The sequence below is a fragment of the Panthera tigris genome, chromosome F2, assembly GCF_018350195.1.
Source record: "Panthera tigris isolate Pti1 chromosome F2, P.tigris_Pti1_mat1.1, whole genome shotgun sequence".
Taxonomy (NCBI): Eukaryota; Metazoa; Chordata; class Mammalia; order Carnivora; family Felidae; genus Panthera; species Panthera tigris.
The window spans coordinates 20,071,306-20,648,021 of NC_056676.1; the positions used below are offsets into that span (position 1 = coordinate 20,071,306).

General features: G+C 41.0%; 3 protein-coding genes and 1 pseudogene across 14 annotated transcripts in view; all 4 read right to left on the reverse strand.

The window, feature by feature from the left end:
* Positions 1-3,796: 3,796 nt before the first annotated feature.
* Positions 3,797-311,138, reverse strand: SLCO5A1 (solute carrier organic anion transporter family member 5A1). Of its 4 annotated transcripts, XR_006213025.1 has the most exons (14): positions 310,837-311,136; positions 306,903-306,964; positions 301,748-301,816; positions 149,966-151,370; positions 90,611-90,743; positions 83,765-83,982; positions 67,029-67,193; positions 35,688-35,886; positions 16,940-17,099; positions 14,570-14,811; positions 12,336-12,400; positions 8,912-9,740; positions 5,908-6,076; positions 3,797-4,807 (listed from the first exon to the last, which is right to left on the reverse strand). XR_006213025.1 is itself a non-coding variant. In XM_042973270.1 (12 exons), the coding sequence occupies exons 4-12, from the start codon at positions 150,879-150,881 to the stop codon at positions 9,271-9,273; spliced, it is 2,568 nt and encodes an 855-aa protein (XP_042829204.1). In that variant the 5' UTR covers positions 150,882-151,370; positions 301,748-301,816; positions 306,903-306,964; positions 310,837-311,136; the 3' UTR covers positions 7,834-9,270. The 4 variants fall into 4 exon arrangements, 1 of the variants encoding a protein (XP_042829204.1); XR_006213027.1 differs by lacking the exon at positions 67,029-67,193 and having other exon boundaries at positions 310,837-311,138; XR_006213026.1 differs by lacking the exon at positions 5,908-6,076.
* A 14,652-nt stretch (positions 311,139-325,790) lies between these two features.
* PRDM14 (PR/SET domain 14) lies at positions 325,791-342,609 on the reverse strand. Its single transcript, XM_007084786.2, has 7 exons — positions 341,907-342,609; positions 341,283-341,336; positions 341,037-341,194; positions 339,606-339,876; positions 334,851-335,053; positions 328,589-328,690; positions 325,791-326,018 (listed from the first exon to the last, which is right to left on the reverse strand). The coding sequence occupies exons 1-7, from the start codon at positions 342,607-342,609 to the stop codon at positions 325,791-325,793; spliced, it is 1,719 nt and encodes a 572-aa protein (XP_007084848.1).
* A 36,295-nt stretch (positions 342,610-378,904) lies between these two features.
* NCOA2 (nuclear receptor coactivator 2) overlaps positions 378,905-576,716 on the reverse strand; it is a 288,968-nt gene continuing 91,156 nt past the window's right edge. For 3 of the 9 annotated variants that reach the window (XM_042973475.1, XM_042973478.1, XM_042973477.1), the window contains exons 2-24: positions 571,765-571,821; positions 487,072-487,148; positions 485,573-485,677; positions 483,105-483,277; positions 441,226-441,329; positions 437,134-437,311; positions 434,070-434,258; positions 431,076-431,177; positions 430,415-430,558; positions 427,134-427,281; positions 424,137-425,406; positions 416,330-416,540; positions 414,069-414,275; positions 411,174-411,389; positions 407,911-408,040; positions 399,616-399,781; positions 396,683-396,961; positions 395,879-395,956; positions 394,011-394,245; positions 392,262-392,439; positions 391,343-391,541; positions 388,301-388,390; positions 378,905-382,488 (exon numbers count right to left, since the gene is read on the reverse strand). In XM_042973475.1, coding sequence (XP_042829409.1) covers positions 382,477-382,488; positions 388,301-388,390; positions 391,343-391,541; positions 392,262-392,439; positions 394,011-394,245; positions 395,879-395,956; positions 396,683-396,961; positions 399,616-399,781; positions 407,911-408,040; positions 411,174-411,389; positions 414,069-414,275; positions 416,330-416,540; positions 424,137-425,406; positions 427,134-427,281; positions 430,415-430,558; positions 431,076-431,177; positions 434,070-434,258; positions 437,134-437,311; positions 441,226-441,329; positions 483,105-483,277; positions 485,573-485,658 — 4,395 coding nt within the window. In that variant the 5' untranslated portion in view covers positions 485,659-485,677; positions 487,072-487,148; positions 571,765-571,821 and the 3' untranslated portion in view covers positions 378,905-382,476. Of the gene's footprint in view, positions 382,489-388,300; positions 388,391-391,342; positions 391,542-392,261; positions 392,440-394,010; positions 394,246-395,878; positions 395,957-396,682; positions 396,962-399,615; positions 399,782-407,910; positions 408,041-411,173; positions 411,390-414,068; positions 414,276-416,329; positions 416,541-424,136; positions 425,407-427,133; positions 427,282-430,414; positions 430,559-431,075; positions 431,178-434,069; positions 434,259-437,133; positions 437,312-441,225; positions 441,330-483,104; positions 483,278-485,572; positions 485,678-487,071; positions 487,831-571,764; positions 571,822-576,716 lie in introns of those variants that run through there. The other 6 variants (XM_042973476.1, XM_042973481.1, XM_042973479.1 and 3 more) reach the window with 4 other exon arrangements.
* Positions 535,065-548,276, reverse strand: LOC122234888 (annotated as a pseudogene).

Sequence of the window (576,716 nt, forward strand, 5' to 3'; positions counted from 1 at the left end):
AGGTGTGGGAGGCTTTGGTTTCTTCTGGAGCCCCTCTCCTTGGCTTTCAGATGGCCACCTTCTCTGTGTGTCCTCACGTGGCCTTTTCTCCGGGCATGTGTGTCCCTGGCATCTCTTTTTATGAATACACCAGTCATATCAGATTAGGGCCCACCCTTATGACATCATGTAACCTTAATTACCTCTTTAAAGGCCTTCTCTCCAAATACAGTCACCCTGGGGATTAGGGCTTCAATGCATGAATCTTGAGGGGACACAATGGAGCCCATAACACTATAGTTTCATCAAGAGGACAGCTCAAGATAATAGTGTTGTCCGAAGGCACCTCATTTTGCCTCCCTCCTTGTTCCTTTCCTACAAAATGTGATGAGGCCAAGCGTTGCTATCCTGGGGAAACATCCATTTTAGTTCAACAACTATTTATGGAGCACCTACTATGTGCAAAGGGCATGCAAGAGCCTTTCAGACTTTGAAGAGTGCCTAGAAATTGGCCAGCCCGCTGACCCTGTCTGATCTGTGAGGAGCTGATGCCCAGAGGGTCAGCTGGCTCTCCAACTGCCCATTTCCCGCAGACTTAGAAGATGAAGACATTTACCAGAGGCAGGGCCAGCCCCTCTCCACTCTCTCCACTTAAATATGCTCACACACACACCAGATCAGGGAACAGAGAGGCCACAGTGTGACCCCATGTGGCAAAAAGTAGTGGAAAGAACATGAACGGACACAGATTCTAAAGTTTACTATCTGTATGAGCTGGGAAAAGTCGCATCACCTCTCCTTGACTGTAAAATAATTCCCTTTGACGGCGAATACATCACATATGTGCTTTCTCTTCCTAAAATGTGCCCAGAGGAGACATTGTGAATTCATCAGAACGCTCTTCCGTCCAGGCAGAGCACTTGAGCCCTTAAAATCCTCTCAACGCAGCCAGCTCCTGTCAACACCGTTGAGCTGGTACTGGAATGTGAGACAGAAACCGATTTGCCATATCCAAACTACCCACAGTATCTGAAGCTCCTCTCACCTGTCTTTAAAAAATTCAAATAAAAATCCCTATGGTCACTATCTGCAGGGTTCTGGGTTAGGAGAGAAGAAATGAATACTTAACACCCCATGCCACATGTACCAACGCATGTTGGCCTTCTAAAAAGATTTTTAAATGCCTATTGTTCAGAACTAGCTTAGAGCTGATATGATCTCACATATAAGAAAGTCCTCAATTCCCCAAATTAATACAATGCTGCTTGATATTAGTTGCCCGGTATTTCCAAAAGTTATTTTGAAAATATTTTTGAAGCTTTCAAATTGTTATTTAGAAAATATTTGTGATATTTTCAAATTTTATTTTAACAGAAAACAAAAGATCTTAGAGCAATTCATTCCTCAATATGGTCCACCACCCTGGTTCATTTAAGCCCTCATGACCTCTTATAGAAGCTGCTGGAAAAGCTGTAATAGCACCCTGGCCCCTTCCCCTCCACCTCCAACTCTACCACATCCCACAGTCACTGTCTGTGATCACATGGCTCAGATCTCAGCCTCCTGCTCAGATATCTTCAGTGGTTTTTAACACACACACACACACACACACACACACACACACACAAAAGCATGGAGGTGTGCACGCGCACCCCCAGAAGCTCCAGCCTTCCACCCACCCACCTGATCTCCTTCCACCTCACCCGTCACTACCAGCTTCCCCTGGATTAGCCACCCTCCCAGGTCTGAATTTTTCTCCAATTCCCCATCTACCTTCTTGGGGTATATCTTCATTTCCTATCTCAACTGGCAAAAATTTCATCCATTCTTCAATTCCCGTATTTTGTTTTCCCTTTTACCTTATCAAATTTTACCTTTTCTTTCCATGCAAACTCTCCTTGACTCTTCCACCCCTTGGACATAGTATCTCTACCATTTTTACTTTACGCCAAATAAGGAAACACTGATGTTGTACCAAGTCTCGGGCCAATGGAGGGAGAGTGGCCACATTCATAACTTTGCTATTTGCCCCATTTCTAATCAAGAAACCTATCTAATGCAACCATTGTTCATATTGGTCTAATTAACTCACCTTCCTCTGAGTTGTGTTGTCGATACTGAGGACTTCACCAGCACAGTACCGAGGGCCTTATAGGGAGCCCACTAAAAGAAGTAGAGAAAATGACTTTCAAATAGCAGACATTTCCTGTTGAGACCTAGGGAAGCCCCTGCTCCCTGATGTCCCAGAAAGCACCGCAGCGGGGGTGGGTGACAAAGGGAGCTGCAAACGTTGAGGTCTTTTGTGCTGAGCATTGCCTCACTTTTCTGCTAGCAAATGCAAGTGGTGGACAAAGGGATCTACCTTCTGTTTTGAACTTCTAGCCCCTACACCTGTGTGCCTCTCAGGACTCAGGAATTCAGAATCTGCGTCTTTCTATCCACCAGTCCTCTTCCCCATTACCCCACCTCCAGCCCATAGCACAGGTGACCCAGAGCCAGAGTAGAACCAATCCAATTACTAATAGGTTTCAGCACAAGAGGAGATGTCATTGCCACCCTAATATGAATCTGGCCACAAAAAGCCCCGTACAACTCAAGTCCAGGAACCGGAAGGGAAATTAGTATGTGATTTCCACAATGACCACTAGGTGTCACTCAGCTGCAACTAATGACATCTTTACTTCCAGCCAGGATCCACCCCTGGCAAAGTGGCCACTTCATTGATTTCTAAAGTAGCGGCACTACCATTTTGACAAGAACACATCTAGAACAACTTGATCCGTGGCAGGCTCCCTCTTTCTACGGTACCTAGGATCTTAGCCATTCCAGAAGACTAAAACATTGTTTTAGCTTTCTACTGATTTATATTGTTATTATAAGTTGGAACTGCATCAAACTTTGACATTTAAATACAAAAGTGAGCAGCAAATATTGATCTCCTTGCTTTCCAATGACTTTGTGCAATTAAATATGTCTTTCGGCCCCCTTTCGCCAAAGCTACAGAGGGAGGCCATCTCTGCTCAGCTGGCAAGTTTAAAAAGAATTGGATGCTTTTTAACAGCTTTTAAAATGCTGAGGTTGTACCAAGTCTGGGGCTAATGCAAGAAAGACGAGTGGCCACGTTCATAACCTTTCCTTTCGCCTCATTTCTTAAAGAGAAACATTCTTGTGTGTCTGTTTCGAAAAAGCCCAATATCCAGAAAGGCTTTGTCTCTCCCTTCAAAGTGTGGGGCATTTAAGAAATTTAAGAGAAATCTCTAAATTGCCTAAATTGCACACATTGTTGAAAAGAAGGTAGACTGGGGAAGAGGGTACTCTTCACCTTTTGTATAAATGGCTCGTATGATGAATGCACACAGCCAAGGAGGAAAGTAAATGCTTATCCAGAAGGCAGCACAGACACACACACTCCTCCCCACACTTCCCCCTGCCCCCGCCCCGCAATAACTCCTGTGTCTTGGGCCATTGTGACCCTTTTTGGTTCAGCTGTGCAGGAGGGGTGACTGAGTGAGAAATGGAAATCAATTGCCCTGCTTCACACCTATGGAGTGCTCAAGGCAAGGTTCTAAAAATAACCACTTTGTGCTTCAGTCCATGAGTCATACTGTTATTTCAGTAGTTCCTTTGCCTCCTTCCGCCTCTCACCCAAAAGTTTTAGATGCCTTAGAAAACTCGGCTGCCCGTCAGAAGAGACCTCCGAGACTAATTTCAGTCCACACACTTTATTTTCTTTACTTTTTTCTTAATATTCAATGATCAAGTATTCAAGATGTTGTAAACCAAGGTTTATTAGTACATTGACAATAGATTTCATTAAACACAAGGAAAGTATACATCTGTCAAATTACCCTAAGAGGTCTCCAAATAAATACTCATTTTAAAAATCACAAAATCAAACTCCTTTGGGCAACAACTCAAAACAGGCTTTCGTCACCAACACACTTTCACACAAAACACACACACTGAACACATGCTCCATTAGGATCCTAATGCCAGTTTATTTGACACAGTATTACATCTCCTTGAACTAAAGAGTTAGAGGCTGACCTGCCTGTTTCGTGCTTCTAAATTAACACTTGGGGTTTGGGGTAGAGGTATGTATTTTAAGAAAAATGCCCACTATAAAGTTTTATCAATTATTCTTATTTTTCGTTTCTAGATACAAAGTTTAAACTCTTTTTTGTTCACCCCTTTGGTTTAATATGTCCCTGCAATTACTTTAGTTTTCAATATCTTCTCCTCTGATTTTAACAGGTAATAGAATTCAAGAAAAAGACAACGCCTTCAAAACCCATTATTAAAAACACTTTACATGAGTGTCAGTTTTTTTGGAGAAGAAATAAGAAAAGATTATGGGAAATATTTTTGCCCTCTCTCTGAAATTATTTTTAGCATCTTATTATTCTTGCTAAAAGAAATATCAAAAGCGCTGAGTTTTCCGTAGAAAAGGTATTTCCCTTAACACTCTTCATTTTGCAGGGTAACGTTCACGGATTAACTGTAGTAATGAGCGTAACGAATGCTTGTGTTCTGGGAAGCTCTCTAGATTTCCAAAAGCAAAGCACATGCAGTCCCTTACCAGTGAAATACTGTAAATTCAGCGGCACATTTTGTGGTGAGCATGCATCAAATACTTTTAGCACCGAGGCGGTTTTTGTTTTGTTTTGTTTTTAATGTTGCAAAAGCAAATACCCAGGGAGGGTTTTCAACATACTTGACCCTTCGCAGGGCTGAGTAAAAATGAAGTGCTTAAAATAACCCGTTCAAACATACACAGATCTGATTCCAATGTAGCAGGAAGTCTGGGGCGGATACAGCCAGCAGCATCCTGGACGGTGAGAAAAGGAGAGAAAACAGAAAAGATAAAGTGCACAAGGCTGCTACCTTCGCGGCCAGCCATGGCACTCCCTCCCACGCCAGGAAAGTGGAAATACAAATACGTGTAAAGGCTACCTACCGGTCTGTGTAACAGAATTAGCCGACTGCCATCTAGGCAATTCTGGGATTATACAGTATTTTGGTATCTATCTGCTACTTAGAATACTCCATATGCACCTATATCAATACTTATATTCATGTTTCTGTGCCATTTAGGATGTTTTCAGTCCACACACACGGAAAGTATACTTGGCTCTCCCCACCCCCCCGCCCCGCCCCCAACCCCGAGTCAGGCTCTCCTGCTGCTCCCGGGCACACCCGAGAATTTCCACAAATGCTTCGGGTCCGTTCAAACCACACAGCTGCTCTCTGGTGCGCTTAGGTTGATGCCAAACAGGTTCCAAAAAGAAACTTTCTGGCTCCAAGCCCACCGAAGAATGCAAGCTGGAATTGCAGACCGAGGAAGAATTTTCCTGGTAGTTGGTGAAAATGTAAGACTGCCGTTACTTCCTCCTTCTCTGATTTCCAAGCGCATGCTCCCCGTTTGTTAGGGCAGCTACTACCAGGAACAATCCCGTCAGTTGTCTGGTGTATAACATGGAGCATTGTGTAACACTTCGTATGCGTTCGTTGAAAACTTTTATTAGGAAACCCAAATCCCATATTCACTAAAAATTAATGGAAATGTTAACATTCTTAAAGAGAAGGAAAGAAAGAAAGAGCATACACTTAAAGTTCCCCCAAGTTCAGATTCAAAAATTCTGAACCACATTTCCTCATGTTTCATTCCAGAAACTCTACTGGGACTCAATGCTAACATCAACATTGGATTTGTTCTATATTAAATATGAACCATAAATAAATAAGTGAGGTATGTTGTGACAATTTTGAGTATAACACTTCGCTAACAATCAATGTGAATTTACCTTGAAAAGCTAAACATTAAATTTTGAGGTGTCCTACAGATTTTTGTTTTCTATCTTACACAAAGAAATAATAACTTCCCTACTCTTCAGGAACAGTAACACATCAAAAAATGAAATGCTTTACCTCGCTAAATTAGAGCCGCACTTGTCTTTGTTAACCAACGCTATTGTGGGCATCATAAAACATAAGAAGCAGGTGGTGGAGACAGAAAGCTGCTTCTGAACCCTGACTTGGCCATTCTCTAGAATCCTAAACAAGTCTCTTTACCTCTCTGTGTCTCAGTTTTCATGATCTGTTTAAAAAGAAACAACAACAACACAGAATGAAAATAGTTATCTTGCAAAGTTATTAAGAGTATTAAAATAAATGATGTATATTAGGTGTCTGACAGAATTCTCTGAAATGGTCAACACTCAACAAAATCTCATTTGTTTCTTCTGTGCTCTCCTTCCCATCCAACCTTCGTTCTGAATGACTTCTGACTATTTTCAAGAATTAAATCCACCTACAAAGGATAAGGATTTCATACTAATGGAGAGAACTGAAAAAAAAATGTGCTCCAACCACCCACCCTCCCCCTGGGAGTTTCTAAATTAATAGGCTAGACTCATGGATATTATATTTGCATATTAAAGCCAAATAATACAGTAACCTACAGAGTTGATAAAAGAACAAGGTGACCTTTTTCCAAAACAGGCGATTAGAATCTAAGCTCATGGAAAGTGGGAATTAAACTTATAATAGAAGCCGTAACTATAAAGTAGCAAGCAGAGAAGAACCTCGTATCTACAATGAAATGGTGCCATTTATAAAATAGTCACTTTAGTTGATTATGCAAAATTCCAAGGATGCTACCGGGACCCAAAGCATTTTGGGGACAATTCTTAATTGGTACATATTTCAAAATTTCAGTCTTCCATGATTTTCACTACTTACTCTACACTTACCAACAACACACTAATGATACACCTGCTATTTATAAGTATCACATACTTGAGGAAGTACAATATTAACATTGTGGTGTATAATTTGGGCCAATTTCTTTGAATTCTGGCCTAGTCAACCTAACAATTTCACTGAGCGGCAGATGGTAATTGGCTAAAATTGTGCCCAATAGAGAAGTGGCACCTGGTCGAGGTTGCTGAACTGGATGACTGTTCAAGGTAGAGAGAGAGGGCTCTCGAGTCGTACCCAAAAAGTCTATCACTTGTCACCTGGGAGTTCGGAGAACGGCTCCTTTTCAAAATATACTACCAAGAAGAAACAGATTCTAAGAGTGTTGGATCATACAATCTTGGCTTTAAGGAAAAAAAAAAAACAGTGCTACTCCCATCCAAATTCTCTCCATGTAGTTCCTTAGCAATTAGAGGAAAATTAAGAAAACACCGCCTCTCCCCAACCTGTGTATCTTTAGCTCCAACACAAAAGGAAACTTTCCCTTCTAAAGGAGCAAAGATCTCCCACAGAGAGTAAACGGGAGCCCCGAAGCACCAGAGCGGACACTAAGTTAATCAGCAACATTCTCTGAAGACGTTCGATACACGCTATACTGACCGAAGGTTGACAGACAACAGTGCAATTTCAGGCAACTTAGGACTTAGGACTCAGCCAACGAGACTGCTCAAAGGGATGTCCTTGTCACCCGAGACCACCGGCTCCCCCCTTGTACACATTATTCAGTCTAAGAGTGATAACTCTGTCCACAAACTGCGTGCAACCAAGAGAACCACCTGACAATGCCGTTCTTAGGTAGAGGGGAAAACAATCTTGGCCCCAGGAACGTTCGCACAACTCCACCAGTGCAGCCAAGGATGAAGGGCAAAAGCCTGAATCATGGGACAATTCTGTCAATCACTTGCCCTCCGTGGAAGAGTGTAAGCCAGCCAAGGAAATCATTTCCCAACTCAGCCCCTACATAAGCATAGGCTCCTTGGCAGAAACTGCTCACAATTATGTTGGTATTTGGACCACAGTCCCTCCTAAATCTGGATTGTCAGGATTCTTTTTCTGAGCCTCCAGAACCCAAGAGTTAACTTGCTATCAGCCCGTAGTGCTGGCAGGAAGCATCTACCTTAAGAACCATGTAGAAAGCATTCTGTGTGGTGCCTAAGTCAAAGTGATGTGCTGAGAGGAACTGAAAAAGATGATGGGTAAGAATCCAAAGTGCATTTAGGAACAGAAAAATCCTCTCTCAGAATTGCTTCAGGAAGATTACAGGAGGAAGGAATCAAAGGGAGGCGTAAAATCATTCGAACGCTGATAAAATAGAATTCAGGATGACAGACAAGCTGATTTTAAGTAACTTCCGATCATTATTTAGGATCATACTCTGGGCCCAGGTCACCGATCGCCCTCCTCCTGTATTCAAAGTGATTTTCATATCACAGGTGTAGCTTTCCTGATTTAACGACTCAGTTTCAGGGGGCAACCATAGCAATTTTCTGTGCATAAAAAAGAAAACAGGGCAGACTTGCCGGGCTTCTGAACGTATAACTAAAACGATCAGATGGGACTCAACTGTACCTTTGTGGAATTTCTTTTTCCAACTATTTTGAGTGTCAAGGTTACCGTTCTTAACTACCCTTGTGTGGGCCCGTAAGAGCCGAAAGGATTTCTGTAGCATTTTTCTTTGGAGGAGAAAGCCATCAGTTTCTCTCCTTACGATACGTCTCGAGTTCATCGCTAGCCATATTGTTTAGCACACTAGTTTTAAAGCCCCTGGCAAAAAGAATACTGGAGTTTCTATTCAAGCTCTCAGATTTATGATCCAGCAGACTCTTTACCTTATAATGGGGCAGAGAACGTGTCTTATGGAAGAAAGTAGCAGTTCCTTCTATCACACTATGTGTATGATTCCTTTGAAGCATTTGAAAAATTCTACCTGATTTATAACTCTGCTATGGCTTAAAATGCTATTAACAGTACTTTAGGGAAAGTTTCTTGTCCTCTTCTCAAAAACGTATCTGCTTTTAGTCTCTGAAAGCAAAAGTAACATGCTGCACTTACATTTTCCCCATCAAAATTGCATAGTTGAGGCAAATTCATTTGTGCTTTGTAGCGGGACTCACAGTAGGTGTTCATATCTAAAAACCTTGATTGGTAAATGCGAAGTCATGGTCAAGCTCACCTCGGTTTGGAGTGTATGCTAGTGATATGCTCCGCCATTACGCTTCCCGTGATTTTGTTACAACCAGGCACCTCTCAGCCTTATACCACACCGGAACATGAGCGTTAAATTAACATAGCAGAAATGGTAACAACTCTATCTAAACTCCTCCTTCTTGGAGAGAAGGGGGGGAGAAGGCTGTCAGTCTTGTTGAGGTATCCAGCCCTCAATCAACAGTGGCTGTGTATACGGAGTTTCGTTGGTCTGAGGATCGTGTCTTTAGAGGTTAAAAAAAGAAAGAAAGAAAAGAAGGCACGGGTGTTTCTCAAGTTGCCATATTCGACTCAACCAACAAAACTAAAGTCTTCCGTTTTCAAGCTTCAGGAGGGAGGCTCCGTGGCAGTTGGGCTTTCTTCGAGCCCCGGGGCCGGGGCCGGGCTTATTGCTTCGGGGAAGGGCCCCGGGTAGGTCTGTGCTGTGCAGTGGACGCCTTTCCGCAGGCCAGTCTCTTCGCAGAACCCCCCCTGGCTGCCGAGAGCTGGGCAGGATCTAGTCCGGGCCTCCTTGTGGGCACGGTCCGAGTGGCCCACCATCTCGCTCACGGTGCTCAGAGGGAACTCTCTCCACCTCTGCCTCTGCAGCTCGTCCTCCTTGTATTTAATGGAGTACCAGGCCAGAAAAATGAAAATAAAGCCAACAAATTTGAGGCCGGCGGCCAAACCGAAATAGACGAAACGGAACGAGGTCACATTGTACTCCCAGCAAGAGCCTTGTACCCCACATTCCTGTTGCCAGAGCATGCAGGTGGTGTCAATGACTGCTCCAAAGTAAATTGGAGTAGGAATGTATGCTAGAGTTGTAGAGAAAAAGAAAAAGAACATTTAGCTTGTCTTGCAAGAGACCACCGATTTGTAAATCAGCAACGTGCTTCTCTGCTCTAAAACCAGTGGAGCGGGGCGGTTTTCTTGTGTCTCCCGACTGTTTCAAATACGTCACATCTTACCATAATATGTTTATTATAGAAATGTTCACTAAGTCACAAATACTTTAAATCTTCCAGTTTGCAACTCAGAGCGTTACTGATTTTTAAGACCGTAAAAATGTCTATTGCTAAAAGTTCGGTTACAGAATCCTCTTAAACTTAACAATCAGATTGTCATTAAAGAAATTTAATGTTCTATTTATTTTTGAGACAGAAGAGCAGGGAAAGGGCAGAGAGAGAAGGAGACACAGAATCTGAGGCGGGCTCCGGGCTCTGAGCTGTCAGAACAGAGCCCGACACGGGGCTCGAACCCACGAACCGTGAGATCATGACCTGAGCCGACGTCGGACGCCTAACTGACTGAGCCATCCAGGCATCTTTCAGATTCTGTCATTAAATACTCAAGAGGCCATACTAAAACCCTTTATTATCCACTAAAATTCAGTACACTTAGTTTTTATGGGTTGGGCTCTCATCCTCGGGTACAGGGAGAGTAAGAGGAAAACAGTGTCCCCAGAAGTCAAAAACCACATCAAATGGCAAACTGTATAAAGGCACTTGGGGTATAGAAATAATTAAGGCATAAAATTCATCTCTGAAGCTTGTGAAACATCTATCATGAGTACAGCTTCATTGTTTGGGCCAGGAGATAGACATTTCTTTACCACCATGAGAGAGAAAGTCTACCCAGGGACACTTCCTTCACCACACGGTCTCCAAATGTTCACCTTGTAATTATCTACTTTCCTTTAAATTCCTTACTCAGAGCCACCATATTCACACTGAATTTTGTATACGTCTCCATTTTATCAACTACGATGCAGCATTTAAACTGTTTGCAGAATTGTCATCCATAAGCTCCTCGATGGCAGAGGGCATGCCTTTTATTCCTTGTATCCCAAGGACTTATCAGGGCAGCCCGTGGATCCTCAATATGAGTTTATAAAAGGAAGTGATAGGAAGGAACAAGGGAGAAAGGGAAGAAGAAAAGAGAGAAGAAGGAAGGGAAGATGGTGAGCTAATAGCCCAGGAGGCTGCACGTGATGTATCTTTAAATATGTTGTATTCATTTAAAATGAGATCTGATCGCTACAATTAAAATTTAACATTATTAAAATACCTAAAACTCTCTTTTTGCTTTGAAATCGGGGGAAATGGAAATCGGTTGTTGGCCCAACTATAGTTTTTCATAATCAGCAGAACTTAAGTGATGGTTAAATTATAAATTCAGTTCCAAATGCCTTCCACTTGCTACTGACGCTGTGACATCCCTCTGGCGGAGCAAAAAGGAGGAACTTTTTTTTTTCTTTTCCTATTTAACTGACTCTTTGCTCAACAAATTTCCTTCTTTGAAAACAACTTTATAGTTGCCCACGAGAAGTATAAGGCAAACTTCTTAACTACATCAAAGGATGTCAGAATTTCCTTTAACCAGTTGGTTTTGAAAAACGGGACCTTCAAAGTTTTATTGGTACCAAAATGCAAGCTACCCATTCAATGCAACTAGAGGCCTTTGAGGGTCACTGGAAAGTCCTTACCCTCAGACGTGGCTATCAACCACAACATAATGACAAATCGAGAGTTCCGGAGAAGATTAATGTTTCAAAGGGTCAGGGGATACTATTTTATCCTTCAAGATGGAAATTAAACATTTAAATTTAAAAAAAACTTTTTTTTCTTTTTTTTTTTTTTTTGGTCCTGTGAACAATGATACTGATTACTGGGGGAAGTAACAGCTGAAGAAAATGACAGGCTGCCACTTACAAAAGAAAAAAATATGCTTGATAATGAGGAAGTCAATTAAAAATACATTTCTTTTGATCCAGGGAGTGGGCATTTCACACAGTATTTCCCATGCATCGTCCCAAAACACCACAGAGTGATATGGTGTTTGTCAAAATCAGGACGATATTCTTCGTGCGCCAGTGGACTCTGTGACATATGGACAGCGCTAACAAGCTTCTCTTCAATTTGGGAATCTCTCTTTGTTCTTTTCAGAATTTTTCATTTCTTTTCCTCAGAAAACTTGACAGGTATACTTTTTGCCCAGTCCAATAAAATTATTGTAAAAAAGTAAGGAATTAAAATGTTCACGAATAATACGAGTGCCATCACTTTCCTGTTAAAAAGGCATAAAGGGACAAGAATGCCAAGACCATGAGTCCATTGCAACTGCTTGGTTCAATATTTCTTACTGTTCAAAATTTTCTGGGGAATTTAGTCCGAGTTTATTATGCTCATTGTGAAAAAGAAACTGTTCTAAAGTCAGTTTTGTTCTGTTTCATCAAACGACAGAACTGAGTAGCTTCTAGTTCAAATCAGAGAGTAAAGACGACGTGCCCTGTAAAATCCTAGCTACCACTAATGGTAACAAATGATTGACTTGCGATTTTTAAAGGACAGTGAGGATTTGCCATCTGTAAAGAGGAACTAAGAAGCACGTGCGGAAATTCAGGAACATACCAAGCGTTCGCAATAGAACAAACTGCATCCCCAGCGCGAAAGGTCTCTCCTCATCTTCTACCGACCTATGGTGAAGGGAAAGAAAGAAATGTTTTAAAACACTGGCCTCAAGAAAACGAACATCACATCAAGCCCGCTTAGAGCAGAGCTGGGGACCAAAGAGCTGCTGTGCCAAAACATTAATTTACTAGGATTTTTTTTTTTTTTTTTTTTTGAGACAAAGAGTGAGTGTGAGCAGGCTGGGGAGAGAGGCAGAGGGAAAGGGAGAAAGAGAATCCTAAGCAGGCTCCACGCTCAGCATGGGGCCCAACCCGGAGCTCAATCCCACAACCCTGGGATCACGACCTGAGCCAAAATCAAGAGTCGGACGCTTAACCGATGGAGCCACCCAGGCACTCCTATTTACTAGGATTTATTAACAACAGCCAAACAAGACTGCTGATACAGCTAAATCTGTGAATAAGTTCTCCACAGTGAAGACCCCGAAGAAACTCTAATGACCTCTGTTTCTGTGTAAATACTGGTAGAGGGCCAAAGGGTCATGGTTAAGGTACAGAAGTAGCTCTGAGCTTCCAAAATCGGTTCTGTGAAAAAACACATATAGTGTTTTATCCTACCTACTGCATTCCTTTTTTCTATTTGCTCACACTTTCCAGAGGGTAGGTGTGTAGACTGAAAGTTACTCCCATATTTTCTCAAGAAAAAGTATAGAGGAAAAAAGTTAAAGAAAGAAATAGAGTAAAAAAAAAAAAAAAGGTATTAAAAAAGCAAATCAAATGTTAGAAAAAGAATGAATCCCTCCCACCACATTATTTTTTTTTTCTTCCTTTCCTGAAATGTATGCTCGAGTAATTCCCACATGGCAGGAAGATTGGAATCTATTGATTTCTAATTAGAAAAGATTAAAGGGCTCCTTTTCTGATGTGTTGGGTTAAAAGCCAGCTGGTGATCTGCCTCGTTCGAGCAATATAACATGGGCAGCCCATTTCTGGGTTATTTAACATCTCTTGCAGGACTAAAGTCCAAAGAATCAGATTATTAATGATTCATTTTCTTTTAAATGCTGAAGCACCTCATCCTTTCTGTCCCATACGCATCGACTTCTAGGTATAGCATGTCAAATTCCCAAGGACTAGTACACTTGCCATCTTTTCCCCATCTTCCTTGTCGTTCCCTAGCCACTTCCCCAAAGCGGCACGCACTGCTGTTACCCCATAAGTATCTGCTGATGGAGGCAGTGAGTGAATAAACCAATGGGCCTTCCCACTGGGTGCCGTTATCTTACAGTTGAGGAATGAATTGGCTGGGAAATGTCTAACTCAGCATCCCATAGAAGAGAAGCCAAAATATGCAGACTAAGCAGCAAACAGCCCAAGGGAATGATGTCCCAGCAGGTGTGGCCACCAGGTGCCCAGCAGTGTGGGGTACTGAGGAGCCAGGGAGGAGGTGAAGGAAAAATGAGACGGGATTCCCTCTCCTCCTCACTCCTTCACTGCACTGCCTCCCCGACCCCGTCCCCCTAAACCTGCTGGGCTGTGTTCCTTCCCCATACCATCCCCGTCCTTCTCTGCCTGCTGCAGCCTTTACTGCAAATGCCAACACCCTGATCTGAATAGGACTTCCATTAAAGTAACATCCGTGTTCCCTTACAAACAAAAAAAGCACAAACAGTATATATATTAAAGCACAGCATGAACAACTGAGAAGAGACATCTCCCAGTCTGTCCTCAACTCCCAAACTGTATATGCTAGTAAAACTCATGAAATCAGCATTTTGAACTGCAGGCCCAGCATGAACTGTCACTGACCGCGGAGGTACTATCTACAAGGTTGGAGATAATATTCTTTGCCGTGGGCGAGATTTAGCAACTTCACCAAATGACTTCCTGCCCCCGCTGGAGTCAGGCTTCTTGTGGCTAACATGGTGACAGCTTTCAGCTCCTGAAACTTGAACCTTATCGGGCACAGACTGTAGGAAGAAAAGACACTCACAAGAAGTTTCACCAAACTATAGGAATAAAGAACGTTCTGGGGTACGAAATGTTGCAACCTTCCTCTCCCTTCCTGACCTGGGTAAACACTTCTCTTAAGTTCAACAAGCAAACGTCTGAATGCTTTCCTGCACAATCTACCTTTGCTTTCCGCTCCGCTTTACCACACCAGTCCAGTCTGGAACGTGTATTCTGGCAAATTCTGAGCGTACAACCCACCTGGGAGCCAAGTGCGGTTCTCACCTGAGTGTTACTATGATGGCTGATGGCTGGGCACATGCTGTGATGAAGGTGACTATGAAAAGGAAAATTAAGAACGGGATAAGGGTATTGCAGGCCCGTTTACACTTCCCGGACACAGCATAGCCGTTCTCGTTGAGATAGGTTTTGACAATAACGACGCGAAGCTGACTGCGCTGGCCCACTGTGGGCGGGGTGATCACCTGCCGGCTTTGGACACACGTGCATTCTGTGTAATTCCTTATCTGAGGGATAACAAAGATCGACTGTAAGCCAACAAAAGCATAGGAAAATCAAGACAAGGTTAAAAGCTCTAAAATAACTCTCGTATTTAAATATGCATCATATTTAATTGAAAATACATCCTCATTGGGGCACCTGGGTGGCTCAGTCGGTTGAGCATTTGACTTCGGCTCAGGTCATGATCTTATGGTTCATGGGTTAGAGCCCCGCATCGGGGTCTGTGCTGACAGCTCAGAGCCTGGAGCCAGCTTCGGATTCTGTGTCTCCCTCTCTCTCTGCCCCTCCCGTGCTCGCGCTCTGTCTCTCAAAAATAAGTAAACATTAAAAAAAGTAAAAAAAAAAAAAAATTGGAAGAAGAAGAAGAAGAAGAAGAAAAAGAAGAAGAAGAAAAAGAAGAAGAAAGAAAATACATCCTCATTGCTAACAGTAAATATCCAAAGCGTGCATCTAACAATGTCTGCTGGTCAAACTGTTTTTAACCTAAACCTTTATTAGTAGCTTTCGACACTCAGTTCTATAGCATTCACATTCCATATGCTCATTTTTGGTCACAATTATATGCTACTTCAACTGCTGTTTAATTCATGGACTCCCTGATTGGAGAAGCCCCCCGAACACAGGAACCAAGCCTTATGTTTATTTATGCCCACCAGAGCACCTAGCATAAGCCAGAACACGGCGTAGGACCCAAAGTAAATACTTGTTACATAAAGGCAGAGATTTCATGATGTGATAGTGATGACCTCAGGGCCAGTACCAGTGAACATACCGCCGGCTGTTTCGTTTGAAACCAGCTAATTCAAGGAACTAAAAAGCCATTTCAAGTAGGGGCACCTGAGTGGCTCAGTCAGTTAAGCATCCGACTTCGGCTCAGGTCATGATCTCACGGTTCGTGAGTTCAAGTCCCGCACCCTGCATTGGGCTCTGTGCTGACAGCTCAGAGCCTGGAGCCTGCTTCAGATTCTGTGTCTCCCTCTCTCCCTACCCCTCCCCTGCTCACATTCTGCCTGTCTTTCTCAAAAACAAATAAACGTTGAAAAAAATTCTTTTAAACCCATTTCAAATAAAAACAGCCAATTAATCTTTCTGCCTGTTATGTTGTTTTCACCGTGCAACATAAGCTGAACTCACTGCCATTGTCACCTCTCAGCCACTTAGAGAAGCAGTAGCAACAAATATGAGGACGGGGCACCGTTTGGCCCTCTGTGCTCTGGGGACTGCTGGCCTCTTTTTAGGAATGAGGACTGTGCATTAGAGAACTCACTCGCTCACTCCCAGGACTTAGCCACCGAGAACACTTCTCATTGTCTCTTTCAACTTGGTTACACACTGGAGCTCACCAATTATATACTGGGGAGCCAGCCACAGGATTTCTCAATTTATCACTATAGCTTAAAACTCCGAAATCGAATCTGATGATCCCAAAACATACAGTCAATAGTATAATCCCTTAACACCTACACAGTACAGGCAAATGCACCTTAACCTTTTTGATTAAAGCAGCCTCCTACAATCCGTTCTTAAGCAAAGAATGAAACCAGGCTCAGTAAGGAACTGAGTAGAATATGAAAACCTCCCACAGTATTACAGCCTATTTATAATTCACGGGGAAGGGAATTCTCAAAATAGCCTATTCTTGAACTGACAGAAATATCTTTACTCTGAATGTTAAAAAAAAAAGAAAAAAGTTTGAACTGATAGTCTATGAAAAATCCATCACGCGTCTTCACAGACTCTGATCAGGGAAGGTGCTCTCCTATCCTCTTCTATGGGCACCAAATGTGGTCATCTTGACCTTCAAATGCATCACAAGGGCCCTGGCTGAGTAATAAATGGGAAGCCCAGCATTCATCCTTATCCTGTTTCACTGAGTTGGCACAGAATGTAAAGTGGGAGAGGGCTGATATGAAACCAAGTCACTACACCCACATGTTCCAATCGTCCTTGGGAAAAAAAATGATAGCATTGCATAATTGTCATTCCTCTGGGTTTTCGTCAGGAAGTATTTTGGAGGTTATTTGAAGTTTCTTGAAAAGAGGGACTAAAGCCACGTGTTAGCATATGAGTCCTAACACGTCCCTGTCACAGGATGTTGGATTAACAGTACAGGAACTTGGGAAATATACTCACCCCAGTGCTAAGATTACCGCTGTTAACACAGCCAGCCAGACAAGGGTTAAAGTATGTAATTCCATCTGATCCACAGACTGGCTCATACTCGTGTATTTTACAACCACAATTAACATTGCAGCTTCCTGTCAGGTTCCTGTGAGGCATGGTGAGAGAAGGTCTAGAGAGAAAAAAGCAGGTCATGAGCAACATTTACTAAAATGTTTAAAGAAAAAGTTCTCAATGTTAAGTAATTTGTAATAAAGTAATATTTGTAATAAAATAAAATAAATTTTAGAGAAGCTAGTTCCCATAAATCAAAGCTATAATACTGGAAATAGCCACCCTCGATAATTATTATGACTTTTAAACAAAGCATGAAGAAAAATGTTTCAGTCTTCTGGGGCTGTAAATTCATTATTTTTGTATCAAATTATCTATCTTGCCTCAATTCTACCTTCCATCTTGGATCTTGGTGCTACAGATCTGGGCTCAGCAGTTCTAACCCTTGTTTAACTACTCACTTACTGTAGACACTAAGCTCTACGTTTTAACAAATCCAGACCTCAATTTCTTTAACTCTGTGCCAGATCAACAACATCACTAGGAGGGCGCAAACATAAAATGCATCCATCGGGGTTGTCGACGCAGATTGCTTTGACCAAAAACTTTAATTGTTCTGGAATAAATTATCTAAGAAAGACATGGGACTCTAGAAAATGAATCGGAAGTGATTTCCAAAGAAGATCAGGAATCCTATCACTAGCTTGATTCACACAGCCAGAGAAGAACGATTCAGTCCTTCCTTCAGGATGCCCAGATGTGGATTCACGGTCAACGTGGTGGGTTTTGTTTTCTCATAGGCTATGATGTCTGATTCAAACAAACGATACAATACGAAAAGCTCTGATACAATCAATTCAGGCAACAAATATAAAAAGGAAAAAAAAAAGGCAAGTCAGGATATAGGGTTGGGGAGAGAAGTAGAAAGAAATGCTTTGGAAGAGCAGAGGCAGGTACCCAGGAGGGGCTCATGGAAGAATGAAAGGGGCTCTGTAGTGCTTATACTCAACAACCTCTTTCCTTGGCTTCTCTGAGACCAATTTTTTAAATATTTACTTATTTATTTATTTATTTATTTATTTATTTATTTATTTATTTATTTTGAAGGGGGAGGGGCAGAGAGAGAGGGAGAGAGAGAATCCCATGCAGGGCTCTATCCCATGACCCAAAATCACGACATGAACCAATATCAAGAGTCGGATGCTTAACCGACTAAGCCACCCCGGTGCCCCGTGACCACCATTTTCTGTTACTGATGAAATACTGTTCCTAAAGCCACATGAGTTAGAAATAGCAGATCCAGGGGCGCCTGGGTGGCTCTCAGTTGGTTAAGCGTCCGACTTCGACTCAGGTCATGATCTCACAGTTTGTGAGTTCGAGCCCCGCCTCGGGGTCTGTGCCGACAGCTCAGAGCCTGGAGCCTGCTTTGGATTATCTCCCTCTCTCTCTGCCCCTCCCCCGCTTGTACTCTGTCTCTCTCTGTCTCTCTCTCTCTCCCTCAGAAATAAAATAAACATTAAAAAAATTTAAAAAAAAAGAAATAGCAGATCTATATCATTCATCCATCCATCTATTCATCATCCATCCATTCAACAAATATTTTGGAATGTCTGCTTAATGCTAGAACTTACCTTTAATGCCTATGTTGACTACCCACCCCTCCAGTAGCATAGCCCACGCCAACTATTTGTGTTAATCTATAGACATAAGGCATTATTTGTTCAAAGGGCTCTTTCCTGTGTCCTCTTTCACACTTTAATAACTGAGTCCTCAAATTTTAAAGGAAGGAACAAATTCATGGCAGTATTTAAACCTTATCAAGAAACTCTTCGAAAGAGGCAAATGTAAAATAAACTCTGTTCTTCATTTATGTCATTCCACAGAAGAAATTTGGTCACAAGACTCTGACAATTATGTCCACAAACTCGCGGATTCCTATCATTTTGTTGTATATTTCAGGAAATGCAGTCCTAGGCCAGTAATGCTCCTGAGGGGCAATTTTGTTTTCTAGGCAACAGTTTTGTTTGTCATAACTACAGGAGTGCCACTGGTATCTAGTGGGCAGAGGCCAGGGAAGCTTCTAAACATCCTACAATACACAGAACAACACCCCCTCCACACACACACACACAGTAACAAATTAACCTGCCCAAGTCTTAGTAGCCCTGAGGGTGACGGTGAGAAAGCCCATTCTAGACCTCTCACTACATTCCACAGACAATGACATAGATGTCCAGTGAGGTCAAATGATTCACTATGAGGCTAATTAGTGCCATTTAACTGGTACATCTGAAAACCGATCTGTACCTTGCCACTGTCTTCACTAGTTCCTCAAGAGTGACATTTCAAGCCATGACCCGATAAAAGGGTTTTTATATGTTTGCATGCTTAAGTCACTAAAAACAACAGGCTTCAAATCCATACAATATAATTGCTACTATTGTTATTTAGAAGTTACAAAGAATTTCTTATGAAGATCACGATCCATATTCATTTATGACCACCACAGATCCCAAACACCTCTCTTTTATGGGTATGTCCACTCAAGAGAAAGGAAGCTAGGGGTGCCCGGGTGGCTCAGTCAGTTAAGCATCCAACTGTTGATTTTGGCTCAGGTCACGATCTCACAGTTTGCGAGATCCAGTCCTGCATCAGGCTCCGTGCTGGGTATGGAACCTGCTTAAGATTCTCTCTCTCCCTCTCCCTCTGTACCCTCCTCTCACCCAAGAACTAAAAGAGAGAAAAATGAATCTAGAGAGAATATAAACAGATGCTTAAAACCCCCTGATGACAGGAAGCACAAGCTTTCCTGAGTTCCAGAAACAGAGGCACATTCCTAGGTCACCACTGGGTATGTTTGCTTTTCTCATGAGAACACGGTGTCTGAAACAAAGAAATGATACAATAAAGCTCTCAGAAAATCAAGACAGGCAACAAAAATAAATAGCAGTGAAAAGAAGTGGGTATTCACAAAAAAGTCATTGGGGAAAAGGCGACAGTGGCACAAAAAAGGGAAAGATACCAACATGGTTAATGCTTTACACTGCGCTCATTTTAAAAATAAAATAAAATAAATTTTAGGAATAATAATGTCTTGCTTGACTCTCACTCACTTTTCAGAAAACAGGCTGGATTGTAATAATGGCATAAGCGTATAAGCCTGAATAGTACTAAGCACCACTCACCGGCCTGCAGTGAGCCCATCGTGGGAGTACTAAACATACAGGATAGAGTGTACCACGTCCACGTTGTGCGAAGGGACTGTGCGTCCCCTTCCAATGAACTAAAGCATTTCTGACAAGTTAGCTTTGCAGATCAGGCTCATGCTAGCTCTGAATCAATGTAAGTGTTAATTCCAAGTGAAGAAAAAGGCCTCACTAACAAACGGACTAACAAATAACCGTTTGGTCCAAGTTGCAAGCCTGAGAGTCACACATGATATCTTATTATAAAAATGGCAGAGGGGCGCCTGGGTGGCTCAGTTGGTTAAGCATCCGACTTCAGCTCAGGTCACGATCTCACGGTCCGTGAGTTCGAGCCCCGCGTCGGGCTCTGGGTTGATGGCTCAGAGCCTGGAGCCTGCTTCCAATTCTGTGTCTCCCTCTCTCTCTGACCCTCCCCCGTTCATGCTCTGTCTCTGTCTCAAAAGTAAAATAAACGTTAAAAAAAATTTTTTTTAATGAAATAAAATAAAAAAATAAAAATGGCAGAATTCTAGAACTAGAGAGATGGGATCAGTCTCTGAGATTATCTAGTACAGTTTGCGGATCTTAAAAAATAAGAAACCATAAAAAGTGCAATGATGTGTCCCATAATCACTGAGGCTTCGAGAAAACCAGCCACAGGGAGACTAAATGAACAAAAAAGGAAAAAAAGAACAAGCTTGCTGCCTAATGTTTTTTAAATCAATTGCTTAAGGATCAACATTTATTTAAAGTAATATACAATAATAAAACAGATTATGGTGTAACATAGGTAATTATGTCCACCATGGGGCCATCACAGCTGGGTAAGTAAGAAGACAGTTGTTCTCTAATGTCTCTCTCTGTCTCTGCCTCTGTCTCTGTCTCTCTCTCTCTCTCTCTCACACACACACACACACACACACACCCCACAGAGTATGTCAAATTATGCCACCCCAAGACCGAAGAATACTTGGACTTCCCCATCTGACATATTTCTACAGGTCCCCATAAATCAAAGAGGAGCTCCCCAACCATCCTTCTGCCTCCTCTTAAGTGGCTCTCTATTAAGAAATACGAAAAGAGGGAATCCATGCTTCTTATGCCCAAGTCACATGGATTAAAAGAATATGATTAACATAGCAGGTACCTTTTTAGGAAAAAATACCAATCACCTAGAAAAAAGTGATATCTCTCTCAAGTCACTATATATTCAAGTCTAACTGAATTCAAGAAGACTTCAATTAGAATGTGTTCGTTTTTTTTTTATTCCCTTAAATTCTTGGCTTCATATTAAAATGCTTCCCTGGCTGTATAGAGCTATGCAACTTCAGGTTTATAGTGATTATTATTATAATCATAATCATCGTTATCATTTAAAACTAAATGAGTAAAGAGCCCAATTTTTACTCCAGGAATTGTGCACTGAAATCTCTATATAAACTACCTCATTTATTCCTCACAAGAATTAAAGTTGTTATGACTGTGCCTTCATCTTTTAGATGAGGAAATTGAGAGGATAGATACTGTCAAAGTTCACAAGAATCAAAGATGGGTTTAAACCCAGTTATCTCTGTGTCTGTGGCCTACACCCTGAAACCCCTATACTTGGCGGGCAGCTTTGCGTAACTGTCCGTATTTTCACTTTCTCTAGCATGAGTCTTCCGGGCACCTCATCCCATTTCCTTCCTCTTCATCTCATGCAGCTTTTCTGGCACTCACCTTTCACCGTGACTGAGCATTAGAGTCAGAAGGAGCAGGTTCAATTCCATACCTACAGCTCACAAGTGCTGTGAACCAATCTAAAGACATTTCACACTTGTGAAACAGAGATCATAATGTCTCTATCACATGGCTGTTGAGAGGATTAGGTGAGTAAATGCACAGCCAGTGTCCAGCATTGTTCCTCGAACATAATAGGCACTAAGATACTGGTGTGCGGTCTTTATCTACACATGAAAGAAGTATAAATGAATTAAAGTAATACAATCACAAGCACAATAGGCCTTCAATGACGTTTTTCTTTTCAAAAAGGAGTAAGTCGGGGCGGCTGGGTGGCTCAGTCGGTTAAGCATCTGACTTGGGCTCGGGTCATGATCTCGAGGTTTGTGAGTTCAAGCCCTGCGTTGGGCTCTGTGCTGAAAGCTCAGAGCCTGGAGCCTGTTTCAGATTCTGTGTCCCCTATCTCTCTGACCCTCCCCCGTTCATGCCCTGTCTCTCTCTGTCTCAAAAATAAGTAAACGTTTTAAAAAAATAAAAATAAATAAATAAATAAATAAAGGAGTAAGTCATTTTCGAAGTTACTCCTACAGATAATTCGGGAAAAAGAACTAAACTGGGATCTAGTTTCAGGCCTACCATTTTGTAGCCATATGACCTGGGGCCAAATCTAAGTCTATGGCTATTAATGCCCCTCCTGCCTGTATGAGGACAGCAAGTGTAACCAAGGAATCATACATTACATAATACAGGTAATAGAACAGGTTTATTAGAGGACTACATTCATGAAAGTTATAATTACTATTTCCAATCATTATTTTTATTGTTAAAGTTTCCTTGAGCTTTGTAGTCAACAAATAAATTCATACCAGTTTTAACTTGAAATTTATATATAATGACCTACAACTTACACAAACCATCTCTTTTGTTTGAGCCCCAATGGGGGGCTCATTGTGGGGCTCAAACTCACAACCTCAAGATCAAGAGTCACATGATCCACCAACTGAGCCAGCCAGGTACTAAACCATCTTTTTAAATCCAGAATTACTTTGAAAAAAAAAAAAAAAGAAAAGAAAAAAAGAAAAAAGGGGCGCCTGGGTGGCTCAGTCGGTTGAGCGTCCGGCTTCGGCTCAGGTCATGTTCTCACGGTCTGTGAGTTCGAGCCCCGTGTCGGGCTCTGTGCTGACAGCTCGAAGCCTGGAGCCTGCTTCGGATTCTGTATCTCCGACTCTCTGCCCCTCCCCCACTCACGCTCTGTCTCTCTCTCTCAAAAATAAACATTAAAAAAATTTAAAAAAAATAAATAAATCCAGAATTACTTTTTAAAATGTATTATTGAAGTGTAGTTGACATACAATGTTATACTAGTTTCAGGTGTACAATATAGTGACTTCACAACTTTATACATTATTCAGTGCTCACCGTGGTTAAGTGTAGTCTCACCATCCGTCACCTTACAATGGTTATAACACTATTATTGACTATATTCCCTGTGCTGTACTTTTCATCTCCATGACTTACTTAATTTATAGCTGGAAGTTTGTACCTCTTAATCTCCTTCGTCTATTACATAGTTTTTGAAACACCTTTATTTATTATTAAAGTAATACATACTCTTTGTACAAAATTTGGACAATACAAAAAGACTGAAAAATTAAATTAAACTCACACGTGATTCTACCACCCAGAAATATCCACCATATTATGCTTTTAGTCTATCACTTTCTGGTCTTTTTTTCAATATGCATATACAATAACATTGATAACATATTGTTACCAAGATTTTGTATGGTTCTATTTTTTCCGCTAGCATTAAATGATGAACATTTCTTATTGACTATGTTAATATGACATTATAAAATGGTAAATTTGGTCCTGGGTTTATTAATATTCATAGGTATTTTTGAAATAAAAAGGCTTATTATATTTAAATAGGTATTCCATAGTTTTATAGATTTCATGTTATTTGTTTAGATCTCTGTTACAAAGTTTAAAACTCATTGGAAGGAAAATTTGCTTATATTTCGTATCTCCTTGGTACTCTCAAAGTGAAGTAAGGCAAATTTTGTTTGTATCTCCCAAACAGAGCCAAGAATAGATCAAATCATATACATATAGCTAGACATGAATTGTAAGCCTATGAATTAAAGTAGCTAGGATAATCCAGAGACACACATCACATACCTAAGATCTTTTAAGTAAATTATTTGTCCTCTACTTTTCAGGAATTTCTCTGAAAATTATTAATGTCTATAACAAATAAAAGATCTTGAATGTCACCAAAAAATTTAAACAATGGGAGAAAACTTCAGTAGGTTAAGCTGAAGACACAGATGAGGAGATGAATGGTTTCATTACAGAATTTAGAAGTGATGTGGCCAGAAATGATAGTCACACAGAGGGCTGGTAATAGAGTATCAAATACACCCTGCGGCAGGGAAGAAGTGGTGACAAAGAGAATGACATGAATTGGGGAAAGTTTCAGAGAAGGTAGGAATTAGCAGGCTGTATTCAATTTCCATAGTTTCAGTACTTTGGGTCAATAAAACTGTACTGAGAGAGGCCACTTCAGGGAAAATTCCCAACCTCTGAGATTTTGGACTTGGTTGAACCTGGTGGACCACTCCATCCAAGTCACTGCCGAACACAGAAAACTGAGAAAATGATTCCCCCTCACAGCTCAAGAAATCACCCCTGGAAACATTCTGGTGCAGTAAGTCAAGTCACAAAACCAGAGGATGATATAATAGATCTTAGTGTTGAGTTCAAAGAGATGACACTTGATAAATGAAAGATAATAAAGCTAGCATTATGAAATGATTTATCAAGACCCAGTACTATTGAACAATTCTGTACATGGGAATCAGATCTAACCCCTTTTTAAAAATTACTTTTCAAGAAGAAGTGGCAAAGAGGAAAGAACTCACATTATGCAGTGTGTTTATATAAAGTGTTATTTAAGCCACCGTGTTCACAGTAAATCCTGACTCTTATGGCAACGAGATGATTACGGCATACCTGTGTGAAACACAGACACAGAGGGGAAGCAAAACACATTTCCTAATTAAAACTGCAGGGACATAGTGGGTGCTGGGAATGTAATTACTTGGGTTGGAAATGGGCCAGGATATTCAAGTGGAGCACTAGCATCTTTCATAATGAAAAATCATCCAATTCTCAAGTCTGAATTTTTTCTTATTTTAGTATATTGTGGCTGGAACACTTAACATGAGATCTACTCTCTTGCCAAACATTAAGTGTATTACACAGTATAGTTGACTATAGGTACAATGATGTACAGCAGATCTCTAGAGCCCGACTGACTGACACTTGATGCCCATTGATTGGCAACTCCCCATCTCCCACTTCCTCAAGCCATCATTCCACCTCTGATTCCATGGATTTAATATTTTAGCTATCTCATATAAATGGAATCAGTCAGTATTTGTCATTCTGTAACTGGCTTATTTCACTTAGCGTGATGTCTTCGGGGCTCATCCATTGTGTCACATATCGCAAAATTTCTTTCTTTTTTAAGGCTGAGTAGTCTTCCATTGTATGTATATGCCACATTTTCTTTATCCATCCATCTGTTGATGGACACTTAGGTTGTTTCCACACCTTGGCTATGAAATCTGAATTTTCTAGGGGAACCACCAGTAACATGTCAGGTTCATTCTGCAAAAAGACTGTGACTCCATTTTGGCTCAACAGGAAAAGTTCATCTTTCTAAAACATCTCAACCCCATATCAGGCATTGAGGTACCTCTTGAGCATTTGATACAAATTCAAAGATGGATCAGTTATCAGGTCCTTTAATATAAGAAGATTCATCCTGCTGGTGAACCTGGGGCTTCGTTTACAGGCTTTAATAGGAGGTAGCTCATAGGTTGTGCTTGCTTCTTTGTGCTTTTTTCTTCTTTTGGAACTTTTTATTTTATTTATTTTTTTAATTTTTTTTAACATTTATTTTTTTTTTTGAGAGACAGAGAGAGACAGAGCATGGGCAGAGGAGGGGCAGAGAAAGGGAGGGGGAGACACAGAATCTGAAGCAGGCTCCAGGCTCCGAGCTGTCAGCACAGAGTCTGATGTGGGGCTCGAACTCACGAACTGGGAGATCATGACCTAAGCCGAGGTCGGATGCTCAACCAACTGAGCCACGCAGGCGCCCCTTCTTTCAGAACATTTTAATAATTAAAAGCATTGCATTCAGAATCAGAGAAACCTGGGTTCAAATTCTAGTTCTATCATTTTCTGTGTGACTGAGCAAGTTATTCAATCTTTCTGAGCTTCTTTCTTGAATTTCAAATGAGAAAAAATGCCATTAAATAGTTATTTATCAATTGCTTAGCATGTATGGGTTTTATCCTATTTCATTTTTCTATAATTCTAAGAGATTGGTACGGTTATTGATGCAGCTTAATGATGAGGAAACTGACGCACAGAGAGATTAAGGAATTTGCAAAGTATTTTATTCAATTCTCAGGGCAATTCAGCAACATAGTATCTATCAGCATCTTCACTTTAAAGGTGTGGAAACCAAACACAGAAAGGTTGAAGAATCTCCCCATCCTTACATGGCTAGTATGTGGCAAGCCTGGGGTGAAAATCTAGGCGGGTTGACTTGAGAGCCTCTGAGCTACAGCACTGTGTAGACACAGCATTATGCCTGTAACCCAGCTGTATGAAAAAAATGAAGAAACAATGCACCACTGACAGATACAGATACAATCTCTCCAGCTCTCTTCCTAAGGAGGTGGTGAGTACGCTTCAGTGTTTCCCTACATGAAATAAAGCAGCAACTGGCCATGGTGCTCGGAAAGAACAAACTCTGAAATAGATTGGGTTTCATTTGGTTCTGCTCCTTGTTAACTGAGGACTTTGGGCAAATCACTTCATCTGTAAGCCCAGTTTCTTTAATTAAAACATGCAGGTAATAGTACACACAGTAGAGTGGTGTTGCAAGCATTATATATAAAAGATATACACGAGCAAGTGCCGATCACCAGACCCGAATCAAACAGACACCGAACAAAGACTCCTCTCTTCACTGCCACTCCCTTCATCTCTCTATTGGATTTAAAGGAGGGAAAAAAAAAGTCCCACATGCAAGCCTCAAAATCACGCAGAACAGCTTTTAGTTAACAGGCCAAGCCAGACCGATAAGCAGGTTGTACACTGCACAAGAGCACCCAGCCAAAGGAGCAAGGAGAGGCTGAAATGTAGTCCACACCCTGCTTGGAGAAAGGACTCTCTTACTCTTTACACAAACATAACTGCTGTTCTTAAAGTGCCCAGCCTAGGGGTGCCCGGGTGGCTCAGTCGGTTAAGCGTCCAACTTCGGCTCAGGTCATGATCTTGCAGTCTGTGAGTTCAAGCCCCACATCGGGCTCTGAGCTGTCATGAGCCCAGCATTGGGTTCTGTGCTGATAGCTCAGAACCTGAAGCCTGTTTTGAATTCTGTGTCTCCCTCTCTCTCTCTCTCTGCTCGTCCCCTGCCTGCTCATGCTCGTGCTCTCTCTCTCTCTCTCTCTCTCTCTCTCTCTCTCTCTCAAAAAAAAAAAAAAGTGTCAAGCCTTTGCAGCTGCACCCCCCCCAAAAGTGTTTACATTAATTCAATTTTAGACTACCTTCCTAGAAGTATTTGGGAAGCCAGACGAATTCTCCAAGGAAACTGGGTTTTTATGTTGCTAATTTATGAACTTGGATGAAGTCAGGCTGCAACTACTGGAATGAATGGAAACCTGAAGTAGCCTCCAGCATGCCTTACCGAGTTTTTCTCTGTTGGATACAATCGAATGAGAAGAAGTGTACCATAAATCATGGAATTGGGTAATTAAGATGCTTATTTTCATCAAGTTCTTAAAAGTTCAACATCACTAGATGAATAACATCCCTACACAGACATAGATGCCAGACATTCATTCATCTTGTAAAGAAGAAAAGGGAGTTGCTTTGAATGATCTAGAAGGGAAAGGAGAAGAGACAAGAAACTGACTTTTTCAACGTATACTCAGTGCTGGACTCTGTGGTAGGAAATATCAGAAAACTTCCCTAATACAGTCCTCAAAATCAAAACTACAAACACAAAATATTGGAAAGCTTAAAACTGGAGATTGAGGACGGAGGAAAGAGACACTGGCTTCCCATTTTTTAACCCGTCTGCAGTATTTTGTTTTTTCAACCACATGTGTTTTATGTAATTACATTTGTAACCAGATGTGACTGACATTATCACCAATTTTACCATGAGGAAACCAAAACTCAATATTAGCTTTTTTTTTTCTTTCCCAAGGTCACACAGTTAGAAACTTGATGGCTCTGGTACTTTTCTTTGAAAATAACACCGTCTTTGACAAAGGAGTTTGAGGGGAGAGGGGAGAGAAGGCCAAGAAGTTCATTGTTGGGACCCCTGTTTTCTCACTAACACAGAATCTGGGATGTCCAACAAGAAAAACAAGACGAGAGTAAGACAAAATACTTGAAGAAAAGAATTTTAAAAAATGCAACCATGCTGGGGCACAGGAAAGGAAGCTGAGTAGGGCCAAGGAAATGGATTGCTCAGCAAAGATGAGGGCCTGCTAAGATTGGAACTCATAAATTTGTAATGGTGCCAATCAGCACAATTATGTAATTTTTGCCCATAGTGCTGGAGAGTCCAGAGTCCGTTGATTCAGGATTGGCAAGACTGATGTGGTGCTAAGCAAGGGCTTTAAATTCTTGAGGGGACTTGCAGTTTGAAAGCAAGTAAGACGGCAGGCGGTGGGGGGGGGGGGCGGGGGGAAGGTGCCTCCCCACCCCACCTCTGAGAATGCACTTAAAATTAAAGCGAGCAAAATTAAAAGGAATAATGCCAGCAAAGAGGAATGGAAAGACTAACACCAAACTTCATGAAAAGAGCAAAGTGGATACGCATAATACGCATATTATGAGCAGATGAGCAGATACCACCTTGGAGAAGAGCCAACCTGCCCCATGGACCCTCCATGAGGCTCCACAAGGTTGTGAGCTCGAAGTCATCAGATGCGGCAGAAGCCCCAGATGAGGAGGAAGCTGAGGTTTGAGGGAGAGAAAATTGTACCAGTGGATCCTTCCATTCTCATATTCACTCACCTCCACCCCCATGTCAGAGCCCAGACATTCTCCAGAACGTTCTCCTCTAAAGAAATTGGAAGAAATTCAAAAAGCTAAGCTTCTACTCTAGATTTTGACAACGGAGACTAACCCCCCCATGTTTGTATGGGGGTGAGGGTGGAGCACATAACCTGAAAGATGCTAGACTGAGTCTTGTCAGCCTGTAAAGCCCAGAATAAATGAACAGAAAAACTAACCCTTAAAATCAAATGGCAAAATGTGAGGCATAGAAACAAAATTTAAAAAAAAAAATCTAATTATATACACAGATCTGAGAAGATATTACTATGTAAAAAGTCATCAGGAACGAGGCGCCTGAGTGGCTCAGTCGGTTGAGCATCCAACTTTGGCTCAGGTCACGATCTCATAGTTCATGAGTTCGAGCTCCATGTCAGGCTCTGTGCTGACAGCTCAGAGCCTGGAGACTGCTTCGGATTCTATGTCTTCCTCTGTCTCTCCTCCCCGCCTCCCTCCGCACTCATGCCCTGTCTCTCTCTCTCTCTCAAAAGTAAATAAACATTAAAAATTTAAAAAAAAAAAGACATCAGGATGTTATGAAAAGGGAACACTCAGAATACAACAAAGAAAAAAGTTATTCTCAAAATAAAAAGACAATTTACATAAAGAATAGAAAACAAAGCATGGAAGAATCTCTCAGAGCGAAGGACATAGGAAATACAAGAGAACAAATGAAACATTTGTTTCATTTACAAAGGCAACCAGTCCATAAGTTCCAACAACAGATTAGCAGGAATCCTGGAGAGAGCATGGAAAATGGAGAGAGTGTGTAAAGCTATAGCAGAAGAAAACCTCCCTGGAGTTTAAGACATACGTGTGAGATTAAGACGGTTCAGAGAGTGCCTAATGTAATGAATGAACAAAGCCCTAGGCCAAAACATTCATTCATCTGTTCATTCCTTCATGCAACAAACGCTGTGCATTGCTTCAGATGGTGGGGATGTGGTTATGATATAGACAGCTGTAGTAACTGTTCTCAAGGAGTTCATAGTTTAGAAACAGAAGACAAGAGCAGAGCACGTACTTAAACAAGATAACTTCAGCTAGTGGTAAGTGCTACGAGGAAATTAAGGAGGAGTAATGCAATAAAGGGGAGAATGGGTTCCCTTAGGTTGGGGAGAGAGGAAGAGCCTCTCTGAGAAAGTGACATTGGAAGGGTCCAGCCAAGACAAAATTGGATGGTAAAGCATTCCTTATGAAATTTCAGAACACCTTGGATAAAAAATTTCCTAAAATCGTCCAAATAAAGTTGGCTACAGAGAAATGAGAGCTAGGCCTGGAGTTAAATTTCTTACCAGCAACATTAGATGCTAGATGACAAAGCAGTGGTTTCAAAGTTCTCCGAAAAGCAATTTATAACTTATAATTCCATACCTACTCAAACTATCTTTAAATGTGAGAGAAAGAATAAAGATGCTTTAATACATTTACAGGATCAAAAAGTTTTTCTTCCCACGGGCTCTTTCCTAGGGAGGTATCTGGGTATTTTTCTCTAGCAAAACAAGGAGTTAACAAACAAATAAACACACAAACAACTAAAAAAGTGGATACAACTGAGATACATGAAAGGAAGGTTCCAGAATATAAATTACGCCTAGAGAGCAACTAGTCCAACTGAAATAAGATTACAGAAAAACAAGAATTCAATAAAACAAAGTGTGTTGAGAACTTAAAAAATAATATGAGCATGGAAAAGGCTAGTAGTCGGGGAAAGAAGAATAGGCCTTTAGAACTCAAGGACAGGGGACACCTGGCTGGCTCAGTCAGCTGAGTGTCCAACTCTTCCTTTTGGTTCAGATCATGATCCCGTGGTTCACGAGATCGAGCCCCGTGTCAAGATCTGCTGACAGCAAGAAGCCTGCTTGGGATTCTCTCTCTGCCTCTCTCTCTTGCTCTCAAAATAAATAAACTTTAAAAAAAAAAAAAAAGAACTCAAGGACAGACAACACAAGTAAGCTGTGGTCTAAATGTACAATTTTAAGCAGATTTCCATCCCCACTCTAGTTAGTGGATGACTACTTTTTCCCTCATGCCTTTATTTTCTGGAGAAAATAAACCAAAGTCTACGGATGTAAGAACATCACATATAAAGAAGACCTTTGGTGAGATGCTAGAATGATGGCAGGGGAATTAGGTAAAAGTCTACAGAATGAACAGAAGGACCCAGGTCCCTTCCCACCACCATCCCACTCCCAGCCCTAGAACACCAGGAGCTAGGCTTACAACCCTGAATCTATCTCAACACAGCTCCAGCCGAGAAACAGGAGAACCCTTCTCCTGAGCAGCCAAAGCACTCCAGAGGTAAGGCCTCAAGTCCTGACATGCATTACCCCAATGAAAATGCCAGCTCCCCATCTCCCATTACCTACGGTGAGATCCACCAAATGACAAGCTCTACTGTCAGACCAGAGCACTGACCTAGCTTTTTAAATGCATGTTCTTCAATACTAAGAGAAAGCTAAGGATCACCAGAAATGTAAGGGAAGCTTCCAACATAATCAGGACAGCAAAATAAATAGAAAGCAGGACTCAGAGGACATAGACAATTCAGGAAGGAAAACAAACTCTAAATAATGTTGGAGAAGTAAGAGAAGGGATTCCACCTATGAAGCCAGAGGACTAGAAGCAAAAAAACAATCAAAAATTTGGATGTTAAAAATACAGGGGCACCTGGGTGGCTCAATTGGTTCAGCTTAGGTGATAATCCTGCAGTTCGTGAGTTCGTGAGTTCAAGCCTCACGTTGGGCTCTGCTGACAGTGCGGAGCCTGCTTGGGATTTTCTCTCTCTCTCTGCCCCTCTTGTGCACTCTCTCTCTCTCTCAAAAATAAATAAATAACTTTTGAAAAAATACAATATTCAAAATAAAGATTTAGCAGAAGACTGAAAAAAATAGAGCTGAAGAAATCTTTCCAAAAGTAGCACAAAAAAAGTGTTTTATACAATATAGGTGAAAAAGAATACTAGAGAATCAATGAAGGAGAGAGAAGAGAAAAAATGATGAGGAAAAAATATCAAAATTTAAGTAAAAAATAAAAACAAAACTGAAGGACAGTTTCCAGACATTAAAAGCTCACGTAAGTGCTCGGAGCAGGGGGTGGGAGGGGTGGAAACCCACTCCAAAGTATATCATGATGAAATTCAGGAACACCAGGAGTAAACTGGAAGCTCCTAGAAAGAAAAAATAGGGTACGTACAAAAGACTGGGAAAAAGAAAGGCCAGATTTCCCACAATAGCACGAGAAATTAGATGACAATGGAGTAATAAAATTGAGTGAAAATGATTCATCCAATCTAAAATTCTTTACCCAGCCAACTTGGCAATCAAATATAACAGCTTTTTTTGAAAAGCTATTTCATGAACAATATTCAGAAAAAAAAAAAAAAGTTACAGCCTTTATAGCCTTCCTGTAGCTACTGAGGGATGTGCTCTCACAAAATGAGGGACGAGCCAAGGAAGAGGCATGTGAGCTCAGAGGAACAAAGGATCCGTACAGAGGCAAACGGGATTCCAGGGAGCCGACCGGGCGCAGCTAGGACTCTGATTAGATGACTCCAAGGGGTGGGAAATGGAATCACGAGGTTATCAGACAGGAGAAAAATCACAGCGAGATAGTTTGAGCCCTTAGAGAATGTAGGAAGCCAGACACACATTCAGAGAGAACAAAGGAAATGAAAATAAAACAATTATGAATTCCAGGAAAATCAACGTTGTACACAAGAAGAAATCTAATCATGACATACTGCTTGTGCCTCAGCAGTTAATAATACTGGCAGGATCAAGCATAAGAATATCCAAGAAGGATTTGACCACAATATATGAAGGGAAAACTGAACTCCTCATTTATCAAGATAGGAAGTCATACATAATGTCTCAATTTGGTTAATTTACACATTATGTCTTGAAAATACAGAGGTAAATACCAAAAGAGTATTTGTGATGACTGATAACAATAGCTAACTTCCAGTGAGCGCTTACTGTGTGCCAGGCACCAAGGTGAGAGCTTTACACGTGCTACTCATGCTGTCCCCGCCTGCAGCCTCTAAGGTGATTTTTATTGCTGTAGATGAAATGTTTGGGTCCCCGCAGCATTCATAGGTTGAAAACTAACCCCCCAGTGTGATGATATTTGGAGGTTGGGCCTTGGGGAGGTGATTAGGCCATGAGGTTGGAGCCCTCATGAATGGGATGACTGCCCTTATGAAAAGGACTCTAGAGAGATGTCCTACCCCTTCCACCATATGAGGACACAGAGAAAAGACCGCCATTCATGAATCAGGGAGGGGAGCCTCATAAGACACCGAATCTGCCGGCACCTTGATCACGACTTCCCGGCCTCCAGAACCATGAGCAATAAATTTCTGTTGTTTCTAAACCACCCAGTCTATGATACTCTGTTACACCTGAAGGAACTAAGGCATTATTATCATCACCCTATTTTACAGATGAGGATACTGAGGCTTACAGTTAAACAACTGGCCAAGCAAAGTGAAGATGCAAATCAGATTTAACTCAAGAATCTGGGCTCCTATTCTAAACTGCCCTTAAATTTTTGAAGACTTTATTTCCTATGCCATTGTAATAGGCACGGAAAAGAAGTTGTGTATCAGTACGTGCATTGCCCAGACCCACATCTCTTGGTGAAAAAAAGACTCCTGAGACAAGTGACCATATTCTGTCATCCAAATAAGCTCTGATTGGCAGTCCCTCCTTTTTTCTTTCTGATATTCTAGGTTGGCTAAGTGAAATTAAAGCTCTTCTTGTTCAAAGTTCAAGTGGAACATTTTATAAGATAAAACTCCACTGAAAATCAAAAGGATACGGTGCTCGTTGATACCAAGCACCAAAATCTAGGCACTGAAATTCTGTCCAATAAGTAGATTCTAATAACCCCCAATATGCTCAAGAAATATAAGTTATGGTTGTCATAGCTCTCAAAGAAGAATTTTCCACCTTCCTTTGGACAGGGTGTGGGAAACTGACCCTCAGATCCATTGCTGGTAAGGGTACAAATTTATACAACACCCGGGGAGGCAATATTCAGTGCAATCTCATTTCTGGGAATCTATCCTACAAATACATGGCACACAGGAGAAGTGATATAGGCATGAGATTATTTTTTGCAGCATTATTTTTAATGACTGAAGATTGGAAACCGCCTGTCAAATGGGGACTGGTTAAATTACAAAACAGAATTAAATGAAATGTTACATAGCAGTTAAAAGGAGTGCAAACGGTACAGACTCTGAATTCTCTGGGGTGAAGTCTGAATTAAGTTTGATGTAACATCCAGCACAGCCACCCTGGGTCATAAAATCTTCAATTTTCAAGGATTTAGTCATCTGCTTGTTTAGCGTAGCCATTATTAAAAGTTAAGTTATATAGGGAGGCCTGGGTGTCTCAGTCAGTTAAGCGGCCGACTTCGGCTCAGGTCATGATCTCACGGTCCGTGAGTTCGAGCCCCGCATCGGGCTCTGTGCTGACAGCTCAGAGCCTGGAGCCTGTTTCAGATTCTGTGTCTCCCTCTCTCTGACCCTCCTCCGTTCATGCTCTGTCTCTCTCTGTCTCAAAAATTAATAAACGTTAAAAAAAATTTTTTTAAGGTAAGTTATATAAACTTACAGTTAAATAAATAATACAAAGATAATAAATACTCAATTCATTACCTCCTAATTATTTTATTATACTACTCTCTACGTCTTCACCAGGCTCTTTAAGTCTAAATACCTCTTTGATAGAAATATTATATAATGGTACGTGACTGGGCATCTCCTCCCAGCTTGGTGTTCAGTATCTTCACGCGGTTAGCTTGAAATCAGCGTCAGTGGGGATAGTCAAATCTCTGAAATCGGCAAATGCTACAGGTTGGAACTTTTTTCTTAGCTGTGTGTTACATATTATCAGCATTACCCCCAGTACGTGTGTTCTGTACCTCAGTTTTGCCATCTGTAAAACCAAGATAATCATAGAACCTACCTGATAGGGTTGTCATGAGGATTAATGAGTAAAGCATCGGAGAGTGTCGATATAAAGGTAGGCTAGGTTCTGTATTATTACTACTGGCACAGAAAGATCTCCAAGCTATATTGTCATATATTTTTTAAAGCTGGGAAAGCATATATAGAATGCTACCTTTTGGCTATAACACAGGTAAAACTTTAAATACATGTTCATAGTCTCTTCGATAAAGAAGCCTTGGCAGGACACGTAAGAAATGAATTAAAGTGCCTGACTCGTTTGTCTCTGATGGGGGGGATGAGGTGGAGGACTTGGGTAAGAGCAAGACTTTTCATTCCCGTTACATTGCCACTGAGCTTTATGTTCTTCGACTACGTGAACATATTAGCGACTCAAAACATTGCATTATAAAGAAGAATCATTTCCTTTAACCCAACAAGCATCTCCTCCTCATCTGTTATAACCAAAATACTAGGAGACACTCTGTGAGGGTCAAAAGGGGCATGAACCAAGGAGGGACCAGGGCCGCTGCCTTCCACGAGTGCATGCCCCCCCCCGCGCCCCCCCAGGAGACGAAACGTGCACAGGAGACCCTCCTAGAGCAGGAGACGGTCCAGCCCTGGGTACCAACACTACAGGGCTTTGCACTCAACTCATGATCAGGACGATACAAAATGGCTCTTTCAGGATACTTACCCTGTTGTATATGGGATGTTTATGCCCCCTAGATTAATACTTTCACATCCAACGATAAACAGGGTGGAAAAACACAGTAAAGATACACCACTGCAGATCATGGCTAGTTTCGCAGATTCTCTTGCACCAAGTTTCAGTTTTTTTATAATGTAGCCTCCCAGGACAATCCCCACACCGGCACTGGGGACAATAATAACACCTAGAGAGAAGAACGGAAGGACAGGATTACTCTGAAGGTTAACGTACACTGTAATTTGTTTTCTAATTACTCCTGTTCCTACTTACGGATTAGCACTGAGGAAAAAAAAAATCCCGTAATCAATAAATCTTCAATGTGTATGATTTTATAGTATAATTTGTTTTCAACACATACAACCAACAAAGGACACATATCCAGAATGTAAAATAACTTTTACAAATCAATAAAATAAAGACAAGCAACCCACTGAAAAAGTGAACGAAACGTGAACAGGCCCTTCACTAAAGAGGAAATCCAGCTGACCAACAAACACATGAAGGTGCTCACCCTCATTGCTAAGAGGGAAATACAAGTTAAAACCATAGTAAAATACTACTCTGCACCAATTGTGTCGATAAAAATTTAAAAGGCCGATGCTACCACATGTTGGCGAACTCATAGAGCAGTGGTCACTCTCTGCACAGCTGGTGGATGTAAACTGTGACAGCTACTTTGAGAACAGTTTGCCATTATCTGGTAGAATTGAAGATACACCCATCCTGTGACAATCCTGGATCTATACCCTAAGGAAACTCAGGCACATGGGGATCAAAAGAAGTGTACCAGAGGGGAGCCTGAGTGTCTCGGTCAGTTAAGCTCTGACTCTTGATTTCGGCTCAGGTCACGATCTCACAGTTCATGGAATTGGGCCCCTTGTCAGGCTCTGTGCTGACAGCACAGAAACTGCTTGGGATTCTCTCTCTCCCTCCCTCCCTCTCTGCCCCTCCCCTGTTTGTGTACACATTCTCTCTCTCTCTCTCTCTCTCTCTCTCTCTCTCTCTCTCTCAAAAATAAATAAATACACATTTAAAAAAAGAAGTGTACAAGAAATCTGATGCATCTTAATAGCCAAAAACTGGAAATAAACCAAATGTCCATTAATAGATACATTGCATGTTATAAATTCATATAATGAAAGGCCACTCTACAGCAACAAAAGTGAAGGTCATGACAATGCTCAACTATGAGGATGGATCATACAAATGCAATGCTCGATGAAAGAAACAAAACAGAACACATGACATGAGGGCATCTGTAGAAAGTTCAAGTGCAGATAGAACTGAATGCTTTGTTTAGGAATACATATATAGGCAGCGCCACTACGAAGAAAACCGAGAAAATAAGGGTCATAAATCCAAGATAGTAGGGGGAACAGGTGGGGTCAGGAAAGGATACAGGGTGCTCCTGGAGTACTGAAAACATGCCATTCCATGCCCTGGGTAATAGTGACACAAATGTCCACTTTATGATTATTCATAATCTCTCAATTTTGATTCACATATTTCTGTGTGCATTATGTTTCACAGGTTTTTTTTAAGCTAAGAGAAAAGCTATATTGCCTGCCCCAAGAACCTCATAATCTAAAATAAAAATAAACAAATTAGACTCCAATAAGACAATTAGACAAAAGGCAGGAAGAATACTGGAAAAGAAGCATGTGAGCCTTCTCTGGGAGAAATCAGGGAGGGCTTCACAGAAGCGGCAGTATTTGTATTTAGCCAAGTATGAAGAAAGTAAGGTGAAGACTGAAATGAGACAAATACGTCACGAGAGATCTTGGCAAGAGCAATGTTAATGGTGTTGTGAAGGAAGAAGCCAGATTCAGACTCTTTCCAGAACTTGGGCTACAAAAGGAAAAATGGGTATGGGTCTAGGGTAAGAGTGGGATTAAGGAAGAGTTTGGACTTGGAGAATGTCATGCATTTGCTAAGACTGGAGGGGACTAAGCATATGTATATACTGACAAAAACAGACTAAAAAGGAAGGGGAGGTTAAATATGGAGGGAAAGGTTTATCTGATACCAATGCACGATCCTTGAGAAGTCAAGAGAATATGGAATTAACAGCATAGATGATCACATTAGCACTAGATGGGGAGAGAGAGAGACCCCTTAATTCCAGCTAGGAACAGGATAGGGGAGAAGGGGGTGGGGGAGAAGTCAACAGGTAGCTCCTCAAACTGTAGCTTTTCTGTTTCATAATTTTTCCATTATTTTGCAGACATAATGTAATACGTGTTACAACAGAATGCTTGAAAAGCATAGAGAAGTATGAAGGAACAAACTCCACTGATTACATCCTGGCATATTTCACTCCAGTCTTTTTTCCATGCTTTTTTTCTTTAAGAATTGGTAACATGCTATAGATTCTTTTTTTACATGGTTTTGGTTTTTTATTTCCGGGTGTGTTTGTTTTTTCTGTATAATTGAAAACAAAACTAACTCTTAGAGGAAAGGGATATTGAGGAATTTTTTTTATTTTTATTTAAAGAAAATTTTTTTAATGTTTATTCATTTTTTGATAGAGACAGAACATGAGCGGGGAAGGGGCAGAGAGAGAGAGGGAGACACAGAATCTGAAACAGGCTCCAGGCTCCGAGCTGTCAGCACAGAGCCCGACGCGGGGCTCGAACTCACGGACCGTGAGATCATGACCTGAGCCGAAGTCGGTCGCCCAACCAACCGAGCCACCCAGGAGCCCCAGGGATAGTGAGAATTTTAAATACAGCCAAGGATTAGAATAATTGTTGTAGGAGAGTAAAATGGGAATATGCAATAGGCTTTGCAAGTGGAGAGCCCAACGGGTCCAGATGAGATTGGCTTTCGGAAGTCTGTAGTCTCCAGCAGCGCACACGGTTGGACGGTTTTTGCTCCAGCATGTTCAGCAACCCACATAAAGGAGCAGAGAAGGATTAGATTAATCTAAAACCTGAGCTTTGCCTGGCAACCAGTGTTCATCTTGTAATCCCCACGACAGCCCTGATTTTGCAAAATCAGTAATGACCTTTTTACAGATGAGGAAACTGGCAGCTCAGAGGAGTGATTGATCCCACAGTGCACACAAGGGAGAGAGTGTCTCACAAGGAAAAGTGAGGTCTCTGATTCCCAGCCCAGCACTCTGTCCACATCACCACAGAGGTCTCTGAGAGTTAACAGGTCCCTGGAATCTTCTAGGTAAATTGACCAGAGCTCTGGGCTTAAATGAGCTGCTTAATAAAATATCATCATCGTTAAGGAAGAGTACGCATTCTATCTACACAAATAAATAGGCAAGACTTTCTCTTTAAAGTGAAAATGACACATTCATGAAATCTTTATTTCAATTAAATAATTTATACTGTTCTAGACCCCCAGGATAACAAACAAAACAAACCTCCATGCTCATAGCTCAAGTCACAATGTAAAAGTAATATAATTGGGGTGCCTGGGTGGCTCAGTTGGTTAGGCGGCCGACTTTGGCTCAGGTCATGATCTCGCAGTCTGTGAGTTTGAGTTAGGGCTCTGTGCTGACAGCTCAGAGCCTGGAGCCTGTTTCGGATTCTGTGTCTCCCTCTCTCTGACCCTCCCCTGTTCATGCTCTGTCTCTCCTGTCTCAAAAATAAATAATAAATAAATAAATAAATAAATAAATAAATAAATAAATAAATAAATAAAAATAAAAGTAATATAATTTATTTGACTATGCGTTCTAATCAGTATTCAACTCTTCAAAACAGCAAATTTGTCACCGGTAAATATGAGGTTATATTGAACAGAGTGAAGACGCCTTAAAATTTTCTCCTGATGTCCCCGTCTCATCTAAATCTCACTGCACTATCCAAACAGAAATTCTGACCATCCGTTCATGGTAATCTGTACATCATTCAGATCTCCAGCTTAAGTAAGAGACCCAAACGTCTCCTTGTTAGAATATCAGGCACAGGGGATAAATAGGGCAGATTTGGTGCTGGGGAGAACGGGGGTAACAGTAGAGCCTCCTCGCTGCCCCTTCTGAAAGCCTGGCTCTGGGGAAACCAGATTGTGCAGAGCCTGGAGGGGCTGGAAGTTGGTTTCCCACCCAGCACCACACTGCATCCTAGGCCTGGCCAACTCCCCCACTGCCTTGTAGGGAGGGGAAATTACAGGCATCTTCTGCTTTCGCTAACCAAAAGAAATCCAAAGAGGATTTTCACTTTTATGGGGGGAAAAAAAAGGCGAAGAGTGAAAATAGCATTCAGCATTTGTTTGGCAACAAGGGGTTATAAAGGCACTGAGAGCGGCCCCGCCAAGCCCCTTCCCTGGGAACCACACTCAGCATCTCAGCATCAGGCCCCGCAGCTTTGAAGTGTCTGCGAGCATCTGTGCTTTATCTCCATTTGTTTTGTGCATCATCAGGAAGAGGTTCCTAAGGTATCAGAAGAGCCTAAGAGGGGTTGTATTTTGAGCCTGGTAATGCTCAACATTTTTTCCATATAAATTAACTATAACTGCTTCTCCGCTTTATGCCCTTCTGGCTTATGAAAGGCTTCATTGGAACACTCGACTTTCAGATAGCAATAAATAAATATTATAAGATGTAAATATATAAGATGGGATCTCCCAGCAGAAGCTGCCCACCTGCCACGCACCGTGTCTGCGTTCAAATCCACCTCACTGGCTGGTGCTCACCCCTTCCCTTTGTCCTCAGAACCCAGAGACCCCTCTTCCAACTGCCTCCTGGCTCCTCAGAGCCTCTGCTCCCTATCAGCCCCTTTCCCAGCCCTGGCGGGATGGCTGTGCAGTCCCCGAGTTTCTGCTCCTCACGCCCTCTAGTGGCCAAGACATGGCTGGGACCCAGGGGGTACAAGAGGGTGTGGGCAGGGGAAAAAAGCATCAAGTCTGTGTGTATGAGGGGAGACGGTGGAGGTCTGAACTCAGGGACCCAGCCTAAGGTAGTGGTAGAGGATAGAAGCCAGTGCATTTGCAGATGTCTAAGAGACAAATGCAGGCAAGAGTACAGGCCACATGGACACATTCCCGGAGTTCAAATCTCAGCTCTGCCACCTACAAACTGTGTGTCCTTGGACAAATTTCTGAATATTCCCAGGCCTCCGATTTTCTCATCTGTAAAATGTGGCTAAGAATAGTATCTTCCGTCTACGGCCATACCACCCTGAACGCGCCCGATCTCGTCTGATCTCGGAAGCTAAGCAGGGTCGGGCCTGGTTAGTACTTGGATGGGAGAATAGTATCTTCCTCATAGGTTGTTAGCTTTAAGTGAGTTAAGAGATATAAAGTGCTTAAGACAGTGTCTGACTCATAGTATACGAGTCAGGACTTAATAAATGTTGGTGATCATCATCATCATAAATATGAACATCATTATTATCTACCTAATATTAATATGTTTAACATTTGCACAAATCAACATATTGACATTATAATTAGGCAAAAATCTCTATATGCTATTTTATCTATAGGATTGAATCTGTAAGATTGAACACTAAACTTTTATGTGTTCTTTAATATATAAGCCTTTGAGGTTTAGCTACTATGTAGTTTTTTTTTTAACATTTATTTATTCTTGAGAGATGGAGAGAGACAGAGCATGAGCAGGGGAGGGGCAGAGAGAGAGGGAGACACAGAATCTGAAGCAGGCTTTAGGCTCTGAGCTGTCAACACAGAGCCCAAGGCAGGGCTCGAACTCACAGACCGCGATATCATGACCTGAGCCAAAGTTGGACGCTCAACCGACTGAGCCACCCAGGCGCCCCACTACTATGTGTTTTAAACACATACATCTCTGTTAGCTATTTAGTACTGTGTGTATATATCTGAATTTAAAGACCTCATAGCTACATTAATTGTCAACAAAGCAGAGGATCCTGTTTGACTTCATAAAAGGTCTGTGAACATCCTGCTGTTTTCCAGTTGGAAATGTTTTTTCTACTTACTTATCCAAGCAAGTCAACATGTTAATTGTCCTACTTCCTTTCTTTCGCTTACGTCAAGCACTATCCCGTAATATTCAATTTTGAAGTTTTTACTCTGAGTCACAATATTGCTTGCCCTTATAAAGTGTAACTTCATGGAGCCCAAAGGTCTTTATGAAAAATGATATTCACTGAGTTGCCAAATATTAAAGCTACTGGTGGAATTTTTCCCCTCCCCTCTAGTTTTTGTCAATATGTAGAAATTATCTGTATTGCAAATAGACACGTAAAACATACCTATGCTTAATGCATGATTTGGGATGCAAAAAAACCTTAAACTGAAAAGGAAGAGGAAAAGATTAGGTGACCCACTCATCATCAAGAATGTTCCAGGCTTGGGGCGCCTGGGTGGCTCAGTCAGTTAAGCGGCCGACTTCAGCTCAGGTCACGATCTCGCGGTCCCTAAGTTCGAGCCCCGCATCGGGCTCTGGGCTGACGGCTCAGAGCCTGGAGCCTGCTTCCGATTCTGTGTCTCCCTCTCTCTCTGCCCCTCCCCCGTTCATGCTCTGTCTCTCTCTGTCTCAAAAATAAAGGTTAAAAAAAAAAATTAAAAAAAAAAAAAAAAAAAAAAAAAAGAATGTTCCAGGCTCAGGGAACTTGAATTGTGCCACTATTGCTATTGAACAATAATTCACTTTCATGGTACCCAGGGCTAACTCCTGTCATGAGGCCTTCCACTGTCTGTTGTGTTTACCTCTTTCTTCCCTGCTAGACTCTCAGGTCTTTGTACATGGCAGGGACTTTATCTTTATGATCTTCATACCTTTCTAGCTCTTACCAGGACCTGGAAATGTAGGGATGAAAGAACAAGCTTTGTTATTTAGAATTTATTATACAAAAACTTCAAATGGCTTATTCATTTCCATTTTCTAATTATTCCTGAACTAGGCTATATCCTATTTTACAAGTAGGAAATCTAAGACCTCATTCGGGACCAAAATAAGCTGCTAAAGATCAGTTTAAGCCTGGCAGGCACTAAATGATGCCTGAAAAATTTCGCTGTTATCAAAATTCTGAGTTGAGCGTTATTAGCAAAAATGTAACTGGCAAGCCACTGAAGGTGACAAGGCACGTGATGCCTATGATGTCCGCAGCCCTCTGATACCTCTTTTCTATCACGAAATCACAATGGTGCAAAATGTCCCACTGTGGTGTGAAGTTAACAGATACTCAGAATCTCAGATGCCCTCATGCGCTTTTCTCTAAATTCACTGACCCTATGTGTTTCACATCCAAAGTTTTCTTTAGTTATGTTGAAAAATAAATGGTTTGCAAACGTAAGTCAGTAAGAAATAAGCCATTGTGACTTTGAGGTTCTGCCGCTGCCTTGGGGGAAGGGAGCTGGGCACGGGGAAGGAAAAGAGGGGAAGGGAGCTGGGCACGGGAAGGGGGGAGGGGAAGGGAGCTGGGCACGGGGGGGGGGGGGGGGGGGGGGGGGGAGAAGACAGGGAGGGGAAGGGAGCTGGGCACCGGGGAAGGCGGGGAGGGGAAGGGAGCTGGGCACAGGGAAGGGGGGAGGGAAAGGGAGCTGGGCACGGGGAAGGGAGCTGGGCACAGGGAAGGAGGGGAAAGAACAGGATGGGCATCTGGAAAAGAAGGAAGACCAGTTTGTTCTCATTCATTCTCTATTTCTCCCTCTCTTTTTACACACACATACACATACACACGCACAGGTCTAGACTATATACCACATACAGTGACATACAGTATCTCATCTCATTCCCAGAATTGTATGGATTTTGAGTTGCTCTGAAATCAGAATGTGTCTTACAATCAAAAGTATCTTAGCCTCGTGGCATAATCGAATTAAAAGCATTTTCCTTTCATAGACTCCAAATCATGCAGCATCGTACAATTAATGGTGTCTTAGGCTGGAAGAAAGATAGCCTCTTTCCACATCACAGATGAGGAAACATCTAACGATGTGATAGAGCAGGGAAACAAACTCAAATTTATTTAACTTTTCCAAAGACTGTGCTTCTAATCTTATAATACAAAACAAATGTTTTTCCTATCATCCAGGGTAAATGAGTTTACCCTTTTCAGCTTCTACTTTTCCTTGCAACATTTTCTATAGGAAGTTAATCACAAGGAATAAAAGAATAAAAGGGGAATAAAAGAAGAGAATATTTAAAAAATCCAAACCTTAAAGCTAGCAAATTTTAAGTGCTCCGAGAATAGACAGCATAGTAAGCATACATTTTCACAAACAATACATAAATCCACAAAGTGTCACAAGAAGCACAATATATCTCTTCCTCCTGCATATCTCAGTATCACCCTTGTGAAAAATCTCAGAAATCCTTTCACAAACTATGATTCGGTGTATCGGGGTGAATGTCTGGTATCCCTTTTATAATTCAGTGGCTGTCGTAAGACAGAGAACAGACAGTTTCTTTAAATCCACAATATCTCATGGCATAACATCTAGTCACATTCTAAAGCAGGGGCAGCAAAGCCCAGAACCACGCCTTGTTTGGATTAGGAGAAGCAGCCCATGTGTATTGAAGGGAACAGCGTGTGCCACCATCAAAGCTACCAGTTCTGAAGGGAAGCCTATGGGCCAAATGGAAGAATTTATAGGAAGTTCTTTTAAGAATCCTCCCGAGGCGGATACGCCGGCAGGGTGGCTCGCCTCACACAAGGCTGCTGCAGACAGCCTGTCTCAAGTTTTGCCCCTCTGTAGTTAGAGGACACAGTGCGAGAAGCAGACCTCTCCGACCACAGCTTCCTCTCCGAGTGCCCGGCAACAGCCACAGTGTGGCTCAAATGGGATCACTTGCAGCTAACCAAGAGAGAATGCTCTGAAATTGCTTGCCTGGCCTTGCTGAAATTACTAATAAAGGCTTTCAATGGAAGACAGACTTCTAGAAGCCTCAGCCTCCGTGACTTCATCATGGAGATACAATATAAAGCTCATATTTAACTCCTACTAAGGCAAAGGGGGCTCATTCACCTACAATAACACTTTCTTCAACTCTGCCAACACAGGGAGACACTGTACAGGAGAAGGGAAACATGAGATTCCCAATCTCGGGGATCCGAGGTCTCGGGAGCACTGAAGGAAAGGTAATAGAAAGGTACATTCAGCAAAGAAAACAACCACACTTTTCATTTCAGGTTTTTGCAAAGGCCCGGCTACGATAATACATAACGGCAAATGCCAAGCTGCGTCAGGAAAGGGATTCAAAAATCAAATCAAATTAATATTTCATCTTTTATGGCTTAGAAACCTAAGTGTTTTCTGCATGTAGGCAATAAAACCACAGAGGGCAAGAACAACTCGGAATGATGAGATACAAAAATCAGAGTGTTGCCTTCCATTTTTCACCAGCTCTGGGCAACTTCAGGCAAAACAGCAAAAAGCTTGAACCAAATTACTGCAGAAAAGGAAAAAGCCTTGCAGAGGAAATTTCACAGAAGAATAATGGAGTCTTAGTAACTTTTTTGGTTTTTATAATAAGCCTCCAGCAAAGCCCTTGGTGTTAAGTTACTGCACTTTGTTTCCGTTCATAGAGGCAAGGGCTACAGATGTGGGCCAGTGCCAAATGCAAAACCCTCTTTGGAGGCCCTTTGGGCAAGATCCACTTTCTCTCTCAGCAGTTTTCAACTTCTCCCCTTTCCATTGTTGTCCAAATCCAGCCGCTCTCAGAGCTTTCCCATGGAGGAGGTTAATCGTCATTACGCCCACTAATAGCTGAGCCACAAAAACCCGACAAAGCTACCCTCCCCCTGGGAGAAGTAAGCAGATTTTTAAAACCCTATTTATCTGAAATTTTGAGACACACTTCTAAACACCTAACTATACCTGTTACAATGTCTTTGCTCCCCCCTCCAGGGGCCAAGTGCAGATTTGCTCATTAGATACCATATGAATTCTACCAAATTAATTCTAATTTCATGAGGTGGACCAGAGCACCCATTTAATAAATACAGTCAACGCACTAATCCAAATGTTCTGTGCCTCTTTTTCTTTTTTTTTTTTAAATTTACAGCTTCATTGAGCTATAATTAACATACCATACAATTCATCTACTTAAGTGTACAATCCAGTAACTTTCAGTATACTCCCAGACATACACAACCAATCCCACAATCATTGTTCGAACATTTTCACCACCCCAGAAGAAATTCTGTATCCATTAGCTATCACCCCATTTCCTTCAAACTGTCTCCCTCAGCCCTAGACAAACTCTAGTCTACTTTCAGGCTCTATGGATTTACCCATCGTAGCCATTTCATATAAATGGAGTCATACACTATGTCTGTCTTGCTTCTGTCATTTAGCATAATGTATATAAGGTTCATTCATACTGTAGCATGTATCAGTTCTTCATTCCTATTTATGGCCAAACAACCCATTGCACTGATATACCACCACGTTCGATTTATCCATTCATTCATCAATGGGTATTTGGGCTGTTCCTATTTGTGGCTATTATGAGTAATGTTGCGATGAATGTTCACGTTCAAGTTTCTATGTGGACATATGTTTCATTTCTCTGGATGCATGCCTAGAAATGGAATTTCTGGATCATACGGTGACTCTATGTTTGAGGAAGTGCCAAACTGTTTTCCAAAGTGGGTGCACCATTTGACATTTCTACCAGCAGTGCGTGAGGGTGCCAATTTCTTCCAATCTTTAATTGCTAATATCACAGATAACATTTGATTATTGTCATCTCAGTGGGTTTAAACTCGTATCTCATTGTGGTTTTGATTTTCACTTCCCTGATAACTAATGAGGTTGAGTATCTTCGTGTGGCCATTTGTATATCTTCTTTGGAGAAATATCTGTTCAGATCCTTTGCCCAATTTTTAATTACCTTATTTTTCTTTTTACTATTGAGTTGTAAGGATACTTTATATATTCTATTTAAAAATTTTTTTAATGTGTATTTATTTTTGAGAGAGGGAGAGACAGAGCACGAGTGGGGAAGGGGCAGAGAGAGGAAGACACAAAATCCGAAGCAGGCTCCAAGCCCTGAGCTGTCAGCACAGAGCCCTACCCAGGGCTCAAACCCACAGGCCATGAGATCATGACCTGAGCCAAAGTCGGACGCTTAACCAACGGAGCCACCCAGGCAGCCCTCTTGATACATTCTAGATACAAGTCTTTTATCAGATATAGATTTTCCAAATATTTTCCCCCATTCTGTGGGTTGCTTTTTACTTTTTTGTTGTTGTTTTGGAATTTTATTGGGTTTTTGGGTTTTATTTTATTTTGTTTTACTTTTCTGATGGTGTCCTTTGATTTATAAAAGTTTTTAATTTTGATGAAATCCAATTTATGTATTTTTTTCTTTGGTTATATTATCTAATCCAAGGTTACAAAGATTTATGCCTATTTTTATTTCCAAGGGTATCATAATTTTAGCTTTTACATTAAGGCCTTGGATCCATTTTGAGTTAGTTTTTACACATGGTGTGAGGTATGGGTCCAGCCTCATTCTTTTGCATATGAAGATTCAATTGTCCCAGCACCATTTTTTGAAAAGACTATTCTTTTCTCATTGAATGGTCTTGGCATCCTTGTTGAAAATAAGTTGATCATATATGTATGGGTTTGTTTCTGGACTTTCAATTCTATTCAATTGATATTTATGTTTATTTCAAGTCAGTGCCATATTGTCTTGATTATTGTTGCTTTTTATTAAGTTTGGAATCAAAAGGTCTAGGTCCTCCAACTTTTGTCTTTAACAAGATTGTTTTGGCTGTTCTGGGTTGCTTGCATTCCAAATGAATGTGTCAAATTCTGTAAAGAAGCCAGCTGGAATTTTGATGGGGATTATGCTGAATCTATCTAGGGAATACAGTCATCTTAATAACATTAAGTGCTCCAATTCATGAACATGAGACGTCTTTCTGTTTATTTAGGTTTTCTTTTTTTAAGCAATATTTTACAGTTTTTCAGAATATAAGTTTTGTACTTCTTTTATTAAATTTATTCTTAAGTATTAAATTCTTTCATGCTAGTGTAAATAGAATTTTTTTCCTTAATTTCTCTTTTAAAATTGTTCATTGCTAGTGTCTAGAAATACTATTGATTTTTGCATGTTACTCTTTTATTTTCCAACTTCACTGAATTCATTTACTAGTTCTAATACTTTTCTAGTGGATTCCTTAGGATGTTCTCTACATAAGATCATATACTCTCAGTAGAGGTAGTTTTACATCTTTCTTTTCAATCCAAATGTCTTTTATTTCAGTCTCTTAGTTAATTGCCCTGGCTAGAATCTCCAGTGCAATGGTGAATACAAGTGGCAAGAACAGATATCTTGGTCTTGTTCCTGATCTTAGGGGGAAAGTATCAGTTTTTCATAAGTATGATGTCAGCTGTGGGTTTCTTGCAGATGCCTTTTAATTCATCATGTCTTAATCTCCAATCATTTAAATAGTAGTCAAACTAAAATTCATTTCTGTTGTTACTTAAAAATGTGTTGCTAAGTATAACCTTCAGAAAACTCATAAAATATACAATTTTTAAGACACATCAGGGCACCTGGGTGGCTCAGTACATTGAGTGTCTGACTCTTGATTTCAACTCAGGTCTTGATCTCACGGTTTGTTAGATTGAGCTCCGCATCAGTCTCTGTACTGACAGTGCGGAACCTGCTTGGGACTCTCTCTCTCCTTCTCTGCCTCTCCCTTGCACATGCACTCCCTCTCTCTCTCTCTTTCTCTCTCTCTCTCTCAAAATAAATAAACTTTTTTCAAAAGCTTTTTTTTTTACCTTAACAGAAAACACTTATTGAGCACCTACTGTATATGAGATTTTGTACTAGACTCTGGAGATAAATAGTGCATAAAACCGACAAAAATCCCTGCCCACATTGAGTTTACAATGTACTGTAGGAAAACCAGATAATAAAAAATAAATCAAGAACTAAGCAATTCTTACTGAATGTTAGAAGGTGAAAGCAGTCCAGAGAAAAAGGTTGAGCCTAGCAAGGAAAATCAAGACTTCTGGGAGAAGAGTTGCATTTTTTAATGGGGGATGCTGGTCTCACTGACATGGGGCCATTTGAGCAAAAACCTGGAGGACAGAGAGTGCAGCATGCACAGGGAATACATGATATCCTAATTATACACTGTGTTCATCTATCCACTGAATTTTCATCTATCCACTGAAGTAAGTTTACTGAGAGCCGAGATTATTATTAAAGGTCACAACATTTTATAACTAGAAGAAAATTCAAAAAATGATCAACCTTCCTTGGCTTCTGAAAGAGAAAGCTTAAGCTAGAAAACTAAGAACTCAGCAAAGCAGTGACACATGAAATGGAAATCTTAACCAGTATGATACATTCTGCACTTTATACCTAAAGACTTTGTTGTGTTTCAAAAGACATGCATAATTCCAACAGGTAATAATACCCACAAAATAAGTTTTATAGATAGAAACATACTCTAGTAATCTAATGGTCTGAGCAACTTTGGAGGACACCAAACCAACTATCAGAACTTAGGTTTCAGAAATCTACTAAAAAAAAAAAATCTACTAATTAATCAACTTTTTAAAAAGAGGCATTGGGTAGAAAGCACTAGAAAAGAAACAGATGACATGGGTCTCACCTGACTTCCCAATGCGATGACGAGCACCACCAACTGATCCATTTTTAAATCTCGCAGCAAAATACCAATAGCCTCTTTCCCTTATTGTTCTGATCTTATCTACTGTCGGTTTTGAATAATAAAATCACACATTTGCAAATAAAACTTCTTTTAGGAAGACACTAAAGTATCTTGAAAAGATACAAGAATAGGAAAATGCAGGGGTGCCTGGGTGGCTCAGTCAGTTGGGCAGCCGACTTCGGCTCAGGTCACAATCTCACGGTCCGTGAGTTCGAGCCCCCCGACGGGCTCTGTGCTGACCGCTCAGAGCCTGGAGCCTGTTTCAGATTCTGTGTCTCCCTCTCTCTCTGACCCTCCCCCGTTCATGCTCTGTCTCTCTCTGTCTCAAAAATAAATAAACGTTAAAAAAAATTTAAAAAAAAAGAATAAGAAAATGCAATAAATATTTTAAATTTCAGCCCAAATGACATGTGAACCAGCAAAAGAAAAAATGACAGTATAGCAACAGTCAATGCAATGTACCTCCCAACTAATAGCCATGGGTGCCTCTCATACTGTTGTGGTTACTGGTTCACTACCAGACCCAGATATTACACTGAGGGGCTTCACCAGAATCAAAGGTAGCCCTGTATCTTTTCACATTTTAATTTTCACCAAAATGAAGGACATGCAAGGCACCTGCCAAATAAAATAGATTTTTATTCAAAGCTGGAGAGGAATAGCCAATATCTTAGACAACTGGGCTGGAAATGAAAGCAACCATTGCAAGATGGGGAAGTGGACAGAATAAAAAAGAAGGCAATTTAATAGGTGTGACTCAAGTTGCAAGCTGTTAGAGCAAGAAAGGACTTTGTGTTTTAGTATTTACTACTATATTTTAGCCTTTACTAACATTTTCAAAATTATTCCTACATTATATGAAATTAATTGTTTGAGTTTCTTATTTGTTATCATAGAATCACAGAATTTGGGAGCTATGATGGGGAGTGCTACTTATCCCCTGAGGACTACCCTTCTTTCTTCTAGAAACACCAATAGTCTCCTATTGGTGGCAAGTTTTATTTATTTGTTTGTTTGTTTGTTTTTATAAAAGACCAGATAGCGAATATTTTCCACTCAGTGTGCCTGACAGTGCCTCTTACAACTACTGTTATAGTGCTAAAGTAGTCAGTCTTGTGTAAACAAATAAGTATAGCTGTGTTTCAATAAAATTTTATTCGCACACCAAACAAAACAAAACAAAACAAAACAAAACAGGTAGCAGGCTACATTTGACCCAAGACTCCTATTCTAAAGTAGTAGTGTAGATTATGGTTGTCTGAAATGCAGACTACATTTCCCAGACTCCCTTGCAACTGGATGTGGCCATGAAATAAGTTCTGGTCAATGTGATGCAAGCAAAGGCAGTACATCCATTTACGCCTTTCTTCCCCTCTCCTACCACCCTGCTGCTATGAATGCTGGGTTGACAGCTACACCTCTCCTTTGGACCATGAGGACAAGAGTCCAGATGAAGCAGAAATTGGAAATTGTCTCAGTTACTGCAGTCACTATACCATTCCTGAGCTTCCTATGTCCAGATTTTTTTGTGAGGGTGAAATAAACATCTATTTTCCTTTGTCCTCTGTTATTTTGAGTCTCCAGTATTCTCAGAAAAGTGTAATCCTAACTTAACACAGGAGATCAGAGATCATTTCTTCAATTTCCTCATTTTATAGACGACAAAGGAGAGAGAGAGAGATGTATGACTTAATTTGGATCAATAGCTTGTTAATGCCAAAACAAGGGCTAGACTGTAAATGTTTGATTCTAAATCCAAAAACTTTTCTAAATTTTGTATGAGGCTAACACTTCCATAGACATACATTTAAATTACAAACATTTGTTATTTTCTTTGTGTGATCTTTCTCAACCATTTAAGTCACTTGTTTTCCCTAAGAATGGGTGTTTGGTTTTTTCTAAAAGTGAAAGAAAAAATATTTTTATTTCTAGAAACTTGCTTTATGGTTAATTTTTCCAAATCGTATATTCAGGAAGGGAAGTGTTTTAGACAAATTTCTCACCTAAAGCAGCAAAATTCCTCAAAATTTCTTTCAAAAAATCTTACCTATTATTGTCTTGAATCATAAGGTACACATCAAAAAATAAATACTATGGATTAAAGGTTAAATGTGGGAGCAAGCGGTCTTCAACTTTAACCAACATTAGCAGAAACAACCTAAAATCATATGAGGCAAATGAACTTTTATAGTGTTTTCAAAGCACATTCATATCAATAATTTAATGGATCAATATAATGGCTCTATGAACAGGTATTATCTCCTTATAACACATAAGGAAACAGACTTTGGGAAAATGAAATGACAATATAATCATCATGATAAATTTGTAGAGTACTTTAAGCCTTAAAGCACTTACACTTCATCTTATCCCATGAGATGGGTTACTATTTATCCTCATTTTCCGTAAAATTAAACATTCAGGAAAGTAAGTCACACAAATGATATCAGCAGGCTCATAGAGCACAGCCAGGACACAAATCTGATTTCCAAGCCAGAGTCCTTTCAAGTCTGAGAGGAGAAAGCTACTATCTGAATTCCAAATCCATTGTTCCTTCTAAAACTGAAACCTAGTCTCTTAACTCCTACCTTTTTTTGTTTCAATTCGTTTCACTGTCTCCTAAAACAAACTTAAGCCTTCAATACAAAAAGGATCAAATTTGTTAACATTTGCGGTGTGTGTGTGTGTGTGTGTGTGTGTGTGTGTAAATATGTACCTGTGTGCATACAAGTGTGTGTATGTATTGTGTATGTGTATAGATGTGTGTGTGAAAGCATACAGATGTGTGTGTATATACACATGTGTGTGCATATATGAATGAATTTGGTTGAGGCAGATAGTGATGAGTCTTTATCTATAATTTGTCCTCAATGTATGTTAAATATATACTATTTGGCAAATTATTCACATTTGAAGTTTAATCATATAATATAATAAGAAACAACAGGGGCGCCTGGGTGGCTCAGTTGGTTAAGCGTCCGACTTTGGCTCAGGTCACGATCTCACGGTCCGTGAGTTCGAGCCCCACGTCGGGCTCTGGGCTGATGGCTCAGAGCCTGGAGCCTGCTTCCGATTCTGTGTCTCCCTCTCTCTGTGACCCTCCCCCGTTCATGCTCTGTCTCTCTCTGTCTCAAAAATAAATAAACGTTGAAAAAAAAATTAAAAAAAAAAAAAGAAACAACAAATGATATTCACAGAAGAACCTACCTTCTAGGTTCACCACAATACCAAAAGTACAGCACAAGACCAGAACCTTGACTTCAGCTCTGGTGGACTATTTGTAAAGATATATTTGTTCTTAGAATCAGGAGACTATAATTGCTGGAGAGGATGTGGAGAAACAGGAACCCTCTTGCACTGTTGGTGGGAATGCAAATTGGTGAAGCCACTCTGGAAAACAGTGTGGAGGTTCCTCACAAAATTAAAAATAGACCTACCCTATGACCCAGCAGTAGCACTGCTAGGAATTTATCCAAGAGATACAGGAGTACTGATGCATAGGGGCACTTGTACCCCAATGTTTACAGCAGCACTCTCAACAATAGCCAAATTATGGAAAGAGCCTAAATGTCCATCAACTGATGAATGGATAAAGAAATTGTGGTTTATATACACAATGGAGTACTACGTGGCAATGAGAAAGAATGAAATATGGCCCTTTGTAGCAACGTGGATGGAACTGGAGAGTGTGATGCTAAGTGAAATAAGCCATACAGAGAAAGACAGATACCATATGGTTTCACTCTTAGGTGGCTCCTGAGAAACTTACCAGAAACCCATGGGGGAGGGGAAGGGGAAAAAAAAAAAAGAGGCTAGAGAGGGAGGGAGCCAAAGCATAAGAGACTCTTAAAAACCTAGAACAAACTGAGGGTTGATGGGGGGTGGGAGGGAGGGGAGGGTGGGTCATGGGTATTGAGGAGGGCAACTTTTGGGATGAGCAGTGGGTGTTGTATGGAAACCAATTTGACAATAAATTTCATATATTAAAAAAAAAGATATATTTGTTCTTACATAACATTAAAACTGTTTTGTTCTACCTACAAAGCAATTTTTATTAATAGATGTAATGTACATAACAAGTGTGTGAATACAAATTAAACATTTCTGAAGTATTTCTAATAGTCAACATTTTATTCACTTTTTCCTTGCATCCCTTAACAAATGATTTGACATGACAGGCTGATAGTTTTAAAACATATGAACAAGATTATGAATAGAAAAGATAACTAAAAAGAATTATATAATCTTCTTCTTAATGCCCTCCCCCCAAAAAAAACCATGAGATAGACACTAATTTGTTTAGGAACATTTCAGTATGCTTTTTAAAAACAGCAGCTAAAAAAAAAAAGCACAATATGGGAGTATCTACACAATTAAGTGGAACTCCACAAAATAATGATCTCATTAAAACTAAAAAAATTAGTTCTCTTCTTTAAAAAAAAAATTAGTTCTGGTATTTTCTAATTGCTGGTTGATCTAAAAATTCCTCCACCAGAGATTCAAAAGTTTTTGTTTTTTTTATGTTTATTCATTTGTGAAAGACAGAGAGAGAGAGAGCAAAAGAAGGGCTGGGGTGGAGAGAGATGGGGACACAGAATCTGAAGCAGGCTCCAGGCTCTGAGCTGTCAGCACAGAGCCTGATGCGGGGCTTGAACTCACAAACCGCGAGATCATGACCTGAGCCGAAGTCAGACGCTCAACCGACTGAGCCACCCAGGCACCCCCAAAGGTTTTTATAATATGAGACCATTGCACATTATTTCTTCTATTTCCTCTATTAATTATATTATTTCCTCATTTATTCATCTTCACATGCATCAGAGTAGTTTGCTAAATGACAGACACTCAGAAACTACTCAGTGAATTCAGGGAATGGACCTACTATCCTATCCCTAGATTATGAGCCTAAGAGAGGCTGGGAGCACGTACCATAAAGCAAAATTCTCCCAAGGGCAGATATTCTATATTAACATGAAATTTTCTGGCACCTTGTTCTGAGATTCTTGGGAATCTGATCTAAAGACAAATAAGATTTATCTATTATTAGTTGTCAGCACTGAAAATGCCCTTAATGCTCTACAGTACTTGGGTAAACTTAAAAAGTTGTTTTGCTTAAGTATTTTAATCATTTTTCAATTAATGTGCAGAATACTTTGCTTAGCAAAGTTAAGGCCAATGACTGTTTAAATAAACAAAAGTTTTAAGTACAAATTGACATACAAGTACACATAATACATATATAAAACCAAACTGTCAACTTGTACTTATATACAGTGTATATGTACATTATATATACATATTTATATATGTTGTGTTTTATAGATACAAACATACACACATACATATTCTTGTAGCTATAACTACCAACACATTGGTTACATGAGCAACTATCTCAGAGAGCAAGGCTGACAGAGGACAAAAAGAACTTGTAATGTCATGAAGACAGATGTTCTATTGGACAATCTATGGACATTTATACAGCTGTCCTACAGCTGTCCATTTCTGGATAATTCCACCAATCTCAATTGCATTTCCAAAAGAGATGTATTTATATAGAATATATTTCAAATGCAGGAAGATGTTACAAAACATTATTGAACTACTCAATACACAACAATGGTACATTAATTGTTCCTGGCACAGGTAAGAGAAGCATGCACCTATAATGTCTCTAAACATCCAGTTTAGTCAAAACGCCAACATGAATTACACTCATTTTTATTGTAAATAGAGATATAAAATTTTTTCAGTACCATGGCTTGGAAACATTAACTGTTGGTAACAAATTTAACCCCATATTTTGCTTTCTGGCCAATGAAAAGAAGACATCAAGTTGAGCCTGACAGCAAGGGAAATTTTCTGTGGTCCATCATTAGATGGTTCAGGTTACAAAAGGACATTGTTTCCACTTCTAATAATGTTTAAGCCCATATTTTATTGTTTAGTTGAAAAGAGTAAGGTATTCCCTTGTCTATGTGGTAATAAACCGGCCACGCTCAGGGGCAAGATCTTCAGAAAGCATTTCTGAGGAAAGGAGGAATGGTGGCACAAGCTGGGAGTCAGAAGAGTTTGTCTCTAGCTCTCCAGGATGCCACTACCTGTGCAGCCAAGAATCCTTCAGTTAGAGCCTATACCTCTACTTATCTATCCACAAAACTGGGATAATGTTATACTCTGAGCCCCCTCTTCCTCATCTCCTTCCATAGCAGTCCTGACTCTCCTGTCTTATTACAGATGATGGAATATTTGATGAGTAGAGAGGAAAGCCAAGGTCATTCCCATTAATAATTAATATTTATTTACATTTAATAAATATTTTTTTAAAAATTTTATTTCAGTATAGTTGACACATGATGTGACATTAGTTTTCACTGTACAACTTAGTGATTTGGCAAGTTTATATGTTATGCTATGTTCGCCCCAAGTGTAGCCACCATCTGTCCCATTACATCGTTATATCGTTGACATATTCCTTAGGCTCTGTCTTTTATTTAATAAGTGGTTTTGAAGCACTTAAAAACTTCAACAGCCCTATAAAATCGATATGATTACATCATTCACAACTAGTAAAGCAGAGGCCAAAGAAATTAGTTAACTCACCCAAAGTTACACAGCTAATAAGTGGCAGAGGCAGACCTTAAACCCAGATATTCTAACTCCAAAATCCATATCCTTACAACATATCAGCTTATAACATATTGGCTCACTACAAAGCATGTGGGGATCACCTCACTTTAGCAGGGTACGGACCTGCCAAAATGGGATCATGCTCGGTAAAATGTTCTTGAGCTCTCAAAAGGAGTATAGTTAATTACCAAACTACCTTAATCCTTGCTAATTCCTCCCCACCCACCCCCCCAAAAAGTAGCAATTCACTACTGAGGAACTACTTCAGTTCCATCACATACAACAAAAGAGAAAAAGAAAAAGAAAAAATATATATTTAATATGTCTAATTTGAACTACCAGGAAAAGGTATTACATACACCTTATATATACCTTACATATACCAAAGCAAAATGTTAAGACATTGACTAACTTGAATGCCTAGAAAAAGAAATTGCTTGCAAAAATCAGAAAATTTTGCAGGGTTGGCAGGGGGTCGGGGAGTGATGGTGGGATGTTTGCTAGTTGATCTTTGAAGAAAGGTTGTCTAATTCAATCCTTCATTCAAAGAGCAGACTGAGGGCCAAAGAGATTAATATTTACAGTCATTCATTCATCAAATCTATTGGGTGCACGTCAATGCTGACTTAACCAAGGATACGATGCACTTAGCAGCCTCTTACTTCTGTACCGGACATTTCATTCTCTCCCTTGGGTTTTCAGTCCTTTTCAAAAGCTCCCTAATCTTTCTCAACTCAACTTTTATACATAAATAAATCCTGCTCTGTGAACGAAATGTATTCTTTTTGATGGCTAAGGCTCTCAAGGGGCCTCTGGGCCATTCTGGACATCAATGATCATCAAGGGGCAATGAATGTAGATGTAGAAATCTGGAGAAAACTGGTCTGAATGTCCTCTGAGCCCATAAAATCCCTTATAAGTGATGCCTGTCCTCATTTTTCTCTGTGCACGCATACACACATGGGTGTGCATGGGAAACAAATCCCAGACATAAGGACTAGTAATCATCAAAGATGAGTGGAACAAAAACATTTCATTTAATTGAGAGATTTAGTCATCTGGCATTTCACTGCACAGTGCTCGAATATATGAAATTAAAATACTTAAAATGTCTTTTTACCCACTAAGAGTTATGCAAAACAGACATATTGGAAAGTTGAACAATAAGTGGAGAATAAATCAAACTGAGATATCAAGATCTAACCCTACCTCAACACTGATTTAACTGAAATCAGTTTCACGTACAATGTATTACACTTTAAAGCAATGCACTTTATAATTTATATTGCATCTCTAAGCCTCCCTCAGTTCAGATAAAATAATCCCTCAGCCTTTCACATTAGTGTCAAGTCTCTTGTCTCCTCTTTCATTTTCCTGCTGTTAGTCACCTTTCATCTCTCTTTTTACTCCTCAAATCCATTTCCCCCAGATCATCTTTGCTATTAATGTTTCCCCATGCCCTAAGTCCTGCCTTCACTCTTCTTTCTGCTTTAGATGTCTTTTCCCAAGAGTATCTCATAAAGTGGGTATTGCAGTTATTCCTAATGGCTACTTCCCAAACACTGTGCCAACCACACAATCTACATTCCCTCATTTAATCCTCACAATCTCTACCACTCACAAAACTTCATGAACTTGTCCAAGAACACAGGAAGCATTATAGGGTCATTATACTACAAAGTCCTTGAGGATGGGATCGCTCTATATTCTCATCATGGTTTTCCTAGAACTTGCACAGTGCCAGGCCCATAGGAGAAGTTCTATAAATACTTGTGCAAGATGGATGGATAGGTGGATGGAAGGAAGGATGGAAAGAAGGATGGATGGATGGATGGATGGATGGATGGATGGATGGATGGATAAAAAGGATGAGCAAGAATTTCAACAAGATCTGTCTCCTTCCAAAACTGATCCTCTTACTCAATGCATAAAAAGTTGGAGGAGAGATCATTTATGCAATAGAAATTCTAAAACATAAGCAGCTTCCCTGAGGACCAGCCCAATGTATATATTATGGACCTGTATTATGGACTGCTGATGTACAGCTTGCAAAAACTGCTCTTTACACCTGTTTTATCCACTGTAAACTAGAGAGACTAGGCCCTCCACTGCAGCATTGCAACAAAGGCAGCAAATGATGCCTAGAAGGGCCCCTTTCTATCATTGCACCTAGCTAAGAGTGGAAGCCTAACGAAGGTCACCTGCTTTTACCATCATAGCACAGACTCATACTAAAGGAAAGACTCCATTTTGATCTGGATTCCCAAAAGCTATATAGATTTTTCAAAGAGCTTTCAGAAAGATTCCCTCTTTTGATCATTACAGCACTCTGAGGGAAAATGCTAAGCCTTGTTGGGGGAGGGGGGTAAGGACTGAGTATTATACGACAAATATATCCCTGAGCTCTCCGTTTCCCTCTCCTGTGTGGAATCCGCTTTTTTTTTTTTTTTTTTTTTTTTTTTTTTTTTTTTTTTTTTTTTTTTTTTTGCTGGAATAAAGGTTAATTGAAAGCTGGACGAGTAAATTAAATAGTTAAAAAGAAAGAAGTATTTTAGACAAATGGGCTTTTTAGTATGAAATTACTTCACTATATGTGTCATTATAGCAAAAGAATGGAAAAAACCCAATGTCCTCAAATCAGGGAGCAAATAGACTATCCGCACAATAGCATACTGTACTATTTGGCTGTAAAAGAAATGAGCGAGGTCTCTGAGGTACTGAACAGAGTGTATGGTATACCAATTCTGGGGTAAGAAGGGGGAAAGATGCTAATATAAAATGCTCATGCATATATTACATATATTGCATACTTAATACGCATATTTACACTTACCTATTCAAAAGGAAGCAAGTGGGATAAACTAATAAAATGCTACCTTTATAGGGAGAGAGAGAACTGGGACAAGGATGCAAGCAAGGCCTCTCTGAATGTCCTCTGTTTTACGGTTTTGACTTCCCAATCCTGCAAAATGTATTACATAACTTTTTAAAATTAACTTAAAAATATAAAAATAAAATAATCCCTAAAAACTGAAAACAAACCAAAGCCAATAAACTCCCCAGTATATCGAGTTGGTGGCATAACCAGAGAAGAATCATTTCAAATAACTTTAGGTCACAGTATTTTACACAGCCGTTAAGAGATAGCCTAAAGATAAGAAGAACCACAAAGAAGTCTAAAACTGCATTTCATATTTCATGGTTGGTAACAATACTGATATTTGGTTTGAAGCTATTATACACACACATACACACATGTATATACACGTGAAACTATTACGCACACACATGTATACACACTTGGATAAATTATTCTAAAGTCACTAGGAAAAAAAAGACTTTCAGAATTAGAGCAAAGAGATACAATATAATATCAAAGAAGTTAATTAATAACCTGCTCTTAAGTTTGAAGCAAAAATATCAGTATAACTTCATGATCTATTTTTCTCTTTATTAAAAAAAATTTTTTTTTAAAAGGCCTAACAACAATGACAACCTGGTACCAATGAGCAACCCTACTGTCCAGATGGTGATCTCCAAATATCATTTTCCTCTAAAAGGAACCACAGCTCCTTGCAGAAACATGACTGATCCCAAGTCTAGGGCAGGAAACATAATATAAGCAAGTCATTTTTTATCATGCCAGAAACTGAAAGACTACTGAGCTAGTGCCAAAGGATACAGGTGCTAACTTGAAAGGGCACCCAGTGACCAAAGACCGGACAAATGGAGCATCAAACAGAACAATGACCACTATGGATTAAAGCACATCAAGCTTATAAATAACCATGAGTTCATTATATTTTCAAATTTATCGGTGACTATACAAATCTGCTAGAATATAAATTGTTACTCTGGAAATTGGTAAACAAAGGGAAAGAATAAAAAGAAATAAGGGCATTTGGAGAACTGGCCAAACAGGAAGCTGGTCAGTTGGTGAATTAATTAATTTCGAGCAACTGACAGACAGACAGACAGATGGAGATCCATGATACACTGATATGAATAACGCTCCCAGCAACTTCTGTCTGTCTCCTGCCCCAGGAGGTTTCTGCTGCTTTACTCCTATGATCGAGACTAAAAAAATCCCTCCTTACAATTTCATTTGAATGTATTACTTTGCCTAACAGGCGGAATTTAACAAAATGCCTTCAAATTGCCACTCTAAATCAGACTAATACAAAGTTTGTTTTAAATCAGAAAACCTGGGGTGCCTGGTTGGCTCAGTTGGCTAAGAATCCAACTCTTGATTTTGGCTCAGGTCATGATCTCATGGTTCATAAAATCGAGCCCCGCATTGGGCTCTGCACTGACAGCATGGAGCCTACTTGGGATTCTCTCTCTCTCTCTCTCTCTCTCTCCTCTGCCCCTCTCTTGCCCATGCATGCTCTCTCTCTGTCTCTCTCTCTCAAAATAAAACAATATACTTGAAAAAATAAATAAGTAAAAAATAAAACTTTAGAAAATAAATAAATCAGAGAACCTAAGATAACTTTTTAATAGGAATTTAAATTTAACAGTTTCTTACAGAGGGAGGTGGGTGTGGGATGAGCTAAATGGGTGATGGATATAAAGAGGGCACTTGTTATGATGAGCCCAGGTGTTGTATGTAAATCACTAAATAAATCACTAAATTCTACTCCTGAAACCAGTATTACAGTATATATTAACTAACTAGAATTTAAATAAAATTTGGGAAAAAAAAAGAAAAGAAAACCCCCCACAGTTTCACAACATATAAAGGGGGAAAAACTAATTTTTACTGAGCAGCTTTTCATACTAGGTATGAAATGCTTTAAGATATAATTATTTCATTTCATTTTTTCAGTAGCCCTGGGATATGAACACTCACATTTTACAAATGAGAAACAAAGTGGTTAAGTGACTTGGCTAAAATCATGCATTTAGTTAAATGACAGATCTGGGATTCAAAGAGAGGTCTGTGGATTGCATCAGGCTGCCCACAGAAAGAAAAACAGATCATGTGGATGTTAGACATGGCCAAAGTTGGTGGCGATGCAAATTACTAAAAATACCACGGAAATGATGACTTGCTTAATAACTAATCCCCTTGTAAGAAATTAACTCTATCGGTTATATGGTTAAGAATAAATTGATTTGGTACGTGTGGCCTTAGGAAAATTATTTAATCTAAGATTTGCAAAAAGGAAGAAATCAGAGTTCACTCCAGTCCAAACTATTATTTTCTAGATTAGAAAACTATTCTCTGATAAAGAAAAACTGATAAACTTACAGTTACACAGTGGGCCAAGATGCCGTCCACCTTATGTACTAACGTACCCTGGACTAGCTCTGAGGGGTAACTTCACAGGCCTGAGATCCGCCTGGGCTGCCTGCTGAATCAGGGCACTGACTCCTAGTCAAGACGTGAAACACACAGATTAATATCGTTGATCCCAACCTGGATCTGAGGAGTTTGGGGATGATTTGTACCAGCTTTTAGCACTGTTTATTGATAAAACTGAGCATGAAGATTTGTACCTGGTCTCGCTAAGACCACCTGGAGAGTTCCAAAGCTAAGGTTGGTTATGGAGCAGGAACTCACGGGACCAGCAAAATACAGAAAAGAAAAATATATAAAAAATATTTTGAAGTATAAAAAGTATTATAGGGGGCGCCTGGGTGGCTCATTCGGTTAAAAATCCAACTCTTGGTTTCAGCTCAGGTCATAATCTCACGGTTTTGTGAGTCCAATCCCCGCGTTGGGCTCTGCACTGACAGCATGGAGCCTGTTTGGGATTTTCTCTCTCCCTCTCTCTCTGCCCCTCCCCCATTCACACTATCTCTTTCTCAAAAATAAATAAATAAACTTTAAAATTTTTTTGAAATCTATAAAAAGTATTATGAAAATATAACACCAGCTGAGCCTCCATCTGGGGCTCTGCTTCCTGGGTGTTTCAACTATATGTCAGCGGTGCCAGATATAAGAGAGAAAACTGGTCCTGCCATGCCACCCAGAGATGGTCTGTGACTGACAAGGACACTCTTATTTCAGTGCCGTTGCCATGGAGTATCCATGTGTAAACATCCTCATCCTAAGTCCTCTGAATCTTCTTAAGCAACTGAACTCTGTGTAACCACCACCATTAGTGCATTGGCTAAGGATCTGCCACATGGTAGGCACTCAAACATGTCTGAAATTAACTGGCTAATCAACAAATAAAAAGAATCTGAGTATCTTAACTTACTGTCCATCATTACGTTCTACAAAAGTCCTAATTAGCACTGAAGAAAAACACATGTAATTTAGTGTAATAAATACCTTTCTGCCCAAAAGACAAAGATCCTGTAATTGCCACTCTTAGGTCCTAATAGCCTCTATTTATCTCAAGATTGTTTAAAAGTATGGAAGTGAGAAGACTCTAGCAACTGCAGCAGGATGTTGGTTTGCAGGGACCTTCCTCTCCTTTCCCAGAGCACAGCGTGTTCGAGGGTCCACCCACATCTTGTGGAATCCAGTGTCATTGCCTGACCTTGGAAATGGGCAGTGCTGCTAAGTGCATCCATTCTTAATATGGTCCATTTGCACTTAAAAGTTTAATGTTAATGTTAAAAAAACTATGTATACATTTATAAAATTGGTATAAAATGTATTTTTAAAGAAAGTATTTTTTAATGTTTATTCATTTTTGAGAGAGAGACAGAGCGTGAGCAGGGGAGGGAGAGAGAGAGGGAGACACAGAATCTGAAGCAGGCTCCAGGCTCTGAGCTGTCAGCACAGAGTCCGACGCAGGGCTCAAACCCACAAACTGTGAGATCATGACCTGAGCCGAAGTCGTACGCTTAACCAAATAAGCCACCCAGGAGGTGCTCCTATTAAACTATTCTTATAAAATTAAAGAAATGGTATAGAAAAGCTGTAGATGCCCTCAGAAGAATGAAGCAAATCAAAGCATGTGCATGTCTCTCTGGCTTCTAAGGATGCAGGGATTCCCAAAGGCTGCAATCTGAGTTCAGTGGTACTGCTTTGAATCTCATCGACAAAACTTTGAATCAGTAGCTAAAGACAGATGGCAATTATTTGGTTAATTTGACAACAATAAAAATGACGGACATTAAAAAAAAAAAAAATCACACCCCATCCTAATCCCCTTACCAAAGAAATAAGTATTTTGACTATTCTCCAATGAAAAGCAAAATAGAGTTCTCCATGGCCATTTCTCTTGCAAAGACCAAGTGTCTAACCCTTTATAATTCTGCACACAAAAGGGCAGGACCCCAGAAAAGCAAAGGTGATGCTAAAGGACACCGATGCTCTGAAAATGAATGTTGTTGACCATGGCTCAGTGACAAAGGCTGCTATAGAAAGGGAAGAAGTTGAATCTTAGAATACAATTTCTCTGAAATAAAAAAAAAAAAAAAATTTAAAAAACAACTGCCTAGAAGTGATAAAATAGCATAGGTCTATTATAATATTTCAATAAAAATCACATATGGATAGTTATATACTCCAACACACTAGCCTCCTGGCTCTAATTATTTGCATGTCTTTAAGCAAGTTATTTAAATTTCCCTAGACGTTTCCTCAACTGGAAAATGGATATAATCAAGAACACCTACTACACAGGCACTGGTTACAGGGATTAAGTAATGTCCATATGAAAAAGTTTAAATAGTGTCTCCTGCTTAGTAAACATTCAGTAAATGTCAGTAGTCGTTTTATTATCACCATGATTAGTATAGAGCTGTCATTCTCAGACCTGTTCAAGCTGCATGACCTCAAATGGAAGGTGCTACTGTCAACATCATCAATATTAATTTTCTCCTTATAATATATGATTAAGTTGGGTGCTTGGGTGGCTCAGTCGGTTAAGCGTCCGACTTCAGCTCAGGTCACGATCTCACGGTCCGTGAGTTTGAGCCTTGCGTCGGGCTCTGGGCTGATGGCTCAGAGCCTGGAGCCTGCTTCCGATTCTGTGTCTCCCTCTCTCTCTGCCCCTCCCCCATTCATGCTCTGTTTCTCTCTGTCTCAAAAATAAATAAACGTTAAAAAAATTTTTTAAAAATAATAATAATATATGATTAAGTTGTATTTTTCAATTTATATTGTGCCCATTTGAAGTTAGGGAAGATTCAGCACAAATCACTAGTCACCACTTCATTGAATCCTCACAACATGGACACCTAGAAACAGGGGAGCTATTGTCTTCATTATACAGGTAAACCTCAGTTTCAGCTGAAGTGTAGGAAGCAAAGCGATTTGCCAAAAGTAACACAGCTAATAACCAGCAGCGGCAGGATTCAAAGCTGCTCTACCTCCTCCTTCAGGGCTCTTTCCCTTCTTTCAGCCTTTCCTAAAACAGCAACCTCATAATAGTTCATTTGAATCAACAAATGTGACCCTAAATGGGTTAGCAGAAAGACCACAAACGAGAAGAATGAAACATGAACCCGGATTCACTGCCATTGTGTAGATACAAATACAGGCAGCTCTATACATATCTTATGGCTCTGGTTTGAGTCTTTATAGACACGCCACCATACCCTACCTCCCCCTCCACCCCCCACATCCCAGCCATACATACACATGGCACAGTGCTGTGCACAGAGCTGGTACTCAAGGACTATAGGAGACAGATACATGTATGGAACTTCATCTCTACCATATAACACAACACAAGCAAATGGCTCTGGAAAGGCCAAAGTATTTACCCAAATAATCCTCTTAAATATTTTTTTTTTTAAAGAGAACCTTAGCTTGAAAATCTTGTCAGATGAGATTACAACTATTTTTAACATTCTTGTTCAGATACATTTCTTAATTCTCCATGTCACTTACATGCATATAAAGAGAATAAAAGATTAAATTAAATTAAATAAGTTCTTTAAAAATATAAATCTCTGCTCAGAGGGTAAGAAGAAGGGTTCAATTAACAAAAATTCAAAAAATCAAGGTAAGCTTTATAAAGGATTATCATCCTTGTTCATCTTATTGTTATATGACAAGCAATCTTCCACTCTTAATTAATCTGAATACCTTTTGACTATTATTATTTGTTATCTATCTGGAAAGGAAGGAAAAAGAATATGAGCTGGGAATAAAAAGCCTTTTATCAGAACACAGGAGACTATTAAACATAATATAAATTGCATTCACAATGATTATTAAAACAAAGCAAAACAAAACAAAAACTACTGATGACAAAACCAGAATGGAATTGTCACTGGGTGATGTTGCTTTTTTAATCCTGATGTTAGAACAGGAGACGAACTAATTCTGTGAGCTAGCTTTATCTAATCCTGCACTGTCCTTCACTGAGGGTGCCATGTTCAGTGACTACAGCATTGACCACACCGCTGTGGGATTCCGTAGTGAAACACCCCAGGTCCAACTGAAACCTTTATTTTTCCACAAGTAGTTTTATGTCTAGCCTATGCCTCCAGCAGTGTCCAACAGATAGCCAATATGATTCAATATGTATCAATTCCTACCTGGCTCAGCACTGTACTAATGCCCCTATAACTATAGGGGTCAAAATGGCACCTCTGGATGGAAATGGGATGATCCAGACAGCTTTGTTCCCCTAGTCTGGCTGGGACAGGGGTACATAGGATAGAATAGCAGTGTTTCTCGATGTGGGTCCTGAAGAAAACTGTTCATGGGAGAGATGCCATTAAAAAGTTGGATTTCATAGTCAAATGTATTTGGGAAAGACAGTACCCTTGAGCCTTCATCTGGGAGTTTCACCACACAGATTGGCATATTAAGGGTAATGAAGAGTCCTGTGGCAAACAACTGTAATACATTGTTCAACTCAGCAGGTCCCCAATTTATTTGACTGTGAATCTCCGTGCCAGTAACACCTTCTAATACTGAAACTTAGGGAAATGCTTGAGACTACTCTGCATTTATCAGCTGTGTGGCGTCAGATCTAGCAACGAGACAACACTTGTTTCCCTGACCAAGAATTGTTGCTCAAAGGATTAGTGTAAAAATTAAATTAGAAATGCATCATTCAGGTTTTGATCTGTAAATTCTATTTTATACATGTATAAGTAAATATGTAAGGAAAACATATTTTGAAAAACAAATGGGGAAAAAATATTTTGGGGTGACAATTACAATGGTCCAAAGCAGTATACCCTTTACAAAAATATTTGCTACCAGGGCCCCACCACCCAGTATGTAGGTCTTTTCATGTGGAAAATGAAATAAGAAAACAAAGTGATCACCTAAATATTTCAAGCCAAACTCTCTTTCTACAATCATATAATTTTGCCTGTTAACTTCCAGATAATTCTAACTTGCCAAGTTTGAATCCGGACATGGAGGATAAAGTGGGAGCCAAAGTCATCAGAAAAGGTATCATAAGTCTCCACTAAACTGTTTAAGTAATATTTTAATAACAAATTGAGCCTTAGAAAGATATAGTCATTTGACCATCGTTGAAACCACTAAGGAAATATCCAAAATATTATGATATAATGCACTGAAAATTCCCCCCATATCTGAGAGTTAATGTCCCCATATTTCTGAGCGCCTAATATACTATGAAAAAAGACCTGAGTACTATGTACAATGGGTACACGTATCATAGCCTCCAAAAATCATTTTCCCAGACATAAAACATCTTCTAAAACAAAATTCATAGATTTCCTTTATAAGTTCAAGTATCTCCAGTAATTCGATCAAGATCCATTTATATTCATCAAGAGGATATCCTGGTACCATGGACCTGATCTACTTTTCATATTATCCATTCAAAAAATGTTTTCATTAATTTTTCAAAATTTAACTCACGTCAACCCATAAAAAGATATATTCATATTTAAATTTGAAAGCCACTGCCTGTTACATTCTTTTTAACTGAGAACCACTAAAAACATAATTATGCAAAGTTATCCCTTTCCAAAATACAGTCGGTAAAGACGTCACACGGTAACACAATCTGAGTCAATGAGAAAACAGTCAAGGACCCCTTCCTCCTAAAATGGGGGTGGAGTCTGGGGCGGGGGGGAGGCAGGTAGCCGTTAATTAACTTATTAAACACTTTGATGTTAGAATGAACTTTCTCTTCAACTCATTGCATTTTAGTTTAGTGGTCAAAAATGATCATGTTTTCAAGGAGCTCTAAAGGCAGTGCCTTACCAGTGTAGATGCTGGCATTGGAAGCTGGGATACCAAACTGTGACTCGATGAACTTGGGAATGAAGGTAATGAAAGCAGTTACAATGGCACTCTCAGCTGTGTATGACAAACTCACAAAAAGGAATGTCATGTTGCTTAAGATCCTGACAGCTGCTCTTGGTAGGTCTACAAAATGACAAAAATGACAAATGAATGTTATAAATAAGGGATGGAAAGTAAAATAAAATTGAATTGTTTTTGAAATGAACTGGAAATAGCCATTCAGCAATTTTCGAGACTATTGAATAGAGAATAAAAGAAAAACTTGATGACTGATTAGAAACCAGCCCCTTTATTAAACAGATTTGGGTGTTCTTTTTTTTAATTTTTCAACTAGGATAAAGAAATTTGATAAAGTAGCAAAAAACATATCCATACACAAATAACCTTATAGGAGGTATCCAACCTAGGACTTCTGTTTTAAAAACTGTTTAAAACAAATCATTTACATTTTTATTAATTAAAACAATGTTATTCTTTGTTAAGACCCAAAAATATACTACATGTGCAAAGTACCTACAATACAGTCCTACATTACAGTTTCCCCTTCATTCACCAGGCACTTCCCCGAGAAAATGAACTTCTGAGTTGTCATGTTCCTGACCCGGCACTGCAGACACCCACAGCAGGGGAACTGGTACATGACTTTGGACATCTGATCTTCCAGCCTCATTATGAAACAGGAAATGATGCAGCTAAAGGGGCTTAAGGGACAGGTCACCAGGTCAGATACTCCAAGGGACCTCTGGACTGGGGAAGGAAGAGAAATGATCTCCAAAGGACAGCCCAGAGGTGGGGGCTCAGCACCTGCCCAGGTGCCTCTCAAGGGAGAGACAGTAGTCTCATCCTCAAGTCTTGGCGTTTATTTCATACAACTTGCCATGTATATGCTCTAAAATGTATGTCCAGGTGTCTTCACTGCAGCATTATTAGTAATAGCAAAAATTTAAGGAAAAAAACTAAATGTCCACCACTGGAAAATGTTTAAATAAGTTATGGCACAGCCAAATAATGAAATACTATGTAGTAGTTAAAAAATGATGTAGGGCTAGATGTACTGGCATAAAAGGAACTCCAAGAAGTATTTTTATTAATGAAGAAAACAAACTGCTGCAGAAATATACATATACATGTGTATGTAAATATATATACATATATTTATATGTATATATATATATATAAATAATATCTAAGTAAAAATCACACAAACCAAAACAATGCATTTATATGTGGTTGAATATATACTTCCCAATATATACAACACCAAGAAATTCTGTAAGTAGGAATAAGATTGGGAAAGAGGAATAAAGGAGATGCTTGTGCATATACTTTTGTATTTTTGCATGTTTATAATGTGAATTAACTCACATGTATGTGATCTTTATTTACATATCTTGGAATGTATCATGGAAAAGAGAAGCTGTATTGTTTCTGACATGTGCAGCATCTCAGTTATGAGAACAGTTATCTCCTTATTCTACAACATAATAAAATCATTTCAAAAAATTAAGCAAAACTTGTTACTAAAGTTATAATTCATAGGCTATTCACTAGAATTTAAAACTTAGGAAGTCAAGACTATCTGCTATTATCATTTTAAAATGCAAATTAATTTTAATGTTCTATATCTTAAGTTAATTGTTTAAAGTTTCAATGAACATTTTAAAATAAAATTTAAGATGCATTCTTCACTTTTTAACATGGATAAACACACCAGAAAAAAATAATTACACTACTTCATAAAATGACCTAATATTCTCTTATAAATATGCAAATAAAAAGGCTATATCTAAAATTTTTAAATTAGAAAATTAAGATTTTCTTTTTTTTTAAGAAGATTTTCTATCAACATTTGGAGATGCAAACTAAATTTATTTGGTATATTAAAAGGCAATGTGTTTAATCTAAAACATCTGGTGAAATTGTACATTTTTTAATCCAAGAAGATAACATATGCATCACATGAATGTTTTAAGATACTAGTTATAGAAAACTGAATTTTCTTTTATACTCATTTGGTATGATAAAATAGCCCACTAATTTCAAAGCTAACTAAAAATGTATGCGATGTTGGGGCGCCTGGGCGACTCAGTCGGCTAAGCATCAGACTCTTGATTTCTGCTCGGGTCATGATCTCATGGTTCATGAGTTTGAGGCCCGCATCGGGTTCTGCGCTGACAGCATGGAGCCTCCTTGGAATTCTCTCTCTCTCTCCTTCTCTCTCTGCCCTTTCCCTGCTTGCTCAGTCTCTCTCTTTCAAAATAAATAAACTTTAAAAAAAATATGTGTGACATTTCTGTCTTCTCTTTCATTAAAGAAAAAAAGTGTTATTGAAGAAGGATTTAGTAAAAGTTGACTTTCAACAACTTCAAGTTAGCTTCCTCCTTTCTTCCATGTTCCTCCTTCTGTTTATTAGAGCTAAACCTTCAGCATACATGCCCCACAGGAGCAGGGGGACCAGATATCCATGGTTGTGTCTTTTGCCACTGGGACAGGGAATTTGTTTAAATATAGGAAGAGTGGGTTAAGTAAGTACATTGAGACTAATTGCAATCAGTTTCTAATGGCCAGAGAAGGGAGTTACAAAATGGACAGGGGATAGTTACATATCAGGTTGGAACTGAAGGTAATGGTGTGAATTCATGGGATGGATAGATAGATAGATAGATAGATAGATAGATAGATAGATAGATGATAGATAAGATGATAGACAATAGATGGACAGATAAAGATGATAGATGATAGATTTGTGTATGTGTGTACATACACATATTTCCTAATTCTCTCTTCTACAGGGTTTAGAAATAGTATAACACCCTAGGAGCAATGAGCCCATCTAGCACCAGTGCTTGGTTTTTAAAGGCCATCTTCCACTAAAAGGAACCAAAGCTCCTTGGAGAAATGTCTAACTTCAGAGGTGAGGCAGAGAAAATACAACATGAGCCTGGAAAATCTTGTTAAACAAGAAAGCAAAGTGCTCAAAGAATGATGGAGACTTGCCAGAAGGATACCAAAGACAGTTTGAAGGATCCTCAACAGGCAAACTTGAAGCAATTTGAGGTCAATGGATGCTAAAAGTGGTAAGTGAAAGTTTAATAGAAATAAGACACAGTCCTCATTATTCATAAATTTAGTATTTGCAAATTCACCCACTCACTACAATTTATTTGTAACTCCCAAATCAGTACTCGCCAGTGATGGGGTGGGGGGGTCTCATTCAAGGACATGCACAGAGTTGCAGGACACACGCATTCTTGGCTAAGGCTGCATGAGGCCTCTCACTTTGCCTTCTCGGGTCAGCTTTCATGCTGCAAACAAGTGTCCTTTTCACAAGATATTGTCACATTTTTAGCATTTTTGTGCCTTTGGTGATCTCCCTTTTTCAAATGGCCTCCAAGCATAGTGCTGAAGTGCTGTCTAGTGTTCCTAAGAGGCTTTCATGTGCCTTATGGAGAAAATACATGTGTTAGATACACATCCTTCAGACATAAGTCATAATGCTGTTGGCCACGGGGGCTCAGTGTTAATGAATCAACAACATACAGTAAAACTTTGGATTGCGAGTAACTTGTTCTATGAGTGTTCCGCAAGACGAGCAAAGATTTTTAATAAACTTTAACTTGATAAACGAGCGATGTCTTGCAATATGCCAAATGTCACATGATCACAACTGAGCCAATGGTTCTTCTCTTTCTCTCCCTCTTTCTCCCTCTCTCTCATTTGTTCACTGCAGGATTGTGGGTGATCGTCAATGCAATGTCACATTTCTGTGAAATCCTCAAAAGGAGGCAAAAGCAAGTGTCATTGAATAGGTTTCTTGTTAAAGTTGCATAAAAAGAAAAAGATTCCATTGAACCAGTAGATAGCAGGGATTCTGTTATTGGTAATGAAAGTCATCCTACACAATAACCCTCCTCTGTCTTGTCTCCCAAGGGTAAGTGCAGGTTAATTTGTTTATTTTTCTTTACTTATTATTTTGTGTTATATTACAGTATTGTCATCATTTTTACATGAATATTTTTGGGTTGTGGAACGAATCATCTGAGTTTCCATTATTTCTTGTGGGGAAATTCACTTTGATATACAAGTGCTTTGGATTACAAGCATGTTTCCGGAATGAATTCTGCATCCAAACCAAGGTTTTACTTTATATTAAACAAGGTGTCTTTGAACAGAAACACACATAAACCAAGGTTATGTACTGACTGGTTGACAATTATGTTGTGACAGGAATCCACCCCTGTATTTCCCCTAGAGCGATGCTTCCGTATTCCCTGACTCTATGTTCATGTTATTTTATGAAATATAACTACCACGAATGAGACTCAACTGGATTTGCATAGTTTCAAAGTACCTCCCCACAAAATATTTACAAATTACTTATTGACTTATAACTGCAATATATTTATTAACTTTAGAGAAATCTGGTAGCTACAATCTTACCCAAGAGATAAAAGTTCACTAGGAATTAGCATTATATACCTTCTGTTTTAAGACACTGAGCACAGCATCATCTCAGTTGTATGCCTATCAAACCCAAATTGAGGGTCATTCTATAAAGTTATCAGCTTGTACTTTTTAAAAAGATCAAGGTCATAAAAGATAAAGATATATAAGAAACTGATCCAGATTGAGGAAGGCTAAAATACACCATAACTAAATACAACATGTGATCTGTGAATTGGATTTGGACATTTATAAAGGGCATTGTTGAAATAACAGACAAAGTTCAAACAGAGCTTGTGGTCAAGGTGGTAGCACTGGATCAATGTTCATTTCCTGATTTTGATGGCTGCCCAGTGGTCATGTAGGAGGGTGTCCTTGTATCTAGAAATCACACACTGAAGTAGTACAGGACAGCAGAGCATCATGTCTGCAACTTCTCAGATGGGTCCAAACCATTGACAATTGGAGAACTGGAGTACAGCTGCATGTGCTACTTCTGTGGCTTTTACATAAATTTAAAATAGTTTAAAAAACATGAAGTTTAAAAACATAAGCTAAATCCATACATATGCTGTCAAATACCTGATTTTTATGCTGTACTATATATTTTAGATAAGTTTATTAGTGTCGTTTATAACTGTCATCGTAAAATTAAATGCAGCAGTAGGGGGCGCCTGGGTGACTCAATCGGTTAAGCATTGAACTCTTGATTTCCACTCAGGTCATGATCTCACTATGAGGTAGAGCCCTGCATCGGGCTCAGAAGTAGGCATGGAGCCTGCTTTAGATTCTCTCTCTCTGTCTCTCTCCACTCCCCCTCCGTCTACCCCTCCCTGCCTCTTGCCCACATGCACGTGTGTGCTTTCTCTTTCCTTTTCTCTTAAAAAATAAATGAATGAGTGCATAAATAAATAAAATTTTTAAAAATTCAAAATGCAGTAAAAAGCCTGATGAAGGAGAGATGAGGTCATGATAGTGATTCTCATTTTTTTATTGTTTAATGTTACAAAATGTTACAAATTCTATTGTAAGGGCAAGGTGACACTAAAACCGGAAATGCCTTAAACACTAGTAAAGGAGGAATAAAATTCAATACAAAGCACCAGAATTCAATAGCATGTAATATAAGCTATACATAGAAATCACTTTTAGCAGAAGTGTTACTTAAGGAGTGCGCTTGTCATGAGCACCAGATGTTGTATGTAAATGTTGAATCACTGGGTTGGACACCTGAAAACTAATATTGCATTGTCTGTTGGCTAGCTGGAATTTAAATAAGAACTTTAAAAAAAACAACCCTGTTACTGTCATTGGAAAATCCTTTGCTTGTTCCCACGTGCACATCCACAGTAGCGCAGGCAACCAGCCGGCATGTGCACCTGGACCGTGTGTTGAGTTGCATGGTGATCGTAATGGTGCTCCGCTACAATAAATTTGATGGAGTCCCCCAATTACCTTGTTTCAGAAAATCTGAGATGTGTGGTGTGGCTGGGTTCCTGTGGAAGCTGATTAAGGGCAGAGGCAATAGCTTCTTGTTCTCCGAGGCCTCACAGCTCACAGCATAAAATGAGGCAGCAGGTGCTGATATCTGTGTAAGTTTTTGACCATCAGGCAAGTGTGCCCCAATATGTGTGAGTATTTTGTGCTCAATCATAAAATAAGCCTACAACTTGAAGTATCTACTTAGAATAAAGTGGGGTTTTTTTTTGTTTGTTTTGTTTTTTGTTTTTGAAGAGTAAAGCTTTAAGTGAGCCTGAGTTTCATAGGAACCGAAAGGTGGCAGGCATCTTTTAAAGTGGGCAGAGGGAGAAACTCACTGGGAATACATTTAGTCTGGTGTGAAATGGATCCCATTCTGGAGATAGGTCTGTGGGGCACTACCATGCTGAAAGACCCCTTTTCAGTGGTTCTTTACGCTGATGTAGCAAGGTTTGTAGCATGTGACCTGATATCCCAAAACCAGCCTATTGGGCCAGGCAAAGAGGCTGGACTCAAAGGTGCTTCTGGAAGGTAGCCCTGCAGCCAACAGGCCTGGGACACCCCATGTGAACCACATGCTGGCCAAGCCCTTTATTTCACGCCCCTTAGTGTTGGCACCTGAGACAGAGAGTGAACTAGGCAGTGAGTATGAAGATTTGAGTGAGAACATAAGTAAGGAAAAGGAACTGAGCCTCAACCTGCAGTTGAGTATGCAGAGTGGCTGTGGGTCCGGAAGCAGGGACCACATTCCCAGAACTGCCAGGGGCCCTTGAGAGAGCCTTACACTAGAACCCCACTATCTTAGGGGGCATGAACTTGCTTCTGTCCTTTACAAACTGAAAGCACACATCATGCCTTTTTGTCTTAAACTACTGAAACAGACTTTCTTACATAATGATAAATTTGAAAAAGATATACTAACAGAGAGAATGACCAAGAAAATAAGAAGGCTTGGCTGCCATGAACTTGACCTCACTTGCAAGACCCTTAAGACAGGGTTGCTCTCCACCCTTCCAGTTCTGAAGTACTGTGATTGCCCACCATAAGCTCCCTACAGGGCCATGGTCTTTCTTGTCTCTACTATTAACTGTATCCCTCACCAGTCTGCTCAGCAAATGTCAAGTTCATCCATCTAGTCTATAAGAGACAGCCCCTCCGGACAGACAAGTGCTCCTCCTCTGTGCTCCCACAGCATGCCATTCATACTGCTACTCATCAAGTCTTCCATAGCTGTGTGTGTTTACCTGTTTCAAGAGAGTGTAAATGCTACAAAAGTAGGACTTTGGTACATCTGTATAGCTTCATCTCCTAGCATATATCTGGCATTTAGTAGGTCCTCAAAAACATATTTGGAATGTGTTTATTAACATTCATTATAAGATCATAGCAACAATTTGTACTAAAACAATATCCACATACTTGTAAGAAAATAAAGTCTATTCCAAAGATGCCTAATTTCCTCCTGAGGAGTGAGCTAGTTTTTAAGAAAGTATAAGATAAACGTTGATCCATATAGTGGTAGACTTACCAAAACCACAGAAAAATGTGAAGGACCAAATAGTCCTTTTCAAAGTATGGCTTTTGAGAGCTAAAGAAACCTAAAAGAATTTAGATCAAATTATAAACTAAAGATTCCATTAAAGAAAACAATAAAATGCTAACAAGAGAAGAAGGAGGAAATATACAGTATTCATTCATCCAGCATATCTGGGAAAGAGGTGTTTGGTATGCTTGAATTTTTCAGATAACTGGGCATTTGCCTCTTAAAGCAACAAAGCTGTAGACATTTTTTTCTATGAATTAACTGGTATTACTGGAAAATCTATAGCATAATTTGACATTTTCTTTAAGATTCAAAGTCACAATTATGAATGATAATATCTATATGCTAATTTGTTTCAATATATTTTTAATCCTTCTATTTATTTTCTGATCTTTTTTGGTTGCGGGAACATTCCTTCCCTATGATATGTCATGGTGTCTGTTTTTGTCTGCTGACATTCTACTTCCACATCAGCTTTTCTCTGTTACGTTCTTCTAAGGACCTTTATTAGGTAGACATAGATTTCAATTTTGTTCTTTTGACACCTGTTTTTTTTTTTTAATTTAAACTGGGGATAGGATGAGGGGAGTGGTTTTATTATTATATAAAATGGATGATGGGAATGCAAACTGGTGCAGCCACTCTGGAAAACAGTATGGAGGTTCCTCAAAAAACTAAAAATAGAACTACCCTATAGCCCAGCAATTGCACTACTAGGCATTTATCCATGGGATACAGGTGTGCTGTTTTGAAGGGACATATGCACCCCCATGTTTATAGCAGCACTAGCAACAATAGCCAAAGTATGGAAAGAGCCCAAATGTCCATCGATGGATGAATGGATAAAGCAGATGTGGTGTGTATACACACACACACACACACACACACACACACACACACACACAAACAATGGAGTATTATTCGGCAATCAAAAAGAAGGAAATCTTGCCATTTGCAACTACGTGGATGGAACTGGAGGGTATTACACTAAGTGAAATTAGTCAGTCAGAGAAAGACAAAAATCATATGACTTCACTCATAGGAGGACTTTAAGAGACAAAACCGATGAACATAAGGGAAGGGAAACAAAAACAATATAAAAACAGGGAGGCGGACAGAACAGAAGAGACTCATAAATATGGAGAACAAACTGAGGGTTACGGGAGGGATTGTGGGAGGGGGGATGGGCTACATGGGTAAGGGGCACTAAGGAATCTACTCCAGATGTACAACATAGTGATTCAACAATACATTCTATGCTCACAATTAAATAAATAAATAAATAAATAAATAAATAAATAAATAAAACAGATGAATACTATGAAATACTATGAAGTTGTCGACTGAATTCTATTACCTGGAAATTAACATTAATCCCAGATATAAATGATAAACATCAAATACCAAACAAACATACTGACCCTTGTTAATGCTTTTTGTAATTTTTCTGACATAGATATTTTTGGGCATAATATGTCTTCTTGTGGAAAAAACAAAGATATATCTAAAGTTTACAGCCCATGTCTAAATTCAAATAAAATAAATATCTTTTCAGAAACAATTTATTGATGTAAAATTCACATAACATAATTAACTATTTTAAAGTAAACAATTCAGTAGTATTTGGTACATTTACAATGGTGTTCAACCACCACATCTATCTAGTTTCAAAATATACTATTTTATTATAAAAATAATGTAAGCATTTATGTTCAGGAATGATATTGGAACACACTTTCATTTTATTCTTTATAACTTTATGCACTTTCTAAATTTTCTACTATGGGTATGTATTGCTCTTATATTCTAAAAAAAACCAACTGAACAAACAAAAAACTGCAATTTTAAAAGGATGCAACAATATGTCCTCTTCCAGAACAAGTCTTCCCTGACTCAGGCAGCTGACTTAGGAATTCCTTCCTCCTGCTCCTTCAACTTTCCTTAGAATGTACATACCTCCATTTAAAGACTTCTATTGTATTATGTCTATTTTCCTTTCTACCTCCTAGTTCTTCATTCTATAGTAATTGGTCAATAAAGATATTTGTGAAAGACAGAAAGCAAGAAAGCAGGAAAGCAAGAAAGCAAGCAAGCAAGCAAGAAAGAGAGCAGGGCTGGGAGGGAGTTGTTCTCCTGTGTAACACGGCCAACATAGAACCCAAGCGTCCCTATTTCCTGCTCATCTTCTTTGAAACTAATGACCCCCACTGTGTTCCCTAATCATAAGTCTCCCTGAAAATATTGCAGTTTTCCCTTCCCCTCCAAAACACTCTGGCAAATGGCATTCCCTGCTTGCCAAAAAAAAAAAAAAAAAAAAAAAGAGTAGAAGGATCTAGGTGACTTTGCATATCAGAATCCCCTCTGGGCCAGCATGTGAAGCTCCACGGCCATTTACGTACAAACAGTGGACAGAAACAGCAGCTGTCAAGGCCCAAGATACATCATTAGTGGTTACTGGCCACAGTACTGTTGTGCTTGTTTAAATCCAGCATCAATGAGTATTTTTATATATAACTTTCTAAGTAGATACTACTCTGATGAGTAATCCCACAGTTAATTTGCACTGAATGTAAAGAAAGTGCTTTCTTTTTCAGGAATTCTTTGTTAGGCCTGTTACCATTTACCTCCTAAGCTCTAACTCTAAAGGTCTGGCTTACCACAAGATGACATATGTACAACAAAATAAACGCAAAAGAGAAATGAAACAAGGAACCAGAGATAGAGAAGACATAAATACAGCAGAACATCAAAACCAGAAAAAAAGGAATTAAATATGTCTATAAGATCCTTGCTGGGCTTCAAATTTGACTCTTCTTCCCGGCCACCAAAACAAAAAGTTGTACAATCATCGTTTGCAGAAAAAATCTAATTGCTTTTCCTCACTCTGTTGTAGACTAGTGATTCTCACAGTGTGATCCCTGGACTACCAGCATCAGCATCACCTGAGAAGCTGTTACAAATGCAAATTCTCAGGCCATACCCCAGGCCTCCTGACTCTAATGCTCTGAGCCAGGACCCAGCCCTCTGGGTTTTAATAAGCCCTTGTGGTGCTTCCTAGAGAGCCTAAGTTTGAGAACCACTGTTTTCACTACACAGGGTTTTATATAAAGGGCAGCAGGCAATGCACCTATGGCAAATATGGGGAATTCAAAAGCAATGGCTTTCAAAACAAAACAAAACAAAACAAAAAACAAAAGCAACAGCTTTCAATAAAAGCTCCAAACATAAAACTAACCTGTAATTCAGCAAAGGAACAAAGGCAGGATGCAAGAGGGCTAACATAGCATAGACCAGGCTTTGGTGATCCCTCTTTGCTGAGTCAAGGATTGACCCCAACATATTCCATACTATACTAGTTTTAAAACATGTAGCAAAGGGCCACATGCAATAGTTCTCGATGTTCTTGGGCAACTCAGATTTGGGATTTATTCCTCTGCTCCTCTCAGCCAGCTCCTCTCCCCATATCTGAGGTTGAAATCCTGAAACCAGCTTTGACCCCTTCATCCCCATTATCCTCATATCAGTTACCACATCCTATAGACACAACCTCTCTTTCCCTTCTCATCACTCAATAATTCAGTCATCAAATATTGACTATCTACTAAGTGGTATAAATTCATCAAGGTACCTGGAGGACAAAATATCCTTGCCTTCGTGGGGCCTACTTTCTCACTGTGGAGACAACAAATAAGATAGATAAATAAGTAAAATATATAATATGTTAAATAGTGATGAGTACTAAGGAGAAAAATAGAGGAGGGCAGGAGATAAGAAGCTTTGGAGAGGAAGGTGGAGATTTGTAAAAAGGGTGACCAAGCAAGGTCTCACTGAGAAGGGACACTTTGAGTAATATCCTGCAGGAAGTGAGGACTTCTGGGGAAGAGCATACCCAGTACAAGAATGTCAAATGCAAAGGCCGTGAGGTGAGAATATGCCCGGCAAGTTTGAGGACCAGTGAGGAGCCCAATGTGGCTGAAGTGGAATAAACAAATGGGCCTGTAGGAGGGAGATGGGGTTAAACAGATAAGCAGGGACCAGATACTAACCCTGGTAGGTCATAGAGGGAGGAGACTTTTCTGCGAGTGAGATAGGAGACCACAGAAGCTGGCAGAGGAGAGGCATCCTTCTGGCTGCAGAGTTGAAAGCAACCAAGAGGGAACAGGGATAGAAGTAGGGGGACTAGTTTGGCAGGCTACTGTCCTTTCCTTGTTTGCTACTCAAAACTATCATCGCCTTTCCCTGGGACTCTGCCATAGCTTTCCACCTGGGCCCCTCCTCCCATTCTACCCCTTTCCCTCCCTAATCTACCAAATGGAGTGCCGTCAAATGTCTGCTCAAACCTCCCCACTGCCCCCTAGGGACAGATTCCATTAAAAGTTACTAGAACTTGGGGCACTTGAGTGGCTCAGCCGGTTAAGCATCCAACTTCAGCTCAGTTCTGATCTCACCGTTCACGGGTTCAAGCCCCACATCAGGCTCTGTGCAGACAGCTCAGAGCCTGGAGCCCACTTTGGATTCTGTGTCTCCCTCTCTCTCTGACTCTCCCCCACTCGCACTCGGTGTCTCCCTTTCTCAAAAATAAATAAACATTTAAAAAAAATTTTTTTTAAGTTACTAGAACTCAAGCTCTCTACAACACAATGTGGCCATGCCTTCCCTGCCCAGCCTCATCTCGCAGGTATCTCCACGTACAACCAACCACAGTACACTTGCTCCGCATTCTCAAACACATCTACACAGTCTGACCTTGCCTTTGCTGTCTCTGACTGGAACCATCCAACCTCCACCTACCGAAACCCTCCCAGCCTGCCGGGGTTCTCCACCAATCCCACCTCCTCCATGAAACCATTCCTGACCCCTCAAACAGATGTTCCCTTGCCTGCCATTGAAGTTCACACCATCGTGTCAGCCCTCCTTTCTGGTCTTTCCATCTGTACTCATCCTGTCTCCCTCCATGGACTACAAGCGCCCTAAGGGCAAACCATGGCTCACTCCTCTTTATCTCCGCCGCAGCATGGCATACAGCACTTCGACAGAGTGACTAGTCATTGAATTAAGTGATGCCAACACAATCCTTCAGTGATAAAAATCCCATAACCTCCAGTAGCTGTTTTAAATCAGTTCATCATTTCAGAATAACTATTTTATTTAGTTAGGATTATAAACATATTGCAATCTACCACAGACAAAAGTCTGGAAGAGAAGAATCTGTTATATTTTACGCTAATTAATAATGCTAAGCAGTTAAAAGATTAAAAGTGGACACAAAAGTAAAACATTTTTTCTTATGATTAACTGTAACCAAAAGTTTTCTATTTAGGAAGATATCCAGCTAAATTTGGAAGACACCAAAATGCTGGACCTCAAACCTCAGGAAAATTGATCTAGTTAAGAATTTTAAGTGTTTATTTTTATTGGTAAGATTTTGATGCAATCAATGTTAATCTCTTTATGGAAAGGTGATGCAGACACACTAAAAATTCTACTTTCTCCTTTGTGGTGTTTTAAAACAGTCTTATTCCTGCATAATTTATAACAAGAATCTAGAAACACTGAGTCAGATTTCCCCAATGTCTATCATTAAAATGTGGAGGCAGAGAGTGGATTTGTATGGTTCAAATCATTTTTTTTAAGGAAGTATAAGTTATTAACTTGGGTATCTTGTCACCTCCTCTTTGAAGAAGCAAACACTGGTATCCAAATTTCAAATATTAAGTAAAGGGGCACCTGGGTGGCTCAGTCAGTTGAGTGTCTGACTCTTGATTTGGGCTCAGGTCATGATCTCAGAGTTGTGAGATCGGGCTCTGCACTAAACATGGAACAGCTTAAAAGTCTCTCTGTCTCTCTGTCTCTCTGTCTCTCTCTCTCTCTTTCTCCCTCTCTGCTCCTCTCCCCCGCTCGTGCTCTCTCTCTCTCTCTCTCTCTCTCAAATAAAATTTTAAACTTTGGGGGCATCTGGGTGGCTCAGTTGGTTAAGCATCCAACTCTTGGTTTCAGCTCAACTCATGGTTTGTGAGTTTGAGCCCCGCATAGGGCTCCAAGCTGACAGTGTCGAGCCTGCCTGAGATTCTCCCTCTCCTTCTCTCTCTGTCCCTCCCCTGCTCGCTCTCTCTGTCTCTCTCTCTCTCAAAATAAATAAATAAAATTAAAAAAAAAACAAATATGAAATAAGACCTAAAGGATGGAGCACCTGGGTGGCTCAGTTGGTTAAGTGCCCAACCTCGCTCAGGTCATGATCTCACAGTTCATGGGTTCCAGACCTGCATCCAGACCAGCCTGAAGCCTGCTTCGGATTCTGTGTCTCCCTCTCTCTCTCTGCCCCTCACCTGCTCACATTCTGTCTCTCTCTCTCAAAAATAAATAAACATTAAAAAAAAATTTTTTTAAAGACCTGAAGGAGCCCTCCTGCAGAAAGCTGGACAAGGGAAAAAAGAATCTGAGAATCACACTCAGACTTAACTCAAAATGAAATCTTAGCAACCATTCTTTAATTCAAGGCCTCAATGAGGGATCTCCCTTTCGTAACACAAACTGTGTCCACAGTGGAATGACTCCCAGAGATGTAATTTGTCCTTTTGAAAGCAGATTAAATATTAGACTGTCATTTCCTATAGGTGATAGGTATTACATATTCTGGAGAAAATCACTAAGTACAAGATAAATAGGAATTAATCGTAAATATTCTATTAAACATGATTCCTACATCATTAACATCATGTGAACCATTTTCAGCAAAATATTTGCACTTCATACTCCCATTAAAACAGAATTCCTTTCTAAAAGGACAAAGTGCTTCCTGAAGTCCCAGTCCAGATACAATTAGAGAACCCAGCACAAGTGAAAGTAAAAATGATTCTACAAGGGATGTAGAAATATACCTCAGAACTGTCTCACCCATCAAGTAGGGAAGCTGGGGTGTTCATCAGCCAGTGGTTAAGACTGCCATGGGGAGGGGGAGACCTGGGTGGCTTAGTCAGTTAAGTGCCCGACGTGGACTCTGGTCATGATCTTGTGATTCGTGAGTTGAAGCCCGACATCATGCTCTCTGCTGTCAGTGCGGAGCCTGCTTCAGATCCTCTGTCCCCTCTCTCTGCCCCTCCCCCACCCTCTCAAACATAAATAAACATTGGTGGGGGGCGGGGGGGAGGCTGCTGTGTGGAGAGTGGGAGAGTGTTAATTCCCTGGCACTTGATACCCGACTCAAGTAGGAGCCAAGAGGTTTCCCAGCCCACAAAGAAAATCCTCAGGCAAGAAAGACCTGCAGACCTTCAGGAAGGTACCAGCAGCCAATAGGCCTCCACCACAAAGACGGTAAGGTCCCAGAGGGAGATGGGACATGAACATCATTGCCTACACTGCATCCTCCAAAGGAACGCCATCCCCCTCTCCAGTCATATCTGTTGTTGGTGTTTGATATCAGTCTTCTCTTCCTTTTCTCTACTATCCAAGACAGCATATATTTCACATTTAAGCATCTACCCCTAAGCTATAAAATATACAATCTTAGCTTACCTATGTCTTTATTTTCCCTTTGACTCTACTTTATATTCTTTATAAATTAAGACTCTAAGTTGGGGCACCTGGGTGGCTCAGTCAATCAAGTGTCCAACTCGATTTTGGCTCATGTCATGATCTCACAGTTTTGTAAGATCAAGCCCTGGGGGCTCAGTGCTGACAGCATGGAGCCTGCTTGGGATTCTCTCCATCCCTCTCTCTCTGCCATTCCCCTGTTCAAATGCTCTCTCTCTCTCTCTCTCTCTCAAATAAATAAATATTTTTTTAAAAAGACTCTGTCTATTCTTGTGTTGTAAATTCTTTAATATCAGTCTTGCTCTCTATCAAGTTATAAAAAAAAATTACTCCTTGGTAATAGCCAACAGTATCCATAATACACCCATGAAAATGATGGGTTGGCCCACATGATAAGAGCTCAGGCCACACTAGCATCCAAAGAATCCTTGATGGTATTAGAGGAGAGTAATTTTTGCAGTTCCAAAAGTATACACTGTCACAAAATAATTGCAGGGGGAAGGGGAGTAGAGGAGGCAGGTCTAAAACTTAACTGGGAAGGACCATTTTCAAAGAAATGTGACTTCACTTGTTTTGCAAAAATATGGTCTTAAAAAAAGTCCGATCTAACTATTATTTTTCTTTGACTGCAGGGACTATTCCGTAATATATTAGTAACTTCCTTCTAGGCCTAAAAAGTTCCTCTTTGACTTTAGTGTGTATATAATCAAAGTGAGAGGATAATGTGCCTAGGTAAATTTTACCTAAAACAATCTTGACTGATGTAAGCACTTGGTAAATCCTATGCTTCATAATTTCAAGAAGAAAAAAAAAAAAATCAACTCAGGGATTAAAAGGCTGAAATCAATGGGAATGTGGTATTATAGTTTTCTTGACTTAGAGGGACTTACTGTCACTCAACAGATAGACTGAACACTGAACAAATATTGCCTGGTTAAAATTAATTTGTTTGGGTTTGAGATTGCCTAATCTAGTCTTTAATTTTAAGACAAATAAAAATGAAAAAATAGACCCATACACATCTCTGAAACTTTCTGGATGTTTTTACACTGATGTTTAGAGGCCCATTCTATGGCCACTTACAAGCATCTGACAGAGCCACTGTTAAATGAGATTGCTACCCAGTATTATATTTTACTTTTAGGTAAGGATCAGGCCACACATCACCAAACCCACATTCCTCTGGAAAAAAACCATTCATCATACAATGCAGTATTTTAAAAATCAGACATCTCTACTTACAGTAAATGACATACGTAAATATCTGTATCTTTAGGGTCTATATCAGTGCTTCTCAAACAATCTGTGATGAAGAACTATTTTTGAATTGATGTTTCCAGGCTGTCATATACTGATACTTTTGCAAAATATATTAAAGAGGAACTATAAGAAAATAAAATGTTTACCATACAAAATGCAAACTAAGTTTATTATCTTTATTAGATTCAACAGGCATAAAGTTATTGTCAAATATCTTTAAACGTTTCTCAGCACTTACTCAAACTTTCAGTACTTATCACAAGCCAGTAGCAGTTGGTCGGTAGCACTGGCCTTGGACCACAGTTTGAGTAGCACTGATCTAAAATACCATGCACTAAATAAATAAATGAATGAATAAATAAATAAATAAACACACACAGATAAAAATAAGATAAAATAAAATAACGGCACACATATTTTCTCAAAAGATATACTTTACCTCTGACATTCTTTCCAAATCCCATAGAAGAAACTTTTTTGTCCACTTGTTCACTATTGTTTGATTTCTCCTTCATAACGTCATCATCACTAACAACATCAGCAGAAAATTTTTTCTTTTTCTTTTTCTTGTGTCGAGGAGGAAGCTTTTTTGGAAAAGTAAACATTGGGAATATCACAAGAAACATTGCAATGGCACAAAGGAGGAATCCACTCCACCTAAAAAATTGGGAAATGTGAATAGCATTTATGGCCTTTGTATTATGAGTGAGAACAAATTAGCAAAGTAGAAGTTCATGGTAATAAAATTCTCCAGGGAAAATTTTTTACCTTCAACAACTGTAAAGCAATAGGAAGTTGGACAAACTAAGAAAGCACAGGAGTCCTCCCTTTCTATGTTATAAATGAGAAATCTACCCAATAATTATACTAGTATGATAATGAACATTATAATTAGCAACCTGACTAGAATTTTATTCAAATATTTGTTAGTTCTGCTATAATGTGCATTTTACCATAAATCAAGAAATAAAAAATAAATCAATAACTCATAAGTATAATAAGAAAATAACACAGACTCTCTCAACATGCTTTGTGGACCAAAATAGACACATTTTTCTTACAGAAAACCATCCTTACCTCATGTGAAATGTATTTTAAATTGCTAATGGCATTCGAATATTTTTCTGCAAGAATTTCAGAATATATTGAGCCTCTTAGCTGGCCCTTACAATAGTTAATCATGAGGGCCACCGAAGACACTTATGTTTGATCACTGCCTTCAAGAACTTACCTAGTTGTAAAGGAGCTAAAAATATAAGAAACAATCTCCAAGGAATGCACGAATGTATACAATTAAGTGTTAGATCATGTGGTATAGACTATGAATGCTATAACCATTCAGATAAAGGAAATGTGTGTTAGAAACAGACACAGGAGAAGCAGACCTTGGAGAAGCAGACCTTGAGCTATGTAGAATTGAGAGTCTGTCATTGAACTCATCTGAGGTTGCCATGCTGCAGAGAGCAGAAAGCAAATGTAGAGAGTAGAACTCAAATTCTAGTTAAGGCCTTGGGCTTCCTGCTTATGTAATTCCTCAGGCGCAATCTCTCAGTCCCCTGTCAACCCTTTCTTAGCAAAGCAAGTAGAGGCTTCTAATCCTACCTAACAGGGTTGCCACTTTCTTACATACTGACTCCTTGCCTCTAATCTCTGTCCTTAAAGCTTTCAGGTTCTTAATGCTCAGACTCTGACTTCTGTATCAGCACATTCCTATAGTTGCAACCTGGATGCAAGCAGCATTATAAGCATCGGTGTTGAAATCAACATTAATCATCATCCATTAAGAATATTAATCATCCATAAAGAATGTAGATCGGGGCATCTGAGTGGCTCAGTCAGTTAAGCGTCTGATTCTTGATTTTGGCTCAGGGCATGATCTCATGGTTTGTGAGATCAAACCCCACGCTGAGCTCTGCACTGACAGGGCAGAAACTGCTTGAGATTCTCCCTCTCCCTCTCTCTCTGCCCCTCCCCTGCTTGTGCTCCCTCTCTCTCAAAATAAATAAATAAACATTAAATATATATATATTAAAAAAAGAATACAGATCAATAGAAAAGTAAAAATTCATTCAAAAACAGCGTTTCTATTAAAGTACTGTTATCAGCTGCTAAAAAGGTCACACTTTTGCTGACAGAATAATTCCAAATAATTCCATAAACCAGTCATTAATAACCCAGTGTGCTATTTTCAAAGATACTTAAAGTTATATCAAATGAAGATTTATAAACAATCAGAAAAAAAGGCTTTATTTTGAGAAGATTGCTCAGAGCAGACTTCTAGCAATTTCAATTATTCAGTGTACAATCAAGAACCCAGTGCCTGACACAGATTAGGTACTGAAAATCCTGAATAAATAACATTGAATGAGATAGGTTTTAAAAAATAAAGTCATCTGTCTACAGAGAACATGGCTACGATCCTACCTGGCCCGGTAGTAACTCACTGCTTATGGGGCCTTTGCTGATCTGTCCCTCCTTATCTACCACCTTTCTGCACACACTACATTCAAGTCCCTTGAACTCCCTCAGTTCCCTAGACCAGAACAGGACAGATAGCGCAATATAAGGGACAGTTCTAGAGCTGTGGCTTCAGACAAACATGGGTTTTGTCTTGTCTTTACCACTTACTAGCTCTAAGATCCTGGGGAAATTATTTCACTTTTCCAAACCAGCTTTCTCATCTGAAAGAAGAATACTACTAACTGCTTTTTGACGTCATCAGAATTAATAAGACAATGCATACAGTGGACCTAAAAAAATGCCTGCTCCCAAATCAGCAATCAATTCAAAGTAGCTAGTTTTGTTTTTGTTATGTAGATCTGTATTCAGCAACACTACCCACCTCCACGCAGAGATATCAAATGAAAATTATATGTAAACATTTAAGATAGACTTATAGTTGGGGCACCTGGGTGGCCACAGCCAGTTAAGCATCCAACTCTGGATTTCAGCTCAGGTCATAGTCTCATGGTTTGTGAGACTGTGCTGCGTTAGGCTCTGCACTGACAGCACAGAGCCTGCTTGGGATTCTCTCTCTCTTTTTCTCTCTGCCCCTCCCCTGCTTGTGCTCTCTCTCTCTCAAATAAATAAATAAACATTTAAAAAAAAATACACTTATAGTAGTCCAGAATAAGAGTAAATAACAGAAGGAAGGGAAAAATTATAGCAAATAAACAAAAATAATATAAAAATAGTATAAAAGTTTGGGGTCTTTTCAAAGCAGAGCAAGCTGGCCCATATTCTTCAATGGTCTTCAGTAGCATCGACAAAATGCATGATCTAATCACAGAGCCAAAGAAGACCCCAAGAAAAGCTGAGGAAGACAGAAAGTATGTGCTATATGTTAGCAAAAGACCATCAGTAAGAACTAAAACTGAGAAACCAGAGTCCCTAAGTCTCTTTCATGAAGCATTACTCAGAGATGACTCACAAAGTGGAGCCAGTTAAGTATATTGACTAAGAGCTTCGCCTTGGACTGTTTCTTATCCCAGCTCTCACTGCCTCCAAGGCTTTGGGCAAGTTATTCAAATCACTGTGCATCAATTTCCTCATCTGTAAAGTGGGCATTAGTGACTACATATGGTTGTTGTGTATGTAGGCCTAAATATGAGGCTTAAACAAAAATGTCTGTGAAGCACTTAGTACAATGCTTGACACACAGTCATCACCCCATAAACATTAGCACTATTCATGCCTTCCTTCACTCTCTCAGTATATAGTTATTGAAAAATCCATCATTACTACTAGGCATTGGATTAAATAACATTGTATCAAATACCTCGCTTCTGGTCAAGGTAAAAGTCTATTATAAACTAAGCTACTTGATAAATAAAATTCAATTTTTGAAGAGATCTTTATTATACAGTTCTATATTGACAACTTTTATCATGTATACAACTAATATTGGACCATTAAAATAAATAGGGGCTCTTGGGTGGCTCACCCAGGTAAGCGTCCGACTTTGGCTTGGGTCATGATCTCGCGGATCATGAATTGGGACCCTCTGTCAGGCTTTGTGCTGACAGCTCAGAGCCTAGAGTCTGCTTCAGATTCTGTGTCTCCCACCCACTCTCTCTCTTCCCCTCCCCTGCTCATGCTCTCTCTCTCCCTCTCTCTCAAAACTAAATAAAAACATTCTTTAAAAATTTTGTAATAAAATAAATAAAAGTTCCTGAACATTTATTAAATTCAAAGAACTGAAAAATAGCTAACACAAACCATGTAACAAGAACTATTCTTTTTTCTCTCTTATAAAAAAAATTTTTAATGTTTATTTATTTTTGAGAGACAGATTGAGAGCAGAGGAGAGGCAGAGAGACAGGGAGACACGGAATCTGAAGCAGGCTCTAGGCTCCTCATTGTTAGCACAGAGCTGGACATGGGGCCTGACCCCCGGAACGCAAGATCATGACCTGAGCCAAAGCCAGACGCTTAACCAATTGAGCCACCCAGGCACCCATAGCAAGAATTATTTAAAGCTTCACAGATACAGACCCTTTTATTCCCCATAACAACCCTATGAAGTAGCTACTGCAATTACTTCTATTTTATGGAGTTTTTTAAAACCAGCAACTGAGGGGCACCTGGGTGACTCAGTCCATTGAGTGTCCAACCTCAGCTCAGGTCTTGATCTTGTGGTTTGTGAGTCTGAGCCCTGCGTCAGGCTCGCTGCTGTCAGCGCAGAGCCTGCTTGCGATCCTCTGTCCCCCTCTCTCTCTGCCCTTCCCCTGCTTGTGCTCTCTCTCTCAAAAATAAATAAAACATTTAAAAAAATTTTTTAATAAATAAAAATTTAAAAATTAAACCAACAACTGAGGCACAGAGAAGTTAAGTAACTTCCTCCAAGGTCACACAGCTATTAGGTAGCAGACTAAGATTTAAACCCAGGAGAATATGGCTTCAGAGTCTGCGCTCTTAATCACTCTACTTTGCTACCAATTGGAGTGATGTCTACTAGTAAACTTTAAAAAGTCAGTATATGGGGCACATGGGTGGCTCAGTCGATTAAGTGTCTGACTTCAGCTCAGGTCATGATCCCACAGTTCATGAGTTCGAGGCCTGTGTTGGGCTCTGTGTTGACAGCTCAGAGCCTGGACCCTGCTTCAGATTCTGTGTCTCCCTCCCTCTCTGCTCCTCCCCTGCTCATTCTTTGTCTCTCTCTTCCTCTCTCTCAAAAATAAACATTAAAAAATGAAATGAAATGAAATGAAATGAAATGAAATGAAATGAAATGAAATGAAATGAAAAATTAAGTACTTATGAGCCTGAAGCTCGTATCTCTTTCCTTCTCCCTGCCCCCAATTTGGTCCTCTTCATCTTTCCCCCTCCCTCTAGATGTTCCCTTTATTGACATGCTCTTTTCACAGACATCTAAATAGAACACAAAATATACATTGAATGTTCATAAACATATTTTAATAATCCACTTTTCCGAGAATAAAAAAAATCCTTACTCTGATTTATTTCAGAACTGTAAAGAAAACAGTAGTCGAGACCAAAAATTTCACTATTGGTTAAGAACTTAAAACTCCTGTGTTATTCCCCTAATGCTGACAAGGGAACTTCCTTTTGTATGATTTAAAAATTCTACCAGTCCAAGTTCATCTAGATCTTAGCACATCCATCTTCAAAGAGCATTACTTATGAAAAGAGAAGTGTTATGTAACTTAATTGATATTTCTTAACTGCTTTGAAAATAGAGTGTTAAGCATTATTCTCATGTACTTAAGAGTTATGAGATTATCTTATGATGAAATGCATAGGTAACAAAAATGCTCTAAGAAACTCTTTTGAAAGTAATCAGTTGACACTAATTTCTAATAGTGAACTATTCTCTTTATTATAAAATGAGCATTTCTTGTCAGTGTATACCTATTACTAATCCATGTTAAATGAACTCAGGAAGCCAATACTTTTCGGTTGGTGCTTGCTATCATGAAGAAATAACTTATGTGCAAGGTGAGGACAATGAAGAACTCGAACACAGTCCTGGCTGTGTGGATGAATAACCTAACATCCAAAGTTGGAGTTCTCATTCTAAGTCCTCAAGATTACTTATTTAGCAAGACAATTAAGGGCTACAAGTGAGAGAACAGCTAAATCTCTAGCACTCGTTGGAAAAAACAATTACTGAGTGAAAAGATTCACTAACAGTGTGACAATGGAAAAGAGGGGGCTGGAGTTTGGGGCAGTCGGGGAGGGCTGACAAAGCAGAAACGCAGATATAATAAGGAAGTGGGAGGAAAATATTTTTTTAAAAGGCACAGCAAAGATAATGAAAGCTAGGACACAGCAAAGATAATGAAAGCTAGGACACAGCAAAGATAATGAAAGCTAGGACACAGGAAAGCCCCAACACAGCCACCTTCTCCTCCTCCACTCTGCTATTTATAGCAGAAAATGCCTCAACCCTAAAGAAGGATTGGATTAAGCCAATGTTCCCAAGCCCTCAGCACTAGTTTCCCATTGCTGCTATAACTACCCCACCCTTAGGGTTTAAAACTACGTAAACGTGGTATCTTATAGTTCTGGCGATCAACAGTCCCAAGTGGGCTAAAAAGGCTGCATTCCTTTTGGAGGCTCTAGGGGAAAAAACCTATTTCCTTGGGTTTCCTAGCTTCTAGAGTCTGAGTGTGTTCCTTGGCTCATAGAATCTTCCTCCATCTCCAAAGAATGTGGTTCCAACCTCTGCTTCAATCACCATATCTTCTCTCACTCTGACCCTCCTGTCTCCCTCTTACCCTTATTAGGGACCCCTGTGATTACACAGGGCCCATTCCTGTCATGAGGATAACTTCCCTGTCTCAAGACCCCTTAATCACATCTGCAAAGTGTCTTGCCATATAAGCCAACACATTCATAGGCTCTGGAGATTAGGACATGGATATCTCTGGAGGATTAACTACTCTGCCTTCCACCCCGTACTGGGTGACTTTCAGCTGTTTTTCATCTTCCCTTGGGGGAAATTTTTATTTTAACTATAAGAGTACCACAACGTGAATTATCATTAATAATGAGTGAAATAGGGGCGCCTGGGTGGCTCAGTCAGTTAAGCATCCAACTTTGGCTCAAGTCATGATCTCACAGTTTGTGGGTTCAAGCCCCACATCAGGCTCTGTGCTGATAGCTCAGAGCCTGGAGCCTGCTTCAGATTCTGTGTCTCCCTCTCTCTCTCTGCCCCTCCCCTGCTCATGCTCTGTCTCTGTCTCAAAAATAAATAGAAACATTAAAAAAAATTATAAAAAAATAATAAGTGAAATGAAAAAATTTAGTAAACAATTCTTACCAGTTTCCAATGAAACGAGGGTCATTCTGATCAAGGTTAACAGGATTTCTGGGATCGACATAAAACCCAATAAGAAGTCCACCTAATAAATATCCCACTGCAGGACCAAGTGCTCCCATGACATACATGATGGCTGAGAAGACAGAAGGGGAAACATGAAATACAGCAACGTGTTATTTAAATTTCGAGAGCTGTCTAATTTCAGTCATTCCATTTATATGTCACAGTTAAACCCAGTTAACAGCATCCAAAAACAAAGAACTTTAGAGATTGTGCCTCTATTTATATTTGGGTTTCAAATCATGCCCTTTATTTAGCTGCTGCCTGTTGTCCTTTTAGAACATCAGAATCATCTGGACAGCTTTTCGGTTGCTTTTGTTTGGTTTTTTAATATAAGTGCTCGGGCCCCACTAAATTTAAATTTCTGAAAGTGCTAGTTAATGAGCAGTCACTGGATAACCAAAAGAAGATGAAACGTAGTGTCAAGATTAAAAAATAAATAAATAAAAATAAATAAATAAATAAATACAAGGTCATTTCAAGATAAGAAGGAAAAATAAGTAGATGTCACTTGTCACAGCTGGAAGATTCTAACAGAACGAGTGAACCAAGGCCAGATTCTGCCATGAAGCTGGATTTAATTGAATTGGCAAAGGTGCTCAAGCCCCCTCAAATCATGAATATTTTTCAAACCACCACTTTAGAATCAAAGAAGAGCTTCCAATGCATTTGGTTTATTGTTAATTGAGGAACCTTAAAGATTCATAAATCTCGTTAAATGGCATGAGTGAGAAGGTCCAAATGGATAGCAGGAACCCACAGCTGAATGAAAAAATAACTTTTTAAAGCACATGACCAAAACAGGAGGGGAAGGGGTTCTGTCAGTAGATCAGAAAGGTTTTCATTCTATCCAGAAAACAATTTGGCCATCAAAATGGGGTTAGAGCAAAACGTAACAATAATTTAGGGGTGCCTGGGTGGCTCAGTCGGTTGAGTGTCTGACTTCGGCTCAGGTCATGATCTCACAGTTGACGAGTTCAAGCCCCGCAACGGGCTCTGTGCTGACAGCTTGGAGCCTGGAGCCTGCTTCACATTCTGTGTCTCCCTCGCTCTCTGCCCCTTCCCTGCCCATGCTCTGTCTCTCTCTGTCTCAAAAACAAATAAACATTAGAAAAAAATAACAATAAATTCACTGTCATGCCTTTATATTGTTTTGACTGCTGTGATTTCAAATAAAAAAATAATTTTGTCAATTTTTAAATTTTGAGGTAGGATATGAAATTCCTTGAAAATCGTAGAAAAATCTAGCCACACATTCCAAACCCATTTTTTTTTCCTGCTAAAATTTAGTTATTTGGGGAGAAATCTATAAACACTTTTAAGATACTCTTGGGTGCAAGGCATGATAAACTCAGGTGTTGAGGCGCCTGGGTGGCTCATTGGTTAAGTGTCCAACTTTGGCTCAGGTCATGATTTCACGGTTCTTGAGTTCAAGCCATGTGTCGGGCTCTGTGCTGACAGTTCAGAGCCTGGAGCCTGCTTCAGATTCTGTATCTCCCTCTCTCCTCTCTCTCTCTCTCTCTCCCTCTGCCCCTCCCCTGCTCATTCTCTCTCTCTCTCTCTAGAATAAACCTCAAAAAAAAAAAAAAACCCCTCAGGTGTTACATATTTCTCATTTCTGTTGCCATCATGCATTTAAGCTATTGAATAAATAACTAGTTTTCCATACCCTTTAAATAGCACCATATTGGGGTGGCTCAGTTGGTCAAGCATCCAACTTCAGCTCAGGTCATGATCTCACAGTTCATGAGTTCAAGCCCCAAGTTGGGCTCTGTGCTCATAGCTCAGAGTCTGGAGTTCAGATTCTGTGTCTCCCTCTCTCTCTGCCCCATCCCCACTCATGCTCTGTCTCTCTCTGTCTTAAAAATAAATAAAACATTAAAAAAATAAGAAATAAAAAAATAAATAGCACCATATTTACCAAAAAGAAAATTTGACTAATCAGACTAGCTCCACCTTACTTTATCACCTGCACCTAAATAAACTTTGAATAAACTTGTACCTCCTGTTACTTATCACTACAGACAGTAATTTAACACCTGCTCCCATTTTTCACACTATTTCATAAGAGAAAGTGCCGTGTTTATTTTACAGAATCGTCTGCTTGTAACAAAAGACATTAGGTGCTTCGACTTCTCCATCTGTGTTTGGAAATGGAGAATGGAAGCACAGCCACAAGTAACTGGTATTCCTTTGGAAGCATGCTTTTAATAAAACAAAATTAGAATTTTGATAAATATCTTGTTAACCTGTTTATAGCCTGAAACAGAACTCAAGAATAAAAAATGCCTTTTCAGTTTTACCCATATGCATATGAAGATAAAATTTATGTTTACACCTCCAGGCAAATCAGCACCATTTACAACTTAAAACTGTAATGAGGCCAAAATGTGACATGAATCATCTTCCCAAAATAGTTCTTCTGGCATGAAAGAGACTGTCTTACAAACACAGACAGGGAAAAGGGTATTTCCGCCATCCTGTTTATGCCTGGGGCACTTGAGTACAGCATCTCGGAATGCCAAGCAGCACGGTGCAGGATGTGTGCTGGCAAGACCTCGCAATTACATGGCGAATGGAACACCAATTAAATAACATCTCCAAAAAAACTTAACTACTCTTTAACTTCTCTTAAATTTTTGTTTATTTTTGAGAGAGAGAAAGAGAGTGCACGCGCGCACAAACACACACACACACACACACACACACACACACACACACACGGTGGGGGGGGGGGGGAAGGGGCAGAGAGAGAGAAAGACACAGAATCCGAAGCAGCCTCCAGGCTCTCAACTGTCGGCACAGAGCCCAACGTGGGGCTCGAACTCACGAACCGTGAGATCATGACCCGAGCCGAAGTCGGAGGCTTAACCGACTGAGCCACCCGGGAGCCCAAACTTAACTACTTTTTCAAATACAGATAAAACTTTTTAAAATTCAGCTATGTAATCAGAAAAAGTTTATTTGTAATATCTAGCAAACACTTAGGCCAACTGAATCATTCACACTAACATATATACACACATATATCTATATAATTGTATTACATATTATGCTCTCTATAATAGTGTCGTGACTATACTATATATCTATAAATCAATAAATATATAACACTATAGATAGAGATAGAGATATATAATAACTCGTTGACATGGTCCTATTTTGTAAATAAATCCTTCTGGCCACTGAGCTAACATTTATTAATTGATTAACCAGTAGAACTCACTCAGAGCTTATTAGAGGGGCAAATTGTTGACACAAATTTGTATCACTCACCCTCCCAGTCAAAAATTCTCAATCGCCACCCACCCACCAACCACCACTGCTTGAAGAAAGTCCAAACTGCTCTGGAGTTCAAGGGTGGGACGAGTTGGCCTCCTCCTGCCATTTTACTCTTCAAACCTACTGACTGCACTCAGGGCTCCAGGCAGACTGACTCTCAGACAGACCTGGGCAGAGCCACCTCTCTTCCCTTGAAGACCCACCGTGCCCCCAGGCTTCCCTGTCTGTCTGAATCCTACCTGTTCTTCAAGGCCTAACCAAGTCTAGTACTGCCTGTCCTCCCCTGAGTGGTCTCTGTCTCCTCAGAGACCTCCTCCTCTGTCTATTCCAGTGGCCTCCACACTTTTTCATCAGCCATCTCTATTGGTAAGAGTTTTTAAACATTTACCACAGGGGTGCCTGGGTGACTCAGTGGGTTAAGCGCCAGACTCTAGATTTCAGTTTCAGATCATTACCTCACAGTTCGTGAGATCGAGACCTGTGTCAGGTGGGCTCTATGCTGACAGCATGGAACGTGCTTGGGATTCTCTCTCTCCCTCTCTCTCTCTCTGCCTCTCCCCTGCTTGTGCTCTCTCTCTCTCTCTCAAAATAAATAAATAAACATTTTTTAAAAAGCTTCAAAAATGAACTATTGGGACCTCATCAAAATAAAAAGCTTCTGCACAGCAAAGGAAACAATCAGCAAAATTAAAAGGCAACAAATGGAATGGGAGAAGATTTTTGCAAACGATATATCAGATAAAGGGTTAGTATCCAAAATCTATATAGAACTTATCAAACTCAACACCCAAAAAACAAATAATCCAGTGAAGAAATGGACAAAAGACATGAATAGACACTTCTCCAAAGAAGACATCCAGATGGCCAACCGACACATGAAAAAATGCTCAACTTCACTCATCATCAGGGAAATACAAATCAAAACCACACTGAGATACCACCTCACACCTGTCAGAATGGCTAACATTAACAACTCAGGCAACAACAGATGTTGGTGAGGATGAGGAGAAAGAGGATCTCTTTTGCACTGTTGGTGGCAATGCAAGCTGGTGCAGCCACTCTGGAAAACAGTATGGAGGTTCCTCAAAAAATTAAAAATAGAATTACCCTACAACCCAGTGATTGCACTACTAGGCATTTATCCAAGGGATACAGGTGTGCTGTTTTGAAAGAGCACACACATCCCAATGTTTATAGCAGAGGTATCAACAATAGCCAAAGTATGGAAAGAACCCAAATGTCCATCGACTGATGAATGGATAAAGAAGATGTGGTATATATATACAATGGAGTATTACTCGGCAATCAAAAAGAATGAAATCTTGCCATTTGCAACTACGTGGATGGAACCAGAGGGTATTACGCTAAGTGAAATTAGTCAGAGAAAGACAAAAATCATATCACTTCACTCATAGGAGGACTTTAAGAGACAAAACCGATGAACATAAGGGAAGGAAAACAAAAACAATATAAAAACAGGGAGGGGGACAGAACAGAAGAGACTCATAAATATGGAGAACAAACTGAGGGTTACGGGAGGGGTTGTGGGAGGGGGGATGGGTTAAACAGGTAAGGGGCATTAAGGGATCTACACCTGAAATCATTGTTGTACTGTATGCTAACTAACTTGGATGTAAGTCCAATAAATTAATTAAAAAAAAAAAACTTTAAACATTTACCCACAGTGTACTTTTCTGTATAAGCAACGTGTACTTACCATCAGCCTCTCTCTCATAGCTTGCACCTGATATATCAGTAAACCCCGCTGGTTCTACCATCACATCACATACAACACGCAGCCTCTTCCCCATGCCTCTACCTTGGCCCAAGCCACCAACGTCACTCATCTGGAAAATGGCTCCAGGCCTTCCAGCTGGTGGTATTCCTGCTACTCTCTTCCTCCCTACAATGAATTTTCAACACAGCAGCCCTAACAATCCTTCAGAAACATAAGGCAGGTCATGTCACTTCTTTGCTCACACCCTCCAGTGGCTTCCCATCGTGCTGGCAAGAAAAGCCAAAATCCTTTTATATGGCTGCAAGGACCTGCCCACACCTTTGCACCACCCCCTATGATCTCTCTGCTCCATCTCCTATCCTTTTCCTTGTTCACTCAGCTCCAGTCAAACTGAACTCTCTCTTCACCCTCCAGGCACATTCCCACCTGAGGGTGTTAGCGCTTGGATTGTGCGTGCCTGTGTGCACGTGTGTAAGTGTGTGCAGGTGTCTCTTTCCCAGAGCCACACGGTACATTCCCTTACTTCCCCCAAATAGGAATTCAAATAGTTCCTTCCCACCAAGGCCTTGCTTGGCCATCCTATCTAAAACTTTAAAAACCTTTTCCCCAATGCTTCCCACCCTCTCTCTGCTTTATTTTTCTCCTTAGCATACGTTGGCACCCAATACACTCTACATTTCCTTTGTTCATCTTGTTTATCACCTGTCCTCCCCGTCTAGAACATAAGATCCAGAAGGGCAGGGATCTTGCCGTGGTATTCACTGACAAAAGTAGTGTAGGAGGCATGAAACTCATTTCGCTCCCATTATTCATTACCTTTCCCACTCCCAGTGAACGCTCTGCTGTTATTAACAACAGTAGATGTCAGGGATAAGAGCCTTCTTCACCATACATCAGCTCTTGAGATATCAGCTAATCACTGTCGGGTTGATAGTTCCATGTTTTTGTCTGTGTTTCATCAGATGTGATGATACTGTATTGGTTTTCTCTCCCGATGAGGAGCTTATACTGGGAGTACAGGCTATCCAGTGAACCAGCAATAGAAAGAACTACAAGTTCCAAGTTTCAAGACTTGTCTAATTTCAGTCATATCGTATATTTATGTCACAGTTAACCCCAGTTAAGAGCATCCAAAAACAAAGAACTTTAGAGATTGTGCCTCTATATTTGGGTTTCAAATCATGCCCTTTATTTAGCTGCTGCCTGTTGTCCTTTTAGAACATCAGAATCATCTGAAGAATTTTCTTCCTATACCCCGGTGGACTGTATCACACCCCTCCTGGGTCGTACACAATTCAGCTTCATTTCCCTTTGGGAGAACCTTCGGCCATTCCGTTCATTTAAATTTGAGTATGCCTTGCTCTTAATTTCTACTTCTCTCTTCAAATGTTTATATCTTATCTTTTGAAGTAGCTCTTCATCCTTGAGAGCAGGAGCTGTATCGTGTACAGTACTGTGTGGTGGTTAAATCACAGACTCCAAACTCCCGGGTTCGAATCCCTGCTTCCATTATGCACATGAAGTGCTTAGCCTATGATAAACACTGAAGAAATATTAAGTTGTATTTTTATATGTTGAATGATCACCTATTCATCCTCTAACAAATATTATTAAATACTAAGTTTGTATAGGCCAAATACATATATTATTTAACGGAAGACACACTTTTCTTTATATTACCTTGATAAATTATCTTTTCTGAATCATAACTTTTGATCCAGGAGTTAGTTTTGATAATGGGTTTGGCAGATGGGAATGGGGAAAGACAAGATCCGGACCTTTCTTTCTTCACACAAAGGTCAGTATAGGGTATCTTCCTGAAGCTGAGAATGTGCCTTGCTTGCCTGTGTCTATTATTCTTTTTAAATAACTTTTAGGGTTTTTTTTCCTAATGATTACAAAATATAATATGAATTCCTTATGGAGAAAACTCTCAAGAACACACAAAATTTTTTTTCTAAATCACCAACAATCCATACTATCCAGATAATGATAGTAATAATACTAATAAATACTTTTTACTATTCATATAGTGTATAAATTTTTTAAGTAGCTGGAATTATACAGTACTTATTATTGTATACTATGTTTTTTGGGGGTGCCAGAGTGGCTCAGTAGGATAAATGTCTGACTCTGGCTCAGGTCATGATCTCACGGTTCATGAGTTCAAGCTCCGCGTGGGACTCTGTCCTGAGAGCTCAGAGCCTGGAGTTTGCTTCAGATTCTGTGTCTCCCTCTCTCTTGGCCCCTCCCCTGCTATACTGTCTGTCTCTCTCTCTCAAAAATAAACACTAAAAAGTATATGTTTTTTTCACATAATATCTCAAACATTTCTTGTATCGATAAATATTCTTCTAAAACATTTGTCAGCTAAATGATGAGCCTTCGTGTGGCTATCACATACGTCCTTTAATAACCCCTCACTGGGGCGCCTGGGTGGCTCAGTCAGTTAAGCATCCGACTCTTGATTTCGGCTCAGATCATGATCTCACAGTTCGTGGGTTCTGCGCTGATAGCACAAAGCCTGCTTGGGATTTTCTCTCTCCCTCTTTGCCCCTCCCCCTCTCCCTCTCTCCCTCTCTCTCCCTCTCTCTCTCTCAAAAACAAATACACATTTTAAAAAATCTTTACAAAAATCCCTTACTGATGCCAGCTATTTGCTACCACAAATGTCTGATTGGGGGTATTCCTCTGAAGATTATCTCAACCCTTTGTTATTACATATGCTCCAGGGAACTAGACCCCATCCTGAGGACTACAGCCCCCACCCCAAACCACCCTCAGCTGGGTGAGCTTTTGTGGAACTAAGAAGCCACTATTAAATGAAGTGGGCCTGAAAGGGCCCTTCAGCAGGGTGGGGCCAGTTCTTGGCCTCCATCCTGGACATCACGGCTGGTTTGACAAAGAAACGACTCTGGGGCAAGGCTGACCCACCAACAACTTGGTAACTGTCTCATCACCTGCTTCCGACCTGCTTCCTTCACTTCCTTTCCCCAAGCTGTTTACTTTTGGACATTCCATTTTAATTTTCTTCTTAAATTATCATTTACCCTATTTTGTGATCATTTATGCTTTTTTACATGAAAGCACATTAACTTCTACTTTTAATCCCATTTACCTTCCTTAAATTATTTTTTACCCCATTTTGTGATCATTTATGCCTTTCGACATTAAAGCACATAACTTCCACTTTTAATCCCATTTACCTTCACATTTTTAACTTTTCTCCTATAGATTTAACCTTTATTCTAATTTAATACCTCTTTTCACTTTTACATCATAAAATGTTTTAGCTGCTGCTTTTTCTGTACTTCTTAATGCATTTTAATCTTTTAAAAATATTTTTCTGGGAGCCTGGGTGGCTGTCGGTTGAGCATCCGACTCTTGATTTCACCTCAGATCATGATCTCAGGGTTTGTGAGATCGAGCCCCACCCACATCGGACTATGTGCTGACAGCACTGAGGCTGCTTTGGGAGTCTCTCTCTCTCTCTCCCCCTCGCTCTCTGCCCCTCCCCCACCCACGTGTGCATGTGCTCTCTCTCTCTCTCTCTCTCTCTCTCTCTCAAAATAAACATTTTAACAATAAATAAATAAATAAATATTTTTTTCAAGAATTTTAATTTAAAATTAAGTATCAATTTTTTTTTCAAATTATCTGTTGCCTTCTATTTCTCACACCTTACGTAACTTTGCTTATGTTTTTAGCCCTATTTATATTAGGCTAATTTTTTAGTTTTATAAACTGTCTTTATTTTAAACTTTGTTATACCCTTGATTTTTGTTATATTTCATGTTTAGGGCTTTCTCTTTCCTTTTGTATCCTTTCAACAACATATTCTTTTAAGAGTCTTCGTTTATCTTAATCATCTCTTATGTTTTACTTATTTTGTGATCAGTTTTGGTAACAGTTCATTAGATGTTGGGCCTGGCCATTGCCCACACTGTCTCTGTAGTCCTGTTCAGCTGCCCTGCATGGCTTTTCCAGCCAGTTAAGGACAGTAGCCTGAGATTCAGGGTTAATTCTCCCCTGGGCTCAAGGTTTTACCCATAGCATATCTGATTAGCTGGACCCCATGACTGCTGTCGCCCATGATCCAATAATGACAAAATGTGAGTTCTAAATCCCAGGTCTCTGATGAATAAGCACTGACTCTAAGACAAGCCAGGCCCACAGAGTGAAACAAACAAGCCAGAGTGTTCTTCCTCATTCAGGTCCAGTCTGGCCTAGGGAGGGTCCCATGGGTTGACCTTCCCAATGGCTACCCGGGAGAGAGAAAAGGCATAAGTGGACCCTGCAAAATTCACCTGTACCTATTTCACCCCTTGTTAAAGCCTACATCTCCATCTCTGGCAGACTTAAAAGACACTCCTCCTTCCTCATCACAAAAGTCCAACTTGACTGCATTGGTATTATCCCAAATAGGATTGTTCTGTGGGGTCAGCAGCAACCAGGGGAACAGCTCTCTGAACTCTACAGAGTCTATGTTGGGTAACTTAACCTGCTCCTGAGTCACAAGAAATGATTCCAGAGCTACTAATAGCGACCGGCCAGCCATGAGCCTTGCTGGACTTGGGAAACTGAGGGCCCAATCAAAATCAGCAAAGACTCTAGTATCACAAATCCCTACAGTTACCTCCTTCCTAGCCTCAACCCCCAATGGTGAGTAGGGCTCCACATTGCCAGATCAGAGGTCACTCAGTCACCCATGTGCTCTGTGATGCCAGGCCCTAGGACAAGGAAGGGGCCTCGAAAAGTTCAATAAGATTGTTCCAGAAGAGGAACAGGTAAAACCAGCTATGATTCAAGGCTCAGTGAATAAGTGTGCCAAGTAGCAGCAATAGGCCAGGGACCGGGGCAGAGGAATGACTCACACTGTAACTAGCTGAGGAGGGAGAATAGATAAGCCTTTCTGGAAAAGATGACTTTTAACATAAGCCTGCAAAAATGGGCAAAAGAGGACACTAGATGCTGAGGGTCCCATAGGGGCAAAAGCACACGAGTCTGGAAGCATACAGCCTGTCCGGGGAGTCGCAAGTGGTTGTGCCCCTGGAGGTACAACTGCCTCAGAGGAGAGTGACCACCGCTGCCTCTGTGCTAGTCCCATCCAGGGGTCTCGGTGCCCAGCTGTGTGCAGGCTGCCCAGTCACTGTTCTCTAAGGACGGTGAGGAGGGACGGCAGCATAGAGCATCAGCTTCCCCATCAGTGTCATCGGTGACACTGAGAGATGGTTTTGCAGTCGCTTTCCACACAGCAGTAGAGGAGCAAGTCACTTCCACTGTGCGACTGAGGTCAGGCCTGACATGGAGAACAGGAAGTCAGAGCACTGGTCCTTGGGGTCTCCTGAGCACGTGATTGTCTCCCCTCACTCTCCCTCCCCCCTTCCTTCTGCATTAGTCACTGGAATGCAGCCAGAAGTCTCAGCCACCATGTTACATCCAAAGGCCTCTCCTTCCACCTCATCCCTGCTCTCCCTAGCTCTTGGGAGAATAAAAATCTCCCCTTCTCATTCATTCTCTTCATTTATGGGCAGAATTCAACTGGATAGATATCTTTCCTTTCTGTCTGTTCAGTTTCTATGCCCCCCTCTTTTGGCAAACGCTATTCTGTTTTTCTTTAGGAACCATGGACCCTCTATTGCACAGTCTCAATGACCTCCATGATTCACTGGTAGACAGATGACCAGTGCAGGCCAATCAGACGCTCTCCTCCCAGACACCAGGTGGCTCACTCCCTTACTTCTTCCAGATCTATATTCAAGTATCATTCTTCAGAGAAGCTATAGTTCACCACATATCTAAACATGGCGCCCCCCACCTCCCCTGCCCCATTACTCTTTATCACCTTGCCCTGCTGGGGTTTTCATTATGGCCAATACCACCATGTGGCATTACATTTGACCGCTTGCTTATTCTCTGTCTCTCCCACTGGAATGTTGGTTCCATGAGAACAAGAGCCGCTTTTTTCATTGATGCCTTATCAATGCCTGAGCAGCGCTGACCTTAAGCACTAATGAATATTGTTGAACAAGAAGGGATGAAGGCATGGACTTCTAATCTTGAGTGAAGTAACAAAAGCAATCAAAGTGGATTTGTCCTTGCAACACTGCCTTGAAGAATCATCCATTGGTTCCTGTTCCCTAGACCCCTGGGGCTGTCCTGTCCTTGTGAGCCATCCCTACTCACCTTCCCCAGAACATCCTTGGTTTGACAGAGCTGGCTCCTGTGGTTTACAGCCACAGAGCCTTGACACCTACCTCCAAAACACCTCCAGGCCTGACCCTTACTTCTGCCAGGCTCTCCGAGGTCACCACCCTCCCTAGCTGGGCTCCCCCAGTTCTCAGAGTTTCATTGCAACTGGCCTGGATGTGCTGCGCCCTCATTTGAACTTGGTTCTCATTAATCAGCCTCTGCTCTCTGTTGCTGCCCACTTACCACTTTTCGCCGCTCACTGTCCACCACTTCTCCACATTCCCTCTGGCACAGGACCCACTTTCTCAGCTGCCCTCCATAGCCAGTAAATGCTGCCAAGAACCGATGATGACAGGGGTTTGGGTTACAAGCATAATTTAGGCTCAGTCCCAGGAGCTGGGATTTACCCAGAATGGTCCCACAGCAAAATGTACTGCACGCATGCCTATTAAACCCGGCCTGGGACATAGTGATAGGAGGTCACCCTTTTGAATACGTTTGGTGGCATAGCTGTTGCAGACAGGAAGACGACGTGAGAAGCAATCCACACTTCACTGTTGTATCACAGCAATGACACCAACTCGCATTTGACTTGCACAATGTCTTGAAAACTAGCCAAGGTACTTCACAGCACCAGTGCACCATGTTTAAAGAAAATATTCCCTTGCTCGCTCCTTCCACTTACAAGCACAGGCAGATAAGAGACCTCTGATCTCAGTTATATGTAGCAGCAATTTGTCTTGTCTTAAGTGATTCAGTTATTGTGACACAGGCCTGACAGTAAAAGAACAGCTGCCACAGCAGTCAGGGAATAGTCTATCACTTTGCTAAAACATCCAGAGAGCATCTTAGGTCACAAATGAGAAGGGAAAAGGGTTAGGCAGATTCAGAGTGTTTTTTCCTCGCTACCATAGCAAGCAAGGGTTAGTTTAAGTTCACTATCTTCCTTTAGAAATATTTTCAAAGTCGTTCATTTCTAAAATGGAACACGCTTAATTTTTTTTTTTTTAATTTTAATTAAAGGGGTGCCTAGGTGGCTCAGTTGGTTAAGCATCTGGCTTCAGCTTAGGTCATGATCTTGCAGTTCATGGGTTCGAGCCCTGCATCAGGCTCTGTGCTGACAGCTCAGAGCCTGGAGCCTGCTTTGGATTCCGTGTCTCCTTCTCTCTCTGCTCCTCCCTTGCTCTGTCTCTCTCTCTCTTTCTCTCTCTCTCTCTCTCTCTCAAAAATAAACATTAAAAAAATTTTTTAAGGGAACACCCAAGTGCGTATTGAAGGAGCCATTTACACTTAATTAACATCTGGGGCATGGTGGGTGTTTAATGTGCTATAGCTTTAAAACATCAAATTGGGCACCTATGAGTGACCACTATCTATAAACTCAGTCCAGTTCTTAGGAGGGACCATGAGGACAGCTACTATGAAAGCATAAAAAAAAATTATGTTGGGGTGCCTGGGTGGCTCATTTGGTTAGCATCCGACTTCAGCTCAAATCATGATCTCACTGTTCCCGAGTTCGAGCCCCGTGTCGGGCTCTGTGCTGATAGCTCAGAGTCTGGGGCCTGTTTTAGATTCTGTGTCTCCCTCTCTCTCGCTGCCCCTCCTCTGCTCATGCTCTGACTCTCTCTTTCAAAAATAAATAAAACATTACAAATTGTTTTAATCATGTCAATTTTTTAAAATTATATTTTGAGGCAAAAAGAGTTTTATTAAGAGTTAAAAATGGATTCCTTTAGAACACAAACTGAAAACGCATAACAGGATAGTCAAAATACTAAATGAACCCATGAGAAACTAATTTGACTAGTTATCAAAGCAATAGAAGTTGCAAACAATGAGATACCACTCTACTAAAATAAACTAAAAAGACGGAAAGTGCTCAGTGCAGATACAAGTCAGTGAATTCATTATTCCCATCCATTGCTGGCACAGAGTTACAACTGGAATAAGCTTTGGACAGCAATTCACCATATCTATCATGACAACATTTATCATTGTGTTTTGTAGACAGAAAAATAGAAACAGTAAAAATAGTAACTAACTACATTTTGATTCATAATGCAGCTGCTATTGACTTTAATGTTGACAAAGTTTTTATCCCTTAAGGATATACTTATTTTTTTTTTAATTTTTTTTTTTAACATCTATTTATTTTTGAGACAGAGAGAGACAGAGCATGAATGGGGAAGTGTCAGAGAGAGAGAAGGAGACACAGAATCTGAAACAGGCTCCAGGCTCTGAGCTGTCAGCACTGAGCCTGACGCGGGGCTCGAACTCACGGACCGCGAGATCATGACCTGAGCGGAAGTCGGCCGCTTAACCGACTGAGCCACCCAGGCGCCCCTATACTTATTTTTAAAATGTAAGTGAATATGAAGAACACAAAATTTTGTTAACCATGTGATCATAATTATGTAAAAAAAACATACATTTAAAAAAATTTTTTATGTTTATTTATTTTTGAGAGAGACAGAGAGACAGAGCGTGAGCAGGGCAGGTACAGAGAGAGTGGGAGACAGAATCTGAAGCAGGCTCCAGACTCTGAGCTGTCAGCACAGAGCCCGACAGGGGGCAAGATTCGAACCCACGAACCCTGAGATCATGACCTGAGCCGAAGTCGGATGTTTAACCAACTGAGTCTCCCAGGAGCCCCCCAAAAAACATACATTTTAAGACAAGACTGTCTACAGAAAAGCTACTAGAACCAATAAGTGGATTTAACAAGGTTGCATGATACAAGATTAATATTTTAAAAATCAATTAAATTTCTATGTACAAGTAACAGTCAGAAATAAATACCATTTATAAAAGAATCACAAAATAAAATACTTAGAAATAAACCTGACAAAATATAAGAAACACCTATACACTTAAAATTGTAAAACACTGCCAAAAAAATTAAAGACGATCTAAACAAATGGAGAGATATGCCCTGTTTCTGGGTGAAAAAAAACAATATTGCTAAGATATCAAGTTTCCCAAAAAGAATCAATAAATTCAATCCAATTCCACTCAAAATCCCTGCAGGCTTTTTTGTAGAATTGACAAACTGATTCTAAAAGTCAAAGAACATATGGAAATGCAAAAGACATAGATCAGCCAAAACAATTTTGCAAAAGAGCAAAGTTAGAAAACTAAAACTATCTGATTTCAAGACTTATAAAGATGCTGTAATCAACACAATGTAGTGCTGGTTTAAAGGTGGACACATAGGGGCACCTGGGTGGCTCAGTTGGTTAAGCGTCCAACTTCAGCTCAGGTCATGATCTCATGGTTCATGAGTTTGAGCCATGCATCGGGCTCTATGCTGACAGCCCAGAGCCTGGAGCCTGCATCAGATTCTGTGTCTCCTTCTTTCTCTTTCTCTCTCTCTCTCTCTCTCTCTCTTTCTCTTTCTCTCTGCCCCTCCCCCACTCGTGCTCTGTCTCTCTCTCTCTCTCTCTCTCTCTCTCTCTCAAGAAAAAAAGGTAAAAAAAAATAATAATAAAGGTAGACAAGTAGATCTGTGGAATAAAAAAGAAAGTCAATAAATAAATAAATAAATAAATATTAAAAAGAAAGTCCAAAAATTAATTAATAAATTAAAAATAAAAAAGAAAGCCCTCAGTGGAATAAAAAAAACAAAACTAATTAATTAACTAATTAATTTAATAAATAAAAATTAAAAAGAAAGTCCAGAAACAGACCCACACATGTGTAAGAACAAGTGACTTTTGACAAAAGTATAAAGATAATTCAATGAAAAAAGGAGTTTTTTCAACAAATGGTGAAATCCATTAGATATCCATATATCCATGTAAAACCTAAAACTATGAACCTAGAAGAAAACAATCAGGTAAACTATTTTCCAACAGATACTTTACCCAAGAAGATATATGGATGGCAAATGAGCACATGAGAGATGGTTAGCATCATTAGTCATTTGGGAAGTGCAAATTAAAACCACAATAAGATAACACCAAACCTACTGTGCAAATGGTTAAAATTAAAAAGACACATTATACCGGTTATTGGTGAGGATGTGACACAACCAGAACTTTTCGACACTGCTAATGTGGAATATAATATGTTACAGCCACTTTGGAAAACAATTTGATAGTGTCTGAAGGAGTTAAACATATGCCTATCATACAATTCAGCCATTTCACTTCCAGATATTTTCACAAGAGAAATGAAAGTATATGTCTATATGAAGGGTTATGTACAAAGGGGCGCCTGGATGGCTCAATTGGTTGAATGTTGGACTCTTGATGTCGTTTCAGATCACGATCTCACGGTTCATGAGATCGAGCCCTGCGTTGGGCTCTGTGTTGACAGGGCCAAGCCTGCTTGGGATTTTTTTCTCTCCTTCTCTCAAAATAAATAAATAAACATTTAAAAAAATTTAAAGGGTTATGTGCAAATATTCCTGGCAGCTTTATCTGCAGTAGCAAAAAACTGGAAACAACCAAAATGTCCATCAAGAGATAAACGCATAAACAAATTGTGGTGTAGTCATACAATGGAATACTATTTAGCGTTACAAAGAAATGAACTACTGATACATGCTAAAACATAGATAAACCTCCAAACAATTATGCTCAGTGAGTGAAAGCAGACATAAAAGAGTATATACTGTATGGTTCAATTTATAAAATTCTAAAAAATGCAAACTGATCTAAAGTAATAAAAAAAACAGTCCATGGTGACCTGGGGGGTGGGAGGGGACCAGGCAGAAGGGAGGGATTACAAAGAGGCTCAAAGAAGATTTGGTGATGCTGGATATGTTCACAGTTTTGATTGTGATGATGATTTCATGGTGGGGTGGGTGTCAGACCTTATCAAATCATATACTTTAATTATATGCAGTTTGTTTTATGTTAATTTTACCTCAGGATAAAAACTCTAAAACTGAGTTCTGGTGATGGTTGCGTAATTCGATAAATTTACTAAAATTCAGTGAATCATACACTTCAAGTGGGTTAAATTTATGGTATGTGAATTATACAACAAGAAGCCATAAGAAAGACTAGAATTGAACATATCCTCTATCGAAAGTTGTTAGCTTGGGGTAGTGAAATTACAATGGGTTTTTGGTGTTTTCTTTGTAACTCTCCATATTTTCAGGTTTTTCAAACATAGAGTTTAATAAGCAAAAAAAAAAAAAATTAACATACCTTTCGGAATTAGTACTTTTATCTCTTTCAGCTACTAATGCTCAGCCATCAAATATATCATCTTTGTGCAAACTTATGATGAATATAGTTTTTTTTTTAATTTTTTTAACCTTTATTTATTTTTGAGACAGAGAGAGACAGAGAATGAATGGGGGAGGGGCGGAGAGAGAGGGAGACACAGAATCGGAAGCAGGCTCCAGGCTCTGGGCCACCAGCCCAGACCCCGACAGGGGGCTCGAACTCACGGACCGCGAGATCATGACCTGAGCCGAAGTCGGACGCTTAACCGACTGAGCCACCCAGGCGCCCTGAATATAGATTTTTTAACTTGAAGTAAGTCTTTACAGGTTAATAAACTTGTTTTATTTGTTCTTGTATCTGTTCACCTCCCAGAGGCACCAAACACATAGTGAGCTCTCAGCAAACGTCCAGCAAGCAAATACACAGTACTTATAAAGTAATACTTCAACTTTTCTTAAGACTGATCTGCCCAATACGTCATGATGACTCCTCCCAGCCTAAATTATAATAAATTAGGGGTTGACAAAAGACTCACTAAATTCAGTAAAATTTTATTGGATCACAGCGACGTGCATTTATTGACATATTTGTGTGACTACTTTTATCACAGCAGCAGAGTTAAGACTAGTTGCTATAAAGACAGTATGGTCCTTAGACTAAAATATTTACCACAACAAGCCCTTTAGGTGAGAACAAGTCTGCCGACCCTTGTGATAAATAATGACCCTTGTAATAAATAATTACTGCATATTTACTCTGTTTCAAGTATCAGCTGAATGTTGGCTTATTCACTATGTCTTTTAGTTTTTATTGCTTAGGTTGTTATAATTATCTAAGCTATGGATATAACTCATAGAGGTATGGGTGGGCTTTTGTTTAAATGAATATCTGGAAAAGCCACTTCTCAATAAATGTTTTATTTTTAACAAGTTATCTATGGAGATTAAAAATTATGAATGTAAAATTAAGGATTATTTGTATAAAAATTCACTTTTAAAGTCAATTTTTCTGGAGTTGGCAATTTCTCAAAGATTCCATTGATAAGAGTACATCCCCAAGTAATATTTTAGTAGAAGTATAATTCACTGAGAAGTAAAATGATATCATAACTATTGTTTATTGACAATCTTTCATAAACTACACCAGGTACTTTATATCTTTTGTAAGTCTTTTTTGCTTTCTGGAAAAAGAATATTGTCATTCCCAATTTACAGATGAGAAAGCTATGTCCCTAAGAAGTTAAGGAGATCAGCAATTAGTAAGTGATAGAACCAAAATTAGAACTTGGGTCTATCTAAGACCAAAGCCTATCCTTTTTCCATTTATGGGCACAAGTCTCTAAAATATTTTTTTGTAAAGGCAGTAAAGGTTTAATTGTAAGAAGTATATAGGTCTCTACTACTGAAGAAATTAATCCCTTAAGAGCTGAAAATCTCAAAATATTTTTGGAATTGTTAGTAGCAGCAGCCTTAAAAGCATTCTAAATGAAAGAGAAGCTCACTATTTATATTTCCATCTCTAGTCTCATCACTAATTGACTGCCATACGGATGGCAGAGAAATGTACATTAAAAGAAAAATACATTCCAAATATGTTGTATGACATTTACTTCAATAATTACAGTGAAGACCCAGAAGAGGGTACCAGCTGTGAAGAGCAGATTACATTTGTCTCCTGGGAAGGGTAAGTCACTGCCAGGAAGCACTTTCCAGGTAAACAGGCACAGGTATGACACCACTCTAGTTTGCTTTCCAGGCACTCAAAGAAGCATGATTCCCATTGGAAAGATCCAAGTCTAAAGTAACACTTAGGCACACGTGAAATAATGTCTTGTGCAAATGTTCCCACAGTCCATGGCATCATCATGGTCATCTATTGGATTTTACAGGTATTCGAGTGATATAAATGTTTTAGGGCACCTTTAATATTATCCCCCTATTTCCCCATCAATACACAGGCATTAGTTCTGGTACAGGAAGACTGTTCCACTAGGGCTCATTGCAAAGCTTATTCATGTATTTAAGGAAGTGTTAACGGTCAAAGTCTACAGTCACTGACAGCAGAACAATTCCTAAAAGATAACACTGGGCATTTATTACATGGATGATACTGCACTAAGTGCCTTTATATGTATCTCTCAGTATTAACAGCAACTTTATCAGGCAGGCACTATTATTTTCCTAATTTAGGGCATTTTCCTTTGTAATCACCTCACTGATGAAAGAATACAATCAAGTCATCTGAATTAAAAATAATCCCCAGTTCTTTGTTATCTAACAATAACAAAGACAACTTATAAACACAAGCAGCTTTACCAAGTTAATGCTGAAACATTCTATGTTTCTTCTATCACACAACATTTAGAGTAGTAGAATAAATTCTCATTTGGAAAATTAATCTATGGTCTACTTTTATATGAAAGAAATATGGCAAATAACCGACCTAATATCAAGCATTTCGTTTTAAAATACAAAGTAATTACTTAGGTGTGCCTGGGTGGCTCCGTTGGTTGAGCATCCAACTCCTGATTTCAGCTCAGGTCATGATCTTGCAGTCGTGGGTTTGAGTCCCACATCAAGCTCTGCACTGACAGTGTGGAGCCTGCTTGGGATTCTTTTTCCCTCTCTCTTGCTCCTCCCCTGCTGACTCTCTCTCTCTCTCTCAAAATAATAAAATAAAATAAAATAAAATAAAATAAAATAAAATAAAATAAAATAAAATAAAATAAAATAAAATAAAATGTGATGCCCAGTGTCCTGAGGGGAATTATGATTCAACTCCATATCTGAATGTCTCATAAGTACACTGGCTTCAGCATTAGATGTCTGTGTAGTTCTCAATCAGGGACTGACACAATACTTAATCCTGCTAGACACACTTCCTCATCTATAAATAGGGGACCATAATTTATCTACTTCTGAGAGTTATTGAGGGGATAAATGAGATAATGCACATAAAACCCTTAACACTTACTAAGTGCTCAGTCAATGTCAGCTATAACAATTATCATTATTACTCCTATTATTATATCTAACTTCACTGTTAAAATCATGATTCGGAGACAATATAGGATTTTAATCTTCAGAGCCATGTGGTGATGTTCTACTCAGTATTATTTTAGCGTTATGTGTATTTTATTGTTTCCAAAGTCTTCCCATATCTTGTGATCAGATAATCAGAATATTCCGTTACTCAAAATACCTTATTCCCTAATCATTAATCAATCAGTTATTGTAACTAAGTACCATAGTTACTTAGTGAAATCATACTATATGAAATAACTCGTGCAGGGGCGCCTGGGTGGCTCAGTCGGTTGAGCGTCCGGCTTCGGCTCAGGTCACGATCTCGCCGTCCGTGAGTTCGAGCCCCGCGTCGGGCTCTGTGCTGACTGCTCAGAGCCTGGAGCCTGTTTCACATGCTGTGTCTCCCTCTCTCTCTGACCCTCCCCCGTTCATGCTCTGTCTCTCTCTGTCTCAAAAATAAATAAACGGTAAAAAAAAAAAAAAAAAATTAAAAAAAAAAAAAAAAGAAATAACTCGTGCAAAATATTAAAGTGATAAAAAGGGTCGTGCCCCTTCCTAAAAAGTTTATGGGGAACTCTTTCTTGAGAAACAAAACAAGAAAAAACGATTGACAACATAAGACATCTCTGTTAAGTGCTAAATTGTGATTCCGTAAGAAGAGCTCTGAGAAAAGGAGAGAAATGGGAGAAGAAAACTAATACTTTTAAGTGGTTTCTCTGTGCTTTTTAAACACAATAGCTAATTCTCCCAACAAAATACCTGAAAGATAAATTAGTTCCCACTTTACAAAAGGACTCTGACCTTTAAAATGTTAAGGAATATACCTAAGTCATAAAACCAGTAAAGAGAAGATTCAAGGCCAAGTCTTTCTGACTCCAGTCCAAACACTTACACTACAGCACATGGCCTCCCATGTGATTTAAATGGGCCACAAATTAAATCTCACTCTACACCCAACAAATGTCAAAATGAAACCATTAAAAAAAAAAAAAAATCAAACCATCATTAGTGTTCTCCCAGAAGAAATATATAAATTTATACATCAGCCAAATAATACCTAAGAAACCTCAGTAGTAAGTCTTAAGCTTTAAAATGAAAACCCTGGGGCACCTACAACTTCGGCTCAGGTCATGATCTCAAGATTCATGGGTTCAAGCTCCACGTTGGGCTTTGCTCTGACAGCACAGAGACTGCTTTGAATTCTGCCCCCCGCTCATGCTTGCTCTCTCTTTCCAAAATAAATAAACATTAAAAATTTTTTAAAATAAAAAACAAAATGAAATGAAATGAAAATCCTGAATTGTCATTGGAGCTATTATGATTTTCAGAGCAAAGTTACCTTCGAGGTGTTTTCATGAATTTACTATGTTAAATTTTCAAATTTACTCACACACTTTATCAAGTTCTCAAGGACATTTCTAGAGTAATCTCATCACTTATAGAGCATTAATTCTGAGACCTGACTAGAGATAATATAGCTATTATGTAATATTTAATAGTTCAAAATGAGAAGTTAATATACTTCTAAAAATACCAAAGAAACTAGTATATAAAAATGTCAACTGTGATCCTCAAAAATTGCTTTGAGTTCTAATTCTCTCATACTCTTTTTTAAGGCTTCTTCATTTTTTATCAGGGATGGCCTGAATAAATAACATCATTTGATATGTGGCAACTCTTTTTTATATTTTAGCCCATTCTCAATGATTTCACTATCTTTTAAACCCCATGACCCATCCAATCTGTCAATTTTCAACTACTTTCAGGAAGTTTCACCAATAGGCAAACATGGCGAAGGAAAAACCAGATACTTCCTAAAAGCATTTTTAAAAATAAGACTTCTAAGCTGTGCCTGGCTAGTTTCAGTGCTTAAAGTACAACATTTAATTAATATGATATACCAAGTTTTCATAAGTGTTGTGCATCTTTACAGCTTAGCTAATGGAGTTTTGGTAATGCTATTAATTAGCAAGAAAATTTAGAGACAATCAATTATTGATTCCCCTCAAGACAGTAAACTCTTCATTATTTAACACACACACACACACACACACACACACACACACACACACAGAAATGGAGAGCTAAAGCACATATCTGGTAATCTGGAATCCCTCAGAAAATCATCTTACCTAGAAGTATCTAGATAATTGAGGGAAAATGATGTTTATGTCAAATATTTGAGGAAAGATTTGACCTAAAAATACTTTAGGGGTACCTGCCTGGCTCCGTCGGTTGAGCATCCAACTCCTGATTTCGGCTCAGTTCATGATCTCACAGTCATGAGATCGAGCCCACTTTGGGCTCCATGCTGGGCTTGGAGCCTGCCTAAGATTCTCATTCCCCCCCTCCCCCCCTCCCAAAAAAGGAATACTTTGACTACTCAAATAGCCTACAAGAAATTAAATAAAAGGCTTGACAACCTCAAGTAAATGACAACTCAGTCCAAGAAAATAGTGAATAGATAAGAATACATTTCTTTGACTATTTATGATTTTGGAAGTAAGAGAAAACAATCATTGAAAATGTTAATAGACTGGGGGCATCTGGCCGGTTCTGTCAGTAGAGCATGTGATTCTTGATCTCAGGGTAGTGAGTTCAAGCCCCACATCAAGTATAGAGTTAAAAAAAAAAAAAAGTTACTAGATTGAATTTGCAAAGCTGCCTCTATGGCGGGAGGCACAGGAACTCCTTCACGACCCAGGACTGAGCAGTGCTCCACCACGAATATGTCCTCATCTCTTCCCCACTAACATGGCTGACTCCCACACCAACACCAGAAGAATGAAATCAAAAAGAACCTTACATCATTTCAATTCATGGCATCTAGCACTAAACACATGAACTTCTTCTTATGAAGAGTAACATTATTCTAATTTCTGATACAATCCGATAAATCAAATTTCAAATCTACACATGCCCTAAATTGACATATCATTTCCCTCACTGCAAAGCTGTGATGGCTAATCTGATGTGTCCATTTAACTAGGCTAAGGGATGCCCAGAGAGCTGGTAAAACATTATTTCTGGGTGTGTCTGTGAGCGTGTTTTCATGACATTAGCAGGATATTGAGTCAGGAGACTGAGTAAAAGGTCCACCCTCACCAATGTTTGTGGGCATCATCCAACAAATACTATGAAAAGGTAGAGGAAGGAAAAATTATCTCTCTCCTTAAGCTTGTATGTCCATCTTTCCCTGCCTATACACATCAGAGCTCCTGGTTCTCAACTTTTTGAACTTCAGGACTTACACCAGCAGCCCTCAGTGTGTCAGGCCCTTGCACTTGAACTGAATTACATCACTAGTTTGCCTGGCTTCTAGGTCACAGACAGCAAACTGTGGGACTTCTTGGTCTCCATAACCATGTGGGCTAATTTCTATAATAAATCTATCTACCTACTTTATCTATCTGTCTATCTATCTATCTATCATCATCACCTATCTCCTATTGGTTCTGTTTCTCTGAAGAGCCCTAACACAGACTTGCTTCAAATATTAAATGTTTTCTTTATGTCTCATGATTATTGTATTGAGTCATAGCCAGTCACTGACCTGAAAGAGGCCATTAACTTCACAGTCTTAGTCACCAGCATCTGCACCTGTTTATGTACCACCATAATTAATCAAGAATGTCCACGTTGGAGAATAACATGAATTTGGGCCCACAATCCCTCAGCCAACCCTTGAGGCTGGATGTGATGTGAAATCAAGAATTTTTCACATTTTTACAAAACTAAAAAGGTGAGTGACACTGTCTATTATGCAACTCCCCCCACCCACCCATGGAGTCTGGAAAGGTGCTCCAAGATCAAGACACATTAATATTTTGGCAACCAAATGAATGAATATTCACACTAAGTACGATTTAAAAACTAGTCCCCTATCAGATCAGGCCTGGGTCTGCCATGAAACGGGTTGCAAAACTAACTTTTGGATTTCAAAACTTTTAATAGAATGAAGAAGTAGTAGGAGAGGAGGAGTAGCAGTAGGAAATGTTCGCAATTGCTGTTATGAGAACAGGCGTGTAAGGGGCGCCTGACTGGCTCAATCGTCAGAGTGTGCGACTCTTGATATCGGGGTTGTGAGTTCAAGTCCCACGTTGGGTGTAGAGGTTGCTTTAAAAATAAAGTCTTAAGGGGTGCCTGGGTGGCTCAGTCAGGTAAGTGTCCTACTTCGGCTCAGGTCGTGATCTCACACTTCATGGGTTCAAGCCCCGCATCAGGCTCTGTGCTGACAGCTCAGAGCTTGGAGCCTGCTTCAGATTCTGTGTCTCCCTCTCTCTCCATCCCTCCGCGACTAGTGCTCTGTCTCTCAAAAATAAATAAATGTAAAAAAAATTAAAAAATAAAATAAAAATCTTAAGATGGGGTGCCTGGGTGGCTCAGTCAGTTAAGTGTCTGACTTTGGCTCAGGTCATGATCTCGGGGTTTGTGAGTTTGAGCCCTGCGTGGGGCTCTGTGCTGGCAGCTCAGAGCCTGGACCCTGTTTCAGATTCTGTCTCCTTCTCTTTCTACTCCTCCCCCGCTTCCACTCTCGCTCTCTAGCTCTCTCTCTCTCTCAAAAATAAACATTAAAAAAAATAATAATAAATAAAATAAAATCTTAAGAAAAATAAAACAGCTTATGAGAACAGATGTCAGGCTCCAGCTATGCATCCTTTCATCTAATCTCCCCCAACAACTTTTATTATCAAGAGGGTATTTTACTCAAACTGATTAAAAACCACCCTCCTAAATCCTGGATTAAACCTAACATTGTTATAGCCTTTTATTTGATTGGTCTTTTCTCTTTGAACATTACTTCGACCTCTCTTTGATTATAAGATTTTAATATCATTAGAGGCCTACATAGCAAGTCCAGAGGTAGATTTTTTTTTAATCACATAATTTCAAGTTATTTCAGTGCATTCAGACAGCCACAGGTTCAACCCTTAGGTTATTCACCAGTTCTGCTCCTCTGACCAAAATTATATGGTAACAGTGATCCCTCGAAGGCAGCTTTCCTTCCTTCAGTGAATTTCTGTATGTTCGTCTCATAATTCTGAAATTTGTGTTTATTCTGACCACCATTACAAGGAAAAACTTGATTTAAAAAAAATAGGGGTGCCTGGTTGATTCAGTCAGTTAAGCATCCGACTCTTGATTTTGGCTCAGGTCTTGATCCCAGGGTTGTGGGATCGAGCCCCACATCGGGCTCTGTGCTGAGTGTGGAGCCTGCTTGGGATTCTCTCTCTCTCCCTCTGCCCCTCTCCCCCCCCACCTCTCTTTCTCTCCCTCTCTCTGAAAAATAAATAAATATTTTTTAAATTTTTTTAAATAAATAAACAATAAAAAGGCTATGAAAGGGCTCAAAATGTTCATATTAAATTGGACCATAAGTTGCTGAGCCTAAAACTAACATACAGAAACCTATGCAAATCTCATTACCTGTCCTCAGCCATGGTCACCTAAGCTGCTTAAGTGATCCAGTCTTCCTCACTGTTTACTCCATGTTTACCCTAGTAATTTGGATTAGTTCTCATCCAAACCCTGCCAGCTCAGCTTGAGAATTGCCAGCCTACATTATATCGTGTGGGATTGTCATAAACATGAGACTCCAAGAGTCACAAACCTTATAATATCTGAGACCAGAGTGATGATAATAATCCTTTATACCTCTGGCGAACAGTTCACTCTAACAGCCCTGGTATAAACTGATTACACATGTAATTATCATTTTTAGTATTCATTGAGCTCAAACAATGAATCAGATACTGTAACAATGTGATGTATGATCATTTTACTCTTTAAATAAGATGCTTCCCTACCATGCTTCTTAATTACAGAACAAGAAAAGCATTCCAACTAAAATCACGGTCTTGGTATAATCTAAAATTATCTTCTCAAAAATATGAAAGACTTTGCTGTAGCAAGGGTCTTATTCTGAGCCCCTAGAAGGAGTGCAAGTAGTTTAGGATGACTCTGGAATACACGCATACTGAGTTTAGAGGTAGCATACCAGGTGCTGACTCAACTGAGTACTATCTGCTTCGGAAATATCCTCAAACATATATATTTATCTGCACACATATAATAATCTATTTCAGTTGTGTGTGTGTGTCCATCCCCCAAGAAATGTGTTTTGTTGTCAAGCAGTAGTAATTGTTATGGGACACACACTGCCTCTTGGCCAACGGGCCTTAAGCACCATATAGTACAATCACCCTCAACTAGTATCCGGAGGGAATATGTCAGCACAGTTGTTGGCTTCCCTTTTGTCCATTTATTTTGCATTCTGTCAACAATTTTGACTCATACTGTCCCAAAAAAATGTATGCAGGAAATAGTGCTGGACATGTGACCAAAAAAAAAAAAAAATCTAGAAGGAGAATCAGCCTGGATATTGAAAGGCAAGTAAGTTTTATGTCTCTTGAGGGTCATCAAGGAAATGGTCAAGGACGGCGAGAGTGCAGATCAGCAGGCAAGTGGGATTGGTGAAGGATGCCCTTTGATATTCTGAGGGTGTCACAAACATAACTGCAGTTGAGGAAGACTAGTCCGTGACTAGGAGACTGAGAACTGGAGAGAACTAAGGCCAGAGGCAGTGACGACTTCAGGGGATTTGAAGGAAACAGAGAGCCTTTGCCAAAACTGCCATTTACACAACAGTGTGTTTCCTTCAAATGTTACTAACATCATTTTTAAAAAGGATGGGGAGCCTGGGTGGCTCAGTTGGTTAAGAGTCTGACTCTCGATTTCGGCTCAGGTCATGATTTCACAGTTCATGAGTTCGAGCCCTGGGTCGGGCTCTTCGATGACAGCACAGAGCCTGCTTGGGATTCTCTTTCTCCCTCCCTCTCTGCCCCTTTCTCTCTCCCTCTCTCCCTCTTTCCCTCTCTCTCTCTCTCTCTCTCTCTCAAAATGAATAAACTTAAAAAACTATTAAAAAAAAAAAAGGAAAGGAAAAAGAGCAAAGGACTGGATTTCCCTGTTCTGGAGGCCATCAGATGGTCCACAGCTGAGGCTCCCTGTACCTGCTCCTCAATTCCCACTCCCCAGAGATTCTCCAATCACACCCACCTGCTCTTTCATTCCTTCTCACTGGGCCTCCGTCACCACCACCCCCGGGAAGTTTGAGGTTGTTTGGGTGTTTGGGGGTAAGTTATAAAGAAGCAGAAACTGGAGGCAAGGACAAGCACCTCGCCAGCCGGCATTACCACTCTACAGAAAGGGAGAAGTGGAATTTCAAAATCCCACAAAGCCAGGACAGCAGCAGTCACAGTAAAATAAGTAGGTGCTATAAATCCGATACGTGGACGTACTAAGTTAGGGGATGTGTTAGCTCAGGCTGCCATAACAGAATACCACAGACCGGGCAGCTTGAACAACACAGATGTATTTTCTCATAGTTCTGGAGACTAGAAGTCCGAGATCAAGGTGCCAGCAGGTCTGGATTCTGATAAGACCTCTCTCTCCGGCTTCTCACTGTGTCTCCATGTGGCCTTTACTCTATGCACACATGGGGAGAGAGAGAGAGAGAGAGAGAGCGCTGCTCTCACTTCCTTTTATAAACTCACCAATCCTATTGGATTAGGGCTTCACCTTTTGACCTCACTTAACTTTAATTACCTTTGTTAAGGGCCTGTCTCCAAACATAATCACATTGGGGGTTAGAGCTTCAACATGACATTGGGGGGGGCGGGATACAGTTTAGTTCATAATAGAAAGTGGGGTGTTTAAAAAATCATTATATTGTTAAATTATAGTCATTAAAAAATTGTGCTCTGTTCATTAGAAGAAAAATAAAAATTCATGATAAATATTCAGTATGTTAAAAATACCTAAGATGGGGGCGCCTGGGTGTCTCAGTCAGTGTTCAACTTCCACTCAGGTCATGACCTCATGGTTTGTGAGTTCAAGCCCCTTATTGGGCTCTGTGCTGACAGCTCAGAGCCTGGAGCCTGCTTTGGATTCTGTGTCTCCCTCTCTCTCTGCCCCTCCCCTGCTCATGCTCTATCACTCTCTCTCCCTCCCTCTCTCTCTCTGTCAAAAAAGAAACATTAAAAACATTTTTTTAAAATAACTCAGATATAATCTCCCCCTCCTTTGAAATCTGTAGGGCTGTTCTGTGGTTTTTTCATTTTACACAAATTCAGTATTCACTGTGAGCCAGACACTGTGTTAGGCATTTCGGATCGAACAGATGACTGAAAAATAATAACTCCTCTCCAGGATCTCATGGTTCAGTGGGAGAGCATCCAGGGCATAAACAACAGGAGTATTTGCTCCCTGTCACTGAGATTTCACTAACTAGACTTTATTTCACTTTTATTTTTAAGCTTATTTTTTTGAGAGAGAGAGAGCACGTGCAAGTGGGGGGGGGGGCAGAGAGAGAGGAGGGAGGAAAGGAAAAAGAGAGAGACAGAGAGAGAATCCTAAGCAGGCTCTGTACTGTCAGCACAGAGCCTGATGCAGGACTCAAACCCACAAACTGGGAGATCATGACCTGAGCCGAAATCAAGAGTCAGAAGCTTAGTCAACTGAGCCACCCAGGCACTCCTCATTTTTAAAAATCCTACACTCAGCACTTTAATGGTTTTCTCTAATAACTGAATTATAAAAGGCTTGCTTGGGAGATAATCAAGCAAATACTGACCTGACCGTTAAAGGAAGCTCAGACTCTCAGGATAAAGAGCATTTTAATAGTAAAAATCTAAAATAATGAAGAAAATATCCAAATTGAAATTCTGTCTTTCCTTTAAAAAAAAGGAACTTTTTATTCCAGCATCTATTTTTATCAAATATTAAAGATATATGAATTCATCAATCAATATCCCATGTATTACCCATTTTCTGCAGAGCACTGGGTGTTGGGAAATGCAGGCACCCTCAGAAACATTTCAGTTTGGTTGGAGAGAGGAGATCAGTGCATGAAATGTTAAAACACACAGAGATTAATACCATTTCAATACGAGAAAATCACAAGCCAGTGTGTGATTAACTGACAAATGGACAGAGCAGTGCTACTGCAACTTACAAAGGCAAAAATGTAAACACTTTGGACAAGGATGTATTTAAGCAAGATCTTCAGGAATGAGTAGAATCTGGACGCAAGGAGGGCAGGAGGGCAAAGGCACTCATGTATAGAAATATGAAAGGAAAAGACCATACATAAGGTAAAAAGTAGAATATTTGGGAGAGTACAGAAGGAGCAAATGTGGAGATCCTTCAATGTCACGCTAAGAAATTGGATTTTAGCCTTAACAATGAGGAAACTGAGGAGCCCCCTGAAGTGCCTGAGCAGAGGAATGATAATAAGAAGAGTGGAATTTGAAGACATTAGTCTGGCATCACTATGTAAGGATTAAAAGAAACCAATGGATGGGGTTTCATCTTAAACGACTGGATGACTCCATTGATTCAGCATCCAGCCCTTGATTTCAGCTCAAGTCATGATCTCACAGTTCATGAGTTCAAGCCTCAGGTTGGGCTTTGCACTGACAGCTCAGAGACTGCTTGGGATTCTCTCTCTTCCTCTCTCTCTCTCTCTGCTCCTCCCCCATTCACATGCATGCTCTCTTTCTCCCCCCCCCCTCTCAAAATAAATAAATAAACTTAAAAAAGAAAAAAAGAAACCAATGGACAAGAATACCCAATAGTCCAGGTATGAAGTTGTAAGGATCTGAACTAGGCTGGGGCAATGGACATTAGTGTGAGAAATTTAGGAGAAAGAATTGATAAGATTTGGTAAATTATAGAAGACTAAAAGATTCACTGGTCTCAACAACATGTGGCCAAGAGAAAGAAAGAATCATTAACAAAATTAAAAAGCCAAGGTGGAGGGACACCTGGGTGGTTCAGTCGGTTGAGAGTCCAACTCTTGATTTACAGGTCATGACCTCATAGTTCATGGGTTCAAGCCCCACATCAGGCTCCACACTGACAGCAGAGTCTGCTTGGGATTCTCTCTCTCCGTCTCTCTCTCTGCCCCTCCCCTCTTCTCTCTTTCTCTCTCTCTCAAAATAAATAAGCATTAAAAAAAATTTTTTTAAAGGCAAGGTGGAAAGCTGGTTTCAGAGCAGAGGAAAATTCAGTAGAAACAGGATCACAAAATGATGAGGCAGAAACTGCAATCATAGGATGATATAGTGCGGATACTGCCAAATAGTCTCTTGGAAAATAATCATATAAATGCGTTATTTTTAAATGGCCTTTTTTCTCCAATTATAAAGCAATCAAGTTCAGTGCAAATAAATTCAGAACCAAAAAAAGAACCAAAAAAATAAAAAGCACTCAATCCTTCTGAGAGATGACTACTTTAACACTGTGTCAATCCTTCCAGTTTTTTTTTTCTATGTCAATAATAATAACAAAAGGGAGGAGGGAAGAGGAGAGGGGGAAGAATGACTAAGATTTACTGACTGCCTGGGAATGCAAGCTGGTGCAGCCACTCTGGAAAACAATATGGAGGTTCCTCAAAAAACTAAAAATAGAACTACCCTACGACCCAGCGATTGCACTACTAGGCATTTATCCAAGGGATATAGGTATGCTTTTTCGAAGGGGCACATACACCCCCATGTTTATAGTAGCACTAGCAACAATAGTCAAAGTATGGAAAGAGCCCAAATGTCCATCAATGGTTGAATGGATAAAGAAGATGTGGGATATATAGACAATGGAGTATTACTCGGCAATCAAAAAGAATAAAATCTTGCCACTTGCAACTACGTGGATGGAACTGGAGGGTATTATGCTAAGTGAAACTAGTCAGAGAAAGACAAATATCTTATGACTTCACTCATATGAGGACTTTAAGAGACAAAACAGATGAACACAAGGAAGGGAAGCAAAAATAATATAAAAACAGGGAGGGGGACAAAACAGAAGAGACTCATAAATATGGAGAACAAACTGAGGGTTACTAGAGGGGTTGTGGGAGGGGGGAATGGGCTAAATGGGTAAGGGGCACGAAGGAATCTACTCCTGAAATCAATGTTGCACTATATGCTAACTAATTTGGATGTAAATTTTTAAAAATAAAAAATTAAATTAAAAAAAAAGATTTATTGACTGCCTAGTACATTGTGGGCACTTAGTTTAAGCTCTTGGTATGCATTGGCAGTTGTATATACTTCACAACAGTATACATCCTTCACAACAATTCTATGAAATAGATACTATATTATCCCTCTTGCAGATGAAAAAACTGGAGACCAGAGAGCTTAAGAAATCTGCCCAAAGTGCACAGAGTTGGGCTCTGAATGGCTGGCAATGCGGCCTGCCCTGGATCTTAACCACCATGTATACTGCCCCTTGCACTATGTGCTTATATAATGCATATCAATTTGAACGCATAATAGTAGAACCTAAACTCATTCATTCATTCTTTAGCCAAGTCTTGAAGCTTTGGTGTTCCTAAGAACACCAGAATTCCTCAGAAAAAAGTCCATTAGAGGAGTGGTTGCCAACTCTCATCTGCTCTTTAAAAATAATTATTCTCCCGGGGCGCCTGGGTGGCTCGGTCGGTTAAGTGTCCGACTTCGGCTCAGGTCATGATCTCACGGTCCGTGGGTTCGAGCCCCGCATTGGGCTCTGTGCTGACCGCTCAGAGCCTGGAGCCTGTTTCGGATTCTGTGTCTCCCTCTCTCTCTGCCCCTCCCCTGTTCATGCTCTGTCTCTCTCTGTCTCAAAAATAAATAAATGTTAAAAAAAAAAAATCAAAAAAAAAATAATAATAATTATTATTATTCTCCCAGTCACTCACCCAGAGTGACTCCCGGGTCATTAGAAAGTAGATTTCTACCTTCATTTTAGCTGAGGCTATGAAGACCCACGGAGTTCAGTGGATGCCTCAAGTCCCCCATTAACGCGTTAGACCAAAGTCTCAGACCTAGTCCTTCACCTCCACGCTCTGTGTGCTTTCCATCTCCCCACATCACCTCAAGCTTCACTGTTTTGGACAAGTAATTTAATTTCTCTGGTCCTCCGTTTCCCTAGCTGGACATGAGGGAGAAAGGCTCCCTAGATCACGATTTCCCAAATGTGTTTCAAAGAACACCAGTCTTTGAGATGACTGTGGAATTAAGTTTCATCTAAGTTTGAGAAAGACTAAACGCCTTCATCCTCTCCTGGAGATTTCTAATGGATATCAGCAGAGGCTTTAAGATATTCTGCAATAACGAAAACCATTTCATGTTGTTGAGACGAATGGTTCCCAGACTTGGTAACAAGAACATTTCTGTGCGTGATGCTCATCAGTGTCCTCCCCTGCTCTCCGATGGCTCTTCCCCCATTTGCTCCTCCTACTCCCAAAAGACCAGCTTCAAACACCCCAATCCCTTCCTACCTGCTGGGTAGGACCTGCTGTAGCCTCTACCTGGAGGCCTCATCTGCCGAAGAGATCTTCCCTGAGCACCACTCTCCCACAGGGTCCTTACTTGGTGTTCTTTTCCTTCACAGACCTTACCCCTGCCCAAAGTGACACAATGTCCTGTCTGCCTCTTGCACTAGAATAGAGACTTCCAGAGACCAGGACTTGGTCTGTGCATCAATGTAACCCCCCAGCACCTGAAACACTGTCTGAGGAGAGTAGGCGGGCAGTACATAGTTCTTGAGTGGACAAACTGATGAACCAATGAGCAAAGCCTGTGAAACGAATGTTCTAATGAATACAGGAAATTGTTGCCAAACTAGTCACATCAGCATCGCCTGGAGACTTGATAGAAATGCAAATTCTCAGGCCCACCCTGGACTTACTGAACCAGACCCACTAGGGGGGGTGCCCAGAAACCGGAGTTTGAACAAGCCCTCCAGGTGATGCTGATGCTAGCTAAGGTTTGAGAACCACTGGTCTAGATTATCGTTAAGATAAAATCAACCCATGAAATTCTAGAATTCTATTATTTGTGAGCAATTCTCTTAAGGTGCTTTGAGCATTTTACAGAGGAATGAACTAAATTCTCATGTATATCCTTAGTGTCTTAGAATTATCATATATGGCAACATCCTGCTTTTTTCTCCAATAGAACTAAAGCCCTAATTAACACAAAATGTCCCGCTAAGATTTAATCAGTTTAACAGCTTCCCCCAACACACTCAAGGGCCATTTTACTGTCTGTTATAACTTAGAAAAATCAGTTACCCTAGCACAATTAGAGCTCTCTCCAATAAATACAGGTTAAGTTCTTCCAAAATCACATATGCACACCCACACACTACAACACACACAGGCACCACACACACACTTTCTCATGATGAATTAATTCTTTGATTATATTCTCAATGATAATACAGAAGACCCAATTCATTTTAATATTGAGAAACACTCTAGAGGATAATTTAGGTGCTCTCATTTTCATCTATTCTCACTTTCTGTTAATTGAAAATGGACAACGGGGCAATTTTTAATAAAAGTTTTTCTAGAAGATACCAAATCAAGCAAGCATTATTGAATGCAAAAAGCCTGGGGTATAAATATCATTTACAAGTCACAACGCCTCTAGGCCATCCACAATCTGGCTCAAACACGCTGTCATGCTCATCTAGGAAGACGCTCTATTCCTGCCAAATTGATAGACTTGCAGCCCCCACATGGTGCTTTTCACACTTCCCTGTCTTCCTTGTTTGTATTCTACCATTCTCATCCTTCTGGCCCAGCCCAATCTTGCCTCTCAGTCAAGCTGGGCTCCTGTGCAAACCGTGCCTACCGCTCCAGGACAAAAAGCATCACCCTCTTAGGAGCCTGACAGCATCCAATGACAGGACTGGCCGCCAGTCCTGGAGCCACACTGAATTGCACTGCTGTCATCTGATGTGTGAGCGTCATCTCTTCTTATAATTAGTTTCCGTGAAATAAGAAGACTAGTACTTACACACTTCTGCACCCTCCCTCACCAGTTCTCCTTCTGAACCTGCCATCTTGAATCTTCGGCTCATCCCTCAGTTTCAGCCATACCAAAAGATCTAGCTAAAAGGCCATCCCTATGGCTTTCAAGAGATTCCACCGACAATATGGGCCCCACCCTCACCTCCTCACATCCCTGTTGGGGAAAGGGATAAGAGAGGGAGAAATCTAGGGGCATCTGGGTGGCTCAGTTGATTAAGCATCTGACTTTGGCTCAGGACATGATCTCACGGTTCGTGAGTTTGAGCCCCACATGGGGCGCTGCACTGATGGTGTGGAGCCTGCCTGGGATCGCCTCTCTCTGCCCCTCACCCATTTGTGTTCTCTCTCTCTCTCAAAATAAACAAAGATACTTTTAAAAAGAGTTAGATAGAGGGAGAAATCTGAGTGAACAGCCAGGAAGGAATCCGGACATATAGAAATCTTGACCATAGGCAAAGGGGATAGCAGCTTCCTTGTGAAGCCAGAGACCAAGATAGATGTTACATCTGACCAGGTATATGTGAGTTTTTCAAGGTCCTCTGGAAGTAGGTCTTGGAATTCTCAAAAGAGGGTGTAGGATAAAACCAGGCCTGGAAGTAAAGCATTTTGTCAGAATCTAAAATCCATATCTTAAAACTCAACCAGATTTTAGGCTCCTTATACTTTCTGAGTTTACTTCCCTGTTGTTTTCAGTATTTATAGATGCCTTTTTTGAGCTTCAGCTTATTTCAGCATGCCAAAGAAAACCAAAAGAAGGAGGTCATCTATTCCATAGTTATTAGAACATCAAGCAGGAGGCTACCCACCCCACCCCTACCCCTGAGGGTGAGTGTGGAAATGATGTAGAAACCAAAGTGAGACATCCCCAGGGGAAGATGAACAGGCATGTCAGAGTCCTACTCCATCTGAAGGTACTCCTACCAGAGAAACCTGGAAGTGGCTAGGCTCTCCTTCATTAAAGGAGAGGGTAAACTCTTACAGTCCATACTGCTTTATCAAGATAAATCTGTTCAGAAACCACATGTTAACTCCTCCTCACCAGAGAACAACCATCATCATTCAGACCTTGGTGGTCCTAAAGGCCTCAATCAGTGGGCATGAAAGAAAACTCTCAGTTCATACCCTGAGACTACAGAGAATAACTATTCAGAATATTCTATATTTAAGGACGAGTTGTATTCTGAGAGATTATGTGTCACTAGCCACATCCTACCAGCCACTGACCTCTACTGATCTGCTAGCAATCAATCTTTTAAAAATACAGCCTGGAGCACAGAAGGATTTCTGAGTAAACAAAGTTTGAAAAGCCTCTTATTGGTAAATCCTAGTAGCTACTTTACGCTCTCAAATATACTACTCCTGGCTTCCCTGAAAGCCCCCAGGAAGGAGAGAGAAATGAGGAAGAGGCTCCTGTTTCCTTTGACCCAAACTCAAATTGAGTTGTGCCTGACCTTAGTATCCCAACATAAGAACAACCCCTACTTCTCTTTTTAAAACCACTCAGCTATATGAACTATACATAAAAATATATTGAAGTTATATTAAAACTAGGCAGAGGGATAAAGTACGATGAATTCTGCTGTGAGGAATCTCCATGCTTACTTTCATAGAATTCCAAATATGTTCCCTATATGCATAAATTTACAAAAAACATTCAGATTTCCAAAACAACCCACAGCAATCTACGTAACATACAATATTATGCACCAGAATTCCAATATAGGCGCTAGAAATAGACTTCCCCTCCCTCACTTAAATAGCACTAGCATCCAGAAGTTCTCCCCAGAAACACACCTGCTGAGAAATGGGGACCAGCCCAGCAGAATTAGAAAGCAGGATACAGGGGCGCCTGGGTGGCTCAGTCGGTTAAGTGTCTGACTTCAGCTCAGGTCATGGTCTCATGATCAGTGAGTTTGAGCCCCAGGTCGGGCTCTGTGCTGACAGCTCAGAGCCTGGAGCCTGCTTCACCTTCTGTGTCTCCCTCTCTGCCCCTCCCCAGCTTGCTCGCTCGCTCTCTCTCTCTCTCTCTCTCTCTCTCATTCTCTCCCTCACACACTCTCTCAAAAATAAATTTAAAGATTTCTTAATTAAAACAAAAAAAAGAAAAAGAAAAAGAAAGCAAGATACAGAGGCACCTGGGTGGTTCAGCCAGTTAAGCATCTGACTCTTGATTTCGGTTCAGGTCATGATCCCACCGTGGGGAATGGAACCCTGCATCCATCTCCTTCTCCTTCTGCCCCTCCCCTACTCATTCTTTCTCTCTTTCTCTCTCAAAATTAAAAAGTAAAATAGATGTTTAAAAATAGAGAGAAAGACACAAGAAGACTTAGCCACAGTCATTCCTTTCAGAGGCCATTGTTGTTTCTGACTAGAATTTCTCTAGGACAAGTTTCCAAATCTGACAGATCAACAGAATCATCTGGGAAGCTTTTTAAAAGTACAGACTCCAGGGCCTGACCACAGTCCTACTAAATTAGGCACCCTTACAGGTGGATCCAGAGTCTACATTTTTAAGGATGCTCCTTGAGTAATTATGATGTTCAGACATGTTTAAGAATCCCATTCTAGGGGCACCTGGGTGGTCCAGTTGGTTGAGCATCCTCCAATTCTTCATCTCAGCTTAGGTCATGATTCCAGGGTCATAGGATCAAGCCCCATGTCGGCCTCCAAGCTGAGCGAGAAGCCTGTTTGGGATTCTATTTCCCTCTGCCCCTCTCCCCTACTCACACACTCTCTCTAGAATAGAATAGGATAGGATAGAATAGGATAGGATAGGATAGGATAGGATAGAATAGAATAGAATAGAATAGAATAGAATAGAATAGAATAGAATAGAATAGAAATCCCATTCTAGGGTTTTTGATATCCAAATTATGGACTGAGATTATATTTTACTTGTCACAGTTCTCAAATATCCTTTAAGCCCTAGCTTACATGTGGTTTCCTCTTAAAGATCTTACTATTTAAGTACCTCCTCCCCAAATGTAATGCCATGTGATTTCTTTTATTTATAACACTTACGATGATTTGTAATTACTCATCAGTTACCTTTTTACTGTCTCCCCCACTAAACTAAGTTCCATGAAAGCCGTCCTGTTCTGTGTCATACCCCAGCATCCAGCCCAGAGCGTGTGTCCATAAACCTCTGATGAATGAAAGGACATTGTACTACCTCATCTCGTTTCATTTTATTGCCACCTGTATGATATGGGTGGAGTAGAAGTTAATATTCCCAAGTTAATGAGATGAGCCAGAATAGCTGGGTGGCTAACGATCACATGGTGATTAAGTGGCAGGACCACATCTAACACCCAGGCACAGGCTTCAGGTTTCTCCTCCACTCTTTCCATTCTCCCACGCTGCCTCCCTTCAGGGAATATCAAAACGTGGGTTCCAATTGATTAGTATCAAACTTACTAAAGAGATGGTGCCTATGTCTCAAAGTCTTTATTTCCTATATGACAGGCAATTAAAACCTTGAACACATTCTGTTCATTTATCAGAGAAACAATATACATGAGGTGGTGAGAAAATGGAAGTTCACTGGAAAATTCTGGCATAATAAATTCTAGTTGTAGCCAAAAGAAAAAGGCATGTTATGAAAGGAAAATTATTTAGCTATAAAAACGCTTTTCAAAAAAACTGATAGTAAAAGAATCTTTTACCAGAAAAAGGAAGGAAAACACAGTTCATGGAAACTTAGAATATAGAGGAGAGGTTAATGAATTAAATATAATGAGTTTGTTCTAACCTAAATAATTTATAGGAAACTAAAAGGAATAACTAGAAAGAGGAAACTCTGGAAATTAAATGGATAAAAACATAATAATAATGTTCAAATGACTAAACTGGTCATTAAAAATCTGATTTAACAATAATGAAATTAGAACCGGGTCCATTAGGGACTAGTAATACTCTGTTAACACAGACTGTAACATATTTGTACTATTCCTGGAGAACTGATATTTAATCACAGCAGGTTTAGATTGTACAAAGTCACAAGGGGAATCAGTTACTAAGCCATTGTCATACTGGCAATTTGGAAGAAAGGAAAGAAAGGAAAGAAAGGAAAGAAAGAAAGAGAAAGAAAGAAAGAAAGAAAGAAAGAAAGAAAGAAAGAAAGAGAAAAAGAAAGCAAGCCAGTGAATTTTTCAAATTATGTTGACACAAAGTCTACCTAACAAAAATCTCTAATGAAAGAATAATAAAAAAGAGAGAACGAATCATAACGAATTAGGTAATAAAATCAGCAATAAAATATCTAGCCATTTTAGGAAAAAAAAAGAGTTTTTACTGAGTAAGTAAATGAGCATAGTAACCTTAGTAAGCATTTGACTATAGGCCTCCTAGGGTCTTCTCTGAAACATTAATTCAAATTGACTCACATTAAAGCAGTCATAAGACTTTAAATCAGTAGGAGTAAATTAAACCAAAGGATAATAATCAACCAATAATGTTTTAAGAGTTAGGGAAGATCCCAGTAGGAACCCACAGGCTTGGTAGTAAGCTTGAATTGTGACATCAGTGAATGGATTAATAGCTCTCAAATTAAAATCCCAGATGATGCCAAATAAAAAGGGAGAAGAAAACCCAAAAGGGAGACAATGATTTATTAGTCAGATTCCGTGACAGTGAGAAATAAATATCTGGAATTAGAATATATATGTGGGGGATTTTCACAGATGAACATGCTCCTAAAAGCTATAAAATATATTTTTGATAATCATAGCTAAAGGAATTCATAAAAAAGCAAAACCCAGGGTGCCTGGGTGGCTCAGTTGGTTAAACTTCCAACTCTTGATTTCAGCTCAGGTCAAGATCTCACCATTTGTGCAATCAAGCCCCAACTCAGGCTCTGAGCTGACAGTGTGGAACCTGCTTAGGATTCTCTCTCTGCCTCTCTCTCTCTCTGCTCCTCCCCCATGCTTGCATATGCATTCTCTCTCTCTCTCTCTCTCTCTCTCTCTGCCTCTCTCTCTCTGTCTCAAAAATAAATAAACATTTTAAAAAAGATTCTCTCTTCCTCTGCCACTCTCCCCCACTCATTCTCTCTCTCTCTCAAAAAAAAAAATAATAAAGCAAAAACCTTGTTATAATGTGAGAAATTCACCTTCCCACCTGGAAAAAAAATTATGTATTCTAAGTTTTTACTTTTGCATAGCACTTTTTCTTAAAGCAAGACAAACCTACAGGTTTAAAAATGAGCCAGCATAGTCTGAAATCAATTCCTTAAAGAAAGTGTGCAATAATCAACATGTACTTTTTAATCAAATAACTCAGATGGAGTATTTTTTTCTTGTTTTGGTTTTTTTAAATTTTTTAATGTTTATTTATTTTGAGAGAGAGAGAGACAAAGCATGAACAGGGGAGGGGTAAAGAGAGAGGGAGGCACAGAATCTGAAGCAGGCTCCAGGCTCCAGTCTCTGAGCTGTCAGCACAGAGCCCAACATGGGGCTCGAACCCATGAACTGTGAGATCATGACCTGAGCTGAAGTAGGACGCTTAACCAACTGAGCCACCCAGGCGCCCTTGATGGGGTATTTTTTTAAGTGTTTGAAGGGATATCAACACCAAGAAGGAAAAGGAATATTTCTTTCTTTTTTAACCTAAATACAATTGCCAATGATATGTGTGAATATTTTGTTTGGCGTATAAATTTTCTTTAAAATTTTATCTATTAGAACATAATCAAATATGCCAAAAGAAAATTTGCAAAGACCTAGAATCATTTGAGTCACTGAAAACCAGCTTGGTCAGAACACTTAAACACCCTGCCTCCCAGGGCTACTTATAAGATGATGGTGTAATTACTATGTCAGCATTATTATGCTCAGTTAATTATGATCATTATACATTTTCCATGTACTGAGATAGAGTACATGTGTTTTGTTTTTGTTTTTGTTCTTGCAATAAAGGTGGGTGAGCACTGTTCCTATTCTTTGTCCCCTGGAGGTCAGTCAGTAACCTCATCTGCAAGTTGACAGGACAAGGGGAGAGCAGTGCATTATGGAACAGAGCAATGGTGACTGACTCACAGTAACTCATGATCACCGTCCTCAATAATATTGGGCTCTGCCTAACCCAGTGAGTTCACCAGCTACACACAAAATAACCCCTACCAAGAAGTACAGCTGTATACAGCAAAGCACCTGTGTGTGGCTTCATTGTCAGGACTCCAGGCCAGAACAGGCCAGTGCCCCAGGCCCAAGTGGGTCTGAGAGCTTGAGTTGGCACTCTATATATAGTGAAATGGGCCAAACCCCAGGAAAGAGTCCAGAACGAGCAAAGCTCAGCATCATGGAAAAGTCACCATTAAGATCCAAACAGTCCACTAGAATCCAGAGGGACTGAAGGGAGAAGGTGCTAGGCAGTGAGCATGAAAGGGAGGTACTGGGGCAAAAGCAAGTTGGTTGAGAATTTAGGGTAGTTAGGTGCAGTCTGTGGAGATTTTCTGAGACACTTGACTGATTATTATTATAGGTAACCAAAGGCTTATAAGTGGTTAGGGAGCTGGTGCAGTAAAGACCAAAAAAAAAAAAAAAAAAAAGGCCAAATAATAACACTGATAACCCAACCATTATCTGTGATAGCATGGGCCAAATCACATGGTTCATTGATACGAATCCAAACTTTATTTTATTTTGAAGTTTATGTATTGATTTTGAGAGAGAAAGAGAGAGCACACATGCGAGTGCCAGCAGGGATGGGGCAGAGAGAGAGGAAGAGAGCGAGACAGAATCCCAAACAGTCTCTGAGCTGCCAGCACAGAACCCGACGCAGGGCTCGATCCATGAGACGACGACCTGAGCCGAAGAGTTAGACGCTCAACCGGCTGAAATCTCCCAGGCGCCCCCCAAACTTTATTTTCAACTTCACTTCCCACTTTTTAAGCAAAAATGTTTATGAGTAATTAAATATAGAAAAAAAAATCAATTACTTCAGACTTTAATCCTAAACTCTGAATGGAGCACCGATCAACAATAAACTCACTACAGTTAGAGAGAAGGAAAAACAAAAGGCTTTGATAATAATCTATAAACTATCAATTGACCCTGGAAAAATAAGAAGTAATACAGAAATTCCTACTCCAGTAGTAGCAATCCTACTCCAGTAGGTAAGGTCATATTTCTGAGGGACAGTATAAGCAACTTCTGAAAATGTACCCATTTCTTCCACTTGTTTTTTTTTTCTTCTATACTTCCAACTCTCTCCCCCTACTCACTCTCACTCTCTCTCTCTCTCTCTCTCTCTCTCTCTCTCTCACACACACACACACACACACACACACACACACACGCAAACATAGACTGTGTGTCCTCTATGAAAGAACTTAAGCAAGAAGACCCATTCCAGTATTTCTGGGACGTTGGCTTTCTGTTCCCTTATATAATCCACCCAAACTTCCTACCCATAATAAACCACATGAGCCAGGACATCAGTAAGTGGACCCATGAAGGTCACAGGCCCACTCCAAGAGCCACAAAAGCTCTGGGGTTCATACACCAGAATTTGCTGGTTGGAGAGCCGATCAGAGATGTTTAAGTCTAGAATAGGACAAAAAAAGCATAACGCATAGCCCATGAGCATATGTGTTTAGGGCTACCTCCCTGTGCTTCTCAGCAATTAAATTTGATTATAGCCAACAGCTGCCATCATAATTATCAAAGCCCATAGCAAGAGCATCTCATCAGGAAGCTATTTATAACCTGGAAGCTTTTCTTCTTTCTCCCCATGGTCACTCTTCACTTCATAGGGCAGATAACAGACACTCCAGACCCGAGGAAGCACAAAGTCCACATATCTTTGTGGAGGGTAGGGAGATGGGGTGGATACCTCCAGAAAAGGTGCTGGCCCGTCAAGAACACCAGTGATGTGGTGGAACCCACGTGTCTCATTCCACCTGCCTCAGGGACAGCTTAACACACAAAGACCCGAACAGGGGCAGTCAATGCAGACACATGGAACACAGCTTGTGAGGCAGGAAACCTGTTCAGAAAAGCCACATGATATCCATACACGGCCAGCAACGGTGAAAGCTAACACTACTCTCTTCCTGAACAGGATCAATTTTTTAAAAACTAATGACAGCCCACTTTTTTTTCTTTTTTTTTTGAATGTTTAACCATACGCTGGGCCAGGTCCTGTTTTAAGTGCATCACACACATTAATTCACAACTAGCCCACAATGACCCATGTTAACAGAGGTGGGTTGAGGCACATAAAGGCCATAGAACCTTCCCAGGTTCACCACCGGCCCTGGCAGAGATGGGATTCGAAGGCTGCTCTTAGCAGCACTCTCTCTCTCTTTTTAATTTTTTTAAATGTTTATTTATGGTTTTTTTTAATGTTTACTTTTGAAAGAGAGAGACAGAGCATGAGCATGAGCATGAGCATGAGCATGAGCATGAGCAAAGGAGGGACACAGAGAGAGGGAGACACAGAATCCAAAGCAGGCTTCAGGCTCTGAGCTGTCAGCACAGAGCCTGATGCAGGGCTCGAACTCATGAACCGCGAGATCATGACCTGAGCTAAAGTTAGACACTTAACTGACTGAGCCATCCAGGCACTCCTTTTTTAAAAATTTTTTTAATGTTTATTTACTTTTGAGTGAGACAGAGACAGAGACAGAGCATGGGGTGGGGGGGGAGGGGAAGAGTGGGAGGGGCCACTCACTTAACCATAGGATTCAATTGCCTCCAATATGCTAGCCTAATGGATCCAGGTCACAGCAGGTCCAGAAGAAATCAGAGAGTATAGAGATTCTGTATCAGACATACATCTCTATGTGTCTCTAATCAAAGAGTATTTGAGAGTCTCTAATTCCACCCCACCAACTTCCAAATCTGAAAACTGAAAACCCTGAGATGTTGAGGGACTTGCCAGAGGTCACACACTCACAGATCATCTTAAGGCATCCTGAACACATGGTGCTAAATGCATAGTCAAACTAGATTGTAAGCTCCTGGGGGATCAGGACCCACTTCTTAGGCTTAGTCTTAGAAATACAGTACACAGTATATAGCCACTCCCCTCCCCCACTGTTCCAATCCCTAATCAAGCCTGCAAAAATCACCACAGATTAGAAGTCTTTTGGTGTGATCACACTAGACCATTTTACAGAAAAGGAAACTGAGGTCCTGAAAGTTTACATGATTTGGTCAAAGTCATGTCAGTAATTACAGCGGAGTTTGTGTCAAATTACAAATTTGCCATCTGCGTATGATTTACCATCTCTACAAAACAGGATGACCAAGAAGGTTCAAGTCTTAAATTAGTCATTTCCAAAGTGGTATGAGAGGTCACATAAGTGAATAAATAAGTATCCCATGAGAAGCCACGTGAGGGTCTCTCCCTGACAACAATAACTCTGGAAACCAAAAGGAAAGAAAGTGTGATTAAAGGAGAACAATACACACCCCCAAAAAACTGAATCCAGAGATTAGAAGGTGCACTACCCATCACTCTTCCTTTCTTGCATTAGCCACCATTGCCTTCCATCGATCCTAAATAAGAAATTAAAACTGGGACACCTGGGTGGCTCAGTTGGTTAAGCCGCCAACTTCAGCTCAGGTCATGATCTCACGGTCCATGAGTTCGGGCCCCGCATCAAGCTCTATGGTGACAGCTCTGAGCCTGGAGCCTGCTTCCGATTCTCTCTCTCTCTCTCTCTCTCTCTCTCTCTCTCTCTCTCTCAAAAATAAATAAGCATTAAAAAAACCATTAAAACTAATTCTTTGAGAGTTTCACAAGAATGACATAACTAGAGATATTGTTAAGACCAGCAAAACCAAAATTTAAACATAACCATTCTAAGATTTAGATTTGTATTTGTATTTGTATTTAGATTTGTATTTGTATTTAGTTTTGTTTAAGTAAGTCTTTCCCATGGAAACTTTTTCAGATTTATCTCAGGAAAATTTTTGCATCTTGTTAAAAGTTGCTGCTGTCCTTCACCAAAAAGGAAAGGCGTCCAACTTTGGCTCAGGTCACGATCTCACAGTTCGTGGGTTCAAGCCCCGCGTCGGGCTCTGTGCTGACAGCTTAGAGCCTGGAGCCTGCTTCGGATTCTGTGTCTCCCTCTCTCTCTGTCCCTCCCCTGCTTGTGCTCTCTCTCTCTCTCAAAAATAAATAAACGTTAAAAAAAATAAAAATAAATGCTTATTTTTATTTTTGAGAGAAAGAGCACGAGCAGGGGAAGGGCAAAGAGAAAGAGGAATAGAGGATCCGAAGCGGGCTCTGCGCTGACAGCAGTGAGCCAGGTGCGGGGCTTGAGCTCACAAACTGTGAGATCATGACCTGAGCTGGAATCAAGAGTCAGATGCTTAACCAACTGAGCCACCCAGGCGCACCCCCACTTTTATTTTTAATGCTTATTTATTTACTTTGGAGAAAGAGAGAGAGAGAGTGCACATGCATGCACACACACAAGTTGGGGACGGGCAGAGAGAAAGGGAGAGAGAGAATCCCAAGCCGACTCCACACTGTCAGCACAGAACCCAATGCAGGGCTCAAATTCACTAACTGTGAAATCATGACCAAAGCTGAAACCAAGAGTCGGATGCTCAACCAACTGAGCCACCCAGGTGCCCCAATTTCTCCCCTTTTCTTACAAAAAAAAAGAAAAACAAACTTTAAAACTTCTATTTTCCTCCTAGGAATTCGAGGCCAAATAAATAAATAAATAAATAAATAAATAAATAAGAGAACACCTGAAAAAACCAAAACCCATTATTGTTACTATTATTATTATTATTATTATTATTAAAGTATTACAGCTGAGAATTCCCACATGCTAGACAGTCAGGAATGGCACACTTCAGTTTCAAACATTTGCCAATTATATAATTTCCTCCTGCTGAAAATATTAATTACCTAAATATGCTCTCTTCTGAGCAAGAGTAATCTGCACCTGCCTTTTCAGGTTATATTAGGTAACAGAGACTAGCATTTTTGCAGGGTGGCAGTTTCACAAGCAATCATAACTCCCAGGAAGGGAAGTAGGCTCTGAATTTACCACCAGGTAACACACAGCTGCCTGATAAGGAGCAACAGGAATGCCTGATTCTGGCTCAGAATCAGGAGCACGTGGCTCTTGATCTCAGGGCCATGAGTTTGAGTCCCACGTTAGGTGTAGAGTTTACTTTAAAAAAAAATTTTTTTTTAAAGGAATATTTGACTTCCCAAGGACAGATGTCACATGGTGATCGTCAAGGCACCAGAGGTTGGAGGAAGGACTCAAGACTAGCTTCTAATGGCTTAAGGGAAAACAGAACAGAGTATAACTTCTCTCAAGATCTGAGTACAAAGTTCCAGAACAAGACTATATCAAGCCACACAGAGAAGGCACAGAATTGGATAACTTAAGAGGTGATAAGAATCTAAGAAACCACTAGCCTTACCTCCTCATCTCCTTTATAGGTAAGAAAGACTAAGAAAATCAGCCAAGGGGTGCCTGGGTGTTCAGTTGGTTGAGTGTCTGGCTCTTGGTTTCAGATCAGGTGATGATCTCACATTTTCATGAGTTCAAGCCTGGCATCAGGCTCTGTGCAGGCAGAGCAGAGCCTGCTTGAGATTCTCTCTCTCTCCCTCTCTCTCTGCTCCACCCCCACTCGTGTTGTCTCTTTCTCTCTCAAAATAAATAAATACAACTTTAAAAATTTTTAAAAAAAAGAAAAGAAAACTCAGCCAAAACCACACCAGAAATTTATAAACTTTTCCCTCCCATCCTCTTTCCATAATGCTGATCCTTAGAGTTCAGACTCTGGATGATGGCCTTGGGTGCTGGCTTTGCCACTTTTGAGATGGCCTTGAGTATATTAGTCAATCTCAATTTCCTCAACTATAATATGTATGGCATATTATCTCCTATATTCCAATAATAACATAAGATAGTATAAATACTATGATATTTACTGAGCAAGATGTAGCAATGAGTAATGCACAATGAATTTGCATTTCCTATCCCTTGCTTGCTAGAAACCTTTCTATTTACAAAGACATGTTTTACCTGGATCTCCTCCATCCAAATGTTCAATGCTTTCTGATTCTATGACCTAGAGATTTCCACTTATAGTTCCAAGACATAAAAAAAAAATACAAGATATAGAGTAATTTGGATCCTTAAGATTTTTTTTTAAGTTTATTTATTTAGGGGCACCTGTGTGTGTGTGTGTGTGTGTGTGTGTGTGTGTGTATATACATATACATATGTATATATATATATAAAATAGTTGTACAATTTATATATACACATTTTATACCTACATATATATGTAATATAAAATATACATATAATATAAAAATAGAAAATAGAAAAAGAGCTGTCAATTTTTGACAAGGAAACCAAAACTACACAATAGGGAAAGGAGACCCTGTTCAACAAATGGTATTGGATGTCCACATTCAAAAGAAGGAAGGTAGACCCTGACTTTACACTATATGTAAAAATTAACCCAAATTAAAGACCTACACATAAGATATAAAACTATTAAAAACACCTAAAAGAAAACCTAGGGAGAAAGGTTTGGAACATTGGATTTGACAATGATTTCTTGGATATGACCTCAAGAGCATAGGCAATAAAATCAAAAATAGACTAATGAAACTATACCAAACATTAAAACTTCTACACATGAAAGGAAACAATCAACAGGGTGAAAAGCCAACCCACAGAATGGGACAAAATAATCGTAAATCATATATCTGATAAAGGGTTTATATCCAGAATATAGAAGAAAATTCTAGAAGTCAATGACGACAAAAAAATAATCCAATTAAAAAATGGCAAACAATTTAGACATTTCTCCAAAGAAAGTATGTAAATGGCCAATATGCATATAAGAAGATGTTTGGTGTCGCTAACTATCAAGGAAATGCAAATCAAAACTACAATAAGATATCAACTCACACTCATCAAAATGGCCACTAATCAAAGAACAGAAAATAAGTGATTGTGAAAGTATATAGAGAAGATGAAACCCTCATGCACTGTTGGTGGGAGTGTAAAATGGTGGAGTCATTATGGAAAATAGTATGGAGGACCCTCAAAAAATTAAAAATAGAGTTATCATATGATTTAGCAATCCCATTTCTGGGTATGTGTCCAAAAGAATTGAAAGCAAAATCTATCTCAAAGAGATATATTCACAGCAGCACTATTCACAATAGTCAAGAAGTGGAAGCAATCCCAGTATCCATGAAAAGATGAATGGATAAAGAAAATACGGTATATGTATACAATGGAATATTACTCAGCCATGAAAAAGAATGGGATCTTGCCATTTGCAACATGAATGGAACTCAAAGACATTTTGCTAAGCCAAACAAGCTAGTCACAAAAGAACAAATACTGTGTGATTCCACTCATATGAAGTACCTACAGTAGTCAATACAGTTTACACAGAAAGTAGAAAGGGGGCTGCCAAGAACAAAGGGAGGGAGCATTAGTGTTTAATGGATATGGAATTTCAGTGTTACAAGATGAAAAAGATCTAGAGATCTACTGCACAACAGTGTGAATATCCTCAACACTACCAACCTATACTCTTAAATATTGTTGATGGTAAATTTAGTCTTAAGTATTTTTTGCCACAATAGAAAAGAAGAAAAGTAGCTACCATGTAGAGTTGTTCTGAGAATAAAATAAGATGATAAAGCATTTAGCACAATGGCTAGTATATATTAAACTCTCAAAAATATCTGCTGTTGGGGTACCTGGGTGGCTCAGTCGGTTAAGCATCCAACTCTTGATTTCAGCTCAGGTCATGATCTCATGGTTCATGAGACTGACCCCACATTGAGCCTGCTTGGGATTCTCTGTCTCCCTCTCTCTCTATCTCTACCCCACTCACACTCTCTCTGTCTGTCTCTTTCTCTCTCTCTCTCTCTCTCTCTCAAAACAAGTAAATAAACATTAAAAAAATATATTTGCTGTTAAAAATAATCCTTGTTAGATCCCACAATGAAACTGTATCCAAGGTTGTTGGGTTTTTTTGTTTTTTTTTTTTTTTTTTTAGTTAATTTAGCATTCATTTATTTTTAAGAAAAAATTTAGGTCTTATAACCCCTCATTAAATCTATCCTACATCTTCTCTTGAGGTCCAATTATTTGGTGAGCTGTGCTTTCAAATGCTGATTAATCACTTTACAGTTCTCCAGAATTCCTTGTCTCAATGTTTTCTTTACTAAAGCCACAACCACTAAAACAAAGTCAGATATCAGAAGCAAATGGCATTCCACTACCTTAGTACACACACACACACACACACACACACACACACACACACACACCATTCCCTTTTCAAGGGTTTCAGTATTCCCAACTCTAAAGATGGTCCAGAAAATCTCTATGATTAAAAACCTTTTTAAGCTGGGAAATGAAGTCACAATAAAAATCATGAAACCCTACATATTTTTATATCCACTGAAAATAATATACTATGGCATATTATCTCCTATATTCTAATAATAACATAAGATAGTATAAATACTATATTTACTGAGCAAGATGTAGCAATGAGTAATGCACAATGAATTTGCATTTCCTATCCCTTGCTTGCTAGAAACCCTTTCTATTTACAAAGACATGTTTTACCTGGATCTTCTCCATCCAAATGTTCAATGCTTTCTGATTCTATGACCTAGAGATTTCCACTTATAGTTCCAAGACATTAAAAAAATACAAGATATAGAGTAATTTGGATGCATAAGTTTTTTTTTAAGTTTATTTATTTAGGGGCGCTTGGGTGGCTTGGTCCAACTTCAGCTCAGGTCATGATCTCATGGTTTGTCAGTTCAAGCCCCATGTCAGGCTCTGTGCTAACAGCTGAGAGCCTGGAGCCTGCTTCACATTCTGCGTCTCCCTGTCTCTCTGCCCCTCCCCCGCTCATGCTCTGTCTCTCTCTGTCTCTCAAAAATGAATAAACATTGATCTCACGGTCCGTGAGTTCAAGCCCTGCATCAGGCTCTGTGCTGACAGCTCAGAGCCTGGAGCCTGTTTCAGATTCTGTGTCTCCCTCTCTCTCTGCCCCTCTCCTGTTCATGCTCTGTCTCTCTCTGTCTCAAAAATAAATAAACGTTAAAAAAAATTTTTTAATGAATAAACATTTTAAAAAATTAAAGTTGATTTATTTTGAGAGAGAGAGAGAGAAAGACAGGAAAAGCAGAGAGAGGGAGAGAGAGAATCCCAAGCACTGTTAGCGCAGAGCCCGATGTGGGGCTCGAACTCACAAACCGTGAGATCGTGACCTGAGCTGAAATTAAGAGCCAGATGCTTAACTGACTGAGCCATCTGGGCATTTCTGGATGCTTAAGATTAAACAAAGTTTAGAGCATCACCATTGACAAATCTCTGGGGATGGGGGGGAGGGCGTCCTGTGCACTGTAGGATGCTTAGCAGCAACACTAGCCAAAATACCACTAAAATACCCATCCAAGCTGTGACAATTAAAAAAAGATTCCAGACATTACCCAGTTGGGTGGTTGGGGGGAGGGAAGCAATCACCCTGCTTGAGAACCACTGTTTCAGAATGACCTATAACCTACAAATTTTCCATAAAGGAACTGAGATTCAGAACATGGCACTCCTGACTACTATGAATGGTTTTGGAGGAGGAGGACCAGGCAGCTATGAAACCCCCATCTCTTTTTCTCTAGAACAGGGAGATGGAAAACACAAGGTGAAAGCACTACTTCTTTCGGGAGCACCCAGCACAGCACAGTATGTGGACATGGACCCATATTCTCCAATTTCAAATATTCCAGTCTCTTTCTCCAAAAAGACACAACAGAACAATCCAAATGCCCATGTATGTCTCTTCACCTTTTCTCACTGAAGACTTCCTCCCTAAAATGCTTACTGTAAAATCCATTTTTTACTCCATTTTTCTTGTACAAAATCCCTATTCCTTTTTTTTTCTTAATTACACCCATAAGAAATGACTTGAAACTCACACACACTTGAAAAAAATTCTCATAGTTGAAGTATAGACACCCGAACCAACACATGCTAGAATGCTGCATGGGCTAGGAAAAAACAATTCTACCATCCAAGGACTTGAAATTCTCAGAATTTCCATTTTTGTAGTAGACTTTTTTAAATACAGATTGGTGGGGCGCCTGGGTGGCTCAGTCGGTTAAGTGGCCAACTTCGGCTCAGGTCATGATCTCGCGGTCCGTGAGTTCGAGCCCCGCGTCGGGCTCTGTGCTGACAGCTCAGAGCCTGGAGCCTGTTTCGGATTCTGTGTCTCCCTCTCTCTGACCCTCCCCCGTTCATGCTCTGTCTCTCTCTGTCTCAAAACTAAATAAACGTTAAAAAAATTTAAAATAAATAAATAAATAAATACAGATTGGTTTATAATCTATAGATCAACTCAGACTCAAAACAAATTGGCTGTGTGACTTGGGGAAACCCTTTAATTTTTTTACCTCAATAACGATTTTCAAGCATACAGTTCAATACTGTTAAGTATATTGTTGTGCAATAGGTCTTCAGAAATTTTTATCAAGCAAAACTGAAAGTCTATACCCATTAAACACCAACTCCCCAATCCCCCTTCCCCCCACACCCTGGCAACCACAATTCTACTTTCTGTTTCTATGAATTTGACTATTTTAGATACCTTGTATAAGTGCAATCAAACAGTACTGTCTGTTTCTGACTGTCACATTTCACTTAGCACAATGTCTTCAAGATTCATCCATGTTGGGGCCCCTGAGTGGCTCAGTCGGTTAAGTGTCTGACTTGGGCTCAGGTCACAATTTCACAGTTCATGAGTTAGAGCCACACATGGGGCTCTCTGATGTCAGCACAGGGCCTGCTTAGGATCCTCTGTCTCCCTCTCTCTCTGCCCTTCCCCCATTCTCTCTCTCTTTCTCTCTCTCTCTCTCTCTCTCTCAAAAGAAAGAAACATTAAAAAAAGAGATTCATGGGAATGCAAGCTGGTGCAGCCACTCTGGAAAACAGTATGGAGGTTCCTCAAAAAACTAAAAATAGAACTACCCTACGACCCAGCAATCGCACTACTAGGCATTTACCCACGGGATACAGGGGTGCTGTTTCAAAGGGACACATGCACCCCCATGTCTATAGCAGCACTACCAACAATAGCCAAAGTATGGGAAGAGCCCAAATGTCCATTGATGGATGAATGGATAAAGAAGATGTGGTTTATATATATACAATGGAGTATTACTCGGCAATCAAAAAGAATGAAATCTTGCCGTTTGCAACTACGTGGATGGAACTGGAGGGTATTGTGCTATGTGAAATTAGTCAGAGAAAGACAAAAATCATATGACTTCACTCATATGAGGACTTTAAGAGGCAAAACAGGTGAACATAAGGGAAGGGAAACAAAAATAATATAAAAATGGGGAGGGGGACAAAGCATAAGAGACTCATTAATATGGAAAACAAACTGAGGGTTACAGGAGGGGTTGTGGGAGGGGGGATGGGCTAAATGGGTAAGGGGCACCAAGGAATCTACTCCTGAAATCATTGTTTCACTATATGCTAACTAATTTGGATATAAAATTTAAAAAAATAAAAAATTAAATAAAAAAAAAGAGATTCATCCATGTTGTAGATGAACGTATCAGGATTTCCCTTCCTTTTAAAGCCAAATAATATCCCATTATATGCATATACATTTTGTTTATCCATTCATATGTTGATGGACACTTGGATTGCTTCCTCTCCTTGGCTATTATGAGTGATGCTGCTATCAACATGAGTGTTCAGATATGTCTTTAGACCCTGCTTTTACCTCTTTTGGATATATATACGCGGACGTTGGACTGCTGGGTCATGTGGGTCACATGCATTCTCTCTCTCAGAATAAGTAAATAAACCTTAAAAAAAGAAATAAACGAGATGATCTCCGGAACACACACTGACTTGACAATTACTATGGGAAAGAACTCAGTCAGCCAGTCCAGTCATGCCCTTCTCTGTCTGATCGCCCTTTGCAAAGGAAAAACTTCTGATCTTCATTCTTCAAAACCATTTCCAATATACCCAGATGTCACATTTATCTATTATCAAACTCCCAATTCACTATTAAATTTTCTAGATTGTTTAGAAAGAAAAAAGCAGAGCCAAGTACATGGCTCTGTATGCTTTTCCCCAACCAAGGGACCTCATAGGGCGAGCACACAAACACACCTCTGACAGAGTTCCACCAACAGAGAGAAACCCGTCAGCGCGGAGCCTTCAGGGTGAAGAATGAGATAAACAAAGTGATGCTTCCTTTGGTGAATGTCAAGATGAACAACATTTGTTTAAGGTCACTTTCTCTTACTGAACTCAGCAGTGATCATGTCACACAACTGTGGAATTCAAAACAGGAGCCACAGCTTATGAAATACCCAAAATTGACATCTTGCTTTCACAAATGAGTAAGAGATGGGAGGGTTCTTGATGACACGGAACTTCAGTACAGGGGCTCCACCCCCAAGCCCAGACGGCAACTTCCCACGGGGGACGTGGGGGAAGCGAACCAAAGATCTGTGGACCCCTACTCCTCCAAATACGGTCCTCAGACCAGCAGCACTCCCCTCACCTGCGAGTCTGTTAGAAATGCAGAATCCCAGGCCTCACCGCGGACTTACAGAAGCAGAAATCTGCATTTTTTAAAAGACACCCAGGCGATTCACACGTTTTTAAAGTTTCAGAAGGGCTGTTTCAGACTGCGTACATAACAGAATTCATAGCACCAGGAGGGGAGAGATGGAATAAATCATGCTTGAAAAACGTAGCATAAATACTACTAAAAAGGCTGTTCTCTTTGCAGGTGGGCTGAATAAATCAAGGCGCACTCAACTGTCTTTTCCCCAGCGAGGAAGCAAACCCTTTTACTGATCAGTTAGAATATGAAGTGTTTCTCAACATCTTAGACTGACTAGTTTGTCTTAGAGGCCACAAGTGACCAGCACGCAGCTGATATAAATTCAGTAATCGCTAAGGGTAGAGAAGACATTTCTGACACAGACTAACTGTCCCAGGTATATGTAAAACTCACTGACATCCCAACAAGACGCCGCCACAGGCCACAGATGCCACGTCGTTCTCACTCTCTGCCCTGCATCCATCTGGGTTATTTCTCTAGGTGTCCTGGATCATCATTTCCTCAAATCCCTCAGCCGTCATTCTCCCTCATAGTAGTTTTCAGTGCAGATTATTTTTTTTTATGTATTCATGATTTATACAGAGTCTACTTCCCAAAAGGATTTTATGAGGCTTTCAAAGATGAACACATTGTAAACAAGACAAGCAAAATTAAAGCAGAATAAAAAATGAGTTAGAATTAAAAGAGAATATATATTCCACATGATCTTTCCTTTGTTGGCTCCCCCCTTGCCCCAGCACCATTCTTTCCTAGGAAAGCAGCAGCAGATTAATGTGATTGATGAATCTTAAAATAAACCAAGATGTTCAGCTCAACTCCTCCTTTTTGTCTCTTGGGAGTTAGCACGCAGGTAGGGAGTAAAAATTCTGCCCTGCTCCCTCTTGGCCTAAGTCTTAGCTATGCTGCCCCCAGCCAGGGCCCCACCCCACACGGGGAGACCCAAGGCTGCTACACTGTTAAGCCCCAGCATTGCCTGTGGCTGGATAAGTCTGTTTAATGGTGGCATAATTACAAAGTCCATTTGCACAAAGATATGAGCTACATTCTTCAATCTCATTTCTATCCCTTTACAAAGGTGATATTTTGGTCTTTGACTTATTTCTCAACTACCTCAGAAGTCAAGTGAGGGAAAGGGTGCTATTTATTGGGTCCTTTCAAAATCCCATCCAAAAAGTCAGGAAAAACAATGCTATAAACTACTTAGGGTAGGTTATTAATACTGGCCAGTAAAAAAAAAAAAAAAAAAAAAAATGTCCTAAATTTTCTGGCTACTGAGATAAAAAAGAAAAACATAGCCGGTGTGGAAGACTTCTACAACTAGAAGTCACTCCGTATTTGCTCCACCTTCATTTTACTTGCCTTCCTCTCCCATACAGACTGGGAACCTAAAACTTTGCCTTCCCCAAAATCATGTTAGCTGGAAGAGGCCAGGAGACTCCAACTGGCCAAGAAGACATCCTTGAGAGTAAACAGGTGCTTCCTCCTCCACTTTCTCCTTGTGAGGAGCAGGCATGCAGTGCCTCAGGTGTAGCACCCATTGCTAGGAGCCAGGCAAGAAGAGAGGAAGCTGGGTTGTTGCTCAAGATAAATAAACCCCTAACTTGCCAAAGCCACATATACACTTTGGTTATACAGTTTTGGGAACACTGAACTGAAACATATGTCTTTGTACATTTCATTGTTTTTATTACTATAAATAAAATCCTTTACATTGAGACACAGATTGTTCTTTTTTTTTAATGTTTTATTTATTTTGAGAGAGAGAGAAAGAGAGCATGCAGGGGAGGGGCAGGGAGAGGGAGAGGAAGAGAGAGAGAGGGAGGGAGAGAGAATCCCAAGCAGGCCCGATGCAGGGCTTGATCTCACGAACCATGAGATCATGACCTGAGACGAAACCAAGAGTAGGATGCTTAACCAACTGAGCCACCCAGGGCGCCCCAGATACATATTGTTGTATACAACGTTGCTAAAAACTAATGAAGATTTTTCTATACAATGTTTCTAAGAAGTACCTTCTCTTTTCCAATTATAAAAAAAAAAAAAAGATGAAGGGTTCTCATACTTGGAAAGAGCACTTTATCTCAGAAAAAGAGCAAAAATATATATACACACACATATACATACACATATATATAATGTTTATATTACTATAAAACCTTGATGAAGTAGAATTCAACTGATTTCAATCTCACTGTACTTTTAAAAGACTGAGGAAATGTGAAAAAAGGAAAAAAAGGAAGAAGCCACCAGCTATTTATTTTAAGATAATAATATTACTTCTGAGGGGCACCTGGGTCGCTCGACTGGTTAAGCGTTCCACTCTTGACTTTGGCTCAGGTCGTGATCCCAGGGCCATGGGATCAGGCCCCATGTTGGGCTCTGTGTTGAGCATGTACCTGCTTGGGATTCTCTCTCTCTCAACTTCTGCTCCCTCCCCACCCTGCGTGGGTGCCCGAACATGCGCCTGCACTCTCTCTCTCCCTCTATCTCTAAATAAATAAATAAATAAATAAATAAATAAATAAAATAATAATAATAATAATATTCCTTCTGAGTATGTGTATGTCCTCGGACCAGCTCATGTTCACCAAATGCCCTGCCAGTCTATGTGGGCAAATGAAGACCCACAATAGTAAAACCAGGACACCACAGAGCCCCCTCAAACTTCAGAAGAGCTTCTGTTACGTTACACGAGGCACAAATATCCACTGCATAAATGTTCACACACTCAAGAAAGATGGTCATCAAAGGATGACATACAGAAAGCTCTGGTAATAAAACCTTGGGTTCGCAAAAAACTCCTTTACTCCCGAGTATAACGAGCATAACGTTGCTGAAACGCTGATCAAAGGTACCGTACAATGTTTCCAAGGAGTGATTTCCTATACAATGTTTTAATTGCCTACACACTGTTTCTTTCCTTTTTTCTAACTGTAAAAAGATCTGGTGAAGGGTTTTCATACTCAGAAAGCGTAAAATATCTCTCACTCCTCACTCTGCCCACTCTGTAGGATGAGTTTGAATTCCACTTTAGCAGAGCGGAGTGCTGCCTCTTACAGTTGGCAGAATGCTTGCACACATGTAATCCCATTTGGTCCTCAAAATATTACAGTGAGGGAAACAAATGTACTAATCCTCGTGCGGAAACAGAGGCTGGGAGACATTAAAGGATTTGTCTAAAGTCTCACCACCAGTCACCGGTAGAGCCAGACTAAAATATAGACCTCCTGCCTCCTCATCTAGCGCTTTCTAAGGCACTGTGCCAACCCCGCCCCTTCTCTGTGGTGTGAAGTCAAGGCTCACACACCAAGGACGTGAATGCTGCACCACACCGCTTGGCCAACGGCCAACCCATACCTATTATTACTTATCCTGAATATCCCCCAATGAGACTTGTGGCTTTCGATTCTAGAAATGCATCCCCTTTTCCCTTTTCCTACCTGTTAGCCATTCTTTCTCATTTCACTGTTAGTTCACTAGTTTCTTGCCCCCAAAGGACCACATTTCCTCTCTCTTCGTGAGATACAATTTCAAATCATGGTCTAGTTACTAACCTCACTTCTTAATAGCCGCAAAGCTTTCTCTGCGCCCCAGGTCAACACTAAACCTCTCTCCCTGCAGGAGTTGGGGCACTTAGTGGGTATAAAGGCCACCGTAGCTCATCTACGACCACAACTGTTCTACGGTTAAAACTGCCAGAATGCTAACATCAAACATCCACAAGATTAAGACATACATTTACGTTCCGTTTCAATGGTTTTAATGTTAATTCAGTATCTGTTCGTGCCCACAATTACGAACTTGCTACCTGCATTTATTTTTCCTTCTATGGTTGTAATGAGAAGTCAAAAAGATGGACAGAAACACTAAGAAAGGAGTGGACAGTGAAAAAGGTAATATAGAACAGTTTTGCAAAAAATAACAAAGATTGAAAGAGTTATTTATTAGAAACAATCCCACATCATACTAGGTTAACACCTCTCATGTCTAGGAATATAGTGGCCTCTCTTATTTGAATTGACACAGAGGTTACCTACAAAACCTGCTTTAAAAGGTTTAAGACGGGGCGCCTGGGGGGCTCAGTCAGTCGAGCGTCCGACTTCAGCTCAGGTCATGATCTCGCGGTCTGTGGGTTCGAGCCCCACGTCAGGCTCTGTGCTGACAGCTCAGAGCCTGGAGCCTGCTTCAGATTCTGTGTCTCCCTCTCTCTCTGCCCCTCCCCTGCTCAGGCTCTCTCTCTGTCAAAAATAAATAAACATTTAAAAAAATTTTTTTAAAGATTTAAGACGGCTCTTGCTCTGAGGAACTGTGGGCCAATTCAGCTTCCTTCTGCACCATGTTCAGGGCTCTTATGGACACGGCACATCCTTTGCTTTCTTTCAGTTGACTTTCTTTCAGTTGGCTCTCAGAGCCTCTTGCCAGAAAACACGCAGTGAGGAGGGAAGCCCAAGGGCTCTCTGGTCAGAGAGGGGTGGGTTTGAAGCCCTTAAGCAAGTCATTCAAACTCTCTGAGCTTCAGTGTCCCCATCCATGAAAACAATCCCATCTCAGGAGGTCACTGAGAACATTAAGTAAAATAGTACATGTAAGATTCCTGGCACTCAAACCACTGTAGCTTTTGCTGAGATCCACTTAATACAACAGAATTCTCCAGAGTTTCCCAAAGAATGTGTCCTAAGGCCTTCATCAAGGTTTTTTCAAAAGAAGAGGAGGAGGAGGAAAGGGAGGAGGAAGTAGAGGGGGGGAAAAGAGGAATAGAAGGAGGAATAAGCAAATACCATTTTTCCTCCCTTTGCACGGGTCACTTCACACCCCTATGTCAAATGGGCACTATTTATTTATTACCCTGAAAGCTCTTCAGGGGCTGGGACTCTGTCTCATTTTTGGTTTTCCCCAAAGTAGCACTTTGGGAAAAACTTGCTGTTTTTCTTCTCAGTGTATAACCACGACCAGAAAAGTTAAATCATAGGGCTCTTACTAGTGGATGTTCTCCCTTTGTGTAGGGCCCTGCCTGTGTTTTTGATGAAGCAAATTTGTGTGAACAGTATCCAAGAAGTGGGGTAGAAGGGAGTTCTAAGTAAACGGAGGCAACGATCGGCAAAAATAAGAATAACAATTGGGATATTTACAGAGTCAGGTTATCTTTCTAAAGATTACTTATTATTTTCCAAGGGAGAAGTACATGTTTACAGTGGAAAGACCTAGCAATCACCCACTCAACCAAGTGATTAAACGTAACATCACTAATGAATGGCCAGATCCATGTAACGTAAAACACACCGCATTGCCTTGAAGTAGTCTGACCAAGAGTGTTGTGTCTGAATCTATTTACATCTTTAGACTGAACTTCCAGCCTATGAGAAATATTCGGGACGGAAGACAAGGTAAGCAACCCCACAAGGAAATAATCAGATAAATCTAGAATGTAGAACATCCCACAAATCAACTAGCCTTGTCCCTTCAAAAAGTCTATATGATGAAAAAAGAAAAAAACGTTGAGGCACTGTTCTAGATTATAAAACCACTAACAAGGTTAGTGGACAAATGCAATGCATGAGAATCTTGATTGGCTTCTGGTTTGCAAAATACAGTTATCAAAGACATTGAGGGGGCAATTGAAGAAATTTTAATATGGACTGGATATTTGATGATATTAGGGAATGATTATGAACTCGGCAGGTTAAAGTTCCTGCACAGATGTCAAAAAAAGTCTTTATTTTTATAAGATACACACTGAAACTTAGTGATGTCTACAATTACTTTAAAAGGGCTTATCTCCCCACCCCCACCCAGAAAATATATTACATAATACTTACACGCGCAGGCTGATAAAGCAAATCTGACACAATGAACAATTATTGAGTCTAAGTGGTGGAAATATTGGGGTCCATTGTACTGTTTCACCTGTTCTATATGTTTGAAAACTTGTCATAATAAATGTTAGAAGATAAGGAGACAAAGTAACAAGCAAGCTAGTCCTCTCTTCTCTGAATGAAAATTTCCTTCCTTTGCATTTAATAATACAAATAAATTATAAAACTCTTGTCCTAATGCATTTGAACCAGTTATTGGGGACTATACATTGCTCAGACACCCTCTACAACATATTCTGGGGATAGCAATTGTGTTGAGAAAAGATCATAGCCCTCTTAATGGGGTATCATTCTCACCGTCCTTTGAAACCTTGTTATTCCCACACCAAAGATCCTATCAACACATGGCTAATAAAATGGTAAATGTAGCTGGTATTTGCTTATCTACTGTTGTTTTTTTTTTAAATAAAGTACAATTCTTTATCTTCTTTTAGTTGGACCCCAGTATAGAAACATAGAAAAACAGAGATCCCATGTAGCATGACTGCTATTCACCCTTTTCAAGGGTTTAAATCCATCCCTTAAAAGTTCAATTTTGAAGGGGCAGCTGGTAGAGGGAGGTGCTGACAACCACACAGATTTCTAGGAACTACATTTTCCTACCTGCTGCAGTGGCTGCCTCGCCTCATATGAGCACCCTCTATTTAACCCCAGCATCCCTGTCACAGGAGCTGATTCTTGCAGGTCAAATGACCAAATCCAAGAGCCACCTGCTCCCAAGTTCATGTACTTAAGGGTCTTCAACCAGCAACAAAAATAGCAACGTGCGATCTTGCTTCTGCATAGAGATAACTTAGTCATTTGGTATCACTCGAGTTTTGTTTTTAGATAGTGATGCAGGTGATATACGTAAGGAATACAGGTACAGAGGCAGTAAAGCATCTTGTATGTAGTCTGGATGCTCCATTAGCCCTGCTGTGGAGGACAAGAATGAAAAGCAGCAGGGGATGAAAGGAGTAAATAATCCAAAGCTTCACTCCACACCAGGTGCTTCTATTCGTTCCTGACCTTTCTAGAAGAACAGCCATTAGAAAATAAACTTGATCAGTTCGGGCTTTTCCAAAGGAAGACAGCAAGAGAAAGAAGCACGACCCCAAAGTTAAAAGTTTGCATTACTTGGGGAAAGAGTGTGAAGTGTGAGTCTGACGATTAGCTCAAGGACTTCTCTATTTGATTCTCTTCCAAACTAAAACACATCACACTAAGGCTAACACACAAAAATATAAAATACACTGAAGCTTAATGCTGAAAATATGCATGTAATATATACAATGACATTATAGATACAGTATATGTATATATATATATATATATATATATATATATATATATATTTATATGTATAGTGAGGTATATATGATGAGATTCTATACATATATATTTTTTGTGTCGTGTGTATGTGTGTGTGTGTGTGTGTGTGTGTGTGTGTGTGTATAAAATCTCCTGGGGAAACGTGAAAAAGTGTTTCCTTTTGATTGTTGAGTTCAAGCTTATCTGACAGGACAGGAAAGTCTTACCTAGGTACAAGGATGCGTTTTCTTTCTTGACATTGTCATCCAAGTAGGTTGGTCCCAAGGTATAAATAGGTGTGGAACCCATTCCGATGAGAATCTGTGCGCAAATGAATAAAGCCACATAGACCCAGTGATTATTTCCTCCTGAGTCCTTCAGGCAGGCGGGAGGCTCCGAGGTGGCCGTGGAGTTGCCATTCTGACACAGGCCGTCGTTGGAGGCCGAGGCATTCAACTCTTGGATCTGGTAGGGAGGCGAGATGAAGTGAGGTAAAGCAAAGAGGGCAGCCCCGATGGCAATGAAAAGTCCACCGACGGCCAGCCACAGGGGCCTCCGACCCCGGCCGCCAAAGTAGCTGACGAACACCACCACCACCAGGCTCCCAATGTCAAAGCAGCTGACCAGTAGCCCCGACTCAGAACTCTTCAGACTGTAGCGCCTTTCGATGGTGGTGATGACACTGCTCAAGTAGCCGGAGACCATCAACGCCTGGATGAAGGTCAGGAAACACATGCAAACCAGGAAGCAACGGGAATCAGTGAGGACCACATAGAGGCACCTTCTCCCCTGGAGCGTGGCCAGCGTGGAGGACACCGACACGGCTTTGCTGACTTCCACCCTGTGGTTACATTCCATGAGCCCTGCCATCTCTGCCGAAGTGGACGGAGCAGAGGGACTGGGGGCCAACCCGCTTGGGCCCTGTTTCGACTCCTGACGGCCCAAAGAATCTGTACAGCCAAAAGCTGCCTTTGCGCCTGTACTCGCAGGACTGAGGTCTGGCCGGCAGGAGGCGCTGTTCAGGACGGGTAAACTCTTGGACCTAAAGGTCTCTGGTTCGCACTTCTCTTGGACAGCTCCTACTGTGGCTTGCGCTTCCAACTGCTCTCCCGCCTGGGGCTGCAGCCCAGTGCCTTCGTCCATGGCTCTTAGAATTCAGATTCGATCGCTGGTCGCACTCAAGGACTCCGGCGCTTTTCATCCACCGGCACCAGGGGCCGAAGTCTGGCCCTCTCAGTCGTGCCTACCAGGGACCGGGGCCGGGGGTGCAGAGCCGCGCAGCAGGGCATCCTCACCAGCAGGGAGGCACCCAGGGCATCCTGACCGCAGATGCTGCCCCGAGGCTCCGCAGCCGCGTGCCCCGGGGGGCAGGGGTCCGCGCGGTCCTGCGTTGAGCCCTGCTGGGGGTCCACCTCGGGGCGGTAGCTGGCGGTAGGAGCCTTGCGCGTCCCGGGCGCATCCCCTCCGCCGCCGCCGCCGCTCCGCCCGCCGCCTGGAGCGAGTACGCCCCGTGCCCAGCGTGGGGGCGCTTAGCGCTGTTGCCCGCGCCGCATACCGCCCGGCTGGCTGGGCCGGAGGCGCCCTGTCCTCGCCGCCTCCGCTTGCGACACCCTCGGGCGCAAAGATGCCAACCTGCAAAGCAGAGAGAGGGCGGTCAGCGAAGGGCGGCTGCGGCTGGGGCTGGCGTCCCGCCGCCCCGGGGGCCAGCGCTGGGTGACGCGGACGGTCCCAAATGGGACCGAGGCACGAGCGGGGAGCGAAGCCCTGGAGGAGGAAGCGGCTGCAGGCTGCAGCCTCTAGTGCCCGAACAATAAGCAGCAGGCGGTCGGCAGAGACCCTCCCTCATTGTCTACCATGGACCTGCCCCCGCCCCGCCCCTTTTGCCTTAAACAGAGCATCTGCTTTTATATGTTAATAATTATCAACCTGGCAGCCGTGACTCAGAGGCAGTGTCTTTTATTCGACTGAACTAATTGCAACCTTTTGGTACTCCTACTCCATTACTCAAAATAGAAAATGCCCAAAAGAACAAAGGAAAGTTTTTTTGGGGTGTGTGTGTGTGTGTGTGTGTGTGTTTCCTTACAAACAGTACATTCCCAGTACCGATTTTAAAAAAGAAAAGGGGAAAGCTGCGTGTGTAGAAATGTGTGTACACACTTGTGCGCAGGCACGTGTGCGCGACTGGATGCGAATCCGTCTGCTCCATCAGGGACACGTATGCAAAGCCCAAAGCAGCCGCAAAAAGGTCAACGCGCTAGCCTCTTTACTCCCGACACTAAAAATAACCCCCCGGACCGAAAGAACTATTCAATTTCAAATACCAGGGGCATTTGAGGCTGCGGCCCACACTAAGTCCCAGCGCGCAGTGTCACGCGAAACCGAAAATCAGTTTGCTTTGCGGAGGGGTGGGGAAGCAACAGCCAAACAAAGAGATGCCGGCACGCTCGCTGTCACAGAGCTCGCTGGGAGCCCACCGAGCAGTCTTGGCGCCAGGAGGCCGCGGGAGAGGTATGCTGTTTACATCGAGCGCACCCTGCGCGCGTGGGCCCGGGGTGCGTGCGCGAGCGCGCGCGCACACACACACACCACACACACAGACACGCAGAGAGACCCCTCACACACGCGCGCACACACACACACATACGCACACAGGCGTGGATATCGGAGCCCCTCGCGCGCTCCCGCATCCGGCTTGAATTCAGCGAGAGCCGAAAACAGGTGTGTCCCCGGGGTAAGCCCCCGCCCCTCATCTCGGGGACTCCCACTTCAGTGCTCCCGCCCGGGGTGATGTGCACCAGGTGGGAGAGGAGAGCCGGACTTCGCCGCGTTGGGTTTCATTTCGCGTTTGTGTGATGCTGCTGAGAGAAGAAAGGAGGACGGGTAAGGGAGAAAGGCGGGGAGGCTGGGCGGCCAGGGGCGGCCGCTCCGGCGGCTCCCTCGGCTCCGCCGGGCCGGACGGGCTCTCAGATTCCCGGCCTGCCGGCCGCTCGCAGCCCGGGCTTCCCCGCCGCCTCCTCGCCCGGGCGCCGTCCCGGGGAACCCCACCGGCGGCCGCGCGCCGGCCCGGGGAATCCCGGCAAACTCCCTCGGCGCTCGGCGGCGGCCGAGCCCCTGCCCGCGCGGGCACCCACCCCGCAGCGCCGGCGCGGAGGGACGCACGCTCCCCAGCCGGGAGCTCTCGGGGCCGGCGTGGAATCCCTGGGACACCCCTGCGCGTGCACACACACACACACACACACACACACGCACGCACACACAGCCCGCGGGAGGACGGCTCGCCGCGCTGCCCGGGCGCACCAGCCGCCGCTACTCACTGGTGAGTGTCGGTCAGAATGTCTGGCTGAGAGCGGAGCGGCGGGAAGTGGGGGCTGTGGAGGCGCGGGAGTAGTGGGGAGACGCCTGGGGAGGCAGCTTCGGTCCAGCCGCGGAGAAATCAGTGAATGAGACTGTGAGTCGGGCTGAACTCTTACCCCCACCCCTCGCCTGTCACCCAAGCCTCCTTCTCCAGACACACGCGCACAGAGACGCGCCCGGAACGGAGCAGCAGAGGGCGCAGGCGCGCGGGCGGCCGCCCAGCCCGGGCCCGGAGGCAGCGGGCCACCCGCCGCCCTTCACCCGCCCGGCCAGGACGGGAGGCGGAGGAGCGCTGAAGCCCTGAGGGGGCAGGTCTCCAAAAAAGTGAGCTGCTGAGCCAGGGAGCCCATTCTGAATAAAGAAATTATTTCTGTCCGTTTGCTCCGTGTCGTGGGCACCCACAATGTCTAGGGACCAGAGTAGGTTGTGGGGACCAAAGATGAACAGGACAGGATCCCTGGACTGAGGAAACCTCTGTATTGTGGAAGAAATATCCCCTAAGTAGCCTAAAACAACGAGGCGAGCTCCTTACAGGATGCCACCGAAGAACCTAGTATCCATTCACTTAACTCCATCATCATTTCCAGGCAGAAGGAAAGGCGTGTGCAACAGCACGGGGCATGGTGCTACAAGTTAATAGGTAGAGGAGTTGCAGGGAGATCGCAGGGATGGAGCCGAGGAAGGACCGCAAGGGTTGCAGCGTGGAGAAGGTCAGCAAGGGCTTCACGGCTTGTGAGCTGTCTGCTGTGAAGGGCCGGTGATGTTCTGAGTCGCTCACCAGAGAGGTGTTCTGGCAGTGGTGGGTGAATCGAGGCCACGTTGAGGGCACTGAGACAAGTTAGGAAGCAATCTCTCGACAAAATGGGATGAGGTGGTGACAAGGACATGGAGAGGAGGAACTGATTAACTATACAATGAGAAGGTGGAAGTGGCCATACCTGGAAGTCAATGTAATCTGGAAGATGAGAAAACGGTCCAATGTAAGATGTCTCTCAAGTTTCATACGGGACTGACTGGGTAGATGACATCCAACCAAAACACAGGAGGAGACGTGTGCTCTTGAGGGAAAGATGGTTCTCCTTTCAGACGCATTGATTTCGCCAGGAGGGTATACATGTCCCATAAGCCATTTTGATATATGATACACAGGGAGTTTGGACTGGAGATGTGAATTAACAGTCATCAGCCCAAAGGTGACAATCAGGTGAATAAGGAAGACCAGGCAGACTGCAGAGAGGAAGGCTAAGGACAGGGCCCTGTCTAAGACCACAGTCTAAGAGACGGAGAGGGAAAAAGCTCAGGAGGGAGATTAGAAGCAATGGAGGTGGGTGAAGAATCAGAGAAGTCACAGAAGCCATAGCAGCAGAAAATTCTTAAGAAGGGAGTTATTAGATGCATGGAGACCTGAAGAGAAGTCAGATAGGTTAACTGAGAAGAGTCCATTCACTGTAGCAAGTAGGAGGACACTTACTTCAAGCTGAGCTTCAAGAGAGGGAGATGGTGATCTAAAGAAGGAAGGGGATTGTCCTTCTACAACTGCCATGACTATGCTCGCCATTCCTGCCATGCCAGAGCCACTTCGTTGACCCTCGGCCGTTTCCAATGAGAATACTGTCTCCACTTTACAGACCTGATGAGTGAGGTGCAGAGAGATTAAGTAACTCGGTGAGGGCGCACAGCTGGTCTGTGGAACCCATGTGTTCCTAAAGCCCATCCTCTTAACCCTGACTGGAAGATCTCTCATAATTGTACAGCAGCTTGACTTTTCGGTGCACCTTGCATCTGTTAATTATCTTACTTTAGTCCAATAACTACCATTCACAGTCAATCCTTGGAGAACAAAATAGGCCAGCCGACACCAAAGAGCGGTTAGTGTGTGCTTGATGCCCATGATGAGGCAACACTGATCTTCTGGTAGCTTCCAGACTGACCAAACAAATGGGGCAAAGATACTCCTTTCCTCATCCCCTGCCACTATGCCCTCCTCCTGAGATCTCCATCAAGTCCACTGTTTCTTTTCCACAAACAAGCAGGATGGCTCCAGCTCCACCCCGGCCCAAATTGTAGTCTCCTACTGCTGGTAATGTAGGCAAAAGCGTGCATCACTTCTTGCACCTAAATACTCCTCGGAGCTTAGTCTGGATCCAAACAGAATCGATCTGCCTCCTATTACATCCTTCTAAGCTCTTTGGCCCATTCTCTCCTTTCAGCCCCGGCCCCAGACGTCAGTTTTTCTCCAGCAAATTCAATCTGTTGCATTAGGTGCCAACAGACGGCTTCCCTGCTGAAAGTCAAATAATCATGTCCCTGGAACATGCTGTGTTTATTCATGGTCCATTACTGTAGTTAAACTAGAAACAACTCTAAGAACCTATAGATTTTTTTATTGCCCCTCATAGAAAGATCATGATTTACAGACAGAATCTAAAAAGGCCCAATTAGCTACCCATATCGGAAACAAGAAGAAAACATTTAGCAAGAGACACTTCTTTTGCTTTCTCTTCCATAGTTAAGTGTGACCTTGGAAAAGGCCAGGCATGTCTCCATCAGCCCTAATTGTCAGATTCATAGAAAGAAATGGATTCACATCATGGGATTCTGCTACACCTGTGGCTTATTTCACACCATGTAAGTGAGTACAGCTGCCTAAACCAGAATGTGTACCTTGTTAGGTATATTGGGATAAACTCTCTTCAAATTTCCAGGTTGCTAATGCTTCTCCTAAGTCATTAATCAGTGTAACTTACACATAAATTGCTCCTTTCCCAGCCTTCATATAATAAGAAGGTAGCCTTTGGAATTACCTACTGCATTCCATGGGCTTAAAATCTGGCTGCTCTGGAGAATGGAACAAGGAAAGTGAGAGGGAACTTGTTCTTCACTCCCTTCTCTCCTTCCTGAAAAAAGGCTCACTTCAGAAGTCTCCCAGACACGTGAAGAACTGGATTTTGGTGCAGAATATTTTCTGGGCTTAAAATATAATTCACAGTTGCTATAACTGAATTAGACACTGGTTGCTTCAGAGGGGACAAATTGTATGTTTAAGTTAACTTTTTTTTCAATATTGAAACACAGCTTTATTCACAGACCCTAAAGAGGTATCGAGAGTATTAGCCTCTGTGACATATTTAAATTACATCTCTATTCTTAGTTCAAAAAAGGAATTTGTTTTGTTTTTACTTGTTTTTGTGAGAAAGAGGGGGAGAGAGAGAGAGAAAGCACAAGTAGGGGAGTAGCAGGGAGAGACAGTGAGACACAGAATCCAAAGCAGGCTCCAGCCTCTGAGCTGTCAGCACAGAGCAGGACACAGGGCTCGAACTCACTAACTGTGAGATCATGACCTGAGGCAAAGTCAGACGCTTAACCCCCTGAGCCACCCAGGTGCCCCCAAAAAGTAATTTACGATATAACTGATTTCCTCAAATTGTTTTTATTTTTTTAACTTAGTTTTATTTTTATTGAGATATCCTTGACATGATGCTTTTTAGATGTACAACATAATGGTTTGATATATGTATCTATTGTGAACTAATTGCAACGATAAGTCTGGTTAATATCCATCACCACACATGGTCACAAATTTTTTTTCTCGTGATGAGAACTTTTCAGATCTACTCCCTTAGCAACTTTCAAACATACAATACAGTGTTGTTAACTATAAGATTAAAAAGTAAACTCTGAACAGGACTTGGCATTTACAGCCTCACTTAGAAGGAAATTTCAAGCTGGGTAAAACAAAAGAGAAACAGATTTGGCCCTGGGGTCCAGAGAATGCACCCAGTCACTCCAGCCCTGTGGTTTGCAAGTGCTGAAGGAGTATCTGACCAACTGCGTGAGCTTTAGCACTGCTAGTCCCATGGCCCAAGAGGCCACAGTCCCCTGAACACTTGGACGCATGGTCACCCTCTAAAGGAGCCAAGCAATTTGGCTGCACCTCTGGGACACAGCGAGGACAAGGAGACAAGACTCTATCAGTCAGGACCTTCTAGAACCTGCCACCTCCCTTAATAAAAGTAAGCCAGATAATCTAAAGCTAGTAATGAGGAGAAAATTCCCTGTGAACAGGAGACATCTATCTCCAAAGATTCACATTCCCTTGAAAGATATTCATATTTACCACCACTGGCTCCTGGGCCTGGAAAAGGAAGGAAGTTGGACAGGAAGGGGGAAGAAGGAGGTAAGAAGAGGTGATCTGCCATGGGCCCTAAGCATCTCTGCACATTCTTTGTGGGTAGGCCAAGAAGGCAAGACCCAGGCCATTTCTCAGTGTGTGTCTGCAGCCAGCAACCTTGAGGGATGAGCTAACATCTTCCCCTGGACAAACCAGGCTTGCTTCTGCTTCAGTGCAGCCCCCAGGCTCAATGCTCCTCTCCTGTAAGGCAACCCACTGCAGGTACAGGACGCTGCTGCATCACCTGGGGGGATTTAGTGGGCATGGGGAAGCGAACAAACATCATACAGACACTGCCTGCTGCTTTTGCCATCAGTAACAATGTCCTTTGTCTGACTCTGGAGTCTCTTCTCCCTAGCACCCATGAAACAGTAGCAGGCTCTCTTGTTAGCTTGGAAGCAGGGTTACATCCTCAACCCTACACAGTTCCCAACAGGCACCACCCAATTTTAACATTCTGACTCAGATATTAGCTTTCCTTATAATCTATAGTACAAGTTGGGTCAAGGCCTGAACTAAAAAAGGAAAATAAATACAAAGCATAAAATGAAATGAAACTGTGTTAGATATGCTTGATTGACATTCAATGTGCAGCCCCTACATTTGTTTCTTCTTGAATGACCGTCTAGAAAGCTTTAAAAAAAAAAAACAAAAAAACACATCCCCCAGACTCCCTTGCTGATCAGGTGATTCTGGATGAGAACTGAAGCACTCCTGTGGGTTTGGAAAGGTGGGATGAGTCACAGGCCAGCTTTTTGGCTGTCTTATGCCAGCAAGCAGGTCAGGGAGACATGTTGTTTTTCTGCTTCAGTATTCATTTGTCCAGCTTCTGGGTGTTGAAAGGCAGTCGTAGCACTGGGTCTCCTGAAGTGAATACACCAGAGAAGATCTTTGATTTCTAACCCCACTGCTTCCTCCCCCAGATTGTGACAGATAAACCAGTTTCCCTAGCAGGAAAGATCTACAGTGTTCCAAGAGTCATTCCTGGTCATCCAATCTAGAGATCATTTGTCTGGCCCTTCCAGAGATTTTCTAAGCATGTATCTTTCTGTAGTGAGTCTCTTTCTGCCAAAAGCCCAGAGTGATTTCTCTGTCCTACACTAAGCTAAGATTAATACAGCAGATAGGTGGTTTTTTAAATTATGGCTCACTCATCCACAATTGGAGGCCCCTCTGCCTAGCTCTCAACTCGCCTTTCTAAAGCAGAAGTCCCTTTAGGACCTATGTTAGGGATGACCTTGAACAATCGGTAAACTTCTCAAAGTCGAGATCCAGAGAGCAATGCCAAGAGAAAGCTAGAATTGCTCTCTCCTTCCTCCTTTCTCGTTTCCATTCCCTATCTGAGGACATTTTTTTTTTCCCTAAACGATTGGAAAGATCCATATTCCAGCGGTGACCTGAAGGAGGTGATCATATCCCAGAGCACAGAAGAATAATTAACACAAGATAATATAAAACAACACCCTCACTGCAATGACACACTGTTGAAGCTCCCCTTCAAAGCAGGTAGAATGGCAGCACGTTCTCTCAGTTCTTTACACTTATCTAAAAGACCTGCAGGGGCGCCTGGGTGGCTCAGTTGGTTGAGTGTCCAACTTTGGCTCAGGTCACGATCTCACAGTTCGTGGGTTCGTGACCCGTGTTGGGCTCTGTGCTAACAGCTCGAAGCCTGGAGCCTGCTTCGGATTCTGTGTGTGTCTCTCTCTCTCTGCCCCTCCCCCGCTCATGCTCTGTCTCTCAAAAATAAATAAATGTTAAAAAAATTTTTTTATAAAAGACCTGGAGATCTGCTGTATGACATGGTATCTATAGTCAGCAATAATATATTGTACGCTTAAAATTTTGTTGAGGGTTGGTCTCATTGTAAGGTGTTCTTACCAATAAAATAAAGTTATAAAAAATAGTAAGTGAGGGGTGCCTGGGTGGCTCAAGTCAGATAAGTGGCCGACTCTCAGTTTCCACTCAGGTCATGACCTCACGGTTTGTGGGATCGAGCCCTGCATCAGGCTCTGCACTGCCAACATGGAGCCTGCTTGGGATTCCCTCTCTCCCCCTCTCTCTCTGCCACTCCCCTGCTCTTGCTCTCTCTGTCTCTCTCAAAACAAATAAATGAACTTTAAAATAATGATAATAAATGAAAGACCTGAAGCACTGACGGTTATAAACAATCTGTGGTGTATGTAAGTCCTGCTGTTAGCAAAAGGGAGGCTAGCTTCTGGACAGCGGCATCCTCCCCCGTTTCCCCACCCCCTTCCAAAGGTCTGTTGTCATCTGTGGCAAATTAACACTATTTCATCTTTGTGGTGAGCACATGGGTGTCACTTATACATATGTCATCACAACATGACGCCCCAATTCTAGAAGGCACCATTGTTTTATGCACCACTCAGAAGGAAAAAATGCTTCCAATTAGACTATGACACATGCCTCAATGATGAAAGAGAGAAAAAGAGGGCTCTGTTGCCAAACTGCCTCAGTTTCATTCTGGCTCTGCCCTTTATGCCGGTATGGCCTTGGATAATTTACTAAACCTCTCTGCCTCAGTTTTCAGGCTGGGGTTAATCACAGAATCTATCTCACGGGGTTGTTGTAAGCAGTAAATGACAGAACATCGGCAAAATGCTTCCCTCCAAGAAGTTCTTGGAACCTAACAAACGTCAGGCATTGTTACAGATCTGTATTGCTGTCTCCCGCATTCATCTTAACCGCCTTTTTTCCTCTCTGGTTGTCAGAGGGCAGAGAATCCGAATCTTTTCTTTCATGCAGGCCGCACACTTCTCTAGGATTCATTCCTATCTGGGAAATTATGATCAGACTGATAAAACATCATATACCCTTTAGGATCCGGTATTTGGTTGTTTATGTTTGTTCTGCTTCATTTTTCATCTTTCAACTGTGGGTACCCTTTCCTCATCGGTACCACCACCCCTACTCACAAATTTAGGAAAAGCTCAACAATAATGATCCCTCTTATTTACCATATTAGGGCTGATTACCTATTTTATGTACATTATTTCATTTTCACTCCTCAGTTTAGATTATCAATTCCATTTTAGAAGAGAGAGCTGAGGCTCAAAATGATCGTCAGCTTACCCTAAATCTTTAGGCATAGAAAGTGTGGAGATCCAAAGCCAGATTAGCCACATTCCAAGACCTATGCTTCTGGCTACCTAGCTGTGTTTGCTTGGAAATGTGCTTTACATACATTTTAGGAAGTCATCGTTGATTAAGATGAGGCATGTCTCAGGGCGACTGGGTGGCTCAATCGATTAAGCGTTGGATTTTGGCTCAGGTCATGAACTCACGGTTGTGGAACTGAGCCCATTTTGGGCTCTGCACTGACAGAGCGGAGCCTGCTTGGGGTTCTCTCTCTCTCTCTCTCTCTCTCTCTCTCTCTCCCTCCCTCCCTCCCTCCCTCCCTCCCTCACCCCCCCCCCCTCTCTCTCTCTCTCTCTCTGCCTGTCCCTCCCTCTCAAAATAAATAAGTAATATTTAAAAAGGGCGGGGGGGTGCCTGGATGGCTCAGTCAGTTAAGTGTCTGACTTCAGCTCAGGTCGTGATCTCGCAGTTCGTGAGTTCAAACCCCACATTGGGCTCTGTACTGACAGTGTGGAGCCTGCTTGGGATTCTCTCTCTGCCTCTGCCTCTGCCTCTGCCCCTCCCTCACTCATGCTCTCTCTCAAAATAAATAAAAATAAATTTAAATTAAAAAAAAAAAGGATGAAGCATGCTATTGCTTTTGAGTAAAACTACAAAACAAACCACCCATCAAGGCCTGATCTCTATAATGAGTAGGCCTCATGGTTTTACAGGGCTGCCCAACTGTCCAGTCACTAGCTGTGGTTTCATTCCCAACTCATGACTCCTCCCAACCTTCCCCACATTCCTTCTGTGGAAGGCGGGAGCATGATCATCACCGACAAGGTACCAGAAAGCCCATCCCTCGGAAGACTGCTCCCCACCCCCACCTCCAGTGCATTCCATAGTAAAGCTAAGAAATACCTGGCCAGCCGCTTGTGGTGAGTCAACTGGCCTCCTCTCACAGCCAGTCTTGCAAAAGAGAGGCAAAATCGAACCTAGCTTCCTGAGATCCTGAGTCACAAACGCCCATGGTACACTTCTTTAACTAAAAACACAGAAATGGAAGGGGCTGTGTGGGGATGATCAGGAGCTCAGAGCTCAAACCTCCTTTCCTTACTGGAAAGACACTCTGAAAGAGCTTTCCACAGAGTTCACTCAAGTCCCCTTCTCTCTTCTCTGCCTTTTTCTGTTGTTGTCAATGATATTTTTGATAATTATCTGATTGCGAATAAACTCCAAAAGTCCAGGTTGAAGTGCTATATTATTTTTTTATTGGCTTTGGCATGTGTGCACAGGGGCTTGTTTTTGGCCGACTTCTAGGCTCCATTCCCTTTGGCTGTGATACTCTGACAACTGCTCCGTTTGTCTTATTGTAACTAATGAAGACAAAATGACCCGATACGAGTATAACGTACCACTCAGGCCATCAGGGAAGTGATTTTAAAGGCTTTAGTAATCCATTTGGGGGATCACAAAACCTGCCATCAAGGAATGGGATTTAAATGACAAATGAATTGTCTATCTTTCCCTTTGAAGAAATTAGAGCTATTCGAGGCTAAGTTTAGTTTGCCTAAACTGAGGAATGACCTGACAAATGCCCATGTATATGATAAGGGAGCGCGGGATAAGCTGAGGCCAAAATGCAGGCTAACAGCAACCCCGCCCCCCCCAAGTGGGACATGTATGATATTCCTTGGATACTCCAGGCTGTCCCAAAACAGGAAAGGACAAAAAAAAAAAAAAAGTTAAACTGATAAGAGTCTCCACCAGTTTACCAGAAAAAGGCAATCCCGTCATAGCCTAAAGTCCAGGAACTTCCTACCGTCTTAATGGTAATGCCTTGCGGGGGGGGGGGGGGGGGGGGGGGGGGGGGGGGGGGGGGGGGGGGTGGGTAACAACCTTAGCTTGACAATGGCTAGGCCTCCAGTAAGTGTTTAGCATGTGAAAGTCTCTTTGGAAACTCCCTCTAGACTTTATCTCCCACCCCCCAACACTAGCAGTGTGGCTCTTCCGGCCCTTGTCCCCATGCTTTAGTAAAATCACCTTTTTGCACCAAAGACATTTTCAAGAATTCTTTCTCGGTCACCGGCTCTGGATCCCATGAACCGTCCATCGCCCTAAAACTTCATCATATACAGTGGAAATATAACATCTAAACGTGGCAATCTTTTCCCCTTCTTTCAGTTGGCTTTCTTTGTGAAATTTCACACCAGAGGAAAAATGTGATTTTTCAAGCAGAAAAGAACTATTGTGAGAGTTAGCTCATTTTGGACCCAGGATGAATTTTAAGCCCCAGAGAAGAAACTGAAATATGCTTTAAGGAGAAATAATACAGGTAAGCGAAAATATACATTTTCTCTCCATATTATGTTCATCCTTCTTCAGTCTTCCCTAAAGAAAAATATCTTTGGGAAGAAAAATCTGAAACCCTGAAGACAATTTTTACTAGTCTTAGAAAATGTCTTTTCATTAATATATTTTACACACATAACAAGAAAGCAAAACTGAGAATAAGCAAAGTAATCCAAACTATCAAAAACCTAACAAAATTAGCTCCCTTATATGCCACCAAGACAGGAGCTTATCTGTCTCCTGCAATTTGAAGACAAAGATCTGATTTCCTCTAAGTGCAAGGCCCAGGAGGGAAACACTGCATGCATGATGAAGGGTCTGCGTTGAACCCCAAAGAATAAGCAGAATTTGCACATGTGTGCGTGCACTAGCCTCTGAGACAGAGCAGCCCTTGAAGAGGGAGATTAAAAAAGGAACACTTTGGGGCGCCTGGGTGGCTCAGTCGGTTAAGCGGCCGACTTCGGCTCAGGTCACGATCTCGCGGTCCGTGAGTTCGAGCCCCGCGTCGGGCTCTGGGCTGATGGCTCAGAGCCTGGAGCCTGCTTCCGATTCTGTGTCTCCCTCTCTCTCCGCCCCTCCCCCGTTCATGCTCTGTCTCTCTCTGTCTCAAAAATAAATAAAACGTTAAAAAAAATTTTTTTTTAAAAAGGAACACTTTTGGAGCGCCTGGGTGGCTCAGTTGGTTAAGTGCTGGACTTTACCTCAGGTCATGATCTCACAGTTCATGGGTTCGAACCCTGTGTCAGGCTCTGTGCCAACAGCTCTGATCCTGGAGCACACTTCAGATTCTGTGTCTCCCTCTCTCTCTGCCCCTCCCCCACTCGAACTCGCTCACGCTCTCTCTCTCAAAAATAAATATTAAAAAAGAAAGAAAGAAAGAACACTTTTGGGCACCAGTGGTATTGTTGTGGGATCCAGAACACATGAGGGGGATAAACAGGAAGTAAGAAAGGAAAGCTGGTCACCGCCAACTAAGAAGGATAGCCTCTATTCCATAGACCACAGAAAGTCATTGAAGGTTTCTAAGCAAAGCAGTGACAGGATTAAGCAGAACTTTATGAAGATGAATTTCTTAGGAAGTGGTGGGTGGGACTGGAGTGGGAAAGAGACTGTAGGTAGAAAGACCACTCCCAAAGCAACTAGGATAGTACAGGCAAAACCATGACCTTGGGTTCCAATAAGTAAGGACCAGGAATTAGACCGCTGTTGTTTTATGACATGGGATCCGTGACACCAGATTGGAGGGATCTTGGGAATTGTGTAGCCAAAAATTTACAAACCTATGGCCAAACCAGGCTGATGATAAAGCCTACATATATATGTGTGTGTATGTGGGCTTTACACACACATATATATTACACACACACACACACACACACACACACACATACACACACATATATATTTCAGTTTTCAGAGTTCGATGCCAAAACTATTCTAAACTTGACATGTTTCAGATGAAAGATCCAGATTTCTGCATTCTGGATATTTGCCATTTGCCATATTGGGTTCCAGGCCCTCAGTTACCTGCCTGGCCTGTATGAGCCTCTTAGTTTGAGATCTCTTGATTTAGGCCAATTCCTGTCCTGCCACCCCTACCCCAATCTCGAAGATGAAGGAACTTCTTTCAAGGAAAGTTTCAAGGAACTTTCCAAGGAAAGTGATTTTCCTAAAGCTTCACCTGCAAAGGGTGGCAAAGTCAATGAGGAATGACATGGGACAGTGACGGTTTTACTTTGTACAGCAGCTTGAAATATATGGTCTTGTTCCTCACAGCTCTAAAAGGTAGACATCATTACACCCAAAACTAATGCAACATTATGTGTCAACTATACTTCAATTTAAAAAAAACAAAAACAAAAATAGAAGCAGGTAGACATCACTATCCCCATTTCATAGAGGAAGCAAAGGGTTGAGAGAGAGACTAGGTAATTTGGCCAGAGCCACATGGCTGATCAGCAGTGGAGACAATGTAAATCCAGATCCATCCTAGACCTTTTGTTACACAATTAGTGTGAGATCCTGGAGGCAGACAAACCTACTTAAAATTTGGCCAGGCCATTGACTGGCTGTGAGACAGCGGGGATGTTACTCAACCTGAGTTCAGCTTTTTGGTCTCTAAACTGACATGAACATGTATCCAACAGCAGCTAACACACAATAGGAATTACAGTTCCTATATATTGATCCTATATGTATATTACAGTTCCTATACATTGCTTACTTGGGCGGGATATTGTGCTATGTTCCATACTCCATGATAAAATGAACGCTGTTATCCACGTTTCGATGGGAAAAAAACTGAGTTTTGGCGCAGGTCATGATTTCACGATTTTGTGGGTCCAATCCCCGCCATTGGGCTCTGTGCTGAGAGCACAAAGCCTGCTTGGGATTCTCTGTCTTCCTCTCTCTCCACCCCTCCCTTGCTCATGCTCTCTCTCTCAAAATAAATAAATAAACATTAAAAAAAAAGAAGAAGAGGAGGAGGAGGAAGTTTGGACACAGACAAGAACAAAGGGAAGACCAAGTGAGGACACAGGGAACAGGAACATATGGATGGCCACCTATAAACCAAGGAGAGAGGCCTCAGAAGAAAATAATCCTACTGACAACCTTGATCTCCAACTTCTAGCCTTAGAACTATGAGAAAATAAATCCCTCTTGTTTAAGCCACATAGTCTGTGCCACTTTGTTATGCCAGCCCTAGAAAATTAATACAAAAATTGTTTTTTTAAGATAAATATTTTAAAATTATAATAGCTAGTAACTTATTTTAAAATTCATTATTTTTAAAAGTTTATTTATTTATTTTGGAGAGAGAGCAAGTGAGGGGTGGGGGGGAGCACATGCATTAGTGCACATGAGCAGGGAAGGGGCAGGGAAAGAAGGAGAGAGAGAATCCTAAGCAGGCTCCATACTATTAGCACAGAGCCCAACCCAGGGCTCAAACTCATGAATTGTGAGATCATGACCTGAGCCAAAATCAAGACTCAGATACTTAACCAAGTGAGCCCCCAAGGCATCCCTAAAGTTCAATCTTAAATAAGTTTCAGGATTAAAAAAAAAAGTTTCAGGATTTTAACTATTTCTGACAATAAGGAAAAGTAGTTAAAACCTTTCATGATTCACTTCTCAGAATAAATTAAAAGGAAATTACTTGTGGGGCACCTGGGTGGCTCAGTTGGTTGAGCGTCTGACTTTGGCTCAGGTCATAATCTCACAATTTGTGAGTTCAAGCCCTACCTCGGCTTACTACTGTCAGCACAGAGCCTACTTCGGATCTTCTGTCCCCCTCTCTCTCTGCCCCTCCCCCATTCTCTCTCTCTCTCTCTCTCTCTCTCAAAAATAAAAATTTAAAAAATTTAAAAAAAAGGAAATTACTTGAGGAAAAACCCATGGTGCCTGTCAATCAGAGGATGTAGTCTCATAAAGCGTGTTTTAATGCATCAGAAATGTTACAATGATTGACCGGAAAAAAATACTGTGATGTAGGACATATTAAAAAATAAAAGCAATTTACATCAAAGTAATGTAATCCATAAGTAAACAATTTAAAAGAAGAAGGAAAGTCAAATAGATGTGCCAAATTGGAAAAGAAATGAAATATAGTATACCTGTGTCTAAAATAGAGATGCTAAAAAAGAAAGAAAAGAAAAGAAAAGAAAAGAAAAGAAAAGAAAAGAAAAGAAAAGAAAAGAAAAAGAAAGAAATGCTTATCACAAATCTTAGAACCTCCCTAGGATCCAAAAGTATATAAGCATCTGGAATGATCTGGAAAAAATCTGGAAAAAAGTGACAAACCCCTAACAATCAAGTGGTAACGTTATCAATGCATCCAGTTTCTCCCCACTTCAGGCTTCTCAAACTGGGGCTATGCGTCCCCAGAAGCACTGGGCAGCCTGCTAGTAATAAAGCAAAATGATAAACATGGGCATCTTTCTAGAAATTCATCTTTATTAAATTTTGGAAATAATATGATAAACAGAGATACATTATAGGATAGAAAGAAGAACTCATATGTTATTTAAATAAACAACCCTTTTAATAAATGCAATGCTTGCTTAAGGTTACTTAGGGCTACTGGCATCCCAGACTCCCAGGGGTATGCAGCCCCCTCCCTTCGGCCAGGCCACATTTATTAAAAAGTTTAAGAAATGCCTTTATCTGATGCCAGTTTTATCCTCAGGAGAGGCGCCTTTGATTTAGAGGGCTCCAGAAAAAAAATATCTCAATCAATCAGTTTGAAATTCTCTTAATTTTGTCTACACAACTCTGTTTCAAATAAAACATGCTAGAGGAATTATGCTATTAGGCATTCACACTTGAGAATAGATTACATCATATATTTTCTCAATACCTGAAACTAATTATATTTAGAACTTGGAGGTAGAGGGAAAGACATCTAATAGTCAGGGTTTCCCTGGGGAAAAAAGTTGCCAACGCTATTGGTTAGTTTGATGGGACTGTTTACCAAAATTTGGCAAAGTATGGGGAAGCCATTAGGGATATGAAGTACCCTGAGGGTGGTAACAATGGGATGCCACACTATTCCCACAGCAGGCCTGAAGAAGCAGGGCACAGACAGCTTTCAAAAGTTGGGCATATGGAGGCTCCTCAAAAAATTAGAGACAAAGTTACCATATGATCCAGTAATTCCCTCCTGGATATTTACCCCCCAAAAATGAAAACACTAATTCAATATATGTTTATTATTATTCAATAATATGTTTATTGCAGCATTATTTACAACAGCCAAGATATAGAAGCACCCCAAATATCCATCAATAGATGAATGGATAAAAAAGATGAGGTGTATATGTATATATATTATGGAATATTACTCAGTCACAAAAATGAATGAGATTGTGCCATTTGCAACAACATGGATGGATCTTGAGGGTATAAGGCTAAGTGAAATAAGTAAGTCAGAGAAAGACAAATGCCATAGTAGTTCGCTCATATGTGGAATTTAAGAAACAAAAAGGAAAAAAGAGAGGAAAAAAAACAACAAAACTCTTAAACACAGAGAACAAGCTGGAGGTTACCAGAGGGGATGAGTGGCTGGGGGGAGGTGACTGAGGGGAAATAGGTAAAGGGGATTAAGATACACTTATCATGATGAGCACTGAATAATGTAATAATGTATAGAATTATTGAATCATTATATTTCATATGAAATATATGAAACCTGAAACTAAGTAACAATGTACCAGCAACTAATATACACTGTACGTCAATTATACTTCAATTACATATAAATATATAATATATATAAATAATATATATATTTATATATATTTAGTTATATATATTTAGTAATATTTATATATATTATATATTATAAATATATATTATATATATTATATATATTTAGTAATATTTATATATATACATATATATTTAGTTAGTTAGAGAGAGAATGTTACAAAGCATGCCACAAGATGGGAGCTGTTGCCTTCGGTGCATGGACAAAGTCAGTCTACAGTGACCCTGCAGAGAAAAAACTGGGAAATAAACCCAGTCTTGGGTCCTCCCTCCTCTGCCAGCCTCTGACCTCCGGCTGATTGGAGGCCATCGGAAGCCGATAGCCAGGGAGCCTGCTGAAGCTATCTATACTACAAGTCAGCCTCCAAGGCACAGAGTGCAGGAAAGTGAAGAGTTGATCTGGAAGGAGAAACGGGTGTCCAGCATGCAAGGACTGAATGGGAGGACTAAATGGGCAGGGAAGTGCTGGCAGGGGAGTGGAAGGGCTAAAGACGGAAAGGACTGAAAAAGCTTAAACAATGAAAGACCTTGGATTCTGTTTCCAAAAACTTAAAGCTTTGGGACACCTTGGTGGCTCAGTCGGTTAAGCATCTGGCTCTTGATTTTGGCTCAGGTCGTGATCTCACAGTTTCAGGAGTTCGAGCCTTGCATCGGGCTCCGGGCTAACAGCGCAGAGCCTACTTGGGATTCTCCCCCTCTCTCAGCTCCTCCCCACTTGCATTCTCTCTCTCTCTCTCTCTCTCTCTCTCTCTCTCTCTCTCAAAAACAAACAAACAAACAAACAAATGTAAAGCTTTAATGTTAAAAGGGGATTTAGAAAATATGGATGGTAGGTAGGTTTCTGTTTAAAGTACAGAAGAACCTTACAGATACTAGAGGTGAATGTGCCACATGACAAGGCATAGTCACATGTGGTGAACAATCACAGTCTCCCGGCCGGCCGCAGTGACCGCTCCAAGCATAGGCATGGGACCAGTAGGACAACTGGAATCCTTCCCTGGACTTGTATAAACTGAGGCTGAGGACCATCTCTCCTTTTGTATCACCACAATGGAATGTTGAAAGTCTGGCACTGCCTGAAGCCATGTCCCATGCCACATGGAAAATTCCAACCTGCAGCGGTAGAGAATGAGGCCATGCACAGTGCAGAGTGAGGGAGAGAGAGAGAGAAAAAGTCCCGACAGTATAAACTGAGTTATCTGTGAGGTTAGTGCATTCATTCTGTCCTGTCCTTTTATGTAAGGCAATAAATTCCCTCCTTTAACAGACTGATTTGAACTGCGTTTCTGTTACTTATGATCAAAAGAATCCTGACTCATATATTCCCTATATTATTGGTTGCATTGTGTCTCCCCCTGCCCCACCCCCCAAAAACTATACATTGAAGTCCTAGCACCCAGCATCTCAGAATATGACCTTATGTGGATATAGGATCTTTACAGAGGTAATCAAATTAAAATGAAGTCATTAAAATGGGCCGCAATCCAGTACAATTGATTTCCTATAAAAAGGTGAAATTTGGAGACAGATGTATACAGACAAAACACCACGTGAAAAATCATGTCAGGCTGCCACAAGCCAAGAACCAACCAAAAGGAGAAAGGCCTAAAAAGAGACTTGCCTTACAGCCCTCAGAAGGAACCAACACTGCCAACACCATAACCCAGACTCCTAGACAATATATTTCTGTTATTTAAGCCACTCAGTTTGAGGTACTTTGTTTTTGTTTTATTATTTCAAAAGAGAGAAAGAGCAAGTGGAGGAGGGCAGAGGGAGAGAGAACCCTGGAGCTCAGCACGGGGCTCAAAGCCACAAAACCATGATATCATGACCTGAGCCAAAACCAAAAGTCCAGTGCTTAACTGACTGAGCCACCCAGGTTCCCCAAGGTACTTCGTCAACAGCAGCCCTAGCAAAACTAATACACTCCATAACTAGGATGTGGTTAGAAAGACTTTGTACATAGAACTGAACAAGATGATTTCCAAATTCTTCCAGCTCAGAGATGTGATCACTTCAGATATGGATAATTAGCCCACAAGACCCAAAAGTTGAGTCTCTTCCATTGTAAGTGGCATATATATAGCTCTTAATTCAGAGACTGCCTCATAGCCCTCCCCAAGACCCTACACCTAACACTGTCAGTCAGCCATGCAGCATTTACAGAAGATTTGTTACTTATATTCATTAAGTACAAACACCAATAAGAAAACAAAAATAATAGAAATTGGGGGGGGGGGACGGTCCTTGTGAATTATATGGAGAAAATATAGTATACATGCATAAAGCAACTTATATAAGGCAAACTTATGGAAGAGTACAAACCAATATCCATGATTCATCATTTCTAGTGAAGCATCATTAGAGACTCCCTCTGCCCTCATCCACTATTGAGACAGAATCTATAGAAATCCCACTTCTAAGCATTTTAAGTAGAATAAAAATGAACACTCCCCTGTAAGAGGGCAAAATCTTTGTTTAAATTATTCTACAATGGGGACCTACACAGCTCCCCAAATATGAAATCTAATTAGAAAATTGGAAAAATTAGGGGTGCCTGGGTGGCTCATTTGGTTAAGCATCCAACTTCAGATCAGGTCATGATATCACAGTTTGTGAGTTCAAGCCCCGCATCAGGCTCCAGGCAGACAATGTGGAGCCTGCTGGAGATTCTCTCTCTCCCTGCCCCCCTCTCTGCCCCTCCCTGCTCATGCTCTCTCTCTGTCTCTCAAAATAAATTGAAAAAAAAACAAAACAAAACAAAACAAAAAAAAAACCTGGAAAAATTCAACCAATACCAAATTTTTTATTATCTTCAAATTGCTGACTTGGGAGACTCCATACTTATTGCAACAATGCATTTATTGGTCATTTGGAATTTGTATTAGTCAGACAACCAAATCCAGTGTTGCTAGTTGAAGTAGTAAAGAATTTATTAGAGAGTGTTAGCCACATTATGGAATCTCCAGGAGAGTCAGGGAAACAGAGTTTGGTATGACACAGCCAGAAACAATATCTGGAAATAGGCCTAGGGGAATGTCCTGGCCAGAATTCCAATGCTGCCCCTAACGTTACTTCACACCTCCGACTTTAGGGATCAGAACCTTGAATCTTTGCCAGAACTGCCCCCAGAAGAACCAGATACCTCCACTCCTGTCCTTGCAAGGAGAACTCATCTCCCTGCCTAACCACTGCCCCCAGGGGCTTTCTCTTCCTACCACAACCCTTGTTCAATCTCCCTGTTTGGCAAAACCAACCACAGGTGGGTTCCCAAATGCAAAAGAGTCCAGGAAATGTATATGGTAGCTTCCTAGCCCTTTCCATATAGGAAAGCGTACAAGAAGAGTGAGCCAAGCCACAGTATCTGCCACAAAATTACCTTCAGAACTAGTCTGCCAAACATAGGAGAAAACTATGTATGTCTTTTATAGCCACACACAGTTTTGACCAAAAACAAAACAAAACAAACAAACAGGGAACCTTAGTGGGTTTGGTTGGACACTTTATTTGCATTATTGGCTCTGAAAATCTTTCTTGTCTCCAAAGGATATAATCCAATGCCAGATTCTGATAGTACCCACCATTGATGGCATTCGAAAGATACTATAAGAATAAGATGGTTCTTTGTGCTACTAGAACGAAACTTTTTTCCAAAAGATTCCACAAAAAGTTTGAGCAATGGTGGCCATATTGGAAGCCATGTTTAGTGTCCCAAAGATCCTACTTTAAAACACTCATCAGGACAGAGACATTATGAAATTTTGCTTTTTAATCAATCCTCTTTAGTGATAGACATTCCTCATTGGAGTCACGCTCCAACTGGCGTTACTCCTCGAAGGAAAATTGCCAAAATACCTGACAGCGAGCAAAGCCCAAACCACCTGGATTCCTGCCAGAAATCTTACAACTATCAACCTCCTAAGAAGTCTCTGGTTAATTGGTCTTCCAAGCAATAGCACTGCCATGACTCAATACCTAGAAGGTCTCTTATAAAACAAGCATGCTTCAAAAAATGACATTGCTATTTTCCCCTTTGGTTGAATTGGCCTCTTTTTAAGATTCTCATGACCTAAAATCAAGTCTTAATCTATATATTCCACTGTATAGTCTTAGACAGTATTTAGAGTTTGTGCACCTTTGCTCTGCCAATACAAAATTCTGGGCCAGATCCCAAACCTTACTCAGAGTTCAGACTTAGTTCTCCTTTTAGGCAACAGAATTCTCTTCATAGATGCATCGGTGAGTGATTTTAGTTTTTATTTTTAGTGTTCACATATTAATTTTTGTAGGTACCCATAAAATTTATATTTGGGGGAAAATTAGAAGAAATGAGGATTATTTAAATTGTACTACTTTAAACAATTTAGGAACCATTTTGTGAATGTGATCTTATCTGTAAATGACACCGCATGTCCACCAGGACCAAGAGGGAGGTGAATCAAAGAGCCACAAGTCATGACTTCCTGCTGTATACACTCATTCCAGCCATCCCACTCACTTCCCGGGAACACCATGCTGTTTCGTCTTGCAAGCTTTTCCGATTCCACTGAGCATATCATGGCAATGTTACTTTCGTACCCACAATGCCCCCAACCCGTTGTAGATTCCCAGGCATACCAGGGCACAAGAACCCTAAAGAAATGACAGGCCTCAGAGACAGGTGAACTACGAATCTAATGAAGTGGAGCCTCAGAAGCCTCTCACCTGCCTGAGTCCTAACGATATCCTAGAACGTCTCTATACACGTGTTCACATGTTCATAGGTTTTTATAAAATTTGCAAAGGTAAGATGTTTTAGCTGCAATCCATGAAGACTTTGGTCTCTTCCCAATCTAACTTCCTCTTTTATCTGTTAGCATTGGCATTTGTGGGATCCAACTAAGGGGAAATAGGACTGGGGAGTCATTTCTTTTGTACGCTTTTCTGATTCACAGTTGCCTCCATGCATGTTTACACTGAGGCTAGCTATCTCAGAACAAGGATAGCATCCAGGAATACAGATAAAGCACACTATACCCACTCACTCAAAATCAGGACCCAAAAATTATAGTGCCAGAGGTTACACTGTGATATCATGCCCACCAAGTTACAGAGAGTGGAGTAAGAAATAAGTTTTGAGGGGCATCTGGGTGGCTCAGTCAGTTAAGCATCTGACTTCAGCTTAGGTCACGATCTCATGGTTCGTGAGTTCGAGCCCTGCGTCAGGCTCTGGGCCGACAGCTCAGAGCCTGGAGCCTGCTTGAGATTCTATGTCTCTCCCTCTCTGCCTCTCCGCTGGTCACGTTTTGTCTCCCTCTCCTTCAAAAATAAACAATAAAACTTTTTTAAAGAAATAAGGTTTGACATATTCTATATTTGTCAGAGTTCTCCAGAGAAACAGAAAAAAATAAGAAATTGATAGATAGATAGATAGATAGATAGATAGATAGGCAGGCAGGCATGGAGATCTACAGAGAAAAAGAGATTTATTATAAGGAATTGGCTCATGCAACTCTGAAGGCTGAGAGTCTCCATGTCTACAATCGGCAAGCTGGAAACTGAGGAGAGCCAATGTGGATAAGTTCCAGTCTGAAAGCCAGCAGACTCAAGACCCAAGAGGAGCCAATTTTTCAGTTCAGTCCAAAGGCAAAAAAAAATACCCATGTCTCAGCTCAAATAGTCAAGTGGAAAGATTTCCCTTAGGTCTTCCATTGATTGGATAAGGCCCACCCACATTGAAGAAAGCAGCCAGCATCACTTAGTCTACTGATACAAACCTCAATCTCACTCAGAAACACCCTAACAGATACACCCGAAATAATGTTTGGCCAAATGTCTGGGTGCCCAACGGCCCAGTCAAACTGACACATTAAATTAAACATCACACACACCAAGCCAGAAAATCCTGCCAAACCTTAAAACTCACATATGATGGAATCTTAGTAGAGATTTTCCCATATTTGACAACAGTCCTAAAATTTATATAACATTACCCGTAATGAATTATGAAACTGAAACAAACTTTTCTGAACTATCCACAAAGAAAAAAAAGTATCAAAAATGGATGTCTGATAGTTTATTTTTCTGGATTAATTTTTATGTCTGTGATAACTTGCCAGCTTTTTAAAACTTGTAATTTGTTGTGATTTCTTTTTCACTCTAAGTAAACATCCTTTTGCATATCTAATTTTGTGTTTGTAATTTTATATTCTTTTTATTATAGATGGTATCTGACATTGCTTAAGGCCCATGAAGCCTGTCACTTAGCAAGCCTACATCTTTCCATAGAATTGGCAACCCTGACTGCACATTATAATCAACTGGGGAGCTTTTCAAAAGAGTAATACCTGGGCCCCAAATAGACCAACAAAATGGGGATCTCTGAAAATAGGGTTATGGTATTTTCCCAAAGTTCCTCGGTTGACTATCGTATAGCCAAGTTGAAAAGCACTATTCTACATAATCTCTTCATATTACAGACGATGAGACAGAGGCCCAAGGTGAGGCTGAAGTCATGAGTCACTCAGCTAGTAAGTGGTCCTAAGCCCAGAGCGGAACACAACACTGGCCCATCTCTTCCTTAACCGTAGGAATGATCACAAATAATATGATTGTAGATTACCAGTAGTGCTCACTCACAAAAGGTTGCTGGCCAGGGATACCAAGGGATGAATGTTTTAAAATCCTTCAGTAGAAGCGTACTGTTTACATTCAATTTTTATTCTGCTCTGGCAGAGCTATTAAGCCCACTGAATAGTCTGGAGACAAAGGGTAGAGGATGGGGGTTATAATCAGTCTTAAAACTACTGAGTTGATTTAAATGTCAAGGTCATGCCAGACTAAAAGCTCCTAAATATAGGTGTTCTATTTTAAGCAAAATAGTTCATTCTGTTTCCATAGCTTCATGTAAAGTTTGTCCTACATTTTTATTTTTTTAAGGCCTTATGTAGGCCCTATTATTTAGATAACAAAAGTCACTAATACATCCTAGGACTTTAATTTCCATTTAAATGCTTAGAGAGAAATCATAACCACCTCTCTTTCCTTGGATTTCCATGGTTGGGAATCACTGGACCTGAGCGATCTTTAATAGCCTTTCCAGCATAAAAATTGTTTCATTCTATAAAATAATACAAGCCTATCATTTCCTTGGTGTTATCACTATGACTCAGAATTTACCAAGAGTTTACGACGGGTGGGCAGAGATTTTTGTTGTTTTCTTTTTTTTACAGTTGGTATTTTTACACGGTTTTATATGGTTCCTTTACTGCACATAACGATTTTAAATACTTTAATGTACATTGAATTTTAGTCATTAATCTCAGAGTGTCTCACTTTACAATCTGTCTTAGAATCTTACGTGTGTCTGTCTTGTCTCCACAATGAGATTGTAAACCTTCCACTTTACATCTACCTAAATATCAAGCACCTAAAATAGATGGTCTATAAATATTTGTCAGATTGAATAAAGAAAAGCCCCAATTTTTAAAACTATTTATAAAATTCTCTCTTAAGGCCACTTCTTAAGACACCTTTATAAAGTGAACAACAGTCTACAATTAATGGAGACATCACCCCCATCTTAGTCCATTTGGGCTGCCATAATCCTATACCATAGACCCAATGGCTTATAAACAACAAATTTATTTCTCACTGGAGGCTATATAGTCCAAGATCAAGACACCAGGAAATCCAGTGTCTGTTGAGAGCCCACTTCCTGGTTCATACAAGGCTGTCTTCTCATTGTGTCCTCATGTGGTGGAAGGAGCAAGAGGGCTCTCTGGGGTCTCTTCCATAAGGGCACTAATCTCACTCATGAAGGCTCCACCCTCATGATATAATCACCTCCCAAAGGCCCTGCCTCCTAACACCATCACATGGAGCATTAGGTTTCAACATACGAATAACTGGGGGTGGGAGGGGCACCTAGTAGCTCAGCTGGTTAAGTGTCTGACTCTTGATTGTGCCTCAGGTTATGACCTCACGGTTTGTGAGAGGGAACCCCGAGTCAGGCTCCATACTGTTGGCACACAATCTGCTTGAGATTCTCTCTCTCTCCTTTTCTCTCTGCCTCGCCTCCGCTCATGCTCTTTCTCTCTCAAAATAAATAAATAAACTTTAATAAAAAAAGAAGAAAAATAAATTGGGGGTGAGAGGGACACATACATTCTATAGCACCACTAAACTAGTCACCTGAGAGTTATGGTTGGTTTTCACTCTTCCGTAACCCCTGCTCTCGCCCAAGCAGCATTACCCCTACACCTCTCCGCACCCTCAATACCTCTTATCGGTCATTAAATTTCCTTTCCTCCTACTGCTACCTCTGTCTAGGTTCTCCTAATCTCTCCAGCGCCATGGCAGTAACTACCTAAACCTTCCCTTCTCCTGCTGCACCCTCCAATCTTTTTCAGTACTGCTAGATACTTCTCTCTAAAGTAAAAGCCCCTTCTTGTCACACTCTCCACTCCAGCCTCCCCACAAACTCCAGTTTGCTGAGAGTGGAGAATAAAGTTGTCCTCCATGTAGTAGTCTCCTTCTTCTGTTTCAACAGCAACTCAATATTCCACACACCAGTATCTCCCATGTCACAGCCATGTTAAGGTATTGTACTTGTAGTTCGTTAAACTCTTGCGTAAGTTTTGTCCTTTCTAGACTGTTCTTCTCCCCACTGTCTACTTAATTAACCTGTTGACGTCCTTTAAGACACAGATCAGCATTGCCTCCTCTCGGAAGCTTTTCTGACAGCAACTCTTCCAGTAACCACAAAGGGTTGACCACACCCTCCTTATTCCATCAACATGTATTATACATACTTTGCATGATACTTTATTTTCTCTTGTGTTTGCACTCCATTTCCCATTGACATTGATAAAGCAGATGCCATAGCAGCCAGAAGGTGACATTGATAAAGCAGATGCCATAGCAGCCAGAAGGATAAAAGGGAAGTTAAGTAATTAACAAGTCCTAAAAGACCAGGGCAGAAAGAAGGAGGCTTTTGGGAAAAAAAAAAAAAATCACCATTCTTTTAAACATGGTGGAAGGGGTGCCTGGGTTAAGCATCCAACTTTGGCTCAGGTCATCTAGGGTTCCCAGGTTCGAGCCCCACATTGGGCTCTGTACTGACAGCTCAGAGCTTGGAGCCTGCTTCAGATTTGGTGTCTCCCTCTCTCTCTGCCCCTGCCCCCACTCATGCTCTGACTCTCTCTGTCTCTCAAAAATAAAAAATAAAACAAACGTTAAAAAAATTTAATGTGGCATGAGCAGGGAATCACGAAAACATGGGAAAATATCCTTTGAATTTGGCAATTAGGAGTGATGGCAGGGGAAATGAAAGAAATTAAACTCAGCTCCATTCATTGTGCCCATTCTTGTGAGCAGTGCCCATAGTCGAACTGATGAAGGAAAAGGCTGAAACTCATGTCTGAAACGGATCCCCAGGGATTATCCGTTAACGTTCATTAGCGCGGCAAAGTGAGAGCTGGGTACACTGTATAATAAATAGTGGAGTCGTGCACAGTCTCAAATCATTTTTTCTGTGCTAGGAGGACTGCCTAGGCAGCTGTAAGGATCAGTTTTTGAATCATGTGAGGAGAAAATGTCACGATCCCATAGTAATGATAGAGCAACAAAGGAAAATGATCTCTCTTGGCTGTGTTTAAAGGGCTAACGGTGCCCTTTGGCTCTATTTCATTCCAGAAATTATACCCTCATGATAACTACCAAGCAGCCCCAAACAAAGGAACCCTATTTTCCATTCTTCATCTACTCTTACTCCAATCCGCAGGGGCAAAAATAGAATACTGTTGTAATACTGGTCGTAACAGGGAAGAGAATGCCTCAAGCAAGAACATCTGTGGAAGAAATATATTACATTTAGATTATAAAAATCACACTTAGTGGTTTATACAGCACAGGCAGAAATAACACCATATTTTAACAAAGGCAAGTGGCACTAACCATGTTTAAAGCAAAGCTTTAAATGATACAAATGAATGAATGTTGATTAAGAAAGAAATATCCCAGGGCACCTGGGTGGCTCAGTTGATGAAGCGTCTCTTGATTTCAGCTCAGGTCGTGATCTCATGGTTCCTGGAATTGAGACCTGCATCCAGCTCATGCTGACAGAGCGGAGCCTGCTTGAGATTCTCTCTCTCCCTCTCTCTCTGTCTCTGCCCCTCCCCGCCTTGTGTGTGCACGTGCTCACTCTCTCTCTCTCTCTCTCTCTCTCTCTCTCTCTCAAAATAAATAAGCATTAAAAAAAGAAAGAAATTTCCCACATGATTCGGTCTTCATTTTAATTAAGAGCATCACCAGCAGGTAAAAAGCAAAGTTTTCACTAATTTTTCAGAATAATGATTATGATTACTGCATTATCAAAGTAATATCCCAATTAACACTTTAAACAGTGAAAAGCAAAATTGTGAAAAGATTTTACAAACTCTTAGGTCCCTTTGTAAATGGTTCCTAGACATTTAGACATGGATAAATGGTAACAATTGCAAAACCCAACACACAATGTTATGCTCTCTGTATCTTTAGGGCCTACAACCATAGAAATAAGTCAAGTGGTTTCAAGTGAAGATTCAAATTTAAATTTTTCATTTTGGTCAACTAATATTTGACAAGGGAGCCAAGAATACTCAATGGGAAAAAGACAGTCTCTTCAGTAAATGGTGATGGGAAAACTGGATATTCACATGCAACAGAATAAAACTAAACCCTTGTCTTACAGCAGTCACAAAAATTAACTTAAAATGGATTACAGACCTAAGTGTAAGACCTGAAGCCATAGAACTAAAAAAGAAAACCAAAACATTAGAAAAAGCTCTTTGATATTGATCTTGGCAGTATTTTGGACATGACACCAAAAGCATAAGCAACAAAAGCAAAAATAAACAAGTGGGGTTACCACAAACTAAAAAATTTCTGCACAACAAAAGAAACCATCAACAAATTGAAAAGGCAACGTATGAAATGGGTAAAAAATACTTGCAAACCACATATCTGATAAGGCGATAATATCCAAGATATATAAGGAACTCACACAATTCAAATTTGACTAAAAACTGGGCAAAAAACTTGAATAAACATTTTTGCAAAGAAGACATACAAATGGCCAACAGGGGATGGAGTTAGAGGGGTGTAGAGCGCCATCGGGGCCACGCTCTGAGGACAGGAAAATGATGGCCTTAGGGTCACAGCACTCACTTTATGAGGCCTTCTATGGGTGTCGTGCTGTACGAAGGTGGCCACTGGCTGACCCTGTTGCGGCACCGTGGCTTATCGGTACCTCATGAAGGCTTTCCGTGCACAGCGGGTTACCAGTGAGAAGTTGTGCAGAGCCTAATATGAGTTTCATTTCCAAGCTGCCACCTGACTCTGCCTGCCACACAGCATTTGAGAACACGTGGCCCTTCATCAGAAATTTCATGGCAAGGGTGAGCGCTCAGGGAGGAGTCTGCTGGCTTGGTGGGTCTCAAGTTGCCCCAGCAGCATGGAGGGAACGGCTGGGAGCCATAAGCATGGAGAGATTCCTTGGATGCTGCCTTCATACAAGAATTGAATCATTCCTATCAATATGTATTTATCATTAAATTTTTAAGTTTAAAAAAAATGGCCAACAGGTACATGAAAAGGGGCCCAACGTTACTAATCATCAGAAAATGCAGATTAAAAATACAATGAGATATATCACCTATGCCTTTTAAAATGGCTATCCTCAAAGAGCAGAGATGTGGTGTTGGATGTTAACCAGACTTATTGTGATGATGATTTCACAATATATGCGTATTTCCAATCATTACGTTGTATACCTGAAATTAATACAATGTAATATATATCAATTATATCTCAATTTAAAATAAGAAAAAACAAAAGATAACAGATGAAAAGTAGTAGCAAGTATATAGAAGAAACAACAACAACAACAACGCTTTGTGCATTGTTAGTGGGAAGGTAAATTGGTACAGCCATTATGGAGAATAGTATGGAGGTTCTTCAATCTGATTTCAATTAAGCATCATGAGTTTGAGCCCCACTGTCAGTGCAGAGCCTGCTTGGGATTCTCTCTCTCCCCCTCTCTCTCTGCCCCTCCCCTGCTCACTCTCTCTGTCTCTCTCTCAAAATAAAGAAACAAACTGAAAACAAATTTTTAAAGTTAAGAATAGAACTACATGATCCATCAATCCAACTTCTGAGTCTATATCCAAAGGAAATGAAATCACTATCTTAAAAATATATCTGCACCCCCATGTTCATTGCAGCATTATTTACAATAGCCAAGACATAGAGACAAGCTAAGTGGTCATTGACAGATAAGTGGATAAAGCAGATGTGGGGTGGGTGTGTGTGTGTGTGTGTGTGTGTGTGTGTGTGTAGTATATATACACATATGCCATAGTGGAATATTATTCAGCCATACAAATGAAGGAAATCCTGTCATTTGCAACAACATGAATGGACCTTGATGGCATTATGTTAAGTGAAATAAGTCAGACAGAGTCAGACAAATACCATGCAATCTCACTTATATGCAGAATCTAAAGAAGACTGAAAGTAGACTGATGGCTTCCAGGCGCAGCAGAATGAGGGAAATGGGTGAAAGTGGTCAAAGGGTACAAAGTTTCAATTATAAAAGTTCTGGGAATCTAATATATAGCATGATGACTATAGTTAACAGTACAGTATTGTATACTTGAAAGTTGCTAAGAGTAGAACTTAAAAGTTGTCAACACACACACACACACACACATAAAAGTAACTATGTGAGGTGACGGATGTGTTAACTAATCTTATCGTGGTAATCATTTTGCAATATCTGCATATATCAAATCATCACATTGTAGACCTCAAACTTACACAATGTTATATGTGAATTATATCTCAGTAAAGCTGGAAAACATTTTTTGAATGAAGCTTCCCAAAGAACCTAGACAACTTCTTTAGGGTTCTAGAGAATTTAACAAATTATGTTAACTAGCTGGAGTCCAATGAGATAACTGGCCGGAGTCCAATGAGATAACACATACAGAAACATTTGTGAACAGTAGCAGCCTGTATAGATACAAGGCCCCACTCTTTGCTTTTTGGTTTGTTGGTCAATATATATTTCATTCATTTTTAAAATTTTTTCTAGTTTTATTGAGTTATAATTAACAAATAAAAATTGCATATATTTAAGGTATACAGTATGATGGCTTGATACAAGGCCCTGCTTTACTAGTATCATAGCTTTGAAAGTTCTTCTGGAATGTTCGGATTAAAGAAGAAATAGAGATCCCAGGAAAAGAGGTGTAACCTATATTGTCATCTTAAATAACTAACCCCCCCAGATATACATACATATACAATATATTATCAACATATTATATATTATATAATTATTCTCCTATTTAACAAGGAGGAAAAATAGAACGATGAGAAATGCACTCGATTTAAGATGTGTCTAGACTCATTACATAACTGGCTTTCTAAAAATAAAAAGTAAAAATAAGCTCAGTGTATTTTCTACAGATTATTTAGATGCCCAAGATGTTTATGTTATATCAAATGAGCTCTAAGCTTTAAAAAAAAACACACACACAGAAAATTTTTTTGCTTTTTATTTATTTAGAGTTATGAATCTAGTTACTTCGCACTTGCCGAAGAAAAAATATTTAAAGCACTAACCTCCTCCACCCCCAACAGTTTTAGACACTGAGTAAATTATCTCCACACTGCTAACCATAAATGTGATGTTCGATATAAAAGGCCATGACTCAGAGGAGAGGAGGAGGAAAGAGAGAGAGAAAGAGAGGGAGAGGGAGACAGATCATCGTGTGCCTGTCTGAAGCACCAGCCACGTCTTAATGAGAGGACAGGAGAGGGCGGACTGGTTTACTAGCACTGGCACTGTGGGTGGTGGCTGAGGACAGGCACACAAGCCAAGGAAGTAACTAGTCTCAAGAGTCCAAATGGAACTTGAGCATACAGTTGTTGTTGGCCTTAGAACTGACTCAGTCTTCCAGGTGCAAGGGAGGATTTGATTCTCGCCTGCAAACAACTTCCAGTGACCTTGGGAGGTCCGGATGTGAATCAGAACTCCAGATGCCCAGCACTCGGATTCCTTTTTAAGAAATGACCATATGTCAACAAATTAATTGGTTAGAATGTGACCCGTCCAAGTGATTTATCCTCTAATTTTACGTGAATACAAAAGATGTGACCAGTAATTAGAATTGATTAGAGCTGAACGAATATAGTCATGAATATCATGAATGTGGACATTATCTAGAAGGGAATTTTGCAAAATAAAAAGCTTATGATGAAGCCATAGAATAATAAGACTTTTTTCTTTGACCTTGTTGTTAATTTATTTTTGCCATTTCAAAAGTGATTATCATCACTTCTTGGCCTTTTGGCCAAGATCAAGTGTAAAAGTGATCACAAGAAAAAGTCAAAAGGCAAATGAGTATTTCTACGAGAAAATGTTTACAACTTACATCACAAAAAAACTAATATGTAAAAAATTTAAAAATGCAGAAAAAGGCCAAAAGCTCCATAGGAAAAAAGTTTGGAAAACTAACAGTTCTCAGAAAAAGAAAGGCCATTTGCTTACTAACATGTGAAAAAGATGCTTAACCTCAACTCATACTAAGAGAAATAAATTAAAACTGCATTGAGATATAATTTCTCACATATAAAATTGACCAAAATCCAAAAGCCTGACAATACACTCACCTGAGGACGCTGTCGGGAAACCGGTATTCTTATACACTGCTGGTGGAAATAAATTCCAGATGCATTTATGGTTAGACCCAGCCACCTCACTTCTAGGAACCTACCCCGAAGATATATAAATACTGAACAACATACTTGCAAGGTGAGTCATTGCTGAACTGTAAAATCAAAACATTGGAAACAACCTAAATGTTCACCAATAAGGAAGTGATTGAATAGACCCACATAGGGAAGGATACATAGTCTTGGAAGAGAATAAGTAAGATTTCTATGTACTGATAAGGAGTGGTTTGAGTGGTTTCCAGCACATAGTATGTGAAAAAACTGCACAACAGTATATATAAAATGCCACCTTTTATATAAGAAAGAAAATCAAATAAGAAAAAAATACGCAGGCACAAACACATATATATGTGTATGTTTGTTTATTTTGCTTATTTTTCCAGAAACTTTGGAAAGATAAACCAGAAATAAATACTAAGAGAGTGAACACAGGGAGATAGAGTGTGGAACAGGAAGAAAAATGATAAGGATAGATAGAAGCAAGATTTTCCGGGCACGTAGGTGGCTCAGTCAGTTAAATGACCAACTCTTGATTTCGGCTCAGGTCACGATCTCATGGTTCATGAGTTCGAGCCCCACATCAGGCTCTGTGCTGACAGCACGGAGCCTGCTTCAGTTCTGTCTCCCTCTCTCTCTGTCCATCCCTGCTCATTCTCTCTCTCTCTCTCTCTCTCTCTCTCTCTCTCTCTCTCAAAAATAAATAAATAAACATTAAAAAAAAAGAAGAAGAAGAAGCAAGAGGGACACCTGGGTGGCTCAGTGGGTTAAGTGTCCGACTTTGGCTCAGATAATGATCCCATGGTTCGTGAGTTCGAGCCCCACTTCAGGCTCTGTGCTGACAGCCCAGAGCCTGAAGCCTGAAGCCTGCTTCAGATTCTGTGTCTCCCCCTCTCTCTGCCTCTCCCCCACTCAAGCTCTGTCTCTGTCTCAAAAATAAACAAACATTTAAAAAAAATTTTTTAAAGAAACAAGATTTCCCTAAATATACATTTTTCTATAGTTTCCATTTTTGACTCCTGTAAATGTTTTAAATGTTCAAGAAATAGGTTAAATTAAATCAAAAAAGGAAAAGCAACCCAAAAATTGAAAAGAAACAAATTTAATTTTATATCAAATGAGACCATACTGACATAAAGCAGAAATCTATTTCAAGTGGACTTTTTATTTTCTTTTTCAAGTGACCTTTTAAACACACATTTGGACTGCACATTTCTTAGTGGAATATAGTCTAGGGACTACCAAAAAGTCCTCAAAATTCACTTAGTGTTTTTGTTGATGTAATGATGTGGTAATACCAATATTGTAATTTTGAAGCCTTTTTATGTATCTACTAGGATAGAGCAAATAAGTATGCTAATTTTATTTGGAAAAAATGTTCCAGTAAAAGAGAAAAAATATAAAATCAGTAAGAAAACCTCATACTGTTAAATTTTTACAATTGTTTTATTGAAATATAATTCACATACCATAAAACTATTTTTGTTTTAAGTAGGCTCTATGCCCAGCATGGAACACAATGTGGGGCTTGGCCTCACAACCTTGATCTGAGCTGAGATCAAGAGTTGGAAGCTTGACCTACTGAGCCACCCATGTGTTCCATAACTAATCTTCTTAAAGTGTAAAATTCAGTAGCTTTTCGTATATTTACAGAACTGTACAACCATCACCACTATCTAATTTCAGAACATTTATCACCCCAAAAAGGAATCCCGTATCCATTAGCAGTCACTACCATTTGCTCTCACCCTAAGCCCTGGCAACCATTACCCTGCTTTCTGTCTCCATAGAGTTGTCTACTCTGGACATGTCACATAAATGGGATCACACAACATACAGTCTTTTATAACTGGCTACTTTGACTTAACAAAAGTCACCGAAATCTGTATTACTTCTCTGTGGGTGCTTTTACAAGCAACCATAGATTAAAACAACAGAAATTTATTATCCTTGCTGACCGTAAGGAGCCTATTTGGGATTCTCTGTCTCCCTCTCTCTCTCTGCCCTTCCCCCACTTGGGTGCATACTCTCACTCTCTCTCTCTCTCTCTCTCTCTCTCTCTATCTCTCAAAAATAAATAAATAAACATTTAAAAAAAGAAATTTATTATCTTATAGCTCTCAGGGCCAGAAGTCCAAAAGCAACATATCAGTAGGGACATGCTCCCTCCAAAAGATCAAGGGAACTATTCGTTCCTTCTCTCTTCCAACTTCTGGTGGCTCCAGGCATTCCTTGGCTGGTGGCCACATCACTCCAATCTCCGCCACCATAGTCACATTGCCTGCTTCTTCTCTGTCCTCTTTGTGTCTCTTATTAGAACACTTTTCATTGGTTTAGGGCCTGCTTGGATAACCCAGGATGATCTCATTTTAAGATCTTAACTTAATTACATGTGCATTACTTTACCAAATAAAGTAACATTCATAGGCTCCAGGCACTAGGACATGGAAATATATTCACAGGGGCTCATTCACCACACTATAGACCACTATAGACTATCTTCAGACATCCAAAATTCACATCCATCCCACATGCAAAATTCACTCACCCCATCCCAACATCCCCCCAAATCTCAATCCATTACAGCATCAACTCTGTCTAGAATCTCATCAAAATGTCATCACTTCAACGGTCCCAAATCTTATCGTCTAAATCATCTAAACCAGGTATGGATGAGACTCTGAGTATGAGCAATACTAGGGAAAATTTTTTCTCTACCTGTGGGCCTGTGAAGTCAGAAAACAAGATACATACTTATAAAAAACCATGCTGGGACAGACATAGGATAATAGGAGAAAATGTAAGAAAATAAAAAGGACATTGGTCCCCAGCAAGTGTGAAATCCAGCAGGGCAACTCCCATTGGGTTTCAGAGCCTGGGAGTTACCCTCTGTGTCTCAGAGCAACACAGACCTCTGTACCCATGGCTCCACCAACCTCTGCCTCTGTGCCTGTGGCTCCATTCTCCGGGCCCAAGATTCCATCCTTGGAATCATTCTTCCTTTTTCTTGAAGGCAGCGCATGTTTACAGCTGAGTAGCTTCTATCAGCCCATTTCCTGCCTGTAGAATGTTGGAAGTCAACAGCCTTCTTTCATTTAGCCCAGCCTCTGTCCCTTCAGTCCAAGCTGGCACGTTCCTGCTGATGCAACACTCTCAAAACCTTGTCAGTCTCCTGTGTATGTCATGAAACACCACACCATTAGAGACAAGGGTCCTCCATCGATCCTTCCTGAATAACCCCACCTCTATTCCTGACTTCTACTGAGATGGTGGTCTGGGTCCATGAGTCATACACTTAATCTTTTCAGCAAAGTTTGTCCAGCCAGTCACACTCTTGTCTTCTCTTCAGAACATAGTTTCCTAATAGTTAATTTCCTAAATTTGGCATCCTTTGCAGTCTGAATAGGCTGATAATTTCCCAAATCATCAAGCATTAGTTCCTTTTTGCTTAAGTTTCTTCCTCACTTTACTGCTTTTTATTCAAATTTTACTATAAGCAGCAAGAAAAAAAAAAACAGAACACACCTTCAGTTCTTTGCTTGGAAACCTCAGCTAATACCCAAGTTCATCACTTATAAGTTATATTTTCCACAAAACTATAGAACACACTTTAGCCAAATCTTCTGCCACTGTATGAGAAAGATCACCTCTCCTCCACTTTCCAATGATGTGTTCTTTACTTCTTTTTGAGACCTCATTAGAAATGCTTTTAATATACATACTTCTACCAACATTGTGTTCATAATGATACATGTATTCTCAAAGATGCTAGAAGTTTTCTCTGACAGGTTCACTTCTTTCTGAGCCCACATCAGAAGCATGTTTATTGTCCATTTTTGTACCAACAATCTCTTCAAGGCAAGCTAGACTTTTTCTATCGAGCTTCTCAAAATTCTTCTGACCTCTACCCATTATCAAATTCCAAGCCACTTCCACATTTTTAGATATTTATCAGTACTTCATTTTTTTATTACCCAACAATTTTCTTTCCATGAATATACCACATTTTTTAATCCATTCATCAACTGATGGACATTTGGATTGTTTTATACTTTTTGGCTATTATGAATAATGCTAATATAAATATTCATGTCCAAGTCTATTTGGGAATATATGTTTTCATTTCTCCTGAGAATACAACTAGGAGTGGGAATTGCTTGGTCCTAATTACTATTATAATATTTTGAGGAACTGCCAACCTGTTTTCCAAAGTGGCTGCATCATTTTACAATTCCATCAACAATATGAGAGGGTTCCAATCTCTCCACATCCTTGTAAACACTTGTTATTGTCTGTCTTTTTTACTTTAGCTAGCCGGTATCACAGTGTGGTTCTCATCTGCATTTCCCTAATGACTAATAATGTTGATCATCTGTCTTTTCATGTGTTTATTGGCCATTTAAATGTCTTCTATGGAGAAATGTCTATTCAAATTATTGCCCCATTTTCTTAATTGAATTTCTTATCTTTTTATCATTGAATTGTAAGAATTGTTTATACACCATAGTTACCAGTGCCTTATCAGATATATGATTGGCAAATATTTTCTCATGATGTTAATTGAAAGTGAAAATCAATATAAACTATTGACTTATTTTTCTTATTTCCTAGCCCCGTTTATAAATAGAACCTAAGGCAATGAATCTTGAGCAGCAATAAATCCCCCTATCAACCAGATCCTAATCTCCAAAAACTTGGCCCCACTAAAAGGAACAAAGACTCCTTGAAAAATTAGTCATCCCAAGTCTAAGTGAAAGAATAAACAAAATGGATACAATACCAGGAACTATTAAAGATTAATGGGGTAGGGGCAGGCACCTGGGTGGCCCAGTCAGTTAAGCGTCTGACTCTTGATTTTGGCTCAGGTCATGATCTCACAGTGAGATCTAGCCCTGCATTGGGCTCTGCATTGATAGCACAGAGCCTGCTTGAGATTCTCTCCCTCTCTCTCTGCCCCTCCCCTGCTTGCCCACTGCTCTCTCTCTTCTAAATAAGTAAATAAACTTTAAAAAAAAAGACTAACAGGGTGGGAGTAAAGGGACAACTCCTCAAAGGATCAGGAACCAGGAGAAATTTCTGCTGGCCAAATTTGGGACTATATGAGCATTTAAAAGAATTATAACTATAAATGATTATAAATATTGGATATATAGAATTGAAGCATCCATAGTGATATTAAAAGCACAGTGGGAGAGAAAAAGAAGCAAACTCATTCATCATCACTGGAGGTAACTATTAAACAACTACTGTCTCTAAGAAATTGGCAATTAAACAGAAAAAATAAATATTTATCACTATGTTTTAAGGAGAAACAATACTTCATTCTCATTTGATCAGGGAAAGCTCACTTTTAGGGAAGAATGTCAGGTAATAAATGGAGGAAGAAAGATATCATTGAAAATTCACTACTTTCCAAAAAGAAAAAAAAAAATCCAGCATTAGAAAAGAAAAAAAATTCACTGTTTTCCAAACCCCAGTAAAGACATTGATTCAGGCAAGGATCGTCAATGCATGTAAAAAAAAAAAAACAAACAAACAAAAACAAACAAACAAAAAAAACAGATGAAGATGTTTGCACAACAAGACGGTCACAAGGTACAAAAGTATCAACCAACACATCACTTGCTAACGGCAAAGGCAAAGTACCTTTACAGTGATGAAATCTGGTGATGGTTATCTTAACTAAATGTTATGGACTGAATGTTTGTGTCCCCACAAAATTTATATACTGAAGTCCTAACCCCCAGTGAGACTGTATTTGGAGATGGGGCCCCTAAGGAAGTAATTAAGATTAAGAGAGGTCATGAGGGTGTGGGCCCTGATCTAACAGGATAGTGTCCTTATAAGAAGAGAACCCCAAGAGATCATTTTCTCTCTACACACACACACACACACACACACACACACACACACACACAGCAAGGAAAGGCCATATGAGGGCACAGTGAGAAGGCAGCTATCTGTAAGCCAGGATGAGAGCCCTCACCAAGAACCAACTCTGCTGATCCTTGCCCTAGACTTGAAGCCTCCAGAACTGTGAGAAAGTAAATTTCTGTTCTTTAAGCATCTAGTCTGTGGTATTTTGTTATAGAAGTCTGAGCAGGTTAATACACCAACTAACCAAATTTAGCATCACTAAAAGCAGAATAATCAGCAATGATGCAATATGAGATACACAGCATGACCTGTAAAAAGAATTTCCTTGCCAAAAATGTTTAACCAGAATGTAAATACGCCATTCGACCTAACTACCAGTTTATAGAAAATACAAGTGCCTCGGTCAGGGTTCTAGAAGATAACAGATGGTATGCTCAGATCACTACTCAAAATTCAGTAAAGGGGGCTACTTTTGCCTCTGGCCAAGATAGAACAGCAGAAACCAGATTTGCCCTTCTGTCTGAAACAACCAAACAATGGACAAAATATATGAAGAAACAGCTTTTAAGATACTGGACCCGGGGCAATGAAGAACAGTAATCTATGAAAGACAATATGCCAATTATGAATTTATTGCCCCTAGGCTCCAAACTCAACCTGAATTGCTTAATTTGCAAACATGAAGATAGGCCCTTTCAATATTTTCCTTTTGCCAGCTGGCACAATATTAAGTGTGTGGTTAGTGAAGGGCACAGGGGTGATATTGCAGGAGAAAGGAGTTTTGCTGCCAGGGTCAAGTGTGCTTACTGGGCAGACCCCTGAAACATATGCAGCTTCCCCAATATCAGGCTCCTGCAGTCTAGGCAACTGTGTCTACCAGAAACCTACAGCTAACACTGTATTTCATAGTGAGAGACTGAATGCCTTTCCCCTAAGATCAGGAATACTGCAAGGACATCTACTCCAACCATTGCTATTCCACACTGTACTGGAGATTCCAGCTTATGAAATAGGGCAAGGAAATAAAAAAATAAAAATGCATTCAGGGACATGTTCAGTATTGAACATGGAACCTGCTTAAGAGTCTCTCTCTTTCTGTCTCTGCTCCCCTACCTTGCTTCTCTCTCTCTCTCTCTCTCTCTCTCTCTCTTTCTCTCTCTCAAATAAATTTTTAAAGAGTTTTTAAAACAACAGCAACAACAAAACAAATACGAAATAAACACCTCAAGGAGCCCTCCTGTAGATCTCGGGGTCATGAGTTCAAGCCCCACGGTGGACATAGGGATTACTTAAAATAATAAAGAATAGGGGCACCTGGGTGGCTCAGTCAGTTAAGTGTCCAACTCTTGATTTCATCTCAGGTCATGATCTGGTCGTGGGATGGAGCCCTGCACTGGGCTCTGGGCTGAAGGCACAGAACCTGCTTAGGATTCTCTCTCCACCTCTCTCTGCCTCTCCCTTGCTTGTGTTCTCGCTCTCTCTCAAAATAAAGAAATAAAGTTAAAAAAAAAAAAAAGAAGAAAATAGCCCAGATATGGAAGCAACCTAAGTGTCCACTGATGGATGAATGGATAAAGAAGATGTGAGAGATCTAGAATTAGATTTAGATATATAATGGAATAGTACTCAGCCATAAAAAAAAAAAAGTGAAATCTTGCCATTTGCTACAACACTAATGGACCAAGATGCTAAGGGAAAGACAGAGAAAGACAACTATATGGTTTCACTCATATGTGGATTCTAAAAATTAAACAAAACAAAACAGACTCATAAATACAGAAAAAACAAAATGGTGGTTGCCAGAGGGGAAGATAGGTGGGAAAATGGGCGAAACAGGTGAAGGGGATTAAGAGGCACAAACTTCGAGTTATAAAATAAATAAACTAAATAAGGGATGTAAAGTATAGCATAGGGAATATAGTCTATAACATTGTATAAACTTTGTATGATGACAAATAGTAACTTGAGGCATCACAATCATTTTGTAATGTATATAAATGTCTAATCATTATGTTGTATACCTGAAACATAATATTGTGTGTCAACCACACTTCAATTTATGAATAAATAAATATTTGTGTTTAATAAATAATTGATGTTCTTCATGTCACCACTAATATTTAAAATTACAGGTCTAGGGGCACCTGGGTGGCTTAGTCAGTTAAGCGTCTGACTTCAGCTCAGGTCATGATCTCGTGGTTGATGGGTTCAAGTCCCACGCTGGGCTCTCAGCTGACAGCTCAGAGCCTGGAGCCTGCTTCCAATTCTGTGTCTCCCTCTCTCTCTGCCACTCCCCTGATTGTGCTCTTCCTCTCCCTCAAAAATAAATAAATAAAGCATTTTTTAAAAATTAAAAAAAATAAAATTACAGATCTAGACTAATCATGTTTAAATGTTTTTTTAAATATCCTAATATGCCTGCTTTCCAAAAAGCATTAGCCATGTTGAATAAGACTTGATACTTCTGCGATTAAATTTATCAACTATAAAAGTGACACTGACTTAGCATTGGTTTCCAGGAGTTGATTACATTTTTTCTTCCCAACTCCCACATCTCTAATCTGAGAGCTGACCTGATGGATCACAGAAACACTTTGGAAGGCAATGTAAAAGAAAAGCAATGGGAAAATCACTGAAAGCCCGCATTACTGATAAAAATACAGCAGCGGCCATAAAGTGATTTGGGAGTACAAAGCGCCTGAAAGTATTCTATGCATTTAATCAAAATAAACCTCATAAACAAGAAATAATATCCCAAAATATTTCACTGGCTTAAGGGATTTTTTTAATGAGAGAAAACATCCTAGTTTGATGAAGCCTGTGAATAAACCATGTATTAGGCAAAAATTCGTGTTCACTTCAAACAGCCTCCCTGTGAATACTCTTTACTGTTACCAGCGCTTAGAATCAACCCAGAAAAGGATAAAATCTCCAACCCACTCACCATACATTTAAGCCTGAGGGTTTTTGGTAAAAGATTCCCAGAAAATTGTTCAGCTGGCCCAAAGATTAACCCATTTGTAAATGCATCCAGTAGTCACTGAGCACGCTGGGGTTTTATCCATTTAATGAATACTGGTCAGATGCAAATCTGTATGTAGTTAAAAATAAAAGACCCCATTTAATTCTCCTCCGGACTTTTTGTTTTGCTTCTCAATACAGGACTGCTGTGGATATGTCAATGTTACTTCCAGAATTACGAATTCCTCCAGAATAATTCAAAGATACTAACATTAACAGCGGGAAGACAACTCCACGCACTTTGCTCAGACCCTATTCATTAGAACTCTTAAGTGAAATAAATAAATAAATATGAATGAAGCAGTCTGCATGCACAATTGACAGTGGTCAAAAATATGGGGCTCTAAGCAAGACAAAAAGAATAGTTAACACTAAATTGCAAGAAGGCAAAGATCATAAGGCTGGAAAAGCCATTAGGAGCCGTCAAAAATATAACAAGATTCCAGGCTATGAATCCTATCCAATTTATGTTGTCAGTGTTTAGCAAGGTGCCTGCCACAGGGTAGGAGGCTAAGTAAATAAATTAGTTGATGTTCTCTGCTGCGATTGAGAACTCTAATAGCTAGTCTCTACTTCTTCTTAACAATAGAATACCACATTTTCAGCTGGGTACAGGACTGCCCAGAATCAAGACTACATTTCCCAGTTTCTGTTTCAGCTAGATCCACCCATATAATTAAGGACTGACCAATGACATAAAAGTAGACGTGGCGTGCTCCGTTTCGTTTGCTTCTTCGTTCCCGCTGGCTAGAATGCAAGGATAAAGGCTAGCACTCCAACAACCGTCTTCTATACCAAGAGGTGGCCCTGGGAATTTAAGTAACCCAGGGTGGAGCCACAAGACAGAGGTAGCCTGAGTTTCTGGCCCAGGGAGATTCATAACATTCCTTCATATTCTCAAATGTGAAATAAACTTGTATTTTCCTTAAGTTGCTGATATTTGGGGGTTTCCTTTATTTGCAGCTGAACCAAATCCTAAGTATTACACATGCTTTACTTAATTATTTCCCTATTGTGTGCTTAGTTTTCCATTTTTAGCCTCTTCAAATAGTGCTACCACCATGAAAAGGGCCAAAAACTTTTTTCCTGTAAAGAGACAGACAATAAATATTTCAGGCTTTGCAGAGCACAGATGGTCTCTCTCACATATTCTTCTTCTTCCTTCTTTTTTTTAAACATCTCCTTAAAAATGTAAAAACCATCCCAAGCTCATAGGCTGTACAAAAACAAACTCAAACTCTACAGCCCAGATTTGACCTGTGGGCTACAGTTGGCAGACCCATGTTTTCAAGCAGTAACTTCAAGCTTTTTTCCTAGCCTCAGAAGTCACTCTACAGACCAAATTTTACCGGTATCCAAATATGTATGAGAGTAAGAGTCCGCCTGATTGCACTGGGCTATTTCCTTTTCTCCTCTTTCTCCTCTCCTCTGACGCCCAATGTCCTAACAGGGCTTTACCAATCCACAGGGCTCCTCAAAATACACTTTGAAAACCACTAATCTCTGACTTAGTACTTTTCAGTCTCTGTCGTCTATTTGTTCAAGTGCTATAGTAAATCTAGGCCTTTTTTTTTTTTTAGGAAAAATCTCAATCATATCAGCAGTCATTCTTCAGACAAGAGGTTGTATGTAGTATTGTTATAGGTACACAAATATATACATATATATATTCATATATTCATATACATATATATACACACACACACTCATGTACACATACATACATATTTCTTTTTATCAGAAAAATAGAAAATAGACTACTTTCAACATAAAATTTGATGATTGCTAATTGTCCCTATGAAAGAAGGTAAGTGACACCACCATTCACATAAATAGGGACATAAGTTGTATACTATTCCCTTCTGTTTACAAAGACTGGCAAAGGAGGGAAGGAGTACTTAAAGCTATAATTGTGCTAAAAAAGAAGAGATTGTAGACTATAGTTTTAAACTTCAGTCATGCTTCGTAGCACCTGGCCACTCAGTCGGTAGAGCACGAGACTCTTGATCTCGGGGTTGTGAGTTCAAGCCCCACGTTGGAGGCAGAGATTACTTAAAAATGAAATATATTTTTGGGACGCCTGGGTGGCTCAGTCGGTTAAGTGTCCGACTTTGGCTCAGGTCATGAACTCGTGGTTCACAAGTTCGAGCCCCGCGTCGGGCTCTGTGCTGACAGCTCGGAGCCTGGAGCCTGCTTCCGATTCTGTGTCTCCCTCTCTCTCTGACCCTCCCCCCATTCGTGCTCTGTCTCTCTCTGTCTCAAAAATAAATAAATTTAAAAACATTTTTAAAAAATAATTTAAAAAATGAAATATATTTTTAAAAATTAATAAATAACAAGCACACAGGGAAATAAAGTATCAGGAGTGAGAATCAGCAGGAAAATACAGTCAACAGAAATAGATTGACAAAGACTACAAATACTGGATTTGCCGGCAAGTTTTGGGTTTTGTTTTTTTGTTGAGTTTATTTATTTTTGAGAAACAGAGAGAGCAGGGGAGGGGCAGAGAGACAATCAAGCAGGTTCCAAGCTGTCAGCACAGAGCTTGACTCAGGGCTTGATCTCACAAAATGGGAGATCATGACCTGAGCTGAGATCAAGAGTTGGACACTTAGCCAACTGAGCCACCCAGGTGTCCCACAGGTTTTTTAAAAACTATGTGTTTATGATGTGCATCAACTAGTTTTTTGAAATGACAAGCCACCTGAAACTCAGTGACTTAAAACAACAAACATTTCTATTACTCATGGATTTGGGTTAGTTGGGAGCATTTTCTGATCTGGGCAGACTTAGCTGGGACGGGATGGTCTAGGATGGCCTAGGATGGCCTCACCCATATACGGTACTGCTGGGATGCCTAGAATGGTTGGAATTGGTGGGGTCTCCTTCTACATGGCCTTTCATCTTCCAAGAGGCTAGCACAGGTTTGTTCACGTAGTAACAAAGCATTGCCAGCAGCATGAGAAGACAAGCCCTAAAGCACTAGCACTTTTCATGCCTTTTCTTGTAAGTTTGCTATTTTCCCACGAACCAAAGTGAGTCACATGGCCAAACCCAGGGACACCATGAATATCCATATCCAAGAGTCAGGTAATTCCAGTGGCCATTTTATAATATATCTCCTTCGCTGTATTTTTTTTTCTTTATTTTATTTTAGAGAGAGCAGTGGGGGGGCGGGGGGCAGAGGGAGAGAGAGAATCTCAAGCAGGCTCCACACTCAGCACAGAGCCTGACACGGGGCTCAATCTCATGACCCTGGGGTCATGACCTGAGCAGAAATCAAGAGTCAGACACTTAACTGACTGAGTCACCCAGGTGCCCATCCCTCAATGTATTTAAAGAAATGAAATACAAGCTTGAAATATGTGAAGAAAATAGGAAACAACAAAAAGATATTTAGCAGACAGTATCACTCTAAGATCTGGGCAAGAAAACAAGCAAGGCCGCTGCTCTGGACCACACACTTTAGAGAGCCCTTATTATCACAAACACACATAAAGATAAATGTATTCAAGAACACACGAACACTACTGTCATTCAGGATCATGCACGTTCCATTCTTATAACTAACACCCTCCAGACTCCAGAAAGAGCATTACTGTTACCTTTCTTTTTGTCACCCAAAGTCAACTGCATCTGAAAGCTGCGATGCTGTCTGTGTTCTGCTTCAGCATAGGGAAGGGATTCAAGGGACAGAAATATGCTAAGGTTAGAATAAAGAAAACTTGTCAAGTCCTTTCTCTCAGTTGACATAGACTCAATAAATCCTTACAGAACAGTACTGCTTCCCAGAAATGACAAGCATCCGTTTATTTTTTGCGAGGGATAACCTGATAAAAGATTTAAAACAAACAACCAAAGACAAAAATGCATTTTTTTAAATAAAAGACATAACAGTATTTAAAACTCACTGGATATGTTTCAAAGCAAATTAAAGACAGAATTAATAAACTAGAAAGTAAATCAGAAGCCAGAATGCAGCTAAGAGAAACAAAAGATGCAAAATATTACAGGAGAAAAGGACTAGCCTGAGTCTAATCAGCGTTCCAGTAGGAGAGAAGATAAATGGAGTAGCAGTGATACGTGTAGACAGAATGATGGATAATTTTCCAAAATAATGGTCAAAACCAATACACAGATTCAAGAAAGTTAATGTACTCCAAGAAGAACACATAAAAACAACAAGTATATCATAATAAAACAGCAGAAGAACAAAGACAAAAAAATCTTAAGTACCATCTAAGAGTAAAGACAAATTAACTTCAGAAGAGTTAGACTGGGGCACCTGGTTGGGTTAGTCAGAAGAGCATGCAACTCCTGATCTGGGGGTTATGAGTTGAAGCCCCATGTTGGGAGTAGAGATTACTTAAAAAAAATTTTTTTTAATATTTATTTATTTATTTATTTATTTATTTATTTTTAATTTGAGAGAGACAGAGCATGCATGGGTGAGGGGAGACAGAAGGCGAGAGAGAGAGAGAGAGAGAGAGAGAGAAGGAATCTTAAGCAGGCTCCACACTCAGCACAGAGCCTGACGGGAGCCTCAGTCCCACAATCCTGGGATCATGACCTGAGTTGAAATCAACAGTCAGACGCTCAACCAACTGAGCCACTGGGAGATTACTAAAAAAAAAAAAATCAGTGAACTTTAAAAAAAGAAGAGTTAGACTGACAGTCAACAGCAATAAGGGAAACAAGGAAGCAGTGAAATGATATCCTCAATGTTCTATAAAAATGTAACTACCAATGTAGAGTTCTACAGACCAAAAATAGTCTTAAGAAGGACAAATAAAGACCTTTTCAGACAAACAAAAACAGAGTTTGTCTCCAGCAAATCCTCACTAAAAGAAATTCTCACAGGGGCGCCTGGGTGGCTCAGTCGGTTAAACGTCCGACTTCGGCTCAGGTCATGATCTCACGGTCCGTGAGTTCGAGCCCCACATCGGGCTCTGTGCTGACAGCTCAGAGCCTGGAGCCTGCTTCAGATTCTGTGTCTCCCTGTCTCTGACCCTCCCCCATTCATGCTCTGTCTCTCACTGTCTCAAAAATAAATAAACATTAAAAATAAATAAATAAATAAATAAATAAATAAATAAAAAGATTTGACAAGTCCCAAGAATGGTGCCACCTAAGAAAATAAGTGCTTCAGTAACAGCTTCTTCATGTAGCTGTAAAACTAAAGAAAGGAAACCTCATTTAAAATGGATGGGGAGGCCAGAAGTGGGAGCCCTTGTGCCCTACCACTCCTTGATTACAGATCCCAAAAGGGAGAAGCCTACTTTACTACTCCAGGAGGAAGAATGAATTTCTCTTTGCCCAGCAACAAGCTCAGCCAATTAGAAAACACCACAACTCAGCCAATGAGACAGCGTCATCACCCTGAACTCCCCATTTCCTCTAATGGACTTTCATTCAAAGCAGCCCCTCCCAACTTCCTCCTTTTCTCTATAAAGTAACATTCCTCCCCAGACTTGTCTATGTTTTGCCATAGCTTGCATGTCCCTAATTGCAATTCCTCAGCTCATCCCAAATAAGCCCATTTTTCTGGTCAAACAAATACAACTGGCTACTTTTCTTTTAAGGACACACCTAATATGCTAAGTGAAATAAGTCAGGCAGAGAAAGACAGTTACCATATGTTTTCATTCATATGTGGATCCTGAGAAACTTAACAGAGAACCATGGGGGAGGTGGGGGGGGGGGGCAAAAAAAGTTACAGAGAGGGAGGGAGGCAAACCATAATGAGACTTAAATACTGAGAACAAACTGAGGGTTGATGGAGGGTAGGGGAGAGGGAAAAGTGGGTGATGGGCATTGAGAGGGGCACCTGTTGGGATGAGCACTGGGTGTTGTATGGAAACCAATCTGACAATAAATTATATTTAATATAAAAAATAATAAAATAAAATGGAATTAAATCCAAAAAAAAAAAGAAAGGACACACCTCAGAAAGCAGGGTCAAAGGGACTTTGAGCCCAATTAAACTTGGGAAAACTCTAAGCTTTGCCACAGTAATGACTAAAAAGTTGGGAGAAAATTATTTAGAGGGCTAGTTAAAAGGATGAAGATTATTCAGACAAAAGTAGGAATAGTAAAAACCCTTTCCATCAGTATGAAGTGTTCTTTCTTTTTTTTTTTTTAATTTAAAAAAAAATTTTTTTTAACGTTTATTTATTTTTGAGACAGAGAGAGACAGAGCATGAACGGGGGAGGGTCAGAGAGAGGGAGACACTGAATCTGAAACAGGCTCCAGGCTCTGAGCCGTCAGCACAGAGCCCGACGCGGGGCTCGAACCCACGGACAGTGAGATCGTGACCTGAGCCGAAGTCGGACGCTTAGCCGACTGAGCCACCCAGGTGCCCCTGAAGTGTTCTTTCTTAAAGACTCCTAACAAGCTGTTCTCTTAAAATGGGTACACTTGTAACTCTGAGCCCTTCAACAAAAAATGTTTTCCCGTTTTATTGAGAAATAATACATCACTGTGTATAAGTTTAAGATGCACAGGGCACCAGGGTGGCTCAGTCGGTTGAGCGTCTGACTTGGGCTCAGGTCATGATCTCACGGTTTGTGAGTTCAAGCCCCATATCGGGCTCCCTGCTATCAGTGCAGAGCCCACTTCGGATCCTCTGTCCCCCTCTCTCTCTGCCCCTTCCCTTCTCATGCTCTCTCAAAATGAATAAATATTTTTTTAAAAGATTTTTTTTAAAAAGAGGTACAGCATGACAGTTTGATTTACATATATTGCGAAATGATTTCCACAATAGGTTTGGCTGACATCTATCATCTCATAAAGATACAATAAAGAGAAAAGAAAGGAGAAAAGAAAAAATTTTCTCCTGTGATGAGAACTCTTAGGATCTACTTTCTTAACAACTTTCTCGTATATCATACAGCAGTGTTAACTGTAGTCATCATGTCCCACATTATATCCTTCGTACTTATAACCAGAAATTCGTACCTTTTGATCCCCTTCCTCCAATTCCCTCTCCCCCCCACCCTCTGCCTTTTTTCAGATTCAGCATATAAGTGAAATCATATAGCATTTGTCTGTCTCTGTCCAACTTATTTCATTTAGCATAATGCCCTCAAGATCCATCCATGTTGTCACAAATGGCAAGATTTCCTCATTTTTCATGACTGAATATATTCCATTGTATATATACACCACAACTTCATTATCCATTCATCCACCAATGGACTCCTAGGTTGTTTCCATTGTCTTTGCTATTGTAAATCATGCTGCTATGAACGTGGGGTGTGTATATCTTTTTGAGTTAGCTCTTTTGTTTCCTTTGCATATATTCCCAGAAGTGGAATTGCAGGATCATATGGTAGCCCTATTTCTAATTTTTTGAGGATCCTTCACACTGTTTTGCACAATTGCTACACCAGTTTACAATCCTACCAACAGTACACAAGGGTTTCCTTTTCTCCACATCTCTGCCAGCCCTTGTTATTTCTTGTCTTTTTGATGATGGCCATTCTAACAGACATGAGGTAATATCTCATTGTGGCTTTAATTTGCATTTCCCTAATGACTAGCAATGTTGAGCATCTTTTTATCTTTTCCGTTGGCCTTTCGTGTATCTTCTTTGGGAAAGATGTCGATTCATGTCCTTTGCCCATTTTGTAATTGGGTCATTTGTATTTCGCTATTGAGTTGCATGAGTTCTTTATGTATTTTGGATATTAACTTTTCATCAGATATATAGTTTCAAATATTTTTCCCATTCCATAGTTGTCTTTTCACTTCGTAGACGGTCTTCTCTTTTTTTTTTTTTTTTCTGTACACAAGCTTTTGAATTTGATGTAGTCCCATTTGTTTACTGTTTGTTGTGTTGTTTGTGGGCAAACTTTTTAGAACCAGACCTCAGAGCAGATTTTAAAACATGCCATGGTCAAATGCCCAGACAGACACTGGTGGTTGCCTATATTCACAATCATGCCCCCATCATCTTCCTAGCTAACAGAAGACTCATCTTCCAGCTCATACACAGCTACTGGCTTCAGAGAAATCTAGACCTTGCCCCCATCATGAATGACTTATTCATACTCTTATTTCCCTTACCAATCATTGGTTTAGACATGAGCAGTTACATGATTATGATAAATGAGACATGAAAGGAGGACTGCCAAGACAGAAAAGACTTCTGGGAGGTTTTCCACTGGCAGAAAAAGACAGCCCCTCTTCATCCAGTTGGAGTTAACATCTGCTTGTGAGGATGGGAATATGAGATGGGTAGAGCTGCCATCTCAGACCATGAGGAAAAAACCAGAGACGTATTCAGGCCAGTCAACTCACTGAGTATGGAAGAAAAGGAGTCCCTGATATCACCTTTGAATTTGAGCCGTTGAATTACCATTAGACCCATTTTGTTTCGGAGGGTATGTTTTCCATATTGTTTAGGTCAGTTGAGGCAGGATTTCTTATTAATACCCCAAAATACAGACCCAATTTAAAACTGGAGTCATGAGTGACTCTTATAACCTAATCCACCACTATGTGTTGTCGAGCCTTTTTAGCTTGTCTCACCCATCTCTCCCTCCCCTTGTAGATCTCACTGGCAATCCAGACGCGCAGAACATTTCACTTCTGGGTTACTCACTAAGGCAGCTTCTTAGTTCATCTCCAGCCTCCAGTCCCATTGGTTTACTATTTCTCATAGACGACGGCCCCCCGTGGCAAACATTTCAAGGCTCCCAATCTTGCCCAGTGAAGGTCAGCTAAATGCTTCACCTAGTTTTCAAAAATTTTAGCTGGAATTTTTCAGCATATGTTTAACTAGCCCAACTTCACATTTCAGGCAGACTTGCGCCCCACCGAGCAGTGTGGGTGGCACATTATCAAATGCCACTGCTGGACATGGCCTGCGCACAACTGGCCAGCCCTGCAGCGGCTCTTTCCAAAGGTCATGCGCTGCAGACGTTTCATCCGGAAGGAGGAGCCCAGCCTCCCTCACATCTCAGCTGTTGTCAGTGGTTGTTTCCCTCTGGAGTGTCTTCACCTTTTAGACTCCTTGCTCTTACTTTCTCTCTCATTTCTTCCACTTGAAATTCTTCTTTTTTTCTCTCTTGAGGACTTTGGGGGTTTTTTTTCTTTATTTTGACACTTAAAAAAAAGACCATTTTCATTCTCAACTCCCTAACTTTATTTTTAACATATTTTATATTCTTCTCACTTTCATACTTGTCTTTTTATTTCAGTAGTTGTAGCTTTTCACATCTTCTACTTTCAATCTTTATTTCACCTCTCATTTTCAACGTTTTATTTTATTTACTTATTATTTCTTTTGAGACGGAGGGACAGATCATGAATAAGGGGGAGGCAGAGAGAGGGGGAGACACAGAATCTGAAGCAGGCTCCAGGCTCCCAGCTGTCAGCACAGAGCCCAACGCGGGGCTCAAAACCACAAACTGCAAGATCATAACCTGAGCCAAAGTCAGACGCTTAACCGACTGAGCCACCCAGGAACTCCTTTTTCAGTTTTTTCTTAGATGATTCTTTTTTTTTAATTCCATTTTTTTATTCTCTCAATAGGTTATGAACATTTTTCAGTTCTCTACACAGTCCTTTTATTTACAATAAATCTTCAGAAATAAGGTCACACTTGGTTGAGTGCTACAATTTTTTTTCCAGTCAGCTCCACACCCAACATGGGGCTTGAACTCACGACCCTGAGATCAAGAGTTGCGTGTTCTACTAACTGAGTCAGCCAGGTGCCCCTAGACGGTTCTTCATCTTAACTCCTTCAACCTTTTACCTCTCCCTATTTTTACCTTAGTCCCCCTTTTCTTCCTTTCCTATTTTTCTTACTTCTAATCGATTTTTCTTATGCCTACTCAGACATATGACTACTGCACTATGATTGGAAAAGGCCCACACCACAAACAGGGGAGATGAGATTTACAAACTAAGCCAACTGGGTAGCTCTCCCAAGTAGCAACCAGCTCACCTAAAACACCCGAACTAAGGAGAAAAGAAGGTTGTTTTCCTCCACATCAAGGAGAAGTCCCAGGGAGGAGCACTGCAAAGTGGCAAAAGGTAGATTGTCTCTTGCCTCTCTTCCCAAAATGGACACTATCATCCAACCATGCGACAAAATTTGTTGAAAATCTTTTATGTTCTAGGCACTGGGGATACAGAGTTAACAAGACAAATGTGGTTTTCTGCTCCTCTGGTGCCTATATTTTAGCAGAGAAAGGGAGACAGGAGGCAACACGTGAATAAAATAAGTGCTTTGAAGAAAAGAAAACAAGACACTGTGCCTTTAAAGGGGATGAGGAGAGAGGTCAAAGTAGGTTCTCTGAGAAAGTGACGTCAGAGGTAAGAGGTGATTGAAATGACTCAAGCAAGCATGTGACTATCTAAAAGGGAGCAGAGGGGCACCTGGGTGGCTCAGTCAGTTGGGCGGCCGACTTCGGCTCAGGTCATGATCTTGCGGTCCGTGAGTTCGAGCCCCGCGTCAGGCTCTGTGCTGACTGCTCAGAGCCTGGAGCCTGTTTCAGGTTCTGTGTCTCCCTCTCTCTCTGACCCTCCCCCGTTCATGCTCTGTCTCTCTCTCTCTCTCAAAAATAAGTAAACATTAAAAAAAAAAATTTTTTTTTTTAAAATAAAAGGGAGCAGAAAGTAATAGCAAAAGCAAGTGCAAAGAGCCTAAGAACAAGCTTGGCTTGCTGGGAGAACAGAAAGACCAGGAGGGCTTAGAACCTAGTGAGCAAGGGGGAGCCTGGATACAGGCAAAGCGAGGCTCAACCCCCCGGAGGTCCTCCCCCACCACAACACGTCCGGGCCCCTTGCAGGGCCCTACATGGAGGAGCTCTCTCCGCAGGGCCACACCTGCCCCGTTTGTACAGCCTCACACTGCACGGGGATTCTTGCTCACGTAGGATTACCAGTTCCACAAATGAGTACAAACTGGCATTATCCTTACATTTGGTCATTTAGGATGCCTCAAGCATAAATTCCTAACCTGGCCCTTTAAAGTTGCTGGATAGGGGCACGTGACGGGCTCCGTCAGTGGAGCATGTGACTCTTGACCTCTAGGTTGTGAGGTGTTTGTTTTTTTGTTTTAAGGTTTAGGATTTTTTTTTTTTTTAATTCTTATTTTTAGAGACAGAGTGAGAGCAGGGGAGATGGACAGAGGGAGAGAGAGCGAGAATTTAAGGCAGGCTCCACACTCAGCCTGGAGCCCCACACAAGGCTCCATCCCATGACTCTGGGATTAGGACCTGAGCCAAAATCAAGAGTTGGATGCTCAACCGACTGAGACACCCAGGTGTCCCCGAGATTGTGAGTTTGAGCCCCATGTTGGGTATAGAGATTACTTAAAAATAAAATCTTAGGAGCACCTGAGTGGCTCAGCTGGTTAAGCAGCCAACTTCGGCTCAAGTCATGATCTCGTGATCTGTAGTTCGAGCCCGGCATCGGGCTCTGTGCTGACAGCTCAGAGCCTGGAGCCTGCTTCGGATTCTGTCTCTCTCTCTCTCTCTCTCTCTCTCTCTCTTTCTCTGGCCCTCCCCAACTTATGTTCTCTCTCTCCCTCTCTCAAAAATAAATAAACAATTTTTTTAATAATAAAATCCTAAAAGAATAAATAAAAATAAAGATGCTGGATGGTTCCTAAACTGCAGGGTGTTCCTAAACTTCATGGAGAGTTTTTGTTTTTTTTTCTTAGAGCGCTTAATGTGTTTGCAGAAGTAAAACCTGGAATATCAGAAAGTATTGTTTTTATTTATTTATTTTTAATGCTTATTTATTTTTGAGAGAGAGAGAGTATGTATGTGTGAGCGGGTGAGGGGTAGAGAGAGGGAGACACAAAATCCAAAGCAGGCTCCAGACTCCAAGCTGTCAGCACAGAGCTGAGCTTGAACTCATGAACCGCGAGATCATGACCTGAGACAAAGTCAGACGCTTAACCGACTGAGCCACCAAGGCACCCCATGGAAAAGATTGTTTTTAAATTTGAGGGTTCAATAGGTACACAATATTAAAACTGAACAATATTAGAAAGCTAACATCGGGCAGCCCTTGTCCCAGAAAAGGAAACTTAGTCATTGAGAACCACATTATACACAAAATAAAAACAAAATAAGTAAAAAATATGCAGTCGCTGGCCTTATTGTGTACTTCAGGACAGACAGAAGCCACTGTTCCCTGCCAGTGAGTGGCTTCCTCCAGACTGGGCAAGGCAACCCCACCCCCTCAAAGGGTCTGAGAAGGAGTGGGATTTGCAGGCAATCATGGCCAGGCTGCCTGCACTGGAATGTACCCACGGGTCACTCAGCCAAAGAAAGATTCCCAACCTAATCTTGGGAAGGGTAAACTGGGCAAAACTGGGAGTAATCTGAGGATCTGGCCCTTCCAGGAGGGAATGGCTGGCATAGATGCTGCTCTCTGATTCTGGGTGACAGGATAAACATAGGAGAAAAGCTTTATGACATGGGTCTAGGCAATGATTTTTTTAATACGACACCAAAAAGCACAAGAAACAAAATAAAAAATAAACAAGTGGGACTACATCAAACTAAAAACCTTTTGCACAGCAAAAAAACAAACAAACAACAAAATGAAAAGATGACCTACAGAATGAGAAGAAAATACATGCAAATCATACATCTGATAAGGGTTTAATATCAAACAACTCAATAGCAAAAAAACAAAATAAACAATCCAATTAAAAATGGGCAAAGGAGGGGCACCTGGGTGGCTCAGTCGGTTGGGCATCCAACTTCAGCTCAGGTCATGATCTCACAGTCTGTGAGTTCGAGCCCCACATCGGGCTCTGTGCTCACAGCTCGGAGCCTGGAGCCTGCTTCCGACTCTGTGTCTCCCTCTCTCTCTGCCCCTCCCCTGCTCATGCTCTGTCTCTCTCTGTCTCAAAAATAAATAAAAACATTAATTTTTTTTTTTTAATGGGCAAAGGAGGCACCTGGGTGGCTCAGTTGGTTAAGCATCCAACTCTCGATTTTGGTTCATGTCATGATCTCACAATTTGTGAGTTTGAGCCCCAGGTCAGGCTTTGCGTTAACAGCACAGAGCTTGCTTGGAATTCTCTCTCTCTCTCTCTCTCTCTCTCTCTCCCTCTGTCCCTCCCTCACCCCTTAAATAAGATGGGCAAAGGACATGAATAGACATTCTTCGAAAAAGGATATGTGAACAGTCACATAGGTACATGAAAAGGTGCTTGACGATCCTCTAATTATCAGGGAAATGTAAATCAGAATTGCAGTAAGAATTCACCTCACACCTGTTAGAATGGCCATTACCAAAACGACAAGAGGTAACAAATGCTAGTGAGGACGTGGAGAAAAGGAAATGCTTGTGCACCATTGTTGGGATTGTAAGTTGATACAAGCACTATGGAAAACAGTATGAAGGATCCTAAAAAACTAAAAGGTAGAACTATGATCCAGGAACTTATGATCCAGGATTTCCATTTTTCCATTTCACCATGTCTAAGAGATATCTGCACTCCCATGTCCATTGCAACATTATTTACAATATCCAAGACACGGAAACAACCTCTGTCCACTGACTGATGAACGGATAAAGAAAATGTGGTGTACATATACAAGGGGATATTATTCACCCTTACAAATGAAGGGGATCCTGCCATTTGAGACAACATTGAGGGCATTATGCTAAGTGAAATAAGTCAGATAGAGAAAGAGAAACAATATATGATCTCACTCATATGTGGAATCTAAAAAAAATAGAATAAAATAAAACTCATAAAAAAAAAGAGATCAGATGTGTGGTTACCAGAGGGAGAAGGGAGGGAATGTTCTAGACAGGTAGTCAAAAGATAGCCTTCCAGTTATGAAATAAATAAGTACTGTGGGGGTGGGCACACCTGGCTGGCTCAGTCAGAAAGGCATGTGGCTCTTGATCGTGGGGTTATGAGCTCGAGCCCCGTGTTGGCTGCCAAGATTCCTTAAATAAATAAAAATGTAAAAAAAAAAAAAAGTACTAGAGATGTAATGTACCCCATGATAACTGTAGCGTCAACACAGCTATAGGTGCGCCTAGCCGGTTCAGTTGGTAGGGCATGCAACTTTTGATCTCACGGTTGGAAGTTCGAGCCCCACGTTAGGTGTAGAGATTACCTAAAAACAAAATCTTTTAAAAAACATAGCTATATAGTATTTTTTTTTAAGGTTTTATTTATTTTTGAGACAGAGAGAGACAGAGCATGAACAGGGGAGGGGCAGAGAGAGAGGGAGACACAAAATCGGAAGTAGGCTCCAGGCTCTGAGCCATCAGCCCAGAGCCCAACGCGGGGTTCGAACCCATGGACCGCGAGATCATGACCTGAGCTGAAGTTGGAGGCTTAACCGACTGAGCCACCCAGGCGCCCCCATAGCTATATAGTACATTTAAAAGTTGTTGAGAGTGAATCATAAGAGTTCTCATCACAAGAGAAGAAAAACTTTTTTCTTCCTTTTTTTTTGTATCTATAAGAGACGATGGATGTTAACTAAACTTTTTGTGGTTATCATTTCACAGTATATTTAAGTCAGGTCATTGTGCCGTATACCTTAAACATACACACTATTGTATGTCAATTATATCTCAATAAAACTGAAAAAGATTAATCTCCTACAAAAAAAAAAGAAGAGGAAGGAAGGAGGGAGGAAGTCAGGAAGAGAAAAAGGAAAGAAAAGAAATAAACCTTTACCAAATAGCCCATACTGTACTAGGTGTTTTCAAAAGCATTAGTTCTAAATTACCTGCCTTTAAAGTCAGAAATAGTCTCCCTGACATTAATCGTAAGCAAGGCCAGATTTTTTAAGTCCTAAAGCTTTGAACATGAATTAATTTGTCCTCTAAATCCAGGTCTCTCTCAAACAGATGATGTTAATGCCCAAGGGGGTTATGAGATCAAGATCTGTGTGTGCATTTAAATTCCTCATCTTGCCTCAATTTCAAAATAGATGTTCAAGTATCTAACCCTTAAATCCGCTTACAGGGAGATAGATGTTTTTGTCTCCAACTTCCTCTTCTCTGTGTGTGGGACTGAGTAGTAGGACAGATACCAAAAAACCCCTGAATGGCTGCTGTGTCACATAAAGAGCTGCAATCTTAGGAAACTTCACGCCTATGTGGTTTATGTACTCTGCATTTGTACCTAGTGAGAATTAGTTGAAGGGGCTAGAAATGTTTGCCCTTTGAAAAAGGTAGATGTTTGAAAGACTGAGTGCTGAAGAGAGACTAGCTTTACTTTGTGTACATCGGGCAGACAGGGCTAGGATATAGAAGCGGCAGGGAAGCCGTCCAGCAGTTAGAACTCTTCCACGATGGATGGGCTGCCTGCGGAGACAATGTGTGCCCTCCATGGGAAGTATTCATGCAGAAGCTAGAACATCTGTCAGGGATGCCATAATTAGTATTTGCACCTAAATTGGAAAATTGAACTAAACCAGTGGTTTCCAAATATCTGTCCAGCTATGACAGTCTCCACTGATCTGAGACCAAATGATTTTAAAAAAGCAATGTCATGAATTTTTCCCAGAGCTCACTTTATTGAATTTAAAGGACTGCTTTTAGGGGTATCTGGCCAGCTCAATCGGTGAAACATACGACTCTTGACCTCAGGGATGTAAGTTCGAGCTCCACATTGGGTATAAAGATTATTGAAAAATAAAAATGTTTAGGGGCACCTGGGTGGCTCAGTTGGTTGAGCATTCAACTCTTGATTTCCACTTGGGTCCTGATCCCAGGGTCGTGGGATAGAGCTCCACATCAGGCTCCATACTCAGCATGGAGCCTGAGATATTTTCTCTTCTCTCTCTCTCTCTCTCTCTCTCTCTCTCTCTCAAAATAAATAAAATAAAAATAAGAACCCTTAAAAAAACAAATAAAGGCTTACTCTTAGTTCTGAGATTACACAGAATGAATCCTTCCTACCTTGTCATCATTAGTCTCCACACTTCTATGAAATAGTGGTCTAGGAGATGACAGTCGCTGCTTTGTTTTTTATTTATATGGCAAAAGTAAAAATAGCATCACTATGCTGACTACCCCCCAGTTTTTCATCTATGTTAATAGCCCATAGAATTCAAAAGTCAGGGGACTGTTAGACTATAGTCTAACTCAATTCAGACTACATTCAAACTCAAAAGTCACCCAGTTAGTTGTTCAAACCAAAACCTTGGGGTACGGTCATCTCAAAATGTTGAGCCTTCTCCTTCCCTCAACCACAACATCCATGACATACGAGCCTGTCACATTGACTCTATGTTTACAATATGCCCCAAAGTGGCCCTTTTATCCTGCAAGATGCCCCTAGCCTAAGCCCCCACCATCTCTCCCACCAGGTCCACTGTAGCAGCTTCCTAACCAGCCTCCCTGGTCCACTCTTCGCCCAGCACTTCAGTTCATTCTCCACTCAGCAATCAGAGGAATTAAATATGTCTTCAGGTCATGATCTTCCCCTTAAAGCCCTCCAATGGCTTCACATCCCACCTGGAATAAAATCCAAATTCCTTATCATGAAAGAATACCCTAAAATATCTTGCCCTGCCTCTCTCTTCAGCCTCAATTTATCCTTTATGTCCATATATACGGCCTTTCAGTCCTTCCAACAAACCAGTCTGGCTTCTGCTTCAGGACCTGGCACTTGTTTTTCCTTCTGGTTTGAAGACTCTTTCCCAGGATCCTCCAGAGCGGATTCCTTCTCCTCACCATTCAGACCTCAAATGTCACCTCTTTCAAAATCTTCCGAGGCGTGCCTGAGTGGCTCAGTTGGCTAAGTGACCAACTCTTGGTTTCGGCTCAGGTCGTGGTCTCACGGTTTATGAGTTTGAGCTCCGAATCAGGATCTGAGCTGGCAGTGCAGATCCTGCTTGGGATTCATATTCATTCTCTCTCTCTCTCTCTCTCTCTCTCTCTCTCTCTCTCTGCCCCTCCCATGCTTATGTGTGCTTGCTCTTGCACTCTCTCTCAAAATAAACTAAAACAAAACAAAACAAAACTTTCAAGACTACCCGTCTACATCAACCCCTCTCCCACCCCAGTGCCTCTTTAACTTAACAAATGTCTGTTTTGCTTTCTTATAACATGTATTTATAGTTTAAATTGCTTTGTCCACTTATTCATATGTTTATTGCCTGTTTTCCATTCTAGAAGGAAAGCTTCCCTAGGGCAGGGGCACCCGGGTGGCTCAGTCAGTTAAGCTGCCTACTTGGGCTCAGGTCATGATCTCATGGTTCATGAGATCGAGACCCCGTTGGGCTTGGTGCTGACAGCATGGAGCCTGGTTGGGATTTTCTCTCTCCCTTCTCTCCGCCCTTCCCCTGCTTGCTCTCTCTCTCTCTCTCTCTCAAATAAATAAATAAACATTTTTTTAAATAAAAAATAAATTTATAAAATAGAAGGAAAGCTTCCCTAGGGCAGCAGCCACATCTGCTTGCCCGTTTCTGTATTCCCAGCTAAGGAAGGGAACAGCACCCAGGCAGGTAAATGAATGAATGAAAACCTTCTGAGTCTAAGATTCCAAGACCCGTTTTCTCTTCCAAAATGTCTTTCTATGAACAAATACACTGAAAGAAAGCGTCATTTATTGGAGAAGAATAAGCAAGGTGACCTCTAGTTCTGAGCCAAAACAAAATACAAGTTGTCATAGTATTGTGTCTGTTTTGTTTTGTGTCACAGAGAAGCAGGGATCATGGGGATTTCCCCTCCAGAGCAGGTTGAAGCAATGAGCGAACAGAAGCAAACCTAAAAGGGAGGCCCTCAAAAATGCTGATGTCTCAGAATATACTCAGAGATGGACTGAGGAATGAAGTCATGATTAGAATACTTACAACAAGAGCACGGAGATTATCTAGTACTGGGCACTCATCTGAGCGCTATGTGTCCATTAACTTGCTTAAATGCTCCCCACAACCCTACGAGGAAAATACTGTTGTTATTCTTCAAGTCAGCTACAGAAGAAAAAACAAAAACTCAAGGCTCTGACATGGTTTCTCACACTCCCTGACTGTCACTGGTAGATTCAGTGCCCGTTCAGATTTTTTTCCTTCCAGCTTCTCTCAACATCATTCGGAAAGTGGAGGGGGGACATCTTTATCCCTTTCTCACGCAAAGATTAATTCCAGTCACAAATATAATCTGTCGTGCCCTATAATTTTCCGCGACAGGATGTGAATTTGTAACTTCTGTGAGACAAGTTAGGCAAATAAGCGCACCGAAAAGAATGTATAAAATAGAGTGCAGTAGCCACCGGAAACCAGAACGACAATAGCCCTCGTGTGGTCAGTTGTGGCGGTAACCTGCCGGAAGGCGGCCTCCTCGATGCGCAGGGGGTCAGGGTCTCGTCAGGAAGAAGTGCACAGCTGCTCCTGATCCTGCTCCAAGAGCTGACTCTGCTGCCAGAGGCCAAGAGCTTCCCTTTAATTGCCTCTCTCCTGCCCCCATTCATTAACATATGTCCCTCCACATGACACAGAGAAAAAACACTCCCTCTGGAAACGGGCCACTCCACTCGGAAGGACGGCCCTTAGAGCCCTGCCTGGATAACACTTTTGTATGTGGTAGTGAGTAACAATATGGCTGGCTAGCACCTTTTCATTCACAGCACCACTGACATATGTCTATATGGAAGAAGAAAGAAAAAAAAAAAAAGATATTCCCAGATTAAGTGGCACATTTGGTGGGAGAGACACCCGAAGCAAGATGAGAAGGGGGCAGGGGACATGCATTCAGGAGGCATGAAAGAGGCATTTCTTCATTTACTTAAGTAACATTAGGAGAACCTCATCCCCAAAGTAAAAAGCTCTGGGCGGGCCTTGGACAATTCCGCATAGAAGGCCACGGCTACTGAGCCCGGTGGGCGCTGATGTGTCCTGTTGTCCTAAGGATAACGAGGACAGAGCACACAGCTTGGTCTCTGAGCTCAGGCTGAATATGAGAGTTTAAGAACCAGGTTTCAGATCAATTTCTAAGTGGACAGACTTAATGTATTGGCACTTAGAGCCAAGAAACACATTCCTTTTATAGAACGCATTTGTGTTCCAGAAAGACGCTATGCGCATCAGTTTCAAATTACTGACTGGCTTTTGCTTCTCAGGGATTCAACGTATCATTTTTAAGCTGATCTCTACCTTTTTAAAGACAAGCTGTACGTTTCTTTAAAAGACTAAATGATTACTGGCGATGGTTGCACAACAATGCAAATGTACTTGATGCCAGTGAACTACGGACACTTGGAAACGGTTAACAGGTCAGTTTTATGTTACCACAATTTTGTAAGATTTTTACTTGGAAGGAAAAGGAAATGGAAGCATATTTGAAAGTTTCATCTTTAATGATACAGTGAGGAGACATAACGATACTACCAACAGTGTTTTACATATATTTCAATATTAAAATGACAAAACAACAAAGAAGAGAGTTACTAAAACTAATGCAAAATATTTTGTTTTCATGCATAATGTTTGCATGAGGACCCACAACTTGTAATAGCACAAAGTGCAGGTATTTTCTCCTGAAGGTGGGACTAAAACATTGAACAAATCATAAGGTTTTTTAACAAATCAAAAATCAAATCTTTCAGGGGCGCCTCAGTGGCTCAGTCTGTTGAGCGACCAACTCTTGATTTCAACTCAGATCATGATCTCATGGTTTGTGGGACTGAGCCCCAAGATGGTCTCTGTGCTGATAACCAAGAGCCTGCTTGGGATTCTCACTCCCTCTCTCTCTGCCCCGCCCCCCCCCCCCCCCCCGTCTCTCTCTCTCTCAAAATAAATAAATGAACTTTAAATGATCAAATCTCTTAGAATTCTGGTGATTTTAGCTCTCTAAAATGATAGAAAATACTGTTTCAATAAAATTCTGAATCGCTTTGTGAAAATCTCTTTAAAAGTTTTCAGATTTGCTTGACATCATCAATGGAACAAAACAGTCTGGGGAGGCCCTGGGTGGCTCAGTCAGTTAAGTATCTGACTCTTGGTTTCAGCTCAGGTCATGATGTCACGTTTTCATGAGTTTGAGCCCCGCATTAGGCTCTGCACGGGCAGCCGCAGAGCCTGTTTGGGATTCTCTCTCTCCTCTCTCTCTGTCCCACCCCCACTCGTGCTGCCTGTCTCTCTCAAGATAATAAAACTTAAAAAAAAACAAAAACCAAACAGAGTCTAGAAATAAATACAAATTCACTCAGGAATTTAGTATTCAATAAAGGTGGATTTCAAATAAACAAGGAAAAGATAAATTCATTAATAAATAATATTATGACAATTGAGTAGACATCAGAAAAAAAAAAAAAATTAAAGGGGCACCTGAGTGGCTCAGTTGGTTAAACACCAGACTCTAGGTTTGAGCTCAGGTCATGATCTCACGGTTGGTAAGTTCGAACACTGCATCGGGCCCTGTGCTGACAGCTCAGAGCCTGGAGGCTGCTTCGGATTCTGTGTCTCCCTCTTGCTCTGCCCCTCCCCTGCTCATGCTCTGTCTGTCTGTCTGTCTGTCTGTCTCTCTCTCTCTCTCTCAAAAATAAATAAAACATTTTTAAAATTTTTTTAAAAAGAAATAAAATCTTAAAAACAAAAATAGGTAAAAGGGTAAATAGTTTATGTAGAACAAGTACAAAGGTCTTTTACACATATTAAAAAATGTTCAGGGGGCACCCGGGTGATTCAGTCGGTTAAGCACCGGACTCTTACTTTCAACTCAGATCATCATCTCACGGTTTTGTAGGTTTGAGCCCCGCATCAGGCTCTGCGTTGGCAGCACGGAGCCTTCTTGAGATTCTCTCTCCCTCTCTGTCTGCCCCTTCCCTGCTCACTCTGTCTCTCTTAAATAAATAAATAAAACTTTTAAAAAAATGTTTCCTTAATTTAAAAAATGATAATTAGGGGCGCCTGGGTGGCTCAGTCGGTTAAGCGGCCGACTTCAGCTCAGGTCACGATCTCGCGGTCTGTGAGTTCGAGCCCCGCGTCGGGCTCTGGGCTGATGGCTCAGAGCCTGGAGCCTGCTTCCAATTCTGTGTCTCCCTCTCTCTCTGCCCCTCCCCCGTTCATGCTCTGGCTCTCTCTGTCTCAAAAATAAATAAACGTTAAAAAAAATTTTTAAAATAAAAAAATAAAAATAAAAAATGATAATTAAAACCACAATGAGATGCCATTATCACTTTCATATGAGCAAGTACCAGTTGGTGAGAAAATGGGCAAACCAGCACTGTGTATATTGTTGGTGGAAATAAAAATTTACACAGCTTTTTCGGAGGAGCTATTTGGAAATACATATGAAAAACATCTAGCGTACGTTCTGTTGGGCCTAGCAATTCCATATTTAAAAACTCGTCATACAGTTATGCTCACACTTATAAAAAATGCTGTTTGTATAAGAATTTTCACTCCAGGGGTGCCTGGGTAGCTCAGTCGGTTAAGCATCTGACTTTGGCTCAGGCCACGATCTCACAGTTCATGGGTTTAAGCCATGCATCGGGCTCCACACTGACAGTCCAGAGCCTGCTTGGGATTCTCTTTCTCTCCCTCTCTCTCTGCCCTCCTCCCCCCGTCATGCTTTCTCTCTCTCAAAATAAATAAACTTAATTTTTTTTTTCTTTTCACTCCAACCAACACAACGTCCGGCTGAAGAAGGGCTTTGGTAAATGGAATATTATGTAGCTATTGAAAGGAACTATGTGGTTCTATATGTAATATATCCAGTATCTACAATGCAAAAAACAAGGTGCAGAACAGTATGTATATGCCACCATTTGTGTGTGTATAACTTTTAAAGAGATACACACACACACACACACACACACACACACACCATACATGCTCAAAATGTGCTGTAGAATGGTCTAAAATGACACACAAGAAACAGTGGTTGCTTCTGTAAAGAGGAAATAAATAGCAAGGGGAATAACAGAAAAACTTCCTTTTGAACATAAACTCCTAGGGGGACCTGGCTGGCTCAGTTAGAACATGAAACTCTTGATCTCAGGGTTGTGAGTTCAAGCCCCACGTGGGTATAGAGATGACCTAAAAATAAAATCATTAAAAAAAAAAACTCGTAAGATCTTTTGAACTTTGTTCAGCCTGGAGATTCCAGACGGAAGAAAAAAAATTTTTAAGGGACAAGGTAATCAATATCAATGTCTTACCTACACACACTGATTAATTAGCTCTAAGTTTAAATGGTTGGATTGATATTTTTAGAAAAGAAACTGAAACACAACCCTCACCAACAACAATACAGGATAAGAGCAATGAAACAATTTCATCAGGAGAAGTCATGAAGAAAAAAATGTAAGAACAAAGACAAGTGAATAGAATAACAATTTTTTTGGCCAGTTGTCTAAAACACTCTAAGATTTCAGAAAGTCTTTGAAGCAGGAGGGCAAAACAATAACAACCTGTATTTAGGAAATGAAAAATTTGTTAAGTATTTTCAGATATAGATGTGTTTCATGTAGTTTTAAAACACAGCTCTCAGGTTCTCCTCCCCATTAATCCTTGAGCTGTCACCCCAATACGTGTACGTACAAATTTCATTCTCATCCCAGGCATGCATACTTATCAATAATCACAACTTATCTGGATAGGCAGGCAGTGTGGGAAGTTGCTAACAACCCTTTCAATTTGGCCGTTAAGGGTATTAGTTCTCCCTTATTGTTTACAGGAAATGTTTCCTGCTAAGGCCAGCCTGACAGCTTCTAACCAAAGTATCATAAAGCTGGAGCCCAGACCTCCGTGTTGTCTCCAAGGAAAGCAAGGGAGACAGGTCCGGATGCCTGCCAAACGCTGCCAGGGCAGGCCGGGGTCCCCTTCTTCTCTCTGCCGCAGAACAGCAGGAGCAAGCAGAAAAGAGGTGGGATGGCACTTTGCCCTTGAGAGAGCAACAGAAAACACTTGACGTGGTTCAGACCAGAAAAGAAAAACTACGTGAGAAAAGAATTTCAATTCTCCAGAGCCCTTTCCAGAGATTGCTAGGTCACAGCTGGTAAGTCTATTTGGTCATTTTATTGTTATACATGAAATACTGATTTGCCCAAGTGGAAAGAAAACAAATTGGTTATAAGACCTGTCCCCAACCTACCTTTCCAATCTAATGTCTCATTCTTCCCCTGCATGAACTCTCATTTCCCCACCTCCTCACCCTTGCTTACCCTGCCTGTCTCACTCACAAGATACCGTGAAAAGCTTCCCACCCTTCAAGCCCCTTTTCAAATCCCAGTACCCTTCCCAAACCTCCTTGGAACACCCAAGTCCCATGAGATATCTCTGAATACTAAGACATTAAACATTTTTTTAAGTTTATTTATTTATTTTGAGAGAGAGAGAGAGAGAGAGAGTGTGTGTGTGGTGTGTGTGTGTGTGTGTGTGTGTGTGCGCGCACATGGGGGAGAAGCAGAGAGAGAAAGGGAGAGACAGAATTCCAAGCAGGCTCCACGCTGCCAGTGTGGAGCCTGTCTCGGGCTTGAACTCATGAACCGTGAGATCATGACCTGAGTTGAGATTAAGAGTCAGATGCTTAACTGACTGAGCCACCCAGGCACCCCTACATTTAATATTTTATATTAAATATACACACACACACATACACACACACACACACACACACACACACACACACACATGTATCTACATTGTGCATCTAGGTAATTAGACACAGCAATTAACCCTAACAGGCAATTGAACATAACGGTCCTGGGATTGGAATCCCCATGTCATCCCTCACTGTGGCTCTGAGGAATTTTAGCTTCTCTAAACCTCATTAGAAGACCCACATTTAAGAACTGCTACTCATTGGGGCACCCGGGTGGCTCATTTGGATAAGCGTCTGACTTCAGCTCAGGTCATGATCTCACAGTTCGTGAGTTTGAGCCCCACATTGGGCTGTGTGCTGACAGCTTGAAGACTGGAGACTGCTTCCAATTCTGTGTCTCCCTCTCTCTCTGCCCTCTTCTGCTTGTGCTCTCTCTCGCTCTCAAAAATAAATATTAAAAAAAAAAAAAAAAACTGCTACTCATCAAAAAAAAATTTTTTTTAAGAATAAAATATAAAAAAAAAAGAACTAATACTCATCAGTTCATTCACTTTGCTCAGGTATTTACTGAGAGGCAAATATGTACCAGGCCCAGGAGGAAAATAAAATGAACAAGATCCCACCTCTGTAAGTATCTAATGTATGAACAGGATCAGTGAAATGTAGGTATATTCTAAGTAGAGTCCAAATCATAAAAGAAGCCACAATTAACTAATAAATCATTCCAATGGCAGAAGACTTTGGTGGATGGTTTTCCAGAATATTTTTATGATGATGTTTTGTAGCAGATGACAAAACTATGATCATGAAGAATATTTTGTGAATGGAATTGTTTAAATTAAATTTCTGGTCGGGGCGCCTGGGTGGCTTAGTCGGGTGAATGCCTGACTTCGGCTCAGGTCATGATCTCTCGGTTTGTGAGTTCGAGCCCCGTGTTGGGCCCTGTGCTGACAGCTCGGGGCCTGGAGCCTGCTTTGGATTCTGTGTCTCTCTCTCTCTCTCTCTATCTGCCCCCCTCCCCCCACTCTTGCTCTCTGTCTCTCACAAATAAATAAACGTTAAAAAAAAATTTTTTTTTAATTTCTGGTGACAAGAGCATACATTCTAGGTCCCTATTTTTTCTCAAATTTTTATTTCTTAAAGAAATAAAATAATTGAAGTAAAGTAAACAATTAAAGTAAAATAAGTTTAAAATTAATCATTAAAAATATTTTAAAATTATATTAAATATATTTATATATTAAATAATTTATATATAACATAAGTATTATAAATATTATTTATTATTTAAATATAATATATTTTATATTACATATTTATATTTATTATAGATTGTATATATAATTTATATATTAAAGATACTTAAAATAATTAAAGTAAAGCAAATAATTTGTTGTGTTTTTTTTTTTTAATTTTTTTTTTCAACGTTTTTTTATTTATTTTTGGGACAGAGAGAGCCAGAGCATGAACGGGGGAGGGGCAGAGAGAGGGGGAGACACAGAATCGGAAACAGGCTCCAGGCTCGGAGCCATCAGCCCAGAGCCTGACGCGGGGGCTCGAACTCACGGACCGCGAGATCGTGACCTGGCTGCAGTCGGACGCTTAACCGACTGCGCCACCCAGGCGCCCCGCAAATAATTTGTTTTTAATACAAACATTTTCCCTTGACTGTGCACCAAATAGTGCTTTTACATACATTATACATGTTTGTACATACATGTATAAACAAGTTATATACAAATATAAATATTTTATATAAATATAGCAATTCATCTTTCCTCGATGACTAAGGATTTTGCCAGGCCTCAGTCACAGTACTAGACATAAGTGTCATTATAATATACTCTACCCACAATGCTATATCTGAAATAAGAAATACAAAAATAAGAAACTGAGCTGAATGTATACCCGAATCAGGATATCCTGAAATTGCCTTAATTGATATATTTTTAATACATTTAAAATGGGAAGTGTTCTTAAGAGTGGCCTGTTTTACTGAATTAACACTCAGCAAATACTTGAGTATCTGCTCAACACTGGTCTAAGTGCTAAAAGGTAGACTTGGAAGTGGAGCAAATCTGAAGACAATCGGTTCCTAATGAAGAGAAAATCTGCTCTAGTTAAATCAGTAACAATACAAGCCAAAAAACTGATTCTCTCGTCTATCTTTACAAGAACGGCGTTAAAACTTTACTTCCTTATTCACAGAGCAGCTGTCTCGAGTATGCACTCCCTCTCTCACTTTGCAGAGATCCTTTTCTACCTAGCAACTGATAAACAACAACAGCAAAAAACCTTTGTCATTGACCAGATCTCCATTTCGAAACAGGCATAAATTCACTGGTCTTAATTTTAGCTACTAAAACCGCATCTTAGCAGAGAGAGAGGGAAAAGAATATAATTTTTAAAGCACATCAGCCTTCAACTTGTATGAACTCCACTGAAGAAGAGAGAGTCACAAAGAATGAAAAAGAAGAAAAAGCAGGACTTAATGACACATTTAACTATCGAACAGAAACGTCTGCTGTTTTCCTAGTTGCTATAGCTCATGGTAGGACAGGGAATGATAGATTTTAAAAAGCAACAACACCTTGGGATGATGTTTTATTAAAAAAACAGCCATGTGAGGGGCACCTGAGTGGCTCAGTTGGTTAAGAGTCCAACTCTTGATTTCAGCTCAGGTCATGATCTCACAGTTTGTGAGTTCGAGCCCCACATGGGGCTGAGTGCTGATAGTGTGAACCTGCTTGGGATTCTCTCTCTCCCTCTCTCTGCCCCTCCTGTAATTGCTCCCTCTCTCTTTCAAAACAAATCAATCAACTTAAAAAAATTAAAACAAAAAACAGCAATGTGAGCCCATGCTTGAAAAGCCTATAGAGAAACCCCTCAGGTGTGCCTCTCACTGTCCTGACCTCACCAGGCTCAGGGTAAGGGGACTGGTTCCGACACTTAAATCTTCCTTTCTAGGGAACTTTGTAAAGGTCTTCAAAGCAATTTTCCTCCTCTCAAATTCAACCTCCCAACACCCCTACGTTGGTTGGTATGCTTCACACAAGAAAGCTGACCCTAAGAGGGATTTAGTAACTTATCCAAGGTCGTGGTGAGTTTTCAACAAGTCCGGGAATCAAATCCAGGTTTCCGGCCTCTACTGTCTGGTTCCCCTCACATGTTGGAAGACATTCTTTCCCTCACCCCATCTCTCTCCTTGTTCTATTCTCAGATGGTGCTTATGCCCACGCTGAAAATAGAATCTCTTGATCGCTGCCAAAAGCTCTTCCCTTCATTGCCCAACACAGGGAGAGTCAAGAGAATATGGCAATGACCCATTCAGGCTTATCTCCAGATGTCCCCCCAATTACAGCTGCCAGATTTAGCAAACAGTAATACAGAATGCCTGGTGAATTTAAAATTCAGATAAGCAATGAGTAATTGTTTAGTGTAAGTATGGTCCATACAATAATTGGGACATGCTTATACCAAACACTTACTTACTTATCTGAAATTCAAATTTCAGATATTGTATCCTGTATTGTATCTGGCCACCCTATCCTCACTCATCTCCACTTCTACCCTCGTACCCCCAAACAGGAACACATTAAGGGCAGGTAACTCAACCAACACACAGGGAACAACACAGATACTTGGGAAGGTTGTTCTCAATGCAATTATGCAAAATGCTTCTCCAGTCCAAACTTCAGCGATTTAGTTCATAGGTACTTTATAATAAGCTTTAATTAAAAAAAAATACGACGCAATTTATGGAGGTTTTTTAACTGCACAAGTAACAGTGTGTGTATTTTCCAATGATGGCTGTAACAATATCTCTCCTCTCACTTTTCTACAATGCGACCAAGAAGTGGTGTTGATGTCCCTTCTCCCTTGAATGTGGATGAACCTGTGATCTGTACCCAAGAGAAGCAGAAGTGATACCACACAACTTCCAAGGCCGACTCAGAAAAGGCAGTGCGGTGTCTGGTCCCCCACTGGACCGCTCATACCCGAAGCCCTAAGCTATCATATCAGGAGTCCAACTACACTGGGGCCACCAGGCTGGGATGGAGCCACAACACATGGAAAGGCCGCATGGAGACGCTCCGCAGGTAGATCCAGTCTTCAAATCCTCCTAGCCTAGGGGTCCCTCATGTGAGTGAAGTGGCCTTCAGATAATCCCAGCCCCCATCTGTTGAGTCACCCCCAGACTTCCGGTTTCTTCCCAGCTGAGGCCTGACACAAAATAAGTAGATACAAGCTGTCCCTACCCTGACCTTTCTAAATTCCCGACCCACAGAACTTACCAACATAGTAAAACAACTGTTGCTTTTATGCCACTAAATTTACAATGGCCTGTTCCGCAGCAACTAACTAAAGCCTAATACATGCTCATCACAGAAATGTTTCGAAAAGAGAAAATAATCACCTGTAATTCTACATAAAAAGGCAATTGCTTTCAAAATTTTTGAGATATGTGCTTCCAATATTTTCTGTGGCTAGATGCACACTTCTTCCTTCTTAAACAAACATGGTATCATAGCACTGGTCTGATTTTTTACTTCAGCAGAGTTACTTGAAAAAAATTTTTTCCCATCTCATTGAACAAGTTCATCTTTGACAATAACAACCACAATAGCTATTACTGAACGTTTAGGTTGTTTCTAATTTTTTACAATTGTCAATACAGATGCACTAAATATCTCTCCACCCATCTGGTTTTTGGCTTAGTTAAATTTCTATAAGCGTAATCGGTAGGTTAAAAGGCTCGCATATTTTTTAAAGCATTGGATACCTACAAACTTCGGTCTAGAAACAGCTGTTCTTTTTATTAATGGGTCAAATCCTTTTACACTGCCAACAACGATGTATGCTTGCTCACTTTTTCACATTCTTACCAGCAACAGGTACTCTGATTACTTAAAGTTTTGCCAATTTTATGAACAAAAATGATAATTCATTGTTGTGTACTACCTAGTACTTTTTCATGTTTACCAGCCATTGGAATTTCCTTTTTGGCCTCATGTCCAAAGCGCCTGGCTGGTTCAGTTGGAAGGGCATGTGACTCCTGACCTCAGAGTCATGAGTGCAAGCCCTTTGTTGGTGTAGAGATTACTAAAAACATAAGCAAACAGGGGCACCTGGGTGGCTCAGTCAGTTAAGCGTCCGACTTCAGCTCAGGTCATGATCTCACGGTCCATGGGTTCGAGCCCCGCGTCGGGCTCTGTGCTGACAGCTCAGAGCCTGGAGCCTGTTTCAGATTCTGTGTCTCCTTCTCTCTGTGACCCTCCCCCGTTCATGCTCTATCTCTCTCTGTCTCAAAAATAAATAAACGTTAAAAAAAAATAAAAAAACATAAAAAAACATAAGCAAACATTTTAAAAAATAAGATAAAAAATAAATTGCCTCATGTCCTTTGCCCATTTTTATATTGGAATATTTGTTGTCTCTTAGTGATTTATAAAAGCTCTTTGGATGTTAATGATATTAATCCTTAATATATTAATAATATATGTACCAAAAATGTTCTAGTTAGTCATTTACCTTTTATTGAATAGGCATTACAAATACCAAATACATTTGAAAGACAAAATAGCAGGGGCCCCTGGGTGGCTCAGTCAGTTAAGCGTCTGACTTTGGCTCAGGTCATGATCTTGCAGTTCGTGGGTTCAGCCCCACGTCGGGCTCTGTGCTGATAGCTCAGTGCCTGGAGCCTGCTTTGGATTCTGTGTCTCCCTCTCTCTCTGCCCCTACCCTGCTTGTGCTCTCTCTCTCTCTCAAAAATAAATAAACATTAAAAAAAAAAAAAAGAAAGAGAATATAGCATCTATGAAATTGAATGCTGTTATATGCTTGGCTATACCCTGAAATGCCAGCTTATTATCATCCCTAGAAAGCATATTTATGGGTGTTTATCAAGTTCAGGAAAAGAAACTAAACCCAAGAAGCATAGATGAGCAAAAATTAAAGCACACATACTGAAGCCAATATGTAGCACTCCAGTTGAAACAAAAAGAGAAGTGACTTAACAACACAAGCTTTACTAATAAAAATTATTATAACAATAACCAAGATTTACTCAGACACATTGCTAAGCACTTATATGCATTTTCTTATATAATTCTCACAATCACCCTTTAGAGAGGTACAGTTAATATTTCCAATTTATAACTGAGGAAACCAGGCTTAGCGGGGGTCAAATGACTAGTAAATGCTATCCTTTGAGGCCTGGCCTCATGCGTCAGCCTGAGTTCTCAAACACTAAACATTACTGCTTCCCCTGGACACCCTGCCTCACCTCTCCAAGCCTCAACTTTTATCCTTCATCTTTTGAAGATTAACTGACATCATGTATATGTGGTGCTTAGCACAGTGCCTGTCACGTAATCCACCCTTGATAATGGCACGTCACCAAAGACAAGTGTCGGTGAGGATGTGCACGAATTGTAACTCTCGTGCGCTGTTGGTGGGAATGCAAAAGGTGCAATCGTTATGGAAAACAGTATAAAAGATCCCCAGAAAATGAAAAATAGAATTGCCATACGATCCAGCAATCCCGCTTTTGGGTATTTATCTAAAAGAATTGAAATCAGGATCTTCAAGAAATAGAAGCCCTCCCATCTTCACTGAAACACTACTTCCAGAAACCAAGATGTGGACACAGCCTAAATATCCATAAATGGATGAATGGATAAAATGTGGTATATACATAATGGAATACCATTCAGCCTTTAAAAAAGTAAATCCTGGGGCGCCTGGGTGGCTCAGTCGGTTAAGCGTCCGACTTCAGCTCAGGTCATGATCTCACAGTTTGTGAGTTTGAGCTCCACGTCGGGCTCTGTGCTGACAGCTCAGAACCTGGAACCTGCTTCAGATTCTGGGTCTCCCTCTCTCTCTCTCTGCTCCTGCCCTGCTTGCACTCTGTCCTTCTCTCCCTCAAAATAAATAAACATTAAAAAATGTTTAAAATAAAATAAATAAAAAAGTAAATCCTGGGGTTCCTGGCTAGCTCAATCAGTTAAGTATCTGACTCTTGATTTAGGCTCAGGTTATAACTCACGGTCATGGGATCAAGCCCCATGTCGGGCTCCACACTGAGCATGGAGTCTGCTTAAGATTTTCTCTCTCTCTCTCTCTCTCCCTCAGTCCCTCCCCTGCACTCGCTCTCCCTCTCTCTCTCTCTCTCTCAAAAAAAAAGGTAAATCCTGGCATGCTTAGCTGTCTCAGTTGGAAGAGCAAAAGAGCAAACGACTATTGATCTCAAGGTCACAAAATCTTGCCCCACATTGGGTATAGAGATTACTAAAAAAAAATTAAAACAAAATAAACTGTAATAAATAGATAGCATCCTTCATATGCTATAACATGGATGAACCTTGAGGACACTGTGCTAAATAATATATGTTAACATGTCACAGAAATACAAATACTGCATGATTCCACTCACATGAGATTTCTAAAATAGCCAAAGTCATAGAATAAAGAGTGGAGAAAGAAATGAGAAGGTACTAATAAACAGGCATAGCTTCAAAAAAAAAAAAAAAACAGGTATAGTTTCAGTTAAGCAAGAAGAAAATTTTTAGAGATTCGCTGTATGACATTGTACCTTCAGTCATCACTACTGTATTGTACACTTAAAAATGTGTTAGGAGGCTAGCTCTCATATTAAGTATCCTTATCACATTAAAATAGATAAAGAGTAGCCTATAGAACTAAAAAAACAGTGGAGGCGCCTGGCTGGCTCAGTCGGTAGACCATACGACTCTAGATCTCAGGGTCGTGAGTTCAAGCCTTGTGCTGGCAGTAGAGACTACTTAAAAGAAAAAAGTGTATATCATCATCCTTATTATCCCCACATGATCTCTATCACACCAGGAGAGCTGCACCAGCATATAAATACACCTTCCTAGGGGCACCTGGATGGCTCCGTCCGTTAAGTGTCTAACTTCCAATCAGGTCACGATCTCACAGTCTGCGGGTTTGAGCCCCGCGTTGAGCTTTGTGTTAAAGGCTCGAAGCCCGGAGCCTACTTCTGATTCTCTCTCTCTCTCTCTCTCTCTCTCTCTCTCTCTCTCTCTCTCCCCCTCCCTCACTCATGCTCTCTCTCTCAAAAATAAATAAACATTTAAAATATTTTTTAAATGTTTTTAATGTTTATTTATTTTTGAGAGAGAGAGAGAGCGTGCAAGCAGGGAGGCGCAGAGAGAGAGGGAGACACAGAATCTGAAGCAGGTTCTGGGCTCTGAGCTGTCAGCACAGAGCTCGATGCAGGACTCAAACTCACAGACCATGAGATCATGACCCAAGTGGAAGTCAGACACTTAACCGACTGAGCCCCACAGGTGAGGTGCCCCAAAAACAAATAAACATTTAAAAAAAATTTTAAATACACCTTTCTACATCAATAGTCATTTTTCCCCTAATCATGCCCACCATTAAATTTTTAACACTTACAGATATGCTGTTCATGCGCCATGTCCCTTTGGAGGGCCACAAACCAATGTACTCTGTTGAAATAGCTGAAATATTTTTGTCCCTGCTCCCCAACCCAAGAATCAGTTATCACTCCCTTGGGAGTGATCATGCCCCACCAAGTTCCCAAACCTCCCTCCTTGAGAATGCTTGGTCTATGCTGACCAGGAAAGCCTCTGACGGGCATATCTGGTGAAACCTGCGATTCCCACATACATCTTAACATGGTTCCTCCACACAATAGTGACCATGCAAATCACAGAAGACACAGGACAGCCCACTTAAAACCCAGCCCCAACTCTGACATTTAGAAGCTTCGTAAAAAGAAACATACAAGTTGGGAATGCAAGCTGGTGCAGCCACTGTGGAAAACCGTATGGAGGTTCCTCAAAAAAAACAAAAATAGAACTACCCTACGACCCAGCAATTGCACTACTAGGCATTTATGCGAGGGATACTGGTGTGCTGTTTCCAAGGGACACATGCACCCCCATGTTTATAGCAGCACTATCAACAACAGCCAAAGGATGGAAAGAGCCCAAATGTCCATCGATGGATGAATGGATAAAGAAGATGTGGTATGTATAGACAATGGAGTCTTACTCAGCAGTCAGAAAGAATGAAATCTTGCCATTTGCAACTACATGGATGGAACTGGAGGGTATTATGCTAAGCGAAATTAGCCAGTCAGAGAAAGACAGATATCGGAAGACTTCACTCATATGATGACTTTAAGACACAGAACAGATGAACACAAGGGAAGGGAAGCAAAAATAATATAAAAACAGGGAAGGGGACAAAATATAAGAGACTCAAACATGGAGAACAAACAGAGGGTTACCAGAGGGGGTGTGGGAGAGGGAATGGGCTAAATGGGTAAGGGGCATTAAAGAATCTACTCCTGAAATCATTGTTGTACTATATGCTAACTAACTGAGATGTAAGTTTAAAAAATAAAATTAAAAAAAGAAAAGAAAAGAAACATACAAGTTAAGTCAAAAATTTGATCTATTTTTTTCTTCTACTTTCAAAGAGGAAAGAATTATCACTGATAATTTTTTTAAAGGATAAGGCTGGACAAATTATCAAGTCCGGGCCAAATCAATATGACCTTCCATGTGTTTTACCCACTGTTATATGATATATAATTGACCAATGATGAAAATCAACAGAGAAGAGATGCTACACAAGAGCTCGGAGTTATTAAATCATAGGCTAACAAGCCTCCTGCATTGCATTGCAAGATTGCCAGTTCTCTGTCTCCTACGTTTCAATTTAAATAATCTAATGTTCTGCTCAAGGTCAGAAAGATCCCGTGTTCATGCATTGTGATGAGGTGAGGTTTTCGCTGAGTGTTAAGAAATAATAATGATCATTTAACAAGTAGGACAGAAGATAATCCATTGCTGAAAATAGTATCCACAACCAGCTGGAAAGGTTGACTATGGAAGAAAATGTACTCAGACAAATGCCAGTGGCTTGACACTTTGCCAGATTTTTCTTCTTCCTGGTGTGTGTTTTGGACCAAATTCTTCTTATACACCAAACACGGTCCCACCTCACCCTCAAATTAGTTCAATGAATTGTGCTTTAGTAGCACATGTCCTCAGCCTACGATGAGGCAATATTAACAAAAATACCCCAGCATGCGAAATTCATCCTTACCGTAAGAATCTTGTTGAGGATATCGTTCACTACATAATACAACATGCTCTACAAGACAGTAGAAATGTATCTTTGCTTTCAGCCCCAGTAATAGTTGTACTTCTCCTAAGCAGCCAGTTTATTTTTAGATACAAACCATGAACAGGAGACCCTTGGCATTGGCAGATTTGATATTTGCCAATTTCAACGTTCAAAAGAGACAAATCAGATGGGTCTCAAGTTCAACTCACAACCACCAAAGCTGGGATGGGGTATGAAACTCGTGCTAATAAGTGAGTCTGATGCCCCAGTGTGCACACATTAGTACAGCATTGTTCGCTGAGGTATCAGAGTGAGCCTCATTGTTCTTTGCCACCTGCCATGTCTGATCATGCTTAACTCCTCATCTGGCTGCTAGAAAACTCAGAGTCAATTTTATATTTCCCTTCTGAAGTGAATTAAATGTCACTGCATTGATTCTGGGCACCAACCCCCTTCTCCTTAAGGATTCCATCTTAGTGCAGTTAAGTTCAGAGTTTCCAGGCACCCTTCCGAACAGTGTTACTCCACCCTGGACAAAGTCAGAGAGCTCAGCTCTGGAGGACCCCTGAGCTGGGCTCTGCAACAGGACCAAAATGAGCAGGCCAGAGTGGCTCTCCTTAGTTCAGTGCCACTCCACGACCAGAAATGCTCACTTCAAAAAAAGAGTTCCATCTTGGCTGAAGAGAAGGATGAGGAAAAATAAAGAAGTGGAAATACTCATCTTTCACCCACACTGAGAAAAAAAGAGGGCATCTTTCCCAGCAAATAAGGGGGAGAGTGCCAATTCCAGCACATTGAGTTTTGAGAATAACTTCTGGGTATTTCCAGCAAAGGCACTCAGCAAAGTGGTCTACCTCCTAAGGGGAAATCCAGAGACAGCACATGTTGGTTGCCAACTCAGCTCCAAAATGTCTATACAGAAGGCACTTAGGGTAACATTCTGGGTGGAAGCCGGGAGGGATTCAGAGCTGTGTTTACATGGAAGGAGAGACGGAATGGAATTGCCCAAAGAAATCCACAGAGCTTTAGCACCCTTCCCAACAAGCCACCCTCTAGAACAGTCACCAAAAATAGGTCACATGGGGCGTCTGGCTGGCTCAGTCAGCAGAGCACGCAACTCTTGATCTCGGGGTCGTAAGTTGAAGCCCAATGTTGGGTGCAGAGATTACTTAAAAATAAAATCTTTCAAAAAACTGGTCAAATACTTCCAGCAATTAAGACCCGTTTTATTAATGATTTCCCCCAATACTATTACAGGTTCTGTCTGTACTTCAGACATTCACTGAATAAGTTCATTTTAAGTGCCTTTCATGGGCCAGCAAGATGCCAGATGCTGGGGAGACTTGAAACATGTAAATCTAGTTTGTGTCCACAATGAATTTATCATTTACAAGTGTATTTAGACAAAGACACAAATTACCATATTCTGCAAGTCTGAACATCGCCAATGCTATCAGAAAGGCACAAATAGCTTACGGCAGAAAAGGAAAGTTCACATGTTGCTGAGGAGAATAACGAAGAAACCATTTGTGGTTAGGGGCTCGCCATACCACTCCCGGCTTGGCTAACCGTTAGTCTAGGGCAGTCTCCAGAGACCTACAAAAGTCCCATGATCACAGACATCGAAATGTCATCTGAGGCAAGAACTGATAAAATCCATTACAATTAATCTTGCAGAACTTCCAGACTTGACTCTAGGACCTTGGGTATCTTGAATCCTCATGACAGCCACACAAGGGAAGCATTATTATTCTCACAGATAAACTGAGTGCAGTGGTCACCCATTAAATGTCATCACTGGGGTGCCTAGCTGGCTCAGTCAGAACACATGACTCTTGATCTCGGGGTTGTGAGTTTGAGCCTCATATTGGGTGTAGATATTACTTAAATAAATGAAATTTAAAATACATACATACATACATACATATCATCATAGACAGGATTTGAACCTAAGTCTATCAAAGTCACCCATGTTATTCTCGTTATTCCATCCTGCTTCTCGCAACTTCCTAGTAATTGTATTTTACCAAAAGACAATGTTTTGAAGGGAAAAGTATTTAAGAGCCAAAGGAGCAAAGCCTTGGAAAACACTGGGCTTTTCCAGGGGAAGGGAGGGATTTTTGTTAAGATGGTCTGATGACACATCCCAAAGGCACACAGACTTCATTATTCTCAGGGCTCATATTTATCTGGCTATAATTTTTCCTTCAGCAAAACCACTAGTTATCAGCCTGTTTTGAATATTAATAATAAGAGTTTTTGGATGACCATATATGAGTAGCTAGACTCTTTGTACTGAAAGCTAAGTGTCCTAACAGGAAAACACTGTGCATCTCTTTTCCAAAAATCCTGTAGGTGGCATCCGTGCACTGGTTTCAGCTAAAGGAAACACCTGCCCTTTCAGGAATCACATTAGGCAAACAGCATACATCAAATGTAGCAACTCTTTTCTTTCTAAGTGAGAAAGACAGCCGTATAGCCTTGTTTCCCGTACCTTCTCCCTTTTAATAACACTTATGTTCACCTGGTGAAGATATAACCTGTGTACTGAAGGGTAAGTGCCAGATTCCAGACACCTCAAAGCCTCAGCAGATGACCATATGACCTTGAGTTCCTTTTTAGAAACCGATAAGGGTGATCTAGACAGCCTCTAATGTCCCTTCTAAATTCAAAAATTTTACTTTGCCTCCCGCCTCCCCCCCCAAAGAATCCTAAGTGATCACAAAGGGAGAAAAAAAAAAAAGATTTTGTAAAGTCAAAGTTGAAAGGGACTATGAGAGTGATCCAGGTCAAAAAGCCATTCTGTTCTCAGAAGTCCTCTTTCGTATCTCCCCAGAAGACTGTTGGCCTCCAGGAGTCACCAGTTCATGAATTCACAGGACAGCCCATATGACTGCTGGAAAGTTCTTAATCCTGAGTTGCCATGCTGGGCCTAATCCTGTATTCTCTGGTAAGACTCACTCCATGGGCCAACTCTCCATTTACCTGGAAGCAGAGATCATGCCCCCATTGGGCTTCATATACTCTTACATACACACAAACCCCCAGAGCCTGTCCATATCCCTGTTCATTCTTTTTTTTAATTTTATTTTTATTTTAAGTAATCACTACACTCAACATGGGGCCCAAACTCACAACTGAGATCAAAAGTCATGTGCTCTATCAAATGAGCCAGCCGGGCACCACTGTCTACATCCCTTTTAATCCTGCTACCTAGAAGTGAATGAAATGCTCCAGATAAGTATAACTAAAATGGAGTAGAACAAAACTATCGACTTCCTTCTTCCAAATACTGTACCTTTATTATTTCATATTATTAATAACACATTGCACTACTAATTCCTAAACAGCCGTAGCCAATTGAAACTTCTAAAGCAACATGGTCCAATATGGCAGCCACTAGCCACATGTAGTTATCGAGTACTTAATATGTGGTCAGTGCATTTGAGGAACTGAATTATTTTACTTTTATACAATTAAATTAAACTGAAAAACAGATACTTAGTTCAATTACTGGAAAGCTTTTATTTTTTTTTTGTAAGTTTTATTTATTTAAGAAATCTCTACACCCAACGTGGGGCTCCAACTCATGACCCTGAGATCAAGAGTCGCATGCTCTTCTAACTGAACCAGCCAGGTGCCCCATAAATCTTTTAAATAAGTTGGAAACTTCATAGGAATCTACTTTTTCACCTGTAAATTTTATGAAATCTAAGTACAGATCAAGTATTTCCAGTGAAAATTTTGCTTCTGGATTGAGATGTGTTCTCTGTTTAAAATACACACTTGGATTTCAATGATTTCATGTAAGAAGTATAAATACCTCAATCATTTTTATATTGATTATATGTTGAAGTAATATTTTTGATAAATTGACTTTGATAAAATACATGATTAAAACTAATTTTATCTAAATCTTTTTACTTTTATTAATGGACTTACTAGAAAATGTAAAATTACATAGATAGCTTGTATTACTCTATTAGACCATGCTGCTTCAAATTACCCAAAGTAGCTGCCAATCTCTATTTCCTGTGCAAATCTATCCAGTTGGGTTTTCAGTTTCTAGTGTAGAACTTTATATTAACTCCCTTTACGATTCTATTTCTTGGGTCTGATTTGTTATTTTAACCAGACAATATGGCCTTTTGGAACTCTGATCCCATATATTTATAAACCCCTTCAACTTCATGTTATCCACAAATATGGTAAGTAAACTTTATTTATATTCATCTAAGCCTTTGATTAAAATATGGACAAAGTCAAAGCTGAAGACATTATCAGAAACCATCTTTCATGTTAGAAATGACCCATTAATTAAGCATCACCTTGGATATGTTTTTTCTTTTATTAGCTAACTAATAATTCAGCTAATTGCAATAGTATACAATCTGTAGTTTTCCATCATGTACTATGTTGCTCTGATCTGCCTATCTCCTGACAAAGAGATGATGGGTGGAAAATTCAGGACAATCAGTGAAGCTCAGGGTCAGGGTCAGGGTAGGCCTGGGGCTGGGAATGAGGCATCTAAGGAGACAAAGACAGGGCAGTGGCTGAGATAAGCAAGGCTGCAGCTTGAGAGAGCAGACCATCTCAAACTGCCTTGGGCTCTCAGATAACAGGGTGAGAATGCAGGGGCCTCTGGGACCTGACTGATAGAACTGAGACCTTCACGTAAGCTTGCCAGGTGGGAGGCAGGTACTCGGAGTGAAGTCCAGGGTGAGCCAGCCCTTCCCTTTGGCTCTCAGTTCCCTTGGTCTCCCTTGTCTTAGGGTCGGAGAATCTTAAAGGACTCTTACACATTCTTTCACTCAAATTTCTAGTCTGTTCTGCATCATCCCTGAGAAATTGGAGGTGCCAGTCATCTAGTCGCTGCTGGACACCTCCGCCAGCAGGGGGCTCACTATTTCACCGGGAAATGTTCATTGGCAAAAAAAAAAAAAAAATTCGAAGTGTTAAGCACCCTTCTTCCTTAAATTAAGTGGAAATCTGACTCCTTAAAACTTCAGCTCACTGGTCTTATTTCTGCCTTTTGAATAAACTGAATTCTTCATCGACATAACAGATACAGTTATACATCAAGGTAGTAAGTGACCTTCTTAATTCTGTTCAGATCCAGGTGATCCTAATACTTTCAGTCATTCTTTATTAGAAATGACTTTTAATCTCTTCACCATCCTAGGTGCCCTCCTCCAACACACAGAAGAGTAAGCCTACCGACACCCCTCATAAAGTACAGCACCCTGTACTGAGCACAGTACTCCTGCAATGTACCAACTCCCTTCCTCCTTGACGCTATCCTCCCTCTAACAGCTTATGAATTGAGGCAGTCACAGTGTTGACACATTCAGAACTCGCTATCTATTCAAGCACATAGGTGATATTATGCAATACTATTTATTGCACGGGTACCCCTGCATATTGCAGCTTGACAGACAATACTATTCAATGTGGCACCTTGTTCCCTGGAATCCAGAAGTATCCTCAGATTCCTTCTCAACACAATCTCCAGTCAGCCACTGACAGCTGACACAGAAGCAGCCCATTTGGCACCTGAAATACAACTTTCCAAAACATCTGGTTTACTCCGAATATTGAACCTCAGTTGCCAGTTTGGTGGCAACCAGAGAACAAGACGTTATGAGCCTTAGTCTCCCTCGCTGAGTGTGCGTGTTGCACACAGTGCAAAAGTTCAAAACCAGAACGCTCCATTTCCATGCTCTACTCGAAGGTGCCAAGTGAAACCTTCTCCCCCCTGTTCCTTTGCGGCTGGTTTTTATCTGACAAATAAGTCCAGTTTCATCACCTCCATAACATAGTGCTTAACAAAATATCTATGACACCATCCAAATATTTCCCTTCGTGTTATTTTTCTTTTAGTATTGCTCCTGACAGTTACTGGAAACTATCTGTTTTATTATCTGATGTCTTTATCGAATGGACTTTTATGTTCTCTCTTTAGTTTCATTCCATTTCATATCAAAATAGCTGCTTTTTCAAATTCCTGTGCACTATATTTTTATGCCCACTTCAGTTATAAACTTGCATTGGGATTCTGTGGGGCACAAGCAGTAGGCAACGTGAAAATGCGTCACCACTCAAACTAGCCTGTTCTTCAATTCATGTAATTTCTTACGGGATCAGTAGGCTCCATGATTAACAACTAGCATGCTCTTTTTTCATTTTCATTGTCACAGAAGCCATTAGGGCCAGGACAGAAGACCTGAATCCTTTAAGACCATAAACTGGTACCAAGCTTTTGTTTTCCCCTGCTGAGTCTCTCACAGGTCTATGCAGCGAGTAGAGCGTGGAAATGTAGTGTTCTGGTTTTGAACTTTTGCACTGTGTGCAACACGCACACTCAGCGAGGGAGGCTAAGGCTCATAACGTCTTGTTCTCTGGTTCCCACCAAACTGGCAGGCAACTGAGGTTCAATATTCGGAGTAAACCAGATCTTTTGGAAAGCTGTATTTCAGTTCACCGGCAAGGGGCAAGTCTTTGGTGTTTCTGAAGCGGTGTTTTAGTCGAATGATGTCCTGGGGGCTAAGAATGCAGAATTTTACACACCCAGCTTAATCCCACCATTACAGAACTCAGTGTCACCAAAGGTCAGACTACATTAAGTAGATGTTGAGCTGCTGGCCAGCCTCATTTACCCAGACACATGTGAGCCGGATATTCTAGTTAACAGAATATGATTCACATAATTTCTTCGGCTCTCCCTATCCTTTATCCAGCCACCGTATTATTGGGGACATGATACTCTGCTAGACAGTCTACACCCTAATTGAAATTACCCAAAGACAACAGCGTGATGAAGTGGTTTGAGCATAGAAGCTGCAAAGAGAGATCCATTTTCCAATCCAACTAGGAGGTTAATGATTATATGTCACTCTGGAAAATCATCACCTCTTTGTAGAAATGAAAACTAAGTCCAAATGCATGTTGCTTTGTGTCGGGTCAGACCCTCTAACCTTTGGAGGGGAGAGGTCAAGGCCTCATTCCCACCCTGCACTCTTACCCCTATAAGGGAGCTCTGATAAAGGACAAAACAGTGCCCGCAAGATGCAAAATTTAGAAACAGTACTAGAGAGTAGAACTTTCTGTGGGAGGAGAAACAGAGCTTGAAAGTCCCTGCACGAGAAAACAGGTGTAGGGAAGAGGGACTTATTCTCCCCCTAACTGGACCAGCAGGACCCCCATGGTGCCCATGTTAAAGGAAACAAACCCAGAGCAGGTAGATTACGGCCAGCTCTCCCTTAGGCCTTAGGACAGGAGGAAAAAGGAAATCTAAGGTTCCCACACCATCTTCCTCAGCTCAGCAACAGGACAGACGTGATAGAGGCTTGGGGCAAACTTGCAGCAGGAATAAAAAGAGGATTTGCCTGCCTGCTCCTCTACCCTGGGAACCACGCCTCTCTCTAGGGGCTAAGAAGGGGCTTGGGACTGTGGGACATGAAAACGTGTCTCCCAAAATGCCTGACATTCTGGAACCAGGCAGCACTTTAGTATAGTGAAGAGTAGAATCCTGGGGAGCTGGTTTTCCATCTTGGCTTAGGCTTCTACCAACTGTGTGACCTTGAGCCTCAGGAAAGTCATCTATAAAATGGAGATGATAATATTATCCACCTCAAAGGAGTAAGACTGGAAGGGTTGAAGCTCTCATAAAGAGATTATCGGGAAGTGAGTGCAAAATAAGAGTTCCATAAATATGAGCCATTGTGATTATAATGAAGCTTTTCAAGCTGAGGTTAGAACACACCGATTTGGTGTCAGCATAATCAGGGCCCTTAATTCATATTATAAATACCCACATGGAGCCTCAGAAAGGTGAGCATTAGGTGACAAACACCCTGGGGCAGCCCCCAGGGAGAATATTTAATAACTGAGGAAGCTTCTGGGTAAGGTCTTATTATCAGTCACATCGATTTCCACCTCCACCCTCTGCAACGGCAGCTCAGAATCTGAAACCTAGTAAATCCTAGTTGCTGGTGACTGAAAAGTGGAAAAACTGCACAAAAGTCCTGACCTTGTGGTGCTGATGTTCTAGTGCAGGCAAAGAAACAAGTAAATAAACCAAACCAAAGGTTATACACAATGGTTTAAGTATCACAAAGAAAAACCGCAAGGTAAAAGAATAGAGGGTGCTGAGTGCTTAGGTCGAGCGGGCTACACAGTCTCAGAAGAGACCCACTGGAGCAGCGAACGGACTGCAAGGAAAAAACTGGGAATATGGGAGGTGAGCTCCCCACAGAGGAGCGACAAGTGCAAAGTTCCTGAGGCAGCGCTTGGTACTCCGGGCATGGGGAAGCCATTGCGTAGAACACGCAATAAATACTGGGTGATTGAAGGAATGGTACCAAGGCCGAGATAAAGACTTAGGGTTTGGGGGTGCCCGGGTGGCTCAGTCCGTTAAGCCTCTTACTCTTGGTTTCGGCTCAGGTCATGATCTCACGGTTCCTGAGATCAAGCCCCACATGGGGATCTCCTCTGACAGCATGGAGCCTGCTTAGGATTCTGTCTCCCTCTCTCTCTGTCCCTCCCCCACTCGTTCTCTCTCTCTCTCAAAATAAATTAATTTTTTAAAAAGACTTGCAGTTTGTTCTTTAAAAAAAATTTTTTTTAATGTTTATTATTTATTTTTGAGAGAGAGATTGACAGAGTGCAAGCAGGGGAGGGGCAGAGAGAGAGGGAGACACAGAATCTGAAGCAGGCTCTGGACTCTGAGCTGTCAGCACAGAGCTCAATGCGGGGCTCGAACTCAGGAATCACAAGATCCTGACCTGCGCCAAAGTCAGATGCTTCACCAACATGAGCCACCCAGGCGTCCCAACTTGCAATTTGTTCTAAAGGCAATGGAACTTTGAGGATATTTGGAGCAGGAAAATGATATGCTCAAATTCATGGTTTTGATTGCTTAAGTACTGTGAGGGGAAAAAAAAGACCAAGATTTAATGAAAGAATGGATGATTGAATGAATTTCAGAGTCCATAACTCCTGCTTTTGACAACGAGGATTTTTCAGGTGGTACAATTCAAACCAGAAGCTGTTCTGCTAATATGAGAGAGTAGAACGGTATCCTCACTACATCCCACCCCTACCCTGTGGCTCAGAGTGACCCTAGGGGAAAACAAGTCAGCTGTGGTGCAGTACAGCGGGAGCCCCTCCCAGCAAAAGTCAGGGGACTTGCCCATGTTAGCAAACCTCACTCTACAGAACTCTGAGCAAGCAAACTGGCCTGCAACAGATCCTGAGAAGCTGCAGGAAAGGAGACAGAAAAGAACCAGGATAGCCAAGGGGATCTGGGCGCAACTGACAGCAATGGCTCCTGAGACACACGCCCAGCTGATGATCCCACCAGCTTCCTCGTGTGGAAGTAGAGGTTAAAGTCAGAGCCAATTTGTAAGGTCATTGTGGTAGAGAAACTCCTGTTTAAGGCAATCGTTTCAGAAAGCAGAAGTCTTGCCCAATCGTGTAGTCCAGCCATTCTGTTATTTTTTTCAAGTAAGCACCAGCCCAATGTGGGGCTTGAACTCAGACCCCAAGATCAAGAGTCACATGCTCCACCAACTAAGCCAGCCAAGCACCCTTCAATTAAACTTTTTTTTTAAGTTTTTTTTTTGGGGGGGGGGGGCGCTTGGGTGGCTCGGTTGCTTGAGCATCTGACTTCAGCTCAGTTCATGTTGTCACGGTTCGTGGGTTCGAGCCCACGTCAGGCTCTGTGCTGACAGCTCAGAGCCTGGAGCCTGCTTTGGATTCTGCATCTCCCTCTCTCTCTGCACCTCCCCTGCTCTCATTCTGTCTGTCTGTCTGTCTCTCTCTCTCTCTCTCTCTCTCAAAGATGAATAAATATTAAAAAAAAAAAAAAGTTTATTTATTTGGGGGTGGGGGGCAGAGAGAGAGGGAGAAAGAGAATCCCAATCCAGCTCCACACCCAGTGTGGGGTCAGACACGGGGCTCTGTCTCACATCCATGAGATCATGACCTGAGCTGAAATCAAGAGTTGGATGCTTAACAGACTGAGCCACCCAGGCACCCCTCAGTTAAACTTTCTGATGTTATTATAAGGTCCTGAATTAAAGAAACTCTTAAGGGACTGATAAAGTGAGCAATCTCATGGAGTAGAGACTAATGAAATTGTCAAGCAGAGCAGAGCACCCCCTAAAGAACAGCACCTTAGTGCTACCGTGTTCCACATAATTCCCTTTCTACATCAGATTGGTTTTTTTTTTTATTTTTTTTTAACATTTATTTATTTTTGAGACAGAGAGAGACAGAGCATGAACAGGGGAGGGGCAGAGAGAGAGGGAGACACAGAATCTGAAGCAGGCTCCAGGCTCTGAGCTGTCAGCACAGAGCCCGACGCGGGGCTCGAACTCACGGACCATGAGATCATGACCTGAGCCGAAGTCGGACGCCTAACCGACTGAGCCACCCAAGCACCCCCAGATTGTTTTTATTAAACAATGTTACTGGCTTACGGCGTATGTGATAAAGAGCAAATACTCTGTGTATATTCCATGCGAGGCCATATTCACGTTTTTCTACGTTTATTTTTTTGAGTACATAGAATGACTATTCCCCTTGTTTCATATCAACATTTGCTTCCACCGAGTGAGCAACTCATCTGCATAAATTGTTCACAAACACAGAAAGGAACTGGTGAAGGTCTTCCTCTTCAAAATGTATGTATAGTCTTTCTCAGCCTCTTAGCTTCTGGTTTCCTCCTGTGGCTTCTATAATTCTATGCAAGTGATATTTTACATTTCCTAAAAACCTATTAAAATCTCCAACTTTGGTAAATTAGACAGTATCGTCTTTCTCCTTTGGAAGAAGAAATTGCAGTCTTGTCTTTACCTAAATCATTTTATGGGTCATTAATTGGATAGATAATGTTTCTCAGCAAAGGCTGAAGGGTCATTTACCATTTTCAACTCAACAACTAGCCGTGATCACAAGACAGCAATATGGACAGAGAGGACACCAAGCTTTTTACGCACAAGCCCGGGTGGAATTACAAAGCCACACAATTTAGTCTCTTATTCTGCCCTTACACATGGGGTGAGAGGACTACCAATCTTTGTTTTGATTGGAAATCCTGGACATCAAGAAATCTACCGGTATGATAGTCTGATTTTAGAAAAGCAGAGACTATGATTTGCTCTTTGAGATTCAAGAATTAGGAAGATGAAGGCCCAAAGATCTCATCCCAGATACTCGCATCCTTGTGCCCTTGACTGTGCCCATGTTTTTTGGTAAAACGCCAGGGGCATTTAACTGCCTTTCTAGCCAGGATCAGAGAACTTGGGTCTCTCAGAAAATAACTCTGCAAGTGACTAGATCAGTACGATCAGAGGAGAGAAAGCAAGTCTCCTTTGAAAAGGTGCCAAAGAAACAGAAAAAAGGAGTTTCGTCAGAATGCTGAGCCCTTGGGATAAAATGCAGCTCTGTCCCAAATCCCCCTCCAGCTCCCCTTCCCTCACCACCTCTTCAATAACCTTTGATTGTCTGATGAGACCATGCTTAGCGGCATCAAAAGAGTCACCACCGGGCAGGGGAGCTGCAACCAGCTCTGGACACTCACTTGTCTTCCATCACAGGGGAGTTTGCCTACCCTTATCTTAAAAAAAAAAAAAAAAAAAAAAAATACACCGTTACCAAAAAATAAAAATAAAATCATGGTGGGGCACCTGGGTGGCTCAGTCCATTAAGCAGGCAACTCTTGATTTCAGCTCAGGTCATGATCTCATGGTCATGAGATCAAGCCCTGCATGGGGTTCCATGCTAGGCATGGAGCCTGCATATGATTCTCTCTCCCTCCCCCACTACCAAGTGTGTTCTCGCTCTCTCAAAAAAAATTTTTTTTGTAAATCATGGTAAAATACAGATAACATAAAATTTACCATTTTAACCATTTGGATGTATATTTCAGTGACATTAAGTACATTCATATCGTGCCACCCTCACTGACTGCCATCCATCTCCAGAACATTTTCATCAACCTAAACTGAAACCCTGTACCCATTAACCACCAACTCCCCATCCTCCTTTTTCCCCAGCCGCTTGTGTCCATCATCCTACTTTCTGTCTCTAGAAATTGATCTACTCTGGGAACCTTATAAAAGAGGAATCACACAATATTTGTCCTTTTGCAACTGGCTTATTTCACTGGTTCATCCACATTGTAGCAGGTGTCAGAATTTCCTTCCTTTTCAAGGTGAATAAAATTCTACCATATGTATATGCCACATTTCGTTTATCTATTCATTCGTCTATAGGCACTTGGATAGTTTCTGCCTTTGCCTATTGTGAATAATTCTGCTATGAACATGGGTGCACAGATACCTGTTTGAGTCCCTATTTTCATTTCTTTCGGGTGTATACCCAAAAATGGAACTACTGGATCATATGGCAATTCTGTGTTTAATTTTTTGAGGACCCACCATACTGTTTTCCACAATAGCTATACCATTCTACATTCCCACCGGCAATAACGCACCATCTCCATGCCACTCATCTATGTATTAACAGTGTCTTTGGCTCAAAATATCACCATTTTTTTTTCATTCTTTTAGGTTTATTCACTTACTTGGAGACAGAGAGAGAGAGAGCGAGAGAGAGAGAGAGCGAGAGAGAGAGAGAGAGAGAGAGAGAGAGCACGCACATGAGCAGGGAAGGGGCAGAAAGAGAGAGGGAGAGAGAATCCCAAGCAGCTGGAGAAGCTGAATGTCCACCAGCACGAAGCCCAATGTGGGGCTCCATCCCACGAACCGTGAGATCATGACCTGAGCTGGAACCAAGAGTTGGTTACCAAAGTAACCAAACACTTACCCAACTGAGCCACCCAGGAGCCCCCAAATATCGCCATGTTTAAGTCTCACCTGTCATCTGTCATGTTAGAGTACAAGGACACAGAGGCAAGCAGTGGACTTCAGTGAAATTTCCCCCTCAGGAGGAGAGTCAGCATTCAGCACATTGTTGGTGTGGGTGAAAAGAAGGTTTTGACGTAGTGTGATACAAGCTCGAAACGAGAAAGAGAAATCCTTCAGGTTGCAGTATAAAGCCCGTTGGACATACCTACCCCCCACCCCACTTCATCTTCTTCAAGACAGAGGCAAGGACTCTGATACCAAGTCATGAGCAGAGCTCCCCAGTATAAAGTGGGGAGGAGGGAGCTCTACCAGAAGAGAGGATGAGATGATGCCATTTCTGAACTAGCACACCTGAGACTTCCCTTCCCCCCAGGGAGGCGAGCACTTCCCCTCATAGCCAGGACAGAGTCTAGAGAAAGTTCCTATCTGTGCTTCAAGAATGAGGCTTAAAGGCAGTTCTTCGAGGTTAGCTATCCAGGGCAAAATCCGCAGATTTAAAGAATTTACACTTGTTTCAACTGACCTGCTTTCTCTTTGGAATTGTAAACACAATAGTAGAGACCAAAGGCCACAGCAAACCCATCAGAGAGGATTAGAGCCTGTTATGGGTTAGAAAGTGTCCTCCAAAAAAGATGTAGTCAAGTACTAACCTTCCCTCACCTGTGAATGTGACCTTATTTGGAAACAGTCTTTGCAGATGTCATCAGGTTAAGATGAGGTCATTAGAAGTGGTCCCTAATTCCATGAGAGGGGAGACGGCCATGTGAAGACAGGAGCAGAGGCAGAAGGAACAGCTGGGGCTCCAGAAGCTGGAAGAGACAAGAAAGGCCCCTCCCCGGGGTGCTTGGGAGGCTCAGTCAGTTGAGCACCCACCTCTTGATTTCAGTTCAGGTCATGATCCCAAGGTTGTGGGATTGAGCCCTCATCAGGCTTTGCACTGAGCTTGCAGCCAGCTGAAGATTCTTTCTTCCTCTCTCTCTCTCTCTCTCTCTCTCTGCCCTTCCCCCACCCACACATGTTCTCTCTCTAAAAAAAAATAAAAGGGGGGGGAAGGGCCCCTCCCCTAGAGGTTTTGAGAGAGCACGTCCCTGCCAACATCTTGATTTTGGATTCGTAGCCTCCAGAATTGTGAGAAATTAAATTTCTGTTGTTTTAAGCCCCCCAACTTGTGAGGCTTTGTGAGAGCAGCCCTAGAAAGCTCACCTAGAGGCCAATACCTAGAAATCACACCCAAAAACACATTCGTGTCACCGCCGTCTCCGTATTTATTATGACAACTGTGAGCTGAGGAGGTTTCCTTAAGGAAATGATTGTCATATCAGATTCCCCTAAGTGTTTACAGACTTCTAAATCATGACCTTAGTTAATGAAATTGTCTCTGGCTGGAAGGGTTTTTGGTTTTTGTTTTTTGGTGCATAGACACTTCTAATCCCTACACTTGATTCACTTTCATATGAAAATTGTAAGCCTGATATTGTTCGGATGTTCCTGAGTCAGGCTGGCACAAAGTCAGGAGAGATTTAGCATGAAGACAGGGGAAATGAAGGGATTCCACACTCACTTTATTTCTCCTTAAGGTACAGTTACACAGATGGTTTAAGAAGCTCGTTAGGCTTTCCCAAATTCCCCTGTGCTTCCTAAAAGGTCATTAAAGTTTTGCAGCCATTCCCTTCAGTAGTCAGGAGGGTCTAAAACCCTGGCCATTGCCTTATCAGCTCTTTGAAATGAAAGCCGATGAGGCCGTGCAGCCCCCACAGGTGAAAAATGCATCATAGATGTTACTGCCTATCTCTCTATTCAAGTGTTGTCTGCTTCTTTAATGAAGTGGGGAAACTAAAAAGAAGGGAGTGCAAAAAGCATGAAATCTCTACCTGATGAAAGTTCTGACGAGTTCATTGCTAGGAATACCTGAAATTAATTGACTAATAGTCTTTTTATTCCGTGAGGTTGGTGAGAAGAAAAATGGGGTGGGAGTACAAAATCAAACAAAATCAGAGTGGAGACCCAGAGGAAGGAAGTGCAGCACCAGAGAAATGTATTATGCTTTACACACTTGCACAACACACACAACACACACACACACACACACACACACACACACCATAAAGATGAAAAAGTGCCATATTTAACTATGATGCTAACAAAGAATGGTCATGAATACAGAGTTCACAGAAAAGGAAGCATAAAAGGCCTAAATCATAAAAAAAAAAAAAAAAAAAAGCTCAATACACACTATGAGAAAATATACGCCTGTGTTAAACCATCACAAGATACAATTTCTTATCAGATGGGCAAAAGTTAAAAATTATGACAACATACTCAGCGGCTGAGCATATAGGGAGAGTACAACCCCTGGGGAGGTTAATGTGGCAATATATTTAAGTGACAAATGAGGGGCACCTGGGTGGCTCAATGGGTTCAGCATCCGACTGTTAATTTCACCACAGGTCATGATTTCATGGTTGGCAGGATCCAGTCCTGCATCAGGCTCTACACTGCTGGCATGGAGACTGCTTGATATTCTCTCTCTCTCTCTCTCTCTCTCTCTCTGCCCCTCCCCCACTTGTGCATGTGCATGTGCATGCTCTCAAAAATAAATATAAATAAACTTATAATAAATAAGTAAATAAATAAATAAATGACAGTGGAATTTACTCTTTGACCTGGCAATCCCACTTCTGGGGATTTCTCCAAGATATGCCAACATAGGTTCTATTCATATCTGCATTATTATACAGTAATATTATTATATATTATTATAAGACTCTTCATATCTGTATTATTTATAATAGTAAAAGGTGAAACCAATGCCTGTGGTCATCTACAGGAAACTTTTAAATTAACTATGGCACGTTCACACAATGAAGAAAAGAATGGGGAAGCTTTAGGTATGTGGGTGTAGAAACATCTCCACGACATAGTTACTTTTCTTTGGTTTTTAAGGTGCAAAACAATTACCATATGGTAGTGTTAAAATATGTGCTTAAATTCTTTGACACTTCTCCCTTCAACGGTTGGATCCAGGGGCACCTGGATGGCTCGGTTGGTGGAGCATACGACTCTTGACCTCAGGGTTATGAGTTCCAGCTCTGTGTTGGGTGTAGAGATTACTTACGAATAAAATCTTTAAAAAAAAAAAAAAAAAAAAGAGTGGGAGCCAAGGTCTGTTTCCTTGAGTGTGGGCTGGGCTCGGTCACGTGTTCATGAAGAGACAGGAGAAGTGGTAGTGTGGGACTGCAGAGACTAGGTCATCAAAGGCGTTTTGGCTTCCTCCTTGCTCTTCCTTTGAATCACACACGCAGGGGAACCCAACTGCTATGTTGTGACTCTGATGGTGCCATGCAGCAAGGAACTGAGGCTTTCTGCCAACAGCTATGTGAGTGAGCCATCTGCCTGGAAGCGGATCCGCTATCCATAGTCACACTTACAGAAGCCCTGGCCCAAGTTGGACAGAAGTCTCATGTGAGGCCTTGAGCCAGAACTACTCAGCCAAATCAATCCTGGATTGAGAGCTCTCAGAAACTATGAGATACTACACGTGTGTTGCTTTAAAATGCTAAGTTTTCAGGGCACCTGGGTGCCTCGGTCAGTTAGGCATCTGGTTTTGGTTTAGGTCACGATCTCATGGTTTGTGGGTTGGAGACCGGCGTCGGGCTCTGTGCTGACAGCTCAGAGGCTGGAGCCTACTTCAGATTCTCTCTCTCTCTCTCTCTCTCTCTCTCTCTCGATTCTCTTTCGGGCCCTCCCCTGCTCATGCTCATGCGCTCTCTCTCTCTCTCTCTCTCAAAAATAAACATTAAAACAATAATAATAATAATAAAATAAAATGCTAAGTTTTCTTTCTGGTAGGGGTGAGAGGTGTAGGAATTTGTTATGCAGCAGTAGCTAAATAATGCAACAGTGTTTCTAGCAGGCTTTTTTTGCATAATAAAGAAGAAAAATAATATATAACTGTGTTTTCTTGTTTTTGCAGTAAAGAAACACTGGAAAGGCACCCAAGCATTAACAAAAGTGGTTGCTTATGTAAATGGTTAGCGGAATGGGGAATAACATAGATGGGAATAGGAAAGAGAACCCAATTTCTCAAGTTCCACCTTTTGTATATCCTCTTCTATTTTTATATTAAGTTCATACATACTTACATACTTTTAAAATAATTTGTAAGCAATTTTTTTATTTTAAGAGATTAAAAAAATTTTTTAATGTTTATTTATTTTTGAGAGAGAGAGCATAAGCAGGGGATGGGCAGAGAGAGAGGGAGACACAGAATCTGAAGCAGGCTCCAAGGCTCTGAGCTGTCAGCACGGAGACTGACGTGGGGCTCAAACTCACCAACTGTGAGATCATGACCTGAGCTGAAGTCAGATGCCCAACTGACTGAGCCACCCAGGTGCCCCAAAACATTCTTATTTTAAATCTATACAAGATAACAGATGTTAACTTACCATGGTCATCACTTTACAGTGTATGTAAGTCAGGTCATTATGCTGTACACCTTAAACTTCCATAGTGCTCTATGTTAATTATATCTCAATAAAATGGAATAAAACTAATTAAATTAAAATTTAAAGTAAAAGATTAAGCTAGGATTTTTTAAAAATAAGATAAAAAATAATGGGGCACCTGGGTGGCTTGGTCGGTTAAGCGTCCGACTTCGGCTCAGGTCATGATCTCACAGTCCGTGAGTTCGAGCCCCGCGTCGGGCTCTGTGCTGACAGCTCAGAGCCTGGAGCCTGTTTCAGATTCTGTGTCTCCTTCTCTCTCTGCCCCTCCCCTGTTCATGCTCTGTTTCTCTCTGTCTCAAAAATAAATAAACGTTAAAAAAAAAAATTTTTTTTTTAAAAATAAGATAAAAAATAAAATAAATAAAATAAAGCATTTTTGCCCCTTTAATACATGCTTGGGGCCCCAGGGGAGACCTAACCTCTCCAGGTTGCCTGTAGCAACTGCATTCAGAACCTGAGGTAGCCCTGTCATATACCCTGTTGTGTGGATAGAGAGTTATGGAGAGAGACTGCAGAGAAAGGAAATGAATCGAGAGGAATACGGATAAACTCTAGCGTCTGGCTCACATGTGTCCTTACAATAAATTCTACCTTCAGTCAGTCAGTATCTGCATTTGTCATCAAAAGAACTTTAGGCAAGACTCTGTAGATTCTTAAATGGAGCCAAGAGAGCTGAAAGCCATTGAAGCGGCTCTCTCTTTAATTCTTCCCTTCCTGTGATTTACGCCTTTCATTAATTCAGGAATTTTACTTGAGAAATGTTTATTAAGTATCTACAGGTACAAGACCTCCATAGTGTGATTAGAAAGTGATGACATCATTAATATTTGGCAGTAAAATCATGAATCTTAAAGCACTGCCACCCACTTGAAGGAAAAGAACTTCAAAGGTTTAAAAATCATAACACGTAATATTAATTATACTGGAATGAAAATTAAAAAAAATTAAAAACCCAATTTTTTTTTTTTTTAAGATTTTATTTTTAAGTAATCTCTACACCCAACACGGGGCTTGAACTTATAGTCCCAAGATCAAGAGTCGCACGTTCTACTGACTGAGCCAATCAGGTACCCCTTAAAAATCCAATTTCTGGGGTGCCTGGGTGGCTCAGTCGGTTGAGCGTCCGACTTTGGCTCAGGTCATGATCTCGCGGTTTGTGAGTTCGAGCCCCGCGTCAGGATCTGTGCTGATGGCTCAGAGCCTGGAGCCTGTTCACATTCTGTGTCTCCCTCTGTCTTTGCCCCTCCCTTGCTCATGCTCTGTCTCTGTCTCAAAAATAAATAAAACATTTTAAAAAAAATTTTTAATAGATAAATAAAAATAAAAATCCAATTTCTATAATGGGGAGGAAAATATATATGTAAAGCTACAGATTCAAAATTAGAATTGTTGAAATGACAGCAACTTTAGAGTACATTGAGTTCAAACTCCCACTCACTATAGGGGGTATAGCTCAAGGGTAGAGCATTTGACTGCAAACTCCCACTCACTATAGATTATTTTATTTTTTTTAATGTTTATTTATTTATTTTGAGAGAGAGAGGGAGAGCCTCTCCCAAGCAGTCTCCATACTGTTAGTGCAGAATTCTAGACAGAGCTCAATCCCACAAACTGTGACATCACGACCTGAGTCAGACGCTCAACTGAGCCACCCAGGCACCCCAATATAGACTTTTTTTAACTTTATTTTTAAGCAATCTCCACACCTACCGTGGGACTCAAAACCCACAATGCAAGATCCAGAGCCGCAGCTTCACTGACTGAGCCAGCCAGGTGCCCCTCAATATAGATTTCTTAGTTTTTACAAGAAAAAATAAGCTGTTAACATATAAAATACACGTTATATGTTACTTACTATTATATATGAAATATATTGTGAGTGTGTGTGGATGGATAGATAAACAGAAAGATACAAAATCTCTTCAATTACCTTTAAAAAAATAATAACAACATATGAATATGGAAATTCCAATGTTCCAATCTGGAGCTGTTTCTGGCAACAGCTGCATGGTAGAAGGAATCTCATCAATGTCATTCATATGCACCAGCCCTGCCCCCCACCCACAACTGTTTGGCATACACAGAATGATAGTTATTACCTCCTCTCTGCCCCTGATAGGAAGTTAACTCCCAAAACTCTTGTTCCTCTATCCCATGTAAGAACTTTTCTCCATATCTTGGAGAGACAGTTTTTTTTTTGTTGTTGTTATTTTCAAGAAAGTGTTTCTTTAAAGATTTTATTTTTAAGTAATCTTTATACCCAATACCCAGAATTTCTAATTCTAAATTCATATTTCTCCAAATTTTAAAATTGAATTTAAAAAAAAGTTTAGAATCATTTTCTGCATGGTTCATTAACTCACATCAGTCTAATTTCAAATTCTTGTAGAGCAATATACTGTTTCATCTACAACCAACAAATCATAAGGATGCCCATAACCATGGTTGAATGTCTTTTGTCTTATAATTGCATCTTACTGGTCACCAGGAGACAAGACAGAATATAAGTATTAATAAAATGATTAATTCACGTGAATTTATCGAGAAACTTTCTATATGCTAATACATTGGTTAAAGATATTTAATAATACTAATACCATCATTATCTCATTTAATCTTCGTAGCAATCCTATGAAGTAGATGTTGCACACTTTACAGAAGAGGAAACTAAGCCAACTTTTGCCTTAACTCACAGAGCTAATAAGCCCAGTGCTCTCCGTCCAAGACCATGTGTTTTCTACTTTGCTCCAATGTCTTCTTGGTTTTAAAAGTTTCAAACTAATAGGGGCACCTGGGCAGCTCAGTTGGTTAAGCGTCTGACTTCGGCTCAGGTCATGCATGATCTCACAGTTGGTGAGTTCAAGCCCTGCATCAGGCTCACTTCTGTCAGTGCAGAGCCCACTTTGGAGCCTCTGTCCCCCTCTCTCTCTGTCCCTCCCCCTGGTTCTCTCTCTCAAAATAAATACAGAAACTTAAAAAAAAAAAGTTCAAACTAACAGAAAACCAAGAAAACTATGGATAAAAACACAATGGGATTAGTAAGTATATAGCAAGGGAGTTACAGTGTTTGGGGATATTACATAGAAAAGGTCAAATTGTAACCCTGGGGAAGATGATAGCGAAGAGAAGCAGGATGTATGAGCTCAGTCTTTAGGGAGAAGGGGTTACCCAAGTCAGTGGGGCCAGAAGCAAGGAGTTTCCATTTCAAACTGCAAAAATGATGTGAGCACATACACAGAGGCTTGCAGCAGCCTACATCATCCCAGACACCTCGAGTCAGTGGGTTCATCTGGAGTGATGGACACTTGCCATTGAAGGTGGTCAGAGGGTAGGGGCCAGATCATAAAGTGACCTGCAATCCTCACTAAAGAGTTCGAAATGTTTCTGAATGCAGTGGGGGGGTCCCGAAGGAAAATTGAAAGCAAAAGAGAGACCTGATCTGGGTATGTTTTGGAAAGCCCTTCATGAGGCTCTGAATTAAAGTAATCACAAGTAGATGATGGGAGAGGAAAGATTTGAGAGGTGATTTGAAGTTGGAATGAGGCAGGACCTGGTGACCAATTGGATGTGGAGGACAAAGGAAAGAAAAGTCCAGGGTCCTGGGTAACGCCCAAGTTTCTAGTGACACCATTAAGTGACAGAATTTCAGGAGGGACAGCTAGTTGGGAAAGGAAGTAGATTTGAGATATAAAGAGTAGGCACTGGAAACAATAGGTTTAGATCTCAGGAGAAAGATCTGGTTGGAACTACAGAATCACCAGTGATGGAGAAAACACAGAAGGATGAATTCACTCAAAAAATAAACAGAAAAAAAGGCTAAGGACCAAGTCAACAGTGATGTCACACAATGAGCATGTGCCCAGTGCTGGATACCGATACACTGGGCACTCTATCCCAGCTCTGCCACAAGACATAACTGTGACAATGAAATGAGAAATGGCATGCCTGTCCCCAAGCAAACACTCATAAATGTTGGTTGTTATTATCTCTACTGGAAAACATCTCCATGTTTTCACAAGTTCATGAATGTGTAAGTCTCACCTTCATCTCTAATAATATACACACTATTATAGTATATAATAATAATTAATAATAAGCAATGTGCTTCTATTAAGCACCTGCTAGATTTCAAAGACTGTGCTGGGCATTTTGCATTAATCTCTTCAATTTCCATAGTATCTCTCTCATACAGTATTATGTTTATCATTCCCACTTTACAGATGAAAAAACTGTGAAGCATTGACAGGTTAATTTACATGCTCAAGGTCGTACATTCATTACAGGCACAAAGGGGGGATGGGAGAAGGAAGAAGGCCTTGGCCCAGCACAAAAACTAGGAAAGGAATAACAAAGCCTGCCCTGTGGGTTCCTCACCCCCGCCCCCATGCTCAAGAGGAAATTTCTAAACACATAAAATGTCATTGAGATTTGCCCCTGTGTAGAAGTCCTGGGTCAAATCACAGCTCCACAGTCCCTACCATGAGGATAAAGAATGGCCAAAGGTGACAAAAGTAGAAAGTAGTCTTCTTGAAATTTTCTGTTAAGACATTATCTGATGTTTATGTTGCCTCTTTAAATAAAGTATTAGGCTATATCTGATTAGACTATATCTGGCACACTGTAATTATATTTAGGAGCTTGAACATGATTGGTATATATTAATACTGAAAGAATAAATTTCTGAATGTCTCATTTAACTCACTTTATCTGCTCTCCATCAAATTCACAAAAGGTACAATTCTGCGCTTCACAGTGAGTGCTATCTGAACTAAAGAATCTATTGCAACTCTTAATAAGTAAGCATTTACAACCCTACATAATTTCTTCTTTTTCCTCAACTGCTTTATTACTTGAATGACCAGTGATGTAAGTTAAAGATTTTTTAATTGCTTCTTTTTCTTGCATATTTATTTGCATTCCTAAATTTACTTAACAAAAGATTTTCTTATTTGCATAGATCAATCTTAAATGCAAAGCCTATAGAATATACTCGCAAGTAGACAATAGCTCCACAGGGTTAAGGTATTAGAGCGTGACTACCTTGCATTGTTTAAAAGATGAGCTAAGTGCTTCGTTTTAACCTAAATAGAGACCCCACTAGCACAAAGAACCAAAGTCAGTCACGGGTCCCTGCAACATCTTTACACGATTACAATGAGATGAAAAACTCTGAAAATCCCTCAAGTTTTTAAAAACTACTCTCCCCACCGCAAAAAAAAAATCATTGGTGTCACTCATTCCTAACCACAATGCAGCAACTGCAATTATCTTAACACGTACTAATTAGATTTATTAGGCCATAGTGTTTGGGCGGGGTTTTCCCTAAAGGAGCAGACAAGTCCTCTCTGTAGATTATTAACTAAATGGGTCTATATGCCATAAAGTCCATTCTTACCTTTTTATTTTTTCATGAGACATTCATCAATGAATGGATTAATAGGACCACAAAGGAAAAGTGAAGCATTTGTGTGCAATAATTTATCCTATAAAAGAATGATTAACTGACAGATTCTACTGAATGCCAAAATCTAACATTAAATTTTATTCTTAAACTGAAGCAGCTTAGTAAAGAAGTTATAAACATTTTTAGAAATCCAGAGAGAGAAAGCCCGGGAAACCATGCTCAAGATTCAGTGGGTAGGATTCCCAGTTTTTGGTTTTTTTTTTTCCATTTTATTTTTAAGTAATTTCTACACCCAACATGGGGCTCAAACCTACAACCCCAAGCTCAGGAGTCCCATGCTCTACCGGCTGAGCCAGCCAGGAGCACCTCCAATTAATTCTTTAGGAAACTTGGTGAACTTACTCATTTATTCATAATCTACCCTAGTTTCCTGACTAAACTAAGAATGCTAGTGGTAATCGTAACTCAAAAAATATTGGAGGAGGAAGGGGAGTTAGTGATGTCACACACGTTTCTATAACATATGAGTTTTGTCTGATGAGCACAGTACTTTGTAATCATCCAAATAACAATTTTTAAAATTAAAAAAAAAAAAAAAAAAATATATATATATATTTTTTTTTTTTTTTTTTTTTTTTTTTTTTTGATAGAGGCGACTGGCTAGCTCCGTCAATAGAGGACTAGACTCTAGATCCTGGAGTCATGACTTCAAGCCCCACATTGGGTATAGAGCTTACTTAAAAATAATTTTTTTTAACAAAATATTTACTTTCACCATTTTTTTTCAAGAAAGATAAAGGTATGTATGCAGGATGCAGGCTATCTTTCAGTTCACCTAGCCTATGAAAAGTGTGGTTACTATTTGCCCCTTACAAGATTTCTCGGAGGCACACATTCCCAGGTATGTGATTTTCATTGAATTACCTCACATCTTACCTCCATGCTCTTGCAAACTGTTGTGCCAGACAGAAACATCGTTTTTACCTTCCTGCACAATGTGCAAAACTGAATCTTCAAGTCTCATCTCTCCTCCATGGGTAAAAACTAAGTCTGTAAATCTTGAAAGAAGGCATGAAGTAGTTTTGAAAAGAGACCTTTGATTTGTTTACATGGTTTTTCTTTAATTCTGACTGACTTTGCCTACTTGTACGTTTGATTTACATCTAATTTCCTGTTTGATAATCCATTACATGTACACGAACACCTTAGGAAGCAGTGTCAATTACAATGAGTCTCCAACACTTATTTTTCTCCTTCTGTAATGAACTTGAACTTTTCTGCCTCAAGATCCTGAAAAGAACATTTTTCTCACGTTGCATATGCACACTGTGCGCCATGAAACAATAATTATTTCCACGAATGCCCCGTCTCTTCTCTTGCCCGCCAACCTGAGTTGTGCATTGGAAACTTTCTCCTACGTCTGTGGCAACGACTGGAAATGTTTACCTATAAATGCATACCAGGTTACCATAAATTCTCTTGCTGATGTTTATATTCCAAGAAACCAGGCACAGAAAATAGAATCATAACAACACACTGAAGGGGCGGGCTTTCACAAATACATTGCTGACAAATGTCAGTAATCCAGTTTTCACTCTGCATTTCTCTCCGTGAAAGTTAATTGCACGCAAACAGACACACAGGACTATGCTAGAGTAAATTAGCGTTTCGCCCCTTGCCAGAAGGAAGCTAAGACGCTAAGAGGTAATGAGTTTTATTAACTCTCATAATGTCTGCAAAGTAGCACAGCATCAAAGTATCGGATCCCTTTTTAGTCTCTCCCCGAAGACCTACTTACAGGAGCAAGCGCATCAATGCCTCATTGATCAGCAAAACGCAGGCGGAGGCATTCTGCTCGCATCAGAAGCTCGGCTCCTGCACCCTTTCCACCGGCTGCGATGAACCTACGGCCAGGCGCACCGCACGGCGTGGGAATCGGCGACTCGCGTTTCCGAAGTGTGCTCAGCGTTTATGTGTTTGGAGCTAGATCTCCATTTCCTGTCCGCACTATTACAATCAATAGGTGTGAGTTTCAGTGGGTAGGGCGCAAAAACTTTCTGAGTCATTCTGATCGTTTGCAATGGAAAGAATTGGAAAATAATGGAAAGCAAAAATGAAATTAAAACTTTGGAAACAAAGAATAAGAAATTGGCTTATTAGGGAAAAATCCTGGTGCTTGACAAAAGCACAATTAGTGACTTCTGTGGATTTGCTCCGAAGGTTCGGAGGCGGGCATTGTTTGTTTGCTAAGTGTTCTCCGGTTGGTGTATTTAGTTGAGAAGTACGGCCCGCGTTTTCTTTGGCACAGATGCAGCGTATCAGTCATGATGGATAAGCACCTTCACCAGCAGTTAATTAACTCAGTTTCAAATGAAGCCCCTGGACTGGACTCAGTGGTTGTCAGGGTGGGGTTCTCAGACCAGCAGCAGCAGCAACTGCTGCTGGGATCTGGTTGGAAATGCAAATATTGAGTCCCACCCCAGACTTCCTGAAACTGGGACTCTGGGGGTGGGGCCCAGCAATCTGTTGTTACAACCCCTCCAAGGGATTCTGAAACAGGCTAACTTTTCAGAAGCACTGGAATAGTTATTCAAATGATAAAAAGTAACCTGGAGCCCAGATTAAAACGAAGTATTTCCAGAACCTTCTCCTGGAAATGGATTGGGTGGAGCTACTGTGTGGCAGGAGGGTCTGTATTTTAACCAGCAGCCAGGGTGACTCTCCCTGGGCAAGTTTGGGAAGACCTGAATTGATTTATCTCTGGAAGGCTACTTTCCAGGTCTGGCTTTTCCTTTGTTGCTTGAGTAGAACGGTATTTTGAAATGGGGGGAAAAGAAACAACAAAACATGAGGTTGAAGCGAAGAGGGTGAGGATTCCAGCATGAACTAGACCAAGGAAACTGGAGAGAGGTTAACGGATTGTTTCCACCAGTTCAAGAAACCCCTGCCAGCAAAAGACAAAGGGAACATGAAAGATGTCCCTGTGTGCTGAGACAAAGGAAACATGGAAAACAGACTTTGGTTAGGTTTCGGTGACTCATTGAAATGTCTTTCAGGCAAGAAGGAGATAAGGAAAATAATGTATAATTGACCACTTCTGTTGGTGGACTATTCTTCGATCAGTGTCCATAAGTTAAGAGACTGGTTGCACGCAGCATTGTAATTTCCACTGTATATACTGTTGGGCACTCTACATTACGTTCTCTTCCGGGCTGACACTGAAGTCGGCCTCCTCTCACGCTCAGGCAAAGGCCCAGGCCTCTGCTGGCCAATGCCTGAAATTATACCCCTCAGATTTCTTTCAGTAGCTTTTTAGCTTTGGATCTCTTTTTAAAATGCAAGAATTAAGGGGGCGCCCGGGTGGCTCAGTTGCTTGAGGTCTGGTCTGTGAGTTCAAGCTGCGGGTGGGGGTCTGTGCGGACCGCTCAGAGCCTGGAGCCTGCTTTGGATTCTGTGTTTCCCTCTCTCTCTACCCCTCCCTGGCTCATACTCTGTCTCTCTCACTCTCTCTCGAAAGATCAGCCACTAATTACAAAGAGAGGACGTAGGACCTGTGTGTAAGCAGACGAATGCCTATATTTCAGGTGGTTTAAGAGAGCCCTCAGGGCTGGCTTGTTGGTTTAAAATGGATAGAGAACTGGGTTAGAGGGTATGAAGATAAATAATAAATGAGTGACAGCTCAAGACCACAGTGAGGCTAAGGTTAATAAGTCTCAATCCCAGCGGGTAAAGAGCCTCTCTTCAGGAGATAACTGCGTAAATGGTATCTCACTGGTGTACCTGTTTTGTTCACTTAAGAATTTTTTTTTCTGAATCAAAATAAAATCAAAAGAGAACAAATCTTGATGAAATTCAAGAGTCTGTTTACTTCATGTTGATTGATTCACTTGGGAGAGAGGTGAGCTCTTTTGTCGCTTCTGTGACAGATGACCATTGTTGGCCTGGCAGTTGCTTTAACAGTTAAACTTATTCTAATTTATAGGCCATGCGACACACCAGCCCAACATAAGTTAGTATACCAGTGTGTGAATTTTTTAATCCCATGTTGTCACAGAGGCGTTATTGTGAAATATTCATCCTGCGTATACCTCACCTGTCTTCATTCATAACACTAGAGCTGGAACACAGAAAGACTACTTATTTATTTTATTTTTCAATGTTTATTTATTTTTGAGAAAGAGAATGCGAGTAGGTTAGGTGCAGAGAGACAGGGAGACACAGAATTGGAAGCAGGCTCCAGGCTCCGAGCTGTCAGCACAGAGCCTGACGCGGGACTTGAACCCACAAACCGTGAGATCATGACCTGAGCCGAAGTCAGACGCTCAACCGACTGAGCTACCCAGGGGCCCCACAGAAAGACTATTTAAATGCAGATGCTTTGGGGCACCTGGCTAGCTCAGTCACTACAGCAGGCAACTCTTGATCGCCCACGTTGTAAATTCAAGCCCCATGTTGGGTGTAGAGATTACGTAAAGGTAAACAATTTTTTTTTTTTTTTGTCTATTATCGAGAGAGAGAGAGAGAGAGAGAGAGAGCGAGCAGGGGAGGGGTAGAGAGAGAGGGAGAGAGAATCCCAAACAGTCTCTGAGTTGCCAGGGCAGAGCCCAATGCAGGCCCCAGTCCCATGAGCTGCATGATCGTGACCTGAGCTGAGATCAAGAGTCAGACGCTTAACCAACTGAGCCACCCAGGCACCCCAAAGGTAAAATCTTAATAAAAAAAAATAAAGATAAAGATAAAATTTTTGAAAAGCAGATGCTTTGAATTGGTATATATATATTTAACTTAACCAAGCTGGCTACCAAACAATTTTCTGCTCCTTCCCTGAACACGAGGAAAAAGGGCATTGATGAGAAATAACCGTTTGCTATTCTCTTCTAAAGGATACAGAGTGTAAGTTTTTCTAAATCAACAAATGCCATATTCTCATTCTATACAATTTAAGCATAGAAATCTTAACAGAAACTTCAGGAGATTAAAAGATAGCACAAAATAATTCTCCCATTGTACAGATCAAGAGTTCCAAAAAAAAAACCACAAATGTGTTCAGTCAAGTAATAAAGGAATAAAGGATTAAAAAAAAAAAAAAAACTATTCCACGAAACATGGCATACAGTAATAGATCTAAAAGCACCATATGGCTTCCTTCTAATACCCACCTTTATTTCAATTCTAAAGATTTAGCTAAATAAAGGATTCTAGGACTGCATTTCTTTTTTTTTTTAATGTTTATTTATTTAATGTTGATTTATTGTTTTTTTGAGAGAGAGACAGACAGAATGCAAGCGGGGGAGGGGAAGAGTGAGAGGAAAACACAGAATCCAAAGTACGGTCCAGGCTCCTAAGCTGTCAGCACAGTGCCCAACAGGGGGCTCGAACCCATGAACTGCGATGAACATGACCTGAGCCAAAGTCCAACACTTAACCGACTGAGCCACCCAGGCACTCTTAGGACTGCATTTCTTAGTCTAAAATGCAATCATTTATATCTAGTCATTTGTCTAAATTAAGGAATAGTGGCCTTTCATGTTGGAAATAAAGGCTATTATAGTTGTCTTTGTTTCTTGCCCAATAAAACTCACTGTTCATGTTTTTAATTGAGTTTAGAGTACATGATAACCAATGATCACCAAAGCCAAGAGGTTTCAAATATCACACACATTTAAGTGTAACCTGCCTAATTCAGAATGAAAAGAATTCCTACTTTGTTGTACTTTCCTCTTTAGGCTCAATTTCATTATTTCTTCCACCCTTCCTAAAGACTGATAAGATTCTTTACGGGGTTTTTTCTTTTTTTAATTAAGTTAATTTATTTATTTTGAGAGAAAGAGAGCAAGGGAGGGGCAGAGGGAGAGAGAGAGAGAGAGAAAGAGAGAGAGAGAGAGAGAGAGAGAGAGAGACAGAGAGAGAGAGAGAGAGAGAGAGAATCCCAAGCAGACTCTGTGCTGTCAGCACAGAGCCCAGTGCAGGACTCGACCCCACAAATTGTGAGATCATGACCTGAGCTGAAATCAAGAGTCAGATGCTCAACTGACTGAGCCACCCAGGTGCCCCAAGGCCGATATAATCTGTTAATATGTCAACTAAGATTAGAATATATAACTATAAACAAGAGCCCAACTTTGAAAATTTGGCCATTGAAGTCACTATTTTTTGGCCAAGCAGTTAATAATAACCCGCCATCAGAAAAGGTATCTTCTAGCATCCAGGTAGCAGCCAATAGATTGTCAATTTAAAAAAAAAAAAATTTTTTTTTAACGTTTATTTATTTGTGAGAGAGGGAGAGACAGAGTGCAAGCAGGGTAGGGGCAGAGAGAGAAGGAGGTACAGAATCCAAAGCAGGTTCCAGGCTCTGAGCTAGCACAGAGCCCGACGCAGGGCTCAAACCCACAAACCGTGAGATCATGACCTGAGCTGAAGTCGGACGCTTAACCGACTGAGCCACCCAGGCGCCCCGATTGTCAATTATTTTTACAATTAAAACCAGTTACACTTAAAATCAGGGTGGAAAACTTTACACTTGCATCAATTGAAAACCTTTCCAAATAGCTAAAATTGTGGGGCACCTGGGTGGCTCAGTCAGTTAAGTGTCTGACTTCAGCGAAGGTCATTATCTCATGATTTGTGAGTTTGAGCCCCATGTTGGGCTCTGTGCTGACAGCTCAGAGCCTGGAGCCTGCTTCAGATTCTGTGTCTGCCTCTCTCTCTGCCCCTCCCCCCGCTTCCACTCTGTCTCTCTCAAAAATAAATAAAACATTAAAAAAAATTTTTTTTAATTCAAGTAGCTAAAATTGTTTTAGTTGTTATATGGGGTGACCAAAAAGAAAGCCTATGCAAGCCAATCATCTTGAAATCCTTACTATATGTTACCTGAAAATCAAAATATTTACATAGTAAATTTGGTCACTCAGTAAAATAGGTTGAATAATGAGGTATTCTGACTATCAAATAACCTCATGAATGGTTTTATGTTCAAATATCGATCATAATTGTGTGACAGAAAGAGGTACAGTGGTTGAAAAAGAAAAATAAAAACAACTCAATTAAAAATATCCAAAGGAGGGGCACCTGGGTGGCTCAGTCGGTTAAGCGCCAGACTTCGGCTCAGGTCATGATCTCATGGTTTGTGGGTTTGAGCCCCATGTTGGGCTCTGTGCTGACAGCTCAGAGCCTAGAGCCTGCTTCAGATTCTGTGTCCCCCTCTCTCTCTGCCCCTCCCCTGCTTGCACTGTCTCTCTCTCTCAAAAATAAATAAACGTTAAAAAATTAAAAAAAAAAAAAATATCCAAAGGAGGGGCTCCTGGGTGGCTCAGTTGGTTAAGCACATGACTCTTGCTTTTGGCTCAAGTCATGACCTTCAGTTCATGGGTTCCAGCCCTGCATTGGGCTCTGTGCTGACAGCACGGAACCTGCTTGGGATTCTCTCTCTCTCTTTCTCTCTCTCTCTCTCTCTCTCTGCCTCTGCCCCTCTCCACTGCTTCCCTGCTCTCTCTCTCTCTCTCAAAGATAAATAAATAGGGGCACCTGCTGGCTCAGTAGGTTGAGCGTCCAGCTCTCGATTTCAGCTCAGGTTATGATCTCACGGTTCCTGAGATGGAGCCCCCTGTCGGGCTCCATGCTGACAGTGCAGAGCCTGCTTGGGATTCTCTGTCTCCCTCTCTCTGCCCCTCCCCCACTCATGCTGTTTCTGTCTCTCCAATAAACTTAAAAATAAAAAAATGAATAAATATTAGGTAAAAATAACATCTTTCCCAGTAACAATTATAACGAAGGTTGAATTGTATACATGCCCAGCTGACAATTATAATAGACATTACTGTTCCTAAATTAAAGTCGAAAATGGACCTAGCAAGAGAGAATGCGTGGCAAGTCTTGGACAGCTGAGGCGGGAGGAGAGTCCCACGGGATGGAAGGTCCTTGGACACACCGGAACGCAAGATCATCCATATCCATCTTTCTGATTTGATGCTCCCAAGCAAACCTCTGATTATAGTTTGGTTTCCCAAGTACATTTGCCTAGAGAGAAAGTGCTATAATCAGGACACAAACACAGCTCCCAGTGCTTGTGACGGGTGTATGTCTCATTGTACACTGGCTTTCTGTTTCATGTGCCTGTAGAGGGATGTTCTTCTGAAAGTGGGGGAGGGTATTCTGAAACAAGGTTTTGAACTGTTGTGTTAGTTTGGAAGCTATCCTTTTTTTTTTTTTTTTTAATGTTTTTATTTATCTTTGAGACAGAGAGAGACAGAGCATGAGCAGAGAAGGGCAGAAAGAGGGGGAGACACAGAATCTGAAGCAGGCTCCAGGCTCTGAGCTGTCAGCACAGAGCCCGACATGGGGCTCGAACTCACACACTGCGAGATCATGACCTGAGCCGAAGTCGGACGCTCAACTGACTGAGCCACCCAGGCGCCCCTGGAAGCTATCCTTTCTGATGATCCTGATAACACGGCTGAGAAGGAGAAGCGTATATGTGTATCAAGCAGAAAATAAGTTGGAGAAAAGTGCTACAGATCACTTAACCATGAAACAATGGGAGCAAATTTTAAGTCATTAAACATGTTTTGCAATAGCTTCCTAAAGCTGTCAAGGGATTTATGAATTCACTGACAGTTGAAAAGTGGTTTGTTAAATGAGTCTTCCAGGGTGTCTAGGTGGCTCAGGCAGTTGAGTGTCTGATTCTTGAATTCAGCTGAGGTCATGATCCCAGGGTTGTGAGACTGAGCCCCAAATCGGGCTCTACAGCGCGGACAGAGCGTGCATGGGCTTCTGTCTGTCTTTGTCTCCCTCTCTCTCTTTGCCCTCCCTTGCACACACACACACACACACACTCTCTCTCTCTCAAAATAAATAAAAAAAATTTTTTTAAATGAGTCTTCTGTTGATATAACCAGGGGAGGTAGCTACCTACCTTACTGTGGAAAAATAAAGTACAATGTGAAGGAAATTTTGGGTCTCAATGTGATCTTTCTTCATGCTTGTTTCCCACATATACTAATTTCCAACCTGTTGCCATAGCAAACTAAAGAATGAAATGGTCAGGAGAGTTCATAAGATCTGCTGTAATGATTTACTTTCTGTGGTTATGGAGTTACCTAGATGATCTATTTATGTTGTTTTCAATTATATTATTTTGTGGCCTGTGCAATTATATATATCTTAATCCAATGACAAAAAATTAGTTTAAGAATTTTCATTGAAATGAATATACAATGAAGCTTCATTCTGCTAGAGAATCTGCAGCCCAACAGGGTGTACAGGATGATGTTTTCCCTGTTCTAGAATTCTCAAGAAGCTGAAGAAAATTAAAAAAAAAAAAAAAAACACAAGTTTTCTCTATTCTCTTGGGAAACTTAAGCTCTAAAATGATATTACCTAATTTAAAATGGCCTCTTTCATGTCACTGTAACTGTCACCACCACCTGCATTACCACCACCCCTGGATATCCACAAAGACCTTGCCCAGTGAAGCCTATGGTCCTTCTCAGAATAATTTGTTAAATGTATAACATACAGAGAAAAACCAGAAAAACGATGATATTAAACACAATTATATTGAGATATAGTCTGTAAACAGAATCAGGATCTCCATGAACTTGGGTAGGATAATAAATACAACTTTAGTTTCACTAATCTCTAACTGAAATTTATCACTTCCTCTATTGACAAATGTAGTCAACAAATGACAGTAGTATGATCAACACCTGAAACTAATTACTAAGAGAAACCACAGCGGCACCTGGGTGGCTCAGTCAGTTAAGCATCTGACTCTAGATTCGGCTCAGGTCATGATCTCAGGTTTCATGAGTTTGAGCCCCTCATGGGGCTCTGCACTGACAGTACGGAGCTAGCTTGGGATTCTCTCTCTCTCCCTCTCTCTGCCCCTCCCCTCCACAGGCGTGGACTCTCTCACTCAGAAATAAATATATAAACATTAAAACAAAAAGAGAAACCACATTTTTTCATATTATATTACTATTGTTGCATATATCTTGATCTATGATTTGCATATAAATTATGTATACTTTAGTGTATGTATGCATACTACTTTGAAATTTCTGTAACTAGGTCTGCTGCTAAATCTTGTTATCCAGTGTATTAAGAGGCCAATATATTAATATATCACATTTTTAAATGTTTATTTATTTATTTATTTTTGAAAGAGAGAGAGAGACAAAATCCCAAGCAGGCTCTGTGCTGTCAGCGCAGAGCCCCACACAACAGGGCTCAAAGTCATGAACCGTGAGATCATGACCTGAGCCAAAATCAAGAGTCAGACGCTTAACCAACTGAGCTATCCACACTTTTAGCATATTAATAACTATTTCAATATAACTAGTTTCTCTCATAGTCTTATATATTTGTTATTTATAGCAAAATACACAAATCTGAGAAGTTAGCTCAGTGAATTTTTTTTTTAATTTTTTTTTTTTTTAACATTTATTTATTTTTGAGACAAAGAGAGACAGAGGATGAATGGGGGAGGGTCAGAGAGAGAGGGAGACACGGAATCTGAAACAGGCTCCAGGCTCTGAGCAGTCAGCACAGAGCCCAACGCGGGGCTCGAACTCACATACCGCGAGATCGTGACCTGAGCCGAATTCGGACGCTTAACCAACTGAGCCACCCAGGCGCCCCAGCTCAGTGAATTTTTATACATGCATATATCCCCATAACCACAACTTAGTTTGAGATACAGAACATTTTTATCCCACAGCCCCTGGGTGGCTCAGTTGGTTAAGTGTCCGACTCTTTGTTTCAGCTCAGGTCATGATCTCACAGTTCGTGGGTTCAAGCCCCACATTGGGCTGGCTCCGTCCTGACAGTATGGAGCCTGTTCCGGATTCTCTCTCTCCCTCTCTCTCTGCCCCTCCCTAACTCGTGCGTGTGTGCGTGCGCTCTCTCTGTCTCTCAAAATAAATGAACTTAAAAACATCTTTATCCCCCAAGAAAGTTTCCCTATGCTCCTTCCTGGTCAGTACCCCTTCGGTGACCACTATTCTGTTTCCTGTCACCACAGCTTAATTTTGCCTGTTCTTGAACTTCATATAAACGGAATCATACAGTGCATCCTCTTTTGTGTCTGATTTTTTTATGTAACAACTTTTAGAAATCCATCCATGTTGTACCACTAGCTTTTAGTCTTTTTTATTGCTATATAATATTCCAGTATATGATTATACCATGACTTATTTGCCCATTCATTTGTAGATAGACATTTTTGTTGACTCAGTTTGGGTACATACCTAGGAATGCCACTGCTGGATTATACAGTGTATGTTTACCTTTATTTGAATCTGCCAGGTTTGGGGTTTCAATAAAAAGAAAGACATTTTCAGTTTTCCAAAAGTTGTTCGTGTTTTACACTCGTACCCGCCAAGTATGAGGGGTCCAGTTTCCTAATCCTTGCCAAAAGTTGACACTTTTAGTCTTTGTACTTTTAGCCATTGTATCAGGTGTGTGGAAGTATCTCATTTGATATTCACCTATATATAATTTTTTGCATTTAAAAACCTTTAAAAACCAGAGGGGCATCGCTCGCTCTCTCTCTCTCTCTCTCTCTCTTTTTCACACACATACAACTTAAGTCTTCTGCATAAAAAAGGTTTTTTTCACAGATTATTATAACCAATAGAATTCTTTTTTCCAGGTAGCCACAGAGATTTGAAGAAAACTTCTATTCCCGTGCTAAAATCCAGATTGCTGTATTGTTAGTACTAAATAATTTGGACAGAAATTTGAAGTAAAATACTAAAATATTATGTTAGCACATCAAAGCCGGACTGTTTCAGGATAAGACAAGGTCCCTGCTCCCCAGAGGAATTTCTAATCTAATAGGAGAGAGAGATAAAAGATGTTTTGGCCACCGACTAAATCAAAGAATATATATCTTAATTTGATAGTTTTACCAGACCTAAAGCATCAAAGAACTTGACATGTACAAATCAAAACAATTTATCTTTTTTACTTCTAATCTGTTGCAGTCTGTTTTAATCTTTGGAAGTTAAATGACAAAATATTAATTTATCATATGTTCTTCCAGTGTCCATTCATTTCTTTCTGTGCCCATCAGGGAAAATTGGTGACAGAAAGGAGCTGTCACACTTAACAGGGTGGTTGAAGAGCATTTAATAAAGTGACGATGCACAAAGCCAAGGGAAGAGTAAGGGAAAAGTGAAGGATAATACAGAGTCCTACTTCAAGTGGTAGGCGGTAAAGGGAGGTAATGAAGGACACAGCAAAGCAGCCTTTTCCAGAACCCAGACTGGGTGGCTGTATGGAGAGTGTGGAGAGTGGGCAGACTTAAATATAGGCCCATGGATCCCCACCTCCCAGAATTCGTGCCTTGTGTAATCCATCACTCCTTGAGGATAGCAGGACCTGAGACTGACTTCTGGCCAATAGGACATGGCGAACGAGAGAGAATGTCATTTCCCTCATCACATTGGTGTACAAGGTGAACAACCAGCTCCTTCTCTTGCCAGCCTTGCCTCCATGTTGTAGGCCACCCTGTGGAGAGGACCACGGGGCAAGGAACTAGAACAGTTTCTGGCGCACAGCTAGCATGAAGCTGAGGCCCTCGGTCTGACAGCCTCCCGGGAACCGAGTGCTAACCGTGTTTGAAAGCGGATCCTTCCCTGGTCAAGCCCTGGGATGCACTGCAGCCCTGCTGACACCCTGACTACAGCAATACAGACTCAGCGGTTTGAACCACGAGTTTATACTGGCTTTGTGACCATCCAGCAATAGATAACGAACATAGACAGAAAACTCAGGTAGGAGCCGAGGCTTCCGTAGAGGGAAGCAGACAGCCCAGGGCCCCACACCATCGGGAGGGAGGCAGAGGACTAAATGCCCCAGGCTCGTGCCTCTCCTATGGCACTTCCCAGCAGGCCAAACTAAATGGAAACCAGAGAGAAGGGAGCTGGTTACTGCTGTTCGTATAGGTCATCCCCTCAGGGCAAAGGTGGTATGAAAAATAGTGGGACAGGGAACTGGAGGGGCAAAGAGAAGATAAACAGCATGGTAACTCCAGTAAACTCTTTACTTTTCAATGAATGAGAATAGCCATATTTAAATCCATGAAGGACTCCTACGCTAGGACAATCATATGTTAAGGTATATATGGAGAGCCATCTATATAGCTGTATTTTTATTTCAAGTCACAGTTCTATTAGATAATATTATGACACTGGTAAGGAACATTGCATTGTTAAAAATTAAATAGAAAAGGCCCCGACGACCCAGCACTTGCACTACTAGGACACAAAACTGCTGATTCCAAGAGGCACATCCACTCCAATGTTTATAGCAGCACTATCAACAATAGCCAAATTATAGAAAGAGCCCAAGTTTCCATCGACTGGCGAATAGATAAAGAAGATGTGGTATATATACACAACAGAATATTATACTTAGCGATCAAAAAGAATGAAATCTTGCCATTTGCAACAACATGGATAGAACTAGTATATTATGTCAAGTGAAATAAGTCAGAGAAAGAATAAAGATCATATGATTTCACTCGTGGAATTTTAAGAAACAAAACAGACGAACATATGGGAAGGGAAGGAAAAATAAGATAAAAACAGAGAGGAAGGCAAACCATAAGAGACTCTTAACTACAAAGAACAAACTAAGGATTGATGGAAGGGTGTTGGGTGAGGGAATGGTCTAAACGGGTGATGGGCATTAAGAAGGGCACTTGTTGGGATAAGCGCTGGGTGTTACATGTAAGTGATGAATCACTAAATTCCACTCCGAAACCATTACTGCAGTCTATGTTAACTTGCTTGTATTTAAATAAAATTTTTAAAAAATTAAATAGAAAAGGCAATAGGTACACCTGGGTAGCTCAGTCAGTTAAGTGTCTGACTTAGGCTCAAGTCATGATCTCACAGATTTGTGAGTTCGAGCCCTGCATCCGGCTCTGTGCTGACAATTCAGAGCCTGGGGCCTGTTTCAGATTCTGTGTCTCCCTCTCTCTCTCTCTGCCCCTCCCCTGCTCACACTCTGCCTCTCTGTCTCGAAAATAAATAAGCATTAAAAGAAGAATTCGGGGGCACCTGGGTGGTTCAGTTAGTTAGGCATCTGACCTTGGCTCAGGTCATGATCTCGCAGTTCCTGAGTTTGAGCTCCACGTTGGGCTCTGTGCTGAGAGCTCAGAGCCTGGAGCCTGCTTTGGATTCTGTGTCTCCCTCTCTCTCTGCCCCTCCCTTGCTTGCACTCTGTCTCTTTCTTTCTTTCTCTCAAAAATAAACATTAAAAATTTTTTTAATTAAAAAAGTAAAATAAAATATATTTAATAGAATATATTAAATAGAAAATACAATAACTATTCTTAAAAAGAGAATAAATTCAGGTAATCCTACTAGTTAGCAATTTGGAAGATAAACTCCTCAATATAAATGTAGATTTTAGAATTATTGTGATATAAAACCCATATTATTTTTATTTTCATTTTTTAAAAGGTTTTTTTTCTTTTTTAAGTTTATTTATTTTGAGAGAGAGAGAGCGTGGGAGCAGTGGAAGGACAGAGAGAGAGGGAGACAGAGAATCCCAAGCAGACTCAGCACCACCAGCGAAGAGTCCCAGGTGGGGCTCAATCCTGAGAACCACTTAGATCATGACCTGAGCCAAAGTAAGAGTCAGATGCTTAACTTGATGAGACACCCAAGTGTCCCAAACCCATGTTATTTTTTTTAATTTACTTTTTTATTAAAAAAAAATTTTTAATGTTATTTTTGTGAACGAGAGAGAGGTAGGGGAGGGACAGAGAGCGAGGGGGACAGTGGATCTGAAGCAGGCTCTGTGCTGACAGCAGAGAACCTGATGTGGGGCCCGAACTCACAAACCGTGAGATCATGACCTGAACTGAAGTCAGATGTTTAACTGACTGAGCCACCCAGGCGCCCCCCAAAACCATGTTTTTAAAAGTCAGATAGTCATGCTACTAGCTGTGTTGTTTTAGACTGATAATTATTTCTGATAAAACTGAAAATGATGTTTTTCTCTTAGCACTGTCTTAATGTCATTTAGCTGAAAACATTTCACTACCCACTGTTGGGAAGTAAGTTCAGACTCTGAGCTTCAAATCCATTATTAACGGGATTCTATAGCATTTCCCAGTATCACACGTTAATATATAAACTGAATTGGGGAAAAATGCAATGAGAGGGCTTTTAAAATTCAGCTATAAAGTATAAACAGGGTAAATTGCATTTGATTTTTAACTGCTCCCCCTTACTCTGCGCAGTAAATGAGGAACATGACTTAAAGATAAAGCTAGATCTCTAACTTACTTGAAAATAACTGTCTTTTTTTTTTTAATTTTTGTTTGAAAATAACTTTTAATAAACCAATCAGAGTAGATCACCTAGCTATCCTTTGGAACCGCTCAAAAATTGTTTCCTTTCAGTCAAGGAGAAATCATGTTGTTAGATAAGGGTAACATAAGAACAATGAGATGTGATCAGAAAGAGAATTGTGTTCATGATCACACGGTTCCTGGGATCGAGCCCCGAGTCGGGCTCAATGCTGACAGCTCAAAGCCTGCTTAGAATTCTCTCTCTCCATCTCTCTCTCTGTCCCTCCCCTGCTTGTGCTCTCTTTCCTCTCTCAAAATAAATAAATGAACTTAAAAAAAACAGAGAGAGAGAGAGAGAGAGAGAAACTGTCCTGAAAGATACTGTGCAGTTGCCTTCAGGATTCCTATGATGGAGAAGTGACCCTGGTTAAATTAGAGCATTGTATGAAAGAAAAATACTTAATACTTAATAGGAAAATTAGTGCTTTGCTCTAAAAAGGCTTAGCTCACAAAGGTTCTTTATTTTTAGTATTATTTTTTTTAATGTTTATTTATTCTTGAGAGAGAGACAGAGCAGAAGCAGGGGAGGGGCAGAGAGGGACACAGAATCCAAAGCAGGCTCCAGGCTGTCAGCACAGAGTCTGACACAGGTCTCGAACTCACAAACTGTGAGCTCATGACTGGAGCCAAAGTCAGATGCTTAACCGACTGAGCCACCCAGGCACCCCACAAAGGTTCTTTAAAAAAAAAGAAGAAGAAAGAAAGAAAGAAAAGAGAATTTGATTGCTTAAGTATTAAACTGTATATATATATTTTTAAGGCAAAAGAAGAATACAAAGGAAAATGTGGCTTGCAACTTTAGGAGAAAGAGTATTTTCTTCTCTTAATAAGGTGTTCCAAAGCCAGAGCAGTGCTCTGTTAATACAGAGAAGCAATACCTTGAGGAAACAGTGTAGAGTACTTCACCCCCAAATCACTGTGATAATGACCTTCCTGAGGTTCAGTTAGGTAAAAATCATCCTTCACTAGATTTATGTTTTCAGATGTTGGAATACTAAATTAGGTAGTTGTCTTACTAATAAGCCACCTTGGGTATTACCTGTGCATGCTCTAGACCAGCGGTTCCGGAAAAAATTCAAAAATGGAAAGAGAGAGGTGCTTATGGTATTAGATAATGTTGGTGGCAAGATCAAGGAGCCACAGGATAGCTATGGATGATGCAGTTGCAATGTCAGTTTCATAAATAACGTAATTAAGAAATCTTCTTGGAAGAACTTATGAACACTGAAGTTCATTCAGCTTCACTACCCTCTGCAGACTACTGTGTCAGTTTCCCAGGCTGCTGTAACAAAGTCCCACAAATGGGGTGGCCTAAAACAACAGTAATATCTTCGCTCACAGTTCTGTGGGCTGGGAGTCTGAAACCAAGGTGTCCGGCAGGACTGCAACCTCGCCAAGGGCTTAAGGGGAATCCTTCCTGCTCTCTTCCAGTTTCTGGTGGCTCCAGGCATTCCTGGCTTGTGGCTGCATGACTCCAATCTCTGCCTTGTCGTCACATGGGCTTCAGTGTCTGCTTCTGTCTCATAAGACACTCTTCACTGGATTTAAGGTCCACCTAGATAATCCAGGGTGAACTCATCTCAAGATCCTTAACTGTATCTGCAAAGACTCTTTCTTTTTTTATTTTTATTTTTTAACGTTTATTTTATTTTTGAGACAGAGACAGAGCATGAACGGGGGAGGGTCAGAGAGAGAGGGAGACACAGAATCGGAAGCAGGCTCCAGGCTCTGAGCCATCAGCCCAGAGCCTGACACGGGGCTCGAACTCACGGACCGTGAGATCGTGACCTGAGCCGAAGTCGGACGCTCAACTGACTGAGCCACCCAGGCGCCCCTCTTTCTTTTTTTAAATACTGTTTATAGTTTATTTATTTTGGAGAGAGCAAGCATAAGTGGGGGAAGGGCAGAGAGAGAGGGATAGACAGCGAGTCTCAAGCAGGCTCCATGTTGACAGCATGGAGCCTGATATGGGGCTCGAACTCACAAACCGTAAGATCATGACCGAAGTCGAATTCAGACACTTAACTGACTGAGCCACTCAGGTGCCCCTCAAAGACTCTTTTTCTAAATAGGGTCACAGTTTCAGTTTCTAGAAGTTAGGACAGGGATATATCGTTTGAGGGGGCCACCATTAACCCCACTACAACTACTAAGTCCGAATATTTACTCCTTGGGATATTAAATATTGTATCACCTTAACAAAATAATGACAAATCACAGCCAAAAACAAAGTCTAGCTTAGTATGGGACCACCAAAGGGACAGGGACCCCAAGCCAAATGTCTCACTTTTGTATTTACTTGGATTTTCTGGTTAGTTCTTTCATAGTTATTTGTTAGAGGGTCAAATCCTATAAGTTAATTGAAATTGGGAGCAAGTCACGATAACCAAAAATTAATTTAAATGAGGAAACTTTGGTAAATCTCTTTCCTACTCTCACCTTCTGTAGGAAGGCTCCCTTTGTGAATCTCTGTTAAATACACGTAAATGTCCACCACTCCCTGAACACAGAATAGCATTGTAATTGAGAATCAGATTCCTCGTGCTGAAAAAACATAATATTTGGCCAGTTTCACTCCTTACACCCAACCCTATGATTATAATTCGGACACTGGACACAATACTTTCCAAGCTTCAAACCTTCTAACTGGGTCTCTATTCAGTAACACTATCATTCACTCATAGCCATGTGTTCATTAGTCAGCCAATGTTACAAAGCTGCTTAGTCAAGTGACACCTTTATTCAGAGTTCAAGTTTAGTGAATAATAACATTACCATTAAATGCATTTGTTTTTATTTTTTATTTTTTAAAACCTGTTTCAATATTTTGTGCTTTAAAAAACACTTTTTTAATGTTTATTTTTGAGAGGGAGAGAGACTGAGTACTAGCAGGGGCGGGGCAGAGAGAGCAAGACACAAGCTCCAGGCTCTGAGCTGTCAGCACAGAGCCCAGTGCGGACCTCAAACTCATGACCCGTGAGATCATGACCTGAGCCGAAGTCAGACGCTTAACCAACTGAGCTACCCAGGTGCCCCTAAATGCATTTGTTTTTAACATGGAGTGTTTCTAATCCATAGTGTCTACTTCAGGCTTTGGGTATCCCCCTGTAGTGGATAGACATCATTTTCCTTTTGGCTACTTAGTATCTGAACCTCCTCCCTAGGTACATAATCCTCCAGGTTATGAGACAGCCACCTCACATTAAAGCATCTAAAAAAAAAAAAAAAAAAAAAAAAAAAAAATATATATATATATATATATATATGTATATATATATATATGTATATGTATACACACACACACACACACACACATACATATACACATACATATATATATATTGGGTAAAAATATGTAAAAATATAAGGGAGGCTACCCAGCCTTCCTTACAGCAAGGGCATAGGAATAGACCTCTGCCAACAGACACACCTGCCAGAGATTTTTTTTTTTTTTAAATTCACATCCAAATTAGCATATAGTGAAACAATGATTTCAGGAGTAGATTCCTTAATGCCCCTTATCCATTTAGCCCATTCCCCCTCCCACAACCCCTCTAGTAACCCTCAGTTTGTTCTCCATATTTATGACTCTCTTCTGTTTTGTCCCCCTCCCTGTTTTTATATTATTTTTGTTTCCCTTCCCTTATGTTCATCTGTTTTGTCTTTTAAAGTCCTCATATGAGTGAAGTCATAAGATATTTGTCTTTCTCTGACTGACTAATTTCACTTAGCATAATACCCTCCAGTTCCATCCACGTAGTTGCAAATGGCAAGATTTCATTCTTATTGGTTGCCGAGTAATACTCCATTGTATATATATACCACATCTTCTTTATCCATTCATCCATCGATGGACATTTGGGCTCTTTCCATACTTTGGCTATTGTTGATAGTGCTGCTATAAACATGGGGATGTACATGTCCCTTTGAAACAGCACACCTGTATCCTTTGAATAAATGCCTAGTAGTGCAATCGCTGGGTTGTAGGGTAGTTCTATTTTTAGTTTTTTGAAGAACCTCCATATTGTTTTCCAGAGTGGCTGCACCAGCTTACATTCGCAGAGATTTTTTTTTTAATTTTTTTTTAATCTTTATTTATTTTGAGAGAGAGACAGAGTGTGAGCAGGGGAGGAGCTGAGGGGAGGGAGACACAGAATCAGAGGCAGGCTCCAGGCCCTGAGCTGTCACCACAGAGCCCGACGTGGGGCTCGAACCCACGAACCGTGAGATCATGACCCCAACTGAAGTCGGACGCTTAACCGACTGAGCCACCCAGTTGTCCCATGCCAGAGATCTTTTTTTTTAATTTAATTAATTTATTTATTTTGAAACCGACAGAGACAGAATGAGTGGGGGAGGGGCAGAGAGAGAGGGAGACAGAGAGAATTCCAAACAGGCTCCACACTGCTAATGGCACAGAGCCCAATGTGGGCCTCAAACACAGAAAACTGTGAGATCATGACCTGACCCAAAACCAAGAGTTGGAAGCTCAAATGACTAAGCCACCAGGTGCCCAGAGATTTATTTATTTTTAATAGAAGCTTTGTGCATTTTCTTTTTTTTTTTTCAATGTTTATTTATTGTCGAGAGAGAAAGAGAGAGATCACATGAGCAGGGGAGGGGTACAGAAAGGGAGACAGAGAATCCCAAGCAGGCTTCACCCCACCAGCGTAGAGCCCAACCCGGGACTCAATCCTACAACAGTGAGATCATGACGTGAGCCAAAATCCGGAGTTGGATGCTTAACTGATTGAGCCACCCAGGTGCCCCACCTGCCAGAGATTTTAAAACTCAAGATTTAAATGTGGAAGCAGAAGCAACAGCATTAAGAAAAGCATGGGGACCTCAGAAGGCCCAGCTACATAATTTGGAGGACAGAGTACAAAATAAAAGTTGCAGTTTCTTATTAGAAGGGCAGGAAAAAAAGTTTGAGTGAGTACTAAAATATAAAGCTTTTTCCTTTAAAAGCACCTGGCTGACTCAGTCAGTAGAGCATGTTACTCTTGATATCCAGGTTGTAATTTTGAGCCCCAGATTACGTGCAGAGATGGTTTACTTAAAAAATAAAGTAAAATATTTGGGCACCTGGGGCGTCTGACATCAGCTCAGGTCATGATATCATGGTTCGTGAGTTCAAGCTCTGTCAGGCTCTGTGTGGACAGCTTGGCGCCTGCTTGGGATTCTATCTCTCCCTCTCTCTCTGCCCCTCCCCCCCAAAATAAATAAACTTTATATACATTAATTAAATAAATAAATAAACAAATAAATAAAATCTTTTTAAAAATCTTTAAAAATATAAAATATAATAGGGATAACAGTCATACATGAATAAAAACAAACTTAAGGTTGCAAAAACTTTTTAGTGTCATAATTTTAAAAACACAATAAATGATACCTAATGAATGGGTATTTTGATTGATTATACAAGTTTTCTGGCTCACTTTCCTGCAAATTCATGTATTATGTTGTCAAAAATTTATGCTTTTTTCCCCAAAATTTATACTTAAAAAAATTTTTTTAGTTTATTTATTTATTTTGAGAGAGAGAGAGACAGAGAGAGAACAAGCCAGGGAACGGCAGAGAGAGGAGAGACAGAATTCCAAGCAGGCTCCATGCTGTCAACACAGATCCTGATGTGGGGCCCAAACCCACAAGCCGGGAGATCACAATCTGAGCAGAGATCAAGAGTCGGTCCCTCAACCAACTGTGCCACCCAAACGCCCCTAAAATTTATACTTTTTAAACTCCATTTCCTTTTTTTTTAAATGTTTTATTCATTTATTTTTGAGAGAGACAGAGGGAGAGCGTGCATGCAATTGAGAGTGTGCGTGAGCAGGGGAGGGGCGGAGAGAGAGGGAGAGAGAGAATCCCAAGCAGGCTTCATGCTGTCAGCACAGAGCCTGATGAGGGGCTTGATGTCACAAACTGTAAGATCATGACCTGAGCCAAAATCAAGAGTCGGATGCTTAACCGATTGAGCCACCCAGGTGCCCCTTAAACTTCATTTTCAATTGATATAATCAAATGTGACTTGGCAAATGCAAAATCCCAAATAATTTTTGATAATGACTTTTCTGCTGATGTATCTGTTACTAGAGTTTTGAAGACTATTTTTACAGGCTGTGGCAAAATTTGGATCAACTCTAGTAAATCATTTAAAAATATAAATTTTAGTGCATTCATTGCTGACTATTTTCATGGAATTATTTTTCCAAAAAGATTTAGGTTTCATACAAATCACACAGTGAAGTCTAAATTTTAAGTGCAAATGTACACAATGACGTTTTAATGCTTCTTCTGACATTTCCTGCAACTCGTGGAGGTTGTACAAGAAACAGAAAGAGGCTTCATGATTTGTATGTAATTCAAAAGGTCTGTCTGCATTCCACCTCTGTATCTTCATTTACAGGAGAAAAATTATTTAAAGTTGTCTTCGTGGGGCGCCTGGGTGGTTCAGTCAGTTAAGTGTCAGACTTCAGCTCAGGTCATGATCTCACCTTTGGTGAGTTGGAACCCCCTGGTGAGTTGGACACCCCCCCCCCGCCCCTTGGGCTCTGTGCTGACAATTCAGAGCCTGGGGCCTGCTTTGGGCTGTGTCTCCCTCTCTCTGCTCCTCCCCTGCTCACGTTCTGTCTCTCCCTCTCTCAAAATAAATAAACATTAAAAAAAATTAAAGTTGTCTTTGTTAATAACTGGTCAGCTGAAGCATCATATGAAAATAGTGCTCTTTTCCACTGAATGTGACAATCTTTAAATTTAATTTCTAAATCTGTGGATAGTCTTTGCAATGTTACAGGTAGTTTTCAAAACTAGAGATCCTAATAAATTCATTGAAGATTCTAGTAATTATGGATATGCTTTATTGCAATGTCCACGTGCACGCCTTTGTAATAATTTACTAACAACGTTTGCAGGTCAGAGAGCTGCTGCAAGTTTGGGCTCCAGAGTCAGACAATCGGATCCCCTCCTTTCCTCTTGCCTCTGCAGGTGCCTCAACTGCCGCCACCGCTAATCCAAGCTCAGGGCCCCGCCCCTCCGCCCGGGACCGCCCGAGGCCTGCGCCTGCGCACTGGGCTCCAGGCTAATGGCTGATGCCTCACTGCCAAAGCCCCTGGGCGGAAGTTCCTGCCCTGCAGCCCATGGATTTAGTACTTCCGTGTACCATCCCCTGACTTGCAAATCACAAGTTCCAAGAAAGAAGTAATAAGAATGTCTTGACCGCAACAGCAGCAGAGCTTTAAACAACGTGTGAGGGCCCTCCTAAGAGGCGGGGCTCTCAAATGCCCTTGAGGTGTCTCGCATCCCTGATGTCTGCAGGACACGAAGATGCTCGCACCCAGCCTTCACTCTAGGAACACATTTTAATGCAGAGTGGATCTTAGATTAAACAAAGGAAAACTGGGTACTTGACCCTTAAAGTGGGTTTCCGCCACTTACTGGCTGTGTGCCCTTGGGCAAGTTGCTTAACCTCTAGGTCCCAGTTTTTTTCATTTGTAAAAGAATATAGCATTGTACCAATGTTAATTTCCTGGCTTTGATCTTGGTGCCTTGGCTACTTAGAGGTTAACATTAGGGAAAGCTGGGTGGGTGGCTGATGGGAATCACCTACATATTTTTGCAGTTTTTCTGGAAGTACAAGGTGATTTGGAAAGAGGAGCACCTCCCACCCAGTATTAGGACTAGAATGCACAGGCACTGACAAGTCCTGGCTTCTACTCAAGATTTTTTTGTGAACTAATTGTATGTCCTTGGACACACTGCTTACCTTCTACTCCTTTATCTTCCGGGGGAAAATGTGGATATTGAATTAGATTCTTAATGTCATTTCTTTACATTTATTTATTTTTGAGAAACAGAGTGAGACAAAGCGTGAGCAGGGGAGGGGCAGAGAGAGGACACACAGAATCTGAAGCAGGCTCCAGGCTCTGAGCAAGCAGTCAGCACAGAGCCTGATGCGGGGCTCGAACCCACAGACTGTGAGATCATGACCTGAGCCGAAGTCAGACGCTCAACCGACTGAGCCACCCAGGTGCCCCCTTAATGTCATTTCTAATGTTAAAATGTAAGAACGGTGGAAGGGCCTCTCTCTGGGTTCTCATTTACCTCCTTTGCTCATTATTATTATTATTATTATTATTATTATTATTATTATTAGTTTATGCTTCCAGGCCTTTCTAGCTGTGTTTTCTTCTTATTTTTGGGATCCTGAGCTTATCCAAAATTAGTACTTAAAGTGTCCCTGAGTACATTTACACATATAAGCAAAGCGGTTCATAGATAGAGGCCCATTTTTAGCATATCCAAGTGAAAGAAGGTGATTGTCACCCAGCCATTTTCAGTTAACCTGGTGTCCCTCGACCTTGGTGGCACATTGAAATCACCTGGGAAACTTTTAAGCTACTGATGCTCCAATCCCACCTGCAGAGATCTGCTTTGATAGGTCTGGGTGTGACTAGGCCAGATTCCACTTTTTATATTTGGTGCATTTGTGATGTTTATCAAAGCCATTTCTCAATTCACATTAAAATCAATCCTATTTAAGCATAATTTAGTCTTTTTATAGAGCATACAATGCCCATATTTTTTAATATATTTTTTGCCCATATTATATAATCCTTTCTCAAGTAAAATTATGGTACAAGAACATGAAATAATTTACAAATTGCATAAAGTGGAAATTGGTGTAGTTACATATACTTTTTGCTTATACAAAGTGTGCATTACTTTGAGATTATAAATTCCAATGGAACCCCTATATTTTTATTTTTTAAATATACACCTTTATTGTGATATAATTCAAATACCATGCAATTCACCCATTTTAAAGTGTATAATTCAATGGTTTTTACTATATTGACAGTTGTCAGGGACCTAAAATTTAACCTTTGTTATACAGGAGAGCAAATGTGAGAGGATCAACAAATACTATTTGATTATGGTAAATTTGGTAGTATTTTTTTTCTCTAGCCATGTTAATTTCTACAAGCCTAGTTAAAGGGAAGAAGGTAATTACCAGTGATAAACTCATCTTTAATGAAAAGAGGTGTCATTAATGAGAAAAAAAATGTCAGTTTTCTCTCAATGTTCATTCATCTTCCCTGAAAGGACACAGAACACTTCCAAACAGTGATGATTAGATCCAGAATTTATATGCTCTGCTTTATATACTCTTTGATTAATCCATAACAGCCAATTACCATTGCCTACCTTTATTATTAGATTTTCCCAGCATCATTACACTCCTGACTAATGAAAAATGCTAAGAGAGTCTATTAACCGCATGCACAATATCATTTAGCTGATGCCAAATGGTTAATTGTCTTCAAAATTTGAAGGGATGTTCTTATGATATATGGGACCGTGACTATGCATAAGTGAGTCCAAATAAAGTTTAGAAGAGCACATAGCACAAAGTAAGTGCTCAGTGAGTAGGGTGATCATAGTACAGAAACCAGGACACTTTTGAGAAAGGCGCTCAATATATTAGCTATTATTATCATCACACCGCGCCCATCTATTTTGCATACTTAAAATGATAATACAAATTGCCATTCTTAACAGTATCAATTTCTAATTAAATCTTGGGGATGGGGTGCCTGGCTGCCTCACTCAGAAGAGCATATGACTCTTGATCTCAGGGTCATGTGTTCAAGGCCCATATTCAGTGTAGAGATTACTAAATAAATAAAAATAAATAAATAAATAAATAAATAAATAAATAAATAAATAAACTTTTAAAAAATCTTTAAACAAATCTTGGGGGAAAATTGCACATAGATTCTTCAGGAATTTTTCCTTAGAATTAAGGTATATACAAGTAAATAAAACAAACATTATCATCACTGGCTACCACTTTTGAATCACACTATACCCCCAGCCAAACTGGAAGAGCCACTAAACCTAATAGTTACTGAACAGCCCAAATAGTACATGTGTATTGCCTTGGCCAGTTCTTCTTGAGTCAAACATGCAAGCACCAGTTGGTCTACAGATGCCAGCCCCTTACACATTTGGATTTCTGGGGCAATTAATCTGTCACTTTTAGACATGTGATCAATTTCCTAATAATTGAACTTTAAGAGGAATCGGTGGACAATGGGTCTTTGTACTCGAGCTGTAAAGAAGTAAAACCAATGAATTTTCCAGGTCACAGAAGTTTCCATCATCAACGCTTCTATCATTGCAGATAGAAATCTTTCTAAATGTGAGCCTCGTAACAATGTTTTCCAAGAGAGTCTGGGCCTTTCTTTTAGAAAATCTCACTTCACATCCAGAAAAAAAAAAAAAATAGGGCTACTGGTCAACCCAGCACTTTACACTTTCAGAGAAAAGAAAACACGAATGCTGCATCCACTCTACATGCCAAAGAGGAGAATCTTCCACAATTACCATCCTCCTCATGCATCCTTGACATGGCTGCATGAATGACATTCATTCATAGTCAGGGAAGGAGCCTCTGGAATCAACAACCCATAGGCTCCTTCATCATGATTTTCTAACTTGGAAGTTTTCTCCTCTTTTTCTCTGTGACTCCTAACAGATGCTGTCCTAACAGATGTTTTCCACTTTCAGAGCACACGTGTGAGCATCCCCAGGGCAAGGCACCAGTCTTGATTGGCCACTTCTAACTTTACCCTTTTCCTTCCAGTCAAGAAAGCACATTGGAAAGCAAGTAAAAGGGATAGTATGTGGATAATCTCAGATCTGTTCTGAGATTTCCTTTTAGGCAAACTAACTTGGGTATATTTGCAACCTTGAATACATTAGTGAAAAAAAAACCCACAAATATTTGTGAATTACCTTATAATTTACTATGACATACCAGTGTGTGCAGTGACTTCATGATTGAGAAACGTTGTCCATTATCTTGAGGATCTTCAGTGAGGCCAGATCATTCCCTTTCTTCCCAAAACATTCATTCGTTGGTCATATATTCATTTGCTGTTCTTTTATTCATTCCACAAACATTTAATGAGCATTTACTATGCTACATGCTGAGGATACATGATAAGCCAGACCCAAAATCCTTAAAGGCCAAAGAGCTCATATCTACTGTAGGAAGTTAGATATGTCAACAAAAGAAATTGAGATAGAAGTATAGCCAATGGATATAATATAGATACTAAATCTGATAGATGGATAGATAGTAGTCAAACAGTTGGTGACAATTGGTATATAGAGGTATGAAAGATAGAAAGGCTCTCTAGCTCTCCCACAAGAGAAAGGTGACCAAGAAAGCTGAATCTGGATGGATTAGGACACTTCGCTAGAAAGACAAGAAGGGACAGGCCTTCCAGGCAGTGTCACAGCCACAGACAGTGTGCAAGTCTCAAGCAGCCATGTGGTAAATTGACTTATGCCTCAGCATAGTCTGAAGATGCTCCAATGTTACATTTCCTTCAATTTTTCTAGCCTTCATAGTTTCATAACAAACTACAGATCATTTAAGCACTGTTTATTAAGACCTAGTGTGGTAGAGCCCCTTCCTAAAGAATGTGGTGGAGGCCTTCTCAGAATAAAGGAAGGCAGCCTGTGACATGGCCCGATCAACTCCAATACATGTATGCATAACTCTGACAGGACTCCATAACTTGGACTGTGTCCAATCGACCAAATGTGTCACCATATATGGGAGACAAAGAAGCAGAAATTGCATAAAAGGCTACATCCCACTGCGCTCGGGGCTCAGCCTTTTTGGGGTCTTAGCCCGCTGAGAACGTGCCGGTACAAATAAAGCTGCTTCCTGGAAAGAAGAGCCTCAGTGTCCCGTCTCTCTGTGTGAGAATCCTGCTACATTTCTTGGGGTCTCACGTCCAGGATCCGGGGACAGTGCGTTTCCACCTCCTTTGTCGCTGGGGTGTGAACCTCAGCATACTGGAAGAAATGACCTCACCTGGCACCAGTGGACCACTTGATCTGTAGGAGACTAGCCCTTCCTGGTGTGCTGGGGCAGGGACGTGAGGTGCATAATGGAACCTCTGAGGCCCAGGAACCAGCTCAGGGAGTACTGCTCCTCAGACTGGTAAGAACCGGGGTTTGTTTTGGTAGACCTGCCCCTAAGAAGAAGAAGGGGAGCCTGATCACCTCCCAGAGTTGACCAAATAGTTCCATAAGGAATAAGGAACGAAACTACAACCAAGGCACTGGGCGCTGGGTGGCGGGTTGGAGACTCTGTGTGACTATGTGTCAATGAGATGCACAGTGGAAAGTTTCCAACCTGACCAAGGGCCAAAGCAAGTGTTGAGTCCCAACCTACGGTTCTGCAGTGACCCCATACGGCTTAAGGTGGCATCAGACTTCCTTGGGAGTCTGATCTGAGTCAGGGCTTGATACTGAACCCACCAATGCTAAGAGGCACCTGAAATATCTCCTGGAGGATGGAGAGTCCTGGCCTCCTGAGGGAAATATTCAGTACACTACTATCTTATTGTTCATTTATTTTTTGAGACAAAGAGAGACAGAGCATGAGCATGAATGGGGAGAGTCAGAGAGAGGGAGACACAGAATCCGAAGCAGGCTCCAGGCTCTGAGCTGTCAGCACAGAGCCCAAGGCGGGCTTGAACTCATAGACCGTGAGATCATGACCTGAGCTGAAGTCAAACACTTAACAGACTGAGCCACCCAGGCGCCCCTGGTCAGAAGTTCTTTATGTGCAGGTCTTCTTTGCCTTAAAGGGGCCAAGAAAGGCAAGTACTTGCAGACTCACCCCCTGAGGCCCTCTCTTCAGGAAGAGCCAGCTGTTAGACCCTCATGCTCTCCTTATCCAAGATTGCCAGGGATAAAAAATTCTCCCCCTAAAATCAAGGTGAGTTCAATGTATCTATTGACTGAAATGCCTCATGGTGGATTTGGCCCCATAAAGGTTTCATTTTCCTTGCAAGATTCTAAGCAAATGAAAAGGACCTGGGGCGGGGGTGGGGGATAGGCTAAATAGGTAAAGGGCATTAAGGAATCTACTCCTGAAATCATTGTTGCACTATATGCTAACTAATTTGGATGTAAATTTAAAAAAAGAAAATTAGAAAAGAAAACAAAAAGAAAAAGAAAAGGACCTGGGCAAATTTTCAGAGAACTCTGATCAATGTAAAGAAGTGTTCCAAAACCTAACCCAGGGTGCTGAAAAAAAAAAAAAAAAAAAAAAAAAAACCCAACTAAGGATATTTAGATATGTTAAAAACAAAACAAAACATGCTTTATGCTTAATGGATTCATAAGTTTGCCAATCTAAAAAAAAATCTGATGTTAACAGTTCACAATTGGTTACTGCTTAGTTTTCACTGGAGACTAAGGTTTCTAACAGTTGAAATTCTACTTAATGTAATTTAGACTGATAAAAATAAGGAAAGTAACTCTGCATGTAGAGAAGGAGGAGATATGTAAGAAAGTTATAAGGAATGGGAATACATTTTTGTTAAGGGAAAAAAAAGTAATTTTGTCCTAAATAAGACTGGTGTTGTTTGGAGAAAAAGGGCTTAGGTCAAAATCTGAAAACAAAGGAAAGTTGTAGAAGGTTTGTGAAGGGAAATCTTTAGAAAGAAATGTTATATGTGGTCAGGACAGACTAAGGTTAAAATAAATGGATTAAAAAAAATTTTTTTTAATGTTTATTTATTATAGAGAGACAGACAGAGCATGAGCATGGGAAGGGCAGAGACAGGAGACAAAGAATTTGAGGCAGGCTCCAGGCTCTGAGCTGTTAGCACAGAGCCCAACGTAGGGCTCGAACTCACAAACTGTGAGATCATGACCTGAGCCAAAGTCGGACACTTAACTGATTGAGCCCCTAAGGAGCCCTTAAAATAAATGGATTTTAGAAGTACACTGGTATAAGACTAAAATTCTGCTTTATTCTGTTAAAAAGGCAAAGTTTTCTTGGATTGTTGGTGTGCTTTTGGTTAAAAAAAAAAAAAAACTAAACAAAGGTTTTTTTTTCCCCCTTTTGTCTGTCCAAAAAGATGGGAAAAAATAAAAAACTATGATTTTAACCAAAAGGGTAGGACAGCAGGACAGCATGCCCTTTTGAGTTGTTTTACTCAAGCCTTGGTTGAAATTGCCCCTCCTTTGATCCAAAGGCTGGAGAGACAGTGGCGACATCCTCACTGCCAGCCTCCAAATGCTTCACATTTGGGTTGTTTCTGTTTAGCAAAGGAATGAATGCCGATGCCATATAAGGGACAAATGACTATAGTATATAAAGGGCTTTTACTGGAATACACAGGAGCCATTTTGCTACACTTAGCCCAGTGTATGCCAATTTGTAACTAGATACTCTAAAATGGATATCCACATGGCTGGAACATATTTATATGGGCACTGCTGAAAAAGGCAAAGGAATAGACCTCAACTTTGGCCCTTTTAAGCCCCCTTGACAGCCAATTTTATCCTTACAAAAAAATGGTTTTCACAAGTCTTTTAAAATATATTTGTAAAGAGGATTCGTGTTGGGCCAAAATAAAATTAGTGTATCCTTCTACAACCAGGGAAGTCTTGCTTGGTCACAGTCGATACCCCCAAAGTCCCGCAGACAGAAAATGGAGAAATAGGAGAAATCAGGGAAGACAAGGTCAGCTCTCAGGAGAGCCAAGCTTGGATAAGAGTGACTGCTCCCAGCACCTTGTGAGACTGAGAAAGCTTTTGGCTGCCAGTCGAATAGTCAACCAAAACACAGGGCCAGGAGATGAGGCTTCTCCTGGCCAGCTGTGGGAAATTAAGATAAGGGACACCTCTTCCTTCTTTTTCCTATACATGGGCAATTCCCCAACCAAGGCCATTACTCCTTTGGGATGCATTCTGAAAAATCGGGATGATTTTGATCCATAAACTATTAAAAAAAAAAAAACCCAACTCATTAATTATCATGGGGCTGGAGATCCTATAGGGAACTTACAGTTTCCTACTGGGGCCCAGGTAATTAATTCCATCCCAAGATCCTAATTGGGATTATGACCATCCCATTAAGAAATGGTATTGCCAACACTTCCAAGCTTGTGCTTTAGAGAAATTAAGGAGGTCTAAGGTTAAGCCCTTAAATTATGCTAAATTAGACACTATTTTACAAATACAGAATGAGATCCCAATGGCCTGCCTGAAGAGGTTGAAGGGGCTCTCATTTTAAAGGACAAACTTGTCACTCAATCAGCCCTAGATATTCTGGGGCCTGGGGTGCCTGAGTGGGTCAGTTGAATGTCCGACTTCGGCTCAGGTCATGCTCTCACGGTTCATGGGTTCGAGCCCTGCGTCGGGCACTGTGCTGACAGTTGGGAGCTTGGAGCCTGCTTGGGATTCTGTATCTTCCTCTTTCTCCACCCCTCCCCTGCTCGCGCTCTCTTTCTCTCTCTCAAAAATAAACAAACTTAAAAAAAAAAAAATCTGAGGTCTTAGTCGTGGCCTTACTATGTCAGTCCAGACTTGCAGAGGTCCTGGCACAAATACCACTTATGTAGCCAGTCAGGGCACTGGAAACGAGACTCCCCTCAGAAGGGACAACAGAAGTCAAGGCCCGCAAGCCACAAGCCTTATGTGGAGACGATCATTGGGAGTTTGATTGTCCTTTGGACCTCCATCTGGAAGACTCAGATAACCAGTGTCCCTGAAAGGGAATGATGGGGCCTGGGGCTCTTCAGGGTGGCTCCCCGGAACCAACTGTACATGGGAAGCCTGGAGCCTCTGGAAAACTCAGGTAACTAAAAGGCCAGTTCATTTCCTTCTTGACACCTTTGTATCCTCCTTTCCACTCCAGGCCAACTATCCAAATGCAGCATAACGATCAGAGGCATCTCTGGAAAGCTTCTAACTCAATTTTTCTCTCAGCCTCTGGGATGCATATGGGGAAAACTAATTCTTTCTCATTCTTTCTTGATAATACCAGAGAGCCTTACTCCCTTGCTAGAAAGGGACATTATAACTAAATTAGAGACTATAGTGCTTCTAATTCGAGGACAGATAAACAATTGTGTAAGTTTTAGGGAATTACTGGAGATTGTAGGCTGTAGATACCAGGGTTCAGGAAAATAACTTGCCCGCTATATCAATTATTAAAGCAGACTCAATCCCACCTACTCTCCCTCCCAAGGAAATAAACTGGGGTCTGACTCGCAGACACTGTCTCTAGCCCTCGGGATGGTTACAAACAGAGCAGGGGCAATTACTATTACCTAGCTCACAGAGCTAAAAGATCATGAAAGGACTGCATCAGGCCTTTCATTTAGGGAGGGATAAAACTTATCAAATGGCCCAAAGGATGTTTACTGGGAAAAATTTGTCAAGGACAGTTCAGCAAGTAGTATCAGCCTGTGAAGTATGTCTTAGAAACAATCCTCTCAACCACAAACTTGCTCTCCCAGGCAATCAAGGAACTGGAGGCCATCCAGGGAAGACTGACAATTAGGGTTCACTCATATGCCAAGGTCGAAGGAATGCCAACATCTGTTGGTATGGGTTGATACTTTCACTAATGGGTAGAGGCCTTCCCCTAAGACAAACAAACAAACAAACAAACAAACAAACAAACAAAAAACAGAGAAGGCACAAGAAGTAATAAAAGCTTTATCAATAATACCCAAGTTCAGCTTACCTAAAAATTTACAAATTAATAATGGTAAACAGCTACCTTGACTCTTTCTCTGGTAGGACTCCCAGGTCTTAAAAAAGTTTTACACCTCAAAATAAAGCAAACTGTCTGCTTATATTCAGCAAAACTCTAAATACCTCACAAGCATTAGATGCTTTAAATTAAAAAATTAAATAAAGTTAGGGCTGGAGTTTTGGAGAATTGAGCCACCATCGATTACTTCCTGCTCCTCTACCAACTGGGCTATGAGACAGTCCCAGACATGTATTGTTTCAGTATAACTGATAATTCTCACAGTCTTAGAACTGATAGATGACATTTGTCCAACTTGCGTAACTGGACAAAGTCAGGGTCTCTCCTGGATTGTGTAATGGGTTTGGGAACTGGGGACATTGTCTTGAGATGCCATCTTGTTGGTCAGTATAGTCTTCACTTTGTATTTTCCTCCTTGTGTCTGCCAATGTTTGTGCCTCCTCATGCCTGCCAGCCTTCCTGTAGAACCATACCGTGGGCCACTTGACCGACCCTTGGATAAACTGTACCCCCACACCATCCCCTATCAGCTAGAAGAAGCCAGAATGGTCACCATCCCTGTTCCCTAATGGCAGTTACAGGCCCTGTTCCAGGGGAGAAATGAATAGGGAAAGGGTTAACATTAGGCAGGGAGAGATAAGGGACCTTCTGGGGGGCAGACTACAGCTGCAGGTGGGAGGCTGAGGAAGCAGACAGGGTTCTCCCCTTATGAAATCCTTTATGGGTGCCCTCCCCCCATTATCAAGGGCATAAGAGGGGATCTAAATGAGATAGACAACCTAACCCTAAGGCAACAGATGAGGGCTCTTGGCTCTACCCTAACCACCTTACACCACAGGGTTAGGGAGCAATGTCCTGTGAGTCTGACCACAGACGCTCACCCCTTTAAACCAGGAGATGCTGTGTGGGGAAAGGAGCGGAATGTCCAACCTCTAAAACCCCTCTGGAGGGGCCCACTCATTGTCATTTTGTCCACCTCTACTGCAGTAAAGGTAGCCAAGGTGGGCCCCTGCATTCATCACGGCAGAGTGAAGCCAGCATCTCGAAACTGGGAGTGCATTCCTGATCCATCAATGCCGTACAAGCTGACCATATGGAAGAAGCAATCTGCATCTCCAGAGGCTCCAGGAGACTGCAGCCCTGCTTTAGTCACTCCGGAAGCTGACTAATTCACGCATGGCAGAAGCTTGAGGACTTGATGGTCCGGTGCAACAGAAGACTGTCCTTATTTTCAATGTTTCCTTACTGTGATGCACTGTCACCCTTGTTTCTCACTATTATTGTGATCCTTGCTCCACTTCTGGCCATAGGATTGGCCCAGGCCACCAATCCAGACTGGGAGTGTGGTGAGAGGTTTCTGTCAGCACTCACCTTCCTTTTGTGGATAGGATGCTTTGTTGGTATTGGTTACTTCTCATCTGGACCCCTTCTGCAGACCTAGATTCCTCATTATGTGACCCATATATTCGCATAACCAGGTCAGGCCAGGGAGTCACTTGGACCTTACTATACCATACCCACTTCTGTTGCCAGGGAGAGGTCCTGGGGACCTGCAGACCCAATAAGACCACCTATTCCATCTGCCAATGGGAGAGTCAATACACTTGTTTCCACCCACTGCACTCAACGGAGGAATGGCTAGAGGTCCAGAGTCCCCCCAAGACAGGAACCATCGGTATGGCCTAATTAACAAAACTCAAATTACCAATCCAAACCAGCTGGTGTCTATATTCTTTGATGTAAGTACAGCCACAGGTGACACATTGCCATATGGTTTGCCATGTGGAGGTCAGACATGGGAACAAGAATACCGACTCAATAATAAATACATGTGTCAGGGGTCTGGCACATGTGGTTCCTGGCCTCAGGCACCTGAATTCTTCTGTCCTTGTTGGAGCTGTGTCACATGGCCCACCTGGCAGACTAAAGACAAAACAGCACTCCTCCCAAAGGGTGTGGTTGAGTCAAACTGCCGATAGGGAAGCTGTAACCCCATTAATTTTACCATCTTTGACCCAGGAGACTCAATGGAAAACAGACCACCGGATTGGTATACTTACCTATGGGCAGGGCACAGACCCAGGAACTGTGTTGTAGTTTAAGAGAGTTACTGTTACACATAAGACCACTACCCAACAGGTCTTTGATTCCTTTTATGAAGAAATGGAAAAGGGCCCTCCTCCTGTTTCTGCCACAATGAAAACTCTGTTTCTAGCCCTACCAGAGACTATAGCCCAGACTCTAAAGGTCTCTTCCTGTAATGTATGCAGGGGAACCAACATGGGGGATCAAAGGCCATGGGAGGCTAGAGAATTAGATCCTCATGAACCTTATAATGGAACAGAATACCCTAGTCCTACTACTGGGATTTGGCTCCTCAAAATCTCAATTATTGGGAAAAACTGCCTTGCCCAATGGAGAAGAAAGTTCACCATCCCTGTTGGAAACTTAACGTGCCCAGGCCAAAGATTTTATAACTCAACCACCCGGGAAACCCAATGGTGGGGGTCCCCAGATCACCTTGAGCCAGATCCCCAGCCCTTGTCTAACTTCTCTCATCTCCAAGAGGTCTGGCACAATATTGACACATCCATCAAATGGCAGGCCCCAGGTGAACTATACTGGATATGTGGAAGGACAGCCTGTACAGTACTTCCCTCAGCATGGTCAAGGTCATGTGTGCTGGGAACTATTGGTCCATCTTTCTTCCTGCTCCCACTTGCCAGAGGGGAACATTTGGGAGTCCAAGTGTATGGGGACGGGAGACTCAAAGGAAATGACATGCCCTACAAATTGGCAACTGGAAAGATGATGAATGGCCTCCCGAGCACAGAATCCATATTATGGCCCTACCACCTGGATGGGTCCTGGGGCTACCGCACTCCCATTTACGTGCTAAACCACATAATCAGGCTGCAAGCAGGTGTAGAGATTATAACCAATGGAACTGCCAGAGCTCTTAACTTACTAGCCAAGGAGCAAACCAAAATGCACAATGCTATCTATCAAAATCACTTGGCCTTAGATTACTTGCTTGCTTCTGAAGGTGGAGGCTGTAGAAAGTTTAACCCAAGCAGCTGCTGCCTACAGATAGATGAAGGAAAAGTCACAGAGGAGATCACAGATCGAATGAGAAAGGTTGCTGGTGTCCCAGTCCAGACCTGGAAATGTTGGGACCCTGGGGAATTATTTGGAGGATGGTTTTCAACTCTTGGAGGATTCTAAACCCTCATAGGTATTATTCTCTTAATTTTGGGAGCTTGCTTAATCCTATCTTGTCTAGTTCCCCTGGTTATACAGTCTGTCTCCAGCCTCATTGAGGCAATGGTCGAAAGAAAAACAGCCATGCATGTGATCATGTTATGGAACTATAAACCTCTAAACCAAGATGAGGCTCTTTGACCCAAAATAGGGGGTCTGAGCATCAAAGGGGGGAATGTGGTAGAGCCCCTCCCTAAGGAATGTGGTGGAGGCCTTCTCAGAACAAAAGAAGGCAACACCTGACTTGGCCCAATCAACTCCTATACACATATGCATAACTCTGACATGACTGTCACTTGGACTGTGTCTAATCAGACTATATGTGTCACCATATATGGGAGACAAAGAAGTAGAAATTCCATAAAAGGCTACACCCCGCTGAGCCCGTGCCGGCACAAATAAAGCTGCTTCCTGCAAAGAAGAGCCTCAGTGTCCTGTCTCTCCGTGCGAGAATCCTGCTACACTATGAGGTACTGGGCACTTTGCCTAGATGATCTTGTTTAATCCTTGTAGGAATCATTTGATCAGCTACTTTACCACGTAAGGACTCCAAGGACTCCAAGTCTTTATGTCACTAGTAAGCAACAGTCATAGTTCAATTGCAAGTTTGTCTGACTTCAAAAGTCATTCACTTTCCATTATATCAATAGAGTAAGAATAGTAAGAGAGTGACTAATGAACTACTGCAAAGGAGTAGTTGAATCAATACTTTAATTTTCCTAGAAAAGCCAGTGCTAGAACAACATAATGCTTTCAGGAAATCACACCGAGATGAAGGTCCAGGAAACGATGCTGCTCATTTTAATATTTCTTTTTGTTTTACTTTTTTTAGGTTTATTTATTTATTTTGAGAAAATGAGAGAGAGAGAGAGAGAGAGAGAGAGAGAGAGAGAGAATGAGCTGGGGAGGGGCAGAGAGGGAGAGACAGAATCTCAAGCAAGCCCCATGCCCTCAGTGCACAGCCCAACATGGGGCTCAAACTCATAAACCGAGAGATCGTGGCCTGAGCTGAGATCAAGAGTCAGATGTTTAACCCACTGAGCCACTCAGACACATCCCCTCCCTTTTCTATTTTTAATATTTCTTGTGAAAAATTCAAAAGAGGACATTTGGGGGGAAATATTTTTCAGAATTTTTCGTGTGAAAGAATATGTGGAAATAAAGGTTCTTATAAACAATCATGAAAAACTGACATTAAAAAAAGGTAATGTATTAAATATGCACTCTGTAAGTAATTAAATGTTATTGTATATCATATGCTAGCTAGCAAGCACCATTTCTAATAAAAAGGTGTGGAAAAAAAATCTTAGTGATTTTTAAATATGAATTAGTGAATCTTATTGGTCAAGGGGATATGGGAGTTCTTTGTACATTTCTTGAAAATTTTCTCCAAGTTTGAAATTTGCAAAAAATTTTACATAATCAGCCTACAATTGTATTTTATAGTTTTTTATTATCAATTCAAAACAAACTTAAATGTGGTTGAATCTAAATGCAAAATCTACTCTACCACTAAGACTTAGAAATTATGATTGCCCTTCATAGAACAAGAGACTAGAAGAGAAAAGAGAGGTTTGTATTTCATATTTACAACTTAATCTCCAACAAAACCATTTTCTCTGTATGTAAGAGCTTTCTCCATTGTTGACTCTTGATTGGACGTCTGGCTGCATCAACCCAACCAAGTCGATAGAGAATTATTTGAGAAACAGGAACCATGAAATGGAGGGTACAGTGCTGGCTAGTTTTTATTCTTATCCTAGACGACTAGCCCAAGTTGGGGGTGGGGGTGGGGGCAGTGAGATACGAGAAGCTCGGTAAGAACACTCCTACAGAAATTCAGCCAGCCAGTCAGTCGATAATATCAATTTGTGTGTGGTACCTTCGACACAGTAGAGGGTAGTGGTTAAGAACATGGGTTTGGGAAGTGGGCAGAATAAGGTAAAATCCTGGCCCTGCCTTATTAAGTCTGTGGCCAAGATGAGCAAATTGCTTCACTTTCTGTGTCATAGTTTCCTCACCTATAAAAGGAGACAATAGTGGCTACCTTGTGATGAAAATATGTATTAGATACATTAATATGTATTCAGTGCTTAGAAGCCTGCTTAATTAATGTTGGTATTCTCTGAGCTAAGTGCTAGAGAGAACAACAGAAAACAAGATGGACGTGGCCCCAGCTCATAGTGTGGAATACAGACTTGCAAAGTCACAATGAACAAGAATGTGTTTTAATTCTCATGGTTGGGACATATAGGAAATAATAGCTAATATTCACATAGCATTTACTCTGATGGGTACCTTTAAAGTGCTTTAGAAATTACTCACTTAACCCTCATAATAACCCTGTGAGGAAGGTAATATCACTGGTCCCATTTTGCCAATGAGGAACTGAGGTGCAGAGAGGTTAGGTCACTCGATTAAGGTCACACAGGCAGCAACAAAGCCAGGACTCAAACCCAATCATAATTAGAGTCCATGTTCCTTCTTTTTTTTAAAGTTTATTTGTTTATTTTAGCAATCTCTATACCCAACGTGGGGCTCAAACTCACAACCCCTAGATTAAGAGTTGCATGCTCTTCCCACTAAGCCCGCCAGGGGCCCCAAGTTCCTAATCATGCCATTCTGCCTCTTTTAATTACCTGAACTCAGACTTAGGGTAGTAGGAAAGATTTCCCAGAAAACATTGTCTATGCTAAGACCTGAAGGCTGAGTGGGAATTACCTGGAGTGGAGCAAAGAGGAAGACAGGGCAGGGTTATAGGGAGAAAGAATATGTGTGTTAAATAGGGATAAAAGAAGGCATGACACATCCATTCAGGTGGTGCAGGAGTAGAGAGATGTGAGTTTGGAGAGATAAGTAGCTCCCAGATCTTGGGAGAATTTCTAAGTCACGGTATGATTAGGAGTGTAACTTTTATTCTGAGAGAAGCTGGGAGCCACTGAAGGTTAAAATGTGAGAGGGAGCATGATCAGGTTTGCATTTTAGAAGGGTCATTCAGCCTGCCAAGGGGAGGATAGACTAGGAAGGGCACAAAACTAGAGGCAGAATGAACAGCTAGTGGTGATGTGGCCCATATTATGGAAGCGACCATGAAATGTAAGAAATGGAAAGTTTCACAACTCAAGAGATATTTAATAGAGAGAGGGGGGCACCTGGGTGGCTCAGTCATTTTCGCGTCAGATTTCGGCTCGGGTCATGATCTCATGGTTTGTGGGTTCGAGCCTCCCATCAGGCTTGCTGCTGGCAGTGCAAAGCCTGCATCGAATTCTCTGTCCTCCTGTCTCTCTGCCCCTCCCCAGCTTACTCTCTCTCTCTCTCTCTCTTTCTCTCAAGAATAAAAATAAAAACCTTAAAAAAAGGAAGAAAGAAAGAAAGAGGCTAAGATTCAAGAGGTGAAATAGAGCTTGGCAACTGATTAATTTATGAAGGAGGTAGATGAAGAGTCACGCCCACACCAAGACTTTGGTTTGGATCTGTCAGAATAGATGGTTTTGCACATTGGTGGTGCCCAAATCGAGATCCCACAAGAAAAATGAGAGACTTAATTGGAAATATTATTAAATTGTTGAACACATACTTTAAAGGAGAAACAGTAGAGTCAAACCTTGTTTGACTTTGTTCTTCCCAAACATATAGTAACTGCCCAATGAAAAACTTGCTTAATGAATGAGTGGCCAGATGTACATACGGTTCTGAAATTCAAGAGAGATTTGGGCTGAAGGTAGAGATGAGAGAATCATCAGCAAATAGTGTTTGAAGTCATAGAGCTTGACGAGACTGTCCTTGATGAGTGTGTACAGCAGGAACAGGGGTGGGGGGAAGGCAGAGTGCCATGAATGCCAACATTCCAGTGAAAGACCAAGGGACTGAGGCTGATAAAGGGGAAGCCTGTCAGAGTGATAAGAAAATGAGAAGATCGCTTCTGCAGTCAAGGGACGAACATGTCAGTGTTCCGTGTACAGACACAAACACTATTGAGAGAAAAGCCATCTTTTTATTATTACTTTAAATGTTTATTTATTTTTGAGAAAGAGAGAGCATAAGCAGGGAAAGGGCAGGGAGAGAGGGAGACAGAGCATCTCAAGCAGGCTCTGCACTGACAGCACAGAGCCTGATGTGGGGCTAGAACTCACTGTGAGATCATGACCTGAGCCAAAATCAAGAGTGGACACTCAGCTGACTGAGCCACCCAGGTGTCCAGAGAAAGAGTCCATTTTATCAACCAGAACAACTCTGCATCCTTATCAAGAACTTCTGAGTGAAGAGGAGGGAGCAGAAGCCAGAGGGGAGGGAGAGAGGTGGGAGGTATGGAGGTAGGGAGAGTGAATGTACAAAATTCTTCCAGAACATTTGGTTATGAAAGGGAAGGGAGAGGTGGTGATAGCTGGAGAAACGCGATATTCTAGGGAGAGCTTGGAGTCTGTTTTGTGTGTGTTTTAGAGGAAGGATTTAGAATTGGCGGTGGTGAGGAGGTTATCGATAATAATGGTGATAATGTTATTGTCCTTGTTGTTGCTTGAGATAGGGACACAGGAGAATGTTTTGAGTTAAGGGAAGGAGGGAGAAGTCATCGATTCTGAGGAGGAAGGCAGGCAGGGAGAAATCTAATCCAGAGTCTGGGATTCGTTTTTGATGGAGTAATGGACACATTTCCCTTTAGTCCTGAGAGTAGGAGGGCAGAGTGCATGCAGAATGTAATTTAAGCATGGGACAGGCCAGAATTTGAAGGCATTCCCTTCTGCGGGCTTCCATTTTCTCTGTGAAATTGGAGATGGGGCACATTTGCTGATGGCATGAAAAGGCCCAGAAGTTTTAGGAGAGGGGAGGTTTGAAATAAAAATTGTGATGAGCAGGAAAGCAAGCTCATGGGGCAAAGAGAATGGCCAGGCCGTGTCAGGGTTCACGTGAGGTTGGAGACAGAGGCTTGGGGAAGGCAGACCTGGAACGCCCCCCCAGTGTTTGGTTTTGCCTAGGGAATGTGACAAAAGGAGAAAGGGCAGAGGGCATTGGCAGGGGACTGATTGGAAATCCGGGAAATCTGAGCTGGACCAGGAAGAAAGTAAAGGCAGGAGAGGTACGGGAAGATTGAGAAAAAGGAACTGGGCCACCCAGCTCCAGAGATGCCAATATTTTGTTTTCTGATTTCGGAAGCTAAAGTTCACAGCCACGTTTGACAAAAATCTCTGAAATGGGGTAGAGAGGGAGGCAGGTCCTTGACATAAGAAGTTATTTAAAATGGGGGGAATGTTCATTCACGCATATGAAGAGTAGGGCATTATGCTATGAATTGTACATATGTATTAATTCATTTGACCTTCAAAAATAAACCTAAACATCAGGGGTTATTATTCCCATTAAAGAAAAGTTGTACTCAGGAAGGATATTTGCTCATAAGCCACACAGCTTGTCAAGGATTTAGGCTTAGGCGGGGACCCAAACTCTGGTTTTATCCTCACCCCCAAGTCTTTTTGTTTTCTTAAGTAAGCTCTGTGTCAAACATGGAGCTTGACCTCGAGCACCCTGAGATCGAGAATAGCATGCTCTACCAACTGAGCCAGCCAGGCGCCCCTCTTCACCCCCAAATCTCATCACTACTTTGAAACTGCTCCAAAAGTCACTAGAAAGCACTGAGCCTCTTTCACAGCTTTTTTAAACTAGGCTTTTTAAAATTAATTTGGGAGCGCCTGGCTGTCTTGGTTGGTAGAACATGCGACTCTTGACCTTGGGGTTGTGAGTTCAAGCCCCACGTTGGGCATGTTGCTTACTGAGTTAAAACAAATAATAAAAGTAATTAATTTATTAAAGTTTGTGAGTTTGAGTCTCCCACTCTCTCTGCCCCTCCCCTGCTTGTGCTCTCCTTCTCTCTCTCTCTCTCTCAAAAAATAAATCAACTTAAAAAAAAAAAGATGGCTACGCATAAAGAAAGCCTCCAGGTGAGGTTGGTGGGGTGGAATTTATCTCTACCACTCCTAGTTTCTTCAGTATCCGTCTAGAATATTTCCTTGGACACACAGGCATACGTGTATATGTGTAGATTACATGTGGTTTTGCACACTCTTTTCCACATATAGCATCTTGAAATTATTTGATCAACATACCCTTTTCCTTTTCAGGCAGCCCAATATTCCTGAGTTACCAGAAATCATTTAACCCTACAACAGATTTTGGGTTATTTCCCATCTTTTTCTATTACAAATAAATTAGTAATTATCACCCTTGCATATGCTCGTCTTCATCTGGAATTTCATTTTGAGGTGAGAAAGCTAGTTACCTCCACATCATTTATTGACTAAGTTGCTTTTTACCTCAGTGACTTGAAATGTCCCCTTTGTCCTATACCATACTAAATTCTCAAATGAATTTTGCTGTATTTCTGTACTCCCTGTAGTGTTTCATTGATCTATAGATTCTTTTTTTTTAATTTTTTTTTTAGTGTTTTTATTTATTTTTGAGACAGAGCATGAGCAGGGGAGAGGCAGAGAGAGAGGAAGACACAGAATCTGAAGCAGGCTCCAGGCTCTGAGCTGCCAGCATAGAGCCCGATGCGGGGCTCAAACTCATGGAGTGTGAGATCATGACCTGAGCCGGAGTCGGATGCTTAACCGACTGAGCCACCCAGGCACCCCTATATTCTTGATCAGTATACCATACTGTTTCACTTACTGAAGTTTTACATAACACTTTGAACTCTGGCAAGGATAGGGGCACCAGGCTGTCTCAGCTGGTACCCCTGAGCATAAGGCTCTTGATCTCAGGGTCCTGAGTTCAAGCCCCATGTTGGCCGTGGAGCTTACTTAATTATAAAAAAACAAAACAAAACAAAACAAAAAAAACCTGTTAAGGATAGAACTCCCTCATTCCTTTTATTTATTTACTTTCCGAATTTTCTCCTAGCTAATGTGAAGAAATTGCATTGCAGACTAGAGAAACTCAAAGAACCAGAGATTTGACTGGGGTAGGAAAAAGAGGGAACATTCAGATGTTAATTTGCTCAACTGGCCCACACAGACACAAGAGGTCCTGAAAGGGAGAGGAGGGAAAAGAGAATGTCAGGAGAGGAAGGGAAGAGGAGAGAGGAGGCCTGCACCCCCTCCATCTCGGATCTGGCTTCTGCTCTCCCCATTCCACTGTGAGGCTCTTGACAAGGACACTAGGTTTTCTGGTTCATAAACACAATGGACTCTTCTCTTAGGGTCCCGGGGTTCGCGCCCAAAATACAGCAGTACCTTGCTGACACCTTCAGGAAGCTGTAAGTCTGAATGGCTGCAAACCTCAGTTCCTTTAGAATTTATCTTTCCATGCCAAGAGAGTCCACTCCCCACACAATGACATCCGACAATGTCTGCCTCTACTTCCAGGCTTCCTCCTCCCCTCCACCTCTTCCCCCTCTCCCCCGCCCCCAGCTCCCCCCACCAACACTGTCCTGATTCTTTTCCCACTTAAGTTTCGTAAGTGCTTTGAGGGAGGCGGTGTGTGGGGACAGACTGAGGGAGACCCCAGGGGTTAGAAAAGATTCCCCAAGAATCTCCACCATTTGCCATACAGCAAAATTTACTTGAATAAATAGCTCTCTACAGTGTATAGAACCACAGTAGCACCTAGCACAATGTTTGCAAGTACAGGTACTCAGGATCTGTTGAATAATCAACAACCAAACTATTTGTTGCTTGTAAATCACAATTGCTGCAGTCATTAATGACAACTGTGGACTATCCTAAAGAACTCAGCTCCCTGGAACTTGGCAAAGAAAAAACTTGTTATAAATAAGTATAGTTTCATTGACATTTGGTCTAGGGCAAGTAAATTAGCCAATGAGGTGATTTATAAATTCATTCAACTTAATTCTCTGATAGGAAGCTGAGCAACGTGCCCTGGTCATTGGGTCTGATTTATACCAGGGAAATGTACAAAAGAAAATGGAGGTTCTCTATCTTGCTCTTGTCCTCTCCCGGTCTCCTGTTACTATATAACAGGCATCTTTTTCTTTTAATTACCTTCTTCATGGCTTGAGAGCTTTGATGACTTGATTAAGCCTTGCAGTGCAGTTCCAGTCCCTACCCATCTGATTAATTAGCCCAAACCTTATTAACTTCCTAATTCTGATCAATAAGGCACTGATGCTAAACTGTGCAAGGGCAAACTAAGGAGGCAATTTTATTTCAAGACAGAGAACTTACTGGTTTTTAACCATCTTTTTATTATTCTTTTTTAATCTTACTTTTTCATGCAGCCAGATTGGAATACAGGAATATACTAATAGTCTATGAAGACCGCGCACTCTCCAATCACAGCCATCTTCCTTGCTGACACAGTCCTATGTGACCATACTGTTTGGGGACCTTGCATTTAACAACACAGGACCTCCATTATTCAGGACATCAGGGAAGTGTTGCCCATGGCCAGAGAAAGAATGTGATGATGGTGATGGTGATGATGACCGACAAAAGAGGTAACAAGAAACTCCTCTCCCCTAAACCCAAACTCTGAACGGAGTTCCTTACCACTGAGGGAATGTTCCAATATTCTAAGCCAGCATTATCCAATTGAAGTATTTTAAATTTTCCAGTAGCCACATTCAAAAATTTAAAAATTAGCAAGTGAAATTAATTTTGATAGCATATGTTTTATAATCCAAACCATCAAAAATGTTCTTGTAATGTGTAACCAATATAAAATTGTTAATGAGATACTGTGCTTTCCACCCTCCAGCTTTATTGAGATATAATCGACATATAACACTGTAAGTTTAAGGTGTACAGTGTGATGATTTAATACATGTATATATTGTGAAATGCTTACCACAATAATGTTAGGGTTCTTTGTTTTACTTTTGGGGGGGCAGGGGAGGGTCAGAAAGAGAGGGAGACACAGAATGTGAAGCAGATTCCAGGTGTACAGAGCCCAATTCGGGGCTCAAACTCACAAACCATGAGATCATGACCTGAGTTGAAGTCAGACACTTAACCGACTGAGGCAGCCAGCGGTCCCCACAATAATGTTAGTTAATGCCTCCATCCCGTCATCTTTATGTGTGTGAGTTGAGAACAAGTAAGATCTATTTTCTTAGCAACTTTCAAGAAAATAATAAAACAGCGTCAAGAACTCATCATGCTGTACATTAGATCGCCAGAATTTATTCAGGTTAAAAGCGCAAGTTTGCATCCTTGACCAACATCTTCCCATTTCCTCACCCCCAGCCCTTGGCAGCCACCATTCTACTCTGTTTCTGAGGTCAGCCTTATTAGATTCCACATATAAGTGAGATCATACAGTATTTGTCTTTCTCTGTCTAATTTCACTCATCATAATGCCCTCAAGGTCCTTCCATATTGTCACAAATGGCAAGATTTCCTTCTCTTCATGGCTGAATAATATTCTACTGTGTGTGTGTGTGGGGGGGTATATATAATCCTCCATATTTTCTTTATCCATTCATCCAACAATAGACAAGATATTGTGCTTTTTTTTTTAAAGATTTTATTTTTAAGTGATCTCTATACCCACGTGGGGCTCAAACTTACAACCCTGAGATCAAGAGTTGCACACCCTACCGCCTGAGCCAGCCCTTTGTGCTTTCTTTTTCCAGATGAAACTTTTGAAATCTGGTGTGTATTTTACTTACAGCACATGTAAATTCAGACTAGCTACATTTCAAGTGCTCATTAGCCACATGTAGTTAATGACTACAGTACTGGAGAATATAGTTCTAGATCTCGGAATCACCTGAAGGGCTTATAAAAACACACATTATTGGCCCCACAGCCAGAGTGTCTGATTCAGTAGTCTGGGTGGGGCTAGAGAATTTACATTTCCCCAGGTGATGCTGATAGTGGTGGTCCAGGAACCCCACTTTGAAAACCACTTTAGAAATACAACTGATTTCAGGGCACCTGGGTGGCTTGGTTGGTTAAACATCGGACTCTTGATTTCGGCTCAGGTCATGACCTCACGGTTTGTGAGTTTGAGTTTTGTCTGGGTTCTCACAGAGCCTTCTTGGGATTCTCAATCTCTCCCTCTCTCTTTCTCTACCCCTCCCCGCTCTCAAAATAAATAAACTTAAAAAAAAAAATACAACTGATTTAAACCCATCTTCTCCCAGTTACAGAGATCTGTACAAAAATGACATCCCCACAATGATAGTTTCATGCCTTGGTCTCAATTCTACTTCCCTCCATCACTTTCAAAGCCTGGTCTAACTTCAACCCTTCAATTTTCCCCCAAATCACATGAAATCCTAAAGTTTAAGGAATAAGTGTGCCTGGCTAGCTCAGTCCAGAAAGCATGTGATTCTTGATCTTGGGGTCATGAGTTCAAGCCCCACGGTGGGTGTAGAGATTACTTAAATAAATATTTTTTCAAATGTTTAATTACTTTGAGAGAGAGGGAGATTACCAGTGGGGAATGGGGCAGAGAGAGAGAGAGAGAGGGAAAGAGAGAATCCCAAGCAGCCTCCATGCTGTCAGCACAGAGCTGGGTGGGGCTCGATCTCACCAACGTGAGATCATGACCCGAGATGAAATCAAGAGTCTGACACTTAACCGACTGAACCACCCAGGCACCCCTTGAATTATAAAGATATAAGGAACAAGCAAAAATTGTGATTTGCCTTTTCTTTTTCTTTTTTAAGCTTATTTATTTATTTTGAGAAAGGGAGAGAGTTTGAGAAAGAGTGGGGGAGGGGCAGAGAGAGGAGGAGAGAGAGAATCCCAAGCAGGCTCCATACTGTCAGCGCAGAGCCTGACTCGGGACTCGATCTCAGGAACAGAACTCTGAGAACGTCACCTGAGCCAAGATAGAGTGGGACGCTTAACTGACTGAGCCACCCAGGTGCCCCTCTGCCTTTTCTTTTTAATGGAAGTCATAACAATGCCTGTCACCAAGGCACAGCTTGAGGACTGCATGAGCTCATGCAGGGGCCTGGCATCCTGGAATTGGCTGTCAGGAGTCACAGCCTGAGATATCTGCTCCCTGTGGAATAACAGAAGGAAAGCTAGACATTTGAGCTCTCCCCTTATTCCTGCCTCTGGCTAGGAGTCCATCCATAGATGAGCTATCAATCCAGAGAACTGCTAACTCCTTCAAGAAAGACGCATAAATCTCCCATCCACTGGGCTACTGGGAAATGTCTTCTTTTGCCAAAAGGCCAGAATTTGGGGAAATAAGTGAAAAGGACTAAGATTCCATCAGAAGAATCTAGTCATTTCGTCCACAGGTCTACAAATGAAGTGTACTGGGTGCCTGCTGTGTGCCAGGCGGGGCTTGGTGCCCCCTGTGTAGATGCTGGGGCTCCCCAGTGTCCAAGCCCATCCTCTCTTACACATTCCTCTCCACACACCCCCTTGGCAGCCTCAGCTTCCTTCTGATTTTAACTTTCGCCCATATGCTGACAGCTCCCAAATCCACACAGCCAGCCTCAAGCCAGACCTGATCCCCCAAAAGGCCCGAGAGCATTGGCAACTTGTCCTAACCCCCTGCATCCTTTCTAAACCATCACTTCGTTTAAGCCTCATGTTAAATCTAAAATACTAAAGCGTAGAGAAAATGGATAACTTGCCTCAAATCACTTCCCTAAAAATAAATAAATATCACTTTCCTAATGAGAGTGGCTAAGTCACCGTTCTAACCCATGTCTGTCTCTTCCCAAAGCCCATCACTCTTCCGTCTTCTCAGGTCTTCCCATCACAGCCGCTACAGGCCCTTCTGTTCCCACTGCCACCCTGCCCTTTGCATTGCCAGCAACAGCAGGCTTCTCAGTTTGCCCCGCACACATCCTGCTAATTCATGCCTTCTCCATGCCATATACAATAAACAATGTAAGCAGTGACCCAACCTTTGTGTGAAGGGGAAGTGGGAGTGGCAGGGAAGGCTTCCTGGAGGAAGAGGCATGTAAGCTGAAAACTAAAACTAAGTTGACTTGGCAAAGAGAGTGGAGGGGATGGAAGGGAGGAGGCCGTTCAGCCCCAGGGAAGAGGGAATACATGGGAAATGAGCAGTGTACCTGGGTCACAGAGTCACAGGAAAGGAGACAGGGCTCCACGTGAGGCTACAAAGGCCAGCAGGACCCAGATCAGGCTGGGCTCTGTACACATGTTAAAGCAACTGGACTTTTCCTAAGAACAACGGGAATGCCACTGAAGGGCTCTAAGCAGTGGAGTGTCAAAATCTGGTTTGTGCTTTTCAAAGGTCAGGCTGCTGTGTGAGAAGGGAGTGGGGGGAGGGTTATCGATCCAGAAACTATCCCAACAACAGGAGAACGCAGAGGGGTTCAGACTATGTGTTGGCAGTACGGTGGAGACAAGTGGGCCAGTTTAAAGGATACAGAAGATAGAACTGAGGGGAGCAGACATTGTGTCCAAGGGAGAGGAAGGTAGGGATCAAGAATGAGCCCTTTATTTCCAACTTGGCATCCGGGTAGGCGGGTGCTGTGACTTGAGATGGGGTGATGGACACTGTGGGCCCTTCTAGCCTTGATGTGCCTGCGGGACATGCAGATGAAAAAGAGCTAATAGGCAGTCTAGACTGGAAAGGTAGGTTTGGGAACCAAATGCATAAATGTGGTATTCGAAGTCGAGGGGGTGAGTGAGATCTCTAGAGACTGTGCAGACAGGCAGAGAAGAGAAAAGCTTGGGGGCCATACAACATTTAAAACAGGGGCCATGAGGGGCGCCTGGGTGGCTCAGTTGGTTGAGCGTCCGGCTTTGGCTCAGGTCACGATCTCGCGGTCCGTGAGTTCAAGCCCCGCGTCGGGCTCTGTGCTGACTGCTCAGAGCCTGGAGCCTGTTTCACATGCTGTGTCTCCCTCTCTCTCTGACCCTCCCCCGTTCATGCTCTGTCTCTCTCTGTCTCAAAAATAAATAAACGGTAAAAAAAAAAAAAAAAAAAAAATTTAAAACAGGGGCCATGAGGATGGGAGGACCGTGGAGAATCCACCGAGTTGAGAAGGGGAGAGTTTTTTTTAAAGGGGCGGGAGTGAGAAGGTAACCAACCCACAGATAAGGACTGAAAACAGTCATTTACATTATGGCCAAGGCAATTTACACTTTTGAATAATGTGTTTGTATGCACTCGATTCAGGTGATTTATCCAAACCACGAAACTCTCAGGCCAAAAGATGAATTCAAGCCCATCCTTTGCCAAAACGGAAAAGCTGTAGCTTTGAAATGAAATGTTTTCCTGCCAGTGTTTTGAGAGTCTGGCGGCAATTTTATCTTGCTCATCCTTTGTCTCCAGCATCACCTGCTTGGCCTAGAATTGGTGTTCATTAAAAATGCCAAATAGGGGGTGCGTGGCTGGCTAGTTGGAGGAGCAGGTGACTCTTCATGTCAGGTCATGAGTTTGAGCCCTAGTTGGGTAGACAGACAGATAGATAGATAGATAGATAAATGAATACCTTAAAAAAATGTTAGGAGGAAGACGAAAAATTTATGGAGCAGAATGGTGGTGATGCTTGCACAAAATCTGAATGTACTTAGTGCCACTGAGTAGGTATACTTAAAAATGGCTACAGTGAGAAGGGGCACACGCACCCCAATGTTTATAGCAGTGCTATCGACAATAGCCAAAGTATGGAAAGAGCCCAAATGTCCATCGATGGATGGATGGATAAAGAAGATGTGGTATATATATACAATGGAGTATTACTTGGCAATTAAAAAGAATGAAATCTTGCCATTTGCAACTACATGGATGGAAGTAGAGGGTATTATGCTAAGCAAAATTAGTCAGAGAAAAACAAATATCATAGACTTCACTCACGTGGAACTTAAAATACAAAGCAGATGAACATAACGGAAGGGAAGCAAAAATAATACAAAAACAGGGAGGGGGACAAAACATAAGAGACTCTTAAATATAGAGAACAAACTGAGGGTTGCTGGATGGGTTGTGGATGGGGGGATAGCTAAATGGGCAAGAGGCATTGGGGAGGACATTTGTTGGGATGAGCACTGAGTGTTCTATGGAGGGGATGAGTCATTGGATTCTATTCCTGAAATCATTATTGCACTATATGCTAACTAACTTGGATGTAAATTAAATAATTAAATAATTAATTTTTAAAAATGGTTACAATCACCCAAAAGATTTAAAAACAAGGTCTCAAGAAGATATTTGTATAGCCATGTTCATGGCATAATTATTTACAACAGCCAGAAGGTGGAAAAACCCAAGTGTCTGTGAAGCAAAATGTGGTATATACATACGATGGAATATCATCCAGCCTTAACAAGGAATGAAATTTTGACACGTGCTAGAAGAAGGATGGCCCTTGAGGATGTTATACAAAGTGAAATAAGCCAGTTACAAAACAATAAATACTGTATGATTCCATTTACATGAGGTACCTAGAGTAGTCAACTCATAGAGAAAGAAAGTGGAATGGTGGTTGCCAGGGGTTAGGGGGACGATTGAATAGGAAGTTATTGCTTGATGAATACAAAGTTACAGTTTTGCAAGAGAAAAAAGTTCTAGAGATGAATCCTGGTGTTAGATGCACCACAGTGTAAATGTACTTCAAGCCACTGAACTGCACACTTAAAATGAGTTAAGATGCTAAATTTTATGTTATGTGTATTTTGCCACAATTAAAGTAATAATAAAAATGATTCAAATAATACATTTTATGTTATGTGTGTTTTATCACAATAAAAAAAATTTCATGCTGCTGCAGTGAATACAAACTATGTAGATTCTGAACTTAGAGTCCAAAATGAAAACATTCTTTGATCAAGAAAAATAAATCCTAAACATACGCCCAGATGCTTTGTTCAATAATGAAAGGAGTATAACTTTTTTTTTTAATTTTTTTTTAACGTTTATTTATTTTTGAGACAGAGAGAGACACAGCATGAACGGGGGAGGGGCAGAGAGAGAGGGAGACACAGAATCGGAAGCAGGCTCCAGGCTCTGAGCCATCAGCCCAGAGCCTGACGCAGGGCTCGAACTCACAGACCGCGAGATCGTGACCTGAGCTGAAGTCGGACGCTTAACCGACTGAGCCACCCAGGCGCCCCAGGAGTATAACTTTTAAAATAAAGTGTGAAAATATGGGGCACCTGGGTGGCTCAGTCGGTCACGTGTCTGACTCCTAGTTTCGGCTCAGGTCAGGATCCCAGGTTCTCATGGGGTCCGGGCCCCCAATTGGGCTTTGCTCTGACAGTGCACAGCCTGACTGGGATTCTCTGTCTCCCCCTCTCTCTGCCCCTCCCTCGCTCATGCACTCTCTCTCTCAAAAATAAATAAACTTAAATACAATACAATAAATAAAATTAAAAAGTGTGAAAATAAAGTGTGGTCTACAAGTTTTTTAAAAAATGAGAGTGAAGAAAGATAGTAAGCAGGAGGGAAGAAAGAAACTGTACCACTTCCATCAAGTGTTAATTTGAGGATTTCAGATCAAGATGCGTGGCGCTTCCCCGCACTCTTTGCCAAAAAGCAAGTTCTTGCAGGCACGTGATCCAGGAAGGGGAGCAGAGCCCCCAGGATGGGGGAGGTTGGCTTCATCTCCTGCCACATCTTGTGCTAAGGACTGCTTTTTACGTGGGTAGTGCAAACTGAACACTCTGCCACATTTTTGCCCGTGCCACCATGATAAAATTGTGCCGGCTCTGGTTCCTTAGGAAACTCAGTGATGTATAGATGATGCTAATATTTTCTAACCAGATCCGGACAAGTATCGAACTTCTAGACTACCATTTATGTCTTTTCTCTCAGGACTTTGGGAACTTTTCCAACCTTTCTTATGATTTGGAACCATTTTATGTATTTATTTATTTTTAATATTTATTTATTTTTGAGAGAGAGTCAGTGCCAGGAGGAGAGGAGCAGACAGAGGGAGACATAGAATCCAAAGCAGACTCCAGGCTCCCAGCCATCAGCACAGAGCCCGACACAGGGCTCAAACCCACAGGCTGCAAGCTCACGACCTGAGCTGAAGTCGGATGCTTAACCAACTGAGCCACCCAGGTGCTCCTGAAAACCATATAAATGACAGGAATCATCTGTGCCTTAAAGGTTGCACAGACACACAACACCTGTAAAACCTCATGACTTTTTAAGAAATAGATCTTTGGCAACATGTTCAGTTTCTTCTGAAGTTATTGACCTATTCAAGTTTTCATCCACTTCTTAAAACAGCTTTGGTAATTTATATATTCATAGAATATACTCAAAGAATATTTTTATATTCAATGGTACATATTTTCAGATTTATTCATTTTTTCATCTTTTCAGAGTTTGTGAAAAAAATCCTTTTCAGGATTTCTTTCTTTTTTTTAAATTTTTTTTAATGTTTTTACTTATCTTTTTTAATTTTTTTTTTTTAACGTTTATTTATTTTTGAGACAGAGAGAGACAGAGCATGAACGGGGGAGGGTCCGAGAGAGGGGGAGACACAGAATCCGAAGCAGGCTCCAGGCTCTGAGCCATCAGCCCAGAGCCCGATGTGGGGCTCAAACTCACAGACCACAAGATGGTGACCTGAGTTGAAGTTGGACGCTTAACCGACTGAGCCACCCAGGCGCCCCTGTTTTTACTTATTTTTGAAACAGAGACAGAGCATGAGCAGGAGAGGGGCAGAGAGAGAGAGGGAGACACAGAATCTGAAGCAGGCTCCAGGCTCTGAGCTGTCAGCACAGGGCCGGATGCAGGGCTTGAACTCACGGACTGTGAGCTCATGACCTGAGCTGAAGTCAGATGCCCAACCGACTGAGCCACCCAGGTGCCCCAGGATTTATTTCTTACTCCTAATGTTTTTCTAATTGGCATTTCTTTTTATTTTTATCTTGGTCAGTTTTCTCTATTTGCTATGTTTTTTCCCCCAAATAACCAGATCTTGATTTTATTTATGTGTCAGCTTTTCTTTTATTTTCTTCAGTAATTTCTGCTTTCCCCCAATTCATAACACCTTCATAACTTAAAATCTGTCACTCTAGTTACATTAATGTAAATTTTACTAGTATCTTAAGGATGCACCAGGGACTATATTTAAGAAGGCACCAGAAAGATGTATTGGTCAATACTAGAAGTTTTATAGATATTAATATATGCCATTATATTTTAAATAGCCAAGATTAATCTTTGGTTACATCTGCTTTTCCATTTTCTAGGCCACAGGAAAATGATTATAGCCATGATTTTCTAGAGTTGTAGACCTCTGGGCTTCAACGGTGCTTTTATCTGTAAGTTAGAGTGGATCACAAGTCATTTTGAAAGAGAATTCTGGTCCCATGAGCTTGCCTTAGCCCCCCTTTGCAGAGCTGGGATGGTGCTCTATAGAAGCCCGGGTGACCGCCAGGCTCCTCAGTTTTCACAGGTATGGATGAATTTTTGTCTTTGCTCAGATGGGGAATAGGAAGTGGGTTCCTCAATCTATCTGGACTTGTTTGCCCATCTGCAGAATAGGTATAACAATAAGCCACTCACAATAATCTTTTGAAGATGAGGAAAATAAAACTCAAACTATTTACTAATTTCCCTAAAGCCACAGTTAATACAAAGTTTGAACACGCCATACCTGGGGTCAAGATCGCTGTTTTGATCTGCAAAGTCTCTACCTATGCAATGTTTCACAATCTGACTCTAATCACACATTTTAAAATGTTCAACACAGGGATACAGCTTATGGTCATTTTGCATTTAAGCTATTATATATAGGATCTTAAATACATAAGGACATATGCTTTGTCAGAATGTCAGGTAGAAGCCAAATGCAACAGAGCTGATAAGATTTTAAAGGTGTATGCACATTTGCCAATTAGGAGTTTATTAATGATTTTAGCAAGAGCAGATTCAGTGCTGTGTGAGGCCGGAAGACCATGAAAAGATTGCAATTGTCATGAATGCTTTGAGGCAACAAGTGCTTTTACATTATATAGCATTACAGTGTGCCCTGCATCGCTCACAGTGCAAGCTCAGCCCTTCTGATGGCCTCCAAGGCCCTCCAAGACTGTATGGTCCGCCACCTCACATTCCTCACCCCCACTCCTCTATCCTATCATTCTCCCTGCCTCTGCTCCCACCAGCCCGCCCCCTTGCTGTCCCTCTGTCACAGACACATTGTGCTCTTAAGACTTAGTGCACCTGCTCCTCAGACTGGAAGGCTCCTCCCCAGATACCCACCCATGACTCCCTTACCTTGAGGCCTGCCCTGACCGCCTTAGGTCAAATTACCACCTGTCTGTAACCCTAGTCTTCCCAACCTTGCTTAACCTCCAAAGCACTTGCTTTCTGACATAACACATTTCCCTTTTTACCATGTCTATTCTCCAGTGAATGTCTCCCCCACTCCCCACCACTAGAATTTAAGCTTCATGGGCGCAAGGGTTTGGGTTTTGACACTCACATATACCACCCACCCGGAACACATGTGACACAGCGAAGGTTTTCAAAAAACATTTGGTGAAAGAATGAATGAACGAATGAATTAACAAATGTGAGACGACGTACTAATTACGTATTTACAGTCATTAGTCACTCACACTTAGAATTCACATCTGGGCTCTGCCACTCACTAGCTGTGCAACCTTTTTTAACCTTCGTTTCCTCATCTGTGGATGAAAACAAAAATATGACCTCATAAGATTATTGTTTTGATTTTATAAGGCAGTTAATGCACAGTGCTTAGCACCATGGCTGGAGCATACATAGGATATGCTCAGGAAATGTTAGATGCTTTTACCGTATGTCATCTATCATCACTATAATCATTGTTTTATTTCATTTCCACAGTGGTCCTAAAAGGCTGATATTATTCCTAATTTCAAGGTTTGGAAAGTGAACAAAAAGAGGTTAAATAACTTCTTCACCATCAGACAGGATAAATCTCCCAGCTGGTCTACCGGACACCTCTTTTCATGCCACCTTGGTTCACCTGGCTCAGGCCCGACCCTGGAGTCCTTGGCCACCAAACTCACTGGCTCCTTTCACAATTTCCAGACTCGTCTGAAGCATCAGGCTGCAGGGCTTCCTCAGTAGTTGTCCAAGGGGCCAAGGGGTGCAGAAGTTAACTTCCCATAGGCACAGATTGAGATCCTCTCCATTTCACCTTCTGAGATATTTTCTAAAACATAGCGTTGTTGTATAGCCTTCCTAGAAAAGTGCCTGTGGCTGAGCCTTCATAAGACAGGGATCTAGATACATACCACCTTGCATTTTCTTCCTTTCTCCTTCCTTTTTTAAATTTATTTACTTATTTGAGAGAGAGAGAGCACAAGTAGGGGAAAGGCAGAGAGAGGGAGACAGAATCTGAAGCAGAATCTGAAGTTGGACACGTAACCGACTGAGCCACCCAGGCACCCCTAATTGTATATTTTTATTACTCACATGTATATTTTATTTTCCTATTCCTACCTATTCAAAAAATTTAAACATTGAAATCTGCAGTGGCATTGCCTGTGTAAGAGTCAGAGCTCTCACCACACTTGGGCAAACTGCTTTTTCTCTCTGTGCTTCAAGTTCCTCATCTGGACAACAGGGATGATAATGAACCCACCATCAAGTATTTAGAACAGGACCTGGCATATAAAACATTACCTTTTTCATTTTTTTAAAGATTTCATTTTTAAGTAATTTCTATACCCAATGTGGGGCTCAAACCCACAACCCTGAGAACCTGAGTCGCATGCTCCACAGACTGAGCCAGCCAGGTGCCCCAAAATACTACTTTTTGATGGTAAAATTTTAGTTAGAGTGTATAAATCTTTAAAACTAAACTATAACCCAGGGTGCCTGGGTGGCTCAGTTGGTTAACGTCTGACTCTTAATGCTGATTGAGCCCCACCTGTTCTCCCCCTCCCCTGTTCGCTCACTCTCTCTCTCAAAATAAATAAACATTCAAAAAATAAAAATAAACATGAACTATTACCTCATTTTCAAAAAGTACTTAAATAGTATCAATCATGCAGTTAGTGACAAAGACACTACTATATTTGAACCAGATATTGTTCTGAGTACTTACAAAATATCTTATTTAATCCACACGAAAAGCCTGTGTGATAGGAATTATTATCCTCATTTTACAAAATTGAGCTCAGAGAAGTCTGCTGCCCCAAATCATACAGTTAATTGTATCGGTCTCTAATGTCTATGTTTTTTTTTAATTTTTTTTTTTTTAACGTTTATTTATTTTTCAGGGGGAGGGGCAGGGGCAGAGAGAGAGGGAGACACAGAATCGGAAGCAGGCTCCAGGCTCTGAGCCATCAGCCCAGAGCCTGACGCAGGGCTTGAACACACGGACCACGAGATCGTGACCTGAGCTGAAGTCAGATGCTTAACCCACTGAGCCACCCAGGCGCCCCTCTAATGTCTATGTTTTTAATTATTTTTTACACTTTTTTTTTTAACGCTTATTTTTTTTTTAACGTTTATTTATTTTTGAGCCAGAGAGAGACAGAGCATGAACGGGGGAGGGGCAGAGAGAGAGGGAGACACAGAATCGGAAGCAGGCTCCAGGCTCTGAGCCACCAGTCCAGAGCCCGACGCGGGGCTTGAACTCGCGGACCGCGAGATCCTGACCTGGGCCGAAGTCGGACATTCAACCGACTGAGCCACCCAGGCGCCCCACGCTTATTTGTTTTTGAGAGAGGCAGGGAGGGGCAGAGAGGGAGGACAGAGGATCTGAAGTGGGCTTTGTGATAACAGCAGAGAGCCCAATGAGGGGCTTGGACTCACAAACCATGAGATCGAGACCTGAGGGGAAGTCAAATGTTTAACTGATTGAGCCAGATGCCCCTATGCTTTTAATTATTATACCATCTTCCCATCAGAAAATAGGAGGTAGGTTCCTCGATACGTAAAAATAGGTATATTTTGGCAGTATTGCAGTATTGCAAGGCTAGTACTCTGCTTACAAAATAATGGACTGAGTGGGGGTAGGGAAGGGTGGGAAGTAGAATAGAAATGTAGGCTTTGCTTCCAATATAATGTATGCTGTGTTTAAATTATTTTTATTTGTTTATTTATGTTGAGAGAAAGTGAGAGAGAGAGCAAGCAGGGGAGGGGCAGAGAGAGGGGAGAAAGAATCCCAGGTAGGCTCCATGCTGTTAGCACAGAGCCCAATGTGCGGCTTGAACCCACAGACTGTGAGATCATGACATGAGCAGAAACCAAGAGTCAGACACTTAACTGACTGAACCACCCAGATACCCATTAAAAAATATCAGGGCAGGTCCCTATCAAAATAACACCAGCATTCTTCACAGAGCTACAACAAATAATCCTAAAATTTGTATGGAACCAGAAAAGACCCCGAATAGCCAAAGCGATCTTGAAAAAGAAAACCAAAGCAGGAGGCATCACAATCCCAGACTTCAAGCTATACTACAAAGCTGTAATCATCAAGACAGTATGGTACTGGCACAAGAGCAGACACTCAGATCAATGGAACAGAACAGAGAACCCAGAAATGGAACCACAAATGTATGGCCAACTAATCTTTGACAAAGCAGGAAAGAATATCCAATGGAATAAAAAGTCTCTTCAGCAAGCGGTGCTGGGTAAACTGGACAGCAACATGCAGAAGAATGAACCTGGACCACTTTCTTACACCATACACAAAAATAAACTCAAAATGGATGAAAGACCTCAATGTAAGACTGGAAGCCATCAAAATCCTAGAGGAGAAAGCAGGCAAAAACCTCTTTGATCTTGGCCACAGCAACTTCTTATTCAACACGTCTCCACAGGCAAGGGAAACAAAAGCAAAAATGAACTAATGGGACCTCATCAAAATAAAAAGCTTCTGCACAGCGAAGGAAACAATCAGCAAAACTAAAAGGCAACCGACAGAATGGGAGAAGATATTTGCAAATGACATATCAGATAAAGGGTTAGTATCCAAAATCTAATAAGAACTTATAAAACTCGACACCCAAAAAACAAATAATCCAGTGAAGAAATGGGCAAAAGACATGAATAGACATTTCTCCAAAGAAGACATCCAGATGGCCAATCAACACATGAAAAAATGCTCACCATCACTCATCATCAGGCAAATACAAATCAAAACCACAATGAGATACCTCCTCACACCTGTCAGAATGGCTAACATTAACAACTCAGGCAACCACAGATGTTGGCGAGGATGCGGAGAAAGAGGATCTCTTTTGCATTGTTGGTGGGAATGCAAGCTGGTGCGGCCCCTCTGGAAAACAGTATGGAGGTTCATCAGGAAATTAAAAATAGAACTACCCTACGACCCAGCAATTGCACTACTAGGCATTTATCCAAGGGGTACAGGTGTGCTGTTTCAAAGGGACACATGCACCCCCATGTTTATAGCAACACTGTCAACAACAGCCAAAGGATGGAAAGAGCCCAAATGTCCATGGATGGATAAATGGATAAAGAAGATGTGGTATATATAGACAATGTAGTCTTACTTGGCAATCAAAAAGAATAAAATCTTGCCATTTGCAACTACGGGGATGGAACTGGAGGATATTATGCTAAGTGAAATTAGTCAGAGAAAGACAAAAATCATATGACCTCACTCACGTGCGGACTTTAAGAGACAAAACAGATGAACACAAGGGAAGGGAAACAAAAATAATATAAAAACAGGGAGGGGACAAAACATAAGCCACTCATAAATATGGAGAACAAACTGAGGGTTGCTGGAGGGGTTGTGGGGGGGCGGGGATGGTCTAAATGGGTAAGGAGCACGAAGGAATATACTCCTGAAATCACTGTTGTGCTATATGCTAACTAATTTGGATGTAAATTCTAAAAAATAAAAAAATTAAATTAAAAAAAAGAAAATGTCAGGGCAGGGGCACCTGAGTGGCTCGGTTGTATGAGTGCCTGATTCTTGATTTTGGCTGAGGTCATGACCCCAGGCCTAAGTCCCATGTTGGGCTCCATGTTCAACATGGAGCCTGCTTAAGATTCTCACTCTCTTTCTCAGTCCTTTCTTTCTCTCTCCCATCTGCCACTCTCCCCTGTCCATACGTGCACTCTCTCTCTCTCAAAATGTAAATTAAAGTAAGTAAGTGAATGAATGAATGAATCAGTCATTCAGTCAGGGCAGAGGCTCCTGGCTGGCTTAGTTGGAAGTGCATGCCATTCTTGATCTTGGGGTCGTGAGCTCCTGCCCCACGTCAGGTGAAGAGATTACTAAAAAAACGTACCAGGGGCACCTGGGTGGCTCAGTCGCTTAAGGATCTGACTTCAGCTCAGGTCCTGGTCTCATGGTTTGTGGGTTTCAGCCCCACGTCGTCCAGCTCTGTGCTGACAGCCCGGAGCCTGGAGCCTGCCTCGGATTCTGTGTCTCCCTCCCTCTCTCTCTCTCTCTGCCCCTCCCCTCTCATGCTCTGTCCGTCTGTGTCTCTCTCTCTCTCAAAAATAAATAAACATTAAAAAAAAAACCAAAAACACGGAACTTAAAAAAAATGTCAGGGCAACTGTAAATAGCAGGGGAAAAGCTTACTATTACTAACTTAACAAGAATCTCATCTCGAAAAATGCCCTAAAACTTCAACAACATTACCTCCTAGTAATAAATATAAAACAAAACTGCTGTATTGTTCCTGCTTTGATAATCAAGTAACCCACATGGAAGACAGGAAATTACAATTCTTCTGTTTTGAAACTTCAACTACAAGAGCTCGTGAGAGTATTAATAGCTTTTCCACTTACAGGATGCTTTTCGCGAGGAGGTCTCGTCCTCTCTTCTTCTACTACTCTGCATGAAGTATAACCTGAAATTAAAGATTTCACAATGAGACACCAACGTGGAGCTCTCAGATTATGTTGCTCTCTACTCTATGTGGGCCTTGTCAAATAAACCAAAAACGTGTGTGACCCAATCTGGAAAAATGTGGTTATTCCTCCCTCTCAAGGATATGCAGCCTTCATCTTATCCAGTGACTCGGTCTTTCACCTAGTTTGGTCTGACACAGAAATTAACTTCATTTTCCAGCTCATCACACTCAGCATATGCTCCAACAAATGGATTCCTGTGTCCGGAGACCAGTAAAATCCCTGTCTCCCTTGGGGATTCTGCTATAGCATTTGTTCTAGGACATTAATGGATGTCCTAACCAGTCCACGTTTTCTGAAGCAATGACAACTCAAGGTCATAGCCTCAAAATGAGGCATGTTCAATATAATGACACATGCAGCACACAGACATTCCTGGTGATGTCAATCATGCATATTGCTTCCTTTTTCCAATGTGAAGTGTAGTGGGGGTTCTCATCCTAAGAGGCATTTTAAAAATCACCAAATCAATGTCTAGGAAGGAGCCTTTTGCATGAGTTAGAGCAACTGTTGTGTCAGTCCCCAATGTTTGCTCAGAGATGTGTACACAACTAGAAATGTGTACCAGATGATTGACAAAAAGTGGTCAAGACTACATGTTCTCTCAAAATTCGTGCCCCAAGCCAAAAACAAAAAACAAAAACAAAAACAAAAACGAAAAAAAACCCTCCAAACTACTTCAAAAGATAGATAGATTAGCGACTCTGTCTGAAAGTCTTAGATAAAATGTTTTCAATAAATTGCTCAGGAAGACTTAAGACTGAATACATTTCTTTTTTTTAATTTTTTTTTTTTAACGTTTATTTATTTTTGAGACAGAGAGAGACAGAGCATTAACGGGGGAGGGTCAGAGAGAGGGAGACACAGAATCTGAAACAGGCTCCAGGCTCTGAGCTGTCAGCACAGAGCCCGACGCGGGGCTCGAACTCACAGACTGCGAGATCATGACCTGAGCCGAAGTCGGACGCTTAACCGACCGAGCCACCCAGGCACCCCAAGACTGAATACATTTCAATACAGAGGTCATGATTTTAAAAAAGAAAAAAGGCGGGGTGGCTCAGGGGTTGAGCATCCGACTTTGGCTCAGGTCACGATCTCACCATTTGTGTGTTGGAGCCCCATGTCAGGCTCTCAGCTGTGAGCATGGACAGAGCCTGGAGCCTGCTTCGGATTCTGTGTCTCCCTCTCTCTCTGCCCCTCCCCAACTTGTGCTCTGTCTCTCAAAAATAAATAAACGTTAAAAAATGTAAAAAAAAAAAAAGAGAGAGAGAGAGAAAAGAAAAATGTCTAGAACAAAAGGACATGTCCCAAAACAAATGGGAAAGAAAAATAAATTTGGAATTTCAGGGAATGTGCCAAAAATGCTGCAGGACAAATCACAGAAAGTTATTCAAAGACATATCATAAAACCAGAATACCAAATCTCTCTTGCAGGTGAGTAGATTAGGTAACTCTTTCACAGTGTGAAAACTAGACTAAGAGAAATAGATCAGTTATCAGATCATCTAATAATACAATGAAAATAAACACCCACTGACTGAATGGGAGGGAGGTAGATGATTTTACTTTATTTATAGCTTGATGTGCATAAGATTTTTTACCGTTTATAGACATGCTTCTAATACACTTAACTATTAGTGACCAGATTTTACTTCATGTCCATAGTGCATAGTATAAAACCATAAAGACCACCAGAGTGTGGATTTTTCATGCGTAATCTTTACTTGAGACAACTCAAACCAGGATGGGATTCAAAACTAAAAATAGTAACAAACACATAAAAGTGAGCTTATCAAAATGAGCCCTGCTCAGTCCAGGTAAACTATTCTAGAGTTATGGGTGTACACGAGAACTTCTTGTCCTCCTGAAAGACATCAGCCACCAGTGCGCTGCCCAGCCTCTGAGACCCCCTCATTGCTCCTTCCCTTGGAGAAAGAAAATTTTTAGTGAATCCAGAACAGAGCCATCTGAACAGAAACAAGAAAAAGACCAACATTATATTAACACAGTTTGGAAAATGATCACAAAAATGGTAGAAATCACCATCAGACTCACTGTTTTCTCTCTCTCATTGAGTGTAATAAAAGACAAGAGCAAAATCATAAAAGACGAAAAAAAAGGAACAGAAGCAATTGAAAAAAATTGTCTACAAGGTAGATATTGATAAAAACAATAATATCAGACCAATTTGAAATCAAGGTTGAAAGTCTCAAAGGGGACTAGAAGAATATTTTATATTCATAAAAGATATGATCCACCAAATATATGTAATGGTCAGGAACTTTTGTGCACCTATTAACATATTTAAAATTTATACTGCAAAGCCTGATAGCAGAACAAAAATCTACTGACAAACCCCAAATAAAGCAGGGGATGTTAACCTGTCACTCAAAAATTAACAGATCAAATTTACACAGAAATGTAGATGTAAAGGAATAGATCACACAATTTGATGAACAGGTACAGATTTTCTGCCCAATTAAAAAAGAAATACACAGCCTTTTCAAATACTCATGGAATATTTGCAAATATTAGCTACATATTAATTAGGCCAGTAAAAAAGTTCAATGAATTCCTCAAATTAGAAATTATTATTTTTTAATGTTTATTTATTCATTTTGAAAGAGTGAAAGAGGGAGAGGGACAGATGGAGAGGGGCAGAGAGGGAAGGGAGAATCCCAAGCAGGCTCTGTGCTGTCAGCCCAGAGACCAAGGTGGGGCTTGATTTCACAAAACCATGAGATCATGACCTGAGCTGAAATCAAGAGTCCAAAGCTTAACCGGCTGAGCCACCCATGTGCCCCAGGATTTGTTTTCTAATTTTGTGGAAGAAAGGTCCGGACAGGTTTCTCGGAGGAATGAAAATTAAGTTGAGACTTGAGAGCTCTGAAACAGGTAGGTGAAACAGTGAGCTAGATGGAGGAAATTATCCACCCGCAGGCCTCCCCACCCCCCCACAGGACTCCGAGGACATGCCCGTTAAGCATGGTTCACACGACAGTGAGTGTGACAGGCAGCCTCCCGTGTACACGGTTTATACTTAGCTTCAAAAAGTTTACACCTACTACCAAAAGTAGTAAAACAGGTGGCTTACATATTAAAAATATATTCAGTATATAAAAATACATATTATATGCATATTCATCTATCAAGGAACCAACCTAAGAAGTGTCAGAGGTAGTCCTTGCATTCAAGAAGTATACGCAGCAGTGAAGACTATAGAGTGTCAGACTTAGACCAAGTGAATAACGGAAACACTTCACAAAATGTGAAGTGAGCGGCCTGCAACGAGCTCGCACTTAACGCTTCACCCCTTCACTACCTGGCGAGCTCTCAAAACGGCTAAGATGAGGATGAGGAAAACAGGTGCCTGCCTGCCTGCCTTTAGAGGTCTCGCTTCAGCCTTGCCCAACCGAGAAGCTCTCTCTGAGGCCCCCGGACTCTCCAGCAAAAAGAAAAACATCACCAGCAGAAACCAGTCGTCCCATCTCAGTGCGCAGGTAGACAGCACCGAGTTAGACCCTTTCGTCAATTGGCCGACCCCTAGCAGCAACCTAGGCGGCTTCCAAAAGTTCGATAAGGGCCAGCCCAGGCTTCAGGCTTAGGGCTTGAGCTGAGCCGACCCAGGGTCGGCCCGGACCGAGTGTGGGAGCTCCGGCTCCCGGAAGCCCTGGGCCACGTGGGGAGGAGGGAGCCAGTCCTTGCCTCGGTTCTCTGGTTCTCTCTGCAGGACGCGCGGTCTGCGGCTGCGCTCCCCCGCCCCGTCTCTAGCCCGAGGCCAGCCTTGGTGGCTTCTGGGCTTCCCACTCACCAGAGTGTGGGGGCTCCGGCAGCCGCGGGTGGAGGGGAGGAGGAGGTCTGAAGGTGTGGGGTTAGGGAGGGAGAGGGAGGAAGGGGGGGACTGCGGGATCCCCAAGGCCAGCAGCTCAAAGGACAGCCATCAGTCGTCACGGCCATTGTCACGACCACCCCCTGCCAAGCGTACGCATGGACATGGGGCGGGGTCCGGCCCTGGATGTCACCTGGGAAGGAGATCCATCCACAAACTGGATCTGGGCTACCTGTGCCTCTTCCCCTCCACCTCCCCTCCTCCCTCTCCGTTCCTCCTCCGGTTGCTGAGCCTCTAGGCCGGGTCAATCCTCCCTACCTGGGAAACCTCTTGTTGTTCCGGTGAAGTCAGAGCCCTGCTTCATTTAGGAAAGCTCTGAATAATAATTAAGGGGGGGAGGCGGAGAAAGGAGACAGCCATAGGGTAAATCAAGGAAGTAATAACAATAGCCACTGTTGAAGCCTCCGCCAAGCCACTGTGCCGTCGTCGCTGTGCTCTGTCGGAGCACCTGGGCCCATCTCAATCTTTCCATTCCTTTTCTGCGTTTGGTCCCATTAGCTTGCGTCTAGAAATCGATTCGAATGAAAAACAATCCGGGACGTAGGCAAATATTTCTTTGCACAGATGTATAGCACAGCTCTTTGTAATACTGAAAACTTAGGCCAACGGCACGCCAGTGATTCTAAATCATGGTACATCCTTTTAGTGGGATTTAACAACAAACAAAATGTTCCCTATATAGTAGGGGGCAGTTTACAAAACAGTTTCTGCTTAATAAAGAAAACATATAGACATAATTTCAATGGACAGAGACTGGAAAATAGTTATCTCTAAGTGGCTGAATGATGAGCGTCAATTTTCCGTAAGGATAAGAGAAAAAAAGTTATAATGTTAAATTATAAGTTAAATAATATAAGTTAAAAGTTATAAGTTAAAATGCTCAATTCTGCCCCTCTCGGAATTGTCTCTCCCTCTCGCCACCTCAGGGCTGTCATTCTGGGAGAAGCGGCAGGGGGCTGCAGGAAGGGCGCTTGTATCCCCTCCGCGTCCCCCCACCTCCCCTCCCCGACCCCGCCACGTGCAGGGATCCGCTCTTGCGAGGGCCCTTGCATCCCCTCCGCGTCCCCCCCACCTCCACTCCCCGACCCCGCCACGTGCGCGAACCGGCGCTTCCGAGGGCGCTTGCATCCCCTCCGCGGCCCCCCCTTCCTCCCCGACCCCGCCTCGTGCGGGGACCCGCGCTTCCGAGGGCGCTTGCATCCCCTCCGCGTCCCTCCCGCCCCGTTCCTCCCCCGCCCCGCCACGTGCAGGGAACCCGCGATTCTCTGGGCCGGGAGAGGTCAGCTCGTGGAGGCTGGCGGGACCTCGGCCTTCTGGTGGGGGTGGGGGCGCGGTCCGGGGTCGTGGCGTCTGCACCCATCTCGCCCTGAGTGTTGATTTCGGGAATCGATCGGAAATTATAAGGCCAATTAAATGCCCTCCTATTTAGAGCTCTGGTTAGGCCTGAGAGGCTTCAAACAGCGCCTCAGTCCCTTGGAGGTCTCCGCAGCGGTGACCTCACCCCGAAATCGGCCCTAGGAGATCACTGTAGGAGGGAGGGGGCTGCGCCGAGCCTTCCCGGGTAGCCCCGCCTCCCCCTCCTCCGGCTGGCGGCGGAAGAAGGTCTTAGCTGCTCAGAGCACGCGCCAGATCTATGCTCACTTGAGACCAAACCGCAGGGAGTGGGGGTGGAATCCCGGGCGGTCGCTGGGCCCGCGGGGACGCAGCCGGGAAAGGATGTCCTGGCCATCTGCTGGCCCCGAGGCATCTGCTGGCGGGTCCCCAGGAACGGTGATCGTATTCCTCAGAATCTGTTGCCCAGACCGTCCCCCAGCATACTCGACGCCTACTTCAGTTGCCCGGTTAGAGGCTGCTAGCTGTTTCCACAGTTTTCCAATCCAAATGCTTATTAGTTTTGCACCCCAATGGAGCCTTTCCAAATGGGGCCAAAAAACAGGAAGGTCTGACAATGGCAAATGTTAACCGAAACCGTGTTTACCTTGCATATTTGCTTGTTCGCAGAAGCCTTAGTGGTAATAATGGTGTCCAAACTCCTCATTTGACAGATGAGTTAGCTGAAGCCAATGGAGTAACAGGCCAGTCCCTGGGTAGCATGATACCTCATTGCATAGAGGCAGTCTGGAAAGAATTCAGGTAAGACCTGGGAAAGCTTGTTAGGAGGGTTTCCTATCTAATTTTCCTCTGCCTGGATACTAATGCCTGGAAAGTTGTAGTTTTTATCTGTTTTAAATGAAAAACTGTACCAATCTCTGTATAGAGATATACCTGTTAATGAGAGTTTGGATTCTCTTTGGCTTAGTATTATGTGAGCTTTCCCCAATGTCATGCTGGTGTTAAGAAAGAATGTCAAAATATTCTTTGAAAAACTTCAGTAGCCACCCAATACTGCACTGTATCGCTGGGCTACAAGCCCTGTTGCTGAACGTTTCTGTTGTTAATCAGTTTTCATTATTAAAAACAGTGCAGGTAAGAACATGCTTGTTTACAAATCTCTACACTTCTGACTCTGTAGAATGGATTCCTTGAATTGGAGTTACCAGGTTACAGACTACAGACTTTTTAAAGATTTGGGTGCACAGTGCCTAATTGCTTTCTTCTTTCTTTCCTTCTTTGAGACAGAGAAGGCAAGCAGGGGAGAGGGGCAGAGGGAGAATCTTAAGCAGGCTCCATGCTGAGCATGGAGCTTGATCCCACAACCCTGGGATCATGACCTCAGCTGAAATCAAGAGTCAGATGCTCAACCAGCTGGAGCCATCCAGGCGCCCCAGCCTAATTGCTTTCTAAAAAGCTTGTGCCAGTTTTATACTGTTCCTAGCAGAATAAGTGTGCCCACTTGCTTTGATTACTGGTAACCTTGAGAATTTGTTGAGTGCATGAAAGTAACAGGGTCTAGAAGCAGCTAGGTGGTGGCCATATGGGATCTTCCAGAGGCATCACAGGGTAGTGTACCTTCTGTACTGCACCTTGAACCCACTGTGCTTGGCATCTCTAGCACCCAGCACCTTGCATGTTGTTGGCTGAGTAGATGCATTCCCAGCTTGCCTCCCACCTCTCACCCCTGATCTCACAGGTCATACCTGGTGGATCTCTGGGCTGTCATCTGTGTCTGCTAGGACAAGGCATAATGAACTCATCACTGTGCTGTCTTTTCCTTCCTTGTCTTCATACATGCTATGCTTTCCTATTTGTTCTTTTGCTTTGCATCCTCTCTGGGCTGTCAGATATTGTGGGTCACTGCTGTCCCTCTTACATGGGGACATTTGGCTTCCACAGTGATGACAATAAAGGTAAGGCCAGATCTTGTCTGTCTTTCATACACTTGTCCATTCGTTTATTCATTCCACAAATACTTACTGAGCCAGTTATTGTATATAGGGCACTATGCTTGCTGGAAACATAGAAGGAAATAATACCAACATCAATATCTAACATTTATTGAACATGTACTAAATGCCATGCACTGTGTTAGGTACATGATTTTACTTAATCCTTATCATAGCCCAATTAGGTAAGTACTATTATTTTCCCCATTTTACAGATAAGGGAACTGATGCCTACAGAAGTTAAAGGTCACACAACTGGTTAAATGGTGGAGCCTAGATCCAAATCCAAGCTAGTCAGCACTTAAAGCTGGATTCCAGAAGAATGGGGAATGTCTCAGGCAGAAAGGATATAATTAGTAAAGGCCCTGGGGCAGAGAATAGTTTGGTTCATTAAAAAACGGTCGCGGGGGGGGGGGGGGGGGGCGGGGGGGGGAGGGGGGCGCCTGGGTGGCTTGGTCGGTTAAGCGTCTGACTTCGGCTCAGGTCATGATCTCACGGTCCTCCGTGAGTTCGAGCCCCGCGTTGGGCTCTGTACTGACAGCTCAAAGCCTGGAGCCTGTTTCGGATTCTGTCTCCCTCTTTCTCTGCTCCTCCCCTGTTCATGCTCTGTCTCTCTCTGTCTCAAAAAAATAAATAAACGTTAAAAAAAAAAAAATTAAAAAAAACCCAAAACGGTCAGGGGGTACCTGGGTGGCTCAGTCGGGTGACTGCCGGACTCTTGATTTCGGCTCAGGTCGTGATCTCACGGTTGGTGAGAAAGAGCCCCAGGTGGCACTGAGCCTGCTTAGGATTCCCTCTCTCCCTCTTTCTCTCTGCTCCTCCTCGGCTCATGCTCTCTCTCTCTCTCTCTCTCTCTCTCTCTCTCTCTCAAAATAAATAAATAAACTTAAAAAAATAACGCCTTTGGCCGGGGAGCAGACGTCTGAGGAGCAGCAAGAATAGATGCAATAGCTATCCCATCAGTCCAGGTTGAGATGATGGACCTTTGGTTTGGAGACAAACTGGATGAACCGGATGTGAGGTGTGACAACCAGGTTCCCAAGATGGTAGGTGGTAGGACCATTCCTAAGATCCTGGATATCTGGTGGGCGGTCAAGTTTGTAGGAAAGATCTTAAGTTTGGTTTCGGGGATGTCGAAATCAGTTGCTACCAAGACATGCGCAGAGATTCCAAGTAAGAGCTCCGATCAGAATGTAGGAGTTATCAGGGTAGGGAGGACCAGTGGAGCCGGCTGGAGCAAGGTAGTGACAGAGTGTGAGGTGAGAAGAGAATTCAGGGTGCCAGGATTTACAGGTGACGTTCAGGAAATGACCCTGGAAAGGTTTCCAGAGGAAACAGGAGCAGCCAGAACATTGGGAGGATGGATGTGTTTCAGATGCAGACCCACACCCTCTGACACCAGGTGGAGACTGGAATACGCATGGGGTTGGTTGGAAGTCAGGACTGGAAGTACTTTTACCCCTTTCTTGGCTCTCACACACTGGGGCTGCCGAGCAGTCCTCTTTCTGCCGCCATGTGTTTCAGCAGGACAGGATTTTGACGTGACTTTGAGGGCCTTTCTTTGTAGTTTCTTGCAGATTTTTACATTTATATGTCACCTAACAGCAACAGGAAAAGGGGGGTAATTTAATGAAAGAACATTTCTATTTCACTGTATACACTTTCATTACTCATATTTCCATTATGCGCACTATTAGCCATTAATAAATAAATACAACTGAATGTTTAAAAATATCTTTAGGGGGCACTTGGGTGGCTCAGTTGGTTAAGTGTCTGACTTTGGCTCTGGTCATGCTCTCATGGTTCATGAGTTCGAACCCCATGTTGGGCTCCATGCTAACAGGGCAGAGCCTGCTTGGGATTCTCTCTTTCCTCTCTCTCTGCCCCTCCCCCGCTCATGCTTCCTCTCTCTCTCAAAATAAATACATAAACAAAAAGAAATACATACAAATATCTGTCGAACTGCACTAACGGAAATAGTGAATCAAATTCTTAACCTTAATCTTTAAAGACATTTTTTTTTAATTTTTTTTTTTAACGTTTATTTATTTTTGAGACAGAGAGAGACAGAGCATGAATGCGGGAGGGTCAGAGAGAGAGGGAGACACAGAATCTGAAACAGGCTCCAGGCTCTGAGCTGTCAGCACAGAGCCCGATGCGGGGCTCGAACTCACGGACCACGAGATCATGACCTGAGCCGAAGTCGGCCGCTTAACCGACTGAGCCACCCAGGCGCCCCTTAACCTTAATCTTGAGAAAACACCAGTGTACAAGTTCCAGTTCTTTTCCTACATCTGTCAATGACTAGTCTCATTTAGGTACTATTTTCTGCTCAACAAAACTGATTCCGTACACAGCCACTGAGTCCCTGCCATACAAGACACACTACTGCTGAGATGCTCCAGATTAGGGGTTCAGTAACTATTTCATGAACACCGGACAAGGAGGGAGGTAGGGAAGAAGAGAAAAGAAGAAGGGGAAGATGATTCTTGCCAGAAAAGAGCCTACAATTTGGTGGTAAAGATTTTCTTCAAATAACTAAGGGATATTTGGTTGAATTATGGCAATATGCTTATTTCCTATGAAATTGGTTGAAAATGAGTTTTTGTGAGCTCTGGATCAAATAGGCATGTGATTATAAAATGCTTCACAGGAGATGAATAGTTTTACACAGGTATAGAGACCGGTGGATTTGTGTTTGCAATGAAAAAAACAACTCACCCTGTGTGATGGCAATATGCAGTGTGCCCTGCATGAGAGCCAATTCCAGCATATTTGCTTTTTAGCAGTTTATCAAGCAATCATTAAGTGAGTTAACTCCACATCCAGGGAATGCTGATGGCAGCATTAGCCATAAATAAATAAGCTAATATGTACAATAGCTAAATGAATAGACTTTTCCGTGGTGTTTTATGGCCTGAAAAGAGCGCAGCTTTTCATTAAAGGAATCATTTGAAAATGTGGAAACTGATACGCCGCAGTTCAGTGCTCTCTGCCCATTGATAATGGGCTCTGTATTAGTTGTGGGGGTGGGAGACCGATGTCCATTTACTTTAGCAAAGATTGTTATTGAATGAAACCTTTAATGGGGGCGTTTATGATCCCACTCAGCTAAGAGCTCAGGGCTGCCTTAGAATAGTTTTTCCCTCCACCGTGACAGCTCTTAGACAATCAATACAGGTAATATGTCAGTTGGTGGTCAGCAGCCCTGTAAGTAGAAAGGTAGAGCTGAAATGGAAACTGACAGGTAGCCACTTAGAGAGGGGGTACAGGGTAAACACTCTGAAAGTGAAGCTTCTCTCGGGAGTGAGGGAGTGTCCAGTTAGTGCTGGGATCCGATAGGAAGAGATTAGGAACAAAGACAAGATAACAGGGGAAAAGCCATTCAGACCTTAGGAAAGGACTTCCATCTGGGTGGTACTTTTAGAACCCCAGAATTTATATGGTTTGTCCATTTGTAGTATCTGTCATTGTCTCCCCCTTTTTTTAATTAAAAAAATGTTTAAAGATTTTATTTTTTAATTATTATTTTTTTTTATTTTAGAGAGAGAGAGTGTGAGTGGGGGATAGGAGCAGAGGGAGAGAGAGAACCTCAAGTAGGCTCTACACTCAGAGAGGAGCTCCATCTCATGAATCATGACCTGAGCTGAAATCAAATCGCGTCAAGACGCTTAACCGACTGAGCCTAAAAATTTTATTTTTTAAGTAATCTCTGTACCCAACGTGGGGCTTGCACTCGTAACCCCGAGATCAGGAGTTGCATGCACCCCCTTTTTAAAAGAATTTTTAACAACTGTGCTTAAATAGGAGCACCTGGCTGGCTCAGTCAGGAGAGCATGTGACTCTTGATCTCGGGGTCATAAGTTCAAGACCCACACTGGGTGTAGAGTTACTTAAAAATAAAATCTTTAAACAACTGTGGCAAAATACACATCACAAGTTACCAGCTTAACCATTTTTTTTTAAGTTTATTTTGAGAGAGAAAGTGCACGCGTGGGGGTGGGGGGTGCAGAGAGGGAGAGAGAGAATCCCAAGCAGGCTCTGCACTGTCAGCATGAGCTCAACTTGGGGCTCGATCTCATGAACTGTGAGATCCTGACCTGAGCCAAAATCAAGAGTCAGACACTGTAACCAGCTGAGCCACCCAGGCACCCCCTATATCACATTTTTTAACCCATTCATTTGTCCATGGACGTTTGGGTTGCTTCTACCCTTTGGCTGTTTTGTGGTCTCATGTTTTGATTCCAAATTCACTTACTCATCTTCTTTCCTAAATGGCAATTTTAAAAGCCCCTGGGACCCAGAAAACCTTCCTAAGATACTTAGAAAAAAATAATACTTGGTTTGGAGCACCCCAAGCCTCCTGCCCTCCCCACCCTTGCCCCTCAGCATTTCTCGTTCAAAGTATATACCACAACAGTGGCAAAAATGCTACCTTTTAAAGATGACTGACATTTCCCAAACTTCTGATAAGAACCACCTGGGTGTTCCTTAAAACTTCAGATTCTTAGACGCTCACCTCACCCAGGACGGGAGTCAGTGGTTTGGAGGAGGGTCCAAGGGACCTGAGGTTTAATAGGCATTCCAGGTGATTCTTATCTTTCAGCAAGTCTGAGAAACTTGGGCTTTAGCTTGATAGAGACCCCTTCACTACCAACAAGCTCCTTCTATTTGGGAGTTAAAAACATCACAAACCTGATAAATGAATGGCTGGTTGTATTTCTTTCAAAACATAGATTCTTGGTTTTGGAGTTTGTTATCTATTATTAGAAAGTTAGGGGCCAGGCACTATCACAGGATGAATGAGTGAACATCTGTAACCACGAACCCACCCCTCTCATTTTACATTTGAAATCAGTCTTTAAGTCCCAGCTGATAGACCCACTGATGACTGACCTTGGTTGTGGGATTACCTTTGTCAGAATTCCCCTATTCTGCATGGAAGTATTTCTTTTCTTTTTTTTTAATGTTTATTTATTTTTGAGACAGAGACAGAGCATGAACGGGGGAGGGTCAGAGAGAGGGAGACACAGAATCGGAAGCAGGCTCCAGGCTCCAAGCTGTCAGCACAGAGCCCGATGCAGGGCTCGAGCTCACAGACCGTGAGATCATGACCTGAGCCAAGGTCGGACGCTCAACCGACTGAGCCACCCAGGCGCCCCTGCATTGAAGTATTTCTGTAATATCATTTACACATAGACCTCCATTTTTTAGTATTTCTTGACATTTCGTATTTGTCATTCAAGTAATACAGATTATATGCACCCATTTCTTCATATGTATTTTCCTTCCCTCTCAAATCCTGCCACTCCTTGAAAAATAAAATGTATGTAGATGCCCTGGTAACTAGTGAAGGAGGAAGGACCTTTCTAATTTGTATCCGTTCCTGGCAGCCATGCTCAAGGGTCTTCTGCCTCCAGACTCCCCTGGGCCCCCAAGCTTCCAGAGCTGAGGATAGCCCAAAGGGGCTTTGGTTTTTGTATTTGATTACTATCTTCAGCACTGGCCTTTCCAGTCCCTTCAACCCTCCCATTTGGCAAATGGAAAAGACTGGAATCCCATTTCACTGCCTGCTCTTGACTGCCCAGCCCTAGGCTCCTAATCACCTGGGAAGATTTCAGGCCCTCCTATTATGGGAATAGACCTGCCTTGGGCTTGCCCAGGGGCACATTTGTGGCTGAAGGGGTTTGGTATTTAAGAATGGGAAACCGAGATAGCGGCTTTCCTCTGAGGGAGAACCTGTAGAAATGAGACACACTGCCCAGTTTTAGGAGAACAGTTTCAAAATCATATTGAAGTATTTATTTGTTTTTAAATTTTTTTTTTTAATGTTTATTTATTTTTGAGACAGGGAGAGACAGAGCATGAACAGGGGAGGGTCAGAGAGAGGGAGACACAGAATCTGAAACAGGCTTCAGGCTCTGAGTGGTCAGCACAGAGCCCGACGTGGGCCTCGAACTCGCAGACTGCGAGATCATGACCTGAGCCAAAGTCGGCCGCTCAACCGACTGAGCCACCCAGGTGCCCCTCATATTGAAGAATTTAGCTCCAGCACCTTTAAATCCGATAACCCACAAGAGTGGAATTCACCAAGAGGAAGGACTCCTACTCACCTTCCCCGGTTCAGGTACTCCCAGTCTTGCAACAACCAGAGGCTGAGAAAACCTTTGCAAAGGAAACATCTGCTATCGTCAAAAACAAGCTCCAAGTGATGTGGGGGGGACTGTGTGTGCCTTCTGAGTTGTCTGCGGCGTCTAACTGGTTACGAATGGGGAAAGGTCACATATTTGGTTCTAAAAGCTTACCTATTATTTTTCTTAGCATTTTAAAAAATAATTGATACAGATGTATGTCAAGTAGAACATACTATGGAAGCAAGTGGAAGAGCACTAGCATTTTTAAACAGTTTGTAAAAATCAAGGATGGCATTTCAATGCCTTTGATATATTTTCTTGACAGCAAACTGCTTTCAACTAAAGGTACCATCTTAGAAAGAAATCCAAATCCAATTTCACAAACGTATAGATAGAATTTACTTGTTAACACACACATACACACACACACACACACACACACACACACACACAATTTACCCCACTTTTTAATATAGGAGATCACAAAAATCTCGAGATAGCTTAAGATGAAAAAGTGACCGTGAAAGTATATTTTACTCCGAGAACAGATGCAAAAATAAAACCACAATCTTCTCCCTGAACGTTCTCTACCTTAGCGGCAATAAGTGCTAAATATCTCATTTCAAAATGCCATATTTTACCCGTCACTTTAAGTCAACAAAGCAATAAAGTAAAAATTCTTTGCAACAATAAATGAGTTTCATGCACTTGTTATTTCTTGTATAACCTCTTACAATAATACAGAAAACTATTGTTTTCTGTGAGATTCCCATACTCTATGAAGAGATTATCAAGGAGGGAGAAGTTTATCTCTATTTTATATTATTAACACTATTCTTCCTTAAAAATTCTGGTTATTCTATTTTGTTGGAGGTCAATCAATGAAAAAGCTCTGTGAAATGATGTTCTAGTTAAATGTTTCTTTTCTTGGGGAGCTTGGGTGGCTCAGTCAGGGAAGAGTCAGACTCTTGGTTTCAGGTCATGGTTTGTGAGTTTGAGCTCTGCACCGGGCTCTGAGCTGACAACCAGGAGCATGTTTGGGACTCTCTCCCTTGCTCTCTGCCCCTCCCCCATCTCAAATGTAAATAAAAATAAAATCAAATTTGAAAAAAGTTTTTCTTTTTTTAAAACGATTTTATTGAGAAAAAGAGAGAGTGCGAGTGCGTGCATGCACGAATGGGGACAGGTGTAGAGGAAGAGAGAGAATTTCAGGCAGGCTGCATGCTTAGCACAGAGCCCAACACGAGGAGCTTTGATCTCACAACCCTGGGATCATGACATGAGCCAAAATCAAGAGTCAGTCAGATGCTCAACTGACTGAGCCACCCAGGTGCTCCTTTAAGATTTGTTTTTTTTAATGTTTATTTCTGAGAGAGAGAGAGAGACAGAGCATGAACAGGGGAGGGACAGAGAGAGAGGGAGACACAGAATCTGAAGCAGGCTCCAGGCTCTGAGCTGTCAGCGCAGAGCCTGACGTGGGCTCGAACCGACAGACCGTGAGACCATGACCTGAGCCGAAGTCAGACGCTTAACCAACTGAGCCACCCAGGCACCCCTAAGATTTTGTTTTTAAGTAATCTCTATACCCAATGTGCGGCTCAAAACTACAACCCCGAGATCAAGAGCTGCACACTCCACCAACTGAGCCAGCCAGGTGCTCCTCCAGTCACACGTTTCTATTGAAGTAATTCGGTGTAGAAATTTGTTCTCCTGACCTTTGGATAGGGTCCAAGAAATCAGAGTTCGGTGCAACTCCTGCCCCTAAAAAGTCATAAGTAACTCTCAAAGTACTTAAAACTACCATGAATGAAATACTGTGCGACCTGTGATGTCAAAATTAGACTCACCGATAATAGATGTTCTGGGACAGTAATTGTGATCTTATGTTTAACATATTGTGAATGGCAGTCCCTCCAACCCCCAACGTGCCCGGCACTACTTGGGTACAAATGGAGCTATGACTTTATGGCTACAATGCCTTGCTTACCGCAGGCCTCACAGAGGTCCCAAGCATCTGTCCGTTTTGATGGCTTTGTTCGTTGCAACTGGCAACTTCTCCCAGTCCTAGAAGGACACCCTGAGGGCCCATTAAGAGCCTCATCAATATCATGAATTCCACTTTACTTTGAGCCTCCTTATTTTTCCAGAGTTCAGATGCCCTTTCTTATACATTTTTTAAAAAACTCTAATGAATGAACAGATATTTATCATCTGACTTAGATTGGGAAAAGAAATACAACCAGAGAATCTATTTCCTTTCCCTTGTCAGTCAGGCAAAGGGGAGATGAGTCATGAGAAGCTTTCTACATTCCATCGTCAGGTCATAGCTGCAGAAAGTTCCACATTTCCAACAGTGTTGCTTTGGCACCCATTTTCCCAAGGAAGACTGCTGTTGTGCCTGCCATCTGCGTTCTAATGGTTCTCTTAGTGAACAGCATCTGTGGTTTTGCCAAGTCACCCAGCTACTCAGTTTTACCCACTGCCGTGCTGCAAGGACTAGGAAGAGAAATCAAATGCAGCCACGGTTCTCAAACTTTAATATCGATTGCTGGGCCCCACCCCCAGAAGTCCTGATTCGCTAGACACTGGGTAGGGCTAGGGAATCTGCCTTTCTAACCAGTGCCCAGGTGATGTTGACACTGCGTCTTCAGGAATCACACGTTTTGAGACCCACTGAAGGAAAGGCTATCTATCAACAATGAAATTTGCAGAATTCCATCTCCCGTTTGCCTGACTTACAAGAGAAAGGAAATAGATTTATTAAGTATCCCCCATAATGAGAGTCACCTCCTTTTATTCAATCTTCTCAACACCACCCTACAATATGACATTATTTTACAGAGGAGAATGTTAAGCCTCAGAAATTAAATGAATTAAATGAGAACACGGTAAACAAATACAAGTTTGTCCACCTCCAAAATCTGTATCCTATGTGTTATGTCCAGCCAATATCCAGTCAGTGTAGCTGTATCTGTGCCGAGCTTTCATTTCATTCTACTTTTATGTAATGGCTGGTCTTCTACTCTGACTGTCCTAGTCTTTTAAAAATTATCGTTATAAGCTGACTCAAATTATCTTTAAAAATAGATGAGATACACATTTCAGGGCGTCTGGCCAGCTAGTCGGTAGAGCATGTGACTCTTGTTCTCTCTCAGGGTGGTGAGTTCAAGCCCCATGTTGGGTGCAAAGCTTACTTTAAAAAAAAAAATAGATAAGATACACATTTTAAATAAACACAAAAGAGCTTAAGGTAATTATTAAAGAAGGATGTTGTGAACTGACTGCATTTTCCAAACAAAAAATTGAGGTATGTAACACAATCAGGATGACCCAAACTTTGTGGAAGTAAGTCAGATTAAGCCTGCTTGGTCCCAAATATTCTATTATTTTGCATGCCCTGTTAGAAAAAGGGAAAACAAAAAAACACACAAAAAAGCAAAAAACAAAAAACAAAAAAACCCCACACCTTCCTTTGCTACCATGCTTGTTCAAAGAACAGAGTACTTAATTTGAATTATTCAACTAGTGAAAAAAATCCACATCACTGAGTTCCTGATGTCTTGCTTTTACCCGTTTGATTTTAAAATGAACTAGCAGTCAAAGAAAGGCTGCCTAATTACAGGATGAGTCCCAGTCTTTTCAAAAGACCATTGTTCTGACTTAATTAACATGAACTAAAACAGTCCTAAAACAACAGGGCACATTCCCATTAGGATAAATTACCAAGACCTAGTCAAGGCAGCAAAGGATTCCCCAGAGGAAAATCTGTCACTGCTTTTCCACCTGCACTACATCTCTTTCTCAAAGGACTCTGCTGCAGCTGGGAGCCTCCCTCTGGATGGGGCATCTGTTCTATATTGAATTTGCTCCATTTTGAGAGCTGTGGACCATGGATAAGGGGTGAAGGAAAATCCTAGACGGTCAATACCACCATGGCTGGGGATGTGACATTCTAGCTTAGTAGCTCTGGTCGCCTAGGAAACACTTTTATTCTGGTCTCAAATGTTCCATGTAGAATATTTAAACGTGTGGTGCTGTTTGCTTTAATTTGGGGAAGAATGGGTTAGTTGATGGGAAAACGCTGTATCCTTAGCAGGATTCATAATGGAACATGCTGGTTTGGTAAGAGGCTGAGTGGCGGAGCTGGGCCCACCTGGCTTTGTCCCTTGGAGGCGACCGCTGCATCACCTCCTTACCCTCGGCCTCGATTTCCTTATCCATAAATGGCGAGCTCAGTACCATTTCCCAGGGTTCGTGCTCATTTAGAAATGTTGGCTAATATTACCCACGTGCAATCAGTTTGTGGTCACTCACATATTAGAAGACATTCCCCAAGGCTTGCATCAGCCTTGTGATAAGTGATACAGCACATTTTTCTTTTCGGTGGGCCTCTTCTTTCTACATTCTAAATAGAGTATGAACAGGCTAATTAATTAGGACTGAAAAAAATTCCACTTGTGCCGTCATCAGGAATGAAATCAGGTTTGAAACTAGAGCAATATAAAAACACTTAATTTTTTAGTCTATTGCAATTTTTTTTTTTTAATTTTTTTTTTTCAACTTTTTATTTATTTTTGGGACAGAGAGAGACATAGCATGAACGGGGGAGGGGCAGAGAGAGAGGGAGACACAGAATCGGAAACAGGCTCCAGGCTCCGAGCCATCAGCCCAGAGCCTGACGCGGGGCTCGAACTCACGGACCGCGAGATCGTGACCTGGCTGAAGTCGGACGCTTAACCGACTGCGCCACCCAGGCGCCCCAGTCTATTGCAATTTTTAAGTCTTTTCTCATTTGGCAATAATAATTTTTCTTCCCCAATTACAAAGCTCACAGATGACGGCGTGAATACGTAATTTCTGTGTCTGTAGTAATTCTGTGTGGTGCTGAACAAATTAACCTGCATTTGTCATGTGATGGGGGGAGGGTGGGAACTAAGGGTTTAAAATAAATACAAGAAAGATGGCAGACTAATCTATGTCCAAACAGTTACAATACTAAGGAAGCTCGGAGTTGAATGAACTTTTAAAGAATTTATTCTATGAAGAATAGACCAGGTGATGGCCACAGGCATGACAACTGGGGGTCTAAAACAAATAGAGAAAAGGTCTTTTTCATCACAAAAATCAAACTCTACTCCCAGTCCCTCCCTCAGGGTTTGTGTTGAGTTTCCAGACCCTGAAGCTCTCTATGAATAGTCAGCGTTCACTACTTTTAGGTAAATTCACCAAAATTCCATTCTTGTTAAAAATTGTGAAGAACATTTCTGTGAAAGCTGGTGAAATCAGCTTTTTGGCCGGTCCCATTTTTCTGTTTCTCATCTTAGTAAAACTATCATCTGTTCGTAGGACACACCCATAAGCAAGGAAAACAAAGACAGAATCCTAGCATTTAGTTTTTACATTGTCCCCATACTGAGGGCTAGTAGCCTTCGTGAAGCTTCGTGTGGGAGTAGAACGCTTCTTGATCCTGGAAGGTTTTTCCACAGATGCTGCAGGAGCAGCCCTCGTCTTCCTTGTGCGAGCGACGGACGTGGCTGTCATGGGCGGCGTGGGATGCAAAAGATTTACCACAGTACTTGCATTTGAAGGGCTTCTCCCCTGAGTGCTGCCTGATATGCGTGCGGAGGATGCTGGAGGCAGTGAACCTCTGCAGAGAACAGACAGCAGAAGAAAAAGAAAACTTCCATCACCTGCACAGCCAACTAGACAAAGGGGATAACTTCAACATCACTGACCCTTAGTTCTCCAATAGATGAATCTGGGTTTTAAGGCTATGGAGCACTCTTCGTCAACAGTAGCGGTCTCAATAACAAAAGGACATGACAGACATGAGGCTCAGGACCCTGCGTATAAACAAGCAATTCCAATGCAGGTGGACCCAGGACCACACCAAGAGAACGTGCATTAGAGGAGTAGTTCGTATTGGCCACGGTCTTGCATAAAACAGTATCCTATTGGTTTCTTCTTTTCTTAAAGATTTTATTTTTAGGATATCTCTCCACCCAACACAAGGCTTGAATTTATAACCCCACGACCAAGAGTCGCACGCTCCACGGACCGAGCCAGCCAGGCACCCCAGTGTCTTCTTTTTGTAAACCTAAAATGTTTTCAGGTGATTGCTTACTCACAGGCAGTCTTAAGAAATATTAGAGATTCTGTGTACCCTTTACAGAGTTTCCCTCAGTGGTACCTCTTGGAGAACTACGGTACAGTATCACAACCAGGATTCTGATGTTGGTAGTAAAGATACAGAACAATTTTATCATGACGACCCCTCACGTTGCCCTTTTAGAGCCATACTGATCCCTCTCACTCCCACTTTTTTCTTTTCAGCCCTAACAACCGCTAACTGTTCATTTTTGAGGCCGGTGTGTGGGCAACAGCTCATGCCGTTTCTATTGCCGGGTAGCTCTCCCTGGTGTGGATGTGCCCAGTCTGTTCAATCACTTACCCGTTGAAGGACATCTGGGTTGTTTCCGGTGTGGGTTCTCATGAATAAAGCTGCTACAAGCATTTGTGCACAGGTTTTTGTGTAAAGATATAAACCTTCATGTCTAAGGTAAGTGACCAGGAGGACAACTGCTGGGTTGTATGGCAGTTACCAAGTTTAGTTTTTAGTGAAACTGCCAAATTTTTTCAGAACGGTTGTCACATTTTAGATCCCCAAGTACTTTGCTGTGTTTACGTATCTTTTCTTGGCCACTTCTGTTCTTTCCCTCATTCATTTCAGTACCACTTGTCACCTTCAAGTGGTATATTAGAGACGTAATGACTTCATTTTGGGGTCTATTGACTGTGATATAAAACACTGGTTAAACTGGTGACCTCGGATTTGGGGGGCTGAGAGAGAAGCACTGGACCACGGGGTGTCTGGGCACATGTGGAGTTGGGTCACTGCCTAGTCAGGTTCATAAGCTGTCCCTGCCTGAACACCCACACATGGTCAGTCTTCATCAGCTTAAGTAACTGAAGTCTAATGTGTCAACTGGGAGGCCAAATATTTAGTTCCCTTTCAGAACATCTCTCCGTACCAGGTTAGTTAGAAGTTACAAGGTAGGGATCAGAGTAAGAACTCCAGAAACAGAATGTGTTGTGGAGTTATTCTGACCCTGCTCTGGAAATCCTGGACAGAATTTATTCCTCAGGAGAGGCTGCTTTTTTCACACAAATCCATGGTCACCTTCCTTCAGTTTGTGCTGGCTCCACATGGTCTACTTCTGGCGCAGCCTCATTTCGCCATGTTGATTATGACCATTCTATTGACCCACAATTTCTTGGGCAGTAGGTTTCCCCAAGTCTGGTGCGCTCAATGTTTTATCCTTCTGTGGGATGTTTAGACGTCCCCCTAAGACAGCCTATATTCCTTTTATGGCTTTATTATATAAAACTGATGACAGAATCAATCTATTCCTATGCAATAGGACTTGCTGCAATGATGGAAATGTTGTGTCCGTGCTATCCAATTTGGTGGTCAGCAGCCACATGGGGCTATTGAGCACTTGAAATGTGCATAGTGCAACCAAATTACTGAACTTTCCATTTTATTTCATTTTTATTAAATTAAATAGCCACATATGGTTAATGGCTCACTAAGCATTGGGCAGCACAGATGTTTATCATCAAAACAGGACATGAGATGTTTTGGTATAATTTCTAAAGCATGGTCAAACCATTGTTTCTATTCCAGCAACTCCTAACTACATATTTACATATTTGTGTCTTCATTTTAATCATTCAATATTCTGTATAATGTACATTAGATTCCATTTCAGCAATGTTGCTCTAGAAAGATAGAGGAGTTTGTGCTCTTTAATATTATGTAATTGTGTCTGCAATCATCAGGGCTGTCTGTAAATCAGGGGTGTATTTCTTTAAAAAAAAGGATTTTTTAAGTTTATTTATTTAAGTAATCTCTACATCTAACATGGGGCTTGAACTCCGACTCAAACATCAAGAGTCGTATGTTCTACCGACTGAATCCAGACAACCCTGCGGGGTGTGTTTCATTACACGTGACCCAAATGCCAACTTGGCAGTAGGAGATCGTGTCTGATCATCTTAAGCAAACTGGAACATATTTAGGGGTGGAAATGGGGTTTGGGCTGATGATGGACTAACCAAGAACTCCTTATAAGCCAGGCTTTATGCTTCAAGTTCTTAGCCATGAACATCCAAACGGGGCTCAAGGCAGATCCCTTGGAAGGAGATTCCATTTACCTTTGTGCAGTATACACACTGGTATGGTCTGTCTCCAGAGTGGACTCTCGTGTGTTTGTTTAGGCTGGAAGACTGAGAGAAACATTTCCCACACGTAGAACACTAAGGTGTAAAAGAAACATGCAGTTAAAAATCACGTCTTCATTTTACCATTATGTTTATCTGGGAGTAAGAGGTAAAATATTCTATTTATCTTGCGTATGTCTGTAGGCAGAGGATCAAGTAGACTCAGGCTGAGGGGTCTAATTAAAGTAGTAGAAAGACGACCCAGGGCTACATCGGAAGAATCTGGAAGCATGAGTTCTGGTCCAGAGCCTGCTCAATGCTGTGGCTTTCCATAATTCCTCTAAAGTCTCTGGCTGTCAGCTGCTTCAGATGTACAAGGTGGGAAGTGAACAGGAAGAGAAGACTGAATTAGTCCTGCTCTGTCAACAAGTAGCTGTGTGACCAGAGCAAGTCAGTTAAACTTGGACCCTTTGTCTCCTGCTTTTCTTGATGGGCACCACCCAGTTAATTCAACAAGTATTTATGGAGTACCTACTATGTGCTCGACACTTTGCTAGAGACAAGGAGCTAAAAAGCTAGTGGGTGTGGTGATGATTATGGAGCACCAGATGGCAACACAGGTGGCAGGTGGTCTGAGACACATTGTACCTACAAAAAAGTACCAGTTTGGGAGTCCAGTAAAAGCATGTGATGCAGCATGTGTTCACCTGCTGTCAAAGGTTCATGTCGTTTCTCTGTGCTCTTGACCCTCATGACAACTGCTGAATCTTCTCTAGGATCCCAAACCAGGTAAAGGATCATATTTTGCCTCCACGCCCTGGTCCTCAGGTGTGCTTATGTGCACACACAGGAGAGAGGATATGTTTGGGGTAGATTTTATTTATTTTATTTATTTATTTTTTTTTTAAAGAAACGTTTTTCAAATTTACAACCTTTTTTTTTTTTTTAACGTTTTATTTTTTATTTTTGAGACAGAGAGAGACAGAGCATGAACGGGGGAGGGTCAGAGAGAGGGAGACACAGAATCTGAAACAGGCTCCAGGCTCTGAGCTGTCAGCCCAGAGCCCGACGCGGGGCTCGAACTCACGGACCGCGAGATAGTGACCTGAGCCGAAGTCGGCCGCTTAACCGACTGAGCCACCCAGGCGCCCCTGGGGTAGATTTTAAAAGTCTTCTCTAACTTTTCTGTGCTGTTTGAGGTTTTAATAATGAGCATTTGTTATCATTACTATGATTGCTAGCACAAAAAGTCAAGTGTTTGAGTTAATACTACAAAAAAGAACAGATCAAATATAAAGACTAAATACATGATTTGGAAAATAAGATTAGGGGACTCTGAGAATGGGGAGCAAAAAAATTTAAAGTTAAGCCTGGGTGGCTCAGTCGGATGAGTGTCTGACTCTTGATTTTGGCTCAGGTCATGAGCCTAGGGTCGTGGGATCGAGCCCCACATCAGGCTCCATGATCAGCTTAAGATTTTCTCTCTCTTAGCCCCTCTCCCCTGCTAAGTGTGCTCTCTCTCTATAAATTAAAAACAAGCAAACAACAACAACAAAAAAAAAAAAAAAAAAAAAAAAACTTCAGAAAAAAGAACAAAAATGTTAAGCACAAGGAGGTAGCTAGTATCTGGCCAAAAGAAGTTCCAGGAGAAAATAAAGATCTAGAAGACATAATAATCAAAGAATGAACAAGAAAATTCCTTTCAGTTTAGGACTTATGCCTTCAAATGGAAAGACTACTTTGTACTTCACTGATTACAAAGCAGAACAAAAAGAAAAAGACATCCAACTTGGCACGTTCTGTTAAAATTTTAGAACTCCAGGGGCATGTGGGTGGCTCAGTTGGTTAAGCGTCTGACTTAGGTCATTCTCAGGTCATGATCTCACGGTCTGTGGGTTCAAGCCCCATGTCGGGCTCTGTGCTGACAGCTCAGATCCTGGAGCCTGCTTCACATTCTGTCTCCCTCTGTCTCTGCCCCTCCTCCACTCACACTCTGTCTCTCTCTCTTAAAGATGAATAAACGTTAAAAAAAAAAAAATTTTTTTTTAATTTTTTCAGAACTCCAAAGATAAATAACAAATTCCATAAAGAAAAAACCCAGTTATTTATAAATAATCAAGAACCAGATTAATATCAAATGATAAGAGTAAATGGAAAGATGCCTTGAAGGTTTTTGAAAATTGGAAATCAAGAGAGAAGAAGAGTGAGATGTAAAAATCAGTGGAACTAATTCAGAAAGGTGATGAAAACTATCCAAATAATGACAGTTCACAGGCCTAGAAAGCACCTGGTTCAAATCTGAATAAGCTCCATGAAGAATGCTTTCAACAAGGATGTAAATATCATTTTACACAATTAAGAAACTATATTTACCTCTTGTAATTAGAAATCCCAGCAAAAACAAAAAGCTTAGGGGGAAGTCAAAAACAAAATACAAAGAAAGTAAAAAGTCTGGCATAATTTTGAGCAATTGATAGACTATAAGCAACGATGCTTTCTGGAAAAATAAAGCCTTCGCTCCATTGGTCAGGAATTTTAGGAGGTTGGAGAGGGCTGAGATCCCAAATTCACATATAAACTTTTGGGACTCATTGTTATGAACTACAGGGATTTCCTCTGTCATTTATTTGTGTTCTTCATTAATTTTGCTCGACAAATTATATGAAAAGGAGGTACATTTAAGTTTTAAATGCTGGATATAGGGGTGACAATACAGGGTTTTTCATTTTTGGTTGTACACTCAGCATCTTCTTTTTTTTTTTTTTTTAATTTTTTTTTTGACGTTTATTTATTTTTGAGACAGAGAGAGACAGAGCATGAAGGGGGGAGGGGCAGAGAGAGAAGGAGACACAGAATCGGAAGCAGGCTCCAGGCTCTGAGCCATCAGCCCAGAGCCTGACGCGGGGCTCGAACTCACGGACTGCGAGATCGTGACCTGAGCTGAATCGGACACTTAACTGACTGCGCCACCCAGGCGCCCCACTCAGCATCTTCTAATTGTCAATTCTTTTTCAGAAACTGGTTGGTTTTTTTTTTTTTTTAAATTATTTATCTTAACTTCTGCAGGTATGTTTCACCAGAGATATTTTTTCCCCTTCTTTTCAACTTAAATTAAATGTTTTGTTCAAGTTTTTGAAAAAATTAAATATATTTTATCACCTTAGAAGTTCAGTACTCAAACTTAAGTATATAAAATAAAGAAAACTAAAAAAAGCATTAAAAAATGCTTACCAGTAAAAATAAGAAAAGGAGTGCCATGAGAAATTCAGGTTGACATACTTAGAATGCAGCTAGATACATGCTTCGTGAGCTCAGGTCAGAGCTCTTGGCCAGGGATGGACATCCAAGGTGAAATGCTACTTATAGTCATAATAAAAGAGACAAGACCACTCAGGGAGAGTTTGCAAAGAGAAGATCACTAAAGAAGAATTGTAGGAACACTGAGGACACAGGACTCATCCTCTTCTATTGCCAGTTTAAAAAATGATTCTTTCTCCACTCTACCATAAAACCCAACTCCTCACTTCACTCTGACCAGCTTCCATGCCTTCTTTCTCGTCTCTGTCATCTACTGACAGCCTGGTCTACGGTCCCTCAGTCTCAAAGATGGCAGCACCTGTGGTACCTGGGTGGCTCAGTCGGTTAAGCAACTGACTTTGGCTCAGATCATGATCTCACATTCATGAATTCAAGCCCCACATCAGCTCTCTGCTCTCAGCACAGAGACTTCAGATCAGATCCTATCTCCCTCTCTCTGCCCCTCTCCTCGTGCGCGCGTGCGCGCACACACACACACACACCTCTCAAAAATAAACAAACATTAAAAAAAAAAAAGATGGCAGCATCCGAGTACAGCTTCTCCACTCAAACCCCGACTCAAGACCAACACCGTCCTCAGAGTTTAAGCAAATGACCTAGCCAACTTTCTAGCAGAAATACCTTGATCGAGCTCTGATAACCTTTTCTTCGATTCTTTTTACTGAAAAACAAAAACAAATCCGATAGCTTCTCCTTTGTTAACCAACACCCTCTCTGGTCTTGTGGCTGCAGCAAATCTGACCAACAGCCCAAATGGTGTATCTCATCAGCTGTAAGATCCACCATTATTTTTTGTGCTAACAAAGAAAATGCCACCAATTGGAATGGTGGCATATCGTCACTTGTTGAACACACTCCAATTTCAGGAACATAAAGATGTGAAAAAACTCCAACCCAGAACTGATACAATATAGCTTGTAAAACATTATTACTAAAACATGTAGCAATAGAAATCTTTTCCAAGGACATAAATTGATAAATCACAAGACAAATACAATGTGCCAATAAAATATAGTTTAAACATTTAGACCACATTAATTAAAATGCAAAGTAAAGCAAGATACCGTTTCCGTCTATCATAATGACAATGTAAAGAAGGACAGTAGCATTGCAGGAGACCTGGTGCTGCCTACTACATACACAAGCCCCCAACCGGGGCGGGACTACAAATCGACACATTCTCTGGAAGACAGTTTAGTGCCTCGATTCAAGAGTCTTCAAATTGTATACACCCTTTGACCCAGTTTTTCTACTTCTAGGAATCTATCCCAAAGAAATCATCAGACATGGATAACAGAGATAATGACTTGTATATAATATTGTTCACCACAGCAGCACTGGGGGGAAAAAATCACAAAGCAGAAGACTGGTTAAATCAATGATAGCACATCCATCTAATATATACTGATGCCGCCATTACTATGTTTATAAATGACTCATGATGTTGTGTTAAGTCAGAAAACTAGCCTCAGAATATCCCCAAGTATGTTAAAAATACATAAATGTACACATACACATAGAGAAAAACATTACACCTTAAATGTCTTAACTTGGGTCATGGCATATCAGGAGGCTTTTGTTTTGTCCAAAATATATTTACCAAACATACATTCTTTTCCCACGTTAAACAGTAAAAATTAGAAATAAATTTATCACTTTTTAAAATGTTTATTTTGAGAGAGAGCATGAACGAGCACGAGAAGGGGAGGAGGGGCAGAGAGAGAGAGAGAGAGAGAGAGAGAGAGAGAATCCCAAGCAGGCTCTGTGCTGCCAGCACAGAGCCTGACATGGGGCTTGAACTAATGAACCTTGAGATCATGACCTGAGCTGAACTCAAGAGTCAGCCGCTTAACCAACTAAGCCACCCAGGCACCCCAGTAATTTCACTGTCTTATACTTCAAATGTTCTTAGAATCCTGGTAAGTATGTGCTTTTCTGTGGGAAGTGGTATTTGGAGGGGACTGGGTTGGTGTGGACATCTTTGTAGATCTGGACCACCAAGGGGTTGTTGAAAACTCATTGTGTTAAATGTCTTTTGTCGAGCAAGATAACACATGATTATCGTAAAAATCCTCAAACTTTCTAGGAGTAAGTAATATAGTGACTGGGATTTCCCTGCAAGCTTAGCCGTGAACAGGTAAGATCCACCAGTGGGGGAAGATAAGGGCAGTTTTATGAAGATTACTCTCACTTTTCAAGTGAACAGAACTGGGACTCTGGGGTCGCTCAGGTGGTAGCCTCATCAGCCAGTTCGACAGGGCTGGGAGCCACACCCATGTCTGTCTGCACCTAAGTCCCATCCTTTCTTCTAAACAGGCTCAATGGTGCATGCACTTTTTTTCACCAAGTCCGGCAGAGCAACCAGATATCCGGAATAGCAGAAAATGGCTCCCTATGGCCATTGTTGCTTTTCTTCCTGACAAAATCCTTGGCATGCCACAGATGCCTTCCATTCTTTGGGCCATGCCTCTGCCTCATCCTTATCTACAATGGTCAATATGCCTGCACAGATGATGGAACAACGTACAGTGATCTAAAAGCACATGCCAGGCTCCTTCTTGCTCGGAACATCTCGACCCTCTCCCTCTCCTCAACCAACTCTGCCTCTGACATAAATCAGACATCCCCTTGTCCTTCTAGACTAGGCTCAAGGCCACCTCTTCTGTGAGGCCTTTCATAACCCACGTCTCCAGGTAGAAGTGGACACCCTTCCTTTGCGTCCTCTCAACCTCATGCATCCGTTCTAGCACTGTGACGCGGTAGCTCCTGTCTGCCCCTCCACGGCACGTCCCTTTCTTCACAGACCCTACATCGTCAGGCACGGTGTCCCAGCAACTCACATCCAGGGGACCCTCACTGTGTCTTCAGGGGTTTGAGAAAGGAGCAGGAAAGCAATGTGAGTAACGGGCCACCCATCATTCGTCGCCGGACTTCTTACCTTGTGAGGCCGGTGCTTCTCATGCACGTGAAGGACGTGGATCCGGAGCCGGTCCCGCTTCTCAAAGGATCGTGTGCAGAGAGAGCAGGGAAATTTCCTGTCACCCTTGTCCACACAAGGGGTGTATTTGAGGTGCTTATCTCTGTAATATTTGTAGGTAAATACTTTTCCACATCTTTCACATCTGTAGCCTTCTGTAGACTCTGTCAAACACAGGAGGATAAGTGCCAGGGGCTTTGTCAGCTACCTTCCCTCATTCTTATTTCCTCCAGCAGGATTAAAAAAAAAATGTTTTTTCATGTTTATTTATTTTTGAGAGAGAGAGAGAGAGAGACACACACACACACACACACACACACACACACACACACACACACATAACGTGAGTGGGGGAGGGGCAGAGAGAGAGGGAGACACAGAATCCGAAGCAGGCTCCAGGCTCTGACCTGTCAGCACAGAGCCCGATGCGGGGATCGAACTCATGAACCATGAGATCATGACCTGAGCCGAAGTCAGACACTTAACTACCTCAGCCACCCAGGCGGCCCTCTCCAACAGGATTTTTTAAAAAACCTTTTATCACAGAATAATTTAAACATATACTAAATCAAACTAATGCACTAACAATCCCCCGTGCACTCAACACCAAGCTTTGACAACGATCAACTTATAGCCAATTTTGTTTTCATTTAGATCACTTCCCTCTGTGACTATTTCAATACTAATTATCATTTGGTTCATAAATGCCTCAAACTGCAATCTTTAAAATATGATACTTTTAAAAAGTAGTAAACGTATTGTCGTTGTCATGCCTAAACAATGAACTCTTACTCCTTAAAGAAATACATATGTGTATACACGTATGTTTAATTACTTTCCAATCAGTTCGATCAGGGTTTGAAGTCTTCATGTTTTCCATGCTTTGCTATGTTTCTCCAGTCTATTAATTTAGCCCTGCCTCCAGCCCTATTTAAGAGCAGTTCAATCCGAAAGTTCTTTTTATTTATTTTTTAATTTTTTTAGTGTTTATCTATTTTTTAAAGAGAGACAGAGCTTGAGCATGGGAGGGGCAAGGAGAGAGGAAGACAGAATGTGAAGCATGCTCCAGGCTCTGAGCTGTCAGCACAGAGCCTGACTCGGGGCTTGAACTCATGAACTATGAGATCATGACCTGAGCTGAAGTCGGACACTTAAGCGACTGAGCCACTCAGGTGCCCCTCGACACCACAGTTCTTGAAGCCACTTCTGACTGGCACGTGTTACAAGGCTGGGTTAATATACCAAAACATACCTATCATGTCCCTTTCAGATCAGCCCAAGCTCTAAGTTCAAAGCAGTTCACCTCAGGCCATGATGGACACCAATTGCTTACTTCCTAGGCTTCACAAGAGCTGCTCCATTTGGCCCCTTTTATGAAGTCTTAGGCATTTGTTTAGCTCACAGTTTACTTCTCTGAACCTTTGGAAAAGATTCCAGAGCTGGAACCAACATGTATGGAGTAAGGCTGACAATATCTTGCCTTCCCTTGTATTTATAGGGTTACCATGATGATTAATTTAATCCTATCATTTATTGAGTTCTTACCAAAGAGGGATACTATCACTGAGTGATACACAAGATCCAGAAAGGTAAATCTGTTTTTATCAATGAAGGGAGGGGGAGAGAGGTTAGAGAGGGTTCAGCCGACTCTAGCAAGGGAGGTCCCAGGTCCAGGGGTGTCTATGTGTTGGGGGGAGAGGAGGGGACAGGGGCCACCTACAAAAGCCTCCCTGCTGAGGACACTCTGGATTCCACAGGATCAAGTGGCTTTGACTGTGAATGCATCACTGAGACCTCATTGTCTGGCCCCAGAGAGAAAGAGAGAAGGGCCAGGAATAAGTATATGCAGGAGTCTGTAGATGGAAATCTTTTTAGCATCAGGACAGCAGGGAAGCTATCCATCAGGGGCTTTGTTAGTTGACAACTACCTCCCAGGCACGTTTAACAGGTGGCTAAGGAAATAAACCATTCATTAAGTAAATAACCAGGAAGGCAACCGCCATCCCCAGGATGGCCCACCGCCTGGCACGTCTATCACTTTCATTGAGGTGCTAATACTCTCAGAAGTCCCTTGCTGGGATGGTTTTAGCTCAGCACTAGAATTTTCATTGGTCAGAATGGCCTGGCCTTCCTGCTTCCTACGGTGGGAAGAGAGGGTCTACAAGACTGGATCAGTGACCTTTACAAATCAAAGCACTAGAGCACACCAAAATTCAGAATAATGGTTCGATAGGGAGTCTGCATGAGAACAACCACTTAGGCAAAAATAAGACTCCACCTTTGCTAACTAATTAGGGCTCACCTGTCTGCATTTTCTGCTCAGGTCTTTGGAAATTTAACTTAACCTGATAACTTCATCCTGTTCCCTTTCCTTCTTCATCCTCCCCACCCCCACTCCCCAACCTCAGTCAACTCCTCTTTTTAGCCAAGGGGTTTTCCAGTCTCGACAATGCTACTTTCTGCCCCTCCACAGTTTAGAGTTTGGTAACAATTAAGAGCTGTCTTCACATTCCACACCTCCATCCCCCAAAACACACACTCCACAGGCTTGCATACTCAAATAACCCGCCCACATAGGGTCCAGACTCTTCCCTCCCACTCAAGACGTTAAAGGGGGAAGGAAGTTCCCATCATTCCTCACCAAAAGACTTTGAGGAAAAGTTCTTTGACAGGACAGAAGAATTTCGATTTTTCTTTCCTTTTTAATCCTATTCAAAACTATTCATTAACAGAAAACAAATTAATTCATCCATAATTCTTTCCAACAAATTAAGCTGTTTACCAATTTCCTTCCATACACTGTCCCAAATATATTATTTTAACCCCATTTACTATCATAAGCCCTCATCCTTCCCTGTTATCACCAGATGGGGATTTCTGATTTCTGCATATTATTCTATATGTTAATATATCACCATATACATAACAATTACTCTACTATTGAACATTTAGGTTGTTTGTGATTTTTCATTAATAGGGACGGTTCCATTGTAAAAACCTTCCTGGGCAAAGCTTGCCCTTCTGGACCATTTTCTGAAGACAAATTTCCAGAAGCGTATTTCTGAGAAATCAAAAGTTATGATCATTGTAATAGCCAATAATAGTGTTAAATACTTTTTCAAAAAGATGATTGTATCTTGTGAGTTATTGAGCATGTGTATATTTTCTCAAATGTATTCTTCAGTTTTATTTCAAAAACAATCAGTACATTTTGGAAGTCTTTCTGGAAGACTTCCCTAAGTATGAGGTAAGTGTATGTATGTATGTATACTCCCTAAGTATGAGGTCCACGGACTTTAGAGAGTCCCACCATCTCACCACCACCCCCGACTTTACCCCCACACTATCCGCTCATTGGGGTAGCAGGAAGATAGATGGTTTACCCAACTGATTCCGAGAGGCCCTCATAATTTGGACTCTTGAAACAAGAGCCTGTTCATTATTCACTTCCTAATCCCAGTGAGCGTGTCCTTCCCCCTGGCTTCCCTATTCCCCAAAGCCAAATTTCCTTCCCTCTCCCAGCCTAACACACCCTATATTTCCTTCCACCTCTAAGCAGCTTTCCCTGCATTAATTAGTCCTAATGTCTTCTGCTTCCCTTCAATACACACTAAGATCCAGGAGAAAGGGATATGAAGGTGTTGAGGATTATTTCCTGCACCAAAGGGTCTATGTTTGCAAGGGAAATGTGCACGCATACAATCACTGTATTGTGTGATGAATGCAAATGTACTTCTTTTTTTCTAACTGTTACTTATCACACTTATTATAACATAATAAGGTGGTCTTCCACCCTATTACATACATTTTGCATTTAACTCATCCCACCCACCAGATCGGGATTCCCAAGCTTTTGTGTATGTAAAAATCACTCAGAGAATTTGCAAATCCCAGAGGCTCATCCCCAGACAGTGGGTTGGTGGTTCTCTGGCTCCTCAACCTTCTCATGTGGTCCAGGGGCCAACAGCATCAGCCTCCCCAGGAAGCTTGATAGAAATGCAGAATCTTAGGTCGTCCCAGCCCTGAATGAGAATCTGCATCTTTCCAAGATCCCCAGGTAGTCAACACCCACATTAAAATCTGAGAGTGAGAGTCTAACTCAATACTTCTCCAAGGGGAGGAAGATCCACAGTAGGAAATATATTTTATATTTGAGACTCAGTATACCACACATCTCCACTTGTAATCAAACTTCACCAAACAATACTTGAGATTCACATCGATATTTTCTATTCTACTCTATTCTAATTCTTTTTTTTTTTTTCTTTAAAGATGGTCTAAACCACTAAATTGATTTCCCACATTAAGATACTGCAACCCCTACTTGAAAAACACTGCTCTAAGAGCTTTGATGGAGTCATCAGCTGTGTTAGCCTGAGCAGAGATGAATCAGAAACTGGCTCACCTAGGGAAGAAGTTGCATCCATGTATTTGGCCTTTATTTACTTTTTCCTCTGAGAGGAGGTGATGGGGAAGAAGAAAAGGTTTCCTTGTGAATATTAGTAGCCTCAGCAGCTGTGGAAAGATAAGGGCATTTTCCTTTCGCTGGGTAGTGCCCCCCTTGTTAGAGACATCCTCAGTTTAGTCTCCCCTGTATTAGCCTCTGCGAAGGGGGCGCCCCGCAAGTCAGCGGGGATGCTGCAGGAGGGTGTGGTTCATGTGCCAAGTCCTTCTACTAGAAGAGCCTCACTGGGAAAGGCAAAGGCGTGCACTCACCTTCAGAGGGCCCAGGCGCCGGCTTCCCCTGCTCTGTGACCTGAAGGCTCATGGGAATGTCCAAAAACTTTTCATAGCAGTCTCCATACCACACAAGGAGCTCTTGGTTCTGGCAGATATCCTTGCAGCTCTCATAAAATATCTGCCCCTGACACTGCACCGCAACCAGGTTCTGCTCCTTGGGGAAACGGGCGCAGTTGACATAGGCCATCCAGTTCCCCGCACCTCCTTTTCCATCTATGAAGTGGCTCAAATGACCATCTTCGAAGATCTAAAAAAAATGAAACGTAAAGTTTAAAATGCGCTTTTTCTTTGTGCCTAACCTATAAAATTACTTATTAAAATTTATAGTCCAAATCTCATGCTTGAGTCCACTGAATATACTTATTATTAACATTATTAAGCCCAAATAGATGTATTAGCTTATCTCTATCGGTGCTGTGACATTCTTAAAGGTTCTTACTTTCATCACTTTAATTTCCAAATTTCTATAGTATCTTAATTCCATAAGCAGAGAAAAGGGGAACTAGAGAAGTTTGCATTTAATTCCCAACTTAAAGACAACCAATTAGTTTTGTGCTTTTTCCCAACCTGGTTGTCATGCATGTAATTCTTTCTCTGCTTTTGGCAATTCCACAGTCTCCAATGTTTTGTTGTTATCAGCAACCTTGTGATTAACATCTTCCACAGGGTCTGAATTTCAGATTACACTCCTGCCCTATATTCCTAGAAGTAGGAATTCAGGGTCAAGGGGAGGTACCTGATATATTCTAACAAACTGGAGTCCTACCAGCATGCCCCAAACACAGTCAAGAGTATCAGTTTTTAAAAACCCATAGCTAATTTCATAGGCAGATGATATCAAATTTAAAAATTTGTTTTTATTCTCTTTGGCATATTCTCAGCAGCACTGTATAACATTTAAACCATTTGGTTTTGCCCATAAACAAAGATAAATATTAACTCTTCAATATGTATATTCCATTGATAATCTTCACAGATTAAAACAATTTAAGGCATCAGGAAACACAAAGAATTCACTTAGAGGTGCTATCTTAATGGAGTGAATATCTACCTTTCCTTTTCTCTCTTTTTTTTAAGTTTATTTATTTATTTTGAGAGAGAGAAAGAGAGAGAGAGAGAAAGTGAGAACACGAGCTGCGGAGGGGTAGAGAGAGGGGGCAGAGGATCCGAAGCAGGCTCTGCACTGATGCAGGGGCTTGAACCCACAAACCGTGAGATCATGACCTGAGCGGAAGTCAGAAGCTCAGCCAACTGAGCCACCCAGGCGTCTCTCTTCCCTTCTCTTTATACTGTAAAACAGGCAGCACAGAAGCAGAGTGACCCCCTCCCACGGGGCCAGAAGCCGACACTGTTCTCCACTGGCTTCATTTCCCACTTTGTCAACCCACCAGAAGCATATTTATTTACCTCCCACATCAGAGAATTGTCTCCATAGGTCTTGACTTCACTGGCGTTGACCACTTTACCTTGAAAGGGTCCAAATCTGACTCCTTTGGCAACAAGGCTACTGCAGAATACACCAAAATGCCGCACCTCACCAAACATCGTCTGCTTGAGGCAGAGACCTAGGGGAAAAGCCCGAGGCAGGAAAGCCAATGAGGCAACTGACTGCATTACATCAGGACAGAAACCCAAGCCAAAGACCCTGCTTACCTTCTGGTAGTTGAAGGGAGTCTTTATCCAGAGTTCGACAAAGAGAATCAGATCCTAGAAAAGGGGTTACGATTTTATTTTTCATAAGGTGTTTCCCTCCCTACTTCTTAGAGGTAACCATTATCCTTAGTTTAATGTTGATTTATCCTTTATATTTTTCCTGCTCCTTTTACGTATAAAATTTCTCCTTTGAGACTCAGAACAGCCCCTGCAAGGTTATGTAATTAACCCCGTTTTGCAAATTTAAAGAACTTGAGAAGCAGAGATAATGCTGATTTTGAATAAGGTGGAGATAGATAGATGGCTAAACTGGGACTCCCAGTATGAATTGCGTGAGGCCCTAGTGGAGCTACCTTGCATTATCCCGGTAGAATCTGATCCCAGCTGACATCCACTATGTGAGCCATGTCTCTCTTCTCCCTCCTTCACTAAAGCCAACCTTAGGAATCAAGCATTAAAGCAAGTACAGCCTCAGAAGTGAGGGCTCCATCCTGATGGGAAATATCCACACTTCCCCGCTGGACTTGAGCCGTCTCAAATCCACCTTGAAGTGCTCCTTCCCCACTCCTCCTCCCATCTCTATTCCCATCCAACCCGACTCCTGCCCGACGTGACCACCTTTACCAGAGCCGTCCGTGGGGACCAGGAAACCGGAAACCGCGTGGTGCAGAGGGGCTGAGTGATCCAGGCTGGGAATGACCCCGAACAGAACTAAGTGCAGGTCCTCCTGGGTGAAGTGGTAGCGGTGAGATGATTTCCCTTGTTGGTTCAGGGGTTTGGAGCCCTCCTCAGACCGCTTGCTGGGGGAGCAAGATAATAACTGGGAGGCCTTCACCCCCTCAGGGAACAGGGAAGCATTCACAGCCGGCGGCGGCATTAAAATTTCAGGTCCACAGCACTGGCCACTGTCACTTCGGCCACCAGTATGGCCCAAGTCTTCACCGGTGGCGCCTGCATACTCGCGGCTGCTGTTGAGGAAGTGCGGCACCTCTCTGGGGAGGTGGGGAATTGGGGACCACGGTGGCAGCTTGCTGTAGCAGGGCAGGTCGTAGAGCGGCTCCCTCTGCAGAGCCAGGCTGGTGCTCAGCAAGAGAGGCGCGGGCCGGAAGGCAAAGGGGGGCATAGCGTGGGTTGCAGTCACGGCGGCCTCCAGCTGCGGGAAAGGTTGGAAATCTTCCTCCGCAGCGGTTAGCATGTTCGCATAGTGGCCATAGGGCGAGAAAGGCGTGTAGTAGGCGTCCAGGTGTTGGGGGCCGCCCTGGAGCCTCTCAGGAGGATAGCACATCTTGCCCTGGGGTCCGGCCTCACCTGGCCGCCGCAGAGCCATCCTGGGGGCACAGCGCGCGGTCTGCAGGAAAGCAAGCGCAGCCGAGTGAGGTGCGCAGGGCGCTGCGACCCTGCTCCTCCCTGCCTACCCTCTATCATCCGAGCTAGCCCCGGGTCGAAGGGAATCGCCTAAACCTCCCAACTCGATCTCGCAAGCCCTACCCCACAAACAAAACAAAACAAAACAAAACAGAACAAAACCGCAATGCAAACAAACACACAAAACCCCAAACGAAAATCTTCCGGGATCTTGCTCCACTCCAAGTTCCTGGTAAGAGTCGCTTTTGCCTTCCCTCTCCAAACGAACCCCGACCAAGCACAGATGGTTTCCAACAACCTACTCTCTACATCTCGCCCCAAACCCGGCTCCTGCAAATTTTAAGTTCCCTCTTCCGCCTTCTCTGTCCAACGAAAGTCTTTTACAGGGTGGGTTGGAGCCCCCAGACCCTCCCACTCCCGGGGCCGCGGCCCGAGCGCAAGGCCGTGGTGCGCTTTGGGGCAGGCGGCAGCTCCAGGCGCTCCTGGGTCCCCAGCAGTCAGGGAATAGTCAAGGGCCCCCAGCCCGTGAGCGCAGAAACAGACGAGCTCCCCAAACCCGGACGCAGGTCGAGGAGGCCTTCGCTCCACGATTCTCGGCTCTGACCCCTCGGACCCAGGAGCCCGGGCTGCCGAGGAGGAGGAGGGCGCCACCTTCGGCTCCCCTCGGAGCTCCGCAGCCGGCGCCGGGTTTGCCACATGGCCGAGTCCCGCCACATTCCCCAAGTCCCTGTGGGAACTCTGGTCACTCCACCTGCGGGTTTAGGGAGCCTGGGTCGAGTCCCAGGCCAAGTGGGAGAGAAGCCTCGGCAGCTACCGCTCCCACCCCGAAAGGATGGAGTTTTAATGGACACAAGTTCACCAAGGCCGAGGAATGGAGCCCCTTCAGGGCCGGCGGGGCTCGAGGGCAAGATCAATGAGCCCAATAAGGAAACCCAGCAGGGTCGTGACTCCGAAATTAAAGAACACGGGGTCAGGAGAAGAGGTCAGCCACGACGAGGGCATCTGCCTGTCTCCTCCTAAGCCCCCAAAGGCGCTCGGCTCTTGGCCTCCCCTGACCGCGAGGATATGCCACTCGAGGGTTGAAAGCCACTTAAGGAGTGAAAGCCCCAAGAGGGCAAAAAGGCCACCCAAGACGAGCTGCGCTCGCGCCCGCTTCCTGCGCTCCCCAGCCTCCCCGGCTGACGACGGCCCCGGGCCACCGCGGCGCCCCAGCCCGGCACCCACCTTCGAGAGCGCCGCCGCCAGTCGAGCGCCTCCAGGACCCTGAGGGCGGCGCAGGCTCCGCACTGGTAGGCGACGGGCGGGTCGGGAGGGTCGAGCGGGGTTTAAGAGGGCGGCGGGCGGGCGGGGCCGCGGGGCATAGAGAGGGCGAGGGTGGGGAAGGGACGCGGCCCACGCAGGTCTCCGGCGGGTCTCGGGCGGGTCTCCTCCCCGCCCACCGCAGCCATTGGCCGAGGCTCCACTAGCCCTCCAGTCCCCTGGGGTCGCGTGTTTAACTCCTCAGGTCTCCAACCCCTCCCGGGACCCTGCCAGAGCGCTCGCCCTCCGCTCTGCCGCTGGCACTATTGCCCCTCCAGGCTTGCCGGGAGGGGGAGCAAAAAGCCTGGGCCGGAGTTGCCGAGGGTCCCAGATAAGCCCCCGGGTGCACACGCCAACCCCGAGCTCGCCCGGTAAGGCTGCGACCCGCGTCCCGGGGTCTTGCCTCTGCCTCTCGGCTTTGAGCTCTCAAGAACTGCGCCCGGCCGAAGACGGCGTCAAGCCCCGAGGACCAAGGGGACTTTTACCCCTGATACCTCGTGGGGAGCCTAGCACCGCCCTAAGGGCTGGGAAGCGGCGCCTCGCGGATCCCGGGTGGGTGCAGCTGGACGCGGGGGGGCTCGGCGTCCGGGACGCCTCCGAAGTGCCCGGGGGGTCGTTTAGCCCTCTTTGGGGAGTTTATTTCTCCAGTAACTTCGGATGTGGGAGCTCCGGCCCCCCGCTCCGCCACGGCTGCCCCCGCGGAAGGCTCGCGACCTCGGATGCACCGGTCCCTGGAAAGCAAGGTCCAGACCCATACCTGGCGCTCAAAGACCGCACCTTTCTTCTCCGGGCCGGCCATTGAGGGAAAGAAAGGAAAACTTAGGTCCATTCACATTCACATGGAAGCATCTAGGGTGGGAGAGAAACCCTTGTAATGCCCGGTGATCTTGGCCAGGTTCCCCGCCACTCCGTCCCGCTGCTTCTTTGCAAAATGGGGCGTATACCCTCCCGCCGGGGCTGGCCTTGGGTGGGTTACTAAAGGGGGAGGGCAGGAAAGGAGGAAACGTCTAGCCGGCCACGAGACGCCGCGACAGGTCCCAAAGCTGGCGGAGGAGAGTGACCTGTGGCCGAGCGCGTAGCTTCCTCCGTGATCGCCCCGACCTTCGCGAGCAGCCGCAGCGGGGCGGGCGCCTTTGCAGCCCGCACGAGCCGTGCGGCGGGACGGAAGGCAGGCGCGGGACCCCGCGGCCTTCGTGGGCCCCGCCGGCTGCCGCGCCCACGTGCGGGGTGGGCTCACGGCGCCGCGCTCGGCGAGGCCCGCTCTGCCCGGGTGCAGACCGGTTTGCAGGCGCACGGGGATCCGAGATGAGAGAGCGGTACTTGCGCCTCCCTGATGGGATGACTAGGAGCTCAGGGTTTCCCTTCTCTCCTCGTGCTGCCTCAATACTCCGGTTCTTAAGAGAGCTTGGCTACCAGTCTGAGCAAGTGAAGAGTGCCCGACGAATCTTTTCTCAAGGGACAGCAAGCAGCTCCAGGGAGGAACTTGGACTTGGAAAAGCCGAGTGAGTCCTGCTGCCGGCTTCCCTCGGGAGGCATGCCAGCCCCAGGACTCCACTCCCCACTTGTGTTACTCCATCTTCCCTCGTCCCAGACGTCACCTGTAGGATTTAAAGACGGGCGCCGACACTTGGGTGGTCTGGGGATGGCAGGTCCTCGGAAGTCCATTTTCCAGTGCAGCCACTCACCGGTTGTAGCTTTATTTCAGCAGAAGCAACATGAACCTTACCCTCAAGTCTAGTTATGCAAATAATCTAGAGTTTAATAAGACATTAAACAAAAATTAAGGTTGCTGGTTTAGAGTAATCGATAAATAGTAGGAGTCCTTGACGGCCTCCCTACTCTCGAAGGTAAAACTGATTAGTAGCTTGGTTTATTCCCTACCCCCATTCTTCTTGTTAAAAATACCGTACTTTTATTTCTTTAAATTTTTTGGTTATGTTTATTTTTAAGAGGAGAAAGAGAGAAATAGAGAGCATGAGTGGAGGAGGGGCAGAGAGGGTGGCATGGAATCTGAAGCAGGCTCCAGGCTCTGAGCTGTCAGCACAGAGCCCCACAGGGGGCTCGAACTCACAAACCGTGAGATCATGACCTGAGCCGGTCAATCGCTTAACCAAACCCACTGAGCCACCCAGGCGCCCCTTAAAAATTTTTTAATGCTTATTTATTTGTGAGAGAGAGTGAGAGAGAAAGAAATATCATACTTTTAAGTTGTGTTTATATATGTAGCATTTTTTTTAACAAAATGAGATTATATTTTATACTTCTGGGTAGCTTTGTCTCACTATCAGTGAGATAGATAGTGGCTCCTATCAGTACATTAGGATTCACTACATTCCTTCTAATGGCTGCATACGACAGAAATTCATTTTGGTTTTCAGCCTCGTCTGGAAAGGTATTTAAGTTGTTCTCAGTTTTTCAACGCTTCAAACAACTTCTGGGAACATTATTACACAAATACATATTTTTGTTGCTGTGCGTGTAAAATAAATACCTAGGTGTGAAATTGCTGGATCCACAGGTATCAACATTGAACATTTTGATAGGTATTTGAGTTGTATCGATTTATACCTCCACCAAGAATGAGTGCAAATGCCTTGCTCCTCCACACCCTCATCTAATACTGAATATTGCCAGTCTTTAAAGCTATCTTTCACGTGACACGTGGTACCTTATTTTAATTTGCTCTTAGTCATTTATCCAATGAACTTCCTGAATCTCTAGCTATTGATGAGCTGGGTACCAAGCCAGACACAGGGAATACAATTTTGTTTTGTTTTGTTTTCTACTTAAAAAAAAAAAAAAAATTTTTTTTTTTTTTTTTAATTTACATCCAAGTTAGGTAGCATATAGTGCAACAATGATTGCAGGAGTAGATTCCTCAATGCCCCTTACTCATTTAACCCACCCACCCCCCCTTAATCCCTCCAGATATCCTGTTTGTTCTCCATGTTTAAGAGTCTCTTATGTTCTGTCCACCTCCCTGTTTTTTTTTTTAATTTTTTAAAATGTTTATTTATTTTTGAAGGAGAGAGAGATAGAATGTGAGTGGGGGAGGGGCAGAGAGAGAGGGAGAGAGACAGAATCTGAAGCAGGCTCCAGGCTCTGAGCTGTCAGCACATAGCCCAATGCAGGACTTGAACTCAGAAATTTGAACTCAGATCATGACCTGAGCCGCAGTCAGATGCTCAGCTGACTGAGCCACCCAGGCGCCCCTTACCTCCGTGTTTTTATATTATTTTTATATATAGATATGTATGGTCATCTGTTTAGTATCTTAAAGTTCTCATATGAGTGAAGTCGTGTGATATTTGTCTTTCTCTAATTTTGCTTAGCATAATACCCTCTAGTTCCATTCATGTAGTTGCAAATGGCAAGATGTCATTCTTTTTGATTGCCCAGTAATACTCCATTGTATATATATACCACATCTACTTTATCCATTCGTCCATCCATGGACATTTGGGGTCTTTCCATACTTTGGCTATTGTTGATAGTGCTGCTATAAACATTGGGGTGTGTGTGCCCCTTTGAAACAGCACACCTGTATCCCTTGGAGAAATACCTAGTAGTGCCATTGCTGAGTCATAGGGTAGTTCTGTTTTTAATTTTTTGAGGAACCTCTATACTGTTTTCCAGAGTGGCCGCACCAGCTTGCATTCCCACCAACAATGCAAAAGAGATCCTCTTTCTCTGCATCCTCGCCAACATGTGTTGTTGCCTGAGTTGTTAATGTGAGCCATTCTGACAGGTGTGAGGTGGTATCTCAGTGTGTTTTTGATTTGTATTTCCCTCAGGATGAGTGATGTTGAGCATTTTTTCATGTGTCGGTTGGCCATCTGGATGTCTTCTTTGGAGAAGTGTCTATTCATGTCTTTTGCCCATTTCTTCACTGGATTATTTGCTTTTCGGGTGTTGAGGTTGATAAATTCTTTTTTTTTTTTTTAATTTTTTTTTAACGTTTATTTATTTTTGAGACAGAGAGAGACAGAGCATGAACAGGGGAGGGTCAGAGAGAGGGAGACACAGACTCCGAAACAGGCTCCAGGCTCTGAGCGGTCAGCACAGAGCCCGACACGGGGCTGGAACTCACGGGCCTCGAGATCATGACCTGAGCTGAAGTCGGCCGCTCAACCGACTGAGCCACCCAGGCGCCCCAAGGTTGGTAAATTCTTTATAGGTTTTGGATACCAACCCTTTATCTGATACGTTGTTTGCAAATATCTTCTCCCATTCTGTTGGTTGCCTTTTAGTTTTGCTGATTGTTTCCTTTGTTGTGCAGAAGTTTTTATTTTGATGAGGTCCCAATAGTTCATTTTTGCTTTTGTTTTTTTGTTTTTTTTTTTTTAACATTTATTTATTTTTGAGACAGAGAGAGACAGAGCATGAACAGGGGAGGGTCAGAGAGAGGGAGACACAGAATCTGAAACAGGCTCCAGGCTCTGAGCTGTCAGCACAGAGCCCAATGCAGGGTCCGAACCCACGGACGGTAAGATCATGACCTGAGCCGAAGTCGGCCGCTTAACCGACTGAGCCACCCAGGCGCCCCCATTTTTGCTTTTGTTTCCCTTGCCTCTGGAGATGTGTTGAGTAAGAAATGTTTGTATATGAATATATATATGAGTTTTTTCTTCCTTTCTTTATTCATATATATATGAATTTATTTTTATTTTTATTTTTGGGGGGAGGCCACCCAGGGAAGGCCCTTGCTTTGCATGTTGGTGTGCTAAGGGCTCTCTGTGGACTGTTTTCCCTATTGCCTTCTTGCCTTTGTCTTAGCCAGAGTACGCCTCGTTGTCTGCAAGTTGTTCCACAGATGGTGCGCCAGCAGACTCTCAGCAGGGCCCATTTAACCCACAGAGTGATCGTGTTTGTGCTTGATGGCCAAGACAGGGAGCAGGGAAACTGTTTTCATTGGGATTGGCTTCAGTCCTTTCTCCAAAAGCAGCCGGTTGAACTGCTCCACTGTTTCTGGAGCCATTATGCCAGGAAGTGAAGTTTGGATGAAGGACAGATGTATTACCTAGGAAGGAATCCTCAGACTTCTTCCAGAGAATGTCCAGTCATTGCCTCTGCCAACGAACGAAACTGTTCTCCAGTGTTCTGTTTTATAGAGGCTGTTTCGTTTACAGATTGTTCCGACCACAGGGCATAAAATAACCAGACTGACAGATTCGGTTTTCTTAGCAGAATTAGGTAGTTAGACTGGTTTCATGCAGCCATAACCAGGGCCTGCCTTAGATAACAGAGGCATTAGGAATTGTATCCAAGCATCAGGAACAAAGTAGTGCTTTAAACAGAAGGCAACTGCTAGCTCATAAATTCGTATTTCATTCCAACTAAAGCCTGTAAGTTGTGCATGTGTAGGTGTGTGTATAGGTCTAGTGTTAACTCTAGTTCTGACTCTACTCCTGTTGTCTGTTTCCTTATAACATGTTATCAGAGCAGAGTTGGCCTCCGCAAAATACCTCTTTTTTTTTTTTTTTTTTTTTTTTTCACAGAGAAGCTTCTGTTTATTAAAACAAAGCCGGGGAAACAAGGAGCTTCTTCCTTCATAGCTATAGAAAGCTATGGAAAAATATTCCATGCTCCTGGATAGGAAGAACAAATATTGTTAAAATGTCAATACTACCCAAAGCAATCTACATATTCAAGGCAATACCTATCAAAATAACACCAGCATTCTTCACAGAGCTACAACAAACAATCCTAAAATTTATATGGCACCATAAAAGACCCCGAATAGCCAAAGCAATCTTGAAAAGGAAAAGGAAAGCTGGAGACATCACAATCCCAGACTTAAGCTGTATTACAAAGCTGTTATCATCAAGACAGTATGGTACTAGCACAAAAACAGGCACTCAGATCAATGGAACAGAATAGAGAACCCAGAAATGGACCCACAAAAGTATGGCCAACTAATCTTTGACAAAGCAGGAAAGAACATCCAATGGAATAAAGACAGTCTCTTCAGTGAGTGGTGCTGGGAAAACTGGACAGTGACATGCAGAAAAATGAACCTGGACCACTTTCTTACCCCACACACAAAAATAAACTCAAAATGGATTAAAGACCTAAATGGAAGACAGGAAAGCCATCAAAATCCTCGATGAATATATATATACATATATGAATACATATGAATATATATTATATGAACACACATATATGAATATATATTATATGAATACATATATGTGAATATATTATATGAATATATATTATATGAATATACATAATATGAATATATATAACATGAATATATATGAATATATAATATGAATATATATTATATGTATAGACTCATATATATTATATGAAGATATATATCATATTAATATGTATATTACATGAATATACATGAGTATATATATTATATAAATATATTTATGAATATATATTATATGAATATATATGAGTATATATATTATATGAATATATATGAGTATATATATTATATGAATATATGTTATATGAGTATATATATTATATGAATATAAATACGAATATATATTATATGAATATATATGAATATGTATGAATATATAACATGAATATATATGAATATATATAATATGAACATATATGTGTATGAATATATATATAATATGAATATATATAGACCTTAGGGGGAAAGCTCTCAGTTTTTCCCCTTTGAGGATATTAGCGTTGGGTCTTTCACATATGGCTTTTATGATCTCGAGGTATGATCCTTCTATCCGTACTTTCTTGAGGGTTTTTATCAAGAAAGGATGCTGTATTTTGTCACATGCTGTGTCTGCATCTATTGATAAGATCATGTGGTTATGTATTTTCTTTTATTGATGTGATGAATCACATTGATTGTTTTGCGGATATTGAACCAACCAGCCCTGCATCCCAGGTATAAATCCCACTTGGTCGTGGTTAATAATTTTTTTAATGTATTGTTGGATCCAGTTGGCTAATATCTTGTTGATTTTTGCATCCATGTTCATCAGGGAAATTGGTCTATAGTTCTCCTTTTTAGTGGGATCTTTGTTTGGTTTTGGAATCAAAGTAATGCTGGCTTCATAGAAAGAGTTTGGAAGTTTTCCTTCCATTTCTATTTTTTGGAACAGCTTCAAGAGAATAGGTGTTAACCCTTCTTTAATTACTTGGTAGAATTCCCCTGGAATGTCATCTGGCCCTGGACTCTTGTTTTTGGGGAGATTTTTGATTACTAATGCAATTTCTTTACCGGTTTTGGGTCTGTTCAAATTTTCTATTTCCTCCTGTTTCCGTTTTGGTAGTTTATGTTTCTAGGAATTTGTCCATTTCTTCCAGATTGCCCATTTTATTGGCGTATAATTCCTCCTAATATTCTTTTATTATTGTTTTTTATTTCTGCTCTGCTGATTTGATCTCTCCTCTTTCATTCTTGATTTTATTTATTTGGGTTCTTTCCTTTTTCTTTTTGATCAAACTGGCTAGAGGTTTATCAAGTTTGTTAATTCTTTCAAAGAATCAGCTTCTGGTTTCATCTATCTGTTCTACTGTCTTTTTGGTTTCAATAGCATTGATTTCTGCTCTAATCTTTATTATTTCCTGTCTTCTGCTTGTTTGGGGTTTTATTTGCTGTTCTTTTTCCAGCTCTTTAAGGTGTAAGGTTAGGTTGTATATCTAAGACCTTTCTTCCTTCTTTAGGAAGGCCTGGATTGCTATATACTTTCCTCTCATGACCACCTTTGCTGCATCCCAGAGGTTTTGGGCTGTGGTATTATCATTTTCATTGGCTTCCACGTACTTTTTAATTTCCTCTTTAACTTCTTGGTTAGCCCATTCATTCTTTAGTAGGATGTTCTTTAGTCTCCAAGTATTTGTTATCTTTCCAAATTTTTTCTTGTGGTTGATTTCGAGTTTCATTGCGTTGTGGTCTGAAAATATGCACAGTATGATCTCGATCTTTTTGTACTTGTTGAGGGCTGATTTGTGTCCCAATAGGTGATCTCTTCTGGAGAATGTTCCATGTGCACTGGAGAAGAATGTGTATGCTGTTGCTTTAGGATGAAATGTTCGGAATATGTCTGTTAGGTCCATCTGATCCATTGTGTCATTCAAAGCCATTGTTTCCATGTTGATTTTCTGTTTAGAAGATCTGTCCATTGTTGTAAGTGGGATGTTGAAGTCCCCTACTATTATGGTATTATTATCAATGAGTTTCTTTATGTTTGTGATTAATTGATTTATATATTTGTGTGCTTTCACATTTGGAGCATAAATGTTTACAATTGTTAGGTCTTCTTGGTGGGTAGACCCCTTAATTATGATATAATGCCCTTCTTCATCTCTTGTTACAATCTTTATTTTAAAGTCTAGATTAAAGGTGTCTTTAGGTCTAAAGTGGGTCTCTTGTAAACAAGATATAGATGGATCTTATTTTCTTATTCATTCTGTTACCCTATGTCTTTTGATTGGAGCATTTAGTCCATTAACATTTAGAGTGAGTACTGAAAAATATGAATTTACTGCCATTATGTTGCTTGTAGAGTTGGAGTTTCTGGTGGTGTTCTCTGGTTCTTTCTAGTCTTTGTTGCTTTTGGTCTTTTTTTTTTTTTTTTTTTTTTTTCCTTCTTCTTCTTCTTTTCTCCCCTCAGAGAGTACCCCTTAAGATTTCTTGCAGGGCTGGTTTACTGGTCATGAGCTCCTTTAGTTTTTGTTTGTCTGGGAAACTTTTAATCTCTCCTCTCTATTTTGAATGACAGCCTTGCTGGATAAAGAATTCTCAGCTGTATATTTTCTGATTCAGCACATTGAATATATCCTGCCACTCCTTTCTGGCCTGCCAAGTTTCTGTGGATAGGTCTGCTGCATATCTGATCTGCCTTCCCCTATAGGTTAGGGACTTTTTTTCCCTTGCTGCTTTCATGATTCTTTCCTTGCCTGAGTATTTTGTGAATTTGACTATGATATGCCTTGTTGATGGCTGGTTTTTGTTGAATCTAATGGGAGTCCTCTGCGCTTCCTGGATTTTGATGTCTGTGTCTTTCCCCAGGTTAGGAAAGTTTTCTGCTATGATTTGCTCACATAGAAGGCTACCCCTTTTCTCTCTCTTCATCTTCTGGGACCCCTATGATTCTGATGTTGTTCCTTTTTCCTTTAAGAAAAAGTTGATTTCTCTAACTCTTAAATAGTTTCTTTTGCCTTAGCCTCCCTCTTTTTTTCTGCTTCATTATTCTCCATAAGTTTGTCCTCTATAATGCTGATTTGCTCATTGCTCTTTCTCTTCCATCTTTACCACCATGACATCCATTCAAGATTGCAGCTCAGTTATAACATTTTTTATTTCATCCTGACTAGCTTTTACTTCTTTTATCTCCGCAGAAAGGGATTCTAATCTATTTTCAAGCCCAACTAATACTCTTATTATCGTGATTCTAAATTCTGGTTCAGACATCTTGCTTGTATCTGTGTTGATTAAGTCCCTGGCTGTTGTTTCTTCTTCTGCTTTCTTTTGGGGTGAATTCCTTGTTTTGTCATTTTGAATTTTTTTTTTTAACGTTTTATTTATTTTTGAGACAGAGAGAGACAGAGCATGAACGGGGGAGGGTCAGAGAGGGAGACACAGAATCTGAAACGGGCTCCAGGCTCTGAGCTGTCAGCACAGAGCCCGACGCGGGGCTCGAACTCACGGACCGCAAGATCATGACCTGAGCCGAAATCAGCCGCTTAACCGACTGAGCCACCCAGGCGCCCCTGTTTTGTCATTTTGAAGGAAGAAAAGGAATTAATAAGGAAAACGTTAAAATTATAAAATTAAAAACAACAGACAAAAAAAATCAAATAAATGATGCTAGATCCTAAGTGTGTTTTGGTCTGGTTTTTAAAGAGAGCTTGATAGAGAAAAAAGGGGGATTAAAAAAAAAAGGAAAACATTTGTCAATTTGAAAAAATGAATACAATGGAATATAAAATGAAATGATGGAAATAAAATAGAATTTGACAAATTTACAAAAAAGTAAAAACTATAGTAGAGAAATAGTAAAGAAAAATATTTTTAATAAAAATGGAAAATAAAAATAATTTTTTCTCAACCAATTTGACAATAAATTTCATATATTGAAAAAAAATAATTGTTTCTCTTTCTGTATTCAAGAAGAAGAAAAGAAATGAAAAAGAAATAAAATTGAATAGGTAGACCAGCAAACAGACTGAAATGCAATTGAAATTACATTGCTTTCCCCTAGAAGTCAAACTATGAAGCACTTTATAGTCCGTAAACTGAGCAGGTGGAGAGACTTGTGTTCCTCAAGAGCGAGGTTGGCTCAGTTGGGCGGAGCTTAGTGTAGGCTCCGTTCTACCCCAGATGGCGCTGCTTAGCCCAATGGAGTAGATTGTCGTGGGGGCTAGAGGTGTGTACGCGCATGCGCGGCAGGGGTGAAAATGGCTCACCCGTCCTTTGTATTCGGCTTCCGTCCACTCCCCGTTTGTCTGTGACCAAGCTGTCAGGTTGCCAGGCGGCACCTCCCTCCTGAGTTTTGTCTCAGATGCTGTGTTTCCCAACCCCTCACTTCTGAGGAACTGCGGCTTTGACCTGCTCAGACCTTCTGTGGGAGGGCCGCACCCAGGAACGTTCGTGGGACCGTGCTGTCGCCCGTGCCCAGAGCCTGCAGTGGGGTGCCAGCCCGCCCCAGAAAAAGTTCACGCGACAGAGTAGCAGCAGCGTTTCAGGGATTATGGTAAGTCAGAACACACGTCTGGCACCAGGCTTCCCCCTTGACGTCTTTGTTCCAGCGCCAGCGAATGTGGTTGTTCTCTGGGGTCGGCTGGGACCAGGTGGGACACAGCCTCTACCTAATGTCCTCCCAGCAGGGGAACCCCCTCTACCCGTGTGGTCCGAGAACCTCCCAGACTCCACTCTGCTCCTGGGGATTCGCCCTTCCCACCAGAGCACCACCAGGTATGGAGCTGCGGCTTTTCAGACTCTGCGCTCCCCCGTCTATCGAGTCTTAATGGAATTTAAACCCTCTCCTTTCTACCTTTTTTGTTCAGTCCCTGCGGCTGTTTCCACTCTTCCACTTTCTCTCCAGCACTTTGGAGAGGGGGTGGGGGTGCTTTTCCCCGTCCTCTCTCCGCAAGCAAAATCAGCTCCCTGCCCTCCGGGGCTTCTCTCTCCCCTATTTCACCTCTCTGCACCGTCTACCTGCTGAGTTCTCTGGTTCAGGTTGTGCAGAGTGTTGTGTTAATCCTCAAATCAGTTTTCTAGGTGAGTAGGATGGTTTAGTGTTGATCTGGCTGTATTTCATGGACATGGGATGCAAAAAAAAACTTCCATGCTCTTCTGGGGAATACAAGTCTGAGCCAAGTAGCCCTGTCCGGCGCTGGTCCCCATAACAGTCCTATGAGGAAGAGAAACATTGGGGTGATTACTTGATGAATGTGCAGATGTTATCTATGATGACAGCAAAGAAGAAAATATGAAGCAGCAACAAAAGGGGAAGAGGAGCCTGACCTATGCAGGGAGGGCAGGAAAGGTTCCCCTGCCCTGTAAGATTGGAAAGATCTGCAGAAGTTAATTAGGTGATGAGAGCAAGCGGTTTCCAGATAGAGAGGACGCTTGGGGCCAAGGCCCTGAGGCCTGGAGGGAGGACGGCAACTTCTCAGGGCTGAGGGATGCCTGGTATGGAGGAGACAGCTGAGGAGGTCACAGAATCAGTAGAAGCCAGGTCTTGCAAGGAACACTTGTAAGTCCTTACTGCCTTACTTGCAAGTCTATTGAAGGAGTAATAGGAAGTCTTTAAAAGGAATAGGGAGCTGCTGTGGCCATCACTTCATGCCTAAATAATTTCAGCATAAATATCTTTAGCCGAAGCTCAATGTTTGTGGTTCTTTGTTTTTAAAGTACAATTTATATACGACAAAATGCATGCGTCTTAAGCGTACCGTGAGTTTGGGCAGCTGCGTAAATCGGTGTATCCCTGCTCCTTGTCAAAATATGGAATGCATCACCCCAGAAAGTCCTTAAAGCCCCTTCCCAGGTAATCCCTGTATTTAACCATCCCAGAGACCTTTTTTATTGAGTTCCCTGGCCCCACGGATGAGTTTTACCTGTTCTATAACATCACACAAATGGAATCATACAGAATGTGCTGTTTCGTGTATTGTCAGAGCCCTCACTCTGAGGGTGAAATGTTTTGATGCACCCTGAAAAAAGCACACAGCAACGAGAACACATTCATATCCCACTGCAGGGTGTAATTATCTGAAGCCCATTTGGATGGATTCAAATGGGGCTTGAGGTTGGGGCTCTTGTCCATGCCCTACCTCTAATGATTTGCTTTTGCCTGGAGTATATCGATTGCAGGCAAGGTGTCCTCAGGGACCACCTCAGACATTAGAATGACGACCAGTGTGTCCTTGCAATGGTGGTGGTCTCATCTGAAATCTCCGCAAGGTTCTCTGCAAGAGGTTCCGGTTTCCAAAAAGCTGTCTTGAGAACACCAGAGAGGATCTTCATGCATTTTACATCCAGATCTCTCTACTCTGATACTGGGGCCTAATCTTGGCATTCTATAATGACTGCTTTGGAACCCTACAAGTTAGTGGGTTTTTGGTTAGTTCCATGGCCCACTATCGCAAGGGCCCCCTGCTTGGGGTAAATGGACAGGGCATTTCTCTTAACATCTAGTGTGCCTTAGACACAACTTATTTCTTTGGTAGTATTAGGGTATTGTGGAGGCCCTTGGCCTTGTTAGGAATCCCCACTGAACTGAGACAGCCTCACTGTTTCCAAAGAACCCAGACATCATTGTCACCTCAAGGCATATCTACTATCTGTATATTAACTCTTTTCTCTAGCTGGTTGGCAGGTTCTGGTGAGGGCAATTAATTCTGCCATCTGTGCTGTGAAGAATAGTATTTGAAGAATGATTCTGAGATCTCTATGGCATATCCTGATCACTTACCGTTTCTGTCTGTAGATATGATCCATCTACAAGTATCAGGGCCAAGTGTGGACTGTCCAAAGGTATTTCTAGTAAGTCTGCAACGGGGTGTGAATGGTTCTTGTACAAATGCCCAGGAAAATGCACTTTCCCTACTTCTGAGATGGAAGGAACATAGCAGGATTCAAAGGCTTACAGTGCTGACTAGAAATATATATAGGAGAAAGTAACAATATTTCAGAGGATGTAAGCTGGCTCAACTAGGAATGTTGTGCATTTCACTAAGTAACAAAGGTTGTACAGCTTGGGGGACCATTAAGTTCAGGAAAGATTCTAAAACTTATGGTAAATTAGACTGACCAAGGATAGAGGATGGTTGAAGAGCTAGCTCTAGTCACCAAAATGTGAACTCGTGCTCGTGTTCCCAGGAGAGGGGGGGCTCTGTCACCAAGGATTTAGTCTGGTCATAAAGGAGAAGCAATTTCAGGGAAGCTGGGAACTCTGGTCTACAATGCCTTGTGAGACCTAGCATAATTTTTAAGCAGGGAGTCTTGGGAAGCTCTGATGGCCTGTAGTCAGTCAATCAGAGATAAGTGACTTGCCTGAGACAACTCATGCCCCAGATAATAAAATTTTGCTGGAGAGAATTACAATTTTTTTGTCCTTTTGTGCCAAAAGTCAGAAAGTAGATAGAATTTATTTCACACTTTTCTAATCTTTAGAGCTTAGTAAAATCTCATCCTACAGCCCAACTTTGAGGTCCTAATTAAGAGCTTGTGAAAGGTAAGGACAGGGAATCTCTGAGTCATAATAATGCATGTATACCGTGGGTTCTTCCAAGGACAGGTAAACATATTAATTTGAATTTAAGAGAACAAGTTCTGAAGAAGACAGAATGTAGAACCCTACCCAGCTGTGGGTAGGGTTAGCATAAGAATAGTATTTGGAATTGGCACCACAAAATATGGGGTATAATTTTATTAATGATGGGCCTGAGGTGGTGGCTACATCTGTACACCCATTTACTGAGTTACTCAATGAGCAGGATAGGAGTGTTTTAAGGACCAGTACAGGGTGAATTGAGTCATTTGTCCATTATTCCTTTTAGCATGGGCCTTAATTCTTCCTTTTCTTCAGGTTTTAAGGGTACTATGAAGGCCTGAGTAAAAATTGGGATGGGTCAGTTTAAACCTTGATGTTCTCAACCCCAGTAATCCAGAAAATGGTGGTAAATTGTTGGCTCATTAGGAGTCTGGTACCTCACAGAAATCCTCAAGTTGTGTCAGCTTTATGTATTTGTATCCAAATTGGCTATGATCTGATTATGAATAGGTACAATCTCAGGAATTTCATGAAGAGACCCTTCTTGTTTTCCATAGTGGCCTCACCAATTCATATCCCCTGCCCCCAGTAGTGCAGGAGGGTTCCCTTTTCTCCACATCCTCACCAACACTTGTTATTGCTTGTCTTTTTGAGTCTAGCCATTTTGACAGGTGATATCTCAGAGTGGGTTTGATTTGCATTTCCCTAATGATGACTGATGTTGAGCATGTTTTCATGTATCTGTTACCATCTGCGTGTCTTCTTTAGAAAAATGCCCTCTGCCTATTTTTTAATCAGATTGTGTGTGTGTGTGTGTGTGTGTGTGCGTGCGCGCGCGTGTGTGTGTCTGAGTGTGTTTAATTGCTTTAGTTACTAGGAAATCTTAACCTGTCACTTCCATTTGTATAAAAACTCTTTCTCCTCATGGAGTTTAAGCTAATGTGGTATCACCAGGGAAGAATGTTTTCAGTGAAAAGATCAAGAGTCGCAGCAGCTAGGACTTGGAGGATGTCAGGGCTGTTGGAAAAATCCACCACTTAAGTTGTTTTTCTTTCTTTCTTTCTTTTTCTTTTTTCTTTTTTTTTTTACTGATTCCAAAGGAGAGTGATGAACCTACTTGCAGTGTTATTATTAAAAGTGTAGTGCCCAAATTGTAAGAAGATAGTGAGTGAGGCCCAGAATAGCTCATGATAATTCTTGTGAGTTCTAGGGAAAGAATTAGAAGGTGGGTGCTACCTTCTCCCTTTAACTGTCTCATTATCTATAAGATTGTTCCTTGCCAAAGGGGGGAACATTGGTTTTCCAGCATCCCTTTTGTTCGTAGTAGCAGCAAATATCCTTATCAATGGGCATTTTGGGGAGGGCATATGGAATATTTGGGACCATCCCATTGTTTAATTTAAAAAGCCATTTATTTGTTTATGGTCTAACTCTGTTTTTGTTCTACAACCTTCTCAAAATGTTTGGGCAGATGCTATAGATCTATTAGAGGAGTCATTTCCTATCCTAGACTTCAAATACCAAATTCCTGATTTCTGGCTTAAGGCTGTTCATAAAAAAATGAAGATAATGTGGTAAAAGTATCTATTGATCTACCCCACATTATTGTCTGAAGGTGATTTCTAAAATACTCATTGAATTTACTTTTTCAAAAAAAGTTGACTTAAAACAGGTATTGTTTTTGATAAGGGTTGTATCACATTTTATGCTTTTTTTTTTAACATTTTATGTTTTCTTTAGTTACTGTTCTGTTTGATGGACTTCAGGAATACATAGTGGGTTTTTTTGTTTGTTTGTTTTGTTTGTTTTTTAAGTTTATTTATTATTTAAGAGAGAAAGAGAGGGTGGGGGAGGGGCAGAGAGAAGGAGACAGTGAATCTCAAGCAGTCTCCGAGTTGTCAGCACAGAACCTGATGCAGGGCTTGATCTCGTGAACCATGAGATCATGACCTGAGCCAAAATCGAGGGTCACATGCGTGATTGACCGAGCCATCAAAGCACTCCAGGAATACATACTTTCCTATGTTCTTCCTTCCTTTTTCTCTTTCTTTCTTTCTTTCTTTTGTCATTTTCCTCCTCCTCCTCTTCATTGTTGTTCTTCTTTCCCTCATCCATTTATTTATTTATTTATTTATTTATTTATTTATTTATTTTTTAAGCTCCATGCCCAATGTGGGGCTTAAACTCTGACCTTGAAATTAAGAGTCACCTGCTCAACCTACTGAGCCAGCCAGGAGCCCCCCATGTTCTCCTGACACTTTCGAGCAAGGATTGAGCATCCGAAGGACCTATTAATACTTGTGCTATTTCATGTAGGTGAGGGAGGCTGAGCTCACAGCTTCCCTGTACTATCTTAAATTATAAAGTTCTTCATATTAGTCATAAAAGGCTGACCATTGAATATTAAGTTAAGCAATTAACTAAATTTGCTGAACCACCTTTTGCCCCTTTGTTTTAAGGTGCTCCTCAGATGAACAATTTTGGTCATTCCTCAAAGTGGTCACTTGGTAAATTATGTCATTTTGTAACATACAAGCATTTGGTTTAAAATTAGAATATACAAGGGCATCTGGCTGGCTCAGTTGGCATAGCATGTGACTCTTGATCCTGGGGTTATGAGTTTAAGTCTCACCTTGGGCTTAGAGCTTAAAAATAAATAAATTTTAAAAATTAAAATAAATAAAATGAAATAAATGTTTAGCCTTCCAGGGGTATGGGCTTGGACTGAGATGACCCCATGTGAATTTATTATCATTAGTCAGATGTTGCTTGTGTACCTAACCTCAGCCCCCAGCCAGAGGTTGGCTGTCTCTGACCATAGACCTAACAACTGCAGCCCCTGGTGATTCAAGTTTTGGAGACTTTTTTTTCTCTTAAACCAATTCTTAGGGATATATGGATAGGTTGAAGGAATAATAGAGTTCATAAGCTTTTTAGATGGTTACCCAAGGCAAATTTCATTTGCCTGAGGAACACAGCAGGGCAAAACTTTAAACATGTCAGTCTTAATGACATGGACCTATTTGGATTCTGCTAACCCACCATTCTTTGTTCTTTTCCCTGTTTTAACCAACGACATATTGTAAGATAGGAAAAAAGATAAGTTTAGATGAAGAACGTTGTTTCACAAAGAATTTTTAGAAATCTAGGTCTAATCCAAAAAACAGATTTTAATGAATGAGATCTAATTTTCCCAAGAAAATTAAGAATATCAATGGAATTGGAGCTCAGATGCAGTGTGTGACTCACCTCTCTATTTTGGGCCAGAAACCTCAAATGGAAGAGATGCAAGGGGACTCACAAAATACCCAAATTAAGGGTCCTGGTTCATGGGAGGAGGTCATAGCTGAGTCCCTATTAGACTTCCAAATTGTGGAAAGCCTCCTTAAACAAAGCAACTTGTGAGAATACCCCACATACAATCCTGAAATGGCTTCTTATTATGGAAAGTTAGTGTACCAATGTTATTCTTATAGTTTGGGTTTGGAAGTTTCTAGGACGGGATATCAGAATAGAATGACTCTTTGGGGGGCACCTGGGTGGCTCAGTCGGTTGAGCGGCCGACTTCAGCTCAGGTCATGATCTCGCGGTCAGTGAGTTCGAGCCCCGCGTCGGGCTCTGTGCCGACAGCTCAGAGCCTGGAGCCTGTTTCGGATTCTGTGTCTCCCTCTCTCTGACCCTCCCCCGTTCATGCTCTGTCTCTGTCTCAAAAATAAACGTTTAAAAAAAAATTAAAAAAAAAAAAAAGAATGACTCTTTGGTTAGTTTCTCAAGGCAATGGTTGATGTAAGTTCTGATTGAAGAAAGAAGTGATACTCAAAGTGCAAAACATTGCATAGTTGTAGCTAACTGATAAGGTTGTTGTTCTGGTTCTGTCTTACACAAATGATGGGGCTTATAGTTCACAATTATGGCAAAGTTATAAGTAGAAAAAATTTCATAGACATAATGCTTTTAAAAATGCTTTTAATATTTAAGTAGGATAGAATACAAACAAAATAAGAATTCAGATAAAAATCCAGAAAAAGAAAAAAAAAAAAGAAGAAGAAGAAAGAAAAGGAATCCAGAAAAGGGCAACTGGGTGGCTCAGTTGGTTGTGTCTGACTCTTGGTTTTGGCTCAGATCATGATCTCACAGATTTGTGGTTTCGAGCCCCAAATTGGGCTCTGCACTGGCAACATGGAACCTGCTTGAGATTCTCTCCCTCTCTCTCTCTCTCTCTCTCTCTCTCTCTCTCTCTCTTTCTCTCTCTCTTTCTCTCTCTCTTTCTCTCTCTCTTTCTCTCTCTCTTTCTCTCTTTCTCTCTTTCTCTCTCTCTTTCTCTCTCTCTTTCTCTCTCTCTCTTTCTCTCTCTCTCTCTCTCTTTCTCTCTCTCTCTCTCTCTCTCTCTCTTCTCTCTCTCTCTCTCTCTCCTTCTCTGCTTCTCCCCACTTGCACTCAAAATAAATAAATAAACTTAAAAAAAAAATCCAGGAAAATTATACACTTAATGGAATCAGGAGGAAAGAGTTTATAAAAAATAAAAACCAAACTTGATAGATTTAAAAACTAAAGATAATGGAATTGATAAATAAAACCAAGAACTGCTTCTTTGGAAAGATCATTAGAATAGACAAACTTCTGGCAAGTATGACCAAAGTGGGGGAAAGAGAAAGTAAAATATACAGCAATGGGAATGAGAAAGAAAACATAGTCAATGATAAAGATAAGGTTAAAATAAATATTAGAGAAGTCTACATAAGCTTTTATGTCCCATAAAGACATATAAATGCAAATAAAATGAGACATGAACATATAGCAATATATTAAAAACATTATCATGAAGGATTCTCTTTTTGCCCGTTAAGGATTAACTGCCAAAGGAATTGCCCTCCTACTGTATGTTAACAATAGAAAATAGAGCAAAGTATATGAATCAATTGTTTTGAGTTGTTGGGCAACAGGCAGTATGGGACTATGAGAGGTAAGAGAAGGGAAATTAATGAAATGAATGTTAAGATGCTTGAACTTACTATCCTACTGAGACAGTTTCCATGATGTAGAAGAGGAAAGGGACCCCAAATCAGGAAGGGGACCCACAAACCTAGCCTAGTTGTCTTACTGAGTTGAAGATAGACAGATCAGCAAGGTGGATATTATTTGTGGGGCAGCATACAGCACAGAAAGAGAAGTAGGGATCTATAAAGGAGTCCCCATTGGTCTTTAGCTGAGCACTGACCTGTATATGTATGAGAGGAAACTACCTAAGGCCAGAGAAGGAACCACTAGAGAGCAGTAGGCCAGACCATTCCAGAATCACACAGAGTTAAGAATACTTTGCATTCCATAGCACAGAAGGCATTAAGCTGAGTCCTCAGAAGAATGTCATCTTAATAATGGGGAAAAGTTAACCCTAAATTAAAGGCTACTCTAGACCTGCACTAACAAAGCTTAAAAGGAAGTATCAAATTTATTCTAATTAATTAACAGATTGCCAGAACAAAGCTCAGCAATCTCAGCAATGGGATACAACAATATCCAGCACTAAAGAACATAACATTTACAGTGTCTGGTATCGAATAAAAAATTAATAGACATGCAGAGAAGCAGGAAATATGACCCATAACCAAAATAAAAATCAATCCTCAGAAAACAGACCTAGGAATGACAGCAATAATGGAATTGGCAAATAAATACGTTAAAAAGCTATTATAGATATCCTTGATGTGTTTAGGAAAGTAGAGACAAACGTGAACATTAGGGAAGAGAAATGGAAGATATATATAAGTCACAGAAGGAATTTCTAGGGATGAATGATACACTTTCTGAAGTGAAAACACACTGGGTGGGATTAATAGTCAATTAGATACTACAGTAGAATGCAATTAAGAACATTCCAAAGAAGGACTGAAAAACATGGAACAGGGTATCAGAGAGCTGTGGGAGAATGTGAAGTGGTCTAATATAAGTGTAATTGGAGTCTTAGAAAACCATGTAAGGCCACATCATAATTAAATTGCTTAAAACTAGAGATAAAAAGGGGGCACCTGGGTGGCTCAGTTGGTTAAGCATCCAACTTTGGGTCAGGTCATAATCTCACAGTTTGTGAGTTCAAGCCCTGCATCTGTCAGCACAGAGCGTACTTCAGATTCTCTGTCTCCCTCTCTCTCTGCCCCTCCCTGACTCATTCATGCTCTCTCTCTCAAAAAATAAACATTAAAAAAAATACTAAGGATAAAAAATACTTATAGTTATCAGAAGGAAAAGCAATATTACTTTAAAGTGAACAAAGATAAGAATGATAGTAGACTTTCCATCGGAATCTATGCCAACTGGAAAAACAATGTTGGACTATCTTAAAAATACTGAAAGTAAAAACTATCAACCTGAGTTCTATGCCCAGCAAAAATATCTTTCAAAAAATGTAGGTGAAATACTTTTTCAGACCAACAAAAGCAGACATGATTTATAATCAACTGACCTGCATTCTAAGAAATGTTAAAGCTCTTGAAGTGGAAGGAAAATGAAGGGAGATTTGAGCCCAAACATATCAATAATTTTATTAAATGTACATAGTTGAAAGACCTCAATTAAAAGGCAGAGGTTATTAGGTTGGATTTAAAAATAACAACAAGGGGTGCCTTTGTGGCTCAGTCAGTTAAACATCTGACTTCAGCTCAGATCATGATCTCCTGGTTTGTGACTTCGAGCCCCACATCGGGCTCTCTGTTCCAACTCTGAGCCTGGAGCCTGCTTCGGATTCTATGTCTTCCTCTCTCTCTGCCCTCTTGTCTCTCTCTCTCTCTCAAAAATAAGCAAACATTAAAAATTGTAAAAACATAAAATATCTTTATTAAACACAACAACAATAAGACAAAACCCAACCATATGTTGTCCAACCTACTGTCAAGAACTGTGAAAGGTCTGAGCTTTCACTTTACTTGCAAGTTACCAGAGTAGTCTGCCACAGTTTCATGGTTGCTGGTCAAAGACACCAGAATCCTGAATCAGAGATGAGGGTGGTTTATTATTCATAGCACAGTAATAGCCAGACTGTCAATATTTTTGCACCAGTTCTCCAAGTCCCAATTCCATAGGGCAAAGCAAAGAGAGTCAGATGACCCCATGCACTCAGTGTGCTCCATTACAGGAGTAGAGGGGATTGGCTTCTTATAAAATGTGCAGTGAGCGTGCCTGCCCTTTGCTCTGTCTTCCAGACAGCAGGCAAATCTGCTCTTTGCTCTGGAGAGGCATACTAACACTATCTTCCAAGACTGCTTCCCATCCAAACATAATTGAAAACATAGTTCAGAGAGGGTAGTCTGCTTAACTCTCAAGATGTGCAGAGAGACTACATGGAGAAATGTCTCTTGACACCCACTTTTCGAGAGTTTGCTGCTTCAAAGTGTCATGTGAGGTCTTCTCTGGTCTCCAGAGAGGAAATAATCTGAAAGAAAGAGGAAATACGAATACTTACGTAGGTGCCATCTTCCTAGAATCTACTGAATTTTTTCAAATGTCTTTTAAGAATTTTGCAACCTTTCTATAAAGTAGGTAAGGAGAAGTAAATGTCTATTTTCACAATTTATGAATTCCATCAATTTTCTTCTTATTAACAATTAGTCACTGCCTTCCTTCCTGTGCTTGTGTTCTCTTTTTAAGAAGATTTTTAACTAGAAAAAAAAATCTTTTAATTTTTAAAAAAAATGCAGTCTTTTTTAAACATTTATTTTTATTTATTTATTTTGAGAGTGAGAGACAGTACAAGCGGGAGGGGCAGAGAGAGAGGGAGAGAGAATCCCAAGCAGGCTCTGCACTGTTCGTGCAGTGCAGTGCACTGTTCGTGCACTGTTCGTGCAGAGCCTGATGCGGGGCTTGAACTTAACTGAGCCACCCAGGTGCCCTAAAAAAATATCTTTTAATCTTTAATGAGGAAAATTTTTATAATGCCTACAACTCTGAATATGATTAGTTCTCCCCTCCCTACTTCCAGTACCTCTAATACTCTGTTTTTGGAAATACTCTACTACTGGATATACTCTGTTAATTTGGTCTTAGTTTGTCTTTTATCTTGGGAATTCAAGATGTGAATTTTTTCTTAGAGAAAGGATATTAAAAAAACCCCAGCAGTTGTAAACCATTTCTCTGGTTTTCATTACTTTATGGAGTTTCAATGATTTGTAATATATACAGTAGGTTATTCCTATGTACAAAATTTTTACTTGAAGAGCAGTATGCTCCCCTCCCCCTCATCTCCAGCACCTCAATAGGAAGCTGTCTTTGTTTAAAATTCTGTCAGTCCAGGGGCGCCTGGGGGGTTCAATCAGTTAAGCATCTGACTCTTGATTTCAGCTCAGGTCATGATCTCACTGTTTGTGAGCTCAAGCTCTGCATCAGGCTCTGCATTGACAGTGTGGAGCTTGCTTGCAATTGTCTGTCTGTCTCCCTCCCTCCCTCCCTCCCAAATAAATAAATAAATAAACCTTAAAAAATAAATAAATAAAATTCTATCAGTCTGGGACCAATCAAGACAGAGAAAGCTTGGAGTGATTTGAACAGGGAAAGCCTAATATATTGGGGTACCTGGCTGGCTCAGTCCATAGAGCATGTGACTCTTGATCTCAGGGTTGTGAGTCCAAGTGTCACATTATGCATAGAGTTTACTTTAAAAAAACAAAACAAAACAAACAGATTATCTATAACGGGATTGGAGTGACCAGCGAATGGTGAGAAGAGAACTCTAAAGAACGTAGGCATAGCAGGTTTATAATAGTAAACATAATATTATATAATACAATATCTATTAGCCACCCCACAGCCTATGAGCGGAGGTGTGGATCTTGTTGGCAAAGTGGTTACTGAATGCCAGATGAGTTGCTATGGCGCCACACTGGTGGAACTTGCTGGAAATCAGCCCCTACTGTGCTGGGGCGAAGATGTCTCCCTGGAGGCATTCTGCCCCAAAACCACATGAGGGGGCTGCTGAAGAAGCTGCTGGCCACGGAATGTTGCTGGCTGTGAGCCAAAACATCCACCCAGGTTTACCAACTTGTCGTCTGGGGCTCTGTCACAAAGCATACTGCTCTGTGGTCTGGCCTCAGAAATCAGAGACTCCAAAGTGTGGATGGGCACTGCGTGTACCCACGGGATTCGTAGGGCGGTGTGAGTACCGAATCACACTAGCGTTGAGGCGCAGGAGGAGATGGGGAAGCTGTGGGCTGGGCACTGCCGCAGTGGAGCCTCCCTCCTCCGGGATGCAGCAAACTTCCTTCCTCCTGTAATGTCTCTCCAGCGCCCTCTTCTGACACAACTTCAGTGTCAGCTATCTCAAGGGCTCGGATCATTTTCCTATAGCACTCAAATGGGGTGAATTTGGGGCCGAGAGGAAATAAGGCAAAGACTGGCATAAAGTCTCACAGGTAAACGAATCTAGTCCTTTTACTGCTGCAAATCTAGCCTTAGTTTCCTTGTGTTTAAAATGGTGGTATTGGGGTGCTATAAATGTGAGGTTCCTTCTCCCTTCCATTCTGTCCTCTTACTACTTGAGCTGTGCTGTCTCATGAATGTCTGGGATTAGTTCAGCAGAGAAGACTCTAAGGAGGCAGGAACGAAGAGCTCAAGTGTGGGGCCGGCTACTTCTGTCCCTTCTCCAAGTCTGCTCACCAGCTGGTCCTCCAACCTGGAAGGAGCCTTTTGTCTTAGCTGGGTGTTTGTACATCTGGAGAGCCCTACCTTTTCTTTCCAAACGCGGTCCCAGAGGGCTTCCCTGCCAGTTAAGAGACTGGTGACACCTCATTCCTCACCTGGAATATCTCCCTCAACTCCGTGAGTCGCAGTCCTGCGCCTTTGGAAGCATTAAATGCCACCATTTCCATGAAACTTTCCAGTGCAAAGTGGACACTCTGATTACTTACAGTATTTTGAATTTACTTCACTTGGGGGCACAATAGCTTTGAACCCTACTTGCTTATGTCTCTATCTTCTGGGTAGACTCTGAGTACATGCAGAGTGACTTGTTAAATATTTGTTTTGTGACTCAGCAAAGGAATGCATTACCCTGGCCCTCGTCATTTTCTTCTCTTCCATTTTCCTCCACCCCTTCCCCTTTCCTCCTCTCAGTCAAAAATGCTCCTGCTCTATCTTCTGCATAGTTACAGGCTTGAAGCCAATCTCCCCAGCGAGACAGAAATGCCCTTTTCACTCTTGTGTCACAGTATGCCGATTTCTTTTCTCTTTCTTTTTTTCAAGTTTATTTATTTTGAGAGAGAGAGTGTGAGCAAAGGAAGGGCAGAGAGAGAGGACGAGAGAGAATCCCAGGCAGGCTCCAGACTGTCAGCGCAGAGCCTGACTTGCAGCTCAAACCCACAAACTGTGAAACCATGACCTGAGCCAAAATCATGAGTCCAATGCTTAACTGACTGAGCCATCCTGATGCCCCACAGTATGCCATTTTCTTTTTTTTTTTAATTTAAAAAAAAATTTTTTTTTTAACGTTTATTTATTTTTGAGAGAGAGAGACAAAGCATGAATGGGGGAGGGGCAGAGAGAGAGGGAGACACAGAATCGGAAGCAGCCTCCAGGCTCCGAGCTGTCAGCCCAGAGCCCTACGTGGGGCTCGAACTCACGGACGTCGAGATCGTGACCTGAGCTGAAGTCAGACGCTTAACCGACTGAGCCACCCAGGCGCCCCTTAATTTTTTTTTTTTTAACGTTTTATTATTTTTGAGACAGAGAGAGACAGAGCATGAACGGGGGAGGGTCAGAGAGAGAGAGGGAGACACAGAATCTGAAATAGACTCCAGGCTCTGAGCTGTCAGCACAGAGCCTGACGCGGGGCTCGAACTCACGGACCGCGAGATCATGACCTGAGCCGAAGTCGGATGCCCAACCGACTGAGCCACCCAGGCGCCCCAAGTATGCCATTTTCTTAAGAGCCACCCTTATACACCGACCTCTCAGAAGCAGAAACAGAAGAGAGCTTCAAGTCACCGTCACACACAGAATGCCCACACAGTGACTGAGGACGTCTTTGCCTAGCAATCTGTGCCTGATCACTAGTGTGATTCGGTACACCGCCCTCGTGGGTACACGCAGTGCCCATCCACACTTTGGAGCCTCTGATTTCTGAGGCCAGACCACAGAGCAGTATGCTTTGTGACTATAGAGCCCCAGACTACAAGCTGGTAAACCTTGGTGGATGTTTTGGCTCATTGCCCACTGATTTTGAGCCTTGGGGGCTCCCAGAAGACCAAGGGAGCAGTGAAGGAGGGTAAGCAGAGGCTGATATGCCATTTGACATCACAGATTCTGACAATAGAACAGAGCATTAAAGGGAGTCATTGTGTTGGTGGGCACTGGACACGAGAACTCCAAAGGGTAGATGAATTCAGGGGTCACATTCTAGACTGTAAGGTCACTTACCCAGTGACTGGAGTTTTGCTTCATCCTAAGACAGTAAACAGATTCAGCATGAGTGGCTTTTATTTCTCAAACGGTCTTGTCAGCCCCTCTGAGCTGCCCCCAGGGCTTCCATAGTCCTGGGTCAAGTGGAGTATAATGACCGAAATACGTCATTTCTACCTTGTCCACCAATTACTCAATTACTGCTTAACCTGTGTGGCCCGCCGGGCTGTGGGTGCAGGAAGGATGGACTGGGTCTTACCTGTTTCCTGACCCTAAGGTATTGGCACCTTTTACACTGTGTACACCTTAAAATGCATACACGTTGAAATGAAATCAGTCACATCTAGGGCATTTAGAAAAGGATGGATTCAGAGACAGCACTTACTTTTTAGGTCGTGTCATTTTCCCTATCTGTGTTTTGTTTTTAAATTCCTCTTGGGTTGTTTAGACCAAACCGAGTCTGTTGGAGCTTCCCTCTACTGGAGAAACCTCTGGCTGCAGTGTGCGTCCACCTGAGTGTGGGTGCTGAGGTGTTTCTTCGAAAAAGGCAGGGGGTGGGGGGGAAATATGGCCAACTTTGGGGAATAAAAATAAGGGATCAGATTTTGAAAAGTGAACATGCAGAATGATCCTGAGTGTGCTCTGAAGCAACAGCAAATAGTTACAGGAGCGACTCCCCCTTCTGGTGGGCATCACCACAGTGTTAACTTAGGGTTTGGGGCCCCCTATTGGGGGAACCATCATGCCTTTTCTGTACCAGGCTTGTGTGTGTGTGTGCATTTCTGATGATAAAGGTAGTTCACTGTCATTCTAGGATATTTACAAAGATTAGAGAAGAATTGAAGAAAGAAGTTACCTATAATCTCATTAGCTCTTTTAAAATGTCTCTTATGTTAGGAAAGATAAAAAAAATTACACTAGTTTATAGTGGTGCATTATAGTGTTTGCTTTCAGAGAGTCTTTCCTAAGGCAGATAATCTGAAATACAGAAATTTGTAAGCACAAAATTATTTTGGTGCTATTTATATTATTGAAAAATTAGAAATAGGTCAATGGGATATTATGCAGGCTATTAAACCTGTGTAAGCTGTCTTTTACTAACGTGAGAAAATGCTTATTTAAAATAAGAAAAATGGGGGGCGCCTGGGTGGCTCAGTCGGCTGGGTGTCCAACTTCAGCTCAGGTCATGATCTCGCGGTCCGTGAGTTCGAGCCCCACGTCAGGCTCTGGGCTGACAGCTCGGAGCCTGGAGCCTGTTTCGGATTCTGTGTCTCCCTCTCTCTCTGACCCTCCCCCGTTCATGCTCTGTCTCTCTCTGTCTCAAAAATAAATAAACGTTAAAAAAAAATTTAAATAAGAAAAATGGGATATAGAAGTTTGCTGTACTATAGACCCAGTTTTGTTTTTAAAACGTATATGATGACTACAAGAAAACATATTTTAAAAAGTGGTGTCTCAGGTTGATTAACAGTACCACCCTCTTTCCATTCTTTTTCTTTTATAAATACAATTTACTGTATACATTTGGAGAAAACAGAAAACCTATAGTGAAGAAAAAAAATTGTCCCTTATTTCTCCCTATGGAGAAACTACTGTTACTATTCTGGGCTCTTTCCAGAATTTTAATGTCAAATATTTATTTATATTCAAGCTTGCTAGTTTCTAGAAATTCAAAAGCTTTTTGCATCTGTTTCTTCCTTGGATAAAATTTAGATAATTTTGGTAAATTAAAAAATCCCATTGGGGGGGCTCAGTTGGTTGAGCATCCAACTCTTGATTTCAGCTCAGGTCATGGTCTCACGGTTCGTGGGATCGTGTCCCGTGTTGGGTTTTACATTGACTGCACGGAGCCTGCTTGGGATTCTTTCTCTCTGTCTGCCTCTCCCCTGCTCACTCTCTCTGCCTCAAAATAAATAAAATAAACTTAAAAAAAAAAACCCACTGAAATATGAGTTGAAATGAAGCCCATAAATTAGTTGTGAAAAACCAACATTCTTATGTCCTCCTACTTAAATCTTCTTTTATGTTCCTTAGTAAAGTGAACTTACACATTTTTCATAAGTTTTTCCTTAGGAACTTGATAATTTAAAAAATCTGGTATTGTGAATGGGAATTTTGTATCTGATATATTCTTACTTACTAGTGGTATTAACGATTGCTTACAAATTTCATATGTGTTTACCATTCTGAGCTGTCTTATGAATTCTTATAAGTTTCTATTGATTTTGTGGGATTTTCTAGATAAACAATTAGTGATCTGTATACAATGGCGATTTTGTTACGTCTTTTCAGTAATTATGCAGCTCTCACACTCCTTGCCCATGAACTCCCACTTCCCAAAGCTGGAGCAGAATTTCTGGGGTGGCTTCTCATGCCTCCCTGATTCTGGTTAACACCCCCAAATCTGTGCTAAGTGGCCCTGCTCTTTAACCATAGCTCTTTAGTGATCTCCTCCAAGGTAGTCCAACATTATTTTTCTCTCTGAGTACTTTTGAAATTGGGCAAAGAATTCAGAAATTGGGGCATTGCAACCGAATCACTGTAATGGCAGCTCGAGAGAGAGTGGGGGGAGGGAGGAGAGAGAGAGAGAGAGAGAGAGAGAGAGAGAGAGAGTGAGTCAAAGAACTCTTGCTGAGGTAGGCCCAGCTGTGGTTTCTTCCTTTTCTGAGTTTAAGTTGCTCAACTGCTTTATTCTTCTATTAAAGTTCTTTGCTGTTTCTTTTCTCTCTTTCTCTCTCTCCCTCTCTCCCTCTCTCTCTCTGTCTCTGTGTCTCTCTCTGTTAGCTGGAATTGGTTCCGATTGGTTGCCACCAAGACAAGCACTAGTGTTGAAAAATCAGCCCAAACCTGATGGTGGGTTTTCATGCAACTTATAACACGTTTCAATTTAAATATTCCTTTTCCTTGGAGCACAGAAGGTCCAGGGCACTGTTCCAGCTCCCACAGCAAGGCTTCCACAGCCCCAGGCTCCACATGGCTCCTCCTCTCCTCACTTGCTGCACTGACGCTTCTCCAGAGCCCCCACCCACCCAGATAGTGTAGCCTTCCTCAAGCTCCCACACATCTTGGGGCCCCAGGACTGGCCAGTGCAGATTTCCTGGACTGCCCCTTGACCTTTTTAATGTCTAATTGGCTCAGGCAAGGATCTACAAGCTTTATTCACAAGTGACATACTTAGGGTTGCCACAATTCAACATACACATACTTATTGGAATTCTATTGACAATTTTATGTGTCAATTATTCCTCAGTAAAGCTGGAAAAAATATATAATTGGGGGAAAAAAGCCTTAAAAACAAAAAGGGAATGTGCTTGCCAAGTCATTGGCCGCGTGCCTCTTGCCTGATGTCTTATTCATGTACTATAGCAATAATACCACGTCCAGCTCAGTGGCTGTGATCAAGAATTTAAGGTGGTTAAATCTTTAGTTGCTCTCCAGGCTGCATCACTAGAAGCCTGTCGGATTACAGGACCACCATCTTGCAATCTTCAGATCTTTTTAAAATAAAAAACAATTTTTTTTTTTTAATTTGAGGGAGAAAGAGCACATAAATAGGGGAGAGGGGCAGAGGGAAAGACAGAGGGAATCTTAAGCAGGCTCCACACACAACGCAGAGTCCGATGTGGGGCCTGATCTCATGCCCCTGGGATCATGACTCTGGGATCATGACCTGAGCTGAGATCAAGAGTCAGATGCTCAGGTCAGCTGGGTGTCTCAGCTGGTTAAGCGTCCGACTTCAGCTCAGGCATGATCTCCCAGTTTGTGGGTTCGAGCCCCATGTCAGGCTCTGTGCCTGCTTCAGATTTCATCTCCCTTTCTCTCTGCCCCTCCCCAGCTCATGCTCTCTCAAAAATGAATAACGTTTAAAAAAGAAGAAAAAAAGAGATGCTCAACCAACTGAGCTACCCAGGTGCTCCTCCTTCAGGTCTTTAATAGTGGTGTTTATCGCCACAATCCTTCCTCATCCCAAAGCAATATTGTTTTTGATTTGCCTTAATTGAGGGCAGTTTTGAAGTTTCCACTTGGCTTTCTCCATTGGCCAGTGACCCAATATGGGGATTATTCCAACTACCAACTGTAGAAATTCCTATTGTACACTTGGGTGCTGGAGAAACACCCACTGAGTGGGCCCATGGAACCAATGGGCTTGTTGTGAGTGGAACTTCAAGTAGGACTCAGTTGATTAGTTGGCCTCTTTGGGGCTCCCGCCAACAGGGATTCAGGATGATGTTTGTTTTTATGTGTCTGTGTCAACTCAGATCCTGTGTCAGTAATCCTCCAGTGTCTTTTTGTGCCCCTTCTACTAGTGTATAGTCACCTGCAGCTCCTTTAGAGAACGACGGGGGAATTGTCACATATATGTACTTGCCATAGTATTTCAGAGTTCTTAAGGACTTGGCCGTTTCTTCAGCCAATGTGTTTGGATTTCGAAGTTAGTTCAGGTCTGAGAACGGAACAAGGGACCATGAAATTTTATTGAAGAGACTGCATTCAGGCTACTGCTCCTCCATTCTTTCCTTTGAGATTATAGATGTTTAGCTCTTGACAGGGAAGAGTGGGCTGCCTGTGCAAGCCCAGAAGGTTCACGTGGCTTTGAAATCAGCAGCAACCATCTGCGTATCTCTACCCACGTTTCAGGGTCCCAGGTTTTCCCAACCAGGGCCCGGTCTGTTGCATAACAAACCTGCCTTAGCTTAAATCTTTGAATGATGTATTCTTTAGTCTGACACTCAGCTGTCTGCTCCTCCACTGCAGGAGAGAAGAACCTCCTTGGGTGCTGCCACAGAGGCCCTGTGGTCTCATAGTTAGTGTTAATTACTTCTTAACAGCCCTCAGCCTCATTGTCACTCTGCAGAGCATCAACCCAAGGTGGCAGTAATCAGCCTTCTCCTATCTTTGCAGGCGTTCTCCTGCCTCACATCTTTCAAATGTCCTGCATCATCCTACCTGCTATAGAGTTCCCTTTCACATTTTCCTAGGCCCCTGCCAGTAAAATCTTATGGAACTGAGCCATCACCTTGTGCCAAGGACTATCTATGCGATACTTACTGACCAAGATGACACCCTCCTCTACTGGCCTGGAGTGAGCCAGGCCCAAATTCCCATCTTACTATCTGCTTTCTTGGTTCATTTGTGTTGGTCTGGACACCTCCCCCGCCCTCCACCGGCAAGAATCGGTTGCCAAGATGGGATTAGATGTGGCAACATGCTTGTGAGGGGAAGTAGGGGGGAGTCCAGGGCAGGCTAGAAGAGCTACCTGACTGGGAAGGAAGGTTAGGTGAAAGCCTTGGAGTGCAATGCCGTTCTAATAAAGTTTGGCAAGACTGATGTAGAGTCCTCGAGGCAAAGCTGCTCATTGGAGCAGTCCCAGCTCCCAAGAGTGGGCCTATCTTATTCCTGCTGCACTCCACCATTGGCTGGGAGTTGTCTTTGGGAAGTATGCAGCCAGTTGGGCCCTCAGGTCACCACATTGCCCTGGATGACTGAGGGCTGTTGCGGTCTCTTTCACATCAGTGTGTCCTTCAAAGTATGGTGATCCTTGGCTATGTACTCATGTTTTAATGGGAGGCACTAAAAAATGTTTGGAAGCTCAGAGTTTGTGGGCAGGGTTGTCAACTGTGGTCTTCATTATAAGGGGACACTGGATTTTTCATGGGGAAACCACATATGTTAGTACCTGTAGGTTTTTCCTTTGTGGCTGCCAGATTCCCTTGTGAAGACACACAAGCAACCAGGCTGGAGAGAGTGTTGAAGCTAATTTGGTGAAGAGGGATTAACATTCTAACTGTAGATCTCACTTAATATTGTTTTCCTTATAATACCATCCCCCTGACCCTTCTGTTAAACTTTTCTGCAGAATATAACTTCATTCTTCTGTCCAGGTTGGGGAGGTTGTTTGCTTGAAGCAGAGAAGCACATCTGCCAGCTTCTCATGCCCACATCCAGAGGCACCTGCTAATTCCTGAGCCTCTGAGTTTTGTGGTGAAACTTTGCTTGCTTTTTGGCATTACTCATGGCTAGCTTAGCATTCAGCTTTCTTAGGTCTACAGAATGAGTTGTCACTCTTGTAAGTGCTTTCAGCTTCTAAAACCTTTGTTGCTGTTGTTTTGCCCGCTATCATCCTTGTCCCTGTGGGTTTATGCCTTTGTAGAAAGGTCTGTAGTGTTTTAGTGGGATTTTTTTAGAGGCACCTGATGTGAAGTCATGGGTTCAATCCTCCACTTTTAATTGGTCTCTTCAATAGCCTATTAACTGGTTTCCTACAGGCTTTTCTTCATACAGTAGCTAGTCTATTAGGAACAGATTAGGGGCACCTGGGTGGCTCAGTTGGTTAAGCGTCCAACTTTGGCTCAGGTCATGATCACACAGCTCGTGAGTTCGAGCCCCGCATCAGGCTCTGTGCTGAGAGCTCAGAGCCTGGAGCCTGCTTTGGATTCCGTGTCTCCCTCTCTCTCTGCCCCTCCCCTGCTCACGTTCTGTCTCTCTCAAAAATAAAAATAAACATTAAAATAGATTAGATCAAGTTATTCCCTTGCTGAAAACTCTTCAATGGGTTCCCATTACACTTAGAATAATATACAAATTACTTGCCTTGTCCTATAAGACCTTATATGATCTGAACCCTGGCTACTTCTCAGGCCTTATATCCTACTGCTCGGACCCCTCAGTTAGTTATCCTCTCCAGCCACACTGGCCCTCTGGCTATCCTTTGGATGCCAAAGCTGGTTTCTGTCTCAGAACCTTTGCATTTGCTGTTTGTTCCACTGTAATGAATGTTCTTCCCTGGATTCTTACCTGCCATGCTTCCTATCTTTTAAAAAAAAAAAATTTTTTTTTAAATTTTTGAAGGAGAGAGAGAGAGCATGAGTGGGTGAGGAGCAGAGAGAGAGGGAGACACAGAATCTGAAGCAGGCTCCAGGCTCTATGCTGTCAGCACAGAGCCTGATGCGGGGCTCGAACCCACGAACCGTGAGATCATGACCTGAGCCGAAGTTGGACGCTCAACTGACTGAGCCACCCAGGTGCCCCATTCCTCACTTTCCAATCTCTGACCAAATGACTAAAGGGTCAATTTGTCAAAAGGATATATAGTGTTACATATATGTGTGTGTGTGTGTGTGTGTGTGTGTGTGTGTGTACGCGCAACATTGCAAAAGGTAAAAAGCAAAGGTGATGTAATTAAAGGAAGAAAGCGACAAATGTACATCTTTCTCTTACTGATAGAAAACTAGATAAAAAAAAATTAGGAACTACCCACAGGCTGTTTCAACATGGTTGAAAGCAAAAGGAAGAATGAAGACCTAGGATGCAGAACAAATCCAGTTTTAACGTGCCTATATTAATAGCAAAGGAAACAAGGCAAGGAAGAATATGAGAGGATTTGGGCCATTATATGGTAATAAAAGGGTCAGTTCATCTATGAGCAACGTACATGCTCCTGAAAACACCACTTTTGGCTACAATAAGGAAAACGTGACAGAAGAGGAGAGAGAAAAACCCAGAGCCATACTGGAGATTTTAATTGATATGATAAGTAGACAAAATGTGTAGGATGCTGCTAAAAGCAGTGAACAGGAAGATTTGTAACCTTGAAATAAATGTATTCGTACAGAATAAAGGTTGAAAATTATTCAAACAATCATCAATTTGTTAGAAAAGAAAAATGCTAAAAAACGCAACCAAGTAGGAAAGAAGAAAAAGGTTTGAATGTGTCAGTAAGTGGTCTAATACGGAGGACATCGAAGGATGCTCTGGATTTAAGAGAACTTTCTGAGCAGTTTCCCAAATCCAAACTTTGGTATGGCTTTGGTGATGAGTGCTACCCAAAATTCAAAGATACACCAATCTCCTCAAACTGAAACATTTACTTTGTATGCCAAAGGATTCATATTCCCACTTAAAGTCCATTGGAAGTATTTATGACTTTTTTTTTTTTTTCCCAAATGGATGGAGGAAAGAAGGTATCTCATTCAGTTTATTACTAACGATGTTGAACATCTTTTAACATTTAGTAGACATTATCTGTTCGTATTCTTTTCCCATTTCCTAATTCTTTTTCTCATTTATTTTTATAAACTTTTGTTAAGGTTTATTTATTTTGAGAAAGTGGAGTGTGGGAGGGGCACAGAGAGAGAGAGAGAGGGAGAGAGAGAATCCCAAGCAGGCTCCATGCTGTCAGTGCAGAACCTGAGGCAGGGCTTGATCCTGGGACCCTGGCATCGTGATCTGAGCTGAAATCAGACACACAACCGACTGAGTCACCCAGGCGCTCACTTCTGTGTCTTTTAAATACAAGTTTATAGTTTTCAATTCACAAAGTTCTTTCACATTTTGTGTTAGCTGTAATCCTATTTTATAAGCATTGTATTATGGTTATTGTAAATGGGGATTTGAAAAAATTGACTTTTGGTGTGGACAGAAGGTATTGATTTTTGTGTAAGTCTAGCCATCTGACTGAGCTTTTTTTATTCATTCCATTCCAAGAGCCAGTTCATTCATTTGGGTTTTCTGTATAGATGGTCAAATTGACTGAAAATCTCTTATCTTTTCTATTCCAGTAGTAATACTTCACTTGGCAGCACTGGTAATGGGGGTTCCTTGTTTTGTTTCGATTTTAACTAATACCTTTAATATTTAATCAGTAAGTAAGATGTGTCAGTGGGATTGCATCAGATAACCTCAAAATAACTTTAGGACATTTACTTTTCCTAGAGGTTTTATTTTTCCTTGAGGTTTTCTCATGAAAGGGGGCTGAAATTTATCCTGTGTAAATTTATCATATAGCATCTACTATAGTTAATCATGATTTTTCCTTCCTTTAATATAGTGAATAGCATTGATAGTTTTTTTTTTCTTTTCTCTTCTTTTCTCTCTCTCTCTCTCTCTCTCTCTCTCAAAGATTTTATTTTTTTAAGTAACCTCTACACGCAATGTGGAACTTGAACTCCCAACCCCAATATCATCAAAAGCCACATGCTCTACTGACTGAGCCAGCCAGGGACCCCAGCGTTGATAGAATTTTCTATTCATTCATCTTGTTTTTGTATCTTTTAAAAATACAATTCCAGATTATATTTACAAGTATTTCATGTAGTTTATAACTTGGGTTTTAGGAATTATACTTGTATCATTTATCAACTATTAACAAAACAATCGATTAAAACGATCATGAATATTCTGATGTGATGTATAACCTGAATAACCAGTCAGAAGTCCATATTGTTCTCATGTTTTTTGGGAAAATGAGGGAAGGGAGGTGGAACACTCTGGTGAGAAGAGTAGTGACATCACTTGGGATTCTGCAGACCTATGTTCAGCCTGTATTTGCCATTAAGTTGTTAGATAACCAAGACGTAACCTCCCTTGGCTTCAAACTGAAAATCTGTGAAACGGGCCAGTGGGAGAACCAAATGTTAAAGTGCTAGAAATAGTGTCAACTATTGTATGAATGTAAGGAAGTATTAAATTCCAAGTCAGATATTTCAAAAATTAAGAGCAATTACGAATGGAGATAGAATATATAAACACATTAAAATCTCCCAAGCCATGTAAAACCCGAAGGCATTAAAATTTATTAAATGATGCAATAACAACAGAATTCTTTATTTACAATAGCATTATTTAACATCAAATAAGCAAATAGCATCAGCAAAGCAATATTAACTTGCATAAATGTATTTAAAATTTCTCTGAATAGATCTACCTTTGCATAAACTGCTCACACCAGAAATACAAACATCAATGCAGGTGAACAAAGTGATGTTCAGAGTCAACTCCATTTTGAAAATAAATCACAACCTGAAACACTGTAAGCTTTCTCCTGAAGAACCATAGTTAATATATTGCTTAATTTTACCCTTGTATAATCTTTTCATATACACACATCTCAGATGCAACTTCATGAGGAACTGTACAAATAAAACCCACAAATGACAAAGGAACAAAAATGACAGTTAAATGTTTGAAGAAATGTATCATCATCACTATTCAACAACATAAAGGTTAAGTGATGATGCACTTATTCAAAAATTGTACACAATTCACTATACAAATATAATACATTGGACAGCTATGTAGGAATATACAAGACTTAAAAACAGATCTAAGGCATTATGCTAGATTTTAGCATTTTGAGGTTCTTGCACATAGCTTTTACCTGTAGTAAGAAACTTAAAAGATTTTGTTTTCCTCTATAAAGAAACACCAGGGAGAAAATTCTAATTAAAATCGAAGCCACTACAGTAATTTTCTTTTGTGCAGAGAATGCTTTGCTCTTAGGCAGCATACTACCATACAAATACTAGAAAATTTTAAATTCACACCAACAATTAATGGCTTAAGTTGCATTTCAAAATTGATTGTGTATCTTTGGGTTCTGCAAGTGGATCTGTGCCACCCATTTCATGTGTTAAGCCCATATGAACTCCATTTTTAAACACAGGTTAAAAATTGCATTATATAAACTGCAAAAACATTGCTTTCAGTTATTACAGGCCGTAAGAGATACACGTGGGAGGGGCATTTTTAGTCTTTGAGTCAAACGAATTCATTGTAGTAAAACAGCTCACTTCACTTTTTAAACTTAGCACATTACATGAACACTTAAATGAGTTTTACAACCAAGTTAATGTATGTATACTTTTCACATTATGTGTTTTTCACATTTAGTAATATAAGTAAAACACTGATTATTTGTTCTATTAAAACAAAACCAAGTACTCAGTCTGACAAATTTATTGTTTACAGCATGAGAAATACTGATAATGAAGGGGACTGATTTGGCTTTTGCTTCTACAGTGATCAATATGATCAGAGGATTCCTTCACTGACTTTTCTCTTTTCAGTTAGATGTAAAGCAAAATCCATTACCTGGTCTGAGCCATCAGAGAATTTATAATCTCTCTTCCTTCAAAACAGTAATGATCGTGAATTATTCTAAATTATCGGTATCAGAGGTTTGCAGATTTGTCTGAATTGGGATTGACATTAAGACACAGTGGGCAGATGGATAAACAATCAAAGATACACTGATATTCTGGGGACAGTGTTTCAGTGAAAAGGGACTTGAAACAAAGCCAGTTTAAACTCCATTTCTCTTCTGTGCTGTGTGAAGATAAAGTCATTCCAATTCACGTATTTCTAAAAAATCAACTTAAAACCGGTCACGGTAAACTGGGTAATGTGAGCCTCATCACACCGATGAGGTCACGGAGTTTCGGGCCAACATCTGCTCATTTTTTCTATCACGACTGGGCAACCCAGTGGTTCGGTTGAGAAAAGTAGAGCATTTCGAGGGGGACACGTGAACTGGTGGCCGCTGAGAAGTGCTGTTCCTGGCCACCTCCCTGTAGCGAGCAATACCCCTCTCAAGTGGGAAAAAAGTATCGAAATGCAAATTTCCAGAAAAATTTCTTTAGTATGGAGCAACACTTTCAGACTGTCTACTTAACCACTTATCTTTGGGCTATATCTCTTTCTATACTCCATAATTTGCACATATAGAGAGAGATATAAATATAAATAGGGGTAGTTTGTACATTTTTCACCCTGCCACAAATAAACAAACAAATTTCAAGGAAAAACCTCTCTGTTCCTAAAAAGCCTGGCTAATGAGATATAAAATGCTTTGCTTTTTAGACATCAAAAAGACATCATTCTGAAATTTAGGTAAGAAAGTATGTGTTTTAGGGGTTGGGGAGAAATAGCTCAAAAAAGGTCATCAGTTTCTTGGTATTGCAGTTGTCTGAAACTGATGCCAATTAATAAAAGATTATTCCCCTACCAGAGTGGGCAAGAAAAACAACCATAAAAGTGGCCTGCTTAGTAACATGTAGTCTTTCTAAGGTTCATTAAGAAAGAATATAAACATATAAAAATCAAGAATTGGTTCCTACAGCGGCTGCATATCATATAGATTAGATAAATGATTTATGAGCAGAATCACAAGGTTTAGAAAATAAAAAGTCTTAAGTCTACAAATTAGGTCTAATCAAGGCATTGATATCCTTTACAAAACACCTTTAGGAGACATTGCTATGAAGATATCTAATTTAATACTGAAGTACCTCATTTTTGAGTCAATTCCACAATATGTATACCTCACAAAAATTATACAATTAAAACACTTAAGTTCTCAACTTAAATTATTGCTTGTTTACATATAAATTGGATTTTATGTACCTTACAAAACTTCGGCTTCATCAGCACTGCTAGAAAACAAAATAAAAAACACATGGCGGAGGTTAAATCTGTTGTGATATCTGCTGTCAATTTTAAACACACGGTTACTTTCTCCCGTTCTTGTAGGCCAGTGTTGCTGGGGAACAGAATAAACATGCTTTCAAAGCAGGTATCCTTAGTTGGATTGTATCAAGTCCTAACTTGGCTCCTCTCCTTGCCAGTAAATGCTTTTTTTCTGAAATTTAATAGTTAGCAATTGACAGTGGCTGGCAAAACATTTAAGGAAATAAAGGGCTTACCTGGTTTCTGTTGCGTTTAAATGAAAAAAAAAAAACAAAAACAAAACAAAAAAACGAAAGTAGGGAAGGCTGACAGGGGAAGGAAGAGTCAGGATTGGATGGAGAAGAGAGGACGCTAATCAAAGCTGTCTTATCAATCTAAAGGGAACTTAGTTTGGAAATGAACGATATTTCTTCTTGATTCACAATTTAGGTGGAATAGTTTGATTTTGACAAAGAAAAAAAGAAAAAAGCACTTGTTGATATCAACAGCCCTCTCATAGGCTCCTTTTCATCTGTTCGGTAATGGACACTCTTCTCAACATGGTCTCTAGAGCTTCTACAAAGATACAACTATGACTTTACTGGTCTTCACTTCTTGGGTGTCTCTGTACATACAGCGCTGTCCGTGGTGTCTGCTCTGCTTTCATCCCAAATGCAGGCTTTAGGTTAAAACACCTTTTAGTGTGTGTATTTTTTTTTTTTTTTTTAACTCTTTTCTTTCCCGAGATGAAATCTTAATCTTTTGCACTAGACTGATTAGCCAGGGAAAACAAAGCAAGAAACCAGTGTCTGGAACCAAACAGGAACAGAACAAGAGCATGGTTGTTTTCCTTAAATACATACATTTAAATACATTCAATCTGACATGGGTATGAAATTTGCCTGTCAACATTTACTTTGCAGGAGAGATCTAAGTTGCACTAAGGTGAATGCAGTGAACAGACTGAGCAACTGTCTGGACGCGAGCTTCAGACTGTCAAGAGAAGAGGCGGCTCCTCCTGCAACAGCCAGGTGGACTCCACCCCGGGAGCCAGGGCCCCGGCCCGTCTGCTGACCTGGCTCTGGCAGAACTGGCTGGCAGGTCGATTGGGTCAAAACAGATAGACACAGCTCTCCAGGCCGGTAAGTGTTTTGAGCAAGTGAGCCCCGTCGGCTGAAGAGAGAAGCAACCAGCCACCTTCAGTGTCAGCAGTATTTCTGCAGGAAAACAGAAAATTGTGAAGTACCTCCGAATTTTTTATAACACCATCATAAAGCTCATCACAGAACCATCAATATACTTGGCCATTTTTAAATAGTGTCTGGCTGAATTACACTTGATTTTGAGGCAGACGGGCAGGAGGCCCTGTTCGTCGCTGAGCACACCCCCCGCTTAAGGCCAGCAGATCCTCCGCGCCACTTTGAAGGACGAGAGGCTTCAGTGGATGACTGCTGCTCTCTCACCAATGACGTCCTATACCGACGTCCTCGCCCACCGTCTCAAACGACGTTACAGAGATACCTCATTGCTGAGCTGCCCTGGCTTTCTGACAATATCTGATTCAGAAGCGGCCACCGCTTCCTTAATCCTTCCTCAAAATCATCCAGTACAAACCGACTTTCAACAAAACGTCCCTCTTGACTTTCTCTTACAGAGATACTCCCAGGGTTCCGTGGGGTGTTTTCCTGGCTTCAGGGAGCTGAATAAACCAGGGTTTTGGATCTACGGATATTCTCACCAGTTTCTGGTTGCTGTGCCATGATGGTTTGTTTGAATGAGGGCTGTAGTGAGCAAGAATCATGTGAGGTGTCTGACTGGTTGGTGCATGTCTGTCAGTGCTTTTCTTTGGTTATTGACTATATTTTTGACTATGTTCCACCCCCCCCAAAAGGTTTCATCCATGTAGCAAATATTAATTATCCACTCTGTGCCAGGTGCTGGGGCTATAACCAAAACAATGTATTTCTGGTCACGGCCATCAAAACATCAAGCGGGCCAGGGAGACAAATAACAACATGATCCGAATTATGTGAGAGGAAATACTGGGTGCTGTGAGAACACATAACAACTGTTTCTGGGATTTAGATATGAAGGCATAGCTAGCACATCAGGGCCATTAAAGATTATCTAGTAAGATCAGAGAGTAAGCCCAAAATAATCAATTTCACCACACTACCCTGCAAAGACCGACTGGGGGAAACTGCTGTCAGATCATGAATTCTAGTGGTCAAAGGTGGGATTACATTCCTGGTCTGGAGCATAATTCTCCCAAGCTTAAAACATTAGTTTAGGAGAATCCCTGATTGTATTTCCTCTTAGAGAAGAACAGTTAATGTACTTTTCTCTTTGATATAAAGCCGAATTATATATTTATTTCCAATTTGTGTCACAGGATTTCATATGGAAATACTCCACAGCTCTAAAGTATGAAAAAATCCTTCGATTTTCCAGTTAGTCTAGAAAAACAAATTCTACTGAGAAGTATTAATGTCCTTAGCAATGTGAAGGCAGTATTCTTTAACATGAATGGATTATCAGTAAGCAGCTATCACCCAGGAGCACTGTACTGAAAGAGAAAGTTGAGCATGCCATGGATATCTAAAGCAACACTGGTTGGCTTGGCATCCGGCTGTGTCACTTTAGGGGTGGAGAGTCACTTAATCTTTCTGTCCCTAATACTTCCTAGGGCTGTTGTGAGGACTAAACAAAATCATGTACACGAGGTATTTAAATAGTTCTGGGAACATAAAAAGCACTCAGTGAATGTCATCACCACTATCCTTATCATCACTGCCTCGAAGGTGGTCCTAGTTAGTGATCGATTTCCATAACACCAGTAAATACAAGTAATTATAGCTATACTTTATACAAGAGCCAGGCAGCTGACCAGTAAACTCAATTTTGATATGTTTAAACGTATGTAAAACATAGAGGCATGCTAGAAGTCCTTGTAAAAAGAAGAATCTTTTGGTTGTGTAAAATCACCGCCCCTCTCTACATAGCATTTTGGTGAATCCACAGTTGTATAGACTAGCTCTGCTTAAAGCAAGGTACAATTTTAATCTCCATTTCAAGATAAGTGGAACACCAATTCGATTAGTAATGAAACACTGGTTTCCTTTCTTTTTTTAAAGATTCTTTCCATATCCTGCTTTTTTTTCTTTTTTAATGTTTATTTTTGAGAGAGAGAGAGAGAGACCGAGTGAGCAAACACGAGCAGGAGACGGACAGAAAGAGAGGAGACACAGAATCCAAAGCGGGCTCCAGGCTCCGAGCTGTCAGCACAGAGCCTGACGTGGGACTCGAACTCACGAACCGTGAGATCATGACCTAAGCTGAAGTCAGACACTCATCTGATTGAGCCACCCAGGCGCCCCAAACCACTGGTTTCTAGCTCAACAAATAGAACCAGTTTACCAATATAAATTCTGAAAAGTTCCTTGATTCACAACAGCAGCAGAGAACATTACAGAAACACAAGAGGACAGAGATGACTGGATCCCTCTCTTTGCACATATCAGTAGAATGGTGACAAGTGCAGTGATTTCCAGTTAGTACTCATGGATCAGAAGGGATATACTGTACATATTATTTTCTGAAGGAAACAAGAGTGTCTGACAGACTGTCCTCTGGCCTTAATATTCAGCATGAACAAAGTACAGATGGGAAGCCAGATTCAAGAGGGGGTCTGGGAGAAACAGAGAAAGTGGGAGGGGCATAAATGGTCCAGGCTAGATGACTACAGGGAGAGAGTTCTCACCAGAGATCCTGAAGAGTACTTTTGATAGGGAGAACATCCTATATTTACTGAAAGTTGCTTTTGTGACCTTGATGCTAATCTTTCCATTTGAGTTTAGCCGGCACCCATCAGGGGCCTAGATGAGCGTGAAGGTGGTTCTGCTGGCCCACCTTGCCTGCAGCTTTACCTCTCCACTTTGCCCAGGCCCCACTCTGCGGATTAGTCCTTCCAGCTTGAAGGCCCCTGCCTCTCTCTGGTGTTCCTCACAGTGGTCTTCCTCTTCGTGATATGTGCCCCCACACGCTGGCTGTGCGAGCTTGGGCAAATAAATTCCCTCATCCTCTGAGACTCCATCTCCTCATCCGTAAGTGTTGCTGAGGCCTAAATATCTCTGATGGGCCCAGTATGGTTCCTGTATACTAGAGACCAAAAGGTACATTCCCTTTCCTCACTTCAGAGGTTTCTCCCCTCCTGAGATTTAGTATCCTAATGCCTGAAGCCGAGGACGCTCTTCAATATGTAGCCAAATCTTTACTGTCTGTCCCACAGTGTGTGTATTTCTTTGCCCTTCAGGCTCTATAAAAAACCAGAAGGGAACGGCAGCCAAATTTGTTTCTTCTGGGGCTTCTCCAATGTTACTTTCGTAAAACCTTTAGAGAAACGCCCCAGGAGCTCCATGTCCCCTGGAAAGTGGGCGGCAGAGTACAGGGGCTAGTAATGCATGCATGGGGGGTGAGCCTTGTCTCAGCTTCCTTCCTGGTATTGCAGGATCTTGGGCAACTCATCAAGCCCTCAAAACAGTAGTTCTACCATACAGTTATGATTGGTTTAAATGAACTAATCTAAATAAAGCTCTCAGCAGATAATCAGGCTTGCAGTGAATGCTCCATACCTGTTGTTTTTTTCTGGAATTAGCAAAAAGATTAGGGGCCATCCAAGTGTTCTGCTGTATAGTAGACAAGTCTGTCTTCTGTAATAGGGCAGCAGAAGGATATAAGGCAAGTCAATCTGGGGGGCTCTCGGGAGACAGGAGTCTGTCTGGCTCGGGAGACGGGGCTGCTGGCCTGGGCCAGGCAGGGCATCTGAGCACCTTGCCCTATAAACTGGCTCTCCCAGGTGCTTGCTTTGTGTCCCTGTCCTAGGCTGGCACACAGTCACACTGAAGGTGGAGGAAGGGAGGTCAGATCCTGTCATGGTGGGTTCAGGGAGGGAAATGCAGTCCTGACCCCCAAATGCATTTTTCCTCCCACAGAGCTATGATGTGCTGAAAGGTTAAGCTCCCTGGCACTTTTGGGTTAACGTGGGCTGTCCTTTAGCAGAAGCCTAATTATCACTAATGTCATCATCCCTCTGGGAAGTGCATCCCAGGTTTTAAGCTTCTACTTTTTGCACATAAGCCATCACTGATTTATTGTGGTCACTCTGTAGAGGTGCAGTGCGGTAGGGGAGGCTGGGCTGGCAGGAGAAAGGTGCCACCCCCCTAAGGGGCTTCAAACTTCAATCAACGGCACATTTAGAGTCTGCACACACAGTCAATATGGAATATATTCTATTTTTCGTTTGGCTTACCATAGCGACATTAACTATTTAGATGAGCTCTGCATCTGGGTAAATATATCATCTATAGGATTCCTACCCATGGGCGTCTCTACCACGTGTGGCTGTGGTTCTTTAAACAAGAAAAACCACAAAGAGAAAATTCACACACCGTGTATTTAAAGTCTGGATCTATACCTTTTTTTCCCCTTAATTTAAAAGTTTTTTAAAAGTTTATTTATTTTGAGACAAACAGAGAGAGTGGGAGAGAGAGATCCCAAGCAGGGCTTAAACCTACGAATTGTGAGATCAGTGACCTAAGCCACAACCAAGAGTCAGATGCTTAACCGACTGAGCCACCTAGGAGCCCCATTTTTATTTTTTTATTAAAATAAATTTTTTTAATGTTTTTCTTTTTGAGAGAGAGAGAGAGAGAGAGAGAGAGAGACAGACAGACAGACAGTGAGAGCAGCGGAGGGGCAGAGAGACGGAGACAGAATCTGAAGCGGGCTCCTGGCTCCAAGCTGTCAGCACAGAGCCCCACATGGGGCTTGAACTCACAGGCTGTGAGATCATGACCTGAGCTGAAGCTGGATGCCCAACCGACTGAGCCACCCAGGCACACCCCCCATTTTAATTTTTTTTAAAAGTAATCTCTATACCCAATGTGGGGCTCAGACTCATGACTCAGAAATCGAGTTAGATGTTCTACCAACTGAGCCCAGCCAGGCACTGCTGCATCTATTCCTTTTTAAACTTAGGTATTAACAAAACCAATCAAGATCCACTTTTCTGTAGGAAACTGAACACCGATCCTCTATTTTCTCCATTGAGAGAGAATTTTTAACTTAAAAATAAACTCAACCTGGGGCACCTGGGTGGCTCAGTCAGTTGAGCGTCCGACTTCAGCTCAGGTCATGATCTTACGGCTTGTGAGTTCGAGCCCCACGTCGGGCTTTGTGCTGACGGCTCAGAGCCTGGAGCCTCTTCAAATTCTGTGTCTTTTTCTCTCTGCCCCTCCCCCGCTTACACTGTCTCTCTCAAAAATAAACACTAAAAAGAAAAAAAGGAAACTCATCTATTGCTAAGGCTTGTATCCCTTACCTTGAGAGGGCCCCGCAGGCCCATTTACTATGTGCTAAGCTGCTCACAGAGCCTTCCTGTTAACATATCAGCTGCTAGACACACAATTCAGTTGAGTTCCAAGAATGGATTATTCTTTTTCAAGATTTGATTGAACATGGTACTATCACTCTTCTTAGAACAAGGGTTGGAGGTAATATGCAAATAATATATAAGACTGTTGCTTAAACAAAGTGAAATATAGACAAACTCTTAACAGGAATAAACACAGACTTAATTAAGGGATAGGGAATAACTGTAAGTTAGCTCTTCTTTATCCTCCTGAAAATCTAACATTATGATTCAGAAAAAGTAAAAATAAATCAAAGTTTGCCTTAACATGACTAATACATTGCTACTTTTTTGGCTTTGCTATAATAATATCATTCCAGGACAAAATTAGTGTTCTTAATTCATACGCCACCATCAGCTCAGTTAAAATGAGCTTAAAGAAATAATTATTCACAGAAAAATTATTGAATGTTAGATGAAATTAGAAGATATTTTTAAAAATCACAAGCGTTACAACTGTCTTCAATCTATTGGCTGACAGTGAGTCTGCCAGTTTTGCTCTATAAAATATCCATGTTCACCTTACTACCCTGTTCACATATTTCTTTGCCGTTTCTTACCCGTGATGCGTCTCCCTCCTGCTTAATCATATCCATTCCAGGCAGCTGGTTTGGGAAAAGGTTGCCTCCCCTCAGAGCAGGGTCATTAACCTGAGGGCACAAGACAGGACAGTGGCTACACTCAGTGGGATGTCCAAAAGTGTTGTAGGGAACAACCAACCGACCTTCCTCCTCGTCTTTGTTCTTAGGAGTAGAATTACGGGGAAAGGTGGCTTTGTAAAAGCGGTCCCGTCCCTAGACCTACTCTCCCATGTATAGATCTGGTGGGAGGTGGGGGAGTTAGGAGGAACAGGGAAATAAATACTTACACTAACTGCCTTCAAAATTAAATTTTATTGGCATTTTGTATAGAAGTTTGACAGTCTCGATCATACTTGAAACATTTTCATGCCTTAACATGTTCACCTTTTCGGATGATTCAAATTAGACCAGTGACTCATATTTGGGACTTCGGAGCCATCTGAGAAGCTCCTAATACCTCTGTTACTTAGGGAAGTTATTGATTAGCAAGAGCAAGTCTGAGTACCCAACAGTGCTGAACTTTGTGCCTCTTAAGTGAATTACTCATCAGCATTCATACAATTCTTTCACAAATTACAAAGTAAAGATACAAATGCAAATACTGTACAGGACTGGTTTTATCAGAAGAAACACGCTGCAGTTGTGTTTTTTAGGTTTCCAAATTAATCCTAATATTCAAAAGGTTTAAATCTATGTAAAAGTTTCTTTGCCAAAGCAATCTGGATTACTAAAAATGTACCAATTTGGGGCACCTGGGTGGCTCAGTCAGTTAAGCATCTGACTTCAGCTCAGGTCATGATCTCATGGTTCGTGAATTCAAGCCCCGCATCAGGCTCTGTGCTGATAGCTTTGATCCTGGAGCCTCCTTCGGATTCTGTGTGTCTCTCTGTCTCTCTCTCTCTCTCTCTTTCTCTCTCTCTGCCCTTCCCTCATTTACATGCGCGCACGCACGCTCTCTCTCTCCCTCCCTCAAAAATAAAACGGCATGACTTCCAGGTAGGTTGACGATGACCCATGGTAGAGTAGACCATCTGGGTGGCCCTTGCTTTGTACAGTCTCCCTAGAAAGCAAATCAGGAGCCACTAGTGGCCCTTTCTGTAGAAAATTCAAAATCAACACCACGTTTCTTCCATCGAAAAGATAAAACTCGGGGCGCCTGGGTGGCTCAGTCAGTTAAGCGTCCGACTTTGGCTCAGGTCATGATCTCGCGGTCTGTGAGTTCGAGCCCCGCGTCGGGCTCTGTGCTGACAGCTCGGAGCCTGGAGCCTGTTTTGGATTCTGTATCTCCCTCTCTCTGACCCTCCCCCATTCATGCTCTGTCTCTCTCGGTCTCAAAAATAAATAAAGGTTAAAAAAAAATAAAAAAAATAAAAAAAAGAAAAGATAAAACTCTTTTTTTTTTTTTGAAAGACAGATGGAGAGAGAGAGAGAGAATCCCAAGCAGGGGCAGGCTTGAACTCACAAACTGTGAGATCATGATGATGATCTGAGCTGAAAACCAGGGTCAGATGCTTAACCGACTGAGCCACCCGAGTGCCCCAAGAATCTATCTTTAGTTATGTCTAATTTACCCAAGTAAGCCACCATTGATGGTTTAGTCACCATCAATTCAACTACAGAAAGGCGAATTATTATTACCCACACAGAGCTTTCTTAAATTGCAAAGGGCTTTAAATTTCCTTATGCACTACTCTGCATTTTTATTAACATCTTCTCATAGAATAAAGCAGAGGTGCTGTAAATAAATTTACTAAAATTTCCTCACAAATTGTGGTGCACCAACATCAGATGAAACAGACTAATCCAACCTTCGGTCTTTCACCACTCTCACAATTATGATCTGACTGAACGCACAGCCCTGTCAGTGACTTACTAAGTCATTTAACCTGCCCATGCCTCGATTTCTCCACAGATGAAATAAGACTCAGGGTCTTTGCCACATTGATACTTTGCGTGAACTACTGAGGCAGTGGAATGCCAAGCATTTTGTGGCCTTTAAACTAAGTTCTTCTGTAAACACAATTTAAAAATTTTTAACTGACACCTTTATCTGTGGATAAATGCTGAATTTCTGAATCCAAGATTCTGAATCCTAGGCTGGCCACCCGAGATATCAATGCTTTGAGTCTCTCTGCCACCAAGTGAAGCTGGTGTACACTCAGGGATAGCAGAATCACTAGTCTTATTCAGAAATACAGCCTTAAGCAGAATTGTTTAAAAAATACTGACCAGGGGGGCGCCTGGGTGGCTCCGACATCGGCTTGGGTCATGATCTCAGGGTTTGTGAGTTCAGGCCCCGGGTAGACTCTGTGCTGACAGCTCAGAGCCTGGATCCTGCTTCAGATTCTGTCTCCCTCTCTCTCTGCCCCTTCCCCCCACTCGTGCTCGGTCTCTCCCTCTCAAAAATAAACATTAAAAAAAAAAAAATTAAAAAAAAAATTGACCCGAAAAACATGGCACTCACACCCCAGAGATGATAAAGAATAGTTTTTGGATGATCAGTGTCAGTCTCCCTGCACGAGTGAAGTATCCTTTAAAGCTAACTGGCCGGGGGCGGCGGGAGGGTGTGGGATGGGAGGTGGTGGTGGAAATACAGCTAATTGGATGGCAAGCAGTTAGTTTGGCCTTTGCGATTCGTCTGGTTTTTCATTCAGAAGAAAATCAGTTCTTAAACTATAAATCCAAAATAAAGCTATTTAAGAAGTACATTTACCATTCCATTTTTAGAGATTCATTTTAGATATTGCTAAGTTCCTCAAATAAGAAAATACTTAAATGACAAGACAGTTAAGAAATATTTTAAAAGATCCTTGAGCAGTCAGGAATCCTTTCATGTTTAGTTTGTCATTAACAAGTATTTCTGTTAGTGGCACTAACACAGGTGAAAGTAAGGGGAGAAAACACTGATCAAAATACATGTGGGAGTTGATGGCAGATGTTAAGTACATGGAAAGACACGCTGAATGCGGAAAGAGACAAAAAGTTATCAGAAGACAATGGGCTGCTCCTCAGGATGCTCACCTGCTCGGGACCCATGGAGGACAGCCCCGACGTAGGCACGGAGGTCACTGAGGTCATGCTGATCTGTCCTGTCATCTGGTTCATGTTGCTCATCCCGCCTGTGTTGGTCGCCATGGATACATTGATGTTCATATTGTTATTGTACATGCTGGTGTTTGCTTGTTGCCCAAAGTGTGGTGGGGACTGTTGTGAAAACATGCTAGAACATAAGGAAAAGATTAAAATGTCAAGAGTTGTAGGGCAAAAAGGTGGGGAGTTTTGAGCACTTGTTTCCCACGTATTTACTTGAGGATGAGTAAGTATAGGCTGAAAGACCCCAGGGTGGGACAGCCAGCAGGGGTGAGGTCAGAGATGGTGGAGGAAGTGCTCAATGAGGCTGCAGGGGCGACCACACTCCTCTCCTAACATCACTGTGAAGGTCTAGAGGTGTATCTTTCTCTTTCCTATCTGCACCGAACAAGCTTTTTATTTGTTTGCTTTTACTACATGTACTGATAAAGGATGCCTTCTAGAGCACTGCCTTCCATAGCAGTTTCGGTCTTAAACTGGTGGGGTGGTACCTTCTCAGGGGAGTTCCTTTTACTCCCAAGGAAGAGATATGCTAAATTTTTGTATTCTGGTAACTTCTGCCTACTTAGTAACTTTCCTACTTCGTAGTTTACTTGATATTGCTTGCTTGAGAAAAAAAATTAAGAAATATACAGAAAAGATGGGGCACCTGGCAGGCTCAGTCAGTAGAACATGTGACTCTTGATCTCAGGGTCATGAGTTCAAGTCCCATTGTTGAACATAGAGCTTACTCAATTAAAAAAAAAAAAAAAAAAAAAAAAAGAGAAAAAAATACAGAAAAGAGACAGGCGGTCTACAGAAAAATTCCCTGGTGATCACTTATTTAAAAAGACACAGAAACATGGCATACCTATTTCCACCCATATTCCCTTGTGCCCACCCATTCATGTCAGAGGAGGCCTGGTAGGCTGGATTAGCCTGAGACTGCTGCATCATGGGGCTCTGGGTATGTGCCATTCTGGGTGACATCAGAGGGCTCTGGGGTGTTGTGGCCCCAGTAAAGCCTGGATCAGGTTGCTGACTTATTCCTTAAAAAACAAAACAGAAATCCAAAGGAGACTGTTAGTTTTATCGTAGAGATTGGGGGGAAGAAAAGAGAACATTCAAATTACATACACATAGAAAATTACTTTCAAATACCTGATCATGTGCTGGTTAACCACATACATTTAAAAAAGGTTCCAAACTGGGATAAAAAGCATGAAGAAAAAAATTTCCAAATGTTGATTCTCTAAGGTAGTTACCTTGTCTAGAGATAGAGAAAATACTGTTCCTTCCCCTTATTCCCTCTCTAAATCAAGAATTGGTCAAACATGTGTATTTCTCTTTTACCTGAAACAGTCTTCAAATTTTTATGTATCACTACAATTGGACTGTTTAAACTTTAAATCAGATTGAAGTTCAGCTATATAGGAAAAGTTAACACATTTGAATACTTTTTTTATTGAATCAAGTCATTCTACAAGGAGATCCATGCATTTTTAAAAATAAGTAACTGCATCACAAAGGATTCTGTCTGTAAAGGGCTCTGCGGTATTTCAGTGCTATCTAAGATGAGCAAGAATACATAGAAAAATTCAATGTAAGCTTCTTGTTCAGTTTAGAAGCAAATGGCATTTACACTAAAAGGAGAGAAGGAACTTTTAGAACACTTTCTGAAGTCATCAAAAAGGAAACAGGAAAGGAGCTTAGAAACAAAGGCGGCAACTTAGAAACTTTCAAGGAGGACGTAAAGGAAAATGCGTTTTTTGCCTAGATGTGTGTAATGTACATAGTTAATTAATGCTTAGGTTAGCTGAGAAAGAAAAGTTTATGATCACACAGAAAAACCTGCACATTATTTGGTTCTTTAAAGAAACAGGAGACATGAATTTAAGCACTACAGAGGCTTGATAGTTATTTGTAGATAACTCTGGCAAAAGACAGGGAAAATCATTTGGAATATTAATGTTAATGTAAGCACTTAACTTTTATCAATAATTCAACTATTAATTGAACATGACATGCACACAAATATGAATATTTATGACATTACACATCTGTCTCTTAAGACTGACGCTGAACAACAAATCAATATGAAGAAAACAAAGGGCCTTCCACTGGGGCTTCTATATAACACTTCTCAGGAATTATCTATTCATTGAAGATTTGGTATCATCTTTTTTTTCAAAAATTGGAGAAAGTGTAATGCTTGAATTTTTGTAGGTCTTTCAACATTTTGTATGTATTTATTGATTTGTTTGAGTCAGACTCAGAGGTCTTAAAAAATAAATATATACATATGCACCCGTGTTTACAGACACTGACAGAAACACACACATCCACGCACACTCACACACACTTACTTCGGTCACTCTTAAAGTAAGACCTGCACTCAGAGAAAAGGTGGTACCTGAGCGGGGAGACTGGAAGGCACTGTGCTGGACCTGGGGACTCCTGACAGGCCCCAGCTGTCCTCCCAGGTTGCCTATCACTCCCTGGGTAGCCAGACTCATCTGGGAGCCATGCAAAGAGCTGTGAGAGAGGAGCTGAGACCCAAGAGCAGGGGACACTGGGGAGAAAGGGCTGGTGAAAGGTGGTGGGGATGTAAGTCCAGTACCGTAGTTTGGAGGAAATGGAAACTGCTGTGCATTTGCCTGGGGGATCCGGGGGTTGCTCAGAGTTGCTGGTAAACCACCAGGAGCCACCATGCTCGATGTCATGTTCAGCCCTTGTCCTCTCATCATCAGTGTTCGCTGCTGAACTTGCTGTTGCTGATGCATTTGTCTCTGTCGAAGATGCTGGTTCAGGATTTCCCTTTGTCTTTGGGCCAGCATCTGTGCATTAATAGGTGCCTAAAATGGGGGTGAAGTGGGGAATGCACGGAGGGGAACATTGGGGGAAGACACAGATTGAGAAACAAACTGTATATTAGAAATAAGACAACAAATGGTACTGTCGCATGCAAAATCATTTGGGAAATAAAATTACACGGAAAGAACATTTTATTTTTTATTTTAGAGAGAGACAGAGAGAGAGAAGGAGTGCAAGTTGGGGAGAAGGGGGGAGAGAGAATCCTGAGCAGGTTCCAAGTGCAGCGCAGAGCCCAAGATGGGGCTCGATCTCACGAACCCTGAGATCATGACCTGAGTCAAAATCAAGAGTTGGACGCTCAACCGAACGAGCCACCCAGACGCCATGTGGAGAGAACATTTTAGAGTCGAACAGTAGGTGGGTGAGAATGTGGGCTTCTAAGTTCTACAGAGATGATGATTTTTCTGAAACCTTGCAATGACTGACATGGGTAACTTCAATGTTACTATGGATTAACTTGGAACTCACTGTGAGAGAACACAGTTAACTAAAGGACCTCATAATAATACCAGTCCTAGCTGTAAGATGAAGGTCACAGAAACCTTGAAGATGGCATTCAAATCTAAAGGGAAACCAGATCATTTGTGCTGAAATGTGGTTTGAAGTGCTTCAGAAAAGGCTGAACAGAGGCAGGGAGAGGGGAGGGAGTGTAGGGAGAGCGAGGGTGATAGGAACATGCAAGGAGGCCAGGGCAGACTGAAGAGGAAAAGACAGATGGATGCGGGGAAGGATGTCAGTGCCTGCCACCCAGAAGAGGTAAAAGGCTGTTTATGGGGTCCTAGCAGTACAGAGTCAATCCTCATTACTCCTGGATTCCGTATTTGTGAACTTACCTACTTGCTAAAATTTATTTGTAACCCCCAACTCTATATTCACAGCACTGTCAACGTCTATGGACATGTGCAAAAGAATTTGAGATGCCCAAGGTGCACATTATTCCCACCTAAGCTGAAACAAGGTGACAATCTGCCTTCTTGTTTCAGCTCTCATACTGTAAGCGTCCTTTTTGTGGACTATTTAGTTCCACGTTTTTCACTCTGGTGTGCTTTTCCCAGGTGATTTTGCTCTTGACGGTGGTTCCTAAGAGTAGTGCTAAAGAGCTGTCTAGTGTTCGTAAATGCAAGAGGCTGCGATGTACCTTATGGAGAAGGCACGTGTGGGGTGAGCTTCATTCAGGCAAGAGTCACAGCGCTGGTGTCTCTGAGTTCAAGGTAACAAATCGACAATATCTATTAAATAAGATTTCTTCAAATTGAAGCACGTGTGAAACAAGGTTATGTACTGATAGACTGATGACCATGCTGGCACCAGAGGCTGGCAGGACCCTAACCCTGTATGTCTCCTGGGAGCAATGGTTCACTGGTCGCTAATTCAGTGTTTGCTGTAACTTCATAGAACACAACACAAGTGAATGACAAGAACTGACTGTACCTGGCAGTAAAAATGGAACTACAAAAGTGACAGGCTAGATGGACATCTGAATGACCTAACAGATCCATGGTGCTGATCTGGGTCATATGACCTTGTAAGTAACTTTGCCTGGGATACTGACAAGGAAGAAATGACAGAGAAACTCAACATCCCATGAAATCTGACTGCTGGTCTGCTCCTTACCTGTGTTGGTACTCCAGGCCTCAGGGTCAAGTTCACATTTGAAACATTGCTGATTTGATTCATAAGTGGCTGGCGATTCTAAATGCAACAGACAGAAGAATCAATACATTTTTTACACAGTATATTTTAAATCATCTCTCTTGAGAAATCGCCCTCCCCAGTGTAACATCTGTATGCGTTAGATGCTGAAACCACATGGTTTGCAGCTGAATTCTTTTACAAAGCTAATTATCAGTGAGGTTTCGCATTGCTTATAACTGAGAAAACGTTGTGGACTGTTTACAGAAATCTGTCTAGGCTTGTTTCCCGAGAACACATTTTCTTGAGCTAACTAGGCACTCAGAAGGCAGCACTGCTCTGCCACCGCTCAGCTAACAGTGACGATTTCTGTCACGAGACAGGACTGAGGAAAGGAGCTACTGTTGTCCTGAGTGCTCACACTGAGCTAGAAACCACCTTTAACTCATATGCACGTTGCCCGGCACCATACAGCAGCCCCGTTTTATAGACAGGAAAACTGAGGCTCAGAGAGCTCAAGGCTAGACCGTTAGCTCTAGACCTCAAGGCCAGACCGTTGTCCTGCTGGGCAACAGGACAGCTCCCCTGTGCTAGAGTGGAGTTAGTGGACGAGACAGAAGGGAAATCAGTAAGTAGAAGAGAGCAGGAGCTGTAGGGTCATCTTGGAAGGGACGGGATGAGCTTTCCGCCCTCCCCGAGGACACGACTGTTACGCCGCCCTCTCGCCTCAAGCTGCCCCCGCCCCCGCGCCCTGGCCGCCTCTCCAGACGCCCACGAAGAGCACACCTGCTGTGCCTGGAGGCGATGCTGCAGCTGGAGTCGCAGCTGGTTTGGCTGGTTCTGCACCAGGCCTGTGGGCCTGAGGCCGGGTCTGGGCTGCATGCGGAGTGTGGCGTAGCTGGGCCGCTGTCCCATGGTATGGAAGTTCGGATCCTGCATGGGGTTATAGCTTCCCTGGGCCATCTGGGCCTGAGATGCATACTGCTGTGGGAAAACCGGGGTCTTCTGCTCCAGCATGATGTTGGATTCCTGACTGGAGAACTGTTCCGGATCGACCGCTTGGCTCTGAAGAGACAGCCCCAGATAACAGACAAATGAATACAACCGCTCTAAACAGCAGAGTCGATACAAGGTGATTTTCTCTCACTGTCATATACTTGAAGCTTTTCACACTGTACTTACTATACAAAGGTACCTAGCACGACTCCACTTTTCTTCCTAGAAAATATCTTTGTTCAACGGGTGCACTTATGTGAGGAGAGAAGCAGGGTCAGGCCTGACCCCCATCAACCCTTCTTCCAAGGGAAGGAGAACTAGGCCAGGACTATGGGACACTGCCTCCTCACTTCCCCATCAGAGACTGACCCGGACTGTAAAATGGAAATGTCCGCTGGAAGCGTTAAGTCTTTTCACTGATTCTTCATACTTGAAGCAATCATTTTAGTCAGACGACCACCCTGGTACCTCGCTGGGGTCGGCAGTGTTGGGGCACCGTTCCCATTTTGCAGATGAAAAAAGTGAGATCTGGAGACATGGAGGAAGTTGCGATAAGCCTTTCTGGCTGGTTCAGTAGTGGGTTCCAATCCAGTCTGCGATTTAGCACCTGAGCTCCTCAGCAGTGCGACACACTGCCTTTATTTAACTGCCTTCTGTGCTGCCGGAACTTCCTACAGTTTGCCACCATCTTATGAGCTACTGGACACATTTGCTGTGTTTGTCGTCCTTGACTTCTTATGGTTACCTGATCTATCTGGGTCAGAATGAAGCAGGTATAGAAAATCTACAACTTCTCCAAGGGGGAACACCTCACCCCCAAGTGGCCCTAGGTGTCTGTGTTTAGGGTGGAAACTCATACTTGCTAATTCTATTCTCCTCTCCCTTCTACTTCTAGGGGTAATTGCTACAACCCTTCTGATATAAGGAGGGAAGGACTCAAGAGCAAAAATGTCTCTTAAGGCTTTCTCTAACATGGTCACGTCCTAGGCCTTCCTCCAACCAGTCTACCCAAGTTAGAGCAGGGGCCTGGTGCTGGCCATGATCCTTGGCTCGCGTCAGCGCGGTCCTGAGGTCCACCCACGAGACCCTGGCCCACTGCCCTCTCCAGCACAGTTTTAAGTATGTGGATGGAGCCTCCCCAGGGGACACCATTGATGACTGAATTACTGAACTCATTATTGAATTGAATAACTACACTCACGAAACTATCTTAGAACTTTAAATACCTGCCCATCTTCAACAGAGAAGAAATGAAATAATTTCCACTTTTTAAAGAAGACACACAACTCTCATGTGCACAAATAAAGTCTATTTGTACTCTCCATCTCCCAAATCCACCGAAAAATGTTTCTATAATTCAGTTTAATAGGATGACATTATACTGACAATGGACTTGATGAGACAAAACAGAATACAAATGAATGAAAAAATGAAGGGGACTAAAAATATTAAATGATAAAAGGACACCAGTTTTGATAAAAACGATGCTACAAACAATCCCAATAACCACATTTAAAAAAAAAAATGTCACTTGGACAAAACTCGAGAACAATACTGAGTGCTGACTTCTAGCTACCACTTAAAGCAAAAGCAAACTAGCCACACAGGAAATATTTAAATTCCATTCTCCTTTCTCGATTTATTTCACATTATATCATGTAGCCTCTCGAGTCATTTCTTCCCATTCTGCTGTTCTTGATATGAATCGACAAGTCTTAACTCCCACTTCTGTCTGCTGAACTGTGGGAATTATGACAGTATGATTTCTAAGCTTTAGAGAAGCCTCCCATGACTTTGCATCACCTTTCTGACATCCTCCTGACACGTCATGTGTCGAAGAGTATACTGGACGCTGAAAGCTACTGTTTAGCAGTAAGAAATAAAGATGATGAGAAAAGAGGAAGACAGTACTGAGACTGTGATAGCTTTTGGTTAGATTTTGTTTAGATTTGTTGTTCCTCTTTATAAAGTAAACCAGGATGCCTGCTTCCTTGCCTGCTTCCCACAAATTTAGCTGGGTAGCCAGACACAGAAAATACTGTTACCACATTCGAGATTATGTTTAGGCTGTTTATTATATTATTGCTATAAAGTAGCAATACTTTAGAGAATTGCTTTAACAAACTATCAGAAGGAGGAAGCTTAAGAAGCACTTTCTTGTATTCCCATTTACGTTTAAATATCCCCCCAAATTATTATGGGCTCAACCCACACAAAGGTCAAAATGGTTAATGAGCTCTAGCTACCTCTAAAATGACTTCTGCTAGCTTGTGTGCGAAGTATTCTTTTAGCACACTGGCTTCTTCTCACCAGCCCACAAATGTAAAGATGAATATGATCATCGTGGATGCCAACTGGGTTTTTAGCTGAAAGGGTTCTAGGTCATTGGGGCGGCAGTGTTTTGTTCTAGACTTCTCTGTTCTCTGCTCCTTGTGTGTCCCTCTACGTCATTAGGTGAGCTGGCCTTGACTTTCTGCCTTTCAGCTCAATAGCCTAAATTTAATGAAAGCTCATTTTCAGTGTTCTCCATCCTTGGGCAAACGTTTACGTGGGGGTAACAAGGAGGGCAAGAAAGAAAACAGAGCCAGCTTGTTAGGAGGTAAAGAAGTGCCCTAAGAAGCAGACCGCAGAGCATCTGTGAACCAAAGAAAACGGACGAGTCCGTGCCCTTGAGAGAGCTCAGCAACCCCCTCCCCACGCCCCCACCCCCAGCCCGTGCGCACCTGGCTGACCAGTTCGGGTATTCCGAGGGCTCGGTCAATCTCCTCCAGGCCATCGAAATTCCGCAAGGCTAAATAGAGCTGGTCCAGGAGAGCGCCTTCATCACTGGGCGACTCTGCTGCAGGATGTGGGCACAGCAGGTCGTCCGGAGAGCTGCCGAATGGCTGCCTGTGAAGACACAAACTTCACCGTGGGCCCCTGGAAAAGCCAGCTGGTCAGAGAACGCTTTCTTCCCTTAGGGACGAAAGGTGACCAAAATCAACCACTGACTTCCGGGTCTGTGTAATACAACGCTCTACCAGCCAGAACAGAACAAAATGACAAGTCACAGTGACAGACACACTCTACTCAGTGCCAATCGAGGCATCTAGTGTATGGTTTTCGTTTTGCCTGCCCCCACTTTAAAGCTGGCAAAGCTGAGGCTCAGAGGGGTTAACCCACATGTCAGGGAGATCGCACAAGCAGACACTGCCAAGCCGTGATTCCTACACAGACGCGCGTGCTGCCAGGGCCCTCCTGATCGTTGCATTTCCACAAATCTACACGGATTTCTCAAGCATATGTATGTATTCACTTTGCCCTGAAGTAATCAAAGGATTTTTCTGAACTTTGGTAGGAAAGACAAATTTCATTTAAACAGTCTTATTTCATAAGTGGCTGTGATGACTCACCTGGGAGAGACCAGAGACCTATAAGAAGAAAAGCTGCATTAAGTTTTTTGAATTCAGCTGTCGCTAGACTAACTCTGGTCGGCCTAATAGGAAACTTCTTAGTCATGCATAAGCAGGCCTTGCAAACATATTCATTAAGGCCCCCAGGAAGTGCGGCTCTTGGCCTTTCTGAGTCAACAAAAGTAGATCATGAATGTGCACATTATACATTATTATAAAAGGTCATAGGTGATATAGTTGTAACACTAAACTCCAAACTCATGGTACATAAAACTAAAATTTAAATTAAATGACAAGTTGTTCGTGGTGGGGGTTTGAAAAGTTTCTGAGTTACTTCAGTATCGAAAGGGAAAATGATACTTGTATTTTGCCAAAATGGTCTAATTAGTACTCTTAGAGTTACCATATGATGTTTTGGAGAAAAGAAAAGTTTACAAGTAAGTAAGTTCATTCTTAAGCAAGTGTGAATAGATCCATCAAGGGATGAAGTTATTTATCTAACCCAATTTAATATGCCATGTTTTCTAAAGACAGCTTGGCATGCCACTTTGGCCTAGGATCCTGAAATGCTGACTATGAAAGCCAACAATTGATTTCCAACATTTATAATCAGTGCATTAAAGAACAATTTATACTCTCCATTTATCCCCAGTAACTTGTAATGGAAATCACCTAATTGAATGCGCCCTTCATGACACTGCTCACCTGCCCTTCCTGGCTCTAAGACTGCATCCCCGAGCCTCCCTTGCCGCGGGCTACCACCACAGGCCGAGCGCGTGCGCTGTGCGGCCACCCGGTTCCACTCAAATGGTCCTGCCTTGCTAAAGGTAGCTAACGCTCTGAGACTCGTGCTCTGGTTTTTGGGGGGCCTTTTCTAACCTGCCTCTTCTCATCATTGCCTTGCTCCTCAGTAAGACATCGTTTCCTGGAAAAGTCTCCCTACTGCCCTTCCTGCTTCTCTGGCATCCATGCTCTCCCGGAATTTAAGTTTTTAAACACAAATGCGATCAGATCAGTCTGCTGCTCCTACACTTAAGGAGTGGGAGGAAGGTGCAGTGTAGAAAAGCAGCAACAAGGAGGAGAAAAACAATAGAACCGCATTATCACAGAAGCAAAGAGAGGAGGAAATTCTGCAGAGGAGTGACCAACATTTGGATGTGGTAAGTTTCATGAAAAGAGGTCGAGTCAGCCAAGAGTGGATGTTGTGTGTTTACCAAATCACTTATACCTGGGACCTCATTCCCCAAAGATGGTAGCTAGTTAAATGCATTAAAGTATTTTCTTGGTCTGCCTTATTCCCTAATTTCAACTTCTGTTTCTTCAGAAGCTTCATTCCCACACCAAACACGACCTCCCCACCCAGACCCCTCTAGATCCCCACTGCTGACAGGCTAAGGTGAAATCTACTCTCTTAAATCTAGGAAGGCTGCCGGGTTCCGCCTGAACCCACACCCCCCAGTCTTGCATTGGACTGAAACCCAGCGTCAAAAGGAAAGGGAGGAACGGTCACCCTCTGCAAGACAACTCCACCGTAGGAAAGATACATCCAAAGCTTAAATTAAAAAAACAATTTCCAACATAATAAAAGAACCCATTTTTGTTACATGCTTTTCTTAATTAAAAAAAAAAAACAAACCTCAAAGCAATACATAACACAGACTGAAACGTCCAACAGTACCTCCAGCTTTCCTACTTTGGTCAGGGCTCTTCCTTGTCAGCTCAGGCTGAGGACTCTCAAAATAATTCCCTGCTTATAGCCTCTCTCCTGTTCTCCTCAGACAATGCTGTTAGGTTCCTTTTCCAAAACAAATTTTGCTGGGATGACTCAAAAATTCTTATTTTAGCTCTCCAGGAAAATGTCTAAGTCCCTGGACAGGTGGTGGTGGTGGAATTTAAGGACGCACACACTTTGGTAAAGCCTAGTCTCTACAAACTCAATGTCCACAATTTCCCCGTGAGCCCCAGCCACCCTGGGCAATTGATCCTTTTCCAAAAGATGCCATCTATGCCGCTATAAGGCCAACACTTGTCATTCCATGCTTCGTCCTTTCTTTTCACTTAAAATCGATACTGGTATTGATGTTAAAATATCAACTTTAGACTGTACCAAGTGAGGAGATCTTAAGTCTCTTTGTTGGCCCAGTTCTTGAAACTGCATAGGCTCAGTAAGTTTCCAGTTGATGAAAATAAAGGGCTCCTGATCTAGCCAGGATATCGTATCTTATAATCAGAAAGATACATTGCATTGTGGTTGATATGATAAATTTGGGTATACCATGAGTTATATCACTTCCCTTAGAGATGTAATAATATGATTGGCTTATGGAAAAAATACCAATCCAGACTTCCAATCCCAACTTTATAAATGTCCACCAACACAATGAAGAACTTATTCTCCTGCATTTTGGGCAATTACAAATAGAGTCACAATCTAGACAAGGACGAAATTCAGAGGAATAAAGGAAAGAACACACGCAGGCCATGGGCTGATGCGAAATGATTAAGTAACAAACTAGCAGAAGATAAAGCTATCATCAAAAGAAACCTCATTTCTTGAAATGTACACTTTATGAACTACCAAAAAACAGTAAGGATGGAGACAAAATGGGGAATAAGGGCGCCTGGGTGGCTCAGTAGGTTGAGCGTCCAACTCTTGATTTTGGCTTAGATCCTGGGATTCAGCCTGGTACTGGGCTCATGCTGATAGCACAGAGCCTGCTTGGGATTCTCTCTCTCCCTCCCTCTCTGCCCCTCCTCCGCCCATGCATGCACACACAATCTCTCTCTCAGAATAAACATTTTTTTTTTTTAAAGGGGAATAAGGTCAATTCTGAGCTCTTGTTTGAGAAACCATGACCATTATCATCACTTTTCACGTTATTTTCAAAATTCTGCAGAAAAGTAGCAGCTACTACATGATAAGAAATAGACAACAAAAGAAACTTTATTTAGATGCATTTCAAACAAAAGAAAACCAAATTAACTCAGATTTTGAACTTAATGTGAAAGCAAGTTTTTCATGGAGGGCAGCTACTGTATTTGAAGAGAAAGCCACTTTTATAAATCCAACAGAAATCTTCAAAAAATCCTTTATAAGTTTGGGGCTATTTTATTTTAGTTATTTTGATAAATATATCAAAGCATATTTGATAAGTATGTCAATATATCTGCACTGACAGCACAGAGCTGTCACTCGATCCCACAAACTGTGAGATCATGACCTAAGCCGAAATCAGGAGTTGGATGTTCAACTGACTGAGCCACCCAGGGAGCCCTGGCTATATTTTAAACATCTTTTTTACATATGACATCGAGGAAAATAAAACACAATGGAACTACAGAAAATGCAAGTTCAACTATAAATAAATAAGAGAATTATGTTTGAGATTTAAGGGCTAACCTATAGTCTTCTGGAAATGTGTACTTAAACTAATGCTGGGTTCATAAAACATTAAAAACTTACCCCTAAGTAGGCAGTAAAACTATAAAATGTTGATGATACTTAGGGGAGTTAAAAAAAAAGGGGGGGGGATGATAAAGCACTGTTTTTCTTTTCAAAAGAGAGACATAGTCAAAACCTTTGTTATCCATCACTTCTGAATTTCCATGACAATAAGATTACCATAAAGTTGGCCATAAATTTCTTCCAAACTGAATTATTTAAAAGATGGGGGGTAAGTGGCTGGAAAAGCTGAAATGACTTTAGAAGTGATGAACACATTCTATTTTGTCCACACAGCTCTCATACAAAGAAAACTGACACAGCGTAACCAGAGCAACGGCAATACAGGGGTGGTGCCCAGACCCAGAAACCTGCACAGCAAACCGAACATGCTTACATGGTGACTGGGCTCCGTACAAACTCCGGAATTCTTCCATTTTTGTTTTAACAGAATGTTCATCTGTTTGGGCAACAGGGAAAATCCTAACTTTGCGCCTCATATTCTCTAGAAACTAATCTTTGACATTTCACCCCAAAACAACTATCAGATGCCGCATTTAACTACCGTACTACATTTCTATCATGTGCAAGTTTCCATGGAAATGGGTGGCTCTTTAACGTATCAGATAAACATATTCAGAAACAGCTTAACACTCACAGACTCCATCAAATTAGACTCAAAGAACTGGAAGGACCCCGAAAAAGTACTGCTTCCAAGTTATTACTACAGTGGCTATTTGTGCGATGCTCTACTCCCAACAGACCCGGTGATGGAAGCTGCACGCTGCCTTGGTGGCTGGTCCGGTGAGAGCCACAGTGACTGCACGCGGTTCTTGCTGTCATCCTTCTCCTGCCTCATTTCTGCTCAGAGTGCAGGGGGAGGGCCAGAGATGCAGGCATCTTCTGGGTCTCTTTCAAAATGCAGAGCCCTGGGCCCCACCCAGACCCGCCTGTTAAGGAGACCCCAGACGTGATTCAGAGGCACCTCAGGCTTAAAAAAATACTAGTTTCTTCCCATGATGAAAGGAATACAGCTGGTAAGCGAGCCTCCTCCTTTATGTCCTCGAGACGGTTAGTAAGCACTTTCCCTGGTCTTTTGTTTCAGTGAAATAACTAGCCCTCGACTTTTTCTCAGATGTCTTATTGCTGGGATCTTACTCATCTTCTGATACTTCGGGGTTTTTTTTTGTTTTTAAACTTCACTGAATCTTCTGAATCCTTTACTCTCCTTTAAGATAAGGGAAGGGAAACAGACAGGTATCATACCACGCCTCTGAGCTGTGCAAGGCCCACTATGATAAAAGCGTTACATCTCAGTAGGACTCACTCTGAAACCTGTAGTTTTAAAAAAACAAATAAGAAACTCTGAAAATGTACTCAACTCTTATGAAATTTCAAAAACCTTGCTGACTTTCATTATCTGTGAATTAGATAAGAATATTACATAACTTTAAACCAGAATAATCTAGGACAATAAACCAGGACAAAACACTCGGTCTGCAGTAGGGTCCTCATGGAGCCTTCAACCCCAGCTCTTTACATGTGGGCCTCAAGGGCGAATTGCTACAGCTTGTTTTCCAACAAGTTTACTTTCTGGAAAACACCGCGCACACCCTTTCAGTTCCCACACCGCCTTCTGGCTTAGGCTCCCATCTCTCTGCCTGGGGAGCTGCTTTGTTCACCCAACCAGCCAAGCAGGACCATCACTTAGGCCTCAAGTCTGCTTGCAGTTAGTGCACTGCTAAAAACGAGATTATGCAGACGACATAACTGTGACCTTGGTTTTGCAGGGAATAACGGAACTCTCAAAGAGGCAAACACAAAACAAAAACCACCTATGAGCTAAACCTTGAGCATCCCAAGCTACTGGTGATAGGTGTGTTTTTATCCACAGAGCAGTTACAAGAGCTGGGGCTCTGGGCCAAAGCAAAATAAAAGCACTAACTTGAGGCTGCTGGACTGAACTGAGGGAACGCGGAATGGACCCCCCACCTCTGGCAGAGAGCACTGCAAATTTGCTTTTTTAAGAGAAGTTTTTTAAGAGAAGTCAATTTCGACTCCAGATGTTTCACCAACCAAGATCAACTTAAGAACTCCCAATGCAAGATTACCAAAATACTCAGGGAAACAGGCCATCATGAGGGAGAGTCAATACTGGAGTTAGACCTCTATGAAACCTAGTTATCAGAATTATCAGATAAAGAAATTCAGAAAATAACGATGAATGTAATGCTTAAAGATATAAAGATGGAATCACGAAAATAAGCAAATAATGAGACTGAAAAGTAGACCTGGCAAATAAAACTTTTAGAAATAAAACATGTAACTGGATTACACATAGATGAAGAAGGAATTAATGAACTGGATAATAAATTAATTATCCTGATGTACTGAGAGACAAGGAGATAGAAAATACATGGATTAAGAACTATGGAGGGTAGGGGGCACCTGGGTGGCTCAGTTAGCTAAGCGTCCAACTTTAGCTCAGGTCATGATCTTGCTGAGTTTGTGAGTTCGGGCCCCGCACCGGGCTCTGTGCTGACAGCTCAGAGCCTGGGGCCTGCTTCGGATTCTGTCTCCCTCTCTCTCTGGCCTTCCCCTGCTCACACTCTGTCTCTTTCTTTCTCTCAAAAATAAATATGTATATATATTAAAAAAATGGAGGGTAGAATTAAAAAAAAAATCCAGCGCAGAAAGAGAAAGTGTAATATGTCTAACCAGAATCTCAGAAGGAAAGAATAAAGAAAATGGAAAGGGACAGTACAAGAGATAATAACATGAAAAACATGAATCTACGGGGTAAAAACAAGTAAAACATGCCAAATACCAAGCAGTATAAATAAATCCACACCCGGACACACTGTAGTGAAAGTGCAACACACACAGTAAATACAAAGGATATTTCAAAAGCAACAAGAGAAAAGATCACCTACAAAGAAACAAAATTTGACATAATCAGAGGCAAAAAAAACTTAAAACAAGATCACATACCATTTCCTTTTCCAAAAACCTTTTTTAATGGCTCAATGAAAAAGTCTGAATTCTTCAGAGCGTGGTATTTAAGACGTTCTTTTTCTTTTTTCTTTCTTTCCAATTTGTATTTAAATTTAAATGTCAGTTAACATATAGTGTAGTATTGGTTTCAGGAGAATTCCGTGTTTCATCACTTATGCATGTAACACCCAATGCTCAGCCCAACAAGTGCCCTCCTTAATGTCCATCACCCATTTAACCCATCTCTCCACCCACCTCCTCTCCAGCAACTGTCAGTTTATTCTCTATCACTAACCGTCTGTTATGGTTTGTTTCCTTATCTCTTCCAACCCCCCCTTCCCAAATGTTCATGTTTTTGTTTCTTAGGTATTTAAAACCTTCTATAAATCTATTCAATTACTAATCTACTCTTCCTGCCAAATCTTCCCATACTGCCTTTACTGTATATTTTTTAAGTGGTAATATGTATGTAACAGAAAACTAGACTATTCCCCGTTACCCTAAACATACCATGTTGTTTCTGTTACACCCAGGCCCTGATTATGCTGCTTTTACCCACTGGACTGGCTTCCTGCCATCTCTACCTCCTGAATTACACCTTTCCTTCAGGACTCTGAAGCCTTCCCCAGTCACCCCAGTTGGATGATCTCTTGTAATTTGTTTGATTTCTCTTATACCATTTATAGTACAGTACATACTACCTTATAGTTATTAATGTACATCTTTTATTTTCCAACTAAATTACAACTTTTTAAAGGTATGCCCTAGAAGTAACTGATTTCTGGATTTCTCCCTCCCCTACCCCCTCACGTCCTGTCCAACAACTGACGATTATAGTCTGAATATGTGAAAACTGGTCAGGACCAACTATTTAGAAGGAAAAGATTAATTTCTGGCAGAGGTCTAAAATAAGTTACCGGGGTGCCTGGGTGGTTCAGTCAGGTAAGTGCCCAACTCTTGATTTCGCTCAGGTCATGATCTCATGGCCGGTGGGATCGAGCCCTGAGTCGGGCTGTGCTGACAGCACAGAGCCTGCTTAGGATTCTCTCCCTCCTCTCTCTGCCCTTCCCCCGCTCATGTGAGTGCAGATGTGCCTGCTCTCTCAAAATAAATAGACATTTAAAAATAAAATAACTTCCAGAACTCATGAACCACTGGTCTCTTGGAGCTCCTGGGTACTCAGGACTCACCTGTTTTGGCTGGCGAAAGATGCCTGGTCTATAGGCAGGATGCTTTCAGGCCATGGGGCAGTCTGATTTGGGGGAGCTTGTTGTTGGCTATACTGCGGTCCCCCCATATTCATCTCTAATTCAGATGGCCCTAAAGAGAGAAGACAAAAATCAAAAAACTTTATAACCTGTAATCAAGAAAGTGCCTATTTCTGCTATGTAATATATAGAGAAATATCTGGTTTATGGAAAATGAAACAGACAGATGTGGGTGCCTGGCTGGCTCAGTTGAAAGAGCATGTGACTCTTGATCTCAAGGTCATGAGTTTGAGTCCCAAGTTGGGTGCAGGGATTACTTAAATAAATAAATAAATAAGTAAACCTAAAAAAAAAAAAAGACAGATGTAATAATATTTAGGTGAAAATAGTAAGACCAAATTTAACAAAGGCAATAAACTTCAAGGCTTTTCACTCACTTTAGGGAACATATAGAGTGGCAGTTCTAAACTCTTGCAAAGAGAACCTTTTATATTCTTCAAGAAGCAAGCTTTAGTTTATGTGGGTTATATCTGATTGACACTGTATGGGAAATTAACACTGGAAAGTAGAAAAAACAATTATTCCTTCATTTAAAAATCATTATAATAAATCCACTATATGTTAATATAAACAAGAGGTTTTTTTCTTCTTTTTTATTTTTTAATTTATTTTTGGGACAAAGAGAGACAGAGCATGAACGGGGGAGGGGCAGAGAGGGAGGGAGACACAGAATCGGAAACAGGCTCCAGGCTCCGAGCCATCAGCCCAGAGCCTGACGCGGGGCTCGAACTCACGGACCGCGAGATCGTGACCTGGCTGAAGTCGGACGCTTAACCGACTGCGCCACCCAGGCGCCCTTTTTTCTTTTTTAAATAGGCTTCACACCCAGTGTGGAGCCCAGCCCAGGGCCTGAACTCAATGACTGTGAGATCAAGACCTGAGCTGAGATCATGAGTTGGACACTTAACCAACTGAGCCACCCAGGTGCCCTGTAAACCAGATCTTTTAATGAAAAATGAAAAAAACCCTTTTACTGGTATTGTTAACATTAAAATTTTTTTATTTTTGATTTTATTTTTGAGAGAGAGAGAGAGAGAGAGAGAGTGAGCGAGCGAGCACGCATGAGTGGGGGAAGGGCAGAGAGAGAGGGAAACACAGAATCCGAAGCAGGCTCCAAGGCTCTGAGCTGTCAGTACAGAGCCTGACAAGGGGCTCGAAGTCACAAACTGTGAGATCATGACCTGAGCTGAAGTTGGACGCTTAACTGACTGAGCCACCAAGGCGCCCCTTGTTTTACATCGTGAGGACGACTTTAATGTCCAGATTGACAGAGGAGAGTCAGAGCGTCCTATGTGCTCCCACATTCCACCACACAGCATGTAACTATGAGAGAGGGGAGAATGAAGAGGGCCGGTAGGATCTCAGCATTATTATGGGAACAGTTTAGTCTTGTGGACCTCCTGAAAGGCTTGGGGTCCTGGATCATACTTTCAAGAAGTGCTAGATCACTTGTTCTTGAACTTTCATTCATTGTAATTCAGTTAGCTCTTCTAGAAGAGAGGGGGTAGAACAGAAAGAAGGCTCAGGCAGGTCAGATGTGCCCTTTCTTAGTTCTTTTTAGAGGTTTAAAGCTAACGGATGACATGAGATTTTTAATGATTTTATTGTTGTCATGTGTAGACCAGTCTTCCATTACAAGAGACAACTTTCCGTGGAGTTCATGGCTTTCTGAATTTATTAAAAATCAAAGAAATTCAGTTACACAATAAAGCTCAAAGGCCAGGTGAGGTGCCCTTCAATAAAGAAACATGGAGAAAAAATTAAATTTCTGGATATGAGGGATTTATTAATTATCGTGTGTGTGTGTGTGTGTGTGTGTGTTTAACTTTTCAAGTAATCTCTATACCCAACATGGCGCTTGTGACCCTAAGAGTCACATGCTCTAGTAACTAAGCCAGCCAGGTGCCCCTTAATTATGATATTTAAACGAATGAATCAATACATTAAAAACTTCCCAGCTGAATTCTGCATGAAAATCTGGTCATTTTCAGCATTTTTCTATAAAAGCCTTTCATAAATTATATGAATTTATGTTTGGAAACCACTCATCAATTTGAAGTACATTCTCTGTAGAAAGGCTATCTGAATGTCACCTCTCAGAAACAATAAGCCAATATGTGCTGAGCAATTACATAACCGGGTAAGAAAGCGGATGCCAGAGGTAGGATGAGAATTCTGTGTTGTCTTGTCAAAACAATCCTGGTACCTTTCCGTTAATGATTTAGCTCTTACTCATTGTGCAATATTCTAAGTATATGAAAAAGTACATAAACATGAACTTATCCGAATTATGCTAATGTGCAAGATTTAGAAGAAGCTTAATATGTCAATGATTAAGAAAATAATCTCAAGTATGAGTTGTACAGACCATTATTTTTTTTTCAGGTAACAGCTTTACTGAGACCTAATTCACATGCCATACAATTCACCCGTTTAAAGTATATGATTTAGTGGGTTTCAGTATATCTGCAGAGTTGTACAACCATTACGACAATCAGGTTTAGAACATTTTCATTCTCCTAAAACAAACCCGCGACCATTAGGAGTCACTCCCCAGTTCCCCCAGACCCCCAGTTCTAGGCAACCACTTACCTACTTTCTTTCCCTACAGATTTGTCTATTCTTGGCATTTCATATAAATGGTGTCATATAATGTATTAGACTATTAATTTTAATAACATGAGAACTGTATCCGAAGAGAATTTTAGTGATCCTCACGTTTTGTGAGATGTCCTAGAAGACCTCGTACCTTCAGTGAGGACCCTGGAAAGTCTGGGTTAATAGTCTAGGATGGTGTCCTAAGAATCTGCATCTTAATGTCCTGCGAGCATTCTGATGATCACCCAGAGTCAGGAACCACTGCTGTAACGCTGAGATGCTCCTTACGACCATCATGTATGTAACACTGGCAGTGTGGCACTCTGATTCACTCCCCACGAAAGTTGAAATTAGAGAATTTAATACAAATAAAGCACCACAGAGGTAGTTACTTCTCTGATGTAACTGGGAAACCTTTGAGACTCTAGGATTCTATACAGAGTCCTAGCAAAATCCCACTTACGACAGCTTGACATGGGGGGAATCACCTGCAAATGAGGAGCATGTCTGCAAAGAACTTTTGGAGCGGTTCGTCTCTTCTAAGAAAGCACAGAAATGAAAAGTACAGAGCACTAGAACTACCTTACCTATATTCATGACCTGAGACTGAAGCATCTGTCTTTGGCCAGGTTGGCTGTTGGGTCTCATGGGGATGCTGGCTGTTGGGTTCCGAATCATACCTCCTTGGATTGGCCGGTTCAGGGCACCGGTGGTAGCAGCACAGGTGACTCTCACAGCAGAACTCTGTGGGGCCCACTCCCCAGATGGCATAGTGGGCCGGGAAGCATTACTACCAATCATTCCTGCAGGCAAGCCAAAGGAAACTGAGAGATGGAGTAACTGAAACCACAGTCAGCATGTATGAGCACTAGACGATCTTACTCTGTGTAAGACCATCACTCTGTCTACACAGCCCAATAGTTAATGCCTTCATTGGGACAGACGTGGACCCTCGGCTAAGCAGCAAGAATTGGCAGTTTCTACAGTTTTTCAGAGCACGGACTTGCCACTCTCTATAGTTCGGAAAAGCTGTTAAAATTGTTCCCATATGTACTTAGAAACAGGTGCTGTGGCGTGTGGAGAACCCCAACTTCCTTCCTCAGGAAGTGAATCACATTAGCTGATCTACACGTCAGTGCTTTACTTTCCAAAAGGGAGGTGAGGCTAAGAGAAACAAGGTTTAAACTCATAGTCAATACTCTTATTATAAATCCAAATCACAGAATATCCCGTGAAGCCAACGTCAGATTTTTAAATCCTCAAATCCCTTCCAGGGTACTCTGATTTGTTACGCTTCAAAATTGACCAAGGTAGCTTCTAAACCATTGAGAAATTACACGATCTTCCTACCACGGTTTTTTACAACCAAGGCAAGGGAACTCCTACTTATGGGGGACTTCAGTATACCTGGACCACCACATTCCTGATTATATAGATCTAGAAGGGGTTAGGGCACATTGGTAAAGATCCCTTTACACCAGAGATATTAACAGTTATTTGGGCCACACACAACAAGAAGAGCACAATATTCCACGTAGGCTCAAGTGTTTGCTCTCTCTGGCCTGCCCCTGGGATGTGGACAATGGCCAAATATTTGCTAAGACTTGATATTCTAAAGGGGATAAACTCCAAGTGAGAACCCTTCGTTTTGAAATGCTGAACGACCGATATATAGAAGTTCTGCTTTCAAATAGATGGCTTGCTTTCATTTACTTTCATTGTGATAACTAAAAAGAGGGTATATTTAAGAAATGGAGAAAACATGTATTATGGGTGGTTTCTCACTGGTGAAATGGGAATGTGCTACATTAGGATGATTAAGAATAAAGGGTAATTAAATAGACTGAAAAGCTTAGAACAATATTATAGTAATATATATTTAAAAAACCATTTGAACATTACATTTGAAGTACACAAATGTACTATGGGAGAATAGGCATTTTATTTCTCCAAAAATCGATTACCTAAATAATATAGCAAGATTATATGAAGTCTAGAAAGCAGAAGGAAAAATCACCTATAAGTCAACAATATTAATGCAATCATAATAACTGGGGTCAAAGTCTCTTTCGGTCTCTTTGTTTTCGGAAACGAAGCAGAGGCACTATAGGACCCTCACAGTCTAGATCGCCAGGCTGCCCCGATTTGAAAATAGGTGTGTCCTTAAATTTCTTCTTCAGATTCCTGCAAGAACTCAGATCTTCCTGTGTTCTGCTAACAAGGAGGCATTTTTAAGAAGTCATTGGCTCCTTTTCTGTTATAGAATGTTGCATAAATATTTTGTTTATATAACTCAATACTTTGCCTTAAAATATAAAATTACTATGGCACCATTTCTGTGAATATATAGATTAGTGAAGTAGTCAGGGCCTGGAGCAATAATAGTTGTTGAAGGAATAAACTATTTTAATATAGCCCAGCACACGTTTCTCCACGAACCGCTTGCTCATCAACAACCGAAAATAAATAAATCCAGCTTTTCCCCTTAAAATTGAGCTCTAATTTCAATTAGCTGTCTAAAATGGCGATGTGTATACAGAGATGACAGACTAAGCTAAAAGAAAAAAAAAAACAACCACCACCACAACAAAGGACGAAACACCCACAAATAGAAATTCTTTTTATACTAGCTACTTCTTTCAATGCCTTGGTCTTGAGCACTTCATCTTGACAAAGAAAAAAAGCTGTAAATTGTGAGCAGTTGTTCACTGGAACACTCAGCGTCCTGCTACTGTGTCCGTGGTAAATAGGTACAGGGTACAGGACAAGGTGGTGATGGCAGTCAATGCTGCTAAGATGGTTTCTAGCCTGAAGGAGACGGGAGTTTAGGAACATGGTAGCGGCTGGGACAGCGGTGACCACTTAGGAAACGCGCTTGGGCAACCTGGCAGACACGCTAAGTTGCAGCAGGTCAAGGTCCAAACCAGAGCACAGGCAGTCATGTATCTTTGAAAAGGGAGCCCTGGATCAGGTGCGAAGGGCCAGGCACACTACCATTTAAACTTCTTTATTTTTAATGAATAGTTTTCTGAAAAACAGTATCACTTATAGGTATGAAACGTTGCCCGAACTTTAAACTTGCATTCTGAAATTCTTCAAAAACAAGTCATCAATTAAGAGGGAGGCTTGGGATTATCAGCAGATTACATGAGATGCCAGCGACTCATCAAATCATCTTACGCGTACCTCTATGATGTCTAGGACTGTAAACTGGAATAGAAGAAATTAGCCTAGGCTATAGGTTAGTGATCAGAAACCCAATGAAAGTAATGATCACAGAATAAAACAGTAAGCTTACTGGAATGCTTTCCAATGCTTCACATGCCAGTCTCACAGTGAAAATTTGCAGAATTTTCTTACGTTCAAATATTACTTTCTAACATAAAAAATTCCATTTGAGAAATTCGACTAGTTTGATGTGGCTGAATCATTACGAAATTAAATAACTCACCAATAAAGTAACAGTGCATTTGAGCCCTTACCTGTGCTACTGTTCCCTAAATTTCCTTGGTTTCCTATCATCCCTTGATTACCCATCATTCCTGGCTGAGGTATCACTGAGTAGGGACTATTGTTTCTGATTGGTGGGAAAGGTCCAGCACCAGTTGGGCTTTGCAATGTGATGTCAAGTGGTAAGTTCTGGTTTGGCAATAACCTGCCCAGTTGCCCTGGTCGTGGGTTATTAAAAGCTAAGGAGAAAACACATGAAAATTGAAGGTTAATATAGGATAATGGAAAATAAAAAGTAACAGAAGCAGTAGGGAAAATGCTGTCTGTAAAATATCAAAGCTCTGCACCTCAAGGACCAAAGGCCTACATCAAAGACAAACTCACAGACAAAAACCCATATGTAGTGCCAAAGCGTGGACTCATAATTTAGTCAACAAGTCTCCAACTTAACTCTCAACAGTCTTGCAAAAAGAGAGAAAAAACGTGTCTATTACTTTTATCATATATTTCCTCCCCAATACTAATTTCTAACATTCAATCGTATTTGCTGAGCAGACCGCTCGTATGGTCTCGTCCCTGTGTTACGTCATTCGAATTTAGGAGTATTGTTCTGTCACAGCTATGAAGCTATAAACATGTCCTGCACACAATCCCAAACCTAGACACGTGTGCTTTGGACACATCATTTTCTTAACTGGACTTTCCTAGGAGTAGAACTAGCTTACAAGTATCTATTCACATTGCAAGTTAAATCTTGTAAGTGTGAACTCTGCTACCTGAAGTCAGTATTAAAGCTTTACGGCCCTGTCTAATCTTCTAAATACAGCTTCTTTAAATTCTGGACCTGTTTAGATTTGAAACGATTCTTACAGTTGACCAACAAGAACCCACGGTGCAGTGTGCACTATACAATCACACAACCAATAGTTTGATAAGAACATTATTAAATTTTACAAGTATACAGATACTGTAAATGACAGTCTATTACTACTTGATTAAATGATATCAAGTATTTCCACTGAATTACATAAGCATAGTATGAAACAGAACATTCAAAATAAAGAAATAAGTTCTTAACAATTAATAACAGAAATAAAATATTTAGAAGAATTAGGGCTTGGAATGGAAATTATGTACATGCTTAATCATGACTCCCTCAGGTTTTGCTATTCAGTTACCAGCCAATAATCTGATTTCCAGTAGGAGGTACAAATAGAGGAGAAACCATGAGTTCCCATGCTGCCCTTCATTAATGCCTCTGGTTAATGAGCATAAACTCTGTAGTATGCTTCTTACTCCCTTCCCAACTCTTTGACTTTGTGATCTCCCATGGTCCCTAACTACTTCCCATTCCTCACAAAACAGACAGGTTTGAGAGATAACAAGCAAAAACGATTTTGTTTTACCCCTTTTGGAATAATCAAGAATCACTTGAGAAAAGGTCCACTAATTAAAGATTATTTTGTGATTTGGTTGGTGGTTGCCATTTCTGGTTTGGGAATAAATGCTGAACAATGAATCCGATTGTACTTGACGAGGGAAAAACCATTCTGTTCCCCAAGTTAACACTGAAGAGGTCATCTATCTTTCTATAAATTATATCTCTTTGTAAGGGAAAGATATTTTTTCCCATTCAAACTGTTGGACTTTAGGTAACTACTGAGTTTGTAAATTAAGTGATCATGGTGAAGAAATAATTCATCTTAAACTCACAGAAATCTAAAATAAAATGTATTTTATCAAATAGTCTACGGTCTTCAAGCTTTGTATCAAATTAGCCAACTTAAAATGCACTTAGAAAACGTTTATGGTAAAGTTCCATTTAAAGTGATATTTATAGGATGATTCTTAAGAGATAGCCCATTCATGTATGATGATTAAATAGTAAGAATTTTTAATAGCATATCACTCCTAAAAAGTCAGCATAACTCTCTAATTTTCTATATTTCCAGTATCTAGTCATATCTAGACATATATAAAGTCTATTTTAAGCTCCATTTCTGAAGGCAGTAGCTAAAATAAAGGGAAATATGACAATCATCTAAAGAACTTTATCTATGTAGGTCAGCCTCCCTCCGTGTTGATTCAATTAACCATAAGAGAATGCTGGAAAGCCATGTTCACTAGAATCCATTTTGAATAGTGTTTTGAAGAACCAGGACAGTAGATGGTGCTATTTGACCACAAAAACATCGAAGTGACTAAGCTGTTTGTATCAGATTTTAATAATCACTGTTTCTAATGGTGATTATATGGGAATTTCTTGGCATAACCATCAATATCTCATACTCACTGCTCTGTGAAATTCGCAATGCTGTTTTCTGGGCTCCAACAGGTGTAACAGGACTGTTTTCAGCTGTGAGTTGCATGAGGTCATTGATGATGGCTTGCTTGTCAACTGATCCAGCAGGGGCGCCGGGCCTCGTGTCTGGGAAAAGCTGTGGTAATTGACTATTCTGCAAATCATCCAAAATCTCTTCCAGGTTGTCCAGCTCACTGCCAGGCTGCAGTTAACAAACAGGAGAGTTTATCCAGTCCTACTAGAGAGTGGGCACCACGGGCGCATCTGCAATTACAGACCTAACTGGCATACGGCACGGCCACGGCCAAACAAAACATGCTGATGCACGCACATCCCTCAGGCCTAACAAGTTCATCGATCATCTTTTAAAAAATTAAATTGACGAAGGCCAAATAACTTAATCTCTCAGTCCTCAACCTCCTCATCTAGAAAAAGGGAGGTGACTGAATTAGAAAGCTCCCTTCCAGCACTGTGTTTCATTGGCAATTTATAAATTCCCCTTTATTTTATGCTGATAATTCAATTAATCACGAGTATGCAGATTTCTAATTAACTCTGAGTGTGCTATAACTTACAGTCCAGGTCTAGGTTTTGTGGTTAACTCTGCCTAGGAAATCACAACAACAAAAAACTGCTATAAAATGTGATCTAAACTTACAGTAAATCAGTATTTTGTAAATGGTCACTTCCTTTTTGGACTTCTTTTTTTCAGAGCAGGGGTAAGACACGAAATAAGCTCAGAGAAACCATGAATAGTTAAGCGTTGCCTTTTCAGTTTGACTGGTGTTTTTTCTCCTTGCTTGCACTTTCAGTTTCAAAGGACAGTGGCTTTCTCAGCCACTCACCAGTCTAGGTGACAACATGTAGGGAAGCAGGATAAAACACGGTGTCCCCAAACATAGCATCTATTAAACCTGACTTCACGGAAGGCAGAAGTAACGTTTCTTAGGGTTTTCCTTTTACCGAAATAATTTCATTTCCATTACAACATCAAAATAGTAAGATAAATATTACCACTATCTCATACCTACTACTCTTCTTCCAAAAAGCTCAACTTATTTTACGTTCTTGTAAGTGGAACCTATCTACGTGCCAAGTATTTAAAGTCGGGCTGTGTGAACTACAAACGAAAGTGGGTAAGTTAAATGTTAGAAGCAGTTTCTAATGAAGAAAAAGTGGTAAGAATGATTTCTTGGATGTGTAGGTGGAAACACAGAAGTTAGGCAATTTCCCCAAAGTCCCTGGGTGGACTTCAAGTCCTTCACCATGACTAAACCCTTTGTCGACACGGGCAATTCAAATGAAATTGTTTACATCTGATACGAGGCACACTTGAAACAAATGGCTCACAGTTTTATTCTATGTAGAACTCCTATTCCCCACATAGAGGCTGGATTTGCTATGGTTTTTGCAATTTATGGCATACGTAGTATCTGTATGGGAAGTCTCACTGGACATATTTCTCAAGTTAGGAAGTGACATTTTATTTGATTCCTTGTTCAGCGTCCACTAGCTTAGTACCACCTTGGAGATCCACTTTCTAGGAAGCTCCCAGTGTGTTGGCTGGAGCAATGACGGACCGTTTTCTAGTTAGATTGGCCACGCATCTCTAACAAAAGATGGAGGCATCAAACACGGGAAAGATACATCTTAGGTACGGGTTAGGTTCCAAAGTTAGCATCCTAAAGCACAGACAGACACAGACAAGATGACCCTTAAAACTCCTCAGGAAGACACCCCAATGCATCACCACGTCCCCTCCCTCTCCACGGGCAACACGGCCAGTTTTTCCTCCAAGGGGAAAGCACACTGGTGTTTCTTCAGCTGAGTCCTAAATGACAGAGTAGGGGCTGTGCCGCATTTAAAACCACGTGGCTACATTTCCACAGTGAGAGTCACAAGAGAGCCCAAACCTAGAAAGCTCTCGTCAGCCACCTCAGGATCGCTCTGTAGCTACATACTTATTGGGAAAAACGGTAGGCAAGACTATTCACGCGGCTTAACCATTTCATGGCCACCGCTTCTTCTGAATGAGAACAGACGATTTTATGTAAATCAAATGACATGTAAAGTGACTCCACTGTAAATCTATGTCGTGTTTTTGCTGAATACAAAAGGTATAAGTAAACATTAGTAGGAACATTTATTTCCCTTCAAGGATAGTGCCTGGAATATAGTAACGGACACTCAATCAGATGAGTTCCCTTAACCATACTAACCTGGAATTTAAGAAAACTGCCCAGGATCAATGAAATTTCCATTAATTTATCACAAAAATATATATATGTTAAAGTTTATTTATTTTGAGAGGGTGAGGGAGTCCCCAGGAGGGGCAGAGAGAGAAGGAGAGAGAGAGAATCCCAGGCTCAAACCCACCATGAGATCATGACCTGAGCCGAAATCAAGAGTCAGATGCTTAACCAACTGAGCCACTCAGAAAAATATTTCATAAAAATGTGTGATAAATATCTTTATAACTGTGTCATTAAACTAAAGAGATAACAAAGAGGTTCTAATAAACTGAAGTTTATTGCTGGCCTATGAAACCAAGTTTCCCTACTATGCTTCTGTCTTGTGTATTTTTTTTTTTTAAGTGGCCTTTAAAGCTCATTGTGTGTGTGGGGAGAGGGTAGGGAGTAAAGGAGGTGGACTGAAATAATATGATACTTCTCGAAAAAGCTTCACAGATTGTCTTGGATGAGAAACAGCCAACACAAATCGGTTCAGATAAACAATAATAAAGTATATTATCCTTAGTGGATGATCTTCTATTTGCCCCCAATCCCAGGTATGTATGTATAAAAGAAAGTTTTTACAACGTAGATTTACAACAGCCTGTGTCTAGACTCCTACCTTTCCTTTTGACCTTTACTCTTTTCATGCAAATGGAATTATACTTTAAACCACATCAAACAGAAAAATAACTATCACCCGTTTCAAAGAGTTCTTTTTTTTCTTTTCTTTTTTCTTTTTTTAAAGAAAGAGGGGGAGAAAGAGAGGGAGAGAGGGAGAGAGGGACACAGGGAGACAGGGAGAGAGAGAGAGAGAGAGAGAGAGAGAGAGAGAGAGAGAGAGACAGGCAAAGGGAGAGGGAAAGAATCTTAAGCAGGCTCCACACCCAGCACAGAGCCAGATGTGGGGCCCGAGCCACACGACTGAGAGTCTGACGACTAACTGAGCCGCCCAGGAGCCCCCCTCATAGAGTTGTAATGACAAGATTCATGATTCTTCCTTTGTAACCTACTCTTGTGTCTACCATAATGAGTTGAAACTAAATCTAATGTTATACATATAAAATGTTAAAATATGTTTGGATGGTTTAGATCAATTTATTAATGTTTAAATTTCAAATAATTAGAAAATTTAAAATTCAGGATTTTCCTTGGTTGATTTTTATTTGTTATTTTCTTAAATATTTATTTTTGAGAGAGAGCACAAGTCGGGTAGGGGCAGAGAGAGAGGGAGACACAGAATCCGAAGCAGGCTCCAGACTCTGAGCTGTCAGCACAGGGCCTGATGCGGGACTCGAACCCACAGAACTGCGAGATCATGACCTGAGCCGAAGTTGGATGCTTAACCAACTGAGCCACCCAGGAGCCCCGGTTGATTTTTACTTTTAAAAAGTACGTATTCAAACTGATTTTCAAATTTTAATCTTTGTCATTTTAAGAGCTGACCAAATTCAACTGTGGGTCAGTCTAGTGACTAAATGCTTTTTTGTCTTTAGAAAGCCTTTCAGGAACTTCTTGGTTTCATATTCAAAAGAAATTGGCTCTTTAGATCTCCGTAACTATGGACAGACACTTTGAATTCATTCAGCTTACATCAGAAGAATGTATTATGCAGTTTTCCCCACTAGAGATAATATTGTTGTGCTTGTGTTTATTTCTTGTTAATTTCTGGAGTACACATCTAACATTCATCTAAATTGTCTTAAGTGTACTTTAAATGTTCTTCATCAAGGAGACAAAATTCAGAATGTCTACTATAACCCCTTTGGCTGTTAGGCAATAAAATCTGACAACTATGGCATTTTCTTCTGTAGTCACGTAGGTTGTGGAAGGGATAGATCTGACCACATAAGTTTCTGATCAAATATTTCCCCCTCTTCCCTAACTTTTTTAAGCTTTAGTTCTCATCAAAAGTTCTTCTAGTCCATGTCTACTTTGTTAGGCCTGATTTCTTCACAACAGAAAGAGGAATGCCTTCCTTCAAAATGCTTCGCCGAGATACTTCCAAGTTTTGCTTAGGCATCTATTCGAATGCTCAAATTAGCCACATCAATTTGAATAGTTAGTTTAAACTATTTCAGGCAGAAAATGAGTCAGAAAGATTTTTATAAAAGTTCTACAAAATGAAAATTGGACTTGATTTCTTTAATTTTTCATTTTTCTGGTTTTATGAATTTTTCATGTGTCAAATCAACTTGTTCTCTGAAGGAAATATAAAGAGCACATGCATTTTAATAACAAGTATTTTGATAAGTTACAAAACATCTTTTCAAAAATTTAAATAAGAAGTGCAATTTTGCCACATTTGCCTAACAAAAAATTGTTAAGAAATGGTAAAATTGTTAAAAAACGGTTATACAATTCTGCCACATTTGGAGGAAAATTTTCAGGACATTACCAGCTTAAAATATGGGTTGCCTAGTGGTGTCAGATAAGAAGAAATTCCTTTCAGAAATTCCTTATAATTCTGAACCCTCATTATAACCGGCCCAGTAGCATCAGAGAGAACATCAACACACCCCACTAGGCAAATAAGTACATAGCTGAAAAGTTGGGGGGGTTCCTGGGTGGCTCGCTCGATTAAATAAACATCAGACTTTGGCTCAGGTCATGATCTCGCGGTTCGTGAGTTCAATCCCCACATGGGGCTCTGTGATGACAGGCTGGAGGCTGGAGATTGCTTTGGACTCTATGTCTCCCTCATTCTCTGGCCCTCCCCCACTCACATTCATTCTTTCTGTCTCTCAAAAACAAGTAAACATTAAAAAAAAAAGTCGGTAAACATTTTGGAAATTTTTCTGTCACTGCTTCCTGCTGGTGACGAAATGACGTAGAAACAAATGTTGTTTAAATACTCTGCCCAGTAAAGAGCTCTATTTTAGGTATAATAGCACGATCGAAGTACTTCCTGCCCTTAATAAGTTAGTGGTAGGTTAAACACAAACTTGGTTAATGGCTCTTCTCTGAGTCAAAATAACAAGACAGTTGAGTGTACAACTCGGGCTCCCTAAGAGTTTACCTTATTAAATAAAAAACTTAGATTCCCTGGAAATGAAAGAAAAACCTTCAACAAAGCGGTCCAGCAGTTAAAAGGAGATACAATGAATCTGTTTTGGGAATAGTGAAGGAGAGCAGGAGGCAAAAGAATCAGTGTTTTTTCCTTAAAGTAACGCGTTCTAACTTTGATCTAAATTTAAGTAATGCATACTTCCTGTGGTAACTTTTCTTTTCAAGCTGCAATGTTTTCAATGTTAAATTTGTTCTGCAGTATTTTTTGGTGGAGTTTTATTTTTAAATGGGAGTGAATGGAGGGTGAGGCCAGGGACTGGGTTTCATTAAGAAAAAAATACTGTGTGTGTGTGTGTGTGTGTGTGTGCGTGTGCGTGTGTGTGTGTGTGTCTCTACACTGCTTTTTGGTCCATCCAAAATAACAGATTTGTGCTGATTACACCCTGGGCTTTATGTACCCTAGGTGAGATGATTTTGATTAGAAAAATGTTTCCCCTGAGCAACAATTAGACATGGCAAGTGACTCAAGAACTTTAAAAACAAATTTTTTTTTCCAGTTTGCCTGAAGTTAGTGTAATCATATACTAAATATAGAAATGCCAAGCAGTGTCCCCCTTCCCTGACCCTCTACGTCCCCGGGGCCTCAGGCCTGGGATAGAAATAAATCCTGTGTATGGAGGGAGGGGCCAGCCACTAAGCTAAGGTGGCCAACATGGGTCACCATCTTGGCCTCTAGCATGTGTTAGGGAGACCTGTGTGACAGTATGTGTCTGCCACTCCGAACTGCCACTAGCTCTCTGTATTCGAACCTAGTAAACCTCAAGAGATGAAAACATTTATAGGTGTCAATATAGTTTCACACTATACTTTATCCAAGGTTTTGCGATTACCTTTCTGCTACAACTTTCAGTTTCCCCAATTTACTTGAATTTACAGCATTACAGAATAGCTGTATCACAGAACCCTGCGCTGACCTCTAAGTTTAAGGATTAATTATCAAAGATGATTATAGAATTAGGCTGTTTCCCTTGTGAAGGACAAAGGTTTAGGAAATCCTACCTGTTTTATAGGAATGGCAGCAGCTGCCAAGACATCAAAGTGAAAGAAATAAAGGAAGCTAAATGCTTAGAACCATGGAGTGAGCCCAGCTAGCAGGGCGAGAAGGGCCTCAGCTTTCCTGATTCTTGCTTTCAATCCTAGTCCTGCCCCAGGGCCAGCCTCTGCTGACTCAGCAGACTTCAACATTCTAGCAGGGAAGTGCTGCTCTCTTTTCTCCCCATCCACACCCAGTCCCCCAAGATGGCGTGTCACACAAAATATCCCCTTGAAAACCAAATTTCAAGACAAATTAGTGAACTATTTTAACTAGAAAGGCCTATGCAGCTTCTTCCCTTGTTAACCGGTCAGTTAAAAGGTCTGAAGTACAGGGCAGTTCCCAGGGGTTAGACAGAGTTGATAATGAAGGGTGAAGTCTTGGATCATTAACCCAGACTTCACGGAGTCCCCAGGAAACATCTTACGCCAAGCCATCATGTCAGAAAGAACTCTTTTTTCTTTTAAATGATTCTTTAGCATTAATCAGAAGTTGTAGCAGACAATAAAGAGAGGTACAGTGATCTTCATTAGGTCTGAAAACCAAACGCTTATCTTAAAAAGAGAGCAAGGTAGATGGGAAATAATTTAATTAAGTCTGTCCTAACAAAGCCCAGTTTCAAGGAAGTGATTATCTCCAATTCAGGCGTCTGCTAGTAACAGGGTCAGCAAAGTACAGCTGGCCTGTGGGCTAAATTCTGCCCACCACCTGTTTTTGGATGGCCCCTGAGCTAAGAATGGATTTACATTTGAAAAAATTTTTTTTAATGTTTTACTTATTCTTGAGAGAGAGAGAGCATGAGTGAGGGAGGGGCAGAGAGAGAGAGAGAGAGAGAGAGAGACATACACACAGAATCCGAAGCAGGCTCCAGGCTCTGAGCTGTCAGCACAGAGCCCGATGCGGGGCTCGAACTCACGAGCCATGAGATCATGACCTAGGCCGAAGTCAGACGCTCAACGGACTGAGCCACCCAGGCACCCCTGGATTTACATTTTTTCATAATTGAAGAAAAAATCCAAAGAAGAGTATTTTGTGACACATGAAAACAGCAAAATCCAAATACCAGCGTCCGTATGTAAAGTTTTACTGGAACACAGTGCACTCATTTGTCTACATAGTGTCTAGGTCTCTGGCTGTCTTTGCGCTACAATGACGGGACTGAAGAGTCGTGGCAGAGACCGTATGGTCTGTGAAGCCAAAAATATTCACCACTTGGCCCCTTACGAAAAAAGAAAAGAAAAGAAAAGAAAAGTCAGCCCAGCCCTGGCTCTACAACAATGTCGCTCTTTGCTAGACAAGAATATGTGGAACGGGCAGCTGAAGTGAGAACGAAGCCTGTTTCAACGTAAGGACAACAAAGCAGAAGGCTTATTTGTCTCTAGTCACCCGAGGCCTCCAAACGCCCCTACGAGAAGCCGTGATGGGTATGGATTAGTACACTTGGGAGAGCGCATTACAAACTCACCTGGTCGCTAGGCTCAAAGCTCATCTCCTCCTTCTCAGTTTTCATAGCTATTAATTTTGTGTTACTGGCAGGGTCTGTCTTACTGTCCAGTCGCTCAAGTTTGGGGGTTATTTCGGGTAAACCAATATCTTTAGTATCGTCTTTATCTAGCAAGTAGCGAAGTAGTGCATTCTCTTTCTTCTTGGGGCTCACGGGCTCTTGTTTAATAGTCACTTCTGAACCAGGGGCTGTGTTGCCGGCCTCCTGGCTCAGTTCTTTGCCTGTGGCTTCTGCCGTTAACTTGGCCAAGTCCACAGGGGAACTGCTGTCCTGCAAGAGTCTGTGCAAAATCTTATGCTTCTCCTTGAGCGAGGTTCCATGTGTCGACCCAGAACCAGGCAAGCTGCCCGTGGAGTCCTTGTTTGTGTCCGACAAAGAGCTGGATAAGGGTGAAGGCTCCATCTGGTCAGATTTGGTGGTCAACAGCTGTAGGAGTTTGGTCTGTCCTTTGCCGTCATGCAGTCTACTCTGTCCGTCAGATCTCTCGCCGCTCACAGCCTGGGGCATGCTGGGATCGTTTGCTTCCTTCTGCTCTCCCGGATGGCAGCTGCTCTCTGCTTGACCGGTGGTACCTTCAGATGGCTCCCCGTAAAGTCCAAAACAGTCTTTGGAGTCTAAGCTTCCCATCTTGCTGAGTGGGGGAGGATTCATATTAACGGGGGAGTTTTGCAAATTGCCCATTTTTAGGTCTGGTGAAGCCAACGATGACCCCAGTGAGACCCCGTGCCCCTCGCTGAGGGCCTGAAGTGCGTTGAGGGAACTGTTGGTGTAGCTATGGCTATTTCCTGTGCTGCTGCAAACTCCCACAGGGGAATGCAAGCTTCCTGCGGGGGAAAACTGACTGGGCGGGATTCGAGGGCTTCCAGCCACTCCGGGGCTCATGCGATGCCGTGGTGAAAGCATGGAGTTGGGCTGTCCTGGATTCATGCCAGGGCTGCTCTGTGAGGGACTGTTCATTTTGAGTGCATAGTTACTACCCTGAGGAGTGGTTGCTTGCATGCTCGACACATGGTTCATTCCCCCAGAACCACCAAACCTGCCCATGGGCATGCCCATCTGCTCCTTCGGGCCATTGATGGGAAAATTTATATTGCTACTGAGGGTCATGTCCTGACCTGGGTTCCCACTGCACATGGCCTGATGGGCAGGGCTGCTAGAGCTAATTGGATTCAATGGCTTCCCCATCGCTTGTCCAGTCAGATCCGGATTCATTACACACACATTCTGCTCTCTGTATAATGAGGAAAGAAATATACAAGAAAAAATACTTAGCAAGTTGTTATTAGTTCAAGAAAACGAGATGGCCTCTTTTCTTTAAAAGAACAGAGTACGTTTAAAGGCCCGATAACACTCTGATGAAACAATCTGCAATTACGGACAAGACTGAACACGCGTAGTTTTGGACCAAGAGGGATGTTTCTCAGTCAACTCATTAAGATGTCTGCGGTTTTACAGAGGGGCTGTCTTTAAATCTGACTACTACTGTATCGAAATTGTAATTACCAGATAAGACATTAGAGGGGTTCCAAGTACATGGTATCTTTCTCATTTAATGGTATGTATATTATCATGAATAACTAAGAACTTGTATCATCTTAAAGGAAAGACCCAAACGAGTGGAGCTGTCTTCAATTATTTGCCAGATTCTAATTCCTAACAATAGTCATATCTGGAAGCCCAGAGAGCTCTGAGGTATACTACTTGGCTCAAGACGAATAGCAAACTTGGTGGGGGTGGGGGTGGGGTGGCTGGGGGACTCATCCCTAACTATTAGAAACTCCACAAGTTCTAGAACCAATAAAGTTACCAAAAGCATTTAAGATTAGAGCAACTTGTCTAAGAGATCCCCCTGCAAGTCAAAGTGAGAGCTTCCGACAGACAACCTGGGACAAAACTTCGGAGTGACCCTGGTCTGTGATCTTACTTTCCCAACACCTAGACAGCTCCCATCCACTCCCTTACTAGTGACTAAAAGCAGGTTTTCTGAGCTAGATGATTTTCCAAGTCCTATGAGCTTTAATTTACAGCCTTGGCAGTCACTTGTGAGTTACCACATGTGTTCACAAATCCAAACAAAACAGGTTTCACAAATTGTCAAACATCAGCTTTCACTTGGGGGGGTGAAATTTGGCACATCTGTAATCACTTTCAAATTGTTTCAGTTTGAGGTCAGATTTATTAACAGTTGGCAAACAGGGCTGCCCATTTTTTTTTTTATCCCTAAACAAGAAAGTACATAATCAAGAAATGTAATAAAAGGGGACTCTTTAACCAGAGCAACTTTATATATCTTCTGACAGTAGCTCATAAACTTTTATATAGCACACCCATAAATATTTACATAACTTGAAATGTAATCATTTTCCTAAATTTGTGCTCTACAACAATATAGTTTATGACAAATTCATTTTAAAATCAACATTCAGTTTTCTGTACTTTCTTTTTTTATGGAAATGTTCATTAGCTTTCAATTTAAAGGCTAACGTTAAGAAGTTACTTTAAGCCTGAGAATAAAAATCTAAAATATTGCCTCTGAGTATATTTGAGAGTTTTAGATTTAAACACACAGGACCAGCAATCATGCCTCAATACTCCCACACTGCATGGGTCACCGCTGGGAACTGATCGATTTCCCTTCTCCGACCTACCAGGCGGTCGTGTCAGAGCAAAGCCGGTGCTAGCCTATATTCTTCCGGCTGCCTTTTAAAAGTCACTAGTATTAAGACGAGAATTCAAAGTATAGCCCTCTTGGCTGGCATCATAAATAAGCTGTCTTTTAGCCAACAGTTAATAGCAACTCAGTTTTATATTTTACGTGCCTGGGGCTGATTAACAGCAATGTCTGACAAGGCTGGAAAGCTCTAGGGTGATCTGTTGCTTCTGTAACACTTCTCTTGACTTGGGAGGGGAAAATGATTTTTTTTTTTTTTGAAAATGATTTCTTATAACTAGGATTACCTGTGAAGCATATGTAACGATATTACAAGCTGAGGTTCATTAGTAGTCTGAGAACGGATGAGTTTGCTCTTCGTTTGTGCAGCAACAAGAGTGCCATCGGACAAGGAAAAACGATAGATTTGACTGAATGCCAATCCTTGTCTCAGCACTGTGGGCAAGTAAGGAAACAGAATGCATGTTTAGAAAAAAAAAAAAATCAGAGAGTAGGGGCAGGATAAGATATAATAACAGTAATAAACTTTGTTAAGTTGAAGATTTTCCTACCAGCATGTTAAAAAGTTGTCAGTAATAGTTTATGATATTAAAACATTACAGCATTTTAAAAGCACATTTTTTTTTTTTTACTCAAAATACTAACAAATTCAATATATTGTGTTTTTTTGTTTTTTGTTTTTCAAATAAGGCTTATTAGACCCTCAAGCTAGGTTCTTTTTAAAATCTTCAGGACCATGGCGAAAAAGAGTGTAAACCATTGATTAGCTCAAAACAAGCTTCACAATGATCTGTTTAAAATAAACAGTACAGTGCACAGACAGGATATCTTTAGAGTGTAAAGTTGCCTTTAATTTCCCTCTAAGCTATTAAAAATATTACAGTAAAATTTATGACGTTAAACGTATCCTCTGAATATTCATCTTGAAGTTATGTACTGTTCACCATCTCACAGTACTATTCCCCAATCTGTTGTTCAGTGTGTAAGAAGAAGTATGACTTCTGTGGATGGGACAACAGGAAGCAAAAGATAAACAATCAGAAAAATCTTTTCAGAGGGGAAAAAAAAGGCTAAACAGAAAACTGAAACAATAAAAGCGGAATGGTTTAACTTCTGGATAAAGAATCTGTTTCCATTTTCAAGACAACAGAAGAAAATGTATAAATCAACTAGGTGAAAATAACTTCTCTTACGATAAAACTTCAGGTTTATCTTTTAAAACAACTGTATTTTAAAACGGTCAAATACTACATATTGAAAAAGAACATTTCGGCTCAGAAAAAAAAGGAGCCATATAATTTGGTTACCCTCTTAAACCATTTTAAGAAGCCTACCGTGTTTTCTCGCATTCTCTTCTACACAAATTTTGTGGGTTGAACCGCGAGCCCCAAGACCAGCCAGAACCAGCACGTTCACGACCCCACAAAATTGCCTCGAGTGAGTGAGTGGAGGGAGGGAGCGAGAGAGTCACTGACGCACAGTGTGGATTCTGACTTTTCTTGGCAGAATTTCACTTCGAGCAATTTCCCCCATGAAACCCCCTCCGCAGTCTCAGGTACACGCAGCGTTTAGGTACTACTTTGTGCCGTCAACCGCTGCACGAAGCTACTGCAAAGTGGGAGTCCTGGAAATGAATCACTGGACTTATGTGCATCTTGCTTTTGCGCAGTATGTTCCTAAAAGGCAGAACGAATACAATCTTTATAACGGGACTCCTGCTTCGAATGGCTTATGATTTCAGAATTTTATCTGACCTCGGCTGTGACCCCTGAAGGTTTTCCATTTCATTTGGAAATACGTCAAACATCTCTACTACTAAAGGAGATACGCTTAAGCATACACCTGGATTTCTTTAGCAAGCTCTTCCGTTTCAACACAACATCTTAGGAGATTTTTACTCAGTGTGATTGATTACCTTCGATCTCACCTATTTCATACATTTTGGAGTTTCCTTTCAGTGGGTCCCGCTTGTTTAAACCTACCACGGTGTCTGGTACATTTGTGTAAACACTTTTGTAAGGACTCAGGAGGCCACAGAGTTCAGTGTAGGGCATTGCTACTCAGGACTCAAGGATGCTGACCATGTTTGCTCGTGGTGATTTCTTATTCTTTGTTGTTACTATTTTTTAAATTTTAAACCAGATCTAGTGAAACAGTAGGTTAAATACTGATTTCTGCCAAGTGTAGAACCTCTATTTCCTCTTATTCTTTCCCACTTAAAAAAAATGCTGAAAGACACAAGGTTCTGGATTGTGTGCTTATTTCTGAGAAGGATAAAGAAGACGAAAAAGATGAATAAGATGAGGAGAAAAATAAGGGAATGGGGAGAGAGGTCATTTACGATTTGTACTTTTTCATCAGCGGTCTTAAAACACAGCGTCTGAGCAAACACTACTGGTAAAACGCTAAGGTCACAGATGCACATCGAAGGGAAGAGGACAAACTAAAACTCTGTTTCAATGAGGAGTCGGGATGTTCTTTCTGCCAAAACGCTGACAATCCGCCCAACCGAGCTGCAGGGCACACTCCGCCGCCCCTCGTCCCTCACAGGCACGGTGGCTGCTCCCTGGGGAATCCAGGCCCACTAGCCAGGCGCCCCGCGCCGGACACGCGGCGTCCATGGGAGCAGATCAGGAGACTAGGTGAAGAAGAGGTCTCTCTCCCCCTCCCCCACCTAGTACTTAATGAGGAAGAGCTAAGGAAAAGGCATCTTTCCCCCCTTGTTCTCACCAGTACGACAAAACACCAGAACGCACTAGAGGAGACGGGATTCTGTGCAAAGAACTCTGGGAGCGGCACGACAGGGAGACTGCCAGGAGACACCCCAGATTAAGCTCGGGTGCTGACCAGTCACTTCATCTGCGTCCGCCTTCCCGTTGATAACTGGAGTTCCTGACGCCTGCCCACAGGCTGTTGCTGAGGAGCAACAAGCTACTACAAAGAAGGACAGCGTCGGACAAAGGCCAGGCGCTCGGCGAGGGCTGCTGTTATTACTGACACAGGCCTTTGAAGTCCTGGCTTTAGCTCTAGCGGTCCTGTTAATTACGGTCTAGTCTAGCTGCCCTGTGACCTCAGTCAAGTCCCCTCATTTTTTGGAGCCTTCTAGAAATACCTGGGCAGCCTTCGGTGGTCATCACGTGGAAGGAGGGCCGGAGAGACCCCTGTCGGGAATTTAGCTGCTCTTGCACATTTCATTTCGTTCTTACTTCCAGATTGTCTTTAGGATTCAGGTATTTCTTTTGATATTAAGTGGTACCTTATTATGTAGTTTTCTATATACGGAAGCCTTAGGAGCAGCGAACATGACCTTTTTCCCTTCCTTTTCTTCTGTCTTTATGAAATTATCTTCTAGTCATCTCATTCTTCTGTCCCACAGAGTCTACAAAGTTTTCCTTTAGATGGCAGCATTTTCTGGGCCGGATGATGCAAAGTACGTATGAACACAAAAAGTCAACAGACCCGAGTTTCCTGAGGTGAACTTCAGAACCACTGTTCCAGAGAAAGCTTCCATAGGAAGTAGTAACATAGCAAAATCAACGTCAAGAAAGTACCATGCAGAGATGCCTACCTTCATGATGATGCCTCTTAGCATAGGACACAGATTCCCCTTCATGCTGCGCGTGGAACTTCTGAATGCACCTTCTCACCAGGTCCTCCCAGCCTGGCTTCATGGCTGCCCGCATGGTGCTGGTATCCAGTGACGTGATCTTGCCTAGTAAATAACAGCAAGCATTATACCTACGTACTCATCTATTATTTACGAAAATGACTAACATTTTAAAAGATGAAATTTACTTATTTAGAACAGGTAGCACACAAAGGGTAGACAGTGAAATAGGTGCCCCTCCCCCCACCCCCCCACCGCCCCTTCTTCCTCAAGCCCCTCAAGGCTTCTGCCCCGGTAGCAGTCACTATCCTCAGCTTCTTCGTGATCTTCTAAATATATTCCTTGCATTACAAATATGTAGCTTCTACAATGATTTCTTTGGTATATATATTTTTAATCTGTTTGTTTGTTTATTTATTGAGAGATTGTGTGAGCAGTGGTGGGGCAGAGAGGGAGGGAGACAGAGAATCCCAAGCAGGCTCCACGCTGTCAGCACAGAGCCCGACATGGGGCTCGAACTCACAAACCGTGAGATGGTGACCCGAGCCAAAATCAAGAGCCTGATGCTTACATCGACTGAGCTACCCAGGCACCCCCGGTCTTCTCTGGAAAGAAAATTTACCTTGGAGATCTTGGCGAGTAGTAAAACTTTCTGATGAGGGAAGACCTGGTCTTTCCTTCATGGGAACTCTTCTTGCCACACAAATCAAGCAGGACTGCAAATCTTCAATCATATACATTTATGGTTATCATAATAGGCTTTTTCAGTGATTCAAACAAACTCAAATGTCTTTATGACAACACGACCTTGTAAATCAGCGGAGGAGGGAGTGCTCAAACGCTGTGTGCCTCTGCCGCTCACTGGCTTCATGCTCTCCTCCCCTGAGTGGGAAGCAGCTGGGGGACAGGATAGGGTGTGCCGTGCAGGGTCAGCTGCTGAAGCCACACGACCCACGCTGCGAAAGTACACCCGCCACGCTAGCATTCCCGCCCTGAAACTACCTGCTCAGCGATGGACGGCAGAGCGTGTAATCCTTTCTCACGGAATGGCTGATGGGAACAACCAGCTTAGTTCAACATAAAGTAGACAAATGGCGAAAACTAAAGCCTGATACTCTGCTCTGTCGAGGGTTTGCTCCTCGAGTTTTTGGTTCGCCACGATACAGGAAAGCTAGATAGACCTTCTACCCAGCTACGGAACTACCCCTAGAATGGCAACGAGCGATTTAACGCAAAGAGTTTAAATGGAGTCTAGATGTGAACACGAACGAAATCCTAGAAAGAGTGGCAGGCACCAGGGTGGCTGCATTACAGTTGGGAATCTCGGCCTTGGCTGGTTTCTCACATGGCCAACGCTAGGCCTTTATTCCTCACCCACGTCAACTGTTTTATTCATCTGTGTTCACTTCTAGAGAACACGGAGATGTTTTATTTATCTTTGTAACAAGCGGAGCACATTGTGTAGCTCTTTTAATTTCGAAAATGCTGGATAAAAGGTTAAAATGATAGTCTTCATATCTTATGTCATTGATTTATGATTATTCATCTTTAAATCTGGGAAAGAATTTCTCTAAATCTATCTAGTAATGGTGGGTATCACAAATATAAACGTGATCTTCATTCTGAACATAATAAAAGCTAAATTTTTGAGCACTTGCTATGAGGCAGACCTCTTTTTAGCTGCTTTAGAGGCTATCAATTCATTTAGTCCTTGTGAGAACTCTACGAGGCAGGGATAGTATCATCTCCATTTAACAGAGGAGAAAACCAAAGCACGAAGTTTAAGTAATTTGCCCAACACCATACAAAACTAGTGAAGCCAGGATTCGAATCTGAGCACACCATGGCTCAGAAACCCTACTCTTAGGCCATACTGTGTTAATTATCTAGAACCAGACTTTAAAGGTACAAAAGTGTTTAAATACACAGCACAAAGTCACACATTAGGTCAGTTACATCTTTTTTCTACCACTTTAAGAACAGTATCCTAGATGGGTGAATTAGCAGCACGTACTCTGTTGCATAAAAAGAAAAAAAAAAAATCCCTCAACATTGCATACCTAGGGAAAAACTTAGTTTTGAAAAATTATGCCACCTCTGAGAGCCCCATTACTTTTCAATAAAATTTAAATTACAAATTACTTGCATATAAAACCAAAAGAAATAACTACAGAACCTCCTCAACTTACAATGGAGTTATGTCCTGATAAGCCCATCTTAAGAGGAAAATACTGTAAGTTAAAAATGCATTTAAAACTTCTAAACTACCAAGCATAACTTAGGCTAGTCTACCTTAAATGTGCTCAAATACACACAGTCCACGGTTGGGCAAAATCATCCACCACAAAGCCTATGTTTTAATAAAGTGCTGACCATCTCATGAAATTTATTAAACACCATCCCGAAAGCGAACAGCAGAACGGACACGTGGGTACGGAATGGTTGTAAGTGTACCGGTCGTTAACCCTTGGGATCGCGTGGCTGACTGGGAGCTGCAGCTTACTGTCGCTGCCTGGCATCCTGAGAGAGCACTGTAGGCATATCGCTAGCCTGGGAAAAGATCCAAATTCAAAACTTCAAAGTATGGTTTCTACCAAATGTGTATCACTTTCGCACCATTGTAAAGTTAAAAAAAAAAAAAAAAAAGTAAGTCAAACCACCGTAAGTCGAGGACGTTCTGTAGTATTTAATGCCAATCATGATTCAGGCATATTCCTTTAATCCTTACTACATTCTGATACTGATACTCTTGACTCCCCTTGATGAGAGGGTAAACTGTAGGCCAGAGAGGTCAAAAAACTTGCCCAAAGTCACAGAGTTCGTAAGTGGCTGACCTGGCCTGTCTGACTACAAAGCCCACGAGATCTCCATTCACCAGCGCTCCTCTACACCTCCTCTCTTGCTACGCACGCAGTAAGCATTCTTCGGCACTGCTTCATATTAGACAGTGACCCTCTGCGGCGTGGCGTGGCTCGCTTGGAGGGCACGGGGGTTGGACACTAATCAGCATCTCCTCAGGGGGGTGGGCCTACGAGCTTGAAGTCCTCTCCGTTCCCCACTCCCGTCTCTAGCCTCTCTCAAGTATCATTCTATCACATACACCATATCCTGGACCCTGCATCCACGGATAAACTAGATGGAATCCATTAACCCCTGGAAAGTGTATGAAACAAGTTGTTTGTACTTATGCCTTTTTCTAGGGCTGTGGCTCACAGTAGACATTCAGAAGAGCTTAGGATCCCTGGGAGGTTTAACCACTAAGAGAGCTTCTCTAGTTAGGCAGCTGCTAGTCACATGTGGCTACGTAATCGTAAACTTAATAAAGTAGAAAAGTCGGTTCCCCATTTGCATTATTGAAACACCAAATGCTCAACAGCCACAAGCAGCTAGTAGGGGCTGCCCTGGACAGCCATCACCGCGGAACATTCTATTGGACAGTGCTGTTTTACAGACATAAAAATTGAATTCGTCACAAAAATTAAGTAGGTGAAAAGGATAAAGAAACCACGGCTAAATTTTTCTTTGTGTGGCCACTAGTTTTAGATAATGAAGAGTGAAAGAAGTAGCACAGGAATAAATACACAGATACATACGAAATATCCTGATTTTGCCCTACCTTCTCCTTCTTCTTTGATGGACTTTGGTTGAGAGACGGCAAAGCACTGCATAGTTTCATATTTCTGATGTGCTTCCTGGTTGTCGTGACCTTCCTCTTCCGAATCAGGCAAAGGTTTTACCAGCATCCGGCAATTAAAGGTATGGCTGTTCCGCCTAGGAGGCTCGCCAGACCAGGATCCCCCGTTCACTGAGTGAGGCGAGAGCAAGCCGAGAATTACCGAGGAACTAACATCAGACTCACCGCTGCCGAATTATCAAAATGATGCTACTGTTTTAACAACCTGGGAACACTCTTGGGATTTTCAAAATAACTTTTACACTTCTTACCCTTCACCCTGACTCCTTCCTTTCAAGCGCAGGTGTTGGTTATTTATTACTAGCATACAGTTCTTTCTTTTTGTGTTTCCCTTGCTTTGGTTTCTTGGAAATTTAGTTCCACCTACTTGTATTCTAGTGTTAGATATGTTACCCCCTGCTCAAAAATCTGTAGCTGGCACCAACTGCAGCATGCATTAAGTTCTTTAAAAGGATTTGGACCTTACAAGGATAAAAGTTCTTTTAAAAGGTCAGGAAAAGGAAAGCCACTCAAACTGATAAATCAAATCTCAGTAACCAGCCGCACCGTATCCATCTAAGCAGATCTCCCACGTGGGGCAGCACAAGCCTCCCCCACGGTCCTCCATACTCGGTCCTGTGTGGACACCTTTGCTCCTGCGACCTTCTCTAAAGTGTTCAGCTGCCTCTATTTCTCCCTCCCAAATGTAGCCTGCTCTGAGGCCAAGATCCCTATACTGCCTCCTTTCGCAGATCTTTTCTTTTATAGAATTTTACAGAAAAAAAAATTTTTTTTAAAGTTTATTTATTTTGAGAGAGAGAGAAAGAGCGAGCAGCAGTGGGGGAGGGCAGAGAGAGACAGAATCCCAAGCAGGCTCGGCACTGTCAGCGCAGAGCCCGATAACGGGCTCGAACCCATAGACTGTGAAACCAAGAGTTGGACGCTCAACTGACTGAGCCACGCAGGCACCCCGAATTTTATAGAACTTTTAGTGTATATTTTGTAACTTGACTGTTGAATGACTCTATTGTAGCTTTTTTTTTTTTTTCGTTTCATGTACATTTCCTCAATTAGACTGAAAACTCCTTGCAGATGCTGTGCTAATGTCATTTATTTATCAAATGAAAGACTACTTCACATGTCTTCTGCTTTGGTGTCCACACTCAGAAATGTGTGTATTACATCAGGAGAGAGGTAATGACAGAGGAAAGACTACTTTTGGGGAAATGCACTAGTGAATCAAGAGAAACAAAAGAATGACTGATTTTGAGGATTAATGCTTCTGGATCGCTGGATCCACTTTCTCATTCTACAGAGGAGAAAACTGATGAGAAAGATGCTCAACGACTAGAAGAGCTGGAATCTTTTCTTTATTCTTCCTTATGCTGTATCTAAAAAATATGATGGCCAGTAGGACAATGAAAGGGGGGGATCACAAAAAGGGCCAGTGAGAAGATCAGCAAACATACCCTCAAAACTCACTAGCTGGAAAACACTTAAAAGGACATCTAGGTGTGCTGGCGAATGCAAGGCTAAACCCATAGCCGCTGGGCTGTGAAGGAATGAACAAGAAAACACACTCTAGAAAGAAAAAAGGAAATTTCAAGTTAACTGCAAGAAGCTGTTCTAGAATTATAGAAGGAGTCACAGCCAGCTTTATGCGCCTCGGCAGACGTGGGGGATCTGTGTCACCGTCAGTGTTCTGCAAGCTCACCCACGAAACGGAGACTTACACAGAGAAATCAAAGAAGAAAGAAAAAAGAGTTCTTATTACCTCAGGTTAATAAGGAATCTTAAAATATAAAAAGAGTACAATGTGAAGTAAGGAAAAGAGCTCTTCAGACAAGTGGATTAATAATACCAAATTAATAACATAGGTCCTTTGAGGAAGTCATAAAATTACTGAAGAGATTTGAAAATATTAGTTACTTGGAATGAGAAATCCTATTTTCTTGTTCACTTACTAGAGAATATAATTAAAGAATCTCACACGAGTATTCCTATGTTTTGTGCTACTGTTGCAGTCACTTTGAACAAAGGGTTATCGTAACCAAGGAAAAGAGAGCCATAATGGAATTTAAAAGGGCCTTCTTCTATTTACTGTGGTTAACAGTAAGACCAGCTAATAGAAACAATTTGGAGAAAAAAAAAAAAAGAACAGAAATACTTGCTAACTCAGGACCTGACCTTATTCTGTCCTGAAATATGCACTTCCTTTTATCTGTGAAGATGTTCTTAGCATCATCAGTCTAAGTGAGAATATTAAAAAAGAACCACTCAGTAAGTGGGAACGGCGATGCCCCGGAGCAGCGGCTAAGGTGGGTCCATGCTGTGAACCGCCCATGTTCCGACGTGGCCCTCAACATTCTCGGACGCTCCCGGACAGCATCTTCCAGATGAGGTGGAGTCAGGGATGTGAAACGGGGTAAGGAGGCAGTTTCTGAGGGGGACACCTGCACAGCCACCGGAGCGTCTGGGAAATGAAAGGGCCCATTTAGGGCTCCCAGGCTGATAGCATTTGAACCTCTATATGCCACTTGTTCCTTAACATTTTATTTTTAGAGTACCGTACGCACCCACACGCGTACTCCCTTCACAAGACGGACTCAGGGTTTTGTTTCTGTGAAGTCAAATTCTCAAACTTCTCATGACCTTCTGCTTCTTAATCATGTGGAAAAAGCACAAAGCAGGGTCGGCTGGCACTGGATAGAGAGGGAGGCGATGTGGCACCCTCTTAAAAAACCACAACACAAACCCCATGAAAACAGTTGCCACAGGAGTACTTTCCATCTGAATTCTCTTCATGTGCTTTAAAATTGAGGATCAAGACAATCATTTGTTCAAGATCACGATCTGCAGATGCCCTTTTCTCCATGACTTTTAAGTTTAAACACTTAATCTAAGCATCTCTAAAAGTACCCAGTTACTGACGTAATACAGTGCTACTTTACCCTCCAACCAAGACCACGTGTGTATGGGGCGGGGGACCCGGCAGACCATCATTTACCTATAGACTTTGGCAGCAGGTTTTTGACAAATTCAGTGTGGTCCCCAACATGCAGGATGCTATATACACTTTTGTTCATCAGCTCCTCTTGGTTATACCTTAGGTACTGTGTCACATTTTCTGAAACAAATACAACGTTGCCTTCCAGATTCACCACAAAGAAGAACCCATCAAGGGCCTGAGGGAAAAGGCAAATTGTGTTAGACATGATACAACAGAAAATCATATGCAGTTGTTAAGAAGGGCTGATCCCATTAAGGGAAATGTATAATTCACATATAGATAGAGAAGAGATTTCTCTCTTGCCCCTCTCTTAGTTTTTAGGAACAATTAGCACATTTTCTCTTGGTGAAATTATTCCATCTTAGTAAGTGGGAGAGACCCTAGATCAGGGTTTCTTACCGCACACTAAATGACCAACATTACTCTGTTATTTTATCAGAAGATAATAATTACTGCCAAGTAAGTACAGGCATTTATCTATATTTTCAAAATTATATTGGTGGACTCCACACGGCCCCGACAACAACATTTATGTTACCAACCCAAAACAAAGTAATTATGTTGTACGGTTTCTCATGTAATACAATGGGAGGAAGGGGTCATTGCTAATTTCCCCTCAGTTTAAAGAGAAAAAAAATTAAACAGACCCCGATTTGATTGCCTTTAAAGCTGCCAGGGTTTAAATGGAAAGAATTGCAGATGATCTCAAAAGCCAATCCTCTATGGTTTGGGGAAAGGGTCTGGGAAGTGTCTCTCTGATATGGCAATGGGGACCACAGGTGGAGATGTGGCCAGCACTGTCCCAAGACTGGAAGGGGACTTGACGTTTGGATTTTGACAGCGAGAACTGGAAAGTGAACTAACTGTGCCCTTTTCTACTACTTGTTCTCCAGGCCATCGAGATGCAGGTCCCCAGTCACCCAGATAACATTAGTGCTTTCCCATAACGTGTGCTTGGCCTCACTCCTTGCTGTTGTCATGCCAATCTAGATTAGGGAAGGACAGAAAGGCTCTAGGATCATTTCAGGAAATGAACATAATAAGAATAACTACTGAGCATGTTCACTGTGCCTTAAACACATTATGTCATCTTAATATTTACAACTCTGGAAGGAATGTCTTCTCCAATTTACAGAGGAAGAAACTGAGATTCAAAGAGGTTAAGTGGCTTGTGTAAGCTCTTGAAACTCGCCAGTGGCAGAGCTGGAAAACTGGAATCCAGGTGGACCCGACTCTACAGCTCATGCTCGTGATTACTAAGTGGCAGAGTATTCTATTTTGATATCTACCCCAGTCTTTTCCTACCATGTTCACCTCAGTGAGGCAAAAGTTGAGAGTTCAGGGAGTTTTTCTTAGTGACTCCTCCTTTCCATTTCTGATCCTTGCTTGTCAGATCCTGTTTTATGGATTAGGTGAACGATCAGGACTAGAGAAGGCTTGATATTGATCAGGCGTACCTCGAAACAGGGTCAGCTGGTTTACCCAGTTTATGTCAGTTTCTCCGTGCTATGTGTTTGTGTTTACGACTGTTTTTAACATGAATGTTACATGTGTATATTGATAGAACAATGTGTATGGATGGGGCATGAAGTATTTACTTTTATCCTAGTTTGCTTTCTCCTTATTATTTAACAGGTTCCTATTTTGTGAGCTTTTTGGGAATATATTCCATCTTTAATTCTATTTTCTTCACAAAACTAAGTGCTCTCTCAAATTAGAAATGACCATAAGGCACCAGTGAAAAGCTTTTTTTTTTTTTTTTTAAATATAACACCATTCGGTTTTAAGTTTTTCTTAAATATTCTGTCAGGTTTTACCAATTGTATAACTAATTTTGCAGGGCAAAGCAAGACTGTATGGAGATGGCCTCCATAACAGGCTGGCACCAACCCCTAAAAAACCTCGTGTGAGTATGTGTATGCAGGTGTACGTCTGGGAAGGGTGAAAGGAAGCAAGTCAGCTGTTTAGTTATGTGCCACGTATCCTTTTAAACTAACTGCTTCGGATATACATTCACAGGGATTTTCATAATTATATTACTTACAGTTCACTTTTGAAAGTGCAAACAGCTTCTCATATGTTTTGTACCATGATAAAAAGACTGATTTGTAGCATAGTATAACTGAAAGATGAAAGTGTTTCATCTCATGAGACTGTGTTTTTTTTTAAAAGCACACTATGATATGCTCTGATGAAAAAAGCTGACATTTGGTTTTGTTGCCTAGCAACCACTATGCTATGATGTAAGCATGAGTGTGCATCTATGCCTAGGAACAGCTCAACGGGAACAAGTTTTCCCTGTTCAAATTATTCCATGTAAACAGGGAAAAACACTTAAATTCAAACTTTAAGTCACTAGATTCAGGCATTAGCTCTCTAACATATTCAGCACTAAGGTCCTGCTGCTATACAAGTACTCAAATGAGTACAATGAATTCGCTGAAGACTACTTTAAAACAGCAAAAACGTTGGTTGGATTTTACGAGAGAAGGCCTACTGATACCCAGCCATCGGATGTCTATAATCAATGACCGTGCGCTCAGAGGGCTTTGCATCACAGCCTTGGGGTTACTCCAAACATTTCGCTTTTGGAGCTTCAAAAATCTTCCCAGAAGTGCTTACCCTATTTTAACCTTCTCCCATGCAAGGAATAAACACAGATATATGAGAATTTCCTAATAATATAATAATCTAATAATTCAGATTATGATTTTCAAACCAATTTTGTTTATAATTCAAAAAATGTTCCCGGGAACATATCTACTTTCATCTAATTCTAAATAATCCACCCTGTCAGAGGTGTCTTATCTGTTTCTAAGAACCAAGCAGGAAGTAGCACTCTCTGGCCTTCCTTGTTGACTCTGGAAAATCAGGTTAAGTGTATTCATGCTTTTTCCCTGAAAATTGTAGTTGGATACTGTCAAGCCAGCGATTCAAGAGAAATAAGCAAGGGGCCACACGAGGTCATTTAAAGCCTTTTGGCTAGCAGGCCCAGCTCCAGGAATTCCGTCATTTCTAAATACCAGGACTGGGTCAGATGGTCTTTACTTTTTTTCAAAAGTCCCCCCGCCCCCCACCCCCCGCACTTCCACCTGTGAGATAAATTTTCACAGAGTTAGATTTTCTAAAACAAAAACAAAAACCCACAATCACAAGTGCCAGCTAAAATAAAGGAGGGCAACGACTGGTTACCTTCGTTTTAAAAACCCTAATTTCTCACATACGTACGGCTGCTGCTGCGAGTCACTGCTCCCACAGTGACAACGCTGCCAGGCTCCCGGCCGTGCAGTACTTTTCAGTCTCCTCCTATCGCCAGCAGAGTAAATTATCCTGAGAACTGACATAATTTATGTCTCCGGGCTCCTCTGCTTCTTGTTATACATTCGCTGACATTTTTTTTCCCTCATCTCACCATAGCCCACATCTTGAATTTTAATTTTGGAATAGGTACAGCAAAGCACTCGGTGTTTAATACTGTGCTAGTTCATAAAATAGGAGAGCCGGACTCTACAAATTCTAGACAGTATTCTGGTCGTAAAACTCCCGAAAGTTAATCAGCAACAGGGAGTTAAGACCAACCACTACGTTTGTGATGCTTATCTTAATAGTTCTGCCTTTACTTCAGTTCTCACCTTTAGGAGAGGAGCTGGTGTGAAGCAGCATAAAGAAAAAGCGGAAGCCTCTACTGGGTCCTCAAATTTTAACCTGCACATATAGGCACGTGTATACGGCATAATATAAAGCCTAAAAATTGGGGGAACATTTCAAACGGAAACTCTAGCGCAGAAGTTAATGGGACTTGTGGACATGGTTTTCCAAAATGAATGCTCAACTGGCAGTGAAAGTCTGTCCGTTTGTACTCGAATCCAGTTCGTTTAATTCTCTATTATCGCCCTGAAATGTATACGTGCTGAAATGAGGAGCTAGATAAACACGTGTTAGCAAGCTCAACAGGTCAGCGGTACCCCAACCTCAAGACTGAAAATTAAGCGTAGATTGTCCTTACATTACATTCGCCCGAAAATTAAACATAATAATGTGAAGATCCACAACAGCACAAAGTACGGAACGAAAATGAGGGCGTGCTACCTCAAGCATCATGGGCCCCAGCGCATCCTTGTCGATGACGCCCTGCCCTGTTGATGACACGTCTGACTTCTGTACTTCATCTATGTTGGCAGCTGCTGCTTTCTCTGCAACAAACAGAAGCGTGAATTCAATGGCACTGCTTTTTCAAGGACAGAATGACACAGAAACATTTTTATTGTAATGATTTTTTAAATCTCTAGTGGAATCAGACGTGGCTATAGAAGAGTTAGAGTCCATCCCCACTGCCACTGAATGGGGGAAACTGCTGGAAACAGGAAGCAGAACATTAACTTTTCACCTCCAGAACCTGTGGCTCAGATCCCCTCTCAGGCAGTGGCTAAAATGAGTTTAGTGGTCTCAGGCTAGTCCCCGACGAGCCTTTTTTTTTTCCTAGATGACAAAACCGCCAAACACTATGGCACAATTAGTCTCTGCTCAGGGGACTCTGCAAACTAGGATAACGGAAGGCCTGCTGTTCAGAATTCGGTAGCACATTCGGAGACACATCTCCACGTGTTTGAAGGAACTAACAGGAGTCCTAGCTTGCTACCGCTGCCCCCAAGTGACACGCTGTAACAAGTGCCTCGTGGGCTCTCCTCCTGCTCCACCTCCCATCACATTCACAGTTAAAGTGGCCTGAAGGCTGGCGGTCCCTGTCTGGTCGAAGGCGCTGAACGACTTCAGGCAGAGACCAGAGGCACCCTATCAAGCCCCTAGAGTTCAGGGGCCGCCCTTTTAGGACAGGAGGCACCACATATGCTCCGGCTTACAATGTACCAGGCAGCGTTCAGGCCTGGAGGGCCTGGCGAAATGCCCCTCATGGATAATTCTCAGAGAATAAATAGATGTCCAGTCATCAATACTTATGCAAACTAGTTATTTCAAGAACGCCAAAAAAAGTTTAAAACATAACAGATACGTATCGTCAACTTGCTAGGAAACAACACAAAAACAATGTGCCAATTATTTGCACCTGAATAAATTATATCCTTGTTTACACTGAATGTTATCATTGTAATTAAATGCAAATAAAGAAAACCGTAAATCCGTTTAGTACTTAGAATCAACCTGCTCTCATGACCTTGATAAATTTTGCGGCTGCTGCGGCGGCCTCTTCTTTTTTTTTTTTTGAAAAAAGTTTTTACACGGTATTCTAAAAATCTGGAAATCTGAATTTGTACCTGAGAACCTAGAAAATAATTGGGAATCGCAGGTCCTCCAAATCTTGCCACTCCCAGGACGGAGCACTCCCACGTGTATATTTATCAGGGGAGAAGGGAAGGTGACCGCTGTAGTTCAAGTGTAAGTTCAACTCCCAACTTTTCAAGGCCTTAGTACGTGCCTTCCATGCATCATGGACTGTGACAGGGGTAAATGGAATGTCATGTAAAACACACTGTAAAAACTATAAAGTAGTGGGGCGCCTGGGTGGCTCAGTCGGTTAAGCGTCTGACTTCGGCTCAGGTCATGGTCTCACGGTTCCTGAGTTTGAGCCCCGCGTCGCGCTCTGTGCTGACAGCTCAGGGCCTGGAGCCCGCTTCGGATTCTGTCTCCCTCTCTCTCTGCCCCTCCCCCACTTGTGAGTGCGCGTGCGTGCTCTCTCTCAAAAATAAACATTAAAAAAATTAAAAACTATAAAGTAGTTTACAAATAGAACTTACTACTAGCATACTTGTATTAGTTCTTCCTTACTGAATGCCAAATTTAGTAACTTCTTTGCAGAGCTTATCATATGCGGACTGTATCTGCGTTTTCAATTACTATACTCCTGGATCACCTCCTAAGATCTAAATAGATCTTATCTGGTAGCCTTTCTAGGTCAATATTGTGAGGATCTGTCAGTCTTCATTTTGGTCGTTTCTTTGCTGCCATCCCCAGCTCTTGATTGTTAGGCACCTTACCCCCTTGCTTTATCTGCAGACTCGGTCTCAGCCCAACTCCTCAGCCTCAACTGGGACAGGACGTACCTCAGGCTCTCCAGACAGTTATTGCAGACGACCCTCCCCCACCATCCCCATTTGCCTAGAGTCTTTTTCATTGCCAAACATACTCCAAGTAAACGCATACTGGGGCACGTAATTTTCTTTTTTCTTTGCTACTTCACTCTGTAAGGCTACAGATTTCTCTACAGTTTCCACTCATTTTGCTACCCACCAGTCCAGGAATAGGACTGACCCCATCACCTGCTGCTTCATCTAATTTAGCAGCCGGTACTGTGGAGGTCCCGGCAGGCTTCGGGCCTAAGGATCCTGAGTTTCACTAATACTAAATTTTAAAACTCATAAAATAGATATTATATATTTACGTGGTCCTACTGCATCCTAATTCATTTTTTGTCTTTGGTGTTGTGGCAGCGTGAAGCGATGTGCTAACATCCCGCAGAAAGAGTAATTTGCACCCTTTGCTCTAATCTCCTCACTGTTGACAGGAGCATCGTGCTCCCATCAGTAACCTCTTTCAGTAGCAGTGGTGATTCTCAAATCGGAATGGTGGACATGAGAAGACAACCTCCCCAGAGAGGATCTACCAGAATTTGCAGACTGAAAAAGCTTTCTTTGAATGACATTCTGATGTATCTTCCTAGGAAGGTATCTTGTCCTCCCCACTTCCTGCAGTGAGAATCACAGTCCAGGAAATAAACAGCATGCTACCCCACCAGAAGATAGATTTTATGAAGGCGGCACTGTATCTGTATCCTTAATGGGCACTGTCCCTATTTCAGAGCAGGTTTTCACTAAATATTTGGTGGCTAACAAGACTAGATCCACCTTGGGCACTTACTCCCAGAAACGTAGGAGGCAACGGGGGCATGGGTGGGTGGGTGAGATGGGGGTGGAAAAAGGAATAGATTTTCCCCTTTAGGTCTAAGGGCCCTCCAGGGTGCAGAGTGAGGAATGGAACAGGTAGGCAGGGTCAGAAATATGGGAGAAAGGGTTTCCTGAGGAGATAAATCATCTTGCTTTGCCTTACTCAATAAGTTTTAAGGCATCTAATGTTGTCTCAGGTCCCCATTTCTCTTATCCTTCCACTGTTAAAACTGGTGGTTTTATCCTTTTCAAAGAATGGATTGATTAATTCAGATTACTCTTGGGGGAAAGTGACTCATAAAGCACAAGCTACTAATCACAAGGGCAACTCCGTACCTACTGCTGACCGCCAGAAACCAGCAGGCGATTTGTCGTATGCGATTCTGAGAGCACAATAGTAAGAAACTGTTGTTTGCTGGGGGTCTATAATAATGCTGTTTGTGGGGCAAAATAAATAGAAAATAAGAGTGTCTGTGACAATCCATTTCCAAGCCTTTTAAAGACCATCAATATACCTTGTGAGATATTTACATTTTGAGGATCTGATCATCGTTCTGAAGACCCAAGTTTTCCTAAATTCATCCATTAATATTTTGTAGAGTTTAAAGAACAATTTAAAAGTAATCATCCTGAAAAATTATTTGTAATACTAAGACATGTCATTTTTTTCTCTTTATAATATCCAACTGCTCAGTCTTTCAAAGGAGAAAAGCAGCCAACAGGAAGTCACGGAGAGTGAGTGGCCATCATGAGGAAGTCACCAGTAACACCGGGATCTATTCAGCAGTCTCTTCGTCTCTGTGTCTCAGTGTCTCGCTCTGCCTGTGGTGCAAGTGGAGTGAATAATCCTTGTCAGCTGAGAGATTAAATCTAGCTGGGAGGGCAAAACAGTTACAATCGAACTAAATGAGAGCAATTTAGGGATAATTGCAAGGAACTAACTTTAAGTTCAAAGAAGAGATAAGGATCGTTGGACACAGACGAAAATATTTCATGTACGTTGTAACTGAGTTGGACCCGGCAGGATAAGCAAGTGGATGGCAGACAAGAGCCTGACACGGAAGCCGGTGGGACGGACACGTGGCATCTGGCCCTGAGGAAGTCTCCACTGTGCCTCTGGAAACCAACGCTAAGGAACACTGGCAAAAAGTCCATGTAAGCTGGAACCCTAGGAATTCCCAACTAAAAATGAAAACAGCACATTAGGGGGCGCCTGGGTGGCTCAGCCGGTTGAGTGTCTGACTTGGGTCAGGTCATTATCTCACAGTTGGTGAGTTCGAGCCCCGCGTCGGGCTCCAGCTCGGAGCCTGGAGCCTGCTTCGGATTCTGTGTTTCCCCTCTTTCTACCCCTTCCCCGCTCATGCTTTGTCTCTCTGTCTCTCAAAGATGAATAAACATTAAAAAAAAAAATTAAAAAAAAAAAGAAAACAGTGCATTTTTCACAAGATCAACTTGAAATTGTATTAGGGGATCAAGTGTTTTGAAAGAAAACTCTAAATGAGAGTATTGATTATGTGCAAGAGAACTTTTAAAATGTTGCAATATTTACACAATATTCATGTAACTAACAGAACGGGAAATTTTCACTATTCGCAGACTAAATATATGAGACGAAGGGTCAAGAAGTTAGGGCTTTCCACTCCCGTCCTCACTACATGTTTGTATGTATGCATTTCAACTAATTTGTCATCTAGTATTCAATTCTGTATTGAATTTGTGCTTTGATAATTTCTCAGTATTAAAGAGAATAAAATCAGTAATATGAAATGATACAAAACACACAGAAGTATGGCTTTACTAATGTAACTGAAATCTAAATTAAAATGGCCACGAATTTGTTTTTGGGTACTTTTCATGAAGTAATTACTACTTCTGTTCAATGTTCAGCTGAGCCTTGAAATTAAATAGGAGGAAGAAAAGGGCTCCAGTGAGAGATACGTTATTATGATAACCGGACATATACTGGTATCTTGATGGAGCCTTTCAGTAATGAGTATGCTATTTTTATGTGCCAGATATAAATAAGCCCAAATCCTTAGATATATTTATACTTCTGTAAGTACAGCATTACTATACTAAAATACACTACTTAATATTTTTAAATTAGGCAGTTTTCTCAGTGATCACAAATTGTATTTACTTTTCTGTATTTTGCATCCATTAACCATAAAAATATATTCTGTTACAAAAATATCCTTCCGTAAACGCAAGAGTAGAAAGATGTGTTGAGAGTAGACAGAGTTTCATATGGTCAAAACCTTATGAAATCCATTATAGATGGAACTCTTAAATTGGAAAAAGAGATGATCAAATTTAGTTTTCTGAGCCTATGAAAAGATTTCTCCTTCATGCCTTGACTGCTATTTCTTCTTGCTACACTTAAACCATTATTCTTTTTAGATAAAAAATATGACCTAAGAGAGTAACAATGAAAATAATAATTCCATCCCTTTCTTCCTCACTCTCCCAAAAGATCAAAATATCATAAAACAGCTATGATCTTTTTAATAACACAGTTTTACAAATGCAAAACCCAAGGATGCCTCTGTAATCTTTCCCCGAGTGTCCCTGCCCTCCTGGGTGGTTGCTCTCAGTGCAATCCCGTCCGGTTCCTTCCTCCATTTGCCTGCACTCCAGAAATCCAATACCAATTAATTAGATTTCCAGTTTCAAAGCAAAGAACAAAACCCTATCTCTTCAGGGACTGTGTTAAGATGAGTCATACCACAAACTGGGGGAAAATCATTAATATTATATTCCATATGCTTTTCTTTACAAGTAATTATTGTTCATGTTTTCTCTTAGAACAAAAGGAAAAGCGAATAGGGAAGCATTTGATCTCTAGAAACGTAAGTGATTTTAAAATACAGGTATTTTTTGAAGCAGCTGGATTAAATTGCTCCTTATCACTGGCATCTACCAGGCATAGATTTGAAAGTAAAATTTAAGTTTCTGGTGAGAACAGCAACAAATCAGAAGCTGTGATCTTAGCAAAAAAAAAAAAGAAAAAAGAAAAGAAAAAAGAAAAGAAAAAAATGTATTTATCTTAAAAAAACTATAGTTAGCTATTTTCAAATTATGGGTTTTTTTTTTATTTTGTTTTGTTTTTTAAAGATCTTTACATGTTCTTTTAAGACATCCCTTATTGATTTTGGTAACTTACTCAATCTTGTAATGTTAGGAGTCTGATCTATTTGTTTATTAGGCAACTGAACTGAGAACATACATACATACATTCAAAGGTTCTTTCCACAAACCATTACCAGAACAGAGTCCTATTTCCTCTCAGGGATGGTGGTCATGGCTCAAGGGACAGCCACCTAATTGCTCTAACTCCGGCACTGATGACTTAGAACCCTAAACACTGTTTAACGTCTGCCCATTAGGGGGACGGGGCGACGCAGCTGTTATGAAAGATAACGGGAAGAACTTACTTCTTCATCTTTTAAAATATCATCTGAAGAGACTGGGGAAAACTTGTGGAAATTAGTCTATGTTTAAAAAGGCAGAATCCAAACAAACATCAATGATTCATTCCGTAAAAATACATCAGATGAAAGATAATCCACAGGATCTTTACACATCTATAGAGAACTTTTAGCGCTGCCCATGTTTGGATGCCCCTGACATGTGAAGCCAAGGAGGAGTTTAAAAGTTATTTGTACGTTTGGTCAAATATGAGGGTAGTTGCTTTTATCGAAGCAGTGCTACTTAAAGTATTAGAATCTTTGACTAAAATGGAACCTGATACTTTATGCAGGCTTTATAATTAGTTCCACTGCTTCCAAATGAGTAAAATCACTCACCCAGAAACTATCAATTTTTCAGTAGATTGACGTCAAACACAAGTCTAATCACCTCCACAACAAACTGTAAGACTCTAGTGGGAATAGATCCACAATTCTCGTCTTTTCTTGCATTTAGGGGCTGGCTGACTTCAGGTGAAGTGACTGTCAAACCTGGCAGTAGTGAGACAGTCGAGGAGCGATGTCACGGAGACAACGACAGGCGATTTCTGGCCGAGCACCACAGATTAAATATTACAGGAAAAGTTATGTAGCATCTCAAAGGTTCTAGAAGGTAAAACCAGAGAATTATGCATCTGCACCAACTAAAATTAGAAAAGCTGCCATATGGCTCTGTGAAGCCAGCAGCACATTCTTATTCATTAGGAAGCATTCTGCTAACATAAAAACACAAGGCCCTTCCTGTGCTCTCCAAATGTGTTTATCTTTTCAACATTAATGCACTATATATCATCAAGCTGGTGAGACCTCCTGCCGTGCATATTAAAACCGCGCAGCTGCACGTTCTTTAGCAGTGGGAGGAACCTAAGCCCCAAGTTGCCTCCCTCCTTCCACACTGAGCTTCTTGTTAACATATCATGGTCTCCCTTCGGCAAGAAGAAACAGCAAATGAACCAATCTCAAGGCTATCTCCACCGGGCAGACCCCCCGGCCCCCAGCCTCCGCGCTCTGCTTCAGAGAAAGCAACATGTTTGGTTTTGGTTTTCATCCACAGTAAGGCACGACTACTTAAACACACCCGACAACCATGCCCCAAGTTTGAAACGTAAAGGCCCTACTTTTAAAATTAATGTACCGCGCTTATTGAGAGAGAACACAGTAACCAGAATAGATTCTAGGTATTAACTGGCTAAAAATGTTTTTGTCTTAAGAACTCTATCGTTGAAGCTGCTATCGCCAATATATAATTTTATTTAGTTCCCCACTTCATATATTACGTATCAACGCGTTGTTAGGTAAAACAGGCCGTGGATAGCCTTTCATAGTAAGCTATGTGAGTATGTAACAATTTGTCTAAAATCTCTTTTACATAATCTAAATACGCCTGTGCTGTGGGACCTTATATTCACAGGTCACAGAAGGTGAAACAAAATCAGACACACAGGGAACCGCACAGTGAAAGAAGCCTGTGTACAACCATGGAAACACGGCCTCAGAAATACTGCAAGTTCATTAACGGGAAGGCAACAAGTACACGTCACTAAGTTATTATGTGAGCATTCATTCATCCCCCAGTGCGACTGCGGTAGGTCTCCACTCGAATTTTCTTCTGCCGCGGGGCCCTGTGAGATGAAGGCACAATAAAATCTGGAAACTGCTTATTCAGGGTTCATTCTAACTCACTAGGCTCTGCTGGCTAAGGTTTTAGAAGTCATCCGAATAAGGAAACGGAGGAATCATAATTTGTTCAGAGGCCGAACAGTGAGACTGAGGCCAGATGAAGGCAGGGAAACAAAAAAAATCAATGGGTGTGAAAGAAATGAGAAGTGAGGTAAAGTTCTAATTCAGCACTAAGAATACGTAAAGGCAGCATTCTCAAAAGACCAAACTACACAAACGTTTCATTTCTTTTCACATACATACGTTAACGCAAACAAGGCCAACAAAATTACATTATAGGAGCACTTAATAAAGTTTCTGATAAAATATGGAAATGACAGAAAAAGCTGTCTCTAAAACTCTTTAGGACGTTGGTCTAGGAAGTGCAGATATTTTATCTCCCAAATCATTCTGTTTATTGGCACAGCGAGCACCACCTCCCAATATTCCTTATACTCCAGCAATATTTATCATACATCTCCCCAAATGCATCATACTGTTTCCAGATTTTAAGCATTTTCTCAGACTGTTCCATTTGTACAGATGCCCTTCCAACAGTTCTCTTTTAAGACCCCATCACTGTTCCAGAAGCTCATTACAATCAAGCCAGGTACCTTCCTCTGTGTTTCTGCAACGCCCTGTGTCTACTCCCATAGCAGTCTACACTCATCCTAGTGTTTCAAAATGTTTGATTTGTTTGCATATCTTTCCCTTTCACTACATTCTTGGCCCCTTGGCTATCAGAAAGATATTCTTGGGGCGCCTGGGTGGCTCAGTTGGTTGAGAGTCCAACTTCGGCTCAGGTCATGATCTCATGGTTTGTGGGTTCGAGCCCCACGTTGGGCTCTGTGCTGACAGCTTGAGGCGTGGAGCCTGCTTCAGATTCTGTGTCTCCCTCTCTCTGCTGCTCCCTGTTTGTGCTCTCTCTCTCAAAAATAAATAAACATTAAGAAAAAAAGATATTCTTATTCACTGCCAGGCATATAGTGGGTGCTCAATAACATTGGGTTAATATTGAAGAGTTCCAAAGCTGTAGCTGAAATTCAGTATAGCCAGGATCTAAAAATCACCAATGCCTCTTTAGAGGGATCTGTCTGAAGAGCCTTACTGTGTACTTAACATAATGGAGATTTATTTTAAGACTCTGATTTTGGGACTCAATGTATCAGGTAGAAAAGGGATGAGAAAAAAGGTCAGAGCCCATGTGCTAAGGGCATCAAGATAATTCCTATGGTGGTCAGGCCAATTGGGAAACCATTTGGTGGTGGTTGTGGAAGTCATCAAGGCTCTTTCTGAAGATGAAAGAAAACAAAAACAGACCCACTTTATTAATCCAGATTATCACTAGGAAAGTTATAACTTGCTTCATAAAAAAATAGTAGTCTGGGCATCACGGGAGTTTTAATCAGACTCTAGGATATCCCCAGCCACTCTTAGCGTTGAAGAAAATAGACCCACCCAGGTAGAGTCCTACAAATCTCCTACCTGCCTGGGTGTTTCCTCAGGTTTCTTGTTCTTTCTACACACTGGGCAGGGAGAAGCCTTGGCCTCTAAGGGTAAGGTCACCGCCTAGGCCAGGAAACCCATCTAGAAAGAGGAAGAGCTAAAATTCCTGGAGAGGCCTGCAAGGTTCTTTTCTTAATCAACTTGGTTCACCCCATGGCTAACGTAAAGCTTATTACCACCAGAATGACATCCGATAAAAGCACAGGGAAGAAAGGGAAGAGCAGCGGGGGTGAGGAAGGGAAGGAGGGCTGGTTCCTCTATTTCCCACTGTCCCTTGGTGCTGACCCTGCCATGAATCCCTACTTCCCTCTGACTGCTCACAGGACTTCAATCTCAAGCCTCTGCTTCACCTCAGTGATGGATGTTCGGTGACTCAAAACCCTCCCAGAACCTGACCTTCATTTGTCCCTGGGGGGCATTCTTCCACATCTAGTGTCCTTTGTGCTCCCCACTTCCCTCACGGACATGCACCTTGCTATCCGGCTCATGTTATGTTCTGCTTGTCAGACCTGCTGGTGCTTCTCTTCTTATGCTTTTCTTCCAGCTGGGTATTTGCTCCCTCCAGTTCTCCGCAGACGCAGGACCCGATGCCTATGCCTGCTAAACAGACTGCGACAGCTACTTGTATGGCTGTTCTTCCCCTTTCCCCCGACCGTGATTCTAACAGTACCACAGGGAGGCCACGATTCCCTCTTTCATTCTGCCTACGAGCATCTCTCCCCAGGCCCCTCGCTGGCAGGGTCGGCTTCGGCAATTACGGGAGGGCCTCATGAGCGTGCTTTTTAAAAAGCAGGTGTTCCCAATTTCAAGCACCTAATGCAAGAAGCTGATAATAGAACACAGAATCATCCAATTTAGAGACCTAAAACATTAAATTATGCTAAATCATATCATCATAGTAGAGAAAGCAAAGCACTGATAACAATGTAAGAACTCCGTGTAAATATGTGTTGTGCTGTGGCTCTGGCCAACCGCAGAAGCAGGAGGAAACAGAGCTGAGGGGAGGGACCAGGCCATCAGGATTCCCGAGAACTAGAAGGTAAATGCAGGGTCCCCGGCAAGAGCGCTCCGTGGACAGGGACCAGACAGGCCCAGCGCAGCCAGTGTCCACTCCCAGGGTCACGAGGCACGTGAAGGCCCAACTCTAGAGGCGGGCTCCAGAAGATCTCACCCTCCATGACCACCAGAATCACCTGTGGGCGAAAATCTCTGGTAGCTAAAGATGAGGTGCCTTCGGCATCAACTCGCCAGGTTAATTACTAAGACGTAAACATGAGGTAGTTCCTATGTGAATGTTTAGGGAGGAAAAGAAGGGACTATCTCTGGTCTAGTCTCCAGCATTTCAGGCATTCTGAACAATCACTACAGGCAAAGTCTACCATTTCCTGTGAACCTGTAACCATCACCACTGGTTGTTGGTTGTTTCAATAATCCTTCTCTGTATGTTTGCTTATGCTCTTCCTGGTTCAAAAGGGTGGTTTTTGCTTTAAGTTGTTGTTCCCCATCCCCCCTTTTCTTTTTTTAACCTATTAGTAACCACATATGGAAGTGAGGCTGGCTACCCAACAGTTTAAAAAAAATACACACAACATAAATACAAAACCTAATAAAATTTTATATGTTTATTCCAGAGAAAGCCAGCTTGGGAAAGTAACCAGGTTTATTCCCCAGGGCTTTAGGTAGGAAGGAAGGAGAAAAGAGAAAAGCGGACAATCATGGGTCTAAGAAGAACTTCACTGTCAGAAGGTCTATGTTCTCTAAACTGGAACTTTTGTGGGAAGAACTACACGAAGTATCATTCTTAGGCCACACAGAAACAGAAGATTAATCTATTATATTCAAATGCTTGAAACAGTTTTGATTTGAACTCACAGTTTTACATATAAAACTGTGAGTATCCCCATCCTCTGGGAACTCACATTGGTCCTGGTCTTGTGAACTTGGGCTATATACCAAGGCAGTGCAATGAGCAGGGCTGACCATGTAGAATAAGGTGCAGGGAGGGGCACAGCTGTTATGAGTGATTCATGTTCTGTGCTAAGGTCACCACGGCCCTCTTACAGGCAAGAGCTGTCACCTTGGGATGGCACCTAAAACTGTCCCGACCAAATGTCAAGTAGAGCCTGGTAAAATAAAGGGTCTGACTTGTTTTGAAGGCCAAATATATGCAGCTTCAGAATTTTTTAAAGTAAGGTTTGCCTATACAACCGAGAAACCTGATCTGTATTCGTACATTTTCAACACACGTACCCAAATTGTCTGGTTGCAGTGAATGATCACTGTATTTAGAGTAAGAGATTAGGTGAAAAGAAAAAAAAAGACTGGGAGACATTTGGGAAATAATTCCAAAGTAGATCTTCCTAATTTCTAAAATATGAAGTTTCGTTATCACCATCAGAGTATCCTAAGTTCAAAAAACATTCTAGAGAAAGAGTTCCCGTTAAATATCCATCCAATACTGTGTTTCATAATGACGATAATAGATTTAAATACATCTTTAACATGACCCTTTCAATACCCTATGGCATGAAAATTCTCCAGTTTAAGCAGGAGTGGCAATGAATCATCAACCAACCTTCCACAACTATTTAAAGCAGTAGGCAATTAAAAAGAAAACAGGGGTCAGCTTCACTCAGACACTGACATGCCTCGCTGGGCAGTAGAAACCGACAGGAGAGCCTGTACATTTCAAAGCCCAGAAAAAGTATGGACTAGAATCGGTCACAATTTGCATGAAGAAGTTAAAGTGAAATTAAGAAAGGCTGACATTTACAAAGACCCCTAAACTTGGGTGTCCTAACGACCTTTTCTACAAAGGAATCCTCTCCTTTATGTATGGTCCTATGATTCTCCAGCAAATTTTGTGAGTTAAGGGGAAAAATATGATATCTCCATAGCAATTCCATAATTCTCTTGGATTTTGTATCATACAGCGCTCTCAGATACAAAGACTTTTTAAGGAGTCAAATCCACTTGCAAGAAATTATTTAAAGTATGACAGTTTTGCTCTCCCATAAAAGTTAAAAAGTTTAAGCCACAACTGAAAGACTTACAAATGAGTGCTGTGGCTATCTGATGGATAAATCAAAAAGAAAAATCCTTACGGGGTTAATTTTGATCCTCCACATAGGCCATGAAATATATAAAAATTAACTACCTAATTATGTATTAAAAAAAAGACATAATAATAATTAAGTTACTTCCTATCAAATTAACTGGTTTAAATTAATTTAAGATTATAGCTTTGTTTTACATATATTGGCCAAGAGATAAGTTTCCCCATCGTTCTACAACCCTTCAAATAATGAAATAAAATCTTAAAATGTATTCTTCCCCTTTTCAATTTTAATGATCACTCCTAAGCTTCCAAATGCTAGATGATTCAGCATGATGCTGTCATCAAGACTTCAGAGAAGTTCTACCCAGTGGCATTCTGAAACGGGTTTAGCTCGAACACAGATGCCTGGGTTGAATTCCAGAGACCTGCTTTGGGAAATCCTGCCTGCCAGGGGATGGCTCATAGGTGAGGCCGATAAAGTGGCTGAAGATGTCAGATATGACACCTGGGCAGGTCCGGTTTTGAGAGCCGGAGCAAGAGTAGGCATAGCTATTCCTCTGTAGACGTAAAATCTGGGCTAGAAGATGATGCTGTACTCACGCCATCTGGAACTTAGCTGTCTCTCAAGCATACGGTCTTAGGTTTGCTTCTTCAAGATGTACTGTTTGTTATTTTTTATTGTATCAATGGACAGTGGGCTTCCCAGATACTAGAATGGTGGCAGCTGTTAGCTCAGTATTGCCAAGGAAAATATTTGGCTGCATATAGGGTTTCCCGAGAGCAAGTTAGTACATGACCTCAATCTTTTCCAAGCTTATCATAATGCTGGAAGGCTGTGCTGATTCAGCAAAGCAATCTATAATCGCTTGCAAAATGCCCCTGCCTCACAGGGATGTTATGAAGCTTAATAAGATAATGCATATGAAGCACTCTGAGCCCCACAGAAGGAAGGCGCTAAGTAATAATACTCTGCATTTATAATTACAAGCAGTCTCACAAAGAACCCAATAAACTTGTCCACAAATTACAAGTAAAGACTACTTTAAATAATTTAACATAAATAATTGTGTAACAAAGGAAATGTGAAATCACTCATGTTTAAAAAGCGGAATGGACGTACTTCACAAGGCTAAGTCAAAATGAAAAAAATAGAGCTAGACACGTTTCTACTAAAAGAAAATTACATTGTGATAAAACAGAAATTGAATCAGAAACTTGTAAGAGTATGTTTTACTGAAGTCATCTTCAGACGTGGCTATTAATGAATTAAATTTAGTATCATTTCTACGGTTTTCTGCCAATAGACTTAATTTTTAAAAATCAAAGTCAGTGTTAATCGTAATAAATTTCTTCAGTTATGAACGGTAATGCTGAAAACATAAATTTTAACTCTCATTGGGACCAAACACGAGTATTTTACCAATGTAAATTTCTTTCTTTTTAAAATATTAAAATCACGCTGCTCTCCACCCCACCCCCATAGCGTTGGTCTCCTGGCTGGCAAACACCTGTTTCCTGTTCCTCTGGACAAGCCCAGGCAGAAGAACACAATGCACGAAAGTCCACTTTAATGACGGTGTCTCCAAAAGAGCAGGCCAGGCTGAGCTGGCATCACTGGATTCTCCGGTGCCACTATCTTTACTGAATAGTGACTGGGACTTTTTAGGTACCTGGTGTCATTTCCTACAGGCAATCTTCCAGAAATCTCAGAGGATCCAATTTTTTTACTCTCTGTTCCTCCATAACACTGCCATAGCATCACTTCCTACATCATACAGAAATCATGTGATTTGATCTGGACCCCCTCAGACTGTTGAGGCCTTTAGCCGGAAGTTGTATTTTTCATTTTTGCGTCGCCATTCTCCACCACAACTGCTGACCCACGTAGACACCCACTAAGAGGGAGCTGAACTGACTGCCCACTCTGGAGAAAGCAACGGAAGGAGTCTTGCCAGTGGTCTCGGTAGGTTGTATAGGATCAACTCCAAGTATACAGATGGAAAAAGCGATTTCACTTTCTGATTTTTATTTGTAATTTTTTTTTTCAGAAAGGTAGTATTTTATGTTTGTAAAGAAAACATAAATCCAATATTAGATGGTGAGGACGCACAGATGAAAAAGACAGGCCTTGCCCTCCTGTGAGTTTAAGGCATACTTCGATGGTTAAGTCAAGTCCCGAAATGGAGTTAGCCCATTTTCTTTGTAAAGTGTTGTGGATTTATGCAATAAAAGAAAAACGAAATTTATAAATTTGTAAGTCTTCGAAGGTTTTTTATTTATTTAGCTGGAAGACTCAGCTTCTTTGGAGAGCTAAGTTCAGGAAACAGCATTGATCCAGATGCTGAATGAAGAGAGACTCTAATTATCTAAGATTTCACTAAGAATGCTTTCATCAGAGGCTGAACATGGCAAGAGCTGATTACTTAACTCAAAATAAACTTCCATCAACACACCAGGAACAATGCATACACCTCAGGATGTTAACGGGGCCTAATTAGTTCTCTGAAGTGTAGCAGCTCAAAAGAATTTTGGAAAATAAAAGCGTGAAGGTTAATGATCTTTTGTATTATCCTCTTAAGATAAACCCAATTGCCAAGGAAATTAGACTTATAGGTCTCAAAAATTCAGGCTGAGAGCAAATTCTACAGGCATAAAAATAATTTGTCAATTTTTCAAAGTTAAACCATTGGTGAACTTAAAACAGAAAAACTAAAAAGGTGCCTATAAGACGGGCCACGTATGTGTTCCTCCTAACAAAAGAATGAGTCAGGAGTGGAGCTAAAACACAAGTGTCGATCTTTTCTTTCACTTAATATGAAAATCAGGAGCTCAATTTTATTTATTTTTTTAGTGTTTATTTATTTCAAGAGAGAGACAGAGAGAGAGACAGAGTGCTAGTGGGGGAGGTGCAGAGAGCGAGGAAGACACAGAATCCGAAGCAGGCTCCAGGCTGTCAGCACAGAGCCTAATGTGGGGCTCAAACTCATGAACGGTGAGATCATGACCTGAGCCAAAGTAGGACACCCAACCAACCGAGCCACCCAGGTGCCCTAGGAGCTCAATTTTAAAATCTCAGTTCCAAAGGAGGAAGATTCATACAGTGCACGGACAGAACCTACGGGGCTCCTCATATTAGTATATAGAAAGAGAAGCAATATAGGGGTAATGTCACAATCAACTTCTTATAAGGAAAGTTAAAGAAAGTTGGGAGAAGGTGAATATTCAAAGCGACTATTTTAGGGGCCCTTGGGTAGCTCAGTCAGTTGAGTATCTGACTCTTGATTTCAGCTCAGGTCATGATTCCAGGGTTGTGGGATAGAGCCCCAATGTTGGGGTCCGTGCTGAGCATGGAGCATGCTTGATATTCTCTCATTCTCTCTCTCTCTCTTTCTCCCCCTTTGTGTTCTCTCTCTCAAATCAAATCAAATCAAATCAAACCAAAACAAACAAACAAAAAAACCCCAAAGTGACTATTTTATGAAGGAGAAAAACTGGGGAGGGGTAAGATGTTTCTGAAAGTCAAGGTTTACTTTGGGAGGATATCTGGGTAAGACAGCTAAGGTGTGGACCTAACAGAAAAACTGAAGAAACACAGTAGCTGTGACTTTGCACAAGAATATTTAATACTGCAGGTCTTTATAGCTTTGGACATTGGATCTATAATCTTTGAGGTTCATGATGACCATCTCCCCTTCCCCCAAGGGTCACTTGGGACAAAGTTAAATTGTTTTGTTAATTCGTGTGTGTTTAAACATGAAAATAGTTTTGTTGTGTTCTATAGGCAAAGGACGAGCAGTACGTACATTCTTAAATTCTGAGTAACTATTATATTGAGAAGACGGATATCAAAGATAAAACTGCTATTGCTTTGAAGCCAGTAAGTAGGGACCAAAAACTCAAATGTCCACCTGGCCAATTGGGTAACGTATATTCACTTCAGTACTGAACTAAGGCCAGTCAAGAGACACAGAGTAGACTCCTACCCACCCCTCCAACTGCACAGACGGCTTCACTCCTACTTCTCAACAGTCCCACCTAGAATATTTCCTCCAAAATAAAGGCTGAGCCATACTTTAGTTCTTCATATAATCTAAGGCCCACTATTTATATATGCGGTCTTTGACTCAATAGAGTATATATAAAGAGAGAAAGAAGGAGAAAGATACAAAAGAGATAGGTATAAAAGTAAGGGGGCACCTCTTGTGGGATCAAAAGAGGTAAGTTTAGGGGTTTCTAAAGACTGAATATGAAACTGAGATACAAAGATTGAAACAGCTTCATTTATATTTCAAAGAACATCTGGAACATGATATCCATTATGAGTTTTAAAGACTTCCAGAAAGTCTGTGGCTTTCCCTTTGTTATTTTTACTTTTTTTGTTTCACTAGCTGAACAACTCCAGAACTGAACATTTGCTTCAGAAACAAGAACAGCACATAAAAACTTGGATATTGTTTTGCAGTCAACCAGGGGAGAAGAAAAATCCCGGTAGAAATAAAGGGAGTGGTAGAGGAACACAGGGGAAGGGAAGCAGGTGAACCATGAAGAAGAAGAAAGACTAGGTCCCGAGTCTGTGAAGGTTTACCCTACCAGCCTGAGACCACAGAATCTCCTGGCTTCCAGGCGCTCATGCACCCATGCCTGAACCTCCTCATTGCCCACACACCTGCTCTTTTGGAACTCTACCCCTGTCTAAGGGTATTGACTAGTGACTGGTGTTACCTAATAACTGGAGGCCTGGAGGGGGAGGAGTCCAGAACAACCTACCAGGGCAGAATGGAGGGAAAAAGAAATCACGCTCCAAGGGTCTCTGAAAATTCAGAACAGATCTTCCTGTAATAAACATCAGGTCAGTGGTTCCCACCTTTTGGAATAAGAAGGCTTTAAAATTTTTCTTTTTTTTTTTTAAATTTAGAGAGAGAGTGAGCACGAGTGGGGGAGAGGGAGAGAGAGACACAGAGAGAGAGAGAGACACAGAGAGAGAGAAAGAATATCTCACACTGAGTGTGGAGTCTGACATGGGGCTTGGTCCCATGACCCAGGGATCGTGACCTGAGCTGAAATCAAGAGTTGGACACTCAACTGACTGTGCCACCCAGGAGCCCCAAGAAGGTTTTTTTCAATATCAATAATGTCTATGGAGTCCCTGTGTATCCATACGTAAAATAACATATAAGAAAGAGAAACGGTTACAATAAATTTAGTAATGCTTCTAAAAGAATTTGTATCTTATTTATCTCTACACCATCTCTCTATATTGGAAACACAGCTGTACATACCTCATATATTAAGAACTATTGTAATTAGAAGCATTATTAGTTACAATAGGTTTTATGGAATTGGTCCAGGAATCTAGTCACTGAAATTGCATTGTTTTGATGGAAAATATCCTCCATTCCAAACAATTAACATGCATATAAATCTTACGGGAAAAATGGTTTTTCAAATTGAACACTGTTTCTTTTTTAAAAAAAAATTTTTTTTAACGTTTATTTTTGAGACAGAGAGAGACAGAGCATGAACAGGGGAGGGTCAGAGAGAGAGGGAGACACAGAATCCGAAACAGGCCCCAGGCTCCGAGCGGTCAGCACAGAGCCCGACGCGGGGCTCGAACTCACGGACCGTGAGATCATGACCTGAGCCGAAGTCGTACGCTTAACCGACCAAGCCACCCAGGCGCCCCTGAACACTCTGTTTCTTAAGAAAGGATAGCAGTAGGTCTCTTCAAAAAAATGGTGTTGGGAAAACTGGACAGCCACAGGCAAAAAAATGAAAAGTGGACCACTTTCTTACACCACACACAAAAACAAACTCAAAATGGATTAAACCTAAATGGGAGACTTGAAACCATAAAAATCCTTAAAGAGAGTACAGGCAGTAATCTCTCTGACATCAGTTGTAGCAACATTTTCCTAGGTATGCCTCCTGAGGAAAGGGAAATAAAAGCAAAAATAAACTATTGGGATTACATCAAAATAAAAAACTTCTGCACAGTGAAGGAGACAATCAACAAAACTAAAAGGCGACCTGCTGAATGGGAGAAATTATTTACAAATGGCAAATCCAATAAAGGGTTAGTATCCAAAACATATAAAGAACTGATACAACTCAATACCCAAAAACAAATAATCCGATTAGAAAATGGCCAGAAGACATTTCCCCAAAGAAGACATCCAGATGGCCAACAGACACATGCAAAGATGCTCAATATCACTCACCATCAGGGAAATGCAAATCAAAACTACAATGTTATCACTTCACACCTGTCAGAATGGCTAACATCAAGAGCACAAGAACAACAGGTGTTGGTGAGGATGTGGAAAAAAGGGAACCCTCCACTGTCGGTGGGAAGGCAAACTGGTGCAGCCACTCTGGAAACCAGTATGGAGGGTCCTTAAAAAGTTAAAAATAGAACTACCCTATGTTGCACTACTAGGTATTTACTCAAAGAATTAAAAAATACTAGTTCAAAGGGACACACGTACCCCTGTGTTTACAGCAACATTATCTACAATAGCCGACTTATGGAAACAGCCCAAGTATCCATCGACTGATGAATGGATAAAGAATGTATACATGTATACAATGCAATATTACTCAGTCATGAAAAGGAATGAAATCTTGCCACTTGCAATAACATGGATGGAATTAGAGGAGTATAATGTTAAGGGAAACAAGTCACTCAGTGAGACAAATACCATATGATCTCACTCACATGTGGAATTTAAGAAACAAAAGGAAAGAAAAAGGGAGACAAACCAAAAAAGAGACTCTCAATTATAGAGAACAAACTGATGGTTACCAGAGGGGAGGTGGATGGCAGGATGGGTAAAATAGGTGATGGAGATTAAAAAGGACACTTACATGATGAAAACAAATAAAGCAAAAAAACAAAGCTTGGTAGTAGGAAAAAAATGAATTCACTAATTCATTCAGTCACAAAAGATATACATCCATTTAATCAAAGAAACAAAAATAATTTCTTTCACCTTTGACAGTTTCAGTTCTTTAACAGTATTTCAAATAAAGCATACTATATGTTATTTTTTTATTTTTAGAGAGAGAGAGAGTGCAAGTGGGAGACAGGGGCAGAGGGAGAGAGACAGAGAGAATCTTAAGCAGGCTCCACACTCAGCACGCAGCCCAACGCGGGGCTTGATCCCATGCCCGTGAGATCATGACCTTAGCCGAAATCGAGAGTCGGATGCTCAAATGACTGGGTCACCCAGGTGCCCCTGTATGCTATTGTTTTCTAATCTGACATAAAAGACCTACAAACTGAAGATGATCAAAAAAAAAAAAAAAAGCTTTTAAGGTGAGCTTAATTTAGGGGTGGTAAAGAATAATCATGTCAATAGTGCTTCCTGTTTTTTTCTTTCCCCTGCATCAGCTACTGTAAATATAACACTTGGAATTTTACAAAATGGTGGTATGTCTATGCCTGTCTAATGCAGACAAGCTTCAATTGGGAATCCCCACTCTACTGAGAAGCACTTGAGGTCTAAAGAAATGGAATTTACAGACTCCTCCAAATGGCCCAGGAATCCTCTATAATCCACTATCTGGCCTTAATGAGAGTGAAAAGGCATTGCAGTAACGAACATATGGGAAGCAGCACCAAGCTGAGGACTGGCATTATTTATTTCACTTTTCTTTTCTTCTACCAGACAAAATATCTTATTTCTCAGATTGATGGGCCCAAAAGGACCTTAAATCTATTACAGGTGATCAACGTTCTAACACCATAAGGGCAGAATCCAAGTCCATTTTAATGTACGATTTTTCCCTCCTGGGTAAAATCAATGTATTTTTTGATATGTGACCATGTTGACCCAGGGCTTTCTTTTGTTCAAATGACAGAAATGAGAAAAATAAGGCAAAAGTACCCCTTTGCTATGGGGAGCTATAGATATCTAAAATTTTAAGTTTAAGTATTTGAAATCTAACAAATCCATTTTACAGATGGAAGCCTGCCTTTTATACACTTCCTTTTTAGCAATAAGTTATAACACATACTACATGAGTCTAACTACTCTTGTGTGAAACAGGGATCTCAGGTTCCGTTCCTTTACTTTAACTTCTGGTCCATAATGCAATGAATATTGGGGTGGTCACAGTGACTCTGGTAAAATCTGTTTTACTCCCAATATATTTCCTGAAATGGGAGATGAGGCCAGAAATGTTGTTTATCTAGAGGTTACACTGCACAGAAAGATAGATAGATAAAATGATGAGACATTTGCTCTGACAGGAACAATTCCTCATCTGTTCACATCAGGGTACAAAATGAATGTTCTAAAACAAGCCTGGTATCCAATTTTTTGGCTAAATACCAAGAAGTCTTTTTTGGCCTCGATCGCAACCTTCTATTTTCTTGGGATCTTTTATCATCTTTTCTTCCCAACAGGAAAAGCTGAGCTGCCTTAAAGTGTACATCATCCTCTGAAATAAGGATCTGCAAAAACTAGTCTTCCCGGTAACTAAACTAGTGTCTCGGTAGATCTAAAATTCGGCCAATAACATGCTTACCCAATTCACTCATAACAATTTCTTTCAAATGGCAGGCGAAAGCAAGAACTGCTGGGTGCCATGTTTTAGAGATACCGGCTTTGGAGAAAGGTAGAAATCTGGATGTGAATTCCAGTTCCACCACCTTCTAGCTGTGACTCTAGACAAGGGACTTAAAACCCTAGGTTCCGCGTCTGTAAAATGGAGTTAATAACTAAATCTACCCTATGGGGGTGTCGTATGGATGAAATGAGACTGTGGATGTAAACAGCGGTGCCTGGTACAAAGTAAGCATTCCGTATGTGTAAGGTCTCATTTTCACTGAGGAAGCTGACTCTTTTTCTTTCTTTTTTTTTTGAGAGAGAGAGAGAGAGAGAGAGAGAGAGAGAGAGAGAGCGCACGCAAGAGGGCCAGCAGGAGAGGGTCAGACAGAGAGGCAGAGAAAGAATCTCAAGCAGTCCTCCCCTGTGCAGAGCCTGATGTAGGGCTGGATCTCATGACCGTAAGATCATGACCTGGGCCAAAATCAAGAGTTGGATGCTCAACCAACTGAGCCACTCAGGCGCCCCTTGCTTTTGACCTAGTAATATTACAAACTTTGCTAGTATATGGGGACGGATCAATGTTTTATAGGGCCTGAAGCTTATACAATATGAGGAGGCTCTCTTCAACACAAAATTAGGGGCACCTGGGTGGCTCCGTTGGTTAAGCATCCAACTTCGGCTCAGGTCATGGTCTGGAGGCTTGTGAGTTCAAGCCCCAGTCGGGATCTGTCCTGACAGCTCAGAGCCTGGAGCCTGCTTTGGATTCTCTGTCTCCCTCTCTGTCTGCCCCTCTCCTCTCTCTATCTGCTTCTCTCTCTCAAAAATAAACAAACATTGGGGCGCCTGGGTGGCTCGGTCGGTTAAGCGTCTGACTTCGGCTCAGGTCATGATCTCACGGTCCGTGAGTTCAAGCCCCGTGTTGGGCTCTGTGCTGACTGCTCAGAGCCTGGAGCCTGTTTCAGATTCTGTGTCTCCCTCTCTCTCTGACTCTCCCCCATTCATGCTCTGTCTCAAAAATTAAAATAAACGTTTAAAAAAAATTAAAAAAAAAACCAAACATTGAAAAAAATTTAAAAGAAAGGAAAAGAACACAAAATTAAGTGCAGTTCTCATTCTTATTTATAGAGAATAAGAGAAGAAACAGTAGCCAAAACACTAGGCCTTAAAAACAATTCAAATTTCATCTTCTGAGATCTCTTTAGATAATTATCTGAAATAGTACTTATGAAGAAGTGCTTCCTGCTTGAAACACGGCTTCCCTGTCTCAATACACGCTCCAACTCCCAGCACTCACAGGGGCCAGCACGAGTAAGAGGCCTTGAATCTTAACTTTGATTGGCTTAGTGGTAATTCTGCCTCTGAAAGTATACAATCTATAACTTATTTCCTTTATTTTTTAATGTCAGTCATCTGGCTCTTGGGAGAAACGTGAATGCTCTGAATACAGAGCAGCGGTTTTCATGTCTGTGAGAAATTCTTTTCACTGATTAACAACACCTTAGCATCTTTTCCTTTTCATTCTTCGATACTGAGATAACTAGAAAAAGACAATAAAAAAGACAATCTTGGGAGACATTCATCAGTAATCAAAGAAGCCTAGTTAGAAATGCATAGGTATTGGGGGTGCCTGGGTGGCTCAGTTGCTTAGGCATCAAACTCGATTTCGGCTCCAGTCGTGATTTCACAGTTGGTGAGTTCAAGCCCCTTGTGGGGCTCTGCGTTGATAGGATGGAGACTGCTTGGGATTCTCTCTCTGCTCCCCCCCCCCACTCGCACTCTTTTTAAAAATAAACATTAAAAACAAAAAAAAGAAATGCATAGGTGTGTAGAACACATGGGAACTGGATTAGAGGCAGTTGTAACTCAGAGAAGCTATTTGCTACAACGCTTCATAGCCCTTAATTGCAGTCTCCGTGAGATTTAAGATGTTTAATGAAATCATACCTAACTCCGTATCTTCAAAATCTCTTCGCTGATACGCCCCTAATGACACAGCAGTAACTATTATAAATCTTTATTTTGGTTTTGAGTATGTTACTTTTGGAATTTCTCTGTAGACCAACATTTTCTCTCATAATAAATAAAGAGAAAGTTGAAGACATGACCACCATTCTCGGAGGTAGGTAACGGAACACAGTTGAAAGCTCACAGACTTTGGAATCACCAACAGAGTGCGGGGTTTGAATTCTAGTTTGCCATTTACTAAATTTAAGGCCTCAACTCGGTGCCTTTGCATATCAGTTTCTTTATCTTTGAAATACAGACAACAGCATCAAGACCCGCGGAAGCGGCCTGGCAGTCAGTGGTAACACATGAACAGAGTAGGCTTCCTCAAGGGAGATAAAGGTAGCTAAAAACAGTATGTATAGATATATTTATAAGGCATTTAAAAATCTTGCTAAAGAAAAAAAAATAGTAGTCTTGGATATAAAGATTCCTGATTCTTGGCAACAGATTTTATCTAGACATTACCCACATGGTAAACTTCAATACATTCTTGGAGGTCAAAAAGTTTTACTTCCTACCTCTTCTGTTATCACAGTTTGCCTTATATCTGTATCTATCTATATTCATCCAACTATCATAGCACTTCCTGACTTGCTATATTTCTTCTTTTTCTTAGATCCAAATACCAGCTTTATCACTTATTAAATGTAGGCACAGGCCAAGCTGAACAACCACAGGCCTCCCTGTAGGGTGAGTTCTCAAATCAGGGAGAAGGATGTACATGAGCTCTTCTGAAAAGGCTTTAATGTTTCTTTATTAATAAGCCCCTGGATGGTAGGGACAGTGTTTTGCTTCTCTTTGTATCTCTGATGCACAGCATGGGGCACAGAAACGGCATCTGGTACATGCATCCTGAATATAAGTATGAGTTAATGAGAAATCATCACGTTTAAAAATAATTACGATACGGACCCTGGTCATTTCCAGACTACACCACTGAAATTTATTTTATGCGCTATTTCAAACTCACAGAGTAGTTAAATGATGGTCCTTAAATGCCTTCTACCATTTCTCTTCCCCCATCATTCTAGTCACACCTTCTTCAAGTATCTGAAGAAAACACTGAATTTCTTGTTGCTTTCACATTTCCTCTAAGCCCTAATTTTTGTCCATTATTTACATATACACTTAAAAGTGTCTCTTATGTGCAAGGCCTTAGGGAAAGGATATAAAAATGAATAAACTACGGTTCTTCCATCAGAGTTTAAATGGTAGTAGGGAATTTTTTTCTTAAAGCTTAAACTATCATATTACAAACCAAAATGAAATATTGATTTTATCTAACAATGGCCCACAAGCTGTGCAGCTACAGGTTAAAGAGTAATTAAGGCTTCAGGCTCTGCCTAGAAGAATGTTTGGACAGATGGTACCTTAAAAGCCAGGTGAGGACATTTTACTTTAATCCTTACAGGGAGACTCACAAAGTTGTGAGAACAGTGGTTACATATCCATATATTTTTAGGAAGTTAATGCTAGTAGTAAGCAAATTTGGAAAGACCCAAACTGATTAAGGAATTTTAGCTGGGGACAAAAAGGAGGCTCAGGACTTCATAAGGAAGAGAAGGCAGTGACCGTGTATGGATAGAGCACGGACCCAAGGTAGTGTTTTGAGGAAGGATGGTTCACAGGGACAGAGCTACTAGAGAAACCAAGTGTTAGGGATGAGGAAAAGGCCGCTGATGTGGTCGACAGGAGGTCACTGCTGCTATTCCAGGGAGCACCGTTTGACGAGAAGGGGCAAGCAAACAGGCCAGATTCTAGTGACTACACGGTAAATGGGAGTGTGTAACTTCATCTGTAAGAAACTTGGCAATAAGGGATGAAGAATGATGGAACGGTGCATGTGGTGAGAAGGAAACCATCATCAAAAGACTGTAGAACCTCAGACCTTTCTTGGTCCAGGCCACATTCTGATGTTTCTCTATTCACTCCTCTGCTAACTGTAAGGCTAACAGCATCCAGTGAAAGCCAACTAGGCAAGGATTCTCTAGAAGAAACTTCTTTGATAACTCATTCTATCAGTATTTGTGCTATGTATGTATAATGCATACAAAACATACATTTATTTAGGGGCACCTGGGTGGCTCAGTCGGTTAAGCACCCAACTTCGGCTCAGGTCACGATCATACCTTGTGTGAGTTCGAGACCTGCCCGAGTCAGGTCTGTGCTGACAGCTCAGAGCCTGGAGCCTGCTTCGGATTCCGTGTCTCCCTCTCTCTCTGCCCCTCCCCTGCTTACGCTTTGTCTCCATCTCTATCTCTCAAAAATAAATAAACATCAAAGTATACATTTATTCATAAATTGTATGCATTTACTGCTGTTAGGATGTATACGAAATATTATAAGAACTCAATGTTCTGGGCCCTGGCTTATCTTTCCATCTCTAGCTGAAATGACAGTGAGGACCTTCTGTGAACCCCAGGCGAGAATATGACACTTCCCAGAGCACACTGGCCTTACTCTAGAGACACGCTTGGCAATGCTGCACCTTACCCATGGCCCATCCCCATCCTTCCTGTTACTAGATCCCGAGCTCCATGAGGCAGCAGTCATGTCACCTACTGTATTCTGGAACTCAGTAAAAAAGAAGGTACTCACTAAGTATTTTCCAACTCACAGAATGATGTGTGTTTTTTGTTTTTTTGTTTTGTTTTGGTTTGTTTTACTCACCAAGATCCACCATTGAGAGCTGGGAGGGTAATTGTCACCTTACTGTTTTGTCCTATTACTATGACAGTAATGACGACAACCCCCATTGGCCTTTTGACAGTTCAACTGTCCCTTGATAAATAGGAAAGGAGGATCTATGTGGAGTCCACCTAAAGATGAATAATATTTTAAGATTTCTAAATAAGAGAATGGGGTACTCTAACTTGCGAAATTTTCAATTTGTTTAGCAAAATATTTTAAAACCTGATTTTAAAAAAGTCAAATTACAGCCTCTGTAGAAAACAGTGCAATGGTTCCTCAAAAAATTAAACACAGAATTACTACATGATCCAGCAAAACCACTTCTGGGTATATATTCCCAAAAGATATAGGCAGGGATTTAAACAGATATTTGTACACCAATGTTCATAACAGCATTATTTACAACAGCCACAAGGTGGAAACAACCCAGATATCCATCAACAGATAAACAAAATATGTAATAATATGCAATGGGATACTATTCAGCCTTAAAAAGGAAGAAAATGCATATATATATTTTACATATACATATATGATACATAGATTCTGATACATATGTGTGCGTGTGTGTGTATGAACATGGATGAACATTATGCTAAGTGAAAGAAGCCAATTACACAAGGTAAACACTGTATGATTCCATGTACACGAGGTACCCAGAACAGTCTAATTCAGACGCAGAAAGTTGTCAGGGACTGGTGAGAGGAGTGGTGGATTATTTAAGAGAGAATTTCTGTTTGGACTGATGACAAAGTTCCGGAGACAGATATTGGTGACAGGTGCACAACAATGTGAAGGTATACTTAGTGTCACGCAAATATACACTTAAAAATGATAGATTTCATGTTACATATATTTTACCAAAATAAAGAAAGGTCAAATTAAAATCAATTCTCAGATTAAAGTTAATTGGTATTGTCTTTAATTAGTAAGTATTATAAGCAGACCTGCAATTCTTGTATCCTGTGAATTATCCTTCACTGACACATCCTTAGAAAACAGAACAGGATTTGAGACCTGATATGCTGATATGCCCAAGTCTAGAGTAATAACTGGACTAACAATTCTTTCTCTCTCTCTCTCTTCCTTCCTTCCTTCTTTCCTTCCTTCCTTCCTTCCTCTCTCTCTCTTTCTTTCTATTAGTTTTCTTTATTTTTGAGAGGCAGAGAGAGAGACAGAGCGTGTGTGGGGGAGGGGCAGAGAGAGAGGGAGACACAGAACCCAAAGCAGGCTCCAGGCCCTGAGCTGTCGGCACAGAGCCCAATGCAGGGCCCAAACTCGTGAACCGTGAGATCATGACCCGAGCCGAAGTCGGACGCTCAACCGACTGAGCCACCCAGGCGCCCCTGGACTAACAATTCTAATGAGATCCAAAACTGCAGAAGGCCAATTTTTACTGGACTTTGTGCTGATAGAAAGCATCAACTGTAAAGCTCTTCATTTCTTACCAACAAAGCTGAGATGAAGAACATGATCACTGTTTTCCTGGAATCATTACCTTAACACTGAGGGTAACAGAAAAGATGAGAGGAGATTAAAAAGAAACAAACAAAACGGACTACTGCACTTCTTACCAGAGATGAATGACCCAGTAATTAGCAAAAAGTGAATATTTTCTACATAGAAATGAAATAAAACAACTCAGAGTGGACAACAGCAATAAGGGAATTGGGAAGTGATATCCGTGAGTGAGTGCCTGTATCTGCCCGCCCCTCCCCAACTATATATAAACAGACAAACAATATGATCTATGAAGCCTGTACTTCCTCCTTCCCTGTAACCTACATAAAGAAGTCTGACGTAGCAAAAGGCTTCAGGGAAAGAAACATTCTTTAGGGGAACACGAGAAATGGCTGAAATGAGGCAGAATAACAGAATATCGAGAAGAGAAATCTTAATGTCATTGTGATTTTCTCTCATTTTCCCACAGCCTCCAGATTTGCCTCAAGGAATCTTTCTGCACCTCAGAACCTCCTCTCCATCTTCCTAGCTTCGGGTCATGTTTGGTGCCTTAAATGGTTAGGCAACATATGACACTAAGATATGGGACCACAGAAGGCATTCAATGCTCCAATATAGTGTTAGCTACTTATTCTTTTTGAAGTATTTCCTTGGAAAAGATACTCAACATTGTTAATCATTAGGAATGATTAGGAACATGTAAATCAAAACCACAATGAGAAATTAGCCCTTCATGCCTGTTAGGATGGCCACTATCAAAAAACAGAAAATAACGAGTGGTGGTGAGGATGTGGAAAAATTAGGACTTTTGTGTATTGTTGGTAGGACTGCAAAATGGTGAAAACATGATGGAAAACATATGGAGTATGCAGGTTCCTCAAAAAACTAAAAATAAAACTACCATATGACACAACAATCCCATTTCTGGATATTTATCCAAAAGTATCTAAAACAAAGTCTTGAAGAAATATTTGCATACTCGCATTCATTGAAGCACTGTTCACAGTAAGAAGATGCGAAAGCAACTATAACGTCTGCCGATGGATGAATGGATACAGAAAATGTGGTATATATAAATGGGACATCACTCGGCTTTAAGAAGAAAAAAAAAAAATCCTGACATACACTACAACAGGGATGAAGCTCGAGGACATTATCCCAAGTTAAATAAGTCAATCACAAAGAGACAAATACCGCATGATTCCGCTTACAGTACGCGTCTAAAGTAGTCAAAGTCATAGAAAAAAAAGTGGTTGCTAGGGGTTGGCAGTTGGGGGAAATGGCAAGTTGTTCAGTAGGTATATAGAGTTTCCACCATGCAAGACGAAAACGCTCTAGAGGCTTCTTGTACAACAGTGTGTATATAGTTAATACAATCATGTACACTTAAAAACTGCTCAGATGGTAAATTTATGTTACTATTTTTTTTAACCACCAAAACACACACTCAAAACCAAAAAAGCTGTCATCAACCCAGAAAAAAGTCTCCTTGGAAAGACCAATTATGATAGTTGCATGTACAGTAATTTATTACCGTATAATCCATTTCAGTCTGAAAATTAACTTAATCTAAAGCACTACAAAAACAGTCGCATTTCCCTCTTCCTCGTTCTACTAGTACAACAGGCTGGGAAAATAGGCTTGTTCTTACTCATTAAAAAAAAAAAAAAAAAGAAAAACAAAAACAAAAAACAAGATGAAGAAAAATGTACTTTAAGCCTAAACCAACCAGAGATGACAGCAATAAAAAGAACGAATAGTGGTGTTGGTCCTCTATATCTTTTATTTATTCCACTGTTAATTACTATATATAAATCTGATCGTAATAAGCCATTTCTAATCTTCAGTGGTGAATAAATTATATATACAGACACACTTAGATAATAAGTGAACTATAGGGCAATTGGAAACGCTTGTTCTCTTCTCCCTGCCACACCCCGAATATTTAATTCTCTCAAAAATTATATCATTCTTCAAACTAAGAAAAATGAATTAGAGGTAACTATAGCTCATGGAAACTTAAACTTATCCGACAAAATCTTAACAGAGGAGTTCTTTCAAAACCAATACATCCAGTATCTGCATAGCACTAAATAGAAAATGTGAGTATGCTTTCTATTTGCTACATAATGTAGTCTAACACAGTATGTCTATTTAAAATAAGGAAAAATATCCCAAATTAATTGAAAATCATAATAAAAAAAACCCATAAAAACTATAAAATACTCCCCCTTACCCTGAGTTTTCAAAATATATTCTAGTTGACAAGTTGTGTGGATTTGTCATCCTTATTTTAAGACGGTCTCAAGAACTAAACTTATCAGAGTCTAAGAAAGTTTTAAAAGTTTACCAACTGCACTTAAGGAGACATAAATACACTTCCAAGAGACAAACTAAAATATCACAAATACCATCACAAAAGAGTATAATTTATCATCCTCGTACAAGAGACAAAATGGTAGAATAAAAATTTCAAGTTCTTAAATGTAGGGTGCTATTTTCCCCCAATATAAAACCATTATAATAAGGCTAGACAAAAGCTAAGCATCAGAAAAACTGGAGACATTTACTCTACACAGGCTAAGAACAACCATTGTGCTCAGAAATGCCGCAGGTGTGAGTGATAAGTAGATAGGGTCTCTGCCATCAAGGAATTTGTCATTCAATAGGGGAAGAAAGAGAAAACCACAAAAAAACCTAATCAGAATAAGAGTAGATAGTATAAGAAATGAGATGGAGATTCAAAGGAGATGAGGCTACATTGGTTGGGAATTAAATCCTTTGTTGGGGCGCCAGGATGGTTCAGTCGCTTAAAGCAACTCCTGACTTCGCCTCAGGTCACTATCTCCCGGTTCATGAGTTCGAGCCCTGTGTCAGGCTCTGTGCTGATAGTGCAGAGCCTGCTTGGGACATTCTCTCTCTCTCCCTCTCCCTCTCCCTCTCTCTCTCAAAATAAATAAATAAACCTAAAATAAAGAAGTTCTTTGTTAAAACAGCAGTATCTGAGACGAATCTTGAAGAATGGACACAAAGACTCTAATGAGAATGGACAGAAACAGGATAAGGAGGAACTCCAGCTGGGAGGAAAGAGTATGAATAATGATGCAAAAGCAAAAACCCCATAAATATGTGTCGCCAACAGTACGTGGTCTAGGGGAGTCGTCTTAGGGTATACACATTGAGGATATGGGACATAAGATCGTAGCAACGGGCTAAACTAGTCAGATGTGGGGTGGTGGTGAAGGTGCCCTGTCGTTGGACGGGATCACCCAGCCTAGATTCCCTTTCGCTGTGCTTTACCAACCTAAGATAGTTGTACCACTCCATCCTTGTGGACTACTAAAGGTGGGAAAGAGTCAGCCAGCTGGAGGGGAAGAGGAGAGAAGCATTCTGGGCAGAAGACACAGACGCAGGAAACTGTGCATGTGTGCAGGCCCGTGTCAGTGCCAGCTGTGGAGGAGGGATGCAAGTTCAAGGAGTTTGTGGGTTGGAGCAAGGGAGAATACGAAACAGATCACAGAGGGACTTGTATGCTGTGGTGAGGGTTCTCCTCTTGGACTCCGTCACAGAGCCTACAGCAGTCACTGAAGTTGAGGCGGAAGGATCAACTCGGTCCTCTCTCAAAGGGGTTTTAGAGAGTGCCTTTACCCAATTCTTGTGGAAGAATGGCCCGGTATTGCTCCCCTGGGCACAGTGACAGATCTGACTATTTCTGAGCCGCGGGAGAAGAGACAGGGGTGGGTGGCATACTGATTCACCTCCTGTTGACAAGGACAGGGAAAGGCTGAGCAGCAGGACACAGGCGGGCATTCTTCACTAAGGATGGGTGGGATTTAAGCGGAAGATCAGGGCTGACACCTAGGGGGCTCAGGACAAGGGCTCTTACCTAAGTGCTCACAGTTGTCAAATAAGACTGTGCTTTAAGTCATTCGTGACGATGTCCTAAGAGACTACAAAATAAAATTTTACATTAAAGACGTTTCTCTTTGTGTTTAAACCTGAGCACGCACGCTTCTGAATATGTTGCCAGTCCTCCTCTGTCTTTGTCAGGCTGTCTGGTGTTGGTCTATCTTTGTAGGTCTTGCTTACTACCTTTCCATCTTGTTCTTTCCCCCCTTCATTTCCTCCTGTTCCTTCTATGCCCCCTCAACAAGCTATAAAAATGAATAAAAGGCAGGGGTGCCTGGGTGGCTCACTCAATTAAGCATCCAACTCTTGATATCGACTCAGATCACGATCTCACAGTTTGTGGGACTGAGACCTGCATTGGGCTCTGTGCAGACAGCATGGAGCCTGCTTGGGATTTTCTCTCTCCTTCTCTCTGCCCTTCCTCTGCTTGCTCTCTCTCTCTCTCTCTCTTTCTCTCAAAATAAATAAACATTAAAACATTTTTAAAAAATGAATAAAATACATCTTGTTAAAGATGACTAAGGTATTTTGTAGCTCTGTAGCATGTTTTTACGTAGTTTTTTCTTGTTATTGTTGTTTTATTAGTTACGTGCCCCCCAGCTTCCTAAAGTCAGTAGCATTTAAAAAAAGGTTTCCTATTTCTAGTTATCTCTAGAATCTAGGAACCACGGTAGACAACTTCAAGTTAACTCTGGTGAAGACTGCTAAGAGTTTCTCATTTTATGTCACCTTCTCTAAATTTCAATATTGCTTACAGTACTTTACTTACTGTCCATCTGGCTCTGACCTGCCCTTTTCAGCCTTAAATCCAAACAATTGCTTCAAAATACCATATTCTGTAGCTAAACAATCTGACTTCACACATAGTGTATGCCTTCGAGGGCTCCTGTGCCTTTGCTCAGGCCCCTCTTCTCCCTGTTTGGAAAAGCCTCTCTCCCCCAACCCTCACTCTCTCACCTTTTATAATCTCACTTTTCCAGAAGAAAGGAACAGAGAAGAACTACAAAAACAAACAGAAAACAATTAACAGAATGGCAATAAGTATTACCTACCTATGATTTCTTTAAATGTAAACAGGCTAAATGCTCCAATCAAAAGATCTAGAGCAACTGGCTGGATTAAAAAACAAAATCCATCTATGTGTTGCCTACAAGAGACTCACTTCAGATCTAAAGACACACACAAACTGAAAATGAAAGGATGGAAAAAGACATTCCTTGCAAACGGAAGCAAAAAAAAAAAAAAATCGAGGTAGCAATACTTAGACAAAATAGACTCTAAAACAAAGACTATAATAAGAAACAAAGAAGGGGATGGTCAATCCAACAAGAGGCTATAACAATTGTAAATATCTCTGTGCCCGTCATAGGAATACCTAAATGTATGGAACAAATATTAAAAGACAGAAATGGAGAAAGGGACAGGAGTACAAAGTCGGAGGCTTTAACCTCCCCCTTACATCAACGGACAGATCATCCAGACAGAAAACCAACAGGTTAACACTGGCTCTGAATGACACTTTAGACCAGATGCATTTAAGAGGTACATACACAGAACACTCCAATCCCCATCAACAGAATATACATTATTTTTCAGGCGTACAGAGAACATTCCCCAGGATAAATCAAGGTTAGGTCACAAAACAAACGTCAAAAAATTTAAGGAGATTGCAGTCCTATCAAGCATTTTTTCTAATAGTGGTAAAACACTAGAAATCAATTACAAGAAAAAAACTGGAGGGTAAAAAAGAGAAAAAAGACTAACATGGAGGCTAAGCAACATGCTACTAAACAAAAAATGGGTCAACAAAGAAATCAAAGAGGAAATGAGATAAATGAAATTGAAAATACAATGGCTCAAAAACTTTGGAAGGCAGCAAGAGCAATTCTAAGAGAGAATTCAGAGTGATACAGGCCTACCTCAAGAAATGAGGAAAATGTCAAACGCTCTAACCGTGCACCTAATGGAACCAGAAATAGAAGAACAAAGCCCAAAGTTAGCAGAACAAAGGAAATAATAAAGATCAGAGCGGAAATGAGTTAAATAGAAACTAAAAGGACAATAAAAAAGATCAATGAAACTAAGAGCTGCTTCTCTGAAAAGATAAAATTGATAAACCTTTAGCCACACTCCTCAAAAAAAAGGCGGGGGAAGGCTCAAATAAAATCAGAAATGAAAGAGGAAAAATTACAACTGACACTACAGAAACACAAAAAAATTGTGAAAGATTACTATGAAAATGTATATGCCAACAAGTTAGACTGCATACAGGATATGGATAAATTCCTAGAAACATACAATCTTCTAAGCCTGAATTGGAAAAAATAGAAAATCTGAACAGACCAATTACAAGTAATGAAATGTAAACAGTAATCAAAAAACTCCGAATAAACCAGAGTCTAGGATCAAAAGACTTCACAGGTGAACTCTACCAAATATTTAACGAACAGCTGTTAAGCTATTCTTCTCACACTATTCCAAGAAACTGAAGAGGAAGGAATTTTTCCAAATCCAATCTATGATGCAGGCATTGCCTTGATACTAAAACCAGACAAGCACCATGAAAAATCTTAATAAAGTAGGTTTAGAAGGAACATACCTCAACCTAATAAAGGTCATGTGACAAACCCAAGCTAACATCATATTCAATGGTGAAAAGTTCAGAGCTTTTCCTCTAATAACTGGGAACAAAACAAAGATGTCCACTCTCACCACTTTTATTCAATGTAAAACTGGAAATCCTAGCCATAGCAAGCAGACAAGAAAAAAGACATCCAAACTGGTAAGGAAGAAGTAAAACTGTCACCATTTGCAGATGACATGATACTATGGCATACAGAAAATCCTAAAGACTCCACCAAATTATTAGAACTAAGAAATGAATTCAGTAAGGGTGCAGGATACAAAATTCTGTTGCATTTCTAGGTAACAATAATGAGCTAGCAATAAGAGAAATTGAGAAAACAATCCCATTTACAATTGCCTCAGAAAAACAAAAAACCCCACAAAAACCCCAAGAATACATTTAACCAAGGAGGTGAAAGATCTGTACTCTGAAAACTGTAAGATACTGATGAAAGAAACTAAAGATAACACAAGTAAATGTTAAGTTACACCATGCTCATGGACTAAAAGAATTAATATTAAAGTGTCCATACCAGCCAGAGCAATCTTGAGAAGTGATAAGCTGCAGGTATCACTACCCCACATTTGAAACTATACTACCAAGCTTCAGTAATCAAAACAGTATGGTGCTGGCACAAAACCACACACAAATCAATGGAACAGAACAGAGAGCCCATGCTTGTATGGTCAATTAATCTACGACAAAGGAGGCAGACTATCAAACGGGAAAAGACAGCCTCCTGAATAAATGGTATGGAGAAAACTGGACACCTACACGCAAAAGAATCAAACCGGACCATCTGCTTATACCATATACAAAAATAAACTCAAAATGGATTAAAGACCTAAATGTAAGACCTGAAACCATAAAAATCCTAAATGAAAACATAAGTAGTAAACTCATGGACCCTGGTCTTAGAAATATTTTTTTGGCTCTGTCTCTTTAGGCAAGGGCAACAAAAACAAAAATAAACAATTGGGACTACATCAAACTAAAAAGCTTTTGCACAGGGAAAGAAACCATCAACACAACGAGAAGGCAACCTACTGAATGGGAGAAGACATTTGTAAATGATTTATCTGACAGTTAATATCCAAAATATATAAAAAACTTATGCAACTTAACACCAAAACCAAAAAAATCCAATTAAAAAAATGTGGAGGACCTAAACAGATGTTTTTCCGAGGAAGACACACAGATGGCCAAGAGACACATGAAAAGATGTTCAGCATCACTCATCACCAGGTAAATGCATATCAAAACCACAATGAGCTATCATCTCACACCAGTCAGAATGACTAGTATCAAAAAGACAAGAAATAACAAGGGCTGGTGAGGATGTGGAGAAACCGGAACCCGTGTGAACTGCTGGTGGGAAAGTAAATTGGTACAATCAGTGTGGAAAACAGTATGGAGGTTCCTCAAAAAATTAAAAATAGAAAAACCATACAATCCAGTAATTCCACTGCTGGGGATTTTCCCTAAAATAATAAAGACGCTAATCCAAAAAGCTGTATGTACCCCTATGTTTGCAGAGTAAATAATGCAACATTATTTACAACAGCCAAGGTATGAAAACAACCCCAATGTCCCACTGATAGATGAATGGATAAAGAACATGTGGGGTGTGTGTATGTGTATACATACATAAACCACACACAACATAATATCGCTCAGCCATAAAAGAGAATGAAATTTTGCATTTGCAGTAACATGGATGGACCGAGAGTCCTCTGCTAAGTGAAATAAGTCAGGCAGAGAAAGACAAATACTATATCATTTCAGTGAAGTATGGAATCTAAAAAACAAAACGGATAAACAAACAAAAAAATCAGAAACACTCATACATTCAGAGAACAAGTGGTTGCCAGAAGGGAGAAAGGAGAAAGGGAGATGGGAGAAAACGGTGAAGGGGATAGAGGTACAAACTTCCAATCATAAAGTCAGTCACGGGAATGAAAAGTATAGGGAATATAGTCAATAATACAGTAACTTTTTATTTAAAAAGTTTATTTATTTGAGAGAGAGAGTGCACACACACGAAAGGGAGGGGCAGAGAGGGACAGAGAGATTCCCAAGAAGACTCCATGTTCTTAGCACTTTAAGAAGATAAAAAAAGGGGCGCCTGGGTGGCTCAGTCGGTTGAGCGTCCGACTTCGGCTCAGGTCGTGATCTCACGGTTCGTGGGTTCAAGCCCCGCGTCGGGCTCTGTGCTGACAGCTCAGAGCCTGGAGCCTGCTTTGGATTCTGTGTCTCCCTCTCTCTGTGCCCCGTCCCCGCTCATGCTCTGTCTCTCTCTCCCTCAAGAATAAATTAAAAAAAAAAAAAAAAAAAAAAAAAAAAAAAAAAGAAGATAAAAAAAGAAGTTGGCAAATGAAATTCAAACTATATGTAGTGAATAAGGGACCAATGTTTCAAAAAAGAGTTAAAATATATATGCCATTATCAGTCTCCCATTCATTATCCAAATAATCAAGAGTTTGTACTACCATGAATACTTGACCTACACCAAAACACCGTCTTCAGAATGAGAGTATCTACGAGGGCACGTCTTAGTGATGCTGAGTTTCCGGTGAGGTGGGGTGCTCTGCCATCACCCTAAGGTTTCACCACATGGAACCTGATGAAGGCCGAGGAGCATCACCCCAAAAGCCTGATTTATAGGTCTCCTGCCAGTGAAAGGCAGCTGATCTCAGACCCCTGATGCTTACTTTGCTTCATGACAGCTATTAGCTCAAGCTTAGGCTTCAGCTTTGAATAACCAGTTCCATCCCAAGAACTTCTTGCATTTGGCATGAGGAAAAAAAGAATGGGAAGGGAAAGCATAATCTTAATAGGCTCCACATTTACTTTGATGGGCAAGAATTAGGTTGTTTCCATTACTATTTTCTTAAATCTTTAAATAATTCTGTTAGTTTATGAATTTGACTCACCTGTATTTATAATATGACTTGCTCACTTCCATGCCTACCAGTGGTATACTGGGAAATGTTTAAAAAAACCAGCTCTTTGGGGGAAAAACAGTAAGTATCATGATGTTTACTACAGACTTTACTAGTAGCACGGATATGTAGCATATAATCTATAATGATAATAAAATATACAACACTCTTTACTGTGAATTGCAAATAGCCAGCTGATTCTTAAGGAATGCTTCTGTTAATTTTTGCCAAATTCTTGTATTGCAACCACCCTATGATTGCAACTGATGAAAAATGGTTCCAATATGAATACTGGTTGAAATTTTCACTTAAGTTAATGAGCAAGACAAAGATGGAATAATGAAAATGTATGAAGACGCTATATGCAGAAATACGATTGTTTGTCAATCTGTGAGTGACTTTTTGCCGAACTGGATGTTTTGTGTATGCACGAAATGGCTACTTGATGTTAAAATGTCAGGGGGTAATTATTTATTTATTTTTATTTATTTTTTAATGTTTATGTATTTTTGAGAAAGAGACAGAGTGTGAGGTGGGGAGGAGCAAAGAGAGAGGGAGACACAGAATCCGAAGTGGGCTCTAGGCTCTGAGCTGTCAGCACAGAGCCCGATGCGGGGCTTGAACTCACAGACTGCGAGACAGTGACCTGAGCTGAATGAAGTCGGATGCTTACCGACTGAGCCACCCAGGCGCCCCGTCAGGTGGTAATTATTAACATTTTCTCCATTACATGCCCCCCCCCCCACCAAAAAAATCTTCATTACTTTTTCTTAAGTCTAAAGTGACAGCCAACAAAACCAATCAAGCCTTGATTTGGAGAGTTTACCAGCTTTCCAGGGTATCAATATTCTCTTCATGGCTGATTTCAATATAACACAACTGAACGTGGACTGAGGAGACGCAGAGTAACCAGTGCTGTGCGGTGTGTCTGTCCTGTAGGTAGACACACGACACGAAGGGCCTCTGGCACGTAAGACAATGGCAAAATGCAGTGGAATAATTAGCAAATGAGAAATTTTAGTCTCCCTTGCCTTTTTACATATAGTTTAATCACAAGTCCGTGTATTTATTTATTTATTTATTTATTTATTTTTGAGACAGAGAGAGACAGAGCATGAACGGGGGAGGGGCAGAGAGAGAGGGAGACACAGAATCGGAAGCAGGCTCCAGGCTCCGAGCCATCGGCCCAGAGCCTGACGCGGGGCTCGAACCCACCGTGTAATTTTTAATAGTGAAGTGCTCATCAACTGGCTTATAACATTCTTGAAACCGCACAACTGGTTTTCGTCGGTTGACAGGAGTTGACTCTAGCATATCCCTGCTCCTCACCTTCTCTTAAAATATGGGTAGCCTGGTTCAACAAGAAAATTTCCCCCAAATCTAGCTTGCGCTGACACAGATTTTCGAGAAGCACCTTTTCATTCCTACTGTTATTCACTCATTAAAGCTACTTTTTGAAAACCAATAATGAAAGGTTGAGACCAATTCTCCATTAACTGATCAATACACCCTGTATTCAAATATACTGCTCTCAAGCGGCTTTAAGTGAAGTGACAAATGTTTTTTCCAAATAATAAAATCCATTTAAAATTATTTAAGATTAAAAAACAATGAAAGGTGTATCTAAATTGGGGTAACATAGGAGATGTTACTTTAAACAGCGCAGCAAAGATGTGTTAATTTTTAGTACTCCTCTAAATGTTTGTTACTTTACACTTCAATTTTATTTCTTAGGCGCATAGGAATTCCTGTGTATTTTCCATAGACAAGCTGAGTTAAGTTTCCAGCTGAGGAGTGTGCAGTTGGACACAGTAATTCAAAATTAAATCATGTGTATTCTTCATACTACGTATTCTTCTTCTGTGGGATAGAAGCAGTATTAGCCTCATTACGAAAAAAGGTTATTTATGATTTATGAACTACCGTTTCTAACTTATAGAAGCCAGAAGTTTTCAACTTTATCAGCATTGTCTCACATAGGACACGACGTCTGTGTACATGTGCTCTGCTTCTACGAGGTCCACTGCAGTGTGAACGCTCCGGGAGGGCTAGCGTCTCCCAAACACGGGCCTCACCAAGTGCTATAAATGAGCGGATGCTCACGTATTCAAATAGCTGGTAATTCTCCCTCCCAATTCTCATCCTTTACGCCATTTTAAATAATCCTTTCTTCTCTCTCCTCTATTTATAAAGCAAATGGAAACTCGAGGGACAGCTGATGACAGAGCAGCCCTGAGTGAAAAAGCCGAACACGCCCGGCTCGTCTGCCTGAGCTTTTGACCATGGAGGGTACCTCAGATATAAGCCTGGCTTTTCAGACGTGCGATCTTTACTGTGACGCCTGACGCAACCTAGTTTAACTTCTCTGGCGCAATTATGATTTTATTCGGCCTGGTACCTGTGACTGAAATATAAATTAAGTTCGGAAGCACGATGAAGGTGATGGTGGTTGGACTTCATTTATACTGGCCGACGGGGCATCGGCCAGGCGGGTGGGCACGCGGAGGGAGGGAGAAGGGCTGAGGTCTGACTTGTGTGTTGCTCTTGGGCCTCGTGGCTCTCAACTGCCGAGACAAATCCAGCTGGCCCCGACACAGCTGGCAGCGGAGTGCTCTGCAAGGGCTACGCACGGCTCTCTGGCAGCAGAAAACTTTACTTTCTTCAAATGGCCCCGCAGGAAAGGATGTTCGTAATCCGCTTCCCCACCTTTTTTATTTCTCATTTTCCGCCTGAAGGAAAGGCTCACTGTCTGAAGACCTCAACACGTATGAAGAAAAGAAGGTGACATTCTGCTTACTGTGAGAAAGATATTTACTGACCACCTACCAAACGTTCACCAGGCCGGGTATTTGCGGAGTGCATTTACATAGCTCGTGATTTCTTCAACAGCCACGCAACCTCAAGATCGTGATTGCTAAACTCCGTATGAGGAAATGGAGTTTCAGGCACAGAAAATAATTCGCCCAGGTTCAAAGAGCCTGTAAGAGGCAGATCCAGGATTCAGACCTGGCTTCTGTCTGATTTGATTCTAAAGTCTCGCTGCCTTTTAAAAAATAATTGAGTAAGCAAGCAATATTTTTAAAATAGTAGATTGAGACCATCAAAGTGTATCTGGGCTTTTCATTTGGTTTTTAACTCCTGCCTCCCTTTTCAAAACACATTAATTTTCAAATTAATAGGAACATTATTATAAGAATAAGACGTGACAGGGTGTTTATTGTTGCTGCTTCTTGGGTGGTTGTGGGATGCAGCCTTAGGATTAAACCTACGGGAAAAGTATGGCAGAGTCCCAGCGTGACACATCTTAACGTGTTTTATGGTTTGAAGGGGGAATTACCAAGGTTTTGCAAAACTTTAAAACCTTGTGCAAGACCTTGATAGTAAAAAAAAAAAAACAAAAAAAACCAGAAAAAAACCAACAACACATAACTGTTTTAAAGTGTGAAAGTACTGCCTACCATGCAGTGTTCACAAAATTGTCTCGTTCAGCTTCAGAAATTGGAAACAAGTAGCTTGATTTCTCCACCACAGTATCAGCAACCAGAAACGCAGTCACTTCGAAGCACTATCAAACTTTAACCAATTATTTCTCCTAAGAGCTCTAGGAATGTTATTCTATCCATTTGCTGATACCAAAAAATGAAGAAGATACAAAATTGAGGTTAAACTGAGGGGTTTTTTTTTAACGTTTATTTATATTTGAGAGAGCGAGCGAGCGCAAGCAGAGGAGGTGCAGAGAGAAGGGGAGACACAGAATCCGTAGCAGGCTCCAGGCTCTGAGCTGTCAGCACAGAGCCCAATGAGGGGCTCGAACTCACGAACCACGAGATTGTGACCAGAGCCGAAGTAGGACGCCCAACCGACTGAGCCACCCAGGTGCCCCTGACGTTTTCTTGTTTTCTTCTCTTTCTTTCTTTCTTTTTTTTTTTTTTTTTTTTTTGGAGACTAAGCGGAGTTTTTGATGACTAGTGGATCTCAAAGGGAAAAGAAGGAAGACAAAAGAGGTGAAGGGCTACCGAGGCAGGCGCTGAGAGCAGAAACTCGTTGAATGCTTAATGATATCACTTTGATGGAGAAACCAGGAAATAAAGACTGATTTTCAGACTGGGTTGGTCTGAGGAACTGTGTTGTGTATGCTATGTGTATATTTTTAAGTTCTTAAAAGAAAGAACTACATGTGTAAAATTTTTTAAATATGAAACTGAAGCTTAATAGTAAATGTATAAAAATGAAAAATCCTATGATGATAATATGCAAATAGATAAGCTAGGAGTTTATGACTGACGGCAAGTTTCAGGTCCTACACCTACACAGACAAAGACATTATTTCTCTAAAATCTGCCTCTTTTGAATATCACATAAAAAGGGAGAATAAAAACAATGAACTCTGAGAGGATGCAGTCAAAAACAGATTACAAGAGATAATAATCTCCCCAGCCCTGAAGGAAAGCAGTGTATGAATACTTTAAGAGCATTGGCCCTGAGCCCCCAAGACACTGTTCATACTTGCCTAATACTGATTTTTTTTTGGCACCACAAAGTCCAATGTGTTTTTTTAAAATATTATTTTCTTAATTTTTTTCTGTAGGCAAAAATATCAAAGAAGAGAGGCAGAAAATGATCTCTGAAAAAAAGAAAACCCCAGGAAGAAAGCTGTCATGTTCCGTGTTTCAACTTCACAAAAGAATTCTGACTAGAGGCTTGAGCCTTTCAAATCTCTTGTCATTCAGGATATGAAATTCTAATCTAGCGGCCGTGGCCAGTTGAGGCTCCGACTTAATCAAATATGCTGACTAGCTGAAACAGGAGGTGGCTTCCTTTCCTTACTTCTGGTTTCCATCTTTAGTTGGCTTCTCACTTGCAAATTATGACAGTCACTTGCTGTGCAAGCAATGAAAATTCCAACGAAGGGGAGGAGAATCAGTGGGCACCTAATTGAGTTTTACTAGATGAAAAGTTACATCACCCTGCCTCACCTCAGTCTCCTCTGTCTTTAGGGAATTGCTGAATTTTATATAAAGCCTATTTATAAACCACTGCAAGTGATACTTGCATTCATCTTGCACTGTGACATCATTTCCTCATCAATAATTTAAGCAGAAGAAACGGATTAAAGGGACTCTGAAGCGACTTCTCATACATGAAAAAACAGAAACCAGCTAAACTCTCCAAAAGATTAATTCGGGCCTCTTACCTTGTTCTTTGATCTGACGAATTTGCTTCACAGTTTCTTTTAAGATTGCACATTTGTCAGGTTTGAAGTTGAAGTTGTCTATATCATTAAAATTTGCAAAAATCAGCTCGGCGAGTTCTTCAATGTATTTATTTTCCTGTTCACGATTACGCTTCTCAGTGCTCCTCTTGGGGCTACAAAGAAGAAACATGGTTTTTATTATGCATTTGAAAAAAAAAAAGCTATTATAAAAAAAGAAGCATGTTACACAAGTTCTAATAAAAAGATAACAAACAAAAGTCACTTACATAAAACATGGAAGTACTTTGGGGGAAAAAACCTGAATGTGTCCTACATGTTGCATGTTTTACTGAAATCAAACTCACCCCAGCATGTGATTATAGATTTACTTGTGTGATCATTTGTTCCATGTGCATAACGTCCCCCAGTGGACAGTAAGCCTCACCATGACAAGGATCAGGACGATCTGCTCATCACCAAGCTTAATACAACACTTGGCAGAAGTGGGCATCGAATTTACTGTTGAATACATAGAGGGATGTTTTAGACAAGCAAGGGAGATTATTTTATACAATTTTAAAAATTTACATAAGATTAGTAAAAGAAGAAAGGGAACTTAACCCAGTTATAATAGGAATAAAGAAATGGCAGTGATTTTTGGTAAAGCATAAAAAGATACAAATAAACCTTCATCGTTTCACGGACTTCTTTTGGATGTTGGTAATCAAACCAGTCTTTTTAGATAATGCAAAAAACCACAGTGCAGCTAGAAACAAAAGCGAAACTGACCCAGGATATTTGTTAACTCTCCAGTCTGAATGACGTGCAAAATATAAACAGTCTAAGGTCAACTAAAGTTTTAAAAAGTTAATGGAAAGGAGGGAAAAATAAAAATTGGCAAGACCTTCTCATTTGAATTTAAGATAGCAAGTTCCCTCTGACACTAACATTAACAGCGTACAACCTTTTTTTTTTTTTTTTAGTCGAGGGCCCACTAAATGACATTCAAACAGTACAATAAATAAGGAAAGTAAGTTGTTTGACCAAGTAACTTTCTGTAGTTTTAATATACAATTATTTGCATATAATACCCAGTGATAAAATTTAGTAGTCTGTAATATACTTCCAGGCACCAGCACAGCACTAGGTAAAACATTAGCCCCTCCACTGAAACAGTCTCCATTTTATCAATCTGTCTTCTTGAGTGGATTCCTGGCATTAAAGACATTTGACAGACAGAAAGCTGAGGACGGCCAGGAGGTAGTAGGTAATCTAGAGGTAACATACTGGAGCTAAGGGTTGGGGGCTGGGATGTGGACAGTGACGATTTAATAGACTTGTTTTGCTTGGCAACTAACAGGGGAAAAGGCAACATGAAATATTGGCTTTCTGCTCTGTCTCCTTCTCTGCCTGTCTTAATGCCTTTCTGGTCCTCTTCCCTTTTGTTTTCCATCTGCTCCTTTTTACCGGCCACTTAACAGAAGTTGCTGTTTGTGTTTAACTTTTAAAATCGTTTATATGATTTAAGCCCTCGAAAGAATGAAGTCTCTCTTCTACCTTTGTTTCCCATTTGCCTAGTTCTCATCCCCCAAAATGGGTTAACAACTCTTAAGTGTTTCTTAATTATCCTAAAACAAATGGTTTTATACCAGTGGTAGTACTCCGTAAGTGTGCTCTAAACCTTGTTTTTCTCTGTAACTATTCTTAAGAGATTCTTTTTATATCAATCCATTAAGTGTCTTTGTTCTTTTTCACAGCTGTATTGTAGTCTAGGTTATGGATATATCACGGCTGTTTAAACGGTTCCCTATAGACATTTAGGTTTCTCCTAATCTTTTGCAATTATTAAACAATGCTGTTTAATAGCAAGTAACCTCAGTGTTTGTCATTTTGCACATGTGAAAGTATACTGTTGGAAAATTCCCAGAAGCATGCATTTATAATTTTAGTAGATAATGCTAAATTACCCTGCATAGGGATTATAACAACGCACACTTCCATCCATAAGATGTGACATGGAACTTGCTTTAAATCATTTGTTTTACTCACTGAAGGGCCACAATCTTTGTCACTAACCCACAAAACAATTAATTAATAAAAATAAAACCCAGCATATAATTAACAGCAAATTCTACTATGGGATCTCTTGTCTTTATGACATTCTGTGATCTAACAGACACGAAAATATGGAAGACTGAAAATTATATAATGAACCTGTTTTAATAGTGAAGCACACAGGGGACATCAGAAGTATGTAGCTTCCTTCTTGTAAAGAATCATAAAATCTGCAACTCATTAGCATAACCAAACGTAAGCTAAATAATACTTATTTAAAGGTTTAACTGTTAAAGAGAAAAAAACCAAACACAACATTTCGATTGGGTGTAAAATCAATGCTAAAATATCAAAAAAGCAGGCATGTGGCTTTCATGGCCAATACTGATTCTGTTTTTCAGCAAGAATCTAACCTGGGTCCAAGCTGGTCAGGACATTCCTTGCGCTTTCTTGTCTCTGCCCTGGATGGGTCAGAGGTATTTTCTCCCATCCCACTCATCTTGAACACATATCAGCAACTAAAACAAGAAAGGGGGAGGGGGGTAGAAAAAGAGAACAGAGCTGATGATAAAGTGCCTGATCAATTTACCAACCATGAAAGAACTTTGACTTCAATCAGAAATTTGACAACAGTCATTAACACACTGTTCTGATTAATATGCATGTGTAACTTATAATGAAAGGGCTCAGTTTTTGTTTACCTTGCTTAAAAGTTAAGCATCTGTAAAGGTTAACGTTTAAAAAAACAAACAAGCCTACCTCACTGGGCCCATACTCTTTAAACAGACATCGTATTTCAGCGACACCATCAACTACAATCTGCTAGCCCTGGGTTTCTGCCGTCAGCCTTCAGTTTCAGGAGTGATCTTGCACCCACGGGGAAACTACAGGTGTTGTAAGGGGCTCCTCCCAGTCTCTGTTTTGGGTTGGCCAGCGTGAAGTCTGTGCTGCAATAGCTCACCCATGACAGACAGCCCTGGCAAGAGGCAGTGCCCCACCACTAAGCCGAATGTTTCCCATCTGACCAGCTAGATCTGACCCGCCTGTCCTGGCCTTGCACAAGGCCTCCGTGAGCAATGCTCCCCAAACAGAGGATGTTCGCACCTCCCCCTGGAGTCTCCCGAACCCTCCACCCCCATCCCCCACCCGGGCAGCAGCTGCCTCCCTGCTCCCTTCTCGCTCGTAGAGCCCTCTCTCCCCAGCAGCTTCCTAAGCACACCTCCCCTCGGCGGTTTCCTCTCACACATCCTGCCGCTCCTATGTTCCCTCCCTCGGCTAATTCTAGCTGCTATCACCAAAGGTCTCAAAATGCATTTAAAAAAGGAAAAGAAAAAACCCCAGGGAATATTATTGACCCTAACGAAGGAGGACAATAACTGGCTCCTGCTTACTGGATTCCTTCCAATAAGAAAAGAACCGGATATACAGTAAGAGAATCAGAGTATTCGTGTTGGTCATCATTAGCAAAATCAAAAATAATATTTAAATATGTGAAGTATGGAATGATAGAGGTTTAAGCTCTAAAAGAACTAAACAAAGGGACTAATAACAGATACTGGGGAAACAGTAGAGTTGTTTGAGCACAAGGTGCTTAATAACTGCTTAGAAAAAAAAAAAAAAAAATGGGGCCTGAAAAGATTAAGTCAGTACTTAAGTCATTCTTAGAGTTCCAATTCTATACTAGTTCCCCCTTCCTTCGGTCTCCCAGGCTTCTAAAGTCACCTTCACCCTCCTTAGCTTTCTAGAGTGGCTTTTCTTCCTTTGTAGATTGGAAAAATCAGACGGAAGGGCAAGACAGCAGAAGGTAAAGGAGTTAAGAAAAATGCCAGAGAGTAACAGGTTCATGGAGAGCAAGGACACTGAGGAGGGTGGGCTAAGAAAACACCACCCAAGACTGATCGTTGTCACATACCCATCAAACTGCCAGCCTTCCCTCCGTGTACTCTGAGATGCTCAGTCTCCCTCCAGTCATTTCTTCAGGTCACAACTCTGATCCACAAGGGCAGAGGAATGAAATTTTTTCAGAGTCACGTGTAAGCAGGACGAAGAAACACTGTATCAGTGGAGGGGGGTCCCACCAATTGTACATTATATTCAAGACGTCACACAGGAGGGGACAATTCTGAAAGCTAATGCCTGAGCTTCCTGCTAGTTGGAGCCGTGTAGCCAAGTCCCAAGGTCCTGTACTGTGGCCACAATTTGGGGCTGATAACAAACTTAATCTGTATTTAGTTACTCATTTAGAATTTACAAGGCACCAAGCAATTCCCAGCCATGATTTAATCATCCAAACAGACTATGAGAGTCAATCGAGCAGAGAAGCTAATGGCCAGCATCCACGTCCAAGGTCCACCATTTGGTTAGCTGTGGGACCTTAAGAAGTTACCTCTCATGCCTTAATGACCTTGTCTGTAAAATGGGGATAATTATGAGCATCTCCAGCCCAGGACAGTTGAGCAGATCAGCCAATGGTGGAACTGGGATTATTTGTACGCAGGCTCACATACTCCTACTCCTAACTAAGATGTTACGGCAAGGGTCTCCTCATCAAATATGTCATTCTTCTAGTAACCACACAGGCACAGTCAGGAGAGAGAAGCAGCCAGATATGGACTGCATGCAGTTCTGTGCTGGGCTCTTTCCCCTCGTCTCAATGTCCCTCATTTATTCAAAGACTGCCTGCCCACCTGCCAGAATGAGTCAGGCTCAGTGCTCAGGAAGCACAAGGAGGCATGTTGCTCTCCAGACAACAAGGTTAAGAGGGATGATACACCTGTATGTAGGAAAAACTCCAATAAGTAAAATGGGTAAAGGTATTATATGACTGGTACTGGCTCCTGCGGGCTGTAAGATCCAATAAAGAAGAACACGTTGCTGGCTCCGTTAGGGAGGCACAGGGGTGGCCTTGACAAAGACCTGTGAGCTCTAACAGTGGGGAGGGGGAGGGGAGCCAGGGCATTGCAGGAGGTATAAAAGGACAGCGGGGAAAGCAAAAACCTCAACACCAAAACCCTTATCAGATGATACCTATGAACATTCCTTTTTAGCATTTCTCTTGGAACCACAATTCTCATGGTTTCACTCATGAGCACGTAAGGAAAAACATTACCCATCCAATCTAAGTAAGCTTTCAATAAATGAACTCGAGGATTTTCACCCTGGAAGCAGTGTCCTACAAATCATAAACATTCAAGTGAATTTATTAAAAACTGCATTTATTTATTTTGAGAGAGAGAGAGAGAGAGAGAGAGAGAGAGAGAGTAGGGGTGCAGAGAGCGAGGGAGAGAGAGGATCCCAAGCAGGCTCTGCACTGTCAGCACAGAGCCTGATGCGGAGCTCAATCTAAGGCACTGTGAGACCATGACCTGAGTCAAGAGTCAGATGCTTAACTGACCGAGCCACCCAGGTGACCCTCCAATAAATTTTATCATCAAAATATAACACTCAATATATAACAAAATGCCCTACATAGCAGCTATACGTGTTAAGTTTCTTGGTGAAAATTGCCACCCCCCCCAACCCCAGGGTCTTGCCATATATATATTAAAAACAGCAGAAAAATCAGAAAGCTTTTCAAAAGACACTTGATATAAATGACTATCTTACTTACAGACTATACTCCGTTTGGATTTCGCATTAACTTCAGCCATCATCGATTTAAAATTTCCCCAAATACATAAACTAATAATTGCAACGTGGCAGGAAGGGGCAGAATTGATACACTTCAACTAAGGGGCTAGAAGGAGTAAAGCAAGGAGCTAACAGTTTCTGGTCTCAGTATAGAAAACCATTTGAGAAGACGGTTTATATTTTACTTGTGTCTACCCAAGACTGGCTCACAAACCACTCTATTTGTAGCTCTGAAACATCATTAATTTCCTCCTGAAGTTAAGTTATTTACAGGCCAAGTTTTCCCTTTTATTACTATGTGATGGTACCTTAAACACATTTCCTCAAAATAAATTTTAACTTTGTGAACATACTTGCTTCTTATTTTTCTGTGTCTACCCCATATGTCCTCTATTCTGAGCAATTTTCCGGGGCTCTGTATGCCCAGTACACACGGCCAACCATCCTGTAAACCACCAAAGGAAAAAGAAGGGGGGGGGGCCTATATAATTAGGGACAGGAGGATGCATTCTGCCGGCCATGGCCATCAGGTTGGGGATGCTCCCTCTGAACCACTGCTCATCAACCAGGGGAAAATAAAAGACAAGACCCTCAGAAGAAAAGGGAAAAAAAAACGGGGGGCAGGGGGAAAGCAAATTTAGGGTTGAAGCTGGGAAAGGAGGAGGAGGGTGAAGGTGCTGGCGGGCAGCAGCCTGCTCCCGGGCTCCTCTTTCTTGCCTACCACAGGGCCAGAAGTAGATGAAATCCTGGAGCAGACGTGTGGATTTATGTCCTGGTCTTGAGTGGATGAACCAAATAAATAACGGTGAGCCTCATTAACGAGGCGCTCGAAGAGAAGTGTGCTGCTCTAATCTGGATGACTCTGACTGATATTCTTAATGCCCTAGGTGAGGCTTCGCGGGCGGCAAGTGTTAGGATTTCACACCAGAACGTGTGCTGGGGCTAGGGGAGTTAATTTTTCCCCCACTCAAGTGACACGGATAAAAACCAGAGATGGACAGAATGATAGATTCGATAAACAGATTTACGACTACCAGTGTGCACTTAGGTACAGAAAAATCATCTAAAATAAACTATATGGATAGCTGACTTTTAATGCCTTTTCGCAGATCAAAGTTAAAAGTCAATTCCCAATAAAAGGGTCTGAAGACTTTTTTGTCTGAAGAGACAAAAAAAAAAAAAAAAAAAAAAAGCAAAGGGCAGCAGTGAAGGTTTAGGAATCTTATTTTGTAAGCAGGCCTAAATTAATAGCTTCTTAAACTTTTTGCACATTTTCAACATTCACATGAAATCAAAATTCTTGAGTGTTTCACTCTTGGTTCTGAAACTATTCAATGTAAATCACAAAAACTGAAAAAGACACAAGTAAACTCTTGGGTCGTATCTGATGGTAATTACAGTCATCGAGAACAAGCCAGTTTCTACCAGATGCGGGGGGCTGTGAAAGGACAAGTCTGGAAAAGGAGTTTCAATTTGTCCCTTCTCGTTATCTACAACAAACAATAGTCCTGCTCTCACTGCGACTGTATGTCCTCCCCTCCGTCCTCTGATACCAACTTGTATCAACCAGACGGTAGAGTTACAGCCACCAGAATTAAGGCATGCTTTTTTTCCCAAAGTGACGGTATTCTGGGAGAGGTGAACAATGCCAGCGATAGCCCTAGCATCATGACAGAAAGCAAAATGCAATGCTGAGCCTCAACACAATTAAAAACTGTACTTTCCTTTCATGAAATTCATCAGTGTAACTTAGAGGGTAACAAAGCTGTTGCTCACAATACAGTCTCATACCATTAAAGCTAATTAATCATCCAGACTTCATGCAAACGATAATGTGCATTTTATCTTTTATCAGTACTGGCCATCTTCCAAACAAGGCCTGTAAAACTGTCAGATTTATTATACGTGGAACAAATTCAGTTAAAGAATAAATAAGGATAATACTGTTGCTGAAATCCAAACACAGTGAGTGATCAACATCAGATCTCTCTGTTGCTAGTTCCAAGCAATATTTTTTAAAAGTTAGACCCTCTCTGAAATTCCTCACTTTGAGATGAAATTTATAATGAAATGACATACAAAGAGCTGTTGAAACAACTTCTCTTATCAACACTCACAAGAGGAGGAGATACCTGATAAATCATCTAGTTCTTGATATGAGACTAGAGAGGCTTCTTACAGCCTCCAAGGCCTTCCAGGTTCTTTCTGAATTTTCTTTACGGGAGATACAGGACATTGCTGGGTAACCTGTAGTCTGATTCCTCATGCACTTTATAAGACTAAGAAATACTCAAGCAATAATGAAACTGTACATAAATCTTCAATGAAACACCTATTTCTATTCTATTAAATCACGAAAGGATAATCTTCTCAGCCCTCCATCGGTCAGACGCCCATCTCAGCAGTTAAAGATGTATTCATTACTCCTTTATCACAAGTGAAAACATTTGCTCATTCTAAACTCGCAACAATTTTTCCCTTATAAAGTATACGGTGTTTTTGGGCGGGGGGGGGGGGGATCTCTTTACTTTCAGAAAGAACAATTTCTGGGCCAGTCTCTGATAAGTCTAAGGGAAAACAGTATCTAATGCTTAAAGATGCAAAATGTGCTTTTGGAGTACATAGATCACTGAGAAAGGCAGAAAGCAGAGAATGGCCAGACCTTGGACGTCAGTAAGCCGATACAGAGACAAAGACCTCTAACTGACGGAGGAGGGGAAATACCTCTTTCCAAAGTGTCAAGTGGACAAAATTACCCGAAGCAAACATTATTTTGGCAAGACCCCAACTCTTGGCTAGAATTAAATATTCTCTGCAGTAAATACAGAGATTATGCAAGGACACACTGCTGTGTATAAGTAAGCAAACAAAGTAAGTAAGCAAACAAAGAACAAATAAGCAAAGAAGAAGTAAAAAACAAAGAAATAAGCAAACACACACCTGCAAATATAAGTACAACCATGCAGATTTACGAAGTGCAAGGATGAGAGCACAAGGAAAAAATCAAACTTTTACTTTCCACTGGCAAAAGAATGAGTGCACTTAACACAGTGACAGAGGATGCTACACAGTATTTCCGAAATAAATTGTAGCTAGTCAAATGGTACATTCTTTTCCCCAGAGTGTTGTTATTACCCTTTTGTACTAGATCGTAAGGATACTTTCACCTTCATCTTTACAAAACATTACATTGCTTCTTGCTTTTCATACAATATTAATTTACCTCACACATTACAGTGCGTATCTACAGATTCAAACTTGTAAAACTGCACGTTAATTCATACAGTGACAACAGATTGTGAAGTTTCAGGAAACTCACTTCATACCAATACAGAAGAAAAGGCATCTTCTTTGGAAGCCAATTCTCATTTTAACTTCACTAGTTTTGAGCAACTTACTGCACACCTGACTTTTTACTCAGCTGCAACCAGGCAAACACCAACTACTATTATCAGGATCTGATTTTTCAGTGATGAAGCACGAACCGTTTACAGTTGAAGACAGTTAAAGAGGGAAACACAGCCTACAACTCGGTACGACTATGCTCCGAGTCAAATGGCTTCGGCACCTACCTCCTCTTACGCTGTTTCTCACTCCACAGAAAAGTAATACAGCGTATAAACAAATGTTTAAGCTGCGGACCTCCTTCCTTTTCAATATGCTCTTGGATTTACTTTTGTATAATGGCCTTAAAGTGGTATATTAGACAGTAACTAGAAGACATATTCCATTTTCTGACTGAAAGCCAATAATACTCATGAATTTTTTAGCTGAAAGACACTTCAAGATGCCACTGGGAAGACTGGAATAAACACATTAGCCTGCAAATGGGCAGCAGCGGCTCTTGAACACGTGCTGCAACGATCAAATAAATGGCCAAGCGCGCGTTCACGGGTTCCACAAAGATTCTGCCGTGAACATTTCCATCATCCGCGTACGTCTTAAAGAAGGAAAAGATCCTCTCGTCAAGTCTCATCTCAGCAAAAGCCAGTGCAGGGTGTGTGAGTAGCAGAGACCTGCGCTGAACTATCACTACCGACAGGGGGGAAAATGTCTAGCCTGACATCAGTGGCAGAAGACGGTTTCTACTTTCTGAATGCTCATAGGCTAAGTTCCTTAATATAGCCAGGCCCTGGGCCGCTTCTCTCCCCAGCGCCGTCAGCCGTCAGCCGGCACTAAGCCGGCCAGGAATAGCAAGGCTAGGTTTCAATAAGGCCTTGGCAGGGAAGGCAGGGAGAAGGGGCCGCACTGCCTGCGAAACACAAGCGCGGCCCTCCCCTTCCAGCAGGATATACTCGGCCCCTGGTCGGTATTCCAAAAACCAGGGTTCACCGAAGGCTCAGGATTCTGGAAAGACGTCATCAAACCAAGAACTACAATGGGGTGCTCGTGTTGGAGTTTCAGAACTTGTCCAGATTAAAATTCATTTATCTTTCTTTATTCTGAAACCCATTTTAAACCTCTTTATGAGATTTAAAAAACCCAAAACTTCCTTAATTTAGGAGAAAAACTTACTGAAATGCCAAAGGCAAGATCATCTGTTTCTGTACGAAGGGCGTTTTTATGATTCCAGGTAACAAAACATTTTTAACTAAATAAATGAAAGTCCTCTCTCATAGTACTGTATGTTGGGGTGTGTGTGTGTGTTTACTAACATTCATGAAGCACTTATTATGAGTTAAGTACCTCGCACACACTTTCTGGCTTAAAAATCCCCATTTTTATGTTTATATACATGTGTATACACACACACTCTCTCTTTCCCTTACAGATTATCTAACCTCTCTGACTGTTTCCACGGGTAATTTGCCCAAGTCACACAGATAATAAATGACAGGTCAGGAGTCAAACTCAGGTATAATTGTAATAACTATTATTTACTGAGTACTTACTAGCTTGGCAGATACCCTCTATGTACTTTACACATACGAACCGCTTCGGGGCCTGTAACAACCTATGGTTAGCCCCATTTTACAGATGAGGAAACAGAGATATAGAATAAAGCAACTTGACCATGGCCACAGTTAGGAAGTTTTAGAGCTAATAAGTAAATCCAAACACTTCCTCATTTCTTAACCACTGCAATGTGAGCACTGAGGTTCCTGTATTTCAATACTTTCACTGAAGAGAGAAACACAAATTATTACATACTATAGAAAGCAGTATATTTTAATTTAATCTGATTATCAGTGAATATATACTTTGGAAGTACTTTTCTTTTTGCGAAAAGCCTACTGGTATTATTGCAAAATGCAAAACATCTTTCTACAAAAAAAGTACCTACTTTAGAATCATTCATCTATCCATTCAAAACCTAATTAATGCACCGAGCACCGTTGCAGACATTGGAAATAGAGCCATGAACAAAATGAAGGCCCTGTCCTCCTGAAGCTCACATTCTAGTGCAGAAAGGAAATCATGCTTCAGCTCATAAGCAATTATTCCCTGAAGAGAAATGAAGTCGTATCGTTACTGTTGAATTTCTTATGAAATTATTGAAATAACAAAACCAGCTAGAGATTTTCCCTGGCACACTAAGAATATAGAGTTTCATTCCAAACAGTACAATCCTTCTTTTCCTACAGAATTGGAAGTAGTAATTGGTTAATTTTAAAAGTCAGGTATCAAGAACCATTATAGAAAATAACACCTACTACCTTTCTTTTCTTGAGAGAGCGAGAGAGAGAACACGAGCAGGGGAGATGGGCAGAGGGAGAATCTTAAGCAGGCTCCATGTTCAGGGAGGAGCCCGACATGGGGCTCGATCCCATGACCTGCGATCACGACCTGAGCCCAAATCAATGCTCAGTTGCCTAAGCCACCCAGGCATCTCAACGCCTACTCCCTTTAATCATTTTGTTTTAACTTTAAACATAAAAATATACATTTGAGTATCAGTCTCCTTTGGAGTTTTGTACTGATATCATTAAGCATCGTCTACTACTATTACTAAAATAGAGCTAGAAATTGTAGATAACCCGATTTCTTATAAGATCTTATGAGGTATATTTTTATTATTTTTTCCTATTATAGATATATGCTGCATACACTTACTTGACAGCAATTTTTGTCCATTTGAGGTTTTTAAAGCATTTGTCTTGGTTTCTATAGAAACATATATGTCTTTTCAAACTCCCATCACAATCATCTACGTCATATTTAAGTAAATTATACAATTACAAGAACAAGTGGCAGAAACCAGTATAGGTGAGAAGCTGGCTCTTGGCAGACATGTAACGTCAGTGCGGGGTAGAAACGTGTGGAGTAGGCTGCAGCTGCCCACCAGCCTGGAGCGCTCAGGGTACAGCAGCATCAGTCCTGTGATTTACAGAGAGGAGTAATCATGGCATTATTCTAGCCTATCAGTCCCAATGGAGGGTGATTAAGCAAATCGGTATTTACGCAAAGGTAACCTGGAGGCGAGGTCATTCAATCATCCAACAAATATCATTGAACTGTGCCATGCTTGGTTCTAGATATTGGGGGATACAGCAGTGAACAAAACAGACCAAGTCTTTTGTCCAGGACTCTTACATTCTAATAAGAAAGTGGAGAGGGAAGAAATAGTAAAACGAACATTTATTACATCAGATAGTGATTAGCACTTTACAGAACAACGTAGCTTTTTAAATGGGTGGTCAGGAAAGTTCTCTCTTGACACAGTGACATCTGAGCAGAGGCCTTTCTAACAGAACTCTAAGATTCATGATAGAATTTATTATGCAATCATGAGAAGCTATACAATGTAGTGGCTCAGAGCACATCTTCTGTTGTCCACTCTGGTTTGGAATCCTGGGAATATCCCATATTAGTTATGTTAATTATGTTAATTAACCTCTTTGAACTGAACTTTCTTCATTTCTTCAAGAAATAATAACATGTAACTTTTTAAGTTTGTTCAGAGCATGAAATGTAAAGGGAGTACAATGGTGATTGGCACCTGGTAAGGATTTATCTAATAAATGTAGCTATTATAGGTTGAATTTGATAGCATATAAATGTTTACAAAATAATCTAAGCTGATGGTGAAAACAGATGGAGAAGATTAATTTACAGGAAAACTCGGAAGAAACTTCACCATAATATTAGCAGTTAAATTGTTCTGATGGACACTATAGATGTAATTTTTCTATTTTCCAAATTTCCTTTCATTAACACATCAGACTTTTATGAGTTTACAAAAAGAATGGAAGGAGGGAAGAGGAAAAAAAGGGAGAGGGATGAGAGGAAGGAAGGGGGAGGGAAGTGAAGGGGGAAGGGGGGGGAAGGGAGGGGAGGGGAGGAGGGTTGTGCTGCTAGGAAAAAAAAAACAACAAGCAAACCATAAAGAGATTCGTTAAATAACCAGCTCTCTGGAATGCAAATTATAAATGTACATGGTTTTTACATCCATATTTTTAGGAAGAATATTGCATAAAATCAGATAAGGTTACCTTATAATAAGTAAGAAACACAAAGACTGCCCCAAATAATTAGAAATAGATTTCATTTAAATGGAATTTGAAGTATAAATTATTTCCTTTGGTAAATCAAAAACATATCCTACAATAGTTTCCAAACTACTAAAACTATCTTACAACTAACTTCTTCTCCAAATTTACCCAAAGGTCTTCTATATAAGAAAGATGGAAGTTCTTGGTCATTCTGGACTCATCATTTATTCTCCTTTACTTCAGGAACTTTCTCATGTTTTCTCTCCTACTGACATGACTCTCTTAAAGCAAGAAAAATACACAAATGACAAGAGTCTTCCAGCAAAGGTTACTAAAATTACTCTTTTTCCTCAGGAAAATCATAGCCCTCAAGCTCAGCTGAAAAGCCAGCCTCTTTATGAAGGTTTCCTAGACTCCGGGACGAAGAATTAAAGATTCCCTTCTCCTGGGGCGCCTGGGTGGCTCAGTGGGTTAAGCGTCTGACTTCGGCTCAGGTCATGATCTCACAGTTTTTGAGTTCAAGCCCCGCATCGGGCTCTGTGCTGACAGCTCAGAGCCTGGAGCCCGCTTCAGATTCTGTGTCTCCCTCTCTCTCTGCCCCACCCCTACTCATGCTCATGAGTCTCTGTCTCAAAAATAAACATTAAAAAAAAAGAAAAGAACAAAAGACTCCCTGCTCCTTGTTCCCAAACGCAGGGATGCAGAAAATTAAGACAACACTTCTTTCTCCTGCACCATTAGAGGGTCCGTGGCACTCTCCCAGCGTTCACCCTGCTGCCTCCCACTGCAGTTTCTGGGTTCCACAGGGGACACTCAGGATACCCCTTCTTTCCTGCTTTTTCTCATTCTCACTCATTTTAAGTCCAGACTTTCTTCGGAGTTCTTTATCTGCAATCGAACAGGAAAACAAAGTAGGCGCAGAATTTTTAAGCACGCCCCAGGGATAAAGAATAGGAACCGAATCAAACGCTTGTGGTTGGAGAAGAAACTGGCACGTGGTGACAAGCCCTTTTGGCAGTTTAAATTATGCTTCCTCACTACGGTAAAACCCGGCTCAGAAGTCTTTTTTCTGAAATACTCTTTTTTTTTTTTTTTATGTGTGTTTTTTCTCTGTTCTCTACCGCTCTTCTACGGAAGTGGAAAATGAGCAAGAAGGAAAAACCTGGTTTGGTGGGAGGACCTCTGAATCATTTTTCACCATACAAATTCCTATAAACTTTCTTTTGGTCTCATCGTTACAATAACGCCGAATGCTATTTGCTGTGAGGCGATGGCTGCCATTAAAAATAGCGAAGGGCAGCTCTGGACCAACACCCTCCTCCCCCCATAATCCAATTTGGTCTTCCAAAAATAAACCAAATTAAGCGCTTTTCCTTGCAAATAACACACACCTACAGAATGATTTACCGAGAATTACTAGAATTTAGAAAAGTTGGTTTACGACAATTCAACACTCTAAAGACATTTTTCAAAATAAAGTTGGCGCCTAAAACTACGAGCCACAACACTCTGACCATTTTTTTCTCTCTCAAATGTTGGATTTTGGTAACCATCAATACTAACCACACTGTAGTTTATGAGAGTTTATATTTCAGTTTAGGTTTCAAACTTGGGACACACAAACAGCTTTTAAAAGAACAATCACGTTATTGTTGTGACTGTAGAGCTCTAATAGAGCTCCACTCTCTGACCTCGGGATCAGAGGCCAGGGAGCCCTCGGCTTTTGAGGACTTGGTGAAGAGGGCAGAGGTGTCCCGGAGAGCCGCAAATGGAGGGTCTTCTCCCCTTACTAGCTTCAGATGGACGGGCGCTGTACCGTGTAGAACTAAAAATATAATTGGACTCAGGAACGGTAGCTTCTAACTCCCCGTCGGATAGTTGACACGAATTTAAACCCAAATCAGCTTAAAGGGTGTTACGAATAATAATTTAATGGATGAAACAAGGGTGGCCCAGAATAGGCACTGAAAAGATTAAAACAGACTCCTATTGCAGAGCGTTGTTCTCCACCTTTTTCTTTCATGAGTCCTAAACCGTGCTTCCACTGAGAGAATGAAGAGTAATTGTTTTGTAAAACCTACACCTTTGGATAAAGATCTGTAAGACCGTTGCACCTTATTTAACCATCACAGACAGGTAATCAGCTTGAAATGACACTTAAAAGAAAGTAAGATAATTGCTGGACACCTCAGAGACAGCTAACTATATAATATTCCCTTTGTCTGGTACCAAAACCAAAGGGATAAGAATTCATTCAGCTGAAACTCAAGCCCTGGTTGCAGTTGGGCGAGACAATGTGGAGAAAATTAAGCTGGCTTTCAGAGATATCACAATATATCGCATGTGTCTTCGTGTTGACACAGGCATATGATTTCTTTAGTTTGGTGTTTTGTTTTATGCCAGTGTTTCAAAACCTACAGCAATGACTATTAGGGCAAAAACACATCTGGGCCAGGGCGATTAAGTTTTATGTAAGATTTAAGTTTCTAATTAATACAGGTAGATCTCTTTTTGGTATTAAAAATATAACCTAAATTATAGGGTTTTAATTTAAAAATCTATTTGCATTTCTTTCCTTCTGATGTTCAACTGCACTGATAATTACTGAGTAGCTGCTAAGGGCAAATTACTGTGTTCTACGGACACGGCAGTACAATTACTGAGTGAGAAACTGAACTTAATCTCAAGAAATCAAAGATTTAGGAGGAAGAAACAAGAATGGAATTAACTAACAGAGAATACAGTATATGAAAAATACAAAGTGCTAATAAGGAGAAAATTGCCTCTTCTTGTGGGGAGGGGTGGCGGAGGCTTTAGGAACCCCTGAGTTGGGTTTTGGAGAACGGGCACAACTTTCCAAAGTGGAAGCCGGGGTGGTGGTGAGGGCACAGGGGAGTAGACACCTGCAGAGCACCAATGCAGCAGAGTTAACGGACCACAAGGGCGGGCCAGGGTTGCCGGCGGGACATGGCACCCGACAGCTGAGGAGCTGAGGAGATCTTTCCCTCCTCACCCAACCTCTCCTCCCAGCCTGCTGTCAGGCCCTGGAACTGCGGCCCTGGGTGCCACCCAGGAACTGTCACAAATGCATACTCTGGCCTCCAGCCCAGCCTGAATGAATGAGGAACCCTGGAGGCAGCCGGCCCTCCATCAAGCCCTGCGATCGGATGCCTGCTGAGGTTTACCACCGCCCTAAACTCGAGAGATTTTCTTGCCCCATCCGTGACCTGAAATCCAACTAATTCATAGTAATTATCTTCTTCCCCGATGGGGAAGGAAAGGGCCAGATAAGGCAGAGTACGTTTTATTCACTGGATTCACTTATGCACTGGATATTTATTAAGTGCCTAGTTTGTAAAGTCAGAACATAGAAAGCCTCAAATGCCAGAATGAGTAGTAGTTGTTGATTTCATAAGCTAGGGGCACAATGAAAAGTTCTGAGCCAAAGGTAGTAAAGTCACAGAGATAGGAAGATAAGTGTGGTCATGGCATAAATGACGTTTCGGGCAGTGTTGGAGCGGGGAGGGGCTGAAGGCTGGCTAAAAGGATATCGCAGAAGGCTGCATAGTGTATGACTGCATTTATATGAACTGTCCAGAATTAGTAAATCCATAGAAACAGAAAGCAGATTAATGGTTGCCAGGGGTTAAGGTGAAAGGGAAATTGGGAGGGACTCCTAATTAGTATAGGGTTTCTTTTCAGGTTGATGAAAATGTTCTGAAACTAGATGGTGGTGGTTGTGCAAGGTGTGAATCAACTAAAACCTCCTGAAATTGTACACTTTGAAGGGTAAGCTTTGTGTTATGTGCATCATATCTCAGCAAAGCTGTAATTATAAAAAACAAAACAAAACAAGAAAACAACAACAGCAACAACCACAAAAGCCCCACAAACTTTTAAGCCTGGTGCTGATAACCTGGCAAAATTGTGGAATAGACATATGAGTGCTTTGCAAATATTTAGAATATACACTGATGACTATTATGAGCAAGAATAACTTCTCTAACAATTCATCCCAAATGAATTTTGCTAAAGAAGTTAAAGTAAGAATTTTATTTTTAAAAAGTTTTATTATTTTTGCTTAAAAGTGATACATACTCATAGTAGAAAATTTAGAAAATACAAAATGCTAACGAATAAGGTTGCATATATTTCTACCCCCCAGAGAACCACTAACTTTCCACTCAGTATTTTAAAGTTCATTTATATTGAGAGAGAGTGCACATGCACTGGCCCAAGAGACCACAAGGGGGAAGGAGCAGAGAGAGAGGGAGAGACAAGATCCCAAGCAGGCTCTGTACTGTCAGCACAGAGCCCAAGGCAGGGTTTGAACCCACAAGCCAAAGAGTGAGATAATGGCCCGGGCTGAAATCAAGAGTTGGAAGCTCAACCAACAGCTACCCAGGTGCCCTTTACTCAGTATTTTAAAATGTGTTGTAGATATACATATAATTAAGCACATACACACACACACACACACACACACACACACACACACACACACACAAATTTTACAATGCTTTTTGTTTTCTTAATGTTATACACTAAAATTTTTCTGTGATATTAAATGTCTTCATAAACATAATTTTTAGTGGTTCTATGCTATGTGTCATATGAAGATACCATAATCTAATCATTTTCTGTAGCTAATCATTAAGATAGCTTCTGCTTTTTACTACTATAAATAATAGTATACTAAAAATCTTTTATATAAATACTGATCCATATTTCTGATTAACAATAATCAATAGTCTCAATAGTCAGAAATGTAATTACTAGATCAAAGAGTGTGACTGTATTTAAGTCCATTTATGCATATTATCAAATTGCTTTCCAAAAAGGTTGTATTAACTTACAATCACCTCAGCAGAGTACATGAGTCCCCATTTCACCAAAATTCACAATAATAATAGGTATTATACTTTTTTTTAAATTTGGAGATCATGGCAAGACATTATTTTATAACTTAAACTGATTTCTGGTAATTGAAGATCTTTAAAATGCTTATAAGAACTTCATTTTTGCTTTGATGAAAGACCACTGAGTCAGGGATATGGCAGAGACACTACATTCAAGTCCGCTAGGCGTCTCACATAATGCTTCTGCGGAGACGAAGGCAAAATGTTTCCACTGGTGGTTCCCAAATCTGGCTAAGGAATCACCCAAGGAACTTCTAAAAATATGACTTTCCTGGTCCCGCCCCAGGCCAGCTAAATCCATGTCTCTTGCAGGACTCCAGGTGATGGGCCCAAGTCTGACTAGCACTCACTGGAAAGGAACAGGAGGACTTAGAACTACGGGGCTGGATGACAATGAAGAATTAGTCCAGGTTGTGGAATACCATTCTTGGCATTAATTAACTAATTGTTATAAACAAAGAGAAGTTCTCCAGTCTAGTCTGCTTTATTTTTTTAGTCACTCACTCAAAAAAAAGCATCTATTCGTCAGATAGGCAGATGACACGAAACATAGCTATTGTGCTTGATAACAAGATGACTTTTTTGAAAATCTTAGTATTGGCAGTCTAGAATAAAGAGTGCAAGGGGTGCCTGGGTGGCTCAGTCGGTTAAGCATCTGACTTCGGCTCAGGTCATGATCTCATGGTTTGTGGGTTTGAGCCCCACATTGGGCTCTGTGCTGACAGCTCAGAGCCTGGAGCCTGCTTCAGATTCTGTGTCTCCCTCTCTCTGCCCTTCCTCTGCTCAGGCTCTGTCTCTCTCAAAAATGAAATAAACGTTAAAAAATTTTTTTTAAAAGTGCAAACACGCAGGATGACATTATTTATTCAATATCTTTGTTATTAAAATAACGTCAACACCTACAAAAACAAATACCTAAGGGGCGCCTGGGTGGCTCAGTCGGTTGAGCGGCCGACTTCGGCTCAGGTCGTGATCTTGCGGTCCGTGAGTTCGAGCCCCGCGTCGGGCTCTGTGCTGACAGCTCAGAGCCTGGAGCCTGTTTCAGATTCTGTGTCTCCCTCTCTCTGACCCTCCCCCATTCATGCTCTGTCACTCTCTGTCTCAAAAATAAATAAACATTAAAAAGAAAAAAATACCTAAAATAAATAAAATAAAAACAATTTTAAATAGGAAAGGAAAAACCCTCACAACCTTTCCACTCTAGTATATTCGGTATTTGAATTTCAGCAAAGATAAAACTACTCTTACATTTTATCACTACCTATTATTCTTATTCTGTCTTGTGCTTCTTCCCTAATATAACCTGTAACAATTCTACTCTACCCTGCATCTCTCCCTGTAACAAATTCCCCTGTATCTTTTTTTCTTTAGTGTTTGTTTATTTTTGAGAGAGACAGAGAGAGAGAGAGAGAGAGAGAGAGAGAGAGAATGAGAATGCAAGGGATGGGTAGGGAGAGAGGGAGACACAGAATCCAGAACAGGCTCCAGGCTCTGAGCTGTCAGCACGGAGCCCAACAAGGGGCTTGAACTCAGGAGCTGTGAGATCATGACCTGAGCTGAAGTCGGACGCTTAACCGACTGAGCCGTCCAGGGTGCCCTCTCCCCTGTATCCTTAATCTATTACAGAGTATGTAACCATTTTGGGTCTCCTGTAGTCCATTGCAGAAGCTGCTTGCTTCCTCACTGTACACATACTAGGGATAGGAGGTGGGGTCATATTCTTCACGCTCCTCAGACCAGCTACTGGCCATCACTCTATTACAGGGTGGCCTTGTATAAAAAACTGCTTTTTGAAACCCATGACATTGAAACATCCTCTATCTGCTTTCAAGTCTGAGATTTACCAACATGCCACTTAATCCTCCACATTTACTGAAAAGTCTGGTGTGTGATTAGTTCTTCCGCTTCAACCCAAATTGGTCATCATCCTGAGCGATTTCAAAGTCTGTGTGGATGAGCTAACACCTCTCCTCATATGTCCCCATCTGTCTCAGCTCCAACAAAGCTCGCCTCCATTTCGCTTTAGTCACTGCCTCCTATGATCGTACCCTGAACCTTCTTATCACCCAGAACTGTTGCGACTGTTCATGCCACTCCCTACCCCCCCAACCCCCGGCCCCATCTCCTAGCACACTAGCTTTCTTACTTTCTCCTCAATGACTGGTCTTCAGTGTATAAGGAACCCTAGTCCCTTGCCCCTTCCACTCACTCCACTCCCTACCACTAGATCTTACCACTAGACCCCGGGCACCCTCAGTTCCCTTTCACACGTTTTGTCTCATAAGATTCACCCCTCAAAACTCAATCCCAAGACTTCTCCACCCTTAACTTTAAGTGAGAAGCTGAGCCCTGACAGAAAAAAAAAATTATATAGCTAAGGGGCAGAACAGCCCCACAGACATTCAAGGCTTTCTACACTTGACTTAGACCCGTAGTCCTGCCTGCTAATTCTTTTATGTGTTCTCAAGTCAGCTCCTTCTATTTACTCTGACAGTTATTTCCAGCTTTTACCGCTTCCACAAATAGCTGCTCAATCTGACTTGACTCAACTTCCCTTCCTCCTTCTCACAAAGATACCCACCGCTATCGTCACCCTCATTCCTGGTGTCTCAGAGGACGCGCGATCCCTCCTCTTGTAAACACTAACACTCCTACCCCATTTCCTATTTCCTACCCCACCTTCTCTGAGACTTTGCTACCAAGCTTCTTTTTACCAAAATTTCAACCTCCTCCTCTCTACTATAAGCACACTCAGATCAAATCCATCCTTAAAAACAAACAAACAAACAAACGAACAAACACCATGCCCCCTGATTGCGCGTCCTTCTCATAATCTCCCATCTCTCCTTTACAATCAGACCTGCCCAAAGACTAACAGATGTGTGGTCCCTTACCCCAAACACTTGGGGGCCACAGAATTTAGAACTCAGATAGATAGATACATGTTAATTTTAGGGAGAATATGTGGCATATACCATATATCATAACATCCCCACAGGGACCTGTGGAAACATTCTGTAATCGAATTCAATATTATTTCTGCAGCGAGATGTATGAATATTCACACTAAGTGGGACAAATGAAGATTATAAATCATTTCACATCCATTCAGGTCAGGTTTTACTGCCAAATGAGTTATAAAAACCTTTCCATTTTCAGAGTTTGTTGAATTTTGAGATTCAAATAAGGGAATGTAGGCCTGTGGTTTATTCCAATTCCCTTCCACTCACTTCAGGATCCAAAACAATTGCATTTCTTTCCCCATCACTCCAGTAAATATGCCATCTCTAAGTTTTCCAGAACATTCGAATGCCAAACCTGCAGAACTCCTGGTGTACCGTGTGTTGTATTACTTAGCCCTTCTGCTGTGTTTGCCCATCGTGATCGCATACCCGCCAGGGATCCCCCCTCAATCTCTCTATTCCAAGGCTTCCATGACAGAGCACTCTGTAGGTCCTCCTCCTACACGGCTTACTTACTCTTCTCTAGTCTCTTTCCCTTTGTTGTTCTCTGGACCTCCATCTCGGCCAATCCTCCCATCGGTAGTCATCTTCTTTTTCTTCTTCCTCTCTTTAAAAATTATTTTTAACAGCTCTATTGAGGTATAATTCACAAGCCATAAAATTCACCCTTTTATCTTTTTACATTTATTTAAGTAATCTCAACACCCAACACGGGGCTCAAACTCATGACCCTGAGATCAAAAGCCACATGTTCTATCGATTGGGCCAGCCAGCCCCTCCCAAAATTTACCCTTTGACTTGTAGATTTCATGATTTTGGTCTGGCCACAGAAGTGTACAACCATCACCTTATCTAATTCTGTAACATTTCACCATCCCAAAAGGAAACTCCGTATTCATTATGCAAATACTCCTCACTCCCTTCTCACCCAGGCCTTAGCATCTACCCCCACTTTCTATCTCTATGGATTTGCCTAGCCTGGACACTTCATATAAATGAAACCACATAATTTGTGGCCTTTTGTGTCTCACTTGTTTCAACTAGCATAATGCCTTCAAATTTCAGCAATACTGCAGCACTTTTCAGTACTTTATTCCCTTTTTAAAAAATGTCTTATTTATTTTTGAGAGGGGGAGAGGGGAAGTGAGAGAGAGGGGCAGAGAATCTGAAAAGGGCTCTGTGCTGACAGCAGCAAGCCTGATGTGGGGCTCAAACTCACAAACCACGAGATCATGACATGAGCCAAGGTCAGATGCTCAACCGACTGAGCCACCCAGGCGCCCCAGTACTTTATTCCTTTTGATGGCCAAACATTACAATGTATGGATATACCATATTTTATTTAACTACTCATCACTGATGGACATTTGGGTTTCTATTTTTTGGCTATTAGGAGTAATGCTACTATGGATATTTGTGTGCAAGTTTTTGCATAGATAGAAGCTTTCAGTTCGCTTGGATATATACCTAGGAATGAAGCTGGTAGTCATATAGTAACTCTTTGTTTAACTTTCTGAGGAACTGCCTGACTGCTTTCCAAAGTGGATATACCATTTTATTTTCCCATTTGCCATGTTCAAGGGTTCCAGTTTCTCCATATCCATGTCAACACTTACTGTTTTCCTTTTTTTTTTTAATTTAAATTATTGCCCTCCTACTGGGTATAAAATAGTACCTCATTGTTGGGTTTCATCTTCATTTCCCAAATAACTAATGATGTTGAGCAACTTCTCATGTGCTTATTTGGCTATTGCATATCTTCTTTGGAGAAATGTCTATTCAAATCTTTGTCTATTTTAAAATTAGCTTCTACAGTGATTCTTAGCGCCACGTTGGAATTATAAACTGTTTGGAGTTATGAATGGGATCAAAGCCAAAAAGTGAAACCACAGATATACAAAACAAAGCTTACAATTCTCCTAAGAAGTCACCAACTCACTAAGACCATTTATGGACCCTCCAGATTAGGTACCCTTGTTCTGTATCATAGGCTCTCAACCATAACTGCATGTTTAAAGATCACATGGGGAGCTTTATTTATTTATTAAAAAAATTTTTTTAATGTTTATTCATTTTTGAGAGAGAGAGAGAGAGAGCGAGCAAGCATGAGCAGGGAGGGGCAGAGAGAGGGAGACACAGAATCCGAAGAAGGCTCTAGGCTCTGAGCTGTCTGCACAGAGCCCAATGCAGGGCTCGAACCCACGAACTATGAGATCATGACCTGAGCCGAAGTCAGACACCGACTGAGCCACCTAGGTGACCCTGGGAGCTTTAAAAAAAATACACATACACATGATCCGGCAATTCCACTTCAGGGTTAAATACTAAAAAGAATTAAAAGCAGGGACTTAAAACAGATACGTGTACACTCATATTCTTGGCAGCATTATTCACAATAGCCAAAAGATGGAAATAACCCGAATGTCCATCAACAGATGATTAAACAAAATGTGTATATACATACAATGGAATATTATTCAGTCTTCAAAAGGAGTAAAATACTCACATGTGCTACAACACAGATGAACCTTGAAAACATTACGTTAAGCAAAAATGAAAGTCAGAGACAAAAGGCCACATATCATGATTTCACTTGTAGGAGGCATCTAGAATAGTCAAATTCATAGAGACAGAAGGTACAATAGAGGCTACCAATGGTTGGGGAGAAGGGGAAGTGAGTTATTGTTTAATGGGTACAGGGTTTCTGCTTGGGATGATTAAAAACTTCTGGAAATGAACAACTTTGTGAATGTACTTAATGTTACTAAAGCATGCACTTACAAATAGTTAAAATGGTAAATTTTACCAATTTACAATTTAAAAAACACATATTGACAAAAAGAAATAACAAGATGACCATGAAACCATTCTAGACCCATTAAATCAGAGATTTTAGAGGTGTGGTTTGACCAGCAGCATCTTGCTTAAAAACTCTCCACGTAATTTCAAATGTCCAAATAGGGTTCAGAACTTCAGTTTTATACGTTCACTAGTGGTATCACCTATTTCCATGGTTTCCCAAATCTTTCTTTCCAGCCTTGACCTCTCTCGCACAGCTTCCACCTCACAATCCAACCCCCAAAATTAAGCTCATCAATTCCTTCTTCCCATCCCCAAACTGCCTCACCTGAAAGAGCACCCATCCACTGAACATCATCTTTAAACATCTTTTTAATATTTTATTTTATTAAATAGCATGAGTGGGGGAGGGGCAGTGACACAGACAGAGCATGAGTGGGGGAGGGGCAGTGAGAGAGGGAGATACAGAATCTGAAGCAGGCTCCAGGTTCCGAGCTGTCAACACAGAGCCCGATGCGGGGCTTGAACCCACAATCCGTGAGATCATGACCTGAGCTGAAGACAAATGCTTAACCAACTGAGCCACCAAGGCGCTCCTGAACATCATCTTTAAACTTCCATATCCTCCCCATTGTATCATCAATAATGTGACTTTGCCTCGTAAATAGTCTTCCCTCTTGTCACTATGATAATCATTACTGCTTCTAGTTCAGCTCTTTACCATTTCTTACCTGGATTGTCTAACCTAAGTTCCCTTACCTCCACATAATTTCCCTGCTTAAAACCTTTAGTAGACTCTACTCCTTCCAAGGAGAAGTCTGTGCTGCCTCAAACGCCACAGAAGACGCACGGTCCAGCCCTTGTCTATTTCTCCAGGCTCAGCTCCCATCCTATTCTGTTTGGCCTGGTGAGGTAGACTACCCACGGTTCCTCACCTACTAGTTGCTTTTCATCTCTTTCTTGTGACATACATGGAATAGACCACGTATCTTCCCCTTTTTGGCTAATTCCCACTCATCTTTTAGAACCTAGCTCAGATTTCCCTCTCCCCAACATTAAATTCCCTTTTTAATAGCCTATATATAACTCTACCATTAACCATACAGATTATGATTATTGCTGTCTTTTTCACTACCGAATTTTAAGCTCCTTGAGGAGCAAAGTCTAAGTATGTTTCACCTTTTTATCCTAGGCCCTTATCAAAATGCCTGACCAGAAGCACTTAATTCAAGTTCATTGGAAAACTCTTTATAAACTGCTAGACAGCATGAAGTTATTTCACCTAAACAGGTGGCATCAGTGAACATTTACTATGTTATACCTGTATTACCACCTGTATTATTATATTTGATTCTCACAAAAACCCTAGGAAGCCATTATTATTATCTTCCTCGGAAGCCCAGAAAAATCAAATAACACGTCCAAGATCAAATACAGCCAAGAGGTAGCAGAATTGAGACCGGAATCTGAGCGGCTAACTCCAGGGCTACCTGCAGTACCTGCCTCTCTACCTAATGAAGATGCAGACCTTCGTGCCTGGGTGTGTCTCCTGTCCCCTAACAGATCGTTCCTTTCAGGATTTTCCACCATGATCTCTAAGTTTTCATTTTAACGTACAAGTTTTGTAATCTTTTAAAATTTAAGAAAGCTTTAGCAGGTTACTATAGTCTTCATAACCAGCATGAGCAACTATCCACAAAAAGAAAGGAAGAACTTGCAATGAGCTTGAAAAAAAAGAATCAACTGCACGAAGTTCTGAACAGGGGAAACCAAGATGATGATCACTTAGGTGACAATAACCAGGGGATTTTTGTTGACTGTCTGATTGTTCAGTGTGAATCAACCAAATGACCTGATGCTAAACATAACACAGCAAATGTCCTCTTAGATTGTGAAAATAAAAGCAAAATTAAAAATCTGCAACTCAGGCAGAAGCATGAGATTCCATATTGCTCCCGAAGTTAGGAATAACAGGTTCACAGGGAATTTAGTCAACGAACGGATACTAAGAACTTACTTAAATAAGCAGGTGTATGTGTGTTAAACTACTTGGGGAAATGAAACATACATAGGTAAGAAAACACACCAAGTGTGCTGGAAGTATATTTCATAGAGAAGAGGTATCTTCGGTGTTTGGTAATTATTAAATGTTACACACTGTCCTAGGCACTGCGTTATTTTATTTAATTCCCAGGGCTTTACAAAGCAGAAACTGCCCTCTGTTTTACAGAGAAAAAGCAGATTCAAAGAAGTCAAATGACTTACCCAAAGTCTCAAAGCTTAAAACTTAAGTCACTAGGCTTCAAACCAAGCTCTGACTGCAAATTCTATGCTCTTTCCACACTTCTTCACACTCTCTAATAAAAGCCATTAAATAACTATCTCAAAATATAGAACGGGAGAGTTGTCAATGATGGTACAAGAAAATGGTCTAGGTAAAATATGAGAAAAAAAAAAAAAAGAACATATCACCATTGAAGTTTGTAGAATGTCTATCCATGGAGATCCTCATCTGTAACACCATGAAAGGGACAAATAGTTGACACGAGAATTGCCAGATGTGGTTGGCACTACCACATGTTGTTAATTATTATATTCACTTCCAATGGGAATTGAACGTCCAACAGAGGAACCAAAAGCCAATGGCCGTACAAAGCAATGAATGAAATCAGATTTTCTTCTCTCCTCTTGGCATCATCAAGGAAACACGGACTTTCTTTCCCTGAATTTCCTTTTGAGTTCTCAGGTCACTATGATATACCTATATGGGCTTCTGTTCATTTCCAGCCTTCAGACTAATCCCATAACCTTCAGGTTCCAACTGTAACCGCAGTGAATACAGTGCATTACTTGCCTGAACCATAAAGTTATGCTGAACTTAGGTGGTTTAGACATTTAGGATTATACCAGGCTTCCATAAGCTCACCTGTGCCCCCATTTATCTCAATACCTGCAGCTCAGTCCTCCTATACCAGTGAAACATGTGTTTTTCATGCCTGGCAATAATTGGGTCGATTTCTCTCACTTTGGTACATTCTGCTCACAATAACTCTCGTACAAGAAACAACTTCCTGCTTACATCTGTTACCTTGCTTCTCCTCCTACTTAATCCTCGGTGCCCTGATAACATATCCAACCAAGTACATTAGAAAATTATGTTCCAGAGTCTAATACCAGCTGTCTTAAGGTTACCTGGGAGTTGAAATAATCTGGAGGTGATGAGAGATCAAGCCAGAGAAGCCAGAAGGGGCCTCTGGATTGGGTCATTGCAGAAATTCTAATTCAACGCTGGCAGAGGTAGCTGTACGTAACTCAGCAACGGTTGACTCTGATAATAAACATATATACTAGCTTATCTAAATCAAAGACTCAACTCTACAAACAACCAAGTAGAAAAGTCAGGGAATTTAAATCAGTCTTTTACTTTCAGATGTGAAGAAACACAAGACGCAGAGTCCCATAGATCTTCTCAGTAAATGTCACATGGTACCAGACTCCAATTCATCCACTCTGAACCTAACAATCCACGCCCACAGCCCTGCCTAAGGACCCTCGATGGGCTGTTCCAAGGCAGCTTTTATGCAGATCCTCACACAGGAGACACCATGAGACACAGCTTTTCTGGCACTCGATGCAGATGTCTGATCTATAGGCTGCCCAGTGGTCTACTGGAGGGATCTGGCACAAAAGTTCCATCCAGACAAAGATAATGGTGAAAGGGGAGTCTAAAGATTCTTAGTCTGTGGAATAGACGAGAGCTGTTCAGTGGGCAGAGAGAAGTTGAAAAGGCACAAAGAAAGAAACCCCAAGTTAATAGAGGTATAAGGAGCAACGAATGAGTCAAAGTGACGAGGCAGAAGAAAAGATACGTATTGTGTTTGAAATGTTTGATGAGCTGGTGAAACAGAAGCAGTTGAAGCAGACAGACAGGACCTTTGCCACCACAGTCAACAAATACATAGGGGTTCTCAACCTTTCTTCAGGGTGAATCAAATCACATTCTCAGGTCTTCCAGATTTCAATATTTAGGCTATCAAACAGACATGGAAGCAGGAGGAATTTGAAGACCATGAACTACAACTCCACCCCTCCCACCAAAGGACAAAAGTCCTGTTGAGAATGACAGCTTTATTTAACTGCATCCCCTAACTTGGCCCCAGAGTCAGTAAAGCCTGGCTCATCTCTTGCTTTCACCATTTACTCGCTGTGCAACCTTGGGAAAGGCACTTAACCTCTCTGAGCCTCAGTTTCCATGTCTGTAAAACTTAGAAACAATAATCACTCCTAAGTTTGCATGAAAATGAAATGAGATATAGAAACTGCCTCATAAAAGAGCTGCCTTTATTAACAGCCATTATTATCTGAGATACTTGGCTCCTTAAAGGTACTCCACAAATAGCACTTCCTATTTGAACAAGGTGACACTGCCTCCTCGTTTCAGTTCTTACACTGTAAAATGAGTATCCTTTGTGCAGTATACTCAGGGCTACATTTTTGTGCTCTTTGTTGGTGATTTCCCTGTTTCAAATGGCCTCCAAGCACCGTGCTGAAGTGCTCTCTAGTGTTCCTAAGCACAAGAGGCTGTGACGTGCCTTCTGGAGAAAATATGTGTGTGTTAGAGAAGTTTCATTCCGGCATAAGTTATAATGCTGTTGGTCATAAGTCCAATGTTAATGAATCAACAACGTATGTTAAATAAAGTGTCCTTAACAGAAACACACTTAAAATAAGAGTATGTATTAACTGAGTAACTAAAACCTTGTGACCAGAGATTTAGAACTTATTACTCTATTTCCCCTTGGAGCAATGGCTCAGCATTCACTGATTCAGTGTTTGCCATGACTTTATAGAACGTAACTCCTGCGAATGATGAGAATAAGCTGTAGTTCACTAAATGTGGAACACGGGAGGGTATCTGTAGGTGAGAATGTTTGGGGCATGAATCTAGAAGGGCAGAGCCAGATCACGAAGGGGCCTTTTATTCCCCACCAAGGAATGTGGACTCTCAAATTGCTGGTTACTTCTAATCTGGTTACTGATTAGCAGACGACGGGCTTGGGAAGGGTCTGTACTGGTGCATCCCCACGTCTGGCACAGGTGCGTCATCTAGAAGAAAGGCTACTACCTAACTCCCTTTATGTATGCTGTCCTCTTGGCTCAGAGCAACAGGGACAGGAGAAGATATCGAGAGCCACCAATTCTCTAGTAGCCACATTGAAAGTCAAAAGGCACCTGTGCAATTATTGTATTTTAACACATTACATTCAAGATAGTATCTTTTCAACACGCAGTCAATACTTGAAAAATCACTAAGATAATTTACATTCTGGTTTTGGCACTGTCTTCAAAATCTGAGTGCATTCCGCACCCAATTCCCACTAGCCACACTTCAAATGATCAAAAGCCACTTGTAGCTTGTGGCTCTGTGTTGGGCAGTAAAAGCCTGGAGCGTCCTGTACATCCACCAGTGCCTGGTGACCATCTTCTAAGAATCAGCTTAACCTTCGCCATCTCTGCTAAGCATCCCCTGATCAATCTCTTCTCCTCTCCTCACCCCCAGGGGCAATCAGTTACTCTTCTCCTACACCAGTGCAGCATCTAACAAAATCCTGCAATGAACAGTTGTTAAATAAATAAACAGGAGGATTTAAGTGCAAGAATAAAATTGGCTCTTTTTGCATTTTTGAAATAAAATGGAGGGTACATCAAGGGAGACCAAGGACAAGTGCTCTATCCAGACTTTACTTTCCCACTCATTCCAAAGGATCCAATTACAAGCATCTAGTGAGGTCAAATCTTTTCCACCATGAATACTGATGAAAACAAGCGACCCCTAGAAATAAATATGTGGGTTAGCTATTAAAGTTTGACAAACTATAAGGGGTAAAGGGTCCTTATCTGAAAGACTATAGACTTGAACTCCTCTCTAGGGAAGCTGCATGGATATAACACAAATCTGAAGTCAGTGGTTTATATTCCAGAGATGTTTGTTCTCAGTGTCTTGAAACAAGGATCTCAATTTGGATTCTCTGTGGTTTTTATACCTGCACGCTCCACCATAGCAATGCAGTGAGTAAAGGACCTTGGAAACAGCAAGGTCTCCATTTGCCAAGAAATAGGAGAAATAGCTAAGTGAGAAAATATGTGATACACATCTTTCAGATCAAACAACTCGAAATTTCTCCTCACCCCACTCATCTCAGGGTAATTCACAGTCCATTTCTCATACCGGTCTCTGCCACCACGTATCCATGCTCTCTCTGATACCGCCTTCCTCGAAAGCAGATTTCAGAACTAGCCGTGAGTTACTTTTCATGAACATGTTTCTTTTCTGTGCAAACCAAACACCATTTAAATGATGCTTTGATCTTAACATATTTGAAATGAAACAGAAGTAAAATTCATCAAAGTGCAAACACTGGAAAACACAATCATTTCAGTCTTAATACAGTTCTCTTCTTGTCCCTATGTTTATCCTGTTCTCACTCCGGAGTAAACCAGCGACTCTAATAACAGCACCGTCTGAACCCAAGATATATAGTAATTTAAAGCACAGACTCTGAAGGCAAACTGCCTGTGTTTGAATCCAGTTCTGCTGCTTATAAAGCTGTGTGAGCTTGGACAAGTTCCTTTACCTCTCTGTATCTCCGTTTCCTCAACCGTCAAACAGGTATAGGAGAGCAGAGTCAGTGTTGCCATAGAAACTAAGTGAATATACGTGAGGTCCTCAGAACTGTGCCTGGCACATAATAAGCTCCACATAAAAGTTAACTTTATGGTTGACAAAATCACCATTAAATTGTTTTGCTGACATTATTTGCCTCATCAAAAGACAAGAAAAATAAAAGCAAAGCCCACAAAATATTATCTTTAACAAACTTACATAAAAATAACACTTAAAATTGGGTATCTCACTTAAAATTCTAAAACAGGAAAGCAAAACTTTGGAAAGGCCAATTAAACAAACAACCGAAAGTTTAAAAAGTTCTTGTTATCTGATAACGTTTCAACATATTTATCATTCATTTTGACTTGAAGGATTTGCAGACACAAAACATCCATTTTAAATATAAACCTCATAGAATGCTTTTACAATCCTTAATTCTAGCCAATTAATTTATTATTATTATTTGATTTGACATCTAAAACAATGAAACCAAATGCCTAGCTTCTACATCAATCTATTTCTCAACTGGCTTTTAAAGAACAGTTCATTCACTATCAAGATTGCAGCATTCAGTGTTTCTCATAAAATCTTTAAAAATATATAAATAGTAATAACTAGGCTATCTTTAAAGCAAATGTAGATTTATGCTATATCAGTGATTATCATATTACAAGTTACAACTCTGCATGTTAACTAAAAGCTTGGTGAAAAAGAGTCACTGCTACGACTCTAACTACACACCAGAGAATGACAAGTCTTATCTCGCTAATGTCAAGGACTGCAACCCCTGTGAGAGAGTGGGCAAGCCAATTAATTCTAAAACTTTTCTCAACATTCATGAATGATCATTTTTAGAGTAAACCCTGTAAGAAGTACCCTGGGACAATTTGTTAGCTATTGCACAGCCTTCTTCACTTCATGAATTTTATATCCCCTTGGCTTCAAAAAGAATTAAACTAAAATATAGCCCAGTACCACCTTAACCTTGCCTAAATTTTCCCAAACTCTGACTTTCTCAAAAAAACCCCGAAAAACTCTTAGGAACATATTTCAAGGAGTTTTACAACACTGAATACTACAATCACCTTTAATTCTATCTTTTCTTACCCTATCTTTCCTATAAATTAAAAATCATTCCAAGAAGCAAACCCCCTCCGTCTGACAAGATCAGACCTGATTATAATATTTGTGGTTAATTATTGTGGTTGGAATTCTTAAGTGTAGCAGGATTTGCAAGCTAGTCATCTGGCTTGTTTAGACACTACCCTGACGTCAAAACTTCTGTCTTTTAACTCTAACAAGATTGGGGTTCTTTCCTACTCCCCGACCTCCAAAAGCAAAGATATTTGCAGTATAACACAATATATTATTTATCCTCTCACAAAAGTACTTTAAAATTGTAAAGGACTGGCATTTGACATCCTACGAGAAAAACACCACCATCAGGAACAAAAAACTATTCTAGTTTTAAAAGACTGTAAATAAAATGAACGTATTTCGTTCATGATACAAAGGAAATATGAACTGGCACAAATGGAGACTAGTTAAAACCACTATTCAAACCTACTCATGTGAAAAGTTGCAAAGTTATCAGGAATGTATTCTCTGATTGGCCAAACTAGTTTTACAAAAACCTCCCTTTAACAATTGAAAATTCCTATAAGATGTAAGAATAATTACGTTTATTGAGGCTGGGTTCCAGTGCCAGCTGTAAGTTATCTTTTTGGTTTCAATATTTTATTTGCGTTTGTTTTCTCATCGTGTTTCATAGAGTGAGTATCTTGTAATAACGGCAGGTGCTCAGTAAAAACACCTTGAATTCTTCCAAAATCCTTCCCTCATTTTAAAGGCAGGTAAGGCAACAAAACAAAATTCAAAAGCAAAAACAAAGAAACCTCAATCAATCTGGCTATAAAAATTTTACTATTCAAAAATTTTAACATATGATGCTAGTGACTTTTGGACTGAAACCAGTATGTAACTCCTTCTTACAGCTATTCACAAGAATGTGGGAGAGTCCTATGATTAAAAAAAAATTCCAGAATGATCAAAACCACAGTTAATTAGCTGTTTATCTGAACCAAGCTTTTCATGTAGATAGACTAAACTATCAGTGTCTCTTCTAAAAGAAAATCTCAGTAAGATGAATGATTTATTAAACTCTATTGTACTAAGATATGGTTTGTAGATATTAAAAGGAAGAGAATCTCCTGCCCTTATCATTAAAAATTGTTTGAGTTGTTCTCACCATTTTTTACTACAAAAGATAAAATAATTTGATTCTTTGTAAACTGTCTATACAGTGCATAACAGCCTGATAGATTTCTTACCTTCTCAATGTCAATTTCAAAAAGAAGATATGTACAATACAGTTTAGTTTCAAAATATGTGATGTGGAAACAGGTAGCCTAAGTTGAACATATCTGGCTTAGAGGAGAGGTTAAATAAAAAACATATTAGTGAATTCATTCCTCAGGTACACAATGTACAATAGTTAAGCTTTTTCAGATAAAGCTTATGATTATCTTTCCCCAATCTCAGATTTTTAAGTACTACACCTTCCAAGGTTAAGAATAAGGTATAGACTGCTAAGGGAATTAATAGAATTAGCATGAGAAAAAGTGGACAAGCACCATCTAAAGATGAACTGAATGTTTTTAGCTTTCTGCAAGTAGCAGCATAAGAATGTAATAAATCAGAGAAAGTTAGGTACTTATATAAAATAAAAAAATCATTCATTCGAGGCCTCAGCCAAAAAGGAAAGCTTTATTACCTAACCAAAAATTAAATAATTTCAAATTCACTGCAGAGCTCTCTTTCAAGCTTGAATTACAAAAGGATATTGAAAAAAAAAAATACCCCACAGAGATACAAAAATAAAGCTTATATTTATTCCTTAGTGATTAAGATTTGTATTGAATTCTTCTTACAATGCCTATCAAAATATTTCCTAAAACAAGCATGAGACTGTAGGTGGCCACATAAAGTAACTGCAAGAAGCCTTTAATCATTAAATAAACACAAAAGAAATAAGGACCACGAAGGAATCGATTTGGATGGATGGCATTGTATCTATTTGTTCCTGAGAACATTATCATTGCCTGGTTGTCATGCTCGGTTCTCTCTTAGACAACACGCACATCCAATCCACAAGCACACAGAATTCGAAGAACATTACCAAATATTGTCAGAGCACTTGTGAAACACACCTTGTCATTGTCCACAGCCTCTGCAGTTCAAACCAGAGCTCAGGAGCTTGTCTTTATCTTCACCAGTGATGTAAATAAAAATACCATACATTACTCTTCCAAACACCACAAAAAAAACAAAAAACAAAAAACAAAAAAACAGAAAACCCCACAATTAGCAATCAACGTATTGCCTCAGAGAGAAATCTCCTCTATTAACCCAAACCAACCGTAAGCCTGGATGTGAACCTAAGCACATGCTGGGTGCCCTGCCGCTCATCTCCTCTATCATTTGTTGCCAACGATAGCGGACAAACTAGCCTCACAAATCCTTTTTTAGCTGCTGATCAGACAGATCCCCCTTTGACAATCCAGCATGGTGGAACACTCGAAAATTCTTCCTGCTTCTATTCTATTGCTTGCTCTAAAAACCGGTTTCCTTTTCATTGAGATAATAGCCTTTTCTGCAGTCACATGACTCAGAAGCTACATTAGCAGAGCTTTATGATAATAGACTGAGTAAGCCTCTACCCCTCCGGTTATTAAGGGAAGTCTTTTTCTTCTTCTCTTTCTCTCTCTTCTCTTCTCTTCTCTCTCTCACTCTCTCTCTCTCTCTCTCTCTCTCTCACACACACACACACACACACACACACGGGCATAATGCACACGTGCATTCAATACACATGCCTAAAATCATTTACTCTCCTGGGAATTACCAAAACAAATAAAAGAGTATATCCTAAAATGAAAATGCTAACAATTTCTAACTCTGCTGCTAAAAATAACTGCTAAAAACAAACATTCTGATGCATGGTCTTCCACTCAGTAAGATGCAGCATGCTGGCCACCCACAGCCCCCTATGAACAGTAATATAAAGCGGAGCAGGTAGAAGAAAACGTGTGCCCTCTCGTTCTCTGGAGCTTTGCCCCCAGTGATACAAATCTGATAGCTCTGGCATAACAAAAACTTTGGAGACATTACAGCTACCTGCATATTGGAAATTAGTTCCCTGTACTGGTAGAACGCACATAAGTACACTTTTTGACACCGAATGTCCTCTTGTTAGGAACATATCCTCATTAAATGATTTATAAGTTGTTCCAAGAAGAAACATCTTCCCATGGCCAAGACCATCTTAAAAAATAATAATCAAAAGTTCCTTTCAGTCTGGCCAGCTTGATCTATTTCACACAAACAATCAACTCTCAAAACACGTATGTGGAAACACCAGCACAGTGCCTGACACACAGTGGTTGCTCCATAATGATTTTTAAATGTCCCTAGTAACAGGTTAAAATACTAGGCAGAGGCAGCAACTTACATTATATACCTACTTCATTTCAGTTATGATTTGTTTCGTATTGAAATTTTTAAAAATATACCAGTCAGGCAATTTGGGGAAGGAATTTAAATGTAAGAATGCGTTGAGAAGTCAGAAAAAGAAAGACACGGGGTAAGTAAGGGTTTGCCCCAGAAGAGAACCACACTGAAGCACAACATACAAGAGGAAGACAGACATCCATACACTATACACGACGAGGCTGAAAGAATGTGTTAAACTGAGGTCAGCAGATTAAGTTATATTTTATATTCCTTAGTTATAATTATTGCCTTGGTTTTCTCATCTCAAAAACAGAAAACATGGATTTTTAAAAACTGAAGTATAACTAACATACTAGGTTATATTAGTTTCAGGTATACAACAGAACGATTCAATTCTATACATTACTCAGTGCTCACCATAAGTGTGGCATAAAACGTACACAGCCTCATTTTTTCTTTATGGTAGAATACACATAAAAGTTACCTTAACCATCGTAAAGCATACAGTTCAGTCATGATAACACTGTTTTGCAACAGATCTCCCCAACATTTTTGTCTTGCAAAACTAAAACCCTAATGCCCATTAAACAGCTCCCCAATTCCCCTTTCCCCCAGCTCCTAAAGACCACCATCTATTTTGTTTCTATGAATTTAACTCCTTCCAACACCTCATATAAGTAGAATCATACAGTACTTGCCTTTTTGGGTACAGATGTTTTAAAGAATAATTATTTTAATACCTGGAGATCAAAACAAAGAGCTTTCATCTCACAAAATCATTTTACATAAACTGCATTATTCATAAGCAAACCAAGCCAAAATTATATTCTTTAACAGAGAAAAAGCAAGAACTGTTACAGACACAACTACATAGAAGGATTATCACATGAAAGTTACCTGAAAGAAGAACTCTAATTTCTCAGAACTCAAAGAATTTGATAATTCTAATTCTGAAGCTCTTAGTTTACTCTAATTATATTACCCACTTAACATGTAAATAACTTGGGGAGGACGGAGGGGTTGTTTATTAATTCTCTCTACCTCACTGAAAGGAACCATCACCACTCTGGAAGCCTGCCCTAACAACTTACAGAGCCTAAAATGATTACAGAGGAGTCAAGGAACATAAGCTTCCTGAGGACCCCTGTGAAGAAATTCAATTGGAAAATAAAAACAAATTTAAAAATTTTAAATGCTGGCACACAGTAACACCTGATCACAAAAAAGCCAAAGCACAGTTCAGAATTTTTAAGAGAGCTAAAGGAATTGTTAAACATGCTTCAAAAGTTATAATGATTTTAACAGATACCTAAACGGTTTCATTATGCACTTAAAATCTAAAGTCAACAATCAGCTAAGTCATCACAGGAAATTAACGTATCATAGGAAATTAATCTCATAGTAGATAATGAGAGAAACCTTTTGAAACAGCATAAAAACTGCAGGGGGCAGTTTTGTAAAATGCATCTACCTATGTAGGTCCTTTTCCTGTTCACGTTATCAAATCTTTGGTTACCTTAGAAATCATTTCTATGGAGGCAGGGTGAGGTCGCAGGCACTCTGAAACTAACACCATGTGTCTGTCCTTTATGAGCTACAATGGAGTTTTTACAAATTACTTCTCAGCCAAATCATGGGCAACAGCAAAATGCTATGATTCCCTGATCAAATCAACAGCAGTAAGAAAATGTCTCCTGCCAAACACATCTAAGTAAAATGTCTCGATCCAGATTCTGTGCTTATGCTTCAAGATGTATTGCTGTTAGCAAATCTGTCCCTCTGTCATATTTTCTGCTGGCAAGCACAAATAGGTAAAATTTTCTAACTCCCCTCCTGAGTGCAGAAGGTGGATGTGGCAGATTTTATCATTAGCGACTTCTAAACTTTTTTCATCACCAAGGCAGTAGTGTTTAAAAGGGAATTAGACTAGGTAATTTGTCGAGTTGTTTCTAGCTTTAATGTTTTCTGATGGTGGTATATAACGGTGGTTCCTTCTTAAAGCAAAAGTCTGGTGAGAGGTAAGACAAGGATTCAGTAATGTTTTAGTTTTTACAAAATAGGTGAAATTTACGTTCAATGCAATAAACAGATCTTAAGAATGAAGTTCAAGGGGCGCCTGGGTGGCTCGCTCGGTTGAGCGTCCGACTTCGGCTCAGGTCATGATCTCACGGTCCGTGAGTTCGAGCCCCGCGTCGGGCTCTGTGCTGACAGCTCAGAGCCTGGAGCCTGTTTCGGATTCTGTGTCTCCCTCTCTCTCTGCTCCTCCCCTGTTCATGCTCTGTCTCTCTCTGTCTCAAAAAAATAAATAAACGTTAAAAAAAAAAAAGGAAAAAAAAAAGAATGAAGTTCAAGAGTTCTGACAAATGAAAGCACCTATGTAATCCACATTCCTATCGAGATGTAAAACACTTTGATCACCCCTGAACAGTTCTCTTGTGCCCATTCTCAGGCAATCTCTTTCTCCTCATCCCCAGTCAACCGTCACCAATCTCATTTTCTATTATTACAGATTAGTTTTGCTTTTTCTAGAACTTCAAATAAATGGGATCATACAATAAGTACTCTTTATGCTTCTTTCAGCGCAAAGTTTTTGAGACCCATCCGTGTTGCTGCATATATTAATAACTTGTCCCATTTCAGTGCTAAGGATATTCCACCGTATGAACATGCCGGAGTTTATGCATTTTCCTCTTCATGGGGACCTGGGTGATTTCCTGTTCGGGGCTTGTGGTAAAAAGGATTCTAGGATGGTTCTGCAAGATTCCAGCACCCCTGGTGCACGCACCCTGCAGAGCCGCAAGCACACACGTGGTGGATTTTCACCCCGGCAACTAGGCTGCAGCATATTGCACCACTGACTTTAAGACAGGGAGGTTACTGAGGTGGGCCTGGCCTAATCCTAACGGCTTTTCTCCAGCTGGCAGCAGCCAACGTCAGAAATGGGAGGCACAGAAAGGATCCGATGCGCCATCGCCGACGTGAAGATGGAGGGGACCACGTGTCAAGGGACGCAACCGAGAGTAGCACACAGGAAACACCCAGCAAGGAAACAGGACCTCAGTCCCACAGCCGCAAGACACTGAACTTTGCCAGGAAGAATGAGCTGAAAGTGGCTATTTCCTCCCCAGGGCCTCTAGATGAGAACTCATTCTTGCTGACACCTTCATTTCAGCCTTGTGATCAGCCTGAGCAGAGAACCCAGCCACGCTGCGCTGAATCTCTGATCTATAGAATGGTGAGCTGATAAACGGGGGTAGTTTGTTTACGGTAATTTGTCACACAGCAAAAGAAAACGAATAGGGACTTACTATGTACCCGCGGCTGCCAAGACGCACATACGTGTCTTTTACCAGACACGCATTTTCATTTCTTATAGGTAAATACCTAGGATTGGAACTGCTAGCTTACAGACAAACAGATTTTTGTAAGAAACTGTCAAACTGTTTTCCAAAGCAGCTTCTCACCACTTTACATTCCCACCAGCCATGCGCGAGAGCTCTGGGTGTCCACATCCTCACCAACATTTGGCGTCGTCTGTCTTTAAATTTTAGCTGGAATCCTAAATCTGTTAGCAGCCTTCTCTACAGATGGGGCGTAATCCTCATCCATCTCCTTCTCTGTGGAGTTTTTACAGCATTTACAGCTAATAATACCACAGTAAGTCTTGTTTTGTGTTCTATGTTTGTGTCTCATAGGGGTTAGGTTCAGCCGCACTGCAGCATAAACACCACAGGGCGGGACATTTTATTCCTTTAAAGCCCCAGCACCAATTCTCCTGGTACTGCTTCTACAGATTATGTGGTCTGATTTCTGTACTGACATTTCTTTTTCCTTTTAAAGGTAATGACGTCACAAGATGAAAAAATACTTTTGAAGAAGGTCCCTTTACCAGAAGGAAAGAGTATAGCCCTGGGGTGACACTTTAGTGTGAATCCATATAGGATTCTCTGGCAAGTTACTCAAACTCTGAGTCAGGTTCGTATCTGTAAATGGGGGTGGGGGGGGCAGCAACACAAGGCCCGTATACAGACTCTGAATTATATTGAAGGCCACTAGCCCAGTGCGTGGCAGAGGAGGACATCAATCAATGGTAGCTATTACTAGCTCTTAGTTTGATTATGTTTAGCAAAAAGGAGAGGGAAATACTATCAGTTATCACTTTGAGGAAAGAAGAAGAGAATACATAAAATGTTAAGAGTCAGGTCAGGTGTATGGGATCACGGGTGATTTTCACTGTAATTTCCAAACTTTTAGTAATGCTGATCTCATTATTTTAAAATTATGAAGTTACTAAATTACTTAAATTAATTTTCAACTATTGATAGCTTCCAAAGCTGGGTAAAGGGTACATGGGGGCTTATAATACCGTTCTCAATTTCTGTAATACAAACTCCCAAAAATAAATTGAGTGTGCTGTACCCCAAAATGGCAAATCGCTAATCAATGAAGTTGTCTTGATACACTGTTATCATATATTTTATTTATTCATACATTTAAGAATGAAAATAAACTCTGAAGATGTCACATTTAACAAGTTGCCCAGTACGAACAAAGCCATCTATAATATTGATTCATAAACCCACTAGCACTGTAATTCTCTACGTCAGATTTTTAAAACATCAGGTATCATGGAATAACATATCTTTTAAATATATTTTTACTGCAGTGAGGAATAAGATTCATAAACAATAAGATAATAAAGTGGAAAAAAAAAGTAATGTCCGTTTGAATTGGCTGTTTTCGTTAGACAGGCATGCCCATAGAACTCTATCACTGGACCTCTGACCTCCTTTCTTCAAGAAGTGAGGCCGTGCTAAAGGAAAGGCCTATCTGTGGATATGCTGGCCTGTGGCTATCATCCTACCAACGTTAACTGAAGATTTCGTTCTTTTGACATGTAGGAAAACGAGCCTTCGAGAAGGCCCAACTGTGCTAAGCTAGCAGTGAGTGCTATTTTGTTGGGTTATTTCCAATAAAAGCCTTATGCAAACAGCAGTGCATAAATGTCTCTGATACTACTGCAGTCGATTATACCCACACAAAAGAGAGCTGAGGAGAAGGACGACGGAGCGCAATCACTTCTAAATATGACTCTGCCAAGTTACCACTTCATGGAATGAAATAATATACAAATAGCACACTATACTCCCGTCTCAGCATTTGTACTTCATCCAAGGATTTCAGAGGCTTCAACTACTGAATCAGAGTCTTCCCAATTAGCACATATGTAAACCCCTCTGAAGTGAGTCGCCTTTAAAAGGTGAGTTTATTCTGTGAAGTCACTGAGTGCCGCCACTAGATTACAACTGAAATTCTGAGGTGACCTGTTAGCCAGAATTAATGAGAACCCTCGCGGCCTATCAGGGCTTATACTTTTTATATCCCCGGCTTCCAAAAACACCTAGCGCTCAGGAGGCAGATGGTGTATCTCAGGAATTTGATTCATTGATGAATCCATCCCTCTGAGATTGACGTTACTCTCTAAAATGTTCTGGCAGCATCAATGACCATTTAGGTTTGTAAAATCTTGGGACTAAAAAGGATGTGAGAGCCATCCAATGTTGGGACTCTTGAAGTCCTCCATTTCAAATTCCCAACTGGGGGAACTCTACAGTCTCCAGTAGACTTTTTCAAACATTTAACTTTAGAATCACTGACACAATACTGAGGGAGAAAACTTCCCCAGCTCTTACATTAAGAGTCCAAAAAGTAACCGAATAACCAAAGGCTGAGCCTAGACCATACTGCTTCTTCAAAATGTTAGAGAGGACTGGGCTTGCAGGGATATAAAACAGGAGCAAGAACACTTCCTTGGAGTTTGATGGCTAACAGCCTTACAAACCTTCTTGTCTTCCTTAACTCTTGTGGATTAACCAGATTTGCTTTTGTGGCTCTGCTAGTCTCTGGCTCCTCTCTGGATTCACTTCTCCCAAACAAAGCCAAGAGAACATGTCAATCACACACACACACACAAACACTGGAAGATTGTGTCTCACCACTCTCACCGTATCATAAAGGAACATTACACAGGTAAACGATAAGACGACTATGGTGTTTTTTCTTGACACCCTGTTTTAACTAAGATCTGACTAAAATTTTTCATTTATTCACACACTTGGCCGTACACACAGAACCATCAAAGTTCGACAGAAAGCTTCTCTTTGTGGAGATGCCATATTCTGAGGCAAATACTTAAGTATTCATCTATTCCAAATTTCCACAGGCACAAGAGGCACTTGTGACAAAAGGTGCTGAGGAGCATGTGTTTTGTGTCTCTCTACAAGACTGCATCTCTCACAGTTTATCGCTGTATCTCAGCGCCTCGAGCCAATTCTGACCCAACTTCAAGTATCACTTGTGAACGCTTTGGAGGTGGATGATTTCTTTCACTCTCCCCTCACCCTGGCTCTTTCTCTTTCTGCCTTCTTATTCTCTCCTTCCTCTCAAAGTATCATTAAGATTATTTATTCTTGTTTGGAAGAGGGTAATAATAATTGCGACCATGGTTGCAAGTATGGGAAAAGAGGGAAAATATCATTAGGGGAAAAAAGAAACCTTTCCTTACAGCCCACAGGCCACAGCAATAGTTTATAAGAAAGGAAAAACATTTTTGATACCTGATTTGATGTCTTTCTCTTCTTCATGGTTTTCCTTTTTTAGCTTTAATTCATTTCATCCAACAAATGTTTATCGAGTATCAATGTCACGTAAGGCTCTAAGTCAGGAGATGGGAATACAAAGATGAAAAGAACAGACTCCCTCCCCTCAAGACACCTATAATCAAGGAGGGCAAATAAAGAAGTAGGTAAAACCTATAAAATGTGATCAAAAATGCCGTCTCAAGGTCTGGGCTGTTAGAGGAGCAAGGAGGGAGAATGCCTAACTTTGGAAAGGAAGGGCCAAGAAAGATTTCAGAGAACAGCAGTAGAAGCAAGACTGTATCATGTCTGTGAGGAAGGGGAGAAATGGTGTGTAAGTAGGGGAGCATGAGAGCAAATCTCTCACTAGGACTCCAAGGAAATTCCCAGGACCACAGTAAAAGGGTCCTAAAAAGAAGGTGGTGGAAACAAGACTGGAAAGGTGGACATGCACCAGGCTAGGATGAGCTTTGTCTGCAAAGCTAAGGAGGCTGAAATTCATCCTGCAGGGAATGGTTCTGAGCAGTTGAATAACATGTGTGTTTGTTTGTTTGTTTGTTTAAACAGGTCCATAGGTATGGACTTAAAGAAATGGTACCAGTTAGAGAGAGTAGTTAGGAAATTGTAGAAATACTACCAGTAAGAAATAATAAGACTAGATTTAAGCTAAGATACCTAACCCTTAAAACTCTAGTATAGCCCATAAATAAACCTTCATATATATGGTCAAATGGTTTTTGACAAAGGTCCCAAGACCACTGAAAGGGGTCTTTACATTCGTCTTCTCAGCAAATGCTTCTGGGAAAACTGGATATCCACAGGAAAAAAAATGATACTGGACTCTTAGCTTACATATACAAAAATTAACTCAGAGTAGATCAAAGACCTAAACATAAGAGCTCAAACTATAAAAGTCTTACAAGAAAACACAAGGGGAAAGCTTTATGACATTGGATTTAGTAATGATTTCTTATATAGAACATCAAAAGCACATGTAACAAAAGAAAAAAATAGTAAGTCAGGCTTCCATCAAAATTAAAAACTTCTGTGCATCAAAAGATACTATCAACAATAAAAAGGCAACCTATGGAATGGGAAAAAATATTTGCAAATCATATATTTGATAAGAGATCAATATCCAGTATATACAAAGAATGCCAACAACACAACAAAAATAATTTGACTTAAAAACTGGGCCAAGGACTTGAACAGACGCTTCTCCAAAGAAGATATACAAATGGCCAATAAACACGTTAAAAAAAAAAAAAACAACTCACCTCATTAGTCATTAGGGAAATGCAAATCAAAACCATAAGATACCACTTTACATCTGGTAGGATGGCTACGATCAAAAAACTAGAAAACAAGTATTGGCAAGGATTTTGTGGAGAAATTGGAACCCCCGTGCATTTCTGGTGGCACATAAAATTGTACAGTCACTGTGGAAAACTGTATGGTGATTCGTCAAAAAAATTAAACATAAAATTACCATATGACTCTTCTGGGGCAATTCCACTTCTGGCTATATACCCAAAAAAACTGAAAGCAGGGACACGAATAAATATTTGTACACCTATGTCCATCGCAGCATTACCCACAATCGCTACGGTGGTGGAATTATTCACAATCGCTACGCTAAGGTGGAAACCCAAGTGTCCACTGACAAATAAATGGATAAATGAAATGTGGTATATACATTCAATGAAATATTATTCAGCTATAAAAAGGGAGTAAATGTGGACCCCTGCTACAAGATGCATGAACCCTGAAGACATGCTAAGTGAAACCAGTAATTAGAGACTGGAACCTCTACATGAGCTCCCTAGAACAGTCAAATTCACAGAGACCGAAAGTCAAATGGTGGTTGCCAGAGAACGAAGGGGAGAAGGAATGGGGAGACCATGTTTAATGGGTACACACTTTCAACTGAGGAAGACAAAGTTCTGGAGATGGATATTGGTGATGGTTGTACAACAATGTGAATGTACTTAATGCCACAGAACTCTACACTTAACATTGGGAAAATGGTAATTTTGTTATGTATGTCTTACCACAGTTTTCTAAAAAAGGCTAATCTATCCATACTTGAGTTAGAAAATGCAAAAAATGTCCTCCTATTTGGAGCTTTATGCATATTTTCGACATTGCCATTACTGCCTCAATGAAAGAGTATTCTTTGTCAGCTGCCAAAAAAGAAAAGATTTACCCTGACTCATAACAAGAGAACAATATAAAACAGAAGTAATACCTTCAGACCTCAGTGGTTAGAGCAAAATTATCTCTGGCCTCTAAGGAGGTGAGCCGAAGGACAACGTACACATGGGACTGTTCCTTTGGGAATGAGATGTCTGGTCTGTTCTATAATGACTATAACCCCCAGGTCTGTATAGCTGCCTGCTCTGTGCCCAAGGTTTCAAGCGATTCCTGTTAACTTATTAGTAGTCCAGTCAGTAGAGTTAGCACCAAAGTTTAGTACAAAAGTTACAAAATGGAAGATGAAACTGTGTGTGAACCAAGCAAGAGAACTTCAACAAAAAGGTTAGAAAACGATTTACGGATTTTAGAAGTGAGAGAACTAAGAGTAAGTTAGGTATCTAAGATCCTCCTTAAGCAAGCAATGAAAGAGCACACATACGTAACCGTATATGATCCTGGCTAATACGCGATTCTACTGTTTCTATTTATTTCTCTATTTTACTATACAATAAAGTAATTGATATATACTAAATCAAAGACAAAACCGCTGAAACGTAAAATGAGACTTTGAGTCTCTCAAGGCTGAACCCTATCATGGAATCCACAAAGTCTGGCAAACGCACAACACACGCTTAGTTACCCCTTCTCCCGTTGCACAGCAGACACTGCTAATTAATCACTTCTGAGCCTGTATGTGGCCTCTCGATTCTTCTCAACACAGCACTCCAGGCAATCACTATAATCAATAGGAGCTGGCACCAGAGATGAAGACTGCTTGCCATCCCAACCCCAGGGTGAGAATGGGAGAGAGATCTGGGGCGGCCAAGAATCACAGACCGGGAAGATAGAGTAGAGCCTCCGTTAAGGGAGAGAGGATATCAACACAACACAACGGATTTTCAACAGTGGCCTGCTACGTGAATGGAAATGGAATCTGCTATTTGGAAGGAGCCATCTCTTTTAGTAAGCCTGTTTCAGACATGAATAAAGACCCGGCCACGCTCACAGTGACATAATAAACTCTGTAGTTCTTTGAAGATAGAGCTTTTATCCTTGATGGGATTGAAGAAGCGAGGGGTACAATTTGGGATATGTTCTTGGAATTCTGTTAGAAAAATGCTTTGCTGGTAAATGAAAATCTTCCTCAGCAGGAGAGGAAAGGTTTCCAGATTGGCCAACTACTCACCACCTGTCCTTCCAATTTTGCTGCTTCCTCCTGGGTTCTACTCAAACTGCATTCCCCACCATTCCTGGAAACCAGCTGGCAGAACAGGGGGCAGAGAAATGGAGGCAAATTCGCAAGTGACAAAAAAGTTTTTCAAAGATGAGATCTAAACCAGCCTGCCACTGCTCCTGGGTAGATCTTGACCAGAATCAGAGCCAAGGTGTAGCTTTTTTATCATATATGAAAGATTCAACATCACGGCTACATTATCCAGACAGGTCAAATCATGAAGAGGTAGTTTTACTGGTTTTGATGTTTTATGATATTCCCCCCCACACACATGGCCAATTTCACTATGAAGGGACCCCATTCTTTATAAGCAAGATATTCTACTTAGACTACATCAGGTTAAAACTATTTAATAGACTAAAGAGAGTAGGGAAAAACAATAAAGACACATTTTAAAAAATCAAGGACATCTAGAGCTTACCATGTGTCAGGTACAGGTCTAAGCTTTTATTTTTTTAATTTTCTTAAATCTTTATTTATTTTTGAGAGAGAGCACGAGTGTGCAAGCAGGGAGGGGCAGAGAGAGAGGGAGACACAGAATCTGACGCAGGCAGAATCTGATCTGGAGAACACAGGCTCTGAGCACAGAACCCGACGCGGGGCTCAAACCCACGAACCACAAGATCATGACCTGAGCCAAAGTCAGACACTTAACCGACTGAGCCACCCAGGTGCCCCTATTTATTTATTTATTTATTTATTTTTAATGTTTATTTTTTTTAGAGAGACAGAGCTCAAGTGGGGAAGGGGCAGAGAGAGGGAGACACAGAATCTGAAGCAGGCTCTAGGCTCTGAGCTGTCAGCACAGAGCCCAACATGGGGCTAGAACTCACGAACCATGAGATCACGACCTGTTCTGAAGTCGGACACTTAACTGACTGAGCCACCCCGGTGCCCCGGTCTAAGCTTTCTACTGATGTTTATATCTATTTTTCTCACAACAATCCCATGGGGCTAGGCACTATTATTCCTCCCAATTTACAGGAAACTGAGGCGCAGAGAGGTCAAGAAGAGCTCATAAGTAAAAGGGCCAGGAATTGCATCTGTGGAGTCTGGGTCCAGAGTCTGTGCTCTTAACCACTACATTCACACGCAAAAAGAATCAAGGCACACATGCTTAATGACTGCCACCAACGCAGGAGGCACTATGCCGGGTATTTTGCGTGTAGTGTCTCACTGGTTCCCCCAGATACCAACCACGTGAGGCTGGTTTAATCTTCCCCTTTTAGAGATGAAAAAAACTGAACGCCAGTGAGGTGAAGTAACATTTAAGGTTAAACGATAGAAAGATTGCAAAACATGTGTTACGTACTGGGTGCCAACTATCTGCCAGGCACTCTGACGTGCATTAGATCTTTAATCCTTTCAACAACACTATAACATAAGTACTAATTTATCCCTATTGTACAGCTAAGGAAAATGAGAAAGGTTAGAGAAAGCTTAGAGAAAGGTTTGGTAGCTTAACAATTAGAGTCACATCAGGAAGAACAAAAATTCTAACTCAGACCCACTGAGATCCGAACCCCTAGTTTCTCCCCATTGGGCTGCTGCTATATATAAAAGTTGATACATCAGCTGCGCTATGCACAGCATTGTTAGGGACACAGAGATCGTTCAGCTCCATTCAACTAGTTCACGGTATGAAGAGCGGGCGAGAACTGCGACACAAATCACTATGATTTCCAGACATCTACTCGTCAACTATTCACTGAGGGCCTTACTATGTGGGGGCACTGTGGATACAGCAGTGAACCAGTCAGATACAAAATTCTACCCCCTGACCTTACGATCTAGAGATGGGCAATAAACAAGATAAAGAAGTAAAACTTACAATATGTAAGGTGCTCATAAGTGCTGAGGAGGAAAAGAAGAACGCAGGGGGGACTAGAAAAGAGGGTATGTTTTAACCATCTCAGGTGGAGCAGCCTGGGACTGTCCTGCTCCTTGCTAGGCTTTCAGACAAGAAGTGTGCCTCCAATCACTGTGACAGCCCAAAGCGCCCCCATCGCTTTTCTAAATATGTCACAGGATCACTTGGCCTTCCTGAGAATCACAAAGAAGCCCTATTTTCTCGCCATTTCCTTCAAGCCTTGTGCAATTTGGCCTCTATCAGAACATGGTTTTCAACACTGTCCCATGGTTTCAACACTGTCCCGTGGTGACACTGCATGGTCAAGCTTCTCGTCCTATCTTCCTCACTTGTGTTGGGTCCACTTCCTCCTGCCACAAGTGAAAGGGAGGGAGGAAACAAGGATGGATGGATGGATGGATGGATGGATGGGAGGGAGGGAGGGAGAGAGGAAGGGAGGGAGGGAGGGAGAGAGGGAGGGAGAGAGGAAGGAAGGGAGGGAGGGAGGGAGGGAGGGAGGGAGGGAGGGAGGAAGGAAGGAAAAAGCAAAAACCCAACTATGGGCATTACTTGAATGACATCCTTGCTTTTCCTCTCCCTATAAAACCACTCCCTGCAGATCTTACCTGCTGATGCAGTTTCAATGATCTCATCTGTATATGCAGGACTCCACGTATACTTGCAGCCTCATGATGTCCCCTGTGCCCCACTGCTGGGCTTTGGGCCGCTCACAGACATCTGTCCCTAGCTGCATCTGAAATGGAGCTCATCACCTTTCTGAGGAAACCCTCTTCCCGCACCTGCCGCTTCGTGTGCACTGTTGCCCAGCAAGCTCTTCTAACTCTTGTTTCTCCCTCCGTCTTCAAACCCAGTCAGTGCCCAAGGTCTTTAGATTCTACCTCTGCAGCTTCTCTCCAATCCCTCTGCAACTACTGGGATTTCCTTCTCTAGTTAGCAGGCCTCGCGGGGAACCTCTCGCCATGTCAGCTTTCTCCCTTCCTCAACTTACCGTATGGGTCAGGACCAAATTTTGTCACCACGGTTCCCTCATGTTTAACATGGGATGGAAGTGACCATAGAGTACTGGCGTGAGAATTAAGTGTGATAATTGTAATTGACTACCATACTTCTTAACACATGGTAGGACTCAGTATTCGTAAGGTCTCCTTCCTTTCCTTATTCTTACTCTCTGTGAGATCAAATAGGAATCATGCATTCAGGAGCCTGGCAATCTAACTAGTTTTCCAGATTTGCCTACCAAATCTGCAGTCCCCTAGCTCTGCGGTCTCAGCTCTGGCCAAAGAGGAGTATGCAGTATTCTCAGACTTGGCCTGGCACTTTCCTGTGGTCACCTTGTTCACTGCTCACACATTCCTTCCCTTCAATTTTCCTGTCCCCAGCCATTCATGCGTAGCTAAGTCTACAGATCCTCTAACGTTTATCCTCTCAATGGCCTCCTTGTGAAGTCTTCCCTAAATCCTTCACGCAAGAGACATTTCCCAGAGTGTGTGGCTGGCTCAGTGAATAAAGCATGCGACTCGTGATCTTGGGTGTGTGAGTTCAAGCCCCACATTGGGCATGGAGTCTACTTAAAAAAAAAAGAAAAAGAAAAAGAAAAAGAAAAAGAAAAAGAAAAAGAAAAAGACAGAGCCCTCTCCCCTTTCCCAATGCCCAGAAATCATCAAACTAAACTGAATGCATCTTTCAGTCAACCTATACATATTTATTAATCATTTGATATGTGCCAAGAAATATATCAGGAACTGAGGACACAAATGTAAAAAACTACTACATTCTTTGTACATCATGATTATTGCTTCCCACATACTTATCATAGCCTAAGTAAATGATAAAGTTGAAAGTGGCCCAGCACTATGATTATACGTTCTTTGATTTCACAGTCTGTGTATTACTCATCTGTATATTCTCTATAGCACTGATTATGATACCTTGGTACATAATATAAACTTAAATTGTTATATTTGATGGTAACCATAATAATTTTGTTATATGTCAATATCACTGTTCCCTGAGACACTTAAGGGATTTTTATAGTGAAAGCTTAACTATTACTAAAACACATGTGAAAGAAATTATTATTATTTGTAAAATGTTGGGTACAGAAAATAATTATTACATAGCAATTAAGTGCATAAAAGTTTACTATGATTTAAATATAAAACTATGGGGCGCCTGGGTGGCTCAGCCAGTTAAGCGTCCGACTTCGGCTCAGGTCAAATCATGGTCCGTGAGTTCGAGCCCTGCATCCGGCCCTGTGCTGACAGCTCAGAGCCTGGAGCCTGCTTCAGATTCTGTGTCTCCCTCTCTCTCTGACCCTCCTCCACTAGCACTGTCTCTCTGTCTCTCTCTCTCAAAATAAATAAACATTATATAAATAAACATTATATATATATAATAAACATTATAAATAAACATTATATAAACATCATATACATAATAAACATTATAAACATTATATAAATAAACATTATATATATAATAAACATTATAAATAAACATTATATATAAACATTATATATAAATAAACATTATAAATAAACATTATATAAATAAACATTATATAAACAAACATTATATACATATGCGCGCGCACGCGCACACACACACACACACACACACAAAACTAGAATGAGAATTTAGAATCTCAGACACTGATGCCCAAATTTCAGAGTCTAAAAAATATGTCAAAGCAATGAATAAGTAAAAATAAGACAAACTCAATAAAACCCTCGATCCTTCTACTAACTTTTCCTATGTATTTCTGTGTTTGAGGGGAGATGTCCCATGTCAAAGTCTTATGGCTGGTATTCACTACACCATATGTAAATGAGAAATTAAATGGACTAAGTAAAGAACAAATTCACTGCACTGGTTCCTGACTCAGGTGTGAAACACGAGACTTATTAGTCAGAGGGATAAGGCAAATATAAAGTGTGAAGAAAATCTGACAGAAGACACCTACTCTAACTCCTCCCTTCATATTCAACACCTTTAACTAAGAAACAGAGTTAGAGCCATCGTCCTCCTTAAAAAAGGTATCTAAAATAAAAATCAAAGTTAATTACTCCAGGAGCTTAGTTTGTAAATATATGGCTATATGGTCAGAGAGTGGAAATAAATCTTAACATTTCAAAAATACTGTGTCTTAGTCCTAATTCTTCCAAATGAGTTTTAATTCTGTATCCACAGAGTGGAGTTTAATGAGGGTAGGGGTCTATTTATGCTTGGTGGTGAGCAAGGCACTATATGTAATCGTTAGCTTTAAACAGAATAATGAAGGACAAGTCAACAGTTTAAATGTTCAACTTTAAGTGTTAAGTATCTTAAGCACAACTAAACAGTAAACTTGGGGCACCTGGCTGGCTGTTGGTGGAGCATGGGACTCTTGACCTTGAGACTGTGAGTTGAAGTCTCATGTTGGGTGTAGAGATTACTTAAAATTAAAATCTTACAAAAAATAAAAAGCAGTAAACTTACTGAACAGCACACTAACATCTATCTCACACTTTTAAGATGCTAAAGGCTATCAATTTGTTTTCCTTAAAAGCATCACCAATACCACTCATTTTGATAGGAAATCTATTCCTTAAGAAAAGGATCTTTAAATAAAGTTCCTAGATTAAAAAAAAATGATTAACAGCTAAAAATATTTACAAACAGCTTACCAAAAAAGAGAAGAAACGCTGTAATTATTGAAACATGAACTGGTGAATGAACGCAACATTTTACTGGGAAAAGCCATGCTACCTGGGTTCCTAGGATAGGTCGTGATAAACATAAAACAGCATATTACATACACGGGAAATCTTCAAAGCTAACCCCATCCCTTTATAATGACAATATGCTTTAACAGGAAAGAGGAAGAAATGACAAAATCGTACGCTTGCTCCAGTCGAAAGGAAAAGGTGGATACGGCAAATAGTGAATGTGATGGTAAGACACTGCAGTAAAACTTGAGTCTGTTTAGTAAAACATATAAAGCTAACTAAAAATAAACTTCAGTACCTATAGAAGACACTATGAAATAATTACGACAACGAAATGAACAAGCACCTCACACCTTAATACCTTTTAAATATCAAAGCTTCAAATTAAAGTAATTTTAAGAACAGCTAATATTTATTGAGTGCTTAGCAAGTGCTAAGCCTAGCGTTAAGCACTTTACACACATTATCTCATTTAATAACAACCCCATGAAGCGGATATTTATATCATCCCCATTTTATAGTGTCAGCGCTTGGATTCACACCCAGAATCTGACTTGGTTCTTTCACTACTACAGCAATATATATGGCATTAACATACATGTGTTCACATATACATACTAACATATGGTTCTTTACCCATACAGTATACATACTGTATGAACTTTCATGTAAGTTCAATGATCAAGCACATACACAGAATAATTAATATGCTTAATGCTCTCGCCAGACAGGAGTAACCACATGGATTACTCAAATCTATATACGTTAAAGTATTTTTACATGGAGAAGCAGGAAGAGGCACAGTAACAATAACTGATTCCAGGCATGGAAAAAGGAAACCAGAGTTACCCTTATTGCATTTCCTTGAATCATAGCCCAGATAGGGGCATGGGTGGGACAGTTGTGGGAGCGGTCCATGGGCATAGCCCATCCTGCCAAGCAAACCATGGTCTCTCAATACGCTGTTTATGCAACTTTAATCAGCTTATAGGCATACCTTGGAGATACAGGTTCGATTCCAGATCACCACGATAAAGTGATTATCGCAATCAAGTGAATCAAATGAGATTTGTTTCCCGATGAACATGAAAGTTCTGTTCACACTATCCTAAAGTCTTTTAGTGCCCAGCAGCATTATGTCAAAAAGAAAAAAAATGGGCAGACCCTCATTAAAAATACTTTTATTGCTGGGGCACGTGGGTGGCTCAGTCCGTTGAGTGTCTGACTCTTGATTTCAGGTCATGATCCCAGGGTTGTGGGATTGAGCCCTGCATCAGTTTCATGCTGAGTGTGGTGCCTGCTTGAGATTTTCTCTCCCTCTGCCCCTCTCTCCCTCGCTCATGCTCTCTCCCTCTCTCTAAAACAGAAAATAAATAAATATTTAAAAAATGCTTTGTTGCTAAAAAGTCCTAACCCATGTCTGAGTTTTCAGTGAGTAGTAATCTTTTTTGCTGGCGAAGCGTCTTGCCTCGATGTTGATGGCTGCCGATCAGGGTGGTGATGGCTGAAGGCTGGGGTGGCTGTGGCAATTTCTTAAAATAAGACAAGAATGAAGTTTGCTGTGTTAATCGACTCTTCCTTTCACAAATGATTTCTCTCTAGCATGAGGTGTTATTTGACAGCATCTGATCTGTAGAACGTCTTTCAAAATTGGGGTCAAGCCTCTCAAACCCTGCCACTGCTTTATCAACAAAGTTTATGTAATATTCTAAATCCTTTCCTGTCAATTCAACAATTGTTACAGCATCTTCACCAGGAGTAGACTCCATCTCAAGAAACCACCTTCTTTGCTCATCCATAAGATGCAACTCCTCATCTGTTCAAGTTTCATCATGAGATTGCAACAATTCAGTCACACCTTCAGGCTCCACTTCTAATTCTAGTTCTTGCTGGAACTTTCCACCACATCTGCAGGTATTTCCTCCACTGAAGTCTTGAACCTCTCAAAGTCATCAATGAGGGTTGGAATCCACTTTTTCCACATTCCTGTTAATGTTGACATTTTGATCTCTTTCTATGAATCATACATGTTCTTAATGTCATTTAGAATGGCTTTCCAGAAGGCTTTCAGTTTACTTTGTCCAGGTCCATCAGAGGAATCACTACTTGGCAGCTACAGCCTTGTGAAATGTATTTCTTAAATAATAAGACTGTATAGTCAAAATTACTCCTTGATCCATGGGCTGCAGGATGGATGCTGTGTTAGCAGACGTGAAGACAACATTAATCTCATTGTAGATCTCCATCAGAGCCTTTTGGGTGACCAGGTACACTGTCAATGAGCAGTAATACTTTGAAAGAAATCTTTTTTCCTGAGCAGTAGGTCTCAACAGTGGGCTTAAAATATTTAGTAAACCATGTTACAAACAGATGTGCTGTCATTCAGGTTTTGTGATTCCATTTTTAGAACACAGGCAGAATAGATTTGGCACGATGCTGAAGGGCCCTAGGATTTTCATAATAGTCAATGAGCACTGGCTTCATCTTAAAAGTCACCAGTTGCGTTAGTTCCGAACAAGGAAGTCAGTCTGTCCTTTGAAGGTTTCAAGGCAGGCACTGACTTCTCTCTAGCTATGGAAGTCCTAGATGGCATCTTCTTCTAATAGAAGGCTGTTCCACATCAACTGAAAATCTGTTGTTTAGTGTCACCGCCCTCATGAACTAGCTTGGCTGGATCTCCTGGATAACTTGCTGCAGCTTCCACATCACCACTCACTGCGCTTCACCTTGCACTCTGATGTGACGGAGACGGCTTCTTCCGTAAATCTCATGAACCAACCTCTGCTAGCTTCAGACTCTTCTGCAGCTTCCTCACCTCTCTCAGCTTTCAAAGAATTGGAGAGAGTCAGGGTCTTGTCTGGATTAGACTCTGGCATAAAGGAATGTTGTGGCTGGTTTGATCTTCTATCCAGACTGTTCAAGCTTTCTCCCTATCAGCAATAAGGCTGTTCAGCTTTCTTACCATTCATGTGTTCACTGGGGTAACTTTTAATTTCCTTCAAGAATTTTCCCTTGTATTCACAACTTAACTGTTCGGCAAACCTAGTTTTTAGTCTGTCTCAGCTTTCGATGTGCCTTCCTCACTAACCTTAATCCTTTCTAGCTTTTGATTTAAAGTGAGAGATGTGCAACTCTTCTTTTCACCTGAACAGTTAGAGACCACTTTTCACTTGAACAATTAACTGGCCTCATTTCAATAGTGTTGTGCCTCAGGAAATAGAGAGACCAGAGGAAACGGAGAGAGACAGAGACAAACAACCAAATGGTCAGTGGAGCACTCAGAACACACACAGCCATTTATCCATCAAGTTTGCCGCCTACGACATATCCGTATCCAAAATATATAAAGAACTGATAAAACACCCAAAAAACGAATAATCCAATTAAAAAATGGACAGAAGACATGAATATTTTCCCAAAGACATACAGATGGCAAACAGACACATGGAAAGATGCTCAACATCACTCATCATCGGGGAAATGCAAATCAAAACTACAATGAGATATCACCTCATACCTGTCAGAATGACTGAAATCAACACACAAGAAACAACAGGTGTTGGCAAGGACACGGAGAAAGGGAAACCCTCTTGCACTGTTGGTGGGGTGGGGATGCAAACTGGTCCAGCCACTCTGGAAAACAGTATGGAAGTTCCTCCAAAAGTTAAAAAGAGAAGTACTCTATTATCCAGCAATTGCACTAGTAGGTATTTACCCAAAGATACAAAAATACTAATTCAAAGGGATAGTGCACCCCGATGTTTATAGCAGCATTATCTACAGCAGCCAATTATAGAAGCAACTCAAGTGTCCACTGATTAATGAATGGATAAACAAGATGTGAAGCGTACATGCATACATGAGCGCACACGCGCGCGCGCGCACACACACACACACACACACACAGAGTGAAATATTACTTAGCCATAAAAAAGAACAAAATCTTGCCATTTGCAATGAGATGGATGGAACTAAGGAGTATAATGCTAAGCCAAATAAGTCAGAGAAAGACAAATACCATACAATTTTACTCATATGTAGAATTTGAGAAACACAACAGATGAGCAAAGGGGGAAAAAAGGGAGAGAGAGACAGAGAGAGGGGCAAATCAAGAAACAAACTCTTTTTTTAAGATGTTTATTTATTTTTGAGAGAAAGAGACGGAGAGAGACAGAGAGATTGAGAGAGTGTGTGAGCAGGGGAGGGGCAAAGAGAGGGAGACAGAGAATCCCAAGCGGGGTCTGTGCTGATGCAGAGCTTGATCTCACGACAGTGAGATCATGACCTCAGCCAAAATCCAGAGTTGGATACTTAACCAGCTGAGCCACCCAGATACCCCAACAGACTTTTAAGTATCGAGAACAAACTGACGATTACATGAAGGGAGGTGGGTGTGGGGATGGGTTAAAACAGGTGCTGGGGGGATTAAGAAGGGCACTTGTTGTGATGAGCACCGGGTACATATGAAGTGTTGAATCATTATATTGTACACCTAAAACTAATATTACACTGTATGTTATCCTACATACGCTGTCTTATATAGGCACAGTTCACAGCATCCCAAAACAGTAACAGGAGTAACATCAAAGATCACTGATCAGCATAACAAATATAATAATAATGAAAAAGTGCAAAATATTTTGAGAATTATCAAAATGTGGCACAGAGACACAAAGTGAGCAAATGCTATTGGAAAAATGGAGCTGATAAACTTGATTGATACAGAGCTGCCACAAACCTTCAATTGGTAAAAATCCAATAAATTGAAGCACAATAAAGCAAGGTACGCCTGTCTACAAGCGTGGGGGGCAGGGAGGTAGGACAGGAGGCCAGCGGACACAAGAGCTATCTGGCTACAGGACAGCTGGTCATAACCAGGGGAAGAGGGAAGAAGACCTGAGAAAGTGGCCTTAATTTTAGCCTTAATCCAAAAAAGACCCTATTTCTTTTTTTTTTTTTTAACTTTTTTTTTATTTTATTTATTTTTGGGACAGAGAGAGACAGAGCATGAACGGGGGAGGGGCAGAGAGAGAGGGAGACACAGAATCGGAAACAGGCTCCAGGCTCCGAGCCATCAGCCCAGAGCCTGACTCGGGGCTCGAACTCACAGACCACGAGATCGTGACCTGGCTGAAGTCGGACGCCTAACCGACTGCGCCACCCAGGCGCCCCAAGACCCTATTTCTTTTATCTTTAAGGAAGTGAAGCAGTGAGCAAGCAGAATAATCATTCTCATGTATATGATTATCATTTTTAGAAAAAGAAAAAGCCATGTTTAAGCATCTTATTTTTTTAAGTTTATTTATTTTATTTTAAGCAATCTCTACATCAATGTGGGGCTCGAACTCAAAACCCTGGGATCAAGAGTGGTACACTCTTGGACTGAGCCAGCCAGGCACACTTAAGCCTCTTTTTTTTTTTTTTTTTTATAGCACTACTTAAGGTAAGTTTATCATTTCTACCACAAGTTTTGGCATTTTCCTTGGTTTTACAAATCACAAGTAAATCAAATTCATATTTTTGAATTGGGGCTGTCAACTACACATGAGTCTGCCAAGGATTAGTTAAAGGTCTGCAATTTACTGAAATAACCTCTTAAAAATAATACAAAGATACACATGTTTATACAGGAATCAACTTGAACTCTTCTACCTGAATCAAGAAACATTTGTTTACACTTTTAAACAGAGTAAGACGTAGTATACATTCCTTTATCTCAAAATAAATGTTACCAAAATATATGTAAGTCGTTTTCGAGATATCAAATACTATTTTCCTATTAAATCACATCATATTGGAGAAGTATGCATCCATGAAAAAGAAAAATCACACTGATGGGCTAAGCTAGGAATCTGGAGAGACCTGACCACATGCCTAAGAAGTCTATATTCCAACAGGGGTCCGCAAGCCATCAGTTGAGCCCATTGGTTTAAGTCTACCTCTTCTAAAAATCAAAAGCAATAAAAAAGGATCAGAGTACGGCAGGGGAACAGATGCCTTGTTAGCTGACCCCTCTCCATTTATTTTGGACAGCGTAAACTCATGCAGCAGAGCAGTATAGACATAAATTGTGATACTCTCCACTTCCCCAAACAGAGTCTATTACTTAATCTGGATTGCATAATCCACATGTAGATTATATTTAAAAGAATTTTTTAAGTTTATTCATTTACTTTTGAGAGAGAGAGAGAGAACACAAGCTGGGGAGGGAAAGAGAGAGAGAGGGAGCCAGAGTCCAAAGCAGGCTCCAGGCTTCGAGCTGTGAGCACAGAGCCCGACATGGGGCTGAACCCACGAACCGCAGGATCAGGACCTGAGCCAAAGTCAGACGCTTAACTGACTGAGTCACCCATGTGCCCCTAGAGATTGTATTTTAAAATGCATTCTAAGAAAACTAAGACAAAATTAAAGATATTTCATTGATGTGTAATATATAAGAAGCTAATTCTTCCAAATAAACTCTCTTCCAAACAATCTTAAGTACTAACATAGCCGCAACACACACCAAAGGGTTTCCTTAGGTTCAACTAAACATTCAGACTCACACAATTATCGTAAGCAACCTCTGGCCCCAGTGTCCCCAGAAGAATACAGGCAGGAGCACGGCTTGCCAGCAGAGAAGCATTAAGCACCACTCTGCTGTGCAAGTACTGTACTTCCATCAGACCGTGCACCCGTTTAGCTCAGGTCCACACTGGCCGGGTGGAGTTGCCCGTTGAGATGTTTCCTGCTCCGCAGAAGCCAGTATCTCTTACATCAAGTTCGTAAGCAAAGCTTCCCAAGGTCCCCACGATGGAAATGCTCATTTGTAAGAGTCACTGCACCGGGGAAGCTCAACGCTAGGGCTCCCCCATCAGGTATTCATATTTCATTTAGCCTTTCCAAGATATGGCTTACCAATCAAGGGTCATTTTTACATATATAACGTCACCGAGAATCAAAGTTGATATATAGTCTTATCAGATTACCAAAGGAACAGACTTAGAGTTAACCGAAGGTTAAAATACCAGCCTAAAAAGTGTCTGGAATGTATCAGTAACTATCAATCAATGTGAAAAATATAACCCAAATGAAAAAAGGGCAAAATGTATTAATAGGCAACTCAGAGGAAAGAACCAAAATGGTCAATGTGGAATCTCAACAGCAACCTGAGAACGCATGCTAAAACTAAACTGAAATATCATTTTACAAATGTAATCACATATTCTACAACCGAGCAATTACCTTGTTAGGTAATACCCCACGGAAACTCCAATATGTACACAGGGTGACACGTACAAGAACACTCGCTCCTGGAATGCTTGTAATTGCAAAAATATTAGAAACAACCTAAACATTCATCAAGAGGAAAACAGACAAATTGTGATATGTTCACATAAGGCATGGCTGACCTGCAAACAGACAGATTAGTATCTAAAAAAATTGTGATGTTACAGGAAAAAGACAAGTTGCAGAACAATACGGATAGTGTGGTACTATTTAATTAAGTTTTAAAACATAGAAAATAATACCAAATATTATAAACAAATATACAAAGAGTAAAAGTAAAAAGCAAAAATAAAAGGCATGGGTACAACAAACAACAGAGTCAGGATAGCAGTTACTTCTGAGAAAAGAAGAAAGAGAACGCTATAAATAATACAAAGAAAGGGGGTCAAGACAGTGTTATACTTAAGAAAAATTTTTTTAATGTTTATTTTATTTTTGAGAGAGAGAGAGACAGAGCATCAGTGGGGGAGGGGCAGAAAGAGGGAGACACAGAATCTGAAGCAGCCTCCAGGCTCTGAGCTGTCAGCACAGAGCCCAACGATGAGGGGCTTGAACTCACAAACCACGAGATCATGACCTGAGGCAAAGTCAGACGCTCAACCGACTGAGCCACCCAGGCGCCCTGGAAGTGTTACAGTTTTAAATTGTTAAGAAGAACAAACATTTAAAATCAAGAGAAAAAAGAATGTTATCCCTTGGCAATTCTTGACCAGAACACACTGTAAGACATTGGTTCGCAGAGAACTTTAAAACTATTATTCCATGTGCAATTCTATTTTTTTCCACTGAATTTCTCTTTCCCAACACAACCAGTAGTCAGGTTCTGACAAGCTGCCTTCCTGCTGCCAGGCCCCTCAGCGCAACTGGATCGCTGTGCCCACTGCTCTAAACCAATGCCCCCGCCTCACTCCTTCTCACCTCCGGTCTCCACCCCTCCATTTCCACCACCCCACCCCCACCTCCGGCCGCATTCATTCAGCGTACCAAGAGCGAAACAATCAACAAAAGATGCACTTTGGTAATGTCACTTATCAGATGCTAGAACTTAAATCTTTTGAGGACAGCCACTGCCTAGAGAATAAAAAGAAAACACTTTAACCCAGCATTTATAGGCCTCAAAGCCTGGCTCAAAGCTGTATGTACACGCATACCATCTACTATTCCTGTATACAAAAGCCAATGTTCTATACAAAGCCTTATATGGGCTTTGGTCATTCCCTTCTCTTCCTCTTTGCTCTTACCTGGAATGCCACCACCCCAGCGCTACCCCTTTTCAGGTATCCAAATCTTAGTTGTCTTCAAAGGCTTTGCCCCAAGTCTTTTCTCCACCCCCCATATATTCCTCCCTAACCAACCGACTCTAATGTGGACTCATTCATTCATTCATTCAAATACTTATTGGATGTACACATGTGGCAGGGAGGAAACATAGTTCTGGAGTTACTCACAGAATACCTTATGTATACTACACATGAATTAGAAACTGCCTTGGTCCATATGCATCCCTATGTTTACTGCAGCATTATTTACAACAGTCAAGTTATGGAAGCAGCCCAAGTGTCTATTGAGAGATAAAGGGATAAAGAAGACATAGTATATATACACAATGGATTTTTATTCAGCCATAAAAAAGCCTGCAATCTTGCCATTTGCAACAACATGGACGGAGCTAGAGGGTATTATGCTAAGTGAGATAAGCCAGAGAAAGACAAATACCATATGATTTCACTCATATGTAGATTTTAAGAAACAAAACAAACGAACAAAGAAAAAAAGACAAACCGAGAAACAGAATCTTGACCATAGAGAACAAACCGATGCTGACCAGAGGGGAGGTGGGTGGGGGGATGGGTGAAATAGGTGATGGGGATTAAGAGTAACTTATGATGAGCACTGAGTAATGCACAGAATTGTTGAATCACTATACTGTACACCCAAAAGTAATATAACACTGTGTGTTATAATGGAATTAAAATTTAAAAAACCAATTAAAAACTTTTTTTTTAATTTTTTTTTTAAATCTTTATTTATTTTGAGAGAAAGACAGAGTGTGAGCAGGGGAGGAGCCGAGAGAGAGGGAGACAGGAATCCGAAGCGGGCTCCAGGCTCCGAGCTATCATCACAAGAGCCCGACGCGGGGCTCGAACTCACAAATTGTGAGATCATGACCTGAGCCGAAGTCGAACGCTTAACCGACTGAGCCACCCGGGCACCCCCTAATTAAAAGCTTTTTAAAAATAAAGTTAATCATCTTTAATCACCAAAACAAACAACAAAACCAAAAGCAAAATAAACAAACAAAAATCCTGCCTTGCTGTTTTTGTTAATGTGTAAATCAACCTCACACACCTGTAGGCTTCCTGAAGGCAAGAGATTCATTTTATCTCCTAGAGCAACTGACACAGTACTTTGCAGTGGTCAGGGTTCAATAAATATTCTCTGGTTAAATAAATTTTGAAATGATAAGGTTACATCGTCTACCTTTTTGGTCAAAAATAATTAATGCTTATACTTAGAGATTTAAACGCTATCAACATTTTCTTGTGATGTACATTATCTGTGCAACAAGAACAATGGACTCGGAGTCAGAAGGTCTCTGATCTTAGGCTCCACTACTTACTATCTCTGGCCATATAATTCTCTCTCCTTAATCTCCGTAAAATGAAGATACTCACACCTGTCTGAGAAGACTTTATGAAAAATCCGTAAATTAGGAAAAGGCCTATGCTAGAAGAATGTCTACCACTCAGTTCATTAGTCCAGCAGGTGTCTACCACATTATTCTCAATAGATGCCGGTATCGTCATTTCCTAAAAGGAGAGCTCATAGAGATCCAGCCTCTTTCTACTAGGTGATAGACAGGATATCTCTAATATATGAAAGGAAAGAAGACCCACCAAAATGTCAACTGAATGTAACTGAAATATTTTGATTACATATTAGATAGCTCCTGTGGGCATAAAATTATCCTGTATTTAAAATGTCTCGGGCGCCTGGATGGCTCAGTCGGGTGGGGGTCCGACTTCAGCTCACTTCATGATCTCATGCTTCGTGGATCTGAGCCCCGTGTCGGGCTCTGTGCTGACAGCTCAGAGCCTAGGGCCTGCTTCGGATTCCTGTCTCCCTCTCTCTCTCTCTCTCTGACCATTCCCCCACTCAAGCCCTGTCTCTCTCTCTCTCTCTCTCTCAAAAATAAACAAACATTAAAAAGATTAAAAAAATAAAATGTCTTTATCATTCTATTTATTACATAACGTGCTGACAGTAGGTATTTATGCCCTGCTAAATCACCAGTGAAAATGGTGCTTGAAGGAGAATAAGGAAATTACAAAATTGCTCATCAGAATAAATATGATCTCAAAAAACTTTACTTCCTTTTACATAAAATCATTTTAATTGGACTTCCTGTTTGAAGTAGGATACATGGTAATTCACCAAGGATTGGCCGGCTGGCATCCTCGCCTTTTCAGAATCCTTAACCTGTTACAAATCCCTACTGCTAGGTACAGTTGCCCTTATGAGAAGCAGCTGTTCCTGAAATCAATTTCTACAATGCGGAGTCTGCCCTTGTGACCTGCAACTTGAACCCTTTCTTTCAAGCATTATTTGCTCCCTGTCCTCACTGTCTTAATACGCCAGGCCCAGCTCTCCCATTCAGCAGTGCCACAGACCTGTCGTTGTCCCTCCATCTCAGTCACTTGGGAAGCACATGGAGACTCACCCCTGAAAACTAATTTCCAGAGGACCATCTAGCCTGTAACATACCGTCTACATTTTTTTTTAGACCCTCTGAATCTAAGGATACTCAGCCTGGCCATTTTTACACGATGTGACAATAAACAGAAATCTACACATTTACCATTCAGTTTGTAGGCAAAATCTTATGTTAGGCAGAGTTTGACTATCTTTTTTCCTGTATCTTTTCTCCTTAGGTCATATTTTCTATACCACACTGCAAAATTTAGGTAGCCACTATGTAATATTTAAAATTACTGACTCTCATGACAGACTAGTTCAAATCCTGGCTGCATTGGTTACTAGGTGTGTTACTTAGAACAATTATTTTCCTTCTCCGTGCCTCAGGTTTTTCTGAAAGAGTAATCACCGCCACCCACCACAGTCTCATAAAAGTGCAGTATTAAATTAGTACAAGTAAAACACAATAGCCATTTTAATACAATGGCTTTTAACACAGAGTAACACCAGTTACTGGAAGAATGAGCCATAAGTGTAGCTTCGGTGCCTAAACAGTAAGGTTGAGCATGTATCTTTCAGGTGAATGGGCACTTTCAAACTTAAAAAACTATAGATACATTTTCAGCTATCACTCAGCTTATCTGTAAGGACAAATATCTCTAATTTCATCCCATCGAGTTTATTATTTTTATTTTTATCACTAGAAAAAAAATGTAGAAAATAGGGAAAAGTAAAGAAAGAAGAGAAATACCCATATTTCCACCATCTGAAGATACTATTTAACATCACAATGTATTTACTTCCAGGAGTTTTTGAACAAAACATAATTTTAAAAAATCAATTGTATAAATTCAATCCTACCATTTCCACCTAACAGCATTACAACAGTATTTTTCCTTATCATTTTAGGCTTTGAAAATCTGATTTTTAATAGCACTGTAATATTCCACATCAAACTCATATATCTCACAGCAAAAGTGGACAGAACTTTCTTTTTTTAATTAATTAATTAATTAATTTTTAAATTTACATCCAAGTTAGTTACCATATGGTGCAACAATGATTTCAGGAGTAGAATCCTTAATGCCCCTTACTCATTTAGCCCATCCCCCCTCCCACAATACCTCCAGCAACCCTCTGTTTGTTCTGTATATTGAAGAGTCTCTTGTGTTTTGTCCACCTCCTTGTTTTTATATTATTTTTGCTTCCCTTCCCTTATGTTTATGTTTTGTATCTTAAATTCCTCATATGAGTGAAGTCGTATGTATTTGTGTTTCTCTAATTTCACTTAGTGTAATACCCTCCAGTTCCATCCACATAGTTGCAAATGGCAAGATTTCATTCTTTTTGATTGCCGAGTAATACTCATCTTCTTTATCCATTCATCCATTGACGAACATTTGGGCTCTTTCCATCCTTTGCTATTGTCGATAGCGCGGCTATAAACATCGGGGTGCTTGTACCCCTTCGAAACAGCACACCGGTACCTGGACAGGACTTTCTGACAGCAACTGCAATCTTACCACTGATTCTCACCATAACACATAAGCACCCTTGCCACACCACCAGGGTAATCAGGATCTACATTCGTGGGTGTCCTGAGTACTTTCTATAGTATAAACACTGGATCGTTCTAATGTTTAATAGAGGCAAAAACAACAATTGCGGCCCCAAACTAACAAATTCAGAAAGAGAAAAAAAGTAAAGTTGTGGTTTCAACTTAAATGCTAATTTTCATAAGACTATTTCCAATTTTTCACTAGGGACAAAGAAACCAATCACCACTTCTCAACATACAAGACACACACATTCGCATCCTGATTTAAAACACGTCAACCTAAATTCATCCACAACAAAAAAAAATCTCATAGATGGGCCTATGTCAAAATTTTAATTTTCAATCTAATAGCCTTAAGGGTGACTTATCAGACAGGTTTTAAAAATACATATACACATATTCACTGAAATCCCAATTACTCATCTCACCAGAATCGACACATACTACAACCTTGATTAACTAACAGCAACCAGTGAAAATGTTTCATTTACAGAAACTGTTAGGGGAAGCTATGTGGTTTGATCACAAGACCCAATGAACTGGGAAGGTAAGAACCGGGACTCCCGTCCCAGCACAGCCCGCTAAGTACCTATGCCACAGCCAGAAAATCATTTGTTATCTTTAGGCCTTAGTTTTTAAAAACTGATGTTTAAAAAATGATTTCTGGGTCTTCGTCCAGCCCTAAAACAAGGAGGCTAAGAAATAAAGATGATTATGGTACCGTGAACTGACATGCAAATCACTTAAGACAGATGATTCTTACTAATGGAAAACATATCCTAACACCCGTTTATTCTTTCTTGTCACCTGCCTCCCCTGCCCCTCTTAACAACACCACCACCAAAATTAAAATGAGATATTTGGAGTTACTCACATTGAAAAAACTTGCATTTGCTTTTCTGGTGCACAGAAACCTATTCTGGAATCTGCCTAATCAACAGACATTAATACTGTCTGTTTAAATAAATGTGCTTTCATAGTTAATAAAAAAGAACACTGTACAAAATCATGCTTGATTTCATTTATTTTGAACACATATATATAAGCAATTAAAGACAAAGACAAGTATAATGAATTTCTACCTCATATTTATTTAAAAGAGTACTGTTTTGTAGGACTTTTCAAAGCAGTTTAAATTAGCAACTAAAATCTATGAATGCGCTTTGGAATGTTAATTTTGTTAATGTTTTGTTTGTAATATGCAGTAAAAGGGAAGACATATGAAATATATCGTGGCCCATTAAAAAGAGTCACACAGGGGCGCCTGGGTGGCTCAGTCGGTTGAGCGTCCAACTTTGGCTCAGGTCATGATCTCGCGGTCTGTGAGTCCGAGCCCTGCCTTGGGCTCTGTGTTGACAGCTCAGAGCCTAGAGCCTGGAGCCTGTTTTGGATTCTGTGTCTCCTTCTCTCTCTGCTCCTCCCCTGCTCATGCTCTGTCTCTCTGTCTCTCTCAAAAATAAATAAACATTAAAAAAAAGGGGGGGGGGCCCACACAGGCATATGCCATTTCTTTCTCTAACCATGTTCTTAAAGCCAAGTAGGAGCCCTCTCTTTGCCATCTCTCAACTAAACGTTCACTTCTAGTCCTTATTATAAACAAGATGTAGCACAGTAAATGACAGATTTGCAGCGTCTTTTCTTAGTTAATAGAAAATAATAAACTCAAAGAAATGGGAGCAAAGTAAGCACCAGAGTACTGTCAAGGAGGCTGAGCTCATTAATATTAACTTTTTACATGTTTCAACTGACTAAATGCACCTGTAATTGGTACCCTGTTGTAAATTTAAACTGCTGTGCTTATGTGAAGATTGTGTAATGAGCAGTCATTATGTGCTTCCTTTTGTGTTCTCTAATGGGAAAACTGAGAAGCTCTTTCCCTTTTTTAAATTAAATGCTTTAATAAAGTAAGATTTTTAAGGGAACGAATACTCAACTTCTGAAGTTGTAAATTACTAAAAGATGCTCTCACTGGACTTGACTGTGTAGAAACTACAGTGACGGATGGAATGCTTTCCACAGCTTGCATGCTCGTGCTCTCAGCGTCAATAAGTAAAACCAGAATCATGTCAGAGTTCTGTTCCACCAGGCTTTAGACAAAGAGTGGGCAACAGCACCAGCTGCCCAGGTCCTCGCCGCGGGGATGGACAGAACCGTCACAGCGAACTGGAGCGAGCAACTGATCACTTGCTCCTGATCCTGGGTACAGTTCCCTCAACCATGACTCATTTGCTTGCAAACGTGGCTTCTATGCATTAAACTACCAGCTCTTTCCCTCGCTCCTCCACCCCATTACCCAGTGAAGGAAGTTCCTGGCGAAAACCCTTTCACTCACTGTGGAAAATACTTTCCACAGAAAAACATTTTATAGGGAGTATAGAGTAAATTTGATAAGTATATTGAAAAACTGTAGGGACTCTGCACACAGGTATAATTACTGCAAGAAATAATTAAAAGTATGTATTTTGATTCAACTGATTTCCAACTCATGGAAATTTACTTGACAGAGGTTTTTTAAAGTATACACTTTTTTTTTTTTTTTTTTTTTTTTTTTTTGGTATTTCAGAATGTGCTCAGAGTTGGCAGAATCTTGTGGGATCCCTGAAACTTCAAGCTTTTTCACTTTTCTTCCCCCATCTTTAAATTGCCTATAAACTTTCATCACCAGTATTCTGCAACAGGTACAGACATGGCTGAAATGCATTGATTCATCCTAGATGGAGGGATGTTTACAGAAATTAAGCCAGAATCAGTCAAAGCAAAGCACATGCTTCAACATGAAAACCCTACCCCCTCCTCCAAAACGTCCTCAGTTATGTCTAACTTCTCTTCTTGTCTCTCCTACTCCTCCCTCAATTTTTCTCTGTCATATTTTGTTTATACTATCATGTGCTTTTCCTTTGATGGCAGTAATTTTAAAAGGCTAAAGAAATTTTCTTCTGACCACAGATTTAATACAGCAGTCTCTTAACCGATTGGTCTAAAAACAGAGAATCCCTTTCCTGCACCTTCTAACATCTGTCACAAGAGTCAGATTACACATCAACCCAAAGGAGGCCATCAGGGGGTATGTACTAGAAGAGAGAACACGGCGAAAGAAACAACTAGTGGTTAGTGGTTGAGGTCATCAGTAGAAATCATTAAGGTTTCTTTATCCGATACAATCTTACAAAGGGACATCATGCCAGAAATAACCTGTTTGATTAATAACAAAATAAATAGCATGAATGTTTAATGTTAGAAAGAAAACAGAATTCTCTGAATTCCTAAATAGAAATCCTTTTTGAAGATGTAAAATAATAAGCCTTTTATTGTTCAATCTATGGAATTTATTAATATTAAACACATTATCAGTATTTTTAATGAAGAAAACTATCCTTTCATGGCACTTCTAATGCCACCAGAAATATTAACAGTAAAATACATTAATTACACTGTATACAATGTATGTAGCTACTTATGTATTTTGCTAGAAAAATAAGTTTATCTTCGATATTTTATATTTACCTGTGAACTGCTTTTAATATTTGTGTTTATAAATCTTCTAAGATTCGTGCAGTGGACAAAAAAAGTTCATCAGTACCTATTTATGTGTTGTGAAAATATACCTCCAACTTTTTTTAAATGATAAGAGTAGTCTAAGGCCATCGGCAAATATCTGAGAAGTCTAAGTGGTTTTAACTTATAATGCATGTCGAAAAAACTTTTGTCAAGGAAACACTTAAAGAAAGCAATAATAAAAAGTTGGCGAAACGCCGCATTTTTTAGGCTAAATGTTCTTGATGATTCTGTAATATATACAAGCACCCGAAAGGCCACTCAGATCTAACTTTGCCCCACGGTAGCACTGAAGTTTCCAAAGTGTGTGGAGTGTAACCTGATCATAATTCCTGTGAAGAGTAAGCGTTGGCTACATGCTAAACCTTGCCATCTGTAGGTGCTTTACGGAACTCCAGTGTGGGGGGGTTTTTGGGGTGTTTTTTTGAAGTAGGGTCAAAAGTTTATAGTACTTGTCTCCAAGCACAAAATTCTTTCACTTTATGTCATCTCCGAACAAGTCTCAGAACAATTTTGGTACTACCCATGTAGAAATGTGTACAACATCAAGCTCTAGCCCCAAATCCATTTCACATTCGTATTACGGACAGTCTTTAAAGATTAAACCAATAATATTCATTTTCCCCATTTAGCAAAAGGACTGGATTTGCTCCCAAATAATTTTCCCTAAGGTTCTGCTTCCAGAATATTTCAGATAATTATTCTAAGACTCCTTTAAGAAACAACTTATAGATCGCAACCCCGAAATCCACACAGAATATGGGCCAAAAGGTCTTCATACTCAGGACCGAACCGCATGGCTACTAAGTAAACTGTTCTATTACTCAGGATGCTCGCTGACCCCACTCACCTCAGCCCTCATATTTACAGCAGATACACTGATGTACTGCCTTCCACCACTGAGATTCAGGACTGAAGAAGTGTCACAGTGAATTAGACCAAACCGATTTACATTACACTTAAAAATATTAAACTTTTTGTCGGCATATAAAAAGACCAAGTACAACTGATAAAAAGGCCTTTTCACCCAGCCAGTACACTGATCTGTAGTTGATTTCAAATTAGCAATCAATCCAAAATTTTTTTAAAGTTGCAAATGCCATTTTCTAAGATTGTCATGTTCAGTTTTATTTATCTCATTTACAGTTATCAAACTTCATTTGCCAAACTCTTATCTTTACTGATTCACAAGAAATTCCTAGCAAGCTGAAATCATCACCATAAATTCAGTAAGAGTAATGGGAAAGCATCTATGGGTAGACTATAGCCCTTAAAAAGAAATAAGAAAGTACTAACAGTTCTAGTTTAGCTTATAAAATAGCTGCACGCCTAAAAATACTACATAATCATGTAAATCTGAGGGGAAGCATCTGACTCTTGATTTCAGCTCAGGTCATGGCACGCTTATGAGATGCAACCCACGGGCTCTGCGCTGGGTGGGTGGAACTTGCTTACTCAGGATTCTCTCCCCGGCTCCCTCTGCTCCCCGCCCCCCACCAGCTCGCACAAGCACTCGCACACGCTCTCTCAAAATAAATAAATATTTTTAAAAATCATGTAAATTTGAATTTTATTTCCAACACTTCTGAATCTTTTTTTAAAACCAAATAATCGGGCAGTACAAATGATCAAATCTTATATATTAAAATAAGTTAAATCAAAGTGATATTACTCAAAAAGTAAAAACCAAAAAACCAAAGCTAAATGGAGAAGAACAAGTTCAGTGGAGAAAATCTGAAAGAAATTTTGAATTGTTTCCAATTAGCAAGGACCTTCGCATAAGACTTGAAAGCAAATTGTCCTCTCCTGATTAATTAAAAACATCAACACAAAGAACCAGACTCTAACTGGCAATTCTTTCAGAGAACTAGGATGGGACAGATGTGACAACCGGCAGAATACATGTGCTCCAATGAAAGAAACTGCAAAAAAATAAAAATAAAAAATAACAATGTGTTGCTCAATAGATCTGTTCCTATCCTTACATCCTTACATAGGAAAACTTTTGAAAATTATAAAAGCTGTGTAGCTGGTAGTATGGCAGAAATATCTTGGCCCCGAAATAAGTTCATTCTGCCTTCAAAATAACACTAAACGTTGCAAAGCACTCTCTGTCAATTTAGACGTAAGGTAAAATATTGACTGGAAAGACTTTTGAAAAGATCTAGAATGGTTCCTCCATTAATGATTCCCTAATTATCAGAAACACATTTCAACATTTGCCATTAATTTAAATAGGAGAATTTCATAATTCACTCAGAGAATATCAGTTTCTTCCTAAGATAAAAAGAGGTGCATCCCTAATGTGAAACGGATGTGCTCAATTAAATGAAGAGTGAAAAATTAAGAAAAATTTGGGGCAGGACCCATAACAGCACTGCAATTAAAAAGTTAAGGAAAGAAAATTCTCAGGAAAGAGAAATAAATCCTCTAGCCTCTAAGACGGGGGACTTGCTCTTAGGGAGAAAAAAAGATTCAAGGATAGTGAATTGAGATTTAAAAAGCAAGTTAAAAAATACTGCAGTAAGGATTTCTGAATGTAATTTTAAATGTAAGTACATCTATTAGTCTTAAAACAATCCTCTGAAATTCTGATACACAGACCCTTAAAATACAGACATCATCTACAAATATACGCAATTCTAAGATTTCTGATAATTTTTCATTCTTTATTAGCCACTAACACTACCTTATATTCCGCAGTCTCATTTTGTAAGTAAAATAATTTTAGAATCAATAACAAAAAATAATGATAGAACAAATATACTGAAGCCAAAATATCTTGTCTTAAACCAATTTCTATGATTCTTTCTAGGCAGACCCCTGGAAGTTTTCTCCCACTTTCTCTCTCACCCTTTATCCCCCAATCCCAACTATGGGCACTCTCTACTCACTTCCTCGCTTTCCTTATTAAGATCAAACGTTTGTTTTTGTTTTTTTCCTGATTGGTTTAGTGGTCCTATAAAAACAAAATTAGACATCCGAAGAGATAAAAAAAAATTCTGACCATGTATAGTGATGGGTGTTATCTAGGCTTACTTGTGGTGATCACTTTGTAATACACACAAGTATCGAATCATTATGTTGTACGCCCAAACCTAGTATTATATATCAATTATACCTCAATTTAAAAAATGTGATAAAAGGGCCAAAATGGTTTGCAAAATATTTTTGCAAGAAAGTATACATGACAGAAGTCACCTACAATTTGGGTGATGCTCACTGTCCAATTTCCTTCTGAAATCGCAAGGACTTATCTGTGTTATTTTACCTTCCATGGTTATGCCATGCTTTCTACCATGCTGCATTTCAGCTCTATATTATTAATACTGTTGTAGTTATCCTCTGCCTCTTCTGTTGTTCCAAGTAATAATCTTGTCCTTTCTCTTAAACTCAGAGTTAGGTGAGAAATTGTTAACTGGGTCTCCTCTGAAGATGTGCAATACACTACATTTTTCAGTTAAATGAAGCTGACCCTAAAAGTTTTTTAAAATTCCCCCCCCCCAAAAAAAACCCTCCACATTTTGAAATAAGATCACTCTGAAATATATTGATTCTTTGCTTTCTTAGTGTTCTTTGGTAACATATTAGTAACAGTATTAAGGGTCAGCATGAAGATGTGTTAGTCCTAAATTAAATATTCCCAAAATACTATTATAGGTCGTATCTATAAGTTATTAAGTTTTAAAATGTAGATATGTTAATTATCAGGATTTTCACTGTCATTTCTTTTTTTATGAATATACCATAACTTACCATTCTTCTGTTGTTAGATATTTAAGTTTTTTCCAGTATTTTCTATTTCTTGTCATTTCTTGACCTATTCTACATGCCTGATTCTACTAGCCGGTCTTCTGCTTTCTAGATAAGGGTGACTTTATGGCCACAGTCATATTGTTTCTATTAGACAATTCACCCATTTAACGTGTACAGTTCAGTGCTTTCACAGAATTGTTCAATCAACACCATAATCAATTTTAGAAGATTTTCAAAATTCCAAACAGAAACTACATATCCATTAGCAGTCTCTCCTATTGCCCCCGCTGCCAGCCCAGTCCCTGGCAACCACTCATCTACGCTGTATCTCTATGGATTTGTCTATTCTGGGCACTTCGTATAAATGGAATCAAACAATATGTGGCCTCTTATTACTGGCTTCTTTCACCAAACATAATATTTTGTCCATGTTCATAATATTTGTAGCATCTATCACTACTTCATTTCCTTTTCATTGCCAAATTATATTCTGTAGTACATATATACATTTTATTTATCTGTTCATCAGCTAATAGACATTTGAATTATTTGGGGCTACTATAAATAATGCTGCCATGAACATTCCCACATTCATAATTCTGTCAATACAGAAAATCTACTAATTATTTTTTGCTAATGGTATGATGTAGACCACAGGGACAGTGGTTATTCAAAGAAGACAAATCCAGGGTTTTTTTTGTAGGATCTACAATGATTCCTCCCTCCCTGAGCATTCACTTTCTACCTTCCTTCCCCCCTGGTTTCATATTCTATCACCTCACATGGACAACTCCAATAGCCCAAATGTGCTCAGCCTCTAGTCTTGCTCTCCTCCAGTCCACTGGCCCCAGCACGGGGGATGCATCCTAAAATACAAGTTTCATCATTTCATTTCTCTGCATTAAATCCTTCAATGGACCCCATGGCACTCAAGATTAAGGTAAAAAATGCCTCAGCAAGTAAAAGACTCTTAGATCATCTGGGCCCACTGACCTCTATAATCATGATCTCTATTTCTGTTGCACATATAGGAACTATTTCAGTTAACGGCTCTCTCACCACTGGACCTTCGTGCATGTTGCCCTCTCTGCTTGGAAGTATGCCCACCTCCCCCTGTGGGGACTTCCCTTAGCCGCAGATCTGTTTATACTCTACCTTTTTAATTATTTTATTGTATTTTATTTATTTATCTTTTACAACGGAGTACTTCGTTTATTTTATTTTACTTTAAAAATTTTATTTTGGGGGAGGAAGGGCAGAGAGAGTGAGAGAGAGAGAATCCCAAGTAGGCTCTGTGCTCAGCCTCGATCCCATAACCCCGAGAACATGACCTGAGCCAGTATCAAGAGTAGGACGCTTAACCAACTGAGCCACCCAGGCGCCCCTGTACTCTGCCTCTTCAGATGCATCATCTCTATGCCAATATAAGCTTCAAGTGAGCAAAGTTTGTCTTTTCTTTTAGCTAGTGGATCTAGTACAATAAATGGAATAGAATGGATTCTCAACATGCATTTGTGGCTTTGATGAGATAATGGTATTTATTAGCACACCTGCCCAATTCCTGCGAGTAGACAGGACTCGTCTAAGCTCTGGACTTGAAAAAAAAAAAACATGAAAACACATGAAACACAAAACCTAATCTGGCTATCTCTCTCCAACAGAGGCAAGCAGCCTTCCACTGTCAGGTCATATGGGTTCCCACTGGGAGGGTTTCCATCCTTTCACACACACCCTAGTGTGACCAGGGACTGACTAATTTGCTAGCTCTACCCCCAGTCCCTCGCCATGATTGGTTCTAAAATGAGCAGGTAGCATAACCAGGCCAATAAGTTATTCCTGTAATTTTTGTTGGAGCTATTGGGTGGGGGGGGGGATGCTCTGGTTACAGGGCAGTAGTGGCTTTTAAAACGATGGAAGCTGGAGCTGCTGACCTGCTATGCCATCGCACAAAGTCCTAATTGAAAAAAGAAGCCAACACAGAAAAAAGCAAAGACAAAAGAAAGAGAGAATGTCCTAGTGAGATTGTTTAAGTCCTCCCATCCAGATGCACCGAGAGCCAGCTGTAGCCTTGGACTTCCCACTTATCTGAAGAAATAAACTCCAACTTTGCTCATTCTGCTTTGAGATGGGTTTGTTTTGTACAGTCAAGAGTCCAGAACTACACATCAGGAATCATTTGTGTTAGCCTATAATTAGGCATCAAACTAAGATTACACCCATCTTTCAATTCTCTGCCATTGTGCACCAATATTTACACAGTTTAGAGCCCAAATAATATGCCCTATTCTTAGGGGCATCTCAGTGGAAAGCATGACTTGTACCAGAGCTGAACTCCCACTATTTCCTTTGGTGAGTGAAACAATGCAAGTAGGTTGCAGACCGAGGGCAGAATCCTAAGCCCTCTGGAAATTAGGACATCTGGATCTTTCAGAATGATAAAAGCCAGCACCAGAATTAGACCAATTGAGAAAAGACCACAATTCTGTGGGAGTTCATGTCATTGCTTTAATTCTTAAATGATTTTTGTTTTAACCTATGCAATTATGGATTGTTTTCTAGGCAACCTGTTTGGTAAAACTGAAGGATCGGGCTTGATTATATAAAATTCTTCCCAATTTCATGAAAGATGTAGGAATACTAATTTCAAACTCTGTCCACCATTTGCTTCCCTATGAATGAATTAAGAAGGGTGAGCCACTTTTTCTGAATAGAGTATTCATGAAGTATTACAAAATTTGATGTTCGTCTCAGCTAGATTTCTCTTCTTGGAGACGGGGGAAGGTAGTGAAACCAAGACATTAACTTTGTCCTCAGTGATTGGTACAATATAATAGAAAGAACAATATGACAAAAAAAAAAAAATCAGAATTGGGTTTGAGTGCTTGTAGCTATACTAGCCTACCAGACTCCTGAAGAATGGTTTTGCATAACGCCGTTGGTGGCTTCCCACTCCATATGTAATATCAAGAATGAGAAGCCAGTGTCAGCTGTGCAAAGAATACCACATCATTTATGGACACCTGCGAGGGGAAGGAGGGGGGTGGGAGGAATGGCACATGTATCTGTCATCCTGGCTCTGAACACATCTAAAGAAGATGGTAACTAAGCATCGTGAGCCACTCATTAAAATTTAGGGAAAAAATATTATTAGAAAACCCAGGTAGGGGCGCCTGGGTGGCTCAGTCGGTTGAGCGTCCGACTTAGGCTCAGGTCATGATCTCACGGTTCGTGGGTTCGAGCCCCGCGTCGGGCTCTGTGCTGACAGCTTGGAGCCTGGAGCCTACTTCAGATTCTGGGTCTCCCTCTCTCTCTGCCCCTCTCCCACTCGCGTTCTGTCTCTCTCTGCCTCTCAAAAATAAAGAAACGTAATAAAAAGAATTTTTAAAAGAAGTCCCAGGTATGAAAGATGTTCCTATAGCTAGAGGAACTTAAATCCCTGCTCCATTCAGGGAGCATAAGCAGCTGGTAACATAGAAAACAATGTATTTGTGGTCTCTAGTAGATCAGGAGGAAAAGTAAGTTAACTGAAAGTGGCCAGAGAATATTCGCAGAAAAGCCTCTACTGTTGAATGGGAACAGCAAAAGTAACAACAGTGAGCAGAATCAGAGGCCTCAGAGGAAAAGAAATGTAGCCTTCTGCCTGCAGTGTCCTGTCTTAACCCCAAGCAGCAGTACACGGCAAAGCCCAGAACTAAATGGCTTGAACATGGTGGATTGTACTCCATATGTTCAAGTGTTACAGTATTTGTTTTGAAAAAGCATCCAGCTTTAGAATTTCAGGTTTTCTTACCTGTGAAATGGAGATTATACCATAAAACCACTACTAATCAGAATGTTCAAGAAATGAGCACCTTGTGACACCTGAATCCCATCAACAAAAAATAACCCTTATTTCTGTGCTTCATTTCTAGCTGCTCTGGTTGTATGATCTAGACCACACAGCAGAGCTTTAGGCTGCACAGCAAGATAACCATCTGGTCAAGAGGGTCAAGAGACGGAGAAGAACGAATCCAGCGTCCATCGGCCTTCCCATGCTATGTACCTGCTACAGTACATTACTTTACCTATGTCGATACATTGCTTTGTAATCCCATTTATGTAACTTAATGCCTGACATTTGTCTTTTCACACTGTAAGATGTATATGAAACAAAGTCCAAATGAATTGTTTCTGTATACTTAAAACACCCTACCTTACTGTGTATACAAAAACTGTTCCAGAAATAAATATAGACTAAATTGGAAGAGACCATCAGTTGGCTGGGGAATGAAAAAGAAGTCCGGGCTTTCAACTAATCAAGAAGTTCCATTTGCACCACTAGAGGAAGCCCTAAATTATTCTAGAAACAGATTGGAGTCGCGAAATGTATAGTCCCAGGTTCAAATTCTAGAGCTACCTACACGTACCTGACCTTAAGTAATCTCTCTGAGCCTCAGCATTTTTATCTATAAAATGAGAATAATTTCTCCCTCCCAAACCAGTATTAAGGATATGATGAAATAAAATATAATAAAAGACTAGCAGAATGTAGGCATGTAAGAAAAGCTTCTTGCTTAAAACACACTTACATAAATTTCTTTTAAATGTTTATTTATTTTTGAGAGAGAGAGAGAGAGAGAGACAGACAGACAGACAGACAGACAAAGTGGAAGCAGGGGAGGGGCAGAGAGAGGGAGACACAGAATCCGAAGCAGGCTTCAGGCTCTGAGCTGTCAGCACAGAGCCCAATGCAGGGCTCGAACTCACGAATCGTGAGATCATGACCTGAGCCAAAGTCAGACACTTAACCGACTGAGCCACCCAGGTGCCCCCACTTACATTCTAATATAAAAATACTATTTCCACATTTTATGTTGAAAGGAAGTAGCCAAGCTGTTATTAAAAGTTTTTAGAAGACTTAGAGACTTCACCATGAGTTACAGAATAAAGACTCAGAAGTATAATTTTTAGAGCTAGATTTAATCAATGATTTAAGAAATAGCATGAATTACTGAAACACTAAAAGCATATTTGGCAGTATTAATTAAAGTATAACTTCATTATGTATATGCTTAAAAACAGCTTTAAAATGAAAGAAAAAAAGGAAAAATGGCAGCTGTGAGTAAAGTACATTCAAGGTGGTAATTAAAAACCTCTTTTTATATTCATGGTAAACACTGTTAGGTATATCACAAAAACCCATAAACAACTAAAAACATTATATACTAATCCTATAGAGCAGGTATAATTTTCCCTATGTAAAAAAAAAAAAAAAAAAAACTGGGAGAAATCTGAGAAAATGAGTGGCCTAATTTTTTTTACATTTTATAAAATGTAAATGCCATGTCTGTTAAGGTTGCACCATGATTATCTAAAAATTAACAGAGTCAACCAGAAATGGAAACTATACTTCAATATAAATTAAGCTTTTTAAAAGTAATTGAAAGGTTTCTTTACTCACTTTAATATAATTTTTTTAAATTTTTTTTGAATGCTTATTTATTTTTGAGAGAGAGACAGACAGAGCATGAGTGGGGGAGGAGTAGAGAGAGAGGGAGACACAGAATCCGAAGCAGGCTCCAGGCTCCGAGCTGTCAGCACAGAGCCTGATGTGGGGGGCTTGAACCCACGAACCGTGAAATCATGACCTGGACCAAAGTCAGACACTTAACCCACTGAGCCACCCAGGCACCTCACTTTAATATAATTTTCTTAATAAAAATTGAGGGTTGCCTGGGAGGCTCAGCCAGTCGTGTGTCTGACTCTGGATTTCGGTTCAGGTCATGATCTCACAGTTGTGGGATGAAATCCCAAATCGGGTTCCGTGCTAGCGTGGAGCCTGCTTCGGATCCTCCCCCCCCCTCAAAATAAATAAACATTTTTAAGAACTGAAATTTGCTTTTGAGTTGAAAATGTTCTTTTTGTGTGAAAGGGACCTATATAAGCTTTCGTATTATGGGAACCCCAGGAAATTCCTTTTTAACATTTTTTTTTTAATTGAGGAAAACTTCTAAAGTTATTTTTAAGAGAAGGGCATAAAAAAGAAAGTGGGCTGGCCCCTTTTTCCATCCTTCAAACAAAATAACCCATGTTAAATAGATTTATGCCCAAACACAAATCCTACTGAATGAATTATCCGTGAAACTTAATCTGAAGCCAAGGAACAGTTTAGTATCATTTCTGTGACCTGCATTTTTCCTTATTAATTAATATCAAATAATCCTTTCTAATACACAGTTTACCAACTTTATGGGCTTTCAGTGTCACTAGTTACCACAATGATTTGGGCCCACAGACCCTCATTGGGAGGGGGGGACAGCAAACACAATGCTACGCCTTGGTCGCATCCTTACCCATACCTGGTTAGTTTGAAACTTTATTTTGAAATTATTAATCTTTTTTGTTGATGGTGGTTTTTTTGTTGTTTACTTTTTAAGAGAACAAACTTTCATAGGCAAAGCACTACCAATGTGCACTGTACTAAGAATATTGCATTTATGTTTACCCTAAAATTTAACTGACCATGGAAACTGACTAACCACCGGAAAGGAACATGACTGGGAGTCCCCATTTCTCATCCCTTTAGTTGTTCAAATGAGTCCAATAAAATCCACTTGCCATTTCTCTCCTCTGTGGGACAAGATACCTGAGGGTGGTCCTCCTTAGCTCCAAGGAACACGTACTCCATCTAATAATGTCTTTGGTTGAAGAGAGAGAGAGAGAGAGAAGGAGGGAAGGAGGGATGGAGGGAGGAGGAAGGGAGGGAGGGAGGGAGAGAGGGAGAAGGAGAGGGAGAGGAAGAGGGAGAGAGAGAGAGAGAGAGAAAGAGAGAGAGAGAGAGAGAGAGAGAGAGAGAGAGAGAGAGAGAGAGAGAAAGAGAGAAGGCAAATAACGTCTAAACAGCATGGGGGATCAGCAATGCTTTCTGCGAAAGATCTTGATCAACGGGAAAATGTGGAATTTCAATCTAAAATGGAACCTGAGGCTATGAATTGGAGAATCTCGGCCATGTGCCCTCCACTCCAAAGAGTGGAACTTAAGAAGCAAGAGACAGATTTCCATTGAATGTCTGATTTAGAGAAGACTGACACTTATCTGCTAACCAATGAACATCCTCCCAAGAATCTCTTCCCCTCTTCAAGCCAACGAACTTACTATTTAGACTATGGCGGGATTTCCCCCTCTTTGCACTCTGGATGGACTTTCTCCCATTCGCCTATAAGTACATCCCACCCAAAACCCTCAAAAGACTCACTTGTAGCGTGTTACACATTTGTTTCTCAAACTGCAATTCCTGTGCTATTCCCAAATAAACTCAATTTCTGGTAAAACAAAACAAACAAAAACACGACCAATGACAGCCTAGGTTTGAATCCCAATTTTTCCTCTAACTGGCTAATAAAAGTAGGTGAACAACAATGGGCAAATCAACCGAACCCCTCAGTGCCTTCATTTCCCCATGTCTAAAATGCTAACACAGTAGTGGGTACTTAAATTTCTTTTGGGGATTATGTGGATTACTCTAGGAAGAGTTTAGAACACTATGGGGCACATGATAAGCACAATATGCATACTAGCAACTATACATGATCTTTCAGTTCCAAGGAGGTTCTATTCTACTTGCACTATGATTGAAACAGGCTCTGTGTTGATAATACAGTAAAACCTTGGTTTGTGAGCATAATTCATCCTGGAAACATGCTTGTAATACAAAGCACGTGTATTTCAAGGTGAATATCCCCATAAGAAATCATGGAAACTCAGATGATTTGTTCCACAACCCAAAAATATTCATATAAAAATGATTACAATACCATAATATAATAAAATAAACACAAAATATAAAGAAAAATAAACAAGTTAACCTGCGCTTACCTTTGAAAACCTTCGTGGCTGGCATGAGGGAGACAAGAGAGAGGAGGGGTACTGTGTAGAACCACTTTCACCATCACTAACAGAATCACTGCTATCTACTGGCCCAATGGAATCTTCTCCTGCATGGGGGCCGCTGTATACGCTCACATGGATGCTGACTACAGTACAGTATTGATAAACTCTTGTCATCTACTGCATTTAATGTAACTGGCAATAAGGGAGCAGAGGAAAGGGTCTATATCCTCAGGCAGCCTGACCTAGAATGAAGCAAAGCATTCCTAAGCTTACTCTCGTGTGGAAAAGCAGAGGACTGTCCTTAGGCGCTGTGAAGTGACAAAAACTACACCAGTGCCAGTGGTGGGCACCTTCCAGCGTTCTCAAAAATCACTGATTTCTGCCAAACACCGTGGACTGAGACCAAGCATCTGAGCATGGGAGACGATCACCCAGGGGATGATCGTCACTGAGTAAGAGAGAGAAGAAACACTGGCTCAGTTGTGGTCCTGTGATGTTCGGCGTCACGTACTACTCTCACGTACTGCTCGTATTACAAGTCGTCGCTCAGTTATCAAGTTAAAATGTATCAGAAATGCTTGCTCGCTTTGTGGAACACGCGCAGAACAAGTTACCGGCAATCCAAGGTTTTACTGTATTTGGTCCCACAGTCATGTCTCTATATTGAAAGCACCCTGATGATGGCGCTGTAACTAAGAAATGTAATCAAATATAAGCAAACTACACTTAATTAAACAGATGACTTAAACATTTACCTCTTAATTTATGTTCACGTCCTTGTTTCTACCTATTTGGGGTCCCATCATGATTATTAGTGTTTAGTAATACAGCAATTGTGTTTTGTTTTGTTTTGTTTTGTTTTTAAGATCTTAAGTAATCTGCACACCCAGCATGGGGCTCTAACTCACAACCCTGAAACAGAGTCATGTGCTCTGCCAGCTGAGCCAGTCAAAAGCCCCTCAGGTAATATTATTTTAAGTAATACAAATTTATTTCATGACACTGACACGGAAGTTACATGTACATATACGGTCAACTATAATGTTAGAAATACTCGGTGAATAAAGCAATGAAAAACAAAACATTAACATGTTGTTCTATATAACAGGAAAGTATCTTAACAAAGCAGGATGCTTCTAACCCAATTTTCTTCACATCTTTGATTTACATCTTTTGAGTACTTTCTTCTGACAAAGCTCATTTTGCAGTATCTGATGGGATCAGTTAATCAAAACTTCCCCCTTTTTGAGATCAGAATCATTTTTCCTACTTAACTAGTTTAAAATGCAGCACAAAAAGTCTTTGCAACAGTTACAAGATTCAACTAAAAGCAGATGAGTTGAAAGACACAGTTCCGTTTCACTGTATACATTACAGCCTAAGAAATAAAATTTGAGCGCTTTGGAAATAAAAAGTAGGTTAGTTTCAACTTCAAATCAGAGAATTTAGACACACTCAGAACACACTTCACATTCTGATACAAAGAATTTATCCAGGGTTTAAACTGACACGACACGTGGAAAGGCTAAGAACCACGTCTTGCCTAAAGGAATGGTAAATGTTTGTTTTTCCTTTTCTCTCTCTATCCCTCGAGGTGCCCTGTATTTATCTCTGCTTCAAATCGCTGTGAAAACTTGAACCACCTCATGAGACCTCAATGTGTTATATAAACAAATGATCAGGTATATTCTTTGCATAACCAGCCCTTGTAATTTAGTAGGAAATAGGACCTTTAATCAACAGGGACCTCAGTAAAAATAATGATTCGGCTAAAAGAAACACTGAAGTAGAAGTATCACGAGAAGCCAAAGATATCAAACGTATTGGAATAAATAAGTAATAAATAAATGCCTCTTATTTTCTATCCCAGAATAAGCAAGGGTCAGGCAGTAAGCATACGGCTCCTGCTGTGGCAGTCCCAGACCCCACAGGACTCAAGGACAGCCAGCAGGACAGCAGGTCTGCGGGACTGTGGACAGCACGGCAGACAGCTTTTATTTCACTCTGGAGGTTGAACAGCTTTGGTGATAAGCCACTGTGGTGTGAAAGGAGAAAGATTTTAATTTTTTCGTTTGTTTGTTTTTAATATTTACTTTTAAAAATAAAGAGGAAAAAATAGATGGGAGATACGTAAATGTGGTGAGCACACATTATGGTTTAAAGCAATATGCACGGGCATTTAGGATATGTTAAAATAAAAATACATTTTAAGAGATAACAGCAGTATTTTACAAAAGGTTATTTTTTATATTTCAAGAGATACTTTAAAGAGAAAGTCTGAACCTGACCTTGACATATCATATAACTATGTCAGTGAACAAGTTCAAAGTAATAACTTACATGGAAGACAATAAAGATTTTATGAAAATGTGTGTGTATTTTGAAGTAGCAACACTAAACATTTAACGTCTACATTAGAGAAAAACTTAAATGTTCCAAAGCATCTAGTTTCAAAGAAAAGATAAACTCTAGATTCCACTAGGTTAATAAAACAAAATTGTGTATAAATAAGACCCATGAAGCAAGCCTAATCTGTCTAACAGATGTTTAATTTAAGTCAAAGGAATTTTACATTTCTATTCTATTCAAATATAATAGCTTGAGTAATCACAATATAGTTTCAAAACACGTTAGCTCAAAACTATCTTCTATTTTCATACTCTGTCTTATAACCTATGAAACAGAAGTTTATTTTCTGGACTATAATAAAACTGTCGTATAAAAGATAGAATTAGAAATCTAGGGGAGCCTGGGTGGCTCACCTGGTTAAGCATCTGACTCTTGATCTCAGGTCATGATCTCACATTCGTGACATCAAGCCCCACATCGGACTCTGCTGACAGAGTACAGCCTGCTTGAAATTCTCCCTCTCTCTCTCTCTGCCCTCCCCTGCCTACACTTGCTGCTCGCTCCCTCTCTATTTCAAAATAAATAAATAAACTTAAAAAAATAAATAAACCTAGATGGGGCACCTGGGGGGCTCAGTCTGTTGAGCATCTGACTCTTGATTTCCACTCAGGTCATGATCTCATGGTCGTGAGATCTAGCCCCACATTGCGCTCTGCACTGAAATGTAGAGCCTGCTCGGGATTCTCTCTCACTCTCCCTCACTCTGTCCCACTGCCCCACTTGCGCTCACTCTCTCAAAAAAAAATTCAAAAATTAAAAAATAAAAAGAAATCTAGATCAAATAGCTTTGTGAGTGACAAAGAAGTTAAAGAAATTGAGAGATCAAGTTTCCTTTTGCCCCTACTCTCACTATTCTAATTTAAGTCATCAATTCAATAATTATGGCACAGTTGTTTCTTTTAAAGATATTATTTTATAGTTTAAATAAAGACTTAGAAGTCTCAGTACTCCAATAAGGCATTGGTAGGTCTTTTATAAACTTCCCCACTCATCTTTCCACCGAAGTTTATCCTGGCCTATGACACTTTTGCCTTTTCAGCCTTTTTCACTTCTCAAGAAAGTGCAATAAAACTGTGTTCCAACTCTGTGATATTGATAGGTAGCAAAGTTCCAGACATTTAGGTTGAGACCACAAAATGTCAAGGGTAGGATTTTGCTTATTAAAATTCATGTAGCTAGCACCAAAAAATTGAAAACTCTTAAAGAAAGTGAAGTCCTCAAATTAATAAATTCAAAACCAATTCAATTATTTGTAAATACATCAAAAAGCAAAAAGAAAAAAAAGGCAATGAAGGCAAACGATCCTATAGGCTATGATACCACAAAAACCAACCTTGCATGCAGACATGTATTTAAGAAATCCTTCAAAATTAAACTACATACATTTATAGTACATGGTTAAATTCCCATTTAGCCACTATTAAAGACTATATATATGTCTTATCCTCCCTTTGCTCTTTTTGGATGGGAAGGCAGGGTGTAACTGGGACAAAAAATACATTTCCATTGACTGTAGACACCCATGAATCATTCATGAGGTAGCAAATAATGCTTAGACAACCCAATGCATGGAAGTAGCAGCAAAATTTGCTGTTAACTTCTCTAGATTTCTCCGGTTTATCTGAGTCTCAATAGAAACATCTATATCCTAAAGCAAAAGAATCAGAGGGGAAAAAAAAAGAAAATCTACTTAATTAATTCTATGGATATGGATAATTTCATAATAAATGCTTAATTTATCCTTTATATATAGATGTTGTAAACAGTGGAGAAAGACATGAATGATTTGAGCTTCAAAAGTAGAAGTCAAGTCAATGGAAGCAGCCTTATTTACTTGCTGTTTTATCTTTAAGGGTATTCGGGCAAGGTTAACTGACTCAAATTCAACACCTCCCTAGAAAATAACACGTATTTGTCACTTTCCTTCCAAAGTAAAAGTGAACAAGATAGCTAAGAAGCCTACTATCTCAAAATCAAAGGCCATGAATTCCTAAAGTTACTATGGTAGCACTTATGTGAAATTTTGCTTCCTAGAGACCTTCTTCTTAAAGCTAACAACTCTACTATCCAGATAAGTAGAGTATACAAGTTTGAACTGAAATGAAAAGGCCAACAACAACCAAAAAAAGCAGGAAACACATTGTACTCACAATCCCTGAACCACGTCTTCTCACTTCCAGGTACACATCCACCTGTTCTACAGTACAGAAAAGCATAGCTGAGGAATCAGAGCCCACTCTAACCGTCTCGGAAGATTCCGACCCTGGTGCTACCTCCTCTAAGACATGCTAACTCAAAAGATTTATACGAGTATAGATTGGTAATACTTTTAATTTTAATGATTTCCAAAAAACACCAGCTACACCAGCAGAAGTCACACGTAGAAACTTTCAGTTGAGGAGCAGCTGGGTGGCTCAGTTCATTACGCTGCCGACTTCGGCTCGGGTCATGATCTCATGGTTCGTGAGTTCGAGCCCCACATTGGGCTCTGTGCTGACAGCTCAGAGCCTGAAGCCTGCTTAGGATTCTGTCTCCCCCCCCCCCCCGCCTCTCTCTCTGCCCCTGCCCCGCTAATGTCTCTCTCTCAAATGTAAACAAACATTAAAAAAAAAAAAACAAAAAACTTCCAATTGAAAAAAAGTGTTCTCACAGTAAAATGGCTCTAAACTGAAACTCAACTGTCTTACAATCCAAGAAACAGCTTATGAATTTGATTTAAAAATATGTTTTTAAGTTGCTGTCCGTAATTCTAAAATTTGCTTTTCCAGAATTTAAGTTAACCAGAAGAATCAGGTTCTCCCCATATTTCTGGTATGTTTTTCATCCATGCACTATGCTTACTAATATCACTCTGCTTGTCTGCACCTATAGAAATAGCAAGGACACCGTTCTAAACAGACTGTCCAGACTCTGATTACCTCAACCTGACCAAGCACAACACGTCTACCTCAGGAGGTGTGTACCTTCCCCGGAGCGCACTTTGCAAGCATCGTTAACCCCATACAAACAAAACGTTTACTTAGGCGAGATAGCTTTAATTGTTGTTGTTGGTGCCTCAACCTCTACTACTATGGACAGATTAAGACTTTTAGTAAGAAAAGACATATAATTCAGAAATTACTGTTCAGTTTTTTTCTTTCAAAGAAAACTCAAAACGCCAAAGCTCAGTGTAAAAACAATGAGCAAGGAAATAGGGAGTTAAGCTTGTAGTGATATTCCTTTTCCACTTGAATAATTTGGGCTATTGGAAATACTGGTTCCCACAGCACTGAGTATAGGCTAGCACAAGATAAACAATTAATAAATCTTTCTGAAAGGAAGGAGAATCAGAAGGAAAGAGGCATGGCCTGAAGGTAAAAAGAGGAGGGAGGGGAGTGAGAAAGGAGAGTTAATGGTGCTGAATGAATCTAATTTGATGGGGACAACTAGTCCAATCTGTGGACACTAGTACGTACATAAAAAAGGAGGAAAGCAGACTAGTACAAATGCTTTAAAAACTGGCCTGTCATCCAAACAGTTTCCAACTGATGGCTCTCTATCAGTGACACCCACTAGACGATCATCTTGACTTACCAGTAAGCCTGAGTTCAGCAGTCTACTCTATTCACTAAGAGCAGAGGTGCCTACCGAGTGGGGCTAGGGTTAAGATTCTAGCTCGAACAGTTAAATGACTGAGGGCATTTTGCCAACTGTCAAAATGCTTGTTATTTTCCAGATCACAGTGCCTACCATGCCAGCATTTCAAGGAAATACACAAAGGAGCAATACAATTAAATGTCTGTAGATTTTGCCTGAAGCAAGATATATATATTTAAATGTCCTCCATGTTTGGTTAGATCAATACTGAGTTTCAGTAGACAGTGCTCAGAGCTTCAGATCTGTAGCTCAAATCAAGCTGCCCCATTTTCACGGGAACTCACACATCTCGTAGTTAAATCAGGCTGCTAACCACACATCTCACATCTATGAACGAAAAGCGAATTCAAAATGCAACAAATACTCACTTGAATGTTCTAGTGGCTTGAATGCCATAGCCAATACGGACAGAATTTTTTTTATGTCTCGATATGCTTAATAAAATTTTGAGTATTTAGTACACAACACAATATATTAGTATTACCAAAAGTATATTACACTTTATTGGAGAACTTATATCTCCATATATTAGCATCCCAGAGTTTGGCTCTCACTAGTATCTGTAAACAATTCTTCACCCACCCATCCCACCCAAAATCTTCTGGCATACAGAAAATAGATTTAGAAGTAAATACAAAGTACATATGATTCCACAGTGAGTTTAGTTTTCCATAGTGAAGGGAAGATTACATTTTGAGGCTATATTGTCCAACAGATTTATCTAATGCTTGTTCCTGTTTTGACAATCAATTCTAGAATTATTTTATTGGCTAACTTTAAAATTGCTTCAAATGTAAGAATGGAATGGAAATACCGATGTAGTTATAGATTAAGAGGCACAATGTGGTCTGTTAAATAAATTGTCTTTTTAATTCAAACTACAGAATTCCCTTTCCAGATACTCAAATCTGAAATTTACATTTATACTCATAGACATAAATGTTTTGGAAAGTGTAAGGAAATATAATTAATCATGCTCTCAAATCAAAATTTTAAGATGTATTCAACAACACTGTCTTCAAGAACATGTTGTCCACATTATCACACATGTTAAAAGTCAATATATTTTTATTTTATTTTGAGAGTGAGTGAGCACGAGCATGAGCAGGGGACAGGAGCAGAGGAAGAGAGAGAATCTTAAGCAGCCTCCACACTCAGCTCAAAGCCCCACAGTGGGGATCAGTCTCTTGACTTTGGGATCACGATCTGAGCCAAAATCAAGAGTTGGACGCTCAATTGACTGAACCACCCAGTCACCCCCAAAGTATTTTGATACAATATGTCCTTCTCAGCCTTGAAAACAAACTAAACAGCTAATAGGCTTGGGTGGCTCAGTTGGTTAAGCATCCAACTCTTGATTTCTTTCACCTCAGGTCATGATCTCAAGGTTCGTGAGAACGAGTCCTACATTGGGCTCTGTGCTGTTAGAGCAGGGATTCTCTCTCCCTCCCTCTCTCTCTCTCTCTGTCTCTCAAGACAAATAAATAAACTTAAAAAAACTAAAAGAAAGCTGAAGTTCTACTTGAGCCGACTCTGCTCTACCTCAAAGCGAAGCCACTTCATTTCTTAAATAATTTTAAAAATGTTCCCAAAGATATAAATTATTATGCTTTCCAAGTTAAGAGTCCTATGTAATTCTATAATCACTGTATTTCATACAACCTGTTCTAAGAAAAGTGATTCATCCATCAGGCCACAAATGCCATCTGTAAACTAAAATTTCTAATATTTTAAGGGGTAAAGAATGCTGATTCATAGCATACCACATTTATAATGGAAAAAGGAATCCAAATGGCTTGCTTTCCCCCATGTGCCTCCCCCTCTAAAAGCGAGTATGAAATGAACGTGCCAGAGTGGAACTTTAAATTGTTTAGGTAGTCATTAAATTTCAGATGGGTTGTCATGTTTCACAGTTTGAAATAAAGGTTAAAAGTTAGGACCTGCTAATGAAATATAAGCAAATAAGGTTTGACTTTTAAATTAATTTTGAAATCTGCACATATCAACATGATCTTCCTATATTACACTTACTACCACATGCCTGTATTCAGGGCTGTTTAGGCATAAAATAGAGCTCAGTGGTTAAGATCAAGGTCTTTGGAGTGGCAAATTGCCACTTATTTGATATGACCTTGGAAAAGTCACTTAACCTTTCTAAGCTTCAATTTCCTTATCTGTTCTTCTAAAGATAACTGAAAAGCACTTACATAATGCCTGGCACACACTGAAAGAGCTGCTGTTATTAACATTATCAAAGGAATCTCTGCAAGTTGCACTTAGAAAATCAAATGTGCATACAAAACCCTTATATAATTTACAAAATTTTGTTTAAAAAAAAAAAAAAACCTAAAGGTCAGACTTAATTCTTTCTACAAATGAAAATCACAGTGGCAGAAAAAGAGACCAATGCCTGAAGAAAACAGATCAAAAAAGAAAACAAGGGCCCCTGGGTGGCTCAATCGCTTAAGCATTTGACTCTTCATTTCAGCTCAGGCCACGATCTCACGGTTTGTGAGATGGAGCCCCGCATTGGGCTCCGCCTGCTTGGGATTCTCTCTCTCCCTTTCTCTCTGCTCCTCACCCACTAGTGCATACACACTCGCTCTCACTCTCTCTCTCTGACTCTCTCAAAATAAATGAACATTTTTTTTTTAAATACCAAAAAAAAATAAGAAGAAGAAGAAGAAAAAAAAAAACAAGAGAAGAACCCAAAAGAGCAACCAATATCCTGGACCGCCTAAAGAAAACTGCCAAGGACACAAGGAAATGGGTGGTCTGCTTATTCCTATAGCTATCTTTTTTTTTTTCCCCAGTAAGCTCAAAGCCCAATGTGGGGCTGAACTCATGACCTCGAGATCAAGAGTCGCGTGCTCTATTGACAGAGCCAGCCAGGTGTCCCTCCTACAGCTTTTTGATCATGAATTCAAACATCAACGTACGAAGTGGAAAAATGACCAAAAAATTTCCCCAATCTAGAAACAGAAAACCAAGTAAGGAAGTCACATTGCGTAGCCAGTGACAGGTAGTGGGAAATTTTTAACTTATTTGGTTTTTAGAGACAGCAATTTTCAAATCTCTCACTCTCTATAAAGACACCACAAAACATATCCAATATGACAGCACGATCCAGTAAGGAGGTAAAAAGCTCTCACACCTGCTTCAGTTTTGTCCGCAGCTTGATCATAAGAACCTTCTAGGGTAGTGACAAAATAAATACAGAACTGGAAGCATTACCCTCTGAATTCTATCTTGATTAAGCATACTTTAGTACATAAAATATGCAACACAGGTAATTTCTCAGAACATTTAAGAGTCATATACTTTAAGTATCTGATACAAATTAACTTCATATTTAGAAATAAGTATAAAAACTACTTCTAGTTTGTATTTATAGATGCAGAGTTCAATGACTCTAAATATAAATGAACTCTTAATATATACTACCTAATAATTATATTAACAAACATTTATTCAGTCTTTCCGATAGACCAGGCACTATCCTAAAAAGTCAGGGATACTATTTTTTAATAACACAAAAACAGTCTCAAAGTTCATGGAGCTTATATTTTCATAGGGAAGACTGTAAAGAGGTAAGTAAAATATATCACATGATAAAAATCAATCAGGGCTGTGTGCTAAGAAGTGACTGAGAAGCTATTTCAGACTGGTTGGACAAGAAAAGCCTGCTTATTAAATTTAAACCATTTACCTCCATTTGCTGCCAAAATTGATAACAGCTATTCTTTTATTTATATATAAAAATAAATGTAAACACATTTTGCCAGGTTATGACATAATTCAAATTATCCCATGGGTATATATAAACCTATCCCAAATATACACAGTAAGCGCTGATAAACGGATAAGATCACCACCTTTCAATTCATTTCTAACACATTCTGACAGAATTTTTACAATAAAACAGAAATGCTGACAAATATACATTTTGTTTTTTATTTATATTTATTTACATGTTACTTTGCTAAACTCTGAATAGAATAATTTTTAATATTTGATTTTACTTAAAAACCAAAATATTCCAGGGGCACCTGGGTGGCTCCGTTGGTTAAGCACCGACTTCGGCTCAGGTCATGATCTCACAGTCCGTGAGTTCAAGCCCCGCGCCGGGCTCTGCACTCACAGCACAGAGCCTGGAGCCTGCTTCGGATTCTGTGTCTCCCTCTCTCTCTGCCCCTCCCTGCTTGTGCTCTGTCTCGGTCTCTCAAAAATAAATAAATGTTAAAAAAAATTAAAAAAAATTCCAATAGAAGGGCATAATTTGAACTCACCTGTGCCTGTACACAGTGCAGAAGATCTATAAATTTGTAGCCAAATCCGAGAGAAATCTGCAATACAAACAAACAAGCAAACATGAATAAAAAGATGCAGAATCCTCTTAGACTCATTAGCATGGAGGTGATTTTTACAACCAGTATACAAATAACTCATTAATAATATCTTGCCATTAAATTGCATGATAAATCAAGACATAGACTTGCTGTATTCTATTTGGATAAGAAAACATCAAATATGCAAGGCCACATTTCATTGTGAATTATGAGGTGTCTATCCTACAAATTTTTAGTTCCCACCGTAACTCTTACTACACTTTCGTGTAGCTGCTTAGATCTAATGAGAAGCTGAGAAGCAGCAGAGGCCTGAGCCCCCTATTTCCAGACCGCCCTCCCAGAACACAGGAACACAATGCACAATAAATGTCTGCTGAGTAAACAAATAAATAAAATTCGCATCGCGATCTTAATTTGCAGTGATTTATAGGAAACCAAAAGGCTTGAAATTATTGAAATAAAAATCTATGTCATAATTGTTTAACGAAGTTCAGAAGTGACCAGGTAATATGCTATCTCAAAAAAAAAAAATGTCTTAAGTAAAATGATGCAAAAATGATGCTATATATGACAATCTTAACAATTTGCAAGAGCAAATGTAGATAAGGAAGAAATGAACATGTTCGATCATGAGAGTAGATGCTCACCAAATTTCTTCTGGGAGTATACCCTTGAGAACAAAGACTTTACCTCCAAAGGACCCTGCAACATTTTCTCTGATCCACACAAAAATCCTTTCCACTGCACTAAAGAAGTTTGTTGCCAAGATGCATCGTGAGGAATACAAACACAACAAATAAGTGCTTATGATATTTCACGTGTATTCAGGTTTACTACTTTTTAAGAGGTCTAAAAGGGAAAAAGAAAAAGAGGCGTAAAGGGAAAAGAAACGGAAAAAAAATTCCATTTGGATTTTTACAAGAACCTGATCGGTCTGGAGATCATTGAATGTAATGAAATGCAGCTAGGGTTCAGTCAGAGATGATTCATGAAAAACAAAAGAAAATTTGTATGCAAATAAGAAGTTATCACAGTAAGTAAAACGAATGGATTCTCCTCAAGTGGCAGTCAGTGAGTAGTGTGCAATAAACTGTTATGTAATAGAAGTCATCAATTCTTTCCAGCTCTACTGGGGTAAATGTATTCATTATGCTGCCCTACTTAAGCCCATTATAATTCGATACCAACAACTAATTCGCTCAAGGACATCACACTATGAAACAATCGAGAGCTAAAAGTTGTGATTATTAGGAGTGATGACATTAAACTATTACTGCTTGGTCTATATTATTCGGCGTGTTTTTACTAATATGCTAACGTAACAGGAGGAGAAAGTGCCGACTCATCCAATGCTGAAGAAAGAGATAGAGGGGACATGAAGGTGTGGATAATTTCCACAGTACAAAATGGTATCTCAGTGTAACGTTTTAAATAAGAGGTTATAATGAAATACTTACAAACACAGAATCACAAAACGTTTCACAAGTTCCTAAGGGAAAATCTCAGCCATTTAAAGCGATAGATAGTACAGGCAGCAACAACTCCATGACAAAGCAACACCTTCTACTGCCCACCAGTCGTGACAGTTTTCACAAAGTTCTTTCCGGAGTGTGTTTCGAGGGAGGGAGAGGGGAAGGCTAGGCTGGTCCGGGCAGAGAGACACAATGAAAGTCAGGAACCTTGCAAGAAAGGGCGGAGGGACAGTTGTCACCTTCTTTCTTACTACCACTATTTCCACTGTATGAACTAAAAGGATACACCGCCTCTCCCCAAAGCAATGGGTCGCTATCAGAGGCAGCACGAACAGCGCAAAGAACCTAGGAGGGTTCAGCATCATTGCACAGACCAGTTCTCGAAGCCTGCCTCTATCATCTACATACGGTTGCCGTTCCTATTATTCTGTCATTAGCAGCAGCTGAGGTACGTGACCTAGGAAATGTTATTGTGGATTCAACTATAAAATGAGGGTAATAATGTCTGTTTGCAGCATCTTGTAAGTATTAAATGAGACGATTACATACATAAAACACCTGGTACACAGTAGGTGGTACGACTGCTGTCCTAGCAAGTGTGATCCTGCTAAATGCTGCTAGCTCTGACAGGTAGCTCGACGAAAGGATGGAGAACAGAGGCTTCAGGCCTCCGCTCCACCAACTAGAACTGATTTTTCCCTCAAATGTCGTAATGGCTTTATCTGCCCAGCCTCCAGAGAGATACATAAACATGGAGACTGTTGGGAAATTTTTGAGACAGGGCTCTCTTAAAACTACATCCAAGTTGAAAAAGGGGCGCCTGGGGGCTCAGTCTGGTGGGTGTCCAACCCTTGCTATCGGCTCCAGTCATGATCTCACGGTCTTGTAGGTTCGAGCCTGCATCCGGCTTTGTCCTGACAGCGCAGGACCTGCTTGGGATTCTCCCTCTCTCTCTCTGCCCCTCCCTTGCTTGTGCTCTCTCTCTCTTAAATAAACTTTATACTCAAAAAAAAAAAAAAAAGTTGAAAAGTACTACCTAATTTCAAACCTTACTATAAGGCTATAATAATCAAAACAGTGGGGTATTAGCCTAAGGAAGAGAACACAATCTAGAAACAGGCCCACACATTTGTGATAAAGGTCACAAGGTAATTATACGAGAAAGACAGTCTTTTCAATAAACGATGCCAGAAACTGTTATACATATGGAGAGGGAAAAGGAACCTTGACCTTTATCCTGCACGATGTACAAAAATTAACTCAAAATAGGGGCATCTAGGTGGTTCAGTCAGTTAAGCATCCGACTTCAGCTCAGGTCATGATCTCACAGTTTGTGACTTCAAGCCCCAGGTAGGGCTCTGTGCTGACAGCTTGGAGCCTGGAGCTTGGTTTGGATTCTGTGTCTCCCTCGCTCTCTGCCCCTCCCCCACATGTGCTCTCTGTCTCTCAAAAATAAATAAGTGTAAAAAAAAAATTAACTCAAAATGGATAGGATCACAGATCTAAATGTAAGAACTAAACTACAAAACTTGTAGAAGAAGGCACCTGGAGAAAATTATTGTGGATAGGAAAAAAATGTTTAGATATCACACCAAATGCATAAAATAAAGACCATAAAAGAAAAAAAGCTGATAAACTGAACTCCATTAAAATTAAAACTTCTGCTATTCAAAAGACATAATTAAAAATGAAAACACAAGCCACAGATTGGGAGAAATTATTGGCAAAATAATCATTTGATAAAGTACACGCATTTAAAAAATATAAAGAGCTAAATAATAAAGATAGTCAGCTAGAATAGACAAAAAGACTTCTACAACTCAATTATAAACAAATAATTCAATGTTTTTAAATGGGCAAAATACTTAAAGATTTTTTTATTATATATGTACTTATATATATATATATTAATGTTTATTTTTTTGAGAGAGTTCATTCAAGCAGAGGAGGAGCCAAGGGGAGAGGGGTAGAGAGAGAGGGAGAGAGAGAAATCTCAAACAGGCTCCATGCTGTCAGCACAGAGCCCAAAGTGGGGCTCAGTCTCACAAATCGCGAGATGATGACCTGAGCTGAAATCAAGAGTTGGCCGCTTAACCCACTTAAACACCCAGGTGCCCCTATGTTATATATATTATATAAGACGTACGATGGGGAAAGTACACAAAAAAGTACTAAATGTCATTAGTCATCAGAAAAATAGAAATTAAAACCAAAACATAATATGCTTGACATCCAATAAAACATCTAGTGTTGACAAGGACAGGAAGAAACTAGAACCCCTCACATGACATCCCTTGCTTGGTGGGAAAGCACAATGGTATGACCATTTTGCAAAACAGCTTGGAAGTTTCTCATCATATAACCCAACAGTTTGACACCAAGGTGTGTTTTCAAGTCTCTTGGAGACAGATGACCATACAAGTAGTTGTACAAGGATGATTCCAGCAGTCATGGTCAGAACAGGTAAAAAGCAGAGACAACTAAAATGTTTATCATTTGGAGAATGGGTTTTCTAGAATGTAATACATATGTGCAATGGAATACCACTCAACAATGACAAGGCATGGATTACTGACACATGTAACAACACAAGCCTCAAAAACATGTGCTAAGTGAAAGAAACCAGACACAAAGATAACATTATATAATTCCATTAATCTGAAATTTCTAGAAAAAGTAAAAACTATAGAGGCAAAACAGTGGTGTCTTGGGTGAGAGAATGGAAGTGGAGAATGCCTGAAAATGGGCACAAGAGAACTTTTTGGGCTGACAGAATTGTTCTAAAACTTGGTTGTGGATGATGCTGAAGAAAAATGTATAAGAAACACGCGACGCACATAACTACATATTTACCAAAACTCATCCTTTAAAATGAATGCATTTCATGGTATGCCAATCATACCTCAATTTTTTAAATGCTAAAAAAAATTATAAATGACTTTTAAAAAATGTACCTCTATATCCCTGCCCTTTCTTTCTACGTGATAATTGTCATTACTGTGTGAGTAAAGGGATTGAAGGGAGAAAAGGCAGTTCTAGTAGCAAATGGTGTAAACATTTGCCAAGCAGAGAATCAACTAGCAGGCACGAATAACACATCATGGCTCTGAGGCAAAAAATGAGGACTGAGCCCGCATCACACAGAAAAAGGTTGCCGACAGCATCAAAGCTGATTATTAATGATTTTTCAAAAGGTGGTGGAGGGTTAGGAGAAGATATGCACACGCTCGCTCTTATTTATTTATTTAGATAGATAGATAGATAGATAGATAGATAGATAGATAGATATGAAGGGTTAGGAACAGGGGTTAGGGTAGATAGGTAGATACAGATCTATCTATATAGCTATAGATCTATCTCTAGATATATCTCTCTATATATAGATAGATCTAGATCTATCTATCTATCTATCTATCTATC

Excerpts from the sequence above, each read along its gene's own strand:
- SLCO5A1 (XM_042973270.1), bottom strand. The coding sequence starts at position 150,881 with ATGGACGAAGGCACTGGGCTGCAGCCCCAGGCGGGAGAGCAGTTGGAA. Across the intron at positions 67,194-83,764 it reads ATTTGGAAAGAATGTCAGAG|ACCTACCAAGAGCAGCTGTC; the intron begins GTAAAGTATATC and ends GTCATTTTGTAG. Across the intron at positions 14,812-16,939 it reads GCGGTAATCTTAGCACTGGG|ATAAGGAATTACACAGAATG; the intron begins GTGAGTATATTT and ends GTTATCCCTCAG.
- PRDM14 (XM_007084786.2), bottom strand. The coding sequence starts at position 342,609 with ATGGCTCTGCGGCGGCCAGGTGAGGCCGGACCCCAGGGCAAGATGTGC. Across the intron at positions 341,337-341,906 it reads GGTCCCCACGGACGGCTCTG|GATCTGATTCTCTTTGTCGA; the intron begins GTAAAGGTGGTC and ends CCCCTTTTCTAG. Across the intron at positions 341,195-341,282 it reads CTCCCTTCAACTACCAGAAG|GTCTCTGCCTCAAGCAGACG; the intron begins GTAAGCAGGGTC and ends CTTTTCCCCTAG.